Source organism: Choloepus didactylus, chromosome X (genome assembly GCF_015220235.1).
Source record: "Choloepus didactylus isolate mChoDid1 chromosome X, mChoDid1.pri, whole genome shotgun sequence".
Lineage (NCBI taxonomy): Eukaryota > Metazoa > Chordata > Mammalia > Pilosa > Megalonychidae > Choloepus > Choloepus didactylus.
Window position 1 is genome coordinate 151,013,254 of NC_051334.1, and position 576,716 is coordinate 151,589,969.

Here is a 576,716-nt window from a genome sequence, read left to right on the forward strand (position 1 = left end):
CTTTGTATATGATGGATTGCTTTTCTCTTGCTGATTTCAGGATTCTCTCTTTGTCTTTGACATTTAATAATCTGATTATTAAGTGTCTTGGTGTAGGCCTATTCAGATCTACTCTGTTTGGGGTATGCTGTGCTTCTAGGATCTGAAATTCTATGTCTTTCATAAGAGATGGGAAATTTTCATTGATTATTTCCTCTATTATTGCTTCTGCCCCTTTTCCCTTCTCCTTTTGGGACACTCTTGACAAGTACATTCATGTGTTTCATGTTGTTATTCAATTCCCTGAGATTTTGCTCATATTTTTCTGTTCTTTTCACTATCTGTTCTTTTGTGTGTAGGATTTCAGGTGTCTTTTTCTCCAGTTCCTGAGTGTTTTCTTCTGCCTCTTGAGATCTGCTGTTGTATGTCTCCATTGTGTCTTTCATCTCTTGTGTTGTGCCTTTCATTTCCATAGATTCTGCCAGTTGTTTTTTTGAACTTGAGAGTTCTACCTTATGTATGCCCAGTGTTTCCTTTATAGCCTTCATCTGTTTTGCCATATCTTCCCTAAACTTTTTGAATTGATTTAGCATTAATTGTTTCAATTCCTGTATCTCAGTTGAAGTCTAAGTTTGCTCCTTTGACTGGGCCATAACTTTGTTTTTCTTAGTGTAGGTTGTAGTTTTCTTTTGTCTAGGCATCTGGTTTCCTTGGTTACCCCAATCAGGTTTTCCCAGACCAGAACAGGTTCAGGTCCCAGAAGGGAGAAATATTCAGTATCAGGTTTCCCTGAGGGTGTGTCTTAGAAGATTGACACACCCTGTGAGGCCTCAAGCCACTGTGCTTTTCCTAACCTTCCCAATAGGTGATTCCTGTCAGCCTGTAGCTCCTGACTGGGGTAAGGAGGTGTGGCCTCTTTAGTTTCTGTTTTGGCTGTTTTCCCCCAGGCTCTGGGGTCTTGTTCTGAATGGAAGACCAGTAGTAGAGCTGGGCACCACCTCTTTCCTCTTAGGGAAGATACACCCCCTAGGGAGATTTCATTTACATTTAAATAGGTTCTTTGTCTCTCTGGCTCTGCTATCTTCACCCTTGTCTGGGTCAGAGCACTGCAAACTGAAAACTGCTGTGGTTTCTCCACTGCAGAGCACTGCAAACTGAAAATGGCTGATGCTTTCTTCACTGAAGCCACTCAGGTTGAGAAAGAGAAAAAGGGACAGAAAACTCCCTTTTAGGGCCAGTCAACAGCCCCAAGTTTCACCCATCAGCCAGAGATAGCACCTGGTCCTCTGGGCTCCCCCTCCCAGGACAGAGAAGTCCCCTGGCTCTTCAAGGTCAGTCATAACTAAAAACCTCTGTCTGCTTGTTGGGGATTTGCAGCATGCATTGAGCAGTCCATATTTGCCAATTAAAACCCCATTTCAAGCTGGACTGAGGTATATTTGCTTGTTCAGAGAGTGCTGCTCTGTGTCACAGCGAGGCTTTGCAGTTCAGGCTGCCATTGGGGGGAGACGGCTCCCAGCTCAAGTCTGCAGTTTCTACTCACACATTCCATGCTGTGATCTCAGGCATTCCTCCCAATCCAGGTTGGTGCATGATGTGTGGACAGTCATGGTTGTCCCCCAGCAGGTATTCCAGATCATTTACTAGTTGTTCCTGGTTGTTTATTAGTTGCTCTTGGGGGACTAATTAACTTCCACTCCTCTCCATGCCACAATCTTCTTCCATCTAATTGGAGTTTTATTTAAAACTTCCCATCAACTTCTTTCAGTCAACCTGACTTTAATGATTTTACATAAAAATCAGCATTTAATATCAGTTTAAATAATAATTAGACAGGACTACCCAAGGAAGTTAATGGAAAACAACCTAACCCCTTTTATTTCTCCCAATTTAATTTCCTTTTCAATCTAATGCTCCCCTTTTTGGCTCTGAAAGGCACATTTCCTAAGATTAGAAGACTTTTTTATCACTCAGTTGCTTGCATGTGTCATTATGCAGGGAAGAAATGCTGGAAACCATACTCAGATCTTGACCAAATTTTGCAGTACATAAAGTTGGATTTAGGGTCTCTGCTTTATTCTTCTGAGACTTCTCTGTGTGTCATTGTGCAGGTCATCCCACCCCTTCAACATCATTTTTCTTATCTTTAATATGTGGGGGGAATACCTACCTCACAGGGTTGTTAAGGAGAGTCAATTATCTGACTTACCCAGGTGAAAGAAGTTAGTACATTGTAAATCTCTTTAATCATTTAAATATTTTACTCTTAGAGGTAAATGTGTAAAAGGGGGAGAAGGATGAGGAAGCTTGAGGATATAGGAAGCAAGGGGCATTTCATCCCCCACTATATGGCAAAAAATATAATATCTGTTAATATGAAGTGTTGGTAAGTATATTGGGAAACTGGGACTCCTATACACTGCTGATGGGAGTGTAAACTCATAAAACTATTCTGGAGAACAAATTAATAATATCTAATAAAACTGAAGGAGTATGCATGGAAAAATTCCAATCCTCAGTATATACTCATGGATGTACACCAGGAATCATGTACAATGTTATGACATGCAACTGTTGTTAATAGTGAAAAAGGTAGAAATGACCTAAATGCACAAAGAGCAGTTAAAAATGAATGAACTAGAGCTAAAGGTATGAACATTGGGAATATCTAGAAAACAACATGTAAAATAAATGCAAGTTTGAAAAAGTGAATACTATTTACCATAGAGATAAGACTATATATTGTTTGTGGATAAATACCTATTTATAAAAGCATATGCAGTTGGAAGATACCGTTAGGTTACTTTTGGGGAGGGAAGGAGCAAGGGAGGGAGAGAGAAAATGTGATGGAGGAGAGCTTTAGTTGTATCATTAACATTAAATTTCTTTAACAAAAAGATCTAAAGCAAGTATGTCAGTGTTCACAAAAGTTTTAAATCTACCACTTCCTACCTGTGTGATCTCTAGCAAATTATTTAATCTCTATGAGTTCTACTTTCTTTGTCTATAAAATGGGGATAATAACTGTATCAATAATTCATGGAGTTGTTTTGAGAATTAAATGAGAAACAGCAGCTTTTTGCATAGTAAGAACATAGTAAGCACTTACCAAATCATACCTGTTACTGTTATTATCAGCAAGTAAGTATCAACATTCATTCAGCTATGGGTCAATTAAGACAGATGGGGAAAAGTGCATTTCAGAGAGAGATGACTTGCTGTAATCTCTAATCCCAAACTTCCAGAGAACAGGGTGGCACCCGCAAAGAGTAGTCTGCTGTCTTAGCCACTGCCCTGTGAAGAGCAGGAAAGTAGTTGAGTGTGGAACTCAAGCACTGACAGAGTTCATGAAGAACTCACCACCATCTCTTCTCAGACTTGAGCCAAGCCTGGATGGCTAACTGATTTCTTCTGTCTGTGAGTTTATGGGACTGTACTTCACAAGTTAGGAAAATTTGGATAAAGTTCTACTGGCTCTCCCTGTTGTCCATCCCTCTCTAATAGCAATCTGCGATCCACTGCTCAAGGCTCAAGAGGAGTATGGAAACTCACAGGGATAGTTTAAGTGACATTTTAAAAGAGGCTATGTGGTGGGGTGGGGTTGAGCTTGTCAGTGCCACCCTCAACAGTGAAAAATAGAAGACAACTTCACCTCTTCCTGTTTATTCAGTCATCAAATATAGCCTTTGGCCTTTAGGAATCTAGTGCCTCAGAAGCCTCCTTCTTGCCATTAACTCTAAACCAGAGCAGTAGTCATTTTAACAATCTAGCATAAATGTATTTATGTTAATAGTGTAATGTATTTTGGAGGTGGCACTATTGGTAAACTATTTCTAAGAACTGCTATGGCAAAGGGTCCTGTAAATTTCCTTTAATTCTAATTCAGTGATTTTTCTCAAAGGCTGTGCCCCTAGTCTTTCTGTACTTCTTGTCCTGAAGAACTTCCTGCTTACAGATCTCTAACCTAGTTGGTTCTTCCCTTTCGCTTCAGCCTTCTACTTTCTGCCCCAACTTTAACACCCTCAGATCCTTAGGAATTCAAAGTTCATTCCCCCTTGTTTCACATGATTGAACTTGGCTGATGACTCATCTGCTCTGGTTTAGAGTTGATGGAAATAGGGAGGCTTTTGAGGCACTAGATTCCTAAAGGCCAGAGGCTATATTTGATGACTACTTCAAATGTGGTGAACAAAGTATTACTTGCCATCTTGCCAGTCAGATCTTAATGTTTCAGAGTCCCTGCTTCCTTGAGTACTCCAATTTACTCTGGAATGTGAGCAGATGTAAGCGATAGTGTGCATGAGTATGTGTTTGTGTGTGTGGTGAGATGGGGGTGCAAAGCTTAAAATTGTGAATGATTTCAGTGAAAATGTACAATAGTGATGTCATTTACAGATACTTAACAACAAACCAGGAAAAGAAATACCAAAAATTAAGTTCAACTGTAAAAAATGAATTAATGAGATCTGTTTGCTCTATGTGGCTAATTTTACTGAATGCAAAATAATCACCATTTATTTTGTCAACATAAGTCAGATGAAATTGATTGTAAGCTATGTTTGCTTACAATATCATATTGTGTCCATTTATGCTCACACTTGTGTTAATTATCTGGTATCCTGCTCACATGTAAAAAATTGAGGGAACATGACTCTACTATTTCTGAAATAAACTGCTTTGCTGCCTCCTCTCTTTTCCTATGGCATCTGCTATGCAGCTATATTGAAGAGGTCACTGCAGGTGCAGAGTACAAGAAAAAAAGCAAATGAAATAAAAGGTGTACATTTTCCTAAAGCAGCACTAAAACTCTTCCTTAGTACTCACCATACATAGCTTATATCTACAGTATAAGCTTTTTCTCAATTCTATTTACCACCTTTGACTCCTGGGAGATTAGATCTGCACACACATAGACACACACTAATATGATGAACTTTAAAATGTTATTTTCCTTCCTTTATCACCAATGATTATCATTTAAAGTTGTTATGAGTACTTTGTGACAGAGGTTATACTAAAATTGAAAGTTAACGAACTTACGGCAAATCATGTAAAAATTAGCTATGTTTTTAATGTGGTTTCTCAGATTGATTAATTTATGCAATTGAATTGTTCTACTTTCTTGTAAGCATACATTCATACTTTGCAAACTTGCACACCTGCAAAGTAAAGTGTAATAGTATTTGTGATATTATCTTTGTTTCATCAAGAATGATAACTCAGTCAGGCTACTTTTTAAATTTCACTTTATAAGACATTATACATTATCTTTCTGTTTTAATACACTGGAAATTGATTGCATAAAAGTTTAAAGGCCAAAAGTATTTTAAACCTAATACTAATAATTTAAAAGCACCTTGGCACTTATGAAGTATTATTACATTAATTTGGAAATAGTTTGGAGCTTTTATAAAGTTTAACAGTGTATGAAAGCACTTTCCCATAGGATAGATGCACCAGTTTGGAAATGGTGAATATTTTTCTATAGGGGTGTGTATGTCTTTTATTTAAAAAAAAAAGACTTTTTTCTTTGGATTGAAACTATGATAAGAATATGTCCTTACAGATTTCAGCCTGAATTTCAACCATCCCAGAAATCAGAGAATAGGTTCTGTCTCTCCCTCCTTCTTTCCTTTTCCCTTATTGTATTAGTTAGGGTTCTCTAGGGAAACAGAATCAACAAGAGATATCTATAAATATAAGATTTTATAAAAGTGTCTCATGCAACTGTGGGTAGGCACGAGTCCAAATTCTATAGGGCAGGCAGCAAACTGGCAACTCTGATGAAGGTGTTCAATGAACTTGTCAGGCAGTGAACTGGCAACTCTGATGAAGGTGTTCAATGAACTACTCAGGAAAAGTTTTGCTGGCTAGCTGAAAAAGTGAAGGTCTTCTAACTTTCTCACTTAAAAGTCTTCAACCGATTGGATTAAATCCAGCTGATTGAATTCTTTCATTGTGGAAGACACGCACTTCATTGATGTAGTCAGTCACAGCTGCAGCCAACTGACTGATGATTTAATAAACCAGCATTCTGGTTTATTATCCAGTCCCAAATGTCCTTGCAGTAATGGTTAGGCCAGTGCTTGCTTGACCAGACACCTGGACACCATAACCTGGCCAAGTTGACACATAAACCTAACCATCACAGTCCACCCCTTGTCAACTTGGCAGTTACACACATCACCTAAAACCATACTTTATCTCTAAGTAGAGAACAATAACAGACATATATTTCACCTAACAATGCTCAGCTGTCCTGTGTACAACCAGAAATGCACTAAATCTCCCCAGAATAGGGTACATGTCCTTGGGTGACATTAACTCTTAAACTTGATTTCCTTTAACTTAAATACTGCAAAATGAACAGTACAGCTTATGTCATATAAGGGGATAAGATAGAGAAGAAAACAAAGATGTTTGCTTCACAGTCAAATACAACATACTCATAACAAAACAAGGAGGAAATATTCATGCCATCATAGTCCTTGTTTCTGTAACTGGTCATGTGGTCATAGTTCATATTTATCACTACCTTCTTCCACTACTCATTTCATGTTCCCTTTACCCTCAGCAAGCACTTCAGCTGGCCATGGTTCTTTGCCTGGTGGGGTGACCCAAACCTTCATTCCTGAAGTTTCTTGGCCATTGATAGTCCTGCTTGGATTGGGTTGTTGCAGTTTTCCATTGACTTTAACCACAAGGCATGGTAGAATTAAGAGATGCACTAGGGGCACCTGTATTCCAGGAAAACTCTTCTTTACCTCCATTGTGTAGTTGCAGTGCTATTTCCCCTTGATAGAATCAATCACTCCAGCCAGTACAGTAATTCCCTTACTTGCCTGTTGAGTCAGATGCATAAGAAGCCCCAAAGTGGCCACGTGGCAGTCTTAACTTCCAGTTCAATGAAATTATTGTGTTTCCAGGTGGAAGCACATCCACTAGGAGTGATAGTGAATGGTGCCACTACTGTTTCCACCCTTTGATTCCTGGACCCATGAATTCTGGCTATGGGAGAAACAGCACCATAGAGTGGATGTTAATTCAGAGCATACACGGCCTCCTGGAAAACACTGCCCCAGCCCTACAAGGTATTGCCACACAGTTGGCAACATAATTGACTCTTCAACAGGCCATTCCACTGTCCTATCAACCCAACTGCCTCTGGATGACGGGGAACATGGTAAGACCAGAGAATTCCATGAGCATGTGCCCATTCCCTTACTTCATTTGCCATGAAGTGGGTTCCTTGGTCAGAAGCAATGCTGTGTGGAATACCATGATGGTGAATAAGGCAGTCCGTAAGTTCACAGATGGTAGTTTTGGCAGAAGCATTGCGTGCAGGGAAGGTGAACCCATATCCAGAGTATGTGTCTATTCCAGTGAGAAAAAATTGCTGCTCCTTCCATGATGGAAGTGGTCCAGTGTAATCAACCTGCCATCAGGTATCAGGCTGCTCACCTCAGGAAATGCTGGCATATTAGGGAATGAGTGTGGGTCTCAGCTGCTGGCAGATTAGGCACTCAGCAGTGGCTGTGGTCAGGTTGGCCTTCATGAGCAGAAGTCCATGTTGCCAAGCCCATGCATAACCTCCAACCCTACCACCATGACCACTTTGTTCATGAGCCCATTGGGCAATGACAGGAATGGCTGGAGAAAGAGGCTGATTGGTATCCACCAAATGGGTCATCTTATCCTCTTGATTATTAAAATCTTCTTCTGTTGAAGTCACCCTCTGATAAGCATTCACATGGGACACAAATATCTTTGTGGTTTTTTGCCCACTCAGAAAGGTCGATCCACATACCTCTTTCCCAGATATCTTTGCCACCAATTTTCCAATTGTGTTCCTTCCAAGTCCCTGACCATCCAGCCAACCCACAAGCAACAGCCCATGAATCAGTATACAAACACACCCCCAGCCAGTTCTCCTTCCAAGCAAAGTGAACAACCAGGTGTACTGCTTGAAGTTCCACCCACTGGGAGGATTTCCCCTCACTACTGTCCTTAAGGGACATCCCAGAAAGGGGCTGCAGTGCTGCAGCTGTCCACTTTCAGGTGGTGCCTGCATATTGTGCAGAACCATCTGTAAACCTGGCCCCAGTTTTCTCTTCCCCAGTCAACTGATTGTAAGGAATTCCCCAAGATGCCATAGCTGTGGGATGGGAAAGAGAATGTAAGATGGAAGGAGTGAGGGCCATGGGCATTTGGGCCACTTCCTCATGTAATTTACTTGTGCCTTCAGGACCTGCTCAAGCTCTATCTCATACATACCATTTTCATCTTATGATGAAGTGCTGCTGTGCCCACCCAGCTTTATGGCTTGGCAGGTTAGACAACACCCAGCTCATGATAGGTAACTCAGGTCTCATGGTAACTTCATGGCCCATGGTTAAGTGTTTTGTCTATACTAAGGCCCAGTAGCAGGCCAAAAGCTGTTTCTCAATTGGAGAGTAGTTATCCGCAGAGGGGGTAAGCCTTTCTCCAAAATCCTAAGGGCTTGCATTGTGATTCTCATATAGGAGCCTGCCAGAGACTCCAAAGAGCATTGCTATTTACCACTGACACTTCCAGCACCATTGGATCAGCTGGATCATATGGTCCAAGTGGCAAAGCAGCTTGCACAGCAGCCTGGACCTATTACAGAAACTCATCTTGATCTGGTCCCCACTCAAAACTAGAAGCTTTTCTGGTCACTCAGTAAATGGGCCAGAGTAGTACACCCAAATGAGGAATATGTTGTCTCCAAAATCCAAAGAGGCCAACTAAGTGTTGTGCCTCTTATTTTAGCTGTAAGAGGAGCCAGATGCAACAGCTTATGCTTCACCTTAGAAGGGATATCTCAACATGTCCCACACCACTGGACACCTAAAAATTTTACTGAGGTGGAAGGCCCCTATATTTTTGTTGGATTTATCTCCCATCCTCTGCCATGCAAATATTTTACCAACAAATCTAGAGTAGTTGCTCACTAGGTTCAATCAACATGATAGCATCAATATAATGGACCAGTGTGATATCTTGTGGGAGGGAGAAATGATCAAGATCCCTGCAGACAATATTATGGCATAGGGCAGGAGAGTTGGTATACCCCTGAGGTTGCACAGTGAATGTATACTGCTGGCCTTGCCAGCACTAATACTAATAGCTATTGAGAAAAAAGCATTTGTGGGATCAAAAGCTGCATACCAGGTACCAGGGATGTGTTGATTTGCTCAAGGTATGATACCACATCTGGAACAGCAGCTGCAATTGGAGTCACCACCTGGTTAAGCTTATGATAATCCACTGTCATCCTCCAAGACCCATCTGTTTTCTGCACAAGCTGAATAGGAGAGTTGACTGGGGATGTGGTGGGAATCACCACCCCTGCATCCTTCAAGCCTTAAGAGTGTCATTAATCTCTGCAATTCCTCCAGGAATCCAGTATTGCTTCTGGTTTACTATTTTGCTAGGCAGGGGGCAGTTCTAGTGGCTTCCACTTGCCCTTTCCCACCATGTTAGCCCTCAATCGATGGGTCAAGGAACCAATGTGAGGATTTTGCCAGTTTTTCAGTATGTCTATTGCAATTATGCATTCCAGAACTGGGGAAATTACCACAGAATGGGTCTGGGGAACCACTGGACCCACTGTGAGATGGACCTCAGCTAAAACTCCATCTATCACCTGACCTCCATAAGCCCCAACTCTGGCTGGTGGACCAGAGTGATGTTTTGGGTCTCCTGGAATTAGTCACTTCTGAACCAGTGTCTAATAATCCCCCAAATAGCTGATCATTTACTTTACCCCAATGCACAGTTACCCTGGTGAAAGCTGTAGGTCCCCCTGGGGAAGACTGGGAGAAAGATTAACAGTATAAATTTTTGGCAGTGTAACAGGGTCCTTCCCCAAGGGTACTTGGCCTTCCCCTCATTCAAGGGGCTCTGGATCTGTAAACTGTCTCAAGTCTGGGAATGAAGGGGGCCATGACTCTCTGTTTTTGCAATTAAAGGTAGACTTTTGTTCACTTGACCTAGAATTCTTCTGCTTATACAGAGCAAACAAGAATTTAGTAGACTGCCCATCTATTTTACTACTATGTACTCCATGATCTACTAGCCAATGCCATAAGTCTCTGTGAGTCAGATTATTTTGACTGCTGCTTTGAGCCTGTTTTCCATTATGGTAGCCATGTCCACCTTGTCTTTGGCAATTAACTGCTGCCATGTGGCTTCTGACAACTCAGGATCCAATTAGCCCCATTTTGTTTAAGGATTCCAGCTCAGTGACAGCAGTTCTCACAGTAATAAATGACCTCCAGAGAAGGGTGACTACAGAGCTCTTCAGGGGTGATGGAGCTAGTCTCACAATTTTATTCCTCACAGTCCTGGAAAAAAGGTGTGTCCTCTGGACATTCCAGGGGTGTGTGAGCAGATCTTCCATGATAAATCCACTCTAACATTCCAATCTCTCTAAGCCTTTGAATCCCCTGCTCTACATTATACCAGGGCAGTTCTGGCATTCCAATCTCAGGTAATATCAGCCACCTTTTGATACACATTTCAGCCAACCACCCAAATAGTTAATGCCCTTTCTAATGCCTTGAGCTACAGCATTGAATGCAGAATCTCTGCTTAGTGGGCCCATATCAGTAAATTCAGACTGATCCAACTTTACATTCCTTCCACCATTATCCCACACCCTTAATATCCATTCCCACACATATTCCCCTGATTTATGCCTGTATAAATTGCAAAACTCATACAGTTCTTTTGGAGTATAGTGAACTATGTCATGGGTCACACTTTGTACCTCACCCTTTGGGACCTGTTGGGACTTTAGTTATAGGTCTTGAATCAAAGGCGGTGGTGGGGGTGGGTCATGAAAAGAATTAGAAGTATCCTTCAAGCCATTTACCTCAAGACATTCTGTTGCATTTTCATCTTGTGATACAGGATTCATCTCTCCAGACAGAGGAGTGAGGGCTGTTTCCTCTGTCCGGCGCTGCCCCGCTCAGTCCCCGGTTCCCGGCCGGCGAGGGGAAACAGGGAAGGAGAGAGAGAGATGCAGACTGCGCGAACTAACCTGGTCATGAATCACGACTCGAACCACACGGCAGTTGTGAAAGCAAGCCCTTTACTACAGCTAGATGAACATTCTGTGTTACTGGTTCCCACACGGGGCACGGCGCCTCGTGGGAGAGCAGCCTCGATGTGGCCGTCAGGCACGGCTCCTTGTGGGCTGTCTCACCCTACCCCGTCCGGGTAAGACCTTTTATACACAATTAACAACCAATAAGCTTCTAGGCTAGTATCGCGTATACAGGATTTCGATTGGTAGGAGCGGGTGGCGGATACATGCGTCACTATGCGGAAACAGGATGCAGGCGCCATCTTGGCTCACTCGATGGGCGGGGGTAACTCTAGAGCAGGCTGCAGCGCATACGCTAGGCCCGATTCGGGAGGCGGCTTTCCACATCTCCCCCTTTCTTATTTATTTTTGACCCAGTGTCTCCAGTGATGAGCGTGCTCCCGTGAACCCAAATGGTTCACAACCTCTTTGGTGCTTTGGGGAGTCTGGACTAGGCCTCAGCCATCCAGCGGCGGAGCCTCTAGCACCAACCAGAATGCTCACGTCATATGGAGACCGGAGAGTCCGTAAGCTGGAAGCAACGTGACTCTCCCTGCAGTGCTTTGCCTGGCAACTGGGGAACAACGACGGGGGCAGGAACAGCAGTAACCAGAGTCGGGGGTGTCACTAGGTGTCTCTGTGCAATGGCTAGGGTCCAGTCTGGCCACAACTAGGACTCTGCCCTAGAGACCCACCTGAGACAAAATTATGACTACTGGTGTCGCCTTTTACACCCGAGAAACAGCCATGCGATTCGCTACAAATTTTGCTCCAAAGCGCCCCACCTGAGGCGACCAGGAAGGGGTATGGTTAATAAATCGGTCACTATCGGGGGTAACAGAGGTGGGAGTCATAGCCATCATAGTGGTAACACGCAATTGCTGCTGCGCTTGAAACAGGCGTTCTAGCAAACATTTAACAACGACTAATCCCACCAATAATCCCACTGCAATGAGGATCCAATTAGTTAAATTGGGCCAAGAGAACCAGGAAGAAACACTGTGCAATAGTTTCTGTAGAACCTCGCCTAACCCGGAGAGATCGACTTTAACGGGTTTTAACTTGATCCCCCCAATTGTGTCTAAACTAGATTCCACCTGTTGGGAGAGATTAACAAATTCAGGAAAATATGACCTTTTCAGCCAATCAGAGACTCTGGAAATGCTTCCGGTCACGTTGGCCCTGACAGGAGTGACACAGAGTTTAACCGTAAGCCACCGGGTGTCACATGTTTGCTGAAGCACTCTCCAGAGTCCATCTATTTCCAGTCCAAGTTCATCTATCTCCGCTTGGAGTTTCTGAATGGCCTGGAAATTTAAGTTCAGCATCTGATTGTGGCGGCGTAGCACGTCTCGGGTAAGGTTGACCAAGCCATTTACCGTTTCCATCGTTATGGCGAGCTGCCGATCTGTCCATGCTTGTAGCACAGCCTGCCCGATCGTTGGGACAAACAAAGAGGAAGCTACACTGGCAGCATTCGATAGCCATTCTTTTATGCCTCTTGGACGCCTAGACTTAGAGAAGGGGATATTGTTAAGTGAAACAACTTGAGAAACAGGGCCAACCCAGTCGGTTGCCTTGACGGGGAGCCAGACATAACTTGGGCGATACACTAGGATAGCGGGGCGGCGAGGCATCCGGGTCTTTGGAACGGTTGCAGACTGTAGGAGCAAGCCCTGGAAGGAAAAGGCACCTTTGAGTCTCCTTTTTACTCAAGATCCCTTCACAAGACTGGCGGCTCTTCCCTGTAACGTTAAGAAATTCAAGCAAGACTCCCTTACTTAACTCGCCATTACCAGTTTCACAAGTAGCATTCGCCGCAACTGTGGTGTTGACAACCTTGACAGAGAGGTTAGCAAAAGAGAGGATCAGTGTGTCATTGGTGAGGGGGAAGGACTCGTTGAAGCTTGTGGAGGAAATATAGTTCCACTAAAAAGAAAAAGGCAGATTAGAAGGATTGCTATAGGAGAGCAAAGAACAGAGTTACCGATCCTCTTTTTGGGCAACCGCGGGGTGGTCAGTCCTACTATTATCGTCTTGTCGGTCGTCGCCATCATCAGCAGGGTCGGAGGCTTGGTCTAATGGTTCAGGTTGTATATTCGTTGGCGTTTCTGACAGCTGTTCCTTGGCTTCTTCAGGTGATGTCACGGTTCTCACCAGTCTTTCCGGAACCCACACTGGTTGACGTCCTGGTTCCTGGGGAAAAACACAAACAGAGCCTCTGGCCCAGCTGAGCACCGGGTCAGGGCCTTTCCACTGCCCCGACAGGACATCCTTCCAACGGACTAGACCTCTATGCGGAGGACTCGGGGTGGTGTGTTGCAGGGCAGGTGTCATTCCTTGTGAATTTTCGTTTAAAAAATTATATGTGAGCAAGGCTACAGACAGTCGAGCTTTTGGGGACAGGCCGTGGCCTATACCCTCTTTCTGTTTTTTAAGCAAGTCTTTGAGAGATCTGTGCGCTCTTTCAATGATTCCTTGCCCCTGAGGGTTATAGGGGATGCCATGTTTTAATTGGACATCCATGTTGTCACAAAATTTTTGGAAGGATTTACTAGTGTAGGCAGGCCCGTTATCCGTCTTTAACGTCTTTGGCTTACCCCAAGCTGCCCATGCAGCAAGGCAGTGTGCAATGACGTGGGAGACTCTTTCTCCTGGTTCAGCAGAGGCAAATAAAACTTGGGAGCATGTGTCCACCGACACATGTAAGTACTTGATCTTACCATACTCTGAATGATGAGTGACATCCATCTGCCAAGTATCCCCTGGGGTGAGACCCCTAGGGTTGACCCCAACCGAGGGGACTGCTCTCTGCTCTGCACAATTGTTGCAGGCTCGGACAATATCTCGAGCAGCTGCACGTGGTATGCTGAACCGCTTAGCTAGGGTACCTGCATTGATGTGAAACTTGGCATGGAATTCTCGGGCTTGTTGATACGGTACCAGCGTCGGAAAGATGTGCAGCTGTCGAGTGGCTACATCTGCGCTATGGTTCCCCTGGGCCATAGGGCCAGGCAAACCTGTGTGGGCTCTAATATGGGTTATGTAAAAAGGGTGTTGCTTGGTCCATATAACCTCCTGTAGTTTGGCAAAGAACGTCCTTACTGTAGAGGAATGTTTAACAATGCCCACCGTTTTCTAAAATTTGTACAGAGTTCACAACATAAGCAGAATCCGAGACGACATTTAAGGGCTCGGAAAGGCTTTCCAGGACTGCAATGATAACCTGCAGTTCTACCCATTGAGGCTTTTGTGGTTGGAAGAGCACTGTTTTAGGAGTGTCCCCCTCCACACAATACGCCCCTGTTCCAGAGCTGGAGCCGTCCGTGTATACGGTGGGGGCGCCTGCTAGTGGCCTAGGAGAGGTTACTTTGGGAAAAATCACTGGGTGCCGGGTGACAAACTGCAAGAGAGGAGCCTTAGGGAACTGATTGTTAATGGGACCAAGAAATGTACACCGGAGAATGGCCCATTGATCTATGCATCCGGTGAGTATCTCAAGCTGCTGGGAAGAATAAGGCACCCTGAGATTTTTGGGCTGCTGACCGAAATGCTGCACAGCCCTTTTAATGCATTCTAGGGCCAAGTCTGCAACCGCTGTAGGATAGTGCTCTAGGACTTTTTTGGGGGAAACTCCAGGGTGGACCCAGAGCAGCGGCCCCCGCTGCCACAGTACCGCAGTGGGCTGTAATTCTGTCGGCAGCACGCAGGCTTCAAAAGGCTCATCAGGGTCTATTCTCTTCAATGCAGCGCCACTGAGCGCCTGTTCCACCTGGCATAGTGCTCGCCTTGCCTCTGGAGTGAAGCTTCGAGGTGAGTTTATATTAGAATCCCCCTTCAACAGGTCGAACAAAGGTGTTAGTTTGACATTGGGTATTTTTAGGTATGGACGGATCCAATTGATATCCCCCATGAGTTTTTGTAGATCATTGAGAGTGTGTATATTGTCTAGCCTGAGAGACACCTTTTGGGGGGAAACATGAGTGGGTGCGACTTTCGCCCCCAGGAAAGTGGTAATGTCAGTCATTTGGATTTTTTCAGGGGCAATCTCTAGGTTAGCTTCTCTAAGACTAAGGACTAAATGTGACAAAACTGTTTTAAGAAGATCTGTGTCTCTATGGGCTAAGAGAATGTCATCCATATAATGGATGATTTTCACTTGAGGGAACTGCTGCCGAGTGCTAGCTAGCTTCGCAGCGACATACAGCTGGCACATGGTAGGACTATTAGCCATGCCTTGGGGCAGGACTGTCCATTCAAAGCGTTGACAGGGCTCCTCTTGATTACTAGAGGGCACAGTAAAGGCAAACTTAGGGGTGTCTTCAGGGTGGAGCGGAATAGAAAAGAAGCAATCTTTCAGATCTATGATGAAAATCGACCAGTGCTCCGGTAATGCCGAGAGGAGGGGCAGTCCCATCTGAACGGGCCCTAAAGGCTCCATGCAATCGTTAATAGCTCTTAGATCATGTAGCAGTCTCCATTTACCAGATTTCTTTTTTATTACGAATATAGGGGTGTTCCACGGTGACGTGGAAGGGGCGATATGGCCCTTTTCTAGTTGTTCTGATACTAGGGCGTGCAACGCTGCAAGTTTTTCCTGTGGCAAGGGCCACTGAGGCACCCACACCGGAGCCTCGGTTTTCCATTTTAGTTTTATAGGTGTGGGTGGGAATCTCTCCTCAGTGGCCCCTATGAAAAACCCAAGCCTCGTCTGTCAGACTTGGGGGCAGCTTGTATAGGCTCCGCACGTCCGTGCAGTGAAGCTCCTAAACCCTTGCCGGGGGTATACCCCATTTCTTTTAGCAGTCGCTTAGAGGTTGGGGAGTAGCCGCTAATTAAAGTAACGTCCATTTGGGTCAGAATGTCTCTTCCCCACAAAGACACAGGCAGGGCTAATACATAAGGCTGGAAACTGCCTTGGTGTCCTTCTTCATCGGCCCAATGAAGGGCAGCTGCACTGAGCATGGGCGCTGAAATTTGGCCTATTCCTCTAATGGGCTCTTCCGCCCTGCTTGTTGGCCAGGTGGGGGGCCATTCTTGTTGTCTTATGATAGACCGATCGGCCCCTGTATCGAGCAGGCCCAAGAAAGATCTGCCTTGCACCTTAATGGTTAGCATAGGTCGAGACTCCAGGGACATATGGAGTCCCTCAAAAATCGCTCCACTGGATCCGAACCCTTTTTCCCCTCTCTGTCTGATTCTGCTTGGAAAGACTGCATGTAAGCTGGGTAAGAGCAGGAGCTGCGCCAGCTTATCACCTTCTGCAATGACTAAGGTGCCCCGCTGAGATTGAACCATAACTTGGGCACGGCCTGTGAAATCTGAATCTACAAGTCCTGGTATAACTGTTAATCCTTTCAGGGCCGTGGATGCTCTTCCCAATATGAGCCCTACAGTACCAGCCGGTAAGGGCCCCTTGAAGGAGGTCCCTACTAACTGGACACCCATGGAGGGGGTTAGTACGAGTCTGGAGGTGGCACAGAGGTCCAGTCCTGCTGAGCCGGGGGACGCACGAATTTGATCGGATCCTGTGTTGTCGAATGGCATGCAAGGGGGTCCGTCGAAAGGGCGGACCCCCTCTTCCCGTTTTTTGGAATCTGCTCGGGGCGGCCAGAGAGGCGTCTACCCTGTGCATCGAAAACCGATTTACAGTCTTCTGCGCGGTGGGGGCCTTTGTGGCAACGGCCACACGGCCTGGTTGCTGCACCTGGTTCGCCAAACCGTTGAGTGGCAGGGGGTTGACGTCTATTGGGACAATCTCTCTTAAAGTGCCCTGATTGGCCACAGCCATAGCACCCGTTAGACTTTGCCCCTAAGGTTCTCGGGCTTTTTGTAGCCACCTGTAGGGAGCTGGCTAGCATGGCAGCTAGACCTGCATTAGTTAAAGGGCTGCCAGCATCTCTACAGAGCCTGACCCACTCTGTCAAATTTTTTGCTCTGTTTTGTGCCAGGATAACTTTGCACTCCTTGTTGCACTGCTCAAAAATCATTTGCTTAACCACAGTCTCTGCTACTCCTGGATCTGAGAAGATTCTCTCAGCTGCGGTTTGCATCCTGGCTACAAAATCCGCAAATGGTTCTGTGGGGCCTTGGTGTATATTGCTGAGTGAGGCCTGAGCCTCTCCCTCACCTGTTAGCTTTTTCCAGGCACCCACAAAACAGCGGAAGATCTGGGCATAGACCTCTTGTGGGAAACCCGTTTGGTTCTGGGCATGGGCGCCTCTCCCCAACAGCATGTCAGCATTCCACCCGCCACGTCTCCCCGCTGCATTCCTTGCGGCCTGCTCTTCAGCTAACTCCTCAAACCATGCTTTCCAATCTATGAATCGGCCTGACGGCAAGCAAGCACGGGCTAGCTGAAAAATATCTGCGGGTGTATGATTTAGAGCAGAGAGGTTCTCGATCATGTTCAAGGTATAAGGGGCATTGGGGCCATACTGATGGACGGCCTGCCTCAATTCCCTCAATAGTTTGTAATCATATGATTCGTGCCGATTGCCACCTTGGGGATTGATAATAACCGGGTACATTTCTGAGACTGGCTGCGGCTCAAGTGGCTGGTAGCCACCCAGCATGCCAAAAGGTCTAAATGTTGTGAAAGGGTTCCATCTCCAGAAATGTCTCCCACCACTACCTAATGGCAAAGGGTCCTGAGGGCCTGTATACTCGGGCGGGGGGTACGGCAAAGGTTGCCCCTCCCCTGACCGACCCATCGGGGTTTCCGGGTCTGGCAGCAAAGGATAATTACATTTACTGGGCATGGCCACTAGAGGGAGCTCTCGGCAAGGTCCTTTGGTGGGACCGCCCAAGGCGTCAGTTGGGAGCTGGGGTGTCCCTGGGGGTGCAGCGGTAGACATTGGCGGGGCGGAAGGCCGCACGGGTGTGGCGGGAGGCTCCTCCCACTCAATTAGCGGGGATGCTTCCGCCTTCTCGTCAGTATCGCTATCTGACTCTGAGTCAGAGTCACTGGACTCCGGCGGTTTGCCCTTACAGGAGCCGTCCGCTGACGAAACTGACTGGGTTTCTTGGAGCGCGCACCGTGCTTCTTGCAAGACAGAGGACGGGCTTAGGCCGGTAGCCGATTCTAGTTCAAGGACCGCACGGACGGTCTCCCATATGGGTACTAGAATCGGGTCCATACACACGCCCGTCTGGCGCGCTCGGTCTATGTCGCGACCGAGCTTCATCCAAGAGGGTAGGCTAAGGCTGCCGGTGCAGGCAAACCAAGGGGCAAAAGTATCAACATCATCAAGAAAACGCTGAAGGGAGCTTTTCCTGACCGAGATACCCCGTTGTTTCAAAAGGTTCTTTAAGGGAGCTAAGAGAGGTGAACTTCCGGACTGCCCCATGATTGCAGTCGGCACTATACTTCAGTCACTCGGAGAGCTCTTCCGAGTCCCCCGGGGTCACCTGAAAACCCACGGGCCCTAACTATCATGTAATAAGACGCACTCACCTTCTCGCGTTGATCAGGCGCGGGAAGTCCGCCGTAAGCTCGACGCGCAGCGCTGCTCTCCTCACAGAGGGACCGTCGAGAGCGAGGCAGGAGGAGGAGCTTCCCCGTACGGGCCACCACTTGTCCGGCGCTGCCCCGCTCGGTCCCCGGTTCCCGGCCGGCGAGGGGAAACAGGGAAGGAGAGAGAGAGATGCAGACTGCGCGAACTAACCTGGTCATGAATCACGACTCGAACCACACGGCAGTTGTGAAAGCAAGCCCTTTACTACAGCTAGATGAACATTCTGTGTTACTGGTTCCCACACGGGGCACGGCGCCTCGTGGGAGAGCAGCCTCGATGTGGCCGTCAGGCACGGCTCCTTGTGGGCTGTCTCACCCTACCCCGTCCGGGTAAGACCTTTTATACACAATTAACAACCAATAAGCTTCTAGGCTAGTATCGCGTATACAGGATTTCGATTGGTAGGAGCGGGTGGCGGATACATGCGTCACTATGCGGAAACAGGATGCAGGCGCCATCTTGGCTCACTCGATGGGCGGGGGTAACTCTAGAGCAGGCTGCAGCGCATACGCTAGGCCCGATTCGGGAGGCGGCTTTCCACACAGAGGAGTGAGGGCTGTTTCCTCAAGGGAGGTGATTACAGGTTTAGGAGGCACTGAAGGGTTAATCTCTTAGGTGGAGGTTGCATGGCAGGCTCCTCAGAGCAGATTGGAGGTTGGGAAGCTGTGTCCTCAAAGCAGGCTGGAGGTTGGGTAGCTGTCTCCTCAGGGCAGACTGGAGGTGGGGTGGTCTGTTTCCTCAGGGCAGACCACTACAGGTATATCTAACAAAGACTTAGCAGAATCCAGGGTTCCAATGTCCTCACTGCCATTATTATCAATCTATATGTCCCCATTCCAAGTTTCAGGATCCCATTCTTTTCTAGTCAGTGCCTTTATTTTATTTTATTTTATTTTTTTTTTTTTTTTTAATCATCATTTTATTGAGATATATTCACATACCACGCAGTCATACAAAACAAATTGTACTTTCGATTGTTTACAGTACCATTACATAGTTGTACATTCATCACCTAAATCAATCCCTGACACCTTCATTAGCACACACACAAAAATAACAAGAATAATAATTAGAGTGAAAAAGAGCAATTGAAGTAAAAAAGAACACTGGGTACCTTTGTCTGTTTGTTTCCTTCCCCTACTTTTCTACACATCCATACATAAACTAGACAAAGTGGTGTTTGGTCCTTATGGCTTTCCCAATCCCATTGTCACCCCTCATAAGCTACATTTTTATACAACTGTCTTCGAGATTCATGGGTTCTGGGTTGTAGTTTGATAGTTTCAGGTATCCACCACCAGCTACTCCAATTCTTTAGAACCTAAAAAGGGTTGTCTAAAGTGTGCATAAGAGTGCCCACCAGAGTGACCTCTCGGCTCCTTTTGGAATCTCTCTGCCACTGAAGCTTATTTCATTTCCTTTCACATCCCCCTTTTGGTCAAGAAGATGTTCTCCGTCCCACGGTGCCAGGTCTACATTCCTCCCTGGGAGTCATATTCCACGTTGCCAGGGAGATTCACTCCCCTGGGTGTCTGATCCCACGTAGGGGGGAGGGCAGTGATTTCACCTTTCAAGTTGGCTTAGCCAGAGAGAGAGGGCCACATCTGAGCAACAAAGAGGCATTCAGGAGGAGACTCTTATAGTGCCTTTATTTTAACAACAGACACCCTGTGAATTTGAGATTTTAGTTTATGTTGTAAATCTGTTACTCACACAATGAGACTCTGGGTCTGGTTTTCAGAAATCTCAAGTCTGTGGCCACAAGAAATGGTATTTTCTTTCAGGGCACACATAGAAATCTTTTAATCTGTCATACGCACTTAAGTTATTAATTTGAAGCATTTAGTTCATCCCTTTCTCTTATAACTTTAGCCAGCATATCTAAGAGCAACCAGCCAACATCATTATACCTCTTAACTCTGCAAAACTCTGTTAAGGTGTCAAAAACACTGTCACCCAGAGCTTTGCTTTGTTCAAGAATATGATTAGGAGAATCAAATGGTGATATTTTGCGTATCTCCATTGCCAACTCACACCATGGATTGTCAGTGCCATCTTGATTATTGGAAATGGAGTCATTAGTGCCTTTGAATCTAATCAGAGTAGAAAACCAACTATAAAAGCCCATTTTAAGATTCTGTTTCTCAAGAACCACTCCCACTACCAAGTTATATTAGTTAGGGTTCTCTAGCAAAACAGAAACAACAAGAGATATCTATAAATATAAGATTTTATAAAAGTGTCTTACACAACTGTGGGTATGCATGAGTCCAAATTCTGTAGGGCAGACAGCAAACTGGCAACTCCAATGAAGGTGTTCAATGAACTCCTCAGGCAGCAAACTGGCAACTCTAATGAAAGTGCTTAATGAACTCCTCAGGAAACACTTTGCTGGCTAGCTGAAGAAGATGTGAAGGTCCTCTAACTTGCTCACTTAAAAGCCTTCACCTGACTGGATTAAATCCAGTGGATTGAATTCTCTCATTGTGGAAGACATACCCTTTGTTGATGTAATGTCACAGCTACAGCCAACTGACTGATGATTTAATAAACCAGTCTTCTGGTTTATTAACCAGCCACAAATGTCCTTGCATTAACAGACCAGTGCTTGCTTGACCAGACACCTGGACACCATCACCTGGCCAAGTTGACACACTTATCTTCCATTTTTCTTTTATTCACCCCCTTTGGGTTGTATATGCATCATTATATAACTGGAATGGGATTCGGTCCTGGGGATCCAGAGATGAAAATACATAGTCTCTACCCCCAAGGGGTAAGTCTATTTGGTGAGAAAGAAGAATAAAAAAATCTAATTACAGTACTGTTGTTACTGTTGGTGGAGTGGTCAAGAAAGGCATCCTGGAGGAAACAATTAAACAAGCTAACAACAATAACAAGCTCTGGAGGAGGGGGAGTGCAATACTTAAAGTTGCTACAATATATTATCTAAAATGTTCAGTTTCCAAAAAGTTATAGCACATGTTAAGAAACACAAAAGTCTGACCCATACACTGAAACTGCCTCTGAGCTTGACCAGATGATAGATTTAACAGAAGAAGACATCACAGTAGCAATTATAAATATGTTCAAAGAGCTAAAGGCAAGTATGATTTAAAATGTAAAGGGATATGTGATGACAATGTGTCATCAAATAGAGAATATTGGTAAAGGGATAGAAATGACTTAAAAAATATAACCAAATGAAAATTCTGGAGTTGAAATTAGAATAACTGAAATGAAAAATTTCAACAGTACAGTTGAAATGGCAGGAGAATTAGTGAATGTAAAGATCAATAGAGATTATGCAAGCCAAAAACCAGAGAGAAAAAAGAATGAAAATAAATGAACAGGGTTTAAGGAAATGTGGAGCACATTTAGGCACACAAACATAATGGGAGTACCCCATAGGGGAGGAGAAAGAGAAAGGAACAACAAAAGAAAACTCCAAAAATAATGGTGAGAACTTCCCAAATTTGCTGAAGAACTTTAATCCACACATCCAAGAAGTTTAATGAACTCCAAGTTGGGTAAATGAAAATAGATCCACACCAGACTCATCATAGTAAAAAGGCTGGAAGCCAAATTCAAGGAGAAAATCTTAAATGCAGCAAGACTCATTACAAACAAGGGAACCCTGATAAAATTAACAGCTGACATCATCAGAAACATTGGTGATCAGAAAGCAGTAGATTAACATGTTCAAACTTCTAAGAGAAAAAAGTCTGTCAACCAAAAATACTATATCCAGCAAAACTATATTTAAAAATGAAGGTGAAATAAAGGCATTTCTAGAGAAACAGAAACAAAGAGAATTCATTAATAGCAGAGCCATCCTACAAGAAATACTAAAGCAAGTAAACACAGGTGGATATTTGAATCCACATGAAAAAACAAAGAGCAGGAGTAAAGGTAATTATGTCCTTACAAAAGACATATAAATGCATATTTCTTCTCCTTTCTTCTCTTAAGTGATTTAAAAACAATCATATGATATGTATATAATTGTATTTTGGGGTCTATAACATATAGAACTTTAATATATTTGCCAATAACAGCACAAAGGAGGTGAGTGGGAGCAAAGCTATATTGGGGTAACTTTAACCCACAAGAACAAATGTAGAGAACCAGAAATGATAAGTAAGAAGGCTAATATAACAAATGCTTTAAATATAATACTTGCTCTCCTTTCTTCTCTCACCTTCTTTAAAAGAGATGAAATTATATAATGTAATAATTATAAAAATGTTTTGTTAGGTTTGTAACAGATAGATGTAATATGTATAAAAATAATACAAAAAAGGTAGAAAAAAGGAATACAGCTAAATAGGAATAATGTTTCTATATCTGACTAGAATTAAGTTAGGATAAATTGTGAGAAGATTCTGATAAGTTAAGTTGTATATGGTAAACCCTAGAGTAACCACTAAGAAAACAATTAAAATATACAGTGAAAAAAATCATAAAAGAAAATAAAATGCTGAATTAGAAAATATTCACCTAATGCAAAAGAAAGCACTAAAGGAAGAGTAGAGGAAAGAAACACATGAGCTATGTAGAAAATAAAACTGAAATTGGCAGTCATACATCCAACTATGGAAATAATGATATTAAATGTGAATGGATTAAAAATCAATGGCTGAAGTCTGGACTCCTGAAGACGATTATATGATAATGTAGATTACAAGGGGTGACAGTGTGATTGTGAAGACCTTGTGGATCACACCCCCTTTATCTAGTGTATGGATGAGTAGAAAAATGGGGATAAAAACTAAAGGACAAATGGGGTGGGATGGGGGGATGATTTGGGTGTTCTTTTTTCACTTTTATTTTTTATTCTTGTTCTGGTTCTTTCTGATGTAAGGGAAATGTTCAGAGATAGATTGTGGTGATGAACGCATAACTATGTTATCATACTGTGGACAGTTGATTGTATACCGTGGATGATTGTATGGTGTGTGAATGTATTTCAATAAAACTGAATTTAATTAAAAATAAAACAACTATATGCCATGAAAAAAAAAATCAATGGCTGAGATTGTCAGACAGGATTAAAAAAAAGCAAGATGCAACTATATGCTGCCTGCAGGAAAAACACTTTCGATTCAAAGCTATCAATAGATTGAAAGTGAAAGGATGGGAAAAGATATATCATAGCAACCATAAGAAAGTTGGAGTAACTGCACTAATTTCAGACAAAATAGACCTTTAAACAAAAATGTTACTAGATAAAAAGAGGGATATTTTAAAATGATAAAAAGGTCAATCCATCAGGAAGATATAACATATATGTACTTATTATATTATTGTAAACATATATATCCCTAACAAGAGAGCCCCAGAATTCATCAAGCAAAAACTGATGACTGAAGGGAGAAATAGACAATTCAATAAAATAGTTGAATACTTCAATACCATACTTTGAATAATGGATAGAACAGCTAGGAAGATGATCAAAAAGGAGATAGAAGACCTAACAATGGTATAAATCAACTAGACCTAACAAACATCTATAGAAACCTCCACCCAACAAGAGTAGAATATATAGTTTTCTCAAGTGCACATGGAAAATTACCCAAACTAGATAATGTGCTAGGCCATAAAATAAACCTAAATGAATTTTAAAAGACTGAAATAATAATGTTCTCCAAACAGTGGAATGAAATTAGAAATCAGTAATAGAAAGAGATTTGAGAAACACAAATATGTGGAAATTAAGGAACATGCTCCTAAATAATTAATGGATCAAGAAAAATCACAAATGAATTTAAAAATATTTGAGATGAATTTGAAAGAAGAAGCAACATACCAAAACATACGGGATTGGCCAAAGCAGAATTTAGAGGGAAATCTACAGCTGTAAATGCCTATATAGAAAAAAAAAGATCTCAAATCAACCTAACTTGAAACCCTGGAGAAAGAAGAGCAAATGAAATCTAAAGGAAATACAAAGAATGAAAAGATAAATATTAGAAGGAGATAAACAAAATAGTTATAGAAACACAATAGAGAAAATTAACAAACTCAAAATTTGGTTCTTTGAAAAGCTCAACAAAATTGACAAACCTTTAGCTAAACCAGCGAGAGAGAGAGGGGGGACTCAAATCATTAAAACTAGAATACAAAGAGAAATATTAGTATTGATCTCACAGACATAAAACAATTATATGCCAATAAAGTAGGCAACTTAAATGAAATGGATGAATTCCTAGAAAGACACAAACTACCAAAACTAAGAAGTAGAAAAACTGAATAGATGAAGACATAAACTACCAAAACTGAGAAGAAGTAGAAAAACTGAATAGATGTGCAACAAGGGATTGAGTTAGTAATAAAACCAAAGAACATACCAACAAAGAAAAGCCCATCAGGCCCTAATGGATTCACTGGTAAATTCTACCAAACATTTAAAGAACGACTAATATGAATTCTTCACAAACTCTTCCAAAAAATTGTAGAGTAGTGAACACTTCCCTAGTATTTCTATGAAACTATTATTATGCTGATATGATAACCAGACAAAGACATCACAGGAAAAGAAAATTACAGGCCAATACCTCAATTACTAGCAAATTGAATCCAACAACATATAAAAAAGATTATACTAGTTGATCAAATGGGATTTATTCCAGGAATGCAAGTTTGGTTTTAATAGTCAGAGGCCAATTAAATTAATTCACCATATTGATAAGAATTTTTTTAAAAAAACCCATATGATCAACTCAATAGATGCAGAAGAAGCATTTTACAAAATCCAACTTCCTCAACCTGATAGAGCATTTAGCATTTATGAAAAACCCATAGCTGACCTCATACTGGAAGCTTTCCCCTTAAGACAAGCTGATACTAAAATTATATGGAAAATTAAAGGAGCAAGAATGGCCAAAACAGTCTTTTGGTTTGGTGCTTGTCACTATTCTTGGAAAATTCTCAACCATTATTCCTTCAAATATTTCTTTTGTTCTTATCTTTCTTCTCCTTCTGGCATTACCATTACTAGTATGTTACAACTTTTGTAATTGTCCCATAGTTCTTTGATATTCTGTTACATTTTTTTCTTTCCTCTTTCTTTTTGCACTTCAGTTTTAGAAGTTTCTATTGACATATCTTCAAGCTCACTGATTCTTTCCTAAGCTGTTTTCCATCTACTGAGGAACCCATCAAAGACATTCTTCATTACTGTTACAGTGTTTTTTATATCTACCATTTCCTTTTGATTCCTAGAATTTCTTTGTTCACATTTTCTATCTGTTCTTGCATGTTGTCCACTTTTCCCATTAGAGCTCTTAGTATATTAATGATAGTTATTTTAAATTCCTGGTCTAATAATTCCAAAATCACTGTCATATCAGAGCATAAAGTGATTCTTTTCTTGTCTCTTCAGACTGTATTTTTTGCCTTTTAGCATCCTTGTAATTTTTTTTGTTGAAAGCCAAACATGATGAACGGGGTGAAATTTTATTGACATAAATTGGCCTTTAGTGTGAGGTTTTATATTTATCTGGCTAGGAGTTTGCTGTGTTTACTATTTGCTGTAGTTGTAAGTTCAGAGGCTAAAATTTCCTCTGGTGTCCTTATTTTAATCTCCTCTTCTCTCTTTGGGTTTCTCTTGAGACTCCATCTTATATAGGGTCTAAACCTTGGAGTTCTTTACAGCTGTAATCCACTGTTATTATACAGGAGCCCTACTGATGTGGTGGTAAGATGTGGGGGGAAGGGGAAGCATTCTATAATCCTATGATTAGGTCTTTTCAGTGAGCATGTGCCCCCAGGTTGTGACCTTCACAAGTGATTCTCAGCTTCTCTCTCTTCCCCTGCCTTGAGTGAAACAGGAAGGCTAGTGGGGGCTGGAGTTGGGTATTTCTCTTCCCCCTCACTGGTTAAGTCTAACCCACATTGGTTAGGCTATGGTAAAATAGTTTTCCTTGACGGCAAGACTTTGTTAAGGTGAACAGAACACCCTAGGCATATTTCAAAGTGGTGACTCTTTATTCCCCTCTCCCTGCTGTAAGCATGAGGGCATTTTCTCTGAACTTCACTGTGAAAACCTATTGGGACTTCTGGAGGTAAAAGTCATGAAAATGTGTCCCAATCCAAGGCTAGACTTCAAGGAATTTTTATCTCTCAAGCTATTCTATGCTCAGAATCCAGCAATTAGTCAATTATCTTTGAAGTATTCCTACCTTATGCTGGTTCCCATAGTAGTTTCTGCTCTCAGCAAGCTATGATTCTCTGTATCTGCTTGTCTTTCCAATTTTCAGGGTTGTGGTTTACCTTGTGACTTCAATTTCCTGACAGATCGAAGAATAGTTGCTGGTTTTCAGTTTTCCAGCTTCATTCATGTTCTGAGGATGGGAGTGATGACTTTCAAGCTCTTTATGTTTAAGACAGGAAACTAGAAGTTGTGGAAAACTTCTTGATTAATGAATCACTCTCTTTACCTCTTATAGATCTATTCAGATTTTCTATTTCTTCTTGAGTTAGATTTTATAGTTTGTATGTTTTTAGGAATTTGTCCATTTTGTCTAGGTTATCTGTTTTTTTTTTTTTTTTGAATATATTGTTCACTGAATTATCATAATCCTTTTAATTTCTGTAAGGTCAGTTGTAATGTCCCTACTTTCATTCCTGATTTTAGCAATCTGAACCTTCTCTTTTTTTCTTTGTCAGTCTAGGTAAAAATTTATCAATTTTGTTGATCTTTTCAAAGAGCCAACTTTGGTACCATTTTGTTTTTCATTGTTTTTCTCTTCTCTATTTTGTTCATCTACACTCTAATTTTTATTATTTCTTTTTGTCCTGCTTGCTTTGTATGTAATTTTCTCTTCTTATTTTAGTTCCTTAAGGTTGAAGTTTAGATCATTAATTTCATATCATTTTAAATGTAGGTATGATAGCTATACATTTCTTTCTGAGCACCACTTTTGCTGCATCCCCTAAGTTTTGGTACTTTTTGTTTTTCATTTCAATAATCTCACCATATTTTCTATTTTCTGTTTTTTTTTTGACCCATTGGTTATTTAACAATGTGCTGTTTAATTTTCACATATTTGCAAATATTGCAAATTTCCTTGTTATTGATTTTTAGTTTTGTTCTTTTGTGGCCATAGGGCATTAATCGTATGATATAAATCTTTAAAATTTATTGGGACTTGATTCTCAGCCTAACATATAATCTATCCTGGAGAATGTTTCATGTGCATTTGAGAAGAATGTACATTCTGATGTTGAGTTGAGTGTTCTGTAGACGTGTGTTAGGTCTAGTTATTTATACTGTTGTTCAAGTCTTCTATCTCCTTTTGATTATCTTCCTAGCTGTTCTATCCATTGTTGAAAGTGAGGTACTGAAAGGCCCAACTATTAGTGTAGAAATGCCTATTTCTCCCTTCAATTCTGTCATTTTCTGCTTCATGTATTTTGGGACTTTGTTGTTAGATGCATGCATGCTTAAAATATTCTATATTCTTGATGGAATGACCCTGTCATCATTATATAATGTCATTATTCTCTAGCAGCAATTTTTCTCTTAAATCCTATTTCATCTGATATCTGTAGATCCCCTCCAGTGCTCTTTTGCTTACTGCTAGCATGGAATACTTATTACATCTTTTTACTTTCAACTGATTTGTATCTTTGGATCAAATGTGTCTCTTGTAGACGGTATATAGTTGGATCATTGTTTATTTTTAAATTCATTCTACCAATCGTTTTTTTTGAATCTGCAGATTTTATTGAGATTTATTTACATACCACATATTCCATCAAAGTATATAATGTCTCACAGTATCATTACATAGTTGTGTAATCATCATTTCACTCAATTTTAGACCATTTTCACTGTTTCAAAAAGAAAAAAATATCAGATAGACAAAAAATAAAGCCCCAAACACCCCATATCATTTATCCCCCCTATTATTGACCCCCAGTATTGGTTGGTACACCTGTTACTATTGATGAAAGAATATTAAGGCATTACTTTCAACTATAGTTCATAGCTTGCAATAGGTAATTTTCCCCCATATACCACTCTATTATTAACTCTTTGTACAAGTGTTGTACATTTATAGTAGTTCATGCAAGAACTTATATTTGTAGTGTTAATCAGTGACATACATGACTTTAAACAACGCCTTTCAACCAAATTCACCTACAATATAGCACTATTACTTATAATCACAATAACGAACTACCTTCACCTCTATCCATTCTCAAGCATTTAAGTTTAACCCTGTTAAAAATTCTGTACATATTAGGTAATATCTTCCTGATCTCTCACTTTGGTCTATCTCTGGGTACCCTATATTCTATATTTTAAGACTCTGATTCACATATTCTAGTTTGTTCATATTAGTGAAATCATACAATATCGGTCCTTTTGTGACTGACTTATTTCACTCAGCATTATGTCCACAAGGTTCATCCATGTTGTTACATGCTTCAGGACCTCATTCCTTCTCACTGTTGCATAATATTCCATAATATGTACATACCACATTTTGTTTATCACCTCATCTGTTGATGGACACTTGGATTGTTCCCATTTTTTGGCAATTGTGAATAATGCAGCTATGAACATTGGTATACAAATGTCTGTTTGTGTCCCTGCTTTCAAATCTTCTAGGTATATGCTGAGTACAGGAATTATTGGGTCATAGGGCAACTCAATATTTAGTTTTCTGAGGAAACAGCAAACTGTCTTCCACAGTGACTGAACCATTTTACATTCCCACCAGCACTGAATAAGTGTTCTTATTTCTCCACATCCTCTCCAACACTTGTAGCTTCCTGCTTAATAGCAGCCATTCTTAAAAGTGTGAGATGATATCTCATTGTGGTTTTAATTTGCATTTCCCTAATAGTTAAAGAAGATGAACATCTTTTCAGATGCTTTTTACCTATTTGTATTTCCTCTTTGGAAAAATGTCTATTCACATCTTTTGCCCATTTTATAATTGGGTTGTTGTCCTTTTATTGTTGCATTGTAGGATTTCTTTATATATTCTGGATATCAAACCATTATCAGACATATGGTTACCAAATATTCTCTCCCACTGAGTTGGTTGCCTTTTCACCCTTTTGACAAAGTCCTTTGAAGCACAGAAGTGTTCAGTCTTGAGGAGTTACCATTTACCTTTTTTTTCTTTCATTGCTTGTGCTTTGGGTGTAAGGTCTAAGAAGCTACCTTTTATCACTAGGTCTTGAAGATGTTTTCCTATATTTTCTTCTAGGAGTTTTATGGTACTGGCTCTTATATTTAGGTCTTTGATCCACTTTGAGTTAATTTTGTATAGGTATGAGATAGGAATCCTCTTTCATTCATTTGCATATGGATATACAGTTCCCCCAGTCCCATTTATTGAAAAGACTATTCTGTCACAGTTCAATGGATTTGAGGGCCTTGTCAAAAATAAATTGACCATAGATCTGTAGGTCTGTTTCTTAATTCTCAATTAAATTCCATTGATCAATATATCTATCTTTGTGTCAGTACCATGCTGTTTTGACCACTGTGGCTTTATAATAAGCTTTAAAGTCAGGAAGTGTAAGGCCTCCTACTTCTTTTTAAGGATTTTTTTTTTTTTTTGGCTATTCAAGGTCCTTTTCCCTTTTGAATAAATTTGATATCTAACTTTTCAAAGTCTGAAAGTAGGTTGTTGGAATTTTGATTGGTATTGTGTTGAATCTGTAGATCAATTTGGGTAGAATTGACATCATAACATTTAGCCTTCCTATCCATGAACACAAAATGTCCTTTCACCTCTTTAGGTCTTCTTTAATTTCTTTTAGCAGTGTTTTGAAGTTTTCTGTGTACAGGTCCTTTACATCCTTGGTTATGTTTACTCCTAGATACTTGATTCTTTTAGTTGCAATTGTGAATGGAATTTTTTTTCTTAATTGCCTCCTCAGCTCATTACTATTGTATAGAAACACTACTGATTTTTGTGTGTTAATTTTGTATCTTGCCGCTTTCCTGAATTTGTTTATTAGCAAACTAGATTTATCATAGATTTATTGAGATTTACCAAATACAGAATTATGTCATCTGCAAATAATGAGAGTTTTAGTTCTTCCTTTCTGATTTGGATGCCTTTTATTTCTTTTTCTTGCCTAATTGCTCTAGATAGAAATTCTAGCACAATGTTGAATAATAGTGATAACAGTTGGCAACCTTGTCTCATTCCTGATCCTAGAGGGAAGAATTTTATTTTCTCACTATTGAGTACAATGTTGGCTGTGGGTTTGTCATATCATATATGCCCTTCCTTTATCATATTGAGGAAGTTTTCTTTTATTCCTACATTTCAAAGTGTTTTTATCAAGAAAAGAGGCTGAATTTTGTTGAATGTCTTTTCAACATCAATCAAGATGATCATGTGATTTTTCCCCTTTGATTTGTTAATGTATTGTATTACATTAATTGATTTTCTTGTGTTGAACCATCATTGCATGCTTGGAATAAAACCCACTTGGTCATGGGTTTAATGTGCTATTGGATTCATTTTGCAAGTATGTTGCTGAGAATTTTTGCAACTATATTCATTAGGGAGATTGGTCTGTAGTTTTCCTTTTGTGTAGTGTCTTTATCGGGTTTTGGAATTAGAATGATGTTAGCTTCATAGATTGAGTTAGGTAGTGTTACCTTTTCTTCAATTTTTTGGAAGAATTTGAACACGAATGGTGTTAGTTCTTCTCAGAATGTTTGGTAAAAATCCTCTGTGAAGCCACTTCACCCTGGGCTTTCCTCTGTAGGGAGATTTTTGATGACTGAATATCTTTACTTGGGATTGGTTTGTTGAGGTCTGCTTTTTCTTCTCAAGTCAGTATAAGTTGTTTGTGTTTTCTAAGAAATAGCCCATTTCAACTAAGTTGTCAAGTTTTTTCACATATAGTTGTTCATTTTATCCTCTTATGATTCTTTTTTGTTTCTTTGGGGTCCACGGTAATGACCCCTTCTCATTGCTGATTTTGTTTATTTGCATCTTCTCTCTTTTTCATATTGTCAGTCTAGCCAAGAGTTTGTCAATCTTCTTGATCTTTTCAAAGAACCAACTTTTGGTTTTATTGAGTCCCTCTATTGTTTTTTTTTTTTTAATTGTTGTTGTTATCCAATTCATTTACTTCCACTTTATTGTTTGTTATTTCTTTTCTTCTACTTGCTTTAGGGTTAGCTTGTTGATCTTTCTCTAATTTCTTCAGTTCAGTTAGGTCATTCGTTTTAGCTCTTTCTTCCTTTTTAACATAACTTTAGAGCTATAAATTTCCCTCTCAGCACCACCTTCACTGTATCATATAGGTTTTGATGTGTTGTTTTCTCATTTTCATTTGTCCCTAGATATTTACTGATTTCTCTTGCAGTTTTTTCTTTAACCCACTGATTCTTAAGAGTGTTTTTTAGCCTCCATATATTTGTGAAATTCTAGTTCTTTGGTGGTTATTGATTTCCAACTTCATTCCATTATGATCAGAGAAAGTGTTTTGAATAATTTCAATTTTTTAAAAATTATTAAGACCTGTTTTGTACCCCAGAATATGATCTATCCTGGAGAATGTTCCATGGGAACTTGAGAAGAATATACATCCTGGTGTTTTGGCAGGCAATGTTCTATATATGTCTGTTGGGTCTAATTCATTTATAATATTTAGGATCTCTATTTCCTTATTGATCCTCTGTCTAGTTGTTCTGTCTATTGGAGAGAGTGGTGTGAAGTCTCCCACTATTATTGTAGAAACATCTACTGCTCCCTTCAGTTTTGCCAGTGTTTGCCTCATGTACTTTGGAGCACTTTGTTTGGGTGCATAAACATTTATGATTGTTATTTCCTTTTGGTGAATTTCCCCTTTTATTAATATATAGTGTTCTTCCTTGTCTCTTATGACATCTTTGCATTTAAAACCTTTTTTGTCTTATATTAGCATAGCTACCCCAGCTTTCTTTTGGTTACTACTTGCATGAAATATCTTTTTCCATCCTTTCAATATCAACCTATTTGTTTCATTGGTCTAAGATGAGTCTCTTGTAAACAGCATACAGATGGATCACATTTTTAATACATTCTGCTAATCTGTGTCTTTTGATTGAGGAGTTTAATCCATTAACATTCAAAGTTACTACTCTAAAGGCTTCAACCACCTTATCATTTGTTTTTGTCAGAACAACTTTTTTTCTATTTTTATCCTTACTGATACTCTTCAATTCTGTACCCTCTTCCAGATCTCTCTCTCCTGACTTCTTTTTTCAGCCAACAGAACTCCCTTTAGTATTTCTTGCAGGGCAGGTCTCTTGTTAACAAGTTCTCTCAGCATTTATTTATTTGTGAAAATTTTAAACTCTCCTCACATTTGAAGGACAGCTTTGCTGGATAAAGAATTCCTGGCTAGCAATTTTTCTCTTTCAGAATCTTATATAGAACATTGCCTTCCATGGTGCCTGATGTATAGTCATCACTTAGTCTTATGTGGCTTCTGTTGTATGTGGTGAATTGCTTTTCTCTTGCTGCTTTCAGAACTCTTTCCTTTTCTTCAGCATTTGACAGTCTGATTAGTATGTGCCTTGCAGTGGGTCTATTTGGATTTATTTTATTTGGAGTTCATTGGCCTTCTTTTATTTGCATATTTATGTGTTTTATAAGGTTTGGGAGGTTTTCTCCAATTATCTCCTCAAATAATCTTCCTAGCTCTTTACTCTTCTCTTCTCCTGAGACACTGATTATTTTTATATTTGTATGCTTCATGTTGTCAATCATCTCCCTGAAACCCAATTCAAAATTTTCCATCTTTTTCACCATTTGTTCTTTTGTGCATTTTAATTCAGTTTCTCTGTCTTCTAGTTTGCTTATTCTTTCTTCTCTCTTCAAATCTGCTGTTGTGTGTCTCTAATATATTTTTAATTTGATCTACAGTATCTTTCATTTCTGTAAGAACTGCTATTTTTCTATTTATTCTTTCAAATTCTTCTTTATGCTCTTCTAGTGTCTTCCTGATATCTTTTATCTCTTTAGCGATCTCATTGAAGTTATTTAGGAGATTTGTTTGAGCATATTTGATTAGTGTTCCAAATTCTGTGTCTCCTCTGGCTTTTAAATTTGATTTGATCATTTGGCTTGCTTCCTCATGTGCTTTGTAATTTTTGCTGGTTTCTTGGCATTTGATTATCTTGGTAAAGTTATTTTGAAAGATGATTTCCCTCTCTCATGTAAGATTTTGTAGTTGCTTGGATTTGTGTTGAAAATCTACTTTGGCACTTGGTTTGCCAGTGATTCCCAGCAAAATTAGGGCCAGAGCCTCATGTGTGGTGGGGTGTAACCCTTTTCAGAAATCTGTTAGAGGCTGGGCAGAAAAGCAGCTTGCCAGACTGCACTTTTCTGGTCTTTCTAGCAGATGGTGCCCTTGGACCACCTCTTCCCAACAACCCCACCTCTCCCTGACTGCAGCATCCTGTTGGGCAGAGACCCAGCCAGGCAACAATCCAGTCAAGGACACAGGCCTCCATTTGTGCTGGACATCACTGGCTCTGGGGGTGAAGGGTGGGCACTGGGCACATCAACCAAGACCCTGCTTATGTGCACAATGGGTCTGGTGATTCCCAGACTCCTGTGTGGAAAAACCTTGGGTTGCAGGACTGAAAGCTTCAACTTGTCCAGCCAGCAGTCAGCCCAAAAGTGCACTGTTTTTTGCTGGCCAGCAAGACTCAGGCTGGTGTGAACCAACAGGCTTCAGGGATGAGGGAAGTGTGCCTGGTGTTGCAATGCAGGTCCCTCCCTCACTCCCACTCCTCTGCTCATGTACTCAGTGAGCTCCTTGGGCCTCCATGAAGAAAGGATAGAGGCAGTGGAACCCAGAGTGTCTCTCTCACCAACAATTGTCTGATTGGCACTACTCTGCTTTCCCATCTCCTCCTGAGGGCAGGGCTTCCCTGTCTCTCCCCAAACCAGGCACCCACAGCAGCTTGCCACAGGGGTGGGGACACTGCAGCAAGTTCTCTGTGTGTGGATAAAATGAGTCTGCTGGCTCCCAGATTACTGTATGGGAACTCTAGGCTGTGGGACTGAGAGGGTTGGCTCCCCTAGCCAGCAGCCCAAGTAGGGGTGGGCCATTCCTCAGTTGCCTGATCTTGCTAGCATGCAGCAGTGGGCCTCAGGGGTGGTCATGATTGAGCACACTCACCCCAACTTCCCAGGCCCAGTTTCTCTGCTTTTTCATCCAGGTCTTCCCTATATAATGCAGAGGTCCTTTTCTGATCAACTGAACCCTGGAACTGCTGTCCTGGTCATTATCTGCCTTTTCTCCAGTTGTTCCATGGTGGAGGAGTGAGCTCTGCTTATCCTTTTCTGCCATCTTCCCGGAAGTCCAATCCTTGTCTTTAATTGTAGAGTTTTACCCATTAGCATTTACTATAATTACTGATAAGGAAGAACTTTTGACATTTTTCTGTTTTTTTTCCTATATGTCTTTTATCTTTTCTGTTCCTCAATTGTTCAATTACTTACTTATACTGTGTTTAATTTACTTTTTGTAAATTTATTTTCATTTTCTTTTCTGTATATTTTTTAGTTATTTTCTGAGTGGTTGCTTTGGGGATTACAATTCACATGGCAATTTTTAACAATCTATTTTGGATTAATTCCAATTAAATTTCAGTTGTATGTAAAAACTTTGCTTCTATATAGCTCTGTCTCCCCCTTTTGTTGTTATTGTCACAAATTACATCTCTATACTTTTGTGTCCATAAACATATATTTATAATTAATGTTTCATGCAGTTGGATTTTAAATCATTTAGGGAAAAAAGAGGAGTTACAAACCAAAAACACATTAATACTGTCTTTTATATTTACCTATGTAGTTATCTTTATGGCTATGTTTATTTCTTTGCATGGATTTGAGTTACTGTTTAATGTCTTATCATATAAGCTTGAAGGACTCCCTTTGGCATTTTTTGTAGGGAAGATGCAGACCATGGTAAAATAATTTAGTCTGAAAGAAGAAGAAAGACACCCTCTGAGACCAGGGTGACCAGGTAAACCTGGGAGTGAAATTACAGGGAGAGTTCAAGGACTTCATGGTTCTTTTGCTTGATTTTTTTCATAACAGGGATTCCAAGTTCATCTGCTTAGGTTGAGGAGAGAAGTGTGCAGACAGATTGAATACTGTATAGAATGTTTGAAGTAGCAACCAAGACTTAGGGGAGAAAGAGCTGAGCCTAAAGCAGCCCCCTATGCATTTATTCATGGCATACTCCAAGGTTAAGAATTCATTCCATGTAGCTGTGTGCTGTCTTTCCAAAGCTCTTGGAAATGAGAGTTCTCTGTGGGCTCACTATAGTCCCAAGTGCCTCCACCTAGCCCGGCTGCCTGCAGGGGGCACTCTGAGGAGAGAGGTTGTTCTCAGGTGGAAGTGGGTGCAGCCAACCCAAGAAGTCCGCTATGCAGGGGGCCCTGTGTGGAGGAAGGTGGGTCCCAGCAGGCTTTGCAGCGTGACTCAGAGCCTGTCTGTGACGTGCCATGCCATCATTGTGCTACCGGTTGGTGTGGTGAGGGACTAGGCTTCAGTCTTTGTGAGGAGAACTAGAGGGGGAGGGAGGAAGGAGGCTGAGGAAAAGGCCAGGACTGGTCAAGGATTGAACTAGGACTGAGTGAGGGGTTGAGGGGCTATTTGACTGCAGCATTCTGTGAGACAGGTCCGGCTGACTAGGCCTCAGCAGCCATGGCCGTGGACTTTGGGGACCACGGGAGCGGCTTCTGCCACAATGAAGTGATCAGATTCATCAACAAGGAAGTCCTTATGAACGGCGGTGGCCCGGACTTCTACCTGGCCTTCTGCTCGCGGCCGTGGAACGAAGTGGAGGACCAGCTGCGAGCCATTGTGGCCGACCCGCAGGTGCCGCGCGCCACCAAGAGGGCCTGTGCCTGGAGCACCCTGGCCTTGAGCGTGCGCTTGGCGGTGCAGCAGCGGGAGCAACAGGGGCGTCGGGTTCGTCGGCTACAGGAGCAGGTGGAGGAGCGCGAGGCAGCCGCCTGGGCCTTGGCCTCCGAGCTGCAGCGGCTGCGCGAAGAGAGAGAGGACGTGGCTGCGCAGCTGCACTACACGAGGGCCGCCCTGCAGCAGGCTTTGAATGAGCGCGACCTGCTGCGCGGGCAGCTGTTCCAAGCAGGAAGGTCTGTCCTGGTCGCCCCATTGCCCCAGTATATCATGCCCTGGCCACGAGCCCAGCAGCATGGGCCTGTGGTGTGGCCCCTGAATGCAGGAGAGCATGGAGTGGTGGTGGCCGTGAGGGTGCAGGGAAGGCTTTATTTGGAAGCCCAGATGGGAGTCCCGGCAGCAGTGCTTTATGTGCCAGGACCCCCGGTTCCTTGGGTCCATGTCATTCCACCCCCTACGCCAATGCCAGTGCCATACCCATTCCTAGTCCCCCAGCCACTCCCAATGGGATTCATGTATTTGCCACCTCTACCACCTGTAGTAGTCATGGAAACAGAAGCAACAGCAGTCCCACTTCAGATGCCTCCTGGAGGTATCTACCCACTTTGCCTGTGGATTGCAGTGGGTTTCCAGGAGGAGGTGGCCCCATTGTGGTACCAGAGGAGCTATAGCCAGGAAGAAGGTCCTGTGATCCCCCAGGGGACAGCCCCTCTGGGGGACAGCAGGAGCCACAGTCAGGAGGAAGGTCCAGTGAGACTTCAGGGGGTCACCCCCCTAGGGACCAACTGGAGCCAGAGCCAGGAAGAAGGTCAAGTGAGGCCCCAGGGGACACCCCACCTGGAGGGTAATAGGAGACACAGCCAAGAGGAAGGTCCAGAGAGGCCCCAGGGGACAGCTCCCAAGGGAGACAGAAGGAGCCACATTCAGGAAGAAAGTTCAGAGAGGCCACAGGGGACAGTCCCCTTGGGAGACAGCAGGAACAGGAGCCAGGAAGAAGATCCAATAAGGTCCCAGGGAACTGCCTCCTTGGGGGACAGCAGGAGTCACATCCAGGAAGAAGGTCAAGTGAGTCACCAGGGGACCACACCCTTGGGGGGCAGTAGAAACCACAGCCAGGAGAAAGGTCAAGTGAGGCTCCAGGGAATGGCCCACTGTGGGACCAGCCGGAGCCACAACCGAAAAGAAGATCCAGCGAGGTCCCAGGGGACACCTCATCTGGAGGACAGTAGGAGCCACAGCCAAGAAGAAGGTCAAGTGAGATCCCAAGTGACGGGCCTATGGGGGACCAGCTGGAGCCACATTCAGGAAGAAGGTCCAGAAAGGCCCCAGGGGATGGCCCCCCTGGGGGACAGCAGGAGCCATTTTGTAAGAGAAAGCCCCATAAAACAGCAGCCCCAGGGGCAGAAGGCCAAGTAACCCAAAGGGAAAAAAACCTTGGAATCCCAGCAACAGGAAAAGCCTGCCTCAGTTTGCAGTCCTGCCAATTGGGACTGCCCATGGTGTAAAGCGATGAATTTTTCCTGGTGCATGGCCTGCTATAAATGCAAGAAAGTCTATTCCAGTTGAGAGTAGAGGCCTTGACCCAGGACAAGCTCACTGATTTCAGCAAGGTGAGTAAGGATGGAAACACACTCCAAGGAAAATCAATTTCCTGAGGCTCCTTTCTGATCAAAACCTAATTTATTTACTTCATGGGAAGTTGGAAAACTAAAATTAACATAATGAAACAAATAAAATAATCCATTACCCAAATTAACCATTTTTTATCATTGTGGGCACACACAGAAATACATACAAATTTATGTTCTTATTCATCTATATTAACAAAGAGGGACTAGGAGTGAATACCACACTTACTCTTTAAATAGGGGATTTCTTCTAATTGCATTTAAGTTCTCAGGTGGTGGATTCTGGTTGGCTGATCAATTGGTTGATACCTGGAGAAGTTGAAGTCATGAAACCTTATTTTTTTTCTCCTTTTCGTTGTGTTCCTAGTCTCCTTCTCCTGAAAATGTCATGCCTTTGGCTGAGAATAGCCATGTGATTTTAGAGTTTTAAGTTTTATTGAATTTCAGGAACATTGTTTTTCATTGAAAATGCTGCTGTTTCTTTATAAACACTGCAGTCTTCATGTTTGCTTCTTTTTTTTTTTTAATCTTCATTTTATTGAGATATATTCACATACCACGCAGTCATACAAAACAAATCGTACTTTCGATTGTTTACAGTACCATTACATAGTTGTATATTCATCACCTAAATCAATCCCTGACACCTTCATTAGCACACACACAAAAATAACAAGAATAATAATTAGAGTGAAAAAGAGCAATTGAAGTAAAAAAGAACACTGGGTACCTTTGTCTGTTTGTTTTCTTCCCCTATTTTTCTACTCATCCATCCATAAACTAGACAAAGTGGAATGTGGTCCTTATGGCTTTCCCAATCCCGTTGTCACCCCTCATAAGCTACATTTTTATACAACTGTCTTCGAGATTCATGGGTTCTGGGTTGTAGTTTGATAGTTTCAGGTATCCACCACCAGCTACCCCAATTCTTTAGAACCTAAAAAGGGTTGTCTAAAGTGTGCATAAGAGTGCCCACCAGAGTGACCTCTCGGATCCTTTTGGATTCTCTCTGCCACTGAAGCTTATTTCATTTCCTTTCACATCCCCCTTTTGGTCAAGAAGATGTTCTTCATGTTTGCTTCTTGTTTTTGTTTTTTTAAGTTTTGCAGGTGAGGTCCTGTTTTTGTGTTTCTAAGTTACATGGAGCTTTGTTGTTGAAGAAGCTGCACCTGTCCTGTTAGAAGATATTCCAAGCACTTAAAGAAATGACACCTCAACTCTGATAGACCCACATGTCAGTGAGACTCCAAGGATTTGAGTGAGAAGAGTGAGAGGAAATCAGGGAAGAAGAGATGCTTTGGCAGACATTAGGAGAAAAGGGCGAGCAAACTGATTTTGTTAGATTTTAATTTCTCTGTTGGGACAAGGGATTAACTCGGAAGAGTTGAGGGGGTTGTAGTGTTAAATTCTAGATGATAACAAATTTGAGGGATTTCATTTAATTTGTTGAACAAATAGTTATTGTCTAGTGTTTGCTAGGAACTAGAACTATATGTTATTTTCTAGGCACAGATTATAACCCTTTTGGTGAGTTTGGTTAGATGACAGGAAAAAGCATCATTTGTGATACAAAGTAGATCAGGGGTGACTTCTTTGCCTTGCAGGTATTGTGACCTTGGGGTAAACACAATTGAAATAACATCCAGATCAATTTTTGCAGTTCTAGGGGCAATGCCAAATAGACTTTCATGAAAAGACTTGAGTGACTGAACTGCCCATCTCATTAGTCCCAGGTGAGACAAATGAGCAGCTGCACAGATCAGGAAAGTGACCTCATGAAAGTGCAGAAGGACTTTTCTGATTCTCTGCTGATTTCCTCTGAAAGGAATTGCTGTTCTCCTGGTTGCCTACTGGCATGGGTGAAAGACCCGCTGAGTTTTCTTGAGCAAGGGCAGTGCTTGGGGGAGTGGTGGCTATGCACTCCAGCCCTCAGCCTTGTGCTGCCCCCACCCCAACTGCCTTTCTAGTTAATGGTGGATAAAGAATAAAATGTATTCCAAGGACAGATTTTGGGGAGCCCCGTGCTGTGCTAGGAGATGACGCTTCTCTTGGGAGGAGTAATTATATTGAAAATAGAACAGGACTGGGGCAAGCACTCTTGAAAATGCTCCTGGACCTTTGCTCTTCCACTTGATACTTATTCTGCTGGCTCTCTGCTCCCCTGAGGCAGCTGCTGTAAGGCAAAGAAGGAACCAGGGTGGAACCCAGGGCATAGGAAGTTAGGTCTGCTCCAGTCAGGACAAAAGGAGTCCTTGAGTTCCCCTATGAGATCCCCCGAGCTCACAAGGGTCAACCTTTGTCAGGGGTTTGGACCAAAGCCCTAACTAATAAAGACTGCACTTACCTGCTGTGTCTTCTGTGTAGTGTGTGTATCAGGGCAGGTTTGCTCAGAGGTGACAGTTTACATCTGCATCTCCTCTCCATCCTACTGAAGTGAAGGCAAGTTAAATCTCATTCACTATTTGGGGCCTCTCCTCTTCCCACAACCCCAAGGGGTTGTCTCCTTGGGGCCTTGAGCACATCATGGTTGCTACTGCTACCCTCACTCTCCAAGTGCACATTGTCCCTTGAAAGTGAACATCTCTGCTGCTCCAGGGCCAGTGGAGCATGTGGGTCTATGTCCAGGCTGGGAGCCCTGATGCTTGGGGTCGAGCCTCCATATATGAACCAAGAAGCCATTTCCCTGAGGCCCTCTCTCCTTGAGATCTCCAGAGGTCCCAGGAGTAGAAATTTCTCTCCTATCCTTCTGCCCTCCAAGGCACTCTCCCCTCTCTCCTATGTATAATCACATTATGGTGCTCAGGATTCTGGAAAACAGCTGGGCTGAAGACTCGGCTAACAAGAAAAGTGTTCCATGAGGCAAAGTGGGGTAGAGGCTGGATACCTGCTTGTTATAGCAATTGGGATGGGACACAGAACAAAAGGGATCATTACCCACCAGCATTCTCTCTTGATTACCGTGAGGGCCTTGGTTACATAGGAGGGCAACTCTGGAGAGAAAGGGGACCAACAGGAACATCAAACCCAAAGTTTTTGTGATCATCTTATGTGTTCTGATAGCTCCCTGGAATTTTGGATAGATGGGGCACAGATGAGACTTGGGGACTGTTCTGGTTTGCTAATGCTGCTGTTAAGCAAAATACCAGAAATGGATTGGCTTTCAAAAAGGTTTATTTGGTTGCAAAATGGTAGTCCTAAGGCCATAAAGTGTCCAAAGTAAGGCATCAACAATAGGGTGCCTTCACTGGAGAAAGGCCATTGGTATCCGGAAAACCTCTGTTAGCAGGAAGGCACGTGGCTGGTGTCTGCTTGTTCCCAGGTTGTATTTCAAAATGGCTTTCTCCAAAATGTCAGCTTTCAACAGCCGTTTTCAAAATGTCTGTCTCGGCTGCAGCTGCTCTGAGGTCCTTCTGTTTGTGAGCATTTACAGGGCTCCAGTAAACTAATCAAGACCCAGGCTGAATGGGTGGGGCCACACCTCCAAGGAAATAATCTAATAAAAGGTATTGCCCACAGTTGGGTGGGTCACTTCTCCATGGAAACAGCCTAAACTGAAGATTTCAACCTAATCAACACTAATACATCTGCCCCCACAAGATTGCATTAAAGAATATGGCATTTTGGGGGACATAATACATCCAAATCAGCACAGGGATGTTCCAGCATAATCCATTTTGAAGTTCTAGCAGGTCATTCTAGATCTCACTACAGTTGCTTCATTTATGGCTTCAAAATGGACTCTGTTGTCTATTGGCATGCTTTTAGGTCTGCATGAAATCCGATTCATCCCTTTGGATAGCTTTTATATCATTTAACATGAGGACTGACCTTTTCCAAAAGGAACCTGTGTGTTTTGGCCTGAGTCATTGAAGCTGCCTGTCAAATCACTATTTTCTTTTGGTTTGGGTGCACATAACCAAAGGCAACAGATTTCTGTGGCAATAGCCTGGGATTTGGAGACAGAGAGTCCTGAGTTTGGATATTTGCTCTGCTATTCACTAGCTGTTTGACCTTGAATAAACTACTGAACTTTTCTGAGCCCCAAAAAGTGTCAGTTCCTTTCCCCTATCCTCAGTCTTCTTCTCTGAATGCTGCAGCAATGAATGAATGTAACGGTAAGAGGTACCATTGAGTGCATAGTATGTCTCAGGTACTCTAAGCATAGTATCTTTTTTAGTGATGGTAATGTTTAATAGGTACCCCTATTGATAGTTCTTCAAAGTGGTTATTATTACCCCCATTTTACAGATGCAGTAACTCAACACTCAAATTTGGGAATTGGTGAAGCCTGATTTCAAAATGAAATCTTATTGGCTCCAATGTCTCTACTATTTCCATTATATCACACTGCCTTAATCTTTTACCTTCATTAAGTAATATATTTGCATGCTAAAGGTATCATCAATACTGAAACCAATAAATGATAGTAATGAGGGACTTTGAGGCATAGTGGCAGTCTGTTGGACAGGGAGCTGCTCTTTTAAAATCTCTCAAGTTTCAAGATATGTGACCACCTAGGCTGCCAGTGAGTAGGACCATTTAGTATTTCGGTCACTAGGACTGCAAAAATGGGTGGCAATTTAGACAGTGTGTCTTATGTTTGATTCAGCAGATTGGCCTTATGAAAAGTTTATGTCCGAGTTTAATATGATTAAGGTAGAACACATTGTTACTGTCTAAAATCTGTCTGAATTACCCCCATTTTTTTAAGTAAGGTGCCAGCTGTATAAGTCCCATATATGGGTATATATTTTTTTCAATGAGAAAGGAGAGAGAAAGGGCACTTCAAAAGCCTCCAAGTCATCTGCAAAATGAGGAATGGAATTGATGTTTTTAAAATCACGGCACTAAATCTATGACAGAGTGGAAAAGAAATACATAATTTCCTTATGGCATGTTTGTAAAGTCTCAACACCCAATGGTAGCAGATTCTTATGTGGAGCAGACATTGTGCATAGCATTTTTAAGTGATTTCTTCACTTCTAGCTCAAGATAGAATGAGTGCATCCACTGTCACTAAGCCTAGGATAAACTTTAAGATACTAAATAGCCCAGGTCTGTGAACTCATTATGAGGGTGCTGTTGAACAGATTTTTTTCACTGACCAGAATGTTTTTCAGCATTTAAGAAATTTCAGGGCTATAGTGAAATAGGCATAGAAGTGCTGCTGCACTGAGTATCAGTACTCCAAGGGGGCCTAGTACAGCTTCTTTAGTACAACTCCCTTTTTGGTTTCACTGTTGGAAGGGACTTCAGAAATTCAAGGGACTTGAGAAATCCTCCATTAGGTCAGATCCTGGTCCATATAGATGTTTTGGGCCCAGACCGAGATCATGCAGAGCATAGGCAGGTGCTGCTGTGAGACCAGAAAACATGCCAGGCACAGAATTAGACATAGACTTATTGGGAGTTACAAACAGGAGAGGATTTCTGGTGGTGGTGGCTTCAGAAGGTTAGTGCCCCGCAAGGAACAGGAGTGCAGGAGGTGGGTAATATGTGATTTTAGAACAGAAAGATTCCATATAGTATAAGGACATTGGGTCTCTAGTATAATCATTAAAGGAGTTTAAGACCTGATGTTTTACCAAGATTAATGTTGAAGACTAAGATACAATCAATGCTGTTTTTGCATCTGTGGGTATGTTCTTCCCTTCTTCCCCCTCCGGGGAGATGATTGTATTTTTTCTTTGTCCTTGGCTAAAGCAGGTTTGTTACAGGCCATTTAGGAGGGGATTGGGCCCTGGGCCGCCATATTCCACCCCCCATTACAGGCTGCATTAACCATAGAACAGGCATTGTATCCATATACTACCCCAACAATATAAAAGACAACAGAATAGTAATAATCCAACACATAGGGCAGATAATCCTATAAATAAATGCTGCCAAGGCTGAGTAAGAGAATTAAACCAAGTAGAAAGGGGATCAGTAGATAATTGATCAATACTGTATATGTGCTCTTGCATATGATTTAAAGCTTGTAAAATATTATGTGAGTGATCAGTAATATATGCACAACATTGTGTGCTTATAAGGACACAGGTTGTGTCTTGTGCTGCATTTAAAATGTCTAAAGCCATTCTATTTTTAAAGACTACTTTCTGTAATTGGGTGGTTTTTTCATTTAGCAATGATATTGCTAATTTAGATTCATTAAGTGCCTGAGCTGTGTGGTTAGCCAAAGCTGTTATATGCTTTTTGGTAACAATTGCAATGCCCCTTAGGGGCAAGAATAGCTAAAGGATAAAACCACCAGGGGGTACACTTCACTTGATATCTAGATTTAACTATTTCCCAGTTGCTAGGTGTGGTAAAGAATCATATAATGCATCTGGGGCATCTGTCTGCCCCTGAGTACAGCATCCTTTCCAATTGTAAGGTAAATAAAGGTATCCATATTCCCCATAGGTCCATAGTTACCCCACAGGGGAGGCATATGCTGTGTCTGCTGGAAGCACTTTGCCATTGGAAAAGGCTATCATTTTGTAACAACGGTAAAATTCCACACTTCTGAGGGTAACCACCCCATCTCAATTCCAATTAAGATGCTGCATGCAGACAGGGGCAATATGGTCTAAGGTTACTGCTTCCACTCTCAGTCATCCTATGCCATCATGTACAGCATACCGTAATATAGTCTGGGACTTATTTACTTGCTCCCTCACAAGGGAAAAGAGATAAACCTGAGTCTCATTATGAGAGGATGTTCTAGTTTGCTAATGCTGCTGGAACACAAAACACCAGAAATGGATTGGCTTTTATAAAGGGGGTTTATTTGGTTACAAAGTTACAGTCTTAAGGCCATAAATTGTCCAAGGTAACACATCAGCAATTGGGTACCTTCACTGGAGGATGGCGAATGGTGTCTGGAAAAACTCCGTTAGTTGGGAAGGCACGTGGCTGGTGTCTGCTCCAGAATTCTGGTTTCAAAATGGCTTTTTCTCAGCACCTTCCTCTCTAGGCCTAAGCTCCTCTTCAAAATGTCACTCTCAGTTGCTTTTGGGGCATTTGTCCTCTCTTAGCTTCTCCGGAGCAAGAGTCTGCTTTCAACAGCCGTCTTCAAACTGTCTGTCTTCTGCAGCTCCTGTGCTTTCTTCAAAGTGTCCCTCTTGGCTGTAGCTCCTCTTCAAAATGTCACTCACAACTGCACTGAGTTCCTTCTCTTTGTCAGCTCATTTATATGGCTTCAGTGATCAAGGCCCACCCTTCAGTGATCAAGGCCATGCCCCCATGGAAATTATCTAATCAGAGTTATCACCTACAGTTGGGTGGGTCGCATCTCCATGGAAACACTCAAAGAATTACAATCTTAATCAACACTAATATGTCTGCCCCCACAAGATTGCATCAAAGAATATGGCTTTTTCTGGGGGACATAATACATTGAAACCGGCACAGTGGGTGATTGGATTTCAGTCTTAAAAGAGAAAATCTCACTCCAGATTTGTCAGTGCATTGAATTCTGCCACATCAACAGGGTGTTCCATGTAGTCCAGTTAGCAGGAGCTATGGTCCAGGGAAGGCCGGTAGCACCTGAAGATGGCAAATCCATGCAAACCCAACATTGGGATCAATTGTGGGCATGGGTTACCGCAGAAACCCACTATAGAAAGGTGTTTGCTAGGGTGCTATGGGCAAAAAGAAAGATGTTTGTGGGGAACAATAAGAGGCAAATCTTGTTCATTTAATAATATAAATGCAAGGGTTCCATTTGTAGATAGTGAGGTAACAGGCAAAGGGACATTGTGGGGAGGTTTTAAATACAAGATATTCTCTCCCTGTAAGTCTTGAGAGTCCTCTACCATGACATCAATCCTTAGTCTAGGCATAAGAAGGGACCGCATAGTTATACATAAGGATCCTGTGGAAATAGGAGGCCCTTGATTGGTGATAAAAATTTTAACAGACTTTTTTTGTATAAACTGTGGCTATATTACAATGTTTTAGGTGACTCCTATTCCCCATGGGCTTAAGATTACTAACCAGTGTGGCTGCATAGGCCAGCATCAAGGCCAAAGGACCTCATTTTCCCCTGTTTGTATGATCTGAGGCATAGGTAACAATAAATTATTATTATTTCCCATTTTAGGCTGTAAAGCAGCTGGTCCTTCAATTTGTATCCTTAGTGCTTGCATCAGTTCTACCATTAGCATTTCAATAGGAGCTGGGGCTGCAGTTTGTTGTTTAGAGTTTAAGTGGGTTAGGGCCTGATAAAGCCTTTCAGCCCATTGTTGTAGGGATTTCTTTTCATCTTTCAACTATTCCTTTAAGAGGCCATTCATGCTTTCTATAAGACCTGCACTTGTGGGGTTATAGGATAGATGAACATTTCACATTACATCATAGTCCATAGCCCATGCTTGGGTCATTTGTCCAGAGAAAGGGGTTCACCAGTCACTGTCTATTTGTGTAGGCATCCCATAGAGGGTATTTACCCTTTCTAGGCAGCATATGGTGGCTCACAGATTAGCTTTCCCAACTGAAAAGCTAACAGAAGTCCTGTAACAGTATCTACAGCAGTGAATGCATACCTTGCCCCTTCTGAGAGTAGAAGGGTGCTGATGTCCACTTTACAGTGGGTCACTGGAGCCTATGATTGGCTATGTCCCATCTGGTGGGGCAATTGGTGTGGTCATAGCAAGGAGCATCGTGGGCACTCCCATATAATGTGTATAAGTTGTTGGCACATGATGGGTAGCTGGAACTGCTGGGCTAAATGCCATAAGGTTTGACATCCTTTGTGTCCACTCTCTCAATGAAGACACTTGGCTGCTTCTCAAGTTTCAGTAGTGTGGCGCCAGGCTGGAAGTGAGGGCATTTGCCTCAACATTCCTGGGTATTGTGGTAGGAGTGTGGGTGGGGACATGATAGACAGTTACATTTCGTAGCTGGCAGTCATCAACATGTTTTGCCATAGCTTTCCTCTCCATAGGGGGTGATCTATGACTGTCCGTTGTTCTTGTTTCCAGGTTGCCATTCATGTTGTGAGGCATTTGTAAATAGCCCAGCTGTTGATACAGTTAGCACATCTCCTGGTTCATGCACTATTACCATCCATATGGCTCTTAATTCAGCCCATTGACTGCATTGCATAACACCAGTGTCCCACCATATACTGTCAGTACTGGGTTGTACTGCCATGGCTGTCCATATGGGAGGCTGCCCACTAGAGGATCCATCAGTATACCAGACTTGGGAATTGTTCCTGTGCCCTCTATAATGGGTATTTCAACAGCTGTCTTAGGTGTGGCAGTTTTAGTTATTGCATCTTCTAGATATGACACTGACCCTAAAATTTCATGTATCTTGGTACTAAGAGAGCACAGTATTGAAAACACTGTGCTGCAAAAAGTAAGCTTTTCACTTTGTTAAGGTACATAATTGTGCACTGCCAGAGTGTGGCTTATTGGCTGTGTCCATAATCCACCCGTGTAAAGGGAGGGCTGTCCTCAAGATGACAGGACATTTCTGTGTCAGACCTTCCATTTGCAATAGAGCATTATATGCAGCACACTATTGCTTTTCTAAGGGGATATATCTTAATTCTTCCCCTTTCCATAATTGTGAGCAGAACCCTAGGAGCACTTGCTTAGACTGTTTCCTCTGCCACAAATCCCACCTGAAACCAGTGTTTCAGGTGGTGTAGAGTTTAGGCAGGTTAGGGTCTGATAAATTAGGATCTACCACCCTCAGTGCTCATGCCTGTGCTATTGATTCTCCTTTTTGCCTTTTCAAAAACAGTCTTCTGGGGGTCATCCCATTCTCAAGTATGACCTTTTCTAATTAGCATACACATGGTTTTAATATTTGAGCTAAATGGGGAATGAAAGGTCTCCAATATCCTAGTAGTCCTAGAAAGTCCATTAGTTGCTTTAGCATATGTGGTGTAGGAAAACATTGTACCTTATCAATTACTGCAGAAGGAATAATTTTTGTCTTACCAGACCATACAGCACCCAGGAATTTGACATAACAGCCAGTGCATTGTTTATTTTCACAATTGTTTGCATGTTCACAGCTCTCAAGATGGGATATTAAAATTTTTAACACTGCTTTTAATTCTGAAAGAGACTCTCTGGTTAACATAATTTCAATAAAATGAAATAAAGTCACAAATTTAGGTTTCTTCCAGTTGGCCAAGTCTTTTGCCACTAGGCCTTGGCAAATGGTTGGGTTATGTAAATAGCCTTGTGGGAGCATGATGAAAGTCCTTTATTGTCCTTCCTAGGTGAAGGTGAAAGCAGAATGAGTCATTTTATCTAAGGGAATACTGAAGAAAGCATTAGCTAAATCTAAAACAAAATGATAATGACATAAATGAATGCTAATTTCTTGTAGTAAAGAGGCAATGTTTGGAACTACTGCATACAAAGGTAGTGTTACTTTAATTTGCAGCAATCCACTGTCATGTGCCAGGTTCCATCAGGTTTCCATACTGGCCACCCAGGGCTCATAAAGTGGCTATGGGTCGATATTAATATTTCCACTCTTTCTAGTTCCTTAATGGTTGCAGAAATCTCTTGATATCCCCCTGGGAGCTTATACTGTTTAGTGGCTGCAATCCTCTGAGGTTGTGGTACTTTTGCAGGGGACCATTTGTCTGCCCCTTTAAGACCATTTTCACTACTCTACACCAGAGGCAGAATTCTCCTATGGTAGTTTGTAATATGGAATTTCAGAGAAGACCAATTCCTAATATATTTTCAGGTATAGGAGAAATATACACAGTGTATTCCTGGGGGTGGGCAATCTCCCAATTTGCAAGATCAAATTATGCTGTTTGGCTCTGATTGTCTTCCCCCCATAGCTGTCTATGGCCAGCACAGGTCCATTAAATCAGGCTACATTTCCATAAATTAGGGTGTATTCAGCCCCTTTATCCACTAGTGCCAACACTCTCTGTTTGTTAGTAGGGTACCAGTAAATATTAATTCTGTAAGTGGCCTCTGATCTCCAGGGTCCCTAGTTATTGCTCATACCCAGGAGTCTTGACCCCTCCCCTATGGGGGGGGAAAAGAGCTTGCCAAGTCTCCTCCGGGGATGCAGAGGGTTCTAATGATTTAAATGGGGGGATTCTTAGTTGGTTTATCTTCCCCTTCAGCTCTTTGGGGGTTTATTTTCATAAATACTTTGTCTTTGGGTAATTTGCTACACAATTTAACTAAAACATCATTTGTTTGTTTATTTATGATTTCTAGTTCTGTCCCCTTGGCAATTATCAGCCCACGTTGCTTATGTGAAACCCAATTAGGGCCATCATGGTTTCAGGGAGTTTTTCCCATGATTCTTACTCCTCTTTTTTGGAGCTTTCTTTGTGAGATCTTTATAGATTGAGTCACTGCCAGTTGGGGCTGGAGGAGAAAGACAAGGAACAAATTGAAAGAAAAATTTCTTCAAAGACAGAGCCATGGAGGTTGAGGTGTGGAGTCAAGAGGTCTCGGGCTGGGAGAGCGGAGCAGCTCACATGCATGGAAAGGGTGAGTTTGACCTGGAGGTCGAGGGCTGGCCTTCCGCCTCAATGCTCAGGAAATGTTCTGCCACCCCAAGCCCCAAAGAGGGTGTAGCACATTCCCAGGGAATTGGGGAGAGCCTGGCTGCCACCCCACTGTTCTGAAGGGGTTGAGCGTGTGCCCCGGAGATGGAAGGCAATCCGGGAGCTGCCCCGATGTTTGAGGAGGGTGGGGCTGAGAAGGTTGTCTCCCCAATGTGTGGATATGTTGGAGCACTCACCCAAGTGTTTGGAGAGGAAAGGGCTGCCACAAAGGCCCTTAGGAAGGGTTAGATTCCCATTCTCTCAAGCCCCAAGGATGCAATGTCGTTCTGTAAATGCTTCTCAGACTTTGAAATCTAATGGAGTTTGTCCTGCGGGTTTTAGGAACTGTTTTGGTCCTGTGAACCCTGTTTTCCTTTCAGTTTTTCCTTATGGCAATGGGAATGTTTATCCTATGAATGTCCCTCCTTTGTATATTGGAAGCACATAACTTGTTCTAAGTTCACAGATCCAAAGCTAAAGGAGAATTATGCCTTAGGACCCACCACGCCTGTAACTGATTTTGATGGGATCTTGTACTTAACTTTTGTTACTGAAATGATTTAAGTTTTTGTGATATTGTGATGGGATGAATGTATTTTGTATTTGGAAAGACAATGTCATTTTGGGGTCCAGGGGGTGGAATGTGCCAGTTTGAATATATTGTGTCCCCCAAAAGCCATTATCTTTGATGTAACCTTGTGTGGGCAGACGTTATCAGTGTTGATTAGATTGTAATTCTTTGAGTGTTTCCATGGAGATGCGCCCCACCCAACTGTGGGTGATGACTCTGATTGGATAATTTCAATGGAGGTGTTGGCCCGCCCATTAGGTGGGTCTGAATTAAATTATTGGAGAGGTATATAAGCTCAGACAGAAGAAGCAAGCTTGCTAGAGCCAAGAGGGACACTTTGAAGAATGCTCTAGAACTGAGAGAGGAGCTTCAGCTTACACAGACATTTTGGAGACAGCCTTGGAAAACAGGCTTTTGCTCCAGAGAGGCTAAAAGAGGACTAACACCCCAAAAGCAACTAAGAGTGACATTTTTGAGGAGCTGAAGCCTAGAGAGGAGCATCCTGGGAGAAAGTCATTTGAAACCAGAACCTGGAGCAGACACCGGCCACGTGCCTTCCCAGCTAACAGAGATTTTCCAGACTCCATTGGCCATCCTCTAGTGAAGGTACCTGATTGTTGATGCATTACCTTGGACACTATGGCCTTAAGACTGTAACTGTGTAACCAAATAAACCCCCTTTTATAAAAGCCAATCCATCTCTGGTGATTTGCATTCTGGCAGCATTAGAAAACTAGAACAGAGCTGCTCAGATTATGGCTTGAGAAGCTCTAGAAATGGGCTGTCCCACTAGAGGACCCAAAATGAACATGAGGGGTCCATAAAATGATTAGGAGTGGTGTGCAGGATGGTGCCTTTCAGCTCTGCTGTAAAAGTTTCATTGTTGGGGCCTTCAAATTTCACAGAATATATTGCATGTTTCATTCAAAGACCCCACAAAACATCTTGCAGTTCTTCTATAGATTTTCCAGTGGGGAGTGGTATATGGAATATCTCTATCATTGGGCCAGGCAGTCTTGCATGCAGCAATTAGCCAGGCTAACAAAGATACCATTTCTACCTGATTTAGGGTGGCATACAGGTACTGGCATAGGGATGGGTGCATTGTGATAGATGTTAACTTACTCATTTCCATACCAGTTAATACTACACCCTCAGCCCCTTTGTCCCTCAATTGTAAAAGCCAATCAGGTGAGAGGCGGGGCAAGATGGCAGACTGGTGAGCTGTATGTTTTAGTTACTCCTCCAGGAAAGTAGGTAAAAAGCCAGGAACTGCGTGGACTGGACACCACAGAGCAATCTGTCTTTGGGCATACTTCATACAACACTCATGAAAACGTGGAACTGCTGAGATCAGCGAAATCTGTAAGTTTTTGCGGCCAGGGGACCCGCGCCCCTCCCTGCCAGGCTCAGTCCCGGGGGAGGAGGGGCTGTCAGCTCCAGGAAGGAGAAGGGAGAATTGCAGTGGCTGCTCTTATCGGAAACTCATTCTACTGATTCAAACTCCAACCATAGATAGACTGAGACCAGACACCAGAGACTCTGAGAGCAGCCAGCCCAGCAGAGAGGAGACAGGCATAGAAAAAAAACAACACGAAAAACTCCAAAATAAAAGCAGAGGATTTTTGGAGTTCTGGTGAACACAGAAAGGGGAAGGGCGGAGATCAGGCCTTGAGGCGCATATGCAAATCCCGAAGCAAGGCTGATCTCTCTGCCCTGTGCACCTTTCCTTAATGGCCCTGGTTGCTTTGTCTATTAGCATTTCAATAACCCATTAGATCTCTGAGGAGGGCCGTTTTTTTTTTTTTTTTTTTTTTTTTAAATCCTTTTTGCTTTTTCTAAAACAATTACTCTAAGAAGCTCAATACAGAAAGCTTCAAAGAATTGAAATTTGGGCACGTCAAGTCAAGAGCAGAACTAAGAGAGCTCTGAGACAAAAGGCAATAATCCAGTGGCTGAGAAAATTCACTAAACAACACAACTTCCCAAGAAAAGGGGGGTGTCCGCTCACAGCCACCATCCTGGTGGACAGGAAACACTCCTGCCCATCGCCAGCCCCATAGCCCAGAGCTGCCCCAGACAACCCAGTGTGACGGAAGTGCTTCAAATAACAGGCACACACCACAAAACTGGGCGTGGACATTAGCCTTCCCTGCAACCTCAGCTGAATGTCCCAGAGCTGGGAAGGGGGAACAGTGTGAATTAACAGAGCCCCATTCAGCCATCATTTGAGCAGACTGGGAGCCTCCCAACACAGCCCAGCAGCCCAGAACTGCCCTGGGGGGACGGCACTCACCTGTGACATAGCACAGTCATCCCTCAACAGAGGACCCGGGGTGCACAGCCTGGAAGAGGGGCCCACTTGCAAGTCTCAGGAGCCATACGCCAATACCAAAGACTTGTGGGTCAGTGGCAGAGACAAACTGTGGCAGGACTGAACTGAAGGATTAGACTATTGCAGTAGCTTTAAAACTCTAGGATCATCAGGGAGATTTGATTGTTAGGGCCACCCCCCCTCCCCGACTGCCCAGAAACACGCCCCACATACAGGGCAGGCAACACCAACCACACACGCAAGCTTGGGACACCAATTGCGCCCCACAAGACTCACTCCCCCACTCACCAAAAAGGCTAAGCAGGGGAGATCTGGCTTGTGGAGAACAGGTGGCTCGTGGACGCCACCTGCTGGTTAGTTAGAGAAAGTGTACTCCACGAAGCTGTAGATCTGATAAATTAGAGATAAGGACTTCAACTGGTCTACAAACCCTAAAAGAACCCTATCAAGGTCAGCAAATGCCACGAGGCCAAAAACAACAGAAAATTATAAAGCATATGAAAAAACCAGACGATATGGATAACCCAAGCCCAAGCACCCAAATCAAAAGACCAGAAGAGACACACCTAGAGCAGCTACTCAAAGAACTAAAGATGAACAATGAGACCATAGTACGGGATATGAAGGAAATCAAGAAGACCCTAGAAGAGCATAAAGAAGACATTGCAAGACTAAATAAAAAAATGGATGATCTTATGGAAATTAAAGAAACTGTTGACCAAATTAAAAAGATTCTGGACACTCATAGTACAAGACTAGAGGAAGTTGAACAACGAATCAGTGACCTGGAAGATGACAGAATGGAAAATGAAAGCATAAAAGAAAGAATGGGGAAAAAAATTGAAAAACTCGAAATGGACCTCAGGGATATGATAGATAATATGAAACGTCCAAATATAAGACTCATTGGTGTCCCAGAAGGGGAAGAAAAGGGTAAAAGTCTAGGAAGAGTATTCAAAGAAATTGTTGGGGAAAACTTCCCAAATCTTCTAAACAACATAAATACACAAATCATAAATGCTCAGCGAACTCCAAATAGAATAAATCCAAAAAAACCCACTCCGAGACATATACTGATCACACTGTCAAACATAGAAGAGAAGGAGCAAGTTCTGAAAGCAGCAAGAGAAAAGCAATTCACCACATACAAAGGAAACAGCATAAGACTAAGTAGTGACTACTCAGCAGCCACCATGGAGGCGAGAAGGCAGTGGCACGATATATTTAAAATTCTGAGTGAGAGGAATTTCCAGCCAAGAATACTTTATCCAGCAAAGCTCTCCTTCAAATTTGAGGGAGAGCTTAAATTTTTCACAGACAAACAAATGCTGAGAGAATTTGCTAACAAGAGACCTGCCCTACTGGAGATACTAAAGGGAGCCCTACAGACAGAGAAACAAAGACAGGACAGAGAGACTTGGAGAAAGGTTCAGTACTAAAGAGATTCGGTATGGGTACAATAAAGGATATTAATAGAGAGAGGGAAAAATATGGCAAACATAATCCAAAGGATAAGATGGCCGATTCAAGAAATGCCTTCACGGTTTTAACGTTGAATGTAAATGGATTAAACTCCCCAATTAAAAGATATAGATTCGCAGAATGGATCAAAAAAAATGAACCATCAATATGTTGCATACAAGAGACTCATCTTAGACACAGGGACACAAAGAAACTGAAAGTGAAAGGATGGAAAAAAATATTTCATGCAAGCTACAGCCAAAAGAAAGCAGGTGTAGCAATATTAATCTCAGATAAAATAGACTTCAAATGCAGGGATGTTTTGAGAGACAAAGAAGGCCACTACATACTAATAAAAGGGGCAATTCAGCAAGAAGAAATAACAATCGTAAATGTCTATGCACCCAATCAAGGTGCCACAAAATACATGAGAGAAACATTGGCAAAACTAAAGGAAGCAATTGATGTTTCCACAATAATTGTGGGAGACTTCAACACATCACTCTCTCCTATAGATAGATCAACCAGACAGAAGGCCAATAAGGAAATTGAAAACCTAAACAATCTGATAAATGAATTAGATTTAACAGACATCTACAGGACATTACATCCCAAATCACCAGGATACACATACTTTTCTAGTGCTCACGGAACTTTCTCCAGAATAGATCATATGCTGGGACATAAAACAAGCCTCAATAAATTTAAAAAGATTGAAATTATTCAAAGCACTTTCTCTGACCACAATGGAATACAATTAGAAGTCAATAACCATCAGAGACTTAGAAAATTCACAAATACCTGGAGGTTAAACAACACACTCCTAAACAATCAGTGGGTTAAAGAAGAAATAGCAAGAGAAATTGCTAAATATATAGAGACGAATGAAAATGAGAACACAACATACCAAAACCTATGGGATGCAGCAAAAGCAGTGCTAAGGGGGAAATTCATAGCACTAAACGCATATATTAAAAAGGAAGAAAGAGCCAAAATCAAAGAACTAATGGATCAACTGAAGAAGCTAGAAAATGAACAGCAAACCAATCCTAAACCAAGTACAAGAAAAGAAATAACAAGGATTAAAGCAGAAATAAATGACATAGAGAACAAAAAAACAATAGAAAGGATAAATATCACCAAAAGTTGGTTCTTTGAGAAGATCAACAAGATTGACAAGCCCCTAGCTAGACTGACAAAATCAAAAAGAGAGAAGACCCATATAAACAAAATAATGAATGAAAAAGGTGACATAACTGCAGATCCTGAAGAAATTAAAAAAATTATAAGAGGATATTATGAACAACTGTATGGCAACAAACTGGATAATGTAGAAGAAATGGACAATTTCCTGGAAACATATGAACAACCTAGACTGACCAGAGAAGAAATAGAAGACCTCAACCAACCCATCACAAGCAAAGAGATCCAATCAGTCATCAAAAATCTTCCCACAAATAAATGCCCAGGGCCAGATGGCTTCACAGGGGAATTCTACCAAACTTTCCAGAAAGAACTGACACCAATCTTACTCAAACTCTTTCAAAACATTGAAAAAAATGGAACACTACCTAACTCATTTTATGAAGCTAACATCAATCTAATACCAAAACCAGGCAAAGATGCTACAAAAAAGGAAAACTACCGGCCAATCTCCCTAATGAATATAGATGCAAAAATCCTCAACAAAATACTTGCAAATCGAATCCAAAGACACATTAAAAAAATCATACACCATGACCAAGTGGGGTTCATTCCAGGCATGCAAGGATGGTTCAACATAAGAAAAACAATCAATGTATTACAACACATTAAAAACTCGAAAGGGAAAAATCAATTGATCATCTCAATAGATGCTGAAAAAGCATTTGACAAAATCCAACATCCCTTTTTGATAAAAACACTTCAAAAGGTAGGAATTGAAGGAAACTTCCTCAACATGATAAAGAGCATATATGAAAAACCCACAGCCAGCATAGTACTCAATGGTGAGAGACTGAAAGCCTTCCCTCTAAGATCAGGAACAAGACAAGGATGCCCGCTGTCACCACTGTTATTCAACATTGTGCTGGAAGTGCTAGCCAGGGCAATCCGGCAAGACAAAGAAATAAAAGGCATCCAAATTGGAAAAGAAGAAGTAAAACTGTCATTGTTTGCAGATGATATGATCTTATATCTAGAAAACCCTGAGAAATCAACGATACACCTACTAGAGCTAATAAACAAATTTAGCAAAGTAGCGGGATACAAGATTAATGCACATAAGTCAGTAATGTTTCTATATGCTAGAAATGAACAAACTGAAGAGACACTCAAGAAAAAGATACCATTTTCAATAGCAACTAAAAAAATCAAGTACCTAGGAATAAACTTAACCAAAGATGTAAAAGACCTATACAAAGAAAACTACATAACTCTACTAAAAGAAATAGAAGGGGACCTTAAAAGATGGAAAAATATTCCATGTTCATGGATAGGAAGGCTAAATGTCATTAAGATGTCAATTCTACCCAAACTCATCTACAGATTCAATGCAATCCCAATCAAAATTCCAACAACCTACTTTGCAGACTTGGAAAAGCTAGTTATCAAATTTATTTGGAAAGGGAAGATGCCTCGAATTGCTAAAGACACTCTAAAAAAGAAAAACGAAGTGGGAGGACTTACACTCCCTGACTTTGAAGCTTATTATAAAGCCACAGTTGCCAAAACAGCATGGTACTGGCACAAAGATAGACATATAGATCAATGGAATCGAATTGAGAATTCAGAGATAGACCCTCAGATCTATGGCCGACTGATCTTTGATAAGGCCCCCAAAGTCACCGAACTGAGCCATAATGGTCTTTTCAACAAATGGGGCTGGGAGAGTTGGATATCCATATCCAAAAGAATGAAAGAGGACCCCTACCTCACCCCCTACACAAAAATTAACTCAAAATGGACCAAAGATCTCAATATAAAAGAAAGTACCATAAAACTCCTAGAAGATAATGTAGGAAAACATCTTCAAGACCTTGTATTAGGCGGCCACTTCCTAGACTTTACACCCAAAGCACAAGCAACAAAAGAGAAAATAGATAAATGGGAACTCCTCAAGCTTAGAAGTTTCTGCACCTCAAAGGAATTTCTCAAAAAGGTAAAGAGGCAGCCAACTCAATGGGAAAAAATTTTTGGAAACCATGTATCTGACAAAAGACTCATATCTTGCATATACAAAGAAATCCTACAACTCAATGACAATAGTACAGACAGCCCAATTATAAAATGGGCAAAAGATATGAAAAGACAGTTCTCTGAAGAGGAAATACAAATGGCCAAGAAACACATGAAAAAATGTTCAGCTTCACTAGCTATTAGAGAGATGCAAATTAAGACCACAATGAGATACCATCTAACACCGGTTAGAATGGCTGCCATTAAACAAACAGGAAACTACAAATGCTGGAGGGGATGTGGAGAAATTGGAACTCTTATTCATTGTTGGTGGGACTGTATAATGGTTCAGCCACTCTGGAAGTCAGTCTGGCAGTTCCTTAGAAAACTAGATATAGAGCTACCATTCGATCCAGCGATTGCACTTCTCGGTATATACCCGGAAGATCGGAAAGCAGTGACACGAACAGATATCTGCACGCCAATGTTCATAGCAGCATTATTCACAATTGCCAAGAGATGGAAACAACCCAAATGTCCTTCAACAGATGAGTGGATAAATGAAATGTGGTATATACACACGATGGAATACTACGCGGCAGTAAGAAGGAACGATCTCGTGAAACATATGACAACATGGATGAACCTTGAAGACATAATGCTGAGCGAAATAAGCCAGGCACAAAAAGAGAAATATTATATGCTACCACTAATGTGAACTTTGAAAAATGTAAAACAAATGGTTTATAATGTAGAATGTAGGGGAACTAGCAGTAGAGAGCAATTAAGGAAGGGGGAACAATAATCCAAGAAGAACAGATAAGCTATTTAACGTTCTGGGGATGCCCAGAAATGACTATGGTCTGTTAATTTCTGATGGATGTAGTAGGAACAAGTTCACTGAAATGTTGCTATATTATGTAACTTTCTTGGGGTAAAGTAGGAACATGTTGGAAGTTAAGCAGTTATCTTAGGTTAGTTGTCTTTTTCTTACTCCCTTGCTATGGTCTCTTTGAAATGTTCTTTTATTGTATGTTTGTTTTCTTTTTAACTTTTTTTTTCATACAGTTGATTTGAAAAAAGAAGGGAAATTTAAAAAAAAAAAAAAAAAAAGAAAAAAGACAAACAACGAAAAAAAAAAAAGATGTAGTGCCCCCTTGAGGAGCCTGTGGAGAATGCAGGGGTATTCACCTACCCCACCTCCATGGTTGCTAACATGACCACAGACATAGGGGACTGGTGGTTTGATGGGTTGAGCCCTCTACCATAAGTTTTACCCTTGGGAAGACGGTTGCTGCAAAGGAGAGGCTAGGCCTCCCTGTATTTGTGCCTAAGAGTCTCCTCCTGAATGCCTCTTTGTTGCTCAGATGTGGCCCTCTCTCTCTGGCTAAGCCAACTTGAAAGGTGAAATCACTGCCCTCCCCCCTACGTGGGATCAGACACCCAGGGAAGTGAATCTCCCTGGCAACGTGGAATATGACTCCCGGGGAGGAATGTAGACCCGGCATCGTGGGATGGAGAACATCTTCTTGACCAAAAGGGGGATGTGAAAGGAAATGAAATAAGCTTCAGTGGCAGAGAGATTCCAAAACGAGCCGAGAGATCACTCTGGTGGGCACTCTTATGCACACTTTAGACAACCTTTTTTAGGTTCTAAAGAATTGGGGTAGCTGGTGGTGGATACCTGAAACTATTAAACTACAACCCAGAACCCATGAATCTCGAAGACAGTTGTATAAAAATGTAGCTTATGAGGGGTGACAGTGGGATTGGGAATGCCATAAGGACCAAACTCCACTTTGTCTAGTTTATGGATGGATGTGTAGAAAAGTAGGGGAAGCAAACAAACAGACAAAGGTACCTAGTGTTCTTTTTTACTTCAATTGCTCTTTTTCACTCTAATTATTATTCTTGTTATTTTTGTGTGTGTGCTAATGAAGGTGTCAGGGATTGATTTAGGTGATGAATGTACAACTATGTAATGGTACTGTAAACAATCGAAAGTACAATTTGTTTTGTATGACTGCGTGGTATGTGAATATATCTCAATAAAATGATGATTTAAAAAAAAAAAAAAAAAAAAAAAGCCAATCAGGTAATGAATTCCTGACTCATCAGTCTGGTAAATATAAATAAAATATTATAAACCACCAAACAAAACAGGGAATGGTGGATTTTTAATGCATTTTATAGTTACAGATGTAACATTGGCATTGGTTTTCTTTTCCTTCTCAGTAATAAATAGTTCATAAATAACACTAGAAAGATTGCTCAGTAAGAGTTCAATAGTAGATCAACTATGTGCTGAGGTTTTGAAACTGCTTAAACAATATCAGGAATTATGGTAGAAAAGGTATGAAATTGTCAATATTTGTTCAATCTTTGTCTTTCCTGGGACCAATATGGTTCTCTGAAATTATCAAAATAAATATACATCAGGCAAAAATAAATGAGATTTAAGTCTCCTAAAACTTTTACTTATAGACAAAACCCACAGAGAGCTCTTTGTCTTCATTTTATAAATGCTGGGATATGATTTAATATTGCCAACTACAAAAGTAATCACAGGTTTCTGCCTTGTATGCAATAATGTTCATAATGTAGTACAGAATGAAGACTAAAACCTAAAATAGCTGATATAAACATACAAAATTAAGAGCTGGAGAATGTCACAAGTGAAGTTGTAATACAGTACATTATTTTGAAGGCAAATTTAACTTTCCTAGCAATTTTTTTTGGTAGACTGGGGACACAATTTAAAACCATCTGGCTATCAGGGAAGCTTTGCAACTCAAAATACTACATACTGAATTTTGTGTCCTCTATAATCTGTCAGCATTTACTGACATTTAACATGTATTAAAACTATTAGCTTGTACATTAGTTGTTCCCAACTTGGGTCCCCAAACTGCACAGAAGTTCAAGAAGGTAGTAATGAAGGATTCTGAGGTATCACCAGCATTTACAAAGAGCCTAGTAAAATGATCCACTTGCGAGTGATAAGGCTGCATGTAATAATAGCAGTAATTATAACAATAATAATAATATTTGTTGAGCACCTATTATCTACGAAGTACTATTCTATGCATTGAATGTGTATTCACTCATTGATGCCTTACAAAATTTCTAAACTAAAATGGCAAGTGACTGATTTTAGTTGGAATTATATAAATTTTAGGTGAGAGAATGCTTTCTAAATTAATAATGTTTGATAGAATCTTCCAAAAACTGCAATATACAGGCTGAATATATATATATTTTTATTTTTTGGTAAATAAAGTTAATTTAAAAAATTAAAAAAAACAAACAAACAGAAAGACTGCTTAGGGAAACATTTGTAGACTATTTCATTCCATTATTCTGCCAAATTTTGGTGTTTGTGTTTTGTGGATCAGATTGATCATACATTTTTAAAAACATCAGAGGTTTCTTAAATGTTTCAGGCAAAAAAAATGTAGAGATAAAATAAGTCTCTTCAACCTTCATCTTTTAGATTAATTCCAATGGTGGAACTTTATTCTTCAGCTCCAAAGAAAGAAAACAGATATTTTAGACTGAAAGCTGGAGCCTCTTTTACAAAGTGATACTTTCTTCTGCTGATACCATACCTTAAGTTCCCCTGTCCAGGATAAAGGGAGGTAGAAGGAAGATTTAGTCACTCTACACAAATGCAGCTGGATTTATGAGGCCCAAAGAGCTACATGATGTTTTATTTGTCTGTCAGGTGCCAAGGAGTGGGATATGATGTGTTGTTTCTATAAACCAAATGAGACAGACTGCAGGATAGACCTTGGTAAACAATGAATGTGAAAGAAGTCAATGCCAAAAAGGATATACTCCTCGAGAGTAATGAAAGGTTATCTCTGCAGAAGGTTATTTCTATAAAGGGGAAGGGGAAGGGAAAAGGAAGGGAATTAACTGGGTGCCCTAGGATCTGGTTGTGCAAAAAGGAATAAGACATCGTCCCTGTCATCTAGGAGTTCACAGGCTAGTAGAAAAATCACAAACACCTTGAGAATTTGTTAGGTTCTAGGCACATTATATATGTCATCTCATTTATCCTCACAGGGAAAGATAAGTAAAAACAGGTAAGGGGTAGCCTCCATTGGGTTTAGAAAAAGGAATAAAAATAGAATTGGACAATAAGAACTTATCTGTGTGTGATGGTTAAGTTTATGTGTCAACTTGGTTAGTTATGGTAAGTTGTTTGTTCAAGAAAGCACTAGCCTGATGTTTACTGTGAGGGTAGTTCACAGATTTAAATCATTAGTCAGTTGATTGCATCTATGGCTGATTACATCAACAATCAACAAAGATGATTGCTTTCAGCAATGAGAGAATTCTTATCCAATTAGTTGAAGGCCTTAAAAGGGAGAACTGATGATCTCAGCAGTCAGAAAGAAGAATTTCTATCTCTACTTCAGCCAGGCAGCTTCTTCTGGGGAATTCATCAAAACCTACATCAGAGTTCCCAAATTGCAGCCTGCCCTAAGGAACTTGGATGTGCCAAACCCCATGGACACCTGAGCCAATTCCTATAGTAAATCTAATAATTGCATAGATATATCCAGTTGGTTCTGTTTCTTTAGATAATCTTGACACATACACTGCATAACCAAGACTGCCCAGGATAGAAGATGCTCAAATCTTTTAAAAATAAACTAATCAGTGTTCGGTGACTTTACATGAATAAGCTGATGATTCAGATTCCAGGCCTGTAAACCCGAGAGAATGACTCTGTAAGATCCTTCCAAAACATAGTAACCAATGAGACCCAGGCAAAAGCAGGATAGCTGATCTCATATGGCATGTAGACATAGATATTCTGTGAGTCAAGGCAGGGGAAGAGTTGATACTTGAATGTAAGAATATTGCAGAAGCCAAAATTATCTTTGCTAGATAGGAGACTGAAGTCTGAGCAATCCAGGCCAGTGATAGCAGAATTAGTGGTGGGAGGCAGAAGAGGATAGTGGTGAAATGCACAGGATCTGTAGCCAGCTGGCCTGTGTTCAAACCCTGGGCCTGATACCAACCAGTTTTTCAACCTTGTGCAGCTTACCTAGCCTCTCTGAGTTTTGACTTCTTTGTAGTAAAATGGGGATAATAATGGTATTTGCTTCATAGGATTGTTGACATAAATACAAGAGATAATATATATACAAAGTGTTTAGCAGGATGCCTGGAATGTAGTAAGCAATTAACAAATATTAGCTATTGCTTTTACTCCAAGAACAAAACCTCAAAAGCAGACAGAATTTTAACTGGAATTAGGGAGCACCATTTGACTCATGAAGGAGGTAAAATTAGGACAAGTAAAAGGAATTGTACATAGCAGACAGAAATATAAAAAACTTGCTGCTTCTAAGAGGATGTGCAGGTTTACAATATGTCATTAGATGTCTTACTACTGTGCCTCAGAGCCCCATCCTTTCCTCTATCACAACCTTCAAGGGAATTTTTTGTCTGTTTGATGGTCTGTTTTGCTCACTAGACTATGAGCTCCTTGAGGGCAGACACTGTGCTTTTTTAGTAGATGTTTAAAAATGTTGGTCAAAAGAATAAAGACATTTAAAACATACTTAAATAAACATATGCAACAACTCTATCTCTGGCTTCTCACTTACAAAATAGCATTAAAAAATTACCCTCCTAAGTAAAGCCAGGCATTATCGAAAGGAAACATTTTAGTTTTTTTTTCTCATTTTGGTAAAGGAAGTGACTTTTAGTAAGTTCTGAAAGAATGTGTAAACTCACCATAGGTGACAATATCATAACACTGTCACAGGAGAATTCACACCTAGAGATGAGTTAGTTGAAGAACAAAGTTAGTTTTGAAAGGTTAGAGAAAAAGATTTTGAAATGTCAGATCCACTCTATAAAACTGACCACCCTTGGCATCATCCCTTTAATCTACCTGGGCTTGAGAATAGCCTAGGGCATTTGAAATGAAGACAATTAGAACCTCAGACCTGGCATCCACATGCAAAATTATTTCACTTCTCAGAGACCTCAGGAGATGACAAGTTTGGACAAAAAGACACTTTAACCTTGGCTGATACTTCTTCTAAATTTAATGTTTTTATATTTGATTTAAATAGTATCTATATTCTAAAAGGTTGTAGATTGCTTTAAACTGTGAAGGTGTCTTCCTCCACATCACTGCTTTTCTTTCTTAGGTTATTTTAAACAACCAGAACAAAAAATCTCTTCCCTATTGTGTAAGACAAGGAAATAGTTCCTGCTTCTTGCATACAAATTAACTCAGTACATTTCCCCTTTGTTTTCTCTAAAGCATGCTTAGCTTTCATTTAAAGCCCAGAATGTTAAAGCTGGAAGTGACCTTAGGGGTCATCTGATTCAACTCCATTTTACAGGTAGGAAAAATGAAGCTTAAAGAGAGGAAGTGATTTAATGGCAAAACATGGAGTATAGTTTGACTCTCATAATTACTGGATTAGTGGTCTTTCCAATTCATTTTGCTCCTTCACAGGTGGGCCTGAAGCATCTAGAACCAAATTTTAATGTGTGTGTGTAAAAGAGAATTTCAGTATTTTTCTTTATTTCCTTGAAGTGTTAATTTCATTCTTTCATTCATTCAATAAATATTATTTACAATGTACCAGCCACTGGGGATACAGTGGTGAACAAAGCACACGAAGTCCTGCAATCATGGACAGCATTTTGCTTCTAAAGTGGTTTGTGTTCTTTTAGGGGGCCAATTCTTCCTAATGCTTTCTTTTTTGGTGCCTCCACCATCTTTATTGGTCCTCTCTTATTTTCTTCCCCTCTCTCTTGTGGGTATGGGGTGGAAGGAGGAAGAAAGCCATTTTGGTTCTTCTTTTCTCTATACTTCAAGCTCAGCATGAAGTTTTGAATTTACTGAAGTCAGGTTTAGTACTGGTGTACTAGCATTAGAGTGAAGATGTCACTATTTTTCATCAACACTGCAGTAGTGGGCTGGCTCAGCTGTCAGTTTGCTTGTGAGATGACAGTGAGGTACTGGATGTGAAAGTTGTACTATTACCTTATAATTTATCTGTTCTTTTTTTTAATACAATTTTAGTTGTGCTGAATGCCATCATACTTTGCTGCTTTGACAGGTGTGCTATTTTATCAACACAGAGCAAACAGACAAAGGAGAGAAGAATGCACAGTATGCTTTTGCTGTCAGATCTAGGTTGCTCTGTTCCTAAGTTTGTGGATGATTTGTTCAGGGTTGTACAGAGACTAAAAAGGTTAGGTTTTGTTTTTACCTATGTGACACCAAATGTTCTCAGAGTTTACCTCACAGGTAGGCTATTGCCCACATGGACTGATTTGAGGGGATCCCCTTCCCTATCTTTTCATGTTTGAAATTCCATTGATGTGATTAATTCCTCTGGGCTAATCATTTGTCCTCTCAAAATACAAAGAGTCCAAGGAGGGCTAAATTCTCAAGTCCTTAACATTGGAGTATGCATTCACTTATCAGATCAATTTCTTTCTTGATCCAAAGCACAAAAAAGAGTAAGAGGTGGAGCTGGCCAAAAACAAGTGAGGTAGGAGGGTGATGAGGAAAACATTGCCCAATTCCCCAGAGTCATCCCCAAATGTCATCTTGGATGCTGTATTTTTATTCTTGGTGTTGAAAATTACTGTAGGAGGCAAAGTTTGCACTTTAAGTTCTAAGGTTGACAGATTCTATATGAATTATCATTCATACTGGGCACTCTTCAATCAAGAAGTAGAGTTGCTACTAGTACTACTTAAATCTTAGAGGATTTTTCTTAACTGTAGTAGGTAGAGAACAAATATCTGGTTTTAGCATAAGGCAGATTTGTGCATTTGATTCATTATAGGACAATGAGGATTTAAAATTGTTCTCCCTATTGAGCTCGTAGCCTTGTCATGTTCTTAAAGAATTGGCACTGAAGTTGTGGAAGGGATACAATAGACAACAGAGGTTCAACTATTTTAATTCCAATTTAAAAAGTATTTTACATAATCTAAAGGTACATGTATAAGACTGTTTAGCTTTAGGCCTTAACAAAGATTTATTCTATTGAAAATAGAGAATGTTTTTGGGAAATACTACTTAACAACATATTTTGAAATAGGAGCAATGCTTTATTTCAGAGAAGGAAATGAAAGTTGAAATATTTTTAAAAATTAATGACAGTTCAGCATCATTTAAAGAAAAAACATATTCTCTAGGAAAAAGAACACAGAACAAAAATTACGACATAATTCTCAACACTTCCAAATGATTTAAAACAAGTTTTATGCCCCAAATGCTGAAAGGTGGTTCTTATACGCCAGAGAGTACACATATGTCCACATAAAGGCAAAGCATCAATTAGATGATTCATTCTCTCATCTGCAGCCCATCAAATAGATAAATCTGGAGCATCTTTGGACATAGACTGTGAGATTTGTTCGCCAGCTAGCATTTTGGGATTTTGGACAAGATGGTAGGAAATATCAGTATTTGCTCAGGTCCAAGATTGTTCAAAATGGCTACAAGAGGGAAGAGTTGGAGGAAAAGAATAGGAGAGGGGCAGGAGGAGGAGGAGGATGAGGAGGGGAAGGAGATGCTTGCCCGAAGTCCATAGTTCACCCACTACCTCTGATTCCTAGGAGCCTCAAGGTTATGTTCAGTGTGCCCTGATAGTACTGATAGCTTTGGTATTTTGGCCTCAGGGCTTCTGGTCCTTTCATTCATTCTCTGTCAATATGTTTCAGCTCTACATGAGGGCCTTGTACACCTTGCCTCTATCATTGATCCCTTTGGGGAAGCTAGTTAAGCTGAGTCATCTCTGGCGGCCCCTGGGAAAGAACAGCATTGCCAAGCATGCCTGACTGTGTGCAAGGGTCTGTGTTAGCAGTGCAGCACAAATCTTGTAAGGACCATGTTCCAACATTCTTCCATTCTCCACATGAACCTTGAGTTGGAGGGCATGGAGGGGGCGCGAGCCCTGTGGCAATAACCAAACTGCTAAATTGCTGAGCTGGTCTTAATTGAAGTGTGAGAAGGAGGTTTTCAGGCACGTCGACAACATCCTGTTGTTCGGGTGCTTCTCTTTCTCTTTTTTGCACATCTGGCTGAACTGGGAGACAGGTGGCTGAGTCGGCCTGACTGCAGCCACGGCGGCATCTCCCTTTTTTCATTCCACGTCTCGGCCCACACAAGAGTCCAATAAGCCATGGATGCGGTGACCGTGTATCACGGCAAAATAACCCGGGAAACAGGGGAGAAGCTCCTGCTTGCTACGGGTCTGGACGGCAGCTATTTGCTGAGGGACAGTGAGAGCGTCCCGGGCGTCTACTGCCTGTGTGTGCTGTGAGTACGCGGCCATGGGAACGTGCTGAGGGCAAAAGGCGGTGGGCTGTGGCGGCCTGGAGCAGGCAAGAAAACAGGTTGTGGGAGTTGGTGGAGACCTCCTTCTCCGCCCACCCGACGGCCCAAGGGCTTCCTCGGGTCCAGCCCTAGTCCATGGTAGAACACACTGCCGCCTAGGCAACTCACTTGAGATTTCGCTCCCTTGCTCCAGAAAGGCCTCACCAGGGATTTTGGGGGGTGGCTGCAGAGAATGCCCTTTTGGGTGGGGAATTGTGGCCTAGAATTTACCTTCGCTCTAAGAAAGACCAAGGATCTAGTAGAGGTGAGCAAGGTAGAGCTCTGGGATGGTTCTGGGGACCAGATTTGGGGTCACTAGCTCCTGAGAGAAGGAAAGGTCTTTCACTGGCTACCTTTAAAGGGTTTTGGAGGCCTCATCTCAAAGGAAGACCATCAAATTCAAGGAGAGGAGGAAGATAAGAAACTGAGTCCATTACTTTGAGAATGCAACTCCAGTTAGGTCAGGATAGTGGATGTTAGTGAGTAAAATTGTTCTCTGGATCTGCTTAATTTGCTTCCTTTTAGGGGAGTTGTATGTGGGGTAGGGGATTTCAGAATTAGGGCTCTTCTTGAAAAAAAAGCTGGGACTGACAACAGTTGTAAAGGGCATGGAAGGAAAACACCCTTGTTATGATTCAGCCTTGCCTTTTGTCTAGGCATGTTTCAGTCTGAATCCCCATTTTGAATCAGATGCACCTTCAGCTTTGCCCCAGGGCTCCAGAGACAACAAATCTGAGACCTAATCCTGTGCTAGTCAGACGCTAGGCTTGTGACCTCAGGCAAGTTAACCTCTCAGTCCCTCAGTTCTCTCATCCATAAAATGGGTATAATACTACTAAGTAACTCACAAGGTTGGGAGGATTAAATGCCATACTGTACACAAAACATACTTGGCACTGGGACCTGATCCACAGTAAACATACAATAAGTATAGGCATTCTTCTCTTTTTGGTTTGATTTCTTTTAGTACTCATGGGGGCATTTCTAGAGAAGGGCCTAGCCCAAGCACTTTTTGGCAGCAAAACAAAAACAATCATGAAGACCTCAGCCCTGCATAGTAGACCCTAGACAGAAACAAAATGAGGGAAAATGCTCTGTAGTAAGTTCAGTACCTAATGATATACTGCAAGATTTTGAGGTATGGTCTGTGTTGGTGAAGAAATACTATATTGAAATCTGTGTTAAGAATTTTAATTGTGTATTTTTTTAAAAATGGGAAATCCATGTTCATGGCAACTCTCAATTAACCAGAATACTCCCATTCTCTGAACTTGCTACATGAATTTAATATAAAGGATTCAAGGGAAATATGTGGAAGCTATTGAATCTCTTGGGCATGGATCTTTATGTTTTGCTTATGATATTGTCTTCCCCTGTTGGAAATTAAGGAAGGTCATTGAAAGCCAACTGATGTTTTCCGGCTCTTTTCTTATTAAAAGAAGGTAGAGGAGTGAGTGGGCAGGTGAAAGAGGCTGCTTCAGGAAGCTAACAAAAGAATTGATGGATCCCTTAATCTAGAGGTACAAAAAGAGGGTACAAAAGAAGCCTGGGCAGGAGAGGCAGAGCAGGGGACAATGTGTAGCAAGACTCACCTGAGGATTCAGCCATACTGTTCTCCTTCCTTTTTCTCAAGTATGCTAAGCATGTTCCCTTATTAGGGTCTTTGCACTGTTCCTTCTGTCAAAAATACATTTGATTCACATATTGATTCAGCTCTTTCTTTCTTCATAGAGAGCTTCCTTGACCACCTTATCTAAAATAAGTGTCCTCTCCTTGTCCCTCACCATCCCTTTATTTTTCTTCAAGGAGCTTAAAACTATCTGTCTTTTGTTTACTTATTTATTGCTGGGCTCTCCTGCTAAAACGTAATAGAGCAGGGACATTGTGTTGGCTGCTGTGTCAGCAGCACCAGGAACACAGCCTGAAACCTCTTGGGCACTCTGCAAATATTTTTGAATTAATTAATGGCCTGTCAAGGCAAATTCTATTCTTTACTGTGAAGAGCTCTGGACCTACAGCAGGAGGGCAGGATGTGGGCCCTGGGGAAGTCACTCAACTTTTCTGGGCCTTTGTTTCTATATTTGTAAAACAAGAATAGTGATGCATGCCCCACCTTCTGCACAAGATTGCTATAAAGTAAAATATGCAAGAGAAAAGGACAACTTTAGCCTTTTGCCAAGACCACATCAGGAATTAATTTAGGCATATGGGAAATTCTCAAACATTTAGTTTTCACCCAAAGTGAATCTTGTATAAATACAGTTTTTATAACTCTTAGTTCTTCATGAAAATCTCCTTATGAAGCAGAGTTACTAGGCAAATTGGGAGTGCTTGGGCTGTTAGGGTGCTAGCCAGACTTGTGCTGCAGAGGGAAGATACATTGCCTTTTATCAGTTACTCAAGCTTTTTGAGTCCAGGGTTCCTTTTGATAAACAAAAATATTTCATGCTCCCTTTTTGGCACTATACTATAACAACAAAAAATCAGGTTATATTTTGAAATAAACCATGTACTTATTTAAAAACAAAACACTTAGGTTTATCATATAAAGAGTGGAGGTAGAGTAGATGTAGAATAGAAATGCTCATGTAAATGGGGCCATATACACATGACCAGCAAGGTATAGCTAAACAAATATGTATTGATTATAGGGTTCACTTCAAATGGTTTATCAGTCTATCTTTTTTTTATTCCCACCACCCAAGAAGGTTTTGTTGAGCTTTAGTTTCTGTATTTTTATTGTAGAAATACCACAAATTATATTTGACTCTTTGCCACTTCTGTACCCTCCTAATCATTACTTTTAGATATGACCTTTGAAAGTTTTCTTCTGTTCAGTTTTAGAAAATTGAATATCATTCTAAAGGCAGTAAAGAAATTTTCCGTTTATAGGATTCTTTATTTTCATTTAAAGTGAGAAGTTTTATTTTCCAATTAATTTTTCTAAATAAATCTAGATTTGTGTATAATAAGTCTATTTAAAAATAATTCCTTATAGGTAATACCCATTCATTATAGAAAAGTTGAAAAATAAATATAATAGAAATGAGGGGGAAATTATTTATGTTAAATAAACTAAAGACACCTATTACTGAAAATTAACGAGGTTTTCTTCTGTAGTTTAATTAAATGCATTATATTTTAAGCCCGCATGTGCTCTTATAATATTGTATTCTGCTACGTTTTCCACTTAACATGAAAAAAGCCCACTTGTATATCATGGTATTACAAATGATTTTAAAACATTATTTTTAATGGAATGAATTTAAAGCATTATTTTTAATGGATGCATGATAGTCCAGTCATTGAATACACTATATTTTCCCTAACCAGTCACTTTTTCTTAGACATTTGAATCATTCGATTTTTGCATTATAAATCCCAGCATGATTCATATTTCAATGCATCAAGGTATTTATGATTATTTCCTTATAATGGAGTTCCAGATACAGAATTTTTAGGTCAGAAAACATGAGCAGCTTACTGCTTTTGATGTATATATGATTACCGTTTTTTTTCCTAAACGGCTATGCTAATTTATATGAACACTAGTGATGCATAAGGGTCTGTTTCACTGTCCCCTCCCAAGCAATGGGTTTTCTTTTTAAAAAAATTCTTGAACTATGGTATTTGCTCTTTATTTTATATTTATTTGATTAGTGTTTGAATGTCTTTTATGTGGTTGTAAGCTGTTGTATTTTCTCTTTCATGATTTGGCTTTTCGTGTACTTTGCCCATTTAACTATTTGAACCTTATGCTTTTACTTAATTCATTATGAGTTTTTATGTATTAACCCACGATCTGTTGTGTTTGTTGCAGGTGTCTTTTCTCAGTTTGGTGTTTCCCATTATATATTTTTTTGACACAAAAAATTAACATTTTAGTAATCAAATTCATTATTCATTTTCTTTGTGTTTGATTTCTTCTTTTGCTTCCCAGCTTAGAAATTCTTTCTCCCTCCACAGGTGTTGTAAAATTGCACTTCAGTTTTTGTTTTAAATTTATGGCTTTGTTACTTTACATTTAACTCTTTAATTCCATTTGCAATTTTATTTGATATGAAGAAAGGATATAAATTGATTTGCTTCCAGATAACTAGCAATTGTCCTAATATAATTTAAAAATAGACCTTCCGGTCCCCATTAATTTGTTAGTCTACTTTACCACATATTAAATTCTTATATGTAACAGTTATTGCTTCTGGACTATTTATCTGGCTAAATTTATCTATTTATTTCTGTACCACTAGCACTATAGTGTGATAAATGCTTTAAAACATTAATTTTCTTTTTTGCTATTCTTGTCTGTTGGCTCTTTGAAAACAAATTCTAGACTTAACTTTGCAGGGTAAAAAAATCCAACTGGGCTTGCATTAAACTCATCAATAAATTAAGGAGGAATTTTTCTCTTTTGAGAATTTAGTCTTTCCATTCAAAAATGTGGCGTCTCTCCATTTATTCATTTTTTAATTTATATCTATCAGTAGAGTTAAGTCATTTTCTTCCTGTAGGTCCTGAACATTTTTTGTTAAGCTTATTTCTAGTTATTGTGTGTGTAATTTTTTCTGTTTCTATCTTAAGTGAAATCTTTTTCCATTAAATCTTTTGCTGCATAGAAATGCTGCTGATTTTATGTACTTTTCTTATATTCTTCTAATATACCAAATGTGCTTATTAATAAAATAGTCTTTTTTCCTTTATTCTCTTTGTTTTTTAGAAATATCAAGTTTCTTTTCAGTAAGGTATAAATGCGCTCTCACATTCCTTCCCTTCTCATCCTCAATGTAGATAGCCATTGGAAAAATACTGAATGCTCACTGTGATAGTTTGATGGTGATAAGAGGAAAGCTCATTTAAAATGTTTAAAATAATTAGTTTAAAGAAATAATTTACATAATTAGCATCCTTCTGTACAAATGTGACTTTGCTATTTATCTGACGGAAGATTTGGAAAGAGAAATGCTATTATATTCTTTAGCCTCAGGGTCACGTAATAAAGTCATTTGTCATATGTCTTTAGATAAAAGGATAATTATTATTTTGTTCTTTAAGATTTAAAGGGATGACTAGGAATAAAATGCCTATCAAACAAGTGAATTGGAAGAAAGGGGAAGGGAGCAATAATGTGGCAAAGAACTCCAAAGAGTGAGAGATTATAACTTAATTTGCATTTAGTTTTTAAATACAATTGGATATATGTGTTGGTGGTGCGTTTATATTCATGATAATTTAGACCACCAGAATTATTTTGGATTTTCTGAATACAATCCATTAATGGCAAAGTGAGCCTGAAGTTCAGCCTATAATTAAATTGGCCACACATAAACCACTAAACGGACAATTCATAGGCAAATAAATCAAGGGCTGACTCTGGTTGACAACATAAAATTGAAATTGCAAGATTTGTCTGAAGATGTCATTTAGCTTAAGTGAAGAGGTAGTCTGGGCTGACCTCTTCCGGGCTCTCCCCTCCTGGTTTCTTCTCTTCGGCCCCTTCACCCACTGTCCACCTCATTGAAGGAGCTCCAGCCTTATGACCAAGCAGATTCCCTCCCTTTTTGAGAACTGTGCTGTTTGAATTGTTTTTAAGACCAGTTTGCTCATTCATTCATTCGTTTATTCATTCCCTCTAGAAGCCCATAATAATAGGAGAAGCTAATATAAGAGAGAAGCCACATAGAATGGTGATTAAGAGCCCAGACCTTCAAGCCAGAAACTTCTGGGTCTGTATTCTAGCTCTGCCATTTAACTAGCTATTTTACCTTGGGCAAGTTGCTCATCCTTTCTGTGACTCAGTTTACCTATCTTCCAAATGGGGGTGATGATAATTATAGTGCTTATAGCATAGGGTTGTGATTATTATTACATGAGTACAAGTACTTAGAACATGTAGTAGAAATTTGTTAACATAAATAAAAGATCTATAAATAATTGTACTACAAGGTTAGATCATCTAAAGAATATATAAATAAAACATTATGTGGCAGTTCAGGAGAAGGAGAGATTATATTTATTGTCATGACTCATTGAAAATGGTATTACATAGTTTGATCATCAAATTTGAAGCTGAATGACTTTTGACTGTTCTGAAAATTCAAATTCACTCAAAAAAGAATGAAGATTGAGTGATAGGAAATTAGAAGCTTCCTGAATTGGAGTATAGCCTCAACAATGACAGCTTTGTAGAGGTTACCATTTGTGCTGGTTTGTATATTTATGTCCCTCAGAAAAAGCCATATTCTTTAATGCATTCTTGTGGGGTCAGACGTATTAGTGTGGATTGGGTTGGAACCTCTCGGTTCAGGGTCCACGGAGATGTGGCCCACCCAACTGTAGGTGATAACTCTGATTGGATAATTTCCATGGAGGTCGTGGCACTGCCCATTCAGCGTGGGCCTTGTTTAGTTTACTGGAGTACTGTATAAGCTCAGACAGAAGGAGCTAATAGCTAGCTGGGGTTGAGACAGACATTTTGAAGATGGCCGTTGGAAGCTGATGCAGACATTTTGGAGAATGCCATTTTGAAACACAAACTGAGAGCAAGCAGACACCAGCCACGTGCCTTCCCAGCTAACAGAGGTTTTCCAGATGCCAATTGCCTTTCTCCAGTAAAGGTAACCTTTATTGATGGACACTTTATGGCCTTAAGACTGTAACTGTGTAACCAAATAAACCCCCTATTATAAAAGCCAATCCATTTCTGGTGTTTTGCATTCTGGCAGCATTAGCAAGCTAGAACACCATTCCTTTGGATATAAAAGTTCTGAACTATTTATTTAAAAATCAGTTATATTATAATTGTGCCTTGCATTTTGCACATAGCATTAGTTTGAATAGGCATAGAGGCATGAGTGCTCATGAAGGAATCAGATATAACTAAACCATTTCTTTTCTTTAGTTCTTAAATTGGTATAAAAAAAGAATTGATGTGGTTTTGTCAGTTCCAAATCTGTCTCCAACACTGCCCATTGAGAAAATAAAAAAATGTCAGGTTGCTTTCTTCTTATCCATTTCAAACCAGAGTATTTTTTAAGGATTGGGGGAAGCTTTGGATAAAGACAAATTTTAGTATCAGCAGAGACTGAATCAGCACATGCTTTATAGTCATTAAAATACAAAATATTAGTTAACAAAATAAATTAATGGCAGCAACAAAAAACTCTACTGTCTCCCAATTATTCATTTTCTAGACTTTTTGAATGAACAATTTTGAATTCCAGACTTATCAGCAAGCCCAATAGTTTTAATGGAGAAAGAAATTGAAATTGCACTACATTCTTGGTTTTTCTGTATTAATGGAGGGAATCAAAGGAAAGATAATCCTAAAAAGGATATAACAATTTTTAAAGATGAATTATGTTTTTCTGATCTGTGATTTGCTTAGGCTAGGTTTGTAATACTCCAAATGGGAATTCTGCTTTTTTCCCCCTAAAAAAAATATTATGTTACTTAAACCACTTTATAGGGAAAAATTAATATACAAGAATGCATTGATATTAGTTTCAATTTACTTCTAGTTTATATAAATACATGGATATTCAGTTTTGAACAGTAGTAATAAATGTGGCATAGTCTTGTCTCTGCTTTTTCCACTTACCATCATTTTATATGTACACTGTCCATATACTTAAAATATTTTGAAAAATATAGGACTCTAATACTTTTGAATTTTGGCATAATTTTGAATTATTTCTGTTACCATTGCCTTATTTTGAGTAATTGTTCCTTATTTTGGGGTGTTTAAGTTAATTCCATTTTTCAATATTAAAAACAGAACTGTTATGAAATCTTTGTCAAATTGCTTTTTCCTTATAATTTATTTCCTTGCAGTGTGTGAAGATGAGCAAGATTATTTAGGTCAAAAGTATACACAGTTTTATAGCTACTTTTACAAATTGCCATTTGTTTCCTAGAATAGTGATTATCAGTGGATAAGGAGAGAGTATGTGTAGTTTTAAAAAGCATATTAAATATTTTAGTTTAATTTTATATCATGAAATTATTGTTTCAAAATACAGACAACAGAAAATAAAAACTGTGAAATCTTGTGGAAGAGGAGGGGAAATGGTTGAGAAACACTGCTCTGTGGAGACTGAAACAATTGACAAACCTTCAACTTATATTAAAATCAAATTGCATTCTTTAAGCATAGACTGAGTGACTAGGGAGAAGGTGGCACAGCAGTGCCCTAGTGGGTGAAAGAAGTCAGCTTGGCATTGCAGAGTTACTATCAATGTTCCCAACGAGGTGTGAGCCTTCTCTCTGCATTTTAGATCAGTACTTCTCTAACTTTAATGTTCATACAAATAACCTTGCGATCTTGTTAAAATGCAGGTTGTGCTTCAGTAGTATTGGAGTGGAGCCTAAGATTTCCCATTTCTAACAGGTTCCCAGGTGATGCTGATGCTGCATGGTTTTTAGATCTCTTCCATTCATGACACATTAGTATGAAAGTTAATTACAAGGGATCCTTGATCATTTACTTCAGCCGCTTGAAAGTAGAACAGATGAATTGCTACAATTTTGCTCATTCAGAAATCTGGTCGTGGGGGGGCATAGGAAATTGTTAATATTAGATGGGTTAATCATGAGAAATTTTATGTGTCATTTAATCATGAGAAATTTTATGTGTCATTGACATCAGGTTGATCAGAGACTCAAGACTGTAACAACTTTTGAAGTGGTACTCAGGTTCCTGCTGCTTAACTGAAAGTGAGATAAGATCAGATTCGTTAGGAAACAATTTTCAAGACAGACCCATTTATTTTGACTAAATAAGACTGAATTGATAGTAGGAGGATATAGTCATTGTATTATTTAGAGACCCACTGTTTTAGAAAGCGAAAACTGGTTGCTTACTGTTTTGCTTATGTAGATGCTGAGATTTTAAATAATGCATTTCCACATCACCCTTAATGAGACAGAAGTATTGCTGTTAATTGCTTCCCATAGGGAAAATGGAACAAAGGGCCTATGCTATTTATTTCCCTGCTTCTATTTCCATTTTGTTGTGTGGCTTTAAGAAAATCACTTAAAGCCTTACATTTTAAGTTCCCATGGTAAAAAATGGAAATCAAAGTTCTTGCCTTGTTCCCTGTAGATTACTTACTGAAAGCACTGTGCTTTGAGGTAGATTTCAATTGTTTAAGAAAGCTAAAAGACTTTAACACTGTAGTATTTTATATTTATTCAGCATATTATATATAGGCATATCTCCAACTATTTTTTATATGCTTTAAAAATTCTGGCAAAACCATCATAACAAAAAATGAAATGTATTATGTAATATCAGCAGTAATTAAATTGACCCATGGTCCTGTCTTCCAAATCAAATGAAATTGTTTAGAGTGTTTTAGATGCAATCTTTTGTTCTTTAAGTAATCAGTAGAGATGAATATAGATTAAAGGTATAGGAATTTAATTCACATGTTAAAGACTTTTAGTTCTAAAGGGGTTAATGGTACACGTAATCAGTTAGTAGAGCATGACCCTCTATTTGGAATGCTTTAACATCATCTGTTCCTTGTAAGTTTGAACACATTGATTTTAACCAGAATTTACTGGGTGTCCTAACCAAAGATCTAATATTGACATAAATTTATGCCCAAGAAAAGTAGAAAAATGTGTTAAATAAAACTTTGTTGATTCACATTCATAATTTGAATTAATTCAGTGTGAAATTTACCTTAATTTTCTGTGAAATAAATATTTGTTAGGAAAATTAAACAGCATTACCATATATACCAAGATATCATAAATGATATATATGCATTATGGTATGGAGATCAAGAATAGGGCTGTGAAGTCAAATGGGCTTGATTTAAAACCCAGCTCTGCTGCTTGCTCTCTAGTGTGGCTTTGGTTACTTAACTCCTCAAATTCTCAATTTCCTCATCTTTCAAAAATATTTCACAATATAATGTTCATAGGACTGTTGTGGGATCCAAAGGAGATGATACATGTAAAGCATCTAGTAGAAATCAATTATACTGTATGCATACACACTGGGTAATGGGGGATAATTTTTATACCATTTAATAGGACACGCTGTTGCCAAGTACTTTTGTAGCATTCTTTTTTAATTTAAATTACAATTACTGTTATATTATAATATAATATTGTATTATAAAGTAATATAGAGTATATTTTTAAATTAATATTATAATTCATATTATTAATATTTCTACTGATTTAAGTAGGCCTGGCAGTACTTAACCCAGTGAAATGTTTTCATTTTAAGGCTCTATATTCACTTAAAAGTAGTATGACTAACATTTATTAAAACTCTCTAATAATTTATGGTTTTTACCCATGACAACAGGCCCCTAGTTTCCTTCTGTCCAGTCTTTCAACTAGACAAATCAATTCCTTAGGATTGTGAGCTCCCATATGTAAAAAAAAAAAATAAAAAAGAAGACTCATTGGAAACTGTGATAAAGCCGATGTAATATGCAGGTAAGTTAGATTTGCTGGGCTTTTCTTCCTATGAATGCAATGGTGCCATATATGTGTGTCCCAATATACATAATATTTACATGTAATGGTAAACTCAAATTTAGAGCATTCATTGTTCTTTTGGAATTTTTCAGTAATGGAAGTTTATTCTTTCACAGGTATCGAGGTTACATTTATACATACCGAGTGTCCCAGACAGAAACAGGTTCTTGGAGTGCTGAGGTACAGCTCTTTTATTTATTTATTTTTGTTGGTATCAGTGAGGTGTTTGAAATTGAGGCTGGTTTTATAAAAAGCGTTTGAGTCAGAAATTACCAAAACAGTCATCAGATTCAATTCACTAAAATCCCAATCCAAAATTGTTCATGTATCATTAAGAAGCCTTTAGAGAATTTTGGTCTCAGTCTTGTTCAGGTGCTTTTGCATAGAGTGGTCTGACTTTGGGGGAAATATAAAAAAAAGTCTGAAGGACTGTGTCGAACTGTCAGTGACTATTTGAAATTGTGGAAATCATATCAAATATCAAAAACAGGTAAATAATTAAATCAGTGATTATTTGCTGGATGATACTAACATGAGTGCTGGTGCTATGGGGTGATTAAAAAACAAGACTTTTTTTTTTCTAAGAGCCTATAATATCTTTAGGGAGACACAAGTAACATGAAATTAAGCAGTTGGAGCCTGAGCTTTGTTATCAGGTGGACCTCAGTCCCAAGTCTGGTCCTCCCACCCCTCCCTGCTAGCTCTATGACCTTGGGCAGATTACTTTATTTCACTGTGACCCATCTGTAAAATTAGCCTAAAATAGTTTCTTACTCATAGGGCTCATTTTGAGGATGAAATGAGATAATGCATATAAAGAAAGCTCTTAGCCACAGGGTTTGGGATTTATTAAGCCCTTCAAAATGCAAGCTCCCCCAAACTGCTGAACAATGTAAGATTATATATAGTCAAGTGCTAAATTATCTAGCATAGGAGTTCAAAGAAAGGAGGGTTTCCAAGTGTTAAGGTAATCAGGACTGCTATACAGGTGGAGGCAGGATTCCCAGCTGAACCATGTGGGAAGGACTTGGACAGGTAGAATAGAGAAGAGGGAGCATGAGATGGTTTTAAACTATGCTCTGCAAAATCCTAGGGTTCTTCTAGCTGGGTGCCTTGGGACTACCTGGGCGAGACAGGGAGTGGGAAGGCTTTTGGGTCCCCACCTCAGCTTCAACTGGAGCAGTTCCCTTTTATTTTGCTTATAAACTGGGGCTTTGAGTAAGACGTCATTAGAATAAAGTGTTCTGCTGCTTTTAAAAACTTTGAAAGCCACTGTACTATTGCAAGAAATCCTTGTAGAGTAAATCTATTTCTAGAGGTTTTTGCAACTGAAACTTTCAACCTCAAATGCTTTCTCTGGTTTCTGACTCTTTAAAAACAATCCTTCTTTATAGCGAAAGTACTTCATTACCAGCTGTTTGAACACACAAATACTAATATCAACCTCTAATAACTCAATCTATGCATTTAAGAAAGTTTATAAAGTCTAGACTTTAAAAATTAAAATAGCTTTAACCTTTAAAAATTGATCAGTAAACAAGGTAGCACAAATTGTGAACTACAAGTATTTTGTATTACTAAGATGAATTAGGGCCAGTTTTTAAAAAATATTGTTACTTACATCAGGATAATTAATACTGCGATACTAATTAGAGGAAAAATGGTACCATTTCTAATCAAAACTATTTATACCTGTTTGTTAAAAAATTCTCTATTGCTACAGAGATAATTGAATAAGAAATTAAATTTCCTTTATTATAAAAATGATTGTATACACATTTGTATATAATTTGACTAGAAATAACCTTTCTCCCCAGAGAAGTAGCCTTCAGCTGCTGAAGAATATTTTTTATGGAAAGAGTCTTAAATTCTTAGAGTTAAGCAACCTTGTTTTTAAACTTGCTTTCTGTTTCAAGTATAGCATCATATGAAGATTCTTACAGGCTTATGGTCATTCTAAGAAGGAGAGGGCTTATTGAGTAAAAATGCCCACCCCCCATTCCTGTTGTCCAGTCTGACTCCATTTTTGTAATAATATTGCAATTATCTCACTAAGAGGTTGGAAAATTTGCATGGATTATCTCCACATGGAAAACAATTCAAAGAACTCTTTAGATTTATTTTTGAAATATATATTGCATCCTTTTCCATCTACTAAATTGGCCTTCTAGTTATGTTTTGCTTAGATGAATATGATACTAGTGTGTATTCTCAGTGCTCATAGCATAGAAAAAAATTTCTCTAGAGCTTATTGAAGACCAGCTGTGATCCAAAACATGTTTCCATGGAGAGCTAAGAGGTACCAGTATGGGAAATGTGCAAATTTGAACAATAGCTGAGTTCAGTGACAGGATGGGGGTTGTCAGTAGTGCAAATGAAAAAAATGTATTTTTGAAATTGCATAAATGATAAGTACTTATATTGCTTTTTGAAACAGTGCTTTAATTTGCCACATTGCAGGAAAAAAATCATGGCAGTTCTGTTTTGCCCTCTGTGCAAAGATTGTGCAAGAAATCTAAAGTCTGAGATTTGTTTCAAAGATTGGAATGAAATTGAACCCTGGATCCACTGAATTATGAGAAACAAATATATATGTTTCTAGTTTCAGATAGACTTTTAGGTCTGAGCATTGCCTAGTGTAGTGTATTAATTTATCTCATGATTCAGGTTAAAATTTTGCTAAATTGTTAATTTAGCGAATTCCACAGTCAACTATGATTTATTATGTACATTGTCAGCAGCATATTTATTTTTACTCCAGGCTGACATCCCCCTGTAGACTTTAGAACCTTTGGGCTTCTCTGGGTATCTGATCATCAGTAGATCCAGTAGATGCTAAATAATTTTACTTATTAAACTACTCACAGCACTATAAATTAGATCATTCATTTGGCCATGAAACATTGCATTCCAAATTCAAATTGCTTTTATATATCCAGTGCTATTCCTGTTAACATGAATAATCAAGTGTTAACTGCATATCAGTCTCCATAAAAGAGATGCCTCTGTTGATAAAATGGCTTTACAAGCCACAAGAGCAGCTAAAAAAGTGTGTGGTTTGAATTTTTTTCCACGCTGAGGGGGTGTATAGTTTCTTTTCTGGTTGATGACTCCAGTTTCACTAGAATCTATTTGGTTCTGCCCTAACCTGGGATCTAGTGCCAGTTCTGCCTTTAATTATCTATGTGACCTTGGGCAAGTTCAGTAATCTCTTTATACTTCTGTTTTCGTATTTGTCAAATGGGAATGACTAAATCAGCCAATGACTGTCAGTCTGTGAGGAAATAGTGGGTCAGGAGATTGGAAAGTGTTTTGAAAATGATAAAGTGCTCTAAAGAAGGTATAAAGAGGTATTCTGCACCTATGACCTGCCTTTTCAAATTGGAGATTCTATTTTGGAAGAACTATTTGATGCCTGCAAGAATAACCATGTTATTTTGGACAAGATCTCAAATAAAGTTTTAAGAAAGTGTTTTGACCATTGAGGTAGAGGTGAGTGAAGAGTATTCTCCATCAATTGAGGCTTCTAGTTGTGTGAGTCTATGAGTGGACACTAAATTAGAACTAAAAAGAGCATTGTATTGAGACCTTTGCAGTGTTTTCCACGAAAAATTCCATGAAAAAATTGGTAAGGAAATGATCAAGAGTTACTATGGACAGTGTGCTATCTCCAGTTTTTAGTCTAGTTGACAGAAGTCTGCATGCCAGCCTTCATGTGTTCTCATTAAATGCTAAAAAACAAACAGCTCTCACCTCTAAAATCTTCCAGATGGAATAACTGAAAACCATCTTTCTAAAGAAACTATCATTGTTCAATTGCTCATAGCAATACTATTTTATTTCATGTAAAATGACAGTTTGAGCTCATGCCTAAAACTTGGTTCATAAGCTTTTACAGGGAATTGCTGTTTATTTCAGGCAGTGTCTTTGCAAGAGAATTGATGTCAAGGAAAGGAATACATTTTAACAGTCATCTGAAAAATAATGATCTCTTTAAAAAACAAACAAATAAATAAAGGTGACCTTATATAGCCTTTCATTTTCATGTCAGAGTGTCTTAGTTTGCTAATGCTGCAGAATGCAAAACACCAGAGATGGATAGGCTTTTATAAAACGGGGGTTTATTTCACTACACAGTTACAGTCTTAAGGCCACAAAGCATCCAAGGTAACACCTCAGCAATCGGGTACCTTCACCAGAGGATGGCCAATGGCGTCCGGAAAACCATTGTTAGCTGGGAAGGCAGCTGGCGTCTGCTCCAAAGCTCCGACCTCAAAACGGCTTTCTCCCAGGACGTTCCTCTCTAGCAAGCTTGCTTCTCTTCAAAACATCACTCCCAGCTGCACTCTCTTAGTCTCCTCTCTCTGAGTCAGCTCATTTATATAGCTCCACTGATCAAGGCCCACCCCGAATGGGTGGGGCCATGCCTCCATGGGAACATCTCATCAAAATGATCATTACCCACAGCTGAGTAGGGCACATTCCAAGCAAATCTAGCCAGCACCAAAAACGTCTGCCCCACACAAGACCACAAAGATAATGGCATTTGGGGGACACAATACATTCAAACTGGCACATTCCACCCCCTGGAACCCAAAATGACATTATCTTTCCAAATACAAAATACATTCATTCCACAATACCACAAAAACTTAAAATCATTTCAGTAACAAAAGTTAAGCACAAAATCCCATCAAAATCAATTTAGGCATGGTCAGTCCCAAGGCACAATCTTTCTTTAGCTGTGGATCTGTGAACTCAGAATAAGTTACGTGCTTCCAATATACAAAGGAGGGACATTCATAGGATAAACATTCCCATTGCCATAAGGAGAAACAGTAAGGAAAACAGGGTTAACAAGAGCAAAACAGTTCTTAAAACCCGCAGGACAAACTCCATTAGATTTCAAAGTCCAAGAGTCATTTACAGAACAATGTTGCATCCTTGGGGCTTGAGAGAGCGGGAGTCTAACCCTTCCTAAGGGCCTTTTCGGCAGCCCGTTCCTCTCCAAACGCTTGGGTGAGTGCTCCAACATATCCACACACTGGGGAGACCACCTTCTCGGCTCCACCCTCCTCAAACCTCGGGGCAGCTCCCGGATTCCCTTCCATCTCCGGGGCACACGCTCAACCCCTTCAGAACAGTGTGGTGGCAGCCAGGCTCTCCTCAATTCCCTGGAAATGTGCTCCACCCTCTTTGGGACCTGAGGTGGCAAAACTCTTCCAGAGCATCGAGGCGGAAAGCCCGCCCTCGATCTCCAGGGCAAACTCACCCTTTCCATGCATGTGGGCTGCTCCGCTCTCCCAGCCCGAGACCTCCTGACTCCAGACCTCAAGCTCCATGGCTCTGTCTTTGAAGAGATTTTTCCTTTAATTTTTTCCTTGTCTGTCTCCTCCAGTCCAGACCAGCAATGGCTCTGTCTATAAAGATCTCGCAAAAATTCTGTTGGTTTTGCATGAAGCACACAAGGGTCAAAGCCATCAGACAATAGGACTTTCCACAAATCCTTTCTGCTTAACTCCTTTTCCAATCTTGGCTTGTACTGAAATGGCGGCTGGGTTCCATGTTTGGTTCCATCCTCATGTTGGGCTGTAGCTTCAGGGATTCCACCCCCTGGAAGCTCGTAATTTTCCAAGCTATCAACTTCTGGTTTCTTTGAACCCAAGAGTTCAGTTCTAAGTTTATCTCTCTCTGCTCGCATTTTACTATAAGCTGCAAGGAGAAGCCAGGATACGTCCTCCACACGTAGTCTGGAGATCTCCTCAGCTAAGTATTCCAAGTTGTTGCTTCCAGATTCTTCCTTCCATCTGACACCAGGACTCAATTTTGCCAAATTCTCTGCCACTTTAAAACAAGGATCGCCTTTCTTCCAGTTTACAACACATTCATCATTTCTGTTCAAGTCCTCATCAGAAGTTTCTTTAGAGTCCATATTTCCACAAACAGTCTCTTTAAAGCAGTTTTGGCCTTTTCTATCAAGCTCCTCACAACTCTTCCAGAAACTTCCCCTTATCCATTTAAAAAGCCGTTCCAACATGTTTGGTATTTGCAAACTCAGCAGCAAAAGCACCCCACTTCTCTGGTACCAAAATCTGTCTTAGTTTGCTAGTGCTGCAGAATGCAAAACACCAGAGATGGATAGGCTTTTATAAAACGGGGGTTTATTTCACTACACAGTTACAGTCTTAAGGCCACAAAGCATCCAAGGTAACACCTCAGCAATCGGGTACCTTCACCGGAGGATGGCCAATGGCGTCCGGAAAACCATTGTTAGCTGGGAAGGCAGCTGGCGTCTGCTCCAAAGCTCCGGCCTCAAAACGGCTTTCTCCCAGGACGTTCCTCTCTAGCAAGCTTGCTTCTCTTCAAAACATCACTCCCAGCTGCACTCTCTTAGTCTCCTCTCTCTGAGTCAGCTCATTTATATAGCTCCACTGATCAAGGCCCACCCCGAATGGGTGGGGCCATGCCTCCATGGGAACATCTCATCAAAATGATCATTACCCACAGCTGAGTAGGGCACATTCCAAGCAAATCTAGCCAGCACCAAAAACGTCTGCCCCACACAAGACCACAAAGATAATGGCATTTGGGGGACACAATACATTCAAACTGGCACACAGAGAAAACCTTGTTGTCACAATTAAGTGTTGATGGAGAGAGCAATTTTTGGGAGGATAGGGAAATTTCTCAAGGAGAAAAAAATTTGAGGTGAAGGATGAAGCAGTTCATATTGTGAGGTGAAAGAGCATGAGGACTAAACTAACCATGCATTGCATGTATCACAGTAGTTAATTTTTAATTTCCTGTGTGGCATTTTATATTGTGTAATAATGACAGGTTGTTTTTTTGTTTTGTTTTTCTGTTTTTTTGTTTTTATTCCTTGGGCTTTTTATTAATGACCTTTAAGAGCTGTGTTTTTTCTGTGTTTAACTGCATCCTCTCTGTTGGCAAATTCATTGTGGGTAATGGCCTGTATGCCCTTAGAGGTTCAGGATGTATGATGGGGAGCAGACAGGAAGTGCAGGGTGATGAGCAACAGCTTGTACAAACTAATACCACCCTTTGGAGAACTGAAATGACAGCTCATTAACTCTTCTTGCTGGGAAATTTAACCAACCGACATTCTGGAATGTTGTTTTTCCTTCTTCCTTATGTTTTCAAATATTCGAACAAGTTACACAAATGGTACCGCTTTAAGCATCCCTCACACATTTTGTAGGCTTTTTTGTATCATTGCAAGTTGGGTGAATAATTTGTTTGGCTTTTTTTTTTCCAGACAGCACCTGGGGTACATAAAAGATTTTTCCGGAAAATAAAAAACTTAATTTCAGCATTTCAGAAGCCAGATCAAGGCATTGTTATACCTCTGCAGTATCCAGTTGAGAAGTCCTCAGGTAGAAGTACACAAGGTATAGCAGGTGAGGTTTACGTTAATTTTTGACAGGGTTTGGAAGTTTAGGGTTGTGAGTCAACCTATTTATAACCATATAGTTGTAGGACGTTCTGTAAGACAAATGCAATTAGAAAGTGAGGTAGATGGCAAATCAAATGAAAAAGGTGACTATTTACATGCCATGATTTCAATATACTATACTGTACACATTTAATGAAACTCTGCAAAAATACCAAAAATTCTATGAACCCACACCGTTTTAACTGCTTTTATCCCTTATTGCTCTCCCCAGTCCTTGTTGTAGATATATAAGTACAATTTCACTTCACTAATTCAGACACTACTAATTTAAAAGATGGAATAATTCAGAGAACATCTGGGATGTAAAGGCTAATGTTAGCCTGGCCCACATGATATTGAGTTCTGAATTTGTGGTACTTGAATTAAATTTTACTTTAGTAAAGGAAATTAAATTAGTAGACTTTATTATTCCACTGGCACAAATTGTTACATCTTCTGAGCAAAGCTATTTTAGTGTATATGTCAAGCTGAAGACAGAATACCAGCTAATATCTGCAGCTATCTGATAGTGACTATTCCTCCATTGAAAGGGGTTAATCAATTGTTTGGTGTAAGAGGATATGCCATGATGGAAACTATAAAAATTTGTGATAAAAGAAAGTGAGTTGTTATATCCTTTTTAGACAGGGATCCAAGCTCAGGCATAAATTGACAATTAGTCTCAAGTGGTGAATTAAATTAATGGTTAGCCTTTATAGTAGAAATGTAAATAGATCTCCAATTTACACATTGGCTAATTGTTCTTTTCAGTTCAGTATTCCATTATTTATAACTTAGTTTTAAATATTAGTTGCTTGAGACATATGAGTTGTATCATTGTGAGTCTAATGCAGTTAGAAATTTTATGATAAGTTTGAGTTAACTTGTAATTTTAATAGTTTATAAATTTATCTTTTCTTGATTTTTGTTATTTTTCCTTAGGGAAAAGAGAAGATCCTGATGTCTGCCTGAAAGCACCATGAAGAAAATTAAAACCTTGCACTTTATTTTCAATAATTTAAATACATACTGTATCTTTTATATTGTAGATAATACAGTTCAGTGAGCTACAAATGCATTCCTAAAACCATCGTAAGTCCTGTAATGGAAGCATCTAGCATGATGTTAAAACTGAAATGGACTTTGTAGATAATGAGGAGCTTTGAAACAAGGATTGGGAAAAAATAATTGTTAGGTTATTTTTAGCCATTATATTTACAAATGGGAAAGAATTCAAAGCATACTTTATGAAAGAGTAATATCAATTCTTGCTAAATACCAATAAAAATAATCCTCATTTTTGTTAAAAGCACCATTTTTAGTGAAATAGTATTTTGGTAGTTATTGATTTTAAAATGCCTTGCTGGATTGTATGGTAGGAAATTTTCTGTTTCATGTCTTTGTCATGTGCAGTTCTACATTGGGTATTATCTTCTCCACTAGCTATGGTTTCATAGGTTCTTTCATGATTTATGAAGCTGTGCACCATGTACTAGATAAAGAGTGAAGAATTTCTGTTTAATTCTGAAAGCAACCTTCTAGCCTAGTGTTCTGTTGTAGGACAGTAAAATCTGCAGACCAATCTGGAATAGTAAATCCCTAAATTTAAAGTACACTCTAAGTGTTTGTTGTATTTGATGCTATAGAACTTGAAATTATATTACTAATTGTTGTGGATACTATATATAAAACCTCATCTTGAAGGAAAACTGCAGTAGCTACAGCAAACGTAACTGATTTGCAAGCAGCCTCCCTATTAGGTAATCTTATAAGACCATTAGAAAGCTTATGGCTACATTAATTTTTAACAATTCCAAGTGATTTTTTGAAGTAAAAATTTTAGACAGTGATGGGTACTTGTATTTCCTCCTCACATTTGTATTTTCATGACTTTTGTGATTGATTACATGTCAAAATGCTTCAGGGCTCATGGAATTCATTCACTCAACAAACATAATAGGCACTGGGGGTAGAGAAGTAAAAACACCTGGACTTTCCTTCAGGTATCTCACTGTCTGGTTGGACAAGGAAAACAATAACAATAAAAGACAATAAAAGAAAATAACAGCAAAAGAAAAATAATAAAAAAGGTGATAAATGTATGAGGTTCCCTATGTGTAGGTAGATCTGTCTTCAGAGGCAGAGTGAGTCAATGCTGCAATACTCCAGTCTGTGGTCGATGGAAAAGGCTAAGTTTATTTTAAATTAATAGATTGGAGAGTTGGGTTGTACATGAGTGAGCTTGGTTAATGTTAGTGAACTGCTGAGAGATAGAACCCTCTCTGTGTGCTGGCAAGATCTGATTTCTGGGCTTTTAAAATGGATGCTCTGGGAGCACAGAGGCAAAGTATGGTCACAGTAATGTATTGTAGGCAGATTACCATTTCTAGAAGTGAGAGCATCACTTTAACTTAAGAAAAGGAATTCAGAAAGGCGACTTTTAAAATTAAGTGCATATGTTTAAATAATTTGTAATTATTTGTATCTTGAGTTAAATTTTAATAGGTATGACTAATTTTTATTCTCTCTAATTTGTTCATCCTGGAATTATCCTAAATATATGATTATGTTTGCATGCTCCTTTACCAGAGCCCTTTTAGAAAAGGCTTTTTTGAATCATTAATGGAATTTCACAATTTAATAAAATATTTGAAAGTTTTATTTAACTAATTTGTCTTAAATGGTGCCATTTAAAAATATTCAGATAGGTACTATAAATATACTAAATAAAGCATTGATGAAGGATGTCTTACTTACATTATTGAACTGATCCTCTGAAAAGGTAAATGCTTTTCTGATTTTGCTACTGTCAAACTTTCTGGTTGATGTGCCTCCCTTGTATCCTTTTGCTGGCCTTTTATTAACCATGATTTTTTTCCTTTTCTGTTTCACAACATGAGCACTCTTGCTACTTTCCAGTGTATAAATAGCTTGCATGTTTACAGAAAGGACATATCCTTTCTGTGTCTAAAATATTGCCATGATAACATACACCTGTAAGATGCTGTGTCAAGATAGAAAAATGCAAGTATATTTCCAGCCACATACCTCTCTTCAGAAAAAAAAAGTGTCAGCAAGCTCACAAGGAATATGACAGCTTATCAAATACTTGTTCATTCTCTGAAATTTGTTCTTAGAAGATATAGGTCAGTAGGGAAACAAGCTTAGGTAACTGTCTGTTTGGCTGTTACAGGCAGAGAAACTTTATGGTAGTTCACAGGTAGAATAAATCTACAGAGAATGCCTCTAAGTCCTCTGGTATAAATAAAGGGCTGGACTTAAGATATTCCCTGTGGTAGAATGGACAGAGAATAAAAAATGTGAGAAACAACTTTAAGATCTGTTAAGAATGTTTACATTACAGCTTATATTTTCACTTTATTGAGTTCAGTATCCAAAGTCTATTATAATAAAACCCAGATTTGCCCTTGAGCATTTCAAGGTTACAAGCTGCCTGGACTTCCTGTTAGGGTGCCATAAATTCAACTTTGTCACCTGTGTGTGCCCGTGCAGGAAATGGGATGCCATTATTTTGCAGTTTGCAACTAGGGGTGAAGTTAAACTACCCAGTTTGGACACTGAGAATTTGGGGCCACTTACCGAACTTGTAATAAAAGGCTGAATTCTCATTAGGCCACTTGCTTTTTGAATGAATATTTTTACGTAGAAAGATATAACAAACCTGACCCACTGACTGGATAGAACATATCAACATATGTGGATAGGATACACACACACAGAAACTGAACTGTTATTTCACAGGAAGGAGATATTGTACATAGTATGGGACAGAGAGAGTAGAAGCAGAAATGCATGAGACCTTAATTTTTTGCCACTGATTAGCTGTGTGATCTTGGGTAAGTCTGTTACTTTAATTGCATTTGTCAAGCAGGAATCATTAATTATTACTCACCTCACAGGACTTTTGAGGTATAATTTTAAGATAGTAATATTTCTAAATACTTAAATATCATTGATATTCAAGGATCTCTAAACATGAGGGCAAATAGGGAAGGAATATGGAGAAATCTGTCTCCATTAACAATGCTTTCAATGTTGGGGCTCCTGTCCTCCCTCTTTTTATACTCTGCATAGTTTGGGGAAAAAATCCCCAGGTGATACTAATAGCACTCCACCCACCTGTGCACCATTGATTTACTGCTGATGGGTTGTGTGAGGCAGCAACCAAGGTCATCTTCTGTTTTGTGAATGTGTTCACTGTATCTGTGTGTACATCAATGAATAAAAAGGCTGCAGAGCATTCTGCAGTGGTGTAAATTCCAGGACTTCAAGCAAGTTTCAGTAATGGGCTGCTTGGACATTATGTGGCCCACTAATATCAAGTTGAATTTTGAAAGCTCTCTTGGCCAGCTTTCCCAATGTCACTTGTAAATGTCTTCTTGTGGAAAGTAAATGGCAAATGGCCATTGTAATTGCCCAGGATGTAGGGCCTCAGAAGAGCTGTTGTTTTTTAGTCTTTCCAGGATAGCCTCCTTTACACTCCCACCCCCACCCCCAATCCATGTTTCCAATGCAGGTCCTCTAGTCCTCCCCCACCCCTTTTTTTGCATTTCTTTGTTTTCTTTCTATTGCTGAGAAAGGCACCAAAAGGAGAAAGAAGACTTTCTAAAAATCATAGCCTAGAAGGATGTAAATTTGCAGCAGCTACTTTTCCTTGTTTATTAAATGGTCACTTGTGTCAGAGATCCTATTTGAAAAATAAAAATGAAGAGATGGTGTGCCTAGGATTAGTGCCTTTTTGATTTCTGCACATACATTTTCATGATGACACGGTTTTATTGTTCCCTGTTAGGGAGCCACTTTTCATATCTCAGGTGACCACACTGACTTGAGAATGCAGTTTGGCACATGAATAAAATGGCACACAGCGTTCATTTGCAATTTTATTTTTTAAAAATGAAATATTCAAAGTACTTTTTTCTTTCAAATATTGACACATAATGTTTAACTTTAAATATTTACAGCATGTTGTTGTGATGCTCTTGTAGAAAAATGCATGCTTCTGGCCTGAAAGCCAGAGCAAAATGCAAAAGACCATTTAACTGCAGCCAGAGAACATGAACCTGTACAGTATCCAGTCACTTTTCAGCACAGGAGTGAAAGCAGGAATACAAAATTGGAATCTATTGTTTCCTAGCAACATGGCTGAAGCCATTATAACACAATTTTCAGTATGATTAGAACCTCTAACTGTTGTTATATAGAAACTGAAAATCTTGGCATACACTGTAAACATCTTTACTTTTCATGAGAAAGTAAGCAGCTAAAAAGAATATTTTTCTGACTTAAAAGCTATACTTCTTTCACCTTCTCTCTTACTGATGCTTTTGCCAGAATAGTAAAGATTTAGACATTGTCATGATTCATACAAGTAAAATATTTTCAAGGACACAATCTGATATACTAACATTTATTTAAGAGATTAAAGTCCATCACTAAATCTAAGGAAAGATTTTTAACTGCCAAACACATTTCCTTTGACAAATAATATAAGATGACAACTGCCAAGACAAAATCCACAGCAAATTTAACTCTAAGTATTTTCAGTTACTGTTTAGGAAGTAATTTCTTCTTACATACAGTAGTATATTTGGTCCTTAATAGCTTTCATATGAAGGACACACTAAAATAACAGTCACTATTTTGTAGTTGAATTCCTTTATGTTGTTGTTGGTTGTTTTCTATTTTTTTTGTTTGTTTGTTTTGCTTTTTATTTCTCAGAATAAAGACCCTTACAGGAGGCTGTGGAAGAGTGGTCTGAGATCTGAAGTACTAGTCAGGTCAGCCATGTGTATGTGAGTTCCTCCAAGAAAACAAGAATATTGCATTTGCATCCAATCTGTAGACTTCTGTTTTTCCACAAGCTAAAATCCACTCAAATCTCTCCAAAGGTTTCTTTCACTATTTGATTACTGTACTTTTGCTTCCATTACCACTGAACTCCATTACAAGTGCCCTTACATGAACACATCTTTATAAATGCAAAAAGTTTACCCTGACTCTCTCAGGTGGTATTACAGTGGGGCCTGGTCTGTTTAAAAATATATTTTTCAAAAAAAGAAAGAAAGAAGAAAAAGAGTAGAAACTACATGGTGTAATGCTTGAAACTGTGTCAACAGTGACAAAAAAGAAAAGTCTTATGAAAACCATAACTTAATTTCATAGCACTCTATGTAGTTAGCATGTGAATTCCAAATTATTATTGTCAAGTTTTCATACATTTGACTATGTTGTATATATTATATTATATATAGTCTTTATATATTACAGATCTTCTAGATAAATTGACAACAAAGGACATGCTTATCTTATACATTATTTTGCTGGGTTAAAAATAAAACATATGCTTATTTATATGGCAAGTGTTTTGCTGAAAGATAGTATGCATTGTGTTTTATTTCTCTTTCCTTCAAGAATCATGCTTCTAATGATTAGAATGACAAAAATAAATGTATTTAAATGTCGGTTAAGCTATGTACTTTTCAGCTCATTTGGGTCTCTAGACTGTAATGCAAGAGTACACACAACACAAAACAAAAAAGCACAAATAAAAGGGCCTCACTAGTGAAAAGAAACAATCATGGAGACAAAGTAGTCTCCGACTCCAGCCTAGAATGTTCATAGGAGAGTCAACTATTGTGCTCTCACTGGAACTTTCTTGAATGGTGTGTGACTCTGCAGTGTTAGCCACCTCTGTCTTCTGGGTATGAGAAATTTGTATAGTTCTCTTAAAAATGCTTTTAATTTAATCAGGAAATGCAAGTGAATGGTTCTTTCATTAACTTACACTTCAGAACTTCAAATCAATGAAGGCATTCAGCTGAATAGGAAGCCATGTACTCAATATCTCCATGTTCTTATTAAGAAATGCCAACATGTTTCTCTCAGATTTACTACTCATGAATGCCAATCTTTTTTTTCTTTCATCCTCAAAACTTTGGGAGTGTTAAAGAGAGCAGTAATAGTTCAAGACAGTATTAAAATCATATCTATAAGTGACAAAAGTGCATTTCATGAATAATACAAATATAACATTAAGAAATTAAAGGCACAAACTAACTAAATATGCATTACAAACTAGAAATGTACTGTTCAAGGCAATTACTATTGTGTAATACCTTCAAATATTTGTTCTAATGGATATTTAAAGCATTTTGAAAATGATACATTATCAGTGAATTGCAAAAATGTATAATCACTTAAAATATAAGCAATTATATTTTAAGGTAAATAAAGTGCGTGGAGGTACTTGGAGGATTGGGGGTAAAAGAGGGGCTGAGGAAACTGAGAGAAGGACAGAACAAGGGAAATCAAGGTGAGATGATAAAAAAAATAAGCAAAATAAACCCTAATATTGACATCTTGGATTAGTGATAAAATAGATCATCACATTTATGAATGCACTCTCTCTACACAATTCATAAATTATTTTCCTATTGATTTAAAAGAACATTAGAGGTTCAAGGAACTTAAGGTCCGTTTTTAGGCTGGTGTGGAGGTTTTCAAATTTTTGACAAGTTTGATAGTAATTTTAGAATTCCATCCTGAATAAATATTGTATCATTAACATAGACCTGATTCAGGAAAACCCCAATAACATGATTTTAGTATGGATTAGCAATTTCTTGAGCTAGTGCACTTCCAATTAAAAGAGAGATGAAGTCATCACAAATTCCCTCTTTCTCTTGCAATACATGTATAAAAATGTAGTAATCTGAACCTGAAGGATTTGAAAATGAAATGTTTGAATACACCCTACCCTACTGTCTGCATGTCCTTGGCTTTCACTCTCTCTACTTTGTGTAGTAGGAGAAAGGCTCTCTAAAAATCGTAACATGAGCTTGGCTCCTGACTTTGCATATTTTTGAGAAATCATCACAAAGCAAAGCAATGACCTCACACTGCATTTAGGTAGTAGCTGGAAAGAATCCAAACTGTAACATTCCATCATAAATTCTCTTTCAGACATAGCAAATGTCCAGACTAGGTGATGAAAGTGCTGAGGCTGGCTCGGGGGAATTTTCTACAGGCCACATTGTACTGTCATGTATTTTCATTTGTGGTGTCTTAAAATTACACAGCATTTTACAGACTGTCTTTTTGTCACTGGGCACAAATCTCCCAGCTCACCAAGGGGCTTCCTTTCCTTCAGGATTCATAAAGATTGAGAAACTGAAGCTGATGGTAACACTAATTTTGACCTTTTCCCAATTTTTAAATTATCTCTGAACAAAATAACCCCTCCTGGAAAATAGTTATTGTCCTAGGTAGGCAAGATGATTAAATAAAAATAAATGGATAAAGACAGAAAATGAAAATAACCAAACCATACAAATTATGTTAATAAACAGTTTGCCTCTCTATTATTAGTTGAAATGTTTTAGGTTGGAAAGTGTTCACTTAATAAATTTTCCGAATATGGCTGGGAGGTGTACAATAAAGAATTATATATTTGAAAGATAAATCTAAATGGAATGAAACAACATGGCAGCAACTACTATGATGTTTGGTTTGGTATTCCCTTTGATACTTTCCTTTCACCTTAGTACTAGGTCTATTTTTTTTTCAAGTTTTGGCTCTTATGAATTTCTGCACTAGTAGTTGATGTGTTTGTTCATTGGCATCCCAGACAAGTATGCCTGCGGAAGCCTTGTTTTTGTACAGAGTCATACTTTTTAGTAAATTACCTTTCATGTGCCCAAAACCATTGGATTAGTGTATAAATACTGAATTACTAATGTGAAACTATGACCAAAACACACTCTATAGATAAGTGAGAAATTCCCACCCAGGTTAACAAAAGCTTTGGTTACATGACGTCAATATAGCTGGACAATTTGGTAAAATATCTAGTCAAAGTAGGTTGTGTGGGGGAGGTTAAATTGACCAGCTGCTTTAGTATCATCTAGAACAAGCAAATTGTGGCTATTCAGTCTGGTTACCATGCCCACAGGGAAGCACGGTAAACAGAATCCAGCCACTGCACACCAAAACACAGCACGACAGCATGGCATTTACTTTAACAAGCAAGGAGGAATAATCAGGGAGCAAGGGCAAATGAGTCCTGACTCTAGGAGATGGTGGCCGAGGACATTTTACACTTTTTAAAAAAAGTTTCCTATAACAGATCTGGAAACTGTGAAAGAGATGGCAGTCTTTGGAAATGTAAGATTCAGATACTATTGCACCACCTTTAAAAATAGCCTGCAAGTTCTGCCAAAAGTTAAATATGAAACTTCATGTCACAATGGAGACATAGAACCTTGGGTTCTTTCTATACATTTGAACATATGCATGGCTTGACAAATTTAATGTGGTGCTTTCTGAAAACTGTTTTTTTAGCTGCTTGAGTTGTACATGTGTTATTTTGAATATTGCCATACAAGAATGAAAAGTCTCTGTCGTTTCTTGGAGTTTAAACAAACTATTAAAATACCATCTTCTGTCACATTGAAAGGCAGTTGGATATGTTTTTCCTCCATATTTATATACAGAGTTCTGATCTAGAAAAGCAATACAATAAACCATTGTATGTTTTAAAAACAGGCAGTCTTTGGTGACGCAAAGGCAGAGATTTTTTTGTTACCTCCTGCCTATTTCGCTCTGTCTCATAAAGTGAATATTGTTGGCACTGTCAGAAAGTTCTAAATACTGCTCAACAGACAAAACAAAATACCCATCATAACCTTGTACCCTCCCAGTGCTCAAAAGCTGCTGCTTTTCCTCCTCTGTCCATGCCCGAATACCCTCTTCCCCTTCTTGCAGCTTTCTTTGTTCCTTAGTCCAGGCCTGGGACACAGCGCGTTGTCTGGCAATCTCCAACACGTGATTCTTTTCCTCTTCCACAGTTGTCCCATACCGGATGTTGAAACACAGAGCCCCGTGCTGGAGTTGGATATCTGCAAAACGTCTAGTCCTCCCATCCAGCACAGAAGTCATCTGGGACACAGTGACATTGACACCATTCTCCAGAATCCGCCTCCCCCCAGTGTTACCAATGAGCACCAGGTCTTCCTCCAGAGATCCAAGTTTAATGAAGTAGTGAGTGTCCCTCCCCTCTATGGTAAAATGCAGGTTTTCCAGGTAATGAGCATTATTGAGAATGGCAGCAAGCCTCCTGCTATCTTCGTTGGCTACTCCTATAATATCAGCTGTCACTACACCATCCTTGATCGAAAATTTTATACCTTTCCCAAAAACAGAAGGAACAGCAGCAAACCTTGGTTGCTTCCCTCCTTCAAGGCATCTTCTATCAGTGTATTGGGGTGTCATAGGAAGTTGGTCCAAGGAAATGAAATTCCTGAGCTGTTTCTGTAGCTCACACTGAATACCCAGGATAGTCTAGGAAAGAAAAAAAAGCATAATGTAAATACAACACAGGGTTAAACAACTTGCATGCTTGGTGATTGTGGAAAGCAAAGGCTTGCAAAGTTGCTTCCTTCTTTCTCTAATTTGCTGGTGAATGATTTAAAAACAGGCCAAATTTGGAATCACTTCATCAGAGATTTAGAAAAGACCAATAGTGACTTGATCATCTGGCATATATTTCTTGATATCTTGGTTGAGTTAAGCATAAGGAAAAATGTTCAAACTTGGTATTATAGGATCTCAGAGCTAGAAGACACTTCAAGTTAAGTGGGTCCAGCTCCCACAAAACATAGACCTTTTATTTTCACCAATTTAACTAACACCGATTAAGTGTTATTATCGCATGTAGAGAAATACATTTGGTACAGTGAGGTATAAAGAGATGCATAAAGCATAGTTCTCGCCTTCAAGAAGCTTATGACCTTATAAATAACTATAGCAAATAGAAAGAATTTCACTGATCTTTTAACATGGACTTTAATAAAACCTTTTTATTATGGAAAATTTCAAACACACTAAGAAATAAAGAGAAGAGAATAATGAGTCTCCAAGTATCCATTACAAAGCTTTAGCAATTATCAAAATTTTACTAAACTTATTAGACTTTTAATTACAAAAAGCATTTTCATATTTTATGTATTTACAAAAAAAGGGATAAGCCTGTATTATATATTTAGAATTTATTTCCCCTTATATATTTTTATACTTAAATATCAAGCCTTCCCATCCAAATTTCAGTTTTATTTTGTTAATGCTAAAAAATTTTGCAAACACAGATATTCTTATTTCTTTCAGTTAATAATAAATATTCCTTCCTGTTTTCATTTGTACCTCATGCTCCTGATGAAATCATGTATTGAATCTTGAACACTTTTGGTATTCCTATTTTTTTCCAGAATTATTATATCCTGGTAAATTTTATTACTTTTCTTCATTATTCTCATAGGTTCCCAAATGCTTTTTCTTTATCAGAATAATTTTTTAAATTCAGTTTTATTGAGATATATTCACATACCATACAATCATCCACAGTGTACCATCGATTGTTCACAGTACCATCATGTAGTTGTGCATTCATCACCACATTCAATTTTTGAACATTTTCTTTACTCCAAAAAAATAAAAATAAGAATAAAAATAAAAGTAAAAAAGAACACCTAAGGCGTTCCAACCCTCCCATCCCATTCTATTTTTCATTTAATTTTTGTCCCCATTTTCTATGCATCTGTCCATACACGGGATAAAGGGAGTGTGAGCCACAAGATTTTCACAATCACAAAGTCAAACCGTGTAAGCTACATAGTAATGCAATTGTCTTCAAGAATCAAGGACACTGGGTTGCAGTTTGACAGTTTCAGGTATTTCCTTATAACTATTCTAATAAACTAAAAACTAAAAAGGGATATCTGTATAATGCATAAGAATAACCTCCAGAATGACCTCTCGACACTATTTGAGATCTCTCAGCCACTGAAACTTTATTTTGTTTCATTCCTCTTCTCCCTTTTGGTCCAAGAAGGCTTTCTCAATCCCACGATAATGGGTCCAGGCTCATCTCCGAGAGTCATGTAGCATGTTGCCAGAGAGATTTACACCCCTGGGAGTCACGTCCCACGTAGTGGGGGAGGGCAGTGAATTTATCTGCCAAGTGGGCTTAGAGAGAGGTCACATCTGAGGAACAAAGAGACTCTCAGTGGGAGACTCTTAGGCACAATTGTAAGTAGGCTTAACATCTCCTTTGCAGTAACAAGCTTCATAAGGGCAAGTTCTCAGTGTTTGAGAGAATATCAATAATAACCCAGGTGGGGAAGTCCAACATTTCGGCATTTTTCCCCAGTTCCTCATGGGGGCACCACAAATACATTCTAATTCTCTGCCCAGATTACTTTGGGATGTATCAGGATTTCACACCAACCTGTACAAACCTACCAGATCTCACTCCCTATTCAAAGTTCCATGTAATTATGGTGCTAAAATAAACTGACCGTATGAGTCAAATTATTTAGTGTGCTACAGAAAATACAGATCCTTTATCAGAATAATTTTAATTCTGTCATTTCTATGCTTTTAACATACTATCCCCTAAATTATTTTATAATTGGAAATCTGCTGTATTTATGTCTCTTTATGAATATTTTTCTCTTTGTAAGATTCCATAATTGATCTTAGTAGACCATTCCAGAATTGTAAACCTTCATCATTCTTCTTATTTATCTATCACAGTGGTCATCAAGTCACCTGTTAGTTTTTCTGTTCCAAAAGCTCCAACTTCCTGATCCTTTCCTCATGGAAACTTTTTTCTACCTCCTCACTAACCATGGCTATTTTAGTGAACATTCAAAAAGACTCAAAAATAAGTAAGCAAATACATATTAATACCACTTCATGGTGTTGGAGGCTCTGCAATTTTCAGCATTGTTGCTTCATCAAAAATAGAGAAGGTAAAATTTTTACTAACCTTTCCTGAATCCCATTCTTGAGTTTTTGATTGAAGCTGTAGAAGCTCATAAGTTAATTCCAAATTCTTTAATTCTGGTTTTGGAAATCCAGGTAGTACATTATGTAACTGGAAACCAAATAGCTCCAACCAACTTCCAATGTCTGTGAGACAAAATTTAAAAGAAAAAGTTAAAAAAGCATATACGTTAAAACCTTTGTTGAAAGCTTGAGAGATGTCCCTTCTGTCTTCCTCAATATGTTTAGATAATGGGAAGCTAAGGATACAAACCTCCCTTTTTATCACCCAGTCTAAAGCATATGATTCTCTCTCTGCAGGGAAAGCTTTGACTCATGGATAATCACAAAGATAGGCTCAGTTCACTGCACTGAAGCTCTTGATGTGGTAGTGGTACTAAGGCCACATTGACTGGACTATGATATTAGATTTAATCGCTGCAACATAATTCTGAGTTTTTCTTTTATCAATTTATTCATATAAGATTTAAAAATGAAAAGTCCAAAGAGAAACAGCCCTAAAAGGAAATAAAAAATGCACCGGATACAAAAGTATCATGTTTTGTGCTAACTTGCATGGTTTTGCTCATTGTAGAAAACTAAGGAAGGGAGTGAATGTGGGCTAACCAGCAGGGAAAGGAAGCAAATTTACAAAGGCATTGAGATTAAGTGATAAAATAAACACCACTGAGTAATCTCAAGTTTAGTTTAAAGTTTTACGTCATTTATATACCTGTGGTATACTTTGCAACATCTTGAATTTTGCCAACTGGGTAGTTGTTTTCAAAGGAGTAGAGGTTGAATGGCTTAGGAAGGAGGTTCAAGTGTTTCCATATGTGATGATTAGGTGTTGTCCACCTACCAGCAACAACATCATAATCCCTTTGTCCCAGGTGCACTAATTTAGTAAGGAAATCATAGAGTCCTCCATGAAAACCAATGATGACTTGAAAGTCAGGGTAAGTGTCATGATAGATATCTCCATAAGGAGTGTACAAAACCTCTTTTATCACCTGACCTCGGCTGCTGAACACAGCTAATGGGGTGCCTGTATTATCACAAGCTACATAATATTCTTCCCCACTGCTTAGCTCCATGGCAATAAGGTGACCTTGGAGATCATAATACAGAGATGTGATCTCCGAACTTGTGTGATTGTACAAATGAGTAATTCTTATGGGGTTCGCTAGGTCTGCATAAAAGAACTGTAGATGCTGCCCTAAGCTGGACTTACTGGCGACACGTCGCCCAAGCCCATCATAGTAGTACTGCACTGTCCAGCCAGAAGCCTTATTGTAGGCTTTCTGCAGCAGACCATTAGAATTATATTCAAATATATCATTTCCCCTCTGCCTTAGAAAGCCATCTTCATCCATTTTATACTGAATGTCTCCCAGTCTGGTGATGCGGTCTCGGAGATCATATCGGAGAGGAGTAAGACGAGCACTATTCCCATGGCTTAAGAGGTTGATGTTTCCATTTAGATCATAACTATAACGCCACTGGGTTTTATCATTTACAGAAACAGTTTGAAGTTGCCCATCAGCATCATATTCATAAAAGTATCTTGTTATATTGGCATCGACTCCTACTCTTATATCACATATTACCATGTGGCCCATATTATCATATTGAATAGTCATCCAATAGGCAATTGCCTTTAGGATTTCATATTGGACTTCAATAACTTGTCCATTGGCACTGAAGATCTTGGTGTGCTTCATTACTGTAGTAGTTATGACCTGATTTAAATCATAATTAATAACACTAAATTTTCCAAATTGCTCTGTTCTACCAGAGACATCAACATATCTGTATAGATCTATGGGCAAAGGGGTTTCATTTATCACAGCTTGCATGCTTGTGACACGGAAGTTGTTGTAGCTGTAGTCAAACCGTGCATTCACAAGTCCTTCTTCACTGAATCTGAAAATCTGGCGTCCAATAAGAGGCCCTGTAGGAATCAAAACAAAGCTGGGTGATTAATCTTGAACAATCAGAAAGGTCCAGTGTTATTTTATTTAGTATTGATGCTTCCACATTAAAAACAAAATATTAGGGATTGACCACTGATATATAATGCCTGGGCTTATTATCCTTTATTCTCATAGTGGTAGTCACCAAATATGGAAAATAAAAAAAAACCTGTATAGTATATTTATAGAAAAATTTAATTACAGGATATTCAGAGGTAATAACCCATCTGGTAGCCTGAAGTAATGAAAGTAAGATTATAAACATGCTTTCTTGCTATAATAACTGACAAAATGCTTTCATTTCATACCATGAAGTCAGAGGGTTGGGTTTTAACAAAGTCCAGTATTAAAGTAATTGGATTTGGGCACTTTATAAAACCAGGATGAAATGTATTCAAAAGTTCTGACTTTTGAAGGCATTTTGTCATCAACTCAGGCTTACAGAAGTTGCATAGGGCTTGAACTAGTTTCAATGAGAATCATATCTTGCACCTGCATCTTTGGAAAGGTTTGGTGTGGGTAGGAACAAGTGTTCAGTTACACTATATTCTCAGATTTCAACATTCTTGAGAGCTGAGAGAAATACATGGTATGTTTTTAAGGAATCAGCTTTCATGCAGCCTATAATACATGTTTTAAATTTTCAGTGGAAGATAATTTGATAAGTAAAGTGAAAGTTTGTTGGATTGAATATCTATAGGTTAATACTTCTATTTAAGACTATGTTTGGTGGAAATTTCATGAGAAAATATTGATGCTGTTGAATACATCACCACTCGTTCACAACAAACCTGTTTGCCTGTATCTGATTGTGCAGATGAATCCATCATGCATTAGGTGTATTGTCTTAATCACTCCAGAAGACTCTTCATATGTTAATGTGACCTGGGTGGTATCGTAGAGAATCTCAGACAGCCTTGCTTGTTTGGTGTACTTGTATAATATTCTTCTCCCTGTCCCCAGATGCAGGGTCTGTAGCAGTCGGCCATCTCGACTATAGTCTTGGATAAAAGAAGTACTACTGTCTGGTGGGGTGTAGATATTCCGGTAGTAACCCACTGAGAGCATGGTTTGTAAGCTGTGGCGCACCATACTAGGCATGGTGACTGAGAGCAGACAATCCGATTGGTCGTACTCAAAGATGTAACGCCGCTGGCTATGTAAGAGGAGCATCACAGACTGAAATGAGACAATGGCAAAAATAGCACAATATGTACCACTGAAATTGAGTAGATTAAAGAAAATATACATTCATCCATTCAACACAAATTTATTGAGCACCTACTATGTGTCAGGCACTGTGATGGCCCCTTGTGGATATAGTAGTACACAAGATGGTATCTATCTTCATAGAACTTGCAGTTTAATGGAGGAGAAAGACAAATAACCAATCAATTACAATACAGTGTGCTATGTATTATGACGGAAATACAGGGTGCTTATGGGAGGTGGAGGCAGGCAGATAAGTCAGACTTAAGGAAGGCTAGGGAAGGCTTTGTGAAGAAAGTGACATCTGAGTTTGAGACCTAAAGGATGACCAGGGATGGCCAGATGAAAGTAGGGAGGTGGGTGGAGCAGGAGGAGGAAGAGAACGAGAGTAATCTTGGCAGAGGACACAGCATTTTGAGGGTTTGGATATGAAAAATAACATGACCTTTTCTGAGAATAAAAGGAATTTTGTGTGGCCAGAGTATGGGTGTGTGTGTGTGTGTGTGTGTGTGTGTGTGTGTGTGTAGGGGGGAAGGCAAGAAATGAGGCCAGTTAGGTAGGCAAGGTCCAGATCATGCTGGGATTTCTAAGCTATGCTAAGGAGTCTAGACTTAAACATGTGATCAAAAGGGAGCCATTGAAAGGCTTTAAGGAGGTTGGGGAAGAGGATGATTGTAGAGTTGGGACAAAAGTCAAGCCAGTATTTTAGAAAGGTCACTGTTGCTTCAGTGTGGAGATGGATTAGAAGAAGGTAAACGATGAGAAGGACATGCCACATAGTAATTTATAGTCACCAAAAGGTATTTATTGACTTCTTGTACTAGATGCCTTCTTGGAAAGCTGTCTATAAAGTATTGTTTTTATTTTGTAATTCATATTTTAACTATATGAGGGGAGCATGCCATTAAAAGTGAAGAATTCTCAGGTTATGCAACTTCTTGCCCCAAACTGATCTATATTTCAGAAACTGTTTTGTTGAGGCATAATGCCTTGCATATAATAGGTGTCTCATAAATACTGGTTGACCTTTTTAAAATTTCAAATAAAACATAAATGTAACATTGATTTAAGGAATGCTCAATCCAATTTCAAAATGACTAGCATTTCAATCTCATCTTTTTATAAAAATAAAAATTGCTCAGCCCCGGAGATACTGATATAACCCCCTAGGGAGTTTTAACCCTCCCCTCTTGAGAATTACCTTTTCAAGCAAAAGGATTTGGTTGAACTGTATTTTCTGATGTTTGTGTTATGAAAACAACAGGTATTTTTTCATTTTCTAAATATAAATTATGTACATATTTATGAATGTGAATTATGTGAACAATATATCATGCACATTTGAATCTTCTAAATATTAAATTACATTCTAATATTAAATATGCTTTTTAAAACTGCATCTCCTCCCTGTCCTTCTGAGAATTATTGATTTTGAAATGCATATTAGTACTATGAAGTCAAAGTCAGTGGTTATTTGCATGTTCATTCATTCTTTCTTTCTTTTCCCCCAAACACTATGCCTGTGGATACAGAGTTGCATGAGGTAACCCTGTCAACTCATCACCTGGCGAAAACTTGCAGTTCACCACACCCTGCAGTTTTATAACCTTTACCTGTGAAAATCCTGCTGAACAAAGGGCATGGGACTTGGAAATCCTGCCTGGACATGGGGACATGATGGGAGAACCTCCTCCATTCACCAAGGCAGAATTCAGCAGAACCATGGGGGAAATTTCCTTTGAATGGGGCAGCAGGTAAAAGGGGAGAGGGATGATGAGACATTATACAAGAATAGGTGGAAAATATCCTTCATTTTCCCCTGAGCTAAGAGTCAGATTTCTCAGTTCCTTTCCTCTCTCTTCTGTCAATTTGCCATGAACAGATGACAATTGTCACCTGTTTTCTGGGCCAGTGACCATTACCATATTCCATCACCCTCTGCCACCCCATTATATAATACCAGTTTGCCTGGGCCATACCCTTTCCAGTTGCTGCACCAGCCTTGCCAAACATTTTAAGCATATAGTTATTGTATTTTTCCCCCAGTTCTATATCCTCCAGCCTACAGTAAACCACTGCCTGAAACCTGTTCTTAGGTGGTGCTGATGGTGCACTGTCTCTAAAGCTCCCTAGTCTGTTTTAAAGCTTCCTGCCAATAGCAAAAATCTGGATGATATGATTAGAATCTTGCAAATGTAACCACTGTGCCATCAGAATGCCATATTGCCCTGATTTGGCTTTTCTTTCACTTCGGGAGGGCAGCATTATTAGTTCATTCAAAAACAATGTTTATGAGACCATCCTGTGCTCACAGTGATAAAAGGCCATTTCTTATTAGTTCAAATAAGAGAGTGGGAGACTTTTTATTTTTTAAAGAAATTGAGTGACCCTAAAAAAGATCACTGTAAAGGAAAAAAAAAGAACAATCATGGCTGTATACTCACATGAACAAGGATAGAAATGGGTTAGTAGAAATTTAAAAAGTTAAAGCATTCAAATGACCATCAGATGGCAGTGTTGGGCCACCTGGAAACTCGACAAGACAAAGACTGCATTATGTCCCTCTATGCCTTTGAAAACTACAGCCCCCAAAGAGGAAATTTCATGTAATTGTCTCAGTCTAAAGCATATTACTAAATAATTATTAAATATATTCAAATGCATTTTAACAATGAAGTTCTTAGGAATGATATCAAGATACTGAAAGATTTACACTTACTATAATACAAAATTTTAGTCCCACAAGTCTTCAAAACATAATTAACTCAGGAAACTCTAGTAAATCAAGATAGAGAACTAATGACCTCATAGAAAAAATTTAAGAAACAGTAATTGATTTTTTAATAGAGAGGAGATCATTTAAGCAACCACAGCCATTACCCAAATAATTTTTCTCCTAATGGCTACAAGCCATTGTGCAGGAAAATGATATGTGTAACTTTCATTTACTCTAGAGGAATGCAAACTATATTTTCAAAATTTCAGCATGTTAAGGTGAAAAATCTGCTGTTGCTTTTAAATATATCATGGTATAATATGGTAAGCAAGTCTGTGGAGGTAATACCAGAAGTATTTTGGGGTATAAAGAGAGACATACATTGTAAAGTTTGAGAATTCTAACTCTAAAATATACTGCAAGAGGCAGCCTCTTTGTCCTTGTTCTGCTCCAGTCATACCAAAAGAATGTGCCAGTAAAGGCACTTTAAGAGGACCAGGGGCAGTGTGAGATGCTTCAGAGCTCCATCTCCCATGGAAGCTCTGAAAAATCAGCAAGAATTGGCAGAAACATCGTTCTAAAAGATCCAGAAAACAGGTAAAGGACTGAAGCAACAGGGTTAATGCCAAATCAAGAAAAAGGACACTTAAAAAAAAACCTTAGGATCTTAAGGCACCCTGGCTGGTTCCCCCACCCCCACCCTTCCCTGGCTCAGCACAGAGCCACCCTGTGCTCGCAGTGCAGGTCTCTGGTCCCAGTTCCAAAGGTAGCAGAGTAAATCTTGTGCTTATAATGGGATCATGTATGTCTGGCCAAATCTGTCTGGTGGTAGTCTGAGAGACCTGCTGTCCCTGAACTTGCCTTGTGTGTAGAAGGCAGCTCACTAAGCTCTCCTTGAGAACACTGTGGGAGAGCAGTCAAGTGCTGTCTGGGGCAAGGGATTGCTAGCTGTAGGACATACAGTGCAGTGCCTGGGACCATGAGGAAACTGTTTCCTAGGGAAGAAGGGGCATTCATATCCTTGTAAATGGGAGAATTCCCAGGGACACATGCACCCACCCAAGACAGGACACATATGGAGAAATGATCAGGACAGCCCCTATGCTTTGACTTAGAGCTAGTTTCTGAACTCATTGTATGGATAAGATCTGAAGGAGAGTGCATGCATGTGTCAATCTGCAAAGACTGAGACAGGTGTTTTCCTCATTTCCTTTTTTTGTTAGCTCTTGGCATTTAAGGAAAGTTCTGTCATAATACTATCTGGATAAAAGCTTAAGGAAGAGATGCCCCAGTCTCTAAATTCCAACAATAACACACTAAAATATCAAAATATCCAGGTTTCAACAAAAGATTACACAACATACAAAGAAACAGGAAGTGATGGTCCAGGCAAAGGGCAATATTAAAACATTAGAAACCATCATTGAGGAGGATCAGACCTAGAACATACCAGACAATGACTTTTGAAAAATGGTCCTAAATATGCTCAAAGAGCTACAGGAAAACATGGACAAAGAACTAAAGGAAATTGGGAAAATGATAGATGAACACAAAAAGAATACCAATATAGAGATGGAAATTACAAAAAGGAACCAAACAGAGTTGAAGACCACAGTAACAAAAATTAAAAATTCCCCAGAGGGATTCAGTAGTAGATTGGAGTTGGCAGAAAAAAGAATCAGTGAACTTGAAGATAAGACAAGTGAAATCATCTAGTCTGAGGAGCAGAAGGAAAAAAGAATGAGGAAAAATAAACAAAGCCTGAGAATCCTTTGTAACACCACCAAATGTACTAATATGAGCATTTTGGGAGTCCCAGAAGGAGAAGAAAGAGAGAAAGTATCAGAGAGAATAATCAAAGAATTAATGGGGGAAAACTTCCCAAATTTATGAAAATAAATGAATGTACACATCCATAAGCTCAACAAACTCCAAACAGGATAAGCCAAAATAGACCCATGCCATACCATGTTATAATCAAACTGTCAAATGCCAAAAAATAGAGAACTCCGAAAGCTGAGAGAGAGAAGCAACAGGTCATACTGAAGGGAGTCTCAATAAGATTAAGAGCTGATCTCTCATCAGAAACCATGGAGGGAAGAAGGCTGTGGGTTGAAATACTTAAGGTGCTGAAGGAAAACAATTGTCACCCAAGAATTTTATACGTGGTATGCTGGATTGAAACTGCTATGGACCACAGAAGAGCCACGATCTTTTAATCCAATCTTGTAGGGTAGAAGATTTTGATTGAGTGTTTCCATGGAGATTTGACTCACCCAACTGTGGGTGAGAACTTTGATTAAATTATTTCCATGGAGATGTGACCCCACCCATTCCAGTGGGTCTTGATTAGATCACTGGAGTCCTTTAAGAGAAGCTGAGAGAGACATTTTGGAGAGAAGCTAAGATACATAATCCAGAGTTTGTCCCCGGGAGAAGCTAAGAGCTGACACAGGCCAAAACTCTTGGAGATGCAGACAGAGAGACATTTGGAAATGGTAAGCTAAGAGATGAAGCCCAGAGTTTGCCCCAGAGAAGCTAAGGGAGGACTCCAAGATACTTAGAGAGAAACACTGCAGAAGAACCAAGCAGAGAGCTGAGAGAAGCTAAGAGAGACAGAAGCCCAGAGACATTTTGGGGAAATCCATTTGGAAAGGCAACCCAGGAGCAAAGGACCAGCAGACATGAGCCATGTGCCTTCCCAGTTGTCAGAGGTGTTCTGGACACCATTAGCCTTTCTTCAGTGAAGGTATCCTCTTGTTGATGTATTAGTTTGGACACTTTTGTGGCCTTAGAACTGTAAATTTGTAACCTAATAAATCCCCTCTATAAAAGCCAATTCATTTCTGGTATTTTGCATAACAACAGCTCCAGCAAACCAGAACAGATTTTGGTATTGGAAGTGGGGTGCTGCTGAGTTTGCTAATACCAAACATGTTGGAATGACTTTTTAAATGGATAAGGGGAAGATTCTGGAAGAATTGTGAGGACCTTGATAGAAAAGGCCTAGGCTGCTCTGAAGAGACTGTTGGTAGAAATATGGACTCTAAAGATACTTCTGATGAGGCCTTAGACAGAAATCATGACTGTGTCATTGCCAACTAGAAGAAAGAAGACCCTTGTTTTAAAGTGGCAGAGAATTTGGCAAAATTGATTCCTGGTGTCAGATGGAAGGCAGACTTTGAAAGCAATGAGCTGGGATACTTAGCTGAAGAGATCTCCAAACTGAATGTGGAAAGTGTGGCCTGGCTTCTCCTTGCAGCTTATAGTAAAATGCGAGAGGAAAGAGATAAACTGAGAACTGAATTCTTGGGTACAAAGAAACCAGAAATTGATGGTGCAGAAAACTCTGGGCTTCCAGAAAATGAAACCCAAGAGACTACAGCCCCATGTGAGTATTTAATGAAACCTGGAAACAGCCAGCCATTTCAGTACAAATCAGGATTGGAAACGGAGTTATCCAGGAAGGATTTGTGGAAAGTCCTATTGTCTGAAGGTTTTGACCCCTGTACGCTGCATGCTAAGCCCACAGATTTTTTTGTGAGATCTGTATAAATGGAACCACTGCCAGTCTGGACTAAAAGGGACAGAAAAAGGACAGATTGAAGGAAAAATTTCTTCAAAGGCAGAACCATGGAAGACAAGGTCTGAAGCCAAGAAATCTTGGGTCAGGAGAGTGGACCTACCCATGTACATGGCAAGGGTGAGTTTGCCCTGGAGGCAGTGAGGGGGGGCCTTCTGCCTCAATGCTCAGAAAGAGTACTGCCACCCCAGGCCTCAGAGAAGGTGGAGCACATTCCCCAGAGATTGGGGAGAGGCTGGTCACCATTCCACTGTTCAAAGAGGGGAGAGTTTGCCCCAGAGAAGCTAAGAGAGGACTCCCAGATGCTTACAGAGAAACACCCCAGGAGAACAAAGCAGAGGGCTGAGAGAAGTTAAGAGAGACAGAAGCCCAGAGACATTTTGGAGAAAGCCATTTTGAAATGCATCCTGAGAGCAAAGGACCAGCAGATGCCAGCCATGTGTCTTCCCAGCTGACAGAGAGATTCTGGACACCATTGGCCTTTCTCCAGTGAAGGTATCCTTTTGTTGATGCCTTAGTTTGGACACTTTTATGACCTTAGAACTGTGAATTTGTAACCTAATAAATCCCCTTTATAAAAGCCCATCCATTTCTGGTATTTTGCATTCCAGCAGCATTAGCAAACTGGAACATGTGGCAATACTTGCTTTAAAAAATAAGGGAGACATAAAACATTCTCAGATAAACAAAAGCTGAGGGATTTCAGCACTACTAGACATGCCCCTAAGCAATTCTAAAGGGAATTTTTCAAACTGAAAGGAAAGGACACTAGACAGTGGTTTAAAGCAGCATAAAGAAATAAAGACCTGTGGTAAACACAACCATTAGGGTAATTATAAATGCCAGTATTATTGTATTGTATTTTTTGGTACATAACTCCATTTCTTACTTCTTATAGGTGCTAAGATGCAAATGCATAAAAAGTAAGGATAAATCTATGTTTTTGGACAATGTACAAAGATATAAGTGGTAACAAGTCTGAAAAAATGGTAGGGGGACAGAGAGGTATAGAAAACATATATGTATATGCTATTGAAGTTATATTCATATTAAGCAAAATATGATTGTTATATATATAGGATGTTAAATGTTAAGCCCATGGAATCAACAAGGAAAAGTGATGAAAAATATATCCAGATAGAAGTAAGAAGGCACTCAAAATGGTACAACACAAAAAGCAAATAAATATAAAATAGGCTTTAATGGAAGTGAGAGGAAAAATGTGTAACATTTACAAAGTCTAAATAGAAAAATGGCAGAAGTAAGTCCTGCATTATCAGTAGTGACTTTAAATGTAAATGGATTAAACTCTCTGGTCAAAAGGCAGAGATTGGCAGAATGGATTAAAAAAAAGCATAACCTAACTATATGCTGCCTGCAAGAGACTCACCTTAAAGTCAAAGAGACAAATAGGTTGAGGGCGAAAGGATGGAAAAACTATACCATGCAAGTAGTAACCAAAAGAGAGCTGGGCTGGCTATACTGATATCAGATAAAATAGGCTCTAAGTCAAAAACACTTATGAGGGATAAATATGTTCATTATATACTGATAAAGGGGACAAATCAACAAGAAGATATAACAATTATAAATTATATGCACCTAACAGCAGAGCCCCCAAATGTGACAGACTTGAAAGAAGAAATTGACAGCTCTACATTGGTAGTAGGAGACTTTAACACACCACTCTCAATAATGGATATAACATCTAGTCAGAAGATCAATAAGGAAGTCCAGGACTTGAATGATACACTAAACCAACTAGACCTAAGAGACATATATAGAACACTACACCCAACAAAAACAGAGTACAAATTCTTCTTGGGTGCACATGGATCATTCTCCAGGATAAACCAAATGTTGGGTCACAAAGCAAGTCTCAACAAATTCCCAAATATTGAAATCATACAATGTATATTCTCCAGTCACAAGAGAATGAAGCTAGTAATCAATAACAGAGAAATGGAAAATTCACAAATATGAGGAAATTAAACAACACACTCTAAAACAACCAATGGGTTAAAGAGGAAATCAGAAGTGAAATTAAGAAATACCTTGAGGTGAATGAAAATGAAAATACAACTGTAGTGGTTTGAAACTGTATGTAAACCCAAAAAATCATGTTCTTATAGCTAAAGTATACCTGTGGGTGTAAACCTATTGTAAGTAGGACCTTCTGATTAGGTTACTTCAGTTTGGGTGTGGCCCAGGGTGGATCTTAATCCTCTTACAGGAATCCTTTATAAATGGCATGATTACAGTGAGAGAGAGTAAGAAAGCCGGGGAATCAAGAAGCTGAAAGCAACAAAACCCAGAAGAGAAGAGAGAGACCTGCAGACACCACCATGTGCCTTGCCATGAATTACTAGCAGCTGGTCTTCAGGAAGAAAGTATCATCTAAATTATGTGTACATTTAAACATTTTCATGACTTAAAAACTGCAAACATCTAATCTAATAAATCCACATAGATAAAGTAATGCATTTCATAGTATATGCTTTGAGCAGCTTGACAAACTAAAACAACAAGATAGCAAAACTTACGGGATGCAGTGAAGGTAGTGTGGACAAGGAAATTTATAGCTCTAGATTATTAAATTAAAAAGTAAAAAGTCTTCAAATCAAAGACCTAACCCCAAAACTGGAACAACTAGCAAAAAAAAAGAACAAACTAAACACAAAGTGGGCCAAAGGAAGGAAATAACAAAGATTAGAGCAGAGGAAAATGAAATAGAACCATAAAAACAATATATAGAGAATAAAAAAAAAAAACAACAAAAAAAAGTAGTTTCTTTGAAAAGATCAATAAAATTGACAAACCTTTAGAGACACTGACAAAGAGAAAAAGAGAGGATACAAATTACAAAAGTCAGAAGTGATAAGGGAGACATTACTACTGACACTGCTGAAATGAAAAGGACTATAAGATGTATGCCAGTAAATTAGATAACCCATATGAAATGGACAAATTCTTAGAAACACACGAACTACCTACATTGGCTCCAGAAGAAATAGAAGATCTCAACAAACCAATTACTAGTAAAGTCATCGAATCAGTCATCAAAAACCTCACAACAAAGAAAAGCCCAGGAACAGATGGCTTACAGGGGAATCGAGCAAACATCCAAGAAGACTTAACTCTAGTTCTTCTCAAACTCTTCAAAAATATGGCAAAGGAGGGAATGCTCCCTAACTCACTCTATGCGGTCAACACCACCCTAACACTAAAAGCAGATAAAGATACCACAAGAAAAGAAAACTGCAGACCAATATTTCTTATGGTTATAGATGCAAAAATCCTCAACCAAATACTAGCAAACTGAATCCAACAGCACATTAAAACAATTATACACTACAATGAAGTGGGATTTATCCCTGTTTTGCAAGGTTGGGTCAACATAAAAAAACCAATTAATGTAATACACCACATTAACAGAATGAAGGAAAAAAACATATGATCATTTAAATTAATGAATAAAAGGCATTTGACAAAATACAGCACACTTTCTTGATAAAACATGTAAAACAATAGGAATAGAAGGAAATGTCCTCAACATGATAAAGAGTATATATGAAAAGCCCACAGCTAACATCCTACTTGATGAAAAATTGAAAGCTTTCCCTCTCAGATCAGGAACAAGACAAGGATACCCAATATCACCACTGTTATTCAGTATTTTACTGGAAGCTCTTGCCAGAACAATTAGGCAAGAAAAAGAAATAAAAGGCATCCAAATTGGGAAGAAGTAAAACTTTCCCTATTTGCAGATGATATGATCCTATATACAGAAAACCCTGAAAATTCCCCAGCAAAGCTCGTAGAGCTAATAAATGAACTCAACAAAGTGATGGGGTACAAGATCAACACCCACAAATCAGTTATGTTTCTATACACAAGCAATGAACAAGCAGAAGAAGAAATTAGGAAAAATTCCATTTGCAATAGCAACTAAAAGAATCAAATATCTATGAATAAATCTAACCAAGGATGTATAGGACTTGTACATAGAAAGCTACAGAACATTGTTAAAATTAATTAAAGAACTAAATAAATGGAAGGATATTCCATATTAATGGATTGAAAGAGTAAACATCATTAAAAAGTACTACCTAAAGCAATTTATATATTCAATGCAATCCCAATCAAAATTCCAAAATCTTCTTTGTAGAAATGGTATAGCCAATCATCAAATTTGTATGGAAGTACAAGGGGCCCCAAATAGCTAAAGCCATCTTGAAAAAGAAGAATGAAGTTGGAAGACTCACATTTCCCAATAGTAAAACTTATGACAAAGCTACAGTAATCAAAACGGCATGGCACTGGCACAAAGACAGATATATAGATCAATGGAATAGAATTGAGAACTCAGAAATCAACCGTCACTTTTATGGCCAACTGATTTTTGACAAGGTGGCAAAGACCACTCAATTGGGAAAGAATAGTCTCTTCAATAAATGGTGCTGGGAAAACATTTGCAAAACAAAGGAGACCCCCCTACCTCACACCTTATACAAAAATCAACTCAAAATGGATCAACAACCTAAATATCAGAGCTATAACTATTAAACTCCTAGACGAAAACATAGGGGAGCATCCTCAGGACCTTCTGTTAGGCAATGGTTTCTTAGAATTTCCACCCAAAGCAAAAGCAATAAAAAAATAAAAATAGATAAATGGAGTCTCATCAAAATTAAAAACTTTTGTTCCTCAAAAAACTTTATCATGAAGGTATAAGTACAACGTAAACAATGGGAGAAAATATTTGGAAATCACATATTTGATAAAGGATTACTACCCAGAACATATAAAGAAATTCTTCAACTTAACAACAAAAAGACAAACAACCCAATTAAAAAATTGGCAAAATACCCGAATAGGCATCCCTGCAAAGAAGATATACACATGGCCAGAAAGCACATGAAAAGTTGCTCAACATCATTAGCCATCAGGGAAGTGTAAATCAAAACCACAGTGAGATACAATTTGACACCCATTAGAATGGATACTCTTAATAAAATGGAAAATAACAAGTGTTGGAGAGGATGTGGACAATGGGAACATCATTCATTGCAAGTGGCAGTGTAAAATGGTGCAAATGCTGTAGAAGACACTTTAGCAGTTCCTCAGAAAGCTGAGTATAAAAGTATCATATGATCTGGCAATCCCACTACTAGGTATATACTCAAAGTATTGAAAGCAGGGACTCAAACAGATATTTGCACACCAATGTTTACAGCAGCACTATTCACAATTGCCAAAGATGGAAGCAACCCAATGTCTATCAACTGATGAATGGATAAATGAAATGTGGTATGTACATACAGTGGAATATTATTCTGCCTTAAAAAGGAATGAAGTCCTGATACATGCAACAACATGGATGAACCTTGAAGATATCATGTTGAGTGAAATAAGCCCGACAGGGAAGGACAAATATTGCATGAATTCACTGATATGAAACAATTAGAATGAGCAAACTCATAGAGTCAGAATATAGAATATAGGTTACCAGGGGATGGGGCAGACATGGGAAATGAGAAATTTAGGTATAAAATGTACAGGGTTCTCATTAGGAATGATGGAAATGTTTTGGTAATGGATGGTGGTGATGGTAGCATAACATTGTGAATGTAATCAAGAGTACTGAAATATATGTACCTCTAAATATGATTAAGAGGAGAAATGTTAGATTGTATATATGGTAACCATAAAATTAAAAAAAAAAATCTATTTAACTACACTATGCAAACAGCAAACCCTTAAACCACGGACCTTAATTAATAGTACAATTATAAAAATGTGTATAAGAAGTGCTCCACACCAATGCAAGGTGTGATTGGTGGGGTGGTATTTGGGAATCCTGTATTTTATGCATGATAGTTCTGTAAACCCACAATGCCTCCAACAAAGAAAAAGTAAAAAGAGACAAAAGTCAACCAAAATGCACAAATGATTTGGCTTGTCTCACTGGCCAGTAAACTGGTTCTTGGAAGTCACTGGGGCTTTCCCGATAAATTAATTATTCTGGGTCAAAAAGGTATTATTTCTTTTCATTGCAGACGATGACAGTCTGACAGTTTTTTTTGTTTTTGTTTTTGTTTTTTTTTTTTAGGAATTATTGCCAAGTTTCTATAGCAAAGAGAAAGATGTAAAGTTTGCTTCACATGATTCTTATGACTGCTTAAGTAAATTTGATGAAATCATCAGTTAATTCAGAAAAGAGAAACATAGGGCCATAGAAGAGGCTAAATGACTAAATACAGGGCTGAAATTTAAGTTTTCAACAGGCTTTTCTGTTATTGTGTAGATAGCCTAAAGTCTTATGAGATCTATATCTTAAGCTGCCTATAGTTAGTTTTCATAGTGGGTGGTCTATTGAAGTTGGGGTTATGAGCGCAACTAGGTAATGTATACTCCTAGGTAATGCTGGCAACTTCACTAGTCACATGGAGGACCTGTAGAAATACCAGTGCAAACTTTTCCTTATTCTCAGAAAAATAGCTCAGTACCACCCTTTGTTAATTATCATTGGCACTTTTTTTCATATGAAGGTCATCATTATTTGACTTAAGGGACATTTTACCTGTGTGTATATATATATATATATATAGGCATGGGGGAACTTACAAAGTTGGAACTACCTGGTAGGAATAGAAGCTCCCATTAGGGACACTAGTGGAGAGCTCCCATTATGTATGCTACTGGAGACTCACTACACAAAAATTATTATCAATGAGAACTGACTGCCACCTCACATCAATTTCTTTTGAAAATTAGTCCCCAAATGTATATAACTAAAATTTCACTGACTATCCTAATAAAATTAGAATTCCTTATCCTCCATGTAAGAGGCTTTTACCAGAGCTGAGATACATTAACACACAATTTTATAATTTTCTAGCTATTTTACCTCAGTATGAGCTTTCACAATAATAAAGATCCTTTCCAAGAGCATGAACAAATGTGCTCAAATGAGAAGAAAGCTACGCCATTATCCTGACTTCAGTTTGAGCAAGTACCTGGCAGAGTGTGGGATTGGAGAAAATTTTTGGCTGAAAAACAGCTTATCCTTATGTGTACCACACTTTTTTGTTACTTCTACCAAGCCAGAACACAGAATTTTCTCCTGTAGGACCTCATCAAGGTGGGTAATTAGGATCATTTTCAATATTCTCATTTAGAATCTCAAAACTATTATTTCCTCTTTCTAGATACTTACCTTTTCTAAGTAGGTATAGCTCCAAATTTTCCCATCAGCCCAAGTTCTTGAAATTATTTTTCCACTCTGATCATATTCCATTTTTTCATTCCATGTCCCTCTTTGAATAAATGTCACTAGTCCTGCAGGTGAATAAGTGATATTCACTTCATTATATCTGCTTACAGGAGACCACAGAATGGGTCGCCCAGTCTGGTCATAAAGAATTCGAAGGGTGAATTTCCGATGATCATCATAGATCTTTCCTGTGTGGGTTATATGATCAAAATCTATGGAGAGCAGGTTTCTGTTATGGGCCTAGGCAAAAAGAAATACAAAATACATTTTAAGTACTTCGTTGGTTCCCCTCATCTAGTGCATTCACAATCACAAAGCCTTTCCTAATTCTTCAACAGTGGGATCTCTCTTGACTTTGAAACCTCATGACTTCACACTCCTCAAATGGCACTTATCTTTCTTCTCCCACTAGACCATAAGCTCCTGGAAGGTAGAGGCTATTTCTTAACTCTTGGTACAGTACCTGGCCCTCAATATATGGTGGTTGAGTTTTTTTCCTGTAACTCAACACTCAAGTGCACTGCCACAATTTTAAATAATTATGTGATCTTATTTTATGTGGGCCAGTTGCCTACTAAGAAGTGGGGTTTTCTTCTCCCTTTTTATCAGTGCAGTGGCTAGAACATAAATGGTGAGGTATGTTATTAGAAATCAGAAGAAAGGAATATAGTGAGTCCCCTCTAAATCATATAGTATTTCCCTTCTTTGGCTTCCTTGTTCATCTGGGCTTAGAGTTATATGACTTCACCTCTATCACTGGAGAACTCAAACTGCCTCCTAGTCATGGAACCCCTATCAGCAAAATTTTCATGGAGGCTAGAAGGTAAACATGATAGGAGTTTGTAGGTCCCCCAGCATTTGTAAGGTTGGTACTAAATGAGGTTAAAGCATGTGGTTAAATTTGGATTCCAAGTTCAGCAACAATTCATAGTTTGGGTTGGTTCCAGTTCTAAGCTTCTTGTGTTGCACACTAGCATTCCCTCTGTGTGCCTCAAAACCTAGCCAGTCTCCTAGAGCAAGCCCTATTCAAGGGGCCTCAGATGGACACCGTGAAACACAGCACTCAATGATGCCTGACTCTGATGGAATTCATCCAGATACACATGAGATAACCAAATAATCAAATAACTAAATGACTTAGTAAAAAAGCTAAAAAATTGGCGAAAAGACAACTTTTACTGGGTTTTAAAAGCAACTGGACAACTGACCTGATTTTTTTCCACTTTTTTCTAATAGTATCAGTATTTGACAGGCCTATCAATAACAATACAACTGCTTAGAAAATTCAATACTCAAATGGTTATTTTATGTTTCAGATAAAATGTTCTTGATTTTAGTCACTGAGGAGATACGGTCTCTGCTGGCAGGTGCACTGAAGAAGCCTCTGTGGAAGAGGGGAAGGGTAGGAGAAGGTCAAGGGGAGGCTTTAAAACTTTTTATATTAAATTTTAATTATACCTTTTTATTTTGAAATAGTTTAAGACTCACAGGAAGTTGCAAAAACAGTACAGAATTGCCCATGTACCCTCATGTAGCTTCTAAAGGCAGAACTTCTATTTGGGTGGAGGAAAGCAAAGCATATCTGGCATGAACAAAGTCAAGAATGAAAAAGGCGACCTTGAGGACTGTAACTACCAGTGGGAAGGGAGTGAAGAGGTATTTAATTAACTGTTTGTCCATGCATCAGTCATTTCTTCTATCTTAGTTTCCTTACCTGTGAAATGGGAGTAATATTACACCTTCCCAACCACTTAAATGGGTTAAGAATTAAATGAGATTACATATACAGGTATTTGGTAAACAGTAAAACAATATTAGGAGCTGCTGTTTTACAATATAGATAATTATTTTTCTCATTTTTTAAGGCCTTTGAATTTTAGCCAAGGTGATTGTAGCTTGTCATACTACATTCATATCTGTAAGAATGATCAACATGATCCCAAAGAACATGTTAAAAATCTGGTTAATGAAGTAGGGGGGGAAATTGACATTGGGGTTTGACAACAGTGATCATAGTCAGACTAAATAGATTCACTAGCTGTTCATTAGAACTTTATACTGATTTTTAAATTTTGTAATCTTTAAATATCTGAAAGCTATGCACTGTATTTCTAGAAAAATGCACATGAGCACATTTTCAAATATTTTTTTATAAAATCTCATTAGGGCTTTGAGAACCCCTGAAACTCAAACATGAAACCACTAGAGGTCTCAGGATTCCAAGTTAAACATCCCAATTTAGAAGAATTTTACATCTTAATGGTTTGGATAACTGCAAAATCAACATTCTCATGTCAGACTCTTCTCTTGTTCAGTAATACTGGATGCTTTGATTTTTAAAATATTCCCTCTATACACACTGATAAAGTGATATGTTTTCATTGCAGAAAAATGGTAAAATATAGAAATATACAAAGACAATATTTACCTGAATTCCCACCCTCTAATGAAAATCACTGTCAACATTTTGCTACATTTTGTTCCATTCTTTCTCAATGTTTTTGCATACTCTTACCTGTACATTTAAATAATACAACTGGGATTATACTTAAAGTTTTGTGTCCTGTTTTTTCAGTTAATGTTTTACCTTGAACATTCCTTATGTTATTATATATTCTAAAAGTATGTCTTTTAATGGTTGCATGTTACTATGTGATGAACATTTATTTATCCATTCCCCTATTGTTGAAAATTAGTTTTTGTTTTCCATTTTTTCATTCATATCTCATGTTTTATTGAACTTTCTTGTAAATAAATATTTCCTTAATATGGAATCCTATTAGTGTAATTACTGGGTCAAATAATAAGAATATATTAAAGACTTGATGCAATTTCAAAGGTTACTTTATAATGCCAAAGGTTGTACAAATATATGCTGCCATTAACTAGTAGTGGGAGTAGCTCATCTCATCCCATCTTATCAGCATTGAGTATTATCATTGTTAGTAAGCTTTTCCCATTATGACAGCTGGAAAATGGAATGTTACTGTGACTTAAATGTGCATATATTTAATTAACAATGAGGTTAAATCTTTTCTAACATCTATTGCTGCATGTATGTATGTCTTCTTGAATTGTCTGCTCATGACATTTGCCCATTTTTCTACTAGGGCATGCTACTTTGCCTTTTTTTTTTTTAAACAGAATTCAACTTTATGTACTTGGAATATAAGATGAATCCATCACTGGTGACTGGGACTCCGAGGCTGAACTTTCTTCTCCTCAGGATGGTGGGCTAGTCTGGGGTAGGCTGTGTTTCATATAGGCTGTGATGGCTTGGGATCTGCCTGGCCCACTAGTTGGGCCTCAGGCCGGTCTCCCCAGAGCAGATGCATGGGATCACTGAGGAATCGTTGGCTGCACTGGCATGTAGGCAGGTCTGTAAAGTCCAGCACTGGCACCTGCAACGTCTCTGGCATTGGGTGCAAGTCATTGGGATGAGGAGGGAAGAGCAGCCACGTAAGAAAGTCCTCTTCACGGACGGGTCCCACCGCAGGACGAGCCAATTCGCTAAGATCTTCTCCGTGTGGCAGTAAAACCTCGCCAGCGCCTGGCTCTCGGGGTCCTGTGCCAGGACGTAGTGGGCAGCCTCATACAGAAAGTTGAACCTCTGGAAGGCCTCATGGTCCTTCACCAGGCCCGGCCAAACGCAGGACGCCCGCAGGCCCCGTCCCTTGACTTGCCCGGCCCTGGGCGTTCCAGGGTGCTGCGTTGTACTTTGCTTTTTAAACCTGTTTCGGTTTCAGTTTCTTCATCAGCCAAGTGGGGCTAATGATATTTGCCCTTAATTTTGGGCATTTGCAAAAAAGGACCAATCAAATGTTCTATGCCATGAATTCTACCCAGAAGACGAGTGATTCAAATTGTTTTGGGGGAAGTGCTGCTAGTCTCAGGGGCAGGTTTAATTCAGGGAATAGAGGCAGAGATTAGAATCACGATTCTTTAAACCATCTGTGGTCAATTGTACAGTGTTGTAGTACATAAATATACAGTAACCTGGTGTTCTCATCTAAAAGGTGATAGAGAAGCATATATTTCCTATCTCTTGATACACAGAGCTTAGAAACCTATAAGAAATCAGGTGTTCTTTCTTCAAATACCTTTCCCGTGGTTTTATAGCCACATATCTCCAACTGTAATGCCATTCATTTAAAATAGCTGTAAAATATCCATGTACTCCCAGAGATGGTTGTAACTGTTACAATTTATGTTATAATGATGGTTAAAAAGCCAAAGTAACAAGTGATTTCCAATTCAACTGAATTTGTGGTTTTATTTGTCTGATAGATTAAGTTTACTACTCAAGAACACTTTTCTTAATGAAGTCATTACAGTTCCACAAGCAGGGATCACTGTTAAAAATCCACTACAAAGAAAGCAGAGGAAAACTGCCTAATGTTCTTTCTCAGCCTGTCAAGACTTCTGCAAACATGCTTTTCTGTTTCTGGCTAATGCACCCTGATAAGACGCTACTGAGACACTAGTTCATGTAAATCTGACCCAGAGCTGAAAAGAGATGAAGGAATTGAAGATGTCAGAGATTCCACCTGAAGTGTCTGTGGAAGCCATGTGTGAGAAGGCTAGGAAGGAGAATGCTTCTCCAAGTGAGCTCTGCTGCCCTCCTTCTCAGGGTTTTTCCACCCAGGACACTCTCTTTACCTCACTAGCCCACAAAATCTTAGCATCAGAAGAGATCTTAGGATATGGGCTATTGGATCAAACTGCCTAGGTTCAAATCGTGAAAGACTTACTAGCTGTGTGACCTCTCTGTGCCTCAATTATTTTCATCTGCAAAATGGAAATGATAACAGAACCTACCTCATAAGGTGTTATGAGGAGTAAACGAGTTAATACATGGCAGAACACATAGTAAGCCCTCAATGGATGTTAACTGCTATTATGATTAATGGTAATGATACAAATATTACTAATAACAGAGATTGCATAGTCCATATCCCTCATTTTATGGATGGGAAAAGAGGTGCAAAACTATGGGCATACCAGTTTTTCCTCAAAATCTTATTCATTCTTCTCATCTGATTTTGGCCACATCATTTAACTTGGACACTTTTTGCACTATATTAATTTGCTCTTGTTTAACATTTTCCTGTTGAATTCATCTGCAGATATTTTTAGTTTTTATACCAAATCATTAATGTTTATATACATGTGAAATAGTGTGTTAAATAACACTTTTAAAAAAATTTACCTTAGTGGGGTTGACCCAAGATTAACAAATATAGTAGTTTATATAATTTGAGGGCCCCAAGATTCCCCTGACCCCAGACAGTGAGAATGTCCAATGGTCTTGATGCCTGAAATTTCCTACCTCCAGGTGACTTCTTGGGGATAGTGGCATTGCTACTTTCTGCTAAAAACAACAGATACATTTAAAAATGGATAAATCTATTTCAAAGAAGGCTCCTTATCTATTTCACAAAATGAATCCCTCCACTAAACCTTGGAATGAGGAAGTCAAAATAGTGTGACGCAAATGAGAACTCCGACTCTGAGCACTCTGCATCTGAATGCCCTATCGGCAAAGGCACTTTCTGAGAAAGGAGGGAGATGCTGGAACTCTCTTGGCTGCCTCCAAAATTCCTCATCATTTGTTAGACTGGGATCTTGTGTTTCACCTGGGTTTGTTTCTTCTTTCAGAGTTCAGCTCATGTATGTACATTCACATGTTGCATTTAAGAACTAACCTTCTCAGTTATCTTTGAGTGGAAAAAAATCAATTGTGAGGGTTTGGAATTGTATTTTGCTTGTAAATACATATTCATCCTACTTGATTTTATGACTTCTGCTTGGAGTGCTAAGCTTCCTGAATTAAAAAAAAAAATAAATGAGGCTGCAGTTCTGGGGCTTTGTTGTAACTTCACACCTCAATCCTTGAAATCTTTTAAAGAGCTCTGGGATCCAATGCTGGGACAAATTTCATATAATAGCATTATTATCCATGTATACAGCCAAGGTGCAATCTGGATGTAGTTCGTAAACCAGTCTGTTTTTGGTGAACATCCAATTCTTTTACAACAGCCTCTATTGTTATCTGCACTCTAATTTCTGTATTGTCCAGGGAAATGTATTTATGGGGACAGATTGATGCAGCAGATGAGAACATACATGGGCTGGATGCAAAAGTACTCGGGAAGCAAGATAATTCAAACACAACTTGGGTTGGGGGGAAACTGAGTTTAAAAATAAATAAAATTTCAGAATGTTAATGTGATTTATTTCACTTAATGGAATGGGTGAAAGATGGCCCAGAGGTAACAAAACCCTTGCCTGTGCAGGCAGAGTGCAGCACCATGTTTCTCAGCAGTTTGCCTCCTTCACCTTTAAGGGGACCCTGACTTTGTATGAAAAAAACCTAAAAAAACAAACCACTGACTACTGGTGAAAAGCAGCTCTTGTTGGTTTATCTCCAAAGACAGGTCCACCCCTTTCTGATTTTTCTTCCCAGCTAGAAGGTATGGGGTAGGTGTGATAGGTAGCCTTTTGAAACATTTGACATCCATCATCTTGCCAAATAGGCCTAGAAAATTAGTGTTTTATGACCTGTGGCCCCAGCACAGTGGCAAATTACAATCACATTTTTGGGAGTTTTTTCAAAGTAGAGTGGTTTTCCCACAGTAGAGACAGTTTTCTATGTTGTGTGACTATCCGACCCAGGTATTCTATCTCAACGGCTCTGACATCTCCAACTGCCCTGGCTCTGGAATGGCACCTCCAGCAGTGGAAAGGAACAATTTAGTCCAAGGTCTCGAAGTATTTGAGGCTGATTCCTTAAATGTATGCTTACAAATGGGTCACTGCCCATTTGGCCCAGGAAGAGAGAAAGTTACATTTCACGTGTCATCAGCTTCCTCCTTGAAAACTTACCAGAAGTGAAGGAGAATAATCTCTGAAATAATAAAGTCAGAGGGGAAAGAGAATTTGTCTTGTAAAAATTGGATTCACACTTAACCTTTGGGGGAGCATATTCATTCCATTAAACTGGATATGCCTAATCAAGGCAGCAGTATTAAAAAACCCCAAGGCTGGGAAGAACCGGTAAGAATTAACTAGTTAAACAACAGCCTCCCTCTTCCTCTTGTTTCCTCCAAGCTTTCCTGCCCGGAGGCCAGCCAGTTGTCCCGAACCACCCACATTTGCCAGTACTTTAGAGTCGATTATTTGTCTCTTTTTGTCAGCATTGAAATGAGGAGTCAGGCTCTGCCAAGGTTGCTCCACTGAGTGGGGCGATGATTTATCGATTAATTATTTTAAGGAACTAGGCAGCACAGCATGATATAGTGGAGTGCTGTGCTAGGTGAAGACCTGCATTTTAGTCCTGGCTCTGCTGCTTAATAGCTGTTTGACTTTGGGCAAATCACTTAACTTCTCTGGGTCTTAGTCTCCTTATCTGTAAATTGGGAATAACAACACTTGATGGTTGAGGCGATTAAATAAAATCCTGTCTATGAAAGCATTTTGTTAACTCTAAAGCATTAAGCATACATAAAGGATTGTTATTGCCTTTAGATTTCTAAAGACATGCACAGTATTACCACGTAGCCACTAAGGAGCTCCGTTCTCCAGTCTCAGGACCTCAGGAAGTATCTTAGAAGTCACATAGAGGAGAAAACTTGGATTTGTTGCCCTTATAAGTCAGTCCACAAATCTGCTTAACTGTACCCAAGGAGGGGAAACTGGTCAAATTAAGAATAGTATTAAATAAATAACACTTCACTCTACTCCATACCACTAAAGAGTCTCTGAATGTTTATGACATTAAAGCCTTTTAGCATTAAGAACAAGTTGGGCTATGAGTTATAGATTCCAGTTTATACTCTCTCTCCATTATACATACAGAGGGGAGAAAACAGAGTGGGTTTTCCTAAAGAACAGAAAATCCCAATGTCATATAGTATATGATTTGGTTCATAATGTTTTATTAAGGCCATGAGCTGTGGCGGGGGAGGTGGCTAAGAGATCACTTATTTGGTTAAAATTTTCTTTGGTAAATCTGTGAGTTTGATAAGCCATATGCAGATAGTTCTGACTTTTCTCTAGTACTACACCTTCATTTGACAGATGATAGAAATAAAGGCGTTTTTCAAGGCAGTTGTAAAACTAGGTATTAAAGTCAGGTCATCTGACTTCCTCAACCAGGGTTCTACCCAGGAGATACCATTTCTAGAAGAACTCTGATAGAAACCCTCACTGCTACCCACACAAGGAGGTTTTTGACTATTTGGACTGATTTCACTTCCCAATCCAGTGGCATATCTGGTAAATACTCTGTTAGAGACTGGCCAATAGAATCAAGCATTCAAGTTGAGTTGTACATGCAGACAACTTCAGTGGGATGTTATAATAAAACTGCTGAAGTTTGAAGTCTGTATCTATGTGTCACCAACACAACTGATTAAAAAGTGAACACTGTTGGAGATTATTTTGTCTATATCAAGCCATCTGACTCGTTTGACTGCTTCTCCCTGAAACTGACTAGATGGTTAGCATTGCATATCCACAGCCTTAAGGTCTCCAATATTTTACTACAAGTGGATTTGAAAATTCCCCATGAGGGAAGATAATGCAAGCATTCTAAGTACCCCAGGCGTGAAGCAGGTGCTCAAAGTAGGTCTGGCCTTAATAGTGAGTGGTTGTTTCCCTCAGGCCAGCGGTTGCTCTGGGGCTGATACTGGATGTTACTATGTTTGTAAAGTTGGTCACAGTCATCCTAAAATTCGTTAATGTTTGAGAAGGGATGGTAGACAGAGTGCCATGGAGTTTGTAGACTTCATGTGCTGCATAAAGGCAATTTTGGCTGAGAGGTCTCTGGTTAACTGTAGTTAACTGGACTTGGTGAGGACTTGAAAGCTCTTTCATCTTTAATTTCCTTCAGGAAGCTGTCTGAGTACTAGCCCTTTTGCCCCTCTGGCCCTTAGTAAGTATTACTAGCAATGATATCATTCACTGCCTTTTCCTTTTATCTTGCCTTTGTCTAAACGTTGCCTTATGTCTCACATTCTTCTCTGTGTGCCTGCCTGGTCTTTCCAAATCAAGCATAAACCACCCAAAAGCAGGGACCAGTGTCAACCTGGTGGACCTGATAACCATCTCCAGGGCATGCTGTGAGGGACAGTCTAGGGCCTCCTGACTAAACCCATTTCTACATCCAGACTTTCTTGTGTCTGAAATTGCTGCTATTAGTAGAGCACTTTAGCTGCCTAATGACGGAGAAAGCTCCTACTAGAATGCTCGTTTAAGGATACTGAACCATTATCAGCCATTATCACCGTCTCTCAAATTAGTATATAGTATAAGCTAGGCAGTCACCTAGAAAAGGCTTTGGAGAAATGGGACTTCAGATTAGAGAGTCTCTGCAGGTTTCAAAAATAAAACAAAAGTTCCAAATCTTGTATAAAGTCAAGTCTCACCCTCAGCCGCCTTTCGAAAGCTGAAATATTGCCTTTATTTTGCTCCTTTCTCTGCCGCCACTCGATCAGATTTGCATTGTGTTCTCCTGGCAGTGAGATGTTGCATTTGCCCAGAGTGGGGTTGACTGCCCCAGCTAGGATGTGGGGCTCTGAGCTGAGGCTGATCTCCATCCCGCTGGCAAAGGTGACCCGTAGGGAGCCATCAGGACTCACCCGATAGGTACTCTGGGTATTTTCTGTAGACATAAGAGCAAATGAGGAGGAGGGGGAAGAAAGGGAAGAGCAGGAAGTGGGAGAAAGACAAGTTTAGCTTTAGGAGGCAAGTTTGGGAAAGGATGAGCAGTTGGGGCACTATGGATCTAACTGCCTTCTGGGCTAGACAACCACTCTGAGAGGCAGACATGCTCTCTGTCCAATTGGGTCTTGTTATTTTCACAGCTGGGGTATCTTGTTTCTTGGATAAAAGACTCTTGTCCAATACTGCAGGCTTTTTTTGTTTTCTCTTTCATTTTTAAAGAATTCCCTAACAAACTCTTTTTCTGACTTGTTGGATTGGCCTGCTCAGTTTGATAGGCTGGGAGCTAGAATGAGAAGAATATGAAGTATGAGGCTCAACTCAGCATCTTTACCACATGGGGGACACCATAACCATTGCTGTGTACCCCACAAAATAATAGCAATGATAAAGGTTGGCACTGATCCTTTTAGAGTAGATCTGAATGTTGAATAGTTTTGTGTCTGGATCCATAAGCTAACAACAGAATGAGCCCCTTAATGCCTGGGCAGAAAGAAAGCAATTTTTCTTTGGCTACTTCCCCTTTAGCTTCAAAAATGTTCTTTCCAAATCCAATCTACCTAAACTCTTTCCTCCCTCCCTCCCTCCCTCCCTTCCTTCCTTTCATTTTTCTTTGAACAGAATGAGCTTTTACTTACTTATATTCTTGCTCAGTGTGCATCCTACTTTGTCCTTTTTGTTCACCCATGACAACACTGATCCAGAATGTTAAGCTCAGATGGGGCACAGACTCCATTTCTTTAATATAACCTAGCCAGAGCCTAACAGAGCTTTACAAACAGCTGGGTGTTAGGAAATGACTTGATGAAAGAGAAGATTTGGCAGGGATTTAACTTCATAACTCCCACAGAGATGTGGGACAAAGCTGATATGTGAACTTGTGAAAGATATGAATTTGTCTAGGTTTCAGCCTCCACAGTTGGAAAACGGGGAGAAGAAGCCATCTTCTCAGCCAGAGATAAATTCTATTTATTAATGCTAGGTAGTTTGGGGGGTAGAAGTTTACATATTGTTATACTCAAAGTTGCAAATATTCTTACCTTGTTTTAAAATGTATATGGTACTAGTTGCTGTCAAGTTGGTCGACATGAGGACATTTTCACGGTTGGAAGTATCTAGTTCTACTTTTGTCAGCTTCTCCAGGTCACTGTGGAAGCTGCTGACCTCTCCAGTGGGAAATGTTGCATTGGTCAGATGTCCCTCAGGGTCATACCTGGGGAATATAAACAATTTCAACTTTGAAGCCTCTTGGCAGTGATAACAGGTCTTTGAAAATAAAAAAAATCTTGGCAGCTAATGCAGTTTAACTTTGAGTGATAAGTATTATTAACCTTGTTCAATAAGAAGAAAAAGGTCAGAGAGATGATTAATCAAACGAAGGTATTTTTTTGCAGCTTCTGAATTCTTGATGACTTCCTTGAGCTGTGCTGTTTTACAGAAAAAATATATCTGGTAATGAATCACTAGGGTGGAAAACTGATTTATGAATCATGTCCTGCTGCAGGTAGTGTTGCAGGGAGGCCTGGGTGTGCAATTTGGGTTGATCCAATTAGATGAGTTGGGTAACAGAAACCAGCAGAGGGTGCTCTTGTTAAAGGAAAAAGAGGCACAAAAGGGACCCCCCAAAGCCTGAGAAAGCCAATAAAACTGATTTTGCATTGTGATAAGAAAATTATATTTGCTGCTCTTTACGTTGCCAAATTTGAAATGAATGACTCATTCTTCCAACAAAATGAACAAGCAAAGAGAATAATGGAAATGTGCTCACTAAAACATTCTGAGACCCCTGATCTCACTGTCACTTAAAATTTTTAAAATCTTTTTGGAGTATAGTATATAATGTTTTGTAATTTGCCTATATGAGGAAGAGACAAAAATAATTACCTGTGATAATAGGCAATAACCTATATCTACAAATACAGTCTAGTGAGCTTACTTTTTTTTTAAAAAAATCAAGAATTATTGGCAATCTCACTGTCCTCGAAATGGAAACTGCTTCCCTCAAGGCTTTTGATGTGGAGCTGTTCTTTTATTGCCAATAGAACCATGAAAAATAAACACTTCATTAAAAGTAAAGACATGAACTTGGAAACCCATTACTGTTTTCTTTGCAAGTTGCAAATTACAAAATATTTAAGCACTTTTATTTGCTTTTAAAATGTTAAACGATTATATTCTTTTTACCCAAAGTGATCAGGATACAGCTTGGACACAATGGTGGAGCCTGGCTCTACTACCCCCTCCCCCCAACAATTACACAAAGTGGCATAATAATTCAGTGTTAATCCACTAGGCTTTAAAGAAGTCAGTCTGGGTAGTTGCTCAAATTTTAAAACCTATACCAGCATTTGGTGAGCTTGGGAAAAAGAGTTGGACCTTATTTTATAGGCCACACACAATGCAGCCTCAAGTTCAGTTCTGTGTGAGTATATATACATAGGTGTGTGTGTGTGTGTGTGTACACACACATTCACATGTGCATACAAATTATCAGTTATAACAGAATTGCATGTGAATAAACATAACCAAACAGGTCAATCAACATAAATACACCAAGTCCTAGTTGTTTAATTGGATGCATACATTGTTTAAACAAATTTTAGTCAAAACAGTGTGTTGCTACTCTGCAGCTAAGGATTCATTGTCAAAGAAATGCTGAAAAGTGCTGTCTGTGCCTGGGGTTAATGACAAAATCCTTCCCCCTGCTCAACCTGTTTACTGATGGCCTGCTCTGGGACTCTGGGGCTGTAAGAAGTGGGTATCCTAGTGAGACGGGAGTATGGAAGGAGCTTGAAGCCCAGCTCAGCTCCAACTTGTCTGCCTGGTTTTCCTTTCAGGAGAAAAAGACAAAGTCCAGTCTTTATTCTCCCAAGGTACTAATCCGCTTTTCCCTGCAGGGAGGAATTTCCAGGCAGCAGATAGAAGAAAACTGCTGCATGCCTTTTTCTTGAGAGAGACTACAGCCCCTCATCCTGGATTATGCAGGAAGTTCCTCTCTTTCTCATTCTTCACCAACAACTCTGCCTCATTGGTTTCCTGTTCCTGATTTCTAAGGGGTTTCCTCAACCCTGGGCAAGGTCACTCTTCATCACTGCTACAGGAAACGTGACCTAAGACACTGGATGCAGGTTCTCAATGGACCTTGCAGCCTAGGAGTGTTTCCTTCTTCCCCAGTCTCACAGCCCCTGTTTGAAACCAAGATTCATATAGAGGTGAGGGGAGTGGTTGTCTCCATTCATCAGAGCAAGATGACAAGATCAGACGGACACCAACTGAACCACCCACACAGAGATACAAGGGTAAAAAGTCCTAACAAACCTTATCAGTGGCCTATGGATAAATATGGTTTCCTACCACTCTGTCCAATGCCATTTATCTTATTTTTTTAATTTAAAACTTTTTATTTTTAATACTTTCAAATTTACAATTCTGCTACAAAAATAATACAAACCCCATAAAGAGAACTCCAACATATCCTTATCCCGCCAGATATCCAGATCCACCAATTTTAACATTTTGCCAAATTTGTCATATCATTCTATCTGTATATCCATAACTCTACTTATCAAACCATTTTCTGAACATGTGAGTGTAGGATGTATACATCATGCCCTTGAACATGCAATATTGCCATGTACATTTCCTAAGAACAAGGATATTCATTTATGTAACCAACTTAAGTGTACTTATCAAGTTCAAGAAATTTAACATTGATATGAAACTTACACCCTATATTCCAGTGTTTTCATATGTCCCAATGATGTATTCTTGAGCCTTCCCTCCTTTGTTAGTTCTCATCTAGGATCATGGATTGCCTTTACTTGACATTGCCTCTTTATTTGTCCTTTCTTTCTTTTCTTTTTTTTTTTTTTTTAGTTGTGGGACCACATATACAACATAAACGTTCCCATTTCAACCACTCCCAAGTATACAATACAGTGGGGTTAATCACATTCACTATGTTGTGGTACCCTCACTACCTTCCACTGCTGAAATTTTCCCATCACCCCAAACAGAAACCCTATACCCATTTTGCATTAACTCCCCATTCTTACTGCCCCCCAGCAACCTGTACTCTAATATTTGTCTCTATGAGCTTTCATAGGCTCTGATATTTTCTTTGTAGTTACTATGGGGCTTACATTTAATATCTTAAATCTGTAAAAATCTCATTTGCTTAGATACCAACTTAATTTCATTAGTATATACAAACTATGTTCCTACATCACTCTGTTTCCCCCCTTTTATGTAGTCCTTGTCACAAATTATATTTATACATTGTGAAATCAAACTCAATGATTTATCATTACATTTTGCCCTTTAAATCCTGCAGGAAGTAAAAAGTGGAGTCACAAACCAAAAATACAATAGTACTGGAATTTATATTTATTATGTCATCACCCTTACCAGAAATCTTTATCTCTTCATGCAGCTTTGATCTATTGTCTCTTGTCTTTTCCTTTCAACCTGGAGAACTCTCTTTAGCATCTCTTACAGGGATGGTCTAGTGGTGATGAACTCCCTCAACTTTTGTTTATCTGGGAATGACTTAATCTCTACCTCATTTTTGAAAGACAGTTTTACTGGATATAGGATTCTTGGTTGCAGATTTTTGCTTTCAGTACTTTAAATATGTCATCCCACTTCCTTCTTTCCTCCATGATTTTGATGAGAAATCGGCACTTAATCTTATTGAGGTTCCCTTGTATGTGGCATATTGCTTCTCTCTTGAGGCTTTCAGAGTTCTCTCTTTTTGATTATAATATGGCATGGTGTGGGTCTATTTGAGTTTACCTTGTTTGGAGTTCATTGAGCATCTTTGATATGTACATTAATGTCTTTCATTAAATTTAGGAAGTTTTCTTTCATTATTTCTTTGAATATTCTCTGTACCCCTTTCTCTTTTTTCTCTGGGAATCCCACAGTGCATATATTGGCATATTTGATGGTGTTCCACAGGGTCCTCAAGCTTTGTTCATTTTTCTTCATTATTTCTTCCTTCTGCTCCTCAGACTGGATGATTTCAATAGTATTATCTTCAAGTTCATTGATTCTTTCTTCTGCCAGCTCCTATCTGCTGGTGAACCCCTCTGGGGAATTTTAATTTCTGTTACTGTGGCCTTCAGGTCTGTTGTTTCCTTCCATAATTTTCATCACCATATTGATCTTCTTTATGTTCACCTATCATTTTCCTGATTTCCTTTAGTTCTTTGTCCATGTTTTCCTTTAGCTCTTTGGGCATATTTGGGCCATTTTTTTCAAATTTTTTTGTCTGGTATGTTCCAAGTCTGGTACTCCTCATTGGTGGATTCTAATGCTTTAATCTTCTCCTTTGCCTGGGCCATGGCATCCTGTTTCTTTGTATGCTTTATAATCTTTTGTTGAAATCTGGATATTTTGATATGTTAATGTATTATCACTGGAATTTAGATGCTGAGGCATCTGTTCCTTAAGATTTATCTAGCTAGTGTTATGAAAGAGCTTTCCTTGAATGCCAGAAGTTAACAAAAAAGAAAAATAAAACACCTTTTCCAGTCTTTACAGATTTACCTGTGAGAGTACTCTCTTTCAGAGCTGATACATACAATGATTTCAGAGATTAGCTCAAGGCCAAAGCATAGGCGCTGCCTTGATGCTTTCTACACATGGATCTTGTCCTAGGCAGGTGCATGTGGCTCTGGGAATGCCTCCATTTACAAGGATATGAATGTCCCCTCTTCCCTAGGAAACAGTTTCCTCATGGTCACAGTCACTGCACTGCATGTCCTACATCCAGCAGTCCCTTGCCCCATGCAATCAATTGACTTCTCTCCCATAGCATTCTGTAGGAGAGCTTGGTGAGCTACCATCTACACACAGGGCAAGTTGTGGGACGGCGAATTCCTCAAGCCACAACCAGACATATTGGGCCAGACATACATGCTCCCATTATGAGCACAAGGGTTACTCTATTCCCCTCTGTAGCCAAGACCAAGGACCTGCACTGGGAGCACAGGCTGGCTCTGTGCTGAGCCAGGGAGGGGTGGGGGAGGGGCCAGTCAGGATGCCTTGAGATCCTACTGCTTATAAGTGTCTTTTTTTCCTGATTTGGTACTTGTCCTGTTACTGCATTCCTTTAACTGTTTTCTGGAGATTTGAGAAAGATGTTTCTGCCAGTTCTTGCTAGTGGTTCAAAGCTGCTGTGGGATGATGGAGCCTTGAAGCATCTCGTGCTGCCATCTTGACTGGTGTCAGGCCTCGCTACCACCATTTTTAAAAAATTTTTATTGAGATTGTTCACATACCATACAATTATCCAAAGATCCAAAGTGTACAATCAGTTGCCCCTGGTACCCTCATAAGTGTGGTGCATCCATCACTACACTTAATTTTTGTTCAATTTTTAGAAACTTTTCATTACTCCAGAAAAGAAATAAAGGCAAAAAAGGAAACTCAAATCCTCCCATATCCCTAACCAACCCCCCTCAATTGTTGACCTTTAGTGTTGGTAAAGCACATTTGTTACTGTTTATGAAAGAACGCTGAAATACTACTAACTGTAGTATATAGTTTGCAATAGGTATATATTTTTTCCCTATATGCTCCTCTATTATTAACTTCTAATTGTATTGTCATACATTTGTTCTGGTTCATGGAAGAGTTTTCTAATATTTGTACAGTTAATCATAGACATTGCCCACTATAGGATTCAGTTTTATACATTCCCATCTTTTGACCTCCAACTTTCCTTCTGGTGACATATATGACTCTGAGCTTCCCCTTTCCACCTCATTCACACATCATTCAGCACTGTTAGTTATTCTCACATCTTGCTACTGACACCTCTGTTCATTTCCAAACATTTAAATTCATCCTAGTTGAACATTCTTCTCATACTAAGCAACCGCTCCCCATTCCTTAGCCTTGTCCTGTATCTTGGTACCTTATATTACATGTCTATGAGTTTACATATTATAATTAGTTCTTATCAGTGAGACCCTGCAATATTTGTCCTTATGTGTCTGGCTTATTTCACTCAGTATATTTCCCTTGAGGTTTTGTCATCAACCCATTTTTTTTAAGATGGTTTTGTTCACATGTCATACATTCCATCCTAAGTAAACAATTGATGGTTCTCTGTATGGTCATATATTTATGTGTTCACCACCTTCACCACTATCTATATAAGGGCATATACATTTCTTCCACAAGGCAGGAGGGAGAGTCAAAGAAGGTAGAGAGGCAAAATAAAAAGAAAAAAGAAAGAGGAAAAAAAATGACAGCTAGGAAGCACCAAAAGGAAAAATAACCTTAAATCAAAGTAGAGTAAAGTGTGGACAACACCACCAATGTCAAGTGTCTAACACGCTTCTCCTATTCCCCCCCCTCATCTGCATTTACCTTGGTATATCGCCTTTGTTACATTAAAGGAAGCATAATACAATGATTCTGTTAGTTACAGTCTCTAGTTTACATTGATTGCATCCCTCCTGCAATGCCTCCCCATTTTTAACACCTTTCAAGGTTGACATTTGCTTGTTCTCCCTCATAAAATGACATATTTGTACATTTTATCACAATTGTTGAACACTCTAGATTTCACCGAGTTACACAGTCCCAGTCTTTATCTTTCCTCCTTTCTTCTGGTGTCTCACATGCTCCCAACCTTCCTCTCTCAACCATATTAATAGTTATCTTTGTTTAGTGTACTTACATTGCTGTGCTACCATCTACCAAAATTGTGTTCCAAACCACGCACTCCTGTCTTCTCCTATCACTCTGTAGTGCTCCCTTTAGTATTTCCTGTAGGGTGGGTGTCTTGTTCACAAAGTCTCTCATTATCTGTTTGTCAGAAAATATTTTGAGTTCTCCCTCATACTTGAAGGACAGCTTTGCTGGATATAAGATTCTTGGTTGGTAGTTTTTCTCTTTCAGTATCTTAAATATATCACACCACTTCCTTCTTGCCTCCATGGTTTCTGCTGAGAGATCTGCACATAGTCTTATTAAGCTTCCTTTGTATGTGATGGATTGCTTTTCTCTTGCTGCTTTCAGGATTCTCTTTGTCTTTGACGTTTGATAATCTGATTATTAAGTGTCTTGGCATAGGCCTATTCAGATCTATTGTGTTTGGAGTACTCTGCACTTCTTGGATCTGTAATTTTATGTCTTTCATAAGAGATGGGAAATTTTCATTGATTATCTCCTCTATTATTGCTTCTGCCCCTTTTCCCTTCTCTTCTTCTCCTGGGACACCAATGATATGTACATTATTGTACTTTGTTTCATCCTTAAGTTCCTGAAGACGTTGCTCATATTTTTTCATTCTTTTCTCTGTCTGCTCCTTTGCGTGTAGGCTTTCAGGTGTTTTGTTCTCCAGTTCCTGAGTATTTTCTTCTGCCTCTTGAGATCTGCTGTTGTATGTTTCCATTGTGTCTTTCATCTCTTGAGTTGTGCCTTTCATTTCCATAGATTCTGCTAGTTGTTCTTTTGAACTTTTGATTTCTGCTTTATGTATGCCCAGTGTTTTCTTTATAGCCTTTATCTCTTTTGCCAAATCTTCTCTAAACTTTCTGAATTGATTTAGCATTAGTTGTTTAAATTCCTGTATCTCAGTTGAAGTGTACGTTTGTTTCTTTGACCGGGCCATAACTTCGTTTTTCTTAGTGTAGGTTGTAGTTTTCTGTTGTCTAGGCATCTGACCTCCTAGGCCACCCCAATCAGGTTTTCCCAGATGAGAACAGGCTCAGGTCACAGAAGGAGGAAATATATTTCCCTGACGGTTTTTCTTAGAGGACTGACACACCCTGTGCTTTTCTCTCTGGCAGGTGCACCTGTCAGCCTGTCACTGGCTGGTGTAAGGGGGTGTGGCCTGTGGCTCTCCTCCCCCAGGCTTTGGGGTCTGGTTCTGGTAAGGCAGGCAATAGAGCTGGGCCCCTCCCTTTCCTCTTGGGAAGCTATGCCCCCTCCAGAGAGGTCAACTGCATATCAATAAGTTCTTTGTTTCTCTGACTCTGCAGGTCAAAGTGCTACAATTTTAAAATGGCTGAGGCTGTCTTTACTGCAAAGTGCTGTGGGCTGAAAATGGCTGAGGCTTTCTCCACAGAGAGAGAAAGGGACAGAGAGCTCCCAGATTCACCCGTCAGCCAGAGATAGCACCCGATCCTGTGGGCTCCCTGTCCTGAGACAGATACGTTCCCTGACTCTCCCAAGGTCAGTTGTCACCAAAAGCCTCTGTCTACTTGTTGAAGATTTGCTGTCTGTATTGAGCAGTTAACATTAAAACCCCAGTTGGAGCTGGCTGAGGTACACTAGCTTGTTTGGAGAGTGCTGCTCTCTAGCACCATGAGGCTTCCTTGAGGGAGGGGATCTCGGCTCTCCGCTCTCAGTGTGGGTCCGCAGTTTTTACTTACAGATTTTATGCTGTGATCTCAGGCATTCCTCCCAATTCAGGTTGGTGGATGCTGAGTGGACAGTCACGTTTGTCTCCCCACAGTTATTCCAGGTTATTTCCTAGTTTTTTGGTCATTTATGATTTGTTCCAGGGGGGACTAACAGTTTTCCACTCCTCTCTATGCCGCCATCTTAGCTCCTCTCACTAGTACCTTTTAAGCTAAGCCAGTAGTGCTCTTTGTCTGTGATCATACATCATCAAGCCTATTTCCAAGAGCATAGGTACATTCCTAGATATTTTGGCCCCACATCCCCACTTTTCAAATTGATAGTAGTATGTTTAGAGAGAAAAGCTAAGCAGTCCTGTATAAGACAGTTATTACCCAGATATATCTAGCTGGGTGGCTGCTGCTTGGTCCTTTTCTGATGAGGGAGGCAATGATATTGGGGTTAAGGTGGCATTTCCCACAGTCCTTTCTAGCTGCTGGGTATCTAGAAAGGTGTATTGCCTGGTTTACTTTCTGTGGCTGGACAGATATCCTTATTTGAAAGTGCACATTTGACTGTAAGTTTATCATAAACAAAGCACGCCTTCTCCCTGCCCTTCTCATATATCCCAACTCTTCCAGTCACAGACAAAGAAATGCATTTGATCCTGTCTGCAATGTGGTATCTCTTATGTGCTTGATCATTTATATGGCCTTGGATCAAAGCATACAGGCACACCTCTTTTCTGTGGGGTTATTTCCAAAAGAAGAGTGACAGGCAGATATATGACATCAGTGAATAATACCCAAAACTTTGGAAGGATTGCTCAAAGTGGATAAGAAATAAAAGGAGCCTTTGATTTCATATTGCTTCCTTGAGTTTGTTTTCCTTTATCACAGGGGAATGCATGTTTCTAGACTGAATGTCAAAGAAACAAGTTTAATCAAAATCTCTTATGCTGTGTGTTCCCCTTGGGTGCCTGCATTCTTTGGTATAGAAAGTACAAGCCAATATGCTGCAACTGATCCCCTCAGGCTACAACATGGTAGCTACCCCCTCCCTCCTCCAATTGGAGCATAGTACTCACCTTGCCAGGTGCTCAAATTCTGACTGTTGTATGGTGCAATCAGGCACTAACTGTGCCTTCATAATCATCAGAAGTGGGTTTGGAAAGAGGAGATTTTCCATTGAATTTCTTATTCCTTACCTGATTTTACAGAGTTCCACTGTGAGGGACCTCAGAGCATTGATCAGTGAAACACTGAGTGCACTTACTTTCTTGCTCAACTTGTGACAGACTGTGTGCCTTTGCACTTGCATGCATTTGTGCATGTGCGTGCATGTGCACACATACACACAAACACACAAGCTCCTGTGGAGCAAAGGACACATTTGTAAGGAAGTTAAGAACTAATTCTTGTCTTTGAGGAGCATATAGTTTAGTTGGGGGGATGATATTTACACTATTAAACATATACAAGGTCTGATATTTTTTCATTAGGGATAGCCTGCCCTTTCCCTTGAGGAAAATTTAAGCCAGTGCTAAATGGGCAGAGTATAAACTAGAAGCTCCTCCACTTTTGCATTTAAGAAAATACAGAAAATTATAGAAGGAAAATTTATTACTTATTTTTTACAGGAAATATGAAAGAGTCATACTCTGTTTACCCTCTTATGTCAGGAGCCTGACCAATTTAATATATATTTTTAGAATATATTGGATTACTCCTTTCCTTTCCAATAACTTCTTTTGACTTTATATTATTCAGGTTCTAGTCCATAATGCCCTTCTATTTTCACTTGCCTTTCATTCAATATATATCAGAGTCTTGTGCTATGTTCCAGGGATACAGTGCTGAATAGAATTCAAAGTCTAGTAGGGTAGACAAAATATGCACACAAATAACTAATTCTAGAATATTTTCATGTACTCATGTAAACAAGGAACTGTAGAAGCTCAGCAGAGACAGGGGTCATTTCCATCTAGGCTGAGCAGGAAAGGAAGAGGAAGAGATGGAGATAGTGGTGTTTGAATCCTGGAAGGATTTTGCTAGGTATCGATTAAGGAGGGGAGGAAGGTTTTCCAAACAGAGGTAATGGCATGGAAATAAAACACACACATGGAAGGGATGTCCACTGAGGGAAAAGATGCCTGAAGCACAAGGTTCCTCTAGGAAGGTAATGGAAGATAAGGCTGGACAGGCATGTTGGGACCAGAACATGTTGGAATTGGGGCAACAGGCTCTAGAGGTAAGCATAGAGTTAGGAGAAAGATGAGAGAGGCATAGAAATCTTTTTATAGGGAGAACAATATGATTAAAGTAGTGCTTTTGTGGCAATAAATCTTTGAAGGGTAGAGAATGGATCAGGGATACCTGTTAGGAGGCTGCTACCCCAATTTGTGCAAGAGAAGATGACGGCCTCTTGCCTTTATGAAATGTATCGTGATTGCCTATCATTGAGACTTGCCTTCTTCATTAGATTATAAACTCTCAAATCATTAGAGGGAAGGTACAGTATCTCATTCATCTCTGTGTTCTTAGTGCCTGACACAGTAGAATCTCACAACATATATTGGTTGAATAAATGACATAGGATGCTGTCAGTGGAAATGGAAAGGATGGGGTGAACATGAGAGACAGTGTGGTCAGAGAACAGACAGAACCATTTATTGTGGCATTGGGAGGTCACACTCAGCTTACATAGGTGTCCTGTGCAGCTAAACTACTCTGCTAGCCTGTGAAAGATTTTTCTGCCAGCAGCCTCTGTTCCTTATTTTCACTGTCTTGTCTTTATTGTAGTTCTCCCCAGCATTACACATGACCATTCCACTTGCCCTGCTCTTGATCCTTGTCAAGGGCACAAAGCACAGGGAGGAGTGACTGAGCAAGGGAGTCTCTGTCTCTGGAGACCTAAAGGAAAAGTTAACAATTATATGTTCTTCTAGCTTAATTGAAATCATTCACCTGGCTAGAGGCAGTGGGCTGGAGCAGATGGTGTCTTAGTTCCTTCCCTATCCTGGGATTCTAGAAAGCATTGGAAGCACTTTGATGTGTTTGGACTGACATCATTTACTGAACCATTCTGCAGGAGATTACCGTCCTATCCCCAGGCAAGTATCTCACCTAGGGGCAGGCTTATTTACCTTGCCCCCACTTCCAATCTTATTAGGGAGAAGAGGGAATCCCTCATCAGCCAACCTAGATAAAACTGAGCATTTGTAAAACAGCCTAGAATTCACCCAGAGCTATGATTGTTTTTCCATCTTGTCAGTGGGTGATTGTGGGAAGTGGTGGTAGTGGTAATGGAATGTGCTAACAAAGTTTGGAAACAGAGAGGAGGCAGAAAACCCAGGATCAAGAGATCATGTAAATGCAGTCTCCTTGGAGTGGTTCAAGTAAAATGGAATTGTGAAAATCAATGAATTCTTTAAACAAGATCACACAATAAAACCCATACACTACCAGTGCACAAGATACATTTTTAAATCCCATTTGGATTATCCACTGTTCAGGGTCATCTGTGTCATTTTTCTTCTCGATCACTGCAGATTAAAAATTCAATGGTTTAGCTGTCTCCACATGGCAGTCCTCCATCCTGCCAAATTTTGCTTGTTTCTTTCTCTCTCTCTCTCTCTCTCTCTCTCTCTCTCTCTCTCTCTCTCTCTCATCTCAGAACAGAATTTCTATTTCCACCTTGGCTAACAGTTTGTCCCATGTGCTTGCAGAAAGAAGACTTCCTCTTACTTCAGGGAAGTACTCTAATTCTTTTATAAGGGCCTTGTATCAGTGGCTCGCCACTGGCTAATATAGTGGGTCCAATTCTATGTTCTCCAAGTTCAGAAGGAGAAGGACAAACATAAAGGAGAGTTAAGAACTGTCTAAAGCACTAAAGGATAAAAGTGATAGAAGCTGATTTTGTGCAGAAAAGACTATAGGAAGAATTAGTTACATTATGAAGGCTGGGAAGTTGCTTATTCCTATATGTACATGCAAGAAGGAAAAGGGGCAGGGCAGCACTTTGTTAAGGACTGCTATTCAACACCAGAAGGATTGCTTCAGAAGAAAGGAAATTCCTCCTTAACAGATGCTGTCTGGCTGAGAGGATTTCAGAATGATCTTGGTTGGAGTTAAGAAGGTGGGAGAAGAACAGATGGCTATGCAGCCTCACTCCCACCTTTCCTGCCATGGGAGGGGAAATCTAGCTCTCCAGAATTCACATGGTCACTCTTGTTGCAATCCCAAATCTTCCCTCCTTTTTCTGGAAGGCAGTGTAGGAGTAGTGGAAAGAGCACTGGAATAGAAACTCAAAGACCTGACTCCAGACCCAGCCAACTAGCTATGTGAATGGACAAGTTACTTCCCAATTCTGGGCCTCAGTCTCCTCATTTGTAAAATGACCTCTAGTTTCTCTTTGTGGTCATAAAATCCCATGATTTCCCCCATGTGGATGCCTGTTATTCTCATCTCTTAATGGCTCCAGATTGGTTATTCAACAACCATGACACTAGTTGATGCCTTTTAACATATTGCTGGCCAAGTCCTGGTAACAGGCCTGGTTTCTACTCACTGCGAGAATCCTGCTTGCCATACACTGCTTGCTTCAACGTGCTGCCAGTGGAAACCATGCACACAAACTGATCTGACAACAATATACTCTTCTCTATCCTGCATCATCAATTTTCCCCTCTGTTTTGGATCATTTTTATCAGCATACAAATACAAATATATATTTCTCTCATATATAAAAAAAGAAACCCTCCATTTCACTGTCAGTTCCAATTTTTCTGCTCCTCTTTATAGCAAAATTTCTCAAGAGTTTTTTACTCACTGTCTTCAATCTCTCTCCTCCCAGTCACCCTTCTTCTTCCTCTTCTTCTTCCAGTCCTTTTTCTTCCTCCAGTTCTTGTTCTTGCTCTTCTCCTTCTTCTCCTTCTCCTTCTTCCTCCTCCTCCTTCTTCCCCTTCTTCTTCCTCTTCTCCTTCATCTCCTCCTCCTCCTCATTCTTCTTCTTCTCCTTCCTCCTCCTCCTCTTCCTCCTCTTCCTCCTTCTCCTTCTTCTTCATCCTCATGTACCATAAATTCACCCTTTTAAAGTGTACAATTCAGTGGCTTTAAGTACATTCACAGTGTTGTACAACCATCTGCACTATCTAAATCAAGAATATTTTCATCACTTCAACAAGAAACCGTGTATCTATTAGCAGTGACTCCCCATTCCCCTTCACCCCAGCCCCTGGCCACCACAAATTTGCTTTCTGTCTCTATGGATTTACCATTTCTGGATCTCTCATATAAATGAAATCATGCAATAGATGGCCTTTTGTGTCTGGCTTATTTCATTTAGCATAATGTTTTCAAGGTTCTTTCACATTGTAATATGTATCAGTACCTCATTCCTTTTCATGAATGAGTAATATTCCATTGTATGGATATACCATATTTTATTCATTCATTCATTCAAACAATTGGGTTTTTATTCATTCCATCAAATAATTAGTTTGTTGCCACTTTTTGTCTATTATGAATAACACTGCTCTGAATATCCATGTTCTTTCTTAAACCTGCTGTGTTCAGTCTTTTGTCCCTCATCATGCTACAGCACCTGATCTTCTCAAGGTAAAAAAGATCTCCACAAGGCAAAATCCAATGGTCAATTTTCAGTTCTTATCCTACTTATCAGAAACATTTGACACAGCTGATCACTCCTTCCTCCTTGAATCACCAGTTTTTACTTGGATTTCAGGATATAACACTCTGCTGGGCTTCCTCCTACTTCACAGGCCTTTCTTTCTCAGTCTATTTTGCTGATTCCTCTTCATATCCTCGACTTTAAACATTGAAGTACTCCAAGGTTAGTCCTTGGACTTCTTTTCTGCCTTGTCTGTACTCACTTCCATGCAGATCTCATCCTGTCTCATGGCTTTAAACACAATCTAAACATTGGTGAATCCCAAATTTCTCTCTCCAGTCTCTTCCCTGAATTCAAGACTCATATATCCAATTGCCTACTTTATATTTTCACTTGGATGTGTAACCAAACTGATCATATCCAAAATTGAACTTCTGATCTCTGACTCCACAGTGTACTCATTGCATAATCTTCCCCATCTTGGTAAATGGAAAATCCATCATTCAGTTGCTCAGGACCACAGGTTTGGAATTATCTCTGACCCCTCTTTATCCCATACCTCACATCCAATCTGTCAGTAAGTTCTGATAGCTCTATTGTCAAAACATATTCAGAATTTTTTTCACTTCCCACTGCTGCCACTTCCTGGTCCAAGTCACCATCCTTTGACTGGATTATTGTAATAGCCCCTCCCCCCATTAGGTTTCTCTGCTTCCTCTATACAGTCTGTTTTCAATACAATAGCCAAAGTGATTTTTTAATAATGTAAATCAGATCAAGTTACTGGTCTACTCAAAACCCTCCAGTGTCTCTTAACCAGAGTAAAAAGTCTTTATAGTGGCTACAAGACCCTACATAAGGTAGTCCTTGCACTTCATCTATTTCATCTCCCCACTACTGACCTGATACTCTTACTCACTCCACTGTAGTAATAATTTTTGCCTTATTATTTCTTGAATATATCAGGCTTGTTTCTGCCACAGGGTCTTTGCACTTGCTATTTCCTCTGCCTGGAATCCTGGAATGTTCTCTTATACTCCCCCACCCCAATACCCTTACGGTTCACTTCCTTACCTCCTACATGTCTTTGCTCAAAGGTCACTTTCCCAGGGAGGCCTTCCCAGACCACCCAATCTGTAACAGCAACCCCTTCTGCCCCATACTCTTGATCCCCCTTATTCTATTTTATTTTCCTCCATGGAATTAATCATCATCTTAAATTTTATACATTTTATTTATCTCCCTCCAATAGAATGTAAACTCCATGAATGTATGGATTTCTATCTGTTTTGCTCATGGCTGTATCCCCAGCACTTAGACCAGTGCCTGTCACATAGTAAGTGCTCAGTAAACATTTGCTGAATTAATTATTTATTGAACTGGTTAGTTTAAAAAGTAGCTAATACTTCAGTCATTTCTTGTTCCTTGACCAAATTCAACCATTAGCTTTCAAAATAACTAGTTGTTTGCTTAATTCCTGCTGAATTGTGACCTGGAATGATATATTTTTAAAAGATATTCTCTATAGAAACTTTATCTTTCCTAAGGGTAGTATATTTAAAAACTTGGGGCTCTGGAGACAGACTGTTTGGGTTTGAATTCTGGCTCCATACCTTTCTAGTTGTGTGAATTGAGACAAGATAAACTTTCCTTGCCTCAGTTTTACATCTGTAAAATGGGGTTACTAGGAGAACCTATCCCATGTTATTATTGGGATCAAATAAAATAATGTATGTGTTCTAGTTTGCTAATGCTGCCAGAATGCAAAACACCAGAAATGGATTGGCTTTTATAAAGGGGGTTTATTTGGTTACACAGTTACAGTCTTAAGGCCATAAAGTGTCCATCAATAAAGGGTACCTTTACTGGAGAAAGGTAATTGGCACCTGGAAAACCTCTGTTAGCTGGGAAGGCATGTGGCCAGTGTCTGCTCCAAGTTCTGGTTTCAAAATGGCTTTCTCCCAGGACGTTCCTCTCTAGGCTGCAGTTCCTCAAAAATGTTACTCATAGTTGCACTTGGGGTATTTGTCCTCTCTTAGCTTCTCCAGAGCAAGAGTCTGCTTTCAGTGGCCATCTTCAAACTGTCTCTCATCTGCAGCTTCTGTGCTTTCTTCAAAGTGTCCCTCTTGGCTGTAGCAGCTTGCTCCTTCTATCTGATCTTATATAGTACACCAGTAATTTAATTCAGACCCACCCAATGGGCAGGCCAACACCGCCATGGAATTATCCAATCAGAGTCATCACCCACAGTTGGGTGGGGCGCATCACCATGGAAACACTCAAAGAATTACAGTCTAATTGACACTGATAGGTCCACCCACACAAGATTACATCAAAGATAATGGCGTTTGGGGGGACATAATACATTCAAACTGGCACAGTATGTAAATTACCCAGTCCAGTGTCTGGCATAGAAAATCTTCAGTGAACAGAAGCTTTTATTACTCTTATTAAGATGTAAAAGAAATTTTGCAAAAAACAGAGGAAGGCTTGCAACAGAAACAACTGAATACATTTTTCTACGTGAGACTAAGATAGCTGTCCAGCTCTTTTGTATAAGTATCATTTCCTTGGGAAATGATCCAAAACTTGAAAGTCAATTGTTTTGTGCCTTGCTCCAGGAAGGTTTTGTGGGACTGGACATATTCCCTTCATATTCTCTACATCTTCACAGAATAGTCACCCTTGAAACTCTTCATATTCAGCATCTCCAAATCTCACATTCTTTGACTCTAATGCCATTCTAGACTCTGGGTACAGACTCTATGGATTATCTTTACTCGTAAATTGATTAAAAATTCAGCAATTCCAAGCAATCCTCTTAGAATCCTGCTTTCTGAGTGCTGGCAGTAGGCCAGGTTTCTAAATGGGTTGACTTGAAATCAAGGTTGTCCATGCTTTAAGAGGCAAGGACAATGGTCTCAATTTCCATCTCAGGTCACTTCCCAGTAGCTTGCTGTCAAACATACCTTGAAAAGTTAGCTTCTCCTTATATTAATACCCAGTTTAACAAAGTTATCACAGATCCATTTTTTTAAATGGTTAAATGTGCTATATTCTTTGACTTGTACAGGGAAACCAGGGTGTCCCAAGCTGGGAAGGAGCATTGGCTCCTACTTTTCACAGAAGCAGCCAATGAAGTGGGTTCTTTCCTATTCAGCATTTGCACTTGCTTTCCAGGGTCCATTTATTATAGTCTAACTTCTCTCCTACCTCCCATAGCAACTTATACTGAGCTGGGCTGGGCTGGGCACACATTTATTTATTCATTCATTAAGCACCACAGGGATCAATGAATACTTATTAAATCACACTGCTTCTTTTCTGCCTTAGAACTATTCTCTAGTTTTATTATTTAAGTGAAATTTTACCTCTTTCCAGCTGTGCTGTAAATTTCTTGAGTACAGGGACTTCTACCTCATTCCTATGTCCTGTGGTGCCACACTTGACTCTTCATTCAGTCTATGTTTTTTATTATTACATTATGCAAAACTGCTCTTATTTCACATAGAGTTGAGAGGCTGTCCTGGAGGTTACTCCTATGCAAGCTTCAGCTAGATATCCCAAATGGCCACAGTATGACAAGTCCAAGTCAACAATAGTCCTGAAAACCCTAAAGAATACCTGGGTCTCTAAGACTCCATAAAAGTTTCACTCAATAAGTTTATTCTTCAGATCTTTAAATCTTCCAGAGAACTCCTATGCCAGCTAAGTCCCAAAACCCAGAGGCAACAGCTGCTTCAAAAACATCAGCCAGGTGCACCCCCTTTACCCATAATGTCAACACCCTTTTTCAACATGAACAAGTTAGGATGGTCACTGCCTAGACATCCCTGAAAATCAGGACAGTGATTTAACTAGAGGAAGGGGTAGCAACAGAGAAGATAGAATTTAACCAAGGATTATGAATACTGAATTTTCTTTTTCTTAGTTGCTAGGGTATTGAATAGCTAGAAGGAAAGAACTGAAATGGTGGAACTGCAACACATGACATCCTTTGAAATTTGCTATATAGTTACTTGTTAAATTTTAATTTGAAAGTTATCACCTTTTGGCATATATGTTATATTTCACAATGAGTAAATAACTGAAACTGTGGAACTGAACACATAACATTCTTTGAAATTTGCTCTCTAACTTCTTGTTAAAATACACACGGAAAGTTATCACGTCTATGTAAATATGTTATATTCCACAATAAAAAAAGAAAAAAAATTGATGTTCATAAATGAGAGGTTGCTGTGAGGTTTAAATGAAAAAAAAAAAAAAAAACACTTATGAAGTTATCAGCAATGACCTAATAATGAAATGCTCAGTAAACACTGAAAAAAACTGCTCTGGATAAAGGAATCCAAACCCAAGGAGTTGTGTAAAATTTTCTCCTTGACTTTTAATTTTTTTATTGTGGTTGCTGGGAGAAAATAGCATGCAACACCCAGCAATTACTAAGTCATTTCCCACTGTAATATAATTTCAAATAGAAATCTAACAAAGCCTATGTTGAGAATTAGAAACTTACTCATAAACTGTTGTCCATCCATTTTCATTACTTTTGGTAGCTAGAAGCCCCGTGTTTCCTGGATAGGTCATCAAGGCCAGATTGTAGCCTTGGGCAGATACTCTTTTCAGGACTCCATTGCTGCTTATGGTGAGCCAATACACCTGCCCTCCAGGCACCACAAGCCACAGGGGCATTCCACCTGCATCACGGCGAATGTGCACAGAATTGCCATTGCTGCTGGTAATTGCGCCCAAGTCACCTTCAGCATTGTAGGTGAAGTTATATATAAAGTCCCTCGTTATAAGGTTTAGGGTGTGCAGGTGGGTTCCATTGATGGTAAACTGGTAAAGTTCCTGGTCAGCAGGTGAGGCAATCTCATAAAGGTTCATGTCATTCAGGTGGGCTTGGTTCCTGCTGATAGAACGAATTCGGATGTTCCCAAGGTCGGCCACATAGAGGGTACCATCAGGCGACACTGCTAAGGAAGAAGGGGCTTTCATCTTTGCATCTTTGGCATAGCCACCATCACCTGTGGGAGAAAGATCCTTAATTTAGTAATCACAAGCATCTATATGAACATATCATGTACAGAAAGCACTGTGCATCAAGAATCATTTAAAGGGAATAATCAGTGAGCCAACATTCTCTGCATGCCCCCTTGACAAATTTGAAACCCATTATTCAAAAACTGTAATTCTTGACTTGAACAGTAAGATGTAATTATCTCAGTTACAACAATTTTGTGAAATCCTCAATCCTACTATTCAGAATCTATTGAATTACAAGATACAAGAATAGCAAATAATGGAAGTTACACAAAATTTGGCTGGAAATCCATGAGACTGAAGGCTGTCAACGCTTGTAGAACTGTCTCAGGAATTTCCAATCCTGTGAATAGAGGCCCTTTCTTTTATTAATTCCCATTGTCAGATTGTCAAAGTACACTGTTTGTAAGTGCAACAGTGATTCAGAACATCAAATTTGATAACTGGAATAAACATTAGATTTGCCTTGAAAGAAAGATATAAATTAATGAAACAGCTATAAAACCAATTGTCTGGGAAAACATTGGAAATATTGATCAAAAAGTCTTATCAACCAAATTGCTTGCTCCTGATTCCTTTGGCTCAAGGAAAGGCAAAGGTTAAGTGGACCATTTGGGCCCGGATGAGCAGTTTAATAGGACTGCATGTAGTGTGGATGGATTTCCACATCCTGGCAATAAATTTTTCTGTTGACATTTAGAGGACTGTTTGCTATTTGGAATACCCACTCCATGTTCTGTGGAAAAGGTTTCTTTTCCCCATTTCAATCAGAAGTAAAGGACTCTATTGGTTATGAAGAAAGTTATGGATTTTTTAAAAACTAATGTAAGTGGCAGACCAATGTCCTGGGAACCCTCCATTTTGAGATTTTCATTTCATCCCATTATCCTCAAAGCAGTCTGCTCCTAGTCCCTTTGAGTCTCAAATAGCACATCTTGTTCATCTGAAAACCAGCCACTCAGAGGAAATAATTTTTCCCTAGGTAAATGAGTGGATCTTCCCATGGTTTCCCTTTGTCCAAACTACAAATAATATGATCTTACATTTGTATAGTGGTCCTAACTTTTTAGAGTATTATCATTTTTATTATACAAGTTTATCCTTAAAACAGCAAGGTGATATAACTGAGGCAAGTGATATCTCTAACAAATGAGGCAAGAGAATCATGAGGAGGTTTTGTGGCTTTCCTGGAGTCACACGACGAATCTTTTGCAAAACTACAACCAGGTACTAGGCTATTTGACTCCTAACACATTGCTTTCTCCACTAGTTCATACCAATATTCACAAGCAATATTTTCATTTTACTTTTCACTTTTTTTAGTGTACATTTTTCTTTTGAAAACAGAGAGGGGAGCTGATGAATTGTTAAAAAGGTCATACCTGAAAAACAGTCACAATTGGGATCAATTTTGCAGTCACAGTCAGTGGGAGCGCCAGCTATGATGGAGATCTCCCCATTGGTGGTTACTTGCTGAATGCGGTTTACTTTTCTCTCGTCCGTTTCAGCTATGAAGAGCAGCCCACTGTGGGAGACACTGATGGCCCTAGCCGACTCCAGAGTGGAGTGAATTGCCACTTTGCTGACCAAGAAATGATCGATGCCTGGCACCTGGCAGTGAATAGGGCGCCCTGCAATGATCCGCACACGCCTGTTCTCAGAAATTTGCAGCACAATGTTGTTATCCAAGACATACAATGAATTGTCCATGGGATTGACTGCAAGGTCTGTCGGCCACTCTAATCGCACCTTTGAAAAGAACAAAAGACATGCCATTAGTTACCATGTCTTTTCAGGAGCAGTTTTACCTTGAAAGAAAAATTGGCTTATTGGTTTCCCATCCTTTATGAATTTCAGCAAAGTTGATGCTCTCTGGAAAAGTTGGGGAATGGTTAATTAAATATTCTGGTAAACAGGTTTATCATTTATGCCATTTCCAACATAATGCAAGTTTTGTTCAGTAATTCCATTAGGATCCTCTAGAGCAGTGGTTCTCAGAAAGTGGTCTCTGAATCAGCAGCAACAATATCCCCTGGGAGCTTATTAGACATACAGATTCTCAGGCCCACCCCAGACCTATTTAATCAGAAACTGTGTGGGTAGGGGCCAAGCCATCTATGTTTTAACAAATTTTCCAGGTGATTTTGATGCACACTCACGCTTGAAGACCACTGCTCTAGGGCCTCTGGGTTGCTATGGTACATAAATCTGTTTCACTGTCTTGGAGATGCATGGAAGGGCAAAGTCATAGAGGTCCATAGACAACAGAGTGCTGGAGAAACCAGATTCTGCTCTATCAGCAACCTTTTGGGACAGGAACTGTCATCAACCTAGACCTAGCATCCCTCTTGTAGAATACACAGGTATAGTTGATTTGGAATCTTAGGTTGTAATTCACTGCTTATCTAGCTTGATTTGGTTTACTTGCCTCCCTTTTCTCAGCAAAGAAACAGATTGCTTTCTTCTTTTCTTGAATGTTTGCTGAGTACTTTCTCTGGGCTAAGCCCCAGGTAGACTTTGGGGATTCAAAAGATGACTAGCACATAGCTTCTGACCTTAAGTGGCTTATGGTTTAGTAGAAGTCTTGAAGGAGCCATTGGGCAATTACTCCCCATGTTATGAGAAGGAGGTGGCACAGGAAGTATGAGAGGAGTCACCCAGACTGGGAGTCAGAAGGCAAGATGTTCCCAGAGAAGGTGGTACGTGAGCAGGATCTGGAATGATCAGTAGGAGAGGAAAGGGGTTGAAATGGGGTGGGAGGGTGGGGGGCAGAGATGAGGGCAATCTAGGTAGAGGGAACAGCATGGGTGAAGTCTCAGAGGTTATAGAAAGCATGGCCCACTTAGGTTACTACAAACAATTCAGTAAGGATAATATAGGCTGAGTGTATGGGAAATGTGATAGATGAGAATCAGGAAGTAGACAGTGGCCAGGTAATGGAGGGATGTATATGTCCAGCTTGATTCTGATGGATATGGTAAACCATTGAAGGACTTTAAGTAGGGATGCAACATAGATTTGGGTTCTAGAGGGATCACATTGGCTGCTACTGAGACCATATTTAGAGAAGAAGTTGACATGTGAGGCAGGTAGACAGATGGGAGGCTCCTGCTGTGGTCCAGGTAAGGGATTATGGTGGCTTGAACTAGAATGATAACAGTGGGGATGGAGAGTAGTAGATGAATTTGAGACATGTTAAGGAGTTAGAAGCAAGAGGACTAGGTTCTGTGTGTAAGTGTGTGTGTCTTGTACATCTTGTGCCAAGTGCTGTGCTAGGCATTTATGACACACAGGCCAACCAAACATGGCTCCACTCTAGTTCCTTCCTGGACACAGGAGTTGGTCTCAATGCCTGTCCTGACATCTCCCTGATAGCTGCTATTCATCATCGTGCACTTCTCAGAGAACTGTGTTCCACCCCACTCCCAACCCTACCACTCACTTGTTCTGTGCTTTATTTCTCTTCCCTTAGGCTAGACAAAGACAGAAAAATCTATCTCATCCCTGGCCAAAACAGTAACAGTAATGTAGCCACTCTTCTTTTTGCCTTGAGTGAAAGGCCAAGGAAGGCTATGTTTGTCTCATGGAATCTGAAAGTCTGAAAACAAGATAGGGGCTGTCATTGCATTGTGAGGCCCCCTATTTCTCTGGCTTAAACGGGCCTTACATGCAGTAGGTAATGAAGTAGATAAAGGCCATTTTGAGGTAAGGTTATTCCTCTAACCTGTCTTTTGAGGGAGGGCAATTGGTGATGTTGTAAAGAAGACAAAGATTGTCTTGGACCTCCCCTCTTGAACCATTTGGGACTCTGCCCCCATCTCTGAGTGCCTCTTCTAGACATCCAGCAACCTTACTCTGTCCTCATGTCTCTGGGTGCCCTTGACCTCCACATAGGCTGGCCTTCTCTGGTCAGTACCATATTCCTCTGGAAACTAGGAATTTGAGTGTTAATGAGGTATAAAGCTGAGCTGTTATGCATGTTCTACAGAGCCTTTCACACTGAGGCCTTTGGATAAACCCTAAACACCAACCTTACCAGCTCCCGGAGTAGTCTGCTGGGATGTGTTCCTCAGCACAAAGTTTGAAGCTTTTGCATGTCAGTGCCCTGCAACCATGAGGGAGAATGAGCGCCTGCTGCTGTTTAGGGCTTCGACGCCAACTCAGGCATGTGCCGCCACCTTGGACCTCTATATACACTAGCATGCTTGTATAGAAGCTGCCTATGTGCCTTGGTTCTATGGAGCACGGTTCCCCAGGCAATAAACTGGGGCTGGCTTGGGAATAGGAAATGAATTTATTTCAGTACAGCACTCCTATTTTGATCAAATCTGAAGTCAGTGGCCCAGAAAAAAAAAAAACCTGGTAGAAATGACATTCTAATTATCCCCACTCTAAGGCCAAGCAGAGGCCAGGATGGCATATACCTGGCAGGAGTCAAGGAAGGAACATGTTTTAGACTCTGTCCTCAGCAGTCAAGGCTGCTTCTGAGATAAAGGCTGGGAGTTGGAAGATAAGCTGTTAAATTCTCCAACTCACCCAACCCGATTTAAGCCAATACTGTTGGTGTCATGTTTATGAGATTTAATATTGCCTGAAAAATACACGCTCTATTGTGTCCGTTTGTTTTATTGTTCATTGAATAAGTCACCCTCTGGCAGTTTCTTGTGACTAAAGTAGCCTATGTGCTTCTGAGACACTTTCTATACAAACTACACTGAATCCTTCTAATTCCCTTTTGATTTGGCTGGGCAGCTTGTCTGTGAAATCTGCTCAGATGAAAGATGTGTGCCTACTTAGTAGTCTCCAGTCTGACTTTTCAGAAGCTGAACCTTTTCACCTTTCTTAGGTTGTCAGTTCTTTTTATGTCCTTCTAATGTTAAATACTCCTGTTTCCAGGTAATTTTTCAAGGAACTGGTGCCTTACACGTACATAATAAAAACACTATATTTACAACCAAGACATTTCCATAACACAAAACCTAACATATTGAATGGAGTGTTTAAGATGTTTCTGGCAGTCAGAATTGGCATCTGTTAGTTGCAGAGAGACCCTAGAATTATATGCTACCAAGATGGGGCTAAGGTTAACCCCTCAAGCCACTAGGCATTTGTCCAAGAGGTTTCTGGGGGCAAATAAATACTTTATGAAGGTGGGAGCAGAAAGAGATGGACTAGTAGCAATGAAGCTCTGGAAACTTTGTCTAGTGAGTTTCCCTACAGGGAAACCATTTGACCTAATTTGTGGTGGTTGCCCCATCTTGTAAAAATACATTAATTTGTTTGAAATGTCAAAGTGTATTTAAACTAACTAGCATTAAAGGTCACTGGTCTAGCTGCCAGATGGTGGAATGTGCCCTTCTCCCAATTCCCTTCCCTGAGAAATAACTCTGAAACAGAAAGGAGCTCTTGGTCTGGATATCAACTGTTGACAGCACTGTCTTCCTCTGCTATATGAAAACTTGCCTTGAGGGAAGTTGACTCTTAGGTAAACCAGTTCCATGTTTGGTTTAAAGATTGAACTAATTCCAACATGAGTAGCAGATAAAGCATCAGAATTCTATAGGGAAAAATCCATGTGTAAAAGCAATATCTAAATATTAACCCTTGAATAGATTAAAAGAGACAATTCATTAATTATAAATTTAATCCCACAATGCTGGCATGAACCATAATTTGTAGGCTTGGACTCTCTCTAATGGAGAGATATTGGTTCTACCTCTTAGTAGTTGTGTAGCTCTGGGAAAATTAGACTTTATGGGTCTCTAGTTTCCTCATCTGTAATAAGGAAAAAGGCTAATGATAGTATAACCCTAAGGGTTATGGTATAGATTAAATGAGATAGGGATTGTTCCGGTTTGCTAATGCTGCCAGAATGCAAAATACCAGAAATGGGTTGGCTTTTATAAAGGGGGTTTATTTGGTTACAAAGTTACAGTCTTAAGGCCATAAAGTGTCCAAGGTAAGGCATCAACGATAGGGTACCTTCACTGGAGAAAGGCCATTGGCATCTGGAAAACCTCTGTTAGCTGGGTGGGAAGGCACTTGGCTGGCATCTGCTTGCTCCCAGGTTGTGTTTTAAAATGGCATTCTCCAAAATGTCAATGTCAGCTTTTCAACGGCCATCTTCAAAATGTCTCTGTAAGCTGCTGCAGCTCTCCAAAATGTCACTCTCAGTTGCTCTGAGGTCCCTCTGTTTGGGAGCTCTTTTTATAGGACTCCAGTGAACTAATCAACACCCACCCTGAATGGGCGGGGCCACATTTCCATGGAAACATTCAATCAAGAGGTCACACCTTAATCAAAGGTGTCACTCAGTTGGGTGGGTCACATCTCCATGGAAACACTCAATCAGAAGGTTCCAACCTAATCAACACTAATACGTCTGCCCCCACAAGATTGCATTAAAGAACATGGCTTTTCCTGGGGGACATAATATATCCAAACTGGCACAGGGATGTAAAATCCTCAGCCCAGTGCCTGGCACAGAGTAAGCAATGGCAAGTGGTTTTAATGTTAATAATGATTTTATGGTCTCAGAGCTTTAGAACTAGAAGGAACCAAGTTCATTTACCATTGAATGTCATTCATTTCAGCTGTGTTTCCCAGCCTTCAGCTGTCTATATATTATCTTTATGAATTTTGCCTTATCCATATACCACCTGCCCATTATTGACAATGTTTTTTATTTAAATTGACCTATGTTTAAAATGTAAATAGGAGCTATCCCTTCCTTTGAACTGGTCCTAATCAATAGCATCTATAAAATTACAGGGCCCTCATCTGAGTCATCAATAGAAGTCGCTACTGCTTATTGAGAGTTTCCTATGTGCCAGGCACTTTACATGGATTTTACTTTATATTCTTAGAGCAATCACTTGGAGAAGAAACTGTTACTACCCCCATTTTCAGATATGTGCTCTTAACTCCTATGCTGTCTGACTCCTTATTCAGAGCAGTAGGCATGTTTCTTTACTCTCTACTTGCCAAGTCTAGCCTCCCCCTTACCCATTGTGAATCAATATAAAGTTTGCTTTCTTAGCTGAGAAGGTCAAAGCTCACTAAGAGTCAAGTGGGTACCAACTAAGTGCTAGGCACTGTTATAAAGGTAAATAAAACAGGTCCCTGCCTTTGATTAGTTCGTAGCCAAGTAGGAGAAGGCAGTTACAGAAATAGGTCATTTCAATATAATCCGGTTAAGTGCTAACATAGATGTATGCAAAGGGTGACATGGAAACACAGAGGAGGGATTTCTGGGCAAGATTTCTAAAAGAGAAATGTAAACTTAATCTTGGAGAATGACGCAAAGTTTTCCATCCAGATGAAGCAAGGTGGGAAGAGTGATCTCAACAGAGGGAGAATGAACAAAAGCACAGAAGCATGAAACTATATGGGAGTGGGAGAACAAAAACTGGTATTATTTGAGCATAAAGTAGGTCAGGTAGTAGTGGTAAATAAAGTTTCAAGTTTTCCAGGGACTAGATCAGGAGTTTCTCCACCAAGACACTATTGATATTTGGGGCCAGATAATTCTTTGCTACTCTCCTGTGCAATGTAGGGTGTTCATCAATATCGTAGCCTCTATCTACTAGCTGCCAGTAGCACTGTCCCACAGGCCCCCTAAGTTATGAGAACCAAAAATTGTTTCCAGACATTGTCAAATATCCCCTGAGGGGCAAAATTTTCCCTTGTTGAGTACCACTAGAGTAAGTCATGGAGGGCTGTGTATTCTAAGGGCTTTAGGCTTAAACTATGGGTTTTGAAGAGTCACTAAAGGTCATTAAAGTGGGGAACTTACACTGTCATAATACTATTTTAGAAAGATCAGATAGGCTGCTGTTTGAGGACAGGCTGGAGTGAGACCAGACCAGAGGCAGGAGGACCAATTTGGAGGCCAGCCATTCACCGCTGCATTCATTCATTAATATATTCTTTCATTCAATCATCTGAGATATGTGAGTACTGATACCCACAGATACAGTCTCTGCCTTCATAGTGCTTAGAGGCTGGAGAACTGCTTCTCATTCTTTTTTTTTTTTTTTTTTTTTTGATTTATAGAGCTCTTTGAGAATCTGATGAAAGCTACTGATGCTCTCCATAAAAAAAGGCACAAATGTAGTGGGTGATGTGGTTAAGATCCCTGACAATGGAGCTAAGACTGGGTTAAAAATTCTGGATTCATCATTTTCTAGTTCTGTAATCTTGGAGAAAATCATTTAACATCTCTCAGCCTCAGTTTCCTCATCTAGAAATTTGGTATAGTAATAGCATCTTCCCAAAGATTTGATATAAAAACTAGATGAAAAAAAATCTATTTAAAACATTAGCCTGGTACATAAAAAGAGCTCTGTGAAGACTAGCTTCTTTTATTATGGAACATGCCTATATTTCCTCTAGTTCCTGTTTGACTATTGCAATGTTACTTCCTTGGCTATCTCATGATAGTCACATCCTTTCATGGTTTTCTCTCCTTCTGCTTCACCAGCCACTTCCTCCTTGTTCATTTATTTTATTCCTCAAGAATCCTTCTAAGCTATGTGTCCTCCAAGAAATATTTGACTTCTATTGGGATATATTATTTCACATACATTTGTTGGCTAATTCTATGGCTAATATTTTAGCTTATTACTCAAAACCCCCACTGTTATTTGTGACAGTACTCCTGGTACAATTTCAAGTACAGAACATGCTACTTTAATTATTTTCCTTTCTTCTGCCAACAAATGCCTAATGATCCAATGCTAGGTGCTATGCTAGACACTCAGGATCAAGCTCTAACCAAGATAGACTGGGTTCCTGCCCTCATGGAGTTTACAGTCTTGATGATCTCATTTCCCTTATTTTCCATTATGTACAAAGATTAATAGTATAGAGCAGTAGAAGATTTCTACTCCTTTCCATCTATTTTAAGAAATTAACTTTCATGGAATAACATAAAAAAATTTCAGGATTGTAATTATATTTTATAGCTGCCATTAAGTGCTAATAACTTTCTTCTCAGAGTTCAACTGTGCTGAGGAAACCAGTTGTTTCTTAAAAGGACCTGTCCTCCCATCCCAAACATGATACTTCTAATCTTCTTCTTTCACTACATTTGGAGCCTTATGGTTCATTTAATAAATGACTCTGCTTGATTTTCATCTCTGAAACCTCTTCAGTAGGAATTTCCAGGAAGTGTGTGATTATCTCTTGTGTAGTGTGCCATCCCTGGGGAAGATACAGTGATGGAACTGAGTGCTCTCTGCCAGGTGTTCTGCCAGCTACACATTAGATCTCACTATGCTTCTAAAAGCTGACAACTCCAGATTGTTAGCATCACTTTTTGTCAGTTTTCAAATGGCCTTCTCGTTTCTTGACATTGATACTCTCTGAGCTCCTTCAAATTTATAATAAAGGGGAAAAAGCCATCCAGAGAAAGTTTGGTTTTCTGCAGACTGAAGGCATGATGACGCCTTTTAACGTGATGGTCTCTATTGATCCTGTCTTTAAAAAGTGGAAATTAATAGAAGATGAAATACACCAGGATTACATGGCCTGTCAACAGGCAAATTATTTCCAATTATCTGAGATCCACTCTTGTGTCTCTGCATAATGGCTGAAGAGTTTTAAGAACCTCTCAACCTTTGGTCAAATGTATCATCATGATTTGTCTCCATCACTGCCAAATTAGAATAACTGATTTCAGTTGCATTATTCATTGCAAATAAAACGTCAGGAGCAATTTAACCAAGATAAACACTGGACTTATCTTTAGAATTATTCTGCTACGGACAGTTTAGATTGGATCGCATCTATACCAATGTTCCTAAAACATTTTGGAAGTGGAGGAAACAAAGCAAAGCAAACAAACAAAAAAGTCGTCAGGTGGAACTGGTGAATTTCATCTTCTAGTAATTTCTGCATTTAAAAAACACTATCAATAGGAGCGCATGCTTTCCAACTATAGAAAACCAAACTTTCTCCAGATGGCTTTTCTCTCCTGTTTCTAAATTTGAATAAGGTCAGACAGTAACAGCCCCAAAACAAAACATTGAATCTGTGGTTATTAAGATGTCTAGTGGCAGAAACTGCTAGGTTTCCCCAATTTTTTAGCTGGGTACATTGTTGGCCAGAATAGAAGAAATTCCCAGCCTTCTTTGCAATTAGCTGTAGCTATGCGATAAAGTTTCAGGCAAAAGAAGTAAGAAGGAGTGTGGAATGGGACTTCCTATAAGACCATGAAAGGAGAGCTGACCCAACTGGAGGGAGTTAGCTTTTTGCCCTTCCTTTCATCCTGCAATATGGATATGCTGGCAAGAATTTTAGCAGACATCTTGGACCATGTGGAGACCTTAAAAATAGAAGTCATATGCTAGGATGGTGGAATAGAAATGCATGAACCCATGTCCCAGATAACATCATGGAGTTGCCCTCCTAGTCCTGGGCTGTACCTCTAGTCCTACTGCTATCTCTTGCTTAAGTCACACATATGCTGAGATTTTCTGTTATTCTCAGTTGAATATGAGCATAGTGAAGACACTGCTCTGTTAAGCTTTGGTCTTGACTAAACTACTGACTACACCATTATGATCAATCTGGTTTAACAAATTTCTGGTTTAACATGTCTGGATAAATCACCCGTGTTTGCAAAATTAAATTAAATTGAAATAAATTAATGTCTGAAAGTGACTGAGATGTGTCAGAGTCCACTAGGGTAGCCCTTTGTTAAAAGAATGACTAATTGCTCAAACTTAGATATTAACTTCAAGCATTCTTGACTAGTGCTCAATCTCTGGGCACTTTATGCTGCTCTTTCAGCTCCATGACTCATTCAGATCCAATACTTCTCCATTATATTTAAATACTTATTTGCCTTCCTATGTCCTCTTCTAGGACTGTGAATCCTCAACGGATGAGGTCTCATTTATATTTGTATTCCCAGTATTTGGCATTGCAGTTGGTAAATGTTTGTTGAATAAAAACAGAATTGCTTCATTGATTGTAACATCTTGAGTCCATGAAAATATTTTTAAAAATTATAACATGCAATTGGGCTATAAGCAAAACTATTTTTCATCAACAAGTTTGGGCCAATAAATCTGGGTTTTCAGAGATCTAGTGAGGTTAGTGGGGAGTTGTCATATTTCCCCAAAGAAGTATATTTCCTAATTCTCCCATGTTTTAACTTTCTGAAATGAGGGTGCGACTTATAATCAATAAGTACATTTAATGGAGTGATTCTCCTCACCTACCTATGATTATCAAATTGATGATATGTCTTACAATCCATGGTATCTTAGAATGGAGGGAATGTGGCATTTCCATTTTGGTCCTGGGACTTTCGGAATCCCATAGACCCTTTTTGGTAGTCCATGAGATCAAAATGTTTTTTCTAATAATTCTATTGGCTTCTTTTCTTCTTTTTATGAGTGTACAACAGAGTTTTGCAGAGACTACCTGAGGCTCATATATCCTTGTGTTTTAAAAATTTCACAGTTTTAATTCCTAATAAGGTAAATCTTGATAGATACAAAAAATCTCTTCAGGGTCCTGAGACTAAAAAGTTTGAGAATGGCTATCCTACAAGAAAGAAACAGTGAAAGAAGCCATTCTGTGATATAAGAGTTTCCTTCAAAGCTCACTAAGAAAAGAGCAAATATGTTTCCCTTCCAAGAGGGCTCCTGGGCCCATTGGCCCTGCCCAAAAGCACACTGACAGGATGGCCGAAAATCTTTACTTCCTCTGAAGACCCAAGGCCTTGGTGCTATAAACATTTGGTGTTATAAAGATGAGTGTTACAAAAGTTTGTTCTTACAGGATCCCTCAGAGCAATCAGCATGTACACACTCTCCATGAGTCTGCTGTGTAATTGCCACTACCTCATCTTCATAACAGGCATAATTGCTCTGAGTTTCCATCTACCCCTTCTTGCATCTCCTCTCTGAAGCCTCAATTTTGGAAATGGCACTTGTGAATACCCAGAATGTTTAACCACTTCTAGTTTTGAATTTATAGTCAAAGTCATCTATCAGCAGGAGATGAAAGTCCAGTGTGAAAACTACAGAATATCCTTCAAGACTCCACAGCTAATTTGTTTGCAAATTTGTCATTGTATGAACATATTGTGCATGATGCTACTTGCAGATTTACTGTTTGTATCTCTCTGTATTTTGGGTTTTATCATGCAAGTTGAAGAACTTAATACCTTCAACACTCCTGGGGGTAGGGAGATGAACAGGAAAGCTTTACCTTTTTTTTTGAGTCTCTATTTCAATTTAATTTTACATGTTTTTTTAAAAAATACTTATTGTGTACCCAGCACTATGGGGGATACAAATGTAGAAGCAGAGACAGCTAGAGAACAGTCCAAGGTAATATGTAATCAAATATAAGGCTGGGTGATAGAGCCATAAATTCTGAGAGAATTTAGAGCAAGGAGAGAACTGTAGGTGTTTGTATTGTAGGAGATAGGACTCTTGAGTTCCTGAGAATGAAGGCTTTGCCTGCAGCAGAGCCAGGGACTTATGAAGAAGTCTCTGAAATCATTTTGCAGAGTTTTTTCTCCTGAAAAGTTTCAGAAACTTGTCTGTTGCAGGTCGTTAATATAGCATTGGCACCACAGGATAGACCAAGCTTCCAATTCCCTTTGGCACTGAAATCAATTTATAGGCCAGAAGTATTGCATGGCTTTTATGAAATGGTCTGATTTCATTGATCAGCCACTCTGAGATTATGTTTTCATTTCTGTAGCTACTGCTAACCCTTCTTTCTGGTATAATATTTCAGGAAGAAACTATTAAAAATTTTACTATGAAGATGTTAAGCTGTAAGTGGACGGGGCTCTGAAAGGGAAGAGAAACATCACAACTCGTGGTTGCTCTACTTAAAAGTTCATTTCAAGTTACACTAGAATTCTACAGATTGTCTTTCTCATCTTAACTCTCTAATGTTTCCAAATGATAAGGACACTAATACTAGCAGATGGCCTAATGAACATTTAGAGGGAAGATTTAACTGGTCGTATTTTCATTAGGCCTCCAGTGTGCTTCCAGGTTTTGCCCACCACTTCCCTGTGTGTATTACAAAATAGCACACACTCAACAGATGGCCCAATTCAGGCCTCATGTTTTCAGAACTCTGGAAATTGGCCACCTGACCACTTACCATGTGTATAGAATGCTTTATGGAAGCATGCGGGCTATATACCTAGCCTAAACAAAATTAAAAAATGGTGATGAATATTGAGTACCTTAGCTTCAACAAGAGGGGAGTCCAAATCATTCTCACAAACACATTGAACAGCTCTGGTTGAGGTCCCCCAATAACAATGTCTTGTGGATTCAGTAATGATGAAATCTTCTGTGGCAAACAGTCCATTCTAATGAATGTTTCATCCAAACTGTAGGCATATCTGAGTGACTCCAGCAGCAAGAATGACATGGATATAACACCTCACTGCAAAACATGCTGGTTATTAAGCTATTGTCTCATAGCTCCAAACCCACCCCTTTAAATATATTGCTTTGTGATGTTGGGTTTGGGACTCTGTAAACAACATTTCTCTTTGTCAGCTGGATTTCTGATAGGTCCCAGCAATATGGAAAATAAAGAGTCTAGGAGGCTAGAGAAGGGAAAAGGGACTTGCTCCTTCCTGCTTGATTTCTGTTTTTGTCAGCATTGCCCCAGTAGTAGCCCTTCATCTTGGCAGGAGTAGCTGGCTACACTTTCCAGCTCCTTTCAGTACTCCAAGAATTGGTCTCATCATACTCAGAGGTACCAGAAGGCTGCTAGCTGGCTGCTTCTTCTCAGAGGTCTAGGTGCCACCTCTGTGGAGTAAATCCTCTGAGTTTCGAGGTTCTGACAATCCCAACTTCTTCCCTTTGTTTCTCCAGCCTTAGAGATGGTGGCTGCTTCCTGCAGATATTATGGTTTTTTCAGCCCTCTAACATCTTTGCAACCCATTCCCTATATTAAATTCTCTCTGTTAAAATAACAATTGTGGTTTCTGTTTTTCTGACTGGATGTTGACTTCGCAGCATGAACCTATATACAAGGATAGAGAAAGAGCAATACACTCTGGTAGGCCAGCAGTAACAGAAAACTAGGAAAGATGGTCTGGGAACTTCCTAAGTATATAGGCACTATAGTTGCCATGTTCAGAAAATAAGTTAAAATAAGTCCACTGTGCTTGGACTCTGTGAAGTTGGTTGTGATTGACTTTAACCAGAGTGTCTCTTATTCTTGGGAACTGCCATGTTGATGTCATTGTTCTCCAGAAACTTCTTATTCCCATGATTTTTGAGCATGATTTCATGTTGGATCATGCTACTCTCTCATATGTCTTTTGGAGACAGATTTCTGAGCTTAATGGTTCATGAGGTTGGCCCATGGCAATATTTCATATGTGCTTAGAATGAATTTGTTTATAAATAGCAATACATTGGGTATTCACTACTAAACTTATTTTACATTCCTTCATGCTAGTCTCCTCATTAGGTACTAGGACAGAACCATTCCTTCAGAATCCTCTTCTCCTGGATTTGGAGTTAGAAGAGCATTCTGAGGTGAACCAAATGGATACCTTCTCTTACTATGTATCATATAATAAACACCTCTCAAAAGTTGTAGCCTGGGAGGAACCTAAGATGGCGACTAGGTGAGACAGAATAAAAAACACCTCTGTGGAAAACACTAGATAAAAAACCAGAAAGGACCCAGAACACCACTTCCAAAGTAGCACCAGCTGGACAAGTTCTGCTAAAGCCACAGGGAACGTGCGTTTGGTGAAACCAGGAGTCTGCATTCTGAAACGAGTGAGTGAGTGAGTAGGCTGATCCGTCGGCCACACTGCAGTGGGGGGAGATGCTGGGCTGGCATTTTTTTTTTTTTTTTTTTAAAGAGAGAAGCCCGGGAACAGCTGCAGATAAGACGGGAGCGGTCTGGACTAATGCCTCGGTGTCTGGGGTGGAGGATACCCCTTCCCACACCCACTGCAGATTGTCTTGGGTCCAGGGAAACAAAGGGGAGAAACCCAGCCTTGCGGCCATCACCCCAGCGGGTGGGGCTGCTCCTGCCCGGGACCAAGCACACAGCACAGAGCCGAGCTGAGAAGCCCAGTCTCACGGCCATCTCCCCAGCGGGCGGGGCTGCTCCTGCCCAGGGCCGAACATAGCACAGAACCGAGACAAGAAACCCATCCTGACAGGGAGTCTTTCCCGCAGCACCGCTCACACGACACAATATCGGCCGTGGACAGTGGCCTTGAATACACCCACGGCTGATTGTCCTGGAGCTGGGAGAGCGGAGCTGTGCAGAAAGGGGGAAGTTAACACGTCCCATTCAACCATCTTTGAAGTGGGCTGGGAAGGCCCCTACACAGCCCAGTTGCCCAGGGCTTCCCTGGAGGCCAGCGCTCACTTGTGACGTGGCACGGCCCACCCCCCCCCCCCTCAACAGAGGTCCTGGAAAAGCACAGCAGGGAGGGGGGAACTGCTCAGAAATCCCAGGGAACCTACGCCAATACCAAGGACTTTTGTGTCAGTGGCAGAGAACAGCCTTAAATCTCTGGGAACACCTGGGAGGTTTGATTGTTAAACCTGCCCTTCCTCCCTAACCACTCAGGCCCATGCCCCTCATTGAGGGCAGACAGCACCGACAACACACCCAAATTAAGTGCACCAATTGGACCCCAAAAGAATCAGATCCCCACATAACACAAAGTTGGGGAGAACTGACTTGAGGGGAATAAGTGACTCACAGACGCCATCTGCTGGTTAGTTAGAGAAAGTGTATGTCACTAAACTGCAATTCTAACAAATTAAAGATCAAGTAAAGCAAATGCCAAGAGGCCAAAAACAACAGAAAATCTTAAAGCATATGATAAAACCAGACGACATGGAGAACCCAAACCCAAACACTCAAATCAAAAGACCTGAAGACACACAGTTCCTGGCAGAATTAACCAAAGAACTACAGACAGGCAAAGAGAGCATGGCATGGGATATAAAAGACTTGAAGAAGAGCATGGCACAGAATATGAAAGACATAAAAAAGACCCTAGAAGAGAATAAAGAAGATATTGCAAGAGTAAATAAAAAAATAGAAGATCTTATGGAAATTAAAGAAACTGTAGGCCAAATTAAAAAGACTCTGGATACTCATAATACAAGATTAGGGGAAGTTGAACAACAACTCAACCTCCTCGAGGAGCACAGAACAGAAAATGAAAGAACAAAAGAAAGAATGGGGAAAAAAATTGAAAAAATCAAAATGGATCTCAGGGATATGATAGATAAAATAAAACGTCCAAATTTAAGACTCATTGGTGTCCCAGAAGGGGAAGAGAAGGGTAAAGGTCTAGAAAGAGTATTCAAAGAAATTGTTGGGGAAAACTTCCCCAACCTTCTACACAATATAAATACACAAAGCATAAATGCCCAGTGAACTCCAAATAGAATAAATTCAAACAAACCCACTCCAAGACATATTCTGATCAGACTGTCAAATACTGAAGAGAAGGAGCAAGTTCTGAAAGCAGCAAGAGAAAAGCAATTCACCACATACAAAGGAAACAACATAAGACTAAGTAATGACTACTCAGCAGCCACCATGGAGGCGAGAAGGCAGTGGCATGACATATTTAAAATTCTGAGAGAGGAAAATTTCCAACCAAGAATACTTTATCCAGCAAAACTCTCCTTCAAATTTGAGGGAGAGCTTAAATTTTTCACAGGCAAACAAATGCTGAGAGAATTTGCTAATAAAAGACCTGCCCTACTTCAGATACTAAAGCGAGCCCTACTGACAGAGAAACAAAGAAATGAAAGAGAGATATAGAGACTTTTAACAGACATATATAGAATATTACATCCCAGGTCACTGGAACACACGTTCTTCACTAGTGATCACGGATCTTTCTCCAGAATGGACTGTATGCGGGGACATAAAAACAAGCCTCAATAAAATAAAAAATATAAAAATGAATTTGTTCAAAGAACATTCTATGCCCACAATGGAATACAAATAGAAGTCAATAACCATCAGAGACTTGGAGAATTCACAAACACTTGAAAGATAAAAATGAGGGGGAGATGAAAACATTCCCAGACAATCAAAAGCTGAGGAACTTCATCACCAGCAGATCAGTCCTAAGCAGGCTGAAAGGAAGGGACACTAAACAATTGACTGAAACCACATGAAGAAATAAAGATTTCCAGTAAAGATCACATGGTAGATATAAAGACCAATACTACTGTATTGTTGATTTATAACTCCACTATTTGCTTCCTACAGGATCTAAAATACATAAACTGTAATGATAAATCGGTGGTTTTGGACTCAATGTAAAATATGTAATTCTTGACAAGAACTACATAAAGGTGGGGGAATGGAGGAGTATAGGAACACAGTTTACATGTCCTATTGAAGTTAAGTTGGTTTCAAAGAAAAACAAGATTGTTATAGATTTAAGAGGTTAAATTTAAGCCCCATGGTAAACACAAAGAAAGTATCAAAGAATATGACCAAAGAGATGAAAAGTATAGTAGGGGTTCCAAGAAGTGGGGGAAGGGGCAATGGGGAGTTAAGAAATGAGAGTAGGGGTTTTGGTTTGGGGTGAAGGGAAACTTCTAGAAATGGATGGTCGGAAGGTGATAGCATTGCAACATTCTAAATGTGATTAATCCCACTAAGGGAATGCTAGGGAGGGGTGGAATAGGAAGATTCAGGCTATATATATCTTTCCAAAATTGAAAAAAATAAGACAGTCTAAATAGACAACAATTAAATGCCAAGGATGATCCTGGATGGGATCTGAGGCTGGAGGAGAGGAGGCTCAAAGGGACACAGCTGGGACACAAGAAAAAAAAAAAAAAGGAAATATAGAATGTAAGCTTTATATCAATGTTGAATTTCTTGAACTTCTTAGCTGCGTTTAATGAGATTGCATAAAATAATGTTCTTGTCCATGGGAAAGGTATATGTGAATTATATTGCCTGTTCAAAGATATGTGCAGCTTGCTCCCATATGTTCAGAAGATAGAGCAATAGATGATGGGTGTTAGGGAGGGAGGGAGGGAGGGAGAGAGGGAGGGAAAGAAAGAGTGGTGTGACAGGATCTTAAAGGTGATGGATCAGGGTATCAGGGGAGGGGGGTCAGGGTATGGTGGAATTCTACGTAGGGGGTTTGTACTATTTTTACAACTGTTCCTGTAAGATTGAACTTATTTCAAAATAAAATTTATTATTAATAAAAAAAAAAAAGTTGTAGCCTGTTAGAAAATGGTTTTTATGCCCCTGTGTTCACTTTTCCAAAAATACTAACTTTTGCATGAAAAGATGGCCTTCCTGAGCAGCCAGCAGAACTTCCTTTTTGAGGTGGCTTTCTATTTGATAAATATGGATCAGCACTGATTTCATTCACTTCTTGCTCCCACAGTTAATGGAGAGCAGGACTATGTTTAAGGGTATATTCTGAAATGTAGTTAAGCTACTGGCTTACACTGAGAGTTACCTCAGACTGTGAGCCTTAAAAACCATAGACTCTAACCACAGAATCACCAACCAGATATTTCCACAGATGCTAACCACTGAATTTACCAACTAGATATTTCTGTATCTTAAAAAGCTTCAGGTTCATCTCAGGTCATGACACCTGCTGAGAAAAATGTGTGGAAGACTGAGTAGTTCAAAAGTTGTTGCAAGCTTTGCAACTTGTGACTCTCCCTGAACTTTGAAGATGCTTTCCTTTGGTGCTTAATAGTTTTAATAAGAGCTAACAGGCCATTGTCCTTCTTGTGGAAAGAGGACACTGCTGAGGGAGTTTTATTTATGCGATAAATTATGTTTTCGATCTAGCATTGAGCATGGTACTTGACTTTTATTTTAAGGCCCTTGACAACTCTAGCTATTTGCTTGTGTGCAGGCATTTCAGCAGAATTTGGATATGCTGGAGTTGAAGATGTTAGCCTGCTGTTCTCTACTTCTTATATAAGAAACCCAAGCTGTCTCTTTGGAGGGAGCAACATAAATATCTCTAATAACAGGTTATTATACCCTAATTATGATTTTACTTAGGACATACAGGCCTGAAAAGTGAAGTTAAGAAAAAAAGGAATTTTAAGAGAATTTGTAGAAGGGAAATGATATTTAAAAGAACTGTGAATAATCTTATTGCAATGCTTCTCCCAGTTTATGATTTCAAGTTTGGGTTTTTATATATTGGATTTTCTTATACTGATAGACATGCTTGGAACCTGAATATCTTAATAAAAACAGAAGGGTCGTTGTATAGAAAAAGCAATTCATAGACTGAACTTACTTCAAACATTCTAGGACACTGCTTTCTTCTTATGTTACATCATATTTATAATTTCTTTCCTTTTGGTTTCCCACTAATCTGGGAGCCTCTTTGTTTTGTCTTGGGACTGTCATATTCTTCATATTGACCTATATAAATTCTGTCTTCTTTCTTATCTACTCTACTATTAAATTTTTGTGTGAAATTGGCTCACTTGGGTGGCTGTAGGCCACCTACTGAATGAGCTGTTCTTTTACTTCTTTATTTCAAAGAGATGGAAGATGATCTAAAATCAATACATCTCAAATTCATAAACTATGAAGTTCACACTAACATTCCAGCCTTAACTCTATAGCCAGTATGCCATTTCTTGAAAGTAGAAAGAAAATGAAGGATTTGGGGTACCATTCAATGACTCTAGCTAACTTTCATTAAGTGATTTAGATAGAGCATCACACCAGCATTTGGCAGACAAAATATTCTGTGAAGATCACAGCAGATTAAAACTAACCAGTCTCTGGAGTACATGCTTACTACAGTCCATCAAACTCACCTACAGATACATGCTTCTCTGAATAAGGTACACCTATGGGAAAAGAACAGAAGGGAAGACTTCACAATTTTTATTAGAATTCCAAACTACTTGGTCCTTTATATCCTTATCAGTAAATTTTCAGTTCAGTTCTCTGTTTTATGAATGGAAAGTCTAATGATGATAATGAGAATAATAATAATAATAATTTATTGGGTATATATGATCCAAGCACTTTGCTAAGTGATTTATATATTGATTTATATCATTGAATCCTCACAATTGCCTCACAGTTGTCCCCCTTTACAGATAGGGAATTTTTCCCAAGGGCACTCATCTGGCAAGCGGTAGGGCCAGGATTCAAACTCAGGCAGTCTGTGCTTCCAATCACTATGCTTTCCTGAATTTTTATATTGGTCTAATTTGGAAGGATTGTTCCCAATAAAGGCCTGATTTTATCTTTTGCATCTTTAACTAAAGGATTAGAGAAAAGGTTGGTTTCCCTTTGCAGTTCCAGAAAGTGGTTTTCTGCATTTGATAGAGCCAGGAGAGTACGTTTGGTCTGGATAAGCAATAAATAACATTATCTAGGAATGCATTTAAAATTAGAGACCAACAACCACAGATATTAAAAAATCAAAATAACCACCATGCAGACTTATTTTGTTCTTGTGTTCTCCCATTTTAGCAAGTGTATACTGAATCAACAGAAAATATTTCCTGAAGATGCCACTTAACGTCTTACATCATCCCTTATATTTGTGAAACACTTCATACTTTTCTAAGTGCTTTCACATTAAAAAAGAGAGGTTACTTAATCAACAATTGGGTCATTTTTTGAACTAGGCTTCATAAGAAGGAATAATTAACCAGCTCTAAAATACTAGTGTCTATTTTCCAAGTGAAGTGCTGAATCTGAAATTAGAGAATCCTCTTTTGGGTCAAGAAGTAGACAGGAAAGACGCAAATTTTCTTTTATACTATAATCTTTTAGAGGAAAGCAGAATAAATGATTCATAAAGGGATGTTCATTTTCTAAAATATAGTAGTAATTATTTAGGAGTATTATATAACTTTCAGCCATACACAGTAACATATCACTCATTTACAGGTCAGTAATGTGGAGACCCATTAGGGACTCCCAGAGAAAACGTTTTTACGGTTCTTGGTGATGCTGTCAAACCAGAATCTGAACATCTCTAACTGCTATCTCATGTTCTGTGACAGCACAATTTGATTGCTATATAGATAAGGGCTTGTGCCACCTTTCCGGTGTGGCAAGTGAATATATCAAAGCCAAGGTTATGTGGAATGCCATATGGCCTCTCTCTTCAGTTCTCAACAATTTACAGTTGCAGTTGACTTTTAAAAAACAATATTCTTTCATTTGTGTTTTCTTGTTTAACTATCATGACAGCCTCAACAGCCTTAAGAGGCAATATGCATTTTTTTTTTTTTTACTGATAAGGAAACTGACACACAATCTGTCTCAGACCCAGGGTTGTCTATGCTCTTTGTACTAGAACAAGCTACCTTAGTCAAAGGGAAATGGATGAATTAGGAAAATTTCCAGAGAACTTTGGTAAAATATGTCCCCGAAGAATTGGGATAGTTATTCCAGGTCTATAAACATGTCTAATAGGAAGTTTGTTCATTTTTATTCTATCATCACCTTCTAATTTAAATACTTTCACATTTAAGGTTACTGACATAATGAGAGCTTTGAGAAGAAAAACTGTGGCTAAGTTAGCAGTGCCTTCCTGCCATGGTTGATATAGGTTGAGCTCTCTTTATCTTGAAGAGACTAGCACTTCCCCACTCTCATTTCTCCATTTCTAGTGTAAGCCTTTGATACTAGCCATTTCTCATGTCAGTAGAGGGGACTGGCTATGACTGATGTGGATTGACTAAGTGTATGTGGTTCAAATGAATACAGCAGAACATTGTTTATTTAGGATGCTTATGTATGTACTGCTGAAATAAACAATTGCTTACTGGACAGTTAGATTGCTGCACTGTTGATGTAGTCCAGGCATGAGAACAGTGAAAGAAATTGGAAACACCATTGGAGGTTTAGTGGATATGAGTTTTAACACCATCTGTGCTGGTTTGCTAATGCTGCCATTATGCAAAATACCAGAATTGGATTGGCTTTTATAAAGGGGGTTTATTTGCCTACAAATTTACAGTTTTACAGCCATAAAAGTGTCCAACTAAGGCATCAACAAGAAGAGACCGTCACTGAAGAATGGCCTACAGCATCCGGAAAAACCTCTGTTAGCAGGGAAGGCACGTGGCTGGCATCTGCTCCGGGGTTCTGGTTTCAAAATGGCTTTTTCCAAAATGTCTCTGGGCTTGTCTCTCTTAGCTTCTCTGGAACAAACTCTGGGCTAGCATCTCCAAAGCAGTCAGCTCCCAAGCATCTCTCCAAAATTCTCTTCCAGTTGCAGCAATTGGGACATTTTCCTCCCTCTACTCTCTCTGACAGCTCCCTTTGAAGGACTCCAGTAAACTAATCAAGAGCTACCCTGAATGGGAGGGGGTCAAATCTCCATGGAAATCTTCAATCAAGAGGTCACACTCTAATCAAAAAGATTAATCAATCTGCCCCCACAAGATTGCATTAAAAAATATGGCTTTTTCTAGGGGACATAATATATACAAACCAGCACACCATCTGATCCATTAGTTGATAGTCACTATGGAAGTGGTTGATTCAGTTGACCGACCTAATTAGAACAAAACAGGATAGAGGAAATGACTGACATAGGGGCTACCAAATAGCTTTTTGGAGTCTCATTAATCTCCTATTTGGGTCTCTCTCTACTCTCTAATCTTATCTTATTCCTTATGTTACTTCTCTTTTTCTCCCACCTAACCAGCCCCTGAGAGAGGTATTTTCAGATATTTCAGATAACCTGCTTTTCATCATCCCTGTCTTGATGTTTACCTGTAATTCACTTTTTCTATGACATAGAAACTCATATTTTCTATGACTGTCTGAATTATTTGGAGTGTGACCACAGACCTTTTCTTTGCATTGACAGTGAGATAGGTTACACAGTCATTGAAGCATTGGGAGGGTGTGGTAGGTGTGGAGGTGGTGAGATTTTCATCTCTGGTGGCAAGAACTTTTAAAAGAAACTTTCTTTTTTATTTTCTTGGGAGATCCCTTTATTCAAGCAAACTTATTATAATTCAGATTTTTCTTGATTCCTTAAAGAGCTTCACAAAATTCAGAATTCTGTCCATGCAGGGAATTTCACTTATAATGACCTTCATTTGAAAGATCTAATTCTGTTCTCTTTCAGTGTGCTCATGGGAGAGTGGTGGAAGCACACAAAGAAAGGCAAGTACCCCTGAATAATTTGAGTTTCAATATCATCAGGATCACTCGGGTGATGGAAGACATTCTGTAGACATGAAAATGTTGGCAGGGGAGAGGAGAGACATTGAGAGACATCAGGCAAGGGTTTAAGAAGGGGAAAAGAAGGTGCCTTTAATGTTCTAAAACCACTGTTTCCACAGGAATGGATTAAGTTTAAGAATATGTTTTTCTATAGTACCTAGCCCCAGGCCACTCCAGATGGGTAAACATAGTTCTGACTTCAAGAAGAATCAGAAGGTGTGCTCCACAAACTGCATAGAGGGCACTTACTATTGATTCTGAAAAGATCCTCGCATGTGTTATTAAACAGCTATTTCTTAGTTCTTAGATGATGAGCTGGTGTTTATGGATACTATGACTGGAAACAAATTATGTCAAGCTATTCTTGTTCCCTTTTAATCAGAGTTACCAGTCTGCTAAGGTCTCTCATGATATCTTTGTGGATAAGTTGGGGGAAATATAGGTGAAGATACTGGCTTTCAAATTTGTTTTGACTGGGACCCTCAGTAAGAATTATCTTTTATATCATTATCCAGTAGATATACTTGAAATAAAAGTTCCACAAAACAATACTTAGCCTTATTAAACATAACACACTCTTTTTTAAATCTTCTATTTCATGTTTTAAAAAAGGCTGGTCATAGGTCATTATACTGATTTCCTGATCCACTATGAATCACAACTAATATTTTGAACAGATGGTTTCATAATCTAAAAGATAACTAGTCTATTGGTGTTACAATTTTGTCTTGGTCTATCCTATCCATCACTTTTAGAATGGATGAAAACATAGAAGGTGTTCATCAAGAAGAATATGGACTTTGGTATCAGGTCGACCAGGTTCAAAATTCCAACTCTTCCACTTATTATCTGTGTGATCTTGACAAAGTTACTCAACTCTTCTGAACCTTGTGCTCCATATTTATTAAAAATAGGAGATAATAAGACCTATCTTGAAAGATTATCATGAAGATTAAATAAGATAACATATATGAAAGTGCGAAGTATAATCCTTGGTTCACTGGTGTATATATTTCCTGGAAAACAGATTAAATTTATGATGTGGCCTGAAGAGTTGCATTAAGACCTGGTGGGGAAAGATAAAGGAAGATTAAAATGTTACAGTTGAAGGGATTCCAGAAGAGCTTTCCGTGAGTCAGAGACATTCAAAGTGAGTTCCTTGTCGTGAGAGGCATTTGAGCAGAGATTGGACAGTTACTACTTGGTGAGACTATCCTCTCTTTGAGAGGAGTGCAGCACTGAATGACTGGGGAGAGAAATAGAACTCCAGGTGGATATATATAAATATATAAATAAGTGCTGTGGCCAAAGTTTACTCCTCCAAAGAACTAGTTTCCTTCCTTCCTTCAAAACCATGGATGATGACACTCCTTCCATCTGACAAATGGGTACTTTGTGGAACCACTGGGGAGTATGCAGATCATCCAACAAGCATGTATGGAGCAATGGCTATGTATCAGATACTCAAAAAATACCTCAAAGTGCCCGTTCAGGCAGTGGGTCAACAAGATTATCTGTGCATATAAAAGGCCCATGTTTCTTGTGTATCAACCTAATGTGGAAGAGCATTAGGTTGATTCTGAAGAATAAATCCAGCTCTTAAATTTGCCATCTCACCATGAGACTTGTCTAACTCCAATTCCATTCTAGTCAGGCATGAGATAGAAGGGGCTTCCCAGAGCAGGATGATTCAAATGCAGTAATGGAAATAAAGAGCCCAATCTCCTCATTACCAATTAATCTTTTGAAGTGAAAGGACTGTTTATGTATAGCAGTGCTTATAATGGGCAGTTATGCTTCAAAGTTTATACTGAGAGTTCAGTTTCACATTTCAGTAAATCAAGAAAAGATAGTGATTTGGCAGATCTTATTATCAAGGAAAATTTCATTTCTTGATTAGATTTTATTAAACTATTTTCTAAGTGCCATTAAATACACATTCTGTGAATAAGCACCATATTTCTCAACAAAACAGCATTTGTCATTCAGCTAAATACAATGATATTTAATCATCTCCAGTTGTCTTTGAAAATGTGGAAGTTGGAAAAATGGACAATTGAGGTCAGAAAGTATGTGTCTGAATCTTGCTATATCACTTACTCTATGGTCATAGTACAATTGATAATCTTTCTAACCACCAGTTTTCTTCTCTGTAGATGGAGATAATAATACCTATCTCTCAAAGGTGGTTGGGCTGTGGAGATAAAATGTAACAGTGTGAATAAGATTATTAGCATAGTTTTTGGTATATAGCAAGTTCTTAATAAGTGGTAGCATTTATTATTAGAATTACTATAGAACATCAGGATTCGCTGAAGATTAGGGCAGGCTGTTGAGCTGTTGAGGATCAATTCTTCCTCAGGCTCAGGTTTACCTTGGAAACGTGCAGAAGACAAAAGCAAGAAAGAGAAAGAAAAGTTCTCTGTTGCTTCACTTCCAGGCCTCCACTGGTACTATGCTAACATGTACGGGCCTTTCCTTGTTGGAGAACTTCTGGTTTTGAAATGCAGAGAAGGTAACAAGGATTTTTAGGAACTTGATTATATTTCTTTAGAGAAAACTCCTTGGAGTTGAAAGGAATTTTGAAGAAATGGTTAATCTATCCTCCTGACTCCAGAGAATCTGGCATTTCAAGCATTCATAGATTATTATTATCCACCATTTGCTTTAAAAGTTTCAAAGGAGAGAACTTCACAATAAGCTCTTTGGGTAATGTATGATACTGCCACATAGTCTTAAAATCAGTAAGTTTTTCCTAAGGTCTAATTCTAATCTTCATGCTGCATCAGAGTCCCCTATTTTCTCACCTGTCTGTTCCTTTCAGCAGAAACTGGAGCTCTCATTTAGACATTTGTCTCTGTCATCACCCATCATATAATTTGATTTACTGAAGTATGAAACTATGTAAGTATGAAGTATGAGCACTGTGTAAGCTTAGCTGGATCATGTAAATACTACTATAAATAACTGGGGCTTTGCTCTTGGAGAGTGTTATGAAGCTCCCTATTCAGCTTTCTTTTCTCTAGCTGAAGACAGCCCATGTTTGTTCTTAAGTACAGTCATGGGAAATATAGGGCCCCAAACTGCCACAGTTGTCCAAACAGACAGGGGAAACTCTGGCTGTAGGGGCTGAGCCTCTGGGAAGCTGTGCCACACACAGGGGTCCTCCCTATAAATACTTTGCCCAGTTATCCATCTGATTTCATTTAGTGTGCTCCAACTTTTGCCCACCTGTGCCACATCTGGCTGCTGATTTACCTACACCTGGGTGCTGATTTGCCCACACCTGTTATCTATTTTGCCCATACCTGGGAGCTGTTTTGCTTCAATGTCAAAGCCTCCTCTTCACAGCCAAACATCTCAAAAGAGTAATCTATTTTTACTTTCTCCATTTCTTCACCTCCCACTCTACCACTGCAGTCTGACTCCTATTAATTAGCACTCTTCCAGAGGTACTGTTATCAGTCACTAATGCTGTAAAATCAAATGGCTTCTTTAAAAATCCTTATTTTACATGACCTCTAAACTGCATTTGATATTAACCATTCCCTTCTTCTTGAAAAGCTTCTTTCCCTTGGCTTTTTTGACCACCCACATTCCTGGTTTTCCTCCCATCTATCAGGTCTCTTCTTCTCATTCTGTTTTGGTGGTTCTCATTCCTCAGACTTCTCTTGAATATTGGTGTTTCTCAGAGTTTGGTCTTAAGACTTCCTTTTATGTTATGTACCCTTCCCCTGGGAGATCTCATCCACTCCCCTCTTTTCCATTGCAATGTGTATGCTGATAGTTCCAAATTGAATTTCCATTTCAGACCTTGTCTGAAAAATATCTTCACCTGGTTACCACACAGACCCCTCAAACCCAGCATGCCCCACCCTCCCCAAACCTACTTCCCCTCCTCTTATATTCCCTATCTCAGTGAATGGTATCACCATCCATGTATTTCCTCAATTCTGAAATTAAGTCAGCCAACATGTTCTTTGATTTTACATCCAATATTTCATTAAGCTGTCTGACTTTTTCAATCCATACTGCTGATACTTTAGGTTTGACCATTATCATGACTTGCCTATGTAATCCACATAAAGCTGAGCAGCTTCATGGCCAGTCTCATCAAAGAGCTGTATCCCAAAGAAATATCAGCTGAACATCCAAAAAAACATCGGGAGGCAATTTCATTTTTACTGAAGTCTCTTAAAATGGTGCTGGTCATTTAAATATTAATATGTTTTGTCCCTGCTAAACCTGTATTACTTCAACTGCCTTTTAAGTGGTCTCCCTACCTCTAGTACTGTTTCCCTCCAATTGATCTCCATACTGAAGCCAGAATGAACTTTTAAAAATGCATTTCCATGCATAATACTCTTTTTAAAATGCATCTCCATGCTTAATTCTATTAATCTCTCCCCATTGTACACCAGATAAAACCGAAACTCTATTGTGCTTATAAGATCCTTCACTATCTGGCCCCTACTTACCTCTGGCTTCATCTCTCACTGCTTGTATTCTATGTACTAATCATAATGTTTTTTGGTGAGTGTAGTACGTTAAGTGTGCCTTCTGAGCATCTACTATGCATATTCAAAGAACATACAGTCTACCTTGGGAGACTGGCTGGACAAACAGTTTGCCAACAGAGAACAAATTGCATATTAAACAGTGTGATACTAAATGCTAGTAAAGGAATGAGAAAACGGTAAAAATTAGAACCATCAGGGAATGTCCTTATGGAAGAGATGAGATGCAAGGAAGGTGGAGAAAGAGATTTGAACCAGCAGAGGTATTTCCAGGCCTGGAAAATGGGGCCATAAGAAGCAGACTTCTATAAGGGTGAGTGGAACAATCTGGTCTCTGAGTTAGGTATCAGTGAAGACTCACCATTCTGTGCTTTTCTGAGCAGACAAATGCTAGTTACTCTTTAGAGGACTTCAATCTCAGAAAGAAAATAGTGGGCAGCAGTAGGGACAGTTGCCAAATAATTTGGCCATGAAGCCTGCTTTCTTTCATAGTCAGGCTTGCTGGTTTCTAACACTCCCCCATCCTACCTTATTCCACCCCCTCAAAAAACCCTACTGTGTTTTGAAAGCTGAAGTTGCATAAAGAAAAGGGAAGGAGGACTTCAGGGAAACTGAGGATTGGAATGCAATGCCATAAGGAAAATATGATTATGTCTTCAGGTTACCAGGGCTCTGTCTCAGTGAGCTGTACTGTACATCCCCACCAGAAAGGGATGAGGTAGATTTTATGGTGGCAATCATGACTTGGAAAAGGCCATGTGAAAAAGAACCTTTCTTGTGGCAATGAGGATCATATGTTTGCTCTATTTAGACAAGGAGTTCTCTTTTCATCATAACTTATCCACACAGAAACAGATAGGCTGTTTAGAGTTGACTGATTGCAATACTAAATGTCCTATGTTAAATTAAAGATATCCCACAAGTGAATCATATACGCGCACCCTCTCTCTCTCCCCACTCCCCTATATAAACCCATTCACACCCTTCCTTATTGCCATAAATAATGCTCCTTTTCATTGCCTTCTGCAGGATTTTGCATCATGGAAAATTATTCTGTTCTAGGAGTTGATAGCCTGATCTGGTTTAATCCTTATTAAGAATGGTTCATCCATTTTGTCAGTTTTCCAGGCCTTCCAATTCCCTACTTCATTTTTGCAGCTGATTATATTTGACAATTTGCAGGGTGAGGCAGGGACAGAGAGAAAAGAAGAAACCCCAAATGGGCACATTTCTAGTGTTTTATAGAGAGGTATATTTTTTTTGGGGGGGGTGTATGGGACTAAAGCAAGTTTTCTTGGAGCTGTGTTTATTTTAATTTATTATTATCCTATGTTTGGTGGTCTGGAGAATGAAGCAACAAGAATATACTAACTGACAAAAGCATCCTCTCTGACAAACTAACCAATCCTAAAACTCTCAACTTCCACTTTACTTCCTTTGAAAAGATTATCTATTAATCTACTTCATCAGAGTCACAGACTCATGTCCCATTAGAGCTTGAAAGTTCCTTTGAGGATTGCCTAGTCCATTCCCCTCATTTTACATGCTGACCACTTGTGTCTGCAGACTAAGAAAGGTATCAAGGAACTGAAACTATGATGTTTGCTTTAAAATCTCTCTGTTGTACAATACTGACTGTGCCAGTTTGGATATATATTATATGTCCCCAAAAGCCATGATCTTTTAATCCAATCTTGTGGGATATTTGGATAAGGTTGTTTCCATGGAGATGTGACTCGCCCAACTGTAGGTGAAACATTTTGATTAGATATTTTTGTGGAGGTATGGCCCCGCCCATTCTGGGTGGGTCTTAATTAGATCACTGGAGTCCTTTAAGAGACACTTAGGAGCTGACAGAGACGCTGGTTGATGCTTGGAGAAGCTTGGAAATGCAGACAGAAAAATGTTTGGAGATGCTAAGAGATGAAGCCCAGAGTTTGCCCAAGAGACCTTTTGGAGAAAGCCATTTTGAAGCACATCCCAGGAACAAAGGAACAACAGACACCAGCCACGTGCCTTTCCAGCTGACAGAGGTGTTCTGGACACCACTGACCATTCTTCAGAAAAGTTATCCTTTTGTTGGTGCCTTAGTTTGGACACTTTTATGGCCTTGTAACTCTAAATTTGCAACCAAATAACCCCCCTTTATAAAGCCAGTCTATTTCTGATATTTTGCATAATGGCAGCATTAGCAAACCAGAACACTGATTTTGTAGAATTGTGGTAAAATCAGAATTTTGGACTCAGTTGAGAGCTACGGTGAATTTTCCCTTTTATTCTCACTGGCAAAGAGTTTCCTAAATAAATGTAAAACATCTCAGAGGGAATGTTGTTTTTACTTAAGAAAACTTTTCAAATACCCTAGAAGTAACTATTTACAAACACATAAAGAAGAAGTCAGGGTCATATGCTCATTAAAAAAATTTTCAGAAGAACTTTAGCAGACAGAAAATTTCCAAATTTGAGGTTTTTTTTATTTTAAAATAAAATTACATACCTTGAAAAATACTCAATAAATGAGATTGGCCTGACCCTCTAACTGATTCAAATTTGGGAGGCTTTACTCTAATTTTTGGGCCAACATTCCACCTAGCATTACTCCCTTCATAGCTTACCAGTTTCTCCCAAGTTTTTCTGAGGACAGAAAAAGTAACTTACCTTAAGAGAAACTTCTGCTTTCTGGTGTTATAACAGATACACCAGGCTTCTTTTCTACCTAATTTCTCTGAGAAAATTATCTATTTCCATGATGCCAAATGGAGATAATGCTTGAAAGGCAGTGGTACCTACCTGAGTGATGTCCATTCCTGAGTCACAGCTCAGTGGCTGTGTGGAGGTCAGACCATTTGAGCCAATTACAGTTGTGATCACAGCATTCTCATCAATTTTCCTGATCATGGTCCCATCCACAAAGTAAGTGAATCCATGCCTATCAACTGTGATGCCTGTTGGGAAAGAGCAAATGAGCATTAGTAGTCTAGTGGGCCACATTTGCACTAAGATCAGTATTTTGAAAGAAGTCATAGAAATGGAAAGGCATTTTAAAGACATATGGATTCAATTTGCTCAGCACAGACAGGACGGTAATGGCAGAGGTTTGTTCTAACACACATTCACTTCTCTATGTATTGAGAAGAAATGATAAAAAGTATCATACAGAGATAAAGCAGGTCTAATAATTTTATTTTTCCAGTTTTAGATTTCTAACCTCTCAATACTTGCTTACCTACTCCCCCTAAACAGGAAAAAATTCTCTTAGAAATAAATGGGAAAAGACAGGAGAGGAAGCATATTTTATATTTCTTTTAGAATGAGGATGCATAGACTACTGCTTATTTTCATAGCTGCATTAGGAAATAACTAACTTGGAAAGCATTAAGTTATTTTCATCAATTCATACTTAGTTAATAGGAGTTTGCAATAATTCTGATTAACCAGCTCAGTTTTTTTCCTCTGTATTGTCTATTAAAAGGGGGTGGATGGTGGTGAGCAAAATTATGGTGTTACAAAGGGAATGGTTAACCTTCTAGAAAAAACAAAAGCCAATAAAATGTTCACAGTAGTTTTTATGTACTGTTAATTACAGCCTGGTTTCTTGGAAAGTATGTTATAGTAGCTGCTAGAAAGTTAGATTCTAATACTGAATATACCACTTATAACTGATGTGTGACTTTGAGTCATTTGCCTCCCCGAATTCCAGCCTTTTCTTTTTTAAAATAGGAAGAAGATTACCTGTCTTACCTAGCTAAAGTGACCAACTGTCCTGGTTTGCCTGGCACTAAGTGAGGGGTGGGGGTTCAGCTTTAAAACCTGGATAGCCCTAGGCAAACCGGGACAAACTGGTCACTCTTAGGCTGTTGTAAGTACAACATGAAAGAATACATTTTTAAAATGTCAGACACTTGTAAACGTATGGCTCAATTCCTGCTTTGGTGCTTTTAACAGTGCTCTTGAGCATAACCACTTTAAAACTAGTCTACATTTTAGTTTTTTCTCATCTCTTCTTTATTCAGTCCCGGTGAAACTCCTTGTCAAATTTAGGAGGATCTGTGCTAACAATCATGTCTGTTAAGAACCTCAGTTGCCCTTTTTCTCACGTCACCACGCTACCATTATCTATGAATCTCTCTCTCTCTCTCTCTCTCTCACACACACACACACACACACACACACCTATACACACACAAACACAAGCACACATAAACACACACACACAGTTATTTTATTTTCCTGACAAAGGGTGAACTCATCTAAACTCAGTTTATAAACCCAACTTAATAAACTGCTTTTAGATAAGCTAATTTGTTGGCAGGAGCTTAATATTCAAACTTGGCTTTATAGTGTACTTTGATTAATCTTGACGCTCCTCATGAAGTATTAATCCTTAACATCTATAAAAGTTACAGATTCCTTTTAACTTTCCCTGAAAGTCTCTAAAGCCATTTATGTTTTGGTGAGTATTCCAAGGAAACATAAATGTCCAAATAAGGAGAATTCCATGTCAACATATCCCTTTATTGCTTTTGGAGGCATATGGAGCTTTAAAGAGGTTTTCAAAAAGACTTTTTAGATCAGGACAAGTCAAATGATGATGGCACATTGGGGATGAGTATTCCTTTCATCTCCAGAACGTTTGGGTTGAGGATGAATCAAGTGAAACCTCTGCTTTATGCTTTTGTTTGTGTTTTGGCAAAATCAATTTCTTCACTGCCTGCAATTTGGTCTGGTTGCAAATGAAGATTTGTGGCAGGCCTATGATTTGGGACCATCTTCCATGACCTCTATATTAAATATCACTGAGTATGAAATTTAAAATTTGCCCATCATAAAAGGATGGCCTTAAAGATCACGACTTAAGTCTTGAGAGAGAAATACTGAAAGTAGACATGATTGAAGTATATGAAATCATGAATCATTTACCAAACACATACCAAATGCAACTGGGGTTCTGTGGGGGCCAAAATACAAAGAATTTGAGTATAATTAAACTAAGACTAAGAGGAATACTTTGGAACTTTAGTAAGTTGAGGGTACTAAAAGTAAAAGGAAGTGTTGCTCTAAGTAGGAGATAATAAACTTAGAGACTCAGCTCCCCTGAAAATTGGAGCAGATTCACAAAAAGTAGGGAGAAATAAATGTGTTCTTACAGAAACTAGGATATTTGGGAAGGTCCTTACTTTTCATGACAGTTCTGTTTCTTTCAATTTGGGGATAATCCTGGACGTCATGTGGTTTTCCCAGTTTTAACTTTTTGTGAACTTCTAAAGTCTGTGAACTTTTCTCCCTCTGTTCATGTCAGCTGAATTCCACAGATAAATGCCCTTTGAAATGATTCTGGGCTTATTAAATACTCAGTATTTGCCTTCAGGGCTTATTTTGCTGACAGTTTGTAAAATATTCTCCTTTCATATAGTTGTGTAGCAATTATTTTAATCATGTCCCAAATTCTAAACATACTCTTTTTGCCTTGAGCCTCTTTAATTAAATTTGATTGAGGTTACACTTATGTTTGGGATTGAAAACAAATAGTAGAAAGGGCTTTGAGGTATTGTGAGACAGGTGATTTATAAATGTATCTAGACATATGTTTTAGTCATATTTTATATGTACATATTTTTGTTTCTTCTCATTTTCCTTCCTTACCAACCAATCGACAAAAAAACAGATTCTTCAACCAACCTAGTTTACAAACTCTTCACTGGTGAGGTTTAGGGCTATTTAATTTTCACTGAGGTAAAAATCAAATTGGAGATCCCAGGCAAGAAAAAGAGAATTATTTTAGTCCATCAGTTCAGGAGATTTTCCCTCCCATAATGAGTATTGTTTTAACTTAGGGATGGTGATGATGCGGTATGATCTATTACTGCTTGTTAGACTGAGTAGGAGTAGGTGACACACGCCCAGTATATTTTAAGCTTTAAGCTTGAGAGATGGCATCACAAGTGATTTCAGATCACATAAAACCATCTGGGGCCAGTGTGATCTAAGCTTCAATTTATTTTCCTATCTTGATATTGTTGTACCCAGATCTCCAAAACTTGTTACCCAATGTTGTGGTCATAATTTGTTCCAATGGTCATGTCTATCTATTTGCTTACTAACAGCATTTTCATTAGCACTTAAACACATTTGAAGGCACAGTCTTTGCATGCGAAAGGATTTAAACTGAATTAAGAAAGTCACTTACAGAGTTTAAAATTTTAACCAGTATCCAATTTTAAAGCAAGCAAAAATATATAGATCCCTGATATTACCCTGGGGTTAGGCAGTTATGCAGGGTGGGTGGGGAGTGGAGGTGGGAAGAACAACCCAAGACAGCTTAAGTCCCTATATCCCCCAACTCTACCAAGGAAAACACTGGGCTCAGACACTCAGGAAGGATGTTTAGCTTGGAGCATATTTTTACATTTGTGAGAAAATAAATACATCCTTGTAAATTAGTGCATATAATGAAAGCACTGACAGACTATAATCTGGAAGTGTGAATGGTTCTGTCTCCATTCATCAGCATTAAACCCTAACAAACTCTTTCTATGGAGGGACCTACTCATAAATAAAGTGCATCTTGCAAAAACATTATTCACAGTATCTCATGCAAAGTAGGGGATATTATATAATATCTGAACTGCAGGCTCTTTTCTTTGTGAAGCATAGCTCTGTATGAAACAGCTGCAAGTTACAGGCAAAATGATTTGACTTCTTCATTTGTCTTATTACCCTCTAAAGAATAAATACTATAATTCTTAAGAAGACAATTACCTAAAGCTGGGACAGCCTGGATAGTTTCTAATAAATTTAACACTTGTTGAAGAAGAGGATTCTGCTGATCAATACTGAAAGAGCAAGGGCATCCTGATGTGATCACTGGGAGTTCAGATGTGGAGGTTAATAATTTGGAGATAGTAGCTAAAATCCCAAATTACATAACAGCAGAAATCAGGGATTCTTTTTCCTGCACACAGTGCCAATTTGAAATGTTAGCAGAAAGCATCTCTGTACTTAATTTTTTAAAATTACAGCTGTGAGGCCACCTCCTTTTTTTTTTTTTTACTGTTTCTATATTAGAAATGAAGACTTTCAGTATATTGGCTTTAGAAAGTAGTCATAAAATTCTCTTCTTCTACACCCTCATAACCAGAAAACTCAAATACTGGCTGTTTTTCCTGCCACAGTCTGCTCTTTAATTTCATGAGACAGAGATAAAAAGTTAAAATCAGCTTTCAAGGAATGTCTGAAATTCAGTATGGAGTCAGCTCAATATCCAATACTGAAAATGTTGAATTGTGTAACTGATATTCACCAGTTGATCCTAAAATGCCTTTTAAATCAAATAAAGATTAAAATATTTTGCTTTGTTTATATGCACTTCAGTTCTCTGAAAACTAGTAACATTTGTGTGGTCTATTTGGGAACTCTCCACTAGGCAGAAAAGTCCATTCTCCAACTGATCTGTCTACCATCCACTTAATTACCCGGTAGGATCAGAAAGGGCCATGTTACTTCTGCCAATAAGCCTGTTGAGTTCCCTTGCTAAGTAGCCACTAAATGGAGCTTCTAGAACTTGGAGGGATTACAAATACCTGTGTCACTAAAGGAGAAGAATTAGGGGTTGGAAGGAGGCAGAGCTCGAAGACCAGTTGTAGATGATTTCACTGTGTGATTAACAATGAGAACAGGATTTCTCCAGTGGTGGACTAATAAACTCCCTGTAATGTCACATGATTAGGTAATAGTGTGCATTATTTAATCAGATATTCTGTTTAATAAAAAGTTACAGTATATTCCAAACAGGAATGGTCAATTTCCAAAGAATTTGAATACAAATATAAAATGATAAGCATTCAAACTAACATTTTATTAATTGTAATAGCCTCTTTCTTTGATAACTCAGAAGGTACATTAAAAAGCCTCAGAGTCATCCTAATGAACAATGTATTTCTGGGCTAGTTAACCAAGAATTCTGATCGAGAGAAAGACAGATAAGGCCAGTTTTTAGCATTCGTCTTCTCTTCAGCACCTTCTGATCCTCTCAAACCTTTGGCCTTCAAGGCAAGACAAGGTGAATGGACGACTCTCCTAACTCCACCAATCACTATTTTTTGAAAGCTTAATTGGGAAGCTGTTTTTCCCCCTTATTTATTAATTTATTCAAGATTTATTTCGTGCCTATTATGCATCAGGCAGGGTGCTAGGACATGGGAGTCCACAGAGTATAAAAAAGACAGGGCACCTGCCTTTGAGGAGCTCAGAAGCTGATAGGAAGATGTCAAATTAACCAGTCATTTACAATGCCATGAGAAAGCACTAGTTTAAGGCAAGTACAGGGTGCCTGGGGAGAAGCCTTTGGAGTAGGGCTGGGGAAATAAAAGTTATGGTGATTTCTCAGAGTAAGTGATATATAAACTGAAATGTGAAGGACAAGCTGAAGGACAGTGTTGAATTTCTGATAAGCCCAGTGTGAAATCCGTGTAAGCACCAGGGAAACCCCCTAAAGGATGAATAATATTACTAAATTATCACCATTTCCATTTCTTGAAGATGTTATGATATTCTAGGCACTGTGCTGGCTTCTTTATGTATATTCCTAAATTATCCTAACAATAACCCTGTGGAGTAGGTATTGTTAATGTTATATTTCAGATAAGGATATGGGGGTGTAAAGAGATTCAAGGTTACATAACTAGAAAATGCTAGATTTAGCTCATGTTTGTCTGAGTTCAACGACCATATGCTTAAGCACTATGCCACATAGACTAAATGAGGCTGCCAATTGCTTTACCACAGAAGTTGTCTATAGACTGGCTTCAAAGGGTTCAGAAATCCTATGAAATTATCAGCAAAACATTTTGTGCATGGATATTTTCATGGGGAAAGGGTCTATTGCTTTTGTGAAGTTTGCCAAAGGGATCCAAGTCCCCTCCCACAAAATTGTTAAGAATTCTTATATTCCTGTAGAACTTTTGAGCACTTTCGTCATTATATATTATATATTATATAATATTGTATATTATATATAACATAATATTAATATTATATATTATTAATATTTTGATTATATAATACTACATATAACACAATATTAGTAATATTATATATTATTAATATTTTGTGGCTTCATCCCTACAAAGTTGGTGAATTTGGTGAAAGTACTCAGTTTCTGCAGGGTGGAAAGTCTGGTAACTTGACTATTATAGTGTGAATTACCACATAAAAAGGAAGCTTCCAAAACAAGGATAACAAACTCAAATGCCTTCAGGGGCCCGGAAAGTAACATAAATGTGTAAGGTAGGCCAGGTGTTGACTATATAAGCTCTAGGGGAAACCAAGGTTAACTAAAGAGCCTGTTCCACCTAAATGCATTCAAAATTTATTTTTAAAAAATTAAAGACACAGTGTGGGCCAAACATACTACATTGTGCTGCCAGATCCTTGTTGTGCCAGTTTGAATGTATTGTGTCCCCCAAACGCCATTATCTTTGATGTAGTCTTGTGGGGCAGACGTTTTGGTGCTGATTAGATTTGCTTGGAATGTGCCCCACCCAGCTGTGGGTGATGACTCTGATGAGATATTCCCATGGAGGCATGGCCCCACCCATTCAGGGTGGGCCTGGATCAGTGGAGCCATATAAATGAGCTGACTCAAAGAGAAGGAACTCAGTGCAGCTGTGAGTGACGTTTTGAAGAGGAGCAAGCTTGCTAGAGAGGAACATCCTGGGAGAAAGCCATTTTGAAACCAGAATTTTGGAGCAGAAGCCAGCCACATGCCTTCCCAGCTAACAAAGGTTTTCTGGACACCATTGGCCATCCTCCAGTGAAGGTACCCAATGGCTGATGTGTTACCTTGGACACTTTATGGCCTTAAGACTGTAACTGTGTAGCCAAATAAACCCCCTTTTTATAAAAGCCAATCCATCTCTGGTGTTTTGCATTCTGCAGCATTAGCAAACTAGAACACTTGTGTTCCCAGTTTATGATGCTGGGTAGAGGGCAATTATGAGGGATATATTTTCAGGGAAGAGGCTGCTGTAAGCAGGGAGGATCCATGAACTTAGAATACATCTAAATAACCAGTTTAGCACTGTCATTAAAAGTAATGTCCCTAGAAATGAAGGGAAATTATAACAGGCATCCTTTCAAAATCCATAGAGCGCTTTATACATTGTGGGAAAATGCTAAAGAATTCCTCTTCATCTGGGCCAAACATGTATGTTCCCTCTTGCCATCATCACTGAACTCAGTTCTGGTTACACTGAGCAAACCACCAAAATGTGAAACAGAAGGAAAATAATAGATAGTATTTCCATAGCTAGAAAAAGCCTAGAAATTCACACAGAATTCATTAGATCATTCCATAGCGTGGCCAAGCACTCAGTTGATATATAAAAACCAAAAGCATTCCTGTATAGCAGCATAGCCTTTTGATTTTTCGAAGACTCTGCTCTCAGATTTTGCATGTAAGGTTGGAAAGGAATAGTTTGCAGATCCTTAGCCATTAGGAAAACCTGCTAGTAGTTTGTTTGTTGCAGCGTAGTTGCTCACAGGGTTAAATCTGCTGTTGGTTGCATTGTCTCACTCCTGTAAGCAGCAATCAGATGCAGCATTGCCTGGGCTGGGAGGTTGGAGTTGGGCCATTGTGTGGGGAGATGGCCTTGAGCACAAGGGATGGGACACAGGAGGTAGTTCACTTCCTCTGTTGACCCCACTGGCCACGGGGCCACAGATGCAGAATCACAGATTTTCAGGGGAAGAGGAAATAGCTGTCTTTTAAAACATTTGTGACATTATCTGTTTTCTCTTCCTTCGGTCCCCTCACATCCTCTGAATGTGCTAACCCTGCCAGAGACCTGGTGATTTCTAAAGCCCATTGTGTGAATTTGATATATTTGGTATTCCTGGCCTGAATTCTATACATATGGAAGATATTCTCTTCTGAATAATTTGGTTTTCTTTATTTTATGAAAAGCATATCTTTATTATATTTTATCAGAAAAATAACAATATAAAATGCAAAATATTCAAACATAGAAATTTTTTAAAAGAAAAAGAACCTCACATAATACCCCCTCTCAGAGATAGCCACTGTTTGCCACTTGGTTTATATTCTTTTCACGCATATATTATCATATTTTGATACATGAGTGTTGTCCAGTGTTTACTATGTACCAGGCACTATTCTAAGTGCTTTATATATAATAACTTGTTTAATTCTTACAGGAGCTCTATCAGGCAGGTACTGTCATTACCCCCACTTTACAATAAAGAGACAGAAGCAAAGAGAATGTAAATAACTAAAGTCATGCAGCTAGTAAGTGATGCAGTAGGGATATGAATACAGGCAGTATGGTTTCACAGCCAGTATTCCTAACCATTATGCTGTTTATGGTCTCCCAAAAATATATTTTAAATGTATGTCACACACGGTTGTAAATCTCTTAAAATCTTAAAATCTCAAAATCTCATAAATAAAAACAATAAAATGGAGATCCAAAAAAAAAAGTAATGTCTTCATATAAGCACTGTGAAACCAAAGATAGCCAAATCTAGTTATTGTTATTCTTATCACTGGCAAATGAAATACTTGGATGGATGACGAAACAGTACTTCCTACGAATGCAGTTTCTTTTGTTCCCACCAAGACTAAAGCTCAGAATTTGTGATATATTCATCAAATTTAGTCAAAGAAGACCAGAAAAATTTGTGTCTAAGAGGAATTCAACTTTGCTCTTGTCCTTCTCTTCCTCCTTCAGTAAGCCCTCTCCACTTTACTATGACAGAGGCAATGCCATGTTTACAGGCAATCAGATTTCTTTTTCCTTCTGAGAATAAAGCTAGATTACATTTTCCTGCCTCAAATGTGGCTAGTTGTGGGCAGAAGAGATGTATACCACATCTAGGTCCCTAATAAAACCTCTGTTTAATTCATCCATGGATCACCCCCTTCCCCTGTAGATTGGCTGGATATAGAGCTTCCAGTGGAGGACTCCAAGGCCCTAAGAGTTGGAAGAACCATTAGATGGAAGGAGTCTGGGTCCCAGAATCAGTCTTCCTCCCCCTCCAATTCATATTGGACTATGATGAGAGCAAGAAAGAAACTGTTACTTTGTTAAACCATCAAAATTTTGTGTTAAGATTTATACTAGAAACAGAGCAATTTGAGCAAGAAATAAACAGGATAATTAATAAAAGCCAGCAAGGAGGTAAAACAAAGAAAACTGAGGTTTATGAAAATACTGTCAGAAACCATTTTTGCAACTGAAGTAGTTCATTGTCAACAGTTCGAATATCTCCAGCATTTTCAGGTACTAACAAGATATCATATTAGGGGCAATTCATAAGGCAGTAGATTTGGTCATTTATTAATTGACTAGTATTTTTTAAACATTCAAATAGATTATATAAAGTCATGCTGCTATAATTGGACCAGATATGCTTGGGTAATAAAATTACAATAATGTTTAACATTAGTAAAATAAGACAAAAACAAAGCTTTTGTACATATTTACCACATTCTGTTTATCCATTCATCAGGTGATGGACATTCCGGTTGCTTATTATTCAGCTGTTAAAAGGAATGAAGTTCTGATACACACAACAACATGGATGAAACCTGAAGACATACAAAATCCAAAAGACAAAATGGTAGAAGAAAGTACTGCCCTTACAGTAATAACACTAAATGTTAATGATTAAACTCCCCAATAAAGAGACATAGACTCACAGAATGGATTAAAAACAAGACCCATCTATATGCTGTTTACAAGAAACTCACCTTAGACACAAGGACAAATATAGGCTGAAAGTGAAAGGTTGGGAAAAGGTATTTCATGCAAAAAAACAACCAGAAAAAAGTGGGAGTAGCTATATTAATAACAGACAAAAACTTCAAATGTAAAACAATTAAAAGAGACAAAGATGGACACTATATATTAAAAAAAGGGTCAATTCATCAAGAAAACATAACAATCATAAATATTTATGCACCAAGCCAGAGTGCCCTAAAATTCACAAGGCAAACACTGAGAACACTGAAAGGAGAAGTAGATACTTCTCCAATAATAGTTGGAGACTTCAACACACTACTCTCATCAATGGACAGAACATCTAGACAGAGGATCAATAGGAAATGGAGATGTTGAATTGTATGGTAAATGAACTAGATTTGACAGATATTTATAAAACACTACACCCCACAACAGCAGGATACATGATTTTTTCAAGTGCTCATGGAACATTCTCTACCATAGACCACATGCTGGTTCACAAAGCAAGTCTCAACAAATTTAAAAATGTTGATATTATACAAAACAATTTCTCAGACAATAATGGAATGAAGTTGGAAATAAATAATAGGCAGAAGGTCATAAAATTCACAGATATTTGGAAGTTAAACAACACCCTCTTAGAAAACCAGTGGGTAAAGGGAGAAATTAGTAAATACCTTGAGGAAAATGACAATGAAAACACAACCTATCAAAACTTATGTGATGCAGAACAGGTGATGCTGAGAGTGAAATTATTGCCCTAAATGCCTATATTAAAAGAGAAGAGAGAGCAAAACTTGAGGAATTAACTGTTCACCTGGAGGAACAAACTAACCTCATAGCATACAGAAGGAAAGAAATAACAAAGATTATAGCAGAATTAAATGAAATTGAGAACAAGGAAACAATAGAGAGAATCAAGAAAGCCAGAAGTTGTTTCTTTGAGAAAATCAACAAAATTGATAGACTCCTAGCTAGGAAAACAAAAAACAAACAAAAAAGGGAGCAGATGCAAATAAATGCAATCATAAATGGGAAAGGAAACATAACTACTGACCCTGCAGAAATAAAGGCGATAATGAGAAGACACTATGAGCAAATATATGCTAATAAACTAGAAAACTTAGATGAAATGGACAACTTCCTAGAAAAGCATAAACAACTAACATTGACTCAAGAAAAAATAGATGACTTCAACAAACCAATCACAAGTAAAGAGATTGAGTCAGTCATCAAAAAGCTCCCAAAAAAGAAAAGCCCAGGACCAGGTGGCTTAACATGTGAATTCTACCAAGCATTCAAGAAAGAATTAGTACCAATCCTGCTCAAACTCTTCAAAAAAAATTGAAGAGGAGGGAAAGCTACGTAACTCATTCTATGAAGCCAACATCACCCTAATACCAAAATCAGACAAAGATACTTCAAAAAAGAAAATTATAGCCCAATCTCTTCAATGAGTATAGATGAAAAATCCTCAACAAAATACTCACAAATTGAATCCAGCCACACATTAAAAGAATTATACACCGTGACCAGGTGGGATTTATTCCATGTATTCAAGTCTAGTTCAACACAAGAAAATCAATTAATATAATACACCACAATAATAAATTAAAGTAGAAGAACCACATGATCATCTCGATCAATGCAGAAAGGCATTTGACAAAATTCAACATCCTTTCTTGATATATACACTTTAGTGTTTAGGAATAGGAGGGAATTTTCTCAATATGATAAAGGCAATATATGAAAAACCCACAGCTAACATCATACTCAATGGGGAGAGACTGAAAGCTTTCCCTCCAGGATCAGGAACAAGACAAGGATGCCCATTGTCACCATTGTTATTCAACATTATCCTGGAAGTTCTAGCTAGAGAAATTAGGCAAGAAAAAGAAATAAAAAGGCATCCAAATTGTAGAAGAAGTAAAACTTTCAATGTTTGCAGATGACATGATTCTATATGTAGAAAATACAGAAAAATCTACAGCAAAGCTATTAGAAATAATCAATGAGTACAGCAAAGTAGCAGGCTACAAGATCAACATGCAAAAATCTGCAGTATTCTTGTATATAAATAATGTGCAATAAGAGGAAGAAATGAAGAAAAAAATTCCATTTACAATAGCAACCAAAAGAATCAAGTGTTAGGAATAAACTTACTGAAGGCCACAAAAGACCTATGCAAAGAAAACCACAAGAAACTGCTAAAAGTAATTGACAGGACCTTAAAAAAGGGAGGAACATACCGTGTTCATGGATTGGAAGACTAACTATAGTTAAGATGGCAATTTTACCTAAACTGATGCATAGATTCAATGCAATACCAATTAAAGTCACAAGTTACTTTGCAGAAATAGAAAAACCAATAAGCAAATTTATTTGCAAAGGTAAGGTGTCCCAAATAGCCAAAAATATCTTGAGAGAGAGGAACAAAATGGGAGGTCTCACATTACCTGACTTTGAAACATATTAGAATGCTACAGTGGTCAAAACAGCATGGTACTGGCATAAGGATAAATATACTAACCAATGGAATTGAATTGAGTGTTCAGAAATAGACCCTCACATCTACAGACAATTGATCTTTGATAAGGCAGTCAAGTCAAAGCAACTGGGACAGAGAAGCCTCTTCAATAAATGGTGTTTGGAGAACTGGATATCCATTTCCAAAAGATTGAAAGAGGACTCCTATCTCACACCTTATACAAAAATTAACACAAAATGGATCAAAGACCTAAACATTAGCACTAAGACCATAAGATTCTTAGAAGAAAATGTAGGGCAATATCTTAAAGATCTTGTGATAGGAGGTGGTTTCCTACATCTCACATCCAAAGCATGAGCAACCAATGAACAAATAGAGAAATGTGATCTCAAAATTAAACACATTTGTACATCAATGAACTTTGGCAGAAAAGTAAAAAGGCAGCCTATGCAATGGGAGCTGATATTTGGAAACCACATATCAGATAAGGGTTTAATATCCTGAATATATAAAGCTATCTTACAACTCCACAACATAAAGACAAACAACCCAATTAAAAATGGGCAAAAGACATGGACAGACATTTTTCTGAAGAGGAAATACAAATGGCTCAAAAACATATGAAAAAATGCTCAACTTCACTGGCTATTAGGGAAATGCAAATCAAAACCCCAATGAGATATCATCTCACACCTATCAGAATGGCCATTATCCAAAAAAACAGAAAATTACAATTGCTGGAGAGGATGTGGAGAAAGAGGCACACTTATTTACTGGTGGTGGGAATGTACAATTGTGCAAACACTCTAGAAGTCAATGTGGCAGTTCCTCAGGAAGTGAAGTATAGATTTGCCAGATGACCCAGCTATTCCATTGTTATATATATATTCAGAGGAATTGACAGTTAAGACACGAATGGACTTTTGTAAACCGATGTCTATTACTGCATTATTCACGATTGTCAAGAGATGGAAACAGCCCAAATATCAATCCACGGATGAGTGGTAAACCAACTGTGGTACATACACATGATGGAATATTACCCAGCTGTAAGACAGAACAAAGACATGGAATATATAATAACATGGATGAACCTTGAGGACATTATGTTGAGTGAAGTTAGCCAGAAACAAAAGGACAAATACCATATGGTTTCACTAATATGAATGAACATTAATGAGCAAACTTTGAGAGTTAAAAGCTGATAACACAGGCTATCAGGAGATAGAAAGAGGGTAGAAATAAGGCATTTGATGCTGAAGGACTACAGAACGTTCAGCAGCATTGATTGTATAGATCCAGACACAGATAGCATGATACTGTGTGATGGTAGCACAGTGTTGTAAGTACAATAAACAAAGATGTCTGTGAGTAAAGCTGAAACAGGTGGAATAGGGGCATATATGACACCAGAGATAAAGAGAGATGATAAAAACTGGGACCGTATAACTTAGCAAAAACTGGAGTGGCCAATGACTTTTACTAAATGTACAAATATAAAACTATTCTTGCATGTGGGAGAACAAATATATGTCAACCATGTAGAGTGCTGAAAAAGGGATGGTATTGGGGAAAAAACAGAATCAAAGCAAATTGGAGTCTATGGTCAACAGTAGCATTGTAATAAGCTTACATTAAATATAACAAAGGCAATATACCAAAGCTAAATGTGTATGAGAGGGCTCTATAAGAGAGGGATATGGGATTCTTACTAGTGGTGTTGTTGCCTGTCCTTACTATTATATTGTATTGTATGACACTTTTCTTATTATCTTTTTTATTATTTGCTAAAAAAACAACTTTTTGTCATAGCAATCAATATGTTCATGTGCTGTTTGTGGTGATAAATATACAACTATATGATGATACCGTGAACAACTGATTGTACACTGTGGATAATTGTATGGTATGTGACTGTATTTCTATAAAATTGTAGGAAAAAATATGAATAGGGATAAAGGTGCTGGAAAAAAACATGGAGAGAGGGATGTACCTATTTACTGTTGATGAGGAGGCAGAATGGTGTAGCCTTTCTGGAGATCAGTGTGGTTGTTCCACAAGAAGCTAAGTATGTGGGGGCCATAAGGTCCTGCAACCTCATTATGGGGTATGTACTTGGAAGATCTGAGAGCAGAGACATGAATGAACATTTGCACATTGGTGTTTATGGAGGCAGTATTCATGATTTCCAATGGGTGGAGGTGGCCTAAGGGTACACTGCCTGAGGAACAGAATGGTGAACTGTGGTGTATGCATACAATGGAATACTGAGCAACTACAAGAAGGAATGAAGCTGTAAGACAGGCAACAAGGTGAATGGACCCTGTAGACAGCACTTTGAGTGAACTATGCCAGAAACAAAGGCAAATGCTATAATTCCTCACCCATATGGACCAGCTGCCATGTGTAAACTCAGAATTGAATCTTAGAGCACAGCCTATTAGGGGAATGATTATTGTAATGGTCTCTAGATGTAAGCTCTTACAGCAGTCAAATCTATTCCTGAATTGTAATGGCTATCTCCAAACTCTGAGATGCTGATCCCTTTGTGTATAACCCGTTTAGTCTCTGGAGCATTAGGTATCTGTGTAACACCTGAAATTCATAGCTAGAGCTAGGCAGATATGAATGTCAGTATTAGCACATACAGCAACTGTTAAAAAAAAGCTGAAAAGGAGCCCAGACTTCAATAGAGATATGAATGAAGTAGATCTGGTTAAGACTAGGGCAAATTGGGACAAAGGATAATGGTCAAAACTGACTGTGTTTTAAAACTTCAACTTCCATGTGAGACCAAGGGAAGAGATGTTTATTTGGTGCTGGATCTATATTTTCTAAATATTTTAACTTCTACAGTCAGTTTGTTCAAACACCATAATTACATGGAACTTTGAATAGCAAGTGAGATATGGTAGGTGTGTATAGGTTAGAGTGAAATAGTGACACATCCCAAAGTAATTTGCCCAGAGAATAAAAATATATATGCAGGGCCCCCTGAGAAGCTTGGGGAAAGTGTGAAAATGTTGGACTTCATCACCTGGATTGTTGCTGATGTTCTCACAAACATTGAGGACTTATGGTTTAGTATCCCAAGCCCTCTATCTTGGGGCTTGCCCTTATGAAGCTTGTTATGGCAAATGAGAGGTTAAACCTGCTTATAATTGTGCCCAAGGGTCTCCCCCTGAGTATCACTTAGTTTCTCAGATGTGGCCCTCTCTCTCTAGCTAAGCCAACTCGGCAGGTGAACTCACTGCCCTCCCCCCATGTGGGACCTGACTCCCAGGGGTGTAAATCTCCACAGCAATGCAGCATATGACTCCCGGGGATGAATCTGGACCTGGCATTGTGGGATTGAGAACATCTTCTTTACCAAAAGGGGGATGCAAAATAAAATGAAATAAAGTTTCAGTGGCTGAGAGATTTCAAATGGAGTTGAGAGGTCACTCTGGTGGACATATTTATGAACAATATAGATAACCCTTTTAGGATTTAATGTGTTAGAATAGTTAGAAGTAACTACCTGAAACTATCAAACTCCAACCCAGTAGCCTTGACTCTTGAAGACAATGGTATAAATATGTAGCTTACAATGGGTGACAGTGTGATTGTGAAAACCTTGTAGGTCACACTCCCTTTATCCAGTGAATGGATGGTTGAGCAGAAAACTGAGGACAAAAACCAAATGAAAAATAGGGTGGGATGAGGGTGATGATTTCTGGTTCTTTTTTACTTTTATTTTTTATTCTTTTACTTATTCTTTCTGGTGTAAGAAAAGTGTTCAAAAATAGAGTGGGGTGATGAAGGCACAACTATATGATGGTACTGTGAACAGTGGATTATACACCATGGATGATTGGATTGTATGGTATGTGAATATATCTCAATAAAACTGAATTTAATTTAAAAATATAAAAAAGTGGGTAGATATATAAATAGACAGAAATAGATAGGTATAGATTGATAAATGATAGAATACATATTATATATATGGATTTGTGTGTGTATATATGCATGCATATATTTTCTTCATCGGGAAAAAAAGCTCATTTTACAAAAAAACTTTCTTCAGTGTTGTGGAAAGAAATAAACAGCTATATTAAAGTCCATTAAACAGTTGTTAATCAAATAAAAAAAGTGACTGATAGTCTGTTTTTATTATCACCATTTACTGGAAATTCTAAATAATGTTAGTGTTAAAATACTCCTCCCACTGCCCCATTGCTCACCATACTATACAACCATATGCCTACCCAGTTCTGACTAGGGGAAAGGGAAGAAGAAAGGGTAGACTTCTGGCCAGAGAAGACAGTCTGGGTGCCAGAGCAAGGGGCTCAGAATAAGCAAGATGAGGCACTGAAAGATGGAATGAAGTCAAGAGGAGATATTTCAAATAGTCCCTATTTTATCAGTCTGCATAGATCCAGCCAGCTTAAACTTTAAAAAATCTGCTCAACTTAAAAAAAAAAAAAAGAAATGGTTGGCTTTCTAATGTGCATTTAACTTAAGTGAACATAACCTTCAAAATCATGGTCTAAATACCCTGTGTGGTGCCATCTATAATCCTTGGGTTGAAGTGGTTGAAAAATGCAATCAATTGGTCAACTATAAAATAAAAATGTACTTGCTGGCTCCATTTTCAGCTGTGTGTAGCTTTTGATGAAGTTAAAATCATGGATTTCCAAAGACAATCTTGATTTGCTTCATATTATTTGAGTTTTACACTTATATATCTGCAAATTTATCCAATATTCCTAGAGGACCAATGAAGCTAAAAACATCTTCTGATGACTCCTCTGTTATGGAGTGAATAATCTGGATTCCCTGGGAAGTCAAAACACTATGTATTTCATATTCCTTCAAAAATCAGCAAAGCATGCTATGTTCAATAGCAAATGACTTCCTGATTTCTTTGATTTTAGTCAGTTACATGTATTTGGTAAACTTGAAATTACTGGGTCTTGATGGCAAAGCAATATGGGGCATAGTCAAAGGTTTACTGTAATATAGTTTCATGTTTTAGAAGCTTAAAAACAAACATTTTGCATTGACTAAAATATCCTAATTAACTTCTGAAGAATTTGTACATTAAAACCTCTTACCCTGCTGGAGAAGACTGATAAAACAAATGTACCACCTTCTGGTGAAGAGAAACTGTATTTAGAAGGAACTTGCTATTCCCATAAAACTTTTAATAGGAAGAAGTGAATCAAATTGTTAATTACCATTTTATGATTGGTAAAAGGGCAAATTACATGCCATCCATTTCTAAACTTCTAAATGTCTCTGGTGCTTTTAGTTAAGTCTGTCATCTAGAAACTACTAAAGCAATTTTAAGCAATTAGTTATTTATAGATTGCCATAATACACCACTCAAAATATGATTTAAGTGATTTGCAGTCTGTTAGTGTGTGATCTTTCTAATTTTTATTTTGGTGAGGGGGTTTCTTTTTATCAGCTGAGGCAGTCAGTTAAGGTGAGTGGACAGATAAGGAAGGTGTGACAGTGAGGAGCTGTGATAAGGAAGCCAAGTTATATTGGCTAGTGATCATATATAAAAAAGGGAAGAATCAAAATTGTATACTGTCTATCTTGACATATAGGAGTCCAAGTCTAATTTTAGACAACATTGAGAAGGAAGCAATATTTATCAGTTGTTATTCCTCCACTAGTCCCCATTTTGCCACCATTCTGCAGATATCCAGTATCACCCTCCCCCACCTCACCCCATGCTACCTTCAGTAGATCTCACCTTGGTGTGTCCTCCTTAGGTGATCTTTTCTATGCAAACATATCCATTCCATGCTCCATAATATCATGGGTCCCATATAGTGTTCTTCAAACAATTAATGTGTTGCTCTCCCAGGCAAAATCCTGCCTTAAACATTGAAGTTCACATCTGAAGAAAACCCTTATGGAATGAATTTAATTTTGAAATGGTAGACTGCTAAGGGAATGATTTTTCATTAAGTGGGCTTTGTGGGGGTCTTCAAAATACATGTACAAGGAACCAGCCTTAGAATCATTGCATCTCAAGGTTGGGAAAGATCAGCTAGTCAAATCACAGAAAATAACTGGATCCCATCCCACCCTGACACTTGCTTCTTTTGTGATACCATTGCTGCCTAGAAATTATCAACTCTTAGATTGACCTACAAGAACATGGAACAAATCTCTTTACAAAGTAACTTATTACATGTTTGGATCACTACAATAAGTGCTATTATTAACAACAAAAGAGAAACACTGCTCATAATGGCAGTTTGAACATAATGCACATAATGACAATTACTGTGTACACATTACATGCTAAGCATGCACTAGGCACTTTACATGTATCACTGAACAACTCTGTTCTTGGTATTATTACTATCATACCAATTTTACAGATGTGGAAACTGAAACTCAGGGAAATTAAGTGACCTGCTTAAATTCACACATTTAATAAGCAGTGAGTTTGGGATTTGATCCAGTTCTGACTGACTCCAGAACCTGGGGTCTTACATATTATGGTGTTATGGGTTGAAGAATTGTGTCCTCCCAAGATAGATTGTTGCAATCCTAAACCTCACTGTCTCAGAATGTAACCTTATTTTGAAATAGGGTAAGATGGAATCAGTCAAGTTAAAATGAGGCCAAAGTGGATTTGGTGGGCCCTAATCCAATATGGGTGGTGTCTTTATAGGAAGAAGAAATTTGGTCAGAGACAAAGACAGACACAGACATAGGCGGGAACACCATGTGATGACTGAGGTAGAGACTGAAGCCCTAGGATTGATAGCAAACCACCAGAAGGTAGGAAGAGGCAAAGAAGGATTCTTCCCTACAGTTTTCAAATTTCTAGCCTCCAGAACTCTGTAACCATAAATTTTTGTCATAAGCCACCAAGTGTTTGATACATTGCTATGACAGTCCTGGAAAACTAAGATATATGGTATATGGCCTCTAAAACACTATGTGTGTTTGCCAGAATTTTATTAATATACAAAAATTAAAATAATGTAGATGAAAAATTCCATTTAATAATGCATTTCTGGGCACTTCTGGGGAAGATGGAGGAATAGGTAGCTCCAGGATTCAGTCCTCCCACCAAAACAACTACTAAACAAGTAGGAAATATTTGAAACAATGATTTGGAAACTCTGGAGGCCAGAAGAACATGATGCAGTATCCAGGGAAGAGTGGGCAAAAGAGGCTGGTAACTTATGGTAAAGAACTGTAAATTGCACTCTCTGTGCAGCAGCTACTGGCACCCATCCTCCACTCTCCTGGCAGGCCACCATAGGATCCAGTCCCTGGCTAGCTGCTGATGACAAAAAGGGATGCAAAAATCCTCTTCCCCAAGTACAAGGTTGGGCACAGCCCATCACTGATCATGGCTTTTGATTAGCAAATTCAGATCGCTGGGTAGTGGCTTTGAGGGCAGCTATTGTTTCAACCCATCCCAGTCAGAAGCAGAGTAAATGGAGATTTAAAGACACCAAGCTTCCTCAGGACTGTGTAGGAGACTAAGCTGAAGGGCTGCATTTGTTGGGCAGGACAGGAAAGTTCAGCTTTGGGGAGCCCTTGGATAAGTTTTAGCACCCTTCCTGACCCCCTTCCCATGGCACTTTGGAACTGTTTGTGCCTAATTCATGGGTCCTTGGCCCTATTTTGACTGTGAAAGATTAACTTAAGAAAGTCCTCTCCAGGGTGACCTCTTTCCAGAATTTGCCTTCAAGGCAAAAGCTGTATGACACAACAAAAGGACTGTAAAAAACCATACAGGCAGAATGTCTGGGGCAAAGGCCCGCCAACTTCATATACCCTGGAAAGAGTGGTCTGTCTCCTGGGAAACAGAAAAGACAACCAAACACCAGTAAAGAGGGGGAACTAAAGAAACAACTAACAAGAAAAAACCTTGGGACAAGACAGTGGCCCAGAAAGACAACCCTGCACACTGCATTCATCTTGAGCATATCTTCCTGATAGGAGGGCTGATGTTCAAGAAAATCTCTGCCTTATCACCAGGTGGTTACAAAACCAAGAAACAGACATATCAGGGAGTAAATTCCAGGGTTAGCAATTTAACATATTAAAATGTATACAGTGCACAACAAAAGAGTACAAGACAAAGAAATAGGAAATGATGGCCCTTCCGAAGGAAGAGGATAAAAAGACAGAAAACACCAGTGAAGAAGATGAGAATGTGGACATACTGAACAAAGCCTTTAAAAATAGATCATAAAAAATGCTCAAGGAGATGAATATAAGTACAGAAAAAGAACTAAAAGATATCAGGAAAACAATGAATAACCAATATGAGTCTAAGTAAAGACATAGAATTTTAAAAAGGAACCAAACAGAACTACTGGAGTTGAAGACCTCAATAACTGGAGGGTATAAAGAGCAAGTTGGATCTCACAGAAGAAAGAATCAATGAAATTGAAGACAAGACACTTGAAATGAGTCAGACTGAGGAGCAGAAAGGAAAATGAAATATTAAAAGTGAAAATAGCCTATGACAGTTGTGGGACACAATCAAGCACAAAAATATATTCATTATGGGAGACTAAGAAGGAGAAGAAAGAGATAGGGACAGAAGGAATAGTCAAAGAAATAATTACAAAGAACTTCCTAAACTTAGAAAAAGATGTGAATATGCAAATTCAAGAAGCTCAGAGGACATCAAACAGGATAAGCATGAAGAAAAATACACACCATCATATATTGATAACACTATCAAATGCAAAGGACAAGGATAGACTTCTAAAAGAAGCCAGAGAAAAGCAATGTGCTATGTACAAGGGATCCCAATTAGATTGATTTCTCATCAGAAACCATGGAGACAAGAAGACAATGGGCTGAAGTTCTTAAGATGCTGAATGAAAACAACTGCCAGCCAAGAATTTTATATCTGGTGAGATTCACTTTCAAAAATGAAGGGAGATCAAGACATTTTTGGATGAATAAAAGTTGAGGGAGTTCATCACCACAAGACCAGCCCTACATGCAATGCTAAAGGGAGGTCTTCAGACTAAAAGGAAAGGATGATAGACAGTGGTTCAAAGCAGCATAAAGAAATAAAGACCTGTGGTCAAGGTAACCATTTGGGTAATTATAAATGCTTTTATTTTATTGTATTGTTTGGAATTTGTAATTCCATTCCTTATTTTTGACAGAAGTGCTAAAATGCAAACACATGAAAAGTAATGATAAGTTTATGTTTTTGGACAAAAAAATGTGCAAAGATATAAGTGGTAAAAAGTACAAAAAATGGTGGGGGGTTACAGGGGTATAGGAAATGTCTATGCACATGTTATTGAAGTTACATTGGTATCAAACCAAATCCAATTTTTATATATTTCAGATGTTAAATTTTAACCCCATGGTATCAACAAGGAAACTTGATAAAAATATATCCAGATAGAAGTGAAAAGGCACTCAATATAGTACAACTCAAAAAAGGCAAAAAAATATAAATGTAGGGTCTAACAGAAGTGTGGGACAAAAAAGGTATAAGACTTACAAAATTGCAGAAACTCTGCAATATCAGAGGTGGCTTTAAATATAAATGGATTAAACCCTCTGATCAAAAGGCAGAGATTGACAAAATGGATAAAAAAGCATGACCCACTGTTCCAGGTTGCTAATGCTGCCATTTTGCAAAACACCAGAAATGGATGGGTGTTATAAAGGGGGTTTATTTGGTTACACAGTTACAGTCTTAAGGCCATAAAGTGTCCAAGGTAACACATCAACAATTGGGTACCTTCACTGGAGGATGGCCAATGGTGTCTGGAAAACCTGTGTTAGCTGGAAAGGCATGTGGCTGGCATCTGGTCCAAAGTTCTGGTTTCAAAGTGGCTTTCTCCCAGGACGTTCCTCTCTAGGCTGCAGCTCCTCAAAAATGTCACTCTTAGTTGCTCTTCAGGTGCCTGTCCTCTCTTAGCTTCTCCAGAGCAAGAGTCTGCTTTCAACGGCTGTCTTCCAACTGTCTCATCTGCAGCTCCTGTGCTTTCTTCAAAGTGTCCCTCTTGGCTGTGGCAAGCTTGCTCATTCTGTCTGAGCTTATATAGTGCTCTAGTAAACTAATCAAGGCCCAGGCTGAATGGGTGGGGCCACATCTCCATGGAAATTACCCAATTAGTGTCATCACCCACAGTTGGGTGGGTTGCTTCTCCATGGAAACAAAGAATTACAATCTAATCAACACTGATACATCTGCCCACACAAGATTGCATCAAAGATAATGGCATTTTGGGGGACATAATACATTCAAACCAGCACACAAAGTTATAGTCTTAAGGCCCTAAAGTATCCAAGGTAAGACATCAACAATAGGGTACCTTCACTGGAGAAAGGCCATTGGCATCTAGAAAACATCTGTTAGCTGGGAAGACATGTGGCTGGCATCTTCTGATCCCAGGTTGTGTTCTAGCTTCTCTCTCAGCTCCTGTGCTTTCTTCAAAATGTTGCTTTTGGGGCATTTTGTCCTCTCTTAGCTTCTCTGGAGCAAACACTGGGCTAGCATCCCCAAAGTGTCAGCAAAAGTCTGCTTTCAGCAGCTGTCTCCAAAATGTCTCTCTTGGCTGCTCTCCAAAATGTCACTCACAGCTGCTCTCTGGTCCTTCTGTTTGTGAACTCTTTTTCAGGGCTCCAGTGAATAAAACCCACACTGAATGGGCAGGGCCACACCTCCATGGAAATGATCTAATCCAAAGACTCTAACCTAATCAATACTAATACATCTGCCCCCACAAGATTGCATTAAAGAACATGGCATTTTGGGGGGACATAATACATCCAAACTCACACACCCACTATAGGCCATCTGCAAGAGACTCAACTAAAATCAAAGATACAAGAAGGTTGAGGGTGAAAGGGTGAAAAAATATTACCATGTGAGCACTATCCAAAAGAGAGTTGGGTGGCTATACTGAAATTGGATCAAATAGACTCTAAGTAAAAAACAGTTATGAGGGAGAAAGATGGTTCTTACATACTTATAAAGGGGCAATTCAATAGGAAGATGCAACAATTACAAATATATATGCACCTAACAGCAGAGACCCAAAATATATGAAGTAAATACAGATGGATATGAAAGGATAAATTGACAGTTCTACATTAATAGTAGGAGACTTTAACACACCACTCTTGATAATGGAAAAGGCCACTTAGTAAGAAGACCAATAAGGAAGTGCAATACTTCAACAATACCTTAAACCAACTAGACCTAACAGAAAAATATAGAATGCTACACCCTAGGAAAACATTCTTCTTGAGTGAACATGAATCATTCTCCAGGATAGACCATATGTTGGGTCACAAAACAAGTGTCAATAATTCAAAAATATTGAAATTGTACAACATATATTCCCCAAGCCCAACTGAATGAAGCTAGAAAACAACAGAGGGACAAAAGGACATTTCACAAATGTGCAGAAATTAAACAACATACTCCTTAAAAATTAATGGATTGGAGGTGGGGCAAGAAGACAGCATAGGGAGGTGTGGAATTTACTTAGTCTTCTAGAGCAACTAGTCAATAGCCAGGAACAGCTAGTAAATAGTCTGAAAAAACTGTAGGGGGACATCTGTGATCAGACACATATCATACACCAGTCTGGAATGGGTAGAATGGCTGAGATTGCAGCATAGAACTGTAAGTAAAGCTCCCCAAACTGTGGAGCTGGTGTTCCTCCCCCACTGGCATGGCAGGCTGAGCTGGAACACTTCCCTGTGGAAAAAACAATCAGTCTACTAAGAGCAAGGGAAAGTAACTCAACTGAGCTCCAATTGCAGTTTTAATTAACAAATTTGGGCTACTGAATACAAGCTATGAACACAGATAAACCAAGAGCAAGCAGGAAAGGAACCATGAGTTCTCTCCCAGCAGAGAGGAGGCAGGACTGATGGAAGAAATAATTAAAAACAGAGGCTTTTGGAGACAGCTGAGCTCAGAATACTGGAAAAGGGCTGTGTGACAAGAAAAGGGGCACATAGAACCAGGTACCAACTCCAGTTGACTGACAAAACTGGGGGGCTGTGAAATGGCTGTGAAAAGGAGATTTCTTTCTTCTTTCTGTTTTATTCTATCATTTTAAGTAGCTCATTAGAGAAAGCCTCAGGCATTTTCAATTGTCAATGCTGACCTAGGCAAGGGTGGAGGTAAGAATCAGAGAGACAAAGGAAGAAGTCAAGTACAGGAGATAACTCCCTAAAGGACATAACTTCCCTAAGGGAAGTGGGCAGTGCCCATCTCAAGTGGCTGTCCTCCCTCAGAGAATTCAGTCCCCAGGGCCTAGGGGAAAAAACCAGAAATAACTTAAGGTTGGCATCTGACACCCTTGGCCCCTGGCTGGGACAGGATCCCCTAAGAATTAAAGGCACTGCACCTCTTTACACCAGTGGGGAGCTGTGGGATAAAAAGCACCACTTGCTGAGCAGGACAGGAATAGTACAGAGTCTAAAGGCCTCACAGGAAAGTTTGACAACCTTCTGGGTCTCATCCTCAGGGAAACTTGATACTTATTACATCCTCCTCCTGAGACCTGGGCCCATATGGTTGGGTAAATATTATTGGGGTAATCAAGGATAGCAGATGCCTAGACAACAAAAAATTATGAGGATGTGGCACAGTCAAAGGAATAAACTTAAACTTCAAATGAGATACAGGAGTTGAAACAACTAATGAAAAATGTTCAAACAAGTCTTCTCAATCCAGTAAAGGAGCTGAAGGAAAATATGGCAAATGAGATGAAAAAGATATAATGAAGACACTGGGTGTCCATAAAGAATTCATAAACTTGCAAAAACAAATGGCAGAACTTATGGAAATGAAAGGCACAGTAGAAGAGATGAAAAACACAGTGGAAACATACAACAGATTTGAAGAGGCAGAAGAAAGGATTCATGAACTGGAGGACAAGGCATCTGAAATCCTACACACAAAATAAAAGATAGGGAAAAGAAAGGAAAAAATATGAGCAGCATCTTAGGGAATTGAATGACAACATGAAGCACATAAATATACATGTCCAGAAGGAGGAAAGAAGGGAAAAGGGGCAGAAACAAAAATGGAGGAAATAATAACTGAAAATTTCCCATCTCTTATAAAAGACATACAATTCCAGATCCAAGAAGTGCAGCATACCCCAAACAGAATAGATCCAAATTGACCTATTCCAAGACTCTTAATAATCACATTATCAAATGTCAAAGGCAAAGAGAATTCTGAAAGCAGCAAGAGAAAAGCAATCCATCACATACAATGGAAGCTCGACAAGACTATGTGTGGATTTCTCAGTGGAAATCATGGAGGCATGAAGGCAGTTGTATGGTATGTTCAAGATACTGAAGGAGAAAAACTGCCAACCAAGAATTCTATATCCAGCAAAACTGTCCTTCAAAAATGAGGAAGAGTTTAAAATATTTTCAAACAGACACTGAGAGAGTTTGTGAACAAGATACTTGTTCTACAAAAAATACTAAAGGGAGCACTACATGCAGATAGGAAAAGACAAGAGAGTGTAACAGTAAAAAGAGAGAGAGAAAAAATAAAAATAAAATATGATATGATATATAAAATCCAAAAGACAAAATGGTAGATAGTAGACATTATGTTGAGTGAAATTAGCCAGAAACAAATGGACAAATACTGTATGGTCTCACTAATATGAACTAACATAAATGAGTGAACCTTGAAAGTTAAAGTTGAGAACACAGGTTATCAGGAGATAGAAAGTGGGTAGAGATCAGTCATCTAATGCTGAAGGAGTACAGAATGTTAAACAGGACTGTGGATATATTATGTACCCCAGAAAAACTGTGTTCTTTAATTCAATCTATTGGGAGCAGGCATATTAGTTTTTTGATTAGAGTGGAAACTTTTGATTGAGTGCTTCTATGGAGATGTGACTCACCCAACTGTGGGCAAGACCTTTTCATTAGATGATTTCCATGGAGGTGTGACCCCCCACCCATTCAGAGTGGTCTTTTACTGGTCACTGGAATATTTAAGGGAGCTCAAGAGCTGACAAAGACACTGATGCTTGCAGATGCTTGGAAATGCAGACAGAAGGATGTTTGGAGATGCTGAACTAAGAGATGAAACCCAGAGTTTGCCTTGGAGAAGATAAAAGAGTACCCTCAGATGCTTAGGGAGAAATGCTTTTGGAGAAAGAATCAAGGATGAACAGGAGCTGAGAGAGAGGAGTGAAGACAGAAGCCCAGAGATATTTTGGAGAAAGCCATTTTGAAACACAATCCCAGAGCAAAGGACCAGCAGACACTAGCCACATGCCTTCCCAGCTGACAGAGTTTGCCAGTTTGTATATATTATTGCTGGTGTTTTGCAAAATGGCAGCATTAGCAAACCAGAACAGATTTTGCTACCAGAGAAGGGTGCTGCTGAACTTGCAAATACCAAACAAGTTGGAATGGCTTTTTAAATGGATAAGGGGAAGATTCTGGAAGAATTGTGAGGAGCTTGATAGAAAAGGCCTAGACTTCTCTGAAGAGACCATTGGTAGAAATATGGACTCTAAAGATACTTCTGATGAGGCCCTAAACAGAAATGCTGAATGTGTCATTGCAAACTGGAAGGAAGGTGATCCTTGTTTTAAAGTAGCAGAGAATTTGTCAAAATCATGCCCTGGTGTCAGATGGAAGGCATAATTTGAAAGTGATAAGCTGGGATACTTAGCTGGGGAGATCTCCAGACTACGTGTGGATGATGTAGCCTGGCTTCTCCTTACAGCTTATAGTAAAATGTGATAGGATGGAGATAAGCTGAGAACCAAACACTTGGGTACAAAGAAACCAGAAATTGATGGCTTGGAAAATTCTGGGCTTCCAGAAAGTGAGACCCCGGAGACTACAGCCCCACCATTTCAGTACAGGCCAAGATTGGAGATGGAGTTATCCAGAAAGGATTTGTGGTAAGTCCTATTGTCTGACAGTTTTGACCCCTGTAACTGTGTGCTAAGCCTACAGAATTTTTGCAAGATCTGCACAGATGGAGCCACTGCTGGTCTGGACTGGAGAAAACAGAGGAGGAACAAATTGAAGGAAAAAATTCTTCAAAGACAAAGCCATAGAGATTGAGGTCTGGAGTCAAGGGGTCTCAGACAGAGAGAGCAGAGCAGCCCATGCATGTGGAAAGGGTGAATTTGCCTATAGGCAGAGCATGGGTCTTCTGCCTCGATGCTCAGGAAGAGTGCTGCCATCCCAGGCCCCAGAGAGAGAGGAGCACATTCTCTGGGGATTGGAGAGAGCCTGGCCACCCCCCCACACTGTTCTGAAGGGATGGAGCATGTGCCCTGGAGATGGAAGAGAGTCTGGGTGCTGCCCCAATGTTTGAGGAGGGATGTGCCAAGAAGGTGGTCTCCCCAGTGAGTGGATATGTCGGAGCACTCACCCCAGCATTTGGAGAGAAAAGGGCTGCTGCAAAGGCCCTTGGAAAGTGTGGGACTGCCACTCTCTCAAGCCCCAAGGATGACTCTCAGACTTTGAAATCTAATGGAGTTTGCCCTGCAGGTTTTAGGAACTGTTTACTGGTTCTGTGAACCCCATTTTCCTTTCAGTTTCTTCTTATGGCAATGGAAATGTTTATCCTATGACTGTCCTTCCTTTGCATACTGGAAGCAGATAACTTGTTCTAAGTTTCACAGGTCCACAGCCAGATGGGAATTTTGCTTTAGGACAAGACCACACATGTGACTGATTTTGATAGGATCTTGTACTTAACTATTGTTACTGAAATGATTTAAGTTTTTATGATATTGTGATGGAATGATTGTATTTTGTATTTGGAAAAATATAACTTTTTGGGGCCCAGGGGGAATGTGCCAGTTTGTAACATTATGCTCCCCCAAAAAAGCCATATTCTTTAATGTAATATTGTGGGGGCAGACATATTAATGTTGATTAGATTGGAATTTTTGGATTAGATTGTTTCCATGGAGATGTGACCCACCCAACTCTGTAATATACCTTCGATTAGATTGTTTCCATGGAGGTGTGGCCCTACCCATACAGCATGGGTCTTAATTAAATCACTGGAGCCATACAAAAGAGCTGAGAAACAGAAGGAATGGTGCACACTACAGCCAAGAGACACATTTTGAAGATGGCCATTGAAAGCTGACGCTGACATGGTGGAGAATGCCATTTTGAAATGCAGCCCAGGAGCAAGCAGATGCCAGCCACATGCCTTTTAAACTAACAGAGGTTTTCTGGACACTATTGGCCTTCCTTCAGTGAAGGTATACTTGTGTTGATGCCTTAATTTGGACATTTTCATGGCCTTCAGACTTAACTTGTAACCAAATAAACTCCCTTTGTAAAAGCCAATCCCTTTCTGGTGATTTACAAAACAGCAACATTAGAAAACCAGAACACAGAGCTCTTCTGAACAACATTAGCCATTCTTCAGTGAAGGTATCATCTGGTTGATGCCTTAATCTTAACAATTCTATGGCCTCAGAACTGTAACTTTGTAACCTAATAAATCCCCTTTATAAAAGCCAATCCATTTCTGGTATTTTGCATAATGGCAGCATTAGCAAACCAGAGCAAGGATTGAATGTGTAGATCCAGAAATAGATAACACAATACTGTGTGATGGTAGCACAATATTGTAAGTACTCTGAACAAAGATAGGTGTGAGTATGGGTGAAAGAGGAAGGCTAGGGGCATGTAGGACACCAGAAGGAAAGATACAAGATAAAGACTAGGACTGTATAACTTAGAAAAACCTACAGTGGTCAATGATGGTGATTAAATGTACAAATATAAGAATGTTTTTCACATGAGGGAGAACAAATGAATGTCAACATTAGAAGGTGTTGAAAATTGGCTGGTACAGGGGAAAAATACAATCAATGCAAACTAAAGTATATAGTTAACAGTAACATTGGAATATGCTTCCATTAATTGTAATAAAGACAATATACCAAAGATAAATGTCTATAACAGGGGTATGTAATGGAGTGGTAAGGAATTCTTGGTGTTGTTGTTGTATGACCTTTTCATTTTATTTTATTTTTTTCTTCTATCTTTTTATTTTCATTTTTTTCTCCTCTTCCTTTCATTTCAGAAGTAACGGAAATGCCCTCATACAGATTCTGGTGGTAAATGCATAACTATGTGATTATACTGGGAATCATTGGTTGCTTACTTAGGATAGATTTTATGGTGTATGAATAAAACTGTTCAAAAAATAAACAGAGGGATACAAGTGCTGGAGAAAATGTGGAGAGAGGTATGTACCTATTCACTGTTGGTGGGAAAGTAGAATGGTGCAGCCCATCTGGAGGGCAGTGTGGTGGTTCCACAGGAAGCTAACTATGGGGTTGCCATATGGTCCTACAACCCTGTTATTGGTTGTATACTTGGAGTAACTGAGAGCAGGGACACAAGTGGACATTTGCACACTGGTGTTTGTGGTGGCAGTCTTCACGATTTCAATGGATGGAGGTGGCCTAAGGGTATATTGACTGATAAACCCAATGGTGAGCTGTGGTGTATACATACAATGAAATATTGAGTGGCAGCAAGAAGGAATGAAGTTGTGAGTTATGCAACAGGGTGACTGAACCTTGAGGGCAGTGGGTTGAATGAAATAAGCCAGAAATGAAAAGACAAACATTATAACATCCCACTAATATGGACTAACAATAATGTGAAAAGTCTGAGTATTGAATCTAAGAGCAAGGGTTATCAGGGGAAGGCTTAGGTAAAGATTCCTAGATGTAAGTTCTTATATCAGTCACATCTATTCATGAGTAGCGACAGTTATTTCTTTTAAATTCTGAGATGCTGAGCTGCTTTTGTGTGACCTGGTTGGTCCCTGGAGCTTCAGGTGTCTGTGTGGTGCCTGGGACTTGGAGCCAGAGTTTGGCAGCTGTGAGTGTTGGCATTGCCTCATGCAGCAACTGTTAAAAAGGCTGAAAAGATCAGACTTTGGAAATATGAATGAAATGAAATTGGTTGAGATACATAGAGCAGACTAAAGGGTGGAGGTTGATATTAACTGTGTTTTAAAACTTTGGCTTCTGTGTGGGACCAAAGGAAGAGATGTTTATTTGGTGCAAAATCTATATTTTCTGTAGCACACTATATAATTTAACTTGTATGGTCAGTTTACTCAAACACCATAATTATATGGAACCTTGAATATGGAGTGAGATCTGGTTGTTTTATACAGGTTAGCATGAAATCCTGATACCTCCCAGAGTAATGTGGGCTGAGAATATAAAGTATTTTCAGAGCTGTCTTGAGGGACTGGGGGAAAATGTGGAAATATTAAATGTCCCTACCTGGGGAGTTCCTGATATTCTCACAAGCAATGAGGATTACCAATTTAGAAGACCAAGCCCTCAACCTTGGGGCTTGCACTTATGAATCTTGTTTCTGCAAAGGAGAGGCTAAGCCTACTTATTGTGCCTGGGGGTTACCCCCAGAGAACCTCTTTTGTTGCTCAGATGTGGCCTCTCTCTTTAAGCCACCTCAGCAGATAAATTCACTGCCTTCCCCCTTGCAAGGAACATGACTCCCAGGGGTGTATATATTCCTAGCAATGTGGGACATGACTCCTGGGGATGAACCTAGAGCCAGCATCATGGGATTGAGAAAGCCTTCTTGACCAAAGTGGGGAGAGAAATGAAAGAAAATAATAAAGTTTCAGCAGATGAGATATTTCAAATGGATTTGAGAGGTCATTCTGGAAGTTATTCTGATGCATTATATAGATATCCCCTTTTAGTTTTTAGTTTATTAGAATAGTTAGAAGGAAATATCTGAATCTGTTGAACTGCAATCCAGTATCCTTGATTCTTGAAGATGATTGCATAACTATATAGCTTTTATCATGTGACTGTGATTTTGAAAACCTTATGGCTGACACGCCATTTACCCAGTGTATGGACAAATGAGTAGAAAAATGGGGACAAACAGTAAATGAATAATAGGGGGTGGGAGGAGGGTAAAGGATGTTTTGGGTGTTCTTTTTTACTTTTATTTTTGTTATTTTTATTTTTTGAGTAATGAAAATGTTCAAAAATTGATTGTAGTGATGAATGCCCAACTATATGATGATACTGTGAACAATTGCTGTAAGCGTTGCATGGTTGTATGGTATGTGAGTATATTTCAATAATATTGCATTAAAAAAACAATGGATTAAAGAAGAAATCAGAAGTAAAACTAAGAAATATCTTGAGGTGAATGAAAATGAAAATACAAAATACCAAAACTTATGGGATCCACAAAGGCAGTGATGAGAGGGAGACTTATAGCTCTAAATACTTACATTAAAAAAGTGGAAAGATTTCAAATTAGAGAGCTAACTCAAAACTGGAGGGACACAATAAAGAAGTACAAACTAAATTGAAAGTTGGCATAAAGGAGGAAATAAAAATTAAAGCAGAAATAAATGAAATAGAAAATTAAATACACTAGAGAGAATCAACAAAACCAAAATTGACCTTTAAAAGGATCAATGAAATTAACAATCCTTTAGCTAGACTGACAATAACAAAAAAGGAATAGGATGCAAATAATGAAAATCAGAAGTGGAAACTGACTTGTTACTTACCCTGCTGAAATGAAAAGGACTACAAGTGGATACTATGAATAACTATTTGCTAATAACTTAATAACCTAGATGAAAAGTACAATTTCTTAGAAACACACAAACTACATTGATTTAGAAAGAAATAGAAGATTGCAAGAAACCAATTGCTAGTAAAGAGAATTTGTCATTAAAAAAACCTCTCAACAAAGAAAAGCTCAGGACTAAATGGATTTTGGGGGGAATTATACCAAACTTTACAAGAAAACTTAACTCCAATTCTGCTCAAAAAATTCCAAAATACTAAAGAGGAGGGAACACTCTGTAACTTATTCTATGAGAGAGACCAACATCCCCTCATACCAAAAGCAGATAAAAATAGTACAAGAAAAGAAAATTACAGACCAATATCTCTTATGAATACAGATGCAAAAATCTTCAAAAAAATTCTAGCATGTCACATCCACAGTGCATTAAATAATTATATATAAGATCAAGTGGGATTTATCCCTGGTATGCAAGGTTGCTTCAACATAAGAAAATCAATGAATGTAAAGCACCACAGTAACAGAATGAAGGGGAAAAACCACATGATCATGTCAACTGATGAAGAAAAGGCATTTGACAAAATACAGCACCCTTTATTGATAAAAGTGCTAGGAATAGAAGGAAACATCCTCAAGATGATAAAGGGCATATATGAAAATCCCACAGCTAACATCCTTCTTAATGATGAAAGGGTAAAAGCTTTCCCTTTTAGAACAGGCACAAGACAAGGATGCCCAAGGTCACTGCTGTTATTCAACATTCTACTGGAATTTCTTGTCATAGCAATTAAGGAAGAAAAAGAAATAAAAGGCATTCATATTGGAAAGGAAGAAGAAAAATTTCCCTAATTGCAGATTATGTGATCCTATTTTTTCTTGAACATGTGAAGCAGTTGAGATCAAAGAAATCTGTAAGTTATTGCAGCCAGGGAGCCTGCACCACTCCCTGCTAGGCATGGCAGACTGTATAGTGGCTGGTTTCCTGAGGGAGGAGTGGTGTCAGTGCTGGGAACCAGGAGGGAGGCTCAATCCAGCCCCAGCTGCAGAACTGACTAACAGACTCAGACTGCTGAACAAAAAGTCCAACAATAGATGAACTGAGACCAGACACTGGAGAATCTGGGAACAGTCAACCCCATGGAGAGGAGATAGGCCTAGCAAAAACAGCAAAAACAAAAACAGAGACTTTTGGAGTTGGGTGTGAACATAATATGGAGAAGGGCTGGGCTCAAACAGAATCAGGCATATATGCAAACCTGGGAAGCCAGGGCCCTTCTCTAAAAAGCTGGTTTTTCTGGTTTCTTGTTTACAACTCAATTGCTCTCCAAATCCTTATCTTTTTGCATTTCAATAGCCCATCAGAACTGCAAATACAGAATTAAAGGTGTCTCAGAGTAACTATCCAGTATGAAGATATAATAAGCCTAAAGCCCTTTTCTTTAAATACTGGGCCTTTCTTTTCCTTTTTCTTATCTTTTTCTCTCTTTTTAAAATAACCACTCTAAGTAGCCCATTACAAAAAGTCTGAAAGACTTGCAACTTGGGCTCAAGCAAAAGCAGAGCTAAGAGAGCTCTGGGAGACAAAGCAATAAGCCTAGTGGGGGAGACAATTCCCTAAAGGGCATAACTTCCCTAAGAAAAGGGGGCACGGTGCAGCTCAAGTGGCAGCCCTCCTTTGGGGAACTCAGACTCCAGAGGCTGGAATTCAGAAACCAACTTCAGTCAGCCATGCCCCCAACAGGGTCAGGGTCACTGGAGACCTAAAGGCTCCATACCTCCTTACAGTGGTGGGGGAGCTGTGGGCTGGCAAGTGCCACCTGCCAGGCAGGATAGGAAAAGCACAGATTCTAAAGCCTTTGCAGGAGGGTCTCATTCTCAGGGAAACACCATATCTTCCTCCTGAGACCTGGGCCTCTCTGGACTGGGAAAATCTGACTGGGGTTGACCATATCTGAGGAGAACCTCTCAAAAAAGGCTACATAGAGGCAGGGCAAGAAACAGAAAAACAAGAGGTGAAAAACTCTGATAAACTAAATAGAACCTAAACTAGAGTTCCAGAATAAGCTGAACTGAACACCAAAGTTTAGAGAACGATGAAAACCAACAAGAAAACCCTAGGTAAAAGAGCGAAAATGAGCTCCAGAATAAACTAATCAAGAAAGTCAGATGCCTAGACAGCTTAGGATAATGAGCCACCCTTGGAAACACAAAAATATGGACCATCCAAGGAACAAACAAATAGTTCAACCAAGATACAGGAGTTGAGACAACTAATGCTAAATCAATTCAATGAACTGAAGGAAGAACTAAATAAAGATGTTCAAAGAAATCTCCTAAATCAATTCAAAAATAAAGTCAATGAACTGAGGGAAGATATAGCAAAAGAGATGAAGATATAAGGAAGACACTGGATGACCATAAAGAATTCATAAACTTGAAAAAACAAATGGCAGAACTTATGGGAATGAAGGGCATAATGGAGGAGATGAAAAACACAATGGAGGGATACAAAAATTGATATGAATGGGAAGAAGAAAGGATGAGTGAATGGGAAGACGAGACATTTGAATTCATACACACAAAAGAACAGATGGTGAAAAGAATGGAAAAATATGAGCAGGGTCTTAGGGAGCTGAGTGACAACATGAAGTGCATGAATATATGTCTTATGGGTATCCCAGAGGGAGAAGAGAGGGCAAAAGGGGCAGAAAGAATAATAGAAGAAATATTCACTGAAAATTTCCCAACTCTTATGAAAGACAGAAAATGACAGATTCAAGAAGTACAGTGTACCCCAAACAAAATAGATCCCAATAGATCTACTCCAAGAAACTTACTGATCAGATTGTCCAATGTCAAAGACAAAGAAAGAATTCTGAAAGCAGCAAGAGAAAAGCAATCCATCACATACAAGGGAAGCTCCATAAAACTATGTACAGATTTCTCTGCAGAAACCATGGAGGTGAGAAGACAATGGTATGATATATTCAAGATACTGAAAAAGAAGAACTGCCAACCAAGAATTCTATATCTGGGAAAACTGTCCTTCAAAAATGATGGAAAGATTAAAATATTTTCACACAAACAGACACTGAGAGAATTTGTGAATAAGAGACCAGTGCTAAAAGAATTATTAAAGGGAGTGCTACAGGCTGATAGGAAAAGACAGGAGAGAGAGGTTTGAATAAGAGTGCAGAAATGAAGATTATTAGGAAGTATAAAAGGAGAGAGAGGAAAAAATAAGACATGACAAATAAAATACAAAAGACAAAACAGTAGAAAATACTGCTCTTACAGTAATAACACTAAATGTAATGGATTAAACTCCCCAATAAAAAGACACAGACTGGCAGAATGGATTAAAAAAAAGGATCCATCTATATGCTGTTTACAAGAAACTCACTTTAGACACAAGGACAAAAATAGGTTGAAAGTGAAAGGTTAGAAAAAGTTATTTCATGCAAACAGCAACCAGAAAAAGCAGGAGTAGCTATATTAATATCAGACAAATTATACTTCAACAGTAAAGCAATTAAAAGAGACAAAGAAGGGCACTATATATTTAAAAAAGGGTCAATTCATCAAGAAAACATAGCAATCATAAATATTTATGCACCAAACCAGAGTGCCCCAAAATTCATGAGGCAAACACTGAGAACACTGAAAGGAAAAGTAGATACCTCTACAAAAATAGTTGGAAACTTTGATACACCCCTCTCATCAATGGATAGAACATCTAGACAGAGGATCAAAAAGGAAATGGAGATGCTGAATTGTCTGGTAAATGAACTAGACTTGCCAGATTTTTATAGAGCACTATACCTGACAACAGCAGGATACACATTTTTCTCAAGTGCTCATGGAATATTCTCTAGGATAGACCACACGTTGAGTCACAAATCAAGTCTCAACAATTGTTTTTAAATTAAATTCAGTTTTATTGAAATATATTCCCATACCTTGCAATCATCCATGGTGTGAAATCAACTGTTCACCATACCATCATATAGTCATGCATTCATCACCACAATCTATTTTAGAACATTTTCCTTACATCAGAAAGAATCAGAATAAGAATAAAAAATAAAAGCAAAAAAGAACACCCAAATAATCCCCCCATCCCACCCTATTTTTCATTCAGTTTCTGTCCCCATTTTTCTACCCATCCATCCATACCCTAAAGGAAGTGCAATCCACAAGGTTTTCACAATAACACTGTCACCCCTTAAAGCTACATTGTTATATAGTCATCTTCAAGAGTCCAGACTACTGGATTAAAGTTTGATAGCTTCAGGTATTTACTTCTAGCTATTCCAATACATTGAAACCTAAGAGGTGTTACCTATATAGTGCATAAGAATATCCACCAGAGTGACCTCTTGACTCCATTTGAAATCTCTCAGCCACTGAAACTTCATTTCATTTCATTTTGCATCCCCCTTTTGGTCAGGAAGATATTCTCAATCCCATGATGCTAAGTCCAGACTCATCCCTGGGAGTCATATCCTGTGTTGCCAGGGAGATTCACACCCCTGGGAGTCAGGTCCCAAGCAGGGGGGAGGGCAGTGAGCTCACCTGTCAAGGTGGCTTAGTTAGAGAGAGAGGCAGAGGGCCACATCTGAGCAACAGAGGTACTCAGGGGGAGACTCTCAGGCCCAATTATATGCAAGTCTAGCCTCTCCCTTGCAGTAATGAAGTCTCAACAAATTTAACAGTATTACTATTATAAAAAACACTTTCTTGGATCATAATTGAATGAAGTTGGGAATAAATTACAGGCAGAAGATTGTATAATTCAGAAATATATGGAGGACAAACAACATACTCTTAGAAAACCAGTGGGAAAAGGAAGAAATTTCAAGAGGTATTAGTAAATACCTCAAGGCAAATGACAATGAAAACACAGTGTATCAAAACTTATGGGATGCAGAAAAGGTGGTGCTGAGAGGGAAATTTATTGCACTAAATGCCTAAATTAAAAGAGAAGAGAGGGCAAAAAATGAGGAATTAACTGTTTACCTGGAGGAACTAGAGAAAGAACAGCAAACTAAGCCCAAAGCAAACAGAAGGAAAGAAGTAAATATTAGAGCAGAAAAAATGAATTTGAGAACAGGAAAACAATAGAGAGACTCAACTAAACCAGAAGTTGGTTCTTTGAGAAAATCAGCAAAATTGATGGACCCCTAGCTAAGCTAACAAAAAAAAAAAAAAGAGAGAGAGAGAGAGGGTACAAATAAATGCAATCAGAAATGGGATAGGAGACATAACTACCATCCCTGCAGAAATAAAGGAGTTAATGACAAGATATTATGAGCAACTATATGCTAATAAGCCAGACAACTTAGAAGAAATGGGCAATGAAGCATAAACAACCAACATTTACTCATGAAGAAATAGATGACCTCAACAAACCAATCACAAGTAAAGTGATTGAGTCAGTCATCAAAAGCTACCAAAAAGAAAAGCCCAGGACCTGATGGGTTCACATGTGATTTCTACTAAGCATTCAAGAAAGAATTAGTACCAATCCTGCTCAAACTCTTCAAAAAAAATAAAGAGGTGGGAAACAACCCAATTCATTCTATGAAGCCAACATCACCCTAATACCAAAATCAGACAGAAATACTCCAAAAAAAGAAAATTATATACCAATCCCTTAAATGAATATAGACACAAAAATCCTCAACAAAATACTCACAAATCAAGTCCAGCTGCACATTAAAAGAATTATGCACCACAACCAGGTGGGGTTTATTCCAGGTATACAAGGCTGGTTCAACATAAGAAAATCAATTAATGTAATACAGCACTTCAATAATTCAAAGCAGAACCATGAGATCATCTTGATTGATGCAGAAAAGGCATTTGACAAAATTCACCATCTTTTCTTGATGAAAACACTTCAAAGGATAGGAATGGAAGGGAATATTCTCAATATGATAAAGTAAATATATGAAAATCCCACAGCCAAGATTGTACTCAATGGGGAGAGACTCAAAGCTTTCCCTCTAAGATCAGGAACAAGATAGGAATGCCCACTGTCACCATTGTTATTCAACATTGTGCTGGAAGTTCTAGCTAGAACAATTAGACAAGAAAAAGTAATAAAAGGTGTCCAAATAGGAGAGGAAGAAGTAAAACATTCACTGTTTGCAGATGACATGATTTTTTATGTAGAAAATCCAGAAAAACCTACAGCAAAGCTATTAAAACTATTCAATGAATGCAGCAAAGTGGCAGGCTGCAAGATCAACATGCAAAAATCTGTAGTGTTTTTATACACAAGTAATGTGCAACAAGAGGAAGAAATGAAGAAAAAAATTCCATTTACAATAGCAACCAAAAGAATCAAGTAGTTAGGAATAAAATTAATGAAGGCCACAAACGACCTATACAGACAAAACTACAGGAAACTGCTAAAAGAAATCTAACAGGGCCTAAACAAATGAAAGAACATACCATGTTCATGGATTAGAAGACTAAATATAATTAAGAAGTCAATTCTACCTAAACTGATTTATGGATTCAATGCAACACCAATAAAATCTCAACAGCTTACTTTGCAGAAATAGAAAAACCAATAACCAAATTTATTTGGAAGGGCAAGGTGCCCCAGATAGCCAAAAATATCTTGAGAAAGAGAAACGAAGTGGGAGGTCTCACACTATCTAACTTTGAAGCATATTACAGAGCTACAGTGCTCAAAACAGCATGGTACTGGTATAAGGATAGGTATACCAACCAATGGAATTGAATTGAGTATTCAGAAATAGACCCTCACATCTACAGACAATTGATCTTTGATAAGGCAGTCAAGCCAAAACAACTGGGACAGAGCAGCCTCTTCAATAAATGGTGTTTGGAGAACTGGATATCCATTTCCAAATCAATGAATGAGGACTCCTATCTCATCTCTTATACAGAAATTAATTTAAAATGGATCAAAACCTAAACATTACTGTTAAGCCCATAAGACTCTTAGAAGAAAATGTAGGGCAATATCTTAAAGATCTTGTGATAGGAGGTGGTTTCCTAGACCTTACACCCAAAGTGTGAGCAACAAAAGAACAAATAGACAAATGGAATCTCCTCAAAATTAAAATCTTTTGTACATTAAAGGACTTTTTCAGAACGGAAAAAAGGCAGCCTACACAATGGGAGACAATATTTGTAAAACATATATCATATAGGTGTTTAATACCCTGAATATATAAAGTGATCCTGCAACTCAACAACAGAAAGGCAAACAACCTATTAAAAAATGGGCAAAAGACATGGACAGACACTTTTCTGAAGAGGAAATACTAATGGCTCAAAAACATATGAAAAAATGCTCAACTTCACTGGCTATTAGGGAAATGCAAATGAAAACCGCAATGAGATACCATCTCACACCTACCAGAATGGCCATTATCCAAAAAACAGAAAATTACAATTTCTGGAGAGGATGTGGTGAAAGAGGCACACTAATTCACCCTTGGTGGGAATGTAGAATGGTTCAACCACTCTGGAAGGCAGTGTGGCAGTTCCTCAGGAAGCTAAGTATAGATTTGCCAGATGACCCAGCTCTTCCATTAACTAGGTGTATACTCCAAGGAACTGAAAGTTAAGACATGAACAGACATTTGTAAACCAATGTTTATTGCAGCATTATTCACAATAGCCAAGAGATGGAAACAGCCCAAATGTCCATCAACAGATGAGTGGATAAACAAACTGTGGTACATACACATGATGGAATATTACACAGCTGTAAGACAGAACAAAGACATGGAATATATAATAACATGGATGAACCTTGAGAATATTATGTTGAGTAAAGTTAGCCAGAAACAGAAGGACAAATACTGTATGGTCTCACTAATATGAACTAACATTAACGAGCAACATTTGAGAGTTAAAAGCTGATAACACAGGCTACCAGGAGATGGAAAGAAGGTAGAGATAGGGCATTTGATGCTGAAGGACTCAATGTTTAGCAGGATTGACTGTATAGATCCAGAAATAGTTAGCATAATACTGTGTGATGGTAGCACAATATTGTAAGTACACTGAACAAAGATGTCTGTGAGTAAAGCTGAAAGAGGTGGGATAGGGGCATGAATGACACCTGAGGTAAAGATAGAAGATAAAGACTGGGACTGTTTAACTTAGCAAAAACTGGAGTGGCCAATGATTGTGACTAAATGTACAAATATAAAACTGTTCTTGCATGTGGGAGAACAAATGAATGTCAACCATGCAGAATGTTGGAAAGAGGATGGTATTGGGGAAAAACATAATCAAAGCAAACTGGAGTCTATGGTCAACAGTAACATTGTAATATGCTTCCATTAAATGTAACAAAGGCAATATACCAAAGCTAAATGTGTATGAAAGGGGGATATAAGGGAGGAATATGGGAATCTTGGTAGTGGCGTTGCTGTCTGACACTACCATTATATTGCATTGTATGATATTTTATTTTTCTTTTTATTATCTTTTTATTATTTGTTAAACAAATTTTTTTTCATAGTAATCAATATGTTCAAGTACTGACTGTGGTAAAAATGCACAACTATATGATGATACCATGAACAACTGATTGTACACTGTGGATAATTGTAGGTTATGGGAATATATCTATAAAATTGTAGGAAAAAATATAAATAGGGATAAAAGTGATGGAGAAAACATGGAGAGAGGGATGTACCTATTTCCTGTTGATGAGGAGGCAGAATGGTGTAGCCTTTCTGGAGGTCAGTGTGGTTGTTCCACAAGAAGCTAAGTATATGGGTGCCATAAGGTCCTGAAACCTCATTAGGGGGCATATAGTTGGAGAATCTGAGAGCAAGGACATGAATGGACATTTGCACACTGGTGTTTATGGAGACAGTATGCATGATTTGCAATGGGTGGAGATGGCCTAAGGGTACATCGACTGAGGAACAGAATGGTGAACAGTTGTGTGTGGATACAATGGAATATCGAGCAACTACAATGAGTGAAGCTGTTAGACACACAACGAGGTGAATGGATCCTGTATACAGCATTTTGAGTGTGCTGTGCCAGAAACAAAGGCAAACACTATAATGCCTCACCAATATGGACTAACTACAATAGTAAACTAAGATTTGAACCTCAGAGCACAGCTTATTAGGGGAACACTTACTGTAATGACCCCTAGATTGTAAGCTCTTACAGCAGTCACATCTATTCCTGAATTGTAATGGCTGTCTCCAGATTCCGAGATGCTGATCCCTTTGTGTATAACCTGATCAATCCCTGGAACTTTGGGTATCTGTGTGACACCTGAAACTCAGAGATAGAACTCGGCAGATATGAATGTCAGTATTAGCACATATAGCAACTGTTTGAAAAGGTGAAAAATAGTCTAGACTTCAATTAGAGTTATGAATGAAGCACATGTGGTTAGGACTAGGGCAAATTGGGCCAAAGGGTAATGGATGATACTGACTGTGCTTTAAAACTTCAAATTCCATGTGAGACCAAGGGAAGAGATGTTTAGTTGGTGTAGGATCTATATTTCCTAAACAATTCAACTCTTCCAGTTTGTTTAAACACCATAATTACATGGAACTTCTAATAGGAAGTGAGACCAGATAGGTTTGCATAGGTTAGTATGAAATAGTGACACATCCCAAAGTAATTAGTATAGAGAAAACAAATATATATTCAGGGACCCCCTGAGGAGCTAGGGGAAAATGTGGAAGTGTTGGACTTCCTCACCTGGATTGTTGCTGATGTTCTCACAAACATTGAGGACTGACGGTTTAGTATCCCAAGCCCTCTATCTTGAGACTTGCCCTTATGAAGCTCCTCATGGCAAATGAGAGGCTAAACCTGCTTGTAATTGTGCCTAAGGGTCTCTCCCTGAGTATCACTTTGTTGCTCAGATGTGGCCCTCTCTAGCTAACCAAACTTGGCAGATAACTCACCGCTCAACCCCCTTCATGGGACCTGACTCCCAGGGGTGTAAATCTCCCTGGCAACATGGGGTATGACTCCTGGGGATGAAACTGGACCCAGCATCATGGGATTGAGAACATCTTTTTGACCAAAAGGGGGAGGTGAAATGAAATGAAATAAAGTTTCAGTGGCTGAGAGATTCCGAAAGGAGGTGAGAGGTCACTCTGGTGGGCATTCTTATGCACTGTATAGATAACCCTTTTTAGGTTTTAATGAATTGGAATATCTAGAAACTATCAATCTCCAACCCAGTAGTCTGGACTCCTGAAGATGATTGTATAACAATGTAGCTTACAAGGGGTAACAGTGTGATTGTGAAAACCTTGTGGATCACACTCCCTTTATCCAGTGTGTGGATGGATGAGTAGAAAAATGGGGATAAAAACTAAATGAAAAATAGGGTGGGTGGTGATGATTTGGGTGCTCTCTTTTACTTTTATTTTTTATTCTTATTTTTATTCTTTCTGTTGTAAAGAAAATGTTCAAAAATAGATTGGGGTGATGAATGCGCAAGTAGATGATGGTACTGTGAACAACTGATTGCACACTTTGGATGACTATGATATGTGAATATATGTCAATAATATTGAATAAAAAATCACTCAACATGGATTCACAGCTTTAATATAAGTGCTAGAACTATCAAACTCCTAGAAGAAAACCTATGGAAGCATCTTCTGGACCTTGTGTTAGGCATTGGTTTCTTAGACTTTGCATTTGAAGCACAAGCAACAAAAGAAACAATAGATAAATGGGATTGCATCAAAATTAAAACTTTTGTTTCTCAAAGGCCTTTATCACAAAAGTAAAAAGACAACCTACAGAATTGGAGACAATATTTGGAAACCACATATCCGATAAAGGATTAACATCCAGAATATATAAAGAAATCCTTCAACTTAACAATAAAAAGGCAAACAAGCCAATTAAAAAATGGTCAAAAGACGTGAACAGACATCTCTCCAAAGAAGATATACAAATGGCCAGAAAGCATATGACAAGATTCTCAACATCATTAGACATAAGGAAAATTCAAATCAAAACCACAAGATACCATTTTGTACCCATTAGAGTGGCTGCTATTAAAAAAAATAAGTGTTGGAGAGGAAATGGAGAGCTAGGAACACTCATTCGTTGCTTGTGGCAATGTAAAATGGTGCAGCTGGTATAGAAAACAGTTTGACAGTTCCTCAGAAAGCTGTTGCTTTCTGAAGCAATACTACTTCTAGGTAAATATCCAAAAGAATATACCTGAAAGGATTGAAAGCAGGGACTTGAACAGGTATTTTGCACAACGTTCATAGATGCATTATTCACAATTGCCAAAAGATGGAGGCAACCCAAGTGGCCATCAACAAATGAATGGACAGATAAAATGTGGTATATGCATGCAATGGAATATTATTCAGCTATAAAAAGGAATGAAGTCCTGATACATGCAACAACATGGATGAACATTGACGGCATTATGTTGAGTGTGTTGTCAGACAAAAATGGACAAGTATTGTATGATCTCAGTGATTTGAAACACTTAGAATAAGTGAACTCATGGAGTCAGAATCTAGAATATAGATTACCAGTGGACGGAGTAGGGATCGAGAATGGGAAATTAAAGTTTAAGATATAAAGGGTTGCTATTAGGAAACGTAGAAGTGTTTTGGTAATGGATGGTGGTGATGGTGGCACAACATTGTGAAGACAACTAACAGTACTGAAATATATATTTGAATATGATTAAAAGGGGAAATTTTGGATTGTATATATGGTTACAGAATAAAACTTTTAAAAAATTCATGGAATTACACTACACAGACAGTAAACCCTAAGTTAAACTGTGGACTTTAATTAATAGTGCAATTATGAAAATGTGCTATCATCTATTGTAACAGGCTTTCCACACCAATGCAAAGTGGTGGTTGTGGAGTGGTATATGGGATTCCTGTATTTTATGCATGATTGTTTTGCAACCTCATGTCTTCTCTAGTAAAGGGAAAAAATTAAGGCATTTGTGGATTTGTAAAACTTTACTTGACTAAATACAGATTTTCTCAACTATTGATGCTGCCTAGACCAAATGGTCAATTAGCCAAGGCTAGTCATATGTGCCTTCCTTTTGTTTGACTTATCCCCTGACCAATAGCTTACAGATCTAGGTTTGCAACAGATAAGGCAGGAAGTTTCTCAAATTCTAGCTGCTGATGTAATCTAAGGCCAAAATCTTTTGACCATTATAAGCAAATGCATTAGACCAACTGTGAACAAAAAATGGTTGAGCTCCAATTCTGCTTGCATAAATGTGCTAAGTGCTATGGTGTTGCTCAGGCAGCAGAGGGAACAATGACATATTGTAAGAAATCACCCTAAAGGAAAAGAGAACAGGATCACTGAAGAATAATGAACAAATATTTTGCCTGAATTTTAAGGGTTTGTCAAACATATTTTTTCTCAAGCTGCCTGTGATTCTAAGATAAGGATGTTGGAGGAAAATTCCCTTGGGAAATGCCTTGAAGCTGAGCTGGGAATGTCACCATGGGTAATAGAATGTTAATCTTACCCATAAAGCAGACTTTACTCAGTGGCTTATCCAAACCTTTTCCACTCACCTCAAGGTCTGACCTTACTCCTTCATTTTCAACAGAACAGGTCCACTTCTCTGAGAACACTGAAGCTATTAGAACGGAGTACCATCAATATTCTAGTCCCTTCTATCAACAAACTTATCCTCATCCCCACACCCAGACATATTTTTAGCAAACTCTTTTCAATAGCTTCTCCTAGTCAAGGCCTGCCCCCTCCTAGTTTCCTCAAGACCTTGTTTCGTCACTTATTTCCCCTGTCCCCTGTATCTTTCCATAAACCTGTATACATTTCCATGTCTCCTAGAGAAAATTCCCTGAGCTCATTGTCCTCCCTATACTTATCCTTCTACCTCTTGCATCCAAGATTATTGGAAGAGTGATCTTCACGAGTGGTCTTTATTCCTTTACTCTCATTGGCTCATCAACCGACTGAAATCTGGCTTTCACCTCTACCACCATTCAAATCACCAATGGCACGTTCACCAATGAACTCATTGACTAATCCATTGACTACAAATGTGTGGCATTTGATACTGTTTTCCACACCTTGAAACAAACTCCCTTGGTTTCCTAAATACCATGCTTTCCTTGTTCCCTTCCTTTTTTTCCTGAAATTTTCTTTTCTTTTTCATTAGATTCTTTACTATTGCTTTCCCTTTAAATATTAGTACTCCCTATGGTTTTTCTGTCCCAAGCCTTGCTCCAGTGCATTTACTACTGTATCACCAGAATAAACTATGAACAATGCATGCATCAGATGATCATGACACTCTCTTGCTTTAAAATCCTTTGCCTGTGGACTAAAATCCAAACTTCCCATTGATGTCCCTCCCCACCGCTCCTAATGCCCTCAAATATTTTACTTTAATAATATTGAATAATCTGCAGTTCCTAAATATGCCATGTGGCCTATCTTCAATTTTGTTGAGGACTGGTCCTAGTGTCAATCCAAATGGTTATGTCACCATGATGGATCATGTACTAAAGGAATTTAGGAAAAACCTTATTTCCCTCACTACACAGAAGAACCAAAAGAGTATTCTTTTACCTATTTCTGTACTACATTATTTCCTTCACAGCAGCAGAGACATCAGCAAGAAGCCACCAATTAGAGTCTTTAGAACCTTCTTCCTGTTAATTCCAACATAGCTTTACAGAAAACATACAGATTCCAGGGGAATCTGTAGAGCTTCAGGATGCACTGCAGACAGAACTGGGTAGGGACAAGAACAGGCACAGATTTTTAAATTGCCAACAAAGTTAAAGTGATTCCTGTATAATTAGTGTCATGAATACCCTAAAAACACTTTTGGAAGTTGTCAAGATTTAAGGATCTCTTTCCTCATAGGGAAAGGACCAGAGTTGTTTGCAATTGCCTGGCTATTGCCTAAGTCCTACTGAGTTCCCAGGTCAATGTGCTTCAAGCCCCACATGAAAATAGAGATATAATCCTTGGTGAGGTCCAAGAGAACCAAATTAAGTCATCAATTAATTTTGTTCTGTCTTGTCACTCCTTCACCCTCTGTATCTACTTTAAAAAATAAATGCATTTGGCTTGTCACAAATTTTAGTTTATATCCCCATCTAGTACCATTTCACATTCCAATTAAGTACTTGGTCATCTATTACATGACTCATTAGTTTGAGTTCTCTATAGAATTAAAGAAAGTTGCAGTAAAAATAATAAATGGAACTTAAGTTTCAACTACATCATCCATGCATGTTTTAAAAGCATCTTTCAAAGTCAATGCAAACTCATATACAATGCCAGGGATTAGCACTCCATCAAACTCTTTGTGAAACTTTTTTCCTTGCCCTACTACATCAAAGTACTGTTGAGTAAAATGGCAAATGTTTCCCTTTATTGGGATTAAAATCAAAGTCTGTAAAACTGGATCAGAATAAGACTTCTTCCCAGGGGATGTATCCAGGGGCTATCATATATGAAATCCCATTCAGGGATGCTTCCATTTTTACTTCCAACAAAATATGTAGTTAGTGGCTGTAGTCTAGAAATTTAATAAAGTGAAAGTTTCCTGCCTCCATTCCTTAAGAAAAAATTTGGTGGATTTCCTAATTGCAGAATCTTCCAAACAGATGTGATAAGTTTTCCTGGAGATTTATTTGAATAATTATATTTACAGACTATGTAAATGCTATGTGGTGCACTGCGGATGAACTACTAGGTCAGAAAAAAATAGAGAAATGCTTTTAATAGGAAAAGGAAACTAGACTAAAAGTTATTTATCTTGCAAATAAAAATATTTTGTTTCCACTGAATATATGTCATTAAATAAAAAAGCATTTTCAAATCTTCATTGCTCTCTCTAAGAAGCCAACAGAGATCACAGATTTTAACTGAAAGGCAGGCAGTGTGGTACAGTAGAGACATCATGTACTTGTTTTTTTTTTTTTTGGTGGCATCATGGACTTCAGAGTCAGAAGACCTGGGTATGCATACCTGTAAGCTGTGTGACCCTGGGTAAATTTCTTAATTTACATGAGTCTCTGTTTCCTTGTCTGTACAGTGGGGATAATATTATTTACCTTGTGTATTGTGAAGATAAGAGATACTATGTATAAAATTCTTAGAACAGTGCATGGCACACAGTATGTACTTGGTAAATTATAGTTATGAATATTTTAGTACATTAAAGTTGGAAGAGAGATTAAGAGATCATGCCAAAACTCTTGAATTTACAACTGAGCAATCTCTGGACCTAGTGTTTAAATGACTAGCCCAATGTCACAAAACTAGTCAATGGTATCATTAAGTCTATTTTAGTATTCAGGAAAATGAAATCACGGTGAGGTACAGTGATTTACACAAGGTCATTCAAAGATATACTGGCATTACAAAGATTGAACAAGAAAGTACAGGCTTCATAACCCTGTATTCATCACAATTTGCTGCCATTTCTTAAAAAAATTCTCATGGCTTCTGATATTTTACCTTTTGCTGGTTGTTTTTAATCCTGTTTGATAATTTACTCTGACTATAGGATGAATGATATCAAAAGCAAATTTTATTTCATCCTATTTTTAGAAGAGATTCAGAAAGTAAATTAGCTGTGTTGCAGATTAACATTTATTTGACTTACCTTGCATAATTAAGGACATGTTGGAGATCCTGCCTATAATTGCAATATATTGCTTCTTAAAAATCTTAGAGCAAACTCTCTTTCCTAACTTAGAAATGTTACTCCCTAGATGTATATTTACATTTTCTATTTATCTACAGCTTTTCTTTATTAGCTTCTAGATAGTGGGAAAATCAAATTTCTCCTTAAAGAAATCGATTAAACATTTGCTATCTTTTAACGGGGGAGTAAGAAGGGAGAGCTCATTTGGAGCTGATATGCATGGTAGTTGTAAAGCAAAAAGACAAAAAAAAATAGGCTTTCTTGAGAGTCAGGGAACCTGCAGGAGAACCTCAAAGACGTAATTATCAATTATCAATACTCTCTTCTCAATCTGCATACTGTGCTTTAATGACTTCTTGCACAAGTTTTTTCTTCTATGTAAGTCTCTGAAATTGCCCTGCAGCATTCCATATAATGACACTTTCACTTCTGATTCATTGTCAAGGATGAGTGCTGTCTATATCCAGCATGGAGCTAGGTGCCTTAGTTAGGCACCCAACTCAGACCAACATTTTCAGAGCAACTGATATCTAGACATGGGTTCTGCCATCTTGGTGATTTTGAAGATCACTAGATCGCCAACAGGTCTTCAAACCCTGTTACCACGGTTGAAGGAGATGTGGTGAATATCTAGCCTGAGCGACATACCCCCTCCTGGGTTCACCCTAGTTCACCCACTGGATCAGAGCAGATGTTTTTGATGTTGGCTTTAAGAAGTTATGTGAAAGCTGTCCTGGATGGATTAGACATTCTGCTGTCTGAAGCCTGGGCCAGATGTTCTTAGGATCCCTCACTGCTTTGGAATGAATGAAGTGTACCAGATGATGATAAAGGCCACTCTTGGATAGAAAGAAGAGTAAATCAAGTCAAAGGAAAATGCACTGCTAGCTGACAAGAAGAAAAATGTAGTTTAATATTAACATTAATAGATATATAAATTTTGGCACTCTCATTACTGATATTTCCAGAGTTTATGTAGATCCTGTTCATCAATACTCTATCGTTGCTGCTTTCTAAGCAAAAAATGCTGCAGTGAACCAATTACTTGCTTTATTTGGAAAAGCAGAGATATTCGTTCTCTGTGGCAGGTTGAATGTAGTAGGTGAGATAAGTACTTTTCATACTAGCAGCAACTCAGGAGGATGTCAATTTCAGGCACAATACAAGCTTACCCCCCCCCCCCCCATTTCTTATGCAGAAATCCTTACAATACCCATACGCACAGGAGTTTTAATCCTGTATAAAAGATGGGACTCAACTTGATGTATTTCCTTGAAAGATGAGCTGATTATATGTTGTATCTGAGTTATCATTCACTCATCAAATATTTATCACTGACCTACTATGTGTAAGAAATGAGAGTTGATACAAAAGGAAAAAGAATCATGTCAAAACACTTTACCATAATAATTGTGGACTTATGTAGCCTTATGGAAAATGTCATCCCCTTTAAACACCATTGAAATTGCTTTTAAAAATACCTGGCATAGATGAGAGTTAACTAACTTATCAATTACACAGTTAGCATGTGTAGTGGGACCAAGACTGTGCTAGAAGGTACAGGGGAGAATTCAAACTAGATGTGGTTTCCCATCTCAAGAAGCTTACTCTGGGAGAAAAAACCTCCCATTCATGAGAAAACCAGAAGGTAAAAGAAGGCAAAATATCATCAAGTATATTTGGGTAGTGCAGACACAGAAATTCAGATTTAATGGGCTGGAGTTAACCAGAGGGTCTTGATAAAAGACATAGGCCTTGAATTTGGTCTTCAAGAAAGGGAAGGCTTTAAACTCTGATAGTAGTTGCAAATTAATACCAATATGGCAAATGTCAAATAGCTAAAGAGTAACCACTTAATATTAGAAATAAGTGTCCATCTAACAAATTAAGCACATTGACCTCTCTATATTTATTGGCATGAAAAGATGCTTATAATACATTAAGTTAATTTTCTTTTGGTATGGTAGGAGTATACTGGAAGGAATGAAGTTATTTCAGGATCTTTTTTTCCCATTGCATTGCTTTGTTTTGTTTAGAAATGTTTTTTTTTAATTTGATAAATAAAGTAATTTTAAATAAAAAAGAGACACCAGGATAAAAAGATACATTAAGTGTGAAAAGCAGGTTATAGAGCAGCATTGTATAATATGATCTCGTTTTCAGAGAATGAAATCTATAATATGCATAGAAAAAAGTCTAGCATTATATATACTAAATTGTTAATGGTGGTTTTCTATATATGGTAGTTTATGGGTGATTTTAATTAAAAATTTTGTGTCCTCTTGTTTTTAATTTTTCTGTAGTGAATGTGGATTATTTGTGTAGTACTTCTACTACTAAAGCACATTGGCATTGTAAAACCCACTAAAATGAATGCTTCATAAAATCCACTAAAATTAGTGCACAGAAAACATCCTGGAAAAGGAACAGAGAAGGGTGATTAACTAATTAAGAAAATAGGGTAGGTGATATATGATGACAGACTTAAAAAGTGACTCTCTTTCAGGTTGGTAGGCTAATATGGTAGGATCCAAGGCTCATACAATCCCAAAGCCAATTGGGAGAACACAGATTTGTTCACTGAATTCCAAGCAATAGAATTGAGGGTTGGACTTTGAAGATTGAGCAGTAAATTTAGGAGAAATAATAGTAAGATCAAGATCCCACAGAAGGCAAAAAGTTTTGGAATTTTTGAAGTGATGTGATTTAAAATATTGAAATTCTTCCATTCTGGCTGTGTCTATTTTCTTGGGATGACATGAATTGAAAATGTAACTAGCTTCAAGAATGACTCTGATACAATAATGGAAGAAAGGTTCATTAAAGGTTGTTAATCAGGAATGTTTACAGCCTGTAAATTATTCAAAATATCTAACAGTGGTAGAAGATGGGCACAGACCCCATCTAAACCAATGTAGGCCATGGTGCTAAATAAGGGTCCTGGAGTTAACCCATTAGTTGCTGGATTTGGGGGAGGAAATCTCTGGGCAGAGGTTGGGGTGTCAAGGAGGTACTTGGGGGGCTGATAGCAATAGCTATTTATCAACCAGAATGGAAGAATTTCAATATTTTAATAACAGGTGTAACTATACTAATGCAAACTGGTTAAAAATTAGTCCTGGGTATGTCTGTCTTCTGGGGCAGACTTCAGAGAACATGTCTGTCAGAGGCAGAACGTTGAGAGGGCTGCAGTGTGGAAGCAATATTAGGTTTTTGTGAAGTCAAATGAAATCTTTAGATGACCGAAGGATTTTTTTTTTTTTTTTTTTTTTACCTCGAGGGCTGTTCAGTGAGGCTTCTGATGCTCTCCCACCATCTCCACAGTGACTCTGGTCAAAGGGAAGGCACTGTTCACCTGTTCCTGCCACCACTTCAAAATTTTTGGACAGATCTTTTGTTTCCACAAGAGATTTCAACTTGTAGACTTTTCGAGTATTAGTGTCTGATAGATAAAGTGATTCAGACACAGGATCCATAGCCAGATAGTATTTGTGAGCAGGACTTGTGCTAAGGAAGAGAAAAAGAAAAGTTATTCAAAGCAATTTGTTCAGCATGCACCCCCTGGGGTCTGTCTTTGGTCACAAATGGAAAGCTCTCTTCTTAATAGATGAAAGAATTCATTTATCTTCCTTATGTACAGAGGAGAAGGATATTCCTGCTGTATGTATTTTGTTTTTCTAGTAATGAGACTGGTTATAAAAAAAATCAGTGTGTACTGCTAACCTGGGGATAGAAAGAAACAGAACAAAGAAAAATCCTGTGAGATTACTTTTCTCATACCTTTCATACCCAGTTATCTAATTACCTACTAGATGACTTCCTGGGTATCTCCTAGTCACCTCAAACTCAACAATTCCAAAGCAGAATTTATTATCTGTTCTTGCCTTCTCCATTCCTCTTAAACCTACCTCTCTTTCTGGGCTTCCTACCTCAATCAGGTATACTACTATTCTCCCAGGCTCCTATTGCAAATTGATAGGCATGTACAAAGATAGAGGAATGTTGGTTAGGGAGGACTATGTTAGGGAATCACTGCTACACTTTTCCCTTTTTCAGCTGACCACTATGCTTCTCTAACCCACTTTTTCCTCTTCGAGGGCATAATAAAACTGATTATGTTTAACTTGTTTTTAGTTAAAATGACAATCAGCAATACCTCTTAAATGTTACACTAAAGTAGCCTTGATCGGTCTCTGGGTATTACTGAAACCTTCAATTACGTATTCACATGGGATCTCTTGTGTTATTTTCATCTGCATATATGGCTGAGCTCATTCATTAATGTTGATTCTTCCTAATTTCATTTGTCAAGGGCTGCAGGAACTTTGGTTTTGGGAATATTTTGCTTCTAGGTTCATGTACCACTGATATCCAAGCCCAAATCCTGGAAATCATCCTTAATCCCTCCTTTTCTCCATACACAGAATTGGATCTCTAAACTAGCTTTCAGAATGATTCGCACTATTGTCTTCTTCTACTCCTTTTGCCATTACATTAGCCCAAACCTTCATCATCTTGGCCTGGACTATTTACTATAGTCTGACCCAAAGGAGATACCTTTGAAATCTTAAATTCCCCCTTTTTTCACACTGCCTCCAGGGAGATATAAAAACTGATTATTTAGCTCCCATCTTTAAAAACTTTAAACTTTAAAAACTTCTTAACATACTTTGTTGTGATATACAAGACTTTCTTCACTTAGTTAATTCTTATATCCCTTTCAAGGCTCTACTCAGACATCATCTCCCAAAAGAAGCCTTCCCTGTATTTCCAATCTGGGTTATTTGCACTATGCTCACCTTTATCCTGGGGATTGATTACATATCATATTAAATTATTTGTTTATATATTTTTATCTCTCCCATGAACCATGAAATCTTCTCTTGTTTATATCTAATGTGCTCAGTGCCCAGCACTCTGCCTAGCTCCCATTTGTCCAAGTCAGAAACCAGAAACCATTCTTCACTCCTCCTTTCTTCCATTATTCTCCAAATTCAATAAACTATCAGGTTTTGCTGATTCTACTTCCTAATCCCTTCTCCAATCTGCCTACTTTTCTTTATCTTTGCTGTCATTAGTCTCAGACCCTGCCATCTCTCATCTGAACTTGTCACTCCTTCCTTGGTATAATTTCTGTATTGTGTATTTGTTCATTAATCATTATAAAGCATTTACTACATGCATACAATGTGCTCAGTAACTGTGCTGCAATCTGGAGAACTACTTGCATACAAGATACAGCCCATTTCTTCATGGAACTAAGTCTATTGGGAGGAGCCAGACCAGCAGACAGGATATCACTGTCATAAGTCACAAGTTTGTCAGAAGTAGAGAGGGTGAGAAACGAGTAGAGAGGAGGAGTATCTGATAATGCTTAACTGATTAATTTAAATGATTTAATTTAATTTAAATGATTTAATTTAATTTAAATGATTAAATGATTAGCTTATTTTTATTATTGACTAAATCCCAGAGTTTATTCAGATTTCCTTAGCTTTGACCCAATGTTCTTTTTTATGTTCCAGGATCCCCTCTAGGAGACATCATTACATTTAGTTGTCATGTCTCCCTAGGCTCCTCTGGGCTGTGAGAATTTCTCAGACTTTCCTTGATTTTGATGACCTTGACAGTTTTAAGAATAATTGATCAGGTATTTGTTGTAGGATTGCCCTCTCTTGCAATGTGTCTGCTATTTTTCTCATAAACTGGGGTTATGGGTTTTGGGGTAGAAGACCACAGAGGCAAAGTGCCATTCTCATCATATCATATCAAATGTAAATATTATCAACATGACTTATCACTAATGATTTGACCTCAGTCATCTGGCTGAGGAAATATTTGTCAGGTTTCTCCCATGTAAAGTTACACTTCCCCGCTCTCTCCCCCTACCTTTCCATATGGTACCCATTGGAAGGAAGTCACTATGAGCAACCCACACTTAAGAAGTGAGGAGTTATGATTAACTTTGAGGGTGGAGTATCTACATAAATTATTTGGAATTCTTCTATGTGGGAAGATGGGTCTCTTCTCCTCCATTTGTTTATTATTCCACCATTTATATCATGAGTATTTATTTTATACTTCGGGTTATAGCCCAATATTCTATTGCTGCTTAAATTTTTCCAGGGTTGGCCACTGGGAGCTCTTTCAGTTGGCTCATGTGTCTCTTTGGCGTACACCCACCAAAGTGAGGTGTTTTGTTTTTTTGTTTTGTTTTGTTTTTTATTTTTTTTTTTTTTTTGAGCTCTTCCTTACTTTCTAGCACTACAAGATGTTCCAGGCTCATTGTATATATATTTCTTGCCCCAGTCTTAGAATCAATCATTTATACACAGAGCCCTGCTTCTTTTTATTGGCAAATGGTATTAGAAACCAAGATCTAGGCAATAGGTATAAGCTCTATTTTTTTTCCACAACTCTCTCCCCAACTACACTATGAGCTCTTTGCAAGCAGAGACCATATTCATCTCTCTATCCTTAGAGCCAACAGAGTGCCTGATAAGGTCAGTGTTTGGTAAGTGCTGAACTAATCTGGACTGTAGGATGTGAAGCTGAGACATCCAAGAGTTCAAGCCTTGACTACTTAGCCAAGCACAATGGAGGGGAGAAAGTCATCAGAACAATTAACATACCCTTGTGACCTGCAATGTTCCTAACTATATTTGTAATTGAATTTGCCATCTAAGTATATTTATATATGTTAATTATAGTAAGGCTGGTAAATACTGATTTCAGATCCAGTTGATAGATTTTAATTGGAAAAAAATCAGGTCCAATTGGAATACATGATTCTTTTCTACTCACCTTCATCAAATAAGAGAATCCGGTAGATTCCAGGGACAGCTTCAACCCTGGAACCACCAGGACAGGTTTTGAAAATAAACTGTAAAGGGCCCCAACAGACTCCAGAACTGATTTGGCAGTCACATCAGACAAGGCATCTCTATAGCAAAGAATGCTTTAATAGTGGTTTGAGTAAATGTTTTTATATACTTAGTTGAATTTTTGCCTTCAGGATAAAATTTCTTCAGTGCCCTAGATCTTAGATCTAGAATAAAGAAGGGGTCATAATCTTTCCCTGAAATGACTTTCATTGCTTTGGTAACCAGTTTGTGGAAACCACATTAACAGAGCCAGATACAACAGGACCAGATTAATCATGTTTTGTTTATGAAGTATTCATAGACTATTTTTCCAAGAAAAATGTTATTCACGCAAAAGCACTTTGGAATGCACTACATTCATTCATTACTGAACAACCCCAATGTGCCTGTGAGGGAAGTTCGAATTATCATTCTCCTCAAACCTCAGCTGGGGAAACCAGACACATAGGGGTCTTGCCCAGGGTCACTAACAAGTCTGTGCCTGGACTAAGATTTGATTAGATCATATTCAACTGTGTGTACAAAATACCATCAGAATATTCTTGTCCTGAAGGTGGCAAAAAATCAGTGTTCCTGCTTTCTTCTAACTGAACAACATATCCTATTTTGCTCAGCTAGGCTGTTCTCAAAACTTGTGCACTGGCATTTAAAAATGGAATAAACCTACACACCAAATTCAAATCTGATTAATATTATTTTCTTGACAGCCCATAGTCAGGAAGTTCCCTTATATCGATATGCACTTTCTTGCCATTTCATGCCACTTCCCAAGTGCACTTCAGCTCTTTTGAGACTGATTCTTTTCACCTTCTGAAAATATGCCATACCTAAGAAAGTATCTATGAAAAACCACTGTACTACATTCCAATTTGCTTTAATCCCTGTGTCTAGATGCACATTGCAATTTGAGAACTGTGAAGATTTCTTTCATAACTTTAGTGTTAGACTGTCACCTTCTGATTAGTCTTACATTCAAGCAATGCCCTTCAACTTAGCAAAGATCACTTCACAGAGCTTGTTAAATGGGCTATTAATGCTTATAATTAATACTGTGCAACACTTTACCAGTAAGCAATTTGATAACCAACTTAATTTGCTTAAGGAATCAGTTATGCTAAAGTAGCAAGGCTGATCTTGTGCACTGGCCTTTAGGAAGTGGCATCTCCCAAATGAAATCCCAATCAAAAACCCTCTCTGTGCCAGTTTGAATGTATTGTGTCCCCCAAATGCCATTATCTTTGTGGTCTTGTGTGGGGCAGACGTTTTGGTGCTGGTTGGATTTGCTTGGAATGTGCCCCACCCAGCTGTGGGAGATGATTCTGATGAGATGTTCTCATGGAGGCGTGGCCCCGCCCACTCAGGGTGGGCCCTTATCGGTGGAGCTATATAAATGAGCTGACTCGGGGGGGGGGAAAAAAGAGAGTGCAGCTGGGAGTGATGTTCTGAAGAGGAGCAAGCTTGCTAGAGAGGAGCGTCCTGGGAGAAAGCCGTTTTGAGGCCGGAGCTTTGGAGCAGACGCCGGCTGCCTTCCCAGCTAGCAGAGGTTTTCCGGACGCCATTGGCCATCCTCAGGTGAAGGTGCCCGGTTGCTGATGTGTTACCTTGGACGCTTTGTGGCCTTAAGACTGTAACTGTATAGCCAAATAAACCCCCGTTTTATAAAAGCCTATCCATCTCTGGTGTTTTGCATTCTGCAGCATTAGCAAACTAGGACATTGCCATTTTGGTGACAATTGGCATTCAGGAGTGAACAAATTCAATTTTCTCCTTTGCAATTTCAGGTTATTTAGAACAGTTTTAACAGGTGCAATGCATAAACAAATTGACTAGAAATACTCATTATGATTAATTTCAGGGATATATGTGCCATTGTTGGTAGATGGTCAGTTTAAAGTTTTTCTATCTATTGTTTCTTTTTGGTGGGAAGAAACAGAAGCCAAGAGGTCACATAAAAGATAAAAGAACAAAACCTTATTCAAGAATGTCATAGTGGTCACAGTCTCTCAATATACTTGTCAACTATATTTCTGGATCGAGGAAGACTTCTGTATTACCTCACTTCCCACCTGCAACTTGGGAACACCAAATCCATATGAATTTACAGACTCATTTGTGATTGTCACCTAAGGTAAACATAATGAGACTTAAAATCTTCTTTTCCCTTGAAGTACTGAATTGCCAGTTTTCACTTATCAAGTTTTCTCTTCAGTGTGTTCTAATGCTCCATCAAATTTCCACATTAGTAAAGCCCTTTTCTTTTTGAAGACACTTACCTGAGTCATAACTTCCAATTTCACTTTTCCATTATTCCTTTAACCTTATTTAGGAAGCAAAATTTCCCTGTTAGCACATTTTTAGGAGGTGCCTCATAGGCAAGAGGGGGCATTAGGCAGCTGCCCATGTGATTTGCTTACCTATGTCTGGTATCTCTGTTTCTAGGGTGCACAAGGTGTCCACGAGTCGCAAGTAAAAGCAAATAGAGAGTCATCAGTATCACTCAACAAACAAATCTAACCAGGCACGCCCATTCCTAACTCAGCTTGTGGATATTATAGAGACTCTACAGGAATCATTCAGAGGTGAAAGTGAAAGTTGACCTAATTCTTCCTGGCTTGCTTTTCCCCCGAAGATGAGGTCAAGGTGATTGACTATCCTGGTTGGTAGGTGGGCAAAGCTCTAATGTAGGTTTCTCAAAAGGTTCTCCCTGGACCATCAGTATGTTGGGTCCTACCCAGTGGTATGAATCAGAATTTTGAGGTGGGTCCTGGGAATTTAATTTTTAACAAATTCCACTGGTGATTTTAATGCAGACTAAGGGGTTGAAGAGGTAGCCACTCCCAGGTGTCTGACCAGTCTTAGACTCTGTTTTAATAGCCTTAACCACCCTATAAAGATGTACAATCATGGTGTTTTATTATCAATTCATATGTGTGACAAACAGCACAACTTTAACCCTAAGCCACTTACCTGTTGTGCACATTATTTAGCAATATTAAAAACTTTTTAAAAAGTTGAAAGTGTAAAGATTTCTCTTAGACCATGGAGAATGTCCCTGGCATCAAAACTGCTGCATCAAAACACCTTTGATAAAACATCATATACATCAACTATTACGGCCTTGTGTCTTCCAGCCATCTACCTTCCAAGGGAAAAACTGGGGTCAGTGAAACAGAACTGTCAGGTCAGAAGAAACAGAGGACTTTAGGAGTCTCTGACCTGTAGGCCTCTTGGCACAGGGTATCGCCCGGGGCTTTTCGCTCTGAGACCTGGTATGAGGTTTCTCACATAGGGGGCTGTCTGTGTACAGGCCTGACTTTGGGTCAAGTCTGTCCAGAATTAAAAGGCTATAATCAGCTGTGAAATACAGTCATTTTAGTTTTAAAACCCTTTTATATCTGGCCTTCATGTCATTTCAAAAAACATGAAAATAACAAATCATTTTATCTAGACTAGAAAATGTTCTTATTCTTTGGAATGTCAGGAAAGAAGAAAAGATCCAAAATTATTTCCTTTGAAGCCATTCCATACCACTTATTCAACTCTGTTTAAAGAGAATCTTCCTGTATTGTAGTAGTTGGGCCACAGGTCAGGGCCCCACTGACTTTTCTGTTTCCCGGGCCTGCTTGAAAAGGGAAAGTATCATCTTGGTTGACACAAAAGGTCAGAAGGTAAGAATGGAGAGCTCTGATTAGAAACTTGGCCTCCAGCATTTACATGTCTTAGAGTTTCTTTGTCTCTAGACACTGGTTTGTTTTTGTGGCCTCCAAGCTATAGGGTGAGTGTGCTCTAGGCTGCCTCTAATCACTGTAATATGGTTGATCATCCTGAAGGAAGTTTAGTTGTGAAAGTACTAGAAAGACCTCATTAAAACATGGTTTTATCTCCAAGAGTTTCTCATGGTACAGAACCATTTGTGTGGCTACAAAGGGTTTTGAGATTCTTAGGTGATGGCAGGGAGTGGAGAGGGGGATTGATTGACTTTCTTGTACTTGCTTCCGATCTTGCTAATAATGTCACTGTGAATTTGGAAAGATAGCCCATATTTTGCAAAGCAGCTACTCTCTTTAACTTCTCAGAGAGAGGAAGTGAAAATGATGGAATTTATTTCCACTGTGTGACCTTGTTCTATCTCAGAATTGGTTTTAGTTAAGGATTTAAGATTGAGCTACCACCAAAATCAGTCTGCTGTCTAGCTAGCAACTGAATACATGCTTACGTGCAAGCGTGTGAGCTCTTCACAAGTGCCTGGGGCCATCATCAGGCATCGCCACCTGGCAAATGCCTGACTTGAAGCTTGCTGTGAGTTAAGAGGAGAACGGAGTGTAGTTGCAAATCTTTTTAGAGAAAGAAATGTTCCGGGTGGTAGGGTCTTTAAATTGATCTTTCTCAGGATCAAGATGATGAAAAGGGCCATCTATTTTTTTAATTAAAAACTTTTTATCAAGATATTTTACATACCATAAAATTCACCCTCCTAAAACATACAGTTCAGTGGTTTCCAGTACATTCACAGAGGTGTACAACCATCACCATCACTCAATTTTAGAATATTCTCATCACCCCCAAAAGAAACCCATACCCAATTAACTGTCATTCCCCATTCTCCCCTCCCTCCAGCCCTTGGCAAATACTAATCTACTTTCTGCTCTATGGATTTGCAAATTCTGGAGATTTCATATAAATAGTATCATACAATATATGGTCTTTTGTGTCTGGCTTCTTTCAGTTAGCATAATATTCCACCTATTCTTTTTATATTTTTGTACGTTGAGGATGGGAAGGGATATGACACTTTGAAGCTTCTGTCTAGTGACCTGGCATCATGGGAGACTGCCTGGCATGTTCTGTGGTGGCTCCAACACTTTAGTTGTTCTTCATGCTGTTCTCAGTTTCTTTCTTTATTCCTGTTCAGAAATATTTGATGTCAAAGAACTGGCTACCCTCCCTGTTCATCTTTCCATGGTGTTCTTCCTTTGAACACCCAGTGCCCACTCTTACCAGTCACTGACTTCTTAAAACTTCCAACTCTAGCAACCCTCATTCAAGACTACCCTCCCCCAAGCTCTGGCTTTATCCCTCACTGTTATCACAATTTACCTGTCTGGTGTTTGATGGCCCCGCTCTCAGCTAGCAGCTCTGTTGAAAAGCAATCTGATATTCCAACTTGTGCCCAGGGATTAGAGGCTGATTTTAGCTTGATGGGTCACTCTAACAGTGCTTCTTGTGTTTGGGGACTCTTAGATATGCACTGTTTCAACTCAAAGGAATACATTTATTAGTTTGGAAATTTTGGGCACTGTGCAAGGGCCAGTGAAGAAGATGTTTTTGGGTGAGGCGGAGGGAGTCTTTTAGTGCCACTGCTAATACATGCAATAAAATATATCTACATGTAATGTTTCTACTATTTGTTGCCATTGTGCTGCATGCTTACAAGAGAATGGTTCTTGGTCATTTTTCAGATATTGTAGAGCTCTAAGGCCTAGATTCTATTTGTAGAGTACTCTCCAAGTTACATTGCCTCTCAGCATGGTAGCTACCACTAAACAGGCATTACTCAAATTCTACTTCCCCTAGTCAATGACAAGAGTCCATTCTTGAGAACAACATGGGAAACATAAACCAGTCACTGTAACAGAAACAGTAAAATCTCAAGAGAAATTTTCATGTCACACTGACATTTGTTGAGTCCTAATTATTAAAGGTACCAAGAAACATTTACTAGACCCTTATTTTTTTCTCCCTTTCATATTTTAAGGAAGGACAAAGTAAATATCTGGAGAATAACAGAATGTTATACAAGAGCAGCATGAATTTTTTTGATAAAGAATAAGTCATTTGCAGTCATGCTTAATGGGTTTTCTAATAGAATTGTGAAATCAGAAGATGAGAGGGGAGCAGGGGGATATTATATATTTGAATTCTTGAAAAGCACTTATTTTTACTTATATAATTATCCATGTTAGTATTAAGAGACTAAAGAGTGGCCCTGAGCCCAAAATCAAGCCCTGGGGACTTGGGGGTGATTAGACTGAAGACCTAGGGATGATTAGACTAAAGAAAAGAAAATTCAAGGACCTATGATAGCTGTCTTCACATTTGTGAAAGGCTGTCAGGTAAAAGAGAGAAGTGACTTTTGTGTTGCTTCCGATGCCAACATTTGTCACTATGGAGCAGACATTTCATGGAGGCAGATTTTGGCTCAATATAAGGAAGAATTTTCTGACAAAGCAGTCCAAAGATGCAGTGGACTACTTTGAGAGGTACTTAAGTTTCCCGTTATTTCAAGGGCTCGTACAAAGTTGAGATGACCAGCTATCAGGGATGCACTGGTCTTGGGCAGCATGTTGAACTAGATAACCTCCATGGAGCATTCCAATGCTAAATTTATAAATCTGTAGTATCACTTTTGTGCTACTGAAATTTATATATTTGTAAAATTTTAACATTAGAAGCATATACCTAGGGAATCCAAGACTAAACTATCTCATATAGAAATGAATCTGTCTTTAAAACAATTTTCAGAGGGGAGACAGAAGAAGATGGTGGCATAGAGAGGGGTGGAAGCTAGTTTTTCCCCCTGGAATAACTAATAAAAAACCAGGAACAACTAGTAAATAAGCTGGAATAACTGCTGGGGGACAAACTTGACTGTCCACCCATCATACTCCAACCTGAATTGGGAGGAATGCCCAAGATTACAGCATAAAATCTGTAAGTAAAAACTGTGTATCCAAATTGGGAGACCCCTCCCCCACAGCCCAAGCTACAAAGCCTCCCAGTGCTAGAGAGTAGCACTCTCCGAGCTAGTGAATATAGCTCAGCTGAGCTCCAACTGGGATTTTAATTAACAAATGTGTTCTGCTCAATATAAGATATGAATCCCCAACAAGCAGACAGAGGCTTTTGGTGATGACTGACCTCGGAGAGCTGGAGGGTGGCCGCAGACTGGTCCTGAAGGGGAATTTCTGTCCCTTTTTTGGCTCAGTGGAGAAAGCCTCAGTCATTTTCAGTTCCCAGAGCTCTGACCCAGACAGAACACAGGCAGAGACCATTCAAATGCTAATGACCTCTCCCTAGGGGGTCTATCTTCCCTAAGAGGAAAGAGGTGGGGCCCAGCTCTACTACCCGCCTTCCATTCAGAACCAGACCCCAGAGTCTGGAGGAAAACAGTCATGGGCCACACCTCCTTACACTAGTCTGGAGTGACAGGCTGACAGGTGCCACCTGATGGGCAGAAAAACACAGTGACATGAGGCATCACAGGATGTACCAATTTTCTAAGGCACACCCTCAGGGAAACTGGATACTGAATATTTCTTCCTTCTTGGACCTGAGCCTGTTGTGGTCTGGGAAAATCTGATTGGGGTAACCAAGAAAACCAGATGCCTAAACAACAGAAAATTACAACCTACACTAAGAAAAACAAAGTTATGGCCCAGTGAAAGGAACAAACATACACTCCAACTGAGATACAGGAATTTAAACAACTAATGATAAATCAATTCAAAATTTTAGGGAAGATATGGCAAAAGAGATGAAGCATATAATAAAAACACTGGGTTTGCATAAGGTAGAAATTGAAAGTTCAAAGAAACAGCTGGCAGAATCTATAGAAATGAAAGGCACAACACAAGAGATGAAAGACACACTGGAAACAGACAACAGCAGATCTCAAGAGGCAGAAGAAAACACTCAGGAACTGGAGAACAAGGCACCTGAAAGCCTACACACAAAAGAACAGATAGAGGAAGAATGGAAAAATATGAGCAACATCTCCGGGAAGTTAAGGACTAAATGAAAAGCAGGAATGTACATGTCATTGGTGTCCCAGAAGGAGAAGAGAAGGGAAAAGGGGCAGAAGCAATAATAATGGAGGAAATAATCAAGGAAAATTTCCCATCTCTTATGAAAGACATAAAATTACAGATCCAAGAAGCGCAGCGTACCCCAAACAGAATAGATCTGAACAGGCCTATGCCAAGACACTTAACAATCAGATTATCAAATGTCAAAGATAAACAGAGAATCCTGAAAGCAGCAAGAGAAAAGCCATCCATCACATACAAAAGAAGCTTGAAAAGACTATGTGCAGATTTCTCAATAGAAACTATGGCGGCAAGAAGGAAGTGGTGTGATATATTTAAGATACTGAAAGAGAAAAACCATCAACCAAGAATCCTATATCCAGCAAAACTGTCCTTCAAATGTGAGGGAGAGCTTAAAATATTATCTGACAAGCAGGCAATGACAGAGTTTGTGAACAAGATACCTGCTCTACAGGAAACACTAAAGGAAGCACTGCAGACAGAAAGGAAAAGACAGGAGTGAGAGGTTTGGAACACAATTTTGGGTGATGGTAGCACAGCAATGTAAGTACACTGAACAAAGATGACTGTGAGTATGGTTGAAAGAGGATGGTTAGGAGCATGTGGGACACCAGAAGGAAAGATGAAAGATCAAGATTGGGACTGTATAAATCAGGGAAACCTAGGGTGTGCAATGATTGTAATAAAAGGTACAAATATGTTTTTACATGAGGTAGAACAAATGAATGTCAACATTGTAGGGTGTTAAAAATTGGGTGGGATTGGGGGGAAAATACAGTCAATGCAAACTAGAAACTATTGTTAACAGAATCATTGTATTATGCTTCCTTTAATATAACAAAGGCAATGTACCAAAGTGAAATGCATGTGGGGGGGTGGGAATAGGGTAAGGGTATGGGACTCCTGGCATTGGTGATGTTGTCCGACTCTTTATTCTACTTTGGGTTGATGCTGTCTTTCCTTTTGTTGCTTTCTAGCTGTCATGTTTTTTTTCTCTCTCTCTTTTTTCTTTTTCTTTTGTCTCTCTACCTTATTTGACTCTTCCTCCTTCTTTGTGGAAGAAATGGGGATGTCCTTATGTAGATAGTGGAGATGGTGCTGAATGCATAAATATGTGACTATGCAGGGAACCAATGATTGTTTACTTAGGATAGAATATATGGTATGTGAACAAAACTGTCTTAAAAAAATGGGTTGATGAAGAAACCTTGAGGGTACTATATTGAGTGAAATAAGACAGACACATAAAGATAAATATTGCAGGGTCTCATGGATATGAACTAATTAAATTATGTAAACTCATAGACATGAAATATAAGTTACCAGGATATAGAATGAGGCTAATGAATGGGAAGCAGTTGCATTTTATGAACAGAATGTTTAGCAGGGTTGAACTTAAGTGTTTGGAAAGGGACAGAGGCAACAGTAGCATGTTACTGTGAGAATAGCTAACAGTGCTGAAGGGTGTGTGAATGTGCTGGAAAGGGGAAGCTTAGAGTCATGTGTCACCAGAAGGAAAGTTGGAGGTTAAAATATGGGAATGTATATAGTAGTGAACCTTGTGGTGGGCAATGTCCATGATTAGCTGCACAAATATTAGAAATCTCTTTCAGAACAAATGTATGACACTATAACTATAAGTTAATAATAGAGGGGCATATAGGGAAAAAATATACCTATTGCAAACTATATACTACAGTTAGTAGTCTTTTAACATTCTTTCATCAACAGTAACAAATATACTATACAAATACTATGAGTCAATAATGGAGGGGGGTGGTTAGGGGTATGGGAGGATTTGAGTTTCCTTTTTTTGTCTTTATTTCTTTTCTGGAGTAATGAAAATGTTCTAAAAATTGAAAAAAAATTAATTGTGGTGATGGATGTACAGCTGTATGATGGTACCATGGGCAACTGATTGTACACTTTGGATCTTTGGATAGTTTTATGGTATGTGAATGATCTCAAAAACACAATTTTCAGAGAATGTATTTTCTCAACTCCTTTAGGTTTAATTGGATGCTCTTATAAGCATCCCTTCTTTATTACCTCACCTCAATCTCCCACTAATAGGAAGTGATAAGATGTGTATGTGCAGATGAAATCTGCAGTAAACAGACCATTAAAATACAAGAAATAGTATTGTTGTTCTTGGCAGATTTCTAATGATAATGACACATCTGATTTTTCCTCTCCCTCTCTATTCAGCCAATGTGGAAGCAGCTAAAGGAAATAAATGATTGACAACTAATGAAAATGAAGTTATTTTTGAGATCAGACAAAAGAAGCCCAGTTGGGGCAGTTTGGATCAGTAGAGCTGAGGTAGGGCAAAGGTACAGACTTCCAATCTTTGGAATGGTCAGGGACGATCTGGAATTGTTCATTGTGGCCCAATACAGCACAAAAGGATGTAAGAGAAGGGAATCTAGAATGGCATCCATTAGAGGCAAGCTTGAGGTCCTCACAAAATGTCATCAAATGTTGGGCTGAGGACTATACATTTGTAGATCTCAAAACAAGTTAAAATGCATGAGACATGTAAGAGGATGCTCAAACATAAACCTGAAATCAATTTTATGGATGGGGAAGTTGAGAATAGCATAGTTAATGGCCCAAAATTATATAATGAATAACCTGACCAAAGGTGAAGATCTAGAAGTTTCTTTACCCCTTTCTTTAATAATCTGTTGATAATATTGCTCTTCCATTCAAAATTTTATGTGCAATCAATAACATGACTATATAAGTCTGTGTTTCCAAGGAAACAGATGACTCAACCAAATAAAATTACTAATATGCACTGGGGGGGAGCAATTAAATTAATAAGATTTTAACAAAAAAACTGGTACAAAATGAAGTTTCTATCTAAATATGGTAGAAATCAATGAACATTAGAGTTCTGAAGTTGGTAAGGCCTTAGTAAATCAAATTTTTTCTCTTTAGGAAGTTTAAATCTGGAAAAGTTCTAAACCAAATATACAAATTCATCAATTATATGTGAAAGAATCAATGTACACAGTATAGGCTACTGATCAGGATAGGTTCCTTTATTTAAAAAAAAGTGAATCCAATAGAAATTCTATTAGTTTCTAACCAAATATGACAGCTAATGTGTGCTAAAATAAATTGACTAGGGAGTTGCCTGTCAATTAGGTCAAATTGATCATGTATATCCAATCAGCTTATTTCTCTGATGGCTAGTGGCAGGAGTGTTGGAATAGTGAAGGGAGAATTGTTTTTTTTTTTTTTTTCCTTCAATCTAGTGCAGGGGATCTTAACCAAGAGTCTATGAAACAGCTTCATCTACAAGGTGGATTGTCAAGGGTAGAATGCTGTGAGAAGCGGGGTAGAGAGAGAATATATGACCCCTGAAATCAGACATAAAATTTTGAGTGAATGTACTGCTTCTCAGGAGAAGATCCAGAGCCTTCAATAGGTTCTCAAAAAGGTATGAAACTAAAAAAAATAAAATAAAAATTTAAAAAGCACTGCTCTAAAGGATCTCAGCTCATAGAAGCCAGCTAGGAAGACTAAGGCTAAGTGAGAGACTCTGGGCATGTGAACACATGGTGTGTGCATGCCTTTGTGCTTGAAGAGCTGTGACAATAAAAGAGAACAGTGTTGTGGAGTAAGAATGAATAGAGGTGTTGGACAATGCTTCAAACTCTCAGAAATATATATATTTTAATATAGAGAAAATAACTTTGCAATTAGGGTCCATGTTATTCTATTTTATTCTTCAAATGACTCTGTGTTGAAGGTCATAAGTTACTTCAGACTAAAATGTAAATCTGTGAACTGTTAAGGTTCCTTGACCAAGGGAGAATCCCATTAATCAACTAAAATTGCTCCACCTTAGGTAAATTTGCATTTAAAGGAAAGGACTAAACTTATTTTGGTTTTCTTTATAGTAACATTCTTTTTCTTATATAGATAATTCTACTGATTTTCCTTTGAGGAGTTAGCTTTATAGAGATCAGCTATGTAGGCTTTATGCGGGTTTGCTATATTGTCTAAGCAGGACATAGTCTCTGTCTACCTGGCAGCCAATATCTTCATGACTGGAAACGTTCAGATCTTCGATGAATTGCTCAGTATTCCTTTCCATGTTTGGCATCATGTAGAAGAGCATCTCTAAGGTTTTTAAAATAATGGAGAATGTTGTATAAATCATTTCTAAATCCAGGCACACAACCATCTTGGCCTTCCTTGTTAACTTTCCAGTCAACAAGGCCCTGTGGGATGTGATATCCTGAGGTACGTGAAATAGTTGATTAGGGCAGGATGCCATGAATTAGTACCTCTGTAGACTCTCTAGATGTGCCTTGTTTTTATAAAGTCTTAACTTTACAGGCTATTTTTTTTATTAGCCAAGGGATTTAACAGCTTTCTTCCTTATGACAGCATTTGCAATTATAATTGAGAAATGTATTAAAACTGGGGTGAATTAATATGAAAAATGGATGGGGGCTTGGGACTAGAAGATTTCCCCAGCTAGGTGTGAAGGAATAACTCAGTCTGAAAAGAGGGAGGTAGATTCCAAAGCAAGCATGAGACTATGAAAAATTTTGAGGAATGCTCTTATCTATTCAAATTTCCATGCTTGTGTGACTATAAGTAAAGTGTGAAATGAAAATGACTCAAGACTTCTTATATGTTTTGACTGGCCCTGATGGTACTTTTTACTTACAAGTGTTTATCAATGTCTCTGCTCTCCCAGTCACTATTTTTTTTTGTCACTATTTTCTAGGCCATTCATTGAGTTGATGCCTGAGGCAACAGCTGTTTTAAGGAATTGTTATAAGATGGCATCAAAATCTTTTGGAATCTAATCTTTTTCAACCTAATGTTTCAAAGGCATGTGTTAGGGAGACATCTGTCAGAACCAATCAGAAGGAAGGTTCTATCAAGTTTATGCATGTCAGAGGAAACACGCCCATCTATCCTATTGGGGTGGAGGTAGATACTTTCCTTTTCTAGAATTCCAGAAGGCATATGTTGTGTTTTATAGCCTCCAAAAAGGGAGAAATAAGCTGATTAAATTATGTTCTATTTAATTGTAATCTTTGTGTAGTTTCAGAGTATGGAATGCCAAAATGTCCATATTTATTTCAAAAGGTATCAAAATGTTTATTTGTCTATGCAAAAAACTCCTAGAACATAGTGAGAAATTCTAAAGATGAATGCTTTAATCATTTTTTTCCAATGGGGTTGAAGCACTAGTTCTTCCTTCCCTATCATGGCACACAAACACAGACTTCCATTTTCTTCTTTATGAAATGTTCCCATCAAGATATTAGATCTGGAGAACTTAGGAAGTTTGGCCTTTGGTATCAGGCAATACTTCTACCTGCTAGAATGTAATAGCTATTTTGATCAGTCTTAACAGGGGTCAGCAGGGGGTGAGTAACTTACCTGAGCACTTGGAAGTATTGAGCTCCATGTCAGTCATGGCAGTGTACACTGGGAAGCTCACAGATACAGGGATATCAACACCTACTGGGAAGGCCACACATACAGGGATATCAACACTTCCTGGTTCTCCAAAGCAGTGCTCAGGGGTTCCTTCAAGTAGAGGGGTGGGCATGTTGAACTATACCCTTTGTCTCTATTCCTGCATCTTAACCCAGTGCTACATTCTGGGCAGTTGCATTTTCTGCTCCTTCTGGCAATTCCTTGTTTCTACGTGTTATTCTCGCTTCTTTATCTGCTAAGCAAACAAAGAGATTAAGATTTACCTTAATTCCAAAATACTAATGGAGGTTCCTGAGGGAAATATTCGCCGTACAAAATTGAAGTCACCAACATACAGACTGCCATCAGGGCCAGAAGCTAAGGCGACTGGAGCAAAGAGTTTGTTGTTGTGTGCTTGGCCATTGCAGTTGGTGCAGGCTACACTTCGTTGGTGTCCATTACCCATAACGGTCGATATGACTGGGGGTTGTTGGGAAATGAATATATTTTCTCCGTTCCCTTTATGTATGATTCCTAAACCCATGAAAAAATCAGAGAGGGAGAAAAACAAAACAATTAAATACACAATAATTTCAGCAACATTTTAATTTCTCTCTTTGTTCGAAACAGGAAGGAGCTTGAGAACTTGAGTGTGAAATCCACTGTCATTGGTTTTAACTGCATAACCACAACAAATAGTAGCATAACACATTTCCTCAGCTTGTCCATCTCTGAAGTTGGGTAATACAACCAGTCCCTTTAATGCAGATTCTACACGCAACAGCAAATCATTTGATGACTGGCTTTTCATTATCGCCTGTTCACTCTGGACTCTGTAAATCATCTGTAGCTAATTTTTCATTTCTGGCTGGTTTTCCCCTGATGTCTGGCACATACCTGTCTGACTTCAAATCACCCTCCCTATGCAACCACTTCCTGAAAAGGGAATATGAGTCCATTTTAACATTAACCTTAGCAAAATACAATCAAGAAGGTAATCTATTTGTGTGAAAAGAAAAGAAATCATACTGCTAGAATGCCCTTCAAAAATATATGAAAAAGATGTGAATTTTCCACCCTTTTGAACCATCTCTCACTATCATCAGTGCAGGAAATAGAGACACTGACTTATGAAAATGCTGGAAAATACTTTGTAGTCTTTTTCTTTGGATTATTTCATATGTACCCACAGCTTTAACAACCACTTCTATATGCTGAATTTTTCTCCCATCCAGTGTTCTCTCCTGACATGCAATTTCCTACTGGACCTCTTCACTTGGATACCCCATGGGTACCTCAAACTCAACAAGTTTAAAACTGAGCTCATTATTTTTCTGCACCCCCTACTAAGTCTTGTTCTTCCTCCTGTGTTCCCTACTCATCTAATGAGTGGCATCTCCATACATGCAGTTGCCCAAATTGGAAACCTGGGCATCACCATGGCTCTTCTTTTGTCCAAGCCCCATTGTCTCAATCTACTAAATTGTGTTGAACCAGTGTCCTTTTCTCTTTTCCTACTACTACTGCCCTGGTTCAGTTTTCCATGACTTTGTTGTCTCCTGGTCTCCATGCACACTCATCTCCAAACCATCCTCTACACTCTTTATTTTTAATTTATGATTTAAAACCTTTTGATAAATCCATATCTCCTATAGGATAAAGAACACATTCCTTATTATTAAAGCATACAAATTCCTTTATTTGTCTCTTGCCTACTTCTTCAGTCTCCCCTCTCATTTGTATCCTGAGTTCTAGCTATAGTGAACTATTTACCATTACTTTCACATACTTCCATTCTTTCTGCTTTTGTACAGGCTACTCGCTCTATCCTGAATGTCCTCTTCATCTTTTCTGCTTGAGGATCTCCTACCCACTTTTCAAAGCACAGCCCACAGTCTTCTCCAAGGCTCCCTCCATTCAGGCATTTAGTTACTCCCTCCTCTATGCTCCCTATAGTTCATTTTCCATATCTCTATAACTCTTACCACATTATACAATTTTCATTACTTCTCCATCTTCCCATTAGAACACAGATCCCTTGAAGGCAGTCCCTCTGTCTTACTACCTTCTGTATTCTAGTGCCAAACCCTGTGACCAAATTATTATAAGTGCTTAATAAATGTTGAAAATAGGCTTTGAATCTGTTGTACTTTCTTTGTCCAAATCCCAATGGTTTTGCAAGCACACCAAGCCTGGGCAGAAAATCCAAGAAACAAGTACTACTGTGATAAATAGCTCAAATTTTCCCAGAATGAGCCAGGTTAGGTAAAACATCCATGTTGTGAAAAAGCATGCTAATATGTTAGATTGAAGTCATTGACAGTAAGTGAATGTATGCAGTTGAACTGTACAGTCTTATTTTTTTTCCCCATGACTCTTGCTATCTATCTCCTTGGTCTGCCTGTTACTCTCCCTAAACCTTTCCTGAAATGTCTTCCTCAGTTTTCTTCCAACTTTTGGTTCCACAGGCCCACAATAGAAACTACTGATCACTCTGAATTAAGAACACTGCTGGCAAAATAAGAGAGAAAAACATGCACAATGCCATGGCACCAGGATGTACTTGGAATGGGCCTTCTAGGAAACAGGAATCCATTCATCATGTAGCCTTTGGATTTCAAATCTAATGTACTTTTACTTTCCCTCTCAGGGTGATTTTTGGTGTCTTTATCAACATATGATATGCAGGAGCAGCTGTGAGTTTATGTTCCAACAAATTGGCCTCTCATTGCAGAACTGTGAGATATCTTGAGGATCACCACTTTCTTATTAATTTTATTAGTCACTTTATTAGGCAGTAAAGAGATATCTTAAGATTTGGGGTAATTAATTGAGTAAGATTAATAGTATTGAATTTCATTTCCCAAAAAAAGGACATTTAATTGCGGTGCGAACAATATTGCAATTTAAATGAATTGAGAGGAAGTGAATGAGAACTGGAATGATAGTTGCATATCATTGTAAAGAAAACTCCAGATGACCACTAACTGAATAGCCTCCCAATGAGACTATGATATGTTCTTCAGTAAATGAGGAAACTACTCTTTAGCATGCCAGTGTTTCCACAATGAACTATAAGGGTATATCATTCAAAAATCTTTCCAATTATTGGCTTGGAAATAGCAGATTTGCTATTAACATCTATTTTCCCAGGTAGATCTCTATTTTTTATATCAATATAACAATGTAGCTAACAATCACCCTCAAAATGACATGCTATTACCAGGCTCCTGGCAATTTAAAAAACTAAAGATGACTATTCTAAACCATTCTTCTAAGCCTGCAATTCTAAAACTCCCCTTTTCTATTAGGAAGCTCAGCACTCCATCAAGGAGGAATGATTAAAGGAAATAAAACATAAGGCTATGTACTTTCTGATTACATCTCAACAATTGATGTCTTGCTTTCATGCAAGGTACTGAAGTGCCAATGTACTGAAATTACCATTCCTGTTTAAAGCTGCAGCAATCAAAACAAAAATGGGCAAACCCTTTTGTATTGCCCTGTAAAATAGATCATTTTGAAGGGTGTTTTTGTTGTTTCAAGAATCTGTTTAACCTTCCATTACATAGCACTGGGGCACACCATCTAGCAACAATGATTTAACACCAATTCTTCTGCAAAAGGTTGCTTTGAAAATATTTTGTTTATGTTACTGGAAATCTTGATCAATTATTGCTGCCTGTTTTCCACTTTATTCTGCCACACATGCTCGTTTTGAAAACAGAGTCAAATAATCCTAAGACAACACACGTTATTTATATGAAGGCCAACTTCCTGCTAAGAAATGAGTGTCTTGCTTACAGTCAGCAAAGAAACCACACTGACTGGGGCCTACTGCACATTTTCTTCCTTAAGTTCCCTTTTGTCTGCCAAAAAGCCAAGTCTATTGTGTAATAAAGTAAGCACACTTTTAAACACATACTCTCTTGTTATCTTGCTCAGAACTTCTCTTGAAGCTTATAAATAAAATTGAAATAAAAAATTCCCTGGAAGCTAGTAGGCGGTGTTTTATGCTGATTTCAAAGAAGAAACCATTTTGCAGATTTATGAACAACAAGGGACACAGTACATATTTCTCTTAGGACTTGACTGAAAAGATATAAACACAAACTGGGAGATATGCTAGTGTGATCAATGGGAATTTACTCCCCCTCCCAGTAAAGCCATTTGTTGACAAACTACTACTGGCTTATCTTGGAGGCTAAGTTAAAGACAATTATTTATCCATTTCAGACAGATGACAATACCCAATTAGCATTCTGGATTGTTCTTTCTAATAATTTTTAACCCTCAACTGGCAAGAAATTCTAGGAGATATGTTTGTTATAATGATATACTATAAAAAATAGCTTAGCTTTGTAATAGATGATTCATGCACACATTTTTATTTCTCTTAATTTTGAAGAACTGGATTTTCTTAAAAGGAATGAATATGCACTCTGTATAATCACTAAGAAGTTGTATTTGAAGAAACAACATTGAAAGACATAATTTTCTAGTTTTTTTTTTAACTCAAGGAATATACTATTCTATATATGCCAGGAATAATAGTTGGAAACAATCTTCCACAACCAGTGGCTAATTGTCAGGTAAATATAATTGTTGCAACTGAAATGACAAATGGCCTGAAAACACTGCTTCCTGGAAACTATCCACTGCATAATAATTTTGTAGCCAAAGAAAAATTGAGGAATTGAATAGCAGCAGACATCCAATCTAATTATAGGTGTCTTTTTAACCAGTGAGGGGAAATTGGGAGAAGATAGATTCTTGTTTCTAATCTGCTATCTCAGATAAAAAAAGTCAGGATGCCTAAGAAGTTAGGCATTTTTCAGAAAGAAGTGGAGTGGGGAAGTTTGGAGAGAAGTCGCTCTTGCCTTAATCAGTCAGAAAAGACTGTTTGACCTGAGGGGAAAAGGGCATTTCATTCTAAATTGGTCTTCCCAAAGCTGCTCTTTCACACTTATCATTCCTGCCTCTAAAACTGCCTTTGTGGGTGGGATTTATACTATGAAAATGTCCCAGGAGAGGTGTTTTTGTCCAAGGTCAGGCTGAAAGGCAGCGTGGCAGAGCTGGCTTCAGATCTGTTTCCTGGCAATTATGACCAGTTCTTGGTTAGAAACATAATGCACTTACAAATGAGATGATAAAAGGAGAAAATATTCCTTTTTTTTTTTAACTGTCCAAATTAAGCTTTCTTTCTCAGAATAACATTCTCAGAAAGATTCAGGAAACAGATTTAGTAGTTGCCTGTGATTGGGGTTGGGCATGAGGAATCTTTTTGGAGTGACAAAAGTATTATAAAACTGGATTGTAGTGATGGTTGCACAGCCATACAAAATTACTAAAAATCATTGGTGTGTACACTTAAAATGGGTGAATTTTATGGTGTATAAATTATATTTTAATAAAGCTGTTAAAAAATTCTCAGAAATAATGTGGTATCTATTACCTAAAAACTATTTGTGGAAGTCAAGGGACCCCCAAAGCTAACTTTCTGAATAACTTCCCTCTGTTCTGAACTTTTAAGCCCGTGTGAAGCAAATGGTAAGAGGATACAAGATGGGAGTACACAGCTGGGGGCTGGCTCTAATGAGGTCATTTCCTACTTTGTGTTTAATGTTAATGACAAGCATTTGAAAGACACAATCCATTCAAGTCAGTAAGAGTGACTGGAAAAGATACGGCTGCTTAAAATGTTAAACTCTTTAATATGAAAACAAAAACCCCTAATAATTTAATAAGTGGCACCTGCCCTTTCATTTTTGTACCTTTTAAACTGTGGTTCTCTTTTTGGCAACAGAAAAAAAATTGGCATTTTATATCTGTGCCTGAATCTTTGCACTTAAATATATATACAATTTGAAATGGAATTTAGAATCTTCCTTGAAGGGGATGGGGAAGAGATGTAATGGGGAAATACAGCAATGGACTCATTCTTTTACAGGGACATACACTGGGACTGTGGTAGGCAGTCTCATTCTATGGCTGAAGAAAACCCGGTTAGCTTTGCTAATCAAACTTTGCCCAGCTTATGTGGCTTGTTGGCTTGGCCGATTCAAATATGATGCTAAAGAGGAAAGATCATAGGTGTGATTACAAATCAGATATTGGCCTTTGTCAGTTCAATGGCCTTACAAGATAAGCTGGCCTTAGCCAGCTATCCCACAAAGGTAGGATGAGTATATGGATGGCTGGAGGAAAGAATATAGCTGCCTCAATACATTCTCATCTGCCTCTTTAGATGAAAAGGAATGATTCCATGGTGAAAACTACAGTAGCTGTTCAAATGAAAACTGGAGGAAAAACCAACGACTGATTTTTCAGTGGGATGCAAAAGGAGGTGGAGGAAATTGGATGAAGCATTTATAACTAGGGTAGCAAAATCAGTTTGTATGGAAGAAGTATGAACTCAGGGATGTTGGAGGCTTAGAACTAAGTGAAGTCCAGATTCTTTTCTCCCATTCCCTGAATTCCTCCTATCTTCTCTTCTTTACCGATGATTGTCCACCTTCTCTATTCCTAGCTTCATATTGGGTATATTGAAACTTATATGGATAAACAATTGTGATTGGGAGAAAGAGCACATGGTTCTAGACACTTATTAACTGTGTGACTTTGGGGAAGTCATGAGACTATCTGTGACTCAGGTTCTTGATCTTTTAAATGGGGTTAACATCACATTACATGGTTATGTTTAAAATGGGACAAACTGCATTAAAACCCTTTAAGAACTAAAAGTGTTGTATAAGTGATTCATCAATTCTAAGATACACATTTTGCTTCACATTTTAACATCTCTGATGGTATCTTAGATTATATAAAATATGTTAATTATTCCATTTGAGAAGGTTGGTTGAAAGTCAGATAAAAATAGTTAATAACTTGGGATTGAGCAATAATGATATATGATTCTTGAAAAACAATTTAATATAATTTTGTGATGAAGAGGTCCTACTATATGAACACTAATTTGAAATCAGACTTCTGTATTTGAAAGGAAATATACTAGTGTGGTTATCTCCAGAATAAGTATTATAAGGCATTAGGAAAACACTATCAAAAATTTTTTTTAAAAGTTGCTTACCACTTTGAGGATTCAAAATATGATGCCTATTCAAGGACCAGCCTCCTAGGTTAGAAGCATCCATCTCAAAACCTTGTAAAATGACTGTCCTTTTCTCCCAGAGAATAAAGTCAGGGCATGTTTCATATTCATATCCTATAGACACTGCAAACAAAGAGTTAGTTAATATATTAGAAAATTTTAAAATATTTGTTTCACTCTCACACTAGTTGATAATTCTGTGGATATCGCATGTGATGCTGAATTCTGATTTTAGTTGAAATTTGGTCACAAATACATTTCACCCATCACAGCACAGCATTTAGCATCTAGCAAAGGACTGGACACCCAAAGGTGACCGGTCAGTGCATATTGAATAAATATGTGAATTAGTGATTGAATGAATGCTGTCATTAAGTATGTACCATATGTTTATGGACACTAAATTGTTTCTGGGCTTTGGGTTGGAGGCTGTGCCAGTTTGAAACTCTTATGTATCCAAACAAAGGCCATGATCTTTCAATCCAATCTTGTGGATACGGGCTTATTATTGGTGGGACCTTTTGATTGGATTATTTCCATGGAGGTGTGACCCTGCCCATTCAGGGCGGGTCTAAATTAGATAACTGGAGTCCTTAAGAGAGCTGAGAGCCCACACAGACCCGGATGCTTGGAGACACTGGGAGATGCAGACAGAAGGATGTTTGGAGATGCTAAGCTAAGAGATGAAGCCCAGAGTTTGCTCCAGAGAAGCTGAGAGGACCCCTGGATGCTTAGAGAGAAATGCTCTGGAAGAACAAGCAAGGATGCACAGAGTCTGAGAGATAGAAGCTAAGAGAGTAAAGAAGCCCAGAGACATTTTGGAGAAAGAGAGTTTGAAACCAGAACCTGGGAGCAAAGGACCAGCAGTTGCCAGCCATATGCCTCTCCAGCTGACAGAGGTGTCCTGGACACCATCAGCCTTTCTTCAGTGAAGTCATCCTCATGTTGATGCCTTAGTTTGGACACTTTTATGTCCTTAGAGCTGTAAATTTGTAACCTAATAAATCTGCTTTAGAAAAGTCAATCCAATTCTGGTATTTTGCATAAAGGCAGCTTTAGCAAATCAGAACAGTTTCTATATTGTAAAACTGAATAAATAGGCCCTCCACAGGATTAGACTGTGGCAGTCCAATTCCTCTCTCCACTTTTGTGGATAACTGGAGGGAAGGTTGGTTTCTTATGTCTCTAGAGGACAAGATACACTTAAGAAGCTGGTTCTGGAGTACTAGGTCACTTATACAAGAACCAACTACACATGACACTAATAGAATTTGATTGCCCAGTTTATATTTTTGCCTGTGCTAACTGGCCTTTAGATTGCGAGAAGTGTGAGTTTGCTTTGAGTGTTGTAGGTGTAATTTCTACTTTGTGCATATTATATTTTGGTTTCTGTATATAGTTAACCAATGGGAGAGCACCCAACATTTGGCTTAAGCTCTTATGAAGCACAGATGTTGTGCATTAAAGTTGGAACCCTGGTATGTCATTAAAATGGGAAATGCAGAATGTGGTGACTTGGGTGTCTCTGCTCTACTGAAATATGTGCAGCTCATGTATACCAAATCCCAACCATTTTCTCAGTTGTTTATACTTGCTTACCTGTTGGAGCCCCAGATTTCTGACTCCTGAATTTAAAATGCTTTCCATCCTTACAATGTTTAAAGCCTGAGAGTATTGGCTCATTACATTGCATGCCCTGGAACTGCTTTCTCCCTTTCTGGCAGTTTAAAATCTACCCAGTTGGACTTCTGCTATTGCTTTTGAGTATCTGCCTCTACCTGACTCTTTAGATGCCCTTGGAGAGCTCATTCCTTCTTTAGTCATTTGGTTATGAAAACTGATAATGAAAATGGGTGCTTAAACAATGCCAGCGAATTAAAGCAAACTAGTTTTGGTTTTTGGTCTTAGGTGTGGGGAAAGTCAAACTTCTTTGTGTATGTACATGTGTGAATGCAAACACATGAGCAAATAAGCCAAAAAGTCTTTATGATTATGAATACACAGCTTTCTAACTCTGAGGATTATATGTGGCAAATTTTACATCGGAGGCTGGCTTCCCTTTGTCCTCCACCCCACCAAAGCTTATAATGGGGATCAGGGTCAGTTTCATGGATATGTGAATGTAACCTGTGCGGTTGCACAGAGCCCCATGCCTAGAAGTGCCCAATACTTACTTTACTGCTCTGCTATTGTCATCTGGAAATTCTTAATATTACATGAGGCTGTGCACTTTTATTTTGAACCAGGCCCCACAAATTATATAGCCAGTCCTGATGGAGGTACCCTTCACTCTGCCATTAGCTGGTAAAGACTCAGGGAATGCATAGTTATTTTAATATCAGCCTCAACCAAGCATTATTATCAAGGGAAATCAATGAGGGGAGGAGGGTAGGCAATCATAAAATGGAAATAATTTCCAAATGGAAATTATTTTGGGATCATCTGTGCCAATTCTATTCCCACTTAAGGTGGACAGAAACACAAAATCTCGGAGGTAAAAGGGTTGTAAGGTATAAAACAACTCTGATATAAAGTGGAAAGAGGTGGTTCTAGACCTAAAGTAACAAAAGGCTTTGACTCTTGGATCTGCCATTAACTAGTTATGTGATCTCAGACAAGATAGTCCCATCTTTGGGAGTCATGTTTTTTTCATCTGTAACAACAAGGGTAGGAAGATGGACTAGAATTGGTGGGTTTTAGATGCCTTGGGGTCAGGGAACCCTTTATTTTGAATCTGATTTAAGGTATGGATCTTCTTCCTAGAAAAATGCATAAACAAACAAATTATTGTACATAATTCCAGGGAGTTAATTGACCTTGTGAAGTCCAAATAAAGATCTTGATCAAGAATCCCTGGACTATTTAATTCCTATGATTCCTCTTTAGCACTAAAGTTCAATGATTCTAAGTTGTATTCTTTCTAGATTGTATTTACAAGTTCAAGTTGGGGATCAAACCCGAAAGCCAAATAGACCACTGTATCTTGTGTTGGAAATATCTTAAGGGGTTAGAGAGCACACTTAGAGCCATTTTGGTATGTAGAATAACACAGTTTCTGCTTCTCTTGCCAACATTTAAAAGCCTTGATTAATAAATAATCACAACAACAATAGTTACAAGTTCCCTTAAAGCTACCATCTCTTTCCCCATAGTATGCCTGGCAATTGCTAGATCTGACTTCTGTACATTGTAAGCCCAGTGAGCTCTCCTAGAATCCTCTCTCTGGAAGGTGATTGCACAGTTTTGCAAAAAAGTTGTGTGCCCTGTTGACCTCAGATGGTGATTTGGAGCCTGCTTTCTCCCTCTCAATAACAGTTAAAGATCCTCCCAACTCAGTAGCAGGAAACACTTATAAAAAGTATCAATTAAAGAGTTCTCAATGCAATGGTAATGAGACATACTCTTTTCACCTCCTCATATCTGCTTGCTGAATTGCTCTCCAGTCCACAAAAAAAGTGTTGTACATTGGCTGCAAACCCCACAATTATGTTTTTTCCTGTCACAGCAAATAGCAGCAAGGCAGCCACTTAATAAGTTATTTCTAATTTTATTAGATTTGTTTTCTCCTGAGAAAGCTCCATGAGTTAATAAAGTTATAATTTATACTTAATACTTGTCCAAAATTATACCTGACTTTAATGAGAATGGCAGTGTGTAGAGGTATTTTTGTATGTGGCTCCTTGCTTAGAGTAACAAGGCAAGGTTTCTTTCTGACAGCAGCCCACTTGAACATAGGAACTTGCAGTCGGCTTATGAGAAGGCAGAGGTTTCGCCCCATGGAATTGAGCTGCTCTCCAAATGCATGAAAAACTAGCAACAGTAGCAACAAATCCTAGACTTCTTCTCAGGGAAGCAGATTATAACACATGAAATGCTTACATTTTCATATAATTTCATATGGGGAAAAAGGAACTATGCTGTGGCTGCTGCTGAAAATAATGAACCTTGACACAAAACTCTGCATACTACTGTGCCTGTTGAGCCTCAGCTAAATAATCAGGGTGTGCCACTACCACTTCCCAGGAGGCCTGTTGCCTATCATGTCTGATCATCAACAAAGCATGGTACAGGACATGGATTCAGCCTTTGGAGTGTTACAATGGAGACTAGGAGGAATAGTGTAACATATCAGAGGAGGAGCTGCAAAAGGTAGACCAGTCTGGCAGTGAGCAGGAATAGGTGGGGAAGGGCACAGACAATACTTCACAGAAGCTGGTATAGTGGTCCCATGCTGGTATGCGGATAATGGGGAAGCAGTGGAGAGACAGCCATTAATATGGAAAAATATTTGCTCTGAGTCATGTGACTGCCTCCCTTGTGACACCCTGAATGCCTTCTAAATTTCTGTTTCCCTCTCTCTCACCTCCAATCAGAGGTACTAATGGGATGTTCCTTATTTAACAGTCATTGATTATCAAGCTAGGCTTGTTACTTTTACAGAGGACTCTGTTCTCTGCTCTCTGGTCACAGAATTGCACCCATGACTTCTCTACAACTATTACTTTGGCTTATAAAAAAGACTGAGAGATGGAAGCTGGCTCCCCTCAAGTTATTTATGACACTGGAAAAAATAACTCTGAATGCTCATCCTACTTTTCAGAAAAGCAGCATTTTTATGATGAGGGGACTGTAAGAAGACTGAGGGCAACAGTTTCCCTGACCCTGACATCCAATTCAGTGACTGTGACATTCATCAATAAGGGCTGGGATCTGAGATTGACGTTAAGTAGCCAAGGTAAAGATGCTATGCATTGAAGCTGATGTGTGAATATGACAAAATTAAGCAGATAATTTTCAACAGCTTCAGGCTAAGGCTTCAGAATTCATAATAGCTGCATTTATAAAGGTGATATTTAAGTAAAAGCAGTCTGATAGTGTAAGAAATGCATGTGTTACCTTCATGAATGCAAGGAACATCTAAAAATAATTTCATGACATTTAAGAGGTAACTAACAAGATCAGAACATTCTTCTCCAAAAGTGAATCATTATATATATGAAAAACGAATATTTCTCATTCTTTTTAAAAACTAGATTAACACAACAACAACAACAAAAGACAAAGACCTAAAGTATGCAGGCCATGGAAAAATAGACCAAGACTATAGACATAAAATACTACTGAGAACAGGTACTTAGTCCCAGACCTTCTTCTACTTCTTTCCTAGTCTCTAGTGATTTATCATAGGACAGGATGACCCTAGAGGCCCTTAATTTGACACATTGCCTAGTGGCCTGAAATGCTTTGTTTATCTATTATTCTTAGTTTACTAAGAGTGTCAGAACTAGGTGTTGAATTTTTATCAAGTGCCTTTTCAGCAGGGATATTCACATAGTTTTCTCCTTTAATCTATTAAGGTAGTGAATTAAAACAATGGGTTTCCTAATAGTGAAACATCTTTGTGGTCTTAAAATAAACTACCTTGTTATGATGCATTACCCTTTTAATAAATTGTTGGATTTCATTTGGTAATACTTTACTCAGGATCTTTATCCTACTTGTTTAAAAAAATAAAGGTTAAACAATATAGTGTTAAGAGTGAGGTAGTTTAATGAAAAGAAATTACAGATAAAAAATTGAAAGCATCTTAGAGTGAGGTAGCCACACAACACTTTAGCCAAGAGGTCCTGTGCACTGAAATCTAATATTATAAGACTTTTCTCCTGGCTATTTTGTCAAAGGCTAGGTGCATAAAAGTGAACCTGGATAACCTATGTGCCCCAAAAGGCAGGGTGATGTACTGGCTTGCATACAAGTTGCAGTGCCTTTGTGTACCTGGGCACTGTCCTCATCTTCCTCAGCAAGTTCGCAATTCCATTCCACAGACAAAGCCAAGAGGTCACTTCCAGTCTCTGTCCTTTTTTGTTTGTTCATTCATTCAACAAATATGCAATATTTAATGGGTGCCTCCTGTTATCAGGCACTGTGTAGGGCACTGGGGATATAAGGATGAACAAGACAGAACAGTACAGCATCCCACCCACCACAAGAAGAACTTACATTCTAGTGGGGGAAACAAATAGAAAAAAAACAAATAACACACACACAAATTGTAATAAATGTTATGATGGAAAAATGCAGGGTGTTATGAGAGAGTGTAACAAGGGAATCTAAGTTGGAATGGGAAGGCAAGGAAGAAGGGGTTTACTTGAGGAAGTGTAGGAAAGAACACTCTAGGCAAAGGTCTTGCATGTGTGTAAGACCTTGAAACTTGGTGTCTTTGGGAGACTGGAAGAAGTTTAGGAGGACTGGAGAGTCAGTTTCTCTATGCTGCATCAGAGACCAATGAAGGAAAATTCCTGCTCACCCTCCATGCCACCCCTGCCCAGTTAAAAAATAAATGACAGCAAATTATTACTATCCTCTGGTAGTGTTTAGGCATTTTTCTTTTGGAGGTTTTAGGAAACATACTCACCTTGATAAAAGACTAGCTATCTTTTGAAACAATAAGATTGATTAAAAGGCATGCAATATTGCAATGGAAAGAAATGTGCTGTTATTTAAGGACTCAGCAAAGCTTCAGTGAGCCCTTCTAGCTGATGATCTGCTAAGAACTACAGATACAGTGGATTTTATAAAGGGTAAGATAATTTGTCATGTGAGAAAGGCCAAACACTGAGGAATTACCTACTTTCTGGAATTTTCATCCGTGAACCTCCTTAATAACTACCACAAAAATTAATATTACTTTACATTTGCATAAGAAACAGTTGAAACATTTTTATGTATATCATCTAATTTAAACTCATGAGAAAGATGTGCTCATGATAGATGAGATAATAGAAACTCAGAGAGGTGAAAAGACTAGTCCAAGGTCATCAAGTTAGTAAATGGCAGAACAAGAGCACAAACCCACTGACTCATAGGAAAGTGGTATCACAGCTAGTAAGGGAAAGAACCACAATTCAGAAGTGCTAAATAAATAAACTTTTATTTGCTATGAATTTAAGAGATAAGGTTTAGAAGCTGTCATGTAGAGGGACCTGAAGTAGAGGGACCATGTGTCCTGGTTGGCCGAGGACACTCCCAGGTTATGTTGTCTCAATGTAATTATTAACAGCATCTCCTTTCATTCTTGAAAGTGTCCTGGTTTGAATGATAAATTATATGGTCACTCAATCCTGAAGGAGATTACACCCAGAGATGGGTTATTAAAAGGGACTAGTTGGCAAGAACAGTCATAAATGCTGACTTGGAAGACAAGTCACACAGTTTAGTAAATCATTTAAATTTTCTGTCTCTCGACTCTAAACTTTTATGCCTGAAAGTCATTATAAGAAACACAATTTGTTAGTTGTGACCCAGAATACATCTGGGGAAATACATGCACACACATGTATAATCAAAGCAAAAGTTTTATAAAATAGTATTCTCTTAATAACATCATATTCTGATATTTTCTGTTCTATTCTGTTCTATTCATTTTCTTCCTTTTCATTCTATTCCATTTTTCAAAAAAAAAAAATGCTGATTGAGACTCACCAACTGGATTTCTTAATCTATTAATGGGTGTGACTAGCAGTTTGAAATGGGCACCAACCACTTGTTCACCAGAACATCAGTCAGGGCTATTTTAAATCCTTGGTAGGTCTCAGGCACTCTTACTTTTGGAGGTCCTATCTCACAACTTACCAGACATGTAAAGGGACACAACTCAAATCCCACATTAAACATCATATGTACTAGTGGGAATTGCATTGCAGTTGACTAGGTGACATAATGTTCCATTTTGCAAACATATATTCAAGTATTTATTGGTGTTGATTTTGTGGTTTTCTTTTCATCTTTTGGTGCCAATAAACTTATTATTCAGTTTGCAAACATTTTTGTAGGTCTTTGAAAAAGTCATGTCTTTGGCTGTGTGCCTATAAAGTTGAATGGATAAAACAGCCCTGCTCTCAGTTAATGATTATGAATTCATAAGTGGAGAGAAATGATGAAAGATTATTATCTTTGCTAGCTTCTTTTACAGAAAGCAACTGGAGCATTGAATTGGGCAGTCTGCAAGGTGGGTTGGTCACTTTAGTAAAAAGAGGCAACAGTGAAAGGCATACAACACTCCGCACTGGGAGACCCGAGTTTAAATCCCTGCTCTTTATGGGACTTTAGGGAAGTTATTTACTCTTTCTGAGCCTCAATTTCCCCTGAGGGAAATATTTATCATTAATATGATAAATGAAGATCATATTAATCTTCCTTGTCTTCCAGGCAGGAACGTTATAAGGACTAAAATGAGATAATATATGTGAAAGTAACTTTGCAAATTGTAAAGCATTATCCATTTATTATTAAAATATATTAATAAAATATTCACTGGATGCTATTTTTGTGGTTGCCCACTCTGCTTAGGTTTTACTGAAGGGAAATTTAGGAACACTAAAGCATCATTCTCAGGAATGTTTTGTGTGCACAAAGCAACCATAGTTTAGCACCTATTACTATTAATGTTCCCCTGTTTCTCTCTAACAAAATTTTGACAGACTCCTATGTATCATGAACCTTTAGGAAGCCTACTTCTCCCTGAATCACCACTCTTTCTTGCCAAACTACTCTACTAAATACTGATGCAATTGTTGTTGCCAATAACCTTGGAGAAAAATAGAATTGTTTATAGTAGTGCTTGTATAGGCGGATGGCTGATTTCCTGAACTTCTAGGACTCCAAACCACTGCAATTTAACTTAATTAAAATGACGAATGGACAGAATGTATTATCACATGTTGATAATGTATGCAGACTCAGGCGGACATAGGGAATTATTTTGAAAAAACTCACATAATGGATGCAGATCAGAGCCCTTGAACAAACCAGTTAAAGAAGCCTTCTCTACAATTTTAACAGCACTGTGAACTTAACAATGATTTTTAAAAACATTTTTTCAAGCAGCAAAATGGGAAAGAAACTAAATAAAATACAATGATTTCCTGACATCATATCTTATTTAGAGCCAGTGAATAAAGCACTAAAGCCAAATTATTTCAAATGTATACATGGAGATTTTTAACAGAAGAGTCTTGTTTGTGCATCTGACAACAAAAACCTTTAACTCAGATGAACTGATGATTGTGGCCTTTGTACTAGAACCCTGGAGGTAATTTTACTCTTCCTCCACTTGATCAATATTGTACTTGGATAAATCAATCTCATTAGTTTCATCAATACTTCTCCAAGGAAGGAGTTCTCACAAATTCTGCTGGTAATTTATTCACTCTGCTATTGTCCTTCTAGTAGCAAAGTCTGTCTCATTATAAAAAATGGTGGGATATCCTAGGATTTCAAGCACTCCTTTTCTCATTTTGTCTAGCCCTCAACATACTATTCTTCTGCCGCATATTGCCTTTAGAGATCATAATTCTTCAGAGCTGAGCTAAGTGGGGAGTAAGAGTCTTACATTTCAGTCTAAGTGGGCATTTCCACTTAGATACTCACTATCACTTCAAATTCAACTTGCTTAAATCTGAACTCCTCTTTCTACATCACCAAGAAATGTGTGGGAGAGAAATTCATATTATCTGGCAGGGGAAGGAGGAAGAATGAGGAACCTTTTTTGCCATAAGTTTAGCCTAAAATCTTTGTTTTAATTGAGAGTGTATGAATGTTGGTCAATGCTTATATTAATTTCCTATTGCTGATATAACTAATTACTACAAATTTAAAGGCTGAAAACAGTACAAATTTATCATTTTGTAGTTAAGGAGGTCAGAAGTCTGAAATGGGTCTCACTAGGTTAAAATCAAGGTGTCAAGCAGGGCTGTGTTCTTGCTGGAGGCTCTAAGGGAGAAACCATTTGCAACTTCTAGAGACTACCCACATTTCTTGGCTCGTGACCTCCTTCCCTCTTCTTCGAAGCCAGCAATGTTTTACCTCTTTGGGCCTTTCTTCTGTAGTTATATCTTCCTCTAACTTAGATCTCTACTGCCTTCCTCTTTCACTTTTAAGGGTCTTTTTGATTACATTGGGTCCACCCAGATAATACAGGGTAAATCTATCTTAAGGTTAGCTGATTAGCAACTTTAAATCCACCTGCAAGTTTAATTTCCTTTTGATATGTAATATAACATATTCACAGGTTCTAGAGATTTAAGACATAGGCATTTTTGGTGGGCCTCTATTCTACCTACCAAAGGCTATCTAGGATTTCTGAATCTGAAGCAAATCTGAGAAGTGTCATGTATAGCACCATTGTGAATTTCTGGTGCAATATTTAGTATGCTTCTTTCCATGTCAGTTAAGTGACTATAAAATATGACCAGGAGTACAAATAACTTTTTATTTCATTATTGTTTGTTTTCTTAGATTCAATCATAGATATTAAGATACCAGCTCAAGATCACATATTTGATTTCTTTGTCCTCATCCATTTATCACCTGAACTATCCATTGTCTGTTGTGCTCTTAAGGGGCTCACAGTCTAAGTTGGGGGAAGTAGATTCTCCAGCTTTGTTCTACCACCTGTTCTAATGCTTTACCATTATCAGAAAATTTTCTTAGATTCCATGGAGTTGGAGAATGGCTAGTTAATAAAATCCCTTTAAACATTTGAAAACCATAATTAAATTACCAGGAATATTTTCTATAAAGTAAATAATCCATACTCCACCCTAGGTACCATGCCTGCAATTATTTTGTCTGTTTTCCTTAGCAACCCTGCCACTTGTCTTTCTCCACCCCTCCTCCCCCAAAATGTGTCCCTCAAGTGCACATAAGACACTATGAAGAACATGTTTGTCCTCCCTCTTTGGACATTTCTGAGTGGGTTCACTGTCACTTGTGTTTATTACATTTATTAGCCTTAAAAAGGAACCACCAACATGTTCTTAGCATTTTAATTAAAGCCATTTTATAGTAGAAATGCTTGAGGAAGTTTTGACCAGGAATAGAATTTTAAAAATAGGAAATGAACTGACACCCATAAGCAAAGAATAGGAATGGAGGCTTCACTACTGGTGTCTATATAGAGAGTCCTTGTTTCTGTGTGTTCGTTTATTCAATCATCCATGGACATATTAGAAACTAAGACATTAAAGACACTTAACTAGAACAAGGAGGGAGATTTTAGAAACTCTAGCACTGGACGTATTTAAAAGGAAGAGGTGTAACATATCTTATATATAATGTGAGGTTGATAAAATGGTGCAGCTGCTGATGAAAACAGTTTGGTGGTTCCTGAATAAGTTATAGATTCCATTCCATACATAATTCTAGTCCTAGATATATTCTCCAAAGAGTTGAAAACAGGTGTTCAAGCAAAAATTTGTACATGGATGTTCATAGCAGCACTATTCACAATACCCAAAGGTGGAAACAACCCAAATGTCCATCAACTGATGAATGGACAAACAAAATATGATATATCCACACAGTGGAATATTTTTTACTTAGCCTTAGGAGAAATGAAGTTCTGATACATGCTACAATGGGGTGAACCTCGAAAACATTATGTGGAGTAAAATTAGCCAGTCACAAAAGGCCACTTTATTGTATGCTTCAATTTGTTGCAATATCTAGAATAATCAAAAGAAAATAGATTAATGGTTGCTAGGGGCTGGGGGGGGAGTGTGTAGAATGTGTGCTTAATGGGTACAGAATTTCCTCATGGAGTAATTAAAAAGTTCTGGAACCAGATAGTGGTGACGGTTGTACAATCTTGTGAAAATGCTAAAAACACTGAATTGTACACCTTAAAAGGGTGAACTTTATGGTGTATAAATTATATTTCAATAAAGCTGTTATTTTTTTTAAAGAAAGACTGAGCTGCATTTATGCAAATATTAACAAGCAATGACTGCTACTTATTGTGTTGGTCACCTCATCATGAGAGTACTAAGTTTCTAAGTGTTACAACTTAAGAAAAAAAGTGTAAAAATAGCTGGTAAGTCTTCTGAGGAGGATCATAAAGAATTGGATAACAAAGACCCATGGAGAAAATTTAGAGGAATTTTGTATTATTCTGCCTAGTGAAGCAAATGCTACAGGATAATATCCTGGTGAGAAGAATATGAGGCTTTGAGTACAAATCAGTCAAGATCTCAGCAGGAATCAGATGTCACACTTATAAGCATTCACTGCAGAGAGTTGAATGAAGGGACTCTTTACAGAGGCATGGGCAGGATTAAAATAATCATCAAGGGATGGAGACCCACTCAGAAATCAGCAACAGCGGGAAGCCTTCTAGGCTTGCAGGCACAAGGGGAGAGAATGATGACAAAGAAGCCCAGAGAGAGTTTGGGGGTTTGGAAGAGAGGCTACTCGACAGGAGTTGCTATTTTCTAATGTAGTCACTTCCAGAACTGCAGCGAAACAGGGAAAGAGATAAATACACTGATCTCTTGCTCCTTCCACTCTCTAGCCTCCAGTTAGCCAAATCAAATGGGAAACTTGAGGGCAAAGGAGTCTAGGCAACACAGCCCATATAAGATTGACTCTCAGATCAGACCACAAAGCAGGGCAGAGAAGAGCAGAGATGAGATGGCGTGTGTGTGTATGCGTGTGTGTGTGCGCGCATGCCTGTGTCAGGGAAAACAAATGGAGCTTAACTAACACAGAGTGCCTGCCTGTGGTACCCACAGTTCCCTTCTTAGAGAAGTTGAGACAACAGACAGCTGCATAGGCTACATACTTTATACCATGTGATCTTAATAAGCTGGCCATAGCAAAATTGAAATAATAATACCAGCAACCAACATTTGTTAAGTCCTTATTGTGTGCAAAGCACTTCACATTACTCACCTCATTTAATCTGCATATGATAATGAACCTATAAGTAACATACTATTTATGATACTCATTTAATGAATGGAGAAATTGTGGTACTCAGAAATTAAGTAATTTACCCAAGGTCATACAGTGAGTAAGTAGAGAAGAATTGGTTTGAACCACAAAGGGAGAGGGCTCCAGAGTTGTTCTCTTAACCACTACACTCACTACACCAGGGATTGAGCAGGAGTCTGTGGGTTTGCCAGCAACCTTGGTGATGGTTAGCCTAATGGTAGAGCTCTGTCTTACAGTGGTGTTCTATACTGTTTGGTGATTGGCTGTCTCTCTAAGAGGAATCTGAATGGAAGAAACAGAGCAAGTCAGCAGATCATAGGGTGCAAGCTGAGAGTAAAGGAGGGCAGTTAGTATGGCAGAAAAAGAGATGAGCTCCAGTCATCAATATGGCTGAGTCACCACTGTGGAGAGCAGAGAACTCGCTGCAGAGGGGATAACTTCCAGAGTTGTTGCTGAATCCACAGTGGATGCCAATGTTCTAGAATACAAGGTATCTGAACAAGGCTGCAGTTCCCTGAGGCCTGCCTGTGAGGCTTCTGACATGGTTTCCTGTATTTTTCTTATTTTTCCATGTGTCTTTTTTTTAAAAGTTTTATTCACACACCACACAATCTATTCAAAGTGTACAGTCATGGCTCTTGGAATAATCACAGAGTTATGCATTTAGCACCACAATCAATTTGAGAACATTCTCATTGCTCTGAAAAAAAAATCCCTTACCACTTAGACCCCCCCCCCCCCCATTATTGGTGCTTAGCTTTGGTAGAGTACTTTTGTTACAACTGATGAAACAATATTACAACGTTACTGTTAACCATAGTCCTTAGTTTGCATTAATTGTATTTATTCCCATTTACCACCCTATTATTAAGACCTTGTAATAGTGATATATTTTTGTTCTAGCTCATGTAAGAACTTTCTTATATTTGTACAATTAACCACACTCATTGTCCACGACAGGTTTTGTTATGTTATACAGTCCCATGTTTTATTCTATAGCTTTTCTTTAGTGACATACATGACTTAGACTTCCCCTTTCAACTATATTCACACTTGGAACTTTTAATAAAACTTGCATTATTGTGCTACCTAAAACTTTTATCCATTTCCAAACACTTACAATCAAACATATGAAAAAGTCTGTACAATTTAAGCATCATCTGCCCATTCTCTACCCTCTTTCTATCTCCTGGTAACCTATACTCTATATTTTAACTCCTAAAGTTTGCTCATTATAATTAGTTCATACTAGTGAAACTATACAACATTTGTCCTTTTCTGTCTGGCTTATTTAGCTAAACATAATGTCCTCAAAGTTCAATCATGTTGTCGCATACAAGTACTTGATTCTTTCTCACAGCTGCATAATATTCCATCATTTATGTATATACCATAGTTTGTTTATTCACTCATCAGTTAATGGACACTTGGGCTGTTTCCATCTTTCAGTAATGGTAAGTAATGCCACTAAGAACATCAGTGTGCAAATGTCTGTTCACAACCTTGCTTTCAGTTCTTCTAGTAACAGGATTGCCAGATCAAGTTCTATACTTGGCTTCCTGAGGAACCGCCAAACTGCCTTCCAAAACAGCTGCACTAGTCTACATTCCCTCCAGCAGTGAATAATTGTTCCTATTTATCCACATCCTCTCCAGTGCTTGTAGTTTTCTGGTTTTTTGATAATGGTCATTCTGGTAAGTGTGAAATGATATCTCATTGTGGTTTTGATTTGCATTTCCCTAATAGCTAGTGATATTAAGCATCTTTTCATATGCTTTTAAGCCTTTTGTATTTCTTCTCTGGAAAAAGGTCTGTTCAAGTCTGCCCATTTTTAAGTGGGTTGTTTGTCTTTTTATTGTTGAGTTGTATGATTTCTTTATATATTCTGGTTATTAAGCACTTATCTGATATGTGGTTTCCAAATATTTTCTCCCATTGAGTAGACTGCTTTCTCACTTTCTGGATAAAGTCCTTTGAAGCAAAAAAGTATTTAATTTTGAGGAAGTCTCAATTTTCTATTTTTTTTTTCTTTCACTGCTTGTGCTTTGGATGTAAAATCTAAGAAACCATTGCCTACCACAAGATCTTGAAGATGTGTCCCTATATTTTCTTCCAGGAGTTTTATGGTCCTAGTGCTAATATTTAGGTCTTTGATCCATTTTGAGTTAATTTTTGTAAGAGGTGTGAGATAGGCATCCTTCATTCTTTTGGATGTGGATAGCCTGTTAATCCAGCACTATTTGTTGAAGAGACTGTTCTGTCCTAGTTGAGTGTACTTGGCTGCCTTCTCAAAAACGATTGTCCATACTTGCCCTTATGAAGCTGGTTACGGCAAAGGAGAGGCTAAACCTGCTTATAATTGTGCCTAAGAGTCTCCCCCTGAGTGCCTCTTTGTTGCTCAGATGTGGCCCCACTCTCTCTGCCTAAGCCAACTCGGCAGGTGAATTCACTGCCCTCCCCCCTACATGGGACCTCACTCCCAGGGGCGTAAATTTCCCTGGCAATATGGGATATGACTCCCAGGGATGAAATTGGACCCAGCATTGTGGGATTGAGAACATCTTCTTGACCAAAAGGGGGATGCAAAATGAAACTAAATAAAATTTCGGTGGCTGAGAGATTCCGAATGGAGTCGAAAGGTCACTCTGGTGGACATTCTTATGCACTATATAGATAAACCTTTTTAGGTTTTAATGCATTAGAATAGTTAGAAGTAAATACCTCAAACTATCAAACTCCAACCCAGTATCCTTGACTCTTGAAGACAACTGTAGAATGATGTAGCTTACAAGGGGTGACAGTGTGACTGTTAAAGCCTTGTGGCTCACACTCCCTTTATCCAGTGTATGGATGGATGAGTAGAAAAATGGGGACAGAAAACTAAATGAAAAATAGGGTGGGGGGATGATTTGGGTGTTCTTTTTTATTTTTATTTTTTATTCTTATTTTTAGTTTTTCTTGTACAAGGAAAATGTTCAAAAAATAGATTAGGATGATGAATGCACAACTATATGATGGTACTGTGAACAACTGATTGTACACTTTGGATGATTGTATGGTATGTGAATATATCTCAATAAAATTGAATTAAAAATATTAAAAAATCAATTTTCCATAGATGTGAGGGTCTATTTCTGAACTCTCAGTATGATTCTATTGGTCAGTATATCTATCCTTATGCCAGTACCATGCTGTTTTGAACACTGTAGCTTTTTAATATGCTTTAAAGTCAGGAAGTATGAGACATTCAACTTTGTTTTTCTTTCTCAAGATGTTTTTGGATATTCAGGGCCCCTTGCCCTTCCAAATAAAATTGACAATTGGTTTCTCCATTTCTGCAAAGTAGGCTGTTGGAATTTTGATTGGTCTTGCATTGACTTTGTAAATCAATTTGGCAGAATTGATATTTTAATGATATTTAGTCTTACAGTCCATGAACATGGAATGTCCTTCCATTTATTTAGGTCTTCCTTGATTTCTTTTAGCAATGTTTTGTAGTTTTCTGTGTATAGGACCCTTACATACTTGGTTAAATTTATCCCTAGGTATTTGATTGTTTTAGTTGCTATTGTAAATGAAATTTTTCTTGATTTCTTCCTTAGATTGTTAATTACTAGTGCATAGAAACACTACTTATTTTTGCTTGTGGATTTGTGTCCCACCACTTTGCTGAACTCATTTATTAGCTCTAGTAGCTTTGTTATAGATTTTCCAGGATTTTCTAAATATAAGATCATGTCATCTGCAAAAAGTGAAAATTTTACTTCTTCCTTTCCAATTTTGATGCCTTTTATTTCTTTTTCTTGCCTACCTACTCTAGCTAGAATTTCCAATATAGTGTTAAATAAAAATTGTGACAGTGAGCATCCTTGTCTTCCTCTGTATCTTAGAGGGAAAGCTTTCAGTTTTTCACCATTGAGTACAATGTTACCCATGGGTCTTTTATATATGCCCTTTATTATGCTGAGGAAGTTTACTCCTATTCCTATCTTTCGAAGTGTTTTCATCAAGAAAGGATGCTGTATTTTGTCAAATGCCTTTTCCACATCAATAAAGATGATCACATGGTTTTTTCCCCTTTGATTCTTTAATGTGGTTTATTATAATAATTGATTCTCTTGGGTTGAATCGCCCTTGCAGTCCTGGGATAAAAACCCACTTGACCATGGTGTATAATTTTTTAACGTGATGTTGGATTCAAATTGTTAGAATTTTGTGGAGGGTTTTTGAAAGCATATTCATTAGACAAATTAGTCTGTAATTTTAATTTCTTGTCATTTATTTTTCTGGCTTTGGTATTAGGGTGATGTTGCCTTCATAAAATGAGTTAGGTAGCATTTCCTCCTCTTCATTTTTTTGGAAGTGTTTGAGCATGATTAGTATTAATTCTTGGAATCCTTGGTAGAATTCACCTGTGAAGCCATCTGGTCCTGGGATTTTATTTATTGGGAGGTTTTTGATTACCATTTCAATCTCTTTATTGTGATTGGTTTGTTGAGGTCTTTTATTTCTTATAGAGTCATTGTAGGTTGTTCACATGTTTCTAGGAAATTGTCCATTTCATCTAAGTTGTCCAATTTGTTGGCACACAGCTGCACATAGTATCCTCTTATGATCTTTTTTATTTCTGTGGAGTCAGTACTAATGTCCCCTCTCATTTCTGATTTTATTTATTTTCATCTTGTCTTTTTTTCTTTGTCAGTCTAGCTAAGGGTTTGTGAATTTTATTGATATTCTCGAAGAGCCAACTTTTGGTTTTGTTGAATCTCTCTATTGTTTCATTGCTCTCAATTTCATTTATTTCTGCTCCAATCTTTATTTCTTTCCTTCTGCTTGTCTTGGGGTTACTTAGCTATTCTTTTTCTAGTTCCTCCAGGTATGCAGTTAGGTATTCAATTTTAACTATTTCTTTCTTTTTTAATGTAGGCAATTAGGGCAATAAATTTTCTCTCAGTGCTGCCTTCCCTGCATCCCATTAGTTTTGATATGTTGTGTCTTCATTTTCATTTTTCTTCAGATGTTTACTGATTTCACTTGTAATTTATTCTTTGACCCACTTATTACTTAAGAGTATGTGGTTTAACCTCCATGAAGTTGTGAATTTTCCAGTCTTCCACCTGTTATTGATTTCCATCTTCATTCCATTATGATCAATTAAAGTGCTTTATATAATTTTTTTTGTCATTTTTATTGAGATTGTTCAGATACCATACAATTATCCAAAGATCCAAAGTGTACAATCACTTGCCCCTGGGTACCCTCATACAGCTGTGCATCCATCACACTTAATTTTTGTTCAATTTTTAGAAACTTTTCATTACTCCAGACAAGAAATAAAGTGAAAGATGAAAAAGGAAAAAAAGAAAAGGAAACTCTAAACCTCCCCTATCCCTAACCAACCCCCCTCAATTGTTGACTCCTAGTATTGATACAGTATGTTTGTTACTGTTTATGAAAAAATGTTGAAATACTACTAACTGTAGTATATAGTTTGTAATAGGTATATAGTTCTTCCCTATATGCCCCTCTATTATTAACTTCTAATTGTATTGTCATACATTTGTTCTGGTTCATGAAGTGATTTCTAGTATTTGTACAGTTAGTTGATCATGGACATTGCCCACCATAGGATTCAGTTTTATGCATTTCCATCTTTTGACCTCCAACTTTCCTTCTGGTGACATATATGACTCTGAGCTTCCCCTTTCCACCTCATTCACACACCATTCGGCGCTGTTAGTTATTCTCACATCTTGCTACCAACACCCCTGTTCATTTCCAAACATTTAAGTTCATCCTAATTGAACATTCTGCTCATACTAAGCAAGAGCATCTACATTTCTTCCACAAGGCAGGAGGGAGAGTCAAAGAAGGTAGAGAGGCAAAAGAAAGAGGAAACAAAAAAATGACAGCTAGGAAGCAGCAAAAGGAAAAATAACCTTAAATCAAAGTAGAATAAAGAATCAGACAATACCACCAATGTCAAGTGTCTAACATGCCTCCCCTATCCCCCCCTCTTATCTGCATTCATCTTGGTATATCACCTTTGTTATATTAAAGGAAGCATAATACAATGATTCTATTAGTTACAGTCTCTAGTTTATGCTGATTGCATCCCTCCCCCAGTGCCTCCCCATTTTTAACACCTTGCAAGGTTGACATTTGCTTGCTCTCCCTCGTAAAAGAGCATATTTGTACATTTTATCACAATTGTTGAATACTCTAGATTTCACCAAGTTACACAGTCCCAGTTGTTATCTTTCCTCCTTTCTTGTGGTGTCTCACATGCTCCCCATCTTCCTCTCTCAACCGTATTCATAGTTACCTTTGTTCAGTGTACTTACATTGTTGTGCTACCATCTCCCAAAATTGTATTCCAAACCACACACTCCTGTCTTCTATCACCCTGTAGTGCTCCCTTTAGTATTTCCTGTAGGGCAGGTGTCTTGTTCACAAAGTCTCTCATTGTCTGTTTGTCAGAAAATATTTTGAGCTCTCCCTCATGTTTGAAGGACAGCTTTGCTGGATACAGGATTCTTGGTTGGTGGTTTTTCTCTTTCAGTATCTTAAATATATCACACCACTTCCTTCTTGCCTTCATGGTTTCTGCTGAGAGGTCCGCACATAGTCTTATTAAGCTTCCTTTGTATGTAATGGATTGCTTTTCTCTTGCTGCTTTCAGGATTCTCTGTTTGTCTTTGACATTTGATAATCTGATTATTAAGTGTCTTGGCGTAGGCCTATTCATATCTCTTCTGTTTGGAGTATGCTGCGCTTCTTGGATCTGTAATTTTATGTAGATTTTATGCTGTGTTCTCGGGCATTCCTCCCAATTCAGGTTGGTGTATGATGAGTGGATGGTCTCGTTTGTCCCCCCGCAGTTATTCTGGATTATTTACTAGTTGTTTCTGGTTTTTTGTAGTTGTTCCAGGGGGACTACTTAGCTTCCACTCCTCTCTATGCTGCCATCTTGCCCGAGTCCTTGCTTTATATAATTTTAATCTTTTTAAAATTTTTGAGACCTGTTTTCTTGCCTAACATGTGGTCTACCTTGTAGAGTGATCCTTGAGTACTTGAAAAGAATGTATATTCTGTTGTGGTAAGGTGAAATGTTCTGTATATATCTGTTAGGTGTAGTTCATTTATCATGTTATTCAAGTTCTCTGTTTCCCTATTGATCCTCTGTCTATATGTTCTATTGATGATACTAGTGTATTAAAGTCTCAAACTATGCTTGTAGAGACATCTATTTCTCCCTTCAGTGTTGCCAATGTTTGCTTCATGTATTTTGGGGCATTCTGGTTAGATGCATAAATATTTATGGTTGTTATTTCTTTTTGGTGGATTACCCCATTTGTTAATATATAGTGTCCTTCTTTGTAGCTTATAACAATTTTGCATTTAAAGTCTATTTTTTCTGATACTAATATAGCTACCCCCACTCTTTTCCATTTATTGTTTGCATGGAATATCTTTTTCCACCCTTTCACTTTCAACCTATTTTTATCCTTGGGTCTAAAGTGATTCTCTTGTAGACAGAATGTAGATAAATCATATTTTTTTTATCCATTCTGCCAGTCTATGTCTTCTGATTGGGAAGTTTAGTCCATTAACATTGAATGTTGTTACTGAAAAGGCCATACTTTCTTCAGTCATTTCATCCTTTGGCTTTTATATGTCATATCTTATTTTTGCTTCTTTTTTTTACCTTTTCAGTTACCCTTATTGGTATTCTTTATTTCTATACTCTCTTCCAAACCTCTCTCTCCTGTCTTTTCCTTTCACCTGTAACACTATCTTTAGTCTTTCTTGTAGGGCAGTTCTCTTGTTAACAAATTCTCTCAGTTTCTGTTTATCTGTGAATATTTTAAACTCTCATTTTTGAAAGACAGTTTTGTCAGAAAAGGTCTTGGCTTGTAGTTTTTCTCTTTCCATGTCTTAAATATATCATACCACTATCTTCTTGCCTCCATGGTTTCTGATGAGAAATCAGCACTTAGTCTTATCATGCTTCCCTTGTATGTGATGAATTGCTTTTCTCTTGCTGCTTTCAGAATTCTCTTTTTGTCTTTGGCGCTTGACATTCTGATTAGAATCTTGGGGTAGTGTCTAGTTCACTGATCCTTTTTTCTGCTTCTTCAAATATGCTGTTGTATGTCTCCATTGTATTTTTCATCTCTTCTATTGTGACTTTCATTCATATAAATCCTGTTTGTCCTTTACATTTCTCAAATTCTTCTCTATGCTTACCCAGTGTCTTCTTTATATCCTTTACCCCTTTTTTTAAAATTCAATTTTATTGAGATTGTTCACATACCATACAATCATCCAATGTGCACAATCAATTGCCCATGATACCATCATACAGCTGTGCATCCATTATTACAGAAAAGAAATAAAAACAAAAAAGAAAACTCAAATCCTACCATACCCCTACCCCCCCCCATTATTGACTCATGGTATTGGTATAGCACATTTGTTACTGTTGAAGCAAGAATGTTAAAATACTCCCAACTATAGCACATAGTTTGCAATAGGTATATTTTTCCCTATATACCCCTCTATTATTAACTTCTAGTTATAGTATCATACATTTCTTCTAGTTCATGAAAGACGTTTCTAATATCTGTAGTTAATAATGGACATTGTCCACCACAAGATTCACTGTTTTATACATTGCCATATTCTAACCTTTAACTTTCCTTCTGGTGACATACATGACTCTAAGCCTGCCCTTTCCACCACATTCACACACCATTCAGCACTGTTAGTTGTTCTCACAATATCATGTTTCTGTCACCTTTGTCTACTTCCAAATACTTAAGTTCCACCTAGTTAAACATTCTGTTCAGATCATGCAGCCACTCCCCATTCTTTAGCCTTGTTCTATATCCTGGTAGCATATATTTCATGTCTATGGGTTTACCTGTTATAATTAGTTCATATCAGTGAGATGCTACAAAATTTGTCCTCTTGTGTCTGACTTATTTCACTCAATATAGTGCCCTCAAGGTTTCTTCATCATCCCATTTTTTGTTGTTTTTTTAAGATGGTTTTGTTCACCCACCATACATTCTGTCCTTAGTAAACAATCGATGGTTCCCTGCCTGTATAATCACATATTTATGCATTTACCAACATCATCACTATCTATATAAGGACATCTGCATTTCTTCCACAAAGGAAGAGGAAGAGTCCAAGAAGGTAGAGAGACAAAAGAAAAGGAAAAAGAAAGAAAAAATGACAGCTGAAAAGCACCAAGAGGAAAGATAGAATTAAACTAAAGTAAAATTAAAGAGTCAGACAGCACCACCAATGCCAAGGGTCCTATGCCCCTCCTTTTTATCCCCCTCTCATAGGCATTTAGCTTTGGTATATTGCCTTTGTTACATTAAAGGAAGCACAATACAAAGTTTCTGTTAACTATAGTCTCTAGTTTGTATTGATTGTATTTTTCCTCAATACCACCGTATTTTTAACACCTTGCAAGGCTGACATTCATTTGTTCTCCCTCATGTAAAAATATATATGTACATTTTGTCACAATTGTTGACCACTCTAGGTTTCACTGAGTTATACAGTCGCAGTCTTTATCTTTCATCTTTCCTTCTGGTGTCCCACATGTTCCTAACCTTCCTCTTTCAACCATACTCACAGTCATCTTTGTTTAGTGTATTTACACTGCTGTGCTACCATCACCGAAAATTGTGTTCCAAACCTCTCACTCCTGTCTTTTCCTATCTGTCTGTAGTGTTTCTTTTAGTGTTTCCTGTAGCGTAGGTATCTTGTTCACAAACTCTCTCATTGTCTGTTTGTCAGAGAATATTTTAAACTCTCCCTCAAATTTGAAGGACAGTTTTGCCAGACAAAAGATTCTTGGTTGGTGGCTTTTCTCTTTCAGTATCTTAAATATATCCCACCACTTCCTTCTTGCCTCAATGGTTCTATTGAGAAATCCACACATAGTCTTATCAAGCTTCCTTTGTATGTGATGGATTGCTTTTCTCTTACTGCTTCCAGGATTTTCTCCTTGTCTTTGACATTTGATAATCTGATTATTGTCTTGGCATAGGTCTATTCACATTTATTCTGTTTGGGGTACACTGTGCTTCCTGGGTCTGTAATTTTATGTCTTCCATAAGAGATGGGAAATTCTCATTATTTCCTTTATTATGGCTTCTGCCCCTTTTCCCTTCGCTTCTCCTTCTGGGACACCCATGACATGTATATTCATGTGCTTCATGTTTCATTCAATTCTCCGAGTTGTTGCCCATATGTTTCCACTCTTCTTCCCATCCATTCTTTTGTGTGTAGGATTTCAGGTGTCTCATTCTCCAGTTCCTGAATGTTTTCTTCTGCCTCTTGAACTCTGCTGTTGTATGTTTCCATTGTGTTTTTCATCTTGTGGTGTGCTTTTCATTTCCATAGATTCTGCCAGTAGTTTTTTCAAACTTGTGATTTCTACCTTATGTTCACCCAGTGTTTTCTTTATATCCTTCATCTCTTTTGCCATATCTTCCCTGAGCTCATTGATTTGATTTTTGATTTGATTTAGCATATTTCTTTAAAAATCTTTAATTGATTCTTTCATTAAAGTGAAGCAATATCTTCACTGTATCTTGATTGAGGTGTAAGTTTGTTCCTTTTATTGGGCCATATCTCCACCCTTCCCAGTGTAGTTTGTAGTCCTCTGTTGTCTAGACATCTGGATTCCCTGGTTACCCCAATCAGATTTTCCCAGATCAGAATGGGCTCAGGGCTCAGAATGGGGTTATATTCAGTTTCAAGTCTCCCTGAGGGTGTGTCTTAGAGTTTGACAGACTTCCCTGTGAGGCCTCTGGCCACTGTGCTTTTCCTAACCTGCCCAGCAGGTGGTGCTTGTCAGCCTGTTGCTCTGGACTGGTGTAGGTTGTTTCTGTTCTGTTTTCCCCCAGGCCCTAGGGTCTGAGTTCTGAGGGGAGGGCATTCCCTTGAGTTGGGCCTCACCTCCTTCCTCTTAGGGAAGATACACCCCCTAGGGAGTTATCTTTTGCATTTGAATTTTCTTTGTCTCTCTGACTCTGTCAAGTACACCCCTGTCTGGGTCAGAGCAGTGCAAATTGAAAATGGCTGAGGCTCCACTGAGCCACTCAGGTTGAGAGAGAGACAAAGGGAAAGAAAGCCCCCCTTCAGAGCAAGTCCATGGCCCCCCAGTTTCACCCATCGGTCAGATAGGGCATCTGGCCTTCTGGGCTCCCCCTCCTGGGGCACAAGTGTTTTCCAGTTCTCTAAGGTCAGTCTCTAAAAGTCTCTGTATTTTTTCTTTCTTTTTAAAATTAATTTTGTTCCTCTCCATCAGCCCCACCTCCTCTCCACTGGGAGTGACCTCAGGGTACTTTGCTTCTTGTCTATGTTTGTAGCTTGTTTTGAGCAGTCCACATTTGTTAATTAAAACCCCAGTGGGAGCTGGCCTGAGCTATATTCATTCTCTCCAAGAATGCTGCTTTCTCCCACAGGGAGGTTTTGCAGCTTAGCCTGCCATGGGGGGAGTTCCACAGCTCTTACTTACAGATTTTATGCTGCAATCTCAGCCACTCCACCCAATCCAGGTTGGTGTACAATGTGTGAACAGTTACAGTTGTCCCCAGCAGTTGTTCCAGATTATTTACTAGCTGTTCCTGGTTGTTTATTAGTTGTTCCAGGGGACAAACTAAATTCCACACCTCTCTACATCACTATCTTAGCTCCTCCCCCCTTTATCTCTTTTGCCGCATCTTCTTTCATCTTCTTGCATTGATTTAGGAGATTTGTTTGAACATCCTTAATTAGTTGTTTTAACTTTTAAATCTCATCCAAAATTTTAGTTTCTTCCTATGACTGGACCATATCTTCCTGTTTCTTGGTATGGCCTGTAATTTTTGCTGGTGTCTAGGCATCTGATTTTCTTGATGAGTTTATTCTGAAGGTCAGTTTCTCTCTCTTTCCTAGGGGTTTCTTGTTGATTTGTTTTATGCTATAGCTCTTCTTTGACCCTTGACTCAACTCATTCTAGACTTCTAGAATAGCTCATGTTTAACTGATCAGAATTTTTTCAGGTCTTATTCCTCTTATTTGTTGACCTGAATATATAGTCTGTTTTTTTGAGATTACAGGAAAAGCTTCTTTTTCCCTCTTCCTCTTCCAGGAATTTTGACCTGTTCTGTTTGTTTTTTATTTGTCTCTATATGTTTTTAGCACTCCTTTTGTTATCTTTAGACACTTTTACCTGGAGGGCTAATTCTGGGAGGAGGGTCCCCCTGGACAGGACCTACCCAAGTTAGCTTTTTTCCCAGTCAAAACAGGCCCAGGACCCATGAAGAGGGTGTGGATCAGTTTCAAAGTGCCCTGAGGGGGAGGCCCAGAAGGACACTAATCTTCTCTATGATGTCTCCCTGATTCTGTGCTTTCCTATCTTCCCCAGCAGATAGCACTCTTCAGCCAACTGTTCCCCACAGTCCTAAGGTGGTACTGTGCCTTTATCATCTGCCAACTCTGCTCCTGCTAGGTACTTGGTTGAGACAGAGGTTGCCAGATGCTTTTGGCTAGGGCAGGATGAAAACTGTTGGTCAGAACCCAGATCCTGGAATCTGAAGCCTCTAATCAACAGCTGCATACGTCACTGGGCCTTGCCATCACCCTTTTCTTGTGGAAGAGCCACCTTTCAGTACCCTGTTCCCTGCTGTCCTGAGAAGTTACACTATCAGTCAGCCCTACTTTCGCTTCTGCAGGAGGCAGGGTTGAAACAGAGAATGCCAGCCACTTTCTGCCCTAAGTCATTTACAACTGCAGCTGTTCTTTTGAGCTAGAATCCAGCACTCTGAATTTGCTGATAAAAAGCCAGAGTCAGTACCCAGCCCCGCCCTGCCCCCCTTTTCCAGAGGAAAAGCCACCCCTCAGCAAACTTCTCCCTGCTGCCCTGAGAAGTTACTGTGTCTTTTGTCAACCCTGTTTCCTCTGCTGCCAGGGGCAGGTTTGAAATGAAGGTAGCCAGCTGTTTTCTGTATTGAGTTGGTTAAAACTTGAGCTGTTCTCAGAGCTGTACTACAGCACTCCAAATTTGCCAGTCAAGAGCTAGAGTTGGTGCTCAGCTTTCACCCCTCTTTTCTTGGGGAAAGCTATTCTTCACCAAACTGATCTCCACCATCCTGAAAAGTTACTGTGTCTCTCAATCTGCCCTGCTTCCTCCCCTCCTGGGAGTGAACCTGCCAGGTGCTTTCTGTCTGGGTAGTTGTAAATTTATCTGTACTCAGAGATGGTACCCAGCAGTCTGAATTTGCTAATCAAAAGCCGCAGTATCTGGCTGAGTACCCCTCCCTCTCTCTTTTCCTAGGTGAGAGGGCTTCTATTTCCAGCCATGGAGTGGCTCTTGAAGCAGCCTGCCATACCAGTGGGAGATGGGCACCAGCCTCTGTGGTGCGGACTGATCTACTCAGAGATATCTATTGCAGTTTATCAGTCTCCTTCCTTCTGCTCCTGGATGGTGTAGTACAGTGTTCTTCTGATCTCCAGAACCCCAAACAGTTGTTTCAGACAGTTCCTGGCTATTTACTGACTTCCTTGGAGGATGAACTGAATCTTAGAACTCCCTACACTGCCATTTTGTGGGAAAAAAACCTCCCATGTGTCTTTACAATAACTCCCTATTAACTGAGGAAATTGAAATCTGTCCATGTTCCTTACAATCTCATAAAGTCCAACATAAATGAATTATTTAAATATATGAGGGCCTGTTGGGCAAAGGGTCACCAGTTTTTTTTTTCCCTGTCTCCCTATTTTCCTCTGGAAAGAGCAAGAGGAATTTAACACGCTGTAGTCTAAGAAATATAGGGCAGCTATATAGGAGATGTATCATGATAGGCACTTCCAAGGGAAGATATAAAAATGACTTCTCTGGAGAGCTTTAAAAATAGTCTTCTCATCTGTCCCTGGGTGGTTTCCATGAGACACTGCCTAAAGGCACAAGGATCAATGACTCCCAAATGCAGATCCACAGAGCAGTGATAGGTCCCTTAGGTTGTTTTCACTGTCTTCCACAGAGTGAGAAAGTAATACAGACTCTGGTGTCTGTCTGTTCACACGTCTGTCTCTCTGAGTGTCAGTGTTAGGTTGCTTATGACAGACTAGTCTCCTTTTTGGGTATCTTTTTGTTATTAAATTACGTTAGTGGTAAGCAATAGTAGATTGTAGCAGGATTTTCTTTCTTTTAAAAATATTCTTATTTGGTGTGCCGGTTTGAGTGTATTGTGTCCCCCAAATGCCATTATCTTTGTGGTCTTGTGTGGGGCAGAAGTTTTGGTGTTGGTTAGATTTGCTTGGAGTGTGCCCCACCCAGCTGTGGGAGATAATTTTGATGAGATGTTCCCATGGAGGCGTGGCCCCACCCATTCGGGGTGGGCCTTGATCCGTGGAGCTATATAAATGAGCTGACTCAAAGAGAGGAAAGAGAGTGCCGCTGGGAGTGATGTTTTGAAGAGGAGCAAGCTTGCTAGAGAGGAACGTCCTGGGAGAAAGCTGTTTTGAGGCCGGAGCTTTGGAGCAGACGCCAGCTGCCTTCCTAGCTAGCAGAGGTTTTCCAGACGTCGCTGGCCATCCTCCGGTGAAGGTACCCGATTGCTGAGGTGTTACCTTGGATGCTTTGTGGCCTTAAGACTGTAACTGTGTAGTGAAATAAACCCCCATTTTATAAAAGCCTATCCATCTCTGGTGTTTTGCATTCTGCAGCATTAGCAAACTAAGACATTTGGCAAAATAAAAAGTTGGCAAACATGAGTTTCAGTTTTTTTAAATGTCACTTGTCTGAGAGAATTAAATATCTGAAAATCATAGGCCCAAAGGGACACTTAAGTTTCCTTCTATTTATGGAATTTAGGTTTTAAAGTTAAGATTACAAAAAAATCAAAAGGAATAGGAAAGCAGGGTGATTTTTATTTAACCTACCAAAGTCACAAGTGAATGGAATCCAACCATCTTAGATACAAAAGATAAGACATGAAAAAAAATAGGACGTGGAGATACCTATAAGTTAGAATTTTGTAGCTTCTAAGTGGAAATAACAGTCTAAATGTCAGATCCAAAATCATGGCCCAAAGAATGCCACCCCAAAGGTCACAATTAGAAGGCAGCATTCAGCTCTAGAGACAGTTACAAGTCAAATATTGTGTGATTTCACTGATATGCAGCCATCATGAAAAGGAAACTAAAATTGTTTTGCAGCAAAAGCATGTGAAAACAGAACTCTAAACAGACCCAAAGGGAATGTGTAAATGGAAAATGCCTTAGATCCTTGAAATAGGAAAAAAAAAACCATAATTATTCAAAATACAAATTAATATGCAACTAATGTTTTCTTTTTTGTGAACATAATACAGTTATTTACATAGAATTAGTTCATCATACCCAAAGCCTCTGCCAGTCCCCAAACCTTCTGTCCATAGACGTCGGTCTTGTTCCAGGCAAATGTGTAGATGAGATTAACTGCAGCAGGAAACCACTTCTGTGTGAGTCTCCCCTCCACAGCCACTGTGAGGTGTACTTTTATCATTCCCACGGGAATCGTTGAATGTGTCAGAATGATCCTTAACAGGGTTTTATACCCCGGGGTGCGGCTGCTCAGGTAACTCAGCCTCACAAAGCTGGAAGGAATGGGGATTTCTTCCTGTACAACCTGAAAGAAAAAAAGAAGTTGAATGGGCTCTTTTCAGTGTCAAAGATAGACAAAGAGATTGCATGCTTTGTTGTCTTAGAAACATGCCAAAGGAGAGAACATAAAAGACTCTATGAATGTCAAGGAATTCATTCTAGAATCTTAGTGAGATTGTGGGACCTGAGGTTTCAAATTTTGCTCTGAATCTGCATGGAGATAAGAAATTCAGCCAACCTGAGGATTGCTCTCCTTTTTCCCCTGCCAGGAAAGACTGTGAAAAGAACAATTTCAGTTTTTCAGCAGTGTTCCAAAAATTGCTTAGTAGGAGTTGGAAAAGTTCACACTGCTGAATGTCAAGCAATTCACTGCTACAGGCTCTTTTAAGTGGTCTATTTCTTATAAATACACACACAAAATCTTGTTTGGTGTTAAATCATATATCACAAAGCCTTTTTTGTAATCCTTATTCAGGCTAGGCTCTCTAAGAGGAAGGACTCCAGAAGCATGCCAAGCAAGTGATATTTTATGACAAAGATTATGGTTTCCCTAGAATTAATCTTTACTGATGCCATAAAATTTGCCTTCTTTGGAGCTTTGGATTGACCCTGAGGGCCAAATCTTTAATCAAACTTTGCTTTCATATTTCTCTGTGCTTAGATGTACCAATAGTTGGGAACGAGTTTCTGCAAGTTTGCACCTATGACTGGGAAGCAAATAATGTCCAATAACTCCTTTGAAAATTTTATACCAAACCTTGGTCTCAGAGTGAGAATACCACTTGTCTTCTTTAATTAATTGCCATTGTATATTTGTTTATTAACATAGATGGAGTTAAACAACCAAAAGCAGTCACTAAAGCTAAATCTTTTGTTCCATGACTTTTATCTTTCAAAACACATCTGAAGAAAGAGCCTCTCCTATTCAACATGTTTAAGGTTGCATGGATAGTGTGGGTATTCTCATGCCTTCATCCATTTTTTGCTCAGAACTTGTCCCCTCTTTTCCTTCCAAACTAGTGTGCCCAGCAGAAATGATTATTAAATACATGGTGCTCCATATTATCCAGGATTTCTGTTCATTCTCCTGTTTCATAGGCCATCAATCCTTCTTGTCTATGCTTTTCCTAGTTCTTTTTCCTCTATATTATCTATTTGATACCAGTGTTGTCCATTGACTCTGTCTTCTTAGAGGGTGGCAGAAGTAAAATAGTGAAGGATAGCACAACATTTAGCACCTGAGTATTTCATTTCCTTAAGGAAGCATGCAATCCTATATTATTTGGAAAACGTTTGTGTTGAGAGAAGACTCATACTTCATAAAGATATCTGTGAAAGTGTGCCAGTTTGGATATATTATGTCCCACCAAAAGCCATATTCTTTAATGCAATCTTGTGGGGGCAGATGTATTAGTGTTGATTAGGTTGGAATCCTTTGATTGACTGTTTCCATGGAGATGTGAAATGTTTGATTGAATTATTTCCATGGAGATATGGACCCTGCCCATTCAGGGTGGTTCTTGATTTAATCACTGGAGCCCTATAAAAGAGTTCACAAACAGAAGGACCTCAGAGCAGCTGAGAGTGACATTTTGGAGAGCAGCTAAGAGAGACATTTTGAAGATGGCAGTTGAAAGCAGACTTTTCCTGGCACATTGGAGATGCTAGCCCAGTGTTTGCTCCACAGAAGCTAAGAGAGGGCAAAATGCCCCAAGAGCAACATTTTGAAGAAAGCCCAGGAGCTGAGAGAGGAGCTGAAACACAACCTGGGTTCAGCAGATGCCAGCCACGTGCCTTCCCAGCTAACAGAGGTTTTCCTGACACCATTGGCCTTCCTTCAGTGAAGGTATACTCTTGTTGATGCCTCAATTTGGACATTTTCATAGCCTTCAGACTGTAAATTTGTAACCAAATAAACCCCCTTTATAAAAGCCAATCCATTTCTGGTATTTTGCATAACAGCAGCATTAGCAAACCAGAACAGAAGAGGTTACTATAGAGATCACATGTACTCATTAAATACTGTCTTTTCTCTTCTTTTCTAAGGAAAAAGAATGGAAAAGACAGGATGGGAAATTCTTTGGACTTCTCTTCCTGTAGAAGACTACTTTTGTGTGAGATTTTCCAAAATGGTATCCTCTGGGCACTGCTAATACCCGGAGTGGATGTTGTGGTGGAAGAACTAACTCGACCTTGCAGTGCCTATTTGCTTCTTGGGCATACTTCTTGAATTCTAGATCTGTAAGACTTATGAGTCCATTTTGGTGGTTTCCACATTTAACTATCACTGATATGATTCTATAATCTGATGAGGGAATTGTTCAATGGTTGTTTGAATACCTTAATTTTGAAATGAAAATATTGAATTTTCTATAAAGAAAAATTCTCAGGAATCCTAACATATCAAGGTTCAAAAATATGCCTTCCCCTGACTATAAAGCTTGAAGACTCAGAAGCAAAACATTAAAATCATAAAAAAAAACAGGCTTGAAAACTACCTTTATTAAACACAAGCAAACAAGAAAAGTTACCATGACTTCTAAGAACAATGACAAAGGATGTAAACTAGATGATGGAAGAAAACTGATTTCTTAAGGAGCTTTAATTTCAGAATCACAGACAATCCAAGTTCACTGATTATTCTTTATTAAAGTTGAGTCAGCTAGCTTTGTTCTTCAGAACACAGTGTTCATTAGGTCAAGGTTTGGGGTTTAATTCTCATGACAGCTAATTCATCCATCTCTGTTCCATAACCACAGATAGCACCCTCATATCCTGGCCAATTGCTTTGCAAATGTGTGCCAGAGCTACTATATTTGAAGGTTTTTCTTAACAAATGGAGGACAGCACATTATAGGGCTAGCCAGAGCAATAAAAGGAATTCAGCCATTCTACACTGTTTATCACCTTATGGTATTATGAATTTATATAGTCAAAGGCCAATATACCCACCTTCAGCTCTGGAACAATAGTTCCCCTCTCTGAACAGGACCCTCCAAATGATGTGAGTGGTGAAGGAAGCACAATAGGGTTTGGGCTGATAAAGTTGGATATATCACAGGACCGTGGGTCTGATACAACTCTCTGCATGATTACTTTCTCCACCACAATAAACTGATTCCAAGGCAACCAGAGTGTCCTCTTCTCAGACAGAAATGGTGATCGATCAAAGATTAAGATGACAGAGATCCCACCAATGGCTACGAGGTCAAAACTGAGAAGGAAGAATATAAGACCGTTTCAACAAATGAGCAATCAAAATGAAATTAAGGCAAAAAATAATAGGCTGATTTTATTGCCCTTTCTTTGTTTTGGGAGTTAACTAAATCCATTTGACTTCTCTATTTTAAAAATTCTTTCTAGCTATTTATTCCATGAATAACTTCTTTCCACCATCCAGTAGCCTTCTGAGAAGAATTTCCATACCACCAGTTGATATTTACCCAGAATTTTAAAGCCAATTTTAATACCATGCTAAAAAAAAATGCTGCATGTATTTCTGCAAAGCCAAATCTGACAACACTGCTCCCCTTTTAGGTACTAGAGATAAAAAGAAGACCACTTAACATTGAGCAGCATCTTTAATATAATGCATCATTCATCTTGAAACACACATACACACACATACACAGACACAACTCTATAATGCAACATAAAAAATGGAAGAATCCAAAAGATTAAATATCTTATTTAGGGTCACAAACATAATGTCAGAAACCAGATGGTGTCTTTGAGTTGGCATGTGGTAGAGGAAAATTGTTCAGTGAAATGTGCTTGAACTATACCATGCCTGAACCTGGGGCTACTCCCTTTGTTTCCCTATTCTACTTGAACCCTAGATTCAGGATTTCTGTTTCCCTCAAGAATGCGTCTTGGTTTCCTTTTGTAAGACAGCTTGCCCATCTTTGCCAACAATGCCTTCTAAATCTCTAACAAAGCAAGACTACCTCTCCTGTAAAGTAATCCTGTCCATCTCTAAGATGTGGTCTCTGACCTAACTATTGCATTGGAGCAAAGTGGACTCAGATTTCAGTTCATTTTGCATTAGATGGTTCTACCGTACTTTTATTTTAAGTAAAATCTTGTCTTTGAAATACTGTGTTTGAAAGCATTCAAAAAGCATAAAATACTGTATAAGAGTAAGATAGTGACAAATTATTCTCATTATGTCTTAAAGATGGAAAAAGGGTAAGATAATGCTCCTAAATGTTCAAAGCAACTTAAATTCACAGGAGAGAAATGTAAGCAATTCCCTGCATTAAAAAAGATCTTTCTGTAAAACACTTTTTCAATGGTAAAAAGCCCTGATAGGGAATCAGACTTAATCATGAATATCTCACCACTCACTTCATATGACATGTATTGTATTTATTATATTATTACTAATTGCATCTTGTTGCAGTAACAAAAGATGGCTAATACTGTATTTTTTCTTGTTGCTTTTTCAGTCAAGTATAATATTAAGGCAGTTTCTAAAAAGAGGATTTGAAGAACTACAGTAACTATAGAAAATAATCTAGGTTTCAATGAAAAAAAAAAAGAAAACCCCCAATGGCTTATGGTTTAAGACACAGAGGCTGAATTCATAATACAGTAGCAATTTAAGGCAAGTACAATGGAGAAAATCCTACACTATCAGTCAAGAGACCCTTCTTCTAGTTCATGTTCTATGTTGACTTAACTCTGTGTCTTTAGGCACCCAAACCTAAAATCCTGACTCCTTAAAACTGAAATGCTTAGTTATATGAAAACAAAAACAAACAAAACCACAAAAACAAAATAAACCATCCAAACAAGTACATATGTACCTGGGAATTATTCTCTACTTATAGAAAGACTATGCAGGCAGGGCAGGCATCATATTTTGTAGAAAGAATATGGTTTTGGGTTCATACATACCTGGGATCAAATCCCAGCTCTGCCAGGCTTTGGGTCTTTGGGTCTTTGGGCTTGTTCTTTAAACTCCATGAGCTTCAGTTTCCTCATTAGTAAAATGGGACTAATATGATCTATTTTTCAGCTACTATTGTAAATGAGAAGAACATTTAAGGATCCATCATATAGAAGGGACTCAACAAATGTTAACTTTTTCTCAAATCAGGTACATTGCCCTATTAAGTTTACAATATATTTCCTTCCTTTGTAATTCAAATGAAACTAGTCCAGCTTTTGATTGTCTTCATGAGCAGATATTGATTTTTAAGGTTTCCTAGAGACTTTCCCCAGGTTTCCTGTGATAGTTTTATATGTCAGCTTGACTAGACTATAGTACCCGGCTATTCAACCAAACACCAATCTAGGTATTGCTGTGGAGGTATTTTGTAGATGTGGTTAACATCTATAACCACTTGACTTTAAGTAAAGGAGATTATCCTTGATAATGTTAGTGGGCCTCAATCAGCTAAAACTCCCTAAAAACAAACCTGAGTTTTCCCTGAAGAAGAAATTCTGCCTCAAGACTACAGCATTAGCTTTTGCCAGAGAGTTGCCAGCTTACTGGTTTCTGCCCTATGGATTTTGGGACTAGCCAAACCCCACAATAGTGGAAGCTCAATTCCTTGAAATAAATCTTTTAATCCATATACATATCCTATTAGTTCTGTTTCTCTGGAGAACCCTGACTGATACACTTCCTCTCTTCCCACCTTGCTAGAGGGGACTCTGGCAAGAAAAAATACAGTATTAGCCATCCTTTGTTACTGCAACAAGATGTAATTGGTAATAATACAATAAATATAATAAATGTCATATGAAGGGAGTGGTGAGATATTCATAATTAAGTAAATACTGTCTGACTGACTTAATGATTGACATGGAGGAGGAGATGTGGCCAAAAATCCATGTAAACCATTCCAATGCCAAACAGAATTGCTCTCTTATTGATTAATTCTTTGGGATTTCCCCCACCACAAATCATCTCCATTTGCATGGTTCATTAAAAACAAGTTATATGATAGTGTGTATAAAAGACCTAAGGGAGAGAACGTATTTGATTGGAAACTGTTATCAATTCATAATAGGTTAAGCCAGTCCTACCCATAGATGGAAGACTGTTGAAGGCTATGCAAAATGTTTATCTATGCATAGTGTCTAGCATACAGTAGACACTCATAAATATTCATTTTTTCCTTTAGATTTGCCTTTATTTTCCTTTTTTTCTACTTTGGCCTTTTTCCATATCAATATCTAACTTCTTCACACTTTTAGAAAGTCCATACTTCCACTCCCATCCTTCCTTCTGCTTTGTATACATAATTTTGGTCTCATGAACTTTACCTCTCCTGGTTCTCTAGGGAAAGTTGCCAAATAACATGTCCAAATGTGTGATAATGAGGGCAATTAGTTCCACATCCCACATAACATATTTGCATTTAACAGGGACTTTGGGAGGGTCAATAGCTTAACCCAGAGCAGTGATACGAATGGTGAGAATTACAGGCATTGAGGCAGATTGGTGGGATTGAGATTTGGAGACAGAAGACCCTTTCAGCATCTCACATATCACACACTACTGGGTACCTAAATGTTAATCTCAGCCTCTCTGTGGTCTTTCTTCCCTCAGGTATAGTTTCCTTATGATTTTCTACTTTGAAATGTACTTAATCTGAGATAGCAACAAGCAGAGACATAAAAATGGAAACTCTTATCATGCTGTCATTTCGTGTCCAAGGCATTAGAGTGGGACAGTCTGGTTGGCATTTGGACACATATTTTGAACACTCACACCCTTTAAAGAGCCTGAGGAGGAGAGTTATTGCTAGAGGGGACTCTGGCTAGTATCTATCATCTATATAAACCTACTTCTCACAGTAAGCTCAGAGGAGGAGGGTCTTGGCATTTCACTTAAAACTAAAAATACAAAAATAATAACAAAAATTTCCCTTTTTCAATGTACTCTGCAAACTGGAAACAGAAATTTTAGACTTTTTAGATATCAAGATTCTTTTACATTCTTTTGTGAATATCAAATAATTCATTGAAACCTTTGTATGCAAGCTAAAAAACTGAAGATCCAATAGTTCTCCATGGAAAGTCAAATGTCCTTCAGGGCATATTCTATTTAAAGAAACATCCGTTTGTCAATTTCTGGCATTGTGCCAGTTTGAATGTATTATGTCCCCCAGAAAAAGCCATATTCTTTGATGCAATCTTGTGGGGCAGACATTATAGTGGGGATTAAGTTGGAACGTTTGGATTAGGTTGTTTGCATGGCGATGCGCCCCACCCAACTGTAGATGATAACTGATGGGATATTTCCATGGAGGCGTGGCCCCACCCATTCAGGGTGGGCCTTGATCAGTGGAGCCATATAAATGTGCTGACTCAAAGAAAAGGAACTGAGTGCAGCTGTGAGTGATGTTTTGAAGAGGAGCAAGCTTGCTAGAGAGGAACGTCCTGGGAGAAAGCCATTTTGAGGCCAGAGCTTTGGAGCAGACGCCAGCTGCTTTCCCAGCTAACAGAGGTTTTCCGGACGCCATTGGCCAGCCTCCAGTGAAGGTACCCGATTACTGATGTGTTACCTTGGACACTTTATGGCCTTAAGACTGTAACTGTGTAGCCAAATAAACCCCCTTTTTATAAAAGCCAATCCATCTCTGGTGTTTTGCATTCGGCAGCATTAGCAAAGTAAAACAGGCATGTTTGAAGATCCTGGGTAAGCAAGAGGCTAGTTTTGTGTACCAGTTACTGGTGAATGAAATTCCAAAATTCCATTGTTCAATCTATTGGAAGACAGGTCCATTAGAATTAGTAGAAGCTCCAATTATGGAATACTTTAAAGGAAATGTAATCTTTAGTGCTCTCACATATATAGCTATATAGACATTTAGATTACCTGCTAACAAGGTAGTTCTGCTGAACTTGTTAGAATGAATAGATGACTAGTTAGTGATTACCAATATAATTTATATGCAAATAATTCATACAATTTACTAAAGTTCTTCAAAACAGTTTTTCTTAAATATGTTAAAACTCTTCCTTATTATCTGCTTTAACTGTTTTTCACAAGCATAGGCAGTTGAAAAAAATAAATTTTCAGCATAGCCCAATTTGAACAATTAACAATGCTGAAGTGGTTAGGTCTAACAAGGTTTGATTGTAGGTTCCTGAAATGAGATAGTCTCTCACACTGATAAAGCTGCAAGCCAACAGATTCCTGTATGTGAGCATTGATATAGTTTGTAATGAGTAGGGCATTTTAAGGGCAGCTACCTGGAGACCAAAGCACCTCAAAGCCATCATTACAATGTTTCTGAGAGTCATAAATAGGTACCTTTGAGGTGGACATATGGGCCTACTGACTCAAATATTCTGAACAAATGTCTATCTAAATGACAGCAATAAAAATGTTTTTGTGAGAAAACCTTTTCCGTGATGAAAAGATTATATCTAGTTGTCTTGCTTTCTAGGTCTCAGAGAACCTTGAGAAGCCCTTTAGGGAGCAGCCTCCTGGTTGGTGCTTAAGGTTAAATCACTATAGTTGTGTAAACACCAATTTTTTTTATTCCTTCTATAAAAAGCTTCCCTGGTAAGGTTGGCATGCTTGTTGATCAGTTGCAGCCACTAGTCAAATAAGCAGCTTGTGGAGGGCACTTTTTAAAATTGCCTTAATTAATATGGTTGAACTCTGTTCCTGTGGAAGAAACCATTTTGAAACCTTTATTTCTGAAATATTTTGGGGCTATCATGGAAGAACAGCCTCAGTGTTCGAAGATCCCCTATTTGTTATCTGCATCACCTCACTGAATTGTGAAGTTGGATTTATGAATGGAATTAAACAAAGGATAAGAGACTTTCTATGTGGCCAGGCTTTTAAGAATACTTGAGAGTAATAGTGAAGAAATTTGGTTTGAATTAGATGAGGAGTAGAGGAAATAAATACCACCAATTACTTTTCTATTCAGTAGGTAGAGCTGGAAGGAAGCTGAGCCTCTCATTACTGTTGCATTTGAGGTCCGGTTTTTAACCATGGCTAGAAGTCAATATTTGGCCCCAACAATGATCAATAGTAGTATCAACGTACCTTCCATCTTGCCGGCTGATGGTAAACCCATAATCACTGTGGTGCAGGAAACTAACATTCACCCCCACTAGAGGGGTTCCATCTACAGCTACCACTTGGCCTCTAATCACACAGGCACGCCTGCAACACAAGACCAAAGACAAATATAAAAGCATATTGAAATTAGATTCTAGAAGCCAAGTTGTAGAATCTTTGAAAATACAGTCAAGTATAACAAAGAAAACAATAATTTCACCAACCAGTAATAACTACTAATAACATTTTAGGGAGGGCATGTGTATCATTTTTACCCATCAAAATTGAGATCTTACTGGGTATAATTCTGTATCCTAATATTTTAAAGTTAACATTATATTATGAACTTTGTCTAATATAGCTAGAAATTTCTCCATATATCACTTTGTTAGTATATAAATATTCTCTTAAAATAAAATTTCAGAACTTGTTTAACTTCTCTCCTATTTTAGGAGTTAATTGTTTCTGATTTTTTTCTGCATTGTTGTTATTTCCTATAATAATAGGGAGACAGTCCTAGTTGTGGAAGGACATTTTTCTTTTATCAAAATTAAAATTAATTGTATCAGTCAATACATGAAAACTTTGTAGACATGGCTAAAGTCCCTGCTGGCCACCTCCCTCCCAGTTCTGATCTCCCTAGAGGTAATCATCAACATCAGTTTGTTGTATGCAGTTTCTATGTATTTACATACATAGTTATGAACATTTTTAAGGCTCTTGATATGTATTGCCAAATTGCTTTTTCTGGAAAAACAGCGACAACAAAATGAAAACACTTAGTTGGGTGAATTTTAAGAGTTAAAGTCTACAAAGGTTTTTTCACCAGGGCTCATTCTTAGTCTTGGCAACCGTGAGCTCTAGAACATGGAGCTGGCAGGGTTGAGGAAGGTTGGGCAAGGTCAATGATTTCTCCTAAGGCATCAATGTTTTGCGTTTTTTCTCCACCAAGGGGAATTCAGGATATTCAGGGCAGCTCAATCTTGGGTTGAAAGGGGCCATGTTATTAGAGTAAAATGGTTTTCCAGAGTAATCTTAATAATTCTATCTTGTATACATTCTTCTAACAAAATCAGTAAGTCAAAGTAATCTATCTAAAGACTCACGGCCACAAATATCATTTGAGGAAAAAAAAAGTTCTGACAAGCCAAAGTCTATTTTATATGACATATAGTCAATAAACCCAACAACCAAATTTTATTAAAATCAAAGAAATTGGTTATAAGTTATGGCAATAGGATTTATCCCGCATTACCCAAGGCCCTCTCCCAACACCAAGTAAAACCCTTAAGTATTACATAAAGGTAAATTAGTATAATCATTACTATCACTGTTTCTGTATATTGGGCTCTCAGACTAGAATTCCTAGCTCTTAACATACATCAGTGGTTTTCTTGTTTCCAGTAAGCTGTCCATTTTGTGAATTATGTAAATTATAATTCTAAATGGAGTGCAAATGGCATATTGGCACTTTCTTTGCCATCTTATTCTCCAATGTCTGTATCATTTTGAAAACTCATTTGTTCTAAGACAGAAGACACCTGAAATCACAGTGTTCTGAATTTTGAACTAATCCTGAAGGATCTGGTCCCAAGTTCTAAATCTGATATAACAAGAAATGAAAATAAAAGGATGTCTCTAGTGCTATACAGTAAACTTTTGGACACCTTTCCAAAGCAAAATTTGACAATCTGAGTATAGATTAAGCAGAAACAAGCAGATAAAATCTCCTGGAAAGTACATAGGGATTTTATACTATTGGGGCCAGAGGGGCTAGAAAAGACTGTATTAGCAAAGCCAAACCATTTGAAAATTAGTTAAACATTGTTACCTGATCTCTAAATGCTATTGGCTTTTTTTAGGAGGGGTGAGATATGGGATTATTTATGAACTTGCCAAGGGTATCCCACTTAATAAGGTGATGTTTGTAACAATTGGGCCTACTTAGGTGGTCGCTGATTCTGTATTGGCAAGCAATTCTACACTCACTCATTTTACTTGTTCACACTAATCTAGACATTGTGTCTTTCCACAGCTGTACTAGGCTCAATTATTTTTGTTTTCATTTTCTCAAGCTTAGTTGGCATTACCTTCTCATATTTTATGACAGACATAGACCTGACTCTTCTCACTGTTGCTTTTTCATTTATGAGGGATCCAGGCTGGTGAGTGAAAATCTCATAAAAATCATCATTACTCTTTGCATTTCCCTTGCATTCCTCTTTTCCTTCATTCTGATCTCATTTTGAGTAACTTGTCTTTTGACTCTTGTGCTCCTTAATATTCCTCATACTTTATGAAGCACACAGATTTGTGTGATAATGACTCATCAAACTCATCATTATTCAAGACATTGTCTTGCCGTTCTTTTCATTCATTTCACTCATCATTCGTAAATAATGCGCACAGACTTGTCTTTCAACTCCCCTACTTTTTTATTCCTCATATTTTATGATCCACACCAACTGACAGCATATGATAAAGCTCCATAAAACTTATTAGTCTACATTTATCAGTATTGAATTCTCTTTGTAATGTATTAGACTTTAAATGGTCTACGATCCCCTGTATCTCGCTGCATTCACTCCCATTATTTACACACTCTGTGTCATCCATTTTTCACAAGAATAACTCTTAGCTCTTTTTATTACTAGATTATTCATACTTACTGTAGTATTTGGCCAGTATTAGTCACCCAGCATCAGTGTAAGTTATATAAATTTAGGGACATTATTAAAGTATTCTTTTTAAGTTGCAGTAATCTTGATTGGCACTGCATGCAGAAACCTTGGAGAAAATCTATTTCCCAGGAAAACTCTCCATTTCAAAAAGAAAGCTCTTGAGCCTACATGTTTCCCCAGGCTACTCCAGCTCCAAACGGCCCTTAAAGTGCCTTCATATATATTTTTGGCAAGTATTGTGTACTGTGCCACTTTGTTCATTCCAACTGCCACTTTGTGCACTTCCAGCTTCTAAATTCAATTTCCTTCCTAATTGTGGACTGTAGCTTTCCATATGCTTTGTTTTTCCTGTTTCACAGAACCACTGAAATGTAATTTCTCCCCCATTTATATTACCTACTATGACTATGCTCCTCATATCAAAGACAGCTTATGCAATCCATCTTTTTTCAAGGTTAGGTTCTTGCTGAAGTAGTGAGGTATATATGACAGGAGTCTGTCTTTGGTAGTCCTCAAGTCCTACTTTCTGTGCTCTCCTTTATCCCAATTGGCTGTCCCCCATTTCCTCTCCCAGAGAGACCCAGGCTTCTTCAAACTACCCCCTAAATGAGGCAACCCTACTTGGCCTGTCCTTGGTCTCTCTTGGGGAATTATCTTGATCTCTTACATCCATTCACCACATCAAAACTACCCCTAGCCTGAATCCTAGCCCTTCAAGGACCTGTTCTCTTTTGAAACCCTTTCAATTAAATGATATACTCTCTTAGCTCAATGGACTCACACTTCAGGCCCTTGAGAAGTTATGATAACTCTGACAAGTTCAGAAATTGGTGGAGATAGGTCAGATGATGAAAGTTATCTGCACCTTTCCAACCAGATGATAGAAGCTACTGTCTAGACTGCCATGAAATGCTACATATGTGTAGAGCAGGTATGTGTGTTCCTGGCATGATTGTGTTTTGTATTGAGTTTTGTGTATGTGTGTGTGCGTGCATACTCTCAATGGCAGGTGTTACATGCTTTCCATCTTTGCCTGGGGCTCTCCTTTGATTCACAGACATGGATGGGATGCTTTGTTTCCTTGAATCTTTGAAAACAAGAACCTCTCCCTGCTGTTGTGGGTAAGAGCGAGATACCTTGAACTCAGATGGGCATGTCCAATGTGACTTTAAAACATATATGGGGAAGTTCACCCCTCACAAGTGTGTCTTTTCTTCTTCTTTGGAGAATACAAGCTGCTGCCTAGTTGTCTACCTGCTGTCACTATGTTAAAGCAGCAACCTCAAAGGAATTGCTTCTTCACTGAACTAATTGCTGCCTCCTCCAGCTGTTTGGAGCTTGGTCTGAAGAACAGGGCGTCTTGGGAAATGTTAGTCAGAATACACTTTACTGAGAGCCTTATTTAACTAATAAGCTGCTTGTTAGACAGCTCCAATGCAAAAGGTCTAATTCAGTCTGTATTTGCTATTTTCATGGCATAGTCAAATTATCCCTAGCCTTCAATCAGCTCTTGGTTCCATTCTCCTCTTCCCTTATTTGTTGTCTTTTGTCTTCTGTGTCAAATGTCCAATATTTATTCAACACCTCAGGCAACAACATTAACCTCAAGCACAGGCTGAAAACTAAATTGCTGAAAGAAGTTGTAATTTACTGAATTGTGTTTCTGATTACAATCTTTCCTAAAGAAAATGAGGCTTATGGCTAGGGAAGTTATATAACTATTTGCTTTTGTTGCTGACATGGGAATAAGAAAACTTTAAAGGGTAACATTCAAAATCAAGGATCTGGCCAGCAGGGGACCTAGAAGCAGGTCAGCAAGTTCAGCTGTTTTCTCCATAGGAACAGATGAAATCTTTTCCACAGCTGACAGCTCTGGTCAAGAGATAGCATTGAGGTAGACTGGGACTGGGAGGGAGAGACCATATGAGTCCTCTGCTCACTGGTCCTTGAAACCTGCCCTGTAAATTCTTCTATGAGTGGTCATTTAGTTCAAGTCTTTGGAGGTCAGAAACATGCTGCATATGAGGTATGATATGAGGGGTCTCCTGACATCTCCCCCATGAGCTGTCATATCCTAAAGTCCCATATATATAGATTGCCATTTGGGCTAAAGCACTGCTGCTTCTTTGGTTCTATTGGAATGCAAATACCTCTGAGAGGTTGGGACAAAAATTTCAGGGGCTTCCCCTAAACCAAGGGCTACAGATGTTCCTCTTATCCACTGCCATTAAATAAAGAACAGAGAATCTTATCTTTAGCCTGTAATTTTGGGATGGTGGTATTAGGCCTCAGCCCTTTCTGATTATCATTCTCTTGTATAGACCAGTGGTTCTCAAACTTAATCATACCCCGGAATCCTCTAGAGGGCTTGTTAAATCAGATTGCTGGATCCCACCCCCAGAAATTCTGATTCAGTAGGTCTGTGGGGGTGGGCTGAGAATTTGCATTCCTTACAAGTTCCCAGGTGATGCTGATGCTGCTGGTCAAAAGACCAAACTTTGAGAACTGCTGCTTTACAGGAACTAAGACCACTACACATCCATCCAATTAGGGTATATGAACTCCTGAGAAGGGAGGCAGGGGGCATAAACTATATAAAGGCAGTAAAATAACCAACTGTCTCACAATCATTAGAAAATTTTTGAAGCATGAATTTTTACTCTTCTACAGAAAACTCTGCAAAAGGCTTTACAACTCTAGTTTGGAGAGTCATGTTGAAACTATCATGGCAAAGTGGTGGTTGGACCACGAGATGAACTGCAGAGTGCCTTCAAATCCCAGAGATTAAAAAATGGAAATATGTTTTGGCCTAATTTATCTGCCCAAATAAGTGTCAACTCCCTCCCACCTCCCTCCCCACTATCCTCATTATACTATATTCTATTGCACTTGTCATACTCTGTCTTGGACGAGAGTTATAGATATGTCTATCTTTCCTAGTAGCCATTCAAAGTCAGGTACTATGCTATTTTCTTCTCTGTGCCCTTTCCAGTGTCTGGTGTACATAGTACGTGCTCAAGAAAGAATTTCAACTCAAATATTTTTTATACGAGGTTGTAGGTTACTTGCAACCTACCCTAATGGCACTTCTTCAAGCATTCAGAGACTACTTTGAGGTTCTTGTATGGCAGATACCTTACAGTTCATTTATTAGAAACAAGCATTCTGGATTGTGAATTACCATTGTCTCATCATGAGAGCTTTGTTTGATAAATTGCCTAGTTCAGGGAATTAAACAGTATCCATGTGATCTGAAAGAATGAATGGTCTTCCTCAAATTATTAATTTATACATACTAATCCCATGATTCCTTTATATATTATCATAGTGTTATGATTTGGAATTTCATAATTTAAATGCATTTGAGGATTCTACTAACCAGACATTTTGGAAGTTTCTAAACAACACATGCTGTTTTTTGATATATGTTATCTAAGCTGATACAGCACCATGAAAACATCATAAAGTTATAGCATAAACCTTTTTTATGTTCTGAAAATGCAAATACAGTGAATGTTCATATGCAAAATCTCATTAGTTTTTACTTAAATATAGCAAGCTGATTTCATCCTACTCATTTGGTCACAAATACATAATTCTTACCAAGTGAGCAACATTTAAAACAGCTAGTAGCATTAGCCATCAACATTTTAGGACTCTGGAAAAGGTGTGCTATTGAAAATGCAGATAGCTTTTTAAACAGAATTATTTTCCTCATGGCTAGTGATATTTGAAGTAAAACAAAATGGGGGCACTCTCCCTGAGGTAGGGTGGCTATTTTCCCATCTGCCCTGGTAATTGCTGATCAAAAGTAGGCTTGCTTTGGATGCCTGAGATCCCCAAAGAAATGGGAAAAAGATCAAGTGTTTTGAAGCAATAAGAAAACTGATGACATAGTCACATTTTCAGGGTTGCATAAGTACCAGTTTGCCTCATTTAGACACATGATTATTTTTGTCCAGAATTGGAATCCTGAAATATTTGTCCTATAAGCCTTTGCAACTCTTGAAGTCTCAAGTCTTTTTTTTTTTTTTTTTTTTGCTTTCCTTGTTTTCTGCCTGTTCTATGCAATATTCAATTGGTTTATCTCTGTAATCAGCTGTATGGGGTTTTATTAGCCTCTTTAAGTTCTTCTGTCACTTCTCCATGAATTTGCCTTTCAAATAACAGACAGTCATTAAATATAGGGCAGGTCCTTCTTGTTGGCTATATCCTCAGCATGAATTGCTCTTCCCTCCATGGAGGAACAAAAATAACTACTCTCGGCCTCAGTTGCTCCTTATATAATATGGGGATAATAGTTCTCTGTTCCTTTTCCCTGTGACCTCACAGAGATGTAGTAATAATAAAATAACTCAGTGAAATGATTGTCCTTTAAACGGGACCTTTCAAATTACATTATTCTATTATGTATCCTGATAATTATTAAATTAAATACTTATTATATATAAATAAAATATTTTTAAGCACTTACTGTAAGCCAGATACTATGCCAGGTGCTTTCCTTACCTTGTTTCATTTAATCTTAATATAACCCCAAGTAGGCACAACTATTGCCTATCATTTTCAAAATGAGGAACCATACTCAGAGAAGTTATAAAACTTAAACTTGCTCAAGATAACACAGCTAGTGAGTGGTGGAGTGGGGAGGCTCTTGACCTGGACACTAGAGAGCTTGAGCCATCATGAGGGTCCTTCTTAGATGTAAATAGTGAGGCTACACATGAAAAGAAAATGTTCACCTACAAAGATAGTACAATCTCTAAGGCATAATTGGCAGCACACATTTACCATCTGTTGAGCACTTTCCATGTGCTGGGTGTATAGTAGAGATGATTTACAATAGGCCATTCATTCTTTCTCCCCAAACTTGCTTTTATTCCATCCTCTCTAGGGACAAATTGAGATGATATAACCAGCCAGAGAGTCACTGAAATCTAGTATGGATGAGAAGTTGTTAATAAGCATTTGGGTCTCTTGACTTTCTATCCTAATTGAGCAATAAGTAGGATAGATAAATATTAGAAAATACTTATTCCCTCTGAAATAAGCTATGGATAGTTGTCATTACTAATTATAATTATTAAACATCTCAGAACATGACTTTCAAAATATCATAAATAATCAAAATATAAATAATCAATGAATAGTTGTTTAAAGATTTGTGTTATGATTTCTTTTCATTCTTTTTTGCCCAAGAGCATTTACAAAGAAGTGAAAGTCACATGTTTTCTTTTTTGGTACATTTAGGTGTTGACTGCTGATTTTAGGATCTAATCAGCACTATAAATCTTGGAACCTTCAGCACTCTGTAATTTTTTAAATGTGTCTTGAACATGCATTTCCTGAATTTTAGCATTGGACAGGATAGTTGCCTGAAAATCAAGAGATCTATCTTCACACACATAGCACCTTTCACATAAACGAGATCAAAGTGCTTTATTAGCAAGTAGCAATAACCTTATTTCCCACTTAGGACAACAACAGCACAGGTGATAAGCAAAGGAGGTTGCTCAGGCAAGGAAATATGGAAAGACAAACAGAATCATAAGAACCTGGCTGAGCCAAACCACAATTTGGTCCTTTTGCAAATGTGGGTGGGTCATATTCAGTGACTCTTTTTAAAAAGAAAGGTGAACAGAAGATATATTTGAGGGTGTTGGTGCCTTATAAAGAGCTTACCACACTCCTTATAACCTATTTAATTTATTTATCAATTATTGCATTGTATATTTATCAACCCTTAGTTGAGTACCTGGTATAATGATTCTCACCTTCTTGCATTAAAAATATGCAAAATTCTGACAATAGTAAATAGACTTAAAGGTCCTTAAACAGATTCATGAAAGAGTTAAACAGGAAGTATGTGAATTCAAATTTGTACCTAGCAAAATTATAGATGATTATGTTATGGACCTTCTGGGGGTTATTTGTAGATAGATAAAATTGTGAATGTTAATTCCATGAATGCTTGAATACTGTAATAATATTGTACTTCCTTATAAATATTCTAAAATATAGCCTTTTCTTTTTCTTAATTTGAAATCAGTAAGTGATTTCTAAACATTTGATTTTTTTTGTGATTCACACTAGTTGATGATGATCTACCTTTTTTTTCCATTCATGACTAAATGGTCTAGGGTCGTTGCTGATTTCTCTTCTAGAACCCATTTAGTTTGTCTGAGGCATTAAATTCTCTCAATGTACTTCTGGAGGGCAGGCATCCCATTCATTAATTAGTAAAAATTAGTACAGTAATCAGTCTGTAGTAATTCCTTGATAAAGTTTTGTTGAAGAAATGAGCTGCCCTGACTTTTCGTTCCACAGAATGCCTTAGAATTTTGATCCAATGAGTCCCTAAAAGTCAGGGGCAAGCTCCAGCTTGTGTGAAAATCTATTGCATAAAGGGCTAGGTGGTGGGGAACATCATGCAAGGTTCATCTAATGAATAGATGACATCTTGGCTCTAGTATCACCTCCTCCAAGAGGCTCTCTCTGATCACCCTGCCTGAAATGGTCACTCTTTGTCCCCTAACCTTTCTTGATCTCACTTAACAGCATTTTTACCTATTTGACGTGTACTTTTTCATTATTGACTGTCTTCCTCACTGGACTGTATGAGGAAGGGACTTTGCTGTAGTTCACAGCCTAGGTCAGTGTCTATCACTAAATGAATAAATGAACCAAGTAAACATTGTAATGTTTTTACAATGAAAACAAGAATGAAATGATTAATCTTCCTCAATATAGATTATCTCAAAAGAAACTGTATTATACATTGTTATAAATGGTGCCAAAGCGTGGTTAAAGGGAAAAAAAAGTTGACGATTGACTGTTTTTTCCTTCTATCTGTTTAGTACAAACATTTTAAATTGTAGAAAATAATTAATTTATTTATAGCCCAAATGTCAAAGGATGAAACTACTTGCAAATAGTTAACCTGCTCACTGCCAAATAAAGTTCATATTTTTCTTATAAGTCATTAATGGTTTCTTCAGTGTTTTAACAGTGCTTCATCCTCACCTGAGTAAATTAGTCCCACCTATAGGCTATTGCTGAAAATTTCCAGAATAGTCTCACTTCTGTAATTGTTTAATTACTTTGTCTAATTTGTTAGAATACCCTTTTGTCTGGCACCCATGTAAGTGTTCTGTCTGCCCCATCAAAATGGTTCAATTTAAGACCCTTGAGTTGATGAACTCCAAGCTCCCTTAGAAACTTGATGTTCTATGATCCACAGAACTTAATGCAATTTGTAATTATTGATGCATTTACTTGATAGTTTGACAGCCTCTATCACTAGAATGTAAGCTCCATGGGGAAGGAGATTGTGTTTCCTTTGTTTACCTCCATTCCTACAGTTAATGGCACAGAGTAGGTACTCAAGAAATATTTATTGAATGAAGGAATGAGTCCATATTCTCATCACTCTTTAAAAATGAATTGTTATCAGAGTATTACATTACAGTAGGACAGTAGAGGAGACGTATCTCTTCTAGAAACACTAATATTTTAATGAAATACATCTTTAAAAACAGAAATTAGTATCTGTCTTTCTGACCAGCAGCTTCTTCAGCAGTGACCATATTCCTGCAGCCTTCCCCTTAACCTCAGTCTTGGGTCAATAACTCATTTTGTCATTCACAGGATATCAAATGGCATAAATTTCTGGCTCAACTAAGTGCAGAAAATCATGTTTTATTAAACAAGTTATAAAAAGTAATTATGGCTGTTACCAGGTATTGTGAATAATCAGGAGCATGAATCATGAGTTTATTATTGAGTGGGTTGTAGTAAAGGAAGGGGAGTGTTTGGGTAAGTAAAGAGTTTGTCAAGAATTCCATGCTCAAGGCATCTGTAATATCTCAGTTTATTTTGGGGCATTTCTTTTAGTGCTTTGGCTTTTTCACAAGAAGGAATAATGACATAAACCAAAATAAGCCAGTTAACAGCAGTCTTCTTCCTGATATTGCTCCTTGTTTTCCAATTTTTTCTTGGTACTAAATTTTGATTATCTAGCCCAGTGAAAGCAGAGAGAATTATTGATGCTTATACAAAGTTATAAATGATGTCAATTATTGGTGGTCTGTGACAGTGGTGGAGTATCTCATGAGAAAAAAAAATAGTAATTTGCTGCTGTTATCTTACTGCCTCATCTTTTATGAATTTTTTCTGTTCTATTTGGAGAACTGTAATCTAATCTTTAGGCTGGTTCTACATTTGGGGATTGACTTACTTGAGGATCTAATATCATCTATGTGTTCTAGGCACCTGAAATGAGTTTTTCATTGGCAAATGTGAGAAGAGTTTTCCAATATCACTAAAACTAAGCTACTTACTCACTTGCTCACTCATTTTTTCACTTACTCTGTGCCAGATATTGTTTTAGGATCTGGGGATACAGTGATGCCCACAAACTTTTTGATATTTCTCTCATAAAGAGGTGGGACCTATGCCCTCCTCTTGAATCTGGGCAAATTCTGTGACTGCTTTGACTAACAGAAATATGGCAGAAGTCACACTGTGACAGTTTCTGGACCTAGGCCTGAAGAGACTGGCAGCTTCCAATTCTTATTTCTTGGAACACTCATTCTTGGAGCCCTGAGCCACCATATAAGAACTCTTAACAGAATTTTTAAAAATCCATGGAACTGCACTACAAAAAACAGTGAACCCCAAGTTAAATCATTGACTATAATTAATTGTGTAAGTATTAAAATGTGCTTTCATCAATTGTAAACAAATGTTCCACACCAATGCAAAGTGTTGATAACAATAATAGGGTGGTATAGGAAAATCCTGTATTTTTTGTATGATTGTTATGCAACCTCACAACTTCTCTAATAAAGAAAAGAAGAACTCTGACAAACCTAAGATAGGCTGCTATATCAGCAGGAAGCCCAAGTAGCAAAGTAGAGAGAACATGTGTAGAGAGAGAGCTGTCCAGCTGTTGCAGCCCCAGCTATTTGATTTATACCAGCTGAGGCCCCAAACATCACAGAATAGAGACAAGCCATCCCAGCTATGCCGTCTGAACTCTTAACCCACAGAATTGTGAGATACTATGATAATAAATTGTTACAGTCCATTAAGTTTTAGAGTAGTCTTCTATACATTAATAGATAACCAAAAGAAGTAGAGAACAAATCAGAATTTGTCCTTGTCCTCACAGAACTTTAGTTTAGCAAAGTAATGTGAACTATTCAGAGCTAACATTGTATTGCCAGTGTGGACCAAGAAATTGAAACACAACAACTTCAGTTTGACAGGTCCTGTAGAGCCATAGAAAGTTAGAAATACAAGAAACCCATCATCATGTTTGACCTTTTAATATAGCCTATTAACAGTTCTCTCCTAATGTGCTTTGTGGTGTACTAAATTTGGTCTCAATTCCAGTACATTGGCATTTCAACTAAGGGTAGGCATTCCCTCAGGGATGGGCAGAAGAGACTACCACAATTGCAACCAGGCAAGTTTTTAGGTCTTTACAACCGTTCTTAAAACTTACTCTAAGTGATAAACATAATAATCAAATGCCTCTTAACATACACATACTTCTCATAAAAGGTGGTCTTTTTCTTTCTACTATGGTGGGACCTAGATTATCTGATATCATTATTGATGGAGCATAATATAACACAGGTTAAGACCCACTGCCCTAGAGGAGTTTATTAGCCTAAAGAGTAGGGCAAAGTGTACACAAATGTATTTGCAAGGTATATACAGGTTCCTCAGTGAATTTTAAGGGTAGAAATATCAATCTATTAATGTGATTTCTATTTCATGTTCAGTCACCTTTTTTAAAGCAGTTTTTTGAGATATATTCATATATCATATAATCCATCCAAAGTATACAATGACTTTTAGTATAATCACAGAGTTGTGCATCAATCACCACAATCAATTTTAGAACATTTTCATTACTCCAAAAAGAGAACCTCATACCCCTTAGCAGTCACCTCTCAACTCCTCTATCCCTCCCCAGCTCTACATAACCACTAATCTAATTCTGTCTCTATAAATTTATTTACATTTATATTTTATGTAAATGGAATAATACAGTATGTAGTACTTTGTGTCTGGTTTTTTCAGTTACCATAATGTTTTTTTTTTTAATCATTGGGTTTTTTTAAATTAGAGAACTTGTAGGTTTACAGAAAAGTCATACAAAAAATACAACATTCCCCTATACCCCCTATTGTTGAAACTTTGCATTAGTGTGGTACCTTTGTTACATTTGATGAAAGAATATTAAAATTTACTGTTAACTATAGTCCATAGTTTACATTATGTGTATTTTCCCCATATATCACTCTATTATTAAAATCTTGTAATATTGTACAATTTTTATAATTCATGAAAGAGCATTCTAATATTTGTATTATGAACCACAGTCCGTTATTCACAACAGGGTTCACTGTGTTATACAGTCTTATGTTTTATCTTCTAACTTTCATTCTAGTAATATAAACAACCCCAAATTCACGCTTTCAACCACATCCACAAAAATAACTCGGCACTGTTAATTAAATTCACAATAATGTGCTACAATAACGACTATCCATTTCCAAACATTTACAATCAACCTAAATAGATATTCTGCACAAATTAAGCCTCAACTCCCCATTCTCTACCCCCATTCTATCCCATGGTAACCTATATTCTCAATTCTAACTGTATCAGTTTGCTTATTATGATATGAATTAGTTCATATGAGTGAGATCATACAGAATTTGCCTTTTTGTGTCTGGCTTATTTCACCCAAAATAATGTCAGATTTCATCCATGTTGTCATATGCATCAGAACTTCATTTCTTCTTACCGCTGAATAATATTCCATGGTGTATATATACAACATTTTGTTTATCCATTCATTTGTTGATGAACTCTTGTGTTGCCTTCATCTTTCAGCAATTGTGAATTATGCCGCTATGAAAATCAGTATGCAAATGTCTGTTTGAGCTCCTGCTTTCATTTCTTCTGCTTTTAGTTCTATCTAATAGCAGGATTGCCAGACCATATGAGGAACCGCCAAACTGTTTTCCACAGAGGCTACACCATTTTACATTCCCATCAGCAGTGAATGAGTGTTCCTATTTCTCCACATTCTCTCCAACACTTGTAGTTTTCTGTTTGTTTAATAGTGGCCATTCTAGTAGGTGTGAAATGATATCTCATTGTGGTTTTGATATACATTTCCCTAATAGTGATAGTGAGGTTCTCTTCATATGCTTTTTAGCCATTTGTATTTCCTCTTTGGAAAATATCTATACAAGTCTTTAGTCCACTTTAAAATTAGGTTGTCTTTTTATTGTTGAATTGTAGATTTCTCTGTATATTCTGGATGTTAAATCCTTATTGGACATGAGGTTTCTGAATATTTTCTCCCAACAAGTAGACTTCCCTTTCCCTTTCTTGACAATGTCCTTTGGAACACAAAAATATTTTAATTGTTTGAGGGGGTCCCATTTATCTATTTCTTCTTTCATTGCTTTTACTTTGGGTGTAAAACCTAAGAAACCACCTACTACAACAAGATCTTAAAGATGCTGCCTTACATTTTCTTCTGGAGTTTTATGGTCGTGGTTCTTATATTTTAGGTCGTTGATCCATTTTGAGTTAATTTTTGTATAATGCGTGAGGTAGGGTAACCTCTTTTTTTTTTTTTTTTCAGATTAAGTTCCAGTTTTCCCAGCATCATTTGTTGAAGAAACTATTTTGTCCCAGTTGAGTAGCCTTGGTATCTCCATCAAATATCAATTGGCCATAGATATAAGGGTCTATGTCTGAACTTTCAATTCAATTCTATTGGTCAATATATCTATCTTTATGCCAATATCATGCTGTTTGGTCACCATAGCTTTGTAATATTCTTTATTTTTTTTTTTTTTTTTTGTTCTGTTTACATGTACTTTTTTTTTTTTAAATCATCATTTTATTGAGATATATTCACATACCACGCAGTCATACAAAACAAATTGTACTTTCGATTGTTTACAGTACCATTACATAGTTGTACATTCATCACCTAAATCAATCCCTGACACCTTCATTAGCACACACACAAAAATAACAAGAATAATAATTAGAGTGAAAAAGAGCAATTGAAGTAAAAAAGAACACTGGGTACCTTTGTCTGTTTGTTTCCTTCCCCTACTTTTCTACACATCCATCCACAAACTAGACAAAGTGGAGTTTGGTCCTTATGGCTTTCCCAATCCCATTGTCACCCCCCACAAGCTACATTTTTATACAACTGTCTTCGAGATTCATGGGTTCTGGGTTGTAGTTTAATAGTTTCAGGTATCCACCACCAGCTACCCCAATTCTTTAGAACCTAAAAAAGGTTGTCTAAAGTGTGCGTAAGAGTGCCCACCAGAGTGATCTCTCGGCTCGTTTTGGAATCTCTCTGCCACTGAAGCTTATTTCATTTCCTTTCACATCCCCCTTTTGGTCAAGAAGATGTTCTCCATCCCACGATGCCGGGTCTACATTCCTCTCCGGGAGTCATATTCCACGTTGCCAGGGAGATTCACTCCCCTGGGTGTCTGGTCCCACGTAGGGGGGAGGGCAGTGATTTCACCTTTCAAGTTGGCTTAGCCAGAGAGAGAGGGCCACATCTGAGCAACAAAGAGGCATTCAGGAGGAGACTCTTAGGCACAAATATAGGGAGGCCTAGCCTCTCCTTTGCAGCAACCGTCTTCCCAAGGGTAAAACTTATGGTAGAGGGCTCAACCCATCAAACCACCAGTCCCCTATGTCTGTGGTCATGTTAGCAACCATGGAGGTGGGGTAGGCGAATACCCCTGCATTCTCCACAGGCTCCTCAAGGGGGCACTACATCTTTTTTTTTTTTCCTTGTTTGTCTTTTTTCTTTTTTTTTTTTTTTAACTTTCCCTTCTTTTTTAAATCAACTGTATGAAAAAAAAAGTTAAAAAGAAAACAAACATACAATAAAAGAACATTTCAAAGAGACCATAACAAGGGAGTAAGAAAAAGACAACTAACCTAAGATAACTGCTTAACTTCCAACATGTTCCTACTTTACCCCAAGAAAGTTACATAATATAGCAACATTTCAGTGAACTTGTTCCTACTGCATCCATCAGAAATTAACAGACCATAGTCATTTCTGGGCATCCCCAGAACGTTAAATAGCTTATCTGTTCTTCTTGGATTATTGTTCCCCCTTCCTTAATTGCTCTCTACTGCTAGTTCCCCTACATTCTACATTATAAACCATTTGTTTTACATTTTTCAAAGTTCACATTAGTGGTAGCATATAATATTTCTCTTTTTGTGCCTGGCTTATTTCGCTCAGCATTATGTCTTCAGGGTTCATCCATGTTGTCATATGTTTCACCAGATCGTTCCTTCTTACTGCCGCGTAGTATTCCATCGTGTGTATATACCACATTTTATTTATCCACTCATCTGTTGAAGAACATTTGGGTTGTTTCCATCTCTTGGCAATTGTGAATAATGCTGCTATGAACATTGGCGTGCAGATATCTGTTCGTGTCACTGCTTTCCGATCTTCCGGGTATATACCGAGAAGTGCAATCGCCGGATCGAATGGTAGCTCTATATCTAGTTTTCTAAGGAACTGCCAGACTGACTTCCAGAGTGGCTGAACCATTATACAGTCCCACCAACAATGAATAAGAGTTCCAATTGTAATATTCTTTAAAGTCAGGAAGTTTGAGTCCTCCAGCTTTGTTCTTTTTTGAGATGATTTTGGCTATTCAGGGCTGCTTCTCCTTGCAAATAAATTTGATAATTGACTTTTCCATTTCTGCAAAGTAGGCTATTGGAGTTTTGATTGGGATTGCATTGAATCTGTAAATCAATTTGGGTAGAACTGACATCTTAATGATATTTAGTCTTCCAATCCATGAACACAGAATATCCTTCCATTTATTTAGGTATTAATTGATTTATTTTAGCAATGTTTTGTATTTTCTGCATACAAGTCATTTACATCCTTGATTAAATTTATTTGTAGATATTTGATTCTTTTAATTACTAATGTAATGAAATCTTTTTTTCTCCTCATATTGCTTGTTTCTAGTGTATAGAAACACTACTGATTTTTGTGTGTTGATCTTGTACCCTGCCACTTTGCTGAATCTGTTTATTAGCTCTAGAAGCTTTGTTGTAGTTTTTCAAGACTTTCTACATATAGGATCATGCCATGTGCAAATAGTGAAAGTTTTACTTCTTCCTTTCCAGTTTGGATACCTTTTATTTGTTTTACTCGCCTAACTGCTCTAGCTAGAACGTCTAGCACAATGTTGAATAACAGTTGTGACAGTGAGCAGCCTTGTCTTTTTCAAGATCTCAGAGGGAAAGCTTTCCATCTTTCAATATTGAGTATGATGTAAGCTGTGAGGTTTTCATATATGCCCTTTATCAAGTTAGGAAGTTTCCTGTTATTCTTGTCTTTTGAAGCGTTTTTATCAAGAAAGAATGCTGGATTTTGTCAAATGCCATTTCTGCATCAGTCAAGATGATCATGTGGTTTTTCCCCTTCAATTTGTTTTTATGGTATATCACATTAAACTATTTTCTTATGTTGAACCACCCTGTATACCTGGGATAAAATCTACCTGATAATGGTGTATAATTCTTTTAATGTGTTGTTGGATTCAATTTTCAAAAAGCGTATTGGTGCTTTTTGCCTCTATATTCATTAAAGAAATTGGTCAGTAGTTTTCTTTTCTTGTAGTATCTTTATCTGCCTTTAGTATTAGGGTGATGTTGGTTTCATAGAATGAATTAGGTAGTGTTCCCTCTTCTTCAATTTTTTGGAAGAGTTGGAGCATGACTGGTATGAATTCTTCTTGAACTGATTGGTAAAATTCACCTGTGAAGCAACCTGATCTTAATCTTTTCTTTGTTGAGAGGTTACTGATGACTGATTCAATCTGTTTACTTATAATTGATCCATTGAGGAATTCTATTTCTTCTACAGTCAGTGTAGGTTGCGTGTTTCTAGGAATTTATCCATTTCATCTAAATTGTCTAATTTGTTGGCATACAGTTGTTCATAGTATCCTCTTATGATCCTTTTTATTTCTGTGGGTTCAGTAGTAATGTTCCCCCCCCTCATTTCTGATCTTATTTGCATCTTCTCTTTGTTTTTTCTTTCTCCATCTAGATAAGGATTTGTCAATTTTATTGATTTTCTCAAAGAACCAACTTCTGGTTTTGTTAATTCTCTCTACTTTTTTTTAAATTCTCAATTTCATTTGTTTTTGCACTAATCTTTGTTATTTCTTTTCTTCTTCTTGCGTTGGGGTTAGTTTGCTGTATTTTTTCTAGTTCTTCCAGGTGTATAGTTAGGTCTTTGATTTTAGCTCTTTATTCTTTTCTAATGTAGGCATTTAGGGCTATAAATTTACCTCTCAGTACTCCCTATGCATTATTCCATATACTTTAATATGTTGTGTTCTCCTTTTCACTCAAGACATTTACTGATTTTTCTTGGAATTTCTTCTTTGATCCACTGATTGTTTAAGATTCTGTTGTTTACCTTTCATATATTTGGGAAATTTGCAGCTCTCTGTCTGTTATTGATTTCCAGCTTTATTCAATTATGGCCAGAAAAAGTGCTTTGTATAATTTTGATCCTTTTTAATTTATTGAGACCTGTTTTGTGACCCAACATGTAATCTGTCCTGGAGAATGATCCATGAGCACTTGAGAAGGATTTATACTCTGTTGTTTTGGGGTACAATGTTCTGTATATGTCCGTTAGGTCTAGTTCATTTATCATATTATTCAAGTTCTTTGTTTCCCTACTGGTCCTCTGTCTAGACATTTTATCTATTGATGATAGTGGTATACTGAAGTCTCCAAATATTACTGTACATTTCTACCAGTTGCCAGTGTTTATCTCATGCATTTTGGGGCACCATGGTTAGGTGCATAACTATTTATGATTGTTATTTATTCTTGGTGGACTGCCCCATTTACTAATATATATAGTGTCTTTGTTTCTTATAACAGTCTGCATTTGAAGTCTATTTTGTCAGATATTAGTATAGCTATCCCTGCTCTTTTTTGGTTACTGTTTGCTTAAAATATCTTTTTACAACCTTTCACTTTCAACCTATTTATGTCTTTGGGTGTAAGTTGAGTCTCCAGTAGACAGGATATAGTTGGATCATACTTTTTTTATCCATTCCACCAGTCTGTGTCTTTTGATTGGGGAGTTTAATTCATTAACATTCAGTGTTATTACTATAAAGGCAGTACTTACTTCAACCATTTTATTCTTTGGTTTTTATATGCCATATCTTATTTTTGTCTCTCTTTTTACCCTTTTAGTTACCCTTACTGATAATCTTCATTTATGCACTCTTCTCCAATCCTCTCTCTCCTGTCTTTTCCTTTCAGCCTGCAGAACTCCCTTTAGTATTTCTTGTAGAATAGGTCTCTTGTTGATAAATTCTCTCAGTTTGTGTTTATTTGTGAATATTTTAAACTCTCCCTCATTTTTGAAGGACAGTTTTGCCAGATAAAGTATTCCTGACTGGCAGTTTTTCTCTTTCGGTACCTTAAATAGATCATATGACTGCTTTCTCACCTCCATGGTTTCTGATAAGAAAATTGGAAGACTTATTGCAGTTCCCTTTTTCTCTTGCTGCTTTTAGGATTCTCTTTGGAATTTGACATTCTGATTAGTAAGTGTCTCAGAGTAGGTCTATTAGAATTTATTCTCTTTGAGTATGTTGTGCTTCTTGGTCATGTATATTTATGTCTTTCATAAGAGTTGGGAAATTTTCAGTCATTATTTCCTCAATTATTCTTTCTTCTTTTCCTGTCTCTTCTCCTTCTGAGACACCCATGGCATGTATGTTTGGGCACTTCGTGCTGTCATTCACATCCCTGAGACCCTGCTCATTTTTTTTCCTTTCTTTTCTCTTTCTGTTTTTCTGTCTGTAAGATTTTGATTGTCCTGTGTTCTAGTTCACTGATGCTTTCTTTTGCCTGTTCAAATCTGCTGTTGTATGCCTCTAGTGTATTTTAAATCTCTTCTATTGTGCCTTTCATTCAAATAATTTCTGTTTTATTTCCTTTTATATTTTCAAATTCTTCATGCTCACCCAGTGTCTCCCTAATATCCTTTATCTCTTTAGCCATATTTTCCTTCATCTCCTTGAATTGATTTAGGAGAAATTTTGAACATCTTTGATTAGTTGTTTCAAATTCTGAGTCTCCTCTGAAATTTTGATTGTTCCTTTGGATGGACCATATCTTCCTCTTTCTTACCAGAGCTTGCAACTTTTTGCTAATGTCTAGGCATCTGATTGTCATGATGAATTTACTCTGAAAGTTAGTTTCTTTTTCTTGCCTCGGTTTTATTGTTGATTGGCTTTGCATTAAGGCTCTTTGACAGTTGGTTCAACTTATTCTACATCTTTAAAATTGCCCATGTTTAACTTATCAGATTGTTTCAGCTCTTCATCTGATTATTGCCCTGGATATGCAGTAAAATTTTTAAGATTCCACTATTTGTGAAATTGTTTCACCTCCAGGAGAAAGCTTCCCTTTCCTCTGCTTCTTCTCCAGGAATCTTGATCTATTATGTTTGTTTTTGTTTTGCCTCTATAGATTATTTTTTATACTCCTTTCATTGTCTCTAGCTGCTTTTGCTTGGAAGGCAAATTCTGGCAGGAGGTCACCCTGGAGAGGACTTTCCCAAGTCAGTATTTCCCAGACCAAACTGGGCCAGGGACCCATGAATGGGGCACAGACCAGCTCCAAAGAATCCTGGGGAGAGAGTCAGAAAAGAAGCTAGCTAGAAGCCTTTTTGGTGACTCCCTGAAGCTGCACTTTCTGGGCCTGTCCAGCAGATGATGCCCTTCAGCAAACTGTTCTCTGCAGCCCTAGGAAGGCACTGTGTCTTTAAATCTCCACTGCCTCCACCCCTGTCAAGGGCAGCATTGAAACAATGACCATGGCTGTTCAGAGTTTGGACCCAGTGATACAAATTAGCCAATCAAAATCCATGATCAGTGCTCAGCCATGTCTCCCCCATTCTTGGAGAAGAGGATTTTTACATTCCTTCCTGTCTGCGGCAGCCAGCTAGAGACTGTACCCCAAGGATGCCTGCCTCTAGTGTGGGAAATGGGCACCAGCAGCCATAGTGGAGAGCTACTCACACTTCTTTACCACAGTTTGTCAACCTCTTCCCCCTGCTTTTCTTTGGAGGCTGTACAGTGCTCCTCTGGCCTCCAGAGCACCAGAACAGTTGTTTCCTGCTGTTCCTACCTATTCACTAGCTGTTTGAGAGGAGAAGTGTGTCCTGGAGCTCTCTATTCCACCATCTTCCCTGGAAGTCTCTCTTCAGTCATTTTTTTTGTTCATTCTCATTTTAAACCAACATAGAAAGGATTCAAATAATAATAAGTAAAATATAATATTGGGTTTTTAAAGACTCTCAGGGAAATAGTTAAAAAAAAAAGTAAAACAAATTGAGTTCTTTCCAAGAAACACTATAAAGGCTGTGTAGACCAGAAGTCACAAACTCAAATGCCAGCAGTGCTAGGCATGACCTAGGAAGTGATGGAAATGGGCCAGATGTAAGGAAAACATTAAATGCTTTGAACTAGAAATCCAGAGGGGCAGCTGCCCTTCAGTTCCAGACCATGTATGCCATGCACATTTTGTAAATTTTGTAAATTTCTAGAGAAACACAGCATTCTGATTTTTATGTCAGATCTCCTAATACATCTTTGGGTGGATATTAAGTAATCTCTGATGCAGATGCTTGACATAGATTGATGTGGGGATCAGCCCCTCATAGTTACAAAACAGACAAATGAGTTTGGTCAGAACTTGCTGTCAGCAGTTACACTAATCCTGGTAGGATTTTGTTTTTCAAATGCACTTCTCCATTAGTGATGAAGAGTGAATTGCACGGCTTTGCAAATTATTGCTGTCATTTAGTTTAATGGTGTTTTTACATATTTATAAAAACCCTTTACATTATTAATAATGGTTAAACGCTGAGACATTTAATCCTAATGATTATGAAGATCAATAATGCTTCTGTTCACATATTTACATTATTAAAAAATAGTACGCCATACAGGGCACATAGAATATGTGGTTTACTTTGTAGTCATGTTTGGAGTAGATTGAAAAAGTGAAAGAAACTTTGGCTACTAGGTAAATTTTATCTTAGGAAAAATAGTAACTGACTTGGGTTCGCTAGAGACTCCACCATGGGCAGGTTGCATGTTCATAGTGATTTTACACCATCATGGGGCACAGAAGGTAAACATCCCTTATGATCATATGTGCAGCAAGTTCAAAAGAAAGGTCACTCTCATTTGGTTGTGCATGGATGAATGTTTATTTAACCTTTGTGTGTCATTGCAACAGTCACCTGTGTGACACCACCTTCAGTTTCAAAGGTTGTGAGGGTGGCAAAACTCAGCAGCAAGTCATCTACATGGATCACATTTTTCCAGTAAGTAAAGGAGCCCCTTAGCCACACTATCTTTACCTGCCTCCTAGCTATCTCTCAGTTATGCAGCAAAAACAAAAAAAGGAAAGTGGATCATCTGATTATGGTATATAAGTGTTCTGGATCTGTCTGAGGAGAGCAACCCCACAGTCAGGGATATTTTAGGGCCATAAGTCTTTTCAAGATCAGTTAGCCAGCTTTCTAAATAGCCAAAGTGGCTCAGTAGAGTGGTTTAGAGACCAGGCTATCAGTGCCAGTCTACCTGGGTCTAAATCCTGGCTCTGCCCTCCTTGGTTATCACTTTGGGAGAGTCACTAACTTGATATCTCTGCTTGTTTCCTCACCTGAAAAGTGTGGAAAATAATAGTGCCAACCACGCATTTTTCTGTGAGTATTAAAAGAGATAACACATGTTAAAGGTTAGCATGAAACCTGACACTTAACAAGTGCTTAATAACAATTTATGTATAGCAATAAGCCCAAATTTACTGAGTCATTCAATTGCATTCTTCTGCAAAGAGGAAGTTCATTAGCATTGGTGTGAAGTTTGTAAAGAATGTCATCGAAATGTATTAAATTGAACTGGATTTTTAAAAATCACTTGGTTTCTAAGTTTTTTTTGTGTTGAATCAGATGCCATTTACTTTGTGTAAATTGGGTTCAAGTCACTGGACTTATTTAAGGACAAGTTGAAATGGGGTGGCTGTGATGTAATGGAAAAGTTGCAGGAATAGCTACAATACAAACTGGTCAGCTGTGTGATGTTGGGCAAGTTTAATCTTTCTGAGCTCTGATTTTATCATCTACAAAATGCATGTAATACAAATACCAACTTCATAGGGCTATTGTGAGAATAAAATGAAATAATGTACACTCAAGTGCTTTTCAAACTAAAAAGTACTCTATAGATATAAGAGATTGCAACTATGTAATGACTTATATGAACAAAGTTGGACTTATTTTACCCAAAGACACCCTCAGTAACAATGCATGTGTTGATTTTTTAGAAGGAATATAGTTAGATCCCTTGTCCTCAACTACTTCCCCTGGAAAAAGACCTGTACCTTTTCTGCCAGAATAGATACATCTGTAATAGCTAATCCTACTGGGATGAAGACCAATAGTTATGAATTTAAATGTGACTTTCAGAACCAAATGATAACTTGGAGCATTTTACAAAAGAATGAGGAAAACTCAATCAAACCAAGAGGAGGAGAAGGGCATTAACTACCACAAGTAATAGGTTTGTTCACTCTGTGAGTGGCTGGCAAATGCTGCTGAAGCATGAAGTTGAACTGCAGAGGTTTAAGTTCATCTTTACTTTTCTAAGTTTATTGCACAAACTCCCTGCTCTAGGACACAATGACTTGTCTCCTGTCTCTCTTAGGTCCTGAGTTTCTCCTTTTACTTTAGTACAGTGAGTCTTTTAACACATCTCCATATCATAGAGGTTGTTGTTATTCATTTTCAACTGTTTTTGTTTTTGCTTTTTTGGTGGACTTCTCCCTAAGCAAGGAGAAAGCTACAGAGTTGATGATTTATCTCTACCATAAATAGGAAAATAGGGATAATGGCTCTTTCTTGTTCCTTTTGTTCATCTTATGTACAATAAATACATTTCCACTGTCTAAATAATTACTTTGGCTATACCTGATCTGAAAGTTACCCCAGAGTTATACTGAGTTGGAAGAAATATTTCAAAATGGGGAAGACTGAATTTCTTGGAAGAAAGCAAACTTTGCCTAGAATCCCCTGGCAGAAAAAGACCTTTTTATGATGCATTGGCATTTGTATTTTGGTCAAGACTGCACAATAATTAAAATAATGGAAGAGATTTAAGTTTCAATAACAGTTCTACTATACAATCTGTAGGAAAGGAGCTACAGTGTTTTAAATTTCCATGCCCATCTTTGTTTTTTCTTCCTTTTCTACTGGATCAAGATGCATTTTTTTTTAGATTGTCACTGATGTCAGTATAAACTCTTGACCAGGCTATTCTAATTTGGAGATGGATAATTGAATGGGTGGTATGCATATGGGAACTCCTGGACAAATAGGTTCCATGTTCTTCTTTTTTAAATTCCTGTTTATAATAGACTAGGAAGACTGAAATACCAACTTGTGGAATAAACAAAGGAGGACATTTTTAAGAGACCAGAAAGTTGACTTCAGTGACTTATATTTAGCTGTAATTAGTAAAATATATCATTGCTAAAGATGAAGCAGATAATACTGATGAGCAAATTCATGTTGTTATACTTCAAATAAATAATTCTTTTTGAATTTCTTCACCTAATGAGTTTGGCTTTAGTAACAGGTTTTTAGTGACAATACAAGAATCTGAATTTTCTTATAAAGACAGATTTTCACAAGTTTTGCATTTCACCTTAGGACAGCAAATTCACTCTACCTTTTCTTATGGAAATATTTTTCATCAGGGAACAAAATTTAAAATTTAGCTTTTGAAATTCAGTGAGTTTTGAAGGGATCACATATAGAAGCTAAACAATAAATTTGTGAATTATACTTCTCTCCTATTTTTGTCATTATAAGACCTAACTACACATAACTAAAAATAATATAATCATATATATATATATATATATGTATAATGATTTAGAATCTTTAGAAATGAGTTTTCTCCCTTAACTATTGGGTGAGGGCTTGGGCATTACAGAGAGTGTTTAATCCCACAAAGTAATGTATATGGATGGTGTGGAACAGGAAGTAACTTGATCTTTAGAAGATATTCTTTCACAGTTAAAGAAAAACATGACCTTATATATATATATATATATATATTTATAAATACATATATACCTGCTGTCAAACGAGCTCTCTGGAGGAATGACGTGAGTACTGTCCTTGCCAATGAGGAATTTGATTCGATCATAGAAGAGTCTTGAAGTGTGCTGAGAGAAGAGGGGTTGGCTTTGTTGAATAAGGTCAAGAGGATCTGGCGAGCCCTGACAGAGAGGACTTACATAACAGTTGCTTTGCTGACAGCAATCAGGGTCCACACAGTCGGTCAAACCATCTAAAAAAACACAAAGAAATCAATTTTGATATTTAGTTTTAAGAGAAGCAACACAGTTTAAAATGTGCATAAATGGAGAAAAACCAAGAATATAGCTGAAGAGTTCGAGTTTAGAATCTGTTAAATTCATCTGTTTTTCATTAATTATTACCCCATTCTGATTTTATTTGGTGCATCAGAAAAATTCAAACCATTTTGTATGTAAGTCTTTCTTTCCTGAATTTTCTGGCACTTATGGGCTGTACTACACAGTTTAGCATTTGGACAGTCTTCTGTTAAGTATCACTTGATAGAAGTTTCCTTTCTCCTCAGCGAGACCATTGTTCCAGAATAGGAACTATTTTTTATAATTCTTTTGAATTCTTCACAGTTAATACTTGAACACACTTAATAAATACTTGCCAAACTGAATTTGTTTGCATTTTAAAATATCTTCCCAATATTCTTGTCTAGTTATAATTCTCAAAAGAGATGTATTCTCATGGTATCTAAAACAATGTTTTTCAAGTGTGTGGTAAATTACCTGGTGAGGTCATTAAATATGCATATGTTGAACTCCACCTACTTAATCAGCATTTCTGCAGTCAGTGCCCAGGATTACCAGTACTCAATTTGGGTGATTCTGAAGCACACTGAAGTTTGAGAACCACTTGTTTAGGAATTTGTAGAAGCAATGAGAGCTTACTTGTTCTTAACAGCATTTATCTATGCAATAACTAATAAAACCTCAGGCATATGAACATAATGTATCACTCATTTCCTGGGCTTTTACCTTTTACTCTAGACGCCTAAATCACTGTCATACCAAGAAAAAAATTTACAGAGGCCTCATTATTTGGTAGAGGAATGATGCAGGGCCCAAGGGTTATGGGAAGACGGCCACTATTGAGAACTAAATAGGTGAATCTAATGGGTATAAAGGTCTCTGTTAGGTGCTTGGGGAGGTAAAGAGACAAAGACCTTTTCTCTGTTTTTTTTTCAGGAGGTCCGAGTTTAGTAAGGGAAATAGCTGACCCTTATACTAGTTAAAATGTGATGTGTCAAAAGAGAGTTACATGCAGAGAGAAGAGGTTGGGGTGGACAGTTCATTCCACACCCACTAGGCAAAAATTTAAGTCCTCCCAAGTTATTTAAAACAGGCGAGTGGCTCTAATTTAAATGTTTGACAAGGGTAAATATAAAGATGCAAATCTTCTTGGCTTACAATGGAATAGGGAGGTTCAGATAGATCACCATCTCCTATGGCTGATGATGAAAGTTAATGGCATATTTTCATGCAGCTCTTTCACTGCCTCTCCCTCACATAGCTATACCTGTTAAGGTAGAGGGGGATGTACCATGGTTGGGGAAAAAGAAAGCTAGGACCACCAAGAAAGTAGGCATTTGGAAAATCATCCCTAGGATACCCAGGAAGTATTTTTCCTCACATGGAGTCTTTTCAAATTCCCTGTACCACAGACACTAACTTGATTTAAAATGCAGTTTGCGTCTTTCTTGCCTTCTCTGTTTGCTCAGTGTAATTTTGTAATTTTGTCCCTGATTTCTATATCTCTGTATCTCTGTATCTCTCTCTCTCTCTCTCTCTCTCTCTCTGTGTGTGTGTGTGTGTGTGTGTATGTATCTTTTTCACTGATGACTGATTTTTAAGTTTGGATTTATTTCAATAAGATATTCCCTCCTGCTTTTTTTTCTCCCCTCATTCAGCAAATTATATCAACAGACTTTCTATAGATTTTAGATGCCGCTACCACCTCTCCCTCCAATAACGTTGTTCTGAGCCTCATATTATCACATTATCTCTCTTCTCCATTAATTAAACATCTGGATCCACTGAAAAGCTGGCAAAAATATCAGGCTGATTAAGAGAGTACTCTGATGTCTGGAATTGGTGCATAATATACTAAACAATGAAAAACTGCTTTTCAAATAGGCAGTCACTTTTATCTTATATTGAACTGGTAAAAAATGCACTAGTAATAATCAGATTGGGCATTCACATGTTTCAATCTGTCAACCACACGATTCCAACTTGTTTTTGAAAAAAAGTCAATTTTAAATACATACAAATGCCAAAATGATCCTCAAAACTGTATTCTAAAACTAGATACAGTACAAATATAAAATTGGGACTCACATTTTCATCTAGTTATGTGCTACAAATTCCAAGCTAATGTATCATATTTAATAATTGTCAATTATACAGAGCTGAATCTCTAAGACCTCTGTTTGCTGAGAGAATAACCAGTGTTCTGTTGAATCTAGAAAGGCTTCAGGTAAGCAGACCAATAATTGCATGAAACCCCTAAACTGTAATTCATAGGTAAGCCTGGTACAAAGGGAAAAACTTATTTACAAATTATCACATTGGATAACACCTCACACAGTATGTCTAAAGTGTTACAAGGAGGTGCAAATGATAGTCACACTGCATGTGTGTGTGTGTGTGTGTGTGTATGTGTGTGTGTTTTCTGGATATTAACAGTTCTTTTATTGTTCTGAATTGGGAGCTCTGGTGCACTACTGACAGCCTGGCTCAGGGTGTCAGATATGGACATATCAAATGTTAACTGATTTTTTCCTTTAAAGGAATAAAAATAAAAGCTAGCTAAAAAGAGGGAGGTTAAATCATCTTGAAGGACTAAACATGGCATTCACTGCTCCTAGTTTTGTCAACCAGTTAGGGACTATGCCAGTTGGCTCAATTGGTGCTAATGAAGATCAAGAACACTGGTTTCTTCTCTATGTAATGACTAGTAAATGTTTGACTACTGGATGAAATCCCCTGTTTGCAAGAGGAATTGGATGAAGGAATATGGGTGATTTAGGGGAAACCCATATTGTTTCTAATCCTGAAAATGAATATATTTCCTTTTAGGAAGCACCTATAGTATCACCTTGATAAAAGTAAATAGCAAAGAGGGGGTCAAGATGGCAGTGTAGGGAGGTACAGGATTTAGTCCATCCTCTAGGACAGCTAATAAATAGCCAGGAACTCTCTGGAATAACTATTTGGGGACTTCAGAGACGAGACACACATCACACACCAGCCAGGAATGAGTGGAAGGGCCAAGATTGATACATCTCAGCACACAGAATTGTAAGTAAATTCTTCCATGCTGTGGAGGCTTGTGCCCCTTCCCTACTGACATGGCAGGCTGACTTGGAGTTACTCCCCAGTGGGAAACAGAAGTCCCCTCCATTAGGAGCAAGGGAAGAGGAGCTCAAACATGCTCCAAATGTGGATTTGACTAACAAATTTGGATTGCTGAATGTGCCAGTTTGAATGTATTATGTCCCCCAAAACACCATTATCTTTGATGCAATCTTGCTTGGGCAGACATTTTAGTGCTGATTGGATTGTAATTCTTTGAGTGTTTCCATGGAGATGCGACCCACCCAACTGTAGGTGATAACTCTGATTGAATGATTTCCATAGAGGTGTGGCACCATTCATTCAGCATGGGCCTTGATTAGTTTACTAGAGCACTATATAAGCCCAGGCAGAAGGAGTGAGCTTGCTACAGCCAAGAGGGACATTTTGAAGAATGCACAGGAGCTGAGAGAGGAGCTTCAGCTTGCAGAGACATTTTGGAGATGGCCTTTGAAAGCAGACTTCTTTTGCTCTGGAGAAGCTAAGAGAGGACAAATGCCCCAGGAGCAACTAAGAGTTACATTTTTGAGGAGCTGAAGCCTAGGGAGGAACATCTTGGGAGAAAGCCATTTTTTCTTTTTTTAATAAGCAGCCCATTAAAAAAAGCAGCAGGCATTCTCCATTTTCAGCCCTACCCCAGGCAAGGGTGGAAGTAGGGCTGATTGAGAGACAAAGTAACTAATCAGGTGGAGGAGATAGAACCCTAAAGGGTATATCTTCCCCAAGAAAAGGGAGGGGCAAGGCCCAGTACAAGTGGTGGCTCTCATTCAGAGAAGTTAGACTCCAGGGACTGGGATACCAGCAACAGTTTAAACCAACAAAAAGTGGAGTCCAGCCTGTCTCACAAACACTCCTGACAGGGGTAGAAATGGGGCTACTGAAGAATCCTGTAACTTCTCCAGCTTGCAGGGAATAAGGGACAAGTGGCTACTCAGCCCCATCCTCCCCCACCAAGAAAAAAAGACAGAGTCAATGCCCAGCACAGATGGTCACTGTTATTTAGAGAATTCAGATCCCAAGAGCTGGAAAACAGAGAAAGTTTAAATGGCCTTTAGCCTCAGCCTCTGTCTCAACCATGATCCTGGCAGGTACATAGTCTGCTGAGAATTAAAGGCATGGTACCACTTTAGGTCTGTGGGAAGCAGTGGGCTGTCAAGCACCATCTGCTGATCAGGACAGAAAAAGCACAGAATCAAGAGGCTTCACAGGAAAGACTGGCAACCTGCTGGTTCTCATCTTCAGGGAAACTTGATACTAATCTATACCTCCTTTATGAGTGCTGGGCCTGTCTTGTCTGGGAGAATCTGACTGGGTTTGATCCTATTTGTGGGGGGCCTCCTCCCAGAGACAGTCCTCCAGGTAAAAGTTACTAGAGATATAAAAAGGAGTGTTAAAAACATATAGAGCAGATCAACATACCCTGAGGAGAAAGAAGGAAGAGGAAACTTTCTCCTGGGGAGGAATCAACTGCATAAAAAAGGAAATCTCAAAAATCTTCCATATAGGCAGGCCAAGAATAATAAACATAAGAGCTTAAAAATTCTAATCAGTTAAACAGAAGCTATACTAGGGGTATAGAATAAGTTGAACCAAATGTCAAAGAACGGTTAGAGAACAAAGCCAACGAACAAGAAAACCCTAGGAAAAAGAGAGAAAATGACCTCCAGAATAAACCAATCAAGAAAATCAGATGCTTAGACACCAGCAAAATATCACAAGTCATACTAGGAAGCATGAAGAAATGGCCCAAAGTAACAAACTAAAACTTCTTATGAGATACAGGAGTTAAAACAACTAATTAAAAATTGTCAGACATATCTTCTAAATCAATTCAATGAATTGAAGGAAAATGTGGCAAAAGAGATGAAGGATATAGAGAAGACACTGGGTGACCATAAAGAAAAACTCGGAAGCTTGCAAAAAAAAAAAAAAAGATGGAAATTATGGAATCAAAGACACAGTAGAAGAGATGAAAAACAAAATGGAGACATACAACAGCAGATTTGAAGAGTCAGAGGAAGGATCAGTGAACTAGAGGACAGGACATCTGAAATCCTACACACAAAAGAATGGACAGGGAGAAATGGAAAAATATGATCAGAGTCTCAGGGAATTGAATGAAAACATGAAGCACACTAACATATGTGTTATGGGTGGCCCAGAAAGAAAAGAGAAGGGAAGGGAAAAGGGGAAGAAAGAATAGTTGAAGAAATAATCACTGAAAATTTCCCAACTCTTATGAAAGACATCAAATTACAGATCCAAGCATGCCCCAAACAGAATAGACCCAAATAGACCTACTCCAAGACACTTCCTAATCAGATTGTCAAATGCCAAAGACAGAGAATTCTGAAAGTAGCAAGAGAAATGTGATCCATCATATTAAAGGGAAGCTCAATAAGACTAAGTGCAGATTTATCAGCAAAACCCATGGAGGTAAGAAGGCAGTGGTATGATATCTTTAAGATACTGAAAGAGAAAAACTTGCAGTCAAGAATTCTACATCCAACAAAACTGTCCTTCAAAACTGAGAGAGAGTTTAAAATATTTACAGATAAATAGACACTGAGAGAATATGTGAATAAGAGACCTGCTCTACAAAAAATACTAAAGGGAGTACTAGACACTGATAGGAAAATACATGAAAGAGAGCTTTGGAGAAGAGTGTAGAAATGAAAATTATCGGTAAGGGTAACTGAAAGGGTAAAAAGAGAGGAAGAATAATAAGATATGAGATATAAATTCCAGAGGAAATAATATTTGAAGAAAGTACTGCCTTTACAGTATTAGCATTATATATTAATGGATTAAGCTCTCCAATCAAGAGACACAGACTGGCAGAATGGATTAAAAAAGATCTATCTATATACTGTCTACAAGAGACTCATTTTAGACCCAAGGATAAAAATAGGTTGAAAGTGAAAGGTTAGAAAAGGTATTTCATGCTAACAACAACCAGAAAAAGAGCAGGGATAGCTATAATAGTATCAGAAAAATTAGACTTCAGATGTTAAACAGTTAAAAGAGACAAATCAGGACACTGTGCATTCATAAAAGGGACAATTTTTCAAGAGGAAATAACCATATATATTTATGCACCTAGCCAAAGTGCCCCAAAATGCATGAGGCAAACACTGACAACACTGAAGGGAAAAGTAGACACTTCTACAATAATAGTTGGAGACTTCAATACACCACTTTTTTCAATGGGTAGAACATCTGGGCTTAGGATCAATAAGGAAAAAAAGAACTCAAATAATATGATAAAGGAACTAGACTTAACATACATTTACAGAGCTTGCACCCCACAACAGCATGATATACATTTTTCTCAAGTGCCCATGGATCATTCTCCAGGATAGACTACATGTTGGGTCACAAAGCAGATCTCAATAAATTTATAAAGATTGAAGTTAAAAAAAATACTTTCTTGGATCATAATGGAATGAATCTGTAAATCAATAACAGGCTATGGCTGGAAAATTCACAAATAGATGGAGGCTAAATAATACACTCATAAACAACCAGTTTGTCAAGGAAGAAATTACAAGAGAAATCAGCAAATATCTCAAGACAAATGAAAATGAGAACACAACATATCAGAACTCATGGGATCCAGGAAAGGGAGTGCTGAAAGGGAAATTTATTGCCCTAAATGCCTATTTTAAAAAATAAGAAAGAGCAAAAATTTAGGACTTACCTGCTCACATGGAGAACCAGAGAAAAATAGCAAACTAACCCCAAAGCAAACAGAAGAAAAGAAATAACAAAGATTAAAGCAGAAATAAATGGAATTGAGAACATGAAAGCAATAAAATCAAATTTACAATTTGGTTCTTTCAGAAAATCAATAAAGTTGATGGAGCCTTAAGTAGGCTAACAAAGAAAAAAGAGAGAATGCAAATGAATAAAATCAGAAATTGGAGGGGGAATAACTACAGGCCCCCCAGAAATAAATGAGATAATGAGAGGATATTATGAGAACAGTGTGCTAACAAACTAGATAACTTAGACAAAATGGACAACTTCCTTGAAAAGCATGAACAACCACAATGACTTGAGAAGAAATAGAAGACCTCAACAAACCAATCAAAAGTAAAGGGATTGAATCATTCATCAAAAACCTGCCAAGAAAGAAAAGTCTAGGACCAGATGGCTTCACATGCGTTCAAGAAAAATTAGTACCAACCCTGATCAAAATCTTCAAAAAAAATTGAAGAGGAGGGAAAGTTACCTAACTCCTTCTATGAAGTCAGCATCATTGTGCCAGTTTGGATGTATTATGTCCCCCAGAACGCCATTAACTTTGACGCAATCTTGTGTGGGCAGACATTTTAGTGTTGATTAGATTGTAATTCTTTGAGTGTTTCCATGGAGATGTGCCCCACCCAACTGTGGGTGATAACTCTGACTGGATAATTTCCATGGAGGTGTGGCCCCACCCATTCAGCATGGGCCTTGATTAGTCCACTGGAACACTATATAAACTCAGACAGAAGGAGAAAGCTTGCTACAGCCAAGAAGGACACCTTGAAGAATGCACAGAAGCTGACAGAGTAGCTGCAGATGAGAGACAGTTTGAAGATGGCCATTGAAAGCAGACTCTTGCTCCAGAGAAGCTAAGAGAGGACAAACAACCCAAGAGCAACTAAGAGTGACATTTTGGAGAGAAGCTGAAGCTTAGAGAGGAACGCCCTGGGAGAAAGCCATTTTGAAACCAGAACTCCAGAGCAGATGCCAGCCACATGCCTTCCCAGCTAACAGAGGTTTTCTGGACACCATTGGCCATCCTCCAGTGAAGGTACCTGATTGTTGATGCATCACCTTGGACACTTTATGGCCTTAAGACCATAACTGTGTAACCAAATAAACCCCCTTTTATAAAAGCCAATCCATTCCTGGTATTTTGCATTCCAGCAGCATTAGCAAACTAGAACAATCATCATAATACCAAAGCCAGAAAAAGATACTACAAGAAAAAAAGTTACAGACCAACCTCTTTAATGAATATAGATGCAAAAATCCTCAAGAAAATACTTACAAATCAAATCCAGCAGCACATTAAAGGAATTATACACCATGACCAAGTAGGTTTTATTCCATGTATGCAGGGGTGTTTCAGTGTGAGAAAATTGATTAATGTAATACACCACATCTGTCTATCAAAGGGGAAAAATCACATGATCATCTCAACTGATGCAGAAAAAAAACCCATATGATTATCTTGATTGATGCAGAAAAGGCATTTGACAAAATTCAGCATCCTTTTTTTTTGATGAAAACTCAAAGGATAGGAATAGAAGGACACTTCCTCAACATGATAAAGGGAATATATGAAAAACCCACAGCTAACATCATACTCAATGGGGAAAGACTGAAAGCTTTCCCTCTAAGATCTGGAACAAGACAAGAATGTTCACTGTCACCATTGTTCAACATTGTACTGGAAGTTCTAGCTAGAGTAACTGGGCAAGAAAAAGAAATAAAAGGCATTCAAATTGGAAAGGAAAAAGTAAAACTTTCCCTTTTTGAAGATGACATTATCCTATATGTAGAAAATTCCAAAAATTCTACAGCAAAGCTACGAAAGGTAATAACAAGTACAGCAAAGTGGCAGGATACAAGATCAACTTGCAAAAATCAGGAGTGTTTCTATACAACAGTAATGAACAAGATGAGGAGGAAATCAAGAAAAAAATTCCATTTCCAATAACAACCAAAATAATCAAATATGTAAGAATTTAACAAAGGACATAAAACATCTATACACAGAAAAATACAAACCATTGCTAAAAGAAACCAAGGAAGATGTAAATAAATGGAAGAACATACTATGTTCATGGATTGGAAGAACAATATGGCTAAGCTGTCAATTCTACACAAATTGATTTATAGATTCAATGCAAAACCAATCAAAATCCCAACAACTTACTTTGTAGAAATAGAAAACCAATAATCAAATTTATTTGGAATAACAAGGTGTCTTGAATAGCTCAAAATATCTTGAGAAAGAAAAATGAAGTGGGAGGTCTCACACAACCTGACTATAAAGCATATTACAAAGCAACAGTGGTCAAAACATCATGATTCTGACATAAAATAGATGTACTGTCCAAAGGAATCAAATTGAGAGTTCAGAAATAGTCCCTCTCATCTACAGACAATTGATTTTTCTTAAGGCAGCCAAGTCAATTCAACTGGGACAGAGCAGCCTCATCAACAAATGGTGCTGGGAGAACTGTATATCCACATCCAAAAGAATGAAAGAGGATACATATCTTACATCTTATACAAAAATTAACTCAAAATAGATGGATCAAAGTCCTAAACATTAGAGCTAAGGACATAAAAATTTTAGAAAAAAATGTAGGGAAATATCTTAAAAATCTTGTGGTAGGATTTATAGATTCAATGCAAAACCAAAGTGCAAGCAGTGAGAGAAGAAATAGATAAATGGGATCTCCTCAAAATTGAATACTTTTGAGCATCAAAGGACTTTGTCTGGAAAGTAAAGAGGCAGCCTACTCTATGGGAGAAATATTTGGAAAGAACATATTGGATAATTGGTTTAATACCTAGAATATATAAAGAGATCCTACAACTCAACAAACTAAAAGACAAAAAACCCAATTTAAAAATGGGCAAAAGACATGGATAGACACTTTTCCAAAGAGGAAATACAAATGGCTTAAAAGCATATGAAAAGATGCTCAACTTCACCAACTACGAGGGAAATGCAAATCAAAACCACAATGAGATATCAGCTTTCACTTACTAGAATGGCTGTTATTAAACAAACAGGAAACTCCACATGTTGGAGAGGATGTGGAGAAATAGGTACAGTTATTCACTGTTTTTGGGAATGTAGAATGGTGTAGCCACTCTAGAAGGCAGTTTGGGGGTTCCTCTGGAAGCTAAGTATGATCCAGCAATTCAATTATTAGGTATATACTCAGAAGAACTGAAATGAGAGGCACAAATAGAAATTTGCACACCAATGTTTATAGCAGCATTATTCATGATTGCCAATAGATGGAAAGAGCCAAAAAGCACATCAATAGATGAACTGATTAACAAATTATGGGATATACATATGATGGAATATTATGCATCTGTAAGACAAAATAAAGTCATGATGCATGCAAGAATGTGGATGAACCTTGAGGACATTATGTTGAGCTAAATTAGCCAGAAACAGAAGGGAAAATACTATATGGTCTCACAAATATCAAGTAACTATAATGAGCAAATTCTGAGAGTTAAATTTGAGAACACAGGTTATCAGGAGATAGAAAGAGGGTAGAGATTGGGCATTTGATGCTTAAAGAGTACAGAAGGTTTAACAATATTGATTGTAAAAGTTCAGAAATGGATAGCACAATACTGTGTGATGGTAGTACAATATTTTAAGTATAATGAACAAAGGTGAGTGTGAGTATGGTTGAAGGAGGAAGGCTGGGGCATGTATGACACCAGGAGGAAAGATGGAAGATAAAAGCTGATACTCTATAACTTAGTGAAAGCTATAGTGAACAATGATGTTGACTAATTGTACAAATATAAGAAAGTTTTTACATGAGCTAGAACAAATGTATGTCACCATTGCAAGGTGTTAAAAATGGGATGTTATGGTAAAAATACAGCCAATGCAACTAGGGTCTATAGTTAACAGTGACATTGTAATATTCTTTCATTAATTGTAGAAAATGCAATAGCAAAGATAAATGTCAATAAGGAGGGTTATAAGGGAGGGGTATGGGATTTTTTTTCTTTTTCTTTTTTCCTTCTTTTCTTGTTCTTTGTTTTGTGTGGAAGAAATGGAAATGTTCTAATATAGACTGTGGTGGTGAATGCAAAACCATGTGATTATACAGGAGCCATTGGTTGTACAGTTAGGATGGATTTTATGGTGCATGAATAAAAGTGTTTAAAAAACAAACAAAGATACAAGTGGTAGAGAAGATGTGTAGAGAGAGTTATAACTATTCAGTTGTTGGTAGGGAAGTAGAATGGTGCAGCCTCTCTGGAGAGCAGTGTGACGGTTCCACAGGAGGCTAAGTATAGGGATGCCATATGATCCTGGAATCCTGCTACTAGCTATATAGTCAGAAGAACTGAAAGCAGGGACACAAATAGACATTTGCACACTGATGTTTGTGGCAACATTATTCATGATTGCCAATGGTTAGAGGTGGCCCAAGGGTACATTGACTGAAGAGCGGAAGGGCAAACTGTGGTGTATACATACAATGGAATATTGCACACCTGCAGAAAGGAATGAAATCATGAGACATGAAAGAGGTGAATGAAACTTGAGGACATTATGTTGAGGGAAATAAACCAGAAACAAAAGAACAAATATTGTATGGTCTCATAATATGAACTAACTATAATGTGCAAACTCTGAGAATTAAATTCGAGAGCATAGGTTATAAGGAGATAGAAAGTGGCAAGACATTGGGCAATTGATAACTGAGGAGTACAAAGTGTTCAATAAGGCTCATTGTAAAGGTTCTGAAATGAATAGCACAATACTGTAAGTGTAATTAACAAAGTGGAGTGTGAGTATGGTTGAAAGAGGAAGACTAGAGTTGTGTGTGTCACCAGAAGGGAAGCTAGATGATAAAACTGGGACTGTACAACTTAGCAAAATCCAGAGTGAACAATGATGGTGGTTAATTATATTAATATAAGAGAGTTCTTACATGAACTAGAACAAACGTAGATCACTATCACAAGATGTTAATAATAAGGTGTTATATGGGAAAAATTTATGTAACTAAGGTCTATAGTTAACAGGAACATTGTAATACTCTTTCATTAATGGTATCAGAGGCATTATACCAATGCTAAATATCAAAACTAGGAGGATATAAGGGATATGGTTTTTTTCCTTAAGAAGAAATGAGAATGTTCTCAGATTGACTGTAGTGGTATATGTGTAACTGTGTGATTATGCCAAGAGCCATTGATTGTATACTTAGGATGGATTGTATGGTGTGTGAACAAAATGGTTTGTTTAAAGAGAGAGAAGCAAGGCAAGTATATAAATTATACCCTACCTGGTAATTAACATAACCCTTGTAAATGTGTACAGGTGAGACAGGACCAAACTTTTTCCAAGGTTGGTAGCTGATGATCCCACTATAAGTCAACAGTAAAATGTTTTTATTTCTGAAAATAGCTTCATCTAGAAAATGCCTATAAGAAAATTAGGAACTAGATTGTAAGCTCTTACAGTATTCACATTTATTCCTGAATTTTAACTGTTATTTCAACATTCTGAGATGTTGTGCTCTTTGTGTGTAATCTGGTCCTTTCCTGGAACTTTGGGTATCTGTGTGACACTTGAGACTCAGAGCCAGAGTTCTGCAGCTCTGAAAGTCATTAGTACTCCATACGGCAACTGTTAAAGAAGCTGAAAAAGAGATGAGACTTCAATTAGAGATATGAATGTAGCTGATCTGGTTAGGATTAAGGTAAATAAGAATACGGGGTAAAAGATGATATTGTCTGTATTTTAAAACTTCAACTTCTGTGTAAGACCAAAGGAAGAGATGTTTATTTTGTCCAAAATTTAAATTTTCTGTAGCACACTATCTAATTAAACCTGTCTGTTCCATTTATTTAAACAACCTAATTACATGGAACCTAGAATAGAGAATGAAATTTTGTTATTCTGTACAAGTTAATGTAATGCCCTGATACATTCTAGAGTATTTGGGGCAGAAAATTAAAAAAAAGTATTTGCAAAGTCCCTTGAGGGACTGGAGAAAAAATGTGGAACTATTAAACTTCCCCACCTGGGGAAATCATGATATTCTCCAAAGCATTAAGGTCTCCCAGTTTAATAAGCCAAGCCCTTGATCTTGAGGATTGCCCTTATGAAACTTATTCCTGTAATGGTGAAGCTAAGCCTACTTATAATTAAGCCTGAGACCCCCAGAGAACCTCTTTTGTTGCTTAGATGTGGCCTCTTTCTCTAAGCCAATTCTGCAAATAAGCTCACTACCTACCCACCTACATGGGACATGACTTCCAGGGGTGTAAGTCCCCTGGCAACGTGGGACTCCTAGGGATGAGCCTGGCCCTGACATCATGGGAGTGACAATGTCTTCTTGACTAACAAGTGGGAAAAGAAATGAAACAAAATAAAGCTTCAGTGGCTTTATTTCAAAAGAGATTTCAAATAGAGTTGAGGATCATTCTGGAACTCTTATGCAAGCTTCAGTCAGATATTGCAAACTGCCACAGTATGCCAAGCCCCAATCAATAGTATTCCTGAAAACCCTAAAGAATAACCTGGACTGTATCTAAGACTCTATAAAAGTTTTATTTATTAAGTTTTTTTTTAGAAACTTAAATCCTTCAGATTGTTCCTATGTCAATCTGAAACCCAGAGGAGCCAGTCTCTCCAAGAACATCAGCCAGTTTCATTCAACTATCCCAGCTCTGTGATTATTCTGGGAACTATTGATTGTACACTTTGGATGGATTACATGGTGTGTGAATAAAACCTTTTAAAATTAAATATATATATATATATATGAGCATATATAGTTTTAATAAAAATGAAGTTATAAATTTAAAGTAAAAGGAAAAAAAGTGAATGGCAAGTTCATGTTATGGTATCCAAAAGATTTGGAAACATGTATAGATTAGTTAATATTTTCCAGGCATGGCACTAACTTCCAATATACTAATCTCAACCAATCTCTGCAAAAAGCAGATATTCTCATTCCCATTTGACAAATAAAGAAGGCAAGGTAAGTGTGGTTGTATACATGGTAGTAATCTGGGAGTCATATTAACACCCAAATATTCTGACTGAAAATCACATATTCATTTCAACATTGTCATCTAGGTGGTGAGTATTACTAATATTGAACTATGCTGTAAGTCTTCTGTGATAGTTTGGAGCTATGTACACCACATAATCCATTCCTGTGGGTAGGAACTCATTGTAAGTAGGACCTGCTGATGATGCTACTTCAGTTAAAGTGTGGCCCAACCCAATCAGGACATGCCTTACTCCTATTACTGGAGACCCTTTTAAGCAGAATGAAATTCAGACATAAAAAGAGAGAAAGCCATGGGAAGCAAGAAGCTGAGGTTCAATGGAACTCAGAAGAGAAGAGAGAGGTCAGGAGAGGCTGACATGTGCATTGCCATGTGACAGAAGAGCTGTTTTAGCTTGCTAAGCTGCTTAAAGCAGATACTATAAAATATATTGGCTTTACCTATGGGTATTTCTTAGCTTACAAGCTTAGAGTTTTGAAGCCATGAAAATGTCCAAATCTAGGCATCATTAAGATTATGCTTTCTTGCTGAATACTGGCTGCCAGCTATCTTGACAGACTTACTTCTATTGAAGATGGCTTACCACTGGTAAGAGGACAATTAACTTGTGTAGCATATTCAGTTAGTTGGAATGTGTTCATTTTGTGAACTCTGGTTAAGTTGTAAGATAGATAGTATCCTATGTGACTCTGAATAGAACAGACATTAATGCTACAGTAACTCCTCACTCATTGACATTCACTAATTCAGAATTTGTCATCATTTTGACTGGGGCTGGATTAAGTCTTAATTTTTTAGCATCTATAGAAAAGGGAGTCTGCCAAACAAATCAATTGTGAAAAAGAAATTGAAGGGATGATCATTCCAAAGATCCAGAAAAACAAAATCTCAGGCATTTTAGAAACCCATAAACAATGGACTAATTATAAATTATTCATAATTCTTTACTAAAGCAGGCCCCCTTTTAGGCAGCCCTGTTAACTTCATTGTCATTTTATATGCATTAAAGGTAGTATGACTGTATTTCCTTTGGAAATAGTCTATAATTTTTTAAAAATTTATGCAGGCTGCCTTTAACCCCAGGATTTTGTTTTATTAGTAAAAAGAAGGTGGGGAGGCTCAAGTGCACTCAGGGCTTGGCCATACCCAAGTTTCTATAATGTCATACCATTTACTTCTTCCGGATCAAGAAAGTAAATTACTTACAAGCCACTAATGTTCATGTTCCACTGAACCCCATCTGTAAATGCTTCCTATATCACTAAGAGTTAAAGTCCGAGTCCTGACAATGGTCTACTTCACAATTCAGTTCTTCATTGCCTCTTTTTCACCTCTCTGACCTTACCTCCTACTATCTCCTGCCTTTCCTATCTCATCACAATCTCATCAGCCCTCTGGCTTTTCCTTGATCATCCCAAGCATGGTCTTGTATTAGGGCCTTTACACTCACTATTCATGTGCCTGGAATGTTCTTTTCCCAGATATCCACATGGCTCACCCATCACCACCCCAGTACCTTTCAGGTTTTTATTCAAATGCCACCTTCTTGGTAAGGCTTCCTCACACAAGTTTATTTAAAATTTCACCCCTGTACATCACTCCCCATTTCTATTTTTTTCTGCATTAAAAATTTCTCCTTAGCATTTACCACCTTCTGTAATACTGATTTTTAAAAATTTGGTTTATTTTCTGTCTCGCAAGTCGAATGTAAGCTCCATGGAGGCAGGGATTTTGTCTTTTTTTATTTATTGCTATTTCTTCAGTCCCCAGAAGAGTGCCTGACTCAAAGTAAGCATTCATAAATGTTTATTGAACGAATACATGGATGCCTTAAAACTCTTATTTCTATGATATTTGTAATTTACCTAGTGATCAATAAAACATTCAGATCATGCATCAAGATATAATAGATTATTAACAGATTCTTTATAGATACCAGCCTTTTTGCGCATTTTAAATTACTGTATTTCAAACATTATCATTTATTTTAACCATGGCAAAGTATTACTAGACTTAGTTGATAGACGAAGTGACAGAACAAGAAGATAAGTATTTTGGCATTGTTGCCCAGTCACAGAGTGGTGAACTGAGTTATCAAGTTAGATTTTCCAATTTCCTCTTGCATCTGGAAGCACTTGACAGTTTAGGTTTTCATAACTAAGAGATGATTTTTTAAAAATGAGATTCTGGGAGAGCTTTTAAAAAGACTAATTCTGGGGCCCCTCACCCCAAACCATTTTAAAGATCCTCCAGTGATTCTAATGAGCAGCCAGGGTTGAGACCTACTGGGCTAAAGCAATGTGTACCCTAACTTGCTTGTTGGTGAAACTCATATGGGAAACTGGTTAAACATACCTGCCCCTGAGTGGGGTCCAGGAATCAAAAATAATAAGTTTCTGGGAAATGTGTGTTTGTTTGTGTGTGTGTGTGTGTGTGTGTGTGTGTAAAGAGTATGTTCAGAAGAGAATAATTAGGAATATGCTTTCTGATGCTAGGTCTTTTATCCCCAACGAAATCTCAAAAGAAAATATGAAGAGGTGTCAGGCCCTTAAATAGAGCAAATATTATCAATTCATTGCTCTTTCTATTTCATTTTCCTATTTATTAAACATTGCAGCATTCTGGTGACATTCAATATATGAATTTTACTGATCCATGAACATATATTTGTTCATAACTCACCCATGGTGCTGATTTCTAGATCTAGAAACATTATATTATAAAACAGGCTTGCAAATGACTACTTGTTCTTAATGAATAGTGACTCATTATGAAGAATGGTTCCTGGAATTTCATTCATTCCCTTTAGGCAATTAACTTATTGATTTTACCAATGAATATGAATATTGATCAATGAAAGAGTTTGTCCAAAAGAAGTTTGGACAAATGAGTGTCAAATACTTAAAAGATCAGGAAAAAAGAGACACATTTTGATTAAACGTTTTCTACATCTTTTTAACCTCCTTGACATTCTTTCCACAGTGTCCTTTCTCTATAACTGGAGTGAATAAAATGGATTTGTTTTTTGATAATGGAAGATCTTACAGAACTCACAATGTTCTGCATTATCTGGTCCCTGCCTACCTTTATGTCTTCATCTCACACCAATCTCTTCATGGCTCACAAAGTTCCAGCCATGATGACTCGTTTTCATTTTCTTGAAGAGTCTAGTACATTTCCACTTTAGGCATTTCTAAATGCTGTTTCTTCTGCCTGGAACCTTCTTCCCCTGACTCATGTGAGGTGTCCTTTACCACCCAAAGTAGGTTAGGACCTCCTACACCTGTTTATATCACCCTAAACTTTTTATAGCACATTTATGAATGTGTGGTTATTAGTGTAGGTTTTTATTTGTTCAATTTGTCTTGCTTGCTAGATCATAAGCTCCATGAAGGCAGAAACTTGTGTTTTTCATCATTTTCTTCCCTATGATAATCAAAATACATGGCACAAAGCAGTAATGAATGCATGGAAAACAGTACCCAGTGTGAAATGTTTGGCTGAAAGGAAAATATTTTAGTTAAACATTTGGATCAGCATTGTCCAATAGAACTTTCTGTAATGATGGAAATATTCTGTATCTATGTTGTTAAATATGGTAGCCATTAGCCTCATGTGGCTATGAGCAACTGAGATGTGGCTAGTGAGATTGAGGAAATGAATTTTAAATTTAATTTAATTTTAATTAAGTATAATTTAAATAGTCTTGTGGAGCAAGACTTGAGCAATTAAAATGTGGCTAGTGCAACTGAGGAACTGAATTTTTGATGTTATTTAGGTTAAATTTACATATTTGTGTATAGCTAGTGGCTACTGTATTGAAAAAATGCAGATTTGGATGGCTCCAAATATTTAAATGTTGGATGGTCTATAAATTTAGTCAAACAACATAAAAATTTTAAAAATGTTTAAAAAGTCCAATTTATAATTTTTTCCTGTTTGTGGTTTTATACTTTGTTTTTATGTTTAAGAAATCCTTTCCCATTGTATGATCTTATTAATATTCACCTGTATATTCTTGTAATTGTGTTTGCATTTTCTCTTACCTTTAACTCATTGATCCAGCTTAAGCATTTTTATTTATTTAAATTTTTTGAATATGATATGAATCGAAAATCTATGCTTTCTCAATAGTTATCCCAGAACTGCTGATTTCATGATTCTTTTCTCCACCAATTGTTGATACCAGTTTTATAATACACTGAATTTTTGTTTGTATTTGGGTGTGCTCCAGAGCTTTTATTCTGTTTTATTAATCTGTCTATTCTTACATTAGTATGACACTGTCTTAAATATCATGGTTTTAAAATACACTTTAATGTCTGATAGGTCTAGCTTCCCCTGACTATTCTTTGTTTTAGCTGTTCTGACTCAGTTAATATAATGTTTAAACTTGTTTACTCATATAAATTCATATGTCAATGTAATGTATTGTGATCATATTTTCCAAACCCCAAAACAGGTCACATAATAAACAAATGAAAATGTGATCTCTATAACATTAAGTCTTCTCCTCCAAGTGCAGGGTTGTGCACTTGATAGATGCTTGTTGACTAAAGGATAAATGAGGTCAAGACATTCAATAGGTTTATGTTTTCTTTAGTAATTAACTCTTCTGTATACAAAGCATAAGATAGCTTTACTTTTTTGCACGTTAAGAAAAATAATCGAAAGGTTGTTTGTTCTATGTTCTGTTTTTACTGTTCAAAGAGCTCTTAGGTAGTTCCTAGATTAGCTGTTGTCACCTGCATATTCATTGCAGCCCAATTAGTTACTAAAAGTCACAATATACTGAATCAGAGTGTAACTAAAGTCAAAGCTGCAGAAAATAACAGCAATACTAATGAGCATGCAAAGTTGATCAGAATGCAAAAAAATCCTGCCATTCTTTAAGTATTACTTAAAATATAAAATAATCAGGTAGTAGCTACTTGAATCAACTGCTTGAAAGTGAATTTTTTTTATTGGGAAGATTCCTTAAAAATCAAATTTTAAAAATTAGGACCAATTTTTTTAAAAGATTAAATTGGCACTTTCTGGTTATTTAAGACACACACACATACACACATGCACAAAAAATATACAAATATTAATCGTTAATCATATTCAACTAAATGAATCCAGCCATTTTGGATAGCTAGAAAGCTGAAACCACAAAACAAAAGGGATAATATTTGAACAGTATAAAATGGAGTTATTGGTCTAACATCTTAGTCAAGGGCTTTTAGAGTTATTCAATCCATGTTTGCCATCTGAAGATAGAACTAAGTACATATTTATCATCTTAATACTACTAATGGAAAAAATAGGTTACTGGAAACATCAAGGAACTTTACCCCACTCCGTACCCCATGAAGAGACAATCATAAAATCATGCTGAACTGATATTAGGGTCTTTGAATTAATTTGCATGCACACAGTTTTTAAGGAATATTTAGAGAGCAATACATATTCAGTAAAGTCTTCTATATTTTGTATCTATATACCCCACAAGTACTGAGAATTATAATAAATCCATTAATTCATCAATATTTAACTGAACCATTTATTAAACATTTTTGGTTGCCTAGGGTTGGTCTTGACACTCTGAAATATGCCTGACATTTAAATATTCAATTCTTCTTGTCAATTTGCACTTTATTAAAGCAGGTAACTTATTTGGCTCAATCTTAACTGATCCAGAAAGTTTAATTGCATAATTTTTAATGTATTTTCTGAGCATGAACTTTTAATGCATCTATTGAAAAATCTTTTTTGCTATGCCAAATACTTTTTGGAATGTGACAGACCACCTGGGTTTGCAACTTTGTTCTATTTGTTTGCTAATGATCTTTGTTTTCTTTATTAGAGAAGTTATGGGTTTACAGAACAATCACACATGAAATACAGGATTCTCATATAGCACTCTAATAACACCTTGCTTTGGTATGGAAAATTTCTTACAATTAATAAAAGCACATTTTAGTGATTGTACTCTTAACAATAATCCATAATGTAACTTAGGGTTCACTGTTTGTGTAATGTAGTTCCGGGGATTTTTAAAAAATTTTTATTCTGTTAACATATATACAACCTAGTATTTCCCCTTTTAATCACATTCAGATATATATTTCAGTGCTGTTAATTACATTCATAATATTGTGCTACCATCACCATCATCCATTACTAAAACAGTTTTGTTGTTCTAAATAGGAACCCTGTACCTTTTAAGCCTTAACTTCACATTCACTATCCCTACCCCATCTGCTGGTAACCTATATTCTAGAATCTGACCCCATGAGTTTGTTATTCTACTTATTTCATATCAGTGAGATCATACAATATTTGTCCTTTTGTGTCTGGCTTATTTCACTCAACATGAAATCTTACAGTTTCATACATGCTGCATGAATAAGGACTTCATTCTTTTTATGGCTGAATAATATTCCACTGTATTTATATACTGCATTTTGTTTTATCCATTCATTGGATGATGGATGCTTTGGTTGCTTCCATCTTTTGGCAATTGTGAATAATACTGCTATGAACATCGGTGTGCAAATATCTGTTCGAGTCCCTGCTTTCAATTTTTTGAGTATATCCTAGTAGTGGGAGTACCAAGACATACTGTAATTCTATACTTAACTTTCTGAAGAGCAGCCAAACTGTCTTCCACAGCAGCTACACCATTTTACATTGCTACTAGCAGTGAATGAGTATTCCTATTTCTCCAAATCCTATCCAACACTTGTTATTTTCTGTTCTTTTTTTAAATAACAGAATTCTAATAGGTGTGAAATGGTACCTAATTGTGGTTTTGCCTTACATTTTCCTGATGGCTAATGATGTTGAGCATCTTTTCAAGTGTTTTCTGACCATTTGTTTATCTTCTATGGAGAGATGTCTATCCAAAACTTTTGCCCATTTTTAAAATGCAATTTAATTGAGATATATTCACATTTACCCATTTTTTTAGTTGTTTTTTTGTTGTTGTTGTTAAGGTGAGGGATTTCTTTATATATTCTGGATATTAAACCTTTATTGGATATATGGTCTACAAACATTTTTTCTATTCCATAAGTTGTCATTTTACTTTCATGATAAAGTCCTTTGAGGTGCAAGTGTTTTAATTTTAATGGGGTCTCCTTTATCTATTTTTTCTTCTGTTAACCCCTGTGTTGTGTTTAAAGTCCAAGAAGCTATTGCATAACCCAATGTCCTGAAGGTGCTGCCATATGTTTTCTTCTAGGAGTTTGATAGTTCTGGCTCTTATATTTAGGTCTTTGATCCATTTTGAGTTGATTTTTGTATAAGGTGTGAGGTATAGGTCCTTCCTTTTTGTGCAAATGGAGATCCAGTATTCCCAGCACCATTTGTTGGAGAATCTATTCTTTCCCAATTGAGTGGTCTTTGACACCTTGCAAAAACTCAGTTGGCCATAAATATGACGGTTTATATCAGAGCTCTCAGTTTGATTCCATTGGTCTATATGTCTGCCCTTGTGCCATTACCATGCGTTTTTGATTACTGTGGCTTTGTAATAAGTTAAGATTGGGATGTGTGAGTCCTCCAACCTCATTCCTCTTTTTTCAAGATGACTTTGTCTATTTGAAACCCCTTTCCCTTTCATATAAATTTGATGATTGACTTCTCCATTTCTGCAAAGAATATTGTGGGAATTTTGGTTGGGATTGCAATGTATATATAAACCACTTTGGGGAGGATTGACATCTTAAAAAATATTTAGTCTCCAATCCATGAACGCAGAATAGCCTTCCATTTATTTGGAGGATTCCTTTTAGCAATGTTTTGTCATTTTCTGCATGCAAGTCCTTTACATCCTTGGTTAGATATATTCCTAGATATTTGATTGTTTTTAGTTGCAATTGTAAATGGATTTTTTTCTTGATTTCTTCTGATTTTTCATTGCTTCTGTACAGAAACAATACTGATTTTTGGGTGTTGATCTTGTATCTGGCTAGTTTGCTTAATTCATTCATTAGCTCTAGGAGCTTTGTTGTGGATTTTTCAGGATTTTCTTTATGTAGGATGATGTCATCTGCAAATAGAGAAAATTTTATTTCTTCCTTCATGTTTTGGATTCTCTCTCTCTCTCTCTCTCTCTCTCTCTGCCTAACTACTCTGGCAAGAACATCTAGCACCGTGTTGAATAATAGATGTCACAGTGGACATCGTTGTCTTCTTTCTTATCTTACAGAGAAAGTTTTCAGAATTTCACCATGAAGTAGGATGTTAGCTGAGGGTTTCTCATATGTGCTCTTTATCATGTTGAGGAGGTTTCCTTCAATTCTTAGTGTTTTAAGTATTTTTGTCAAGAACGGGGATACTGGATTTTTTCAAATGCCTTTTCTGCATCAATTGAGATGATCATGTGGGTTTTTTTCCTTCACTGTGTTAATGTGCTGTATTACATTAATTGATTTTCTTATGTTGAGCCATCCTTGCCTTACAAGGATAAATCCCACTTGATCATGGTGTATAATTCTTTTAATATGCATTTGGATTTGATGTGCTAGTATTTTGTTTAGGATTTTTGCATCTGTATCTATAAGAGATATTGGTCTGTAGTTTTCTTTTCTTGTGGTATCTCTATCTGACTTTGGTATTAGGGAAATGTTTGGCCTCATAAAATGAGTTAAGGAGTATTCCCTCCTCTTCAGCCTTTTGGAAACTTTTGAGCAGAATTGGAGTTAAATCATCTTGGAATGTTTGGTAGAATTCCCCTGTGAAGCAATCTGCTCCAGAACATTTCTTTGTTGGGAGATTTTTGTTGACTGTATCAATCTCTTTACTAATAATTGGTTTGCTGAGATCTTCTATTTCCTCTTGAATCAATGTAGGTAGTTTGTGTATCTCTAAGAATTTGTCCTTTTCATCTAAGCTATATAATTTATTGGCATACAGTTGTTCATAGTATCCTCTTATAGTTCTTTTTATTTCAGCCAAGTTGGTAGTAATGTCCCCCCTTTTATATATGATTTTTGTTATTTGAATCCTCTCTTTTTTTCTTTGTCAGATTAAAGTTTGTCAATTTTACTGATTTTTTCAAAGATCAATCTTTTGGTTTTGTTGATTCTCTCTATTGTTTTTTATTCTCTATTTCATTTATATCCACTCTAATCTTTGTAATTTCCTTCTTCCTGCTAACTAGGGGTTTCCTTTGTTCTTTTTCTAGTTCTTTCAGTTTTGAATTTAGGCCTCTAGTTTGAAGTCTTTCTTTTTTTAGAATATAAGCATTTAGAACTATAGAATTCCCTTTGCACTGCCTTTTTGCTGAATCCCATAAGTTTTGGTATGTTGTATTTTCATTTTCATTTGTCTCAAGATATTTCTTAATTTTGTTTGTGATTTCCTCTTTAATTGATTGATTGTTTAAGGGTATGCTGTTCAATTTCCACATATTTGTGAATTTTCCATTTCTCCCAATTGTACTGGTTTCTAGCTTCATTCCATTGTGGTCAGAATGATACATTGTAGGATTTCAATATTTTTGAATTTATTCAGACTTATTCTGTGACTTACCTTAAGGTCTGTCATGAAAATGGGTCCATATGTACTCAACAAGAATGTGTACTCTCTTGTTGAGTGAAGCATTCTAATTATGTCTGCTACATCTCATTCATTTATCACATCATTCAAATCTCATATTTCCTTATTGATCTTCTGTCTAGATTTCTATCCATTATTGAAAATAATGTAGCAAAGTCTTCTTCTGTAATGTAGAACTTTCAATTTCTCCTTTTAAATGTGTCAGTTTTTCATTCATATATTTTGGAACTCTATTGTTAGGTGCATATATATTTACAATTGTTACATCATTGATCTGATGCATTTATCAGTATATAATGACCGTCTTTTCCTTCACTACTCTTTTTGACTTCAAGTCTATTTTATCTGATATTAGTATGGCTAACCCAGCTCTCTTTTGGTTATTACTTGCATGGTATATTTTTTCAATCCTTTCACCCTCAACCTACCTGTATCTTTGAATTTAAGGTGAGTCTTTTGTAGACAGCATATATTTGGGTCATGCTTTTTTATCCATTCTGCCAATCTCTGCCTTTTGAATGAATAGTTTTATCCATTTTCTTTTAAAGTAACTACTGATAATGCAGGACTTTCTTCTGCCACTTTGCTATTGAAGATTTATATATCTTATACCCTTTTTGTTCCTTTATTTTTCTGTTAATGCTTGTTTTTATATTTATTTGATTTCTTGGTTTGTATCATATTGAGTGACTTTTCTTTTCTACCTGGATATATTTCTCATGTATTTTCTTTGTGATTACCATAGAGTTAAACTTTATCATCCTAAATACATAACAATCATATTTACTTTGATACCAACTTGGCTTTAATACACATATAATTGTGCATTATATGTGCCTGCACATATAATTTTCCTACATCCCTTCATCCCCCCTCCTTTTTTGTACTTGCTACCAATTATATCTTTGTACATTGTATGTCCAAAGCCATAAATTTACCATTACTTTTTATGCATTTGTAGGAAATAAGAAATGGAGTTACATATCAAACAATACACTACAATAATACTAGCATTTACAATTACCCAAATGGTTACCTTTACTGCAGGTTTCTATTACTTCATGCCACTTTGAATGACTGTCTACTGTCCTTTCCTTTCATTCTTAAGAACTCCTTTTAGCATTTCTTGTAAGGCAGATCTAGTGGGATGAACTCCCTCAGATTTGCTTATCTGGGAATATCTTAGTCTTTCTCTCATTTTGAAATAAAGTCTCACTGGATATAAAATTCTTGGTTGGCTGTTGTTTTCTTTCAACACTTTAACATTTCATCCCACTGCCTTCTTGCCTCCACTGTTTCTGATGAGAAATCAGAACTCAATTTAATTGGAACTCCCTTGTATATAACATATTGCTTTCTCTTGCAGCTTTCAGAGCTCTCTCCTAGTTCTTTGCAGTTAATAGTGTGATCAATATATGATGTTGTTATTCTTTCTTCATGTTTGTCCTGTTTGGTGTTCTCTGGGATTCTTGGATGTGCATATTCACATCTTTTGCTAAGTTTGGGATGTCATTATTTTTTTGACTATTCCTTTTGTCCCTTTCTCTCTTTCTTCTCCTTCTGGGCCTCCCATAATGTGTATATTAGTATGCTTGGTCATGTTTCAGAGGTGTCCTAGGCTACTTTCACTTTTTAAAATTATTTTTTTCTTTCTGCTCCTTAGTTTGAATCTTTTCAAGTGTTTTGTCTTCAAGTTCAAGGATGCTTTATTCTGCCAGTTCCAATCTGATCTGGAACCCCCCCTAGAAATTTTTCATTTCAGTTATTGTGGTCTTCAACTCCAATATTTCTGTTTGGTAACTTTTAAAATTTTCTATAGCTTCACAAAGATTCTCATATTGCTCATTCATTGTTTACCTGCTATCCTTTAGTCTTTTCTATGTATTTTCCTTCATATCCTTGAGCATTTTTAAGATGATTTTTAAAAATCTTTGGTATGTCCACATTCTGGTCTTCTTTGTTAGTGTTTTCTGGATTTATATCCTTTCCTTTGGATGGGCCATCATTTCCTGTTTCCTTGTTTGTTTTGTACTCTCATTGCACATTGTGCATTTTAATATTTCAAAATGGTAACTCAGGAATCTATTCCCTGAGGATGATTTTTAAACACGTTTTATTGTGAAATATAACATATATGCAGAAAAGTGATAAATTTCAATGTACAGTTTAACAAGCAGTTGTAGAGGAAATTTCAAAATATGGTATGGGTTACAGTTCCACAATTTCAGGTATTTCCTTCTAGCTGTTCCAACACATTAGAGACTAAAAAAAGAAACATTTATATAATGATTCAGTAGTCATAATCAATTGTTAAATCCTATCTTCTCTGTTACAACTCTTCCCTCTCATTTTACATTCTTTCAAACTTCAGGGATATTTTGGCAATTACCATTCTAACTTCTTCATGTTGAAAAGGGGTGTCCACATTATGGGGTAGGGAGATGCAACTGGTCTTGGAGAGACTGGTACCTCTAGATTTTCAGTCTTATCTGGCAAAAGAACAATCTGGAGGTTTTAAGTTTCTGAAAAATGAACTAAGTGAGTGAAATTTTTATAGAGTCTCAGTTACTGCCCTGGGTATTCTTTAAAGTTTTCAGGAATACTGTTGGTTGGGGCTAGCACACTATGGTAACCCACAATATCTAGCTGAAGCTTGCATAAGGGTAACTTCCAGAATAGCCTCTCAACTCTATTTGAAATCTCTTAGCCACTGAAACTATATTTTGTTACATTTCTTTTCCCCCTTTTTGGTCAAAAAGGCATTATCAATCCCATGATTCTGGGGCCAGGCTCATTCCTGGGAGTTATGTCCCATGTTGACAAGGAGACTTACACCCCTGGAAATTGTGCCTCATGTAGTTAGGAGGGTAATAAGTTTATTTGCAGAGTTGGGCTTAGAGAGAGAAAGATGCCACATCTGAGCAACCAAAGAGGTTCTCTGGAAGTAACACTTAGGCATAATTATAGCCCCTTACAGAAATAAGTTTCATGAGAGCAGGTTTCAAGTGTGAGTGCTTGAATAAGGATAATGGTGCACCATGGGGACTGTGAAATATTGTAAACCCTGGAAACATGGTATGTCACTGGCAAAATGGTGAGCAGGGGGAAAGTGCTCAGCTTCTGTAGTAGTGAATCAGTCAATGCCATCTAAAATTCAAACATGTTTAAAATGACAACAAAAAGACTCCAATTGTTATGTTTTTGGATCATCATGTTTCTTAACATTAGAGAATTATTATAGAAATTATTACTTAGAGTTAAGAGATATTTAATATATGTTCAACAATTTTTCAGCATGGCATCAATTTCTTTTTCTTTTATTAAATTCATGTAAAAGTAAATGAAATATATTAATTAAAATTAAATTATATTTAAATATTTTAATTAAATTATGATTACATGTGAAAAAAACATTGAGGACTTGGTTTATTAAATTGAGAGTCCCTAGTGCTTGAGAGAGTATCAGGAATTTCCCAGGTGGGGACATTTAATAGTTCCATATTTTCCCTCCAGTCCCTCAAGGGACTTTGCAAATACTATTCATTATCTATCGATCACACTCTAGTATGTATCTGGGTATTATATTAAGCTATACAGAATTATAAGATCTCATTTCCTATTCTAGGCTCTATGTGTTTAGGTTGTTTAAATGAGCTGGCAAGACAGGTTAAGTTAGATTGTGTGTTACAGAAAATTTAATTTTTTAAATTTTTTAAATTTTTAAACATCTCTTCCTTTAGTCTCACAAAGGAAGCAAAGTTATAAAATACATATATTATCATTTACCCTGTATTCTGATTTATCTTGATCCCAACTTGCTTAGCTTCTTGCATATCTCTAATTGAAGTTTGATCTCTTTTTCAGCTTCTTTAACAATTGCTGTATGGAGTAATGGTTTTCAGAGCTGCAGAACTCTAACTCTGAGTCTCAGGTACCCAAAGTTCCAGGGAAATACCAGATTATACACATAGAGCACAGCATCTCAGAATTTAGAAATGAGATTTAAAACTCAGGAATAAATGTGACTGCTGTAAAATCTTACAATCTAGGCTCTAATTTTCTTATAAGCATTTTCTAAATGAGACCATAGGATATTTGCCCTTATATTTCTGACTTATTTTGCTCAATAAAATGTTCTTACAGTTCATTCACCTCATTGTATGCCTCATGACTTCATTCCTTTCTGTAGCCACACAATATTCCATCATAGGTATACACCACAGTTTGCCCATCTGCTCCTCAGTCAATGTACCCTTCGGCCACCTCCATCCATTGGCTATCATAAATAATGCCTCTATAAACATCAGAGTGCAAGTGTCTTTTCAAGTCCCAGTTTTCATGTCTTCCAAGTACATTGCTAGTAACAGGATTACCTAATCTTATGGTGACCCTAATTTAACCTCCTGCAGATCCACTACATTACCCTCTGGAGGTGCTGCACCATTCTGCTACCCTCCCAGCATTGCTGAGGTTAATTTTGTAACCAGCTGGTGATAAGGTGGAGATTTTCTTGAGTTTCAGCCCTCCTATCAGGAAGGTCTGCTCAAGGTGAATGCAGTGTGCAAGGTTTTCCCCATCTTTCTGTGCCTCTGTCTTGTCCTGGGCTTTTGTTTGTTAGTTGTTTTGGAGTTCCCTGTTTACAGCAGTTTGGTTTCCCATCTTATTTCCTGGTAGACAGACCTCCTTCTCCCAGGTGTTTGAAATTGGCATCTCTTTGCCCCAGACTGTCCACCTCTATAGTTTCTTACATTTCTTTCATTGTCTCAATCTGTTTTTGCCTGGAAGGCTAATTCTGGGAGGAGGGGTCTGCCACAGAGGACTTTTCCAAGTCAGTCTTTCCCAGCTGAAGCAGTGACAGGAACCATGAATGGATCACAGACTGGCTTCAAAGTGCTCTGGGGAGGGGATTAGGGATTGCACTAAGAACTTATTTCATGACTCCCCAAAGGTGAGCTTTCCTCAGGTGCCCAGCAAATGTAGTCCTTCAACTAACTGTCCCCTTTTAACTCTGAGTAAGTGTAGCATCTTTAAGTCTCCTCCACTGATGCCTTTGTCCAGGGCATGTTGAAACATATTCCGCTCTCAGAACTGGGCCCCCAGAATCATAAGTTGCTTATTTTAAGCCATGAAATCTGATTGGCCATGCCCAACACTGGTCTTGGGGAAGAGGATTTTTTGTCACCTTTTGCCACCAGTGAGCTAATCAGAGGCTGGACCCCATGGTGGACTGCCATGAAAGTGGAGGAAGGGGGCTAGTAACCACCATGTGGAGAGAGCAATTTACTGGTCTTTACCATAATTTACCAGCTTCTTCCTCCTGCTTTTTCCTGCATGCAGTGGAATGTTCTTCTGGCCTCTGGATTTCAAAAAAGTTGTTTCAGACAGTTCCTGCCTGTTTAATAGTTGTTTTGGTAGAAGGACTGAGTCCTGGAGCTTCCTGCTCCACCGTCTTCCCACAATCCTCTTTCTATATGATGTTGAGTAATTACTTATCTTCTCTGTGCCTCATTTTCCTAATTAGTAGAGTTATAGTAGGTCTTACTTCAGTTAAATATTAAATTAAATAATCCACATAAATTATTCACCTATTTGTCAGGTACATAGTAGACCCTGAATACAAGTTATATACTATTATTAATTAACTTGGACATGTAACTATGAACTGTGGATCTTACTTTACATATAACAAGAAAACTATATAGACAAAATAAAATTAAGTGCTTGATTGTATGGTGCATACTATAAGTACCATGGGAAATTGAGGACATGGAAGTCAGAGCTTTCTTGGGAAATGTGAGTTTAGTTGGGATTTAAATGATGCAACAGAGAATGATGGTTGCAGAAGAGAGTATATACTGGGTAAGTTGCATATAAGGAAAAGGAAGGGGAAGACCAGTTTTGGAGGGCCATAAAAGTCAACTAAATAGTTGATCAATATACCATTTGATTGAAAATATCACTTTAGCCCCACATAAGATTTTAAATATAGATGAATAGCAAACAGTCTGTTTTCAGAAAATGATTTGCTCCATAAGTTTATATTGCACGTGCACGTGTATGTGTTTGTTCCTGTATGTGTGGTGTGCTGTTTATCATCTTCTAAGTGGTTCACTTTGATTATCTTATAACCACCCTGTTAGACAGCTAATATTATTATCATCCCCAATTTACAGATAAGAAAATTGAAGCACAGATATATCAACAAACTTGCCCCAAATCTTACAGTCCATAAATAAGTGGCAGAGCTGGTATTTGAACTCAGGAAATCTGACTTCAAATTCCTGTGTTCTTAAACACAAATTTGGTTACATTTAATTTTCATAAGGTATTAAAAGTTTTCAAGGTTAACTGTGAGCCAGAACAAGTAAAGGAAGAAACTAGTTACACCAATTTCAGTGCTTAAAGCATAATTGTCACCTTACTGATTTAGGCTCCATGTTTGGATTCAAATGACAAGGAATACAACTGTCTAAGCAGATATAGAAACCCAAGGAGTCCAATCTAATAATCTACTTCATTTTAGCACTTTTATATTAACTTCATGTTTCCTTGAGTAGAAAGTAAGGGGAAAGTAAGAATTTGTTTTTTCAGGCTCACTCAGAGGTGGTTGGTGGTGTTTTGAGGCCTGATAGTACAATGCATCAGATATTTTTGTTTGCTTGACTAAAATGTAAGTGGTTACTCTGAGGCCTTGGGGTCACATATGTCTTTTTAAAGCATCATGTGCAGGTCTTGAACTAAATATAAAAAAGTGTTACTATGAATTGTCTTGGTAACAGTGTATATTTTGTGTATATATTGTGTATATCTTGACGCTGTACTATATCTTGATGCTTTATGTCTTTGAAAGACATAAAGTGTTACAAAGAGGTAGAGACACAAGAGGGAGCTCTAAATAACACAGGAAACACAATGAGAATAGTACAAGCTATGTCTAGCATCTAACAGCTTGAACAGTGGTATGTAAATTTAATTTGGATTGAAATTTAATTAGGTATGAAAGGCAATGTTGTGTAGCAGTAAATAGAATCTAAATTCATACAGCCTTGAGTTGGAAATCTGTGCTCTGCTACTCTCCAGCTGTGTAATCTTGGAAAAGTCACTTCACTTTCCAAACTGAGCATTAGTTTTCCTACCTATAAACAGGGAAAATAATAGCAGCTAACCCTAGTAAGGTTTTTGTGAAAAGTAAATGAGATATAATGCATGCAAAGAGCTTGGAGAATTTCCAGATCATAATAAATATTAAATACATACTATATCAAAAAAATTATTGAGATTAAAAAATAGTATTATCAAATATAACTCAGTATTGTTTATACTAGGTGTGATGGTTTGAAGCTTTTATGTACCCCATAAAAGGCAATGTTCTTTTAATCCATTCCTGTGGGTGCAGACCTGCTGTGGGTGGGACCTTTTGGTTAGGTTATTTCAATGTGAACCATACCATTCAAGGTGGGTCTTAATCCTTTTGCTGAAGTCCTATATGAGAGGATAAAAGACAGAAAAATCTCAGAGAGAGTATAGGGAGAAGCCACAGGGAAGCTGAGAGACAAGGACACACCCACAGAAGCTGAGAGAGGAAGCCACTGAAGCCAGAAGCTCAAAGCAATGAAACCCAGGACAGAAGGACCAGCAGATGCCAGCCATGTGCTTTCCCATGTGACAGAGGTGTCCCAGATGCTGGCAACTTTTCTTCAGAGTCCAGGTGTCATCCTATTCATGCCTTAATTTGACGTTTTCATGACCTTAGAACTGTGAAATTTGTACGCTAATAAACCCCCATTGTAAAAGCCAACCCATTTCTGGTATATTGCATTCCAGCAGCTGTAGCAAACTGAAGCACTAGGGATTCCTAATTTTCACCCTTGGTCAATTAGGTTACCACCATGCTAGAGGCTGAGCTATTCCTTTCTTATATGAACATTTCATTAAGGACTCACCTCCATCATTGTCCAGGTTATCACCACAAAGCATTTCCATGACAATGTTGCAGCCTGTCCCACTCCAGCCCACCTGGCATACACAATGCCAACCATTCTGATCGAGGGTACATCTCCCATTTCCAAAACAGAGCCCCGGGCAGCCATCTGAAAAGACAGCAGAGTGTAACAATCACAGAGACTTTGGAATGGGATTGACCAACAATGAATCATCTGACTATTGGGAAGCATCTAATCATCTGGGTTACATTTAAACGAGGTGTTGAATAACTGGAAGATGAGTTGCTTGCTTGCAAAACCTTCCCAGGGAACTTGTAATCCCTTACTCTGCAGTGTTTTCCCTTAGAGAGTCAATTAAGCATTATTAATGCTCACTCCAATTTCCAACCTCTGGTTCAGATAGGATGAAAACTATTTTGGGGACAGGAAATGTTTTTTGTTCTTTTAAAAAAATGTATTTCTTTGTCTCAATTAAAAGTGGATAGATGCTGCAATGTCTAGTTATAGCTAATAAGTTGGGAAAAGACAGCGTTTCTATGAAGAGGAACTTTCCCTAACTATATCTAGTCTGTGCTTATTTTTCCATTATGATGTGTTGATTCAGGAGTTAGGTGTGTTGGTATACAGTTCAGACCATACCATTAAGTATTTTCTCATTTGGTGTCTTAGAAATGTGCTGTAGTTGCTTTGAATCTATTCATTTTTTCTCTTCTAAGGAATTATTGATCATTAATTTTTGATTATTTATGAGGGTTAGAGATCAAATTTTTTTTACTTTTCCCAGCATCTCTCTCAGAAGCTAGCATAATATTATGCCAGTAGTATATGCTCAACAAATGTTTATGGAATTAATGCATGTCAGATTTAGACTTTCAGAATTCTAGAGAAAACTGGAGAAATATAGTCCAGAGGAAGCTGTTGTGTTTGAATGACTTTTATCCACTGATAAAGCAGAAATACTGACAATAGTCCCTCGTTAAGATTTTAATTTCTGAGGGATGCCTTATTCTTCATGTTAGTGGTTTAGAGTTGGGCTATTCCAAAGGGCAACTGAGCATGTGCCAAGTGCTCAGTGGGCAAACGAACAGAAACAGCAATAACAGCAATTTTCCCAATAGCAATACAGGACCAGATTTGGATTTTACTGGAGATAGCCCAATCAATAGTTTCTTCCTTTTCTGTCTTTGAAGGAAAATTCCAGAAGTATAGAGAAAAAAAGAATAATATTATTTTTGAAAATCTGTGCAAATAATCCAGAATTCCTTTTTAAGTGATTTTCCAAGAAACTATCAACAGACCAGAAGAAGAAAAATCTTTAAAATGACATATCCCTTAGAAAATATGGTAAGTTATATATATATATATATATATATATATATATATATAATCACCAAAGAAGTGGTATAGGATATATATATATATTTATTTGAAAAGGGAATTTTTCTAATTCCATTCTGATGGATATACAATGGACAAGGAGAAATTAGGGATAATTTGGGACAAATTCAACCTTCTGAAGTTAAGGTAATGAAAGGAACTAGGATATCTGACAGGAAAATCCTTACTGTCTTTGTCAATGGCAAGTGCCTGGTTGGGATGGATGATGGGGTAGTCCTGGTGAAATAATTTTTCTGTCCTTGTAAGGATACTGTACATGGACTTAGAGCTATATGGCTATGTTAAAGAAAAAGGCCAGATGTCTACCTAAACCTAGTTCATTTAGTAATTTCCTGTCTCTTTGCATTATACACAGAGATAAACCTAAACACACATACACACATGCAAAATTCAACATAAAGACAAGGAAAAATAATCTTTAAAACTGCTTATCAGTCCATTATACATCATGGCAAAAGTGACTTTTTGATGTCAAATATCAAGCTACTTTTTAGTCTATTATAGCATGAATCTGAAATATTGTACTTAAATAAGATTGCCAGAAGAAAAGGAAAAAAAAAAAACAAAAACACTGCCCTTTCTTTCCCACATGCATATTTTCTGTTTAAACTATTTGTCTGTTATAAAACTGGTGAGAAAAATCTTACCTCGGACAGCATCTAAGTAGTGAGCTAAAAAGGGGAATGAAAAAAGTGATTGAATGAATTTCTGGGAGACCAAAGCTATGCAACATGTAATAATGGTTTACCATCTGTTGCCTGGGAGGAGAACAGCAAACTGTGAACTGCTGAAATGCCTGAAGCTCAAAAGTTGGTACACAGGCCCATGTAGTTTATGAATAATAGTTTTTGTAGGAAAGATATTAATGGCTTTTCTGCAAAGAAATCTATTAGGCTTTCTAAAAAGTGTCATATTTCATTAAAAGTATAAGAACTATGTTTTCATATTTCAGTGATAAGTTTCATGAAAGAGCACTAGCTTGAACCCCATATTAGTAATATCTTTAGAAGGTAGTTATACCACCTTTGGTAATCTTCACAATATTTAAATCATCTTACATGAAAGCAATACACTTACTATAGTGCAAGAAATTAATTACTTAAGCTGCATCTGAATCTCACCCCTCACCACCGTTTTAATGAATCTTAAATATTTTTCAACATCATAGAACAAGACTGTACATTTAGTAGAGTAGTAATGCAGTTTATTAAGATTGCACATTACATACACACACACACACACACACATTATACATTACTTGGGCAGGTTTCAACCATTGTAACAAAATACTTTCATCTAAAAATGAAAGCTCTAGTACAAGCTAGTGGTAAAAAGAAAAAAAAGCCCACAAACAATGAATTGGGTATCCAATTGACTTTGCTCTGCATAAATTTTCTGTGTGGTCAGAGAATGCTACTGGAATGCTCTGTGATCCACTTTCCGTAGCTGAACAATGGGAATGGTACTTGTCTCTTTATATATGCAGGAAAAATTTGTGACAGAACATGTGTAGGGCTTTGATTTTTTTCAGAAAAATACAGTGTTTTATAATTGAAACTTATTATTTGTGCCTTTTATAGAGCTAAGATCACATGATAGATTAATTATTTTATAATCTTTTCCATGCCCACAGACTGTTCTTCCAGGTAGTATCCTGAAAATTTGTGAAATTGGTGACAAGAGATAAGAGAGGGTGGATGCCTCAGTACAAATGTTTTACACTATGGATAAACAACTCAACATAGATGTTCTATTGATGGTGCATCAAGAGTGCCTTCCTCATATACATTAAAGACAGCCTCTAATGATATTGAATGGCCCCTGTTAAAGTAGTCCCGTTTAATGAAATTGCCTCTAAGTGCTTTCAACTAAGAACCCACACTTTTCAAAAGGAAAAATGAGCAGTGAATGTTACCTTCACAACAAAAGCACTTCTCTTTTTAACTAATGACTCTTTATTTCAATGTATCATCTTTCATTTGAGTAGCTCAAAGCACTTAGAAGCAGAAAATATAAGGAATACGAAAGTAATGAGAAAAAAATGAGTCAAGAAATAAGTAGAATATTATCAACAGAAGAGGAAACCTCCCAGTTCACAAAGCTTTCAAACCCTCTTCCTTCTCTCTCCAATCTCAAATTCTACTAAAAGCCTGACTATTGACTCACTAGACTGCTTTTGCTTCTTCAATTAATCCAATTTATTTTGTTTAAAGTGTGGTGTTACTTACCAATTGTGCAGTGGTCGCCCTCCCATCCAGGGCTACACTCACATTTTCCATCTTTACATTGGCCATGCTCAGCACAATGAGAGTGACAGGAACGTTCCTCACATGTTGGTCCTACCCAGCCTTCTTCACATTGGCAGATTCCCCTGGAGCAGACTCCATGGTTACCACACCCCATGGTACAGAGTTCTATGGAGAATTCAAAGAAGATGTATTCACATATTTTATATTATGTCAATATTATGACATTTTAATACGTCAAAGAATTTACTGCTTCCAAAAGACATTAGAATTACAAAAATGCCCTCAATGGGTATTTATATTTTAAATATACAAAATAAAATGTCATAAAGACCTCTAACATTTGAGTGAACTTCCAAAGAGCTCTATAAAACAGGAATTACAATGTAAACTCCAAGCCAAATAGACTTTATGAAGTCCATACAATGATAACATCATTCAAGGAGTAGAAATGAAGTCAATGCCAAACAAATGCCAAATGGATTGCATTAAAACTTCATTAAGATCACAGAAAATGTTGCAGGGATTTTATGATGCTATAATAAATTATTTGGGGGAAAAACAGTTAAAGAGTGGCTTAGCTTCATTCAGGAAGATAAGTCATACAATTGGAGAGATGAAAAATTTGTAATAAAATTCTTAATATACAAAATGTAAAGCTGCCAATGATGGCAATTAACTGGTTCCCCTGATCATGCTAACAATATTTACATGCCTTAAGTATTTAAAAGAACTCCTGGTTGATGAAAATACACAGCCTTCTTATCTTGAAATGTCATTCAATAACCAATATAATGATCATGTATACTGGCTCTGCTAAAGTCCTCTCTTCTGTCCCTTTGACTTTTTGTTGAGAAAAATTAACTAGTAATAAAATCACAAAAGTAGAGAAGTCAAAATAAAAAATTAGTAAGCCTTTTTCTTTGCTTAATGTTTTTGTTGGGGAATGATAGGTGGAATAAAAGCTTATTGACAGAAAGTTTTGGGTACAATTGGCCCTATATCCTTGAGAGAAAAGAAGGTGTTCTGTAAACCAAGTTGTCAGTCTCAAATTCTGAAATTGGTTTTGGATATTAAGAGGTACCTAGATGTGTTTATTTAATATTGCTCAATATTACATGTTACAAAGTTCTCTACTACATAGATAGCAGCTAATGTTCAATAGGTAAGAATATTTTGACAAAGCCAAGGTTATGGATTTTATTGCAATTTGGATCAATTAGCTCACTAATTTATTCACAAGTATTTTTTTGAGGACCAGAGTACGGTGCAAAAAGTAGTGGATTTGAAATAAGGGTACTTGCATGCTTAATAGCTGTATGTCCTTTGGCAAATCACTAATATACTTTCTAAGTCTCTGTATGTGTAACTATACAATGGAAATAAAAATATCTACACCTCACAGGGCCATTGGACGGATTTGGGATATATTTTGGAGGTAGAAACAACAGGACTTTCTCACTTTGGGCTTAAATAACCGAGTGGATAATACTGCCATTAATGAAATGGGAAAAGCTGAGGGAAGAAAAAAGTGGAGTATTGAACAGTAATTTGAAATATATGTATAGATAAGCCAATTGAAGTTGCCAAGTATGCAGTAGAATATATGAATCTGAGATATAAAATTGGCAGTCTTTAGCATATAGGTGTATTTAAAAGCATGAAACTGGATGACATACTTAAGTAGAGAGAATAGAAGAACCCCAGAATAGAGCTCTGGGGTACTGAATAATTTAAAGATCAGACAGAAAAAGAGGAACTAATAAAGAAGACTGGGAAGGAGAGGACAGTTACAGAAGGAAATCCAGGAGATTGTGCTATAACCAAAGCCAAGAGAGGACAATTTTTAAAGAAAGACTGAGTAGCTAACTGTGTCTAATATTGCTGAAAAGTCAATTAATACATAGACAGAGAAGTGTCCATTGTATTTAGCAACATGGAAATTGTTGTTGACTTTTGGAAGTGTGACATTGATAAAATGGTAGCTGTAAAGCCAGACAGGAATGGGTAGAAGAGTGAATATAAAGCTGTGTGGGAGACTATCAAATTGTAAGGAAACCCAGGACCCAGAAAATACAAAAACAGCTCAGCCTAATAAGTGCTAGCTCAGGAAGAACTGTACTAAAATAGTACCTGGTCCCTATATCCTTGTCTTGAATCTGACTGATAATCTGGATTTATAATTTTTGTTTTCTAGTGAACCTGAAATTGTAACTATGCTCTCTTTAGTTGCCCCCACCCCAAGACACTAAAAAATGAACTGGCAAAGGCCTTTCTAAGATTAGAGAGCTAACTGGCCAAAGCCAATAAAAACAGAGTGGACTGGAACAATTGGAGTCAAATACATTCCATAAATTGCCTTGTACAACTATAGAATTTTGGCATAGAGGAATATATCATTCTGGTTATTGCCTAAAAAATAATAGGACTAAATGAACAGTACTGACAAAATGGTGAACTAGGCTATTCTTAAACCACCTCAATATAAGCCCTTAGAGATGTTTATAATGTAACAAATTTCAAAATTGCATGTGTTAGCTCAAAAGTAGAAGAAATCCTCAAGTGCCAGAAACAGAGAGGATGTTAAGAGCCAAAGCAGTAAGCCTATAAGTCAATCCACTGTCAGCCTTAAGAGAAATGACTAGGGACTTACATATTTATGCCCACAAAATGAAGAGAGATGAGGCCATTGGCACATATAAGATGGGGAGCTCTACTGAAACTCCTGTAAAAAGCCAAAGTCTTTGAAAGGTTCCAAGCTCAATGAGATGGAGCTAATAAACACTATACACTATCCCAGATAGATAGCAAGGAAATATTGACTATATAAAATAATAATAATATTAATGTATGGGGTATAAAACAGTATAGATATGAACTACGACTATATAATAATATATAAGATGAAGGAGTTTCCCGAATGAAATATTTCCAAAGCCTGGTGTTATTTAGGAGTTAGGTAAGAAATAATTTGTCAAGTATGCATATAACAATTTAAAGATGGAAGTCTGTTTCTAATAATTGTGACCTAACTAATCTTTACTATTGCCTCTTGATGAGAAATAGAATATCTGAACAGATTATACTATAAAAATCTTTCGGAAGTACAAAAGATTTTTACAATATAATCTGTTCACAGTGCAGTAAAGAATTACTAGGGAAATATCCAGGAGAAAAAGAAAACCCAGAAAGTGAGCCTGACATTTGGGGATGTTTTTACTCTAGAAGGTCTGTCAATTCTGGTAGAGGTAGCTGGAAGTCTCAGATGCTGAACAGAACTTTTACCAATTTCATGAAGCAGAAAAAGCTATTTGAATGAATAATGACTAAGAAATTTCCAACACAAAAGAAGTCAAGCCAAATATATAAACCAAAATTGAAGGAACTGAAAAGAGAAAAAGAAATTCACAATCACAGTACTTTAATATCCCCTTCTTTCATTAATTGATGAAGCTGACAGCGAATCAGAGAGGATATGGAATATTTGAGAAACAAGATTAACAAATTTGATCTAATTGTCACATAGAACAATGCAATCAATGATGGCAAAATACTTATAATTTTCAAGTGCACATAGAACATTTACAAATATTGACCACATACTGGGCTATAAAGCAAGCCTAAACATATTTCAAAGTATTGAAACCATATATAGCATGTTTTATGCACACTCTAGAATTAAACTTGAAATGATTAAACAAAAGAAAACTATGAAATTCACGTGTTTGGAACTTAAGAAATAAACTTCTGAATTAACTATAGAACAAAGAATAAATCACAGTGGAAGTTAGAAAATATTTTTAAATGAATGAAAAGGATGATGCCACATATCAAAATTAGTGTAATATAAACCTTATATATGTCCCTATACACATAAACAAATGTGTATAGGGACATATATAAGGTGGAAAGGAAACCAGCTGAAAATCAATGAACCAAGCATCCATTTTAAGAAATTAGAAAAAGAAGAGGAAAGTAAACTCAAAGAAAGTAGACGGGAAAAACTATTAATTATAAGAGCTAAAATTAATTAAACAGGAAAAAACATACCATAGTAAGGATCAACAAAACCAATAGTTGATGATTTGCCTAAACCAATAAAACTGATAACCCCCTGGTTGGATTGATGAAGAAAAGACAGAAAACCCAAAATAACTAATTTTAGGAGCAAAATATGACAGCACTACAGATCCTATACACATAAAGTGTCATAAGAGGGAATTACAATGTTTTGTCAATACATTTGAAAATTTAGAGGAAATGGACAAATTCCAAATAAACATATCATAGCATAATGAAAATAGTAAATACTGTAAAATATTTATAATTTTCAAGTGCACATAGAACATTTACAAATATTGATCAGGTACTAGGCTATAAAGCAAGTCTCAACATATTTCAAAGTATTGAAACCACATATAACATGTTTTCTGCTAAAAATAAAATGCTATAGTTATTTTTTTATAAAACTTCCATTTTATAAAGGAACATAATCCACAATGAAAATATTTCCACAAAGAAATCTCCAGGCTCAGGTAACTTCACTTATAAATATAACAAACTTTTAAGGCAGAAAAACTGCCAATCTTGCATAAAGTTTTCCAAAGAATAGAAAAAAGAGGAAAACTTCACAAAGTGTTTTATAAGACTAGCATAAAATTGATACAAATTCTGGCAAGCACATTATAGGGAAAAAATATACAGGCCAATCTCATTCATGAATATGGCTGCAAAAATCCTAAGGAAAATATTAACACAATGGATCCAGCATTACATAACAAGAAATAATACATATGACCAATCTGTGTTTATTCTAGGGATGCAAAATTGCTTTAACATTTGAAAATTAATCAATGTAATTCATCAAATTAATGGAATAAGAGAAAAATCATATGATAACTTCAATAAGATACATAAAAACCATTTTATAAGATACCAAACTTCCATTCATGAAAAAAATTAATAGCAAACTAGAATTTAAAAGAGAACTTCAGTCTGATAAAGATTAGCTACACAAAGTCCCACAGCAAGCATTACACATAATAGTGAAACTTTGAAAGCTTTTCTCTAATATTGAGACTGAGAAAAGATGCCCATAATCATCACTTCTATGCAATGAAATTTTAGAGGTACTAGCCAGTAAAATAGGGCAGAAAAATAAGTTTAAAAATTAGAAAGAGATAAATAAAAACATAATTATTCAAAGACAACATAATTATGTGTACAGAAACTCCAAAAATAGTCTATAGATAAATTATCATATTAGTATATGAATTTAGCAAGATTTCTAGATACTGGTCCAATATATATAAATTATATTTCTATGTCAATAACAATGACAAAATTTAAAACTACCATTTACAATATGATCAAAATATCATATATAGAGTAATAAATCTAACAAAAGATGTGCAAGACCTACATCAAAAACTACAAAATTTTATTTAAAGAAATGAAAGAAGAGCTGAATTATTGGCAAGCTATACCATGCTCAACTACAGGAGAATTCAATAGTGATAGATGTCAATTTTCCCTAAATCATTCTGTAGAGTCAATGCAACTCTAGTCAAAATCTCAGCAGTTTTTTTTGTGTGTATGTGCACATGAATATTGACCACTTAAAGGAAGAAGTAGAATAATATGACAGGATCTACTGTAACAGATAATAAGAGTTATAAGGTCACATTAATTTATATAGTGGGTATTGGCACAATGGCAAATAGACCAATGGGAGTGAATAGAGTCCTAAAACTGACCCATATGTATAAGGACACTTGATTTATGGCCAAGGCATCATTGCAGATAAGTGGGAAAAGAATATTGCTTTCCATTAAACGGTGCTGGGAAAATTGGACATTCATTAGCAAAAAACAAAGTATCTCTATTTGACCATACATAAAGCAAATCTTCTAGAACCCAATGTAAGAGAATCATTTCATGATCTTAGGGTAGGAACAGGTTTCTTAAACAATACACAAAAAGTATTAAGCATAAAGGAAAAAACAGTAAATTGGACTATATCAAAATCAAGAAATTCTTCTTGTTAAAAAACACTTAAAAGACATGCCACAGAGTGGAAGAATATATTCCCAGCACATATAACTGAGAAAGAGATTGTATCCAGAATACATAAAGAACCGCTTCAAATAAATAATAAAAATACACACAACCAAAAAGAAAAACAGGAAAACAAGTAAAAGTTACTTTACAAAAAAGGGTGTCCAGATGGCCAAAAATCATATGGAAATGTGCCTGGCACTATCATTTAGGAAGATGCAAATTAAAATGATAATAAGATACCACTACACATCCACTAGAATGCTTAAAATTTAAAATACTGATAGTTACAAGTGTTGGTGATACTGTGAAGCAACAGAAAATCTCATCTATTGCATGTGGTTGTGTAAATTGGTACAATCATTTTAGAAAACTATTTGACATTATCTGCTAAATTTGGATGTATGTATACCCTGGCTCAGTAATTCTACTTCTCAGTATTTACTCAATAGAAATGTAAGCAAGCAAATGTTCACCAATACATACATACATACATATATAAATATAAATGTTTATAGTGTTATATGTAATAGTCAAAAAATTGAAACAACTCAAATATCCATAAACAATAGAATTGATACATTATGGTAATCATGTAAAGAAATAGTACGCCACAATGAAAACAAATGATCTACAACAACACACCATAATATAGTAAATATTATTAAAATGTTGAGTTAAAAGAAATGACACAATGTCATATATACTGTAAGTTTCCATTTATAACATTTTCAAAAAGCAGGCAGAGCTTTGAAGTCAGGACAGTTATCTTTGGGAAAGAGGGGTGGAAAGAGTAAGGGTTAAGGGTTACACAAAGGAGGCTTTCAGGGATAGAATCCCCCCACCCGGTGGTGATTACATCGTTGTATTCATACTCTGATAATTCATTAAGCTGTATTTTTATGATCTTTTTACTTCTCTGTATGTGTATTATATTTTAATGTTAAAATATATGTAATTTATTTTATAATGAAATAAATTTTTAAAGAAATTTTAAAAGCTAAAGGTTAAATATATTAATATAGAAAAGTTAGAAATAAAAAGAAAAAAGGCAAACTAGAAAAATACCAAACAAGAGAAAGTTGATATAACTGTAATATTATCAGAAAAAATAGACATCAAGGCTTTATAAAGCATTATTATGGATAGAGTCATTATACAGTGATAAAAGGAAAAATTCACCAGGAAGATATAAAAATCCAGATCCTGAATGAAAATGTAGCTTCAAAAGATATAAAGCATAAAATAACAGACTTACAAGGCAAAATTGAAAATTTTTACAATCACTAATAGAATAAGCAGATCAAAAATTAGTGAGGATGGTGAAAATTTGAATAAGGCATTAACGAACTTTAATATAATGGGTTCAATACATATTCTTTTTTTTTTTTTTTTTTTTGTTTTTTTTTTTTTTGTTTTTTTTTTTTTTGTTTTTTTTTTTTTTCTTTTTATTTATTTATTGTATCTCTCCATGATAGTATAACTCATTTCTTTTTTGTACCTCTTTTTTTTTCTTTAAACTTTATATTTTGAAATAATTTCAAACTTATAGGACAGTTGCAAAAATAATACAAATCCCATACAGAGAACTCCAGCATACTCCTATCTCCCCAGATACCCAGATCCACCAATTTTAACATTGTGCCACATTTAGTGTAACATTCTATATCTAATATACTATTTATCTATTTTCTGAACATCTGAGAGCAGGTTGCACATATCATGCTCCTTAAACACATAATAATTCCATCTGCATTTCCTAAAAACAAGGCTCTCTCTTATGTAATTACCTTAAGTGCAGTTATCAAGTTCAAGAAATTTAACATTGATGTAAACCTTACAGTCTATATTCCAATTTTTTCATATATCCCAAAAATGTCCTTTTGAGCCTTTTCTCCTTAATTATTAGATCCCACCCAGCATCACATATTGCATTTTGCATCTTTCTTTTTTTTCTTAATACTTGATATTGGAGATCACTCCATTTCAGTAGCTCTAGACCCGCTTTATGTTTTTTTTATGTTTTTAACCTATTAAAGACGCTTTCAAACATACACAAAAGTAGAGAGAATAATATGAATCACCATATATCTATCATCAAATTTCAACATTTCACCTCCATTTTAAAAATGCTTAATTAAATGTACACATGATACACTTCACTGAAGAGGACATTCATTGTGAGTCTACAGCTCCATGAATTTTTTTTTTTTTTTTTTTTTTTTTAATCATCATTTTATTGAGATATATTCACATACCACGCAGTCATACAAAACAAATTGTACTTTCGATTGTTTACAGTACCATTACATAGTTGTACATTCATCACCTAAATCAATCCCTGACACCTTAATTAGCACACACACAAAAATAACAAGAATAATAATTAGAGTGAAAAAGAGCAATTGAAGTAAAAAAGAACACTGGGTACCTTTGTCTGTTTGTTTCCTTCCCCTACTTTTCTACACATCCATCCATAAACTAGACAAAGTGGTGTTTGGTCCTTATGGCTTTCCCAATCCCATTGTCACCCCTCATAAGCTACATTTTTATACAACTGTCTTCGAGATTCATGGGTTCTGGGTTGTAGTTTGATAGTTTCAGGTATCCACCACCAGCTACCCCAATTCTTTAGAACCTAAAAAGGGTTGTCTAAAGTGTGCATAAGAGTGCCCACCAGAGTGACCTCTCGGCTCCTTTTGGAATCTCTCTGCCACTGAAGCTTATTTCATTTCCTTTCACATCCCCCTTTTGGTCAAGAAGATGTTCTCCGTCCCACGGTGCCAGGTCTACATTCCTCCCTGGGAGTCATATTCCACGTTGCCAGGGAGATTCACTTCCCTGGGTGTCTGATCCCACGTAGGGGGGAGGGCAGTGATTTCACCTTTCAAGTTGGCTTAGCCAGAGAGAGAGGGCCACATCTGAGCAACAAAGAGGCATTCAGGAGGAGACTCTTAGGCACAAATACAGGGAGGCCTAGCCTCTCCTTTGCAGCAACCGTCTTCCCAAGGGTAAAACTTATGGTAGAGGGCTCAACCTATCAAACCACCAGTCCCCTATGTCTGTGGTCATGTTAGCAACCATGGAGGTGGGGTAGGCGAATACCCCTGCATTCTCCACAGGCTCCTCAAGGGGGCACTACATCTTTTTTTTTTTTTTTTTTTTTTTTAACTTTCCCTTCTTTTTTCAAATCACCTGTATGAAAAAAAAAGTTAAAAAGAAAACAAACATACAATAAAAGAGCATTTCAAAGAGACCATAGCAAGGGAGTAAGAAAAAGACAACTAACCTAAGATAACTGCTTAACTTCCAACATGTTCCTACTTTACCCCAAGAAAGTTACATAATATAGCAACATTTCAGTGAACTTGTTCCTACTACAACCATCAGAAATTAACAGACCATAGTCATTTCTGGGCATCCCCAGAACGTTAGATAGCTTATCTGTTCTTCCTGGATTATTGTTCCCCCTTCCTTAATTGCTCTCTACTGCTAGTTCCCCTACATTCTACATTATAAACCATTTGTTTTACATTTTTCAAAGTTCACATTAGTGGTAGCATATAATATTTCTCTTTTTGTGCCTGGCTTATTTCGCTCAGCATTATGTCCTCAAGGTTCATCCATGTTGTCATATGTTTCACCAGATCGTTCCTTCTTACTGCCGCGTAGTATTCCATCGTGTGTATATACCACATTTTATTTATCCACTCATCTGTTGAAGGACATTTGGGTTGTTTCCATCTCTTGGCAATTGTGAATAATGCTGCTATGAACATTGGCGTGCAGATATCTATTCGTGTCACTGCTTTCCGATCTTCCGGGTATATACCGAGGAGTGCAATCGCTGGATCGAATGGTAGCTCTATATCTAGTTTTCTAAGGAACTGCCAGACTGACTTCCAGAGTGGCTGAACCATTATACAGTCCCACCAACAATGAATAAGAGTTCCAATTTCTCCACATCCCCTCCAGCATTTGTAGTTTCCTGTTTGTTTAATGGCAGCCATTCTAACCGGTGTTAGATGGTATCTCATTGTGGTCTTAATTTGCATCTCTCTAATAGCTAGTGAAGCTGAACATTTTTTCATGTGTTTCTTGGTCATTTGTATTTCCTCTTCAGAGAACTGTCTTTTCATATCTTTTGCCCATTTTATAATTGGGCTGTCTGTACTATTGTCATTGAGTTGTAGGATTTCTTTGTATATGCAAGATATCAGTCTTTTGTCAGATACATGGTTTCCAAAAATTTTTTCCCATTGAGTTGGCTGCCTCTTTACCTTTTTGAGAAATTCCTTTGAGGTGCAGAAACTTCTAAGCTTGAGGAGTTCCCATTTATCTATTTTCTCTTTTGTTGCTTGTGCTTTGGGTGTAAAGTCTAGGAAGTGGCCTCCTAATACAAGGTCTTGAAGATGTTTTCCTACATTATCTTCTAGGAGTTTTATGGTACTTTCTTTTATATTGAGATCTTTGGTCCATTTTGAGTTAATTTTTGTGTAGGGGGTGAGGTAGGGGTCCTCTTTCATTCTTTTGGATATGGATATCCAACTCTCCCAGCCCCATTTGTTGAAAAGACCATTATGGCTCAGTTCGGTGACTTTGGGGGCCTTATCAAAGATCAGTCGGCCATAGATCTGAGGGTCTATCTCTGAATTCTCAATTCGATTCCATTGATCTATATGTCTATCTTTGTGCCAGTACCATGCTGTCTTGGCAACTGTGGCTTTATAATAAGCTTCAAAGTCAGGGAGTGTAAGTCCTCCCACTTCGTTTTTCTTTTTTAGAGTGTCTTTAGCAATTCGAGGCATCTTCCCTTTCCAAATAAATTTGATAACTAGCTTTTCCAAGTCTGCAAAGTAGGTTGTTGGAATTTTGATTGGGATTGCATTGAATCTGTAGATGAGTTTGGGTAGAATTGACATCTTAATGACATTTAGCCTTCCTATCCATGAACATGGAATATTTTTCCATCTTTTAAGGTCCCCTTCTATTTCTTTTAGTAGAGTTATGTAGTTTTCTTTGTATAGGTCTTTTACATCTTTGGTTAAGTTGATTCCTAGGTACTTGATTTTTTTAGTTGCTATTGAAAATGGTATCTTTTTCTTGAGTGTCTCTTCAGTTTGTTCATTTCTAGCATATAGAAACATTACTGACTTATGTGCATTAATCTTGTATCCCGCTACTTTGCTAAATTTGTTTATTAGCTCTAGTAGGTGTATCGTTGATTTCTCAGGGTTTTCTAGATATAAGATCATATCATCTGCAAACAATGACAGTTTTACTTCTTCTTTTCCAATTTGGATGCCTTTTATTTCTTTGTCTTGCCGGATTGCCCTGGCTAGCACTTCCAGCACAATGTTGAATAACAGTGGTGACAGCGGGCATCCTTGTCTTGTTCCTGATCTTAGAGGGAAGGCTTTCAGTCTCTCACCATTGAGTACTATGCTGGCTGTGGGTTTTTCATATATGCTCTTTATCATGTTGAGGAAGTTTCCTTCAATTCCTACCTTTTGAAGTGTTTTTATCAAAAAGGGATGTTGGATTTTGTCAAATGCTTTTTCAGCATCTATTGAGATGATCAATTGATTTTTCCCTTTCGAGTTTTTAATGTGTTGTAATACATTGATTGTTTTTCTGATGTTGAACCATCCTTGCATGCCTGGAATGAACCCCACTTGGTCATGGTGTATGATTTTTTTAATGTGTCTTTGGATTCGATTTGCAAGTATTTTGTTGAGGATTTTTGCATCTATATTCATTAGGGAGATTGGCCGGTAGTTTTCCTTTTTTGTAGCATCTTTGCCTGGTTTTGGTATTAGATTGATGTTAGCTTCATAAAATGAGTTAGGTAGTGTTCCATTTTTTTCAATGTTTTGAAAGAGTTTGAGTAAGATTGGTGTCAGTTCTTTCTGGAAAGTTTGGTAGAATTCCCCTGTGAAGCCATCTGGCCCTGGGCATTTATTTGTGGGAAGATTTTTGATGACTGATTGGATCTCTTTGCTTGTGATGGGTTGGTTGAGGTCTTCTATTTCTTCTCTGGTCAGTCTAGGTTGTTCATATGTTTCCAGGAAATTGTCCATTTCTTCTACATTATCCAGTTTGTTGCCATACAGTTGTTCATAATATCCTCTTATAATTTTTTTAATTTCTTCAGGATCTGCAGTTATGTCACCTTTTTCATTCATTATTTTGTTTATATGGGTCTTCTCTCTTTTTGATTTTGTCAGTCTAGCTAGGGGCTTGTCAATCTTGTTGATCTTCTCAAAGAACCAACTTTTGGTGATATTTATCCTTTCTATTGTTTTTTTGTTCTCTATGTCATTTATTTCTGCTTTAATCCTTGTTATTTCTTTTCTTGTACTTGGTTTAGGATTGGTTTGCTGTTCATTTTCTAGCTTCTTCAGTTGATCCATTAGTTCTTTGATTTTGGCTCTTTCTTCCTTTTTAATATATGCGTTTAGTGCTATGAATTTCCCCCTTAGCACTGCTTTTGCTGCATCCCATAGGTTTTGGTATGTTGTGTTCTCATTTTCATTCGTCTCTATATATTTAGCAATTTCTCTTGCTATTTCTTCTTTAACCCACTGATTGTTTAGGAGTGTGTTGTTTAACCTCCAGGTATTTGTGAATTTTCTAAGTCTCTGATGGTTATTGACTTCTAATTGTATTCCATTGTGGTCAGAGAATGTGCTTTGAATAATTTCAATCTTTTTAAATTTATTGAGGCTTGTTTTATGTCCCAGCATATGATCTATTCTGGAGAAAGTTCCGTGAGCACTAGAAAAGTATGTGTATCCTGGTGATTTGGGATGTAATGTCCTGTAGATGTCTGTTAAATCTAATTCATTTATCAGATTGTTTAGGTTTTCAATTTCCTTATTGGTCTTCTGTCTGGTTGATCTATCTATAGGAGAGAGTGATGTGTTGAAGTCTCCCACAATTATTGTGGAAACATCAATTGCTTCCTTTAGTTTTGCCAATGTTTCTCTCATGTATTTTGTGGCACCTTGATTGGGTGCATAGACATTTACGATTGTTATTTCTTCTTGCTGAATTGCCCCTTTTATTAGTATGTAGTGGCCTTCTTTGTCTCTCAAAACATCCCTGCATTTGAAGTCTATTTTATCTGAGATTAATATTGCTACACCTGCTTTCTTTTGGCTGTAGCTTGCATGAAATATTTTTTTCCATCCTTTCACTTTCAATTTCTTTGTGTCCCTGTGTCTAAGATGAGTCTCTTGTATGCAACATATTGATGGTTCATTTTTTTTGATCCATTCTGCGAATCTATATCTTTTAATTGGGGAGTTTAATCCATTTACATTCAACGTTAAAACCGTGAAGGCATTTCTTGAATCGGCCATCTTATCCTTTGGATTATGTTTGCCATATTTTTCCCTCTCTCTATTAATATCCTTTATTGTACCCATACCGAATCTCTTTAGTACTGAACCTTTCTCCAAGTCTCTCTGTCCTGTCTTTGTTTCTCTGTCTGTAGGGCTCCCTTTAGTATCTCCAGTAGGGCAGGTCTCTTGTTAGCAAATTCTCTCAGCATTTCTTTGTCTGTGAAAAATTTAAGCTCTCCCTCAAATTTGAAGGAGAGCTTTGCTGGATAAAGTATTCTTGGCTGGAAATTCCTCTCTCTCAGAATTTTAAATATATCGTGCCATTGCCTTCTCGCCTCCATGGTGGCTGCTGAGTAGTCACTACTTAGTCTTATGCTGTTTCCTTTGTATGTGGTGAATTGCTTTTCTCTTGCTGCTTTCAGAACTTGCTCCTTCTCTTCTATGTTTGACAGTGTGATCAGTATATGTCTCGGAGTGGGTTTTTTTGGATTTATTCTATTTGGAGTTCGCTGAGCATTTATGATTTGTGTATTTATGTTGTTTAGAAGATTTGGGAAGTTTTCCCCAACAATTTCTTTGAATACTCTTCCTAGACCTTTACCCTTTTCTTCCCCTTCTGGGACACCAATGAGTCTTATATTCGGACGTTTCATATTATCTATCATATCCCTGAGGTCCATTTCGAGTTTTTCAATTTTTTTCCCCATTCTTTCTTTTATGCTTTCATTTTCCATTCTGTCATCTTCCAGGTCACTGATTCGTTGTTCAACTTCCTCTAGTCTTGTACTATGAGTGTCCAGAATCTTTTTAATTTGGTCAACAGTTTCTTTAATTTCCATAAGATCATCCATTTTTTTATTTAGTCTTGCAATGTCTTCTTTATGCTCTTCTAGGGTCTTCTTGATTTCCTTCATATCCCGTACTAGGGTCTCATTGTTCATCTTTAGATCTTTGAGTAGCTGCTCTAGGTGTGTCTCTTCTGGTCTTTTGATTTGGGTGCTTGGGCTTGGGTTATCCATATCGTCTGGTTTTTTCATATGCTTTATAATTTTCTGTTGTTTTTGGCCTCGTGGCATTTGCTGTCCTTGATAGGGTTCTTTTAGGGTTTGTAGACCAGTTGAAGTCCTTATCTCTAATTTATCAGATCTACAGCTTCGTGGAGTACACTTTCTCTAACTAACCAGCAGGTGGCGTCCACGAGCCACCTGTTCTCCACAAGCCAGATCTCCCCTGCTTAGCCTTTTTGGTGAGTGGGGGAGTGAGTCTTGTGGGGCCCAATTGGTGTCCCAAGCTTGCGTGTGTAGTTGGTGTTGCCTGCCCTGTATGTGGGGCGTGTTTCTGGGCAGTCGGGGAGGGGGGGTGGCCCTAACAATCAAATCTCCCTGATGATCCTAGAGTTTTAAAGCTACTGCAATAGTCTAATCCTTCAGTTCAGTCCTGCCACAGTTTGTCTCTGCTGCTGACCCACAAGTCTTTGGTATTGGCGTATGGCTCCTGAGACTTGCAAGTGGGCCCCTCTTCCAGGCTGTGCACCCCGGGTCCTCTGTTGAGGGATGACTGTGCTATGTCACAGGTGAGTGCCGTCCCCCCAGGGCAGTTCTGGGCTGCTGGGCTGTGTTGGGAGGCTCCCAGTCTGCTCAAATGATGGCTGAATGGGGCTCTGTTAATTCACACTGCTCCCCCTTCCCAGCTCTGGGACATTCAGCTGAGGTTGCAGGGAAGGCTAATGTCCACGCCCAGTTTTGTGGTGTGTGCCTGTTATTTGAAGCACTTCCGTCACACTGGGTTGTCTGGGGCAGCTCTGGGCAATGGGGCTGGCGATGGGCAGGAGTGTTTCCTGTCCACCAGGATGGTGGCTGTGAGCGGACACCCCCCTTTTCTTGGGAAGTTGTGTTGTTTAGTGAATTTTCTCAGCCACTGGATTATTGCCTTTTGTCTCAGAGCTCTCTTAGTTCTGCTCTTGACTTGACGTGCCCAAATTTCAATTCTTTGAAGCTTTCTGTATTGAGCTTCTTAGAGTAATTGTTTTAGAAAAAGCAAAAAGGATTTAAAAAAAAAAAAAAAAAAAAAAAAAAAAAAAAAAAAACGGCCCTCCTCAGAGATCTAATGGGTTATTGAAATGCTAATAGACAAAGCAACCAGGGCCATTAAGGAAAGGTGCCCTGGGCAGAGAGATCAGCCTTGCTTCGGGATTTGCATATGCGCCTCAAGGCCTGATCTCCGCCCTTCCCCTTTCTGTGTTCACCAGAACTCCAAAAATCCTCTGCTTTTACTTTGGAGCTTCTCGTGTTGTTTTCCTTCTATGCCCGTCTCCTCTCTGCTGGGCTGGCTGCTCTCAGATTCTCTGGTGTCTGGCCTCAGTCTATCTATGGTTGGAGTTTGAATCAGTAGAATGAGTTTCCGATGAGAGCAGCCACTGCAATTCTCCCTTCTCCTTCCTGGAGCTGACAGCCCCTCCTCCCCCGGGACTGAGCCTGGCAGGGAGGGGCGCGGGTCCCCTGGCCGCAAAAACTTACAGATTTCGCTGATCTCAGCAGTTCCACGTTTTCATGAGTGTTGTATGAAGTATGCCCAAAGACAGATTGCTCTGTGGTGTCCAGTCCACGCAGTTCCTGGCTTTTTACCTACTTTCCTGGAGGAGTAACTAAAACATACAGCTCACCAGTCTGCCATCTTGCCCCGCCTCTCCAATACATATTCTTTTGAAGCACACAGAGAATAGCCACAAAAACTGATGACAAATTAGTCCACAAAGCAAAGCTCAACAAATGCCAAAGATTCCACATCACACATATCATGCTATTTTGGTAAAATGCAGTAAAATTAGACATCAATAAACAAAACAAAATCCAGAAAGTCATTCTATATCAGAAAATAAGAAAATTGGGAAAGCTCCCTGAATCATTTCATGAGACTGCTATAATCTATTTCCAAAATGAGGTAAGAAAAAGAGAAAGAATTTTTTTAGACCAATTTCATTTATAAACATGGCTCCAAATAAAATATCTGGAAATCAAACCAACAAAGTCTATACACACATGCACACATACACATACACAGCCCAAAATATAAATCACAGCAAAGTAAGCAGGAATGCTCAGATAGTTTAATTTTACAAAATTTATTAATGTAATTTATATTGAATTAATCCATTTTACTTTAATTCATTTCATAATGGATTAAAGAAATACTATCTTATATGAATAAAGGGCACTATATAAAATTCAGTGTCTATTTATGATATATTTTCTTAGCAAAATAGGACTAGAAGGGAACTTACTGAACATGCTAAAGGTGATTTACTGAAATCCCATAGTAAACATCATACTTAATGATAAAATGATATATTCCTCTTAAAGTCAGAATTACTAAGATTAACTACTGCTTCTTATTGAATGTTATACTGGATGTCTTAGCCAGCACAATGAAGCAACCAAAAAAATATAAAATGCGTAATGTCTGGAAAGAAAGAGACAAAACTGAATATACATGTAAATTATGAAAACTAGAAGAGATGATAGGATGGTTGCTGGATGCAAGATAAATAGAAAAGAATCAATAGTGTGTGCACATATTGGGGAGAATTAATTGGAACATGTAATTTTTTAAAAAAAATATCCAATTCACAATAATAACAAATCTAGCAAAAATGTTCAAGACTCTTTTACATAAAATTTTAAAACTTTATTGAACAACACACAAGAATACACAATCAATGTTCATGTCTCACAAGCCTCAATATCATTAGTATGTCAATTTTCCTCTAATAGTTTTATTAGTTCAATATCCTGACAATATTTTTTACAGAGCTTGAAAATCTGATCTTGAAATCCATATGGAAAAGATGAAGAACACCCAAGAATATTTTGGAAAAGAATATTCATTGGTGTGTGTTTCCATATGTGTATGTATCTGACTCTTAACAAAAATGTCCATCAATAAAAAAATGGATATATAAATTTTAGTGTATTCTACAGTGCATTCTACAGTGGAAAAATATAAAAGTTTGAATAAACTAGAGGTACAAGCATCAATATGGAAAAGCCTTTAAAACAATGTTGAAGGAATAAAGACAACCATCCATATGATATTTAAAAACACACAGAACATGGGGAATGGGATCACAAAAGGGTGAGTGAGAGACTTCATTGATATTTGTTAATTTTTAAAATAGAATAGTGGGCATACAGCTCATTTTATGTTATTTTATATGCCTGAACTACTTAATAATAATTTACAAAAAAAAATGAATGTATCAATAAAGAAAAAGTTTCTTTAGTGACTGGTCTATTGAATAACTAAGTGAGGATATGACTTAACCTTACCCTTGCACTCAACAAAAAGCCTTCCACATATAACAAGCCATAACCAGTAATCTGATTTACAGTTTCAGCATCACAAGTATCCAAGTGGGAAGTAACTTCCTCATAAGTAATAGAATCCTCTAAGAAATAATTTACTACAAATGGAGAAGCTGATCTCAAACAATAAGTAGTCCTCATTTTGAACTCCATCAACATTCCTGCAATTGCATCCAGTTCCAAATGGGGTTTTGTGGTCTGATTCTAAGATGTCTGTCAATCCAAATCTTATAATCAGAAATGAGCAGATATGGGGGAAGGGCTAATAGCAAATAGACTCTGCCAACCATTTAATTTATAAACATGATAGAAATGATATTTGCTTTCATATATTTGTCTCATGAATATTCTATTCCATGTGTAGTATTTTCTATCTAGTTGAAAATACATTGACATTACAAGCTAAAATATGACAAAAGAATGCTAAAATATATTCTTCTGTGCAAATGTATTAGAAAAGAACACAAAAAAATAGGTAGACTCTTTAAATTCTACTGAGACATTTCATTTTTAATGTTTCTTTATGCATGTCAACAATGAACAACACTTGTATAAATTGAACTAGGACACAACTGGAACACTTCTTTGTTGCATGCTGTCGATGAACAATTTGATTAAATGGTAAATCCTTTAAAGTATCCCTCAGAATCATTTTTCTGAGATTTACTTTTTATACAGAAGTTCCCTGTAGCATAAATTATGTCATTCTTGGCATTTTGTCTGTGTATAAGATTAGGCAATGATAATATTGACACCCCGAATTATTAAAACTTTATATCAGTTAGGTTCTAACATGTACATTTATGAAATTTCTCAATCAATTGTTTATGGCATTCTAAACAAGGAAAATACATTTCTGATGTAAAAATTCATAAAAATTAAGAAAATTATTACATGTCCACATGTCTAGCATCTAATATAATCAGTGAAGGAGTAAGGAAAATCAGGCTGTGTGCATAAGCAAATCAAGAATTCAGAATGAATGAACCGGGATAGTTACTCTGTTAGCTTTAACAGAATTTTTTGGGGGGAACTCTGAGGGCTACTTATTGTTTTGTGTGATTAATGTGGGAAATCACAGCAAGGGAAAAAGTAAGATGATATGGGTAAGTGTGGGCAGTGTTAAACCAAATAGCTTAAGGGCTGGAAAAATCTTTACAGTAAACAAAACATCTCTTCACTGAAATTAAGCAACAAATCAACTAAGTATAACAAATATTAAGAACAAAGGGACTATTGTAGTAAATATTTGAGTCATTTTCATTTTACTACTTTCAACTACTTCCATTCCTCAGTGGTGGATGTTCTGTTAGACAGTGGGACTCTTACAAGTTACCATTCACTCTTTATAGAATACTCTCACACACTCTTTTTGGGTTCTATTTCCTTTGAATAGTAATTCAAAAAATATTAGTTGAAGATTTTTTGCACCTCTTTTATTAGATAGAGTTAAATTCAATACCATCCCCACCCAGTCTTGTAAATTATCTTGCTATGACAAAGATTTGGTTTTACTGTGGGCTATATATCACATTTCCTGTGTTTAGAGGTGTAATAGTATATCTCTCACTTTAACACACAAAAAACTATGACATAAGCATAACACTTGCCCCTGAGCCCTAGGATTATAAAGTCCCATTATATGACTACTATATTTCTGCAGTCTTAGCACTATCTTACATCTGATATCTTACATCAAGATTGAAGAGATTATAAAATTAATTAATATTTTAATTTTTAGCTAGCTCTACTTGTACAAAGCAAAAGTCTCAGAGTAAATTCAGATATGTAATCTAACAGCATCACACAAGCAACTACAACAACAAACTCCAGGCTACACAAAATATTGATATGATTCTCAAATTCTTGACAGGTGTTCTAGTTTGCTAATGCTGCTGTTATGCAAAACACCAGAAATGGACTGGCTTTTATAAAGGGGGTTTATTTGGTTACAAAGTTACAGTCTTAAGGCCATAAAGTGTCCAAGGTAAAGGGGTACCTTCACTGAAGGATGGCCAATGGCATTTGGAAAACCTCTGTTAGCTTGGAAGGCCCGTGGCTGGCATCTGCTTGCTCCCAGGTTATGTTTCAAAATGGCATTCTCCAAAATGTTGCTCTTGGGGTGTTTTGATCTCTCTTAGCTGCAGCTCCTTTTCAAAATGTCACTCTCAGTTGCTCTCCAAAATGTCACTCATAGCTGCTCTGAGATCCTTCTGTTAGCTCATTTTTATGGCTCCAGTGGTTTAATTCAGACCCACACTGACTGGATGGGATAACACCTCCATGGAAATTATCCAATAAAATGTTTCACTTACAGTTGATTGAGTCACATCTCCATGGAAAAACTCAATCAAAGAATTCCAATCTAATCAACACTGATACATCTGCCCACACAAGACTGCATCAAAGAACATGGAGTTTGGGAGGACATAATACATCCAAACCAGCACAACAGGTGAAAATGAAAATGCCAAAGAAATCTAGTATTTGAAGATCAAGAGTTGTAGTTACATTCAGTTTAATGGTTTATGGATCTTGGTTATCACATAGCCTTGGATTTTGATTATAAAATGGTTAACCATGCTTTGGTAAATCTGAAAAACTGACAAGATAGAAAAATTCATGAATGGCTTATGACTTTTGAATTTGATAAAATAGTCAGCTGATTTTTTAAATATACAGAATCATTCCCTTTGAATGAATCCTGTTTCTCTGTTGGCCAAATAAAATGTTCTCCCTTATCTCTAGATGCCAGAGCTGTTGGCTTATGTCAGAGGCTAGACCAATTGAGGCTGAGGCAAACCTCTACTGATTTGATGCCTATGGATTACAAGACTGTGTCTCAGTCCTTTGATTATGAACCTAATGTTCTTGCCTATGAAATAGTGTGCTTAATTGCCAAAGAACATTGAAATTTAGACACTTGTCTCACAAATGCCTATCACTTGACTCTATAGGTACCGGATTTTCAGGGTAAAACCTTTAAGGAGAAAATATTAACTTTTGAAGTTCCTATCATTAGTAGTAGGGCATCTGCTCTGAGCTGATTGCTCAGGAGTGGGAAAGTTTGCATTGATCTATTCACAGATTTTCACTGAGAATTTCTTACCACCATGGCTACATTTATGCAGACTGTTAACACCTGAACAGGGTCATAAAGATATCAAATTCATGCCCTTGGCCATGATAGAACAGTGCTCTCTCTTATAAAACTACACACAACTACTACTGGAAAAATTAGTACTGTATCCTGGCTCAGAGCGTCATTTAAGAAGCATTAATTGGTAACTTAGAAAGTTACTCTTGGAAATTGGTGGAATATAGGAGCAGACTGTGTATGCTATTGAAGTTAAGTTGGTATCTTTTTGAACTAGTAAGTTATATACCTAGGTTGTTTAATACAAACCTTAGGGTAACCACAAAGAATGTATTTAAAATATGTACAGAAATATATTAACATTTTAATTTTCAGCTAGCTCTGTCTGTACAAAGCAAAAATCTCAGGGTAAATTCAGATATGTAACCTAACAGGAACAAACAAGAAACCACCACAACAAACTCCAGGCTACACAAAATCTTGATATGATTCTCTAATTCTTGGCAGGTGAAAATGAAAATGCCAAGAGAAAGGGATCAGATACATCAAAAAAGATTTAAAATACACAAAAGAAGTCTGTAATAAATGAAAAGAGGGACAAAAATGATTATAAAACATATAGGACACAAAGGATAAAATGACTGAAGTAAATCCAGCCTTATCTGTAATTTCAATGAATGTAAGTGGTTAAATTTCTCAGTCAAAAGACACAGATTGGCAAAATGGACAAAAATGCATGATCCAATTATATGTTATTTGCAAGAGATTTGCCTTAGACTCAAAGACCCAATCAGATCTAAAGGGAAGGTGTGGGGGAAGAGTTCCATGTAAATGGTAACCAAAAGAGAGCTGAGATAACTGTACTAATATTGGGAAAAAACAAGCTTTAAGTAAGAAACCGTTAAAGAGTCAAATAAAGACACTACATATTAATAAAGGAGCCAATTCACAAAGAAGAAATAACAACTATAAACATTTATGCACTTAATTATAGTGCCCCAAAATACATGATGTAGACACAGACAAACTGAAGAAAGAAACAGACACCTCTACAATAATAGCTGAAGTCTTCAACACACCACACTCACTGATGGATAGAATATCTAGAGAGAAGATCAACAAAGACACAGAGACCTTGTAAAATACCATAAATAAACTAGACCTAAGAGAACCACACAGAGCTCTACACCCCAAAAGAGTAGAGTACATATTCTTCTAAAGTGCACATGGGCCATTTTTCAGGAAAGACCACATGCTATATCATAAAACAAATCTCAATAAATTTGAAAAGATTGGAATAATACACAGCATTTTCTCTGACCACAATGGAATGACGCTAGAAATCAATAACAGAGGGTGAACTGAAAAATCCACAAAGATACAGAAGTTAAAGAACACATTCTTAAACAATCAATGGGTCAAAGAAGAAATCACAAGGGAAATCAGGAAATACATTAAGATGAATGAAAACAAAAAAAAAGTACACAGCAGATCAAAATTTATGGACACAGCAAAAGTAGTTCTCAGAGGGGAACTTTTAGTCATAAATGTTTACATTATAAAAGAAGACAGATCTCAAATCAGGGACCCAACCCTATACCTGGAGAAGAAGAGCAAAAGAACTGAAAGTGAGCATAAGGAAGGAAATAACAAAGATCAGAACAGAGATAAATGAAATAGAGTATTTTAAAAAAGAGAGAGAATCATTGAGACCAAAATTTGGTCCTTTGAAAAGATCAATAAAATTGGCAAACCTTTAGCTAGACTGACAAAGAAAAAAAGAGTGAAGATGCAAATAACTAAAATCAGAAATGAAAAAGGGAACCTTACTACCAACCTCACAGAAATAAAAAGGATTTTAAGAGGACACTATGAACAATTGTATGCCAACAAATTAGATAACCTAGATAAAATGGACAAATTCCTAGAAGCACACAAACTGCATACAACAACTCAAGAAGTAGAAGATATCACTAGACCATTAATAAGTAAAGGGATTGACTCGGGTATCAAAAACCTCCCAACAAACAGGAGCCCAGACCAAATGGCTTCATTGGTGAATTCTACCAAACACTCAAGAATTAACACCATTCCTGTTCAAACTCTTCCAAAAAACTGAAGAGGAATGGACACTTCCAAATGCAATCTATGAGGCTAGCATCATCCTAACACCAAAGCCAGATAAAGATAACGCAAGAAAATAAAATTAAAGACCAATATCTTTCAGGAATATGGATGCAAAAATTTTCAATAAGATACTAAAAACTGAATCCAACAGCACATAAAATAATTATGCACATGATCAAGTGGGATTTATCCCAGACATGCAAGACTGATTCAAAATAAAATCAATTAATGTAATACACCATATAAACAGATTGAAGAAAAAAAAGACATGAACATTTCAATTGATACAGAAAATGCATTTGACAATATTTAGTCCCACTTCCTGATAAAAACACTCAGAAAACTAGGAATAGAAAGAAACATCTTTAACATGATAAAGGACATATATGTAAAACCCAGATCTAATATCAAACTCAATGGTGAATGACTAAAAACTTTCCCCTAAGATCAGGAACAAGACAAGGATATCCATTGTCACCACTGTTATTGAACATTGTATTGAAAGTTCTAGCCAGAGCAATGAAGTAAGAAAAAGAAATGAAAGGCAATGAAATAGGAAAGGAGGAAGTAAAACTCTCTCTCTCTTTGCCAATGACATGATCCTATACATATAGAATCCTGAAAAAATCCACAACAAAGCTCCTAGAGCTAATAAATTAATTCAGCAAAGTCACAGGGTACAAGATCAACATGCAAACTCAGTGGTGTTTCTATATACTAATAGTGAAAAGTCTGAAGATGAAATCAAGAAAAAATTCTATGTACAATTGAAACTTCAAGAATCAAATATCTGCAGGTAAGTTTAACCAAGAAAACTACAAAATACTGCTGAAAGAAATTAAAGAATACCTACATAAATGGAAAGACATTGCAAGTTCATGTATTGGAAGATTAAATATTGCTAAAATGTCAGTTCTATAAAAAGGTGATATAAAATTCAATGCAATTCCAATCAAAATCCCAATAGACTGAGAGGAATCTAAGATGGTGGCATAGAGAGAAGTGGAAGCCAAGTAGTCCCCCGGAACAACTAAAAAAACCAGAAACAACTAGTAAATAATCAGGAATAACTGTGTGTGTGTGGGGGGAATGTGACAGTCCACTCATCATGCACCAACCTGAATTGGGAAAATGCCCAAGATCACAGCATAATATCTGTAAGTAAAAACTGTGGATCCAGACCTCCAGAAGATGGTGGTTAGGAGAGACAGGGCAAAAAAACACCTCCATGAAAAATACTAGATAAAAGCCAGAAAGTTACCCAGAACACCAGTTCCAGTGATGCACCAGCTGGACAAGGTCTGATAAATCCGCAGGGACCGTGCACTTGGTGAAAACAGGAGCCTGCATTCTGAAATGAATGAGTAAGCCTGCTGAATATCTGGCAGCCACACTGTGGTGTGGGGAAACCATGGGTTGGTGTTGGAGTTGGACTAGTTCTTTTTAAAAACCCAAAAGTGGCTGCAGATACGGCAGTGAGAACTGCACAAGGAAGCGCGGCAGGAATGGTGTCTCCACAAACTGTGAGTATGCCTCAGTATCTGACATGGACAATAGCCTTTCATGCACCCACAGCTAATTGTCCTTGAGATAGGAAGGCAGAGTGGTGCAAAAAGGGGGAAATTAACGTGCCCCATTTGGCCATCCTTTCAGCAGGCTGGGAATGCCCCTACATGGCCTGGTGGCCCAGAACTTCCCTTGAGGGTCAGTGTGCACTTGGGATGTGGCACAGCCTTCCCTCAGCAGAGGTCCTAGAAGGGCTTGGCTAGGAAGAGGGACCCACTTGGAAATCCCAGGGACCATATGCCAATATCAAAGACTTGTGGATCAGTGGCAGAGACAATCTGTGGTGAGACTGAACTGAAGGTTCAGACTCTTGGAACAGCCCTGAATCTCCAGGAACACCTAGGAGGTTTGATTGTTAAAGCCACCCTCACTCCCTAACTGCTCAAGACACACACCACACATTCAGGGCAGACAGCACCAACTACACACACAAAACTGGTGCATCAATTGGACCACACAAGAATCAGATCTCCACACACCACAAAGACAAAGTTGGGGAGAACTGGCTTGAGGGGAATAGGTGGCTTGCAGATGCCACCTGCTGGTTAGTTAAAGTGTACACCACCAAGCTGTAGATCTGACAAATTAGAGAGAAGTCTTTGAATTAGCATACATATCCTAAAAGAACCCTATCAAGTTAAGCAAATGCCAAGAGGCCAAAAGCAACAGAAGATTTTAAAGCATATGAAAAAACCAGATAGTTGATTTAAAAAAGAAGGGAAAGTTAAAAAACAAAAAAAAACAACAACAACAAAAAAAAAACAGATGATATGGATAGCACAAACCCAAATACCCAAATCAAAAGATCAGAGGAGACACAGTACTTGGAGCAATTAATCAAAGAACTAAAGACAAACAATGAGACTATGGCACAGGATATAAAGGACATGAAGAAGAGTATGGCACAGGATATAAAAGACATGAAGAAGAGCCTAGAAGAGCATAAAGAAGAAATTGCAAGAGTAAATAAAAAATAGATGATCGTATGGAATTAGAAGAAACTGTTGACCAAATTAAAAAGATTCTGGATACTCGTAGTACAAGACTAGAAGAAACTGAACAATGAATCAGCAATCTGGAGTGCAACAAAATGGAAAATGAAAGAACAAAAGAAAGAACAGGGGAAAAATAAAAACAATCAAAATGGACCTCAGGGATATGATAGATAAAATAAAACATCCAAATATAAGACTCATTGGTGTCCCAGAAGGGGAAGAGAAGGGTAAAGGTCTAGGAAGAGTATTTAAAGAAATTGTTGGGGAAAATTTCCCAAACCTTCTACACAGCATAAATACACAAAGCATAAATGCCCCGTGGACTCCAAATAGAATAAATCCAAATAAACCCATTCTGAGACATATTCTGATCAGACTGTCAAATACTGAAGAGAAGGAGCAAGTTCTGAAAGCAGCAAGAGAAAAGCAATTCACCACATACAAAGGAAAAAACATAAGACTAAGTAGTAACTACTCTGCAGCCACCATGGAGGTGAGAAGGCAGTGGCATGACATTTAAAATTCTGAGAGAGAAAAATTGCCAACCAAGAATTCTTTACCTAGCCAGGCTCTCCTTCAAATTTGAGGGAGAGCTTAATTTTTTCACAAAGAAATGCTGAGCGATTTTGCTAATAAAAGACCTGCCCTACTTGAGATACTAAAGGGAGCCCTTCTGACAGAGAAACAAAGAGAGAGAGAGAGAGATGGAGAATGATTCCATAATATTAGATGAAGATGCATTTTTTAAGTCATATATTGACCACTGAATGTAAGTTTGGTTTTATTATTGTCATAGTCATCATAATACACAACCCTATATTAAATTATTTTTAATTCCATATTTCAGAGAGGAATAAACAGACATTGCAGAAAGGTGACATTATGAAGGAGAAAACATACTTGGTATCATGTCCTATTCCATGCTACCATTTCTTTCACTCTATTTCAAAGGGATAACTCAGGTTTATGGTACGGCATTCTTTCTGAAACCCTAGAAGTCAGAAGATGAAGACTTGCCTCACTTTCTGATTTGCTGATTGTAAATGTGGTCATCTCACTTAACTTGTAAGATGACTCTTAGTTTCCTAATTGATAAAACAGGAATTAGACTAAGAATAATTAAAAACTATTAAATTTAAGTCTGAAAATTTAGACTTCTTTTGAAAATCCAAAGGAATACTCTTATACTTTTTGAGAGCATTGAAAAATATGTATTCTCAATTATGTTTTATTGGTTGGTGTAGATTAGATGCCATTGTCTGGAGATAGGCATGGGATATATAGAGCAAAGGCATATAGGGAGCAGTGTTGGTGAAAATGTCTATTTATATATGGAGAGACATCTGTTATTGTAGTCATTGAACCACTAAATTTAAGTGGCAATTATTAACTTCTGTTTCATACACTGAAACAAAAGAACACTAATTGTCACCCAAGATTTGCTATTTATTGCATAGTTAATGGAAAATACTGAATGATTTTAGCCTCTGAGTTCAGATAGAGGGTTTGGCAAAAAAAAAATCTATTTACTCTCTGATCCCTAAGCTTGTATAGTTTACAGTGAGAATTCCATAAAAAAAAAAAAACAAAATTATCTCAATGCATTTAGTTCCTTGGTTCAGATAAAAATAATTTGAATAGCAAGGGTTATGTGTAGGCATGTTTGTAAATATACAAAGGAGGAAGAAGGGGAAGTATTGATCTGTATTCAGATTTATTCCACAATGTATGTATGGTGAGAATAGTGCAACAATATCCTCATCTGTAAAATTTATAGCATGGCCACTATTTTGTGATATCAAATTAGATGACTATAAATATCTGAAAACTAAATACTATTCTGAAACTTTAAAAAAATAGAGGGGCATATAGGGAAAAAATATACCTATTGCAAACTAATTACCATTAGTAGTATTTAACATTCTTTCATCAACAGTAACAAATGTACTATACCAATACTATAAGTCAACAATGGAGGGGGGTAGTTAGGGGTATGGGAGGATTTGAGTTTCCTTCCTTTTGTCCGTATTTCTTTTCTGAAGCAATGAAAATGTTCTAAAAATTGAAAAAACTTAATTGTGGTTATGGATGCACAGCTGTATGATGGTACCAGGGGCAATTGATTGTATTCTTTGGATCTTTGGATAATTGTATGGTATGTGAACAACCTCAAAAAGTAAAAAAAATATTTTTAAAAAATCCCAATAGACTTCTTTGCAGAAATGGAAAAGTTAATAATCAAATTTATATGGCTGGATAAGTGGCCTTGAATGCCAAAACCACCTTGAAAAAGAGAACAAAACTGGAAAAGTCACACTTCCTAATTTTAAAATTTATTACAAAGCTACCCTAATTAAAACAGTGTGATGCTGACACAATGATAGATAAACAGACCACTTTGGTAGAATTTAAAGTTCAGAAATAAATGCACACACCTTTGGCCAATTCATTTTTGACAAGGGTGCAAAGTCCACTTGATTGGGAAAGAACAGTCTCTTCAAGAAATGGTGCTGGGAGAAGTGGACAGCCATATGCAAAAGAATGAAGGTGAACTCCTTCCTCACACTCTTATAAAAATAAACTTAAAATAGATCAAAGACCTAAATATGAGAACCAGAACTATAAAATTCCTAGAAGAAAATGTAAGGCAGCATCTTCAGGACCTTGTGTTAGGCAGTAGGTTCTTAGACTTTACATGAGAAGCAAAAGTAACAAAAGAAAAAATAAATAAATGGGACCAAATCAAAATAAAAACATTTGTAAATCAAAGGACTTTCTAAAGAAATTAAAAATAGAACCTACTGAATAGGAGAAAATATTTGGAAACCACATATCTGATAAGGGTTTAATATTCAAAATATGTAAAGAATGCTTAGAACTCCATGACACAAAGACAAATGACCCAATTTAAAAATGGGAAAATACATGAATAGACATTTCTCCAAAGAAGATATACAAATGTGTAGTAAATAAATGAACAGATGCTTGATGTCATTAACCACCAGAGAAATGCAAATAAAAAACCACAATGTGATACCATTTCACACCCACTAGAATGGCTACTATTAAAAAATGGAAAAGAACTATCATTGGACAGGATGTGAAGAAACAGGAACATTCATACATTGTTAGTGGGAATGTAAAATGGTGTATCCACTGTGGAAAACAGTTTGATGATTCTTCAGAAAGTTAAGTATAATTACCATGTGATCCGGCCATCCCAATTCTTGGTATATAACCCAAAGAATTGAAAGCAGGGACTTGAACAGATATTTACAAACCAATGTTCATGACAGTATTATTGACAACTGCAAAAGGTGGAAGCAACTCAAGTGTCCATAAACAGAAAAGGCTAAACAAAATGTGGTCTATACATACAATGTAAGACTATTTGGCCATAAAAAGGAATAAAGTTCTGATGCATGCTACAACATGGGTGAACCTTGAAGACATGTTGAGTGCAATGATCCAGACACAAAAGGACAAATAGTGTACAATCTTAATTATAAAAAATAAGCAGAATATGCAAATTCTTAGTCAGAAATGAAAACATAAGTTATTAAGTATCAGGTGGGAAAGGGTAATGGGGAGTTAAACTTTAATTGGTGTGGAGTTTCTGTTTCAGGTGATGGAAAAATTTTGGCAATAAATGATGGTAATGGAGGCACAACTTTGTGAATGTAAGTAACACCAATTAATATTACATTTGAACAGGGATAAAAAGGGAAATTTTAGGTTATATATAAGTTACCAAACACACACACACAAGAAACCCATAGTGGAGAGGAAGATGGCGGAGTAGGGAGCTCCAGGACTCAGTCATAACAACATAAAACCAATTAAACAGGAGGGAACTGTCTGAAACAATTATTTTGAAACTCTGGAGGCCCAAAGAACACTGTAAAACATCCAGAGAAGAGTGGGAGGAAGAGGTTGATAAATTTCAGTAAAGAACAGTAAATTGCTCTCACTGCACACTGACTACCAGCACCCATCCCCCAGTCTTACAGCAGGCTGCAGTTGGGTCCATCCCCTGGTTAGCTCACTGCTGACAGAAAGGGACATGAAAATCCTGTTCCCCAAGACCAGGGGTTAGCACAGCTATTCACTGATAAGCAACATTGGATCCCTGGTAACCTGGCTATGAAGGTGGCCAGTGTTTCAACCCACCATGGACAAAGGCAGTGGTGGCCAATATTCAATCTGCCACAGACAAATGCCATGGTTTATAATTAAAGGCACTACACTCCCTCAGGGCTGTAGGGGAAAGTTAGTTGAAGGGCTGTATCTTTCTGGGCAGGCCAAGAAAGCTCAACTTTGGGGAGTCATGAAAGAAGCTCTTGTTGCACTTCCTGACCCCTACACAGGGGATTTTGGAGCCAGTATTGGCCTCCCTCAGGGGTCCCTGGCCCTGTTCTGGTTGGGAAAGACTGTCTTGGGAAAGTCTCCTCTGGCATGCCCCTCCACTCAGAATTTCCCCTCCAGGTGAAAGCATTTTGAGACAACAAAAATAGTATAGGATAATATAGAGGTGAAGAATTTGGGGGCAAAGACTCGCTGGCTTTGAACACTATTAAGAGGAAGGTCTGTCTCCTGGGAAACAGAGGTGGAAAACCAAACTCTTGCAAGCAGGGGAACTCCAAAATAACTAACAAGAAAGAGCCCAGGATAAGATAAGGGACTTGAAAGAAAAATTCTGCAAACTGCATTCCACTTAGGAAGACCTTCCAGATAGGAGGGCTAAAGTTCAAGAAAATCACTATCTTATCACCAGCTGCTTACAAAATCAAGAAACAGACATCTCAGGGGATAAGTCCCAGAGTTAATATCTTCAAATATTAAAATGTACAGTACAAGATACTGAAACAGGGGTACAAGATAAAGGAACAGGTAGTGATGGCCAATACAAAGGAAGAGGATAAAAATCCAAAAAAAAAAAAAAAAAAAAAAAAAACACCAAAAAAGAGACATATGAGAAGCTTAGTAAAGAAATAGATATTTTAAAAAGGAACCAAACAGAACTCCTGGAGTTGAAGACCGCAAAGTGTAATGAAAAACTCCCAGGAGGGTTTCCAGAACAGTATGGAGCTGGAAGAAAAAGGAATCCATGAACTGGAAAATGAGAAACTTAAAATGAGTCAGGCTGAAAAGCAGAAGGGAAAAAAAATTACAAAAAGTGAAAATAGCATAGACACCTCTGTGACACAATGAACCATGACAATGTATGCATCATGGGAGTCTCAGAAGGGGATGAAAGAGAGAAAGGGACAAAAAGAATAATCAAAGAAGTAATGATGAAGAAGATCCCAAACTTAGCCAAAGATGTGAATATGCACATCCAAGAAGCCCAGAGAACACCAACCAGGGTAAACATGATGGAAAATACACCTCATCATATACTGATCATGCTATGAAATGCAAAGGATAAGGAGAGAGTTCTGAAAGCTGCCGGAGAAAAGCAACATGTTGTGTAAAAGGGAGTCCCAATTAGATAGTGCCTATTTCTCATCAGAAATATGGAGGAAAGAAGGCAGTGGTGTGAAATACTTAAAATACTGCAAGGAAATAACAGCCAATGAAGAATTTTATATGCAGTGAGACTTTCTTTCAAAAATAAGGGACAGATTAAGATCTTCCCAGTTAAACAAAAGCTGATGGAGTTCTTCACCATTAGACCTGCCCTGTAAGAAATGCCAAAGGGAGTTCTTCAGACTAAATGGAAAGGACACTAGATAGTGGTTCAAAGCAGAATAAACAAATAAAGATCTGTGGTAAAGATAACCATTTGGGTAATTATATATGCCAGTGTTATTGTGGTATATTGTTTTTTATGTAACTACTTCTTACGTTCTGCAGGTGCTAAAATGCAAATGCATGAGAAGTAATAATAACTCTATGGATTTGGATGTACAGTGTAAAAAGATACAAGTGGTAACAAATAAAAAGTAAGGTGGGGGACAGATGGGTATAGGAAAAGGATTTGTGTGTGCAATTATAGTTAATTTGGTATCAAACCAAATATAATTGTTATTTATATAGGATGTTATAGTTTAACTCCATGGTAACTGCTAGGAAAATAAATGAAAAATATATTTAGATAGAAAAGAGAAGGCACTCAATGTACAAAACAAAAAAATCAAATAAATATAAATGGAGACATTAATGGAAGAATTGAGAAACAAAATAGATATGATATACAAAGATGTGGCAGCCCATGGCCTGAGCAAAACAGGCCTGTAGATCTTGGTGCACAGCGGTCTGCATGATCTAGGCAGCTAATGTTTAACCTATTGTCTTTGTAAGCCAATAAAGAGAAAAAGGGTAAATTGACCTTAAAATGTAACTTTATGTGAACCAGGCAGGAAGTGAGAGGCTCTTGTTTCACAAAAAGAGCAAAATATAATTGTTCAAGTGTTATTCTAGTCTTTCCTGCACCACTGCTCAGGTCAGAGTGACCTGTTCCTGCATCTATGCTCCCTCACCCTTAGGAATGTCTTTGTCTTAAACCCTTACAAATGGCTTACTGTCCTCTTTGCATTGCATGGTTGACTTCCCTATGAATGCAATGTCTGCCCAGCCTGAGATAGCTGTCATGATTTCTCCATGACTTCTCACCCTGTAAGTAAGCCTGGAATAAAAGTTCATTTGTTCCAAGTGCTCATTGTCTTCTTTGGCCTCTGGACTGGCATGGCCCTCATGGGCTGCAACAAAAGGCTAAATAGCAAAATGGCTGAAGAAAATTTGTATATCAGTAGTGATTTTAAATGTAAATGGATTAAATTCTTCAGTAAAAGCAGAGATTAGCAGAATGGATAAAAAAGAATGGCCCAACTCTATGGTTTCTTCAAACATACAAGTAGGTTTAAAGTGAAAAGATGGAAAAAAAATGTACCATGAAAGTAGTAAACAAAAGATAGCTGGGGTAGTTATACTATCATCAGATAAAATAGACTTTAAGCCAAAAACAGTCATGGTGGGCAAAGAGGGTCCCTCATATATTGATAAAGGGGGCAATTCAACAAGGTGTTGCAATAATTATAAATATATATGCAGGTAACAATAGAACTCCAGAGTATATGAAGCAAATACTGACAGATTTGAAAGGAGAAATTGACAGTTCTACATTAATAGAAGGAGACTTTAATACATCATTTTCAATAATGGATCAAACATCTAGTCAGAAGATCAATAAGGGAATACAAGACATGTATGATACTCTAAACTACACCAAAAAGACATAGAACCCTCCACTCAACAAAATCAGAACATACATACTTCTGAGTGCACATGGATTATTCTCCAGGATAGACTGTATGTTAGCTCACAAAACATGTCTCAATAAATTAAAAAAAATTGAAATCATACAATGGATATTCTCCAACCATGATGGATTGTTGCTAGAAAATAATAAAGGGAGAGACAGGAAACTCACAAATACATGGAAGTTAAAAAACATACTCTTAAAAAACCAATGGGTTAAATAGGAAATCACAAGTGAAATTAGGAAATGTCTTCAGGTGAATGAAAATGAAAATACAACATACCAAAATTTATGGAAACAGCAAAGGCAGTGCTGATAGGCAAATTTATAGCTCTAAATGCTTACTTTAAGAATAAAAAAGACTTCAAATCATTTGCCTAAGCTCAAAACTGTAAGAACTAGAAAAAGAAGAGGAAACTAAATACTACGTGAGCATAAGGAAAGAAATAACAAAGATTAGAGCAGAAATAAATGGAATTGACAATAAAAAAGTGATAGAATCAACAAAATGAAAAGTCAGTTCTTTGAAAAGATCAATAAAATTGACAAATCTTTAACTAGACTGACAAAGAAAAAAAGAGGGAGGATATGAATAAAGAAAATCAAGAATGAAAAAGGGGACATTACTACTGAACCTGCTGAAATCAAAAGGACTATATGAGAAGACTATGAACATTAGATAGCTAGATGAAATGAACAAATTCTTAGAAACACACAAATTCTTAGAAATACACTGATTCAAGAAGAAATATAAGATCTCAGCAAACCAATTAATAGTAAAGAGATTGAATCAGTAGTCAAAAACCTCCTAACAAAGAAAAGCCCCAGACCAGATGGCTTCACTTGGGAATTCTACAAAACATTCCAAGAAAACTTAACTTCAATTCTGCTCAAAATCTTCCAAAAAACTAAAGAAGGATGACACACCCTAATTCATTTGTGAGGCTAGCATCACTGTCATACCAAAGATGGATGAAGGTACCTACAGAAAACTACAGATAAATATATCTTTCAAATATAAATGCAGCAATCCTCAACAAAATACTAGCAAACTGAATCCAATAGTATATTAAGAGTTACACACCATAATCAAGTAGGATTTATCCCTGGTATGCAAGGTTGGTTCAAGATAAGAAAATCAATGAATGTAATAAACCACATTAACAAAATGGAGGGAATAAAACACACAATCATCTAGGTGATGAAGAAAAGGCATTCAAGAAAATACAGCACCCATTCTTTTCTTAATGCAATTTTATTGAGATATATTCACATAACACATAATCATACAAAGTATACAATCAGTTGTTCACAGTATCATCATATAGTTTTGCATTCATCACCACAATCTTTGAAAATTTTCATTACTCCAAAAAAATTAAAAATTAAAACAAAAAAGAATATGCAAAACATCCTATTCCCCTCCTTCCCCACAATGTTCATTTACTTTTTTAAATATGGTTTTATGGAGATATATTCAAACATGCTACAGTCATCCATGGTGTACAATCAATTATTCACAGCACCATCATATAGTTGTACATTCTGAAACAATTTTTCAGAATCAATTTTTGAAACTTTTCGTTACTCCAAAATGAAAATAAAAGCAAAAAAGAACACCCAAAACTTTCCATCCCATCCATCCCACCATATTCTTCATCTAATTTTTGCCCCCATTTTTCCATCCATCTGTTTATACACTGGATAAAGGGAGTGTGATCCACAAGGTTTTCACAATCACAGTCACACTGTGCAAGCTACATAGTTATACAATTGTCCTCAAGAATCAAGGTCACTGGGTTACAGTTTGACAGCCTCAGGTATTTCTCTCTAGCCATTCCAATACACTGAATAATAAAAAGAGGTATTTATATAGCACATAAGAATACCCTCCAAAGTGACCTCTTGACTCCATTTGAAATCTCTCAGCCACTGAAACCTTATTTTGTTTCATGTCTCTTCCCCCTATCGGTCAAGAATATTTTCTCAATCTCACAGTGCTGGGTCCAGGCTCATTCCAGGAGTCATTTCCCACATTGCCAGGGAGATTCACACCCCTGGGGTTATGTCACACATAGGGGGGAGGGTAGTGGGTTCACCTGCCAAGTGGGCTTAGAGAGGGGGGGCACATCCAAACAACACAAAGGCTCTCTGGGGGAGACTCTTAGGCACAATTTTAAATAGGCTTAGCCTCTCCTTTGCAGCAACAAGCCTCACAAGGGAAAGATCACAGGCTCAGCCCACCAAATTTTTAATCCTCAATGTTTGCAAGAAAATCTGCATTAACCAAGGTAGGGAAGTCCAACATTTCTGTATTTCTCCCCAGTTCCTCGGGTGTCCCCACAAATACAATTTTACTCTCTGCCTATCATTCTGGGATGTATTGAGATTTCAACTCAGCCTGTACAATCTCACCAAATCCCACTTCCCATTCAAAGTTCCATGCACCTGAGGTGTTCAAACAAACTGATCATACAAGTTAAATTATCTAATGTGCTACAGGAAATATAGATCCTGCACCAAATAAACATCTCCTACCTTGGACTTGCACAAAAGTTGTAGTTCTAAACCCAGTTAGTGTTGCCCTTTACCCTTTGACAACACCCATTCTTGATAAAAATACATAGAACACCAAGAATAGAAGGAAACTTCCTAAACATGAAAAAGGGCATATATTAAGAGCCCAAAGCTAACATCCTAATTATTGGTGAAAGCGTTCCCTGTAAGATAAGGAACAAGACAAGCATGCACACTGTAACTATTGTTATTCAATATTGTGCTGGAAGATCTTGACATGGCAATTAGGTAAGAAATAGAAACAAATTTCATCAAAATAGGAAAGAAGGAAGGAAAACTTTTTTGAGCTAATAAATGAAGTCAGCAAAGTGGTGGGATACAAGATCAACCTGCAAAAATCAGTAGTGATTCTATAAACAAGCCAAGAACAGTTGGAAGAAGAAACCAAGAAAAAATTCTGCTTATTATAGTAACTAAAAAATCAAACATCTAGAAATACATGTAAAGGATTTTTACACATAAAACTACAAAACATTGCTAAAAGAAACTAACAAAACCTAAATAAGTGGAAGGATATTCCATGTTCATGGATTGGAAGACTAAATATCATAAGATGTCAATACTACCCAAATTGATTGACAGATGCAATGCAATCAGAATCAAAATTCAAACAGCTTAATTTTCAGAAATGGAAAAGTCAATTATCAAAATTATTTGGAAAGTTAAGGGGCCCTGAATAACCAAAAACATCTTGAGAAAGAAAAAAAAAATTGGAAGAGTTGTGCTTCCTGACTGTAAAGCATATTACAAAGCTACAGTGGTCAAAATGGCATGCTACTGGTATAACAAAATGTAAGTTAACCAATGGATTCAAACTGAGAGATAAGAAATAGACCCTCATATCTATGGCCAATTGATATTTGACAAGGTTGCCTGTCCACTCAACTAGGAAAGAATACTCTTCAACAAATGGTGCTGGGAGAATAGGATATCCTTTTGCAAAAGAATGAAAGAGGCCCTTTCAGTCCTTGCACACCAGAGACAAGACAAAGAAAATGTAAGGAGTTGGTGTTGCCATTTCTCTGCCCATGGTTTCTGTGCTTTTCACAGAGCCTCCCAAAGCACCATGTTGGGGCAGAGCATCTAGAGGTTCAAGATCTTTGTGGTCTGTATGAGCCACTATGAGGAGGGTCCTGAGAAGAATTTGCCATTTTTGGTGGAAAACAAGTGATGGTTGCTAGTTATGATGACTTTGTACCTTGGATCCAGATATGCAGCACCTTTTTTTATAGTAAGACACCAACTTCTTAAGAAATAGGATGTTTTAGTTCATCCATGAAAGAGCTATGAAGAGGAGCATTTTAAGAAGCTCAATCCTGAAATAAGGATCAAACTCTGTTAAATTCATATATTAAACTCACATAGTATATTGGATATGTTTGTAAATAAATGTACTACATGAATGCCTAATGCCTCTTATTCTCTGAAATATAGAATGTGTTAATTGAGCATGTGCTTGGTTTTTATTTTGGTAATATTCCATTATTAGTTTTCTGATTAAAATATGTGTGGATTTAGATTGTTTCATGGTCTTAAATTGTGGGATTTTATTTAATTCTTGATTCCTAATTTAGAACATTGTTGGTAATTTATGCTATAAAAGAAAAATGCAAACTTGACTTTGGGTGTCCTATAATAATTTTAAAACTTTCAATCTAAAAGGAGAAGATTTTGCCTGCCCTTTTACTTTAAAGGAGTAAGTTGGGTTCTCTCTTTTGTGGTAATAGGTTAGTCATGAGAAAAACCAATAGTACATATCCTTTCAAGTTCTGGTTAACTTAAGTGTGTGTGAGCTTCATTTTTTTCTCTATGACCATAGCCTGAAACTGAAATTTTTCCCATGATAAATGAACCTTGGCTAGTAATGACCTTGTTTAGATTGAACAAAACTAGAGTATTTGAATGAAATATAATAGCATGTAGGATAGAATATAGGAAATATCACCAATTTATTTTAGAGGCTTGACTATAATATATCCTAGTAGAAGGTGACTCTGATTCATAATTGTATCAGTGAATCAAATATATATTATAATGCCTAGTGAAATACTGCTTGCCATTTAAAATCAAATGACTTAGACTGTAGGGCTTTGTATTAAGCAGGTGAAAATAAAACTAATTGGCTACTGAATATTTTAATTCCCATTTGGACACTGTTGGAATACTACTAGTGTTAGAAGAATACCGTAAAACACATATGGAAAACTGGCTGTCTGCTTGACCTCCAAACTTTGCTTTTGGTGAGGGGGTGTTTTACTGCTATAAGCCAACATTAAATCTATATCTGAGTTCTTGAAAAAAGAAGAATGAAAGAGGACCATTATCTCATACCATTTACAACAATCAACTCAAAATGGATCAACAACCTAAATATAAGAACCAGGATCATAAAATTCCTAGAAGAAAATGTAGGAAAGCATGTTCAAGATAATGTGGAAGCTGAAGATTTCTTAGACTTTACACCCAAAGGATAAGCAATGTTATTTCAAATACGTGAGATCATATGATACTCATCCATTTGTGCCTGGCTATTTCACTCAACATGATGTCTTCAGGGTGCATCCATGTTGTGTCACATCTGTCAGGACTTCATTACATTTTATGGTTGAATATAATATTCCATTGTATGTATACACTTCATTTGTTTACCCATTCATAGGTTGATTGATATTGGTTGCTTCCATTGTTAGGAAATTGTGAATAATGCCACTATGAACATCAATGTGCAAAAATCTATTTGAATATATGCTTTCAATCCTTTTGGGTATATACCTAGTAGTGGGATTGCCAGGTCATATGGTAGTTCTATACTTCCTGAGAACCACCCATCTTACACAGTGGCTGGACCATTCTACATTCCCAGCAGCAATGAATGAGTGTTCCTATTTCTCCACATCCTCTCCAAAACTTATTTTCAATTTTTTAAATAGCAGCCATTCTAATGGGTGTGAAATAGGATCTCAATGTGTTTTTTTTTAATTCAGTTTTATTGAGATATATTCACATACCATACAATGATCCATGGTGTAGAATCCACTGTGCACAGTACCATCATATAGTTGTGCATTCACCACCCCAATCTATTTTTGAACATTTTCCTTACTTCAAAAAGAATAAAAATAAGAATAAAAATAAAAGTAAAAAGAACACCAAAAGCATTCCACCCCCATCCCACCCTATTTTTCATTTAGTTTTTGTCCCCATTTTTCTTCTCATCTGTCCATACACTGGGTAAAGGGAATGTGAGCCACAAGGTTTTCACAATCACACTGTCACACCACGTAAGCTACATAGTTATGCAATCCTCTTCAAGAATCAAGGCTACTGGGTTGCATTTCAATAGTTTCAGGTATTTCCTTCTGGCTATTCCAATGCACTAAAAACTAAAAAGGGTTATCTATATAGCGCATAAGAATGCCCTCCAGAGTGACCTCTCAGCTCCATTTGAAATCCCTCAGCCACTGAAACTTTATTTTGTTTCATTTCACATCCCTCTTTTGGTCAAGAAGATTTTTGCAATCCCACAACACTAGGTCCATGCTCATCCCCAGGAGTCATGTTCCATGTTGCCAAGGGGAGATATACCCCTGGGAGTCATGTCCCATGTAGAGGGGAGGGCAGTGGGTTCACCTACAAAGTGGGCTTAGAGAGAGAGAGATGCCACATTTGAGCAACAAAGAGGCTCTCTGGGGGTACTCTTAGGCACAATTACAAGTAGGCTTAGCCTCTCCTTTGCAGTAGCAAGCTTCTTAAGACCAAGCACCAAGATTGAAGGCTGGGCCTATTAAATTGTTAGTCCTCAATGTTTGTGAGAATATCAATAATAACCAAGGTGGGAAAGTACATTTCTGCATTTTTCCCCAGTTCCTCAGTGGGGCCCTGCAAATATATTTTTAGTCTCTGCCCAAATTACTTCTGGATGAACTAGGATATCACACTAACCCCCACAAACCTACCAGATCTCACTTCCTATTCAAGGTTCCATGTAATCATGGTGTTTGAATAAACTGACCATACAAGTAAAATTATTTAGTGTGCTGCAGAAAATATAGATTGTGCACCAAATAAACATCTCTTCCCTTGGTCTCACACATAAGTTGAAGATTTAAAACACAGTCAATATTGTCCTTTTCTTTTTGGTCTGATTTGCCTTAGTCCTAATCAGATCCACTTCATTCATATCCCTAATTGAAGTCTGAACTCTTTTTCAGCTTTTTAACAGTTGCTGTATGAGGCAATACTGATAGTCACAGCTGCCGAGCTCTAGCTCTGAGTCTCAGGTGTCACACAGATACCCAAAGTTCAAGAGACTAACAAGGTTATACACAAAGAGCTCAGCATCTCAGAATTTGGAGGTAACCATTACAATGCAGGAATAGATGTGACTGACATTAGACCTTACAATATAGGGACTATTACAATAAGCATTCCCCTGATAAGCTGTGCTCTAAGATTCAATTCTCAGAGTTTACACATTATAGTTGGTCCATATTATTGAGGGATTATAATGTTTGCTTTTCATTTCTGCTGTACTTAACTCAAAATGCTGTCCTCAAGATCCATTCACCTAGTTGCCTGTCTTACAGCTTCATTCCTTCTTGCAGTTGCTCAATATTCTATTGCATGCATACACATCATTTCACCATTCTGTTCACCAGTCAATGTACCCTTAGGCTGCCTCCATCCATTGCAAATTTTAAATTCTGCCACTATAAACAAATGTCCATTCATGTCCTAGATCTTCCAAGTATATACCCCAAAATGAGGTTACAATACATTATGGCACTCACATACTTAATTTCTTGTGGAACCACCACACTGTCTCCAAGATAGCCTGCATCATTCTACTTCCTCACAAACAGTAAACAGGTACATCTCTCTCTCCAGGTTTTCTCCAGCCCTTATATCCCTCTGTGTATATCTTATGGAGGTATATTCACATACCATACAATTATCTACAGTGTACAATAAATAGTTCACAGTATCATCTTATAGTTGTGCATTCATCACCACAATCAGCATTTGAACACACTCATTACTCCAAAAGTTTTTCAAAAACAATAAGAAAGATAAAAAATATAGTACAATACAATAATAAGGTCAGAAAAAAAAAACATCACTACCAAGAATCCATACCCCTCCTTATATACCCCTCTCATAGACATTTAGCTTTGGTATATTGCCTTTATTACATTTAATGGAAGTGTATTAAAATGTTACAGTTAATGATAGACTCCAGTTTGCATCAACTATATTTTTTCCACTGTACCATCCCTTTTTCAACATCTTGCAAGGTTGACATTCATTTGTTCTCCCACATGTAAAAACAATTTTATATTTGTACACATATTCACCATCACTGACCACTCTGGGTTTCACTAGTTCTACACTCCCAGTCTTTGTCTTCCTTCTGGTGTCATACATGACCCTAGCCTTACTCTTTCAGGTTTACTCACAGATATCTTTGTTCAGTGTGCTTACAATATTGTGTTACCATCACACAATATTATGCTATCCATTTCTGGATCAATACAACCAATACTCTTGAATATTCTATACTGCTTCAGCATCAAATGCCAAATCCCTAACAACTTTCTATCTCCTGATAACCTGTGTTCTCAGCTTTAACTCTGGATACTCATAGTTCAAGACTAGAGGAAGCTGAGCAGTGAATCAGTGACCTGGAGGATGACAGAATGGTAAATGAAAGAACAAAAGAAAGAATGGGAAAAAAAAAATGGACCTCAGGGATATGATAGATAAAATAAAACATCCAAATATAAGACTCATTGGTGTTCCAGAAGGGGAAGAGAAGGGTAAAGGTCTAGGAAGAGTATTCAAAGAAATTGTTGGGGAAAATTTCCCAAATCTTTGAAACACCATAAATACACAAATCATAAATGCCCAGTGAACTCCAAATAGAATAAATCCAAATAAACACACTCCAAGGCACATTCTGATCAGGCTGCCAAATACTGAAGAGAAGGAGCAAGTTCTGAAAGCAGCAAGAGAAATGCAATTCACCTCATACAAAGGAAAAAACATAAGACTAAGTAGTGACTACTCTGCAGCCACCATGGAGATGAGAAGGCAGTGGCATGACATATTTAAAATTCTGAGAGAGAAAAATTGCCAATGAAGAATTCTTTATCCAGCAAAGCTCTCCTTCAAATTTGAGAGAGAGCTTAAATTTTCACAGACAAACAAATGCTGAGAGATTTTGCTAACAAGAGACCTGACCTACTTGAGATACTAAAGAGAGCTCTACCAACAGAGAAACAAAGAAAGGAGATTGAGAGATGGAGAAAAGTTCAGTACTAAAGAGATTCAGTATGGGTACATTAAAGGACATTAAGTGAGAGAGGGAAAAAATATATCTGACAAACATAAACCAAAGGATAAGATGGCTGATTCAAGAAATGCCTTCACAGTAATAGCATTGAATGTAAATGGATTAAAATCCCCAATCAAAAGATACAGATTGGCAGAATGGATCAAAAAATATGATCAAAAAATATGACTCAGACTCAGGGACACAAAGAAATTGAAAGTGAAAGGATGGAAAAAATATTTCATGCAAGCTACAGCCAAAAGAAAGCAGGAGTAGCAATATTAATCTCAGATAAAATAGACTTCAAATCCAAGGATGTTATGAGAGGCAAAGGCCACTACATACTAATAAAAGGGGCAATTCAACAAGAAGAAATAATAATCATAAATGTTTATGCACCCAATCAAGGTGCCACAAAATACATGAGAGAAACACTGGCAAAACTAAAGGAAGCAATTGATGTTTCCACAATAATTGTGGGAGACTTCAACACATCACTCTCTTCTATAGATAGATCAGACAGAAGACCAATAAGGAAACTGAAAACCTAAACAATCTGATAAATGAATTGGATTTAACAGACACATATAGAACATTACCTCCCAAATCACCAGGATACACATTCTTCTCTAGTGTTCACAGAACTTTCTCCAGAATAGATCATAGGCTGGGACATAAAACAAGCCTCAATAAATTTAAAATAAAATTGAAATTATTCAAAGCACATTCTCTGACCACAATGAAATACAACTAGAAGTCAATAACCATCAGAGACTTAGAAAATTCACAAATACCTGGATGTTAAACAACACACTCTTGAAAAATCAGTGGGTTAAAGAAGAAATAGCAAGAGAAATTGCTAAATATATAGAGATGAATGAAAATGAGAACACAACATACCAAAACCTATGGGATGCAGCAAAGCAGTACTGAGGGGGAAATTTATACCGCTAAATGCATACATTAAAAAGGAAGAGCCAAAATCAAAGAACTAATGGATCAACTGAAGAAGCTAGAAAATGAAGAGCAAACCAATCCTAAACCAAGTAGAAGAAAAGAAATAACAAGGATTAAAGCAGAAGTAAATGACATAGAGAACAAAAAAACAATAGAGAGGATAAATAACACCAAAAGTTGGTTCTTTGAGAAGATCAACAAGATTGACAAGCCCCTAGCTAGACTGACAAAATCAAAAAGAGAGAAGATGCATATAAACAAAATAATGAATGAGGTAGATGACATTACTGCGGATCCCAAAGAAATTTAAAAAATTATGAGGATACTATGAACTGTATGCCAACAAACTGGACAACGTAGAGGAAATGGACAAATTCCTGGAAACATATGAACAACCTAGATTGACTAGAGAAGAAATAGAAGACCTCAACCAACCAATCACAAGCAAAGAGATCCAGTCATCAAAAAGCTTCCCACAAATAAATGTCCGGGGCCAGATGACTTCACAGGGGAATTCCACCAAGCTTTCCAAAAAGAACTGACACCAATCCTACTTAAACTCTTTCAAAACATTGAAGAAAATGGAACACTACCTAACTCATTTTATGAAGCTAACACCGATCTAATATCAAAACCAGGCAAAGATGCTCCCTAATGAATATAGATGCAAAAATTCTCAACAAAATACTTGCAAATTGAATCCAAAGACACATTAAAAAAATCACACTATGACTAAGTGGGGTTCATTCCAGGCATGCAAGGATGGTTCAACATAAGAAAATCAATCAATGTATTATAACACATTAACAAATCAAAAGAGGAAAATCAAATGATCATCTCAACAGATGCTGAAAAAGCATTCAACAAAATCCAACATCCCTTTTTGATAAAAACACTTCCAAAGGTAGGAATTGAAGGAAACTTCCTCAACATGATAAAGAGCATATATGAAAAACCCACAGCCAGCATAGTACTCAATGGTGAGAGACTGAAAGCCTTCCCTCTAAGATCAGGAAAAGACAAGGAAGCCTGCTGTCACCACTGTTATTCAACATTGTGCTGGAAGTGCTAGCCAGGGTAATCTGGCAAGACAAAGAAATAAAAGGCATCCAAATTGGAAAGGAAGAAGTAAAACTGTCATTGTTTGCAGATGATATGATCTTATATCTGGAAAACCCTGAGAAATTGATGATACAGCTACCAGAGCTAATAAACAAATTTAGCAAAGTAGTAGGATGCAAGATTAGTGCACATAAGTCAGTAATATTTCTCTATGCTAGAAATGAACAAGCTGAAGAGACACTCAAGAAAAAGATACCATTTTCAATAGCAACTAAAAAAATCAAGTACCTAGGAATAAACTTAACCAAAGATGTAAAAGACCTATACAAAGAAAACCACATAACTCTACTAAAAGAAATAGAAGGAGACCTTAAAAGATGGAAAAATATTCCATGTTTATGGATAGGAAGGCTAAATGTCATTAAGATGTCAACTCTACCCAAACTCATCTACAGATTCAATGCAATCCCAATCAAAATTCCAACAACCTACTTTGCTGACTCTGAAAGCTAGTAATCAAATTTATTCAGAAAGGGAAGATGCCTTGAATTGTTAAAGACACTCTAAGAAAGAAAAACGAAGTGGGAGGACTTACACTCCCTGACTTTGAAGCTTATTATAAAGCCACAGTTGTCAAAACAGCATGGTACTGTCACAAAGATAGACATATTGATAAATGGAATTGAATTGATAATTCAGAGATAGACCCCCAGATCTACAGCCGACTGATCTTTGATAAGGCCCCCAAAGCCACTGGACTGGGACATAAGAGTCTTTTCAACAAATGGGGCTGGGAGAGTTGGATACCCATATACAATTGAATGAAAGAGGACCCCTACCTCACACCCTCAAAGGAATTTGCCAAAAGGTGAAGAGGCAGCCAACTCAATGGGAAGAAGTTTTGGAAACCATGTATCTGACAAAAGACTGATACCTTGCATATATAGAGAAATCCTACAACTCAATGACAATAGTACAGACAGCCCAATTATAAAATGGGCAAAAGATATGAAAAGACAGTTCTCTGAAGAGGAAATACAAATGGCCAAGAAACACATGAAAAAAAATGTTCAGCTTCACTAGCTATTAGAGAGATGCATATTAAGACCACAATGAGATATCATCTCACACCAATTAGAATGGCTCCCATTAAACAAACAGGATACTACAAATGCTGGAGAGGATGTGGAGAAATTGGAACTTGTTTTCATTGTTGGTGGGATTGTATAATGGCTCAGCCACTCTGGAAGTCAGTCTGGCACTTCCTTAGAAAGCTAGATATAGAATTACCTTTCGATCCAGCGATTGTACTTCTCTGTATATACCCAGAAGATCTGAAAGCAGTGACATGAACAGATATGTGAATGCCAATATTCCCAGCAGCATGATTCACAATTGCCAAGAGATGGAAACAACCCAAATGTCCTTCAACAGATGAGTGGATAAATAAAATGTGGTATATACACATGATGGAATACTACACGGCTCTAAGAAGGAACGATGTTGTGAAACATACGACAACATGGATGAACCTTGAAGACATAATGCTGAGCGAAATAAGCCAGGCACAGAAAGAGAAATATTATATGCTACCACTAATGTGAACTTTGAAACATGTAAAACAAATGGTTTATCATGTAGAATGTAGGGGAAGTAGTGACAGAGAGCAATTAAGGAAGGGGGGATGGTAACCCAATAAGAACAGATAAGCTATCATGGGTAAATTTATCATTTTGGGATTGCCCAGGAATGACTATGGTCTGTTAATTTCTGATGGGTATGGTAGGAACAAATTCACAGAAGTTGCTATATTAGGTTATTTTCTTGGGGTAGAGTAGGAACATGTTGGAAGTAAAGCAGTTATCTTAGGTTAGTTGTCTTTTTCTTACTCCCTTGTTATGGTTTGTTTGAAATTTTTTTTATTGTATGATTTTTTTTAAACTTTTTTGATCTAGTTAATTAAAAAAAAAGTTAATTAAAAAAACAATGAAAAATATGCAGATCTCCCTTGAGGAGCTGGTGGAGAATGCAGGGGTATTGGGCTTCCCCACCTCAATGGTTGCTGATATGTTCACAGACATAGGGGACTGGTGGTTTGATGGGCTGAGCCCTCTACCATAGGACTTGCCTTTTGGAAGACTGTTGCTGCAAAGAAGAGGCCAGGCCTCCCTATAATTGTGTCTAAGAGTCTCCTCATGAATGCCTCTTTGTTGCTCAGATGTGGCCCTCTCTCTAGCTAAGCCAACTTGGCAGGTGAAATCACTGCCCTCCCCCCTATGTGGGATCTCACACCGAGGGGAGTGAATCTCCCTGGCAATGTGGAATATGACTCCTGGGGGGAAATCTAGACCTGGCATCATGGGATGGAGAACATCTTCTTGAGCAAAAGGGGGATGTGAAAGGAAATAAGTTTCAGTGGCTGAGAGATTCCAAAAGGAGCCAAGAGGTCATTCTGGTGGGCACTCTTATGCACAGTATAGACAAACCTTTTTAGGTTCTAATGAATTGGAATAGCTAGCAGTAAATGCCTGAAACTATCAAACTACAACCAAGAACCCATGAATCTTGAAGACGATTTTATAAAAATGTAGCTTATGAGGGGTGACAATGTGATTGGGAAAGCCATATGGGCCACACTCCCCTTTGTATAGTTTATGGATGGATGAGTAGAAAAATGGGTGAAGGGAAAAAACAAACAAACAAAACAAAACAAAAAAATTCACCCAGTGTTCTTTTTTACTTTATTTGCTCTTTTTCACTTTAATTTTTAGTCTTATTATTTTTGTGTATGTGGTAATGAAAATGTCAAAAATTAATTTTAGTGATGAATGCACAACTACATATTGGTACTGTAAACAATTGAATGCATGCTTTGTTTTGTATGACTGCATGGTATGTGAATATAACTCAATAAAATGAATTAAAAAATGTGTATGAGAGGGGGATATAAGGGAGGGATATGGGATTCTTGGTAGTGGTGTTGTTTTCTGTCCTTACTATTATATTGTATTGTATGACATTTTATTTTTCTTTTTGCTATCTTTTTTATTATTCACCAAAAAAAACTTTTTCATAGCAATCAATATGTTCAAATGCTGACTGTGGTGATAAACATACAACTATATGATGATACTATGAACAACTGACTGTACACTGTGGATAATTGTATGGTATGTGAATTTATCTCTATAAAATTGTAGGAAAAAATATAAATAGGGGTAAAAGTGCTGGAGAAAACATGGAGAGAGGGATGTACCTATTTACTGTTGATGAGGAAGAGAATGCTGTAGCCTTCCTGGAGGTCAGTGTGGTGGTTCCACAAGAAGCTAAGTATGTGGGGGCCATAAGGTCCTGAAACCTCTTTATGGGGTATGTACTTGGAAGAACTGAGAGCAGACACATGAATGAACATTTGCACACTGGTGTTTATGGAGGCAGTATTCCTGATTTGCCATGGGTGGAGGTGGCCTAAAGGCACACTGACTGAGGAATAGAATGGTGAACTGTGGTGTATGCATACAATGTAATATTGAGCAACTCTGAGAAGGGAGTGAAGCTGTTAGACATGCCATGAGGTGAATGGATCCTGTAGACAGCATGTTGAGTGAAGTACACCAGAAACCAAGGCAAACACTATAATGCCTAACCAATATGGACTAACTACAATGTGTAAACTCAGAATTGAATCTTTGAGTACAGCCTAACAGGGAAATGCTTATAATTGTGCCTAATAGTCTCCCCCTGAGAGCCTCTTTGTTGCTCAGATGTGGCCCTCTCTAGCTGGGCCACCTCAGTGGGTGAACTCACTGCCCTCCCCACCATGTGGGACCTGACTCCCAGGGGTGTAAATCTCCCTGCCAACACAGGATATGACTCCTGGGGATGAATCTGGACCCAGCATCCTGGGATTGAGAACATCTTCTTGACCAAAAGGGGGATACAAAATGAAATGAAGTGAAGTTTCAGTGGCTGAGAGATTTCAAATGGAGTTGAGAGTTCACTCCAGTGGCATTCTTACCCACTACATAGATAATCCTTTTTAGGTTTTGATGTATTATAATAGCTGGAAGTAAATACCTGAAACTATCAAACTCCAACCCAGTAGCCTTGACTCTTGAAGACGATTGTATAACAATGTAGCTTACAAGGGGTGACGGTGTGATTATGAAAACCTTGTGGATCACACTCCCTTTACCCAGTGTATGGATGGATGAGTAGAAAAATGGGGAGAAAGACTGAATGAAAACTAGGGTGGGATGGGAGGATGATTTGGGTGTTCTTTCTTTTTACTTTATTTCTTATTCTGATTCTTTCTGGTGTAAAGAAAGTGGTCAAAAATAGACTGGGGTGATGAAGACATAACTATATGATGGTCCTGTGAACAGTTGATTGTACACCATGGATGATTGTATGATATGTGAATATATCTCAATAAAACTGAATTTTAAAAGCGAGAGAGAGGGGCAGATGGAGACTTGACACACAGAAGAGGGTATGGCAATGTGACCAGTGGAGGCAGAGAGTGATGTGGCTGCTAGTCAAAGAATCCTGACAGCCACCAGAAGCTGGAAAAGGCAAGGAACAAAATCTCCCCTAGAGCCATCAGAAGGAGTATGGCCCTGCTCACACCTTTATTTCAGACTTCTGGACTCCAGAACTGTGAGAGAATAAATTTCACTTGTTTTAAGCCAAAAAAAAAAAAAAAATCTTATGGTCTTAGTACTAATGTTTAGGACTTTGGTCTGTTTTGAGTTAATTTTTGTAAAAGGTGTGAGATATGAGTTCTCTTTCCTTCTTTTGGATATGGATATCCAGTTCTCCAAACACAATTTATTGAAGAGGCTGCTCTGTCCTAGTTGCATTGCCTTGGCTGCCTAATCAAAGATCAATTGTCTGTAGATGAGAGGGTCTATTTCTGAGCACTCCATTTGATTCCATTGGTCGGTATATCTATCTATATGCCAGTACCATGCTCTTTTGACCATTGTAGCTTTGTAGTATGCTTTAAAGTCAGTTAGTGTGGGACCTCCCACTTTGATCCTCTTTCTCAAAATATTCAGGCTATTCAAGGCACCCTGCCTTTACAATTAAATTTGGTTATTGGTTTTTCTATTTCTGCAAAGTAAGTTGTTGGGATTTTAATTGGCATTACATTGAATCTATAAATCAATTTAGCTAGAATTGACATCATAATTACATTTAGTCTCCCAATCCATGAACATGGTATGTTCTTCCATTTTTAGGTCCTGTTTGATTTCTTTTAGCAGTTTCTTGTAGTTTTCTCTGTATAGGTATTTTGTGGCCTTGGTTATGTTTACTCCTAAATACTTGATTCTTTTGGCTGCTATTGTATGTGGAATATTTTCCTTGATTTCCTCCTCCTGTTGCTCATTACTTGTGTATAGGAACATTACTGATTGTTGCATTTTGATCTTGTAGCCTGCCACTTTCCTGTATTCATTGATTAGCTTTAGTTGTTTTTTTTGTAGATTTTTATGGATTTTTTACATACATGATGATGTCATCTGCAATCAATGAAAGTTTTACTTCTTCATCTCAAATTTATCTGCCTTTTATTTCTTTTCCTTGCCTAGTTGCTCTAGCTAGAACTTCCACCACATTGTTGAATAATAATTGTGACTGTGGGCATCCCTGTTTTTTCCCTGATATTACAGGAAAAGCTTTCAGTCTTTCCCCATTGAATTTGTTAGCTGTAGTTTTTTCATACATTGCATTTATTGTATTGAGAAAATTGCCTTCTATTCCTACCCTTTGATGTATTTTTATCAAGAGAGGATGTTGAATTTTGTCAAATGCCCTTTCTGAATCAATCAAGATGATCACGTGGTTCTTCTGCTTTGATTTATTGATGTGTGTTATTATATTAATTCATTTTGTTGTGTTGAACCATCCCCTTTCATACCTGGAATAAATCCCACCTGGTCGTGGTGTATAATTCTTTTAGTGTGCTGCTGGATTCAATTTGGGAGTATTTTGGGAGGATTTTTGCATCTATTTTCATTAAAGAGATTGGTCTACAATTTTCCTTTTGTGTAGTATCTTTGTCTGAGTTTTGTATTAGGGTGATGTTGGCTTTATAGAATCAGGTAGCTTTCACTCATAAATTTTTGAAGAGTTTGAGCAGGATTGGTACTAATTCTTTCTTGAATGCTTGGTAGAATTCACAGGTGAAACCATCTCATCCTGAGCTTTTCTTTTTTGGGAGCTTTTTGAATACTGACTCAATCTCTTTACTTGTGACTGGTTTTTTGGGCTCATCTATTTCTTCTCAAGTTAAGGTTGGTTGCTCATACTTTTCTAGGAAGTTGTCCATTTCTTCTAAGTTGTCTAGTTTATTAGCATATAGTTGGTCATAGATAGTATCTTCTCATTATCTCCTTTATTTCTGCAGGGTCAGTATTTACATCTACTTTCCCATTTTTGATTGTATTTATTTGCATCAACTGTCTCTCACTTTTTTTTTTTTTTTTTTTTTTTTTTTTTTTTTTTTTGGTTAGCCTAGCTAAGGGTCCATCAATTTTATTGATTTTCTCAAAGAACCAACTTCTGGTTTGTTGTTTCTCTCTTTCATCTTCCTATTCTCAATTTCAGTTATTTCTGCTCTAATCTTTGTTATTTCTTTCCTTCCATTTGCTTTTGGGGTTAGTTTGCTGTTCTTTATCAAGTTTCTCCAGATGGACAGTTAATTCCTCAATTTGTGCACTTTTTTCTCTTTTAATACAGGCATTTAGGACAATAAGTTTCCCTCTCAGCAAAGGCTGCTAGTCAAAGAATCCTGACAGCCACCAGAAGCTGGAAAAGGCAAGGAACAAAATCTCCCCTAGAGCCATCAGAAGGAGTATGGCCCTGCTCACACCTTTATTTCAGACTTCTGGACTCCAGAACTGTGAGAGAATAAATTTCACTTGTTTTAAGCCAAAAAAAAAAAAAATCTTATGGTCTTAGTACTAATGTTTAGGACTTTGGTCTGTTTTGAGTTAATTTTTGTAAAAGGTGTGAGATATGAGTTCTCTTTCCTTCTTTTGGATATGGATATCCAGTTCTCCAAACACCATTTATTGAAGAGGCTGCTCTGTCCTAGTTGCATTGCCTTGGCTGCCTAATCAAAGATCAATTGTCTGTAGATGAGAGGGTCTATTTCTGAACACTCCATTTGATTCCATTGGTCGGTATATCTATCTATATGCCAGTACCATGCTCTTTTGACCATTGTAGCTTTGTAGTATGCTTTAAAGTCAGTTAGTGTGGGACCTCCCACTTTGATCCTCTTTCTCAAAATATTCAGGCTATTCAGGGCACCCTGCCTTTACAATTAAATTTGGTTATTGGTTTTTCTATTTCTGCTGCATCCCATGAGTTTTGATATGTTTTGTTTCCATTGTCACTTGCCTCAAGGTATTTACAAATTTGTCTTTTAATTTCTTCTTTTATCCTCTGCTTGTCTTAGAATGTGTTGTTTAGCCTCCATATATTTGTGAATTTTCTGATCTTCTGCCTCTTATTGATTTTCACCTTCATTCCATTATGACCTGAGAAACTTTCTGGTATTATATCAATATTTTTAAATTTGTTGAGATTTGTTTTGTGACCCAGCTTGTGACTGTGGTCTATCCTAGAGATTGATCCATGAGCACTTGAGAAAATTTTGTACCTGCTGTTGTGGGATGTAATGTTCTATAAATATCTGTCAAGTCTAGTTCATTTTTCATACAATGCAACATCTCTGGTTTCTTACTGATCCTCTGTCTAGAATTTCCATCCACTGATGAGTGGTGTATTGAAGTTTCCAACTCTTATTGTAGAGGCATCTACCTCACTCTTCAGTGTTTCAGTGGAAAGATCTGTACTTAGTCTTATCAAGCTTCCATTGTATGTGATGGATCACTTTTCTCTTGCTGCTTTCAGAATTCTCTGTCTTTGACATTGGACAATCTGATCAGTAAGTTTCTTGGAGTATGTCTATTTTGGGGGGGTTCACTGCACTTCTTGCAACTGTAATTTTATGTCTTTCATAACAGCTGAAAAATTTTCAGTGATTATTTCTTCTATTATTTCTTTTGCCCCCTTTCCCTTCTCTTCTCCTTCTGGGACACCCATAACCCATACATTGATGTGTTTCATGTTGTCATTCAGTTCCCTCAAACCTTGCTTGTATTTTTCCATTCTTTTCCCTATCTGTTCTTTTGTGTGCATGATTTCAAATGGTCTGTCCTCCTGTTCACTGATCCTTTCTTCTGCCTCTTCAAATCTACTCTTGTATGTCTCCCTTGTGTTTTTCTTCTCTTCTATTGTGTCTTTAATTCCCATAGGTTTTGCTGTTTGTTTTTTCAAGCTTATGAATTCGACTTCATGGACATCCAGTTTCTTGCTTATATCTTTCATCTGTTATGCACATTTTCTTTCAGCTCATTGATTTGATTTAGGAGATTTGTTTGAACTTCTTTAATTAGTTGTTTCAGTTCCTGTATCTCAGTTGAACTGTTTGTTTTTTCCTTTGGCTAGTGCTATTTTCATATTTCCTATTACAGCTCATTAATTTAACTGTCTGTGCATCTGATTTTCTTGATTAGTTAATTCTGGAGCTCATTTTCACTCTTTTACCTAGGGTTTTCTTGGTTGGCTTTGTTCTCTATCTGTTCTTTGGATTTTAGTTCAACTTATTCTAGATCTGTTAAATAGCTTCTGTTTAGTTGATCAGAATTTTTCACCTCTTGTTTTTCTGCTTCTTACCCTGCCTCTGTGTAACCTTTTTGTGAGACAGTCTCACCAGATATTATCAACCCCAATCAGATTTTCCCAGTTCAGGCAGGCCCAGGTTTCAGGAGGAGGGTATGATGTTCCCTGAGAATGAGACCCCACAGTTTTTAAGACTCCTCTGTGAAGCCTCTAGACTTTGTACTTTTCCTATCCTGTTCAGTAGGTGGCACTTTTCAGCCTGCAACTCCCAACCAGTGTAAAGAGGTGCCACAGGTGCTTTTAATTCTCCACAGACCCTGTCCCTGCCAGGGGTGTGACTGACTTAAGCTGGTTTCTGTTTTCCAGCCACTGGGGTCTGTGTTCTTTGACAGATTCCCACCTCTTGAACTGGGCCCCACCCCCACCACCTTTTGGGGAAGTTATGGCCTTTAGGCAATTGTCTCCCCCACTATACTCATTGCTTTTTCTCTCAGACCTATCTTAGATCTGCTCTTGCCTGGGTCCAGTGGCCATTTGCAAATATCTGAGGCTTTCCGTAATGAGCTACTTAGAATAGTTATTTCAAAAAAGAAAAAAAAGAAATCACCTTTCAAGGACTTTCCACAGCTCCCAAGTTTTGGCAGACCCAGTATAGACTGTTTAAAATATGCCCTTCAAGCTATTATCTCTTTCATCTGAATAGTTACTCTCAGAAAACTTTAATTCTGCCCTTGCCCAGGGCAGTCCTGGAGGAGGAGCTCTGATGGTCTACTGAAAAGGAAAAAGACAAAGATTCAGAGTGCAGGAAAAGAAAAGAAAAAAAAAAAAAACCCTTTTCAGAGCCAGACCCCAGCTACCTGGGTTTGCAAACAAGAGCCCAAATTAATACCTGTTTTTCTGTTCCCCTTTTTTCTTGGAGCCCAGCAATTTTCCAGTATTCTGAATACCTCCAACTCCAAAAGTCTCTGTTTTTTTTGATGCTGTTGTTAGCCTCACTTCCTCTCTGCCAGACCAATTCCTCCCAGCGCCTTTTATGTCTGCTCTTGGTTTATTTATGCTTGGAGCTTTTATTCAGCAGTATGAATTTGTTAATTCTGCAATTGGAGCTGGGTTGAGCCCCCTCCTTGCTCCTAGCACATATTGTTTCTTTTTCCCTTGGGGAACCAGCTCCAAGACAGTCTGCCATGTCTCAGGGGGAGGGGTGCTAGCCCCCTGTCTGGGAAAACTTGTGGGTCTTAGCTGCAATTTCAGCCATTCCACCTGTTACAGACTGGTGTACCATGTGTAACTGCTCACCAAAATCTCTGAAATGACTGTTCCTTACAGTTCCTAGCTATATACCAGTTGCCCTAGAGGAATAACTAAATTCCACACCTCACCACTCCACCATCTTGCCCCACCCTTCTGTCATTGTGATTTTTATTTGCATTTTCCTGATGGATAATGAGGTTGAGCATCTTTTCATGTGCTTTTTGGTCATTTGTATATCTTCTTTCAATAGATGTCTGTTCAACTCTTTTGCCACTTTTATTATTATTATTATTGCAAATGGAGATCCAGTTTCCTAGTACCATTTGTTGAAGAGACTACTCTTTCCCAATTGAGTGATCTTTGATCTCTTGTCAAAAATTAGTAGGCCATATATGTGGGGGTTGAATTCTGAGCTGTCAATTCTGTTCCATTTATCTATATGTCTGTCCTTGTGCCAGTACCATGCTGTTTGATTACTGTGGTTTTGTCTTAAGTTTAAAGATCTGGAAGTGTGGGTCTTCCAATGTCATTCTTATTTTTCAAGGTGGCTTTAATTTCGTAGGCCATATATGTGGGGGTTGAATTCTGAGCTGTCAATTCTGTTCCATTTATCTATATGTCTGTCCTTGTGCCAGTACCATGCTGTTTGATTACTGTGGTTTTGTCTTAAGTTTAAAGATCTGGAAGTGTGGGTCTTCCAATGTCATTCTTATTTTTCAAGGTGGCTTTAATTTCAGGGACCCTTACCCTTCCATGTAAATTTGTTAATTGACTTTTCTGTTTCTTCAAAGAATATTGTTGGAATTTTGATTGGGATTTCACTGATTCTTTAAATTGCTTTGAGAAATATTGACATCTTAATGATATTTAATCTCCCAATCCATGAACATGGAATATGTGTCCATTTATTTGGGCCTTCTTTAATTTCTTTTAGCAATGTCCTGTACTTTTCTGTGTAAAAGTTCTTTACATCCTTGATTAGATTTATTCCTAGATATTTGATTCTTTTAGTCACTATTGTAAATGGAATTTTTTCTTGATTTCTTCTGATTTATCATTGTGTATAGAAACACTACTGACTTGGGGGTGTTGGTCTTGTACCCTGCCATTTTGTTGAATTAATTCCTTGGTATAGGATATTTGTTTTGGATTTTTTGGGGTTTTTTTAAATATAAGATCATATCATCTGCAAATAGAGAAAGTTTTACTTATTCCTTTCCAATTTAGATGACTTTTGCTCTTTTTCTTGCCCTGTTGCTCTGGCAAGAACTTTTAGCACAAGATTAAATAATAGTGATAATGGTGCACATCATTGTCCTGTTTCTGATCTCAAAGGGAAAGATTTCAGTATTTCACCACTAAGTAGGATGTTAGTTGTGGGCTTTTCATATATTCCTTTAGTCAAGTTGAGGAAGTAGCCCTCTATTCCAAGTGTTCCAAGGGTTTTTTTCAAGAATTTGGGCTACCTCCCTCCTACATGGTATATGACTCTTAGGATGAGCCTGGCCCTGGCATCAAGGAATTGAGAATGCCTTCTTGACCAAAAGGGGAAAAGAAATGAAACAAAATAAAATTTCAGTGGCTAAGAGATTTCAAATTGAGTTGAGAGGTTATTCTAGAGGTTACTCTCAATCAAGTTCACCCACATATTGAAAATTGCCACAGAATGCCAAGCTGCAATAAACAGTATTCCTGAAAATCCTAAGTTATACCCTGGGTTCTATCTAAGACTCTATAAAAGTTTTTCTTAGTAAGTTTAGTTTTTCAGAAACAAGGCCTCCAGACTGTTCCTATTCCAGATAAGCCCTGAAACCCAGAGATACCAGTCTCTCCAAAAACATCAACCAGTTTCATTCTTCTACCCCATAAGGTCAACACCCCTTTCCAGCATGAAGTTAAAATATTCATTGCCCAGATATCCCTGAAGATTGAAAGAATGCTCAAGTGAGAGGTAGTAAATGTAACTGAGAAATTAGGACTTAACAAATGATTATGACTACTGATGCATTATAGAGATGTTTCTTTTTAATTTCTAGTGTGCTATAGTAGCCAGAAGGAAATACCTGAAATAGTTTAACTGTAATCCAGTAGCTTTGATCTTTGATAATGATTGTATAACTATATAGCTTTTATCATGTGACTGCATGATTGTAAAAATCTTGTGGCTGACACCCCCTTTATACACTGGTTACATGAGTAATAAAATAAAGACAAAAAATAATAGTGGAGAATAAGGGGTATGGGAGGTTTTGAATTTTATTTTTTATTTTTATTTCTTTTTTTGGAATAATGAAAATGTTCTAGAATTGATTGTGCTGATGAATGCACAACTATGTGATGATATAGTGAGCCATTGATTGTATACTTTGGATGGATTGTGTGGTGTGTGAATGTATCTCAATAAAATTGCAGTAAAAATGAATGAGTGCTGCATTTTTTCTCAAATGCCTTTTCTGCATCAATTGAGATGATTTCATTTTTTTCTTCTATTTCATTTTGTTAATGTGGTGTATTACATACAGTTGTTCATAATATCAACATATAGTCCTTTTTATTTCAGTGGGGTCAGTAGTAATGTACCCCTTTTCATTTCTGATTTTTCCTTTGCCAGCATAGCTGAATGATTTTCAATTTTGTTGATCTTTTCAAAGAACCAACTTTTGATTTTGTTGATTCTCTATTTTTTTCCTATTTCATTTATCTATACTCTAGTCTTTGTTATTTCCCCCCTTCTGCGTATTTTGGATTTAGTTTGCTCTGCATTTTCTAGTTCTTCCAGTTTCTAAGTGTGGACTCTGATTTGAAGTCTTTCTTCTTTTTTAATGTAATTATTTAGAGCTGTAATTCCCTATCAGCATTGCTTTGGCTGCACCCCATAGGTTTTGGTACATTATATTTTCATTCTCATTTTCATTTACCTCAAGATATTTCTAATTTCCATTCTGATTCCCTCATTAATTCATTGGGTGCTTAAGAATATGTTTTTTCCCCAAATAGTTAGAATTTCCCCTTTCTTCCCTGTTATTAATTTCTAACTGCATTCCATTGTTGTCAGAGATTATGCACTGTATGACTTCAATATATTTGAATTTATTGAGTCTTGTTTTGTGACCCAACATATGGTCTATCATGGAGAAAGATCCATGCGCACTTGAGAAGAATGTGTCTTCTGTTTTTGTTGGATGCAGTGCTCTATATATGTCTGTTAGGTCTTGTTGGTTTGTGTATCTTTCAGGTCCTGTATTCCTAACTGATCTTCTAACTAGATGTTCTATCCATTATTGAGAGTGGTGTGTTAAAGTTTCCTACTATTAATGTAGAACCATCAATTTTTCCCTTCAAATATGTCAGTATGTACTTCATATATTTTGGTGCATATATATTTATAATTGTTACATCTTCCTGTTTAATTGTCCCCTTTATCAGTATGTAGTGTCCATCTTTGTCCCTCAACTGTTTTTGACTTAAAGTCTATTTTATCCAACATTAGTATAGCCACCCCAGCTCTCTTTTGGTTACTTCTTGCCTGGTATATATTTTTCCATCCTTTTACCATCAACCTACTTGTATCTTTGACATTAAACTGAGTCTCTTGTAGATAGCCTCTTGTTAGGTCATGATTCTTTTACCTATTCTGCCAATTTTTGGCTTTTGACTGTAGAGTTTAGTCCATTTACATTTAAATCATTACTGATAATACAGGACTTCCTTCTGCCATTTTGCTATTTAGCCTTTGCAAGTCTTATAGTCTTATGCCATTTTTGTCTTTCAATTCCTTTAAAGCCTAATTTTATATTTGTTTGCTTCCTTGTGTTGTGCCATATTGGTACCTTCTCATTTCTATCTTGATACATTTTTCATCTGTATTCCTGTGGTTTCCATGGGGTTAAAATTTAGTATTCTGAATATTTAATAATTATTTTTGGTTTGATACCAACTTAACTTCAATAGCATGGACATATACATTTCCTATACCCCTCTGTCCCTCCATCATTTTTTGTACTTGTTATCTCTTTTACCTTTATTGTATGTCCAAAAACATGGATTTATAATTGCTTTTTATGCATTTGCATTTTAGCACATGTAGGAATTAAGAAGTGGAGTTACATACCAAACAAAACAATACAATACTGGCATTTTTCATTACCTTAATAGTTACCTTTACTGCAAGTATTTCTTTATGCTGCTTTGTACCTCTCCCTAGTGTTCTTTCCTTTCCATCTGAAGAACTTCCTTTAACATTGCTTGTATGGCAGGTTTAGTGGTGATGAACTCTCTCAGTTTTTGTTTATCTGAGAATGTCTTGATCTCTCCCTCATTTTTGAACGAGAGTTTTACTGCATATAAATTCTTGACTGGCAGTTGTTTTCCTTTGGCACCTTAAGTATTTCAACACACTACCTTCTTGCCTCCATGGTTTCTGATGAGAAATCAATACTCAGTCTAATTGGGATGCCCTTGTAAGTTGCTTTTGTCTTGCAGCTTTCAGAACTCTCTCCTTGTCCTTTGCATCATCTTAGTTATTGGTGTTTTCTGCATTTTATCCTCTTCCTTTGGATGGGCCATAATTTCCTGTTTCTTTGCTTGGATTGTACTCTTCTGTTGTACACTGTAACTGTTAATATTTTAAAATATTAACTCTTGGATTTACTCCCTAGGATGTCTGTTTCTTGGTTTTGTAACCAGGTGGTGATAAAGCAGATATTTTCTTGAGCTTCAGCCCTCCCATCAGGAAGGTCTGCCCATGGACAATGCAGTGTGAAGGGTTTTCCCTGTCTTTCTGGGCCAGTCTTGTCCTGGGCTTTTGCTTGTTGGTTGTTGTGGAGTTCCCCTGTTTACTGGAGATTGATTGTCACCTCTGTTTCCCAGGAGACAGACTTCCATCTCCTGGGTATTTGACTCTGGCGGGTCTTTGCCTCAGACTGTCCACATCTATAGCTTCTTACAGTCCATTCATTGTATTATGCTGCTTTTACCTGGAGGGCAAATTTTGAGAGGAATGTCACCCTGAGAGGACTTTCATAAGTCAGTATTTCCATCCAAAACAGGACCAGGGACCCAAAAAGGCACAGACTGGCTCCAAACTGCCCTGAGGCAGAGATCTGAAAGGGCTCCAAAAGCTTCTCTGATGGCTCCCCAAAGCTGAGCTTTCCTGGCATGCCCAGCAAATGCAACCCTTCAGCTAACTGTTTCCTGCAGTCCCTGCATTTTAAATCCCCTTGCATCCACTCCTGCCCAGGGAGGGTTGAACCATTGGCTGCCACTGCTTTCCCTAGATGAGGTGAAACAATAGCTGCCCTTGGAGCTGGGAGCCAGTGATCCAAATTTGTTAATCAAAAGCCTTGATCAAGGATCAGCTGTGCCTACCCCTCTTCCAGGGGAAGAGGACTTTTAGGACCTTTTCTGTTACCCACAACTAGCCTGGGACTGGACCCAATGGCAGCCTGCCACAAGTGTGGGGGATGGGAGCTGGTAGCTGCAGCATGGAGAGAACAATTTACAGTTCTTTACCATAATTTATCTGCCTCTTCCTTAGTCTTCCCTGGATGCTATGCAGTGTTCTGCTGTCCTCTGGAGTTTCAAAATAATCATTTCAGGCAATTTTTATCTGTTTTTTTCATTGTTTTGGTGGGAGAACTGATTCCTGGAGCTCCTTATTTCACCATCTTCCATGGAAGTCCACCTTCTCTGGGATTTTAACTCCTTTTTTGTGTGTGTTCTTGTCATTATGTTTTTATCTTCCATTTCCCTTATGTTCTGATCTAACCAGGTCTTTCAATTGTTTTTAACACCTTCTGTTTTTCTCTCTCTTTCTCTCTTTGTCTGGAAATCCAGTATAACATTGTAGTTAAAAGTCTAGGTACTGCAACCTGATTGCCTGGTCTGACGTCCTAGCTTAACCACTGATCAACTATATGACCTTGGGCAAGTTGCTTAATTTTTTGTGTTTTGGTTTCTCATCTGTAAAATGGAGTGTTGTAAGGATCAAATAAGTAAATATGTATAAAGTGCTTATAACAGTGTTGGGTACATAGTGTTATGATAAGTGTTAACCATTATGATTATCCCTCTTTCTAATACACTTATAGTATCTTCATCATCTTTTGTCTTGAGTCTCATAAATGCCTCCTTATTGGTTTCTCAAATGCTCTGTTCTCTTGTAAACATCCCACATGCAACAACAAGCTAGAATAACAGAGTTGTAGGGTATAAGAGAACCATAAAGCTCATTTAGGCCAACCCCTCACTTGACATCAAAACCTCTCCCTTTCTACTATTTCCCCTGAAATTCTGCTGCTGCTTCACAGAGCCAGCCAATTGCAATTCTATTTTTGAGCAGCCATTTTAGAAAAGTAATTTGTTGATCTGAATTGAAATCTGCTATCAAGTTTCTTTCACCAATTGTTTTTATTTCTGTGCTTTAGAGTGATAAAAAAATATGCACAGTCTGTTTCCATTGATCAGCCTTTCAGATACTTGAAAATAGCTATTTGATTCCAATTAAGGGTTTTCTTCTTCTAATAGTCCTGAAGCCTTTCAAACATTCCTCATATTGCATGTTTTGTTTATCCTTTATATCTTGGCTGCTCTTATGTGGACAAATCACAGCTTTGGCCTGTGTAAACATATTTCATGGTTTCCCAAAGCACATATGATAAAGCCCCAAATCCTTAGCTTAGAAGTTCAAATTATTCCCCCAAAAGCCCCAGTCATTACCTTTCTGACGTTGGCCTTAATCCTTAATTATTCCCTTACATGCATCCTTTGCTACAGACAAATTTGACTGCTAGCACTGTCTTGCAACACCATCCTTTTCATGTATCTAGGCCTCCATCCTGATTTCTCTGCCATTTTCAATGTCCTTCCCACAGCCTATCTCTGTCTGCACAAATGATCCTGCAACTTGTAGCTTGAATTTCACCCTCTTCAGGAAATAATCCATGATGCTACAAGGCAGGGATGATCTCATCCTCTTTGGTAATCTTACAGAGTTTTTGTTTACACATCTCTTAATGCTATTACATATGATCTTTTACTGCAGTTTTTTATACATATGCATTATTCCACCTACTAATTTGATTAAGGCAGTGGCTGAGTCTCAATCATTTGTTTCTCTCCCACATTTCATAGAACGTGATAAATAATAAATATTTGTGGAATGATTTCATTAATTTTTCAGCAAACATTTGTTAAGTATCTCGTTGCTCAGAGCATATAAGAGCTTAATATATATTTGTTAAATAAATTACTGATAAATATAAGGTGTCTGATTGAAATTTTCAGCCTGAGTGACTAGAAAAATGTTGGCACCATTGAGAGAAATCAGTAGGTCTGGAGCAGGCAGTGTTTGGGGTAGGAGTTGATGTGTTTGGCTTTAGGCATGTTGAATTTAAGGTGCAGGCAACAGATTCAACATGGTAATTATCTACTAAAGCTAACACATTGAAAGCTCCATGCTAGGTACTGTTGTGGATACAAAAAGATGGCAGGAAAGGGGGCAGTGCTAATTCTTAGGCACATGGCTGAGAATAATGCTAATCAAAATAGGAAGCAAAAGCTAGTGGCTAAGAATAGGGATTGACTTCTGCTCACATGTTTGGGAAAACTTCTAAATAACTCTGTTAGGTACTCTAAGAGTAAACGTCAGAATTTCTATTTTCATTCTTGTTAATTCAGTGAGGACTTTATTGTATAGAATCAGTGGTTTTAAAGTCTTAAAATGTACAGAAAATTAACTCTTGCCAATACTTCAAAGGTCAGTTCTCACAAGTTACAACTTTCAGCACCTTGCAACTACCATTAAACACACAAAATAAATGCCCTTGCTTTTCTGTAAGAGAAAACTGGTGTATTCTTTTGAGGTTTGGTTTTCAACTTTTCAGAACACCAAGAGAAGCTCAAATCAAAAGGAAAGAAACAGCTTCTTCTCACTCAGTTGCCAGCCATTTCCTAGAGAAAAAAATACTTTAATGCATGTGTGAGCCAGTCACCCCAAGAAACCAAAGTATCCTTTGAATTGAAATAATATGAAATGTAAATGATTAGCTAATAAATTCCAATTATGTCAAATGCATTTCAAGAAAATATGTGCCAACTTGAAAATTGTAGAATGCAATTACAAATAAAAAACAAAATGTTGATCATTTATATTAGAAATGAAAACAATCCTTTAATCTTTTTCATTTTAATGTTTAAGTCTAGGCTGAGGTTTATTTGGCTGGCTTTTATAAAAGACATGAAAGTTAAAACTCTTATTTGGATTTTAATATATTCAACCACATTTAAAATTTTCCATAACAAGCCTAAATATTAAAATAGCTTTTTAAAAATGAGCATATAAAATAAACAAATCATCTTTACCGTGAAAGCACTCTGATTTTACTTTCTCTGCACATTTAAATGATGACCCTTTTAGAGTTACCCAAGCCCTATGTCAAATTCTTAACTTTCCACTTTTTAATAAAAATGATTTCCATAAAGATTAGAAATTAATCTAACCTTACTCTGAAACCTAATATATTTTAGGTCTGGAAGCTGTAAAAATTCACATATCTAGGTTTAATAAAGAAAGTTTTTTCAATTTAAATATACATTACATTTATTAAGTGTTCCAGTTTGCTAATGCTGCTGGAATGCAAAACACCAGAAATGGATTGGCTTTTATAAAAGGGGGTTTACTTGGTTACACAGTTACAGTCTAAGGCCATAAAGTGTCCAAGGTAATGCATTAACAATTGGGTACCTTCACTGGAGGATGGCCAATGGTGTCTGGAAACCTCTGTTAGCTGGGAAGGCACATGGCTGGCATCTGCTATGGAGTTCTTTTTTCAAAATGGCTTTCTCCCAGGACATTCCTCTCTAGGCTGCAACTCCTCTTCAGAATGTCACTCTCAGTTGCTCTTGGGACGTCTGTCCTCTCTTAGCTTCTCTGGAGCAAAAGTCTGCTTTCAAAGACCATCTCCAAAATGTCTCTGTAAGCTGCAGCTCCTCTCTCAGCACCTGTGCATTCTTCAAAGTGTCCCTCCTGGCTGTAGCAAGCTCCCTCTTTCTGTCTGAGCTTATATAGTGCTCCAGTAAACTAATCAAGGCCCATGTTGAATGGGTGTGGCCATGCCCCAATGGAAACTATCCCGAGTTATCACCCACAGTTGGGTGGGTCGCATCTCCATGGAAACACTCAAAAGAATCCAATCTAATCAACACCAATACATCTGCTCCCACAAGATTGCATCAAAGAATATGGCTTTTTCTGGTGGACATAATACATTCAAATGGCACATTAAGCTTGCATGATAATTTCAACAATGTTCATGGGTTATTTAAATTACCTTCCTGCTGTGACCAGGATACAATCCAATTTCATTTTGAACAACTGAGTTAAGAAAGAGTTTCAGAAAAATCAAAAAATGATTTCTGAATGACACAAAGGAAAATGACTAAAAGCCAGCCAATCAGATTGCCCTGATGCTGGCTTTAAAAAAAATTGTTTGCGTGTATTTATGTCAACTGAAAATATGTGACCATTTGAATAGATCTAAATGTTTGAAATATTTATCTTTTACCCAAATGTTTTTCACTTTCAGGTTTAGCATTCCTTTGTTCTTTTTTTCCTTCCAGCTTTCCATCTGCCCACCCATTCATTTATCTCCCAAATATTTGCTGGGTGTGTACCATGAGTCAGGCACTGTGCTAAGTGAATGGATATACAAGAACAAAAACAGATAAGGCTTCTGCCTTCATGGAGCATAGCATCTACTGCATAAATTCTCAAAGAATTATGTAGCTTCAAACTACATAAATACTACATAGATAAATTAATATGGATATAATTGTGTATACTATGTATGTGTATATTCCTTAGCCCTGCTCACCATGAGGGCCTGGGAACAGTAACACCCCAATAACAATGAACACACCCAGTGCCGAGAACTTGGTTGCTAAATACCATTCTTCACCAAAAGAAACCAACTTCCTTGTAGAAACGGCTGATTGCAGAACTTGGATAGGTAAAGTGCAATATGAGATGGGAACATCTTATTGTGCCAGAAAGTAAGGAAGTGCTCAAACAATAATGAGGTCATGTCAAAAGAAGAAGTCAGCTTGAAGGAACTACCACTGGCCAAAAATAGAACAATTTGAACCTTAAAAGGAATAGAAATAATAACAAAATATAGTCCATTGAATAAAATGGGAAACAATGAGTTAAAACAAATATAAGTAAAGACATTTAAAGTCTAATGAGTAATGGAATAATTACATAGCTTCAATGTAATTCCCCATAAAACATTTTTAATTACAAGTGGGGAGGGTGAGAATAACTTTACAAGAGAGAAGTCTGGCAGAAACCACCTTAGTCAAGTGATGAAAGTTAACATCACCAGACACAATGTTGTGAGACACAATGAGAATAACAGCATTAATTCTCTGATATTCTTGTTAAAGATGCATAACCTCAATCTAATTATGAGGCAGCATCAGAAGACCCCAAATTAAGTGGCATTCTACAAAACAACTGTTATGGTTACAGAATTGTATTTATCAAACAAGTTACTAAATTTCACAAGTGTTAAAATCATGAAAAGTCAAGAAAAGACTGAGACACTGTTCCAGACAGAAGGAGATTAAAAGGACTTGGCAGCCAAAATGAAATGCTTGATTCTGAACAAGATCCTTTTTCTATTAGGGACATTACTGGGTAATTGGCCAAACATGAATGAAGTCTGAGCATTAGATGGTAGTAAAGTATCAATGTTAATTTCCTGATTTTGATGGTTGTATTGTGGTTATGTAGAATAATGTCCTTGTTTGTAAGAAATACAAAATAAGGGATTAGAGAGATGGGTCAAGAACTTATTCTTAAACATTTCAGGGGGAAATTCTTTACACTGTAATTATGACTTTTTAAAATAAGTTTGTGATTGTTTCAAAATGAAAAAAAAAAAGAAAGGATGAATGGAAGGTAAGGAAATGGAGAAATGAAGTTAAATCATGAAAGAGGAGAGATAATTAGCTAGCTAGAGGTGGGTGTGGGATTCAAGAAAAACGTTATTTTGGGGTGGAGGAGACAAGATTATGCTTAAAAGCTCCTGAGAAAGATCAAGTAGAAACTTTGGAGTTAAACTTACAGGTGAGCAAAAGTAGGAGAGGGATGAGATCCAGAGAACATGTGAAAGGACTGGTCTTTGACAGGACATTTTATGTACTGCAACAGGAGGAAGAAAGAGAATAGGCACAGACACAATTTGATTTTAGATTTGATGGCAGGAAATTGAGTGATTTTCATGTGATCATTATTTTGTCTGTTAAGCAGGAGGCAAGGAAATCTTTTGAAAACAAAGGAACAGAGAGGAAGTTTGAAGTTTGAGAGAAATGGACATATTCTGAAAAATATAACTGTGGAGGATGGCAAAATAAGGTAAACCAAGGAATATAGTAGTATTGCTGAGCAGTGCTGCAGGCCCAAGTGACATTGGTGACCATGAACTTTTCTTGGTACCAAACTACCCAAAGTGTAGTATATCAAACAGGGCTTGTCTGTCGTTTGACTTCATTGTTCAAGTTTTGCAAGGGAGGCTCAAGGGGGCAAAGTATTTTAGGGTATTTGAAAGAGATTGAAATGATTAATCACTTGCATTGAAAATTGGGAGAAACAAGTTTTTCTTTATTCTTCCTTAAAGGAACTCCTATATATATAAATTATATAACCTTTTACTGATGGAAAAGACACTGAAAGTCTAACAGTAAACTTCTGAGATGTCAGAATAAATCCAAAGTTGAATACTCTCTAAGCTGAAAATCTTACTGTTCCTGATAAATGGCAATAATGTTCTCAAGTTTACTCATTTGAAATCATTCATCAGAACTTTATTTGCTGGCATGTAATTATAGATTGTAGGCTGAAAAGATCCTACCTGTTCAGCATCAGTAGAAATGGATTAATGATATAGATTCTGGAGTCAAGGGACAGTTATTTCACAATGGCTTAAATCCCAACAACTGAGGCATTACAATTCAGATACCTTCATGCCTGCATGAGTAGCTCTACTTTTATGTTTTATTTATTGAGGTTCTGAAGAAGATTTGACTGGAAGTTTCTGCTGCTAAAATATGAAGTTCAGTGTGCCAGTTTTCTCACAAAATTTAATTATATTTTCTGTATTATCTCTCTCACCTGATTTTTGGGAAAGTGACCTAATGAAGCAGTTTTAAAATATGTGATAAGATTATTATGAAGCTGAAGGGAGAGAAATAAGAGTAGAGTTTGAGGCAACATTCAGGGTAATGGAGATTTAGGTAGGGTGACAGGTGGGGATCTTAGAAAGAATGAGGGTGCAATGTGCAGGGGAGAGAAACAAGGACAGAAGAGCCACAAAGGGAAGGGCAAACCTCCATGGGAGGTTATAGGTCAATGAAGATAAACTTTGTTATTTTCACTATTTTGAGGAGATCCAGTCCTTGGCATGGTCAAATCTGGGCTAAAATGTTTCAACCCTTTCCCTGGATGTATCAATCTAAGAGGTGATGAAGACAGAGAAAGTGAAGCTAAAGGTATCTCAACAAATGTATTGGGTTGAATGGTGGCCACCAAAAAGAGATGTCCAGGTTGTAACCCCTGGAGCCTATGAATGTGACCTTGTTTGGGAAAATGGTTTTTGCAGATATAATTAAGTGAAGGATCTCAAGATGAGATGATTCTGGATTATTTGGGTGGGTCTTAAATCCAATGACAAGTGTACTTATAAGAGACAGAAGAGGAGAAGAGAAAAGGAGAAAGCTACATGAAGATGGAGGCAGAAATATGAATTCTACAACCCCCAGAAGACGGAAGAGGCAAGAAGGGTTTCTGTCCTAGAGCCTCCACAGGGTGTATGGCACTGCCAACAACTTGATTTAGGACTTCCGGCCTCCAGAACATGAGAGAATGTTTTGGTTTGCTAAAGCTGATGAAATGCAATATACCAGAAATGGGTTGGCTTTTTTTTTTAATTTTATATTGAAATAAATTCAGACTTACAGGAACAGTTGCAAAAACAATACAAACCCCATATACAGAACTCCTGCATACCCCAACACCCCTCCCTTGATACCCTGATTCACCAATTTAAACATCCTGTCACGCCATCATTTCTTTCTTTCCCTCCCTCTCTCCCTATCATCCATCAAGTATTGCTCTGTCTTCTGAACGTATGAGAGCAAGCTGCACACATCCTTGAACAAACAATATAATTCATGTATACATTTCCCATGAACAAGAGCATTCTTTTATTCATTCCCATTAAGTGCAGCTAAGAAGTTCAAGAAATTCAACATTGATATAAAGCTTACATTCTATATTTCCTTTTTTTTCTTATGTCCCAACTGTGTCCCTTTAAGCCTCCTCTCCTCCATCCTCAGATCCCATCCAGGATCATGCTTGGCATTTAATTGTCATTATCTATTTAGACTGTCTTTTTTTTTTCACTTGTGGAAATATATATATAGCCTAAATCTTCCCATTCCACCCCCTCCCTAGCATTCCATTAGTGGGATTAATCACATTTAGAATGTTGCAATGCTATCACCTTCCCACCATCCATTACTAGAAATTTCCCTTCACCCCAAACAGAAGCCCTACACTCATTTCTTAACTCCCCATTGCCCCTTCCCCCACTTCTTGTAACCCATACTCTGCTTTTCATCTCTGTGGTCATATTCTCTGATACTTTTCTTTGTGTTCACCATGGGGCTTAAATTTAAACTCTTAAGTCTATAAAAATCTTGTTTTTCTTTGATACCAACTTAACTTCAATAGGACACATAAACTATGTTCCTTTACTCCTCCATTCCCCCACCTTTATGTAGTTCTTGTCAAAAATTACATATTTTACATTGAGTCCAAAACCACTGATTTATCATTACAGTTTATGTATTTTATATCCTGTAGGAAGTAAATAGTGGAGTTACAAATCAAAAATACAGTAGTATTGTTATTTGTATTTACCATGTGATCTTTACTGGAAATCTTTATTTCTTCATGTGGTTTCAGTCAATTGTTTAGTGTCCCTTCCTTTCAGCCTGAACAATTCCCTTTAGCATTTCTTATAGGACTGATCTACTGGTGATGAAGTCCCTCAGCTTTTGATTACCTGGGAGTGTTTTCATCTCCCCCTCATTTTTAACATCCAGGTGTTTGTGAATTTTCTAAGTCTCTGATGGTTATTGATTTCTATTTGTATTCCATTGTGGTCAGAGAATGTGCTTTGAATAAATCCAATTTTTTTTTAAATTTATTGAGGTTTGTTTTATGTCCCAGCCTATGGTCTATTCTGGAGAAAGATCCATGATCACTAGAGAAGAATATGTATCCTGGTGATTTGGGATGTAATGTTATATATTTGTCCGTTAAATTTCTCTATATCTCTCTGTTTCTCTGTTGGTAGGGCTCTCTTTAGTATCCGAAGTAGGGCAGGTCTTTTATTAGCAAAATCGCTCAGCATTTGTTTGTCTGTGAAAAATTTAAGCTCTCCCTCAAATTTGAAGGAGAGCTTTGCTGGATAAAGTATTCTTGGTTGGAAATTTTTCTCTCTCAGAATTTTAAATATGCCATGCCACTGCCTTCTCACCTCCATAGTGGCTGCTGAGTAGTCACTACTTAGTCTTATGTTGTTTCCTTTGTATGTGGTGAATTGCTTTTCTCTTGCTGCTTTTAGAACTTGCTCTTTCTCTTCAGTATTTGACAGTCTGATCAGAATATGTCTTGGAGTGTGTTTATTTGGATTTATTCTATTCAGAGTTTGCTGGGCATTTATGCTTTGTGTGTTTATATTGTATAGAAGGTTTGGGAAATTTTCCCCAACAATTTCTTTGAATGCTCTTTCTAGACCTTTACCCTTCTCTTCCCCTTCTGGGACACCAATGAGTCTTAAATTTGGATGTTTTATTTTATCTATCATATCCCTGAGATCCATTTTGATTTTTTCAATTTTTTTCTCCATTCTTTCTTTTGTTCTTTCATTTTCCATTCTGTGGTCCTTGAGGATGCTGAGTCATTGTTCAACTTCCTCTAATCTTGTATTGTGAGTATTCAATGTCTTTTTAATTTGGCCAACCGTTTCTTTTAATTCCATAAGATCTTCTATTTTTTCATTTACTCTTACAATTTCTTCTTTATGCTCTTCTAGGGTCTTCTTTATGTCCTTTATATCCTGTGCCATGCCTTTCTTCATGTCCTTTATATCCTGTGCCATGCTCTCGTTGTTTGTCTTTAGTTCTTTGATTAATTGCACCAAGTACTGTGTCTCTTCTGATCTTTTGATTCGGGTGTTTGGGATTGGGTTCTCTATATCGTCTGGTTTTGTCATATACTTTAAGATTTTCTGTTGTTTTTGGCCTCTTGGCATTTGCTTTACTTGATAGGGTTCTTTCAGTGTCTAAAAAATACCAATCTCTAATTTGTCAGATCTACAGCTTGGTGGCATACACTTTCTCTAACCAGCAGATGGCATCTGCGAGTCACCTATTCCCCTCAAGTCAGTTCTCTCCAACTTTGTCTTTGTGGTGTGTGGGGATCTGATTCTTGTGGGGTTCAATTGGTGCACTAAGTTTGGATTTGTTGTTGGTGCTGTCTGCCCCGAATATGGGGTGTGTGTCTGGGTGGTTAGGGAGGCAGGGCAGCTTTAATAATCAAATCTCCTAGGTGTTCCTGGAGATTTAAGGCTGTTGCAAGAGTCCAAGTCTTCACCTCATTCCTGCCACAGATCATCTCTGCCGCTGACTCACAAGTCCCTGGCACTGGCATAGGGTCCCTGGGATTTCCGAGCAGGTCTCCCTTCTCATCCGTGCTCTTCCAGGACCCCTGCCAAGGGAAGTCTGCACCACATCACAAGTGTGTACTAGTCCTCCAGGGAAGCCCTGGGTCACTGGGACATGCAGGGGGGTTCCCAGCCTGCTGGAAAGATGGTTGAATGGGGTGTGTTAATTTCCCCCTCTTCACACAGCTCCACCTTCCCAGCTCCAGGACAATTAGCTGTGGGTGCACTAAAGGCCACTGTCCATGGCTGACATTGTGGCATGTGCGTGGAGCTGCAGGAAACACTCCCTGTCACACTGGGACCCTTGGCAAGGCTCTCGGCTATGGGTCCAGCCCCGGGCAGGAGCGTCCCCAGCCTGCCGGGGAGGTGGTTGCAAGGGGCATGGTTTCTTTCTCCTTTTGGCTCCCCTCTGCCCCCCATGGCCCTGAGACAGTCAGCAGCAGGTGTGGGAAGGGCTTTCCTCCATACCAGACACCAAGGCATTGGGACAGCCCGCTCCTGCCATGCTTCACTGTGCGGTCCATCCCAGGTTTTTTTGTTTTTTTTTTTAAAAAAAGAACTAGTCCATCTCCAAACACCAACCCATGGTTTCCTCACACTGCAGTGTGGCTGCTGGACTTTCAGCCAGCTCACTCTCTCATTTCAGAATGCAGACTCCCAGTTTCACCAAATGCACAGTCCCTGTGGATTTAGCAGACCTTGTTCAGCTGGTGCATCGCTGGAACTGATGTTCTGGGTCACTTTCTGGCTTTTGTCTAGTATTTTTCATGGAGGTGTTTTTTTGCCCTGTCTTGCCTAGCCACCATCTTGGGTTCTCCTGGGTTCGCTTTTACAGTGGGGATTTTTAACTTACAATTTACAGTTCTTAGGCTATGAAAGTATTCTAATCAAGGCATCAACAAGATGATACCTGGGCTCTGAAGAGAGGCTGCCAGCATCCAGGACACTCTGTTACATGGGAAGGCACATGGAGATGTCTGCTGTCCTTGTCTCCTGGGTTTTGTTGCTTTCAGCTTCTGGCTTCAGAGGCTTCCTCTCTGAGCTTCTGGGCATTTCTCTCATTTAGCTTGTTTCTCTCTTAGCTTCTCTGGGTCTTTTCTCTAAAATTCTCTGGGACTTTTTTCTGTCTTTTATCCTCTTTTATAAAAGACTCCAGTAAGACGATTAAAACCCACCTTGAATGAATGAGGTGGATCACATCTCAATTGAAATAATGAATCAGAAGATCCCATCTATAATAGGTCTATACCCACAGGAATGGGGTACATACTGCTTCAAACCATCACAGAGAATAATTTTTTTGTTTCTTTTAAGCTACCTAGTCTGCATTAATTTCTTACAGCAGCCCTAGGAAACTAATACACTGAACATACAACAGAAAGAAATAGTGGTTCCACTGGAATTATCAAGACCACATGATGCATCTGAATCTGTAGGACTTTTATCATTAAGCAATAATGATAATAGTAGCCACTGCTAAAATGTATTGGGAATTTTACATTCTAGACACTATCCTAAATGATTTAAATGAATTATTTTCCTTAGTCCTCACATCAGCTCTATGATAAAGGTACTATTAACCACATTCTATAGATGAGGTGATCAAATTAAGGTCACATATCCAGTAGGTATTAGAACAGGAATTTGAACCCATGCAGTCTGACTCTATAGCCTATACCTTTAACTGCTATACTGGACTGCTTTTAGCAATAATTTGGATGTACTACAGCAGTTAGTAAGAAGTTATATCCTAAGTAAATCTGATTGACTGGACAATGAAAGGAATTTTGGTTTCAAGTTCATTCTAAATTTAGACAGTTCATTGCTGTATAATAAACAAGTGTACAGCATAATAAAATGGCTTTTAAAGACATGTCTTGTCACTTTTAGTGACCAAAATTGAGTAAAACAACAAAAAAAAAATAACTTCTGCAATACCATACTTACCCAAGCCGGCATTAACTGTGGATGTTAGTCTAATAAAAATGTCCAGTTATGCTTTTTTTCATTTAAGCTATTTTCTCTATAATATAATGCAAAGGATGCTTTTATAAAATCATAACACCTTGTGTAGTAATTTTGTTTTATCACAAAAACATTTTTACCCTTTAGTTTGACTGTATTCCTTCTTTCTTCTCATGTTTTTACACTTCTGTTGTAAATGTATTTAATCTACATAAATTATTCAGTGTAATGGGAAAAAGAGGGTGCCATCTCCAATTCAGCAGTGCCTCCTAAAAAATGAAGACATTCTTCTCTGCCTTGACATTTGGATTGCTCAGCTGACATAAGAAACTCTTCTACTGAGACACCTTCTATTCCTTTGGCATTATCTCTTAATTATATATATATATATTTATATGTATATTAGGGTTTTTTTATTGAGGTTTTTTATTGAGGATTTTTATTGAGATTGTTCAGATACCATACAACTATCCAAAGGTCCAAAGTGTACAATCGCCCATGGCACCACCATACAGCTGTGCATCCATCAACACAATTATTTTTTTTCAATTTTTAGAACATTTTCACTACTCCAGAAAAGAAACAAAGACAAAAAAAAAGGAAACTCACATCCTCCCATACCCCTAACTGTGCCCCTCCTCCATTATTGATTCATAGTTTTGGTATAGTACATTTGTTACTGTTGATGAAAGAATGTTAAAATACTAGTAACTGTAGTATATAGTTTGCAATAAGTATATATTTTTCCCTATATGCCTCTCTTTTATTAACCTCTAGTTATAGTGACATACATTTGTTCTAGTTCATGAGAGAGATTTCTAGTATTTGTATAGTTAATCATGAACACTGTCCACCATAAGATTCACTGTTTTATACATTCCCATCTTTTAGCCTCCAACTTTCCTTCTGGTGACATGTGTGACTCTGAGCTTACCCTTTCCACCACCTTCACACATCTTTTAGCACTGTTAGTAATTCTCGTTACATGCTACCATCACCCCTGTCCATTTCCAAATATTTAAGCTCACCCTAGTTGAACATTCTGCTCATAATAAGCAACCACTCCCCATCCTTCAGCCTCATTTTATATCCTGGTAACTTATATTTCACTTCTATGAGTTTACATATTATAATTAGCTCATATCAGTGAGATCCTGAAATATTTGCCTTTATGGGTCTGTCTTATTTCACTCAATATAGTGCCCTCAAGCTTTCTTCATCAACCCATTTCTTTTAAGATGGTTTTGTTCAAACACTATACATTCCGTCCTAAGTAAACAATCGTTGGTTCCCCCTATAGTCACGTATTTATGTATTGAGTACCATCGCCACTCTCTATATAAGGACATTTCTTCCACAAAGATGGAGGAAGAGTCAAAGAAGGCAGAGAGGCAAAAGAAAAAGGCAAGAGAAAGAGAGAAAAACAAACAAACAAAAAAACTTGATAGCTAGAAGGTGACAAAAGGAAAGATAGCATTAAACCAAAGTAGAATAAAGAGTCAGACAACATCACCAATGCCTGGAGTCCCATACCCTTCCCCTATTCCCCACCCCCCCCCATATGCATTTAGCTTTGGTATATTGCCTTTGTTACATTAAAGGAAACAAAATACATTTCTGTTAATTCTAGCCTCTAGTTTGCATTGATGGTATTTTCCCCAAAATCCCACCCTATTTTTAACACCTTGCAATGTTGACATTCATTTGTTCTACCTCATGTAAAAACATATTTGTACATTTTATCAAAATTGTTGAGCACTCTAGGTTTCATTGAGTTATACAGTCCCAGTCTTTATCCTTCCTCTTTCCTTCTGCTGTCCCACATGCTCCTAACCTTCCTCTTTCAACCATATTGACAGTCATCTTTGTTCAGTGTATTTACATTGCTGTGCTACTATCTCCCAAAATTGTTTTCCAAACCTCTCACTTCTTTCTTTTCCTTTCTGTCTGCAGAGCTTCCTTTAGTGTTTCCTGTAGAACAGGTTTCTTGTTCGCAAACTCAGTCATTGTCTGTTTGTCAGAGAATATTTTAAGCTCTCCCTCATATCTATCTGAAGGATAGTTTTGCCAGATATAGGATTCTTGGTTGATGGTTTTTCTCTTTCAGTATCTTAAATATATCATCCCACTTCCTTCTTGCCTCCATGGTTTCTATTGAGAAATCCACACATGATCTTATCAAGCTTCCTTTGTATGTGATAGATTGTTTCTCTCTTGCTGCTTTCAGGATTCTCTCTTTATCTTTGATGTTTGATAATCTGATTATTAAGTGTCTTGGCGTAGGCCTATTCAGATCTATTCTGTTTGGGGTACGCTGCACTTCTTGGATCTGTAGTTTTATGTCTTTCATAAGAGATGGGAAATTTTCATTGATTATTTCCTCTATTATTGCTTCTGCCCCTTTTCCCTTGTCTTCTCCTTCTGGGACACCAATGACATGTAAATTCTTGCTTTTCATTTTGTCTTTAAGTTCCCGGAGATGATGCTCATATTTTTCCATTCTTTTCTCTATCTGTTCTTTTGTGTGTAGGCTTTCAGGTGCCTTGTTCTCTAGTCCCTGAGTGTTTTCTTCTGCCTCTTGAGATCTGCTGTTGTATGTTTCCAGTGTATCTTTCATCTCTTGTGTTGTGCCTTTCATTTCCATAGATTCTGCCAGTTGGTTTTTTGAACTTTCAATTTCTACCTTATGTACATCCTGTGTTTTAATTATATGGTTCATCTCTTTTGCCATATCTTCCCTAAACTTTTTGAATTCAGTTATTATTGTTTCAATTCCTGCATCACAGTTGAAGTGCAAGTTTGTTCCCCTGACCAGGCCATAACCTCATTTTTCTTGGTGTAGGTTGTAGTTTTCTGTTGTCTAGGCATGGTTTCCTTGGTTACCCCAATCAGGCCTCCCCAGACCAGAATGGGCTAAGGTTCCAGAAGGAAGAAATATTCAGTATCTGGTTTCTCTGAAGGTGTGTCTTAGAAAATTGGTACACCCTCTGATGCCTCTGGTCACTGTGCTTTTCTGCCCAGCAGGTGGTGCCTGCTAGCCTATAATTCTTGACTGTCGTAAGTTCTGAATGAAAGGCAGGTAGTAGAGCTGGGCCACACCCCTTTCCTCTTAGAGAAGATAGACGCCTTAGGGGGAGGTCATTAGCATTTCAATGGTCTCTCTCTGCCTGTGCTATACCCTTGTCTGGGTCACAGAACTGGAAACTGAAAATGACTGAGGCTTTCTCCACTGAGTCAAAAAAGGAACAGAGCTAGTCTGAGGGGACCCTCTAGCTCTCCAAGGTCAGTCATCACCCAAAGCCTCTGTCTACTTGTTGGGGATTCATACCTCACAGTGAGCAGTTCACACTCACTAATTAAAACCCCAGTTGGAGCTCAGTGGAGCTATATTCACTTGCTGGGAGAAAGCTTCTCTTTGGCACCACGAGGCTTTGTAGCTCAGGCTGTGGGGGAGGGGTCTCCCAATTTGGATCTGCAGTTTTTACTTACAGATTTTATGCTGTGATCTTGGGCATTCTTCCCAATTCAGGTTGGTGTATGACGAGTGGACAGTCATGTTTGTCCCCCTGCAGTTATTCCGGATCATTTGCTAGCTTTTTTTTTTTTTTAGTTGTTCCAGGGGGACTACTTAGCTTCCACTCCTCTCTATGCCACCCTCTTAGATCACCCTCTCTTAATTATGTTTTATTTCAGAACTTGCCAATTACATAAACAAGTGCTAACATATAGTAGATTCAATTCCATATTTTAAATATCTCTCATTGTATGAGATGTCTTTACATATAGACTTCCACAAATGGAATCACATTGCTTTTTCCAAAATTTCATTCCTTCAAATTATAGTGTTCTTTACTTTTCTTAAATCAAAATGCCCAGAATGATGAGTTTGAAACTCTTGGGGCAGAAACACATCTTCAGGTACCACATCATGGTTGTGTGGGTTAGTAGTATCAAAAGATCTAAGTGAGAATCCCAGATCTGCTATTTCTTAGTTAGTGAACCTGGATATGTTTAGTCTCTCTGAGTCTGTGTCTTCATTTGCAAAACTGATGATGCTATTGTTAGATCCCAGAAGAAGAAACTAACATGTAGAAGGAGTTTCTGACCCAGGGGCCCCACAGCTTATCTTGCAGAAAACATGTGCCCCCTAAACTAAAGAATGAAGGCTGTTCAAGGCTGTTCAAGGCTGTTCCAACCACAGCGGTGCCTCAAAGGCGAGTAAGGCAAGGTCAGATATGTCCATAAGATGAACAACCAAAAAGGCCTGCTCTCCCTAGTTAGATAATGCAGCTGCTTTCCTAAAAAGAATACTGTCTTAGAACCCTAGCAACCAATCAGCCCAAAACTTGATAGGCACTTACCCAATTGAGGGACAGAACACCACAACAGGCACCCTTCCCAACATGGGTTCCTTTTTTCATTAAAAAATGCTGCTCTCAGATAAAGAGTTGGAGCCATTATCTTTCTTTCTTTCTTTTCACTGGCTCCCACCTGCTTTCTTCCTCTAATAAATCTTAAACTTTATACTTAAACTTTGACTCGCTGTGTTGTGTGGATTCCTGAATGACTCCGACCTAACAGCTATCAACCACCAGAACTTCAGTGTTGTTGTAAATATTTTGTAAATATATGATGGCATTTTGGAAACTGAAGCAGTAAACCAAAGTAATCTTGATGTACAGAAATAGCATGAGCTTTCATGATGGACAGATTTGGACTTGAATCTTTGACCTGCTATCTACTAGCTGTGTGGCCTTGGACAGTTACTTAACCTTAGTTTCCTAATCTGTCAAATGAGATAAAAAAAAATACCTACTTAGAAGGGTTGTGTTTAAAGTGATGACATTTATGAAAGTATTTAGTACATGTAATGGCACATATAGGTATTATATGCATATTATTTCCCATCTCTATCTCTCCCCCTTATACCCTATTTCTGAAGAACACCTCTAGCTCTAGAACAAATATGGTATCTCATTTAGGATCAATGGTAGGTTTCTCCTACACAGAGCTCTTTTTTTAAAAAAAAATCCTGAGGACAGAGCCCAAGGGACTGCTATGAAGTCAAAGTGTCAGACTCCAAATTTTCTTAGAAAAATCAATTTGAGTCCAATCAAAAAGGAAGCCGCATTTTGGAAAATTGGTCTTTAATATAGAAAGGATGAGTTTTCAAAGTTTTCTCTAAAGTTCAATACCACTTTCACCGTGTTATATGGGGTTTTTCTTTCAGTAATGATAATAAAAGTGGTGAATTTTACTGCTTTTGACCAGGTGGCTGTTTGTGTATAAGAACAGTTTTGTCCTCCCCTGGGTCTAACAGAAAGTTTTACCTTAAAAATCGCACATAAAACAACTTTTTCTCCTTTGGTCTATTCCCCAAATAACTCCAGGTGTGATCTAAGGGACCTTCTGTTATATATGGAGTCAAGGGGCAAGAGAATTATTGGTGAGCTTTGGGAGAAAATTCTGTTTTCTGATCTCCAGTATCTTTTTCCAAGATTGAAAGCACAGCTTTGCCAATTTAGTCTTCAGTAATGTTTGCTCTTCTCAGTGTTGTCTGTAGTTTCATACTCTGAGGGCTGATGTCATTTGTCCAGTAACCTAACAATGATTTTATACTTGATATTCCCATAATAAAACATTATTAATCTTGGGGTATTTACTTTAATACAATGTATTAGATAATATGGAGCATGATATTCAGTTACACTGGAATTGCCAATGTCATGCATCATTAATAAATGCACAGTTCCCATTAAGTGCAAAGCTTTTAATTGGTATACATATTTTTGATATCATATATCAAACCAGGCAGACTTTTTTTATTATCTTTTGTTGCTTTTGCTGACTTGAAAGGCTGAATTCTTATTATAGTAGTGCATATTAAAACCTTAACTTTGTAAGCCAAGTTATTTTCAGTATTGAAATGACAATTCAATTTTCTCCAAGTTTTCTAAATGAAGCAATATGATGTTTATATTCTTAAAAATATTTCTATAGCCCATTTGCAATGAGACTATATGCTGCTAACTGAAACCTATTGTATTTGGATTACATGGGGTTTTGTAAAGTATGGTCCAAAGACCATGCACTAGTGATCTAGTTAAAAGTACAGATTCTTAGGCCTCATTCTAGATCTACTGAATCAGAATGTGGAGGTGGGCCTAGGGGTTTTCTTCTTGACATTTTCTAGGTAATTTTCATATATACTAAAATTTGAGAACCACTAATTTGGTGGGGGAGGGGTAGGTTCTGAAATATTCTGAAATATTGAATTTTGACTGAGATGAATCACCTAACCCATGGCTTGGTAAAAAAGAGAAACTGAACAACAACAAAAAAACACAGGAACTGTTGATTATCAGAATCAAAACCACTGGGGCCAATTCTTAAAAAATCAACATGAGTGTTTTTTTTCTACACTCTTTCATCTCTCTTTCCCTTGCCTCTCTAAGCACCTTTATCAATACTCTCATTCTGAATCCCTTCTCAGAAACCACATGCTGTCCTGTTGGCTATATAAAGATGTTTAGGTGTTCCACTTAGAATACAGGGCTGGGAATAAGAAAACCTGGGTTCTAGTCCTACTTTTGCCACTTAGTATCCATTTGATCTTAGGCAAGTCTCAATAATTTTGAGCTTTAGTTTCACCGACTGCAAAATGGTGGTAGTAGGAAGGGTGGGGGAGGAAGCAAGATTGCTGAATGAGTTAATGCGTATGATTTTGTTTGGAGCCATCATTCTTGGACTTAAGGTAGCAGAGGGAAAAAGAGGGCAAGAAGATAAGCTGAAGAAGTCACTAGTTTTAAAGTAATAGAATGAGCATAGATTTTGGAATATTATAGACTAGGGTTTAGCTCTTAGCTCTGCTATGCTAATCATACAATCTTGAGTAAATTACTCTTTGAGATTAAGTTTCCATATTTATTAACAAGGAGATAATATATACTACATAGAGTTCTTGTGATGAGTAAAAGAGATAATACTGCAACAATATCCATGAACAGGTACTCAAAGACTAATAAATATGTAGAAGAGAAGGAAGAGGAGGTGCAGGAGGAGGAGGGAGGGAACAACAGGCAATAACACAAAATGTTGGATATTTTGGTATTCTAGTAGATTTACTTGACAAGAAATATTCATTGAGAATCTATGATGTTCCTAGTACTGTTCCAGGCAATGGAAATACAACAGTGAACAAAACAGACACAATTTCTACTTTCATGGAGCTTATATTTTGGGGTGTGTGTGTGTGTGTGTGTGTGTGTGTGTGTGAGAGAGAGAGACAGAGAGAGAGAGAGAGGGGGGGGGAGAGAATAAATAAATGAATATGGGATATTTTAGATGGTGATAGCTGTTATGAAGAAAATTTCTCAGGGTAAGGAAGATACAGAGTGTTGGAGAATGGGGAATTGCCTCTCAAATAATGGCAATTGAGCAGAGACCTGAGAAGATTGCAAGAGTTTTGCAGTTCTCTCAGGGAAAGTTATTCCAGGAAGAAAGTCCTGAAATGGGAGCATTCCCAGAGCGTCGAGGAATAGCAAGGAGACCAGAGTCCAGAGTATGTAGCTGGAGCAGAATGAATGACAGGGAGAGAGGATAATAGGAGATGGTGTGACAGAGGTCATTGGGGTGGGGTAACAGAAAGTATATAGGGCTTTGTAAACCATGGTAAGGATATTGGGTTTTACTCTTTTACTCTGCATGAGATGGGAAGATGGTGGAAGGTTCTGAGCAGAAGAGTGACAGGATCTGACTTACAAAGATTCACTCTGGCTGCTGTGTTGAGAATGGACTGTAGAAAGATCAGTTAGAAGCCATTGCAATAATCCAGGCAGGAGATGTTAGTGGCCTGGGACCATGATGGTAGCAGTGTAGGCAGTGAGAAGTGGTCAGATTCTGGATATATTTTGAGAGTGGAGCCAATAAAATTTTCTGATGAACTTGATGTGGATGTAAGGGATAATAATGACTTCAAGATGGAATTGCATTTAATGAGAGGAGAAGACTGTGGGAGTAGCAGGTATTGGGGGTGGGGTACGATAAAGCATATGTGTGAATCAGTTGATACGGCAAGAGTCAGTCAAGTGACTCTTTCAGTGAGTACTTCCTGTGTGAGGACCCCAGTTAACAGGTTCTCTGGGATTTTATTAGCAAAGTTCTCTCGTTAATATGATAAGGGGACCACGGATCACTGTCTTTAGTTTTATTTGAGTGCTTGTGAAATTATTTTGGGAATAAGCTGCAGTCTTCCTCATGCATGTGATATCCATATTCAGAGTTAATATACATCATTTTCAACTTTCCAAAGCCATATTCATTATCTATGAACTTCAGCTTTAACCAAATCTAATGAAAACTAGTACAAGTTTGAGGGGCTACAACTTTGCTATTTGCTTACTCACAGTGATGTCTTACCATTGCTCCAGTAACTGCCTTAATTGCTTTCTGGAAATAATCTTACCCCATCTGGTGGGATGCTTCTGAAGCATTAAGTGCTCCAAGGAAAAGAGCTTCTGTGCTTTACAGTAAGTGCACTGCTATCAGAAGCCTTATTGGCTGTTTTGTACTTCAGTTTGTGCTGCTTCCCAAAGAGCTGAATGGAATGCTATTGTGTCACTTAAATCTAAAGAGGGCATTTGCACACTGATGATGTTATCTCAAGTACTAATTTGTGCAATCATTGATCTGCTTTGAGCAGAAAAGAAATCTCCACTCAGGTTAATAATCAGGGAAAAGGGCAGAAGCACCAGGAAGGGTAAATGTTTTTGTTTTTTGTTTTTGTTTTTGTTTTGCATTTTAGAATGCTTTATCATATTTTCCCTCCAGATTTATTTTTGCTTCAATGAAAAATATTCTTTTTGAGCTAAATCCAATTTGTATATAAAACATACACACCCATATTGATTTCACTCTGGTTTAAAATGGTATTTTTGAAGTACAAAAATTTAATCAATACAATCTTATGAGTTGGACTGGTAATGGCAAACATACTAACAGATATTTCATTTCATGGGCAAAAGCTCTGGAAATTGATACTACTGAAAAGTATTACTCATTCACCATTGGGTATAGCTATGTTTCCTCAGCCATGATATAGGTGTAAAGCAGAAATACAATTATGCTCTGCCCAACACACAAGGGATTTTCAATAGTAGAACTTGCCTTCCCCATTTCCCCCTAAGGCCCATAGATTGTGTGAGTTGGCAGATCAAATAAGGATACTGTGAGAAATCTCTTACTATAAATGAAAAAAAGCTTAACCTGATAGGGTGGAAAATTAGACTGACAGAGTCGTTTTAGAAATAAAAGTCTCTCCAGCCAAGATCAACTTTTTAAAAATTAAGCTTTTAGAGGAGATGGATTAGCAGATCCTTGAAGCAGTGTTATTCTTTTTTTCTCTCATGTATCTAAAGCATTTGGTTTTGAGCAAGGCATGCTACAAGTGAAATTGTAAACAGTCATTGCCAAGGGTTCAAACTGCAGCCACCAAGCCTTTTAACATGCTTAATCAAAACTGTGGTAATACCAAAGGTATTGTGTTTTATCGTTTCTCATGGACTTGGAGTGGAGAAATGAAATTCATCAAAAGATATACTCTGGACTTGCCTCTGCCTCATGCTCATGTAACCCTTGATTGTCCTCACTGGAGCAAGCTATAGGGGAAACCTACAGTGCAGGAGTGCACAAAGGGTTGAGGCTGGGAGAAATAATTTAGCTAGAGCACAGAAAAAAGTAACATTGTTGATAAGGATTGTGACCCTTGAATATAGAATTTAGAAAGCATGAAGGTAAGGCAAATGTATAGCTATTGCTGTAAATACACTGTTACCATAGGAGGTGGATACTAAAATTTCAGATAAAGGTTTTAGCCTGGAATCAGCCAAAGGCAGTCTAAGCAATAAGGATAACGTCACTAAGTACCATTTCATGATCACTGAGTGATCAGAAGATAATTGATTTTCCCTATAATCAATTTATTAGGGGACTTTTCTCATAATAGCTCACAATGCTTTCCAATTGACTAGTCTAAGTTAATGTAGGAGCAAAATCACCCCATTGGACAGAAAGAAGATGGGTAGCTATTTTCATTTTGATAATTGGGAAACAAAGGCCCAGAATAGTTTGTCCAAAATCCTACAGCAATTTGGTTGTGTTTCTTTAAATTCTTTCAGAAGACTTAACAACATATGAGTCAAAATATCATTGGATTCTGCTTATAGCCATAATATAGAAGCTAATACTTCAGAAATGAATAGGGAAAAAGATTGCCTTTCTTGACACAGAAATTAACACAGTTTAGAGAGTATGTATTTACTCTTTACCCTCAAACATATGAAATCACTATAAGAGGAACATGAATTTCAAATGTCCAAATTTTGCTACCTTTGGAATCTATTTTGTAGTAAATAAGTGTCATAATACAGAAAAGCCATGAATTCTGTCTTAGTCTTTTGGTATTTGAAAATCTTTCGAAAGTTTTTGTCATCTAAATTCTTTGATTAAAATAAGCATTGCACTTCTTCTTACTGTGTGAGTCAGATCTCAACAGGAAATATTATTTCTTGGTGCATCTTTTGTGAAGTCATGAATCAGCCAGATTTAGGTATACTAGTGGCCTAGATAAGGGATGATACCTCCTTCACACAAGATCTTTTCTTACCAGGAATGCACTTAGGTACTTCAGAGAGAAAATTTAGGAATTTAGCATTTTGTCTTCCCCTCCCTGGAAATTTTTAGGGAACAACATTGGTTATAGTTTCTAAAATAATATTATAATTTGAAATTGCTCTTTCATATCTAATGAAATATCTGATATACTTTATGTCCTAAACATTTTATAAAGCATGCAGCTTGCTTATTCCTGCTTTAAAGAAGAGGAAAGTGAGGCTCAAGGAAATGAGTGACCTGATTAAAGTCACAGAGGTAATTAGTTGCAGAACTAGAACTAGATCTAGGACTCTTTGCTATAGACACTTTCCACTACAGGAGTGGCCTTTGAAAGGATATCTATATTAGTCAGTATATGTTAGATTAGGTAACAAATGACCCCTCAGATCTCAGTGTCTTGAAACAACAAAAGCTTATTTCTTATTCACATTGCATGTCCAATGTAGTTCAGAAGGTAGCACTCTGATCACCATTTAGGACACTGCCATCTCAACATGAGGCTTTTAGAGCCTGCCAAGGCAGGAAAAATGAACATGGAGAATTGAGTATGGGCTCTGAAATGCTTCCACTCAGAAATGATGCACATAATATCTGCTCACACTTCATAGGCTAAAGCAAGTCACATGGTCACACCTAACTACAAAGGGATACTGTGCCTCAAAGGAGAAAACAATTGGAATCTTGGTGAACATTAATGATGCCTACCACAATATCTTATTTCAAATGAAATATTTTACAGAACCCCATTATATAAAGCAGATACAAAGCAATGGAAGATCCAAACTTATTTAACTTCCTCCTTACTTCTTTGGAAGTTCCTGAAGCATGTTTAAAGAACCTCAGAATTTAGTGAATCTATAGCCTCCAATTTACACACAAAGCAGACATACAGGATACATGCCTTTATATTAATAAGAAGGCCAATAATCTCCTTCAGGGTCATGATCTAAAATAGAAGCTAAAATGGGAACCGAGTCACAGAATGCTCCATTCTTTGTCTCTTGTTCTACTCACTAGACTTTGGTTCTCCCACTGTGATATAGAGAATCCTCAAGAATATTGTGACTTTTCATGTCACAATGTATTAGTTGCACATACTATTACCCATAATGAATTCTAAGTCTCAAGTGTACAGCATGCTTTAGAAGCTAATTTCTAAAGAAGGTACACATTTTTAGATTCATTTTGAACTCCACAGGTGTCTTTCACCACTAAGCAACTTGCCTTGCATGCAAAAAGAAATGTTTTAATAAAATATGCCTGTAAGTTTTCAGCCTTGCTGAATTTTAAAATATAATTTGTTCAGAAAACAAAAATTCTTTTATTGGATTGTGGCTGGAAAGAAAATGAACCTTTTGAATCTGAGAAAGTCATCTGGTGTCACTAGCTATTATGAAGAACATTTTCATTAAAGAGAGAAAAATCAAAATGTGTGTATATTTTGGGGATATTTGTTTAGGCATAGAATAAAAATGATTAGAACAGTAGTCTCAAGTGTGTGTGTGTGTGTGTGTTTGTGTGTGTGTCATGGTTGGGGGACATAACAAAACCATGTGTGGAGGCGACCACGCAGGTGCCACTGCTGGGCCAACATGGTGGCCGCTCTGCTGCTGCTACGCATCCTCTGCCAGGGGCCCAGGCCAGGTCTTGTTCTGGAGGTCAGGCTTCTCCGCTGGGGCCGGGAGGAGGCAATCCTACTGCTCCCAGAGGCCTCCAGTGGGTATATTTATCTAATGTTCTTCAACAGCAGCCATCTCAGGTTGTCTTCACAAGTGAATTCTAGGCTCAGGGATAGGAAACCAGGGCCTAGGGCTTCCTGGCAAGCCTGCCCCATTTCTTTCTCGAATACACTTGCTAAGTCCTTTGTGCTAACCTTGAGGAGGTGCTTCCTTCAGCACCTGTATCCCCTTGTTGCATCCTGAAGACAAGCAGGCTTTGCCTGCGCGTGGGCAGGAAGGGACCAGAACTGACTTGATAGTGTGAAGGAAGAGGAAAATATAACTGAGGTCTCTAAGACAACACAATAGCGACAGAAACCACTAACCCTTATGAGCAACTGACCCAGCACTGCTCGGCGATGGCCGTGCGTCTCTTACTTCATGCTCATGCTCCAGACAGCCCTGTAAATAGTCCCTTTTACACGTGAGGACGTTGAGGTTTATTAAGGGACTGGAGTTTGAGTGAGAACTGAATAAATCTCAAGAACATGGAATGCCTGCTCTAGGCTGGGTCTCTCAAGGAGCTCCCTCTTACATAGGTGCTGATGTCGCCAGGGAGAGGTGACCCAGGAGGGAGCAGAGCAGGGCCCTGAGAAGCCCTGGAGGAGGGCATTGTGATCCAAGAGGCCGGCCTCTGTGAACCGCAGCCCTCACTAGCCCGAGGTGCCCAGAGGTCGAGGCAGCTGCAGAGGTGCTCTGTTACCACCTCGTCCCACTGCAGAGGCCAGCTGTGGCCATCTGATGCCCCTGCTCTCCAGTTCTCATCTTTCTATAAGAACTTGGAAGCTACGTGAGGAGGAGATGGCTTCTGACTGGGTTTCTGGTAACTGTTAAGAACACTTTTCTGTCCCTGCCACAGTTCAGAAAAATTGTGAGGACATAGGAATCAGAGCTTGGTGTTGGATAATCATATGCATTGCTTCCAACATAAATGTGGAGATCTAGCCCCAGAGTCCAGCAGTTGTGGGAGTGAGGGCTAGACTGCTTGATTCTGGATGAGCTGCTACATTTTCTGAAGCATACATTACTCAGAGGTGACGCCTGTGCACTTTGAGGCTGGAAGGAGCTGTCACTTACCATCCTCAAGCTCCTTAGGGATAGGGCCCAGCTCCTGGAAACAACTCACGACCACTGGGTGGATTCAGTTTGGACATTTGTGGTCTCAGGCTTGACTGACTAATCAGCCCCTCACGTTCCACTGACAAGCTCATAAGCCCTTCACTAGGCTTTCTGAAAACTTTCGAATCTTCATGCCTCATTGCTTTGGACGATTTCATAAGAACTTTCTCCAGCATTCTCACATGTGTCACTACATGTCCTTTGGTCATTTGTATTTTTCTTTATTTTCCCCAGGGTTTCAATGGATTTGGCATCACTGTAGCTCACACAATTATTTAAAAGGTCACATTTTTCACTGCTTAGGGAGATCCAGGTCAAGAATCCCCTGTTCTCAATCTCTTAGTAGTGTCTCCCAAGAAGCATTAAAGTAAAACTCCAAATTCAGCTGTCAAGATGAGTGCTTCACATTAGGAAAAAGTTGTAGCCTATTGCTGAGATTGGAGTTTTCACTTAAAGCCAAGTTTTTGAACATGTGTATCTTCATGTTCCATGTTCATGTCATACAATTTTCAAGTATGCCATTCATTTTAGAAATATTCTGAATCAAAGGGAGTAGAGGAATAGGATGAGAGCTCAATTCATTAGAAAATATACAGAATTTTGAAAAACATATTTTGGGAGGCTCATTTTAGCAGATTTTACAATTGTTTTCTCCCAACAAATGAATGTGCTGTCCCAGTATTAGAGAGAGTGGTTAACAGAAGAACAGAACAGCCAGAAGCTGACTCTTGTTCATCCGAGAACTGCCATGCTGTCAGGGCAGCAGAAAGGATGGACTGTGTGGTAAATGGTTTGGAACCCTTGCTCAGTTACTTGAAAAAAGATGAAATTAGATTCTTATCTTATTCCATATATCAAAGTAAATTCCAAATGGATTGAATCATTAGATGTAAAAAGCAAAACTATAAAAGAATTAGAAGAAAATGTAGGGTAATAGTTGTTATCCTGAGCTAGGAAAGGCCTTTCCGATTGTAAGAAGGGAAGAGGTCCTAGGAGGAAGTGCCCGACGGGGCTGCATGGTGTTTGAATTCTGCCTCCTCCTGGCTGGTCCTGTTCCTGGGGGAGAAGACCCCAGCGCAGCCTCATTACTACTCTTGGAGTGTCACAGACACTCACGTGGGTGGTTCTTGAGTAGAATTCCACCCCAGACTTTACCTAGCAGGTGCTGTGATGCAGGAGGTGCACAGTCCCGTCACATCCTGCCCTGTGCTGTCCTGCAGCTGTGGGCTTCTGGGGTAGGGCAGGTGGATGGGGTGTCTGAGGCCCCCTGCCTTCCTCTTCTTGTCTTCTGGTGGCTGTATTTTGGGTTAAATTGTAGCTGGCTTTGAGAAAATAGATAAAGCTCACATATATTAAATTAGCATTAGAGGAGAATTATTTACTCAGCCAGTGAGTTTTTCTTTTTGTGAGAACTGATCCCCTGGTCCCTTTGCCTGGGTTCTTTATACCAGGAACTGGTTTGCACGTAAGCAATCAGGGCTACAGGCCTCATGAAACGAGCCAGCTTCCTGTCCGCCTGCAGCCCTGGCCTCTGACAGGCCTCCCACAGAGAGTTGCTGGGCTCCACAGCCGCCCTCCACGTGAGGAAGCTTCTGCCTCTTCACTGAGGAGCTGGTGCTGAAAGTAGCTTAGAAACAGTCTGCATCTGCTAGCTACGCAGAGCAATGGCAGGTAGAGATGCTCCAAACAGCAGTTGCTCAAAAGAACAAATTCTTGATATGCACAACAACTTGGATGGATCTCCAGGGGATTATGCTCTTTGGACAAAACCAATCCCACAAAGTTTCATACTGGATGAATCTCATTTATATAAGATTCTTGAAATGACAAAATTTCAGAGATGTGGCATAGCTGCAGGGTAGTGGGGGCAGGGGACAGCACAAGGGACCTTGTGGTGGTGGAACCACCAGGGACACGCCAGCTGAGAGCACGTGGGCCTGGCACTTAGAGGTCCTGGCTGGGGTCTTGTCCTATAGTTGTGGAAGTGGCAACCATGGGGGCTGATTGTTTCTCACAATTGCCTCTGAGTCTACAGTTGCCTCAAGTTAAAAAGTGTAATTTAAAAGAAAATAAAACGTGTAGGGAGCTTTTTAAAACTATGCATACTTCACCACTCTTATTTTGATAACCACCCCACACTGACGACTATACTGCAACAAGTAACTCTTATTGATAAGAGGAGCTTGCCATAGCCCTTTGGTAGGTGGGGTAGAATAAAAAGTATCAAAACCTACTATACTGGAACAATATTCTGAATGGCAGACATTTGTGAAAAAGTATGCTAGAGTATTAGGATACTTAGAAAGAAAGAATTGGAAAGATGGAACTGTAACCCATAGCATCCCTTGAGATTTGTTCTATAGCTACTTGTTAAATTGTAATTTGAAAGTTATCACCTTTTTGTATATATGTTATATTTCACAATAAGGAAATAACTGAAACTATGGTGCTGTAACTCATAGCATGTTTGGAAATTTCCTATATAACTACATGTTAAATCATACTTTGAAAGATATTATCTTTTTGTACATATGTTATATTTCACAATAAGGAAATAACTGAAACTATGGAACTGTAACCCATAACATTCTTTGAAATTTGCTCTCTAACTACTTGTTAAATTGCACTTGGAAAGTTACCAGTTCTATGTATATATGTTATATTCTACAGTCAAAAATATGATGAAAAAGAGTATCTCCTGGGAATTAATCATAGAATTTTTCTCCTTCCAGTAGTATCATCCACCTTATCTGTGGTGATAAAAATCATGCCAACATTTTTCACCTAACAGCAAATTCCCAAAAGAGAAGAGATTTCTTCTTTTGACATGTTTGAAATGACAACTTGTCACATAATTATATATAGCATAAAGATATTTTTGTTGGTGGTCTGTATTTTCCAGGTTGAAGGGTTAGAGGAGAGTGGAGGACTTATTAACCTGAATGTTCTTCCTTCAGAGGAGAGATACATTTCTCTTTCTTCCCTTCCTGCCTCCTGTATTCCCTCCTTCCCTCTCATGCTCCAATCAATCCATCCACCCACACACCCACACATTCACACACTCATCCATCCACTCACCTACCCATCTATTCATCCATCTCTCTCTATTTCCTCTTCTATTTTTTTTCTATGTATCTATCCATCTATCATATATCTATCTCTATATTTAATCTATCAATCTAATCTATCTAATCCTCTATTTAATCTATCATATCTATCTGTAATTTCTCATCTATCATTTATCTATCATCTATTTATCTACTAAAGCAGATTCTCACATCATCAATTTTGTGTTCACATATGAATGCAAATATTTTCACTTATAACTCAAATGCAGTTGATCATCCCAGAGATTAGTATATCAATTTTCCAGTTCTCCAATGTATTTTACTCCCAGGGCTGGAAAGAAAATAAAATCCACACATTCTATTCTATTGACTTGATGTTATCTTCCTTTGCCTTCTATAGTCTGTAAAGCTGAGTATAGGTCTTAGCTCTTAGTTTTTATTTGGTGTTGAGTGAGAGGTACTATATGAAATAAGATTGCTACAGAAAGATGCTGCCTGCAGAGATGATCAACAACTGACATTTGTATAGAACTTTATCCTTTACAAGGCACTTTCTGATACATTATTATAACATCTCAAGACACATATATTGCCTTAAACTTTTCCTGCTTCCTGAACCTGAGGCATTATGAGGAAAAATAGAAATGACTAGGGCAAGAAAAGAAGTCAAGAAAATCCAGGAAAGGGTTACCTGCTGATCATGGTGTATTTGTTTTTGTTTTTTTTTTTTAAAGTATTTGACTTTAACATTATGTAAGCTAAACTTATTTTGCTAATAAAACAAAAGAAGAAGAGATTGGTGTCCTAGTTTCTCTTATATCAACAAACCATTAAAAATCATGTGAGAGGGAGGGCAGGGCAAGATGGTGGCAAGGTGAGGTGTGGAATTTAGTTACTCCTCTAGGGAAGCTGGTAAATAGCCAGGAACTGTTTGGGGGACTTCTGTGACCAGACATACATCGTACACCAGTCTGGAATGGGTGGAATGGCTGAGATTGCAGTAAAGAACTGTAAGATTCCCCAGCCTGGGGGATGGTGCACCTCTGCCACTGGCAGGGTAGGCTGCCTTGGAGCTGTTTCCCCGAGGGAAAAAGAAGTATTCTCTGCTGGGAGGAAGGAGGGTGGCTCAAATAGTCTCCAATTACAGAATTAATTAACAAACTCAGACTGCTGAATAAAAGCTCTGAGCACAGATAAATCAAGAGCAAGAATGAAAGGAACTGGGAGTTTTCACCCCAAAAGAGAAGAGGTGGTATTAACAACAGCAACAACAACAAAAATAGAGACTTTTGGAATTGGAGGGGCACAGAATACTGGAAAAGGGCTGGGCCCTAAGGAAAAGGGCATTTGATACTTAAAGAGTATAGAATGATCAACAGGATTGATGGTATAGATCCAGTAATGGACATACTATGTGATGCTATAGATCCAGAAATGGACAATACTATGTGATGGTAGCACAATATGGTAAGTACATTGCACAAAATTGAGTATGAATATGGTTGAAAGAGGAAGGCAAGGGGCATGTATGACACAAGAAGGAAAGATAGAAGATAAAGACCAGGACAATATAACTTAGTGAAACCTAGAGTGTTGATTTATATTGATTAAATGTACAAATATAAGATTGTCATTACATGAGGGAGAACAAATAAATGTCAAATTTGCAGGGTCTTGAAAATGGGATGGTATTGGGGAAAAATACAATCAATACAAACTAGAGTCTATAGTTAACAGTAACATTGTAATATGCTTCCTTCCATTAACTGTAACAAAATAATATACCAAAGATAAATGTCTGTAAGAGGGAGATATAAGGGAGGGGTATGGGATTCTTGGTGGTGGTGGTGTTGTCTGATGTTTTTGTTTTATTTTTATTTTTTTCACTTTTCTTATTTTAATTTTTTTTGGATAATAAATGTTTTCAAGGGCTGATTGTGGTGATGAATGCACAACTATATGATACTGTGAACAACTGATTGTACACTGTGCATGACTGTATTGTATGTGAATATATCTCAATAAATTTGCAGGTGACAAAAATAAACACAAGGATACAAGTGCTGGAGAAAATGTGGAGAGAGGGATGAAGCTATTCACTGTTGTTGGGGAAGTAGAATGGTGCAGCCCATCTAGAGGGCAGTGTGGTGGTTCCACAAGAAGCTAAATATGTGGTTGCCATAAGGTCCTGCAACCTTATTATGGGGTATATACTTGGAAGAACTGAGAGCAGGGATATGAATGGACATTTGCACACTGGTGCTTATGGCAGCAGTATTCACAATTTGCAATGGATGGAGGTGTTCTAAGGGTAGATTGACTGATGAACGAATGGTGAACTGTGGTGTATGCATACAATAGAATATTGAGTGGCTGCAAGAAGGAATGAAGTTGTGAGGCATGCAGCTAGGTGAATGGACCTTGAAGACAGCATTTTAGGTGAAATAAGCCAGAAACAAAAAGACAAACATTATATTGCCTCACTAATATGGACTAACTATAATTTTCAAACTCTGAAAATTGAATCTTAGAGCATAGGTTATCAGGGAAAGGCTTATAGGACCCAGATTGTAAGCTCTTACAACAGTGACATCTATTCTTGGGTTGCAATGGTTATCTCTAAATTTTGAGGTGCTGAGCTCTTTATGTATAACCTGGTCAGTCCCTGGAACTTCAGATATCTGGGTAACACCTGAGACTCAGAGTTAGAGTTTGGCAACTATCAATGTCAGTACTACCCCATACAGCAACTGTTACAAAAGCTGAAAAAGAGTTCAGATTTCAATTACAGATATGATTGATGATGATCTGGTAGGACTAAGGCAAATCATACTAAAGGGTAAAGGATGATATTGATGGTGTTTTAAAACTTCAACTTCTGTGTGAGACCAAAGGAAAAGATGTTTATATTTGTGCAAAATCTGTATTTTCTGTACAGATTTCTATATAATTTAACTTGTATGGTCAGCATATTCAAACACCATAATTACATGGAACTTTGAATAGGGAGTGAGAGCTGGTTGGTTTGTACAGGTTAGTATGAAGCCACAATACTTCCCAAAGTAATTTTGGCAGAGAATAAAAATGTATTTGCAAATCCCCCTTGAGGGACTGGGGAAAAATCTGGAAATATTAAACTTCCCTACCTGAGGAATTACTGATATTTTCGCAAGCATTGGGGAATACTAATTTAGAAGGCCTAGCCCTTGACCTTGGGGCTTGGCCTTATGAAGCTTGTTACTGCAAAGGAGAGGCTAAACCTACTTATAATTGTGCCTAAGAGTCACCCCCAGAGAACCTTTTTTGTTGCTCAGATTGTCTAAGCCAACTCAGCAGATAAACTCACTGTCCTCCCCCGTATATGGGGCATGACTCCCAGGGGTGTAAATCTCCCTGGCAATGTGGGACATGACTCCTGGGGATGAGCCTGGACGCGGCATCATGAGATTGAGAAAGCCTTCTTGACCAAAAGGGGGAAGAGAAATGAAAGAAAATAAAGTTTCAGTGATTGAGAGATTTGAAATGGAGTTGAGATGTCATTCTGGAGATTATTCTTATGCGTTATATGGATATCCCTTTTTAGTTTTTAGTGTATTGGAACAGCTAGAAGGAAATACCTGAAACTATTGAACTGCAACCCAGTAGCCTTGATTCTTGAAGATGATTGTACAATTATATATCTTTCATGGTGTGACTATGTGATTGTGAAGACTGACTGGCTCACACTCCCTTTATCCAGTGTATGGACAGATGAATAGAAAAACGGGGACAAAAATTGAATGAATAATGGGGGAGGATGGGGAGGATAGGATGTTTTGGAGTAATGAAAATGTTCAAAAATTGATTGTTGCAATGAATGCAAAACTATATGATGGTACTGTGAACAATTGGTTGTATACTCTGGGTGACTGTATGGTATGTGAATATATCTCAATAAAACTGAATAAAAATTAAAAATCATGTGAACTTGAAAAATTCAGATAGCACCATGGCATGGAATAAAGGTACAGTTGGAAATGGGAGATACAACTATAATATGGGTCAGGTGGTCATAAAATATTTCATTCTTCAAATTATTCTTGTAACCTGTAAATTTGTCCATCTCATCTCCTATTTCAATTTTTTTCACTGCCTGTTAATATCTCACCTGTCATTATATCATAATAATCTTTTTCCCAATCCTTTTTCTATAGCACTAGGTGGTTGAGCCTTAGCATAAGAATACTAAAAACTCCAAGACACTATACTATTTTTATATTATTTCTAACTGTTGACTTTGTTTTATTATTATCACCCAGTGTTGATGCAGCTCTGTTTTAAAAATGCTTTGGTACCATTAATTAGTTATTACTAGGATGAATATTGGGTTCTTGTCTCAATTTTCCCTTCCATTTTATGAAAAGACTTAGTAAATCAAGCTTTCCCACTATGCCTTCTCCACTACTGCCATCCTCTTTCTCTCACTGGCTGATTTTCAAGTGCAGATGAAACACGGTTTAAGGGTGTATTCATGGCACTATATTATTTCCAACCCTAGTATTTCCCTTAGACCTAGGCAACTACGGTATCCATTGAGCCCATTTTAAATGGCTACACCTGTTCTTCCTGCAGTCATACTCTTCCACTAGGGTGAGAATTTCACTGGGTTTGCATCCCTAATCCCTACAAGACCACTCCCTAGGTAGCTTTGATACCACATTCCATGTCTATATGGCCCTGAGCCTACTTCCAGGGCCTATGTTAGACACTATGCCCAGTTTGAACTGTGTTCCCAATATGTGCATCTCTAGGCTTGAAGGGTAATCGAAGGACAACTGTTTCCTGGTGTTCTAGTTTTCTAATGCTGCTTTCATGCAAAATACCAGAAATGGATTGGCTTTTTTAAAGGGGGCTTATTTAGTTACAAATGTAGTCTGAAGGCCATGAAAATGTCCAAATTAAGGCATGAACACAAGTATACTTTCACCAAAGGAAGGTCTGGAAAACCTCTGTTAGCTGGGAAGGCACATGGCTGGTGTCTGCTTGCTCCCAGGCTGGGTTTCAAAATGGCATTCTCCAAAATGTCAGCGTCAGCTTTCAACAGCTGTCTTCAAAATGTGTCTCTCAGCTGCAGCCGCTAGGAAGTCCTTCTGTTTCTGAGCTTTTATAGGGCTCCAGTAAACTAATCAAGACCCGTGCTGAATGGGTGGGGCCACACCTCCATGGAAATAATCTAATCAAAGGTATTACCCACAGTTGGGTTGGTCACATCTCCATGGAAACAGCCTAATCCAAAGATTCCAACCTAATTAACAGTAATACATCAGCCCCCACAAGACTGCATTAAAGAATATGGTTTTTGGTGGGACATAATATATCCAAACTGGCACACCTGGGGTTAGGGATAGACATAGTATATGGATAGAGTTTGGCTGGTATGCTCATGTACATATGTATGAAGCCCTCACAGTGTGGAAAAGAGTCAGTGTTTGGAGGAGAAGGGGGTCAGGACACAGGCAGGAGATATCCATTTATCCTTGCCCCAGGCACCACAAATGTTAGGGGTCCCTGTCTGTCCTTACTATACTTATAAAGAATGCAGTCATCTCATAAAATTAGCTCTTGATGGCCCAGTCTGGAGTTCAGTCTGGAGTCTCATGTTAATCTAGAAAATTAACCATGGTATAGATTGTTGCACTTAAGAAGTTAATATATCTGTTTCCCAAGAAGCTCAATGCTATGCTTGGAGGCCCATGAGAACAATCATCCATTCTTCCACTTCTAGGTTAAAGCATGAAAAACAAGACCATGCTGAATGAAGTGGTTGTTGATAGGACGAAAGAAGCCAGGGTTTATTCAAGCTAGAAGGGAGATAACCCAGATAGTTCTTTAGAAGTGCTGAACAGTGTCTAGCTGGAAGCACCAAGGATAGTGACTAGGTGGTATTGAACATGGTTAAACTGGAGGGGATTTGGTTGAAGGTGTAAATGTGTGTGTGGGTGTGTGTGTGTGTGTGGAAACATCATAGTTAAAGGAGCTGAAAGAAGCAAGAAATAAAGTATGGGATGGTTGAAGTCAAAGAATTTAGAATCTAAATCTATAAAATATAGTCCAGAGTAGGTAATTTCTTTCACATGTGTACTGGATTGCTTAGTGCATTGGACCAAATGCCCCACTCCAGGAAATTATGATCAAGGCATTTCCAAGAGCATTTGCTAGGAACAGGTCTCTAATTTAATGTGACACCAGTATGTATAAACTATTCAATGTTATTCCTAGAAACCATCTTCTTTACAACATTCTTAGTTCCTGTTTTTCCCACAAATGGGAGGAGAAAGCAATGCATCTTGATGAGAACATAAAGATTTATGCTTACTTTTAAAAACTGAAATGGAGAAATGGGCAAATTGGCCATGTGAATGTTGGTTGAGGTAGCATTTCATGCATAGATCAGTTGTTTTTTTTTTTTTTTTTTACATGAAAGTGTCTTGGCTTCAAACCCTAAATTGAAAAACTAGTGAAATTCAAACACAATTATTGACATTCAAGTATAGTCTCAGTCATTAACTAGTCTGTATTAATTCAAGAAACTTAGCATGTGCTCTGGGCACTTTTAAGAACTGTATTAATGGGATCAAATCATTTATCCTCTCTATGTCTTGGTTTCCCCACCTGTCAAATGATAACATCATTTCCTCACAGGGTTGTTGTATCAAGTGTTATTTTAGTTAAAATTTCTGTTTAAAACTAACAACAGCTGGAAAGTAAAATGGAAAAGGAATGATAATTCATGAATTACCTAAGTGTACTTCCTTAGTCTGTCTTTTTATTTTGATTTTTAGTAGTGAAATATACACAACTGTCACAACTACTTGATGACTTTTGGATATGGATTAACTTCTGTGAAATCTGGTTCAATTATGTAGAGAAAGGATATTTATTGAGCACCAGCTATAATAAGCATCTGTAATAGGCATTTTTACATATTATGTCATTTCATCCTCAAAGAAGTTGATATTATTATGTTCTTTTTAGAGAAGGGGACATAAACATTCCTTGCAGTAACTAGCCACTAACACTCAATATTAAGCAGCCATTTGGTGGATCACAAAAGGAAATTACTTAAGAGTATTCTTCTTTAATATTTGTCACCATGATAAGGAAAGACTTCAAACACTACCTTTACTGTGACTTGTCAGACTTTGGTCATATCCAAATGTTGTTAGCATGGCACCATCAGATCAGTTGTTTTATTGGCCATCTTAATGGTTGAATTTACCACTTATATGTTCTGATTGAATGTACGGCAACTGGCTATTATCATGGTAGAAAGTCCCAAATCAACCATACAATTGTCAGTTCTGGTCTTTATCTAGACTTCTTACAGGAAAAATATGCTGATAAATCTGTTTACTGTATCCAGAGAAGATTGAACAAAAATAAATAGCTTAAATTATGTGGAATAATAGGTACTATAAGGAAGAGTGGAGGCAGAGTTCTCAACTTGTCCTCCTATCATCTGCACCATGATCATCAGGGAAGCATGTTAAACATGCTGATTCCTGAATCCAATCTTATATTAGAATCTCTGGAGGTGGAACTCATAAATCTGTGTGTTCAATAAGCACCCCAGTAAATTTCTGATGCACACACAAGTTTAGGAAAAACTGCTGCAGAGTCAGTTCTCTTATAGAGCTTTAAGAAAAATATTCAGCAACTATACAGTGCTTATTCTTTGTGAGGTTACTATAATAGAAATAGAAGTCATATTCTCTACATACTGAACCACCTAGGGTATGAGTTCTATGAATGTAGGAAATGGATTTGGATTTGTTCACCATTGTATTCCCAGCATTGAAGCACAGTGTCTGGCATATAGTGGGCATTTGGTAAATAACTGTAGAATGAACAGCAGAAGAACCTTATGTAGATAGTTGACTTCATGTACACATATAGTAGAGAACTAAAGGAATTCAAAGAATAAAAACACAATAGAAGTATCTATCCAAGATACTTCTATCTGAAGGATGGAGACTCTACAAAGTGATATATTGAGAGTCTTCCCCTCTTTTGGCTCTGGTTCTAACAACAATAAAGCATCTAACAAAGGAAAGTGGTCTTTAGAAAGATGAAGAATCCTCAGAATCCTCAGATTCCCCAGGACATGAAGTTCCACTGTTAATAGATCCTCAGTTGTAGGGTATTCTTATAATTTTAAAATTTCTATTTGGTAGTGCCAAAGTTTTGAGTGACTTAGTATTACTGATGTTGTTAATTGGGTTCCCTTCTTTTAAGTATAAATAAAGATGCCTAGCATCTTTCCATATGCACCAAGAGGTGTCACTAAATAGGAATGGTAAGGGTGGCTTGAGACAAAAGGATACTAATAGAATTCCAATCATCCTTTACTAATTTTCATACCTGATTAAACCAAACAGAACCAAGCCTGAGGAAAATGATATATGTGTAATAAATGTAGGCTTTCCAGAGAAGGTTTATTTTTGTGGTAACAGGAACTGAAGCTGTGAGGAATTGCTGTATAACAAAATGAGGAAAGGGGGCAGGAAGAGGTAATATTTCTGATCCTCCTGCCAGTAATATCAAGCAGCAAATGATCAAGTAAAGGTTGGCAGTCTAGTCTCTGCCTTGTAGGTTGCCTCACTGTAACTCTAATACCTTTGAAATTATCCTGTCTCTCAAATCAATGAATAACTACATTAGACCCTTCTGGTTCAGTTTGGACTGGTCCCAAAAACCTAGGGGTTTCAATCTTGCTGTCCTCTCATTTTTACTTTAAATTCTTTGGGGACTTGAATTAAACTTCTCTTCCTGTTATGATGATGATGCCTTTTTTATTCCCAGAAAGGAAACTAGTTCATCAGTTAATTTTCCCTCAAGTTATTTTAGAGCCTATAAGAAACACTGAGATTCCTAGACAAAAAAGAACTTCTTTATGCTTAATTAATACAGAGTTTCTGTTTGGGGTGATGGAAAAGATATGGTAATGGATGGTGGTGATGGTAGCACAACACTGTGAATATACTTATAACCACCGAATTGTACATTTCAAAGTGATAAAAAATGGGACATTTTAGGTTGCATATAGGTTACTAGAATAAAATTTTTTTTAAAAACCATAGAACTGTACAACACAGTGAACCCTTATAGAAACTGTGAACTACAGTTACTAGTGTAATTATAATAATAATGTTTCATCAATTGTAACAAAATACCACACTAATGCAAAGTATTAATAATACAGAAAACTGGGTGTATGAGGCAGGTAAATGGGAACTGTGTACTTTCTGAATGCTTTTTCTGTAAACCTACAACTTCTCTAATAAAAAATATAGATTATGAGACCTTCTTTATAACTTCACTGGCAGAGGAAAGAGGCAGTCAATGAAATGAAAGGATTAAATATCAAGGGAAAATAATTCCTAGACTCCATTCACATCCATACCAGCTTAGAGAGAACTCCGTCTCCTTCTTGTGTTGTCATGGGAAAGAACATCTTAAGTAAAAATATAGAATACAGAATCTAAGAACTATGAAATCTCAATATGTTTAAATCTGTAGTATTCAAATTTCTTTACCCTGTGGAATTTTTTGCCATTCTGGGGAATTCTGTGATTTTTTCATTCTGCCCATCATTTTCCTACTTATTCAGAGATTTAGTTAGACTTTCATGCTGCTTAGGCTGCAATGAAGATTTTGGAATACATTGGATTATTGATCTTATCCTTACTGGTTTATCATACTCCAAATTTGTATGTATATTTGGATTGCTTTCTAGACTTTCTATCCCATTCTGTGATCTCTCTATTCAGACATGAAGATCAACTTATTGTGTATATTTGAGATTTATAACACACTCTTATACTTTGTAGAACAAGTCCTCACTTGTTGCTCAGTAGAATTTTATCATTTCCTTCGCAGTTCTTCACATTTTGTGTTATTTAGCCCTAACTTTTTTTACTTGTGTAAATATATTGTTTCTCTTATATCTTCTGTCTCCCCTCACATCCCCTGCTGCCACCATCCTTTCTAGCTTTGGCCTAATCTACCTAGCTTTTTCCCCTATCAAATGCTACAAAAATCTGTTTTTAACACTTGTCTCCATTTATATAATATATATAAAATATATGCCTGCTTCCTGATTTTTATTCATTTTTGTCTTTAATGACATGTTATTGCAAATAATTAAAGAATATATTCGCACTATAAAACTTTCAAATATACCCCTTGGTCTTGAGCTTGTAATCATACTTCCTTTTCAAGAGGGCAATCATGAATACTTGATAGTCTTTCCAGACACCTTTTTGTGCATTTAAATTAATATATATACATATAAATATAAAACTCTTGTGGTATGTGGTATAATATAAATATAAATATAAATATATAAGGTTGCATATATTTTTCTAGAGGTGGGAAATATTTCCAAGATATTGCTATGGCCATATAGAACTAACTCATTCTTTTAAACTGTTATGATAGTATACCATAGTCTGGGTGTTCTATGGCTTAACTATTCCTTTACAAATGGATGTCTAGATTGTTTCCAAACCTTTTCTATTATAAACAAAGCTTCCTTATGCACATGTGCCAGCATTTCTCTAGGATAATTCTGAGAACTAGAACTACTGGTATGAAGGCTGTGTGAATTTTACATTTTGATAGATATTCCAAAAGGCTGTACCAATTTATACACCAACAAGCAGAATAAGATACCTGTTTCCTCATACCCTCAATATAAGGAATAAAAACAAATCTAATTTTAAGTTATATTTCCCTGATTACTAATGAATTGAGCATCTCTTCCAGTTGCTTTCCTGAAGATTATCAAATGAGTTTGAAAAAATTTGATAATGGTTCATAGTAAAGGGTTAAATGTTCAGAGGCCAGAGTTGCACAGTATGCACTGTGAGTACAGAAAAAAATGATGCAATCAAGGATTTGAAGTGACTTCAAACACTTGTTCAATCTCATAAAATGGAAATGCCATGGTTTGCTATCAAAATCTTCTAATTTTTAATACATCCCTCCCCCCACCAATGAAATTCTCACATCTAGCCAAACTTGATTTCTCTTGCTTATATTATTTAGGGGTTAGAGAAAACCTGATCACTATACTCTATCTGGAAGCTTTTCAAGTACTTGAAAGCTACTGCTAAGTCTCTTCTGAGCCCTCTTTTCTCTGAAGGAATAAGCCATGTACAGAATTTTAAATATTTAATCTCAGATTGTTTCCTTATAGTAGATTCCTAGAAGAGAAATTATTAAGACAAAAGGAAATGAACACATTTAAAGCCCTTGGAACCTATTATGAATTTGCTGTCTGGAAAGATTGTATGGAATACTATTGTGCTTGTATGTCCCTTTCTTACAACACATTAGATCTGGAATATAATCTGTAGCCACACACAGAGCCTGAGTACTGAAAGCATTATTCTTGTCTTAAGGAAGTAATTATTATAACGGAATAAGATCATGATGAAACAAAGTATGAAATATCACCACTATGACACTGAAGAATAAATAATAGAAGGAGTTACCTAGAAGGAGGAGTAGATTGCATCTTGTCACTCCATTTGACAAGGAGTTGCCAGAGACCGAGGTAGATAGATGAAGAAGAACGGAACAAAACTACAAGCATCTGCATTGGCAGAGACAAGATTCAATCCATATAATAGAGAAATCCAGAAAATACTGTAAATGATTGCTTAAATCCCTTTTATGCCAGGATAGCTGAAGACGAACTTTTTTACCATGGAAATATTTCAAATATTTGAGTATTTGGCTCTGATGATAAAATGGAAAAACCCTTTTGTAAGCTAGGTTACACCTCAGAAAGGTCTGAATAAATGAGAGATCTAGACAGGTGAGGATGAAAAGTTTATTTGCGCTGTAATATGGGCTATCTTAAAACATGCCATGCTAGTTTGGATATATTATGCCCTGCCAAAAGCCATATTCTTTAATGCAAGCTTGTGGGGGCAGACATATTAGTGTGATTGGGTTGGAATCCTTTGATTGAGTGTTTCCATGGAGATGTGACTCAATCAATTGTGGGTGAAATGTTTGATTAAACTATTTCCATGGAGATATGGACCCCACCCATTCCGGGCAGGTCTTGATTTAATCACTGAAGTCCTATAAAAGAGTGCACAAACAGAGGAGCTCAGAGCAGCTGAGAGGGACGTTTTGGAGAGCAGCTGAGAGAGACATTTTGGAGATGGCCATTGAAAGCAGACTTTTGCTAACACTTCGGAAATGCTAGCCCAGAATTTGCTCTGGAGAAGCTGAGAGAAGACAAACGCCCCAAGAACAACATTTTGAAGAATGCACAGGAGCTGAGGGAGGATCCAGAACACAACCTGGGATCAGCAGACACCAGCCACATGCCTTCCCAGCTAACAGAGGTTTTCCAGATGCCATTGGCCTTCCTTTGGTGAAGGTATATGCATGTTGATGACTTAATTTGGACATTTTCATGGCCTTCATACTGTAAATTTGTAACCAAATAAACACCCTTTATAAAAGACAATCCATTTCTGGTATTTTGCATAACGGCAGCATTAGCAAACTGGAACACATGCCTATTTAATTTTATCCTACCAACATTGAATTATGTATGGATGGTTGGCACTATGCCATTTTTAAAATGAATGAACTAATAGCAATTAAGTAACTAGTTATATGTCGTCTTAGAAATGAATTTTAGACTGTTTTTTTTTCACTATACCGTTGATCAGAACAAGGCCACTTCCCAGATGATTATAACTCCCTTTCCTTTCCAAATCCAGTTAAATTGAAAATAGTAGATTGAATCATGAAATTGTCACATTTATAGGTCAAATATCAGGAATTGCATATCATTCAATATAATATTAGGTGTGGTAGAAGAGCGGAAGTTGTGTAGACTGATCATTTTCTCCAGTCTTGTGTCACCAGCTCTGTCTGCAAAAGGCTTACAAGGTGAAGTCTTCCACTGATAAAACTTTTGCAATTCTTTTGCTGAATGAAGCTTTCGCACTAACATGTAATGCTAAGTAATAGAAAGACCCAAACCAGAAACCAAAACAGAGTAGCAAATCTCCTGCACAATTCAGTTTTTAAGAATATTTTAAGTAGCATATATTGTCATTTCATTGACAATCCTTGCCCTTGCCAAATCAGGATGACTGGCACCCATAATTTGCAATTTCCTAATTTTCAAGGGGGTTTTTATGATTGCTATATAATAGTTTAACTAATTTTTTTCAAGTTAAAATTTTTGATGTTTAATTTCCAAATCAATTTAAGATGCCTCGAGCTCCATTAATACACTGTGATATTACTTCACTCAATTTCTTGCAAAGTATTTATTTTAAAAATACATCATTCTAATGATTTTAAATAGCTCTACAGTGCACATACCCATTTACAACTATTACAAAATTTTACATTTTTTCCCAAAGCACTTAAGTTTTAAAGATGCTTTGTATTTGGAGCTAGAATGAGAGTTAATTTTTAAAAGGGCATAAATACAACTTACAGCTTTTAAAATTCTCTGCCCTCTCTGATGTAGAATTTTGTGTTCAGTGGGCATACAAAATCAGCTTTGGATGAGTACATTATTAAAAAGTAATTTTCTTTTCATTCAAAATAATGACTTCTTTATAAATGGACAGAACATCGTGTGTATGTGTAAGTGTACAGGAATGTGTGAGTGTGAAAAGTACAGGTGCACATGAGTATGCATTAGTGGATAAGAATGTGTCTGAGTATGTGTATGAGTGTGAGTGCATGGGTATGTGATAGTGTGCTTGAGTGCATGTGTGAGTGCAATAGTGTGTTTGAGTTTATAAGTGATTCTGAATGAATGCATGAGTGTGTAAGAGTTTGAGTGTATGTGTTGCATGTATGCAAAAGTTATTTGCGCATGTGCATGAGTATTAATGTGAGAGTTTGTGTTTGAGCATATGTGTGCATGTGTATTCGCGTGAGAATGTTTGCACATGTGATAGTGTGAGTATATGCATGGGTATGCAAGTGTGTGTATTTCTGACTTAAACACAGACTTGGAGATAAAGCATTACTTGCACTTTTAATACGGCAGCTATTAGAGTGTGGTCTAGGAATTATTTTACTAGCTTTGGTGCTTAATAGGGATATGCCCACCCCAACTCTATACCACTTCTATAAGATATTTGCATTAAATATGCACTCAACTTTTACCTTCCTTGAAATTTACAGGGAAAAATACCTATATTCAAAATTTGCCCCAGGATTTTGCACTTGATTATATCTTCTGTAAATCAGTTGCCAAAGTTGGGAAACCTCCCTTCTCCATTGCTTTTCTTTTCTCCCCCTTCTCTTCCTCTTCCTTCTCCTCCACCTTCTTCTTCTGATTACTTTATTCTCTCAGGATTCCTCTTTCGCAGTGACAGATACCACTCTCACAGGAATTGAGGATACTTTGGGATTAATAGTTAAAAGACTGCAATTCCGTTTCTACCCTAGATCATCCTTGAAGTTGCAGAGGGCACCAAGCCCATCTCTGGGACCAGGCTGATATCCATTGATTAATACAGAATTTCCCTTTTGTTGATTAAAGCACACTGCTCCAGAAGGTAGGAGGCAAAGCCTTAGGGGAAAAAGTTACCATGTAATGAGTGATAGCCATTTACCAGGCTTAGTGCTAGAATCTTTACATATATTATCTCATTTAATCTTCAATAGAACTTGCAAGGTAGTGTTCCATTTTTCAGACGAGATAACTGTGGCTCAGTGAGGTTAAATTATTTGCTTAAGGTCATGTGGCTAATTAGGGGTGAGGTTGGCATCAAATTCAGGTTGGGCTGACAATAAAAACTGTGTTCTTTGCACTACACCATGCTGAATCTTTTTTAACTGAGACTGAAGGTATGACCTTCTCAGAATTTATAACTTCCCTCACTGGGCATAGAGTTTATTTGGCTAACTGTTACTCTCTGGCTGGGTCCTCAATTGCCTTCTCTAACAATGCCTAAAATCTTGATTTAGATCAAGTTTATGTCTATCTTAGAGGCAATGAATAAATCATGAATGACACTTCCAACATACTTCACCATGCATTTATTTTAAAGTATCCTGCCTTGGTTAAAATTATTATTGCCTTTGTAATAGACACTATTTTCTGAATATTATGTACCAGAGTCTTTACACATATTACACCCATATTACAGATATTGGCACTGAAGCTTCGAGTGCTTAGGTAACTTGCTTAATACTGCATAATTAGAGCCATCCAAACTCTATAGCCTTGCTGACAGTTCCAGATAAATTTCTTTGGCTAGGTCTGGGACAATCAATGGATCTACTAGGCCTCAGTTTCATCATTTGTAAAATGGAATAACAGTACTCCATCTGCAGGACTGTTATAAGAATTAGAGACAATATGCATGAAGCACTTTGAACATAATAGATAGTTAATACAAGATGGCTATTATCTGAGCCATAAGAATTAATAATGAGTATGGGCTTTGGCTTTAAATAGATGTAGCTTCACAGACTCTGCCTCCTACTGGCTGTGTGATCCAAGACACACTGCTGATAGTATTTTATAGCATCTATTCCCAAAATGTGTTCCAAAGAACACTATCTCCATACAATACAAAGAAATGTTAAGCAAAAGCTTTTTTCTGATCAAATAATAGTGGTAAACTCTGGTGTTATGGATAAAATTGTGTCCTCCACAAAAGACATATTAAGTCCTAAGCCCCAGTCCTGTGAATGTGAACTTATTTGTAAATAGGATCTTCGAAGATGTTATTAGTTAAGCTGTGGCCAAACTGGGTTAGGGTGGGTCCTAATCAAATATGACTAGCGTCCTTATAAGCACATGAAATTTGGACACAGTAAGGGAGAGACTGGGAAATGGCCATGTGACAGAGCAGAGATAGTGTTATACCACAAGCCAAGAAACAATGTAGATTTCTGGCCACTTCCAGAATCCTACAGACTTCAGAAGAAGCAAGGCCCTGCTGACACCTTGATTTCAGGCTTCTAGACTCCAGGACCGTGAGACAATAAATTTCTGTTGTTTGAGCCAACTAGTCTGTGGTAATTTATTTATTTATTTATTTATTTTTTTGGAGTCAAAATGTCAGCTTTATTACTAAGAGCTAGATTGAAGGCTATGGCATAGATGTGAGGGCCAAATGGTAGAATAAATTTACTACCTAGTTACAGGCAGGGCTGGAAAAACTGCAGGCCCCATCTTATGGGGATTGGCCTCCATAAAACTTGTGGTACACAGAAGAATACAAGATACCTGCCCCCTTTAGTCAGGAAACAGAAGAGTTAACCGAGCATGCCTAGATCGTTCTTCCAGCTCACTAATGAGGTAACACATGCCTTCTCCTTGAGGAAGAATGAATAGGGGCTGGGGAGAGAGGTTAGGAGTACCACTCTAGTAATTTTCAGATTTAAGTGGGCATCAGAATCACCGAGAGGGCTTTTTAAAACACAGACTCATTAGGTCTGGGGCAGGGCCTGATAATTTGTGTTTTTTTAACCAGTTCTCTGGTGCTGCTGAAGCTGTTGGTCTAGGGACCATACTTGGACGACCACTACTCTAAGGAAATCTCTCCACAGAAACACAAGGAGTGAGGAATAGGTGCTCCCCTTGACAGTCAGGACTTGTTTGATTACTGTGAAAGAAACCCAAGTCAAACTGAAATAAAAAGGAGAATTTATTGGATCATGTAACTAAACGATGTAACAGTAGATCTAACTTCAAATATGACTGGTCTCCAGAACTCTTTCACTCTCTATATTTCTCAGCTCTGTTCTGTTCCATGTGGCTCTAGTCTTAAGCAGGATATCACCCTGGAGTTGACAAGAGGGCGCCAATTTACATCCTGACCCCTAAGCCAAAGTTTTTAAACTTCAGCGTGAATCAGAATCACCTGGAGGGCTTGTTAAACTACAGATTGTGGGGCCACACCCTGGGAGCTTCTGATTCAGTTGGTCTGGGGTAAAGCCCAAGAACTGGCCTAACAAATGCCCTGATGATACTACTGCTGGTCTGGGATCACATTTTGAGAATAACAAAGCTAAGTAATTCCTGAAGCAAAAAAAAAAAAGGAGATTCTCTTTCCCAGTTGTTCCCTACCACACCCTTACTCCTTCCAGTTGAGTCTCATTGGCTAGAATTGCCCAAGTTTGGCCCGCATGCCCATCTCTTGAACTCAAACTGTCCCAATGCTCTTGTCAGCCTCTCCTGGAGATATATGTGGGGTTAATTCCACACCAGCCACCTCGACTGAAAATGAGGCAAGGGATAGAGCCACAGGAAACATGAAGCATGGCACATGGATGCTAGGGAGGCATGAACAATAGATGCTCTCTACTTTTGTTTTATAGGTCAAGAAACCGAAACCCTGAGAAGTTTAGTGGCCTGGTCTATTTTATCATATTTAGAAGAAAAAAAATTTATAAAGGACAGCTTGGTACGATAGAAAGAGAATGGGTTTTGAAGTAAAGAAACTTGACTTCAAGTTCTATCCCTGCCCCTGGCAAACTGAGTGATTTAGGGCAGTCACTAAACCTCTTTGAGCCTCTCTCTAGTCATTTTTTTTTAATCTTCATTTTATTGAGATATATTCACATACCACGCAGTCATACAAAACAAATCGTACATTCGATTGTTCACAGTACCATTACATAGTTGTACGTTCATCACCTAAATCAATCCCTGACACCTTCATTAACACACACACAAAAATAACAAGAATAATAATTAAAGTGAATTTTCTATGCCTGTCTCCTCTCTGCTGGGCTGGCTGCTCTCAGATTCTCTGGTGTCTGGTCTCCGTCTATCTATGGTTGGAGTTTGTATCAGTAGAATGAGTTTCCGATAAGGGCTGCCACTGCAGTTCTCCCTTCTCCTTCCCGGAGCTGACAGCCCCTCCTCCGATGGGACTGAGCCTGGCAGGGAGAGGTGCAGGTCCCCTGGCCACAAAAACTTACAGATTTCGCTGATCTCAGCAGTTCCACGTTTTCATGAGTGTTGTATGAAGTATGCCCAAAGTCAGATTGCTCTGTGGTGTCCATTCCATGCAGTTCCTGGCTTTCTACCTACTTTCCTGGAGGAGTAACTAAAACATACAGCTCACCAGTCTGCCATCTTGCCCCGCCTTTCTCTGTGGTAATTTATTACAGTAGCCCTGGCAAACCAAGACATCTGGTATACAGGTTTCCTTGTGCAGGTTTTTTCTAGAATATATAATACATGAATGTGGGCTTTGTGAATTTCCAAGTGGGACATAACAAATGCCATATTTTTTCTTTTCTTTTCTTTCTTCATTTTTGAACACAGAATTTTTGTTTGTTTGTTTTTCTTATAACATCTTGAAGGAAAACTGTTCTGTGGAAAATAGGTTGAAAATATGACTTACATTGTTGTGAAGATTAAATGGATAAATACATAGTAAGGAGCTCAATAAATGTAACATTATCATAAAAGTCATTGTAGTTGGTAATAAGCCCCAACATGGTGCAGATTATCTGGGTCAGAAAAGGTTTGTCTAATACATTCCTAGAAATAGGAGTCTGTAAACCCTGAAGCCAGAGTTTTTGTTTGCCACATTAGGATGAGCTATTCCAACATGGATAGAAATTTCAGAAAACAATACATTCCATAATTATTCCATTAGGCTTATTTCTTTAGATAAAATAGATTTCTTAGAGTCTTCTTTGATGACTAAGATTCTTCTGGAACATCAAAGTTCAGAATTCCACAGGCAGAAGGACATTGCTACATTGATTTTGCTGATTGGCTTTAATGGGTTCATAAGACCTTTTTTTTAGCACAGGTATCTTCCCATATTCGAGATTTTTGTCTCTTTACCTCTCCATCTGTCTAAGAAAAAAAGACTACATCAACAAAATTTGGCAGAAGTAAGGCAAATTCCTACTGAATGCTTGGTTTATATGACTGGACTATCTTCTTCCTTTTGATCCTGATTTAGTTCTCAGGCAATCTGGAGATGATTTGCCTTTGCCCTTATATATCTCCCATCAAGGTGCACACAGTTTGCTTAGATATATTGTCCTTTAAAAATCATCTTTAAACTTTTATCCATTCTCTGCTCCTTACATTGGAGTTAATCATGTCTTAGGAGCTGAATTCCAGGATGGTGGTGGATACTATCACTTCCTATGAGAAGTCTTAAGGGAACCATGAACCAATTGTTCAGAGACAGAAATATTAACCTAACTGGAAACCTCATCACGAAATGTATCTATGAACAAATCCTCGTGGTACTAAAGGGTAGAATGTGGGATACATCTGGAGGAAACTTTGTATCTAGTTGGAGGCCAATATTTTAGCTTTTACTTGTTGTATGGGTTTACTAACTAGAATTCTTCTTTCTCAGTACCATCCTTAAAATGGGCATTCTCAACAAGGTAGAAGTCAATCATTTCTTCACTATTTTAAACCATGGCATAGCTGCTCTGGAGCTGGTTTGCCTTTATGTGTACAATAACAGTGTAATGTGACTGATAGGATAGAGATAGGCTGAAAAGTTTTCAAACTTTATTGGTATTCCATTAATTCCCAAAGACCATTTAAACCCTACCCTCATGTTCCTCAAGTGAGGAACTTCTCTCATTATAAACGGATTAATGATAATTAAAATGGGACATATTCATTCTCTGTACCTATTTTTCTAGTGCCTGGTTTAATAAGAATGTTGGGCAGAGAAAAACAAACAAAAACTCTGACCAGATTAAGGTGGTGACCTACATAAACAAAATGAAAAGAGATCATTTGGATTTTTATCAAAGTTAAGTTTGTTTATGAGGAGCTTACTGCTAAAAACTCAGATTTAACATGACCTTGTGAGAATACCTGGATTTGGTTGTTACATCCCATAAAGAGGCTAGGCTCTGTGGCAGTTATACAAGTATGAATTTGGAGAATGAGATCATGGCAGTTCAGAGGCCAACTGACAATTTGGTGATATTGGGCCACCTCTGTCCGTGTCATAGTAAATCACACTTGTATATATAGGACACTTGACTTTTTAAACACTCAAGCTAAATAAAACACCTGAGGAAGATTTCATGGTTCAAGAATCATCCAAGAACAACTCTGGATGATGAGCTCTAATCCTTGCCAGCTGTTATCATCTCTACAGGTCTTCTGGCTGAATCCAGTGCATATCTGACTCACTTCATGATATGAAAACTCTTTACTCTTTCTAAGTTATACACCTATATAATAATATTAGATCTTACATCTAAAACATGTGCTTATTTTCTTCTTGATAAATTGAAAGCTTGAGTTTCTTAGGCCTATGTTCTATACAAGAAGTAGGTTATTGTTAGGAATTTTTATTCTACTATTTTCCCAATCTGTATTTATTAAATTATGCAGAATTCTGAGTATTAATTGTTTGATACCACTTTTGTTTTAGAAATATAAATATAAGCATTTTTATAATTACTTTCATAGTTTTTTGATATATGTTAGAAGGGGATTTAATAATAGTTACAAGAGATACCCTTGCTGTCTTATTATTGCCAAAAAAGATTGTTGATCAATTGCACTTAAACCTAAATCATAATTTTTCGTAGGTTTTCCCTGCATTTAATTGACTTTGTCAATATTCCTATGCTACAAGTTAATTTGTTCAGTTACCTTGGGATCTGAATATAATCAGTTTAATACAGAGAAAACTTTTGGTTATATTTTCCCAGGGTAAACATAATACTACCAAATACTATGGCAGTGCTTTCAATAGAAATATAATGTGAGCCATAAATGCAAGTCACATAAATAGTTTAAATTTTTCTAGTAGCCACATTAAAAAGTAAAAAAATAAAACACATAGGTGCAATTAATTGTAATAATATATTTTTTGAACACAATATATCCAAAATATTGTGTACTATTGTGTGTATTATTTCAAGACATAATCAAGTAAAAATTTATAAGGAGATATTTTTATTCTTTTTTCCATAAGTTTTTAAGAAGATCCATAGATGTTACTCACTGGTCTCAATATAAAGAAAAATTTTATTTTAGTTAAGTAATGTGTTTGTATTTTAAGGACACAGTGAATTACATAACTGATCATGTTGCCCTCGTTATATTGGTTGGGAGCTAGAAAACCGCAGTGAAATTTGAGGTGCACTTTATAGCATGGATTTTTTGTACTCATCACTTCCCCAGCTTCACCTTATCTTTCATACTCTCATTTTCCCTGCATCTCATTCTTTGTCATCCACTTAATTTTTATTGTATTATCCTGTTGTCTTGTTTATATAGTGAAGTCGGATAGCATGGCAGATATAAACTCAGGACTTTAACCTGGGTAGATCTTAACTGCCTGGGTTTAATTCCTGACTTCCACCATTTATTTTGTGGCCTTGGAAAAGTAACTTAACTTATTTGTGCCTCAGTTTTCTCGTTTGTAAAATAGAAATACTAATAATACTAATTTCATAGGATTGTTGTGAGTATTAAAGGTCTTAAGGATATCTAAAATGGTTCATACAGTGCTTGGCACATAGTACATGATATATAAGTGTTAGCTATCATTGTTATCATCATAATTATCATCATCACCATTAGTACCATCATCATCTGTAAGCTGCCTTACTTTGTTTCTGAAAAAGAAAGAATATCAATAAATAAAAACAACTAATTATTTTTCATAATATAAATGTGAATATCAATCAATTTCACATTGCTCTTACTGCAAATACTAGCAGGTGTGGGGTCTTTTACTATACATATTGTTAATTAGATAATTGTCTAGAATATATATATTAGGATAATAACATTATTCTGTTACCTATATATACTAATTATCAAACTGAGGCAATATTAAGGTGCATTTAACTAATGTTGTAAGGTCTATTTTGTGAGGTAACAGTTGGTTTAGGTCATAGAAGATAATTGATTATCAGCACAATTAATTTGGTATTCACATCTAGCAGAGTTAAATGTAAGCTTCTCAGATAGGCCTTTCCTGAAGATCTTTTCTCAGTGGGTCCTTCCCCTACACTCTTGCCTCTTCTTCTGCCTATTTCTTTAGCAGCAGTGAAACTATTCTAAACTTGGAAGTATAATTTGTTTTTCCACACTAGGCTGTAAGATACACCAGGTCAGGGACTAAGTTATACTCACCACTGTATACCAAGAAATTACTTCACTTGTCAATAAATGAATAAATGAATGAATGAATAAGACTGTAATCTCTTATAGGATTGGCTCATATTTCCTCACTTTTTCTCATGAACAACTGTATATGAAATGCTGAATAAGTAGGTGCTTAAATAATTTATTTTCATTCCATATTCAACAAACTGCTCACACCAATATCCATTCTCTTCATACTTTTTAATAATAGAACCCCTGCACATGGTTTCTTTAAGTAAAGATTACATTTTTCAGCTTCCTTTGCAGCTAGGTGTGGTCACATGACCAAGTTATTGGTCAATGAGATATAAGTAAATGTTTCCAGCTATAGCTTCAGTGAAGTCAATTTAAAAGGGAGGGGGCAGGTGCTTTTTTCCCATCCTTCATCTTGCTACCTGGATGAGGATGTGATGGCTGGAGTGTACTATGAGGATAAGGGCTCCACTCTAGAGATAGCAGAATGGTGAACTGGAAGAAGCTTACTTTGTGAAGTCACCATGCAAACTCTGGTCCTCCTGACTCTATATTTTATTTATTTGTGAGAAAGCCTTACTTCTATCTTCTTTAAACTACTCCTTTTCCCCCTAAAGATAATATTTTCTGTCATTGAACACTAATCTTACCTGAAACACCTGGATTATAACTTGTCCTTGACTATGATTTCATAATAAGGAGTAGGGCTAAAAATAAAGGGAGTAAAAAGACAGAACTACTACTTTATAGTCAACTTTCCATTAAAACATCTATTCTATAAACACAAGAAATAACACCATTTGGGTAGGGACAAAAGAGAGCAATGACATTGGAATAGGATGGATTTTCATACTTCTTAAAATTAATTCAGATTTGCAGTATTTGAAAATGAATTTCTTTGTGATGGGTACTAATTTATCTACTACTTAGAAAAAATGTCTTGGAAATAAGTCTTTACGATAAGAATTGAAACATAATGACAATAATAGCTACAATTTAGCATTATGATTTGATACCTGTTATGAGAAGAACACTATGCTAGATGTTTCACATATATTATCTCATTTAACAATTACAACCACCCTACAAATTATTTCCTTCTTTTACAGGAAGGGTCAGAAAAGCCAAATAACACAAGCCAGTTCACACAGTAAGTTAGAAGGAGAGCTTGGATTTGAGATAATTTCAGTCTGAATTTTTGTATGCTGAATTTCTGGCAATTTTCATAACATCCTGACATTCAAGGAAGAGATGCTGGGATCCTGCCCTGCATATGCTCACTGCCAACTCTTTTACCGATTCAATGAAATGTTGACAATGGAAAGATCACATCTGTTGAATTTGAACAAGGCTTTCTAAATGGTATATTGGACAAAAGGACTAAACCAAGAATCATGGGACCTGGATTCTCATAACTATGTGCCTAATTAGTTGTATGACTTTTCACAAGTCTTTCAACCTTTCATGGCCTCAGTTTTCTCATCTATAAAAGGAAGGGACAGAAATAGGTAATCTTTAATAACTAATCTAGTGCCAATATTCCATGATTTGAAAATAAGTCTGTCAAGGAAGAAATGAACAAAGGGGAGACTGTTGGAAAAGAAAGTAGGCAATGGTATTTAGATTTTAAGGAACATCACAGTAGCTTAACTTTCACTGCTTGACATGCAGAACTCAATATTTAAAAAAAAAAAATGAATGAACCTAGCAGAGAAGTGTGAGAAGCTTGCTTTGATTGCTGAGACTGTTTACTCTTTTTTTTTAATTTTTATTGGGATTGTTCAGATACCATACAATTATCCAAAGATCCAAAGTGTACAATCAGTTGCCCCTGGTACCCTCATACAGCTGTGCATCCATCACCACACTTAATTTTTGTTCAATTTTTAGAATCTTTTCATTATTCCAGACAAGAAATAAAGTGAAAGACGTAAAAAGAAAAAAAAAAAAGAAAGGGAAACTCGAATCCTCCCATATCCCTAACCAACCCCCCTCAATTGTTGACAAAGTACATTTGTTACTGTTTATGAAAGAATGTTGAAATACTACTAACTGTATATAGTTTGCAATAGGTATATATTTCTTCCCTATATGCTCCTCTATTATTAACTTCTAGTTGTATTGTCATATATTTGTTCTGGTTCATGGAAGAGTTTTCTAATATTTGTACAGTTAATCATAGACATTGCCCACTATAGGATTCAGTTTTATACATTCCCATCTTTTGACCTCCAACTTTCCTTCTGGTGACATATATGGCTCTGAGCTTACCCTTTCCACCTCATTCACACACCATTCAGCACTGTTAGTTATTCTCAATCTTGCTACCGACATGTCTGCTCATTTCCAAACATTTAAGTTCATCTTAGTTGAACATTCTGCTCATACTAAGCAACCACTCCCCATTTTTAAGCCTCGTCCTATATCTTGGTACCTTATATTTCATGTCTGTGAGTTTACATATTATAATTAGTTCCTATCAGTGAGACCCTGCAATAATTGTCCTTGTGTGTCTGGCTTATTTCACTCAGTAAATTGCCCTTGAGGTTTTGTCATCAACCCATTTTTTTTTAAGATGGTTTTGTTCACACACCATACATTCTATCCTAAGTAAACAATCAATGGTTCTCTGTATGGTCACATCTTTATGTGTTCACCACCTTCATCACTATCTATATAAGGGCATCTACACTTCTTCCACAAGGCAGGAGGGAGAGTCAAAGAAGGTAGAGAGGGAAAAGAAAGAGGGAAAAAAATAACTGCTAGGAAGTAGCAAAAGGAAAAGTAACCTTAAATCAAAGTAGAGTAAAGAGTCAGACAACACCACCAATGTCAAGTGTCTAACACGCCTCCCCTATTCCCCCCCTCATCTGCATTTACCTTGGTATATCACCTTTGTTACATTAAAGGAAGCATAATACAATGATTCTGTTAGTTACAGTCTCTAGTTTACATTGATTGCATCCCTCCCCTAATGCCTCCCCATTTTTAACACCTTGCAAGGTTGATATTTGCTTGTTCTCCCTTATAAAAGAACATATTTGTACATTTTATCACAATTGTTGAACACTCTAGATTTCACCAAGTTACACAGTCCCATTCTTTACCTTTCCTCCTTTCTTCTGGTGTCCCACATGCTCCTAACCTTCCTCTTTCAAAGATGTTCATCATCTTTGTTCAGCATACTTACATTGCTGTGCTACCATCTCCCAAAGTTGTGTTCCAAACCTTTCACTCCTGTCTTCTCCTATCACTCTGTAGTGCTCCTTTAGTATTTCCTGTAGGGCAGGTGTCTTGTTCACAAACTCTCTCAGTGTCTGTTTGTCAGAGAATATATTAAACTCTCCCTCATATTTGAAGGGCAGTTTTGTCAGATATAGGATTCTTGGTGGGTGAGTTTTCTCTTTCAGTATCTTAAATATATCACACCACTTCCTTCTTGCCTCCATGGTTTCTGCTGAGGGATCTGCACATAGTCTTATTAAGCTTCCTTTGTATGTAATGGATTGCTTTTCTCGTGCTGCTTTCAGGATTCTCTCTTTGTCTTTGACATTTGATAATCTGATTATTAAGTGTCTTGGCATAGGCCTATTCAGATCTATTCTGTTTGGAGTACACTGTGCTTCTTGGATCTGTAATTTTATGTCTTTCATAAGAGATGGGAAATTTTCATTGATTATTTCCTCTATTATTGCCTCTGCCCCTTTTCCCTTCTCTTCTCCTTCTGGGACACCAATGATATGTACATTCTTGTACTTTGTTTCATCTTTAAGTTCCTGGAGATGTTGCTCATATTTTTTCATTCTTTTCTCCATCTGCTCCTTTGCGTGTAGGCTTTCAGGTGTTTTGTTCTCCAGTTCTTGAGTGTTTTCTTCTGCCTTTTGAGATCTGCTGTTGTGTGCTTCCATTGTGTCTTTCATCTCTTGTGTTGTGCCTTTCATTTCCATAGATTCTACTAGTTGTTCTTTTGAACTTTTGATTTCTGCCTTATGTATGCCCAGTGTTTTCTTACAGCCTCTACCTCTTTTGCGAAATATTCTCTAAACTTTTTGAATTGATTTGGCATTAGTTGTTTAAATTCCTGTATCTCAGTTGAAGTGTATGTTTGTTCCTTTGACTGGGCCATAGCTTCTTTTTTCTTAGTGTAGGTTGTAGTTTTCTGTTGTCTAGGCATCTGACCTCCTAGGCCACCCCAATCAGGTTTTCCCAGATGAGAACAGGCTCAGGTCACAGAAGGAGGAAATATTCAGTATCTGGTTTCCCTGATGGTTTTTCTTAGAGGGTTGATACACCTGTGCTTTTCTGCCTGGCAGGTGCACCTGTCAGCCTGTCACTGCCTGTGTAAGATGGTGTGGCCTGTGGCTCTCCTCCCCCAGGCTTTGGGGTCTGGTTCTGGAAAGGTGGGCAGTAGAGCTGAGCCCCTCCCTTTCATCTTGGGAAGCTATGCCCCCTCCAGAGAGTACATCTGCATATCAATAAGTTCTTTGTTTCTCTGACTCTGCTGATTAAAGTGTTTTGATTTTAAAATGGCTGAGGCTGTATTTACTGCAAAGCACTGCAGGCTGAAAATGACTGAGGTTTTCTCCACAGAGAGAGAAAGGGAAAGAAAAGCTCCCAGTTTCACCCGTCACCCAGAGATAGCACCCGATACTCTGGGCTCCCTGTTCTGAGACAGATATGTCCCCTGACTCTCCAAAGGTCAGTTGTCACCAAAAGCCTCTGTCTACTTGTTGAAGATTCGCTGTCTGTATTGAGCAGTTAACATTAAAACCCCAGTTGGAGCTGGGCTGAGAGAGTGCTGTTCTCTAGCACCATGAGGCTTCTGTGAGGGAGGGGCTCTTGGTTCTTCGCTCTTAGCGCAGGTCCACAGTTTTACTTACAGATTTTATGCTGCGATCTCGGGCATTCCTCCCAATTCAGGTAGGTGGATGATGAGTGGACAGTCATTTTTGTCTCCCAGCAGTTATTCCAGGTTATTTACTATTTTTTTTTGTCATTTATGAATTGTCCCGGCGGGGACTAAGTCTTCCACTCCTCTCTATGTTGCCATCTCAGCTCTTCCCGAGACTGTTTACTCTTGACTCTACTGTTAATATCACTGACTTTGATTATGGTGGTTTCAGAATTATCTTTCACACAATTCTTCTCAGAATGCTCTTTCAGTGCACATTAACTGTTCTGTTTTGTTAACATAAAATGAGATCTAGGTTTGTTGAACTCCAATGCGTTTACCCATACTTTAGTAGAATATATTCTTGATTTAACTGGAATGTAACAAATGTTTTCTCTAGTTTCAGTGGAAAAAATAGTAATTACTAAAAATAAATTGAAAAATGGTTTTGGCTTAAAACTACATTTTGTAGATGTGGAAATTGAGCCCCATAGTGGTTGGTGTGCCCAAAAATACATGGATAGTCATAGCTCCGCCAGGACCCTTGGGACCTCTGTTGATCTGGGTGACCTAGAGTTTTGGTAAGGGTCCAGAGTGGGGAATAAATTGTTAGCTAAGCCTTGGGCCTGCACAGGATCAAGGATCCATATTGGGAACCAACCTAAAAGACAATGTGCCTCGCAGAGACATACTAGAAAAAAAATGATTTATCTCAGGCTTTCATCCACAAAGATGTTAAATAACAAGGCTCTCCTGAGACTTCATGGCCACTAGTCGGGTTTCATGTGGGTTTGGGGCCTCAATTTACACTATTTGTGTTGTCTGGAAAACTGTAACATGAGATTTTTTAATTTAGAGTTTACTGTGGTCTGTAGTGGCAGATAGATTCTTGACAGAAACAAATGTAAATTCTCCCCCGATTTGCAGCTTCACATAGGCCTTAGTGAGAATTACAACATATTTGATTTCACAATAAAACAAACAAGAAATGGAATAAAGCAAGCCATCATATGCAAGAATCTATGGAAACAACAAACCATAGATCCAGACCGACAAAGACTTAATTTAAGATAGTGTATTTTTAAGATACAACATTTCAAATTATTATTAATATGTTTAAAGAAGAGAGTATAATCAAAAACAGGATTAAAGAGAAAGAAATTATCAAAAATAATGAGGCATTTTTGAAAAAAAACAGAATGCATATTTTAGAATAAAAAATAATAAATAAATTAAAAAATTCAGTGGAAGGGTTAAACACCATATTAAACACAGCTTAAGAGAGATTTAGTGAACTAGAAGTCAGATCTAAAGAAATTACCTATACTATAACACAGAGAAGCAAATAGAAAAAAGTAGTTAAAAGACCTGGAGGCTAGCATGGGACTGTCTAAGGTGACATCCAAAAGGAGATAACAAAGAATGAGGGAAAGTCAAGGTTCAAAGAAATAATGAACAAAAATTTGAAATAAGTAATGAAAGACATGGATTCTCCGATTCAAAAGCTCAGCAAGAACCAAGCAGGATAAACAAACATTAACTCACACCAATCTTCAGGAAAGAACAATAGGCTGTGAGTTCTACTGCCAGTCTCAACTCTAAAGCATGCACAAAAAAGTAACTTTCCTGCATATAACAGCAAATTAGTTCCTTCAGCTATTAAATGAAGAAACTATTATCTATTCTACTTATACCTTATGGGTATTATGAGAATTATAGAAACCTTTTTGCTAGGTTACTCAGAATTTGGAAGCTGGGGTATAAGTCAAGTTCTCTATAGCAGAGTAAATTACTCATTCAGAAATTCTATGAGCTCCATCTTATCAAGTTTCCAGGTGAAAAATTAATCTCTGTCTTTCTTATTCCCTTTCCCCATGTCTCCAATGACTCAGAAGAATATATATGTAAATAAAATCTGTGGAACAGAGATATGGGCATTCTGTATCATCACAGCTCAATATGCAATTCAAGTTCTAATAATGAGCCTGGATTATAGCCATAACAATGAACTGAAGACAATGTATATGAAAGTATTTAGAGAAAAAAAAATAAAACCACCAGAAGAACTAAGGATACTTTTATTGGAAGAATAAAAATAGCTTTCAGCTTATTTGGGGAAGATATACAGGTGCCCTTCTGTACCTCAAAACATCTGATTTTGGTATGCAGGATTGGGAACACTTATTATGATCCTTCCCCTGGTCCTGGGCACCAATTTTGCAGAATTGAATCCCGGCTTCTTGCAACCTCTCTCAGCCATCTCCGCCATAGAGCCTTTCTACCTCCTCTTACCCTATCAGGGAATTTCCATGGCAGCAGGGGCAGATTCTGGAGGTGGGCATCCAAGTTGACACTCTCCCCACAGGATCTTATTCATAGGGCCAAACACACTATTGCATGCACCCCTGTCCTAGGTCTATTTTCACTTCATGTAGCATAACATGGATTGAGAAGAATGCCAAAGAGCAAATGAACTTGGAATTCAGAATAAGAGCTTTGGTAAATGAGGGGAATGCATTTAATAGTTAAACCAAATTTGCCTGTTTTCTTTTGATGTTCCTATTGTACTGCCCAAATGCATTCCTTATTACTATACTTTAATCATGTAAATAAGCACAACACCTCACACTCAGATGCATTTTTTTTTTTGCCTCACAATTGCCACCTTATTTAAATGTATGTCCCCAATTTGAAAAACAATTTTAAAGCTTTAATGTGCTGGAACATTCAGGAGAGTTACTTCAGAATTACAGAGAAGCAGCTTAAAATTTACCTCTTAGTTCAAACTTGTTACATTGTCAAAAGTTTCACTGTATTTTTGCATTTCTGCCTGTTAATGATGGCATAACAGGTGTGGCTTTCATTGTCTCAGAAAAAAAAATGTAAAAGATATATTTGGAAAACATTTTGTATTTGATGTGCTCTAAATCATCTCACTATATATACAATCTTACAGGCATTAGATGAACTCTCTTCTATAAAAATAAGGGGTTTTTGAATCTGAGAATATTTCTGGGTTCACTTTCCATTTTCATGTGGGACCCCACTCCCAAATAAAAGGCTTAGGGGTGACAAACCATCTCCTGGTAGAATGTGTTGCTAGGAAATCATTATAATAGCGTGATTTTTTTCCCATTTCATGTCTGCCTCCCAAAGATATTTCTGTGGATTCAGTCTTAAACATTTAATTTGACTTCGAATTGTCTTAAGGGTGTGTTTGGTTTATATTTTTAGTCCCATCAATGAACTTCACAAATACTGACTGCAATACTCTCGAGTTAATGTTTTGACCTCACTTTAGTGTTAATAGTATAGCACCATGTTTCAAGTAGGAGTTTGTTCTATTACATCCATAAAAAGAGAGTCATCTTAAGGTTTATTCTTTATTTTTACTGAGTGGAAAAATAATTACTTGAAAATAAATTTGATCACAGGTTGTCAACCTTTGAATATCAAGTTAAGATAATTAAGCTTATTTAGAAATTAGTCATAAGTATATAAAGATCTTTTGTCCTTCTGACCTAAAACATACAATAAAACCCCCATCATGTTTCAGTGACTAGTTGTCTATATTTGGGCTTTTCTTTATGTCCAGGCAATTTGTAGGATTTTGATACATTGATACATTCTTTACTAACTAATAAACATTTCTTTTGAGAACTCAGCTGCTGTTTCTAAGAAATCTGGGGCATGTGTCCAGAAGTGAAGTACCTACAATCCTAGTTTCCTAATCTGGTTACACTAATTATCTCTTTTCTATTGAAAATGCTAAATTCTAGTTACCATTCATGAGCAGACTTTTTCCTTCAATGTCATGATGAATGTCTAAACAGTTGTCTTCATAGCATGTGCATCACATTTTTAGTAAAGCTTCTTTATCAAATGGCATGTATGACCTGACTGTAATTTCAATGTGTGCAGGAAAAAATAAAATGCACAAACTAATCATTTAAAATGGTTTTATAAATTCCTAGAAATTTCAGTAAAGCATTATATGTGCTAGACAGGTAGAGTCACACGAAAATTTTTTGATTATTAGTGCTTTCCATAAAGAGGAAAACTAATAATGTTTTTTAAACATATGGTACTTATACAATCAAAGAAAGTTTCCCTAGCAACAATAATTACATGAGCCCCTTAGCACATACTGCTCTAATTATGTTTTATTAATAGATGCATATCTCCATCCATTAGGGAACATTTAAAAACATAATGAGGCATTGTTATAATGAAGATATATATACACACACATACATATTTGTGTCTGTGTGTCTTCACATATAGAGATAAATCATCAAATAACATGGTCTATATATGTATCAATATGTAGATGTACTTAAAATGAAAACAAATGAAAACAAAACTATTTAAAATTAACATGGTCTTACCATGAACAATATGGAGTTAAGATAATTTACAGACTGTATCTGTAAACCACTCATAATCAGTGTCAATATCCCAATATATAGAATTGAAAATCATAGATTTTGGTGTTGGAAGGGGCCTCACGGGCCTTTTGTCTAATCTACCATGTCACATATGAGGCAACTGAGACTCAAAGAAGTTCTGATTTACTCAAATTCACTGTGCTATGAATACACACACACACACACACACACACACACACACACAAATACTGTCATCTTGCTGATGAACAAGAGAGACACATGCAATAGATAGTTCAAAAACAAATATCCTTATAACAAAGCCTTCTGATATCTTCAGGAACTAACCTGCTTTGGATGAGGGCCACGATGATAGTACCTTATCAGATTTCTGTTCTGTAGCAAATAGTATGTTCAGAAATACCTCAGGTCCTAATGCTCCATAAATCTCTCTAGGTCATTAGTCCACTTCTAAAACATAGTATAATAAGAAAAGGTAGGGGTAGAGAAAGTGCAAGAGTTGTCCTCTCTATGTGAATATTTAGCTCTTATGAATTCCACTGTTGAATATGTGTGAGTAATAATAGAGAGAGTGACTCAGAGGAAGCTTCAGCCAGAGGAGAGGAATACAAAGCTCTACACTCTGCTTTTATGCTTCCCCTCAAAGAGTATGTGATAAGGAGAAGCCAGATTAAAAAAAAAAAAGAAATATAGTAGATGTGTTTTACAATGCTGGTCTCAGAGGCTAGGGTTAATACCCTTAGTATAAGCTAAATGTATTACTTAGTTTTCATGGCCAGGAGTTACGTTTTAAAGGAGCACAATTTGACCTGTGGTATATCCATGCTTCAATTGTATTGTATTCCTCTTGAGATATTTTAAAAGACTCATGAGTAAACCTTTGAGAAGTGCTATGAGATCTTCAGGTTAAAGGAGTCTATACCAAGTATCAATTTAGGATGCTGACAATACTCAGTGCACCTAGAAAAGCAGACTGAAAATAATCAACAAACCATTCACTGAAGTTCCCTTGGTATCAGAGCAGCACAGTTAACATGCTAACAGCTAAGCTTCATGTGCTTGGAGGAAGAAAATAATCCATGGCAAAGATCATATCCACCTTTGAAATGACATGATCCATTATAAGAATCAGATGTTAAATTGCTTCCTGTAAAGAGTGCACTCAATTAAAAGTCTGCACAGAGAAGTCATCTCGATGGTTAAATTTGCTCTGTGGGAACAACCTTTATTTGCGCTTAAAAACTGCAGAAGGACTATTCCTACCATGACACTGCAGATTTGGAAGGCATTTCTTTCTCCTATTTTTCAATTTGGTAGTTTTAATTGGGAAGTATCTTGACTGAGAGGCTGCTGAGTTCTGGGTCATACCTATCTATTACACTTTTTCTTCTTTGAGCAAGAGATACCTCTCGTGTTCTTTTACTAATGAGTCTAGAAAGGATGAATATTGCTTCGATCCAGGATCTGTGGCCAAAATTGTGTCATTCATGCAGTTCATATTTAATGTCCTTCATCTTCCAGAACTTCCTCTTTTCACTAAACCTAAGTCAATCTATTCACCTGAGTCTTGTCTCCTTGTCTCCCTCTTCCTTCTTCCTTTTTTTGGGAGAGGGTGGTGGGGGTGGGGAGAGGCACTGAAAAGAACACTAGATGTGTAATGTATTCAGCAGATCTCGTTTCTATCACAGGTTTGTAATCAGTAAGGTGTATGATGTTGGACAAATTATTTAACCTCTCTGACACTCAGTTTCCTCATCTTTCAAAACCTCATATTTCTTGTTCATTATTTATTATTTCTCTCATCCAGAATGTAAGCTCCACTAGTGCAGAAATCTTTGATTTCCTCACTCATTTATGCCAAGAGCCTAGAACAGGGCCTGGCACATGGTTCTCAGTAAAAATTTGTTTAATAAATGAATATTTCATAGCTCAATTAACAGCATTACCATTCATCCAGTCTCCCAAAGTAAAACTACAGAGTCAGTGAAAATTAATGCCACCCATTGCATCCTACATAGTCACCAAGTCCTACTTCTTAATCTCTCTACGATTTGCCCTTTATTTTCTATCTGCACTTTAATTCCCTTGTATAATGTTTTCATCATTTTTTACTGTACTCTCTATACTGTTTTCAGAGCAATCTGTCCAAAATGCAAATATGGTCAGGACACTACCCTCTTTAAGCCCATCAATGACTTTCTCATTGTCCTAAGGATCAAGTCCAAACTCCTAGGCATGGCATGTGTTTTAGTTTCCTAGGCTGCTAAAAGCAAATACCATGAAATGGGTCAGATTAAACAATGGGAATTTATTCACTCATGGTTTTGATGCTGGGGAAAATGTCAAAATCAAGGCAACATCAAGGAGTTGCTTTCTTTCTGCAGACCAGCTGCTGGCAATCCTTGGCTCCTCTGTCAGATGGCAAGGCACATGACAGCATCTGCTGGCCTCTCCCTTCTCCTCTGGGTTTCTTTGATTTCAGTTTCTTGCTTCCCATGGCTTTCTCTCTCTGTCTGAATTTCATTCTCTTATAAAGGACTCCAGTAATAGGATTAAGATCCACCCTGATTAAGTTGGGGCACATCTTAACTGAAGTAACCTCATCAAAGGGGGCTTTACATCCACAGCAATGGATTAGATTTAAGAACATGTTTTCCTGGGGTATATACAGCTTCAAACCATCATAGCATTCGAGGCCATTCATTATTTTTGACCACTTCCTAAATCTTAAGGCAAGATTAAATGCCCCTTGCATGTTGTTTCTCTCTTTCTCTTGTAGCGCTTACTGCAGGGTATTTTATATTTTTGTTCACATTTTTCCCCAAATTATAGTTATTATGTTTCATCCTTCTTTATATCCTTTCCCTCACATGCTGATGGAGAAATAGTAGGGGCTCAATAAATGTTTGGCAAATGAACAATGAAATGTGGATGCTAGACTAGTGCAGTAGTTCTCACACCTTGAGGAAAACTAGTTAACCTTTCGGTGCCTCAGTGTGTTAGAATCCTCAGGGATGTAAAGGCAAACGGACTAAATGGCGCCGCAAATTGAGAAACATTGAATCAGATGATCGCAAAGCTTCCTCCAGATCAAACATTATATGGGGATATCATTTTTCTCTCATAATTTGATTTATTTTGGTGGGTAAATGTGGTGAGGCAGAAGTGGGGTGGGATTTAAGGTGCTTCTTTTGGAAGAGAGGGAAAGAGGGTTAGTATAGATGCATGTTCATATTAGCCTTTTTCTTCTTTTTTTCTTTGCAGTGTGGACTGGTGCATATCTGTTTGCATTAAGGGTTAGGGGTCAGCAGGGGAAAGGAAATCTCAGTACATTAAATTTAATATAGATTCATTGTAAATACAAATATTTGAATTTGTGAAACTGATGGGGCATATATTACCAGGAATTTTACCCAATTCTGAGGCATGAGAAAAGACACATAAGATATGTGAATGGTCTGAGGAAGCAATCATATGATACAGTAGCACAATTCAATCAATAACAGTTTCTTAAGCCATATATAAAGAGGCAAGTTTTTGACTCAGTGTTAAGCACCCTGTTATGGCAAAGACATTAAATGTTGGTGTTCTTGAGGAGTCTTTCTTCATTCTTATTTTGCACACTCTCTCTGGATGATATGTATGTTACTGTAATCTGAACTATGTTCCAAATATTTATCTCCAGCTTCTTTAAGTTCCATTCTTGATTATCAATCCCTCACTGGACATATCAACCTTGATCCTCCGTGGACACCCCAAAACTCAGCACTTCCATAACTGAGCTCACCATGTCTGCCCCTATGCCCCAAACCTGCCTTTCCACCTATGCTTCTTCTTCCAGTTGCTCAAAGTGATTATCCCTGGCTCCTCTCTCTCAGCCACCAGGTAACTCCTCTCTAGTCTCTCTCTGCCTCACCATTCTCACAACCTGTTTCATTTCAGGCCTTCCACATCATCTTGCTTCTGGAATACTCCAATAATCACTGAACTTGTCTCTTAGGTCCCTAGATCAGCCATCTCCAATTGGTCCTCTCAGTTGCTGTCAGAGCGGTTTATCTAAAAATGCAATTTGTTTCAAACCACTTAGTAGCTTCCTATTGTGTCAAGAGGAGGTATAATTTTTTTCCTTAATTTGGTGTATATATAAAACTTACCATGTTCTGGCCTCTGCCCACCTCTCCAATTTTATCTCCTTCTGCACTCCTTCACCACAGCTATACCCAATGACTTTTAAGTTCCCAAATGTGTCATGCAGATTCCCTTCTCCAGTTCTTTGTTTCAGCTACTCCTGTCTGGAATGCTCTTTCCTCTGTTGTCCACCTGAATGAATATGTACTAATCTTTCTAATATTCACTCAAAACCTTGTTTGACCATAGGGACTTTTCCCACAGAGTTACTCCACTATTCCCTCCTTTGTGCTCTATGACACATAGCTCTGGAATATTCTAAGCCAAAAAATTTTTATACATGGTGAATTAGATGAAAGGCTCCTTAGAGGACAGCACAGTACCCTCCTCCAAACCCTAGCTCTGACATTTGTTAGCTGGGTGACCTTGGACAAGTTACTTAACCTCTCTCTGCATCAGTTTCTTCATCCATAAAATGAGCATATAATGTATGAAGCTATTATAGAGTTTATAGGGCTGTTATGAATATTAAGTCAATTAACATATGTATCTATTATTACATAATAATTGTTATATGTTTGGTATAATGATAATACCATGTACAAAAATGATAAGATTTATTATTATTGTTGTCATAGTAATTATTATTATTATTGTTCCATCCTTGAAGCTCCAGAGCATGATAATGTATCTGACACATGGAAGGATGGCAGATGTTCAACAATATTTAGTAAATAAATTAATAATCTAGTTAGCTTCCTACTATACATTCCCATAGTGCCCAGTTACTTTCCTTTTGTAACATCCCCTAACTTTTTCAAAATAAGTTCCAATAGTGCGAGGACCATGTCCATCTTGTTCACCACTATATCCTCAGCATCAAGCACTGTACCAAGCACATAACAGGAATATACATATTTGCTAGATATATAAAAAATTTTTATGATTTGCATTTTAGGTATTATTTGATTGCCTTTAACATTTTGATCATTTTCTGACATTATAAAATGCAATATTCTCTTCCATATTATTTCTATGTGAGGCAACAAAATTGCTTACAGTTAAGTTTTATGTTAGAATGAATTCTCTTAACAGAGGGATTCACCTGTTTCCTTACAGCATCAGATCCCCGACTTTTTGATTGATGAGCTAATTCAGTGATACCAAAAGTTCCACAGCACATATAGCCTTCCCACTTACCATAAGTCATTTTAACATCCTCAACAAAATTCATGGGCAGAGGCTCTGTAGGAATTATCATTTATTAATTTTACTCATTTAATGAGCACATTGTCTGAGGTAAGGAAAAAAAGTATAAAGAATGACCCATTGTATTCAGTGCTTACAATTCAGATGGGAAAATAAGTCGAGTACACAAATACCTATATCACAATGCCTTCTGTACTATGTGCTATAGCACTAGCAGTGAATACAGTAGGAATTCAGAGAATCCCTGTCCACAGGATCAGGGATTTTATGGAATTTTATGGAAAGATTTTATGGAATAGCTAAAATTGCAATTGGTCTTTGTGGCTGGGTTGGATTTTCATAGGTTGGGAGGTAAAAATATTCCATGCTGAGGAAAAGGCATGGAGAAAAGTGTGGAAAATATGATGTATTTGAGGGGTGATTATTCTGGCAGAAGGAGGGATTTGCGTGGGAAGGAGAAGTGGAAAATAAGAATGGAGAAAGAGGTTTTGAATAGTTTGTGGTAGGCTTTTAATAGTAAGCTAGGAAATTTGAAGTTTATCTAGAGATAGTGAGGAACTATGGAAGATTTTAAAGTAGGGGATGGGACAAGGAAAGCAATGTTATGGAATAGAAATTTGGCAGCAATATACAAAATATAGTAGAGTATGTGGGCTAAGAGGGTAAACTATGTTTTAGGTGATGGGACACCTAGTGGAAATATCTAGCAGATGATTGGAAAAGCAGGATTATTTGAGTGTGGAAGAGATACTGATCTGAAAAAATCTCTATAGAACTGATCGGAGGAGACTTGGGAATGGATAAAATAACTGCATGAGAATCCAGAATGAGGACAGAGATTCAAGCACACACCTATGAAAATGAAAACCATGATTTAATAATAACGTAAAAGTAGCCTAGGAAATACCTGGAAGCCCCTTATGGCCCAGAAATGTCATACAGATAACACTTTAAGAAACAGTACCTTAAGGAAAGGACCAGGTAGAACCCGGGGGTGGAGGAAGGAGAAGGGGATGACTCCAAAGTACCTGTTGAGCAGTCAGATCCTGTCCACTTGGGGTCACAGCTGCACATTCCAGTGTCCAGAAGAAAAGTTCCGTGTCCTGAGCACTGCTCTTGACATATAGGAAGTGGAGTTTCACAGTTGACTCCTCCCCAGCCAGTAGAACAGTGGCATTCTCCTTTTACACAGATGCCATGGCTGGAACACATTGGGTCTAAGCAGTCCTCTGAAGGCCCAAAAAAGGGGTTGGGGGAAGGTTAAAAGGGATCAGCTGTGACCAGCATTCCTCAGGATAATGAAACCAAGATACATTAATTTCCTAATATTATATCATCAATGCTGTTTAAATTAGGCAATAACCTGACTCATGAAAACACTGTGTTCAAACCAGAAGATTATTAGCACTTAAAAATATGGTAGGGAATCATAAAGGTTGCATCCTAAATTTAGAAGAAGGAAATCCTCACATACGCTGTGTAAAATTGCCAACAGTGTGCAGTACCACCACACAAACAGGTGGGTAGAGTGGTGTGGACCTTTGATAAGAATTCCTCAGATTTGAAAAGGAAAAAAACAACAGCCCAAAGATTCTTGAAATCATTGCTTATCCTTTCTGAAATTGGAATCAAAACTCCCAGAAAGGGCTTTTACTTGATTACTTGATGTGTCTAGAGGAATATGTGTGTGTGTGTATGTGTGTGTACTAAAGTTTAGATTATTCAATGTATTGGGTGAAGTGACTGCTGTTGCATGAAATCATAAAATTTAAATCAATCTGTTATAATATCCTATTTATTCCTTAGAAACACTGAAATGCAACATTTTAAAACTAATTTTAAATTATTCTCTTTGTGGTTTCTCTTTCTATCAGGTCACTGTGACATAACTTTCAGTGTCTTAGAATACCACAGACCCAAATTCCATTTGTCTCTGATTCTGTGAGTGTGGAAATTTTGGAACACATTTAACAAATGTATAAACTATTTTAGAGACAGGTTTCTATGGTTACCTTGGGGAAAATTTTCTTTGTGCTTTTAACTGAGTGACCATTTCAGGGGGTATAGGAAAGTTGATTTTCAAATTTCTAATCTTCTCATACAAATAAGATGAAACTAATATAACTTACCATAGTGAGAATGTATGCTTTATATTACTTTTCCAGAAATTGAAATGGACTGCTTGCATTTGCAAGACTGGCCTAGTTTTAGGATGTGGCTGGTGGCCATGGAACAGACTAATTCTAAGCATTATTGTAATTATTATTTTTGCCCTTGTAATTAGTTCATGACCTCAGTCATGGTCATTAGTACAATGCTTTAATACCTGAATTAATCATCAAATAAATACCAAGGGGAACAACTAATTTGATTTATCATTTCGGGGAAGAGAGAAAGCCCAAAGTATAGAACTTTTCTAAAAGGAAGCATTTTTGTTATATTAAAGTACAATGACAATTTTAACATGCAAAACAGCATTTAACTTAATATAGCTTATTTTTCAAGTGGTCTGCTTCAATGAATAGATAAGTCATACTTAAATCAGAGGTTCAGAGTAAAATGGTGAAATGAGCTAGATAGTAGCATACAAGGATGAAATGGGCTCGATGTAAGAACATAGGGTATGTTAGGGGTGAACTGAGAACAAGTTTCTGGTTTAAAGGGAATTGCTCCTACTCGCCTCCAGTTGATTACCACCATGTAGGAATGTGGGCACAGGGTTACCAGATTTTCCAGTTGCTCAAGGGAAGCCAGAAATAGAGACTTTTATATGACATTTCTCTATTTTTAAATTTTGGCAAATAAGTCACATTAATAAAACACAACATCAACAGCAACACTATGTGAGCCAAACAAAACCACCCAGTCCCAGGTCAACCTGTGGGCTCCTGGTCTGTGTTGTCTGACTTAAAACATTTTTTTCTGTTGTATTTGAAAAGTTCATACCATTATAAACTTTCTATGGTAAGCATTCTTCCTTGCTATCTTGTATATCTTACAAATGTCTTAATAACCGACAACTGAGAGGGCAAATTTAAGGTTAGTCCTTTTTCAATTGCTCACAAAATTAAAAGCAGAAGCATCTAAATTAATTATGTGAAATGTTTTTACATGGCAAATTTTAAGTGCTGTGATAGACAACATCTGTTTTTGGTGAAGATATGTTTGCGTTCACATGTAGTATCTGAATTTACAACTTAAATATAATGATTGCAGTTGGACCACCATAACAACTTTCCAGAAGTAATTCAGGAGCTCTGGAGCCTTGTCTAGGCCCGCTGACATTCATTGAAACAGATACAATTTTCACACCAAAACTTTTCTATTTTCTAATGGGAGGTGTAAAGTTAAAGTCTTGCTTGCTCATGGAACAAAATGAGATTAAACCCTTTAGAATGCTGTGTAATAGTCTTAATGAGCCATCTTCAAAAAGCAATTACAGTGTACTTTCAGCAGCCTCTTTCCTGAACAACAGTTGTGATGAGCCCATCTCCCATGATAATGGTTTAATATAATTTCTGAAATCAGTCTTGTTTGAGAAATGTGGCATGAAAAAGGTCTGATTACTTGTAAACTTATTTTCCAATGTGTCTCTCTAAATGATAAAACTACTGACATTTGAAAATATGGGCTCTTTTGGGTAAAGACTCCTTTGGGGTGAATTTTAATATAGTGACGTTTTCTGAAACTCATTAATGGTAAGTCTACATCCCTAGACATGGACATCAAGTTTCAGCATGAGATATCTAAAAATAAATAATATAAAGAAATAATAATAATGGTAATTACAAATAATTCCCAAAGAAAAAGTCACGAAATGTTTCTGAATGTACATATATTATTTTTTATTATACGCTTTATAGTAAGATGTAGCATAATGCACTCTGTAATAATGAAAGAATATGACTTAACACCTAAAATCATTAATATGGAAAATCTAAAGTTGTAAACCAGTGCTAGAAATGAAGGGGGTGCCATTTTTCACTGTGGCTCAGGGAGTGTCATAGATTTGGCTTCATGTATAATATTAGAGACTCTCAGAAGATGCCTGTCCTCCTCCCACTCCACTCTCTTGCGCCATCAGCCCAAAAAATCAGTGGACTACTAAGGACACGTTGAGCATTTACGATTTGCAAAGACCACTCTAGCAACATGGAATGATATACCTTGGACAATTCAGTGAGAGAAAACTCTGAAGCAATAGATTAAAATGGAGCTCTGACCTTCTTCACATATTTCTCCTTTGTATCCTGGCACACAGATGCAAACTCCCATTATGCAGGTGCCGTGGCCAAAGCATGTTGGGTCAATGCATTGTTCTTCTGGAACGTCACACTCTGGCCCCTTCCATCCATTCCTGCAGACACAGTGTCCCTTTTCATATTCTCCATTCCCACTACACAGCACAGGGCACGAATCTGAAGGTTGGTAAATGAACTTTTAATATTCTTATAATGTTCTTAAAATCTCCAAAGATCATTCTCTATTGATTCTTGAATATTTCTGGCAAAAATTGTACTATTTGTGTTTTACCTTTTATCAAGTAGGCACATGTTCATGATTACAAACATAAGGATTTTCTTCTTATGGGAGTGGGGTAAAGACAAATTATAAAAATATCCTCAGAGTGGAGAAATTATTTCAAGTATTTGTTTTTGATTTCACCAATATTCCAGCTATTACTACTATTATTATTATTATTTTAAGCTGGGGGTTTTCTATCTTATGCTTTTTCGTCCTCAAGCAGATGTACATTACTTTTTGGAAACGAAACCTGAAATTTAAATAACTAATAAGTAAGAAATTATTTATATTATGCAATTATTTTTAAATAATTGTGCATTTAAATTTATTTATGCTGGACAAATGTCTACTCTTACAACAGTGGGCAGACTTTTATCAGAAAACTTACTCTATTTTGTCATTGTCTCCCTATGAAAACTATGGGCTCCTTGAGGGCAGGGTCTGCATCTTTTGTCTTATCCATTTTTAATACCAGCCACTGTCCCTTCCCCCACCTCCCCAAGATCTCTCATGGTACTGGGAACTTAGCAAGTGCTTTACAATTCTCTGTTGAATTGAATATATTCTAACAAAATTGAATGGCTGAGAAATATGTAATTAAACCATTAGGATACAGGGACCTTCAAGAATACATTGAAAATAAGCAGACAGCATCTCTAAAGTAATAATTGTAACCCTATGAGAAAACATGATATGATCTACCTAAAGTTTTTCAAGAATTAAACTATGGGTAAGTTTATGGGTAAGATTGTTTCCTTGTCCACAAAACAGGGATAATAGAAGGCCTACTCCAGAAGGGAAGGCTGTCGTAGAAATTAAAAGAGGTAACAGAGTGTTCCGAGTAGTTCCTGGCATACATAGTAAGTGCTTAGCTTTTGATGGTGGTGGAAGGGCATTATTATTACTGCTACTACCACTGTTGTTTTTACTGCTACTGCTACTACTACTGTTACTACAAATTTTGAGTTCCCAAATGACATCCATTTCCCCAAACTGCTCAGAATAACAAAGCAACATTACCTCTAGCACAGTCAGGTCCAAGGAATCCTGGGAAACAATGACAATGACCGGAGATACACTCTCCGTTCCCATTGCAATTGGTCGAACAGTCATCCATTATTTCTGTTCATTCAGAGAAAAAGAAAAAAAAATGAACCAATCTCCAACTTGCAGAATCTTTAATTTTTTAGGTTGTAGGAACTCTGGGCCTATGACAATCTTGCCTTCTGTTGTCCACAGAGCACTTACTGCTTAAAATCAGATGCCAATGCCTTCTGTAAGATGTCACACACAGCACCAAATTATTAAATGGGCCCTGGATTTGCTGAATTAGCCATTGAGGAGTGGAACTGAAATTCAACCTCATCTCTAATCTAGGGTCTAGGTGAATTGTATTCTTATGAGACATTCACGATAAAGCTAAAAATGTACTAGGATTATATGACATCTCTCAAAAGTGAATCCGGCTTTAAAACGTGTGCCAGAAGACTAAGATTATTGTTGATTTTTCAAATTTAGGTCGTAGCAAATAAAATTTCTTCTCTAGTTATATAAAATATTTAATCTAATATCTTGACAGCTTAAAGATGATAATAAGTATTTCATTTTCATTAATAAGTGACAACGGAAGGCTTTTAAAGTAAGTGCTCATATTAAATCACCACCACTAAAAGCATCAGAACCTTAGTATTTTGTTGAGAAATGCTTTCTTGAATGTAAATGCTTATCAGTGCTCTACCACCGATTTTCTATCAATCCATTCTTATAGAAGAATAGGTTTCATGGGAATTGAGAAGGCTTTGAAGGTGTCCATAGGTAGTTCTGGTAACAAAGTTATACAGTGCAACAGAACTTTGGTAAGTCTTGTGGTAACTTGACTGACAAGGTAAAAAGTTATACAAATGTCAGTCTCTGACATTAAAAATCGTTTGTAGTTTAAAATTGTATTTGACTATACAATACCAAATTCTAAGTCTATAGTCTATTTTGGTACCTGTGCTTTACTCTTACAGTTTTTCATTATCTTCTCATTACTCCTATCTATAAGTTTTCCATTCTTAGCACTCTTGGATTCTCAGTTTTTATGTTGTAGTCTACTAAAAACATACTTCTCTTAAAGTACCCATACCCATTTTTCCTTTTTCAATCCAATTTATCTACTTCATCAAGTTTTGCTTTCCAACTAGAAGGAAATATGCTAGGAGGTGATACTGGCATCTTCTACTGAACAAAGAGAGTGAGAATTTATAATGAGGGTCAAGAAATAATATTTCTTCAATTTGTGGCCTATGGCCCACCAGTATAAGTAGGATCACCTGGGGGACTGCTAAAATGCCTATGCGTGGGCTTCTGTCTCTGCCGGGCCTAGCTCAATAATCTACATGCTGACAAACACCCCAGGGGACCCTGCAGGTGCTTACTTCCTTAAAGCACTGAGAACCTATGCCTTAAATAGTAAAATTCTGTAGGTAAATAACTACTGATTCAGATGTTGGAGTTCTGCCTTGGGCAGAAGATAAGCAATAGGAAGACCTATTCCTAGTCCATTTGGGAGAGTCTTAGAAAGCTGAGAATGAATTGAGTGGCTGTATGAATAGCTACCCTATTATAAAGCAGAGGAGATGATTATTCTCTCTTCCTTGTGATTGCCTTTTGCAGATTTATGATAGTCTGTTTTCTGATCCTTGTGTTAACACAAGGCATTTACTGAACTACAACTGCAATGTGACACTTGGCAAAGAGCCAACGATTTTTAACCCATTAAAACATTAGTTATTTTCCAAAAATCATTAATTTATTTTAAAGATAATTACTAAAGGGCCCATTTTTAAAAACTTCTTAGATGTTCGGAACAATTATTTCTTCCTTCTATTTTCTACCTACCTAGCTGTCTTGAACCAAGCAGTAGTGAGTGACAGTTCTTAAATCTACATCCCTGCCCTGGATGGTTATTAGGAGGCCATGGAAGAAGCATTCAAAGATAAATATAGCTGACTTTAATTTCATATCAGATCCTATTGACAACTTTATGGGAGCAATCTTATGGAAATGTAGCTATTATGGAAAAATGTTTAATAAATTTGCTATCAAAATAAATAATAATACCTACATTTTATTGACTTATCTGAGTGCTATCCCTGGGCCCACACTATTGTACAGAGCTTAACACCAGCAATGCAAATGATTAGAGAATCCAATTTAGAAGGTTTTGGAAGCAGCCACCTCCACTGAGTATCAAAGAGACGTTGGGAGAGCCTAGGGTCTCCATAGAGGAAGATGGCTGTGGCAGGAAGACATAAACAACTAGCAATGAAAAAGAATTTGTTTTTCTATTTTTGTTGGCCTCCAGTAAGCTTTGCTTCTAGCTTTTAAATCTTACTACAGAACCACTTCCTAGACTCCAGTTTCAGTAGAATTGAGAATCATTTTAAAGTTCTATCTTAAAACCTGGTTCTTTGGTAACTGCATCTGCATCTGCATTGATGGTGGGTTTTTCTTCTGGAAGAAACTTTTCTCATTGGAGAAACTAAATGTAATAAGTGATCTTATGGAATTAGTATGGTCTAAAGTGCATGAACCTTGGAATGAGAAATATTGTGTCTCAAATCGCAATTTCTCCACTTGCTGGCTGAGACCTTGCCAAATTATTTACTCTTTCCAAGTCTGTTTCCTTATTTGTAATGCACGTATCAATATATCAAGCACCAATATAGTACTTGGCCTATATTAATCATTCAGTAAATGTTAGTTATTAATACTGTCTTGGTCTTTATTGCAGACCAAATATGGTTAAAATCAATCAATTTATTCTATTACATTATCATGAAGTAGATAAATGAACAGAATTTAAAAGAGTTAAATTCACACAAGCCTCACTTTGTTTAATCAGGTATAGTAGCCTCCTTATAAAAACATAAAAAATAGTAGGGGAAATTAAAGAGCAAACGATTTCTATATTCTTTTGATTATTTGAAATTTACGTGGATTTTCTTTAAGTGGAATTATAGAAGAAATGCTTCTGTTACTGCAAATCTTAAAAAGACAACAGAATATTAAAGAAACTGTCTTGCATAAGGAAAAAGCAAATATGTTGTTGTATATGAAACTGAAAGCTTGATCTCTGGATGATAGGATTTGGATATCAAAGGTTAGATTCTTTTGGGGAGAAAGGCAAAGGAAAATACTTTAAGCATGTTTCTGAGTCTAAATTGATATTTGAAAGTTAATAACTTAGTGTCTTAACCTGAGCTTAGGGTTAAGGATAATAGGAAAAGATAAAATCTTCTTCAAAAATATTTTACATCTTCTTATTTTTCTGATTTCTATGGAGAAAACACAACCTTTCATAACTTACTGGCGTTTGCATTTTCAAAATTGAGCCTTGATTGAAAAATATCATGCAAGGTCTATCCATTGAGCCTTCTCCACTGACAAATATAGCAAACTATAACAATGACAAAACAGCAACAATAATTAAAATATTTTTTCTTTTATTGTAATTTAATGAACAAGTACTTTGTCTTTTGAAAATACAAGATCAGAGATTTTCTCTTCGGGAAAAATAATAAATGCATTTCATTGTCTTTCTGATTACTTTAGGGGAAAGTTTTTGATAATCTTATGGCTGTAATACCATTTTCTACTGACTGAAAGTCTTCAGCATCAAGTGACAATAGAGCCTAATTGTTATAAAGAGCAGATGGTATATCTATTAACAGTCAACACATCTTCCTAAACATATGGCTAAACAGGTTGACTAAAGGATAAAGTGGTGAGAGTTGTATAGAAAACTGACATCTGTAAAATATTTTCCCTTCATTTAAAAGACATGTGTTTTAGGAAAATTCACACAGTAAAATACTGTGTCTAAGAGATTTTACCCTCAGAGCTCTAAAGTTGCTAAAGAATTCAACTTTATTCACATAAATGGCCATGGGGAATGAGTTCACCAAAAAATGACAAATGAGTGAGACCTCTGAAAAGGCATTGTGTTAAAAAGAACATCAAAAGGCCCTGAACACGCTGAAATAGAGCCTTTTTATGACTTTAAAACTAATAATTTCTAAAATTGTTTTGAATGGTCCAATTTATTATCCTTAAGACCCTTCTTTAAATACTGTTATGCTGCATTTTGAGGCCTTAATGGTGCTGGAATCAGTGTTTTAAAGAAGAACTTCATTGGTGCTAGCTTTTCCATTTTAAAGGGTATTTATTTGCCTTTTCTTTTATAATAGAACATGAATTAACAGGAATTCTCTTGCTTATCCCCTTTTTCATTGAAGTTATTCATCTATGTAGCCTTGGTAATAATATTTTCAAGGTAATTATTCCTGTTGAAAACGTATACAAAGTACATGGCAAGTGTGCTAAAATGGCATCAAACAATGGAGACTTTAAAAAATCTTAATCAGCATTATACAACATCTATAACAACAACAATATTAGCCTTTCTCATAGTGACCTATCCTGAATAATGACTTTTAGGCAGAATGATCAATAAGCTTAAATAACACCAGTATCACTTTCATCACTGATTGTGTCTTTCTAGAATTATACTGTCAATTCAAAATAATAGCCAAGGTTGCTTACCAATTGCTGTAGTTAATACAAATACTTGCTCCATCTTTTTTCCATCATTGTAAAATGCCAGATACCAAGGCCCTTGGTCCATGTACTCTATGAAACCTGTTTCCTGCAGTGAAGTTAAGATCAGGTTCCTAGGGGGGTTCTGGGTATCATCAGAGCCCTTGGAGTCTTGCTTGATCAGTTGTTTTCCATCCATTAGTTTTACAAAATCAAACTAGAACATATACAAACACAAACATGAACAACTACTCTTATTTTAAAACTGATAATCACCTATAACTTTAATTGTCCTATTTCATACTTTGCTTTGGAGATGTGCAAAACTGAAAAGAGGTTATTAATTCCTCAGTATATTTTAATCCCCAAAGCAATGTTATTAATTCTGAAAAAACTCAATATATTTATAAATGTTGTAAACTTTTTGGTTTTTGACTATTCAAAGTAATTGCTTAAAGAAAACTAAACCAAGAAATAGAAAACATCTTCTGTGGTATTATGCAGGAGAACCCTGATACTTCACTAAAGTGTCTGATAAAAGATATTTGAAAACAAACATTCCCCTCAGAAATGTTACTGTAACCTTCTGTACAAATTTAAAACATTTTTACAGTTTTAAAACAATTGAAGTAAATAACTTGAGAAAATTCATCATAATTCACTACCTTTGTGGTAACATATTTAAATATTCAAAGGACTCTCCCCTTTTTTTCTAGTAAGGGGGCATGCACAGGGCAAATGTTTCCTTTAACATTTTTTTTGTTGAAGAGTCACCTTTGAACAGCATTCTAATTCCCTGCTTATTCTGACCCAGAAGGTAAGATTTTGCCTGCAGTCACATCTCATGGAAGGAAAGCAAACCCTAAATCATTATGATTCCTTTTACTACTTAGATGGAGCAGGGTCCCAAATAGGGATAAGATAAGGAAAAGAAAATGGGAGAAATAAAGTGGCCAAGGTTTTAGAAGGGTTATGTAAACTATAGAAGGTTTTACATATTTGAGTTATTATCAACAATAACAAGGAAAAATTTATCCTTGCAAGACAAAACCTGTCTTTTTGACTCATTTCCCACTAATAACTGACTGATTGCATTCCTTAGTTGGGACAAGTGGGCATGGCTACATGGAACAACAAAGGCGGGTGTGCACCAAAACTAAGTAAGGTGAGGAGGGTGGGAAGGCCCATGTTCATCCAATTCCAGGAAGCAGAGTTCAAATTTCAAAAGTATTTTCTTTAACTGTTATTTCTGAATCTGCTCTACTAAATGCCGTTCCTTAGTTCTCAATGTCATTTTGTTTCATTTGCTTGAATGTGATGATTCTGAAAATTGTTTCATTACAAAGATTTTCTGCTTCATCCTGGACTCCCACACACTTCGCAAGTCACAAACCATGAAAACTGTTCATCTCACCACCCTCTAAAACAGCTCAAGAAAATACCTATAATATCAAATACCTGAGTGTGTGTAGGAGGCATGTTTCTTCTGCCATAAATTCCCAACAGAGAGTCCTTTGCTAAAGAAATATTGAATTTAAGATATATAGGATGGTGGATAGTAATCTGGAAACGCCAGAATAAGCCAGGTGGAATGGTTTGCATGACCTGCGCTCCAATGTCAACCTCTCCGGTGTCTATTGCACGTCCCTTCTGAAACACTGGTTTAAAAGATAGAGATAATTACTCATAATAATAATAATTTTAATTTATAAATCAATAATTTTTAGCTTCTCAATAATATATATATCAAAATTTGACATACTCAGTTTTTCCTTCTTCCCCACCCCAGCCATCTTTCAACGCCTTGCAAACCGAGTATCTTCTGAGGAGACTTCCCTAACCAACTATGCTTATCTCTCCCTTCTCTAGAACTCCTATTGTATTTATTTGAATCAATTTGATTCATTTAACCATCATTTACTGAGCACTGTCTCAGTAGCTGCAGGAGATACAAAGGTGAGTTAAGTTGTAGTTTTTGCTTTCAAGGAACTTTGAATATAACAGGAGAAATAGGACAAGTACATAAATAACCATTTTGTAAGGGAAAATAAGTACTCTGGGTAGTTAAAGTAGAGGAAGGTATTTGGATAGAGGATACTTTTCATCATTCCCAGTTATCTCTATCCTGTTTATCCTCCTTGATGTTTTTACTTAGCATTTACCACCTCATAACCATATATTTTACTTATTTATTGTTTATTTCCTGTTTTCCCCCAATAGAATGTAAGCTCCATGAGGGTAGAGACTGTAGCTGTTTTATTCATTGTTTTATCCTTACTACTTTGAAAAATGCAGGCAAATGGAATGTGAGTAATACATATTTACTGAATGAATTAATGAATCTGAAAAGCTGTTATTAGGGGAAGTGGCATTGAAGATGAGCCTTAAAAGAGGGAGAGGATTTCAATAGTGCTATTGGGAAGGGTGTTCCACATGGAAAGAACAGCTTCAACCAAAATAAAGAGGAGGGAACATATAGAGTTAAGGTGTAGGGTACATGTCCTTATAGAGGAAAAGAGAGAGATAGGGCTGGAGGGAAAGGATGGCATCATATTTTACAGGGCCTTGAGTGCCAGTCAAAATGTTTATTTGGTAGAAGATGGAAAGCCATTGGAGGTCTTCAAGAACAGGGAAGTGGTTTGAGTACATTAGAAAGGCTAATCCTGAGGCAGAAGGTAGGATGAATTAGAGTAGGGAGACACAAGAATGATATTGGAATTAGGGAACAATAACTCTGGTGGAATGACATGAAAATCTAAATTTAGGGCGGGCACAAATAGCTCATGTGGAAAAAATATATTCCAGTGGAAAATGAATATAATGTTAATGGAAATAAAGAGGAATATATGAGAGAAAATGAAAAGAAGATTTTATAGCAGCACTTTTCAAACTTTAATGCACTTTAGAATCATGGCAGGGGTTGTCTTATTAAAATACAAAGTCTGAGGTTAGGCATTTCTAAGAAATTCACAAGTGATGCCCATTACCCATGCTGCATGATCCCCAGTCCACAATTTGAGAAACAATGTTCTAGAGGATACTAGGTGTGGGGGCCAAGAGAAAGTAAAAACTTTGGGTTTGGGTGATTTATATAGTACTACTAGCAAAAATAGGAAACCCATGAAGGAGCTGGCTTGTGAGGAAGGATGTTGAGTTTGGACAATCAGAACTTTATTGTTTATTACCATATTTTCCAATTATTTTTGATGTGTCAGTTTAATACATGTTTCTGTAGAATTCTTGGTTATGTTGTGATAGGGACGGAAGGGATACAAGAGGAGGCAAGGCAGGAAGTTCAATTTGGCCTCATTTCATACCACCTTTATATTTTTCAGCCATCAACTCCTGCTCCATACCAAACACAGTTTAAAAACACACATGGTCTCTGTCCTTTGTGTTCCCCGCTATAAAATTAACAGCTCGTTAAGAAACACACCTGCAGTTGCTTTATTCAGAAGCCAGTGCCTTGCAGTTTTTACCTCCCTAAAATACCTCCATTATTGCTTTTTGTGTTAAGACCAAGAGCAATAACTATTTTAAAAATGTTCACTGTTAACTGTTAATAATAGATTTCAAATGCAATTTTAACATAATTATGTTATTACAGGACACATAATTTTGTGGAATTGACATTTATAATAAAATATGACCTTTGGGATAATAAATGACCAAGAGAAGACCTTATTTTTCACTGAAAGTTACTTGTTTCCATGTGAAACAGAGCAATTTGCTCCTCATAGGGTTGATTATATATTTAACTCTTAAGGTCCTAGAACTGACAAATGAATTCAAAGAGCAGGCAATTAACAGACTGTATTTATGCGAACACTTCTGTTCTTAACCTAATGTTCAACTTATTCAACTGTTATCCTCATTAGGGCTTTCATCACTTCTTAATGTGCATCATTCAATCAAGGAAATAATATAAATATGAAACAATTTAAATTTTTCTAGATTCCATAAACACAATTTTAAAGTTGCTAACAACAGCTTTTAATGAATACAGACTGCCATTTAAGAAAACTCAGGTCAAATCTGGTTGACAGACATTAACCATTATATGCAAACTTACCAAATGCTACACATCTCCTTCTCCTGCACTTTACAGCATCATAGATTGCATAATGAGGCTATTTAAGTGTTATTCACTAAATCAAAAGAAATTCATTAAGTTGTGCCGTTGGGTCTTTGCTGGTTATTAGCTATCTACAGAATACTTATGCCTAAGTTATTTAAAATAGGATGCTCCTTAACCTTTGAGAGCTTACATTAGCGTTAAGGAAGTTGAACAGAGATGACAAGAAATGATTGAATATGTGGACTATAATTTACATAAAAATAGCAAAGCAATTTAGTGGTAGTGATTTGGTATAAGAAAGAGAAATTCTCAAAGCTTGCAGATGGAAAATTTCTCAGCCCCTAACCTTTTAGAGCTTCATGCAACAGAAAGAAAGATGTCTGTTAGCAATCAAAAGAGCCAGCTCCATTTTATCATTTTCAAAATTAGCTATGGATTACAATATAGTGATAATAATGTCTTTTATTATTTCACTATTTTTTCTTAATGTAGCTCAGAAAGGTGGGGGAACTTACGAGAAGGCGATTACCCACAAAACAAACAAAATGAAATGTAATTTTACAAAGAAATCCTGCATTAATATAGGTAAGTGGAATAATTTTGGCCAAACTTAACTATTGATTCTGATTCTTTGTAAATTGTCAGCAGCAGTGTTAAAATATTAACATTAAGATTCAGTTTTTGTAATGTTCATGTTTTAATTGTCATTTAGTCACTTATTTTACTGAAGCATATCAGGAGACCTAGGAAGACCATATTCTCCAGTGATAGAACACTTTTCCATGTACAAACCCAAGGTGAAGTACATAGAGCCACAGATAGTATCAAACTGTGCAGTACCATAGTTATCACAGTCTCACCAATATCCATCAATTTTAGTTTGAGTTAAACACCCTGTTTATAGATTGCAACAAAGATATCAACTGCCAAGGAGGAAAAACCTGTGGTATATAGGCCATCTTGGAGGATGGCAAACTAAGTGATGTCACCTTAGTTCAAAAGGAAAAGGTGAAGCTACTGAGAGGCCTGGAATTGGTGACAAAGACAGTGTACAATGGCTGTATTGACAAAACCAATATTTTGATGTAACTAGAGTCAACCACACACCTGAATTTATTTATTTATTCTAATTAACATAGATAGGCTGCATTCAGTGATTCCATGCAAATCTTAGTGGAACATTAGCAGAAAATACTGAAACATGTTCATTAAAAATATATCACTTCTAGGTCTCCATGCAAAAATGACTAGGTTAAAGATCATGGTATTGTCCATAAGAGCAATCTGAGTATTTTTTAAAATACGTTTAGAAGATCCAGAAAAAGTACCCAAACTAAGAAGGCATGGCTTAACAGAAGGGAATGTTGGCCAAAAGGTGAAAAAGAAATATGCCTTCAGAGCATATTTGCCCTTAACTTTATCCTATAGCATGGTCAAAATCTTCAAAAGACATAATCAAATGGCTTTGGTGTATGGTCTTTCATCTGAACTAGTCCTTGCATGTGTCTCATGATTTAAGTACCATTTTCTTTATGCTCATTCAAATATATTCGTTTTACAGTAACAAGTCTTTGTAAAATTTAGAATATCAGTGCTTGGAGCAAAGTGGGAAGGTGATATCAACCCTTATTCTCTATTATCAAAAGCTGTGAAGAGATCAAAGGGGGACTGCAAAAGCCTACACCTTCCATTTATATAACCTCATAGAATTTTCCTTATATAAACCAAAGAAGAAAAATATATATTGAACTCCTAATTCTTCAGGGACGTATTATCCATTTTGTATATTACACACACTCTTAGTATCTGTTATATAACCCAAGAGAAGTCAGGAGAAAGAAAAGGAAGAATGAACCTTGTACATAGTAGGTGCTTGGTAAATACTGCTTAGATGAATTAATAAAATAGCAATGATGATAACTTTGTTGATAGTAATGTTAGTAATTTATTTTGACATTTCAGTATAAGGTTTGGTGGGAAGAAGATTTGAAACTATCTACATACATAGGCCTTTGGGAATTAACTACAGATAAAATGTTTATAAATAAAATCCCTCTGTCTTACTGACACTGACAATAGATAACTGACTGTTATTAAGAAAGTCCATTAACTGATCTTACACTTGAGAAAAGAGTTACTGTGTAAGTGAAAATAATTATGTCTAGACACTGAAAGACTTCAGATTCTGGTACAAAAGCTTATCCAGCATTGAAAATATCTTCTCAGTCAGAAGCATATTGACATTGCTAAAATCTGACCATTAATTAAAGGATTTATTTTGAATTGCATTTTGACTTTGTATCTGTTTTTGAACATATATGTCTCATTTAAAATACATAATTGTCTTTTTAGAAGGATTTCTTTTAAGTTTGCTGTAACAACTTCCACGTTCCCCAAGAAAAGTTAATGTTTCACAGTTCTGCTGGTATGGTCTGTTGATCATTAAGTAGCCTTCAAAAAAGTTCATTTCCAAATTTAAGTCTTTCATGATTTGATATAATATCTCACACAGTACAAGTTATGTTTGTAGAAGTTTCTGTATGCTGATTAATAATGGCACATGAAGTAGACAAGCTCTTAGAATTTCCTTGGTGAAAATCATAATTGATATAAAACCCAAATTTATCATCATCTTGTTACATAGTCAAACATTTATTCAGAGTCATTGGTCAAGATGGAATAAAACACCTACTTAAAGAAAATAATATAGCCATTTGCAAAAAATTATTCTAAGAGTAATGAATAAATATGGATAGGTGCAATAAACAATGCAAAAATGAAATGAAAATTATTTACAATAGTATCAAAATGAATAAATATTTAGGAATAAATTTAACAAAAGAGGTTGCAAAACTAGCATGCTGAAAAGTACAAAACATCATTGAGAGAAATTAAAGAAGACCTAAATAAATGGAAAGACATCCTATGTTTATAGATCAAAATACTTAATATTAAGATAGCAATACTTTTCAAATTTATCTACAGATTCAATGCCAATCTTATCAAAATTCCAACTGCCTTTTCCACAGCCATTTCTGTGGAAGCAGATCCTGAAATTCATACGAAAACGCAAGGGACCCAGAAAAACTGAAATAATCTTGAAAAAGTAAAACAAAGTTGGAGGACTTACACTTCCTGATTTTGAAACTTAATACAAGGCTACAGTAATCAAGACAGTGTAGTACAGGCATAAAGATCGATATATGGATAAATGAAATAGCATTTAGAACCCGGAAATAAAACCTCACATATATGGTCAATGATTTTTCACCAAGGTTGCAAGACAATTTGATGGGGAAAAAATAGTTTTTTCAACAAATGGTGTTGGGACCGCAGGATATCCACGTGCAAAAGAATGAATTTGAAACCCAACTTCATACCATATACAAAAATTAACTCAAAATGGATCACATATCTAAATGTAAGAACTAAAACTATAAAACTCTTACGTGTAAACATGGATATAAACCTTCATAAACTTGGATTTGGTAATAGTTACTTAGCGATGACATCAAACGCATAAACAACCAAGGAAAAAAATAAATTGGACTTCATCAAATTTAAAAACTTTGGTGCTTTAAAGACCACCATCTGGAAAGTGGAAACACAGCCTGCAGAATGGGAAAAAATATTTGCATACCGCATATCCGATAAAGGTCTTGTATCTGGACTATATAAAGAAGTCTTAACAACTCAATAATAAAAATCAATAAACCAACTGGAAAATGGGCAAATACATTTCTTCAAGGAAGATATACAAATAGCCAATAAGCAAAGAAAAAGACGCTCAACATCAGGGAAATACAAATCAAAGCCACAGTGATATACCACTTCACACCCACAAGGATTGTTATTATTTTTTAAAAAAAATGGAAAAGAAGAGTATTGGTGAGGATGTGGAGACATTGGAACTCTCATGCACTGCTGGGAGGAATGCCAAATGATGCAGCTGTTGTAGAAAACAGTTTAGAATTTCCTCAAAAAAGTTAAACATATGATCCAGCAATTCTAATCCTGGCTTTCTCCAAGAGTAATGAAAACATATGTTCAAACAAAACAAATGTTCATGGCAGCACTATTCATAATAGCCCCAAAGTAGAAGCAGCCTAAATATCCATCTGTTGATGAATGGATGAATAAAATATGTTATAGCCATACAATGGAATTTTAGTTGTCCATAAAAAAGAAGTACTGTCATATGTTACAACATAAATGAACCTGTAAAACATTATGCTATGTAAAAGAAGCCCAACACAAAAGACCACATATTGGATGAATCCCTTTAAATGAAATATTCAGAAAAGGTAAATCCATAGGGACTGAAAGTAGATTAGTGTATGCCGGGGGTGGGGATGGGGCTAGAAGGGAATGCAAAGTGACTGTTAATGGGTACGGGTTTTGTTTTGAGATGATGAAAATATTCTGAAATTAGATAGTGGTGATGGCTGTGCAACTCTGTGAATATACTAAAAATCATTGGATTGTACACTATAAATGTGTGAATTGAAAAATTTGTCAATTATATCTTGATAAAGCTGCTATAAAATATGGTTAGTAGGTGTAAATTGGCATAGCATACACACACATATACAAACTACCCTATACTGTCACAAAAATTGTGATAGTTTCTAAGCGAGTTTTAGAAGGTCACCTGCCAGCTTGAATCTGATGTATTGTCTCCTGGCAAGTACTTTTAGAATGCACAATTGATAGTACACAGAAAGGATGTATATTTTTTATATTTTTGTACATTGTTATTTATTTGTTAGATGTAGGTTATTATGAACACACCCTTCTGAACTTTGGGATGGTGGCAGGAGTACTGATCATAGCTCAGTTTATCCAGCTACCTCTTCTTTATCTTAGAATGTAAGTCCTCAAGAGGACAGGACACTCACATCTGTTTAAATTCTTGACATCTACTTACTGGGTATTTAACAAAGACAGTTATATAATGACCCAGCTATCTCATAGTGAAGAGTAATGTGGGGGTTTTATTTCTTTTTGTACCAGGCCTCAAGAGAAGCAGCCAGAATAGGAACCAATCTTCATGGGATGCCATATTGCTACAGCCTTTGATTTCTATCTTTTAGGAACCCAGAAAAATCTTCACTAATATCAAATTAAAACTTATCACTGACAAAAATAATTTATATTATTATTATACTAGCTGCTAGAATTTATTGAACACTTATTGTGTCCCCTTTTTGAACATCAGTTTCTGCCAGCTCTCCTATTAACTGGAACTTTCTCAGGGGTAAAGGCTATGTTTTCTGCTTTATTTGTTAAATTTCCACAATAATTAGTACAGTTAAAATAGCAGCTTGACTGATAAAGTATTTAAGATCATAAGCTTTGGTGCATCTGAATACTAAAATTTTCATTTTTCTTCCCTTGAAATAATATTTTAATGGAGGGTTTGAGTTGGTCAGGCATTATTTCTCTTTCCTTCCAACTTTTCACTTTTATTCCTCCCTTTCCTTAAATCTTTGGAATTGGGAAGATGGTATCTGTGTACAGTCTGGCCAATACAACCTCAGTAGGTTATATAATGAAAATAGGAAAAGGCAACTAAAATGACTAAGGGAAAATAGGAGTTACAAGAAGAATACAGAAGTAAAACCAAGAAGTCTTAATAATGGAAAGGTGAAGGCTAAGAAGGGATATGTAATTATTATCTATGGGATTATGAAATTTATACACAAAGAAAATGCAGACTTGTGAATTAAATTCTGGAACTCTAGGAACTGATTTTTAAAAGAAGTAAATTTCACATAACTAGAATTACCTTTGACTTCATGAAAAAGCTAGTAAATGTTTGAACTTCCTCCAAAAATAATACAGGCTAAAAAAATATAAATGGATAGTCAACAGAATTGGATATACACATGGCTTATGAATTTCTACAGTGGCCTGGTTCTCCCAAAAAACAAAGATGTTATAGACATTATAAGGATATTATAGGAAGATCCCCTGTCTTTTGAAGGAATAGTCCAGGAAGATAAATATGCCATTTGATAGCATACCACTTAGTGCTCCTGTCAGATGCGAATATTGGGTTAAAGGGACCACAAGCCAGACTTACTTCTTATGTCATCACAGGAAAGGTGTGTATGAGCTAAAAAAATAAGTAAAATGGGGATTAAAATGAAACAAGAATGAAATATTAAACATATATGACCAAGAACGTTTAACATAAATTTTTTATACTGTAAATAAGTTTGCCTTTTAGTATACTGAACCCTTTCTATAAATCTGTTTTAGAAGTCAGGTCTCCAGTATGCTTTAGAAGAGCTTTTGTTAAATCTGAAGTATATTGATAAAGTGATTTAATATAGTTGAAAACCAGCCGCAGCATTCTAGCTGAGCCCTCTGAAAACCTGTGTTAGAAAAACATCTATATAGCATTATAGAAAACATTTATTGTAATTTGCCATCAATCTTTAAAAATAATAATGTTAAGCTCCCAACATTTTTGTCTTTGTTAGTGCATTACTACTATTATTCATGTTGTTTGTTGTGCTTATATGAATTATTCCCAATTCTACCACAATGTACCGAGCTCTAATATCCTTTAAGTAAAAGATACTGATACTATGGGTTGACTCAAAGGGCAGTTGGGTGCATTATAACATTCACATGTGTTAGGCACCAATATTGAAGAACAACAGAATTATAATGCCAGGATGTATTCCATCTGAATACACAATGTTTACCTGGGGTGGTTTGGTACCACAAAATGTACCTTTTACATACTTACAGAATCTTGGAGTAAACATCTGTGGAACAATAAGTAAATACAGAATTCAACTTGTTATTCCAGGTCCACAATTGTCACTGCATAAAGTGAGCCAATGTATCTATGCCACAGGTAAAGCAAAACAGAAACAAGTAACACACACACACACACACACACACACACACACACACACACACAAAGACATACAAACACACCAGCCCTACTTTGGTGAGGTTTACAATGAAAGGTGGCTATAAAATATACATTCTGTGCTGTCATTTAACTTTCAATTCCTAAGGGTTCACATTTGGTGTGTGTGTGTGTATGTGTGTGGCTTCTGCTTTCAGAAGGGAAAGTACTTGCTGAACCTAGATTTAAGATTTGCAAAGTACTGTCATGGAAGGGATATAAATTTGACTGTATGCATTGAGATCTTTAATCAAAGTAGCTTTTACTTAAATAATTGGCCTTGAGAATTTCAATAATTTTCAAAAAGAAAAAAGAAAGAAAAGCCCCAAAGAAGGCTGCTGAGCTCAAAGTAAGGAAAATCTAGATTCTAATCTCAGCTCTGCCTGTGGTTATATCTATTTTGCAAGGAAAGTCACTTAACCTTCTTGTGTTTTATTCAACTGTAAAACAAGGATAACAATAGCTGCTACATCATAAAACGGTTATGTGGATAAAAGACAATAAAGTATTTCAAAATTGTACATGTTCCCTAAGTGCAGGCTGTTATTATCACATATGTGTCAAAAATCCAAACTTATAAGGCAGAAAACTGGGAATTAATTATTTAAATTACAAGAGAAATATTTTACAACTGAAGTAATCAAAATGGTAAATGTGGTTTATGCATTTTAAAGACATATATTTCAACCCTTTTCCAGGAGTATACTTCTTTTGCAAAAATAGGATTGCCTTTACTTGGATTGGTTAAATGTTGTTCCCTAACTGCAGAATTCAGATTCACTGAATCATAGGTGGACAGCTGGAAGGGACCTTAGAGATAAGACCCTTTTCTCAGTCTCAGCAGCTGCTAAGAGAATGGAGGACAAAAAAAAAAAAAAAAAAAAAAAAAAAAGGAATAGGAAGAGAGAGTGGAAGTTTGGCAGGAATCTTCCCTCATTTTATCTGGAGGAACTTGGCTTTGATCTGTTTTATATTTGAAAGTTCTTGGTAAAATTTAATTTGTAAAAAAGGGTTTCACTGCCCACTCCCCTGCCCTCCTGCTCCTCACACGGTTTGAAAGTGAACTTTGTCATTTCTCACAGGAGATACTGGAGCCCAGAGAGGTTTGAAGCTGCAGTCACTATTTGGTCTTGGTTAAAGCATCTTCACCACAGGCTATAAATTGCATCATATCAATCAGCTGTATGTTTACATCATCGTATGTTCAACAGACACTGACTAGAAAATGTCATTTTTTCCTTCAAATTTGTGGAGATAGATCTGAGATGAATTTAAAAGAAATGCCACCTTCATTCAAAGCCAGCATTTTGCAAAATTGTAAAGGAGATAAAGGTTGCCTTTGGTATCATTTCATTCTCTATCTCTCCATCCACACTTCTGTGTTCTTGGTTTTCTATTTTGGCATGCAAATTTGCAGGAATTCAGTACCCTCAACTACCCAATACATCTTATCCTTTCAGATCACTACTGACAATGTTGAACTTTACCTGAGCACCATGCTCCTGGCAAACAGTGATGGTTAAACAATTTCCCCAACCTTTTGTTTTCCAAAATCCTCCCACCTTTTTGTGTTCCCAGAAAAGGGTTACTGCAAAAATAACAAAAACAAAAAACAAAAAACACCCTTTCCCATATGACTTAGCTAAGATCCCCTGTCACTCTTTCTTATGATTCCCATAAAATTCGTTTGTCTCTTTTGTTTATCTGTGACAAGGCTAAACACAGATCTTTCCCCCTTTTTCCTGAACATGCAGATTCTCCAGATTCCCTTTCTTTGTCCCATGAATAACTAGCTGAGATTAGAACTGTTTTTCCCCCCGAAACAATCCAGACTGAGAGATAAACATATCCTGTTTAGCTAACTGACTCTTACCTTGATTACAAAACAACTTCAACTGTAAATCACCCCACCTGTAATTTGTCTACTCCTCCCTATAAAAATATAAGGCAAAACCACTCTGCTGAGACACTTTGATCTTCTCATCTGAGGAGTTCTCCCTTATTGCAATAGCCGGAAGAAAATGAAATTCCTTACTTGTTGGGTTTTTGTCTTTGACGCTTCTTTTTGGAAAACCTCGTCAGCAATATATATATATATATTTACTTTGTGTTACATTATTAAAACATCAGATGAAAAAACACAAGACTTGGAACTAGGAGACCTCAGTTCTAGTCCCAGTTCTGTCTGTGTGACCTTGAGCTTTCTGAACCTCAGTTTCTCCATCTTTAAGTAAGGGCATTGCATTAGATAATCTGTAAGATTTTAGCATTCTATATTTGTTGATGATTTGCATCATAATTTTAGGTTATTTTATTTATGGACATTACATGACTTTGTTCTAGGAATAAGTCTTTCATTTGTTCATGTCCCTTGTTCTGATTACTGTAGTTGTTACATGATGTTTGCTGGTTAAATAGAATTGGGTTATGACTAGTTTGTAGGCTTCTAAGACAGTAGGGGCTGTTTAGTACAATGCCTTGAATTCTACAAATGTTTATTGAACAATCAATGACTTAGTTTTTTTCCTGGTACATTCCAGCATGTGATTGTGACTTACATCTTCCTTTGAAATTCTAGAGTGTTTTAAAACAATTCAGCATACCAAATGTCTATAATCAAATATTCTTTTTTTCTTTCACTTGAAAAACTAAGTGGTGAAAATATTCTTCTATTTCCTACTGAGAAGTAGATATACATAACAACTGTTAAGGGGTACTTATCCCAGGAGAATTTGAGTTGTTCAAGGTGCCATCCTACTTATCTGATGATGGTGAATAATTGAAATAAAACAAAAACAAAGTTGAATAGGTAAGTAAAGATAGTCCAAACTTTAAAATGAAGACACATCTAACTCTCAAGAAGGCCATCATTCATGGAAAGGTTATCAGTTTGAAAGCAGGATCTTCAATGGGATGTCACTGAAGTTCGAAACACTCAAGGTAATTTTCCAAATCTTTTGGCCCAATAATAATCACTGCTAAATTAAATAATGTTCCAGGGAATTGCTATAGCTTTATGTCATTGTCTCATTTACTCCTCACAGCAACCATATGAGACAGATAATATTATTATCATCTTCACGTTACATATGAGGACACTGGTTAAAGAGGTTGTGTCAATTGCCTGAGGTTGGAGAGCAAAAAAATAAAAGTCAGTATTCATACTCAGGTCTGTCTGACTCCGGAGTGCAGGTTCTTACCCACTGTGCTACAATGCCCAGTCCTTAAGGAGAGTAAAGAAAACAATGTAAAAAGAATTATCTGGCTGTCAGTTTTATATTTTAATGCATATTGCATCATTATGAAGACAAGCTTCTGGAACTGGTATTTATGGGGTGAACAATGTCTAGAAAATCATAAAAGGATACAGCTGACCATTTCAAATTATTATCATAGTATGTTATGCCTTCTGCAATTTTCCTTTAGTTTACACATGGTATTATAAAAGGAGAGCTATGTTTTTACTTGATAAGTAATATGCAGTAAAAACTTAATATAACAGAACCATGATGCACAGTTATGGTTATTTGTTGAGGTTTCCATAAAATGTCAGTATAAGCTAAAAATCTTAGTATATATGGCATTAACTCAATGATTTTTCTTAATAAAGTATTAAATTGAAATTGGTTTGGCTTATTTGTCTCTATAATTGAACACAAACTTAAAAATAATTTTATTTATGAAATTTGTCAGAACACATTGAAAATAAAGGTGTATAGGCATTCTCTAAAATCCATCATTAATAGACTCTGGAGCTTCATTGTATAAAAATGTGTTCTGTGGTTTTCATACTTAGTTTCATGTGTGGATTTCAGTATAGAGTAGAAGTTATGAGACTGGCTCTGGGATCAGACCACCTGTTTGTAGCTCTGTGACCTTGGACAAGTTACTTAACCTCTCTGATTCTCTGTTTCTCATCTGGAAAATCAGAACCATAATGTTACTTTCATGATAAAAGACATGTACAGTGCCCGGAGCAGTGCTAGGCACGTGGTAATTGTTCCAAAAATTTTAGTCATCATCATTGACCTATTTTAGTGGAAAGGAATCATAGAAATCTGAATTACAATACAAAATTGAATAATTAAATATGCTCTGTTGACCTTATGCTATCTTGAATGTTTCATTTTCCTAAAAAGGTAATTGCTGATTATAAGGGGGAATAGTAAGAAACCCTTGGCTCTTTTACCTGCAGATATAGAGGAATAAAATAGTAGAGAAGTTAAGGGAGAAAACGCAAGTAAGGGATGTAAGGAAGTAAAAGTCTTAATGTATTCAAACCCTTTCCTCTGCCACCTCTGACCCTTGTACTCCCTTCATCCTCTATCAGCAGCAATAATGAAATTGCTGAGAAAGGTCCACCCAGGCTAGAAACAGTATTTCCAAGCAAGGACGAAAAGCAAACCACTTTGCAAATAGAAAACTAGAACAAACCACTATTTTCCTGAACCCTAAGCATTAATTTTTACTGAAGCAGGGACCAAAGCAAAGTTACTTTTTCAAAATCAAAGAAAAATAAAACAGTTTGAAAACCACAAACAACCCCCCAAAGAAACTTAAAAAAAACAAGTAGAGTAGTAACCCAAACACATATAAAACAAAATATTCTATTTGCAACTAGTGAACTAAAATAAACTATCTTACGACCCTAAAAGAATTGGAAACTTCGGGAGGGTAGGGTTTGAGTCATTTATTGATTTATTTACTTATTTTTGATCTCCTAAAAATGCCCAAGATAATGCTGGCTATACATTTTGTTCTCGATTTCTACTTTTTAAATTGACTTCCTGTAATTTTACATGGCTTGAGTCTCTTGGTACTGAATCCTATTTCAAGAGAAATCATAATTAAAATTTCTATTCTCAATGCTAGAATATGAAGGATAAGATAATTCATTGTGAATAAGATGTGCTGGTACTGTGACATTTATTGTAAATAAGTCAGGTAGTTCAAGCTCATATTAGTAAAATTTAATATTTCAATACTCAAGAGTGATTTTCTCTTTATCCCAATGACAAAGAATTCATGTCTCCATAACTTTGACATAAACATTCCCCCTCGAATTAAGTAGAAAATACTTTCTTTTATTGTAAACAGAAGAAATTTCCATCTACCCTTTGTAAAATGTTATATATAAATGCTAGGCTTGGACACAGAGAACTTAATCAAAATCCCACATTGCTTCAGGGTAGTTATGTGTGAAATGCAATTTCCATTGTATTGAAATCTCCATCCTGTAAATATTTATCTATTTTCAAAATTGCCAACACATTTGAAAACTTTAATTGGTTTATACTCAAGGCACTGGAGAAAAGAAAAATTTGCTTTCACAAGACATTTACATGTATTTATTCTGTCCACGCAGGGAACTTCTTTCGAGTGATCATGAAATTTAATGTGAAATGAAACATTGGTCCTAGTGACTAACTTAGAAGAAAAGGAATCAATAATAAATCAATCATTTTCATCACTGTACCTTTTTTCTCTGATTTATCAGAAACTTTTCCTCCAATTGGGGAGTAAGTAGTATCCATGGACTCAATCCCTCTGTTCCCCTTGCTCACTCCATTTTCATAGAGCTGTCCTTCAACCGCTTGCAACTGCCAAGTCAAGCCAAACAAATGTACTGCTGCAAGAAAACAAGCCATACGTTAACTTATTCCAGACTCACTGAGAAGGTCTCCAAACCAGCTGTCCCTTTGCACCTAAAAATATCATGACCAGTTTTCTTTTAGTTAGGCCAAGCGACTGGGAGTTGCATGTTGCTGTTAAAATTTGTTAAAATTCGAGGCTGAAGTTATCCAAGTGATAGGGTTAGAAGTTGGAGTATTAATCAATCAACTATAGTGGGATTGGACTCTGCTCCTCAATGACCCCTTCCTTTTCCTTTTCCTTTGGTCAAGTCACTGAAATTTGCATATGGAAACTGCAGGCTAATGGTGGATAGTCTATCACCAGAAGAAGGGAGACATCTATGGCTCTGATTAACTTCAATTCAGCAAATAATTCTTGAGTGCCTAATACGTATAAGGCACTATGATAGTTGCTGCTGGTGTTAAAATCTAGATGCCTATTGGGATGGGAGTTGGTAGTAATCAAGTATAAAATAACCATAATATAATGCAGAATAATTGACTTGAGACCAGTTCAAATTCCTATCAGAAGATTTAAAAAACTACCCAGTGTTGGTCAGTGTGGAGGAAAACTGGCACTCTCTTATGCTATTAATGGGAGTATAAAAACACAATGACCATTTTGGAGAACAATTTGACATCATTGTCAATAAAACTTCAAATTCGGCTTACCCTTTGAGCCAACCATTCAATTTTTATGAATTAATCCTAACGAAATTAACTATGAAAGTGTACCAAACTAAAAGGCTGCCATTGTAACATCAAAAAATAACATTAGAAAGTTATGATCAATATAAATATTCAGCCAGAGTGTACTAATTAAATAACTGATGATATAATAAACAATAAAATATTATGCAGCTATTAAAGTCATGTTACAGAAGACTATGTGATGGAATGGGAAAATATTCTTGATGCATTAAATGAAAAATATCAGGCTACTAAACAGTATGAATAATATGGTTTAAATTGTGTGTGTGTGCATGTGCTCATGTCGAGAGAGAGAAAGGACTCAGAGGATATGTAGCAACATGCTAACAGTATGGGTAGGATTATGGAGGATTTTTTTTCCTTATGATTCCTATATTTTCCATTCTTTTTATAATGAACATGTGTGATTATTTCCAGTTGAAGAAAAATTGTTTTGAAATGGTTTAAAAGAATGATAGATTATAATTGGCTAGGGTGATCACATGAAGGGAGTAGGGTGAGAGATAGACTTTGAAGGGTGCATAGGACTTTGACAGGGAGCAGCAATGGGTGGGGTATGGGGGTGGGTGAACAAAATAGACTTTTTAAAGCACAAGATACATTTGAGGTAAAGGAAGTTGCTGGGTTTCATTAAAGTTTAGCTATGTGTAAGTGGCAGTGGAAGTTAAGGCTGGTAGGATAGATTAGGACCTTGAATGCTAGGTATAGATATTTGGATTCAATTTAGTAGACAACAGGGAGACATTGCTATTATTTTATGAACTGATGAGTGACATTAGAGTTTTCTTTAGGAAGATAAGTTTATAGCAATGGGGGGCATTGATGATTTTTAGGCAAATAAATGGTATCATCAGAATGTCCTGTGTAGAAAGAAAAATCCAATAGTTTTATGGAGGGGGATGGACGGGAAGCCTAAAAATTAAACAAGAACACCAATTTATATGATATTGCAACAATCTAGGTGAGAAGTAATGAATGTTTCAATTAGGGTGGTGGCAGGGGGAATGAAAGGAAGTGATTCCTTAAAGAAGGAATCCAAAATGGTCCAAGTTTTTGAGACTGAGAAACTGAGAGAATGGTGGAACAATTAATAGGGTTAGGAAATTCCACACTTAGCCCAGTACTTGCTACAAATAGCTGAGGCTGAATTACTTGTTTGTTGAACGAAGACATGGTGTACAGGTGGTTTGGGGCAGGGAGGGGAAATGGGAAAAATACAATGGATTTCGCTTTGGGGATTATGCTGGTTTGAAGCTGTTATGTACCCCAGAAAAGGCCATGTTCTTTAATGCATTCTTGTGGGTGCAGATCTATTTTAGGTGGGACCTTTTTGAATAGGTTATTTCAATTGTGATATGACCCACCCAATTAAAGGTGGGTCTTAATCCTTTCTACAGGAGTCCTTTATGAGAGGATAAAGGGCAGAGACAGCCCAGAGAGCTCAGAAAGAGAAACACCCAGAGAGGTTGGAGAGAAAGGCCTTGGAGGTGCTAAAAAAGGACCCACAAAAGCTTAGAGGGGAGGCCACTGGAACCAGAAGCTGAAAGCAATGACACCTGAGGGTGAAGGACCAGCAGACACCAGCCTTGTGCCTTGGTATCTGACAGAGGAACCCCAGATGCCAGCAGCCTTTCTTCAGAGAATGTGTCCTTCTCTTGATGCCTTAATTGGGACATTTTCATGGCCTTAGAACCATAATATTGTAAGCAAATAAGCCCCCTTTGTAAAAGCTACACCATTCCTGGTATATTGCATTTTGGCAGCTTTAACAAACTGAAACAGTGATGCTTAGTTCCAGGGACTGATGGACCATCCAGATAGTGATGTTCAACATAGGAGGTTTGAAGTTAAAGGGAAGTATTAAGGGTAGAACAATATTGCAGTCATATGCACAGAGGCAACAGTTGAAATGATGAGATAATGAGGTCACTGAGTGGAGAGAATGTCAGGAGAGAACAGTGTCTATGACAGAAGCTGAGGAAAATTTTTATGTTTTCTCATTGCATTTTTCAAACATCAACCAAAACTCACCATAAGGTTAAAAAAAAGTTAATCTACTCACAAACCATCTTATTTTTCTTTGAGTTCCTAGGCAGACTGAAAGGGGCTAATTTGTTTGTCTAACACTCATATACAGCATACGAATTAGCAATTGAGAACAGAAAAGCTAGCCAGATAACTTATTTAAAAATGATTCATCCCACTGTGATTGTGAAAACCTTGTGGATTATATTCCCTTTATCCAGTGTATGGATGGATGAGTAGAAAAATGGGGACAAAAACGGAATGAAAAATAGGGTGGGATGGGGGGATGATTTGGGTGTTCTTTTTTACTTTTATTTCTTATTCTTATTCTTTCTAGTGTAAGGAAAATGTTCAAAAATAGATTGGGGTGATGAATGCAAAACTATATGTTGGTACTGTGAACAGTTGATTGTACACCATGGATGCTTGTATGGTATGTGAACATATCTCAATAAAACTTAATAAAAACATCATTCACCCACTTCTGGTTGGAGTTGAAGAGATTTCTAACATTCACTTTCTAGTTTATCCCTAAAACTTTTAAACATTTAATTTGGTTTGTACCCTTTTCTTTGGATTATGGCCAATACTACCTGATGAATTTCCCTTGCAATTATTGGAAACAATTGAAACTCAGAGGATAGTGGTTCTGAGTAAAGTATGGTATGGCATGTTAGTAAAGCTAAATTAGAGGCATCCACAAGATTTACTTGCCAAAAGAAGTAAAGTTTGGTTAACATACTAGTTCCAATTCAAGGTGTTTCTCAGTTTTATGTGAAATTTGGTCAACTCTGTCCCCAAATAATTTGAATATGATATTAAAAGCTACATTGAAAATGTGTTTGATTCCCTTGGTTCAGCTACTTTGTGAAATTAGATGGGCCACATGGAATAAAAGGCATAGTACTTCTCATTTGGAAGATCAAGAGGACTATTTTATATACTCTACTTAAGTTAAGCAAGTTTCATAAGGGCACTTGAAAATGAGAGAGAAAATGCATATGGTGAGCATCAGTTCAAACTAGTAGGGTAAGGACTCCCGGGAAGATGGTGGATTAGCAGAGGCAGAGAAAAATTTTCCTCTATGTAAAAGACTAGATAAAGGGCAAAACACTTCAAAACAGCAGTTCCAGGGTGCCACCAGCTGGGCAGGGACTTCTATATCAAATAGTGAAACTTAGCCAAAGAGGCAGAGAGACTGCATTTGAAAGGATGGGGTGAGTGTATTCAGCACAGAACCAGTGACAGGCAGCTGGAGCTGGCTGACCAGGGTGGGAGGGAGCAGATTTCCATGCCTGGTGCAACCATCTCAGCAGTTGACTGTGGCAATAACCATTCACAGCCCCATAGAGATAAACCTTCACAGCCTTGTGGAGATAACCCTTCACAGCCCCATGACCAAGAGCTCCCGTGCCAGGGACTGGCAGCTGGAGCTGGCTCTTTACATGGGAGTGAGCAGTTTTCCAAGCCCCATGCACTTGCCTCAGTAGTTGGCTTGGGAGATAACACTTCACAGCCCTGCAGCAGAGATCTCCCATGCTGGGGACTGGCAGCTGGAGCCAGCTGATGAGCACAGAAGGGAGCAGCTTTCCATGCCCCATCACCCATCTCAGCAGTTGGCTGGGGAGATAACCCTACACAGCCCCAGAGCTGTGAGCTCCTGTGATAGAACTCAGGATTCAGCAGACTTGTGGTGATTGCATTTATTCTTCCTCCATGAAAACCTGCAGTGAGAACAGCCGAGAGGCAAGAGCTCTGCATGGAAGCACCAGGAGCCCCACCCAAACTCCAGAGATTTACAGGCAAATGGCAGACAGGGACATGTGGTGCATTTAAGCTGGAAGTGAGAGGTTCAGCTCCACAGCACAAGGAACTGCCGGGAACACTGTGCAGTGGAGCGAACCACTGACAAACTGTTCAGGGCCTGCCCCCCTCCCAAAGGGCTGGCAGTCCCAAATGCACATGGAAAACAGGTGCACTGATTGGATTTCCATCCAGATTTGACCCCATCTAGTGCACAGGCAAAGTTGGGTGAGAGCTGGCCTGAGAGTAAAAGGTGGCTCAAGAGTGCTATCTGTTTGTAGGACAGGGAACGTGCACTCCACCAAGCTGTAGCTCTGCCAACTTATAGATAAATGTTGAAGTAATCCTGCATATACCAAAATAACCTTATCAAGATAAGCAAATGCTGTGAGACCAACAACAGAAAATCATAAAACATATGAAGAAAATAGAAGATATGGATAACCCAAACAACCAAATTATAAAACCAGAGGAGACACAGAAGTTGGAGCAATTAATCAAAGAAGTACACAAAAATATCCAAAACAACTTCAATGAGTTGGCTAAGTATATAAAGGACATCAAGAAGATTCTAGAAGAGCAGAAAGAAGAATGTGAAAGAGTAAATAAGAAAATAGCAGATCTTATGGAAATAAAAGATACTGTTGATCAAATTAAAATATACTAGAGACACACAACAGCAGATTTGAAGAAGCAGAAGAAGGAATTATTGAACTAGAGAACAGTAAAATTGAATTTGAATTCACAAAAGAACAAATGGTGAAAAAAATTGAAAAACTAGAAATGGACCTCAGGGAAATGATGGACAACATGAAGTGCACAAAAATAAGAATCACTGGTGTCCAGAAGGTGAAGAGAAGAGTAAAGGGCTAGGAAGACTATTTGAAGATATTGTTGTATATCCTGGTAATTTGGGATGTAATGCTCTATGTATATCTATTAAGTCTAAGCAATTTATCACAGCTATCATAGTACTCAACAGTGAAGCACTGAAAGCCTTCCCCCTAAGATCGAGAATGAGACAAGGATGCCCGCTATCACCACTATCATTCAATATTGAGCTAGAAGTTCTAGCCAGAGCAATCTGGCAAGACAAAGAAATAAAAGGTATCCAAATTGGAAAGGAGAAAGTAAAACTGCCATTATATTCAGATGATATGATCCTATATTTGGAAAATCCTGGGAAACTGATGACACAGTTTCTTGAGCTATTAAACAAATTCAGCAAAGTGGTGAGATACAAGATTAATGTGCAAAAGTTAGCAATGTTCCTTTACACTAGAAATGACTTACCTGAAGAGACACTCAAGAAAACTTTCCATTCACAATAGCAACTAAAAAAATCAAGTACCTAGGAATAAACTTAAACAAGGACGTAAAAGACCTGTACACAGAAAATTACATAACTTCATTAAAATAAATCAAAGGGACCTAAAGTGGTGGAAAGATATTCCATGTTCATGTAGAGGAAGGCTAAATGTCATTAAGATGTTAATTCTGCCCAAACTGATCTATAGATTCCATGCATCTCCAATCAAAATTACAATAACATATTTTTCAGACTTAGAAAAGCTAGTTATCAAATTTTTTTGGAAGGGAAAGGGGCCTCAAATTGCTAAAAACATTCTTAAAAAGAGTGATGTGGGAGGACTTACACTTCCTGACTTTAAAACCTAGTATAAAGCCATAGTAGTCAAAACAGCATGGTACCGACACAAAGATAGATATATTGTTCAATAGAATTGAATTGAAAGTTTGGAAATAGACCCCCAGGTCTATGGTTGACTGATTTCTGATAATGCTCCTAAATCCACTGAATTGGGACAGAACAGTCTCTTTAACAAATGGGGCTGGGAGAACTGGATATCCATATCCAAAAGAATGAAAGAGGACCCCTACCTCACATCCTATAAAAAAATTAACTCAAGTAGATCAAAGACCTCAATATAAGAGACAGTACCATAAAAATTCCTAGAAGAAAATGCAGGGAAACTTCTTCAAGAACTAGTATTAGGAAATAGCATCTTAAACCTTACACCCAAAGCACAAGCAACAAAAGAAATATAGATAAATGGGAACTCCTCAAAATCAAAAGTTTCTGTACCTCACAGGAATTTGTCAAAAGGGTGAAGAGGCAGCCAACACAGTGGGAGAAAATATTTTGAAACCCCATATCTGAGAAGAGACTGATATCCTGCATATATAAAGAATTCCTACACTCAATGACAATAGTATAAACAGCCCAATTATAAAATGGGCAAAAGATATGAATAACATTTTTCCAAAAAGGAAATACAAATGGCTAAAAACTCATGAAAAAATGTTGATATTCACTAGCTATTAGGGAAATGCAAATTAAAACCACAATGAGATATCATCTCATGCTAAAAAGAATAGCTGCCATTAAACAAACAGGAAACTACAAATGCTGGATAGGATGTGGAGAAATTGAAACACTTATTCATTGCTAGTGGGAATGTATAATTGCACAGCTGCTGTGGAAGACAGTTTGGCAGTTCCTCAGAAAACTAGATATCGAGTTACCCTATGTTCCAGTTTGCTAATGCTGCTGGAATGCAAAACACCAGAGATGGATTGGCTTTTATGAAAGGTGTTTATTTGGTTACACAGTTACACTCTTAAGGCCATAAAGTGTCCAAGGTAAGGCATCAACAATTGGGTACCTTCACTAGAAGATGGTCAATAGCGTCTGGAAAACCTCTGTTAGCTGGGAAGGCATGTGGCTGGCGTCTGCTCCAGAGTTCTAGTTTCACAAGGGCTTTCTCCCAGGACGTTTCTCTCTAGGCTGCAGCAGCTCTCCAAAATGTCACTCTTAGCTGCTCTCAGGTTGTGTTTCAAAATGGCATTCTCTGACATGTCTGTTTCAGCTTCTTGGGGCAAACTCTGGGCTAGTACCTCCAAAGCATCAGCAAAACTCTGCTTTCAATGGCCGTCTTCAAAATGTCTGTGTAAGTTGCAGCAGCAAGCTCCTTCTGCCTGAGCTCTTATATAGGGCTCTAGTAAACTAATCAAGGCTGACAATGAATGGGTGGAGCCACACCTCCATGGAAATGATCTAATCAGAGTTATCACCTACAGTTGGGTGGGTCACATCTCCATGGAAACAACCTAATCTAAAGGTTCCAACTTAACCAACACTAATCCATCTGCCTCCACAAGATTGCATAAAAGAACATGGCTTTTTCTGGGGGACATAATATATACAAACCGGTACACCCTGTGATCCGGCAATTTCACTTCTCAGTATATACCCAGGAGGTCTGAAAGTAGTGACACAAACAGATATTTGCACATTGGTATTTACAGCAGTATTGTTCACAATTGCCAAGAGATGGAAACAGTCCAAGTGTCCTTCAACAGACGAATGGATAAACACAACGTGGTATATTCATATGATGGAATACTATGCAGCCATAAGAAGGAACAAGGTCCTGAAATGTATGACAACATGGATGAACTTTGAAGACATAATATTGACTGAAATAAGCCAGGCAAAATAGGAGAGATATTGTGTGTTACTAATTCTATGAAGTACCTGAACTATGTAAAATCAGTGTCTTATAATGTAGAATATAGGGGACTTAGAGATAGACAGAAACTAATGAAAGGGGATGATAACCTAATATGTATAGACATGATAATGAGGGCGAACCTAAAGGTATGGGAATGGACAGGGGTGATTACTGTTCGTTAATGGGGTTACAAGTATCAGTGCTGCATTGAAGGCAAACATTATTGAAAGTAGTTTTTTAAAGGCACGCAACCCACAGAGTTGCACTACAAATATAAATGTTTGCATGGTATACTTCTATGGTATGACCTGGTACAGAGTTAAATAATAACAGAGTGGTATATAGTAAAACTACCCATTACATATTATAGACTATATTTAATAGGAACACCTTATCAGCACTGCACTATATTAGGGATGAATAATTAGCAACTGATAAGAGCTCTGGGATGTTTTGTATTATGATAATTGTTTAAATTTGACAGTGATGATCATTGTACAACTAAGTGAAGATAATGTGAGACACTGATTGTTTATCTTGGGCAGAATATATGCTATGTGAAATTAGAAACCCTCGACTTAATAAGTCAAGCCCTCGATCTTGAGGTTTGTTCTTATGAAACTTAGGGCTGTAAATGTGAGGCTAACCCTCCTATAATTATTCCTAGGAGGCACCTCCAGGGAATCTCTTTTGTTTCTCAGAGGTGGCCTTTCTCTTTCTAAACCCAATTTGGTGAATAAATTCATAAACCTCCCCCAAACATGGGACATTGACTCCCAGGGAAGTAAATCTCCCTGGCAACATGGGACATGACTCCCAGGAATGAGCCTGGCCCTGGCATCCAGAGATTGAAAATGCCTTCTTGACCAAAAGTGTGAAAAGAAAGGTAACAAGATAAGATTACAGTGGCTAAGAGATTTCAGATAGAGTTGAGAGGCTATTCTGGAGGTTACTCTTATGCAAGCTCCAGCTAGATATCCCAAATGGCCACATTATGCCAAGCCCTAACCAACAATAGTCATGAAATACCTAGGTCCCTATCTGAGATTCTGTAAAAGTTTCTCTCACTAAGTTTATTTCTCTGAAATTTAAAAACACGAGTGTTCCCATGCCAGACAAGTCCTAAAACCCAGAGGAATCAGCCTCTTTAAGAATAACAACCAGATGCAGCCCTCTTTCCCATAATGTTGTCACCCCTTTTCAATATGAACAAGTTTGGGTGGTCACTGCCACACCCCTGAAGAGCAAGAAAGTGATTAAATTAGAGGAAGGGGTAGCAACAGACAAGATAGGATTTAACAAAGGATTATGAATACTGAATCTCTATATAAAATTTGTTTTTAGATTCTAGGGTATTAGAATAACTTTGAAATAACTGAAATGGTGGAACTGTAGCCCATAACATTCTTTGAAATTTGTTCTAGAGTTACTCATTAAATTGCACTCTGAATGTTATCACATTCATGTATATATCTTATATTTCACAAAAAGGAAATAACTGGAACTGTGGAATGGTAACCCATAACATTCTTTCAAATTACCTGTATAACTACTTGTTAAATTGTATTGTGAAAGTTATCACCTTTCTGTATATATGTTATATTTCACAATAAGGAAAGAACTGAAACTGTGGAACTGTAACCCATAACATTCTTTGAAATTTGGTCTCTAATACTTGTTAAATTGTACTTTGAAAGTTATCACTGTTTTATATATATATGTATATATATATATATATGTTACATTTTACAATCAAATATGTATTAAAAATTAAATAAATAAATAATTCTTTAATAAAAAATAGTAGGCTAAGGATTAATTTTTCACCTTCGAATGAAGTGGACTGCTTCCAGCAAATCAAAATTGATAAAGGGGTATGAACACATTTAGTAGAATGCTCTTTGAGGATAGCAAAACTATAATTTTTTGAGTTTACTATACCTTTCCCTTGTAGCAAACTGGAATATATATTTGTATTAATATATAATGAAAGTTAATTTACTTGTTGTATACTCTTTGTGTACCATGGCAAGGCTACTGGCCTTTTCTCTCCTCCAAATTGAACTTCCATATGCCGAGTTCTGAAAGGAAGTCAAAAAGTACATTTATGTGCAGGATAGGCTGAGGTCATTAAAATCTAGTGTTTGAATGTGAACATTGAACAATGTAAAACAAATGGTTTATAATGTAGAATGTAGGGGAACTAGCGATACGGAGCAATTAATGAAGGGGGAACAATAAGCCGATAAGAACAGATAAGCCATCATGGGTAAATTTAATGTTCTGGGAATGCCCAGGAATGACTATGGTTTGTTAATTTCTGGTGGGTATGGTAGGAACAGGTTCACAGAAATGTCACTGTATTAGGTTATTTTCTTGGGGTAGAGTAGGAGTATGTTGGAAGTAAAGTAGTTATTTTAGGTTAGTTGTCTTGCTCCCTTGTTATGGTTTGTTTGAAATCTTTTTTACTGTATGTTTTTTAAATTTTTTTTTATATAGTTAATTTAAAAAAGAGTTAATTAAAAATCTAGTGTTTGAATTCTATTGGAAATATATAATATTTTGTCCACAGTAAGACCAATAAATAAAATTATGTTGTCCTTTGGGGTAAACCAACACACCACCAGGAAGATATGATAGTACTCCTACTTCTACTATGGCAATGTGTTTATTGATTCATTCAAAAAATATTTTCAGAGCAGGTACTAGGCACTCTGCGAATGTTAGACCTGTAGGCAAAGGTAAAATTAAAAATATTTTACATCTAGGACACCATAGATACTGGCCAATGAAAATGGATATCAGACATAAACAACCAGTATGACCTAATCAGTGCAAACTGGCTATCAGCCTTGGATATAAGATGAAGAAGATAACAAAATCCTGAATTTCTGTTGGATCCCTGTCTGGATCTATGCTATGTGTTTAACTCTTGAGGCGAGTCCCCCAAACCCAGTTATATACGTTATGAGCCAACTGGCTAGGTTTAAGGGTATATCAGTTATCAAAAAAACAGAGAATTTATTAACTTATATACATATATTGGATCAACAAATATTTTTTTGAGTGCCTACCTTGTATTAGACACTGTTATTCTAAGTTTCCAGCAGTGAATAGAATAGACAAAATCTCTGTGCTCCCAGAACTTATATGAGAGGGTTGTGGGTTAAGACAGTCAGACAATGAGTAAATACATGGTATAATTAAGATAATATAACTGCTATGGAAACAAATAAATGAGATAATATCAGGTAGTTATAACTGCAATGAAGAAAAAAATGGGTGAGGGTGGTCCAGAAAGGCCTCTCTAGGGAGGTAACATTTGAACAAAGAGCGGAATGAAGTGAATCCATATGAATAACTAATGGAAGAACTTTGTAGGCAGATGAATATCAATCACAAAAAGCCCTGAAGCCTTACATGGAGTGCATAAGGAATACTAAGGAGGCCAATGTGGCTGAACCCATAATCCTGTTATTTCTGTGTTCTAACCAACATTGCTAACTGTTCACCAATAAATAAGAAATGAATAGAAGGTTATGTATACCTCCAAATGAGCATTGTAAAACAATGTAATTTAAGTACCCCTGCCTTCAAACAAGGTCAAAGATATTTTTCCTAAAGACATACATAAAATATACATCCTTGATGGCTAGAGATGAACACTAACCAGATCTCTGAAGGAGTACCAATCCAGTTATTTCTATTTCCCTGATATTTAGTTACTAGAAAGAATGTGTATGCCTATTCAGATATTCCAGGAATAATATCTTTCCAGCTGATTAAGAAAGGCAGACCCTAATGTTCTTTTAACAAATGTTCTCTGGTGCTAAGCCCTGTACACTTCATAATTACTATCCTCATTGTTTTTCCAACTGCAAAGAGCTGTGCTCTGAAATTATAAATTCATTACAAAGTGAAGGTAACAGATGGATTATTTCATTGTCCCCAATTGCCAAACTCAATCAAGTACCATGTAAATCAAGGCAGACTGACTCCATGGACAGAAGCTTTCCTTAATTTGAACATTTCTATGGATGAAAACACCAAGTCTCTCTGTACTCTCAGCTAGGATATTGGGCTTTGTTTCCTTTAGGTAGACTGATAGTCTCTAGTAACATTTATATCTAATATGCATCTCCATTCCACTCCCCTTCAAGAAGCAAATATTCGTGTATGTGGCACAGACCATAGGAATGATCCAGAAGTAGATGTGGGAAACAAATGCTGAATGCCCTAGGCCCATGCGGTCCAATACGGCTGTGAACATTGAGCATTTGAAATATGGCTAGCTGGAGTAATATGTAATGTGACTGTATCTTACTTACATACATTGGATTTTGAACCTAGTATGAAAGAAGGAATTTAAAAATATCATATTAATAATTTTATATTGATTACATGTTAAAATGATAATATTTTAGAAATAAAATTTTAATCTAATTTTCATTTTACTTTTTAAATGTGGCAACTATAAGATTTTAAATTACATATGTGTTTCATGTATTTCTATTGGCTAGTATTGATCTTGGCTGTCCTGAACATTTCACAAAAAGATTTGGTGTTTCTATTTTAGCACTCTACCAAAGAACCTACCATGTTAGATTGAAGATATCTGTTTACATGTCTGACTCATCATTACTAAGCAATCAAAGGGCAAGGAACCATGTCTTCATTTTTCTATCCCTGGTACCAAACCCAACTCCTGGTATTATGCACTGCTGAGATGACTGTGAGTAGTAAAGCAGTTTTGCAAGCCAATTTTATGTTATTTATTAAAATTTAAACTGGGAATGTTCCATGGCCAAGGAATTCTACTTTTGGGAACTTTTGCTAAAGAAATAATCACAGAAGTGCATAAAGAGGCATGTACAAAGAAGCACGTGTAGCATTGTTACCATAGTGGCTTTACTAATATTGTATAAAAAATTAGAACAACCGAAACACCCATTAACGGGAGAGCAGTACACCCATACTATGGAATGCTATGAAAGAATTAAAAGGACTGATACTGAGGGATTGTCAAAGATTGGAGGAAATTAAAGTGATATGACAGCAAAATGCAATGTGGGATCTTAGAATTCTGGAACAGAAAAAAGACATTGGTGGAAAAACTGGTGAAATCCAAATTAAAGTCTATAGTTTAGTTAATAATAGTGTACCAATGTTAATTTCTTAGTGTTGATAATTGTACTATTGTTATTTAAGATGTTAATGTTAGGGGAGGCTGAGTGTTGGGTACATGGGAATTCTGCGTTATCTTTGCAGCTTTTCTGTATGTAAAATTATGTCAAAATAAAAAACCAAAAAAGAGAGAGGAAAAGGACTAATCCAGTGGTGTGCTGAAGCCAGCTTGTACTTATTTACAAGAGCAAATTGTGTGCATCTCTTCCCAATTCTGTCTTCAGTGACTTCATGTTGGTGGTTGATGGGCCACGGTGGGAGTATTTACACCACAGAAATTAGCAAATGTTTTAAATAAAGGTTTATTTACCCAGATAGCTAATTGTTAAACATCTAATAGCACACCACTGTATGACCTATATATACTGACATGGAAAGATTCTAAGATTTGTATGAAAAAGTTTATAGGGCAATGTATATCTTATGGTCCTATTTAAGTTAAAAAAACAATGTATATATGTATAAATACATGGAAAGAGGACTGGAAGGGTGAATACCAAACTAGTGCTCTTTAAAGAGAGGAGCTGGGGCAACTGAAAGAGTAGTTCAACATTTTCATAATTTGTTAGTATGTTTTACAATTGTAATGTTCATGTATTATTATAAAATAAAAAATATTAGGAGCTCAGCTGAAGAGACAGATGCATTATTTTATTACATCTCTTTTATTGCTAATTTCTTTTTAAAATAGAGCTTTTAAAAGCATTTTTAAACAACAGAACCATACAGTAATTAAATATGAATAACCCCAATATATATAAAACAGATTAAAACAACTCCTTTGGTTCAAAGGGTTTGGGGGTCCACAAATCTTGTTCAAAAGCTCCAAAAGAATATAGTTTGAAATCTACTGCCTTGAAATAATTATCTTCAAAATATCTGAATAGGAAAATTTTGTTTGCTGGGAAGAATTCCTTTTAGGCTTTTATATTAGTTGGAATACCTTTATAAAGCTAGTGTTAGGAGATAGGATGAACATCCATGCTATGTTGTATCTTTTGCATACACTCACAGATAATATTTTAATTCATTTAATAAAAAAGGACATAGGGATTTGATAACAAATATAATAGTGAAATTTTAAATTGTGAGACTTTTAAGTCATATATAACTTTGCTTTCAGGAGTTCATCTTGCATATTAAAATGCACACACATTCAGCTAAGGATGCTAACCTTTATTTGTTGCAACATTTTGACATACTTTTCTAATTCTACTACAGAAAGTTTGAAATCTGTCTCACAAATGAAGTTCTGACCATTATGGATGATGCCATATATATCAAATCATGCCAAGACAAAAGCATGCGATATTTTTCAAGATAATTTGTTTTCCCCTTTGTCAGCTTTTTTTTTCCTTCACAAGTTCCCTTAGGTATCTTGCTTTGTATTCCTTCAGGCTAAGAAATGCTACTGCTTTTGTACTTCACTTCCAAAGCTTGTCAAAGCTACACATCTACTTGGATGTTGGACACTTCCTTTTCTGAAAAGTATACCATAAACGTTATCCAAATGGTGACTCCTGATGACTTTAAGTTTTCATCTTAACTCCGAAGGGAAGAAGTTTCACCATACTTCAATGGACACCATGTTACACTAGATGCTTTTGCAACAAGGACTATTACTGCAAAAATAAATGGTACTTGAATTAAGTTCAGTGATTTAACATACAGAAACCAAGTTATCTTTCCATCTTAAAATAAATCATCCCATTTTCATTACATTAAACATCAAATTGGTATATGAGTGAACTAAAGTCCTTTGGTAAGTTACATTCAGATCTCAGTTTTATCCTAGTAATAACCAGATTACATGCAGAATTGAAAACCATTTGTTTTCACAGAAGCATTTTTCAAGAACTAAATAAAGGAAACAATACATATTTATTTATGATAACTTACTTTTGCCTCAGCAGTTTCATTAGTTTCCTTTTTTTCCTAGGGTTATACATATACATGTTTTACTAAAAATATTATTTTTACTTGTACTGTACAAGGATATAAATAAAATATTTTTAAATATTCCCTTTCAAAGCAATTTGAATGTAGCCAATATGGCTTTGAGAGCCCTTTCAAACATTTTGAAAGCCTGGAAAGCTGTTATGTGGGGTATGAGCAGAACTTCTTTTAAAAGAAAGATTTCACTAATTAAAAACTAAGCAAAAAGAGAGGCATTTTGGCTTGAAAAATTTTATATAACACATTTTGCAAGTCTGTCATGGTGAAACAGTAAAATTTAATGCCAATTTTTAAAAAAAGTTTTAGATACTACAACAGAGGTAATGAGGACACCTTTGTTGTTGTTCCACCTGTTTGAGTTCTTATTTCTCCTCTCCTACATGAAATGAATTATGCTATGTTGTAGCATACTTTTTTTTTCCTTAGTACAGTCCTACTTTTATCCAATACCCAGGTTAGAAAATATTTTATGAAAGAAATAAATCATTTTAATATCCCAGTTGTATATTGTATTATCTTAAAACTTTCATTTATTATGTATTTTATATTTTCCATTCCAAGGCTGCAGCAATATTTATAAATAATGTCTATTTGGGTACCTTATCACAAATTTTATATATGATCTCCATTTGCAGTTGCTTAACAGGCCCATCTGTGTATTCTTTATCAGACAGATACAATTATTTAGTGTTTCCATCTCAAGTCACAGCACCAATAAGTGCTCTCCATAGCTCAAAACTTATTTATTTTGCATTATTATTTGCTCTGTGGAGTCAGTAGGAAAAAGCAGCATAATGATGGGATATTTTTTCTAAAAAAAATTTAATGAATAATGCAGCAAAAATATGAATTTAGCCCAGAATCAGCACTTTTGATTCTTCTTTAAATTTTTATTTTTCTTCCTCATTTTACTTCATTTTCTGCTCAACTAATTCTCCCCTGCACCATGGTCCAAATTACCAACTATCACCTCATTATTATTGAAGATGGAAATTTCTTAGATTCCTAAACAGTCTCTCATCCTCTTTCCTGATTTGAGTCCTTATTGGTAATAATATCCAGGTTATTTTTTTAAATAAATATGGAGAGTGAGAAATAGACCTATGTAGAATTTCTCTTCTCATGCTCATTTGCTCTGTATATATCTAAATTAAAAAAAAAGGAATTTTAATTATTGATTTATGTCCACAACCCCTGGTTGCGTGATTCCTTGAAACACCCTTTTACAATTGTCAGGTAGCCATAGCCATAGACACATAGTATGTGCCTTTATGCAAACTATTTGTTATTAAGATCGATTTCAAAATCCCTTTCATTACCTGATCATTCACAGCTAACATAAAAGAGCAGGACTTAAATGAGGCTGGGGAGGAAGGAGATATAATAGAGAAATAGAGCTGAGAAGAGGGAAGACAGAAAGCTGATGAGTGGTAGAAAACTATGTCTGGGCATATGCTGAGTCTTCTTGGCCACCTTACAAGATTTGATCAGATGAAGAGGTACAGAGAATGATGTGGTGGAGATTATAATCACAAAGTTTGTTCTGGGTTTTCTGAAGCAGCGCCAAAAGTGTTCTTCTGGAAGAGTCACCAATTTATGCTCGAAATGGTATCGATTTATGATCAAGATTCTCAAGCCTCCTGTTTTTATGCAAAAATTATTTGTCAAATGATTCGTATGTGTTAGACACTGTCCTAAGTGCTGAAGATACAACAGTAATTGTTTACCAAAAAAAAAAAAAAAAAAAAAAAAAACTTGGTTCCTGGAGCTTACATGCAGTCTACAGGGAGGAGGTTGTTTGTGCTTATTAAGAGCAGGGCCTCTAGAATTAAGATGCCTTGGTCCAAATCCCACATCTGCTATTAGGTAACAATGTGACCTTTGGCAAGTTATACTCTCCCTCATTATAAAAGATACCTTATCATAAAATGGGCATAATAGCACCTACCCCATAAGGTTGTTGTGAGGACTAAATGAGGCAGTACACATAGGTACTTAGAAAAATGCCTGGTACATAATAAATGCTTAATATATGTAAACCATTATTATTAAATCTGGTAGATTGTCCTCTTAAGCTAGTCTTTCCAAAACTATCTTGGAAGTGAAGAAAGGCAGAGGTTATTTTCCCATAAGTCCTCTACTTTCCTGCCCTAAGAGACTTTTGTGTAGTTAGGTTTTTCTAGAGAGTGCAAGGAAGAGAGACCCAGCCTCTGAGTGAACGTCAGCACCATCTTTACACAGCTGTATAGCAGAGTTTAAACACAAATGAAAACAAAACACAAAAAATGATAATCCTCACCTACATTCCTAATTCCAAATCCTTGATTTAATTGAGAAGAGACATTCATTTCTCTCCCACCCACACCAACATCCTCCAAATCTGCTCATTTTCTTTTTCCCATCATCATGATCACTGGTGCCTGGAAGTTGTAGGTTTTTGGTTCTTTTAGTAAAACTTTCCCCAAAATTAGAGTATTCCTGAAATTTGTAAAGCAGTCATCAGGTCTTACTAAAGCACACTTTCTACAAATGTTAACAGAAGGCTTTTAGCACCTCATTTTATGAAATATCACTGAGAATTCTCATATGAAATGGGGCCAAAGAAAAATTTTAGCTGAGTTACCCAGGACAAGTATGCATTCAACTCTAGAAAATTGACCTGTGCAGGTAAGGGAATCTGTCTGCAACATAATAAAATCATGGTATTTTAGACCTCAAAAATACCACAGATAAGTAGATTATAGCATGTAAATGTGGGGATGAGGTGGGGAGAAACCTTACAGTGGAGAAATCTGGCAAACACTACCTCAGTCAGGTGATCAAAGTTAACATCGTCAGTGATAGGATGAATATGATAACATACACTTGATATGATGTAATGAAAAAGGCACTTCATTGTGCTCTTTTTCTTCCCCAAACCCATAAACCCTGTCCAGTCATGAGAAAAACAATGAAAAAAAAAAACAAAATTGAAGAATGTTTTGCAACAACCTGATCAGTGCAACTCAAAATTTCCAAGGTCGTCCAGGACAGGAAACTGCCACAGGCAAGAGGAGGCTAGGGAAATATGACAATAAAATGTTGTATCCTGGATGGGATCTTAGAATAGAAACAGGATGTATAGAAAAACTGGTCAAATCCAAACTGTGTCAAATTAAGTTAATAACATTTATCACTGTTGGTTTCTTAGTTTTGACAAATGTACCATGGATACGTAGGATGTTGACAATAGGAGAAACTGGATGTGGGGTATAAAAGAGTTCTCTGTACTATCTTTGTAACTTTTCTGTAAATCTAAAACTGTTCTAAAATAAAAGATTACTTGGCAAAAAAAGACCATAGACCAACAATTCAATTTGATCTCCTTATTTTGCAGAAGAGGAAACTAAAATCTAGGGAGAGTAACTGTTTTGACCAAGGACACACAGAGCTGATACCAGGAACCTATTTTTCTAACTCTCAGTCTCTTTCCACCAAACCACACTCCTTCTCTCTTATTCAGGGCCAAGAGAGGATGTGATCCATTTCTTCTGTTCAGTGACATTTAGTACTGAAGTCTTTTGGATGGAATACTGGGCTAATGAGGCTAATGCCATAGGTCAATTTTTTTATGCCAACCAGTTGCTTTTGCACAGAGAAAACTTGTTCTTTGCCCGCAAACTGGTTATTCAAAATAATTTGGCCATCCATCTCAGGTGACTGCATAGGAAAGAACTGGAACCTTTACAAAAATGCTCCATCAATTCAAAATGCATGTACATCAACAGAATAATCTTTATACATGGACATTTGGTTATTTTGTTGGATTGTTGGCTCACATATAATGGAAGCTATATACGCACTATATTTTTCTGCCAGTTCTACAACCTCTTTTTTATCTCAACCTTCTCAGTAATTCTTTAAAACTGACCACTTTCTTGTCCAAAGCCTTATTTTCTATTATTGGAACAGATTCAAATTCCTCTTTAAAGAAATATTAGGCCGTGTAAAGTTTACTCAACTTCATATAAGCCCTGAAAATGAGTCTAAAATTTTTCCTAATGTCTCTTGAACTGTCTTGTCATGAGATCAAGAGATGTGGGAAAAGAATATCGCAGTTTCTAAGTTTTTATTATTTCCCTATAGTTTAAAAGTGCAATTTTGGTTAATTTTTATTCATTAAAATGCATGGTTGTTACTATCTTCAATGGATAAAATTCCTTATAAATTAATACATAACAATGGAACACTCCAGTAGAAACACAGGCTAAAGATATGAGCAGGAAATTCACAAAAGAATTACAACTGAACAATGAAATTTAAAATGTTCAACCATAGAGGTAATTTTAAAAGGCAAGTAAAACACTGTAATACCATTTTGACTATCAAAATGGTTTTTTCTCTTCTTTTATAAATGATGATACCAAACATTTTCAAGCATTCAGGGAATTGATCACAATCACATACTGCTTGTAAGAGTGTAAATTGTTGTAAGATGTTTAGAAAAATTGCCAATATACCTTCAAAGTTTGGAAATGTGTTTAAACATTTTGATCCAACAATTTTATGTTTACAAGTTTATCCTAAGAAAAGGATCTGAACAGATTTAATACAAGGATATTCAACATGATGTATATAATAGCAATATATTGAAAATTACTCAAATGTTCCACAAGTGGGGATTGAGAAAATAAATGACTGTATATCTATACAATAGAAGATGATGTTGCCATTAAAAACAATGAAGAAAAATATTTAATAATAAAGATATTCACAAAAGAGGTTATGAAGCAGTATTTATATTAAAAGCTTGTTTTTAGAGGTCATTTAGTTTAATTACTGAGGGTACAAGCTCTTTTTGAGTAAGATGGACCTGAAAAGTGATGGCTCCTCCACTTACTAGCTGTGCAATTTTGGGCAAGCAGCTCAACCTCTCTGAGTTTCAGCTCCCTTATACATACAAGAGGAATAATAATACCAAATTTGAATGAGATAATAATTAGGTATAAAGGGACCTACATGAATTAAAGGACAAATCATGCCTATTTTCTAGAAGTTAAGTGTCCACTTTTTTCTCAGTATTATAATAGATGTATGGATTATTTTTTGCTGCTGTTGTTCAGTGTGTTATAATCCATTGCAAACATTGTTCTTTTTGATGCTCAAATTTGGTCAGTCAGAGCCACTTCAAATTGACTCCAATGTCATTTTGACATACCTGAACACTTCCTTTGTTTCTAGTACAAGATGTTCCAGGTTTAACTTACACTTACTTTCCCTGCCACAGACCTAGAAACAGCCATTTCTCCAAGAATCCTTGGCTTCTTTTAGTAGGAAATGGTGTTTAGAAACCAGGGTTTGGGTATAAGTTGCTCTCATTACTACTAAGGTGTCATTACTTTTAGGTCCTTTCATGGGACAGAGCAAGGATATATACACATAGAACAAAACTATTTGATTTTAAAACCTGCTTTGCCAATCTATACATATACACACATACATATGAATACATACATCTGTATATATGTGTATTTTTAAAATCGTGAATTCATATTGGTTTCCCCAATTTTAATCCAATACCCAGAGTTCTTCTTCTTCCCCACTCCATATATTTATTTCCTTTTTCTCACAGAGAACTCAGTTCCCAATAATATCAATACATATACTCATTTGCTTATCCCACAAGACACAAAATAGTATTACAATCAGTATACCAATACCACTAACAGAACTAAGCTTACTAAGTAAAAATTAAAGTTTCTGTGTTCTTTTTGTCCATATATCCCTTCAAGGGTGTACAGAGTAAACACTTGAGGCAAAGATAAACAATCCAATAGGAAAATGGGCAAAAGACATTAATATATGGTTTACAATAAAGATCCTTAAGCATATGAAAAGATAAAAAGTAAAAGTAAAAGATAAAAAGTAAAAGATAAAACATATGAAAAGATAAAAAGTAAAAGTAAAAGATAAAAAGATAAAAAGTAAAAGATAAAAAGTAAAAATTTGAGGCAAAGATAAAAAATCCAATAGGAAAATGGGCAAAAGACATTAACATATGGTTCACAATAAAGATCCTTAAGCATATGAAAAGATATTCAACTTCATTCATGGTAATAGAAATATAAAACTACAATGAGCTGCAATTTCTATCCTATCAGATAGAGTCAAAAGCTTGTAATGCACACTGTTGGCAAGTCTGCAGGCAAACAGGCACTTTAATACATTGCTAGTGGGTAGACAAAATTGTGCAACCCCTATGGAGGAGATTCTTGCAAAGTAGCCACTTAGAATTTTCTTTTAACTTTCCTGTTTCAATGGTTACTTCCTTGTCATTTCTTGTTTTACATATATTTCCCCCTTTTCTCTTAGTTTAAGTTAGTTTCTTTTAAACACAATTTATTTATTTTTCTACTGTTTTTCTGTTTCTACTCCATTAATTTTTGCTTTATCTTTGTTATTTTACTCCTTGTGCTTTGTTTTATTTTGTTGTTTTTAAGATTTATTTTTATTTCATTTTCAACACTCTGAATTTTCCCCTAATAACTGATGTAACTGTATCCCATAAATTTTGACATGTGGTGTGTTAGCATTACTCTATTTCTTAGAAATTTTGTAATTTTAAGTTTTATTTTCTCTTTTACCTAACAGTTGTTTAAAATTCTTAAAATTTCCAAGTGAAAAGGATATTATGTTTTTTTAATTTTTCTTATTAATTTCTAGTTTCATTTCATTATTTCTAATTTTTGAAACTCATCGAGGCTCCCTTTTTGATCAGGGGTCAAAGTTTTTGAATGTTCAGTGAGCACTTCAGAAGAAGTTATTTTCTCTATTATCAAGGTGTTAAATTCAATACATACCCATAAGATCAGTTTTATTCACTTTTTTTAGGTCTTCTATATCCTTATTTAATTTCTGTCCACTTTATCTATCTTGAATTGAAAATGATGGTTTAAACTTTCAAATTGTTAGTGTGTTTTTGTTTATTTCTCTTTCTATCTCATGTACTTTCTGCTTTATAAAGGTGGTTTCTGGGTTATTTGGTGCGCAGATAGTCATGACTTATCATAAAATATCCTTCTTTGTTGTTTTTAATGTTTTTTTGCCTGAGTTCCACTTTGCCTGGTATGAGGATTATAAATCTTGCTTTCTTACTGCTTCTATTTGCCTGGTAAACTCTTCAATTGTCCTTCACTTTTTAGCTGTTTCTGATTCCCTTTATTTTAGGTGTGGCTCTTGTAAACAGCATAGCATTGGGTTTTGTTTTGTGAGCCATTTGAAAATATTTTTCTTTTAATAGGTGAATTAAATCCATTTATATTTATTGATGTGAGTTAAACCCATTTACATTTATTGATATGACTGGTCTCAAATCTATCATATTATTTTATGTTTTATTTACTGTATTATATTAGTTTTACTGAGTTTCTTTATGTAGTTTCTTTTAAAAATTTCTTTTAGTATTTAAGAAGTTTGTATTTAAGTTCTACTGAATACCTTTATACTATTCCTTTTATAATGCTTTTAGACCCCTTTTTGCTTACTTGAACTTCTACTATTTGGTTTATCAGCTTGAAATGATATTCTTTGACTCCCTATGTAATAATCAATGAGCTTAATCTATTTTCTTCTTTCTGTCTTCTCCCATTTTTAGTCCCATTATTACTACTTTGTCAAAATATATAACATTTACATACTATTCATCCACCCTTGTCTTCACCTGAGTCTTAAATCTACACTAAAAAATCTAATGTTCACCACCCACCATTTGCCCAAGTTTCCCCAGTCAATTTTGAGTTGGATAAAGCTTCTCTTCTAGATCAGGGGTCGACAAAACTACAACCCTCGGCCAAATCTGGCCCAATGACCACAATTTTGTATGGCCTGTGAACTAAGAATGGTTTTTACCTTTTCAAATGGTTATTTTTTAAAAAAAGAATAATATTTTAGGACATGTGAAAATTTTATGAAATTAAAATGTCAGTTTCCATAAATAAAACTGTATTGGAACACAGACACATTCATTTCCATGTTGTCTATGACTGCTTTGTTTGTAAGTTCAGTAACTCAACAGAGATATATGGCCTGCAAAGCCTAAACTATGTGCTATCTGGTCTTTTACAGAAAAAGTTGGCCTACTCCTGGTTTTGTAGGGCTTGTGAGTACAGTATTCCCTGAGTTCTTGTATGTTTAAACTTTTTTCTGTAGCCTTAATAATTGAAGGACAACTGGCTTGAATAAAATCCATGGCTCACACTTTCTTTATTGAGTAATTTGAAAATATTGCTCTATTACTACCTCGATTTGCTGTTGTCAAGATGACTGATGTGAATGTGATTTTCTTTCCTTTGTAAATGACCACCCCCCCAAGGCCCAGGTGATTTTTTTTTTCCTTATCATTAGATTCTAATATTTTTACTAGGATATGAGTTAGAGTTGACTGTTTTGAATCAGTTTTGGTTGTTCCCTTCAATATTTACATTTAGGTCTTTTATTCCTGGAAAGTTTTCTTTGATTATAGTTTTAAATATCAATTGTATTTCATAACTTTGTTTTTCTTTTTGAGGGACAATTACATATATTCTAGATTTCTTGGCCTGTCTTCTATAGAAATCATTTTTTTCTTCTGTATCAATCATTTTTTTTCTGGTTCGTTTTAGATCTTTCTTCATCTCAACTACATTCTCCTGTTTTAGTGCCTTTCATAATTGCCTATCATTATATTTTCAGTCAAGTATTTTCTTCCTTGGTTACAATTCAGTATAGTTTTCAGTTTCAAGATGATTTTTGTCTTTTCTTCAATTTATTTCCTGAATTCAGCCAACTCTTATTTTGCGTCTTCCTGTTGCACATTTCTGTTCAGAATTTTTAATTTATGATTTAAGGTTTTTCTTTGCATAGATTTGAGGTTTTTCTTTGCATATCTTCAAAGTTTTGTTTAAGAGTACTTAATTAAGATTGAGCTATTTTAATGTGGTTTTCTTCTTGTTTGGGATTGGTTATTTGGAGAAGTTTTTCGTCAGTTGAAATGATTGAGTCTTATTTTTTGTTTTCTTCTTATCGAGTTGTGTGTGGATGGTGTCTGCCTTTTTCTGTTCATTCTGATATATTTTATTTTCCTGGACAAGCAATAAGAGTTATATGCAGGTAGGGGTCAGGGGTACGGGTGGTTTCTTAGATCAAGAGTACCCATTTCTTAATGTAGTTAAATACAGTTTATTTAATCAATATGCCCTTGGGGTTGGAGGAATTGGTATATCTTCTAATTTTGTGATTCACTTTTATTTATTCACTATCCTGAAATTCTACCTCTTGTTTCCTTTTTCCCCTTCACCACCAAGCTTCCAAGGGACACCCTTTCCAAGACAACACTTTCACCTTTCTAGAAGTTTTGCCTTCATGAGTTACCAACTCTAGTTCTGTGCAGTTTCAAGCACATACCTTTCAGTTTTCAGTAGCCTGTGTTTTCATTTGCCAGGTCTGAGCACTGTTCTCAGTAACTGCCTACTCGGGGTGGGACTTCTTTTAAATGAGTTTTATTTTAACATGTGCTACTCTCTTTAGGCCCCAGCTCCTGTATCTTATTTTCTATGAAGTGTCTGTCTGATCTTCAGCTCTCCCATGCTCTACAGAGCAAGCTCTACTTCATTTGGGTGTTTATTTCTCTACTTATGTGCAACGTGAAGTTTGAATAATTCTCTGTCTCCTGGTTATGCTATTGAAGTGGGTTTTGCATGGTTTAATTTGCTCTCCTTGTTGATTTGAATTCTGTTTTGGAGGAAGTTTGGGGAGATTTGGATTTTAGGGGCTAACATTATTCCATAACTCTGTTAATATATATTTTTACATTTATGTGATACATATGCAGACATACACTAACATTGTATATCCAGTATCTGTAGGACATTCATTTGAAATGAGTCTCTAATAATAGGGATGTGTATAATTTTATCTGACTGGTGTTCTTTATGTTCAATCCCATGAATCTATGAGATAGTTGCCATTGTTAGGACTACCATTTGAGCTGGATAACAGGACCAGCTTTACTAATGGGAAGATCGTTTTGTGTTTTCAGGCATGCTTTCCTCCCCTTCATATAATTCTTCTACCTAGACTTCTAAGAAACAATCCAAAATTTGTAATGAGTATCTCATATTTTTTCTTAAGTTAGTGATGGCAAATGTATTTCAACTTATGAGCAAATTCCAACTGCAGAATCTAGACTCAGTAGCAAAGAATATTTGTTGCATTCAATTACTGATATCTTACATGAGTCTGGGACAGAGAAATGATGATACCAATGTCAGAGGGTTGCCATTCTTGCTTTAAGACTTTGTCTTCTGTTAAAATGCAAATAACCCTAGGGAGATGTTATACGTCATTTATCTTTGTCATAGCAATTTATATTTCAGTGTGAATTATTTTATTACATGGTTGAAAGTGTAAATTCCCACTGAAAGAAAGGCAAATAATATAGAGTGAAGAGGGAAGAACAGGTGCTCTGATGGACTGGATAGTGCCTGGTGCTTTTGGAAGTAGCCACTATTTAGCAACAACCAATGGTTGCCATTTTATTGTTGCCACACTAAAGACTAGGATAGAACCTGGCACGGAGTAAGTGCTCAATGAATGTGTGGATAAATCGGTGAATGTAGATCTGAGGCTGCCAGATCTTTGTATTTTTCAAGAGAAACCAGAATTTTATGTAATCCAGAGATTTTATGTAAAATTTCCTGGCAATTTTTAAAATTAGTTGACAAAAAAGCTAAAGGACATTCTTATCACTGGGCTACATAAATTCTTCATTTTCTCATCTTTGAAACTGTACTTAACCTTGATTGTCCAAGAAATCTCTCATTTTTAAAATTTAGTTTGTTCCCTGTTGTTGATGGAATATTATGTCTACATTTAGTAGTTTATTGATTAAAAAGACTAGGTTGGTGCATAGCAGCAAGCGGAGCTCTGTGCCAGTAATCTAAAGGCAGGATTTGGTCAGGGAAACCAAATTAAAGATTTATGGCAGAAAGTATATAAACCAAAGATGCTAATGGTTTGTTTGGGTTTTGTCCAATTTTGGAATAATGACAATTTTCTTTGTCATGCCTAAGACAAAGAAAGGATCTATTTGTACCATCTGACTTTCAAATATTCCCAGAGCTTCTGATATTGGTAAATCTAACTAGTGCCATCTCTGTAACTTCCTATATAGTAATCTTTGAGTATGAGTCATTGCAGCCCAAATTAGCAATGAGCACATGCAGTTCTTTATGACATTTTCCCATGGGAATAAAAGCTTTCATTCCCCAATAACCAAATAGTTCAATTCGGTTCAAACGCCATTTGACCCTTTAACTACTTATGGTCTACTGAGGATACTTTATCACTGAGGTCAAAGATCAAAAAAACTTCTTGGTTATCTGCTAGGAGGTAGGGAAACCATTGAACTATTGGTTAGCTTCTGATGATTTGGGATCATAAGGCTTCTCTGTCTGGAGGTAGCACATGATCTTTAACAAAACTTCTCCATTTCAAAAATTTCCACTTTCTTTTATAGCAAAATATACTTCTTTCTAATTTCATCCAAGCTGGTATATTTCTCTCTTGTGCATTCTGCAATTAGCATGAGTTCTGCTGCTTGCTATGGGTAAAATCCAAAATCGTATATCTGCTCTCTTATTTTCATTTCACTCCATAATTTTATTAGTTAATTCTGCAAAGTATTTAGGGATATGGTATACACAAAAGACATTATGTAGATTTATTTGCCATATTTAATATCTATGCTTAATTAAAATTAAAGTTCAAGATTAAAGGGAATCCAGATTCTTCCTTAAGTGAGCAAAATGCAAAACTAAATTAAGAACTTTGTCTGCAACATAAACCAATGGGGTTAGTTGATTTGGTGAATTATATGAATAGCAAATAGAAAAATCTGCGTCTTCTGTAGCAAATGGCTGAGTAGCACAGATTGGTTTTGCTGTCAAAATCATGGTCATATTTATTTCTGACCATTGCCACAACTAGTTTATTTGATAGCTCAACCACCTCCTCTGTTTTATGTACATGTACTGGCCTACCATTTTCTGATCATTTGATGAAGATGCAAAGCTCCTTTAGTATAAAAGAAATGAAATAGAATAAAGAGTTCTTTATAAAACACCATGTCATGTGTCCTTTCTTTTAGTTAAGAATTTCCTGTTACCACACTCAACCTAACAATCAGACATTTGTGAAGTCCTTCCTTTGAAACCTTCATGGTAAGCAATTTCTTTAGAAAATAACTATAATATGTCACATAAGTTCTACATTAACTAGATTGGCAATGCTATGTTGAGGTTTTGATCAGCAGAAAATTACATTGTGTCATCATAGGCCCACTTAACTTGTTCATTATCATCCCATAGAGAGCACAGGAGTCCCATGAGAGGCAGTCATGAGAAGCCATATTGTGATCAGGATTTCATGTGGGTCTTGCTTATATTGAGGATCCAGTACAATGCAATGCTCTTATTCAAACTCTCTCCATAGTTGGGAATAATTTGCTAATAGGCTTGTGAGTCTATACTGAGAAAGACAATGTTATAATGGTATTATAAAAATAGTTTTACTTTTTGGACCCTCTGAAAGGTCTTGGAGTCCCCAGACCACACTTTGAGAAACACTGTTCTATCTACATCTTCTAATGGTTTTCTTCCAAACTTCCTAGTTGCTTCTTCTTAGTTTGCTTAGCAGATTCTTTTTCCTCAGCCTACTTGAATATCAGTATTCCACAGAGTTCCAGCCTTCATCATTGTTTTCCCTCATTCCACACCTACAATTTTTTCATCCTCACAGGTACATTCTTCCACAGCTTCAGTTCCAGATATTCAATAATGTACTAGGTATCTCTATGTCACTGTCCATTTTCACAATTAAACCTCTTCTTTCTGTTTTCTATCTTGGCTAATGTCATCACCATCTACCCAGTCCCTAAGCCATACACAAATTCCTCTCTCTCCTGCCACGTCTATTTAGTGACTAACTTACATGTGTTTTATCTTATATATACTTCTCAATTCCATCCCCCCCTTCTCCCTTTCCAGAAGTTTATGGCTCTCACCATCATTCACCTGGACTAGAGTCTCCTAATTTATCTTCCTGACTTCAATCTTACAACCTCCATTACCTTGCCTACTAAATCCAACTTCCGTACTGCCATTGGAGTGATTTTTCTAAATGTAAATCTGAGAAAAGAATTCTTTTGCCCTAATGAAAAACCATAAAAACTCCCCATTTGTTTTCAGAATAAATTTCAAGAACCTTACCATGACTTAGAATGTCTTCATGATCTGCTCCTGCTTACCATCTTAATTTCCTGCCGCCCTCCCTTATCCTCCATTTATGCTTTTCCAAGTATTCTAATATATTTGTAGTTACTCAAACATATTATGCCTCTCTATAAAGGGAATATTGCTGAGCCCCAAATGAAAGAGTTCTCACCTTGCAAGATGGTACTTCTTAGTTTTGACTGTTATGAGTCAGATATTCTGCTGGTGATATTGCCTACCCCCTCACTCTGGCTGTTCTATATAAAATCAAGTCACATTTGCACAGTTTAAATGAGGTTAACCTGCCATCTGTTTCAAAGCCATTGCTCTAATTTAATTTATTCTTATTCATGTCAGCAGTTTAAGTATAGCTTAACAACTTATGCAGTGTGTCTAAAAATAGTCATATAACATATCTATATGTGTGTTATATATAATTTGTATATTAGATACAATTTAGATGAGGAAAAACTGAGTTGAACAAAAGTGAAATTTCTCCTTTATATGACAGAATTCAAATTATTTACTTTGAAATCATAGAAATCTTGAGACAGAAATTTTTCTGCATTTTCAAAATTGATTCTTATTCTAAATTTCTTAAACATGCAGAACTCCGAAATTACTAACCTGTTGTCCAGTCCTTTTTTTTCTTTACTATGCCTTCCAGAAGATCTTCACCTATTGCACAAAGTTTCATTTTAACTTCCCTGCCCAGGCTAAGAAAGTGCTTTATGGGAATTACTTTGCAAGGTGACTGCCTCTCCTTGAGCCACCAAGAAAATCTCTTGATTTGAAACATGCATTCGGTATCCACTACTCATTAGCTCAAGAAATTCTCTCTCTTACTCTGTCTTAAACCCACAGCATGCTGGAGTTCCAAGAAAAACAATAAATATAGTACTTGCTGTTCTTTAAAATACCCTTATTCTGAGCAACAGGAGTTAATTAATGGTTCTGCAAATTAGTTATATGTGACACAGGTTCATCCTATTATTTTAGTATATTTTTAATTTGGATTGGATTTATACTTTTATTTATGACATGTAAAAGTGCCTCTTAACACAGTGTAGATAAAACTTATGGAACATATTACACCAAAAGGTGATGCAGGACAAAAATATAAATCTTTTTTAAAACTAGGGTCCTGGTAAATACAAGGATGGCAGATTTATAATGAGACTGAAGTTATACCACCATCTTCCAGATCTCTGCTTGGAGGAATTGCACCATGGATAGGGAGGCAAAGTCAATGCTAACACAGAAATTGTCATCATTATCATGAATGGGTCCAAGAGTGTGAACTGGAAGGAGTAATAAGTATTAAGCATGACACCAAAAAGATTGATAGCAGTCTATAGGATGAAGTAAAATGCTTTTTAGAATTTTATGCTGAGTCATTTCTTAAATATTATAAGCTATAATACATTGTAATGAAAATATATTTCAACCTAGATATGGCCTTCAGGCAGGAGTACCATATAATTTGAAGGGTCAAAACATCATAGAGAAGGAAATCAGTAAAATAAAGGCAAAATAACAGATTTCTTAAACCAGGAAGAAGAAAATAATGAACCCATTAGAAGATTCTTGAGCTCTGAAAACTTGTCTTAGATGACTTTGAAAAGAAGGGAAACAAAAGCATTTCATTTTAGGTTAAATTATAAGCTCATTATGCTTAACTTAGTTCAAATTAATAATTCTCATAACAATCCCACTCCACTAATAATAATCATTATTCTTCATTTAAATCTGCTAAGAAATGTCCTGGGTGTTTTACATGCTTCATATCATTTAATTATAAAGATAACCCATGAGGAAAATATTAACATTCCTATTTTGTAGATGAGGAAATTGGGGCACAGAGACATTAATGAAGTTGCTAGTAAGTGATATAGATTTTTTTGGTAAGCATATTTATCTACGGTGCTGATTTGGATGTATTATATCCCCTCAAACTCCATGTTCTTTGATGCAATATTGTGTGGGCAGACTTGTTAGTGTTGATTAGATTGGAATTCTTTGAGTGTTTCCATGGAGATGTGACTCAGTCAACTGTGAGTGAAATGTTTGATTGGATAGTTTCCAAGGGGGTGTTACCCTGCCCATTCAGGGTGGGTGTTAATTGGATCACTGGAGTCCTTATAAAGGAATTCACAGACAGAAGGACCTCAGAGCAACTGAGAGTCACATTTTGAAGAGGAGCAGCAGGTAAGGGAGGACAAAACGCCCCAAGAGCAACATTTTGGAGAATGCCATTTTGAAACACAACTTGGGAGCAAGCGGACACCAGCCATGTGCCTTTTGATCTAACAGAGGTTTTCCGGACGCCAATGACCATCCTTCAGTGAAAATACCCGATTGTTGATGCCTTACCTTGAACACTTTATGGCCTTCAGACTGTGACTTTTTAACCAAATAAACCCCCTTTATAAAAGCCAACCCATTTCTGGCATTTTGCTTGACGGCAGCATTAGCAAACCAGAACATCTGCATTTATTCAAAGTTTACATGGAGGGGTATTGTGTATTTACATGCATTTGATAAAATTTTTGCATTTCTATTCTCTCCATTAAAAAATACACATATAACCAAGTTCTTGAATTTTTCCAAAATAAGAACATGCCACATTCTATTTTAGTTCTTCCCTGCATGGTGAGCTATTTGCATTTTCCTTGTAAGGAGGGCAAAATGAGCACATTCCACTCCTCCCATTTTATCATTTTCAGCATTTTCTTACTCCATTGTAAAAACAGACTTTGGAAGTAGGGTAATTTTGGCTAGTATAAAGGAGGCAGAAGAAATCATAAAAATCAGTGGTACTGAATTTTGGTGCAGAGAGCAACGTAGGTAGGCCATTTGCCCTCTTGAATAGTTTTACCCCTAATCTTTGGATCAGAGAACTAGACTTCATATTCCATCTATCCTAATACTGTATTAATATCCATTATGGTCAAGCTTCTACATATGGGCTATATAGTATGTCATAACAAGGAGCTTTCTGCATTTTAATCATTCCATCTGTAGAGCTGGGACACTAACTGCATTCCCTGAAGGTGGTATGAATTGCTACTAATTTCATGGCAGTCATTAATTGATGATATTGAGTTTGAGAGCCAGAAATCCCTACTCCCAAACTCATTCAATACAACATTTCAGGCACAATGTATTCCTGTGAGTTTCTATTGCCTCTTATACAGACTGCTGACTGTGGAGAAACTTGATCAAAACATCAAAGATTGCAGGAGAAGCCATGCTTGTGTCCTTCACAACCATTGATGAAGCACCTTAACCTCGCCTTCTCTTGATGTCTTATATATGGTCATCTGTCTTCCTGACTACTACTTCATATGGCTTATTGTAAATTCAAGCAATATGCTTCTGACTGGCACTGATACATCACTGATGCAAAAATATCAGAGAAGAAGAATAAAGGCATATTTTTTGATGTTGATGGAAAATATTACAGATTTATGGGCAAGTGATGACAATGGTCATTCTACGATATCTTCACATAATCATTACCTTTCCATGCCTTCCTTTACCAAATTTTATGACCTTAAAACTTACTCAAAGAAATTATTCTCTTGCTGACCCAAAAGTTATAGTGGGTGGGTGTGGAAATGGGGATGGTAGGCTGAACAACCAGTCCTGGATTTTTACTGCTTTCCAGGGCCCACTTACAGAGCCATATTGCACAGAACATCTATCAATGACCTATTGATATCAATGTGATTTCCCCTAGCGGATTGAGGGCAACACAGCACATTGCCAATAGTATCTAAAGGTTATGTATAATGGATAATAGAGGAAAATGAACTAGCAGAAAGGAATTTGCATGGGAAACAGAAGTGGTAAATAGTTTCGGTGAAATATTTTACTTGAGTTATACAGCAACTACAGACAGGGTTTCAAAAAAGCAATGACTCTTACAGATTCACCAGGAGTTGAGAGTGAAATGATTACATATTTTGAAATATAACACTTTTTAAAATTTCAACCACAAAAATCCATTTAAAAATTATCTTATATGTTATAGTTCTTATGTGACAACTTTCACTTTAATGCTTATTAATGAATTCTCACTCTAACCTTTTGAGGTGGTCAGCAATATGGCACAGATGGGAGAAGTTGAGAAAGAGATTTTAAGTGATTTCTCTAAAGTCACATAATGTCCAGTTACAATGTTCACCATTAACATCCCTTCATTTCAACCTCATCCAACCTACTGTGCCAACATTTAGCCTGGCATTTCTGCATCTAAAAATCCTACCATAAATGATTTTAACAGATTTCTCTCACCAATCAACCAATCTTAGTTGTACTCTGCTATATTGTATGACCTGGTATATCTAATTTAACTCTTAATTTAATAAGAAAAATACTGCCTGGTGGATTGATTTTGTAGATGAAGAAGTAAAGGAGCTGCAAAGTTTGCTGCAGTAGGAGAATGGCAGTGAGGCATAGTACTTTTAGGGGCAAATTTCCATTCTTTTTTCATAGGTCCTTAAAAGGGGACATATGAAATCAACTACATGCTACCAAGGACTTCAGGATCTGATTTTCCAGGCTACCCTGAAGCCTCTATGGTTGCCACTGCAGTCCATGTAATGTTGGACAACTTTTAGTTTAGTGTTTAAAGTGATAACATGTGCTTAATTGTTTATAAGGTCCTAAAGCTATGATTTTTGTTTTTATAACAGAGCTTAGGATATCAGAGCACTCCATGAATCATACATTATTATTGCCCAGTGAATTCAACATGTCAAAAACAAATACAATTCCCTAAGTTTAAGAATAGGCAATTATAATGGCTCAGATCTGTTCATTAGATTTACAAATATACTATAAACTTAACTTTTGAAAAATTGTTTTGATAGTTCATCTGTTGTTGACTGCATTTATATACAAACAGTGGATTGGAAAAGTATATTTAGCTTTAACATCATAGATAAGTTACTTTTTTGGAAATATGTATTTTTTCACACCTGTAGTACTGTTCTCCACATCCCCTGACACTCACGAAGAATAAGATTAGGCATATTTGTGGTTGATATATTCTAGATAGCTTTTCCAGGTCAATTTTTAAAGCACAGTCTTGGAGAGGAATCCATTAACTAGATGGGTCAAAAGGTGCTTTTTCTTTGGTGAAAACTGGGTCCTTCCTCAAAAAATGTCTTATGCTCCATTAAGTTATGTAGAATATTTTACCTTTGCTGCTAAGCAAGACATTAGCCATATGATGCAAAGTTATGCAGTGCCTTCATATCTAAAATTTTTATACTGTACTTTTCAAAGCTTTTATTTTGAGGAAGGGAAAAAGACATCTGTCTAAACATGGATTCTATGTTGTGCCTATTTCCTGTCATTCTAAAAAAGTTAATTTGTGAAGAAAATTTTGCCAAATGTTAAACTTTTAAGTTTAATATACCAGATTATTAAAAGATTGTTTGCTAGGCAGTTCATAGATTTTAAAAGTAAAATACTCATCACTGTTAAAACTATAAGAAGAAAAATTTCATTTTGGTTTAATTGCAATTAAAAGAAAATGTTAAAATATTACTTAAAATGAAAATAAAAGTAATATTTTCCAAAAAAAGAATTGTTGTGAGAATTAACTGAGCTAATACAAGTAAAGTACTTAGCATAATTTATTTTTCTCAATGGACTTTTATTGAAAGGGCTACCATGTGCCAGGCACTGTTCTAGCTGCTGTAACACAGCAATGAGCAAAATTGTTAACTCTGAGAACTGTTAACTTTAATAGTAGATTATGATAAGCATAATATGGTAATAATAATAATTAACTCTTATAGGAAACTATATTTTAGGCATTATTCTAAGAACTTTAGATACAGTAACTCATTTAATTCTCACAACCCTATGTGATAGGTACTGGTATCAAGCCCATTTATAGCCGAAAAAATAAAGATGTGAAAAAGTTAAGTAATTTGTCCAAGATAATCTTCCTAATAAGTGGCAGAGGTTTAAAAATTCATGCTCATAACTATTGCATTATCTTGCCTTATTGTCTTGCCAAATTTATGTCATTGTTTATTCCATAAAAGGTAGTCTTGAAATGAGTAACTGAAATGTTCTACTTTCACTTATGAAATGAATAAATAACCTAACCAAACTGATCTTAGATATATAATAAAATTTTTGATATAGGAGTGACCATCATAATAAATTTAAATAGAAACATACAGTTTTAAACACAGTGTAAACCTATGATTAAAGGGCTTACTAGTACCTGGATCTGTTTCTACCAGGGGGCTAAGGCTTGTATTAAAAATGTTATCTCTTTATACTGTAAAAGTTAACAGAAGATAACCAATAAGAGTTTGTCTCATACTCAAATACAAACATTTTTACAGGGCCTCTAAGTATTAAAATTTCCCAAATTAGTCCTTGTTTTAGATGGTTTTATATTAAAATCATGTTTGTGTTGCAGTACTTTTTCATCCTCCACTACAATCCATTCACAATCTTTCTCATACAGGTTATTACAAACCAAATAAACTCACATGTTGGGTAATCCTGAAATTTCTGAAATAAGTCATTTTTTATATTGTAGGGTAATATCATCCACATTTAATAGATGCACAGTGTAAATATATTCAGATTTTGTAATGAAAATATAAAACAGATAATCTGATACTATATAGAAAGCCATCATGCTATACTGTTGACATTAGTGACTTCCCTACAAAACATATCTGTTTATTTACTTACCACCCCCTGTTCTGACTCCTATAAAAATTGGTTATATGAATTTTCTTATTGTTCACATTTTAGATAAATGGGAATCAACCAAACTTAGTTTACTTTATTATTTGTAAGCATAAGAAAGTGTAAATCCCTTTTTATATACCACTCAAAATCCCATTCATTGTGTCTTAGTGAGTAATCTTGTTTCAATTAGGAAACTGGGTTAAACCTGCAAGGAAGTTACTAGTGACATACCTGAATGGAATTTTTTTCCGCCATGATATTCTACTTATTCTTGGAATAATGCTTCTATATAGAATACATGTTTCTTAAGTTAATTTACATTTTAAACTGCAGAACCACTAAAGCAAGGTAATAAATGTTCAGTCAAAATAAAATGTCGGTCATAAAAATCAATACAATTTGCTATCAAATTGTATTGATACAATACAATTTTGCAATTGATACAATACAATATTTGATACAATATTGCTATCAAATTGTATTGACCTTTGATGAGGGTGACTCAAGAACAGCAGTATTTTTCTTAAACCTGGAAAAGAGTGCCTCATGACTATTCCTGCCTTACTTTCCCAAATATAGTAACCACACAATTTCTGAGCCTAGTGAAAGTAAGAGTGCATTTTTTTTTTATTCCAGTGTAAAAATCAGAATTCTTGGGAAGAAATTATGTGCTAGAATCTCTGACAGTTTCCAAATAACTATTGCTTGGAGGAAATTGCTATCTGAAAATTCAGTACTAGTGTTATTGTTTAACTGTAATTTAAGAAGATATTGTAGATTGGTACTTATGACTTCTAATGAGAAAACCATAACAACCTTCTAATTGAAAAGAAAATGGCTGACTACGGTAATTGCAATCAATAAGACTGTGTTAGTAGCATAAATATTTCTACTCAAAGAACATTCTTTACTTTTCTCAGCAGTATTTAATATTAAGAAGTACAAAACAACAATTAGAAATTCATGTTATTCATAACACTAAGCTTTGGTCCAAATTTATAGATCCCAAAGTTGAGAGAGAATGCCCCACCTCACCACAAGCAAAACAAGACTTTGATTAAGAAGAAAACTGAGGCATGTAAAAAAGGCCTTACCAATCACATAGGTTAGTAGCAAGGCTAAAGTCACTGTGATTGCAGTGGCGCTCAAGGCTGTGCACTTCCAATTGCAGCACCTGTAAGGTTTGTTAAAAGTAAAGGCGGGTCTGGAAAAGGTGCTTCGAGGAAGTGGCCTGGGAGGAGGGGAGTACACGGTATTGGACGTTAGAGGGTAGTTCTGACTGGCTGCACTGAAGATAGCGGAGGATCCAGATCCATGTTTGAACAGGAAATGCCTGTGAAAAGGAAACAAAAGTTTGTACTGTAAAAACCAGAGCCAGTTGCTACAAAAATACACACTGCACTAATAGCAAACAGTCATCTTACAATAAAGCTCAGGGAAATGGGGAGGGGCTTGTCAAAATTTTCATGTACCTAAGAGTTAACTCCCAAGGGCCTTTGGTGGCCTCCTCCTTGTTATCTCATTTAGACCTTTAAGAAGAAAAAAGGGGTCTTGTATTCCCTGACTTGCAGGCTAGTGAATCTCTTAATCTGAGTGTTAACATTACACATTTGATATTATTCACTCTACTGCTCCCTTTCATTACATATGATCCTCAAGTTGTTACAAAAACAGAAAGGGAAGTATCATTGAGCATTTTGATGATTAGAATGTCCCAGAAAGCAGTGCTTGAGACTTTCCTCACTACTGAACTTTAGAGACTAGCTTTTGCAGTCATATTTTCCCCACCATTTTATTATAAAAATGTCAAATATACAGCCAAGTTGAAAGAACTTTACAATAAACACCCATATACTGATCAACTAGATTCTACAGTTAACATTTGACTATATTAGCTTTATCACATATTTATCCAACTATCATTCCTCTCCCTCCATCAGTCCAATATTTTTCAATTATTTCAAAGTAAGTTGCAGACATCAATACACTTCCTTCACATATTTCAATTTGCATATCATTAGCTAGAGTTCAATTTTTTTTTACAGATTTTTAAATTTAAAATTTATACACAATGAAATGCACAAATTTTACGGGTGAATTTGCTGAGATTTGACAAATGCAATCACATGTACAACCAAAACATCTATCAAGACACAGAATATTCCCATCACCCCTAGGAAGTTCCCTCCTGCCTTTTCTAAATAAATCCCCCTCCCACCCCCAGAGGCAGCCCTTATTGTAAATGTTTTTCCACTATGCGTTAGTTCTGCCTGCTCTATAACTTCATATAAATGGAGTCATGCTGCTGTAATGATTGAATTAGTACAGGATGATTATCGATCATATAAATGGAGTCATGCTGCTGTAATGTTTGAATTACTACAGGATGATTATTGACTGCTTATGAGAATTGTAATATGGACCTTTCATAAACTGTAGTGATTTATTCACATGGGAGGAGTTGCTCAAAACTAATAAGGCTTATTTTTTAGTGTGTATATATTTTACACTTATTGAGTGCTAAGTGTCATGCATTGTGCTAAATACTAATTATCTCATTTAGTCTTCACTTATATGAAATAAGCTATATTATTATCCTGTAAAAAGGTTACACAACTTGCCCAAATTCACCTAGCAAGTGAGTGACAGAGCTAGAAGTGGAACTCAGGTCATTCTGGCTTCAAAGTCCTTAAGCTTAACCACTCCACTGTGCTGCCAGGGCAGTAAAATGCACAGCTAAACAAAAACATATTCTAGTGCTGCATTTAAATATACTACAACATGAAATCTCTCCACTAAGCAAAGAGCCAACATCACTCTGTACATGTAACATATGCTCAAATGCATTAAGATTATTTTAAGGCTGATTTCTAGCTTCCATTTTTAAAGAACAAAAGCACATATATTTAAAGGAAAAAAGCAACTCTTTATGTGGCATTTAATGGAAAATATCCATAGTGGAAAATTTTGCTTTAGTATTATGAGTTTACATGTTTTTTAAGGGTCTGTGTAACTGAGAGGTGAGCAGATTCACAAGTCTTTCTGGAGGACTACTTGTCATTATGTATCAAAAGACTTCAAATATGCATATCATTTGACCTAATAATCATGCCTATAGGAATTTATGTTTAGGAAATTAAGGGCATGACAATCTATACAAATTTTTTTTCATGGCATTGTTATTTATAATAGCAAAATACCACTAAATGCTTAATAATGGATATTTGGTTAAGTAATTTATTTTAGAAACACATAGTAGAATACTATAAAACCATAGAAAATTATGTTGTAAAAGAATGTCTATTCATTAGGAAAAGTGTTTACAGGTATTACCAAGTGAAAAAAGGCAGGCTTCAAAACAGTATGAGGAATAGGTTATAATGTTTAAAAGAAAAAATGTATGTATTTTCATGGAAAAATAATAATTTTCATTACCTTTGGATTTCAGGGGTATTTTTTGAGGTTTTCATCCTTAAGGTTGTATTTCTTTTGTAACTACAGTAACAAAGATTGGGGGAGGCGTGATGAGTGGAAAAAAATTCACCGGATAACACCAATCACTGGAATAGTTGCTTCCATTTATGTGAACATGATGCTACATTTTACTGAGAAAGTTCCAGGCACCAAGCTAGGCATATTAGATTTATTATTTCCTCCTTACGTCTCTGAGGTTGGTACTATTATCCTGACCTTATAGATGATGAAACTGAGACCCAAAGAGATTCAGTAGGGGTGTAGTGGTGATAAAGTAGTTGCAATAATAATAATGAGTAACATTCATTAACTACTTATTTGTGCTAGACATTGATCTGAATGCTTCACAAAGTGTTAATTCATTTCATTTTTACAACTCTATTACTGTCAATATCTTTTTGTTACAAATGAAAAAAGTGAAGCACAGAATGCTTTAGTGACTTGTCCATGGTCCCACAGCTAGTAATTAGTGAAGCTGAGTTTCAAATCCAGGCAGTCTGGCTCCGAAGCCAAAGTTCTTAATAACAATAACAATACTAGGGTTATTCAGACAGTGGACATGTTAAGATTTGAATTAAGAGATCTGTTGAGGTACAGAGAAAGCATGCTTTGTGTTGAGTTTAGCATGTGCATGATGTTGAATTGAGCCACACTCTTACCTTTTTCCCTTTGGGACCAATGGCAAAAGTGTAAGAATGATGGCTAGAGAATCAGAGAATTGGAAGGAATCTTATCAGTCATCTAGTAGTCCAAATGCCTCAATTTGCACTTAAGGATACCAAGGCCCAGAGAACAAGAGTGGCTTACTCAGAAGTAACATAGGTAGTTAATGGCAAGGCTGAAAATGGAATTGAAGTCTTTCAAAATGTTTTATTTCTATTGCCGCGTGCCACCTGCCAACCACAGTCTTTACTGGATTTGTATATGTTTTAACCAACTGGGCTAACTGACCTGAGCTAAATGCCCATGATCTGTTGAAACAGTACTGCATAATACATGTCTATTCTAGTATGTCACATGTTCTTATAGTAAATTTCAAAGATTGTCTTAACTATTGTAGATGAATGAGGAAGCATTACAAAGAGAATAACCTTTAGTTGAAGAAACCCTAAAGGAGTCACTGCTGCTTCTGAAAGCACCTAATTTATCCCCAGAAACAGTACATAGTAGTAATAAGAATAAATATATTTTAATGACTAAATGACTCATAGCATTGTGCTCTTTATATTTGATCATGCTTCCTCTATAGGCCCTAAAATAATCTCCATGTCAAAATTTCTTCTTTAATATCTGGTCATCTTTCTAGTCTGTATTTTCCCTTTGGCCACATAATTTATTCATGAGCAAGAAGTGTAGCACTTCATAGACAGCATAGCAGTCTCCCCACCTCCACCCTGTGGTTTCTCTGGAGCTGACAAAACGGCACTTACACAGAACTATTCCTACATGGGAACACTCTGATTATTCTTTTGTGATAAAAGAGAATCTCAGCAGTATGGGACTCTTTTGCTTGATGGTTGGAGATAAAATCTTCAATCCTTTGCATATTTATGAAGGAGAACAATTGGATTTTTGAGACAATGTAAGTGGCCCAATATGTTGGATATTGATTTGGTTTGGTATATCATTAAGAGGTAGAAGAAAAAGAAAGGAAGAGAATTGTTGGCTATTATGATGGCAATTACAAGCAATAATAAATATCCCTGAGCACTGTAATTTCATCCTGATATACATCAAAGGATTTACAAATGCAGTTTCACAAGTAAAATATCACAGCATAATGAATAAATTCAACAGTCACAGCCAAGCAACATTTAAACTAGTTCATATTTAAATGGAATCCAAATCACAGTCTTCAGTGAGAGTAGATAATCAAATGAGTTCATAGACTAAGTTTCCTGTTTTCTTATTAACAAGCTCAGATTAAAATTCTGTGCTGAAATTGAGCTATATTTTGATGTGCATCATGAAAACCAGTAATGAAAATGCTATGTATTTTCATAGCCTTGCAGTCTATTGTTGGAAAGTGAGACTAGTGTCTAAATGTGTTTTCTTAGTCCCTGAAAAAGTGGTAGCATAAAGACAAATACAAAGTGCTGGACTTCAACTATGCACTCATAAAATCAGATTATCTGTCTAAGCACATTGCTTTTCCCTAGGAACCAGAGTATATACTAAAATGTTGCTATCAATTTCATACAATTGAGCTTTATTTCAAGAACAAAGGATAAAAATGCAGTTCAAGAGTTTATCTGTAAGTGGTACTCTCCATTGCATCTGTTTTAACATTTGAGTTCAAAATTTAAAAGAAAAAGAATGATATTACAAAAAGGAAATGGGCATATAAGGAAAGTGAAAGAAAAAAAAGCATCTTCAAAGACTGATGAAACCCAGTGGTGGTATATGGTAATATAATAAATGCTCTTGTAAGGATTTCTAAATCATGTATAAAAGGGAGAAAATGTACTCTCTCTTTTTATATCCTTCGTATCACATAATTCTGAAGGTATCTGTCAGCACTAAATAATTTGATTTAATGTGGCACTTAAAATTCTATAGGAAATAGAAATCTATAGCTTTCTAGCAATAGAAGGATAAATAACCAATTATTTGTTCTTGACATTCTGTAAACATTCTTATGAGATCCACATCTAAGCCTGTATTCGCTTCACTATATGCATGTGACTCATCTTATAACCAGAGGAAGAAATTCAACTTATTTCCAGGAGAAGCTATGGTTGATTTAAGAAGACTACAACAAAAAGGTCTTGAGTGAAGTTAATAAGGCCAAATCACATTTGGATAGGATAGTGGAATTGAGGCATTTTTTTTGGCTCCCCAAACACAAGAAAATAAAAGAAAATTCCATGCTGGGTAAGCCCCATTTTCTTCTCTGATGACAATACCTGACGTTTTAGGGAAAATCATGTTTAGAAGCATGAAAGCATGAAGTTGCCATGATAGCAACTTCAACATCTGTAGTTTTCCATTAATAACCCATTCCCAGTACTCCTGTACTTATTCAAACTCTTCTTGAACCTAATCAGCTTGGGATAACAAACTATGCTCCTATATTAACAGCTGCATAAAGTAGGATTTCATTTCATTTGTCCTAGGGTTCCTTCTTTCAAGTTCTAAGCCACCCCTTTCCACACACTCCCCTCCAAAGTTGTATACTATGTTTTCATAAAAAGTCAACACCCTCTCCATGCCCTTCATAATTTTTAAGTTTTTAAAAAAGAGTTTTAGGATACCTAGCTGAGGATTAATTTTTTTCTAGGCTTTGTGTAATAATGTACCTGACTTTACTATATAAATTAAACATTTCTGTAACAAGTTTAGAGATAAATTGCAGCAAGGAGTGGTGGCACAGATATATAAATACTAAAGAAATAAAATACTACATGTTCTACAATGTTTGACAAAGTTGCTTTAGTGGACCTCAAAAGCAAATTGAAATAAATATTTAGGCCCCACTTCATAATAATCCCCTTTCAAGTCACCCTCTCATTCGGCTTTCTCCAAGTTAGATCCATGCTATGTAGGTCTAACTTTAATTTAAAATTTGATATTAAAAATCTCTACATCATTCAAGGGTAAATATCAAATTAATATCTTCTATTCATGTGATGTCATCAGCACAGTGACATAAACAGCTACTGAAAACCTCTCCTAAGAGCTTCAGTGAAAAAAGGACAATTTTCACATGTTTAGAACTCTGGAGGAAGGTATAGACTGGAAAAGTTTCCCACAAATGCTGAATCACAGAAAGAGAAAAATATCGGATAGGAAAATTCCATCCCAGACTGGCTGGTCCTATCCCCACCCCCTTACTTGGTCCCATGCAGCTCAGGAAGTGCCCAAAGGCAGCAGCCAGGATCCCTCCCCCCTCCCACTGGGGACACAGGCTATAAAATCTCTCACATCAGTGAGACAGATACACACTTATATCCAGACACAGAGATTCAAGCCCACAGGGACCCACAGGAGGACTTAAGCTTCAGGGAAGGGCAGAATACAAAAAAGCAGCAAGTAAGAGCTTCTAAAATGGAGGATCAGAGAGGGAACTGCAAAATCTTAAAAGCAGCAAGTATCCAGGCATAATGTACACAAATCAATGGTTTGGGGACCTGGGGAACAGGGAGGACTTTTCAAGGCCCAGGTCAGTGAGGGACAAAGAGTCTGCGAAAACAAGGACAGAGACTGTTTCCAGCTCTGGGACCTGGTGCCCATCCCCCACCCTTGAGAGAAACAGCAGCAGGAGGCCCAATCCTTGCATGGTGATGGCTGCAGACTAGGGCAGCTGGAGGAATCCTCAGCTTCAAGTAAAGTGGGGGACACAGCCCAACATTGAGCCAGATTTTGGCCAGGAAAGTGAGGACACAGAAACCCTGCAGTTTTAACCTCACCCAGCCAGACACTGCCAGAGCTCCAGGAGGTAAACTGCTTCTGAGGACAATTAAGTCACCAAACTGTGCATCAGTGCCATCTGCTGGGCAGGCTAGAAAGTGCAGGGGAACTGTGGGGCTTTTCAGAGCCTCTCCAGACCCTATCCCAGGCCCATTAGAGCAGCTCTACACTCCCTGCATGGGTACCTAGCCCTGTTTTGGCTGAGAAATACAGATGACCCAGCTGTTAAAGCAGTGCCCTAATACAAACCCAGGCCACAACTAAATACTAGACAAGAGAGAGAAATTGACCTTCAGAATAAACCCATCATGACAATCAGATGACTAGATATCAGCAAAAAATCACAAGGCATAAAAAATCTCAAGAAGAAATGGGCCAGTCAAAGGAACAGATCAAAAAGTCAGAGGACATACAGAAGCTGGAACAACTAATTGAAGATATGCAAAGAATCTCCTGAATCAATTCAAAGAAGTGAAGGAAAATGTGTATAAAGAGATAAAGGATATTAAGAAGACACTAGAGGAGCATAAAGAAGAATCTGAAAGAATACATAGAAAAATAACAGATATTATGGGAATAAAAGACACTGCAGATGAAATTAAAATACATTAGAGACAAACAACAGCAGATTTGAAGAGGCAGAAGGAAGAATCAGTGAGCTAGAAGGCAGAGCAACCATTTGTTGACAGACAAAAGAACAAATGGAGAAACAAATGGAAAAATTTGAGCAGGTCTCAGAGGAATTACTGACAAGAAAAAGTGCACAAATATATGCAAAATGGATGTCCCAGAAGGAGAAGAGAAGGGAAAAGGGCCAGGAAGAATATTTGCAGAAAAAATGGCTGGAATTTTCCCAACCCTTATAAAAGACAGATATATGCAAATCCAAGAAGCCCAAAGTACTCCAAACAGAATAAATCTGAATGGACCCACTCCAAGACACATAGCAATCAAACTATCAAATGTTGAAGAGAAGAAAATTCTGAAAGCAGCAAGAGCAAAGTGATTCATCACATACAAGGGAAGAAAATAAGAATAAGTGCTGATATCACATCAGACACCATGGAGGTTAGAAGGCAGTGATATGATATATTTAAGATACTGAAAGAGAAAAATTTCCAGTCAAGAATTCTTTATCCAGCAAATCTGTTCTTCAAAAATGAGAGAGAGATTAAAATATTCATAGATAAGCAGAAGCTGACAGAGTTCGTTAATAAGAGACTGGCCCTATGAAAACTACTAAAGGAAGTACTGCCCAATAAAAAAGAAAAAACCAGGAGAGAGAGGTCTTGAGAAGGGTACAGAAGTAAAGAATATTAGTAAGGGAAACATAAAGAATAAAAAGAAAGAGATAAAAATAGATATGACAAATAAAAACCAAATAAGATGGCTAAATCAGGAATTGCCTTTAGAGTAATAACTTTGAATGTTAATGGATTAAACTCCCCAATCAAAAGACACAGATTGGAAGAATGGATTTAAAAATATGATCCCTATATGTGCTGTTTACAAGAGACTCATCTTAGACCCAAAGACACAAATAGGTTGAAAGTGAAATGATGAAAAAAGGTATTACATACAAGTAGTAACCAAAAGAAAGCTGGGGTAGTTATATTAATATCAGAGAAAATAGACTTAACTGAAAAATGTTATAAGAGATAAAGAAGGACACTACATAGTAATAAAAGGGGCAATTCAACAAGAAGAAATAACAGTCATAAATATCTATGTTCTAATTAAGTTGCCCAAAGTATATGAGGCAAAAACTGGCAAAAATGAAGGGAATAATAGATGACCCTACCATAATAAAGTGGGAGACTTCAACACATCACTCTCTCTAATAGATAGAACAACTAAACAGAGGATCAGTAAAGAAATAGAGAACCTAAATGATATAATAAATGAACTAGACCTAACAGACATGTAGGACACTGAATCCTAAAACAGAAGGATACACATTCTTCTCAAGTGCTTTATGGAACATTCTCAAGGATGGACCATATGCTGGGACACAAAACAGGGCTTAATTAATTTAAATAGTTGAAAATTATACAAAGCACTTTCTCTGATCCTAATGGAATGAAGCTGGAAATCAAGGATAAATGGAGAACCGGAAAATACACAAATATATGGAGGTTAAGCAATGCACTCAAACAATCAGTGGGTCAAAGAAGAAATTGCAAGAGAAGTCAGTAAATATCTTGAGATGAAAGAAAATGAGAACACAATGTATCCAAACGTATGGGATGCAACAAAGGCAATGCTGAGAGGGAAATTTAAAGCCTCAAGCACGTGCATTAAAAAGGAGGAAAGAGCTAAAATCATCGAGCTAACTGAACTGGAGAAAATGGAGAAAGAAGAGCAAACTAATCCCAATGCAAGCAGAAGGAAAGAAATAACAAAGATTAGAGCAGAAATTAATGAAATGGAGAATAGAAAAATGATAGAGAGAATCAATAAAACCAAAATTTGGTTCTTTGAGGCGATCAATAAAATCAACAAACACTTAGCTAGACTGACAAAGACAGAAAGAGAGAGGCTGCAAATAATTAAGATCAGAAACAAAAGGGGCCATTAACAGAGATCCCCCCAAAATAAAAAAGATCATAAGTGGTTACTGTGAACAATTGTTTGCCAACAAGCTAGAAAATTAAGGTGAAATGGACAACTTCCTACAAACACACAAATAACTTACATTGACTCAAGAAGAAATAGAAGACCTCAAACAAAAAAATCGTAAATAAAGAGATCAAGTCAGTCATCAGAAACCTACCAACAAAGAAGGCCCAGGACTGGACAGCTTCACAGCTAAGTTTTACAAAGCATTCCAAGAAGAATTAACACCATTACTGCTCAAGCTTTTCCCAAAAAATGAAGAGGAGGGAAAGCTACCCAACTCAATCTATGAAGCCAACATCACCCTAATACCAAAATCAGACAAAGATACTACAAAGAAAGAAAATTATAGACCAATCTCTTTAATGAATATGGATGCAAAAATCCTCAACAAAATATTTGCAAATTGAATCCAGCAGCACATTAAAAGAATTATACACCACGACCAAGTGGGGTTTATTCCAGGTATGCAAGGCTGGTTCAACAGAAGAAAATCAATTAATATAATACACCACATTAACAAATTAAAAGGGAAAAATCAATTGATAATCTTGATAGACCCCGAAAAAGCATTTGACAAAATTAGACATCATCTTTCATAAAAACAATTCAAAAGGTAGGAATTGAAGGAAACTTCCTCAACATGATAAAGGGCATGTATGAAAATTCCACAGCTAACATCACACTCAATCTCTCTAAGGTTGGGAACAAAACAAGGATGCCCAGAGTCACAACTGCTGTTCAACATTGTGCTAGAAGTTCTAGCTAGAGCAAGTAGGCTAGAAAAAGAAATAAAAGGCATTCTGAATTGGAAAGGAAGAAGTAAAACGGTCACTATTTGCAGATGACTTGATTCTGTATTTAGAAAATCCAGAGGAAACGACAGCAAAGCTATTTGGACTAACCAGCGAATTCAGCAAAGTGGCAGATACAAGATAAACATGCAAAAATCAGTGGTGTTTCTAAACACTAGCAATGAGCTGTCTGAGGAAATAATCAAGAAAAAAATTCCAACTTGCAACATTCTGTTCTCTTTGTATTTAATAGAAATTTAGGTCCTGAGATATGGTGTAGAAGGTGTAATCCCTACAAATCAAAAAAATTTGGAATCCTATTTGTGGGTGAGATTTTCAATCCTTTTATGATTTATAAATCTTCCCCATGAAGGACTCTATAGTTTTTCTGTAGTTCATTCCCCAACAGGGACCATTTACTATGGAAACACACAGTGGGTTATACAGGCATAATTTGTGAATACACATTTTAAAAAAAATTCAGACCCTCAAATTTCTAGGACTTTTTAAAAAGTCTTCATTTTGTGAATAAATTCATTTATATTTTCCTTTGCAAAAGCTTAAAGGCAGTACCCAATATTACTCATGAGAGCAACCAGCTGATTATACAAAATTGGCCTTCAGTGGTTCCTTAGTTTATTATTGTTATTATTATTATTACTATTATTTTAAAGGGATGGGTAGTAGACAGAGTATTATGCACATCAATTGCTTTTTTATTCACCTTCATTTCCTACAGACATGTATTTTCCTTGTTTACTTTATGAGCCATTTGATAAGGTATATTTTTCTGTATCATTCGTTTTTATCAGACTATAATCTACATTAACAAAGGCACTGCATTTTAAAGAAAGAATGTTTCAAATTAATTACAAAAGAGTGCAATAGGGACAAAGCATAAGAGTTTCCTACTAAGTTTTTCAGGTTGAATATCTAGTTTATCATTTGAATGTAAATTTTGAAGGGTGTTTATCAACATTTGCCTCAGATAAACTTTCTTTTTTTAATAAATTTTATTTTGAAATAAATTCAATATTACAGGAACAGTTGCAAAAACAGTACAAACCCCATACATGGAACTCCATCATACCCTGACCCCCCTCCCCTGATACCCCGATCCACCACCTTTAACATCCTGTCACACCACTGTTTCTTTCTTTCCCTCCCTCTCTCCCTCCCTCCCTCCCTCCCTATCATCCATCATCTATTGCTCTGTCCTCTGAACATATGAGAGCAAGCTGCACATTATCTTTGAACAAACAATATAATTCACATATACCTTTCCCATGGACAAGAACATTCTTTTATGCAACCTCATTAAGCACAGCTAAGAAGTTCAAGAAATTCAACATTGTTTTAAAGCTTACATTCTGTATTTCCTTTTTTTTTTTCTTGTGTCCCATCTGTGTCCCTTTGAGCCTCCTCTCCTCCATCCTCAGATCCCATCCAGAATCATCCTTGGCATTTAATTGTCATCTATTTAGACTGTCTTTTTTTTTTTCCAATTGTGGAAACATATATATAGCCTAAATCCTCCCATTCCACCCCTTCCCTAGCATTCCATTAGTAGGATTAATCACATTTAGTATGCTGCAATGCTATCACCTTTCCACCATTCATTTCTAGAAGTTTCCCTTCACTCCAAACAGAAACCCTACTCTCATTTCTTAACTCCTCATTGCTCCTTCCCCCACTTCTCATAACCCATACTCTACTTTTCATCTCTATGGTCATATTCTCTGCTACTTTCTTTGTGTTTACCGTGGGGCTTAAATTTAACATCTTAAATCTATAACAATCTTGTTTTTCTTTGATACCAACTTAACTTCAATAGGACACATAAACTATGTTCCTATATTCCATCATTCCCCCACCTTTATGTAGTTCTTGTCAAAAATTACATATTTTACATTGAGTCCAAAACCACTGATTTATCATTACAGTTTATGTATTTTAGATACTGTAGGAAGTAAATAGTGGAGTTATAAATCAAAAATACAGTAGTATTGGTATTTATATTTACCATGTGATCTTTAGTGGTACCCTTTATTTCTTCATGTAGTTTCAGTCAATTGTTTAGTGCCCCTTCCTTTCAGTCTGCTCAACTCCCTTTAGCATTTCTTATAGGACTGATTACTGGTGATGAAGTCCCTCAGCTTTTGATTATCTGGGAATTTTTCATCTCCCCCTCATTTTTATCCTCCAGGTGTTTGTGAATTCTCCAAGTCTCTGAGGGTTATTTTTTTTTAATGCAATTTTATTGAGATATGATCACATAACATACAGTCATTCCAAGCATACAATCAGTTGTTCACCGTATCGTCATATAATTGTGCATTCATCACCACAATCAATCTTTGAACATTTTCATTGCTCCAAAAAATAAAATAAAAATTAAAATAGAAAAGAACATTCAAAATATCCCATTCCCTTCCTCCCCCCATTGTACATTTACTTTTTTTTTAAATAAAAGAAAATATTTTTCATTAATGAATAATTCAAGTGACATAATTTTACCATTACAATCAGTTGCCCCTGGGTACCCTCATACAGCTGTGCATCCATCACCACACTTAATTTCTGTTCAATTTTTAGAACCTTTTTATTACTCCAGACAAGAAATAAAGTGAAAGATGAAAAAAGAAAAAAAGAAAAGGAAACTCGGATCCTCCCCTATCCCCAACCAACCCCCCTCAATTGTTGACTCGTAGTGTTGGTATAGTACATTTGTTACTGTCCGTGAAAAAATGCTGAAATACTGCTAACTTCAGTATACAGTCTGCAATAGGTATATATTTTCTCCCTATATACCCCTCTATTATTAACTTCCAATTGTATTGTCATACATTTGTTCTGGTTCATGGAAGCGATTTCCAATATTTGCCCAGTTAATCATGGAAACTGCCCACCACAGGATTCAGTTTTATACATTCCCATCTTTCGATCTCCAACCTTCCCTCTGGTGACATATATGACCCTGAGCTTCCCCCTTCCACCTCATTCACACGCCATTTGGCACTGTTAGTCATTCTCACATTTTGCTACCGATATGTCTGTTCATTTCCAAACATCCAAGTTCATCCTAGTTGAACATTCCGCTCATACTAAGCAACTGCTCCATTCTTAAGCCTCGTCCTATATCCTGGTACGTTATATTTCATGTCTATGAGTTTACATATTATGATTAGTTCCTATCAGTGAGACCCTGCAATAATTGTCCTTATGTGTCTGGCTTATTTCACTCAGTACATTGCCCTCAAGGTTTTGTCATCAACCCATTTTTTTTCCTTATTATGGTTTTGTTCACTCACCATACATTCCATCCTAAGTAAATCATTGATGGTTCTCTGTATGGTCATATATTTATGTGTTCACCATCCTCACCACTATCTATATAAGGGCATCTGCATTTCTTTCACAAGGCAGGAGGGAGAGTCAAAGAAGGTAGAGAGGCAAAAGAAAGAGGAAAAAAAATGACAGCTAAGAAGCAGCAAAAGGAAAAATAACCTCAAATCAAAGCAGAGCAAAGAATCAGACAACACCACCAATGTCAAGTGTCCAACATGTCTCCCCTATCCCCCCCTCTTACCTACATTTACCTTGGTATATCACCTTGTCAGATCAAAGGAAGCATAACACAATGATTCTATTAGTTGCAGTCTCTAGTTTATGTTGATTGCATCCCTCCCCCAGTGCCTCCCCACCTCTAACACCCTGCAAGGTTGACATTTGCCCATTCTCCCTCATAAAAGAACATATTTGTACATCTTATCACAACCATTGAACACTCTAGATTTCACCAAGTTACAGAGTCCCAGTCTTTATCTTTCCTCCTTTCTGGTGTCTCACATACTCCCAACCTTCCTCTCCCAACTGTATTTATGGTTATCTTTGTTCAGTGTACTTACATTGTTGTGCCACCATCTCCCAAAATTGTGTTCCAAACCACACACTCCTGTCTTCTATCATTCTGTAGTGCTCCCTTTAGTATTTCCTGTAGGTCGGGTGTCTTGTTCACAAAGTCTCTCATTGTCTGTTTGTTGGAAAATATTTTGAGCTCTCCCTCATATTTGAAGGACAGCTTTGCTGGATATAGGATTCTTGGTTGGCGGTTTTTCTCTTTCAGTATCCCAAATATATCACACCACTTCCTTCTTGCCTTCATGGTTTCTGCTGAGAGATCTGCACATAGTCTTATTAAGCTTCCTTTGTATGTGATGGATTGCTTTTCTCTTGCTGCTCCCAGGATTCTCTCTTTGTCTTTGACCTTTGATAATCTGATTATTAAGTGTCTTGGCGTAGGCCTATTCAGATCTATTCTGTTTGGAATACGCTGCGCTTCTTGGATCTGTAATTTTATGTCTTTCATAAGAGATGGGAAATTTTCATTAATTATTTCCTCTATTATTGCTTCTGCCACTTTTCCCTTCTCTTCTCCTTCTGGGACACCAATGATAGGTACATTATTGAACTTTGTTTCATCCTTAAGTTCCCGGAGATGTTGCTCATATTTTTTCATTCTTTTCTCCATCTACTCCTTTGCATGTAGGCTTTCAGGTGTTTTGTTCTCCAGTTCCTGAGTGTTTTCTTCTGCCTCTTGAGATCGGCTGTTGTATGTTTCCATTGTGTCTTTCATCTCTTGTGTTGTGCCTTTTGTTTCCATAGATTCTACTAGTTGTTTTTCTGAGCTTTTGATTTCTGCCTTATATATGCCCAGTGTTTTCTTTACAGCCTCTATCTCTTTTGCAGTATCTTCTCTAAACTTTTTGAATTGATTTAGCATTAGTTGTTTAAATTCCTGTATCTCAGTTGAAGTGTATGTTTGTTCCTTTGATTGGGCCATAACTTTGTTCCTCTTAGTGTAGGTTGTAATCCTCTGTTGTCTAGGCATGGTTTCCTTGGTTATCCACATCAGGCTTTCCCAGACCAGAACAGGCTCAGGTCCCAGAGGGAAGAAATATTCAGTATCTGGTTTCCCTGAGGGTGTGTCTTAGAAAATTGCTCCACCCCGTGATGCCTCAGGTCACTGTGCTTTTCTGCCCAGCAGGTGATGCCTGTTAGCCTATAATTCTTGACTGGTGTGAGGAGGTATGGCCGTGTTCCCCCAGGCTCTGGGGTCTGGTTCTGAATGGAAAGGGCCCCACCCCTTTCCTCTTAGAGAAGATAGACCCCCTAGGGGGAGGTCATTAGAATTTCAATGGTCTCTCTCTCTGCTTGTGCTATCCCCACCCTTCTCTGAGTCACAGTCCTGGGAACTGGAAATGACTGGGGCTTTCTCCACTGAGCCGAAAAAGAAACAGATAGTCCCCTTCAGACCCAGTCCAAGCAACCCTCCGGCTCTCCAAGGTCAGTCGTCACCCAAAGCCTCTGTCTGTTTTTTGGGGATTCATACCTGTAGTGAGCAGTTCACACTCACTACTTAAAACCCCAGGTGGAGCTCAGCTGAGCTATATTTGCTTGCTGGGAGAGAGCTCCTCTCTGGCACCACGAGGCTTTGCAGCTCGGGCTATGGGAGAGGGGGTCTCACAACTTGGATCCACAGGTTTTACTTACAGATTTTATGCTGTGATCTTGGGCATTCCTCCCAATTCAGGTTGGTGTATGATGAGTGGATGGTCTCGTTTGTCCCCCCGCAGTTATTCTGGATTATTTACTAGTTGTTTCTGGTTTTTTTTAGTTGTTCCAGGGGGACTACTTAGCTTCCACTCCTTTCTGTGCCGCCATTTTCCCTCCTCCTCTCTGATGGTTATTGACTTCTATTTGCATTCCATTGTGGTCAAAGAATGTGCTTTGAACAAATTCATTTTTTTTATTGAGGCTTGTTTTTATGTCCCAGCATATGGTCCATTCTGGAGAAAGATCTGTGATCACTAGAGAAGAATGTGTGTCCCAGTGACCTGGGATGTAATATTCTATATATGTCTGTCAAAATTCTCTATATCTCTCTTTCCTTTCTTTGTTTCTCTATTGGTAGGGTTCCCTTTAGTATCTGAAGTAGGGCAGGTCTTTTATTAGCAAAATCGCTCAGCATTTGTTTGTCTGTGAAAAATTTAAGCTCTCCCTCAAATTTGAAGGAGAGTTTTGCTGGATAAAGTATTCTTGGTTGGAAATTTTTCTCTCTCAGAATTTTAAATTTGTCATGCCACTGCCTTCTCGCCTACATGGTGTCCACTGAGTAGTCACTACTTAGTCTTATGTTGTTTCCTTTGTATGTGGCAAATTGCTTTTCTCTTGCTGCTTTCAGAACTTGCTCCTTCTCTTCAGCATTTGACAGTCTGATCAGAATATGTCTTGGAGTGGGTTTATTTGGATTTATTCTATTTGGAGTTCACTGGGCATTTATACTTTGTGTATTTATATTGTGTAGAAGGTTTGGGAATTTTTCCCCAACAACTTCTTTGAATACTCTTTCTAGACCTTTATCCTTCTCTTCCCCTTCTGGGGCACCAATGAGTCTTAAATTTGGATGTTTTATTTTATCTATCATATCCCTGAGATCCATTTCAATTTTTTGATTTCTTTCCCCATTCTTTCTTTTTTTCTTTCATTTTCTGTTCTGTGGTCCTCAAGGAGGCTGAGTTGTTGTTCACCTTCCTCTAATCTTGTATTATGAGTATCCAGAGTCTTTTTAATTTGGCCTACAGTTTCTTTAATTCCCATAAGATCTTCTATTTTTTTTTATTTACTCTTGCAATATCTTCTTTATGGTCTTCTAGGGTCTTCTTTATGTCTTTTATATCCTGTGCCATGCTCTTCTTCATGTCCTTTATATCCTGTGCCATGCTCTCGTTGCCTGTCTGTAGTTCTTTGATTAATTGAGCCAAGTACTGTGTGTCTTCTGATCTTTTGATTTGGGTGTTTCAGTTTGGGTTCTCCATATCATCTGGTTTTATCATAAGCTTTAAGATTTTCTGTTGTTTTTGGCCTCTTGGCATTTGCTTTACTTGATCTTTAATTTGTCAGAATTGCAGCTTGGTGGCATACACTGTCCAACCAACCAGCAGATGGCATCCGTGAGTCACCAATTCCCCTGAAGTCAGCTCTCCCCAACCCTGTCTTTGTGGTGTGTGGGGATCTGTCCCCCGTGGTGTCCACTCGGTGTACTTAATTTGGGTGTGCTGTCAGTGCCATCCACCCCAAATGAGGGGCATGCATCTGAGTGGTTAGGGAGGAAGGGCAGCTTTAATAATCAAACCTCCCAGGTGTTCCTGGAGATTTAAGGCTGTTCTCTGCTGCTGACCCAAAAGTCCTTGGTATTGGCGTAGATACCCTGGGATTTCTCAGTGGTTCCCCCTTCCCTGCTGTGCTCTTCCAGGACCTCTGCTGAGGGAGGGAGGGCTGTGCCATGTCACAAGTGTGTGCCGGCCTCCAGGGAAGCCCTGGGATGCCAGGCTGTGTAGGGGTGTTCCCAGCCCGCTTCAAAGATGGTTGAATGTGACATGTTAACTTCCCCCTTCTGCACAGCTCCACCCTCCCAGCTCCGGGACAATCAGCCGTGGGTGTATTGAATGCCACTGTCCACGGCCGATATTGTGACATGTGAGTAGTGCTGTGGGAAAGACTCCCTGTCACACTGGGTTTCTTGGTGCAGCTCTGTGCTGTGGGTTTGGCCCCGGGCAGGAGTGTCCCTGCCCACCGGGGAGATGGCTGCAAGTCGTGCGTCTTTTTCTCCTTTTTAGCCTATAATTCTTGACTGGTGTGAGGAGGTATGGCCGTGTTCCCCCAGGCTCTGGGGTCTAGTTCTGAATGGAAAGGGCCCCACCCCTTTCCTCTTGGAGAAGATAGACCCCCTAGGGGGGAGGTCATTAGCATTTCAATGGTCTCTCTCTCGGCTTGTGCTATCTCCATCCTTCTCTGAGTCACAGCACTGGGAACTTAAAATGGCTGGGGCTTTCTCCACTGAGCTGAAAAAGAAATGGATAGTCCCCTTCAGACCTAGTCCAAGGTGACCCTCCGGCTCTCCAAGGTCAGTCGTCACCCAAAGCCTCTGTCTGTTTTTTGGGGATTTGTACCTGTAGTGAGCAGTTCACACTCACTACTTAAAACCCCAGTTGGAGCTCAGCTGAGCTATATTCACTTGCTGGGAGAGAGCTTCTCTCTGGCACCATGAGGCTTTGCAGCTCGGGCTATGAGGGAGGGGGTCCCATGACTTGGATCCACAGGTTTTACTTACAGATTTTATGCTGTGATCTTGGGCATTCCTCCCAATTCAGGTTGGTGTATGATGAGTGGACAGTCTCGTTTGCCCCCCTGCAGTTATTCTGGATCATTCACTAGTTGTTTCTGGTTTTTTTCAGTTGTTCCAGGGGGACTACTTAGCTTCCACTCCTCTCTATGCCGCCATCTTCCTATTTCCCCTCAGATAAACTTTCATTCCTTTAAAAATTTTAGTCATATGTGTACATTAAAGGGCTGTAATGCTTTATAAGAAAATGTAGTAACATAAGAAATGCCACTCAAATTAGTCCCCTGAACTATCCAGCATAACATTTATCTTAGGGACAAGTTGTTCAAAAGGCATGCTTGTCCTCTGAATTAGCCTCAAGAAAGCAAAGATGTGAAGAAAACAATTCCATTTACAATAGCATCTAGAAGAATAAAATATCTAAGAATAAATTTACCCAATTTTACATATTTGCGTATACACTGAAAACTGCAAAACATTGCTGAAAGAAATTAAAGATCTAAGAAAATGGAAGATACCCCATGTTCATGGATTAGACTTAATATTGTTATGATGGCAATAATACCCAAAGTTATTTACAGATTAAATGCAGCCTTGATCAAAATTCAAGCAGCCATTTTTTGCAGAAATTGGGAAAAGCCAATCACCAAATTAAAATGGAAAGGCAAGGGGCCCCAAATAGCCAAAACCACCTGGAAAAACATGCACAAAGTTCAAGGACTCAAGCTTTCCAGGTTTGAAATTACTACAAAGCCACATTACTCAAAATGGTGGTAGTGACACAAGGACAGACTAATAATCCAATGGAATTGAATTGAGAGTTCAAAAATGAACTCACACATCTTTGGCCAACTCATTTTCAACAAGGGTGTCATGTCCATTCAATGGGGAAAGAATTGCCTGTTCAACAAATTGTCCCTGTGCTGGGACAACAGTGTATCACATGCAAAAGAATGAAAGTGGATGCCTACCTCACACCATATACAAAAACTAACTCAAAATGGATTACCAACCTAAATATAAGAACTAAAACCATAAAACTCATAGAAGAAAACAGGGGAAAATCTTCAGGACCTTGTATTAGGCAATGGATTCTCAAAAGATGTCACCAGAAGCATAAGCAAGAAAAAGAAATAGAAAGCAAAAGAAAAAAATAGATAAATTGGACTTCATCAGAATTAAAAAGTTTAGTGCATCAAAGAACATTATCAAGAAAATGATGACAACCAACAGAATGAGAGAAAATATTTGGAAACCATATATCTGATAAGAGTTTAATATACAAAAAATATAAAGAACATTTACAATGTAACAACCAAAAGACAAACAACCCAATTAAAAAATAGGCAAAGGTCTTGAATAGACATTTCTCCAAAAAATGATAAACAAATTGCTCTAAAGCACATGAAAAGATGCTCAACATCATAAGCCATTAGCAAAATGCAAATCAAAACTACAATGAAATACCATTTCACACCTACTAAAATTCATATTATTAAAAATGGAAATAACAAGTGCTGGTAAGGATGTGGAGAAATAAGAACTTTAATCCATTGTTGGTGGGTATGTAAAATGGTACAGCCACTGTGGAAAACAGTTTGGTGGTTCCCCAAAAAGTTAAACAGGATTACCCTATATCTTGGGCAATTCCATTCTAAGGTATATACCCTAAAGAACTGAAAGGGACTTCAATGTATACCCGTCCACCAATGTTCATAGCAATATTATTCACAATAACCAAAATGTAGAAACAACTTGTGCCCATTTATAGGTGAATGGATAAACAAAATGTGATTTATTCATAAAATAATATACTATTTAGCCATAAAACAGTGAAGTTCTGATATATACTACTATACCAATGAACCTTGAAAACATGCTGAATGAAATAAGCTAGACAGGAAAAGACATATTTTGAATGATTCCACTTATATGAAATATCTAGAATAAGCAAATTCACAGAGACAGAATGTAGATTTGAGTTTACTAAGGGCTGGGGTCAGGGTTAATCAGTTGTTATTACTCAAAGGGTAAAGAGTTTCTGTTTTGGGTAATGTAAAAGTTTTAGTAATGGAAGGTGGTGATGATAGCACACTGTAAAAGTAATTAATACTACTGAATTATACACTTAAAATGGTTAAATGGTGAATTTTATGCCATATATATGTTAATACAATAAAAAAATAAAAATGTGATCTGAGGCAGGGACTGCTAGCTCCTCACCAACATCTATATTATTCCTTTCTGGGCACACAGATAGACCACCTTTCCCAGCAACCATTTCCATTACGTGTGGTTCTGTGTCTGAGTTCTAAATAATGAAATGTGAGCAAAAGTGATGTTTGACACCTCCATGTTTGGCCCTTAAAATTTTCCCACTCACGATCCTCATTATCTTTCCCCATCCATTGGCTAGAAGAGAGTAGACCCAAAGATGAAAGGAGCCCAGTACATTCATTCCACGTAATATAATGCAGACCTGGAAAAACCATTCCCATTCATGAATTACATGCTCCCCTCTCACAACTCACCATTCTCCATTCTCTCAGAAATCTGGAGACAGAAACCCAGTCAGCTAGGGGAACCAAAATGCAAAACCATGTTGAGCCATAGCCAGAGTTAGAACATAACAGGGGATTGAAGAGAGAAATCCCATCTAGAGTGAAGCCTGAGAATAGAGCATATGTTCAGAAAGAAGCAGAGATGAGACAGCAAGTGGGCCCAGAAAGAAAGGGAGCAATGAAAAGTGTTCCATCACTCATTAGGCTTGGCTGTACTTACTGTGCTTTCCTTTCCCTGTGAGATTCCTCTGTACCTTTTTTAAAAAAGAAAAACCTTTCATTTTACTTGATTTAGGTTTAAAGATTTTCTGTTCCTGGTAACCAGGCAAATTTGAAGGCAATGAGCAATTTTTCATGTTGTGCTAAAAACCAGAATCTATATATATGGTACAACCACAACTATGTGCTGTCCCCCTCCCACACAAAACAAAAACAAATACAACCCCAAATCCCCACTCTGCAGTGATCTGATCTGGATGTAAATACATGGAACTCTTAACAGTAATGATCTTTGGGTGATAGGATTTGGAGTTAATTTTCTTTGTGATTTTCTGTACTTTATTTTTAAAATGTATGTGTATTATTTTTATAAGATCCTTCATGACCTGGCCTCAGCAGGCCTCTCAACCTCACTCCTGCTTTTGTCTCCAATATCCTCTATGCTCTGGTCATCCTATGTCACATGCAGTTTCTCTAAAGTGCCATATTCTTTCAGACCTCTGTGTCCTTGTAAGGTTTTTAGCAAAGAACAATGTAAGAATTGCTAAGAAATGCCCAGTGATGGTGTAGGTCTAAGGTCAAGACAGGAGAGAGAAAATGAAGATGGAATATATGGAGAATAGAACAGAAGAGTTAGAAGAACAGAAAGGAATAGAATAAAAAGAAAATATTATAGATGGATGATAGATTGTGTGGCTGTGTATGCAAGGAGAGAGTAGCATTTGTTTGTTGTTTCAGGGGTCACTCTGTCCTCCCTTTCTATAGGCTAACTAGTTCTGATCTAAACAGTAATGACCCACTGTATTTTCCAACAGTTTTATATTCCCAGAAAACAAGTCAATTAAGTATATGTACAAAATGATATACATTCAAGGTGTCAAAAATATATTTCTCTTGCTTAAGTCTCTCACACAGAAATGTAGAACATGGAAAGTTAATTGGGGATAAAATTATATGAGGAGTCTAATATGTATAGAATTTTTAATGAGGTTGAAATTAAATGTTTGGGAGTGGATAGAGGTGAGGGTAGCTTGTTATTGGATTTATAAGTAATATTGCAGTATTGTAGGTGAATTTGGTTAAAATGGGTTGTTTAGAGTCATATATGTCACCAATTAACACTACAAATATAAATGAGTTCTTACATGAACTAATACAAATATACAATATTTGTACACAGATTTAATAGAGTGGTATATGGGAAAAATTACCTATTCGCAAGCTACGGACTTCAGTTAACAGTAATACCTTAATATTCTTTCATCAACAGTAACAGGTGTATCACACCAATACCATGGGTCAATAATTGGGGGGGGGATAAGGGATATGGGGTGTTTGGGGTTTTCTTTTTTGTGTCTATCTGATATTTTTCTTTTTGGAGAAATGAAAATGGTCTAAAATTGAGTGTGATGATTGCACAACTAGGTGATGATACTGAAAGACATTGATGGTGTACTTTGGATGGAATATATGGTATGTGAATATATCCCAATAAAATCTACAAGTTCAAAAAGGAAAACAAATATATGAGGAGTTGCCATTGCATTAAAAGGAAAGCAAAGGGGAAGGTTGGCCTTAGAGCTAAATGGATTTAGTTTAGTGGTTTCCAACCCAAATTACCCTGTAGACTGGAGAATTATCTAAACCCTTGAACAAAGTCCTCAGAAGAAAGGAAAAGGGAGAAGGAATATGGGAAGGGAAAAAAAGAAACTGCAAGAGTTTGAGCAGGGGATTTCGTAAAGTGAGCAGGTAAGGAAACAATAGATTTTATCTTACCAGTACCAGGATAGGGTTAGGAAATATTGACTGAAAAGAGTGGTTTTCAACTGGGGAAGGTTTTGTCCTCCCCCACCCCAGGGGTCAAGTGGCAATGCCTGGAGATATGTTTCGTTGTAACACCTGGGTAGGGGTGGAGGTAAGTGCTACTGGCGTCTAGTGGGTAGAGGCCAGGGATGCTGGTAAACATCCTACAATGCAAAGGACTGTTTTTCCCACCCCGCCCCCAACCACTACCTACTAAACACAAAGAATTATATGTCCATAGTACGGAGGTTGAGAAACCTTGGTCTAAAACTACTCATGTGAATGGAACAAGTAGCTTTGAAGTATTCAACAACCCTATGGGAAAGAATCTGTCATTCTTGAAAGACTTCCGGAGAAAGATTTTCTTGCCAGGTGCTAGTGATGTTAGTGGCCTCCCCAAGCTCACAGCTGTTCCCCCTAGAGGCTATTTGCATTTGGGCTTGGTCTCTAATCCAAACAAATGCCTAAACCCTAGGGCCAGAGGGCATACACAACTCACTCATAACTGGTTTAAACCTTGATTACCAAACAAGGAAACCTTTGTAAAATATGGAAAATAGAAAACACTTTCTACTTTCAATTTTTAAAATTGCCTTTCAGATTGTGCACCTCATGAATCTGTCACAAGGCATAAATTCCAAACCTGAAATACTGATTAAAACATGCAGAATATACAATAATCACAGCAGTTGAAACAACATTAACTCCCCTCAGGTTAGGCCACCTAAGAAACTTAAATTCACCTTTGTGCTGTGCTGTAAAGTCCAGTAACTACAATCCCACTTGAGCACAGGAGAATCTGTGGAAACCAGGCCTTCTTTCCAGGGAAATGGTCTCTCCCTGGTTCCCTGCTGTGTGGATTTGAGAGCGTGAAGAAGAAACAACAGTTCACTTTAATTATTCAGGGACAGCACAGGGTGATAAACAAGGTAAGGTCAACTTTAAGTGTATAATATTTTCATGCACACTTTTGACCTCTGAATATACATCTATATTTGGCAAATATATTAAACCTGGGCTTATTTTTGCTATGCATCATTGTCAATACTTTGAGAACATATCATCATGCATTTACAGGTCGCAGTATAGAAATGGCCAGTTGGGACTTAAAACTAAACCAGATTATATATATTTTCTGTCAATAATAAACATAAAATGAAGTTAGATTTATTTGCTAGAGAATGACAATATGAAAAAAGATATTGAAACTCTACTGCAGCTTCGCAATTGACCCAAGTCAGAGTGGATTTCTCTGAAAGGTGTTGCATTTTGAATTCTGTCTCTAGGAAAGGTTATGTTCTTAAATTCATTTATTAAAGAAAGTTTTATTGAGCACCTATGTGTATCAGGTACAAAGAACTCAATCTAGTATTGCACTGGCCTAAGAGCACCTGCTTTACTATATTTGCCTGCATTTGTTGCTAACCTATGATAGGGGAATATCTTCCACATTTATTCTTGGCTATTGGAAATTCTGAAGGAAGCATGCTGTTCAATTTAAATTTATCTAACTTGTTTGGGGACATCATCTAGAATTAGTAAATTTGAAAATAATTAGAATTCAACTAAGGGGAAGTTCAACTGAGCAGGATTCTTTCAGTGGAGGAGCAAATAACAAGAAGGCTGGCCACAGAATGACAGATGTTAACCTAGAAAGGACCACATTTAGCTCTGTTCTCTTGTCTGACTATTGAGGAAAATGAGTTTGAGAGAAAAAAGAGACTTTTTCAGGTCATATAGTGTTTAGTGGCAGAAATGGTCTTGGCCTCAGAACTTCTAAGTCATTTTCAACTAGTATAAGAGGCCATCCAAAATTGGCAAAGGATAACATGGGACCACTAGACACTTTTCACACTCTACAATATCCCTTATGTCTAGAGGTTTATACAGTAAAAACTCATGTTTTAGATAACAACCATGACATACTATAAGATTTTCAATTGTAAAAGATTAAATTATGATCATTTGGATTAAAATGAAAAGTAGATTCATATTTCAGAATGATTTTTAACAAGAATGACAATTTTTTAAAAGTTCTATTTAACCTTAAGCTAACCACCAAATCCAATTAACCAAACCCTCAGTTTTCTGGGCACTTAGGTTCACTGAGATTTTAATATGAATAGCATAAAAAATAAATTATATCTCCAGGGAGGGAGACTTAACCCACACATAAATATTCAGTTAAAGACAAAAAGGGATGACTTGGGGGTACTTTGTACTCCAGATACCAATTGTTATAGTACAAAGAGTACTGGGTTAGTTGCATGGAGACTTGTACTCCAGCTCCAGGTCCAACTGAAGCACAGATTTTTTTAAAAATTTCTAAGATACAGTTTCCTTATCTTTGATTTGGACAAAATTTCTGTTATGTTTATTCCCAGGATTGTTTAGAGTTTAAAATGAGATGAGTGAAAATATTTTGGGCAATAGAAAAATCATACATCCACACTTAACTATGCACACATGCCCACATGTACACATACACACACACGTATACAATATATTATCTAAAATCTGAACCCTATGAATTTGACAAAGAAGAAAGACTAGCTACAAGTGCATCTACTAAAAAGCAATCAGCAGGAGGTGGGGCAAAATGGCAGAGTGGTGAGGTGTGGGTTTTAGTTACTCCTCTGGGTCAGCTGGTAGATTGCAGGAACTATGTGGAACAGACACTTCAGGGGAACCTGAATTTGGAAATGCATCATACAACAGTCTCCAGCAGGTGGAGCAAATGAGATCAGTGAAATCTTTAAGTTCTTGAGACCAGGGGGCCTGTGCCCCTCTCTGCCAGGCACAATAGACTGTTTTGTGGCTGGTTTGGGGCCATTGGTGCTGGGAACCAGGATAGAAAACTGCAGCTGCAGAACTGATTAAGAAACTCAGACTGCTAAACAAAAACTCCTACCATAGATAAACTGAGACCAGACACTGGAGAATCTGGGAGCAGTCAGCCTGGTGGAGAGGAGATAGGGCTAGCAAAAACAGCAAAAAACAAAAGCTAAAACAAAATAAAACAGAGACTTTTGGAGTTGGGGGTGAAAATAATACAGAGAAGGACTGGGCTCAAACAGAATCAGGCACATATGCAAAACTAGGGGGATAGTTTTTCTGGTTTCTTGTTTGCTCCCCAATTCTTCTCCAACTCCTTGTCTTTTTGGAATTCAATAGCCCATCAGAACTGCAAGGGTGGAATTAAAGTGACTTTCTTTAAATAGTCTATACTGGGCCTTTCTTTTACTTTTTTCTACTTTTAATCTTTTTCTCTTTTATTAAAAAAATTACTATTGTAAGTAACCCATTACAGAAAGACTCAAAGACTTGCAATATGGGCCCAGGCAAGAGCAGAACTAAGATATCTCTGAGAGACAAGTCTGGTGGGGGGGTGCAATTTGATAAAGGCTCTAATTTCCCCAAGAGAAGGGGATGTGTTCCAGCTCCAGTGGTACAGTGGCAGCCCTCCTTTGGGGAACTCAGACCCCAGGGGCTGTAATTCAGAAACCAACTTCAGTCAGCCAGGCCTCTGACAGGATCAGGGTCACCAGGAAAACTAAAGGCTCCATACCTACTTACACAGGTCAGGGAGCTGTGGGCTGGCAAGTGCCACCTGCTGGACAGGACAGGAAAAGCACAGACTCTAAAGGCCTCACAGGAGGGTCTCATTATCAAGGAAACTCCATACCCTCCTTCTGAGATCTGGACCTCTCTGGACTGGGAAAACTTTACTAGGGTTGACCATATCTGGGGAGAATCTCACACAAAAAGGCTACATAGAGGCAGGGCAAGAAACAGAAAAACAAGATGTGAAAAACTGATCAACTAAATAGAACCTAAGTTAGAGGCCTAGAATAAGCTGAACTGAACAACAAAGTTTAGAGAACAAAGCCAATCAATGAGAAAACATTAGGTAAAAGAGTGAAAATGAGCTCCAGAATAAACTAATCAAGAAAATCAGATGCCTAGACAGCTTAAGATAATGACCCAGAGTAGGTGTTCTAGTTTGCTAATGCTGTCAGAATGCAAAACACCAGAAATGATTGGCTTTTATAAAGGGGGTTTATTTGGTTACAAAGTTACAGTCTTAAGGCCATAAAGTGCCCAAGGTTGCACATCAACAATTGGATACCTTCACTGGAGGATGGCCAATGGTGTCTGGAGAACCTCTGTTAGCTGGGAAGGCACCTGGCTGGCATCTGCTCCAAAGTTCTGGTTTCAAAATGGCTTTCTCCCATGGTGTTCCTCTCTAGGCTGCAGTTCCTCAAAAATGTCACTCATAGTTGCTCTTGGGGTGTTTGTCCTCTCTTAGCTTCTCTGGAGCAAGAATCTGCTTTCAATGGCTGTTTTCAAACTGTCTCTCATCTGCAGTTCCTCTCTCAGCTTCTGTGCATTCTTCAAAGTGTCCCTCTTGGTTGTAGCTCCTCTTCAAAATGTCACTCTCAGCTGCACTGAGTTCTTTTTTTGCCAGCTCATTTATATGGCTCCAGTGATTTAATTTAGACCCACCCTGAATGGATGGGGTAACACTTCCATGAAATTATCCAGAGTTATAACCCACAATTGGGTGGGGCACATCTCCATGGAAACACTCAAAGAATTACAATCTAATCAACACTGATATGTCTGCCCACACAAGATTACATCAAAGATAATGACATTTTGGGGGACATAATATATTCAAACCAGCACAGTAGGAAACACAAAAATACAGGCCAGTCAAAGGAACAAACTAATAATTCAACTGAGATACAGGAGTTGAGGCAACTAATGCTAAATCAATTCAATGAACCAAAGGAAGAATTAATTAAAGACGTTCAAACAAATCTCCTACATAAATTCAAAAGTCAAGTCAATGAACTGAGGGAAGATATGGCAAAAGAGACGAAGCATATAAGGAAGAAACTGGATGACCACAAAGAAAAATTCATAAACTTGAAAAAAAAGGCAGAACTTATGGGAATGAAGGGCATAATGTAGGAAATGAAAAAGACAATGGAGGGATACAACAGTAGATTTGAACAGGCAGAAGAAAGGATCAGTGAATTGGGAGACCAGACATTTGAATTCATATACACAAAAGAACAGATGGTGAAAAGAATGGAAAAATATAAGCAGGGTCTTAGGGAGCTGAGTGACAATATGAATGAAGCACATGAATATACATGTTATGGGCATCCCAGAAGGAGAATAGAGGGGAAAAAGGGCAGAAAGAATAATAGAAGAAATATTCACTAAGAATTTCCCAAATGTTATAAAAGAAAATTGCAGATTCAAGAACTACAGCATACCCCAAACAGAATAGATCCCAATAGACCTACTCCAAGACATTTACTGATCAGGTTGTCCAATGTCAAAGACAAAGAGAGAATTCTGAAAACAGCAAGAGAAAAGTAATCCATCACATACACAGGAAGCTCAATAAGACTATGTACAGATTTCTCCACAGATTTCTTCAGAGAAGGCAGTTGTATGATATATTTAAGATACTGAAGGAGAACTGCCAAGCAAGAATTCTATATCCTGCAAAACTTTCCATCAAAAATGAGGAAGAGATTAAAATATTTCCCAACAGAGACACTGTGAGAGTTTGTGAATAAGAGACCAGCACTACAAGAAATACTAAAGGGAGTGCTACAGGTGGATAAGAAAAGACAGGAGAGAAAGGTTTGGAGAAGAGTGTAGAAATGAAGACTATCAAGAAGGGTAAAAGGCAAGAGAAGAAAAAATAAGACATGATATATAAAATCCAAAAGACAAAATGATAGAAGTACTGTCCTTACAGTAATAACACTAAATGTTAATGGATTAAACTCCCCAATTAAAAGACACAGACTGGCAGAATGGACTAAAAAACAGGACCTATCCTATATGCTGTGTATAAGAAACTCACTTTCAACACAAGGACAAAAATAGGCTGAAAGTGAAAGGTTGGAAAAAAATGTTTCATGCAAATAACAACCAGAAAAAAGGATAAGTAGCTATATTAATATCAGGCAAAGTAGACTTCAAAAGTAAAACAGCTAAAAGAGACAAAGAAGGACCCTATATGTTAATGAAAGGGTCAATTCATCAAGAAAACATAACAATCATAAATATTTATGCACAAAGCCAGAATGCCACAACATTCTTGAGGCAAACACTGAGAACACTGAACGGAGAAGTAGACACCTCTACAATTATAGTTGGAGACCTCAAAACACTGCTCTCATCAATGAATAGAACATCTCTACAGAGGATCAATAAGGAAATGGAGATGTTGAATTGTATGGTAAATGAACTAGACCTGACAGACATTTATAGAATACTACACCCCACAACAGCAGGATACACATTTTTCTCAAGTGCTCATGGAATATACTCTAGGACAGACCACATGTTGGGTCATAAAGCAAGTCTCAACAAATTTAAAAGAATTGATATTATACAAAACACCTTCTCAGACCATAATGGAATGAAGTTGGAAATAAATAACAGGCAGAAGATTGAAAAATTCACAAATATATGGAGGCTAAACAACACACTGTTAGAAAACAAGTGGGTAAAGGAAGAAATTACAAGAGAAATTAGTAAATACCTTGAGGCAAATGACAATGAAAGCACACCATATCAAAACATATGGGATGCAGCAAAGGTGGTGCTGAGAGGGAAATTTATTGCCTTAAATGCCTATATTAAAAGAGAAGACAGTGCAAAAATTGAGGAATTAACTGTTCAACTGGAGGAACTAGAGAAAGAACAGCAAACTAACCCCAAAGAAAACAGAAGGAAAGAAATAACAAAGATTAGAGCAGAAAAAAATGAACTTGAAAATAGGAAAAAAATAGAATCAACAAAACCAGAAGTTGGTTCTTGGAAAAAATCAACAAAATTGATGGACCCCTAGCTAAGAAAACAAACAAAAAAGAGCAGAAGCAAATAAATGCAATCAGAAATGGGAAAGGAAACATAACTACTGAAGCTGCAGAAATAAAGGAGATAATGAGAAGATACTATGAGCAAATATATTGCTAATAAACTAGACAACTTAGATGAAATGGAAAACTTCCTAGAGAAGCATAAACAACCAACAATGACTTGAGAAGAAATAGATGACCTCAACAAACCAATTACAAGTAAGGAGATTTAGTCAGTCATCAAAAAGTTCCCAAAAAAGAAAAGCCCAGAACCAGATGCTTTCACATGTGAATTCTACCAAGCATTCAAGAAAGAATTAGTACCAATCCTGGTCAAACTCTTCAAAAACATTGAAGAGGAGGGAAAGCTACCCATCTCATTCTATGAAGCCAACATTGCTCTAATACTAAATTCAGACAAAACACTATAAAAAAAAGACAATTATAGACCAATCTATTTAATGAATATAGGTGCAAAAATCCTCAATAAAACACTCGCAAATCAAATCCAGCAGCACATTAAAAGAATTATACACCATGACCAGGTGGGGTTTATTCCAGGTATGCAAGGCTGGTTCAACACAATAAAATCAATTAATGTAATACACCACATCAATAAATCAAAGCAAAAGAACCACATGATCATCTTGATCGATGTAGAAAAGGCATTTGAGAAAATTCAACATCCTGTCTTGATGAAAACACTTCAAAGCATAGGAATAGAAGGGAATTTTCTCAATATGATTAAAGCAATATGTGAAAAACTCACAGCTAATATCATACTCAGTAGAGAGAGACTGAAAGCTTTCCCTCTAAGTTCAACATTGTGCTGGAAGTTCTAGATAGAGCAATTAGGCAAGAAAAAGAAATAAAAAGCATCCAAATTGGAGATGAAGAAGTAAAAACTGTCACTCTTTGCAGATGATATGATTCTATATTTAGAAAATCCAGAAAAATCTACAGCAAAGCTATTAGAACTAATCAATAAATACAGCAAAGTGGCAGGCTACAAGATTAACACACAAAATATCTGTAGTGTTCTTATACACAAGTAATGTGCAACAGGAGGAAGAAATCAATAAAAAATTCTATTTAAAACAGCAACCAATAGAATCAAGTATTTAGGAATAAACTTAACAAAGGCCACAAAAGAACTATACAAAGATAACTTCAAGAAATTGCTAAAGGAAATCAAACAGGACCTTAAAAAATGGAAGAACATACCATGTTCATGGATTGGAGCACTAAATATAATTAAGATGCCAATTCTACCAAAACTGATTTATAGATTCAATGCAATAACAATTAAAATCCAAAAACCTTACTTTTCAGAAATAGAAAAGCCAATGACCAAATTTGTTTGGAAGGGCAATGTGCTCTGAATAGCAAAAAATATCTTCAGAAAGAGGAAAGAAGTGGGAGGTCTCACACTACCTGACTTGGAAGCATATTACAAAGCTACAGTGCTCAAAACAGAATGGTACTGGCAGAAGGATAGATATGCTGAGCAATGGAATCAAATTCAGTGTTCAGAAATAGACTCTCACATCTATGGACAATTGATCTTTGATAAGGCAGTCAAGCCAAAGCAACTAGGTCAGAGCAGCCTCTTCAATAATGGTGTTTGGAGAACTAGATATCCATTTCCAAAAGAATGAAAGAGGACCCCAATTTCACACCTTATACAAAAAATAACTCAAAATGGATCAAAGACCTAAACATTAGGGTTAAGACCAGAAGACTCTTAGAAGAAAATGTAGGGAAATTTCTTAAAGATCTTGTGATAGGAGGTGGTTTCCTAGACCTTACACCCAAAGCGTGAGAAACCAAAGAACAAATAGACAAATGGGATCTCCTCAAAATTAAGCACTTTTGTACAGCAAAGGACTTTGTCAGAAAGATGATAAAGGCAGCCTACACAGTGGGAAACAATATTTGGGAACCACATATCAGACAAGGGTTTAATATCCTGAATATATAAAGTGATCCTACAGCTCAACAACAGAATGACAAACAACCTGATTAAAAAATGGGCAAAAGACATGAGCAGACACTTTTCTGAAGAGGAAATACTAATGGCTCAAAAACATATGAAAAAAATGCTCAATTCACTGGCTTTTAGGGAAATGCAAATCAAAACCACAATGAGATATCATCTCACATCTACCAGAATGGTCATTGTTCTAGTTTTCTAATGCTGCCAGATGCAAAACACCAGAGATGGATTGACTTTTATAAAAGGGGGTTTATTTGATTACACAGTTACAATCTTAAGGCCATAAAGTGTCCAAGGTAACACATCAGCAATTGGGTACCTTCACTGGAGGATGGCCAATGGTGTCTGGAAAACCTCTGTTAGCTGGGAAGGCACTTGGCTGACATCTGCTCCAAAGTTCTGGTTTCAAAATGGCTTTCTCCCAGGATGTTCCTCTCTAGGCTGCAGTTCCTCAAAAATGTCACTCTTAGCTGCTCTTGGGTTGTTTGTCCTCTCTTAGCTTCTCTGGAGCAAGAGTCTGCTTTCAATGGCAGTCTTCAAAATGTCTCTCATTTGCAGCTCCTGTGCTTTCTTCAAAGTGTCCCTCTTGGCTGTAGCTCCTCTTCAAAATGTCACTCTCAGGTGCACTGCACTGAGTTCCTTCTGTTATGTCAGCTCGTTTATATGGTTCCACTGATCAACTTAGACCCACCCTGAATGGGCGGAGCAACACCTCCATGGAAATTATCCAATCAGAGTCATCACCCACAGTTGGGTGGGGCGCATCTCCACAGAAACAATCTAATCAACACTGATAACGTCTCAATCTAATCAACACTGATAACGTCTGCCCCACAAGACTGCATCAAAGAATATGGCTTTTTCTGGGGGACGTAGTACATTCAAACTGGCACAGCCATTATCCATGAAACAGAAAATTACAAGTGCTGGGGAGGATGTGGAGAAAGAGGCACACTTATTTACTGTTGGTGAGAATGTAGAATGGTCCAACCACTCTGGATGAGTGTGCCAGTTCCTCAGGTAGCTAAGTATAGATTTGCCATATGACCGAGCTATTCCATTACTAGGTATATAATCAGAGGAACTGAAAGTTAAGACACAAATGGACATTTGTAAACTGATGTTTCTTGTGGCATTATTTGCAATAGCCAAGAGATGGAAACAGCTCAAATGTCCATCAACAGATGAGTGGATAAACAAACTGTGGTACATACACATGATGGAAGATTATGCAGCTGTGAGACAGAACAAAGACGAGGAACATATAATAACATGGATGCACTTTGAGGACATTATGTTGAGTGAAGTTAGCAGCAACAAAGGGACAAATAATGTATAGTCTCACTAATATGATTTAACATTAATGAGCAAACCTGATAACACAGGCTATGAGGAGATAGATATCAGGCATTTGATGCTGAAGGACTACAGAATGTTTGGCAGGATTGACTCTATAGATCCAGAAATAGACAGCATAATACTGTGTGATGGTAGCACAATATTGTAACTACACTGAACAAAGAAGACCCCAAGTAAAGCTGAAAGAGGTGGGCTGGGGGCATGAATGACACCTGAGGTAAAGATAGATGATAAAGACTGGGACTGTTTAAGTTAGCAAAAACTGGAGTGGTCAATAATTGTGATTAAATAATTGTGATTAAAACTGTTCTTGCATGTGAGAGAACAAATGAATGTCAACCATGCAGAGTGTTGAAAAAGGGATGGTATTTGGGAAAAAAAATAATCAAAGCAAACTGGGATCTATGGTAAACAGTAACTTTGTAATAGGCTTCCATTAAATGTAACAAAGGCAATATACCAAAGCTAAATGTGTATAAGAGGTGAATATAAGGGAGGGATATGGGATTCTTGGTAGTGGTCTTCTTGTCTGACCCTACTATCATATTGTTTTGTATGATATTTTATTTTTCTTTTTATTATCTATTTTAGTATTTGTTAAAAAACACTTTTTGTCATAGTAATCAATATTTTCATGTGCTGACTGCGGTGATAAATGCACAACTGTATGATGGTACCATGAACAACTGATTGTACACTGTGGATAATTATATGGTATGTGAATATAGCTTGATAAATTTGTGTGGAAAAATATAAACAAGGATAAAAGCCCTGGTGAAAAGATGGAGAGGGAGGTACACATTTATGGTTGTTTAGGAGGCAGAAAGTTATAGCCTTTCTGGAGGACAGTGAGATGGTTCCACATGAAGCTAATATGTGGGTGCCTTAAGGTCCTTAAACCTCATTAGGGTCCATTTACTTGGAGGATCTGAGAACACCAACATGAATGCACATTTGCACACTGGTGTTTATGGAGAGAGTGCATGATTTGCAATGGGTGGAGGTGGCCTAAAGGTACACTGACAGAGGAACAGAATGGTGAACTGTTGTGTGTGCGAACAATGGAATTTTGAGCAACTGTGAGAGGGAGTGGAGCTGTGAGATGCAATGAGAGAATGGATCCTGTACACAGCATGTTAAGTGAAGTACACCAGAAACCAAGGCAAACACTAATGCCTCATCAATATGGACTAACTACAATGTGTAAACTCAGAATTGAACCTTAGAGCACAGATGATCAGAGGAACACTTATTGTAATGGTCCCTAGATTGTAAGCTCTTACAGCACTCACATCTATTCCTGAATTGTAATGGCTATCTCCAGATTCCAAGATGCTGATCCCTTTGTGTATATATTGATCAATCCCTGGAATTTTGGGTATCTTTGTGACACTTCAAACTCAGAGCTAGAACTTGGCAGATATGAATGTTGGTATGAGCATATATAGCAACTGTTAAAAAATGGAAAAAGTGTCCAGACTTCAACTAGAGCTATGAATGAGGCAGATATGGTTAGGACTAGGGCAAATTGGGCCAAAGGGTAAAGGACAATACTGACTGCATTTTAAAACTTCAAATTCCATGTGAGACCAAGGGTAGAGATGTTTAGCTGGTACAAAATGTATATTTCCTAAACAATTTAACTCACAGTTTGTTCAAATACAATAATTACATGGAACTTTCAATAGGAAGTGAGACCTGGTGGGCTTGTATAGGTTAGTGTGAAATAGGGACACATCCCAAAGTAATTTGGACAGAGAATAAAAATATATATGTATGGCCCTCCTGAGGAGCTGGGGGGGAAATGCAGAGGTGTTGGACTTCCTCACCTGGATTGTTGCTGATGTTCTCACAAACATTAGGACTGGTGGTTTGATGTGCTGAGCCCTCTATCATGGGACTTGCTCTTATGAAGCTCATTACTGCAAAGGGGAGGCACAACCTGCTTATAATTGTACCTAAGGGTCTCACCCTGAGTACTTCTTTGTTGCTCTGATGTGGCCTGCTCTCTCTAGCCAACTTTGGCAGGTGAGCTCACTGCCCTCCACCCATGTGGGATCCAACACCCAGGGGTGTAACTCTCACTGGCAATGTGGGATATGACTCCTGGGGATGAATCTGGACCTGACACCATGGGATTGAGAACATCTTCTTGACCAAAAGGAGGATGTGAAATGAAACAAAATAAATTTTCAGTGGCTGAGAGATTCCAAATGGAGTTGAGAGGTTACTCTGGTTGGCATCCTTATGCACTATACAGATAACACTTGTTAGGTTCTAATGCATTGGAATAGCTAGAAGTAAATACCTGAAACTATCAAAATGCAACCAAGTAGCTTTGACTCTTGAAGACATTGTATAGCAATATGGCTTACAATGGGTGACAGTGTGATTGTGAAAACCTTGTAGATCACACTCCCTTTATCCAGTGTATGGATGGATGAGTAGAAAAATGGGGACAAAAAACTAAATGAGAAATAGGGTGGGGGGATGATTTGAGTGTTCTTTTTTACTTTTATTTTTTATTTTTATTTTCACTTTTTCTGGTACAAAGAAAATGTTCAAAAATAGATTGGGGTGATGAATGAACAACTATATGATGGTACTGTGAACAACTGATTGTACACTTTGGATGATTGTATGGAATGTGAATATATGTCAATAAAATTGAATTTAAAAAGAAAACCTACCTGCAGACTTCCATAAAGATGGTGGATAGGAGAATAGGAGAGGCAGAGTAAACTTCTCCACCATGGACTAACTACAGAAAAGGTAGAAACCACCAGAACAGCAGTCCCAGGGTAAGAGAGGCCAGAGAAGGACCTCTACAACATATATTTGGGACTTGGTTGAAAGAGTTGAGAAATTATATCTGAAAGGACAGGGTGAGTTTATTCAACTGGGACCACCACAACTGATGGCAGCTGCAAGCCAGCCAGGCAAATGAGGATGGTTGGAGCTCTATACTCCCACACTCATATCTCAGCAATTAGCTGGGGAGATAACCCTTCTCAGCCCCACAGCTGGGAGCTCCTGTGATGGAACTGGGAAACTAGTGGAACTGTGTTGGCCACACACAGAAAGCTTGGTGCCTTTACCTTTCCTCCACAGAATCCTATGGCCTGCACAAGTGAGAGGCAAAGATAAGTGTGGGTGGTGTGCAAAAGAACCAGGAGCCCCTCCTGCACCCCAGAGGATTGTGGGTGCGTGGCAGCAGAATCCTTAGGAACTGACTAAGAGACAGGACACTTTTGAGCAGACTGAGGGCTGGGAGGGTTGAGACTCACAGCCCCACTGCCCAGGGGTGGTCCACTTGGAGGCCTGGGAATCAATAGACCTTCTGTTCCCTTTTGTAGACTCTCTGCCAAACTGCACAGGGCCCTCCTTCCACCCACAGGGCTGACAGTCCCAAGTGCACATGGAAAATTGCTGCACTGATTGGATTTCCATCCAGTTTGGAGCCACTACAGTCAGGGGAAAATGGGATGCGGGGAAGTGCTGGCTCAAGAGCATCATCTGATAGGAAGTCAGGGGAAGTGCATTCTAACAACCTATGGTCATGTTAAATTTACCTAAAGTTTCAAATAATCCCAGATTTCCCAAAATAACCTTATCAGGCTAAGCAAATACCCTGAAGCCAACAGAAGATCAAAAAGCATATGAAGGTCCAAGAAGATATGGACAAGTCAAACAACCAAATTAAAAAGCCAGAGAAGACACAGAACTTGGAGCAATTAATGAAAGAAGTATATACAAATCTCCAAAACAACGTTAATTTTTTGGCTAATGACATAAAGGACATCAAGAAGACTCTAGAAGAGCATAAAGAAGAATTTGTAAGAGTAAATAGAAAATTAGCAGATCTTATTGAAATAGAAAAGACTGTAGATCAAATTAAATATATACCAGAGATACATAGTAGCATGTTTAAGAGACATAAGAAAGAATAAGTGAATGAGAGGACAGCAATTGAATGTGAATGCACAAAAGAACAAATGGAGAAAAAAATTGAAAATTTGAAATGGATCTCAGGGAAATGATGGACAACATGAAGTACATAAATATAAGAATCATTGGTGTTCCAGAAGGACAAGAGAAGAGTAAAGGGCTATGAAGGGTATTTGAGGAAGTAGTTGGGGAAAACTTCCCAACCCTTATAAAGGACAAAAATATGCAAATCAAAGAAGTCCAAATAGAGTAAATCCAAATAGACACAATCTGAGACACATACTAATCAGATTGTCAAATGCTGAAGAGAAAGAGAAAGTCCTGAAAGCAGCAAGAGAGAAGTGATTCACCACATACAAAGGAAACCACATAAGACTAAGTAGTGACTACTCAGCAGCCACCATGGAGGTGAGAAAGCAGTGGTATGACATATTTAAAATTCTGAAAGAGAAAAATTGCCAGCCAAGAATTCTTTATCCAGCAAAGCTCACCTTTAAAATTGAGGGAGAGTTTAAAATTTTCACACACAGACAAACACTGAGAGAATGTGTTAAGAGACCAACCCTGAAAGAAATACTAAAGGGAGTTCTACTGGCTGAAAAAGGAGAAAGGCTAGAGATGTCTGGAGAAGGGCACAGAACTGAAGAGTATTAGTAAGGGTAACTGAAAGGGAAAAAAAGACAGAAAGGGGAAAATTTATATCTAACAAATAACCAAAGGATAAGACAGCTGGTTCAAGAACTGTCTTTATAGTTGCAACTTTGAATGTGAATGGATCAAACTCACCAATTGAAAGATACAGACAGGCGGAATGGATTAAAACTATGATCCATCAATATGTTGTTTACAAGACACTCATCTTAGACACAGCAACACAAACGGAAAGTGAAAGGATGAAAAAAATATTCCACAGAAACTGCAGCCAAAAGAATGCAGGGGTAGCTGTACTAATATCAGAAAAAGTAGACTTTAAATGCAAAGATGTCATAAGAAACAAAGAAGGACACTGTATATTAATAAAAGAAACAATCCACCAAGAAGAAATAAAATTCATAAATGTTTATGCACCCAATCAAGGAGCTCCAAAGTACATGAGACAAACATCAGAAAAACTGAAGGGAGCAACAGATGTTTCTACAATAATAGTGGGAGATTTCAATATGCCATTCTCTTCTATAGATAGAACAACTAGATAGTGGATCAATAAGAAAACTGAGAATCTAAAAAACATGATAAATGAGTGAGACTTAACATATATATATATGTTAAGTCTACCATATACATGTATGTGTATATATATAGTTGCATCCCAAATTACTAAGATACACATTCTTCTCTAGTGCTCATGGAACATTCTCCAGGATAGATGATATGCTATGGCACAAAACATGCCTCAACAACTTTAAAGAGATTGAAATTATTCAAAGCACATTCTCTAACCACAATGGAATGCACTTGGAAATCAGTAACCACCAAAGAATTAGAACATTCTCAAATATGTGGAGGTTAAACAACACACTCCTAAACAATCAGTGGGTCAAAGAAGAAATTGCAAGAGAAATTGGTAAATATCTAGAGAGGAATGAAAATGAAAACACAGCATATCAAAGCCTATGGATACAGTGAAGGTGGTGCTGAGGGAGAAATTTATAGCTCTAAATGCATATGTTAAAAAGGAAGAAAGAGCTAAAATCAGAGAAATAACTGAGAAACTGAAGAAGCTGTGGGAAGAACAGCAAACTAACCCTAAAGCAAGTAGAAGAAAAGAAATAACAAAGATTAAAGAATAAATAAATGACCTGGGGAACAAAAAAAAAAAAAAAAAAACAGCAGAGTGAATAAATAAAACCAAAAATTGGTATTTGAGAAGATCAACAAGATTTGACAAACCCTTAGCTAGACTGACAAGAACAAAAATAGAGAAGACCCAAGTAAACAAAATCAGAAATGATATGGGGTCATTGCTATGAATACCAAATAAATTTAAAAAATCATGAGGATACTATGAATAACTGTATGCCAACAAACTAGACAACCTAGAATAAATGGAAAATTTCCTGGAAACACTTTAACAACCAAGACTTTCCCAAGAAGAAATAAAAGACCTCAACAAACCAGTCACAAGTAAAGAGATCCAATCGGTCATCCAAAATCTTCCTAAAAAATCAGCCCAGGGCAAGATGTCTTTCACATGGGAATTTTAAAAAAATTATAGTCCATTTTTAGTTCTCAGTTCTGCTTCTTTGTTTATCCATGCATCCTACAATCATTTGTTTCACATAATGGGCCAGATGCTGAGGAAAAAAGTGAAAAAAAAGAAAAGAAAAGACTGTACTTTACCCAAGTGGCAATGGGGAATAGAGACAAGCAAATGTAATATTTGGAGTACAAATATACAATTGAACAAGGTCTTAATAGACATATGCACAGAGCTGCTATAAAACCACAGATATGAGACAACTCTGTGAAAGTTGGAGTGAGGTGGTGAAGGCAAGTAAAGGAAGACTTCCACAAACTATCTTCAACTCCTCTTCACCTTCTCCCATGTTACATGTAAAGACTCTAATTCCTTTAATATTATTAGCCTTAATAGATTTAACATTTTAGGGGAGAGTATGTTTCCCCCACTAAAATGTAAGCTCCATAAGAACAGAACTTTTCTCTGTTTTGTTTTCTGTTGTAGCTCCAGTAACTAGAACAGGACCTGGTACATAGTAGGCACTCATTAAATATTTGTTGAAATTTATCTATGCTACAATTAATTTATTATAGTATTTATAATGAACTGTTTTACATTTTTTAAATTTGCATTATACACTTTCTTATACCTTCAGATGTCACACCAAAAAAAATTAACAGAGTGAAGAAGCAGATGTTACTGTTTATATGCTTATCTATTTGCTAAAGGGGACACCTCTTTTTGAGTTTTCCTGTTCTTTAAATGGAACATTCAGTACAACACTCTTACAATTCTTTCAGAAAATATATCAAAGATCTCAAGAATTAACCTGGTCTTATCTTTTGTTTTTAAAGCCACAAACGTTTTTGTGTTGTGGACTTAACAAAGAACCAGTTGTATTCTCTCAAAGCGAGATGTTTAATAGAATGTCTTTGATACACACACCCACACACACAAACACATACCTGTAGAGATTAAGAATAATTAACAGGAAAATCATTTTCTGCTAATTCAAATATATTTCATATTTTTAGTAAAATACAACAGACAAGTGTCTACTAACTTGATATGGTAATGAAAACATTTATTTTGATTAAATGGGTAAGTAACTTTGTAATCAATTAAGTTTCTAAGAACTAGCTTTCCCTCGTCATAAAATCCAGATATTTATATTTTAAATATATGGCCTGGGATAAGGAAGTGCATAGTATATGGTGAGGGAGGGTAAAAAGGTGAATATAGAAGCTCCCCTAAGGTTTAATTTTTGTTTACTATACTCATATATCACATTGATCAACTTATGTTTTAAAATTCCCTAAAATATCTGTTTAGATTCATATTTGGACTGCACAATAAATCTTCTCCATATTAAAACAAGATTTCATCTTATGTATGGTGAATTTCCCTTCCTTATAAAATGAAACAAACATTTATAGCTATGGTGTTTATTCTGAAAAGAAACCAAGCAGAATCGATTAAAAAGCATTTTTTTACAATGCTACCACCAAAGTGATTAGAGACAGTGTCACAATGATCTCCAAAGTATTGCTCTACACTACTTAAACACAATATACTACTATGTATATAATTTTACTTTCAATATATAAAATGTATTTTTTTGAGTCTAAAGAATTCTCCTTCATGTAAATGTAACATATTCCACATCCACCATTTAGGGTAGGCTGAAAAGCTTGGTTGGTTCCTGTTCATCTGTGGTAAACAGGATTTATCAGTCATAGATTAGTTCTATAAGGGTTTTCCTGTCTGAAAAAGAATCTTCAAATCTGTGGCTGAAGATAGATTTTGCTATCCCCAGTGCTGTTAAATTATTAAAGCTTGAAATATTGTTGGATCTAGTACTGTATACGTTTTAAATTCCTAGTCATCATTGAAGGGAAAAATTATGTCTTTAAATCTATTTTTTCCATTGCAAATGTCCTAAGAAAAAAACTACTTATAAATGTTAGGTAGATTTTGTTAGTACTACATAATAAAGAAATATAACTACCATGGGAGAACTTACATTTAAAGGGTATTATTTCACAGATATTCAAATCAGTACTGTCACTATTAATGAGTATTTCTTCCAAATGATTCTTATTCCTCCAAGATATTCTAGAAGATGGTAACAAGCATTGGTCATATAGATTTCATTTCACTTTCCATTCCTTGCCAACATCTTCTCTGTCAAAGTCCCTGGCTCTTATTTCATAAAAATAGCCCTTTAGAATACAGTTAATTGTCATATTGGCCCACAGCCAAGAAAGACAGCCTCATATCAAGCTGCAGCCATCTGTCAGATTATGTTAAAAATCAATGAAG

General features: G+C 37.5%; 3 protein-coding genes and 1 pseudogene across 3 annotated transcripts; 3 read left to right on the forward strand and 1 right to left on the reverse strand.

The window, feature by feature from the left end:
* Positions 1 to 36,308: 36,308 nt before the first annotated feature.
* Positions 36,309 to 38,090, forward strand: TEX13D (TEX13 family member D). Its single transcript, XM_037820901.1, is given in 1 exon segment — positions 36,309 to 38,090. A coding segment is annotated over 1 exon segment (1,782 nt).
* A 28,200-nt stretch (positions 38,091 to 66,290) lies between these two features.
* SH2D1A (SH2 domain containing 1A) lies at positions 66,291 to 90,901 on the forward strand. The gene is made up of 4 exons (XM_037821367.1): positions 66,291 to 66,527; positions 77,198 to 77,261; positions 84,358 to 84,499; positions 85,477 to 90,901. Exons 1-4 carry the CDS (start codon positions 66,391 to 66,393, stop codon positions 85,515 to 85,517), a joined length of 384 nt encoding a protein of 127 aa, XP_037677295.1. The 5' UTR covers positions 66,291 to 66,390; the 3' UTR covers positions 85,518 to 90,901.
* Positions 89,439 to 477,622, reverse strand: TENM1 (teneurin transmembrane protein 1). The gene is made up of 23 exons (XM_037821365.1): positions 477,526 to 477,622; positions 476,205 to 476,399; positions 473,010 to 473,210; positions 347,220 to 347,363; positions 343,552 to 343,698; positions 311,892 to 312,108; positions 286,896 to 287,015; positions 280,826 to 281,087; positions 277,631 to 277,898; positions 249,425 to 249,568; positions 242,619 to 242,868; positions 231,469 to 231,489; positions 225,445 to 225,677; positions 174,419 to 174,573; positions 145,280 to 145,646; positions 143,371 to 143,881; positions 124,901 to 125,073; positions 123,566 to 123,801; positions 114,081 to 114,377; positions 100,145 to 100,532; positions 98,111 to 99,331; positions 97,382 to 97,524; positions 89,439 to 94,896 (listed from the first exon to the last, which is right to left on the reverse strand). The coding sequence occupies exons 1-23, from the start codon at positions 477,620 to 477,622 to the stop codon at positions 94,138 to 94,140; spliced, it is 6,549 nt and encodes a 2,182-aa protein (XP_037677293.1). The 3' UTR covers positions 89,439 to 94,137.
* On the forward strand, positions 383,649 to 383,840 carry LOC119522746 (annotated as a pseudogene).
* Positions 477,623 to 576,716: the final 99,094 nt, after the last annotated feature.

What these genes read in the sequence shown, in the direction of transcription:
- TENM1 (XM_037821365.1), bottom strand. Translation starts at nt 477,622, where the DNA reads ATGGATGACTGTTCGACCAATTGCAATGGGAACGGAGAGTGTATCTCC. An exon ending in ATCAGCCGGCAAGATGGAAG is followed by an intron (nt 281,088 to 286,895) that starts GTACGTTGATAC and finishes CTTCCTTCTCAG; the next exon opens with TTTTGACCTCGTAGCCATTG. An exon ending in TATTTTGAATCCTCAAAGTG is followed by an intron (nt 242,869 to 249,424) that starts GTAAGCAACTTT and finishes TCATGGGTTTAG; the next exon opens with GAATCATACATAAAGGGAAC.
- SH2D1A (XM_037821367.1), top strand. Translation starts at nt 66,391, where the DNA reads ATGGATGCGGTGACCGTGTATCACGGCAAAATAACCCGGGAAACAGGG. An exon ending in CAGGTTCTTGGAGTGCTGAG is followed by an intron (nt 77,262 to 84,357) that starts GTACAGCTCTTT and finishes TTTTTTTTCCAG; the next exon opens with ACAGCACCTGGGGTACATAA. An exon ending in AAGTACACAAGGTATAGCAG is followed by an intron (nt 84,500 to 85,476) that starts GTGAGGTTTACG and finishes ATTTTTCCTTAG; the next exon opens with GGAAAAGAGAAGATCCTGAT.